General features: G+C 51.5%; 10 protein-coding genes across 20 annotated transcripts; 7 read left to right on the forward strand and 3 right to left on the reverse strand.

Moving 5' to 3' along the window:
- Nucleotides 1-5,957: 5,957 nt before the first annotated feature.
- On the reverse strand, nucleotides 5,958-73,331 carry khsrp (KH-type splicing regulatory protein). Of its 6 annotated transcripts, none has more exons than XM_085971859.1 (24): nucleotides 72,997-73,331; nucleotides 55,140-55,236; nucleotides 50,565-50,603; nucleotides 48,702-48,738; nucleotides 43,516-43,542; nucleotides 41,928-41,977; nucleotides 40,065-40,136; nucleotides 39,053-39,067; nucleotides 36,060-36,117; nucleotides 35,003-35,174; nucleotides 33,414-33,512; nucleotides 30,641-30,778; nucleotides 23,155-23,257; nucleotides 21,929-22,029; nucleotides 19,106-19,253; nucleotides 17,438-17,598; nucleotides 16,342-16,442; nucleotides 15,314-15,411; nucleotides 12,722-12,838; nucleotides 11,922-12,005; nucleotides 11,093-11,173; nucleotides 8,764-8,924; nucleotides 6,585-6,627; nucleotides 5,958-6,427 (listed from the first exon to the last, which is right to left on the reverse strand). In XM_085971859.1, the coding sequence occupies exons 1-24, from the start codon at nucleotides 73,120-73,122 to the stop codon at nucleotides 6,354-6,356; spliced, it is 2,202 nt and encodes a 733-aa protein (XP_085827985.1). In that variant the 5' UTR covers nucleotides 73,123-73,331; the 3' UTR covers nucleotides 5,958-6,353. The 6 variants fall into 6 exon arrangements, with proteins under 6 accessions (XP_085827985.1, XP_085827986.1, XP_085827990.1 ...); XM_085971860.1 differs by having other exon boundaries at nucleotides 6,553-6,627; XM_085971864.1 differs by lacking the exon at nucleotides 12,722-12,838.
- An 11,628-nt stretch (nucleotides 73,332-84,959) lies between these two features.
- On the reverse strand, nucleotides 84,960-161,294 carry LOC147097768 (mitochondrial adenyl nucleotide antiporter SLC25A23-like). Its single transcript, XM_085971865.1, has 10 exons — nucleotides 160,838-161,294; nucleotides 121,070-121,196; nucleotides 118,891-118,978; nucleotides 117,349-117,460; nucleotides 114,778-114,936; nucleotides 113,296-113,445; nucleotides 109,474-109,581; nucleotides 107,747-107,914; nucleotides 107,173-107,323; nucleotides 84,960-85,762 (listed from the first exon to the last, which is right to left on the reverse strand). Exons 1-10 carry the CDS (start codon nucleotides 161,033-161,035, stop codon nucleotides 85,578-85,580), a joined length of 1,446 nt encoding a protein of 481 aa, XP_085827991.1. The 5' UTR covers nucleotides 161,036-161,294; the 3' UTR covers nucleotides 84,960-85,577.
- Nucleotides 161,295-184,178: 22,884 nt separating this feature from the next.
- cdc37 (cell division cycle 37 homolog (S. cerevisiae)) lies at nucleotides 184,179-201,083 on the forward strand. Its single transcript, XM_085971868.1, has 8 exons — nucleotides 184,179-184,498; nucleotides 191,027-191,308; nucleotides 192,552-192,660; nucleotides 193,548-193,663; nucleotides 195,307-195,429; nucleotides 197,657-197,839; nucleotides 198,426-198,497; nucleotides 199,448-201,083. Exons 1-8 carry the CDS (start codon nucleotides 184,397-184,399, stop codon nucleotides 199,592-199,594), a joined length of 1,134 nt encoding a protein of 377 aa, XP_085827994.1. The 5' UTR covers nucleotides 184,179-184,396; the 3' UTR covers nucleotides 199,595-201,083.
- Nucleotides 201,084-205,681: 4,598 nt separating this feature from the next.
- Nucleotides 205,682-347,391, forward strand: tyk2 (tyrosine kinase 2). 2 transcript variants are annotated; one of them, XM_085971866.1, is made up of 24 exons: nucleotides 205,682-205,852; nucleotides 268,313-268,520; nucleotides 269,293-269,416; nucleotides 270,419-270,560; nucleotides 272,193-272,356; nucleotides 281,641-282,022; nucleotides 284,544-284,726; nucleotides 291,747-291,904; nucleotides 293,264-293,387; nucleotides 299,589-299,793; nucleotides 300,531-300,649; nucleotides 306,107-306,283; nucleotides 308,109-308,196; nucleotides 312,588-312,715; nucleotides 314,864-314,999; nucleotides 319,664-319,815; nucleotides 322,100-322,250; nucleotides 323,507-323,601; nucleotides 335,145-335,337; nucleotides 338,168-338,286; nucleotides 338,851-339,023; nucleotides 339,999-340,116; nucleotides 340,969-341,079; nucleotides 342,656-347,391. In XM_085971866.1, the coding sequence occupies exons 2-24, from the start codon at nucleotides 268,340-268,342 to the stop codon at nucleotides 342,791-342,793; spliced, it is 3,561 nt and encodes a 1,186-aa protein (XP_085827992.1). In that variant the 5' UTR covers nucleotides 205,682-205,852; nucleotides 268,313-268,339; the 3' UTR covers nucleotides 342,794-347,391. The 2 variants fall into 2 exon arrangements, with proteins under 2 accessions (XP_085827992.1, XP_085827993.1); XM_085971867.1 differs by lacking the exon at nucleotides 205,682-205,852 and adding an exon at nucleotides 222,977-222,996.
- Nucleotides 347,392-353,949: 6,558 nt separating this feature from the next.
- raver1 (ribonucleoprotein, PTB-binding 1) lies at nucleotides 353,950-400,534 on the forward strand. Of its 2 annotated transcripts, XM_085971869.1 has the most exons (17): nucleotides 353,950-354,317; nucleotides 368,196-368,262; nucleotides 369,568-370,037; nucleotides 372,425-372,616; nucleotides 373,077-373,206; nucleotides 374,388-374,491; nucleotides 379,256-379,342; nucleotides 381,636-381,744; nucleotides 383,369-383,634; nucleotides 385,374-385,464; nucleotides 390,148-390,341; nucleotides 391,288-391,359; nucleotides 392,128-392,208; nucleotides 392,754-392,825; nucleotides 393,510-393,632; nucleotides 395,744-395,821; nucleotides 397,304-400,534. In XM_085971869.1, exons 1-17 carry the CDS (start codon nucleotides 353,982-353,984, stop codon nucleotides 397,448-397,450), a joined length of 2,619 nt encoding a protein of 872 aa, XP_085827995.1. In that variant the 5' UTR covers nucleotides 353,950-353,981; the 3' UTR covers nucleotides 397,451-400,534. The 2 variants fall into 2 exon arrangements, with proteins under 2 accessions (XP_085827995.1, XP_085827996.1); XM_085971870.1 differs by lacking the exon at nucleotides 379,256-379,342.
- A 3,313-nt stretch (nucleotides 400,535-403,847) lies between these two features.
- Nucleotides 403,848-411,907, forward strand: fdx2 (ferredoxin 2). Its single transcript, XM_085971872.1, has 5 exons — nucleotides 403,848-404,422; nucleotides 406,685-406,736; nucleotides 407,639-407,745; nucleotides 409,261-409,348; nucleotides 410,431-411,907. Exons 1-5 carry the CDS (start codon nucleotides 404,161-404,163, stop codon nucleotides 410,585-410,587), a joined length of 666 nt encoding a protein of 221 aa, XP_085827998.1. The 5' UTR covers nucleotides 403,848-404,160; the 3' UTR covers nucleotides 410,588-411,907.
- An 8,052-nt stretch (nucleotides 411,908-419,959) lies between these two features.
- LOC147097773 (F-box/LRR-repeat protein 12) lies at nucleotides 419,960-424,784 on the forward strand. Its single transcript, XM_085971874.1, has 3 exons — nucleotides 419,960-420,169; nucleotides 422,499-422,571; nucleotides 423,230-424,784. Exons 1-3 carry the CDS (start codon nucleotides 420,063-420,065, stop codon nucleotides 424,040-424,042), a joined length of 993 nt encoding a protein of 330 aa, XP_085828000.1. The 5' UTR covers nucleotides 419,960-420,062; the 3' UTR covers nucleotides 424,043-424,784.
- A 7,587-nt stretch (nucleotides 424,785-432,371) lies between these two features.
- LOC147097774 (cysteine protease ATG4D-like) lies at nucleotides 432,372-467,022 on the forward strand. Its single transcript, XM_085971873.1, has 11 exons — nucleotides 432,372-435,113; nucleotides 447,103-447,412; nucleotides 449,187-449,270; nucleotides 449,375-449,611; nucleotides 450,618-450,984; nucleotides 452,091-452,161; nucleotides 454,210-454,355; nucleotides 454,717-454,795; nucleotides 456,610-456,686; nucleotides 457,540-457,659; nucleotides 460,387-467,022. Exons 2-11 carry the CDS (start codon nucleotides 447,196-447,198, stop codon nucleotides 460,567-460,569), a joined length of 1,581 nt encoding a protein of 526 aa, XP_085827999.1. The 5' UTR covers nucleotides 432,372-435,113; nucleotides 447,103-447,195; the 3' UTR covers nucleotides 460,570-467,022.
- A 1,621-nt stretch (nucleotides 467,023-468,643) lies between these two features.
- On the reverse strand, nucleotides 468,644-487,636 carry LOC147097775 (coiled-coil domain-containing protein 159-like). Its single transcript, XM_085971875.1, has 11 exons — nucleotides 487,550-487,636; nucleotides 484,681-484,714; nucleotides 484,437-484,555; nucleotides 480,241-480,322; nucleotides 478,309-478,510; nucleotides 477,142-477,209; nucleotides 475,847-475,923; nucleotides 474,497-474,570; nucleotides 472,698-472,783; nucleotides 471,160-471,227; nucleotides 468,644-468,785 (listed from the first exon to the last, which is right to left on the reverse strand). The coding sequence occupies exons 1-11, from the start codon at nucleotides 487,607-487,609 to the stop codon at nucleotides 468,771-468,773; spliced, it is 885 nt and encodes a 294-aa protein (XP_085828001.1). The 5' UTR covers nucleotides 487,610-487,636; the 3' UTR covers nucleotides 468,644-468,770.
- On the forward strand, nucleotides 469,346-506,809 carry LOC147097776 (transmembrane protein 205-like). Of its 4 annotated transcripts, none has more exons than XM_085971877.1 (4): nucleotides 469,346-469,425; nucleotides 502,317-502,438; nucleotides 503,817-503,980; nucleotides 506,066-506,809. In XM_085971877.1, exons 2-4 carry the CDS (start codon nucleotides 502,339-502,341, stop codon nucleotides 506,366-506,368), a joined length of 567 nt encoding a protein of 188 aa, XP_085828003.1. In that variant the 5' UTR covers nucleotides 469,346-469,425; nucleotides 502,317-502,338; the 3' UTR covers nucleotides 506,369-506,809. The 4 variants fall into 4 exon arrangements, with proteins under 4 accessions (XP_085828003.1, XP_085828002.1, XP_085828005.1 ...); XM_085971876.1 differs by lacking the exon at nucleotides 469,346-469,425 and adding an exon at nucleotides 491,208-491,315; XM_085971879.1 differs by lacking the exon at nucleotides 469,346-469,425 and adding an exon at nucleotides 492,300-492,832.
- The last annotated feature ends 69,907 nt before the right edge of the window (nucleotides 506,810-576,716 follow it).

Raw genomic sequence — 576,716 nt, forward strand, 5'->3', positions numbered from 1 at the left:
AGCCCAGTCTATATGCAGAGTTGGTCCATTGCCCTATGTGGGGAGTGTTGTTAACGAGTGGTCATATTCTGATCTCCTTTGGGAGGTGGTCTGGGTGTGATTGGAACGTGCAAGAGTCATGTGGACACATAGGTTTTACGCAACTGCCATTACTAACCTCAAGATGATGCATCGCCCTCCCCGTGGCAGACTGTAACCCGCTCTACACCAAACATCCCAGTAGAAGAGCTGTAGGCCGTGTAACAGAGCAGGTATTGTACAGATGTGGCTGAAACATGGGGAGGACCAGCATTCTGGGCCCTTCACTGACAACCCAGTTTATATTATTTGAAAATATACACTTGTTTCTAACTTGCTGGCAAATGTTTGGATTGATCAAATTGGAAGTTAACAGTGTAGGTAAAAGAACATGAACCCACTGTGCTTACTCCATCTCTGTATAGGTAGGGACATCCCAACCATATACCTCAGTCCCAACACAACATCAGACAACTCCCTGAACCACAGAGCCAATCTGCCAGAATGGTTCCGGGGATGGGGGATCTTAGCTGCAAGGACAGGTTGGAGAAGCTGGATTTGTTTTCATTAGAGCAAAGGAGGTTGAGGGGTGATTTGATAGAGGTGTACAAGATTATGACGGGTTTGGATAGGCTAGATGGGGAAAGGCTGTTCCCACTAGTTGATGGTACAAGGAACAGGGGACACAGATTTAAGGTTTTGGGCAAGAGATACGGGGGGGATGTGAGGAAAAAATGTTATGCGAGTGGTGAGGACCTGGAACTCGCTGCCGACAGAAGTGGTGGAAGCGGAGACACTCAATGTTTTCAAGGGGAGACTGGATAGGCACTGGAGGGAAATAAACTTGCAGGGCTACGGGGATAGAGCGGGGGAATGGGACTGACTGGATTGCTCTAGAGAGCTGGCACGGACTCGATGGGCCAAATGGCCGCCTCCTGCGCTGTTATGACTCAAATGCAGACCTGTGCCAAACTGCGTCTGTTTGGAGATGTGGGACTGTGCCCACTTGGAACTGGAGGAGCAGCAATTCAATCCAAGAACTCACTTCACAGCCAATACTGAGTGGGTTGGATTAGAATCCAGATCTAGAGGTGAAATGATAGCACCATAACTCACTGCACCATCCAGTCCCTTTTCTGAAATAAACCAAGATCCCGTGATGGGAGCTGAGAAAATGTATGAACAGTCTTCTCCTTCTCACCCCTTGTGCGGTGAGATCGATACTGACCTTTCATTGAGACCTGGGCCTGAATGGAGTCCACATGCATGGGATGATCGTCTCTCGCCTCTGCTCGGCTGCTGTGAGATAAGGACTCGTGATCGGTTCCGCCTGCAGACTGGCACAGAAACTCGCTGTCCCACTGCCGATGGGCGGGCTGAGGAACATTGTCGCTCCAACAGTAAACCCACTGTCCAAACTGTGCCCTGCCGCACCTGGGACTGTGCTCGGCCGTGACACGAAATGGAATTGTTCCAAAACACAAGCCTGGACAACCTCAACTCGTGCACAAAAAAAAACACAAACTCAACTCCTGGACTGCGAGTCCGGTGTCGCACCCCGTGAAGTGGCTTACGTTTGGGATCTTTCTCTCCGCCACGTTTCATTTCGACTCAGCCCAGCTGCAGAATTTAAACGTGTCACCTGAGGATTGCACTCAATTTATTGTGTGTGTGCCCGACATTTAACAACTCAGGGATAATATGAACCTTCTCAAGCCAAAATCACCCCGTTTAGTGTTAAACGGATGAGGCACTAACGAAGAGGCTTAAACTGATAAGGCACTAATTACTGTGCACATGTCATTCCACCCCTGTGCCATCAGTCACAGGCTGTGAAGTCCCTCCCAACCATCACTTGCTGTACTGACAGGACACAGGCGGCGACATTTCCTTTATTACTTTTAAAAAAAAGCCACATCAAACAGGAAAACTCTGGAAACACAGCAGGTAAATCAGCGCCGTATCCTTTTAAAATGTCGACTGACACTTGCGGTTCAAAAGTAATTAATTGGCTGTGAAGCGCCGAGAGGTTGTGAAAGGCGCTATTTAAATGCAACTTTTTTGAGCTGGAGAGAAGGTACAAGTATGTCAAGGTTAGGCAGGATCTAATTGAATAGGGAAACAGGATCACGGTGCTGTTGTGCCGGGATAATTTGGGCAAGAATGCAGTTTCCCCAGCACCGGGAGAGCTGTATTACATATTCCAAGCGATGTATTGAAAACGGGAGGACTGCCAGGGCGGATTACCCCGCCCGTGAGAGAACCCCCCCCCCTCCGATTGTCAGTCCGTTGAAATCAATGGAGAAGGGAATCGGACGGGCAACCCATTCCGCCAGATTTTTGACCCAACTGATGAAGGTGTAACTTATCCCCATCCCCCCTGCGCCCTTCAGGAACTCGGTTTTCGCAGAGGTGTAGTGTGTGTTGAGCTAGAGCCTGGTCTCCAATCCTCGTGGATCCCCTCGTCAGTGGACCAAGACCTGGCTCCCCTCGTCATTGGACCAAGACCTGGCTCCCCTCGTCATTGGACCAAGACCTGGATCCCCTCGTCATTGGACCAAGACCTTGCTCCCCTCCTCATTGGACCAAGACCTTGCTCCCCTCGTCATTGGACCAAGACCTTGCTCCCCTCGTCATTGGACCAAGACCTTGCTCCCCTCGTCATTGGACCAAGACCTTGCTCCCCTCCTCATTGGACCAAGAACTTGCTCCCCTCCTCATTGGACCAAGACCTGGATCCCCTCGTCATTGGACCAAGACCTTGCTCCCCTCCTCATTGGACCAAGACCTGGCTCCCCTCGTCAGTGGACCAAGACCTGGCTCCCCTCGTCAGTGGACCAAGACCTGGCTCCCCTCGTCAGTGGACCAAGACCTGGCTCCCCTCGTCATTGGACCAAGAGCTGGCTCCCCTCGTCAGTGGACCAAGACCTGGCTCCCCTCGTCAGTGGACCAAGACCTGGATCCCCTCGTCATTGGACCAAGACCTGGATCCCCTCGTCATTGGACCAAGACCTGGATCCCCCTCGTCATTGGACCAAGAGCTGGATCCCCTCGTCATTGGACCAAGACCTGGATCCCCTCCTCATTGGACCAAGACCTTGCTCCCCTCGTCATTGGACCAAGACCTTGCTCCCCTCGTCATTGGACCAAGACCTTGCTCCCCTCGTCATTGGACCAAGACCTGGATCCCCTCCTCATTGGACCAAGACCTGGATCCCCTCCTCATTGGACCAAGACCTTGCTCCCCTCGTCATTGGACCAAGACCTGGATCCCCTCCTCATTGGACCAAGACCTTGCTCCCCTCCTCATTGGACCAAGACCTTGCTCCCCTCCTCATTGGACCAAGACCTTGCTCCCCTCGTCATTGGACCAAGACCTTGCTCCCCTCGTCATTGGACCAAGACCTGGATCCCCTCGTCATTGGACCAAGACCTTGCTCCCCTCCTCATTGGACCAAGACCTTGCTCCCCTCCTCATTGGACCAAGACCTTGCTCCCCTCGTCATTGGACCAAGACCTTGCTCCCCTCGTCATTGGACCACGACCTTGCTCCCCTCCTCATTGGACCAAGACCTTGCTCCCCTCCTCATTGGACCAAGACCTTGCTCCCCTCCTCATTGGACCAAGACCTGGATCCCCTTGTCATTGGACCAAGACCTTGCTCCCCTCCTCATTGGACCAAGACCTTGCTCCCCTCGTCATTGGACCAAGACCATGCTCCCCTCGTCATTGGACCAAGACCATGCTCCCCTCGTCATTGGACCAAGACCCTGCTCCCCTTGTCATTGGACCAAGACCTTGCTCTGTCAAGCCCCGTGTGGTAGCTGGTGTGCAACAGCCACCCCACGTTAAAAGAATTCACGCACAGGCATCTCCCACCCTTTAAAATGAAGTTCGGGACGTGGAACGTCAGGAGCCTCATGGACAACCCCAACAGTGACAGAGACTGTAAGTCGCGCATTGGATTCATCAGTTACCTGAGAACTCATTTTTAGTGTGGAAGCAAATCATCCTCGGTTCCGAAGAAGATATTCCACAGGTCCAACTGCCCCCCCTGCTGGAACAACGCTGCACCAACGGACGTCCCCTGAAGGTTCAGTGTTGCGACACCAGTTTGACTGACCATAGATGTCACTGCCCCGCCCTCGCATCCCGAATCAATACAAGTGGGTTCAAATTGCACCCTGCAACGCCACGATAAATCGTCATCAGACACAGGACAACACAAGCAATGAGTGAAGGCAACAGCTTTGAGTCAATGGGTTACCATTTCATTCAAATTTGGGGCATATGCCCTCGACACTGAAGGAATACTCTTTCCGGCCCACTCTCACCCCTCAAGGATAAATTGGCCTCGGAGGGGACGCAGTGCAGATTCACCAGAATCATACCAAGACCAACAGGCCATAGACTCGGCTTGTATTCCCACAAGCATAGATTAAGGTGTGACATAATTAGTGTTTATGATTAAACGATTTGACAGGGTAGATGGAGAGAAACGATTTCCTCTGGTGGGGGAAGTCCAGAACAAGGGGGCTCCACCCTAAAATTAAAGCCAGGCCATTCAGGGGTGATGTCAGGAAGCACTTCTTCACACAAAGGGTGGTAGAAATCTGGAACGCTCTCCTCCCAAAAGCTGTTGAGGCTGGAGGATCACTTGAAAATGTCAAAACTGAGATCGATAGGCAAGGGTATTAAAGGTTACAGAACGTCAGGTAGATGGGGTAGAGATACAGATCAGCCATGATCTAATCAATGGGAGAATAGGCTGGAGGGGCCCAATGGCCGCTCCTGTTCCAAAATTCCTCGCTTCTGCACTCTAACCTGGCCGCAAATGAGTCAAGAACTCAGGCCCACAATGGAGACCAGACCTGGGTCTATGACTGAAGTGGGAGAAAGGTGCTGTGTTCAGGGTAAAATGGAAGCTGACTTTCCAGAGGGGGACACAGGAAAGAGACACACAGCATACATCCAGCCCAAACTGAACATCTTCCCGGTCTAGATGAAGACCATTGCAGTGGCTTTGGTGGGTAAATGTAATGCTGAGCCAGAGATCAGGGGGGTCCCCGTATCAAATCCTGCTCTGTGCCAAGTTTTTATTTAGAATCTGGCTCAACGTCCTGGATTGGGGAAAAGGATAAATAATCCAGGACATCTGTCCCGAATATTCAGCAAGTGACCCTCACTGGAAATAGCAGAGGACGTGGCCTCCAGTCAATAAATCAATGAGAGGGCAGAGAAGAAAATTTAAATATTTAAATAAATCTCAGCAAATACTTGTTACTGGGCAGTCTGAGCAATGTTGCTCCTGCCAGGGTCACTGCACAGGGCTACGAGCAGTAATCCTGCCTCGGGGCTTTTGGCATCTCACCATTCTATAGCTGCGGGTTTAGCAGGATCTCCAACAGCAAGTGAAGGTGCTGGGACAGGGGTTGGTGAAACAAGGGCAGGGCCAGGATATGAATTGATCTGCAGAAGCTCGATGTCCACAGATTCTTCTTCTTTCGCACTCCCTCCATCACTAGCAGCCAGTTCCGAATGTAAGTCCAGTCACCCACAGAATGGGGAACACACGGCCTGCTGTAGGACTCGGCCTTGTAAACACCGCGCAAGAGCAGAAATTTAAAATAATTAAAATCAACAGGCCACACAGCGCAGCTTACAGGTAACATTGCTCCGAACCCCCTTCTCTCTCTCTCACACCTTGGCTGAGGGCAGGACCAGGCTCTCGGAGATCCCGACTCCCTTCCCCTCTCCCCTGCCCGAAACAAACAGGAGAAGCAGCCACTTGTGGGAGGTGTTGGGAAGCTGCTGTTGTCTGTGGACCGTTCCCCAGGAAGAGTCAGCACCTTCAGGAGAGAATACTAATCTAAAAAAAAACCAAGCTGGAGGGCAACAAGCCGGATGCTTGAGGCTGGAACATAGTATTAAAGAGCCACTGTTTTAATATCATTTATTGTGAAGTGTAAAACGAGCGGTAAAAAGTAAAAACCAAGCTTACATTTTGTTTTTTTTTAAACCTTAAACAGACAACAAGATGCAAAAAACAGACCAGCAGCCATTTTCAGTGTAATGGATTTGATTTCAAAACAGTACATTGTCTGGAATGTTCAACTATCTTCAACTAAAAGCCGAGTGATCTATATTTAAAATAAAAACAAAGAAAGTATTACCCTGAATTATTCACTTTTTCCCCCTCCATGTATTTTTGTGTTTTTTTTTCTCCTGTAGACGGACTGGATTTGAAGATGGAGCTGAGCTTACTCTATCTCCTACACTGGCTCAATATGAACGTCTTTAAACAGTGATAGGGAACCTAAGCCTACGGATCTTCATCAGTCTGCATCATTGTTAAAAGGAATATTCTTCCCGACGATACTGCAATCGTCCCCCGTTTGCTTCACTGTGTCTGTGGGGAGAGAGAAAATATTTAATGCGGAAATTAGTGGGGTGATACAATAGGGTATCCATCCCGTCAGATGGATGCATTTCTATGGCAAATGAATTTCAATATAGAGAAGTGTGAGGTATTACATTTTGGTAGGAAGAATAAGGAGGCCACATACTGCTTGGATAATGAGTCTTCATGGGGTAGAGGAGCAGAGAGATCTGGGGGTACAGATACACAAATCACTAAAAGTAGCGATGCAGGTTAAGAAGGCCACAAAAAAAGCAAACAAAGCATTGGGGATCATTTCTAGAGGGATAGAATTGAAAAGCAGAGCAGTTATGTTAAACTTGTGTAGAACCTTAGTTAGACCACACAGTACTGTGTACAGTACTGGTCTCCGTATTATAAAAAGGATATAGAGGCAGTGGAGAAGGTGAAAAACAGATTTACAAGGAGGATACCAGAACTGAGAGGATATACTTATCAGAAAAGACTGAACAGGTCAGGGCTCTTTTCTTTGGAAGAGAAGACTGAGGGGTGACTTGATAGAGGTTTAAGAGAATGAAAGGGTTTGACAGGGTAAACGTAGAGATGATGTTTCCACTTGGAGGTGAGACCAGAGCTAAGGGGCCATAAATAGACGATAGTCACTATTAAATCCATCAGGAGAAACTTCTTTACCCAGAGAGTGGTGAGAATGTGGAACTTGCTGCCACAGGTAGTTGAGGCAAATAGTATAGATGCATTTAAGGGGAAGCGAGATAAGCACGAGGGAGAAAAGAATAGGATATGCTGATAGGGTGAGATGAAGAGGGACGGGAGGAGGCTGGTGAGGAGAACAAACACCAGCACGGCCCAGTTGGGTCGAATGGTCTATTTCTGTGCTTTAGACTCGATGTGATTCTACACACAAGCTCACTTCTCAGCATTGCTCATGGATTACAAGAGGTTGGGGTACAGTTGGAACATCTAACATTTAGGTCTAACCTAAAGTCACTGGTCTAAATGGACAAATCTCTCGCTAGTTGAAGCTAATTATAAACTGCTGAGATTAGAGGGCATTTTATCTGCTTGTAAACTTCAGGCTGCAATCAGTCATTGGCTTTCTCTTTCTAAAAAAAACGTGCGCGATATCTCGGAGACTGTTACTGCTTCAGGGAATTGGATCAATACTTGAAATGGGGAAATTTGCAGGGCTATGGGTTAAGAGCAGGGCTAACTGAATAGCTCTTTCAAAGAGCCGGCACAGGCACGATGGGCCGAAAAGCCCCCTCCTGTGCTGTAGGATTCTATGATTCAGCTTAAGATGGTATCTCCACACTTCCTGGGAAAACTAACTGTGGTTCTGAGCTCAGTGGCCCCAGATTACGAATTAATTACTTGAAATGGGGGAGGCATTTAATCTGCTAATTCCAATCCATCACAAACAGAATATGTCATTTCCACTTTGACCAGATGCCCAGAAACCGTATGACTGGGAAGATGTGAAGACAAAAGAGAGATTTGTTTCCAGAGTCACTGACGCGTTGTATCCTCCAATGCCGTTAATGAAAATCTTCAAGGGGTCTGTTTTCAGAACGAAGAAAGTACTTCATCACCCAAAGACTCATGTGACAGTCTTAAGCCTTCTGCTTCATCGAACCTTCGTGAGGAGCACGGGATAGAAAACTGCGTTCAAGAATTTACCGCAGGGTTTCAATCTTCTCCCGCGAGAGCCAGTTCACATGTCGTGTAACTTTGGTCATTATGTTAGGATCTTTGTTACCGTGCATTTCACCTGTTGCGGATACGCAGCGGTCTGGTAGCGTGTTACGTCCCAGTTCTGAGGTGGCGAAAGAGCATGGCAGGCATCCCGCGTATTCCCTTCTAAATGATTTAGCACAATTAGGCGGCAATTGTTAAAACTGGGCCCACTAGCCCATACACGGCAGGAGAGAGAGAGAGAAAAAGAGAAAGAAAAACTGGTTTCAGTTCTTGATGCTCGGCCTGCCTCTGAAAAGCCACCAGGCAGTGAGCAGGAATAAAAGCATTAGGTAAAAGTCAGACCAACAATTTACACCATTAACGCTTTCACTGGTTAATTGTAAAAGACGGAACCGTCCCACAGGTTGGCTTTATTGAATATTAAACCATTTAAGGTGTATGAGTGAGTGTGTGTTCATTGACTCAGTGCGCTGCCTGGAATGTGGAGCCGAGTTGTCGATTGAATCCCGAATTTACAGGCCAGGTTTAGTTGTTTTTAGCCGGAGCGTCGCGATTGTTGGGTGGAGGCAGAGCCGTATCCCAGCAGGCACCCCTGCCGCAAGGAGAGGGAGGAGCTAAAACCTGTAGGAAGGAGAGGGGTGCGGACGTACCGGTTGCCCTTGTTGTGCGGGTGGCTGCTGGGGGGCGGGCTGAGGTGCCCCTGGCTGCCCGTAGTAAGCTGCCTGCTGTCTGTAGTACTCGGCCCAAGCTGCACTGTAATCCGGCTGGGCTCCTGGCTGTGGTGCTGCCGCTGCCCCTTGGGCACTTTGAGCTGTGGAGCAGATAGTGGACACTCAGCATCGGTCACTACACACCCCTTCACACACAACCCACCCAGGTGAGACAGCAACTTCACTCTGGCAGCCCTTTGTACACCCACCGTCTCAATAAAGAACTACATTCCACTAAACTGCCCCACATCCGAGAGCCAAATACAGGAAACTCTATTATCCGGCACCAACGGGACCTGCGTGGTGCCGGTTTATCAAAAAGTCCGGATTACAGAGAGGTATAGTTTAAAAGGTACGAGAGCTCCGTACACAGCAACAAATTCAGGCTTCCCTGTTGCTTAGCAACAAGTGCACGAACCCCAGTTACACAGCCACAGATCCAGGAACTGCCACTAATATGAAGTAAAACTGACCTGAACCTACTCCTGAATTTTGCCGGTTAAGAGGTTTCCGGTTATTTAGGTGCCGGTTAAAACAGAGTTTCCTGTACATGGATGTGGAATAAAAACAGGAAATGCTGGAAATACTCGGCAGCAATGCTCCCTGTAAGCTGCGCTTTATCCTGCCTGGCCTGCTTCTTTCAATGCACGGTCCCTTGAAATTTCTGTGCATCCGCGGTTTCGCCCATGTAAAAGCCAGTGAGCGTTCTGCGCAGGGTCTCCAGACCGCTGCACAGCTCAACGGGAGCATTGGCACCTGCTAAATCTGTCCCATAGGGCGGCACACAATGACTCGGAGGTGTAGTGACCTGTGACACAGTAAGGGAGGGAGGAACGCCGACATCAGCAAAACCTCCTGCTGTTGTTTGAACGGTGCCGTGGGATCTTATAATACCCAAGGCGATATCCGCCGACGCATTGTCACCCGCTCACAGCTGTAGACTAAGGCCACACATTTTGTACAGAACTGCCAGTTTGAATGAGGAGCGCTGCCCACAGCCTAAACAGTGCCAGCAGAGACAAACTTTTATGTTACAAAGCAGCAAAATGGCTGCTCCTCTGAACAGTAAGAAGGAACATACAAAACTGTCTGCGGGGCTTATTTATAAAGGGATCACAGGGTGCAGTGCTCAAATGGGGATCTGAACAGTCCTGAATGTAGCAAGTTTGGGCAGATTCAGCCCAGCTTCCTGATCATGGGGCCGCAGCATTAAAAAGCGGCCAGTGGGAACAATGCATTGGGAAATCTCAGAGGTCACTGGATGGTTAGTGTGGGGCACAGAAAAATGTTAAATAATCCAGGCTGACACTCCAGTGCAGTACTGAGGGAGCGCCGCACTGTCGGAGGGGCAGTACTGAGGGAGCGCCGCACTGTCGGAGGGGCAGTACTGAGGGAGCGCCGCACTGTCGGAGGGGCAGTACTGAGGGAGCGCCGCACTGTCGGAGGGGCAGTACTGAGGGAGCGCCGCACTGTCGGAGGGGCAGTACTGAGGGAGCGCCGCACTGTCGGAGGGGCAGTACTGAGGGAGCGCCGCACTGTCGGAGGGGCAGTACTGAGGGAGCGCCGCACTGTCGGAGGGGCAGTACTGAGGGAGCGCCGCACTGTCGGAGGGGCAGTACTGAGGGAGCGCCGCACTGTCGGAGGGGCAGTACTGAGGGAGCGCCGCACTGTCGGAGGGGCAGTACTGAGGGAGCGCCGCACTGTCGGAGGGGCCGTCTTTCAGATGAGACTTTAAACCGAGGCCCCGTTTTCCCCCTCCAGTGGACGTAAAAGATCTCGTGGCACCACTGGAACAGGAGCAGGGTCATGCTCTCTGGTGTCCTGGCCAATATCTACACCTCAACCAACATCAAACAGATTATCTGATCATCACATTGATTTTTGTGGGAGCTTGCTGTGCGCAAATTGTGTCGTTTTTCCTACATTACAACAGTGACTACACTTCAAAAAGTACTTAATTGGCTATAAAGCACTTTGGGACATCCTGAGGTCATGAAAGGCGCTATAGAAATGCAAGTTCTCTCTTTTACTGGTAGAGCGGGACTCAGATACATGGTTGGGCACAGGACTGGCAGCTTCACTCTGCTGCTGGCTTGGCAGGGCTGAGTGTGGACAAGAACCGACAACCTTCACCTTCTGGAGAACAAAGCCAAGTTTATTTTTCAAGCTACAAGAGTGAAAGCTCAAGGAAGCCAGCACGATGGAAAAGGCAAGAAATGCTCTTGACGTTTTTAAACACAGTAATGAGGGCCAGAGTGCACGCGCGTACCTTGTTTCTTATAGTACTCTTCCCATGCTTTTGTATAATCCTGCTGGGGACCTGGCTGCTGGCCAGGCTGGTTCTGTTGGCCTGCGGAAGGGAAAACAAAATGGCATGAATAATTCCGTAAATCAGGAAGGATTTTTAGGCTGAGGTGTCTATACTCCGAGGGAGGGGACAACAGGAAGTGGAGGAACGTACAGCTGGTCATGGGGCAGGTGAACACATGTGGATGATCGGATTAGAAAAACACAAGGATACCACATCAGTAACAGCTGCAATACTTAGGTCAGTGTTCAAGCCACCAAGGGTATAAGATCTACATGTCTCTCACGAACACTGGAGCAGTGGGTTTAACATATGGTACAGAGTCAAGTTCAATCCTCCCTCCCCCATCCAAGTCACCGAGCGCTGGTGCAGGGGGGGGGGGGGGGAAGGAGACGAGGTGGCCAGCACTGAAGGACACGCCGGTCCAGGAAAACCAGAGGACGGAGGGGAAACACACTTATTCTACCAAGGTTTGCAAAAGGTCCAACAGCAGCGGTTTATTGAGTCGGAGAGAGGACTCGGCAGCACAGAGTGAAACCGCTAAACGGAGCAGCATCGAACTACAAGGAAAAGTGAGGAACACCTTCCCACTTCACCCCTCCCTTCAAAACCAGGAACAGCTACACTCCGGCCAGCCCATGACAAAACTACCTCAGTGATAAAGTATCAAAGCACCTGGGGCGAGCTTGGGGAGGGGTAGGCAGAGAGGAAAAGTAAAGGCAGCGATTCTTCTGCAGGCTAGTTTACAAATACAAGCCAATCTTGCACGTAATTGAAGAGATATCCGCACCTAGCTTCTTGTAGTATTCCTCCCATGCTTTAGTGTAATCAGGCTGTCCTCCTGGGCCTTGAACTGGAGGTTGCTGTGTTGGATCTGTTTAAAACACAGTTAAAATACCATTACAGCAGCTTTCCGACAGGCCCCCAATCTTATACCCTTGGCTCAGTGGGGAGCACTCTCGCCTCAGAGTCAGATGATCATGGGCTCCAGTCCCACTTGAGCACAAAATGCAGGCTGACACGGCAGTGCGGTACTGAGGGGATGCCGTCTTTCGGACGAGACGTTAAACCGAGGCCCCGTCTGCGCTCTCAGGTGGACGTAAAATATCCCAGGGCCACTATTTCAACTAAGAGCAGGGGAGTTCTCCCGAGTGTCCTCGGGCCAATGTTTATCCCCGCAACCAACATCACTAAAACAGGTTACCTGGTCATTATCACATTGCTGTTTGTGGGAGCTTGCTGTGCCCAAATTGGCTGCTGCGTTTCCTACATTACAACAGTGACTACACTTCAAAAATTACTTCATTGGCTGTAAAGCGCTTTAGGACTCCGAAGGTTGTGAAAGGCACTATATAAATGCAAGTCTTTCTTTCAAATGCTTGCAGGGGGCACCATTCACACCACCTCTTATAGTTATAGCTAGTTTATCTTAGAGCAATGAATTAATCATCCTTTTTCAGATCAATAATCTATTTAAACCGACAGACTCTTCGAAACTCAGGATGGAGATGTGTTATTGCACAGGGCTGCTATTTGTACCTTCCTTCAGAAAGTTGACAAGGAGTGGGAAACATCCACTTGCCATCTTACCTGGCCCTGGTGGAGCAGCAGCAGGCTGTTGGGGTGGCACTGGCGCAGCAGGCTGCTGGTAATACTGTTGATAATAAGCAGCCCAGGCAGCTGCATTCGGGTCTCCGGGAGCTTTACCTGCACCGCAAAAGGCAGCATTAATATTCCACAAGAGTACACGCAACACGGGCCATTAACTTTCACCCACACCCCAAGAAACCTGTCCCCCAATTAAAAAAGAGGCAGTTCAGTCAAGGATGATTGCAAGGCATGACCAGGGACAGAAGCTGGTGAGCACTTTGGAGATGTGTAAGCTAAGGAGAGCCAGCACAGTTTTATGGAAAGTACAAAGAACTCAAAAGGGTGAGACAGACAGACAGACAAGGGTCGGTCAGGTGGAACGGAGGAGGAAGTAAGGAATTTAGGGCTCCAGGTAGACTGTTGTTAAACAGGCTAACGGGTGCTGGGCTTCACTGTAAGATGGATAGGAATCGAAAAGCAAGAAAGCACTGCTGCACAGGCCAGAGCAGACGGCGAGTAATCTTGGCAACCCATCTTTTACCGTCTCTAAATTTAAGAGTTTTAAACCCATGAAGGGAATTCGCACGGTAAATAGGGAACAGCTCTTACTCTAGCAGGGGAACCTGGGCTCAAAAGATTACATTTAGAAGCAACTCGAGCAAACTCTGGAATGTGGAAGGCACTCGGCCAGACGCAGAATCACTCAATGGGGAGATCGATATTGGCCTGGAAAGCGAGGGTGCAAATGGATATGGCGCGAGGGCAGGGGACTGGGATTAAAAAGATAAAATGCCGCCTCATCCAAAACAACAGTCAGGGCAGAATGCTCGACCCGTTATGATCATATACCACTCGGTTTAAACTGTTTACAGCGAAGCAAAAAGGAACAGCTCCCACTTTCCCTCAGTCAGGGAATAGTGCACAAAGATAGGCTGGAAACTGTACAAATTTGCAACAAACTGGTCAGGCGTTTTCTTTTGTTCTTTTTAAAAACATTCAAATTCTGGAAAGTCTTAACAAGAAGATGCCTGTATGAATATTACTTTAAAATCGGGTGTTTTCCCCTGTATGGTGGCTTAAGATTTGGACTCCTCCCCCGGTGGGAGAATGCAAACAGCAAAAGATGGACCTACCCCCTACTTGCCCAAGCAGTGAGATACAACAGCCTGCTTGCTAGGTCACTTTGGGGCAAGGTAGTGCAGTGGCTACGCTACTGGATTAGTAATCTAGACCACGGAACTAATGATCCAGAGAACGCAAGTTCAAATCCTGCCACGGCAGTTTGAGAATTCACTTTACAAAATCTGGAAATAAAAAGCTGGTATAAGAGACCGTGAAACGATCGGATTGCTGTTAAAACCCATCTGGTTCACTAATGAGGGAAATCTGCCGTCCTTACCCGGTCCGGGCCTATATGTGACTCCAGACCCACAGCAACATGGTCGACTCTTAGCTGCCCCTCTGAAGTGGCCCAGCAAACCACTCTGTTGTATTAAACTGCTTGGGAAACTTGAGATGGAAAATAAATACCCATGAAAATAAATAAGTAAAAAAAAACAGGAATTTTTTTGGGAGAGGGTGCAGATGGGATTTACTAGAAAGACAGTAAATCTAGAGAAGCTGGGATTGTTCTCCTTAGTGCAGAGAAGGTTAAGAGGAAACGTAACGATTAAATGATGGTGTTTTGATAAGAGTAAATGAGAAACCGTTTCCACTGGCAGAAGGATCGACAGCCAAAGGACACAGCCTGAAGATAACTGGCAAAAGAATCAGAGGGCAGAAGAGAATTTATTTTAGTGCAGCGAGTTATGATCTGGAATGCACTGCCTGAAAGATTCAATAGGAACTTCAAGTATTTATCCAATTCCCTATTGAAAAAGGAGAAATCTGCAGAGCTATGGGGCAAGAGCCAAGGAGAGGGGGGGGGGGGGGGGGGGGGCAAGAGCCAAGGGGGGGGGGGGGGGGGGGGGGAAAGAGACCAATTGCACAGCTCTTTCCACGAGCCGACACAGGCACGATGGGCCAAATGACCTCCTCCTGTGCCGTATGATTCCATGAATTGAAGGAAAAGAAGGATCATGTTTATCAAAGGATGGACCCGAACAGAGGTCGATCTGTGGACTCGGGACAGACAAGAACAACTTGTATTTATATAGCGCCTTTAACTAGTAAAACATCCCAAGGCACGTTATCAAACAAAATTTGACACCGAGCCACAGGAGGAGATATTAGGACAGGTGACAAAGAGGTAGGTTTTAAGGAGAGTCTAAAAGGAGGAGGGGCAGAGAGGTTTAGGGAGGGAATTCCGGAGCTTAGGGCCTTGGTAGTTGAAGGCACGGCCGCCAATGGTGGCGCAATTGAAGAAGCCAGAATTGGAGGAGCGCAGAGATCTGGGAGAGTTGCAGGGCTGGAGAAGGTTACAGAGATGGGGATAATCATCATCCAAGAGCCATACAAGGGTATCCCAGGCCATGTATACCATTGAGCCAGGCGGCTAGTGGGTGTGCAACCACGTGAATCAGTGCTTACAGCTTCTCAGAAACCACAGCTCGATGGGCTCAAACGTGAATGAAGCTAGAAAATGTGAATTACTTGGGTCGTGAGGTCCGGGCGGCTGCCACTGTTGATACGTGTTGCCCCAACCTTGAGGAGGATATTGATGTGGAGGAGGCGGGCCACCAGCAGCAGGACTGTCGGGGAAGAATGGTGGTTAGACAGTGCACGTCACAGCAATTAAAGATCATGTTCCAATCACCTCTCGGCTATCCGACACCTTTTCACATCTGACTGAAGGTGCCTTCACATTGGAAAAGCCCAGACACCTGGGTCTCCTGCTCGCTCAACACCTGCAGGGTCTGTGCAGCCGCTTCTCTACTGGTTTAGTGGGGGCTTTGGTGCTGCCAGTTCCTGACTCGCTGACCAGAGGATACACTTACCAGCCTCGCTAAGGGAAGCTGCCGGGAACACCCAGTAGGAAATAAGGAGCACCCCACTAAAGCTAATGCGAAAAACGCCAGGCTGTGGAGCCAGTCACATTCGAATAGCTTCCCAATACGTAACATCAAGGTTCACACTTGCATTTAATGGCAGTAAGGTGACAACTTTGAGGGGGTAGAAGTGACAAGGAAAACATGCTGTTCCCCGACAGTGAAAATCTGATCCCAGTGAGATCTCGCAGAAAATGACACCAACCCCTGCTTCAGATTAACTGTGCACATGACCAAAAGGTGGGCAGCTTTTCTCAGCCCCATTTCCAAACTACAAGCACTGGAAACGGCACTGTGATATCGCTGTGACCCCCAGCAGAGTGAACAGGTAGCTTCCTGCTGATTAATGGCAAGAGATTCATGGACTGGCACCAGGTGGGCACGCCAGGCTGCAAAACTCACTGCCAAGGCGACTGATTTACAACTTACACAGAAGGAAGGAAGGAATCACAACATACAATACCCAACACACGAGTAAAAAAAAAAAAAAAATCCCTGGATCCCATATCACTGCAAAGCAGAGGTCCTGCTCATTGCCCACCGTTCCATTCATCTGAAGTGATCCACATTGCGACTGCTGTAAACAGCAAAGAGGTAGTGGATATGGGGGGAAAAAAGAGGCAGTTTACTTACTGGGGAGGAGGAGCTCCTGGGGGTCCTTGGCTGAAGGGTCCTGGCTGGAAAGGTCCCATAGGGCCACCAGGCATTGGGGGACCGACAGGACACAAGGGACCCTGAAAACAGAACATTTGTTGAGTATAGACCCTCGTATATGACTATCCTAACCATAAAGGGCTGGATTGAAAGGCTGGCTTAAGAGGAACATCTTGATCCTCCTCCCAGCAAACTCCGTGGCAAGGCACGAGATTTATGGCTCCCAAGTTTCCCAAACAGGAAGAGCGAAGTACACTGATGAATGCACAGGCAAACCAGCATCTCCAAACTTTAAAAGCATCTCAACACCTGAACCTTACAGTTCGACCTTATGAGCGCTTTTGACACTCCTCCTAGCTTTGAACACATGCAAAGACAGTGATGTACTGTTTAAACTAACACACTTTTGGACAACACTAATGGTCCTGATTGGAGTGTGACGATCAATGGCCATTCTGTTCTGCTCCGCTCCCGAGCTGCAGTCCCCGACAAGCAATACCCAAGGCCACCTGTGGGGCCAGAGAGACCGGCAACAGGATGAGTGCAAGCTGTGCACTCACTGTGCAGGAGACGGAAAGGTCGGGCAAACCAGACGAGCAAGGGGTGAAACGCGGCTTCACTCTATTCTCCGGTTGAGACCAGTTGCTCAGATTATTGGGCCATTCGAAGTACATCTGAAGGCCTGAATTAAAACTCCCAATTCCATTGATGCTAGCACCGGTGGATTTCTAACACTGGAGTAAGTTCCAGCTCACTGCGGGGGTACCTCCCTCTCAAGTGAAGTGCATACCAGAGTCCAGTATATTGGAGACTTCCCTTGTAAGATGGGTGCATCTCAAATCTAGGGTGAGGGGATTGTGCAATTTAGCACAGGACACCACCCCTCTTATCCAGTTGGGGAGCCTGTACAGAACCTCTGTCTGAATTCATTAACACTTGTTGTAAGCTAGCAAATGTAGGTGTTGATACAGATAGAATGCAGCACTTGCTAAAATAATTTCTGCGAATTCTGAGGGCCTGTTTACAGTTAGAGTTTTAAAAATGACGGCAGCCCTTAAGGCGGAGGTGAAGTTACCTCGATCTTTTCCTCGATGAGCTGCTTGGCGTGGTCTATCTGTTGAGGCGACCCCCGGATGGTGAAGAGTTTGAAGTTAGGATCGCCATTGGGAGGGGGCTGTCTCTGCAGCTCCACAAACGCACCCGTCTGTTGGTTTATTGCCTTCACATTCTCCCCACCTGCAAGGTTCAAGCAATTAACTTCAGTTCAGCCAGCAATTCCACAACCCGCTCATTCACAATACAAGGAGAGGGGGAAAAGGACTGTGTTTTACTAATACAGGTAGACTATCCTTTATCCGAAAACCTCGGGACCAGCCGTGTTTCGGTTTTCGGAAAATTTCGGATTTCGGAAGGTGGGTCGGCGGGGGTCGGGGGCCCGCAGTTGTGGCTTGTCCGTCGCTGCTAGCCTGGAATGCAATGAAGTTCCGCATTTCCACCAACAGGTCGTCGTGCTCGGTCGGAACAGGGGCCGGCACCGCCGCGGGCTCAGAGCTCTCGTTGCTTTCGAGCCTTTGGAAGAGAGTCAGGTGGTTCCGCGGGGGGGGGGGGGGGGTCGGCGGGGGGTCGTGCGCACGACTTACGCTGACCCTCTGCTCAGCTTAAGTTGTCGGGGGGTCGTGCGCACGGCTTACGCTGACCGAAAAAACCTTTGGTTTTTAGAGGGTTTCGGTTTTCGTAAGTTCGGATAAAGGGTAGTCTACCTGTACTGTCAATTTTAGAGTTCGTACATGAAATCTGGAAACTTGATCGCAGGGGCAGGAAGGGGGGAGGGGAAGCCGGTTGGGTTGGCGACCCACTGATGTAACAGGGCGTCAGACATGAATGCACAGTCCAGCAGAGGCCATATGCAGAACGAGAAGGGGTCACAAATTGAAGTTGTATAAGGCTAGATCGAGGTTAGGTGTCTGGAGGTGGTTCTTTTCCCAGAGAATAGTGGACTTCGGGAACAGGCTGCCGGCTTGTGCGGTAGATGCCGACTCACTGAATTTCTTCGAGCGGGAGCTGGACCGGTTTCTGGCTGTGGCGGAGATCACCTCTTACAGAAGGTGGGTACTGCGGGGAATTCAGGACCAGAGTGAGCTCCTGGACTAGTGTCGATCGCCTAGGCGGGTCGGAGAGGAATTCCCTCCCCCCCCCCCCCACAAATTGGCCTGGGATTTTTAATCTGTTTTTTTGCCTCTCCCAGGAGATCACACGGTTCGGGTGGGGTGGAGTGTGTATATTGTGTTACACAAGGTATTGTAATTGTGTAAGACAGGCTGGATGGACCAGAGGGTCTTTACCTGCCCATCATTGTTCATATGTTAGTTTGTAGGCTCAACCCCAATAATGACAAGTTGAATGAGGTCCACCAGGGAAGCTACAAACAGCCACATACCCCTGGCTTAGCGGCAGGGAGGAATGCAGTCCTCCCACTCTGATCACTATCCAATGATTCAGTCAGGTGAATGCTGGGCAAGGGCAGAATCCAGCCCAGCAAGGGTACACCAGTCGACCAGCCTCCCGACACACAGGGCACGGGAAAAAGAATGGGGTAAAATCAAACCAATAAGTGGAGTGTTCAAGCACTCCTGGGGGGGGGGGGGGGGGGGGAATAGCACAGATACACCCACAAATATAACACATCGCAAAAGTCAAAACAAATCTGTCCGACATAAAACATCACGTTGCCTCAATAACTTACCTCTGCCGATAACCAAGCCACACTTGTGGCTGGGGACCGAGAAGGCCATCTCTCCTCCAGGAGGCCCCATACCCCATGAGCCTTGTCCCCTTCCCCTTCCTCGGCCAGGACCAGGCATTCCTGGCCCTGGAGGACCAGGCGGACCAGCCTATACAAGCACACACACAGTTTACAACACAGAAAGTCAGAGAATACACGAACGTCCAGACCCACCCTTGGGAATTCAGAAGATCTCATTTTAAGATCCACTGGGAGCAGGTACTCCTTGATGACTTTGCCAGTTCAAGAGCTCTGCTGTGAAACTGAACATTAAAAGCTGTTTGCTGCACAATTCAGGCGTCATCACAAGCAGGAAACCTAAAATGGATTGAACCTGGAGGAAACTATTCCCCACCCAGAGTTACTGGTGCTTTTCACGGGCACTTTTTCAGGTGCAGAGGCCCAACAGCAGCTGGCTCTCAGATTTGTCATTGTTTCCACGTGAACAGCCTCATTCTAGGAAGAGGCAGCTGTCCATCCCCTCGGGCCTGCTCCGCCATTCAATGAGATCATGGCTGATCTCTACCCGCCCTTGATCCATACCCCTCGAAACCTTTAAACTTTAAAAAATCCATTCTCAGTCTTGAAAGGTTCAAGTGTCGCAGCATCCACAGCCTTTTGGGGGGCTGGGGGGAAAAAAGAGAATTCCAGATCTGCACTCCCCTCATCACCTTCCTCTGCGTGGTGAGGTTAGGATCTCCCCAGGCTTTCCTTCCAATAGTAAGCGGAGAGGGGGCGGGGGAAGAAGAGTGTACAACTGGTGCCAATGAACGTCCAAATGAACTTACGTCTTCCTAGCTGCCCAAAAGCTTCTGTGGTGGGGGCAGCTGGTGAATTCGCTGGACAGAATGGTACTGAACGGTACAGGGAAGTCTGTACTGATTTAGCTCAATTGTTTTATTAGGGGGGGGGGGGGGGGGGGGGGGGGCGGCGGGAAAACTACAACTGGCCCTAGTGCAGAATCAGGTCAGGCAGGGTTCCCTTTCATCCCACGAGCTCCTTTGGAAAATGCACACGAGTGCAAGATGCCAAGTTAGCAAGGGATGGCCAGCAGTGAGGGAACTGATCCAACACGAGTCAGCACCTTCATAGGAGGGGAGAACATTGGAGGGACAAAGCAAGCTGTAGGTGTGAACTCAGTGACTTTACACTAAATACACCTGACCTCTTGCATGGAAAGATACCTGGAAATAGTAATTGTGTGGCTGCACAAGTCACCCATGCTTCTATAGCCTGAAAGGGTGGTAGAGGCAGAAACCCTCATCACATTTAAAAAGTGCTTGGATATGCACTTGAAGTGCTGTAACTGACAGGGCTACGGACCGAGAGCTGGAAAGTGGGATTAGGCTGGGTAGCTCTTTGTCGGCCGGCACAGACACGACAGGCCGAATGGCCTCCTCCTGTGCTGTAAATTTCTATTATTCTATGATAAACCCATTTCTTTTTTGAGAATTGCTATAACATCCATTGTAACATCACCTTGCATGGTCAAAAAAAAGCAAAATACTACAGCTGTTAGAAATCCGAAATAGAAACCGAAAATGCTGAAAACACTCGGGTCAGTCAGCGCGTGTGGAGAGAGGAAGGTTAACGCTTCAGGGCGATGAAAGGTCGCCCGGTCTGACAAAACATCAGCGGCCTAAAACGTTAGCCCGGCCATCCTCTCCAGATACGGCCTGACCAGCTGAGTGTTTCCAACATAGGGTTTTATCACCTTACATGGTGTGGGGATGGTGAAAGATATAATGTTAATGCAACAGATTACTCAACTGCACACCTTTCAACACAAACTTATACCATCCTCAAACCAGCAAACTCAAACTGAGACAGTACCCTCCAGTCACAGCAATGCAACTTAAACCGTGCTTCATTAATCCCAAAATATTTGCTATTCATTCAGAAGTCTGCTTTTGCTCAATCGTATATGGGTTTACTTTATTTAAACAGCCAAAGATCTGTACGCTTAGTCACCATTGCAAAAGCTATTAACTAATAATCTTTAATATATATATATATATATATTTTTTTTTTTTTGGTACTCAAGAGCTGAGGGAGCCCAACCTCAAAAAACACTTCACACCAGCCAGAATTTCAAAATTGTACCCCACACAGATCCTTCTCACCAATAAGCAAAGGTTGCCAATTTTCCTCAAATTATTCCTGGACTGAAACCATCACATTCATGTCGAACACCACAGACAACTCTCACCCCATTCATCAGAGCTGGATTCAGGTCCAGATCTCAGGAGCTCGTGGGAGTGCTCCACCCATAGTACTCACCACCTCGACACCCCCCACCCCCCCGAAAAAGTCACGCAGCCCCAGTCAGTTGCCTGGTCGATCAGATTTTAAACTGCAGAATGGTGTTTTTTTGGACAGGATGTACATTTTGTCGGAACCTACGAATGTACATGCGTGAAGGATGAAACATGCACAAAGGAGCAGCTTATACAGCAGGTTTCACAGCACGGAGTTCACTGCAAATATCCTCAACGTTACATGGCAATCCCAGAAAGAGCGAGTTTCGAAAGTTGAGGACTGCAGATTGAGTTTATGGCACTCATTCCTGACCCCAGTTGCTCTGCAGCACTGTGGCTTCCAGTGCCTGCACGGATGCTGGATCGAGCAGGGGCTCTCTGCTGTGACGCCTCCCCCTCCTTTTCAAAACGGGCAAACAACTAGAGGCCACCACTATCCATGGAACACTCGCCTCCTTCAGGAGTGGAGAGTTAAGGGGATAAAAATCAGTAAGGAAGAAAGCGAGAACAAAAGTCCACTCCATACCCGCACGTTCTGCAGAAGGTCAGTAATTATTTGTGCAGCATGCTGGCATCTCTCTGGAGGGCCCATTACATGCGCTATCTTATCTGGCGTAGACCCATCATCTACGGGATGAAAAAAGGAAAAAGGACTTTATTGAAAGATGAAAGTTAGCAGTTCCAGAGCAGCCGCAGCGTGCATTACAGAAATCTAGTCCAAAGGGAAGACAGCACCTGAAACAAGGAATCCAATTTCTCAAAAAATTAAAAACAAATATTTATTTCCAGACAGCAAGGGGATGTAGAGTGCTCATGTTGTCACATTTACCCTCATTACTGGAAAGAGATTTAATTTCATCCTATGGATGCAATGTCCTTCATCATGCCACATCAAGTTCTGCGCAGTCCAGACCTGAAAACATCATGGCTGGTTTTGTTGGGTTCCATTTTTCCTCCATTAAGTCTCTCCACACATCATTCCCTGGTCGAGGGGGGCAATCTGTTCCCGGGATAGTGATTGAACTAGCCACAAGCTGCGGAAGAGCACCCGCGAACTCCAACACCCGCCCCTCTGCTCTGGTTAAGATTCGCGCCGCAGGGGAGATTGGACGGAGCCTGCGACGCGAAGGAGAAACCCACTAAACATGGCTGCTGGATTACTCTTCAACCAACAGCTTAAAAACACAGAAAGCACAGCAAAATTCTCAATAAAAATCCAGGAAGACTTCTTGAAGACATCTGCTGATAATTAATCTTCAGCTCCCAGTCATGTAGCTGGGGAAGGGAAGCAGCAAAAAAAAGTCATGCCACTAGACAGGACTATAATAGGAAGCAGTTGCACCACACGCACCGGGTGTTCTGGATCAATCCAAAGCATCTACATGGAATACGAGGGGGAAGTTGGATACACTGCTGTGGCTCCTTGTGGAACTATCTACCAGGCAGCGCTGCAGCCGGGAACTCTGCTGTGAATACAGCAGCTCCAATGGCAGTGGACCATCATTTGCTGCACCAGGGACCTTGCAGCATGCTGGACCTGCAGAAAGATTTACACTGGCTGCCAACAGGAGCGAATCATTTTGGAAAGTTTGCACGCTCCAGCCAACTACCTCGTCCAATACACATGTCCCAACTGTCGTGGACTCCAACCACACCCAGCTGTGCCTTAAAATCGGGAAAACTCCACCGTGGACTCCAGGGCCCACGCTTGGCTTCTTTGTCGGACACCCAATGCACGCAACTGAGACTGACCTGGTTTGAACTGTATTCGGACTCCTGCATCATTCTGTATTTTCTTGATCATTTCTCCACTTCGTCCAATCACAATTCCTACCGAATGCCGTGGCACTGGTATCTAGAGTTTAAAAGATTACACGTAGGTCACAACACCTGTCTCACATCTGCACGCAACGCCAGTCAACTTTTCACACGCCAAGTTCCTATGTCAATATTTTAGAATGGAAACTGGGCATCATGTTCACACCTTTCCACAGTGGAGACACTGGAGGTAGAATCATAGAATGGTTACAGCACGGAAGACAACCATTCGGCCCGTCGAGACCGTGCCAGCTCTCTGCAAGAGCACTTCAACTAGTCCCACTCCCCCGCTCTTTCCCCGTAGCCCTGCAAATTTTTTTCCTTCAGGTACTTATCATAGAAACATAGATAGAAGATAGGAGCAGGAGTAGGCCATTCGGCCCTTCGAGCCTGCTCTGCCATTCAATGCGATCATGGCTGATCATCCAATTCAGTACCCTGTCCCTGCCTTCTCCCCATATCCCTTGATCCCTTTAGCCTTAAGAAATATATCCAACTCCTTCTTGAATATATTTAATGAACTGGCCTCCACCCCCCTCTGTGGCAGAGAATGCCACAGGTTCACCACTCTCTGGGTGAAGAAATTCCTCCTCATTTCAGTCCTAAATGGCTTACCCCTTATCCTTAGACCATGACCCCTGGTTCTGGACTCCCCGGCCATCAGAAACATCCTTCCTGCATCTAGTCTGTCCAGGCCTGACAGAATTTTATAGGTTTCGATGAGATCCCCTCTCAATCTTCTAAACTCCAGCGAGTGTAAGCCCAATCGACACAATCTCTCCTCATACGTCATTCCTGCCATCCCAGGTATCAGCCTGGTGAATCTTCGCTGCACTCCCTCCATGGCAAGAACGCCCTTCCTCAGCTAAGGCGACCAAAACTGCGCACAATACTTAAGGTGCGGTCTCACCAAGGCCCTGTACAACTGCAGCAAGACATCCTTGTTCCTGTACTCGAACCCTCTTGCTACGAAGGCCAATATACCATTTGCCTTCTTAACCGCCTGCTGCACCTGCATGCTTACCTTCAGCGACTGGTGCACAAGAACACCCAGGTCTCTTTGCACTTCAACTTCTCCCAATCTATTGCCATTCAAATAATAATCTGCCTTCCTGTTTTTGCCACCAAATAGTGCATTTGCCATGTTTCTGCCCAATCACCCAACCTGTCCAAATCGTACTGGAGTTTCACGACATCCTCCTCGCAGCTTACCCTCCCACCCTGCTTTGTGTCGTCTGCAAATTTGGAGATACTACATCCAATTCCCTCGTCCAGATCATTAATATATATTGTGAACAGCTGGGGTCCTAGGGCCGATCCTTGCGGTACCCCACTAGTCACTGCCTGCCACTCGGAAAACGACCCGTTTATTCCAACTCTTTGCTTTCTGTCCGCCAACCAGTTCTCTATCCAAGTCAATACCTTGCCCCCAATCCCATGTGCCTTAATTTTGCACGCTAATCTCTTACGTGGGACCTTATCGAAAGCCTTCTGAAAGTCCAAATACACCACATCCACTGGTTCTCCCTTATCTATTTTACCATTTACAACCTCAAAAAATTCCAGTAGATTAGTCAAGCATGATTTACCTTTCGTAAATCCATGTTGACTTTGTCCGATCCTGTCACTGCTTTCCAAGTGCTCTATTACATCTTTTATAATGGACTCCAGCATTTTCCCCACTACCGATGTCAGGCTTACCGGTCTATAATTCCCCGCTTTTTCTCTGCCACCTTTTTTGAATAGTGGGGTAACATTAGCTACCCTCCAATCCATGGGTACTGTTCCAGAGTCTATCGAGTTCTGGAAGATGACCAGCAATGCATCTACTATTTCTAGGGCCACTTCCTTAAGTACCCTGGTATGTAGATTATCAGGCCCTTGGGATTTATCGGCCTTCAGTCCCATCAATTTTCCTAACACCATTTCCCTACAAATACTGATTTCTTTCAGTTCAACCCTTTCATCAGACCCTATGTTCCCCGGCATCTCTGGGAGGTTATTTGTGTCCTCCTTTGTGAAGACAGAACCAAAGTCTGTATTTAGTGGGTCTGCCATTTCTTTGTTTCCCATTATAAATTCCCCTGATTCTGACTGCAAGGGACCTACGCTTGACTTCACCAATCTTTTTCTCTTCACATATCTATAAAAGCTTTGAGTCAGTTTTTATGTTCCCTGCTAGCTTACTCTCACATTCTATTTTCCCTTTCTTAATTAATCCCTTTGTCCTCCTTTGTTGAATCCTAAACTGCTCCCAATCTTCAGGATTATTGCTTTTTCTGGCCAATTTATATGTCCTCTCCTTGGATCTTATGCTATCCCTAATTTCCCTGGTTAGCCACGGTTGAGTCACCTTTTTTGTTTTATTTTTATGCCAAACTGGGATTAACAAATTCTGTAGCTCATCCATTCGGTCTTTGAATGTTTGCCTATCCACCGTCAACCCTTTGAGAGACATTCCCCAATCAATCCTACCCAACTCGCTCCTCAGACCATCGTAGTTTCCTTTATTTAAATTGAGGACCCTAGTCTCTGAGTCAACTACTTCATTCTCCGTCTTAATGAAGAATTCCCTTTTGAAAGCCACGATTGAGTCTGCCTCCACCACCCTCTCAGGCAGTGCATTCCAGATCCTAACCACTCACTGCGTAAAAAAGTTATTCTTCGTGTCACCTTTGGTTCTTCTGCCAATCACCTTAAATCTGTGTCCTCTGGTTCTCGGCCCTTCCGCCAATGGGAACAGTTTCTCTCCATCAACTCCGTCCAGACCGCTCATGATTTTGAACACCTCCATCAAATCTCAACCTTTTCTGCTCCAAGGAGAACATCCCCAGCTTCTCCAGTCTATCCCCATAACTGAAGTCCCTCATCCCTGGAATCACCCTCGTAAATCTCCTCTGCACCCTCTCTAAGGCCTTCACATCTTTCCTAAAGTGTGGTGCCCAGAATTGGACACAATACTCCAGCTGAGGCCGAACCAGTGATTTATAAAGGTTCATCATAACTTCCTTGCTTTTGTACTCTGCCTCTATTTATATTTATGAAGCCCAGGATCCCGTATGCTTTAACTGCTTTCTCAACCTGCCCTGCCACCTTCAGCGATTTGTGCACATATACCCCCTCTCTGTTCCTGCAGCCCCTTTAGAATTGTACCCGTTAGTTTATATTGCTTCTCCTCGTTCTTCCTACCAAAATGTATCACTTCGCACTTTTCTGCATTAAATTTCATCTGCCACGTGTCCGCCCATTCCACCAGCCTGTCTATGTCTTCTTGAAGTCTAACACTATCCTCCTCATAGAAACATAGAAGATAGGAGCAGACCATTCGGGCTCTCGAGCCTGCTCCGCCATTCAACGTGATCATGGCTGATCATCCAAATTCAGTACCCGGTCCCTGCTTTCTCCCCATACTCCTTGATCCCTTTAGCCTTAAGAAATATATCCAACTCCTTCTTGAATATTTAATGAATTGGCCTCTACTGCCTTCTGTGGTAGAGAATTTCACAGGTTCACCACTCTCTGGGTGAAGAAATTCCTCCTCATCTCTGTCCTAAATGGCATACCCTTTATCCTTAGACTGTGACGCCTGGTTCTGGACTCCCCGACCATCGGGAACATCCTTGGTGCATCTAGTCTGTCCAGTCCTGTCAGAATTTTATAAGTTTCAATGAGATCCCCTCTCATTCTTCTAAACTCCAGCGAGTACAAGCCCAATCGACCCAATCTCTCCTCATACGTCATACCTGCCATCCCAGGTATCAGGCTGGTGAATCTTCGCTGAACTCCTTCCATGGCAAGAACATCCTTCCTCAGATAAGGCGACCGAAACTGCACACAATACTCAAGGTGGTCTCACCAAGGCCCTGTATACCTGCAGCAAGACATCCTTGTTCCTGTACTCAAACCCTCTCGCTACGAAGGACAACATACCATTTGCCTTCTTAACCGCCTGCTGCACCTGCATGCTTACCTTCAGCGACTGGTGCACAAGAACACCCAGGTCTCGTTGCACTTCCCCTTCGCCCAATCTATTGCCATTCAGATAATATTCTGCCTTCCTGTTTTTGCAACCAAAGTGGATAACCTCACATTTATCCACGTTATATTGCATCTGCCATGCTTCTGCCCAATCACCCAACCTGTCCAAATCATCCTGGAGTTTCTCGGCATCCTCCTCACAGCACACACGCCCACCCAGCTTTGTGTTGTCTGCAAATTTGGAGATATTGTGCACTAAACTTCCAAGTTCTGTCATTTGCCAATTCTGAAATTGTGCCCTGTGCACCCAAGTCCAAGATCATACAAGGAGCTCATTAACCTCGAACAATTGCAATCTGGAATTATATTTTGTTGATTAATGCTCCATTTAGCCTTGGGATGGGAATTGCACAATATATGATAGAAAAAAAGCAAAAAAAAATTCAAATCTAAAAAAAAGCAAATATAAAAAGGTGGCGATGAAGCTCAATTCCTGCAGAAGGTCTTACTGAAGGAGCACACACTTCCCAGGCAACACAAAAGGTCGGTTGAAATGGGGAAGAGAAAGCAGAGACATGATATGGTCTGACTCATGCTCCAAAATAGGAAGAACCAGGCTATGAGGCAAAGGAATGTCGCTGGTGAATACAAGAACATAAGAATTCGGAGCAGGAGTCGCCCATTCGGCCCCTCGAGCCCGCTCCGTCATTCAATAAGATCATGGCTGATCTTCGACCTCAACTCCACTTTCCTGCACTATCCCCATATCCATTAATATTCAAAAATCTATCAAGGCAGGACTTACACGATATATACGTTTCATCTGGTTTGCTCCATCAATACGTCAAGGTTTTAATGTGGAAACTTTCAAATGTTAGTCAGCAATTGATGCTTACTTCAGGTGCCTCAGCTGCTCTCAGCTACTGCACCACTGCAATCCAACCAAACCTGCCCTACGGGGTTTCAGATAGCAGACACTGGCAGAACAAAAACAGCATCGCCCAGCAGGCATGAGTAGTCAGATTTCAGGGGCACCAATCTCAGCTGTACTGCTGTGGGTGAAGAGGGGGGGGGGGGAAATGCACCACCTAGGAGCTGAAGGCTCAGAACACCTGGGACGGGAAGGAGGGTAACAAAAAAAGAAAAATCAAGGAATATTCCTTCCATTTACAAAAGCAATTTATGTGGAAGAAACCATCATATCGTTATAATGAAGACCGCGTGATTTGGAGCAGAAAAGGGCAGATTTAAAAGCCTAAATAGCAGTAAATGCGAGTATTGGAAAAACTTCTGTTCATTCGTATGCAACTCCCAACTGAACAAGTCCATTTGCGTGGATTAGGCCGTACAACACTGAATCACAGCTGGCTTCTGAAGCTAGATAGCCCCTGGACAATTGCATGTAGTGTCTGCAACCTCGATCAACCAGTCAGCAGAATAAACCAAGGGTACAGAAGATAAAGGTGTACTCCCGCTATGTTACATATTTATACAGTACAAGGAATATTCAGCACAGAAACGGGCCATCCGGCCCAACTGGCCTGTGCTGGTGTTTAAACTCCACACCAGTCTCCTCCGATTCCAGCCACCTCGTCTCAGCCTTTCAGCATATCTTTCCATTCCCTTTCCTCTCGTGTACTCGGCTAGTTTCCTTCTGAAAGCATCTATGCTATCTGCCTCAACCACTTCCTGTGGTCGTGAGTTCCACACACTCACCACTCTCCGAGTAAAGACATTTCTCCTGATTTCCCGATTGGAAATATTAGAAACTATGTATTTATGGCACCTAGTTTTGGACTCTCCCACAAGTGTAAACTTTCTCTCCACATCTACACTCGTGGATTTCTTGTGGCTTTGATCAATGGAGTCTCTGGTCCAGAGCACAACTGTAAAGATCAGCTGCTAACCCCTGGCCTAGGTCTTAAAGGCGACTACACTAGACAAAACCAAGTCATCGCAGCTACTGAGAAACCACAGAGGTCAATTGGGTTCAGGAAGGAGAAAATAAGCCAGTGTTTCAGCTTCCCATCACTACCCAGTGACGGTGCTCTGCAGTGTCCGTAGACAGGCTTCGGGCTCAGCTGCCGTCACCTCCATGACTGAAGCGGCTGCCAACATGCTGCCAGAACTCTCGGGGATTATTTGAACAAGGTACTGGCACCCATTAAACTGCACCCTAGCAAGAGTTAACCATCCTCAGAAGGGGGGATATTGGGAGGAGAAATGCTGAAAGAACTGGGAATCCAGCAAATGAATCCACACTCCATGGATGATTTATCCGTCACAAAATTACAGGAAAGTCGCTTTGCCGCACACCGTATCAGTGACTTCAGAAACCAACATAGAAAATAGTCAATGACACGGCCCTCGACAGTGTCCGTTCCATTTCCCGCACTTCTGCTCTCACCCCTTCCCCTCCCTCCCAGAACCACGATAGGGTCCCCCTTGTCCTCACCTTTCGCCCCACCAGCCTCCACATTCAACGGATCATCCTCCGCCATTTCCAACGTGATCCCACCACCAAACACATCTTCCCCTCACCTCCCCTTGCAGCATTCCGAAGGGACCGCTCCCTCCGCGACACCCTGGCCCACTCCTCAATCACCCCTAACAGCCCTTCTCCTTCACCCGGCACCTTCCCGTGCAAGCGCAGGAGATGCAACACATGCCCTTTTACCTCCTCCCTTCCCACTGTCCAGGGCCCCAAACACCCCTTCCAGGTGAAACAGCGATTTACTTGTACTTCTTGCAATTTAATATACTGTATTCGCTGCTCACGATGTGGTCTCCTCTACATTGGGGAGACCAAACGCAGATTGGGCGACCGCTTTGCGGAACACCTCCGTTCAGTCCGTAAGGGTGACCCTGAGCTTCCAAGTCACCTGTCACTTTAATTCTCCACTTCACTCCCACTCTAATCTCTGTCCTTGGCCTATTACATTGTTCCAATGAAGCTCAATGTAAGCTCGAGGAACAGTGCCTCATCTTTCGATTAGGCACTTTACAGCCTTCTGGACTCAACATCAAGTTCAACAATTTCAGACTATAATCCCTGCCCCCATTTTTCATGCTGTATGATTTTGCCATTCCCATTTGCAACATTTTATCTTTCCCGCCTCTTACATAAGCACAGTATGTTCTTTCAATTCCTTCCTCCCCTCCTAAACGCCCCCCCACGCCCCGTCTCTGCACCTGCTTAATATCTGTTCCATCTCCAGCTTTTTCCAGTTCTGAAGGGTCCCAGACCTGAAACGTTAACTCTGTTTCTCTCTCCACGGATGCTGCCTGGCCTGCTGAGTATTTCCAGCATTTTCTATTATAGAAAATAGTCAGCTGATCAATTGCAGCAGACCTGCTGAATTTGGTACAAATTAAATACACCGTTTTACCTCACCTCCAAAAAACTGAAGTGAACAAAGAAAAAAAATGTTTATACACTTACGTCTAAACCACCAACTCCTCCTCCTCCTCCTCCTCCTCCTCCTCCTCCACCAGCACCCCGGTTGCCAAACTCATTTCTGTCCCCAAATCCTCCCTGGTCACGATCGTGCAGGATCTCCATCACCATGTCGCGTGCTTGCTGCAATAGAGCACAGCAAAGAAGGTTAACCCAACGACGCAACGCAAGACCCTGCGATTCAAAGCAGAAGATACACAGCGCTACCGACAGGTTTAGAGCTGGACTCCAGAATTGGGCGACACAGGGAGATTACTTTTATCACTCTTTCACCTCAGATTTATTCACATTAACCCCAAGCGTCTCATCAAAAGAAAGGCTCTGATAAATATTGCAACTTCGGGCTGCGTGAAACATTCTTGTGCCCATAACCAATGTTCCCTGTAATTTTTTGGGGGGCCGCGCGGGCCCCCCTTTAATGGGCTGTGCGACTCATTCAAAAGTCCGAGCAGGCGCGGTTTTTTTCAAATGTAAAAGCCGGCTCACCAGCTGCACAGGACCCCTGGAGCGCCGCGCGGCTGTGCAGCTTAACGGAAACATTTCTCCGATCTCCCGACCATGCCTCTCGCCACGAGAACATGCAGGTCAGTGAGCTGCAACTTGAAGATTCGGCAAGCCCCAGTTTATGATTGTTGTTGAACCCTCCTGTGACCCTGAACGCTCACAAGCCAGTAGTGGTTGGACAGTCAGTAAGTCACTGGTGTCAGGCAACTACTAGGTTAAAGATTTTTTTTTTTTTTTTAAACTTGCCTTTAAAGATTGACATGAATCAGTCATTCATGAAAGAAAGAAAGACTTATGAAATAATACTGAGCGGCCTACGAGTGGCGCTGTCCAGGGAGAGTATAAATACTCGGGCACGGGCCCAACTTGCACAGGACATTCTTAACAGGAACTAGTGAAGGACACAACTAGACCTCCATGTTGAAAAACAGTTGATTAAAGCTTTGTTTAACGCTTAGACCAAGTGCCTAGTAGTTTTCTTATGCCAAAGATCACCTTCAACACAGAATAAAGCCCCCAGAGGCATGATCAGACGAAAATGGATGGCAAGCCAAAGTTTGGTCGAAGGGGAGAGTTGTAAGGAAGATCTTAAAGGAGGAAAGGGAGGCGGAGAGGCAGAGGGGCTCAGGGAGGGAATAAGAGTGATGTGTGCAGGTGGCTGATGGCACCGCCACCAATGATAGGGTCAACTGGAGAGGAGCTGCACAGTGGCGAGAGTAGGAAACCAATTACAATGCCAGCTGGCACGGGGACCAGGAAGGGTGGTTAGGTGGCCAGCAGTTCAGTGGTAATGGGGTCAAGTGAGCAGATGGTTTGTCTCAGGGTATGGCGGGGGGGGGGGGAGAACAGGAACATTGGAAGAGAAACTAGAGGGTTCAGTGCTCCAGCTGCAGGGGAGGTTTGGTTTGGTGGGCAAAAGGCAGCGGGGAAGCAGCAGAGAGACAGCTGGTCTCAATCTTTACTGACAAAAGTACACAAGCTCCTCGTGCTTGTTGGTGAGGGGTTTAAAGAGATAGCTGGTGGTGGAGAGCAGCAGCAGCCAGGGATATCTTTGCTCTCCAAGATGCTCCTGAAGTAGTGGGTGGGGTGGGCAGTGGAAAGTGGGGCCCGAGTGCTCTTCATGTGGTCCAGCCAGATCTGGTGAAGGATGGCAAAACCAGTTGCGCCTTCGATAAACTAGTGTCTGCCCTTTTTGGACTTGAGCAGATGAAGGTGGGCCAAACCACAGGGAATGGCCAGGATGGGGGAGAGCAAGGGTTTGGCAGGGGGATGACCTTAGATTCCCATAAGGAATATAAAGGTTGAGTAGATTGGGACTCTACTCATTGGAGTTCAGAAGAATGAGAGGCGATCTTATTGAAACATATAAGATTGTGAAGGGGCTTGATCGGGTGGATGCGGTGAGGATGTTCCCAATGGTCGGTGAAACTAGAACTAGGGGGCATAATCTTAAAATAAGGGGCTGCTCTTTCAAAACTGAGATGAGGAGAAACTTCTTCACTCAGAGGGTGGTAGGTTTGTGGAATTTGCTGCCCCAGAAAGCTGTGGAAGCTACATCATTAAATAAATTTAAAACAGAAATAGATAGTTTCCTAGAAGTAAAGGGAATTAAGGGTTACGGGGAGCGGGCAGGAAATTGGACATGAGTCTAGGTTCGGAATGGTCATGGCCCTGTGGGTGGTGGAGCGGGCCCAGGGGCCGTGTAGCCTGGTTCTGCTCCTACTTCTTGTGTTCTAATTCTGTGTTAGATTTCAGGAGATGGTTTTATTCCTGTTCCTGGCTGGGGTGGAGAACGCCTGTACAGAAGGTAAGTACTGTAGAAAATATAGGGACAGAGTGATCTCCTGGAAGAGTTTCGATCGCCTAGATGGGTCGGAGAGGAATTTCCCAGATTTTTTCTCCCAAATTGGCCATTGGGTTTTTTAATCTGGTTTTTCGCCTCTCCTGGGAGATCACATGGGTTCAGGTGGGATGGAGAGTGATAGAAGATTTGAGGTTAGGATCAGATCAGCCATGATCTTATTGAATGGGGGAGCAGGCACGAGGGGCCGATTGGCCTACTCCTGCTCCTATTTCTTATGTTATCAGGAATAATTAGGAGAGTTAGCTATTCTTAGTGACCAGTTAGCAGTAGAGAGGCGGCTATTAACTGTACTCCTGATTGCACTAGGCCTGCTGCAAGAGGAGGTAGAGGTGGTGACAATCTGCACATGGATGGCGCAGTTTGAATTCAGAGATACAAGCAAGCTCATACCTGTACTTTAAAAGGATCACCGATAATTCGGAGTGGTTTATCTACATTAGCATTTTGTGAACCATCTTGGATTAAAATCATCTTCACTCCAGCACGCTCCTGTTGACAAAAAAATTACAGAACCTTTAGAATGAGAGTACGAAAAGGAAGTAATACTAGTAGGGCCCCTGTCCATAAAACTTGGAACGCAAACTATCTCGTCTAAAAAACAGCGGTCTCCAAAGTTAATCACAAATTTCTCTATTTGCACGTCAATCAGCACATTATGGACTAATAAAACCCATTATACATTGACAGCACTATTTTTCTTTGGGTAATTCAGTGCCTTCCCACAATTAATAGTTAATGAAGTGCAGCACAAGCCTATGTCCTACCACGCAATGAGAGGGGATCTCATTGAAGCATACAAAATTATTACAGGGCTTGATAGGGTGGATGCTGGGAGAATGTTTCCCTTGGCTGGGGAGTCCAGAACCAGGGGCCACAGCCTCAGGATAAAGGGTAGGCCATTCAGGACTGAGATGAGAAGAAATTTCTTCACACAGAGGGTGGTGAATCTTTGGAATTCTCTACCCCAGAGGGCTGTGGAGGCTCAGTCATTGGGTATAGTCAAAACAGAAGTCAACAGATTTCTAACTAGTAAGGGCATCAAGGGATATGGCAATGAGGCCAGTGAATGGAGTTGAGGCAGAAGATCAGCCATGATCTCATTGAATGGCGGAGCAGGCTCGAAGGGCCGAATGGCCTACTCCTGTTCCTATTTCTTATGTTCTTATGCACCACACTGTCTGCAAACCAGAGAAATCATACAATTTGTTCAAAGAAATGTTTTCATAATGTGCATGTTGTTCGAAAACAGACAATTAATCTCCTAAATTTAAGATTGTATTGATGATTAGAACAAGTGGTTTGCTGCAGCACAATATAGGAATATATAGGACAGGAGACGACCAGTCCCAGAGTCGAGGAAAATCCATGCTCCCATTGCTGTTCAAACCCCTCACATTTTTCACCAGCTACTTAATCCATCTCCCTCTCTCTCTGGCTGGCTGGCCAGCCCTCACTGCCTTCCTTGGCAGCCAGTTCATACATTCACCACCCGCTGCGTAAAGTAAATAAATCTAAACTCTCTTCTCACCCTCCTTCCACATTTGGGACTGCGCTTTCTTGTAGAATCTGTGACTATGTTAAACATGCCAACCGTGTAGAATGTGGAGGACTGCTATAAGTTAAACACCCGCCACCCCCCAACAAATGTCAATAATTTGTGATTTGCTGTGTAAATATTAAGTCCATGGGGCGGCTGAGTTCCTGGTTTCTGAACAGTGACAATTCACTCAAACAAATCACTTGCCCTAGCTGAATGGAACTAGAAGCGAAAGAAGACAATCTAATTGAACAAAGTGCTCATAGCCAGGTTCCTGTTTGAACTGATGCCAACCGAACTCAGTTAGGACCCCAAACCATTCTACCTGGGAACTCAGATTTAATCGACTGACTGAAGTTACCCTTTGGACTGGCTTCAACGAAACAGATGATTTGGAATTTGATCCGTTAAGTTCCCTCAAACTTTATCCTCCCCTTTGTACCTGAAGTTGTTTGATGGTCTCTCCCCCCTTTCCGATTATTAGTCCAGCCTTCCCTGCTGGAATCACGATTTCCTGAATGGATCCATTTTGTCCGTTTGTGGTATCGTGGGGCTGACCCGGAGGCCCACCTCGACCCCTAGACACTATCTCGTCCAGCAGCATTTTTGCTGTCCTGAAAATATAATGCACACGAATGCAAATCGCATTATAACAAGCGTTTAACTGCAACTATTTTAATTTCTGGTAAACATTTCCTCACCCTATATTACAAAGGAAGCTGGGATTTAAAAGCGAACTATCATAGGATATTTAAAAGGTATTTTGCTAAATACAATATGTGGCTTGAGGCAACATTTGATTTCTGCTCCAGTCCCAACCATTGGCAGCTCTAATCAAGTTCTCTGATCTGGATGACTTTGAACCGGACTGAAACGAAGAGTGAGACAGGAGGTTTTCACTGCAACCATCCTAACAGGGCTAGGAGTCCTGGAATACAGGTTTTGCAGGAAACGTGCTGACCGTAACAAGTAGAGCCAAGCTCTTGAAGATTTCCATTCTTGTTCAATTGTGTTCCAGATGTGGAGAATGGACCAATCACCAAAATGCCTGGTGAATCCAACATGCCACAGAAGACAAGAACAATTCTAGCCAAGTCTGCTTCGAGGAGCCAGCTGTGTGGGTGCACTCCCGAGGGTGTTCTCATCTTTCGGCCTCCAGCCCTCTCCCCCTTGCTATTTTGGCCACTGTCAAATACCAAAGCATTCCGCTGAAGACCAGGAATCAAAAAGGAAAACAGCTACAGTCACCAGTTCATTGATACAACTCGATTAAGACAAGGAGCCCTCAGGATGGGAACTCAAAATTGCTCAAATGTGCCAGGGGACCCTACTGGCCAATTGTACTACTTTGAATGAATATGGTCTAAACCCAACACAAGATGCGACTCAATGCAAAGGTTGGGACATGGACAGAGGCACTGGCTCGTGACTAGACACTGGCTTACACTGCTACAGGGCAGACCAACATTGCTGACAGTAACTGGGACATTTGTACTTACTGAATTGACTCGGAATTCCCAGTCAACGTGACGCATCGTTCTGGCAAACCTCCGCTTTCTGGTAGAAAAGAATTTCTAGTTAGGTGTATTTAAAGGGCAAGTTCCCAACACAAACATGATTCATGACCTCAGGGAAGAAGAAAATGAATAGCCCCTTAAGGTGTTTTCACTAGTTTACTGGAACAAATTCTGCTAGTTTGCTGTGTGCGCAACAGGATAAAACCTCCATAACCACAAGATGATATAAAATTGTCAAGTAGAATAAGGCCTTTGCAGCCAGACAAAAGTCTCAATTCTACAAGATTAATATTTCTCCACAGCAGCAGAGATAATTTAGCTCTTCCTTTGTTAAACAGGAAGATGTTACAGTTAAAGGCCAACGAAACCACCGCTTTTCCTGAAGTACGAGAAACTTAACAGCATCAGGACTTCAGACACAGTGAAGCTCTTTTTTGGAGAGGTATGAGCTGAACTGTGTTCTGCTCGAGAAAAGATGTACCAACCGTCCCATCCATTCAACCAACAGCACTATTTTTGGGAGGTGGGGGTGGAATCGATCATAAAGGGATCCAGATGGACTTTAAAAAATGTTGCAAAGACACAAACAAAGTGTTATCTTTCTCGCTAAAATTGCCAATTCAAAATGGAATGAAGCTGGGCAGGTGGAAGGGGTATCAGTGGGAGAGCATTTTGGGGGTAGTGATCATAATTTAGTTAGATTTAGGGTAGTTATGGAAAAGGACAAAGACCAGGAATAAAAGTTCTCAATTGGGGAAAAGCCAATTTTACCAAGCTGAGATGTGATTTAGCCAAAGTGGACTGGAAGCAGCTACTTGAAGGTAAATCAGTGTCAGAGCAGTGGGAGGCATTCAAGGAGGCGATCGTGAGCGCTCAGCACAAGCATGTTCCCTTAAAGAAAACGGGTGGGGCTAACAAATCTGGAGCCCCGTGGATGGCAAGGGGCATATAGGGTAGGATAAAGAAAAAAAAGAGGCTTATGACAGTTACTGAGTGCTCAATACCATAGAAAACCTAGAGTATCGAAAGTGCAGGGGTGAAATTAAAAAGGAAATTAGGAAAGCAAAGAGAGCATGAAAAAATATTGGCAGGTAAAATCAAGGAAAACCCAAAGATGTTTTATAAATACATTAAGAGCAAGAGGATAACTTAAGAAAGAGTAGGGCCTATTAGAGACCATGAAGGTAATCGATGTGTGGGAGCAGAAGACGTGGGTATGGTCCTTAAGGAAAACTTTGCGACTGTTCACAAAAGAGAGACGATGCAGACATTGCAATCAGGGAGGAGTGTGAATTATTAGATGAAATTAACATAGTGCGAGAGGAAGTGTTAAGGGGTTTAGCATCTTTGAAAGTGGATAAATCCCCAGGCCAGGATGAAATGTATCCCAGACTGTTAAGAGAAGTAAGAGAGGAAATAGCAGAGGCTCTGACCATCATTTTCCAATCCTCTCTAGCTCCAGGTGTGGTGCCAGAGGGCTGCTAACACAGTACCGTTGTTTAAAAAGGGATAGACTGAGTAATTACAGGCCAGTCAGCCTAACCTCAGTGGTGGGGAAAATTCTGAGGGACAGAATAAATCTTCATTTAGAAAGACATGGATTAACCAATGACAGTCAACATGGATTTATTATGGGGAGGTCATGTCTGACGAACATGATTGAATTTTTTGAGGGGGTAACTAGGAGGGTCGATGAGGGTTGTGCGTTTGATGTAGTGTATATGGATTTTAGCAAGGCTTTTGATAAGGTCTCACATGGCAGACTGGTCATGAAAGTAAAAGCCCGTGGGATACAAGGCAAAGTGGCAAGTTGGATCCAAAATTGGCTCAGAAGTAGGAAGCAAAGGGTTATGGTCCATGGGTGTTATTGTGACTGGAAGGCTGTTTCCAGTGGGGTTCCGCAGGGCTCAGTACTAGGTCCCTTGCTTTTTGTGATATATATCAACGACTTAGACTTGAACGTAGGAAGTATGATTAAGAAGTTTGCAGATGATACAAAAATTGGCTATGCGGTGGATAATGAAGAAGAAAGCTGCAGACTGCAGGAAGATATCAATGGACTGGTCAGGTGGGCAGAACAGTGGCAAATGGAATTCAATCTGGACAAGTGTGAAGTAATGCATTTGGGGAGGGCTAACAAGGCAAGGGAATACACAATAAATGGTAGGACACTGAAGTGCAGAAGAACAAAGGGACCTTGGAGTGCATGTCCACAGATCCCTGAAGGTAGCAGGACAGGTAGATAAGGTGGTTAAGGCGGCATACGGGATACTTACCTTTATTAGCCCAGGCATAGAATATAAAAGCAGGGGGGTTATGCTTGAACTGTATAAAACACTAGTTAGACCACAGCTAGAGACTGCATGCAGCTCCGGTCACCACATTACAGGAAAGATGTGACTGCACTAGAGAGGGTACAGAGGAGATTTACGAGGATGTTGCCTGGGCTGGAGAATTTTAGCTACGAGAAAAGATTGCATAGGCTGGGGGTTGTTTTCTTTGGAACAGAGGAGGCTGAGGGGAGACTTAATTGAGGTGTATAAAATTACAAGGGGCCTAGATAGAGTGGATAGGAAGAACCGATTTCCCTTAGCAGAGAGGTCAATAACTAGGAGGCATAGATTTAAAGTAATTGGTCGAAGGATTAGAGGGGAGTCGAGGAGAAATGTTTTCACCCAGAGGGTGGTGGGGGTCTGGAACTCACTGCCTGAAAGGGTGGTAGAGGCAGAAACCCTCATCACAATTAAACAGTACTTGGATATGCATTTGAAGTGTCGTAACCTGCAGGGCTACGGACCAAGAGCTGGAAAGTGGGATTAGGCTGGGATAGCTCTGTCGGCCGGCACAGTCATGATGGGCCGAATGGCCTCCTTCTGTGCCGTAAATTTCTATGATCCTATAAAAAGAGAAAGCTACAGTGGAAAACCGTGCGTGTTATGCCACAGATTAAGAGTGCAAAATGCAGTTGTACTCACCATCACAATTTGGCCCTGGGGAAGGAAGAAAAAAAATCACAATTTATTTCGATTTGCAGCAACACAAGCTGTTGGGACCAGATCCTTTTTAAGGAATGTCAGCAATGGCCACAAGCACAAAACGGAAGTGTGGAGCCCGGACAAGTGGCTGCCCAGCGATTCATTTACTGAACCGTTTCAGCCCCAGCACCCTGCCACCTGAATCGGGCCCGAGTGGGATTCACGAGCTTTGCCTTTCTCCCCCGAAACAATCCTCAAAGAATGTTACTTCTGTTAAAAGGACAGGAGCTGGGGGGAGGGAGGACCATGTTTACTTCTGCAGAAGTAAAGAGCAGGGCTACAGTGGAGTCTTGGCTTCTGACATTGCTTTAATTGGCAGTTTTTGTGATCGAATTACAGCTGAAGTGTACAACTCCATTGCTCAGTTTTACTTTGAACATTTTTTTCTTTATCAGCCCTGTTTCATCGGGTACACGTCCATGGGTGCCAACAGCTTGCTGGTATCTCATCCAAGTGATCACTTTTCACAAAACAACCTAGACAGTAAGTATTGGTAGGCCAGCTGACCATCGAAGGCGCAACAACTGGGCCAAATTATGTCTGTGATGGACATCCGTTCCAAACCAAAAGGACACGGGATAGCGGTCAGGAACTGGAACCCTGGCTGACCTTTTCCCGTGCTTTAATGAAGTGCTGAGTTTGACTGGTGCACTATCTGCTGCCCAAGCTGAATGAGCTTACTCAGCAGAGCTCACAACCTGTTGCTATCTGGGGCCGAGGTGGATCCACTGAGCCATCAGGCAAACCCCAAATGAAAAGGATTGATCCAAGAAGCATGTGCTTTTTTTGTTTATATTTTTTATCAATTCAACTGGCAAAAAATGCCAAGCCCAGAAATAACTAACTTGCAACAATGCACGTGGTCGCAAAACACTTAAAATGTCATAGAAACACCGCCATGTGGAGCAAACTTGGAACTCAAGTAAAGAAACAAGATAAAAGCTTACAATACCTGGAGCAATCTGTACTTTGCAACCAGACTCCTGCTGTATTCGGTTTATCTGTTCCCCACCTCTGCCTATAACTAAAATAAACCCACATTTCACAAATCGGGCAGGATTACACATCAGCAGGTGGCGACACATCTTAGACATCCATACACGGTACACAGAGCACCTTCCAGAGCGGTCAATGGTACAGAGCAATGTATTACAGCAGCAGGTTTCAAAATCAGACCAGCTCGCTACAGTCTAAAACTACCAAATAAAATTAACTGAACATGCGTGTTACAAGTAAAACACAGTCGAACACCAATGTCTATTCTAGCTTAGCCACAGCCCCAAAGTATTCCACCCCCACCATCACACAACACAGCGGCACCTCACACACACCCATCAGAATCTCCAAGTTATCCCGTCCAATATTCTCTCCTTACCCCACATCTCCGGAAGGTAACGCATGCCCTTGTATGGTTCCAGAGATGGCGGGAGGCCTCCAGTATCTTGCCCAAGTGACCATTCTGCATCAGTGAGACTGGAAGGAGAGTGTCGAGGGATTTGTTGGGAGGGGGGTGGTGGGGGGAAGAGAGGGTTTTGCAACTACGCAGTTAGATACCATCTTCACACTCAAAGCACTTCTGGGAGAGGTTGGACAGCAATCAGAGGTAGAAACCCTGACAAATACCCACTCGGAACCTTGTGGGCATTCTGAGAGATTATTATCTCACTCTGCACAGGGTCGGGTCAACTGGGTCGCTCACTTTGGAAGAAAACGTACAAAATGGGGCTCAATACTCCAAACCAACAACACAGCCAAGTTACGGGTTTAAACAGACACCAATACTACCACCTGCTGATTCCACTAAAGATTTAAGCATGTGATTACTGGGGCTTCCATTATACTGGGAACTAGTGCTCACTCACCTACCTGTCCATAGGTTGCCCCAATGTGGCTGCATATGCAGCATTCCAATAAATAAGTCTACAGAAACACAGGGACAATATCTAACAGCTATCAAGTGCTTTCCACAGAACAGGTGGTGAAATTAGAATGCTCCAGGGAAAGGCTATTATGTGAGCCACACCATGGTACCAATGTTCCCTTTAAGTTACGCAGCCGCACAGCGCTCCAGGGGTCCCACGCAGACTTTTGAACGGGCCGCGCAGTCGGTAAAGGGGCCGTGCGGCCAAAGAAAATGGGGAACATTGCAGGGCACACATATTATATTATATATAAAACGCATACTTTAAAAGCCAAACAAGTTTAACTGTACCTCCGCCCCTTTTTAAACTTAAACCCTGGTTGCCCCACGTATCAAGGTACTGCAGTATTTCCACTACTCCCAATTTTAATATAGTAAAGCTGAAAGGTACCGCACAGTTGGCTAGAGTCCAGCATTCTCCAATCTTAACGTTCAAAAGTAAGGTGGCCCCTTCAGTGGGAAACTCTTGAGCACTATTAAAAGATGAAAATGGCCAAATTAAGAGTGCAGTGACCCCCCAACCCCACTTCCAACTACATCCTCTCAATAGCTTAATTGGTAAAGCCAGCATATAACGTGCTCGACACCACGGTCAATGCACTGAGTTGGCCGATCCCAGCTGGGATGCTGGTCAGGGTATTACAATTCACCTCTGCCCTCCCCAGCCTAGGGACGGTTGGTCCAAGTTCCCGATTCCTGATCGCTAGCCAGTGGTCCCTATTGAATTGTGCACATGTATGGGAATCGAGTCAGGACAGGAGCTGTCTGGTCTCACGTGAAGGAAGTTCACTTGGGCGAGCTACTGGAGTCGATGCCTTCAGGGGTACGGGGAGGGTTAAACCGCAAAAAGAGATTTTTAAGCTCCACTCGCACATGAACCCATTGTAAACTCACCGAGACCAACCATCCCATCTGGTACTCTGTAATCCTCGGTAAGGGTTGCCCTGGAAAAGAAGATAGATTTCAGTGCACGGAGACACGGGCCAGCGTCAATCTCACAAAAGGGGCATCCTTTATGCTCATTGCCTGTGTTTAAAAATCTTCCAGTGTAGCCGACTGCACAAGTTAATGTGCTTAGTAATTGTTTGAAGTGTACACATTACTGTTGAAGGCACAGTCATTTATACACAGCAATTAGCAAAACAGATCTGGATGGCACTGAAGGATGAAAATTATGTCACAACACTGATGCGGCAAACAATTTTAGAATTATACCCAGCTACTGAGAATTTTGAGTTAAGAATACACGCATCAACAGAACAAGGAATCAAAAGCTTAATCAAGCAGGATAAACAGGACACAATCTCTCACTGCTCTGCGTCCTGGGTCAGCTTCCACGCGCAGGCTGAGGGGTGGTCCCAAAGTTCTCATACTCTACACGCATATCATTTAATATCCCGGAGAAATGCTTCTCGAGTTAGTGTAAAGCTCATTTCCTTCCCCAAATATATCCCCTTAGGACCAGCACCAAATAAAGAACGAGCGCAGATAAATCGTTTGGTAATAAAGCAATGCTACTAAATATTTGGCTTGGACAGAAGCAGAGCCGAACTATCCTGGTATTTTCTCACTCTCCTCCTACTGCTCCCGTTCACTCAAATAGCTCTCTAGACAAGGTGGCAGTAACTACTCTGCTATGGGGGTGAGCTCAAGTGGCAAAACAACCACGCAAAGCAGTTTTACCTGTTCTGAGCACCACATGTCCATTCCACCTTCTGTAGCTTGACTGACTCTTAACTAGAGCAAAACTGGAGGTGGAAAGAGGAGTGAAGCGGCCAGAGGAGAGTGCTGACAGAAGGTTGAAAGAAACCAGGGAAAACTGTTACAACTGTATACTTCAACAGCATATATGCCACCATTAATTACGATTAAGAAGTTCAACAATATATACAAGAGCTGGTATTTTACAGCCTAATGTTGCTCCGATTGCAAAAGGCAAACGATACACATACTAATGCATACTTTAATCTGCCTGCACAGACCCAACACACGTCAAAAGGGAATCTTCAGTTTGGGACAAATGGGGTTTGGCAAGAAGTTCAAAAATGAAAACGCTGAAAAGTATCAATGTTTTATCTGCTGACTTCTGATTCTAAAGCTTCAACAAGAAGCCCGACTCCGACCCCGTGATGCACAGCAGCAGTCCGACAATAGCACATTGCTCCATTGACAACTCAGAAAACACTCGCATTTAGCCCCCCAAAAGAGTGAACAAGATTTCCGCTTACAAAAAAAGGGGAAAAAAATCAGGCCTTGCTCGATGTGGGAAAAAGTTTGGAGGGTGGGGGCTGAAATTTTGCATCCCTACATTATGAACCTGGTTTCAGATAAAATCTTTAGCAGATAAGAATGGATACTTTAATGCAAGTTTACCAAAAGACAATGCACTGAACACGTGATGGTGGGCACTTTATAAAAATCAGGAGCAACAACAATGCTGGTATTAGGAGTAACAGTTCAAGGATAATAAAATTTAGCATACATGTTAAAGGGGTGGTGGTCTTCCGGTCTGTAAAACAAAAACATAACAACAGGTCACCACCACAGAACAAATGCCCATTTGAGCAAGGCAACACTCTGAAGACGACAAACGAGAGAAATTACACAACAGCACACATCCTTCTACAACTGGATCCTGAATCCACAGCCAAAGATCACGCTGGACCCTGCCTCCTGCTATAAATGAGCTGTGAAAGGGGCACCGCGAACGAGGGGGACAGGAACAAAAGCAGCGCACTCATCTTTTTAAGGTCAGGAATCTTATTTCTTGTCGGACCTGGACAAGCAAGGCTCTACCAATGGTCCCGTGAGGAGCTGAGCCGAGCTACACAGAACCAGCAAGGGTACACTGTTTGCATAGAGTTAACTAAACTCAGCCAAGCCAAGGGTAGTAGGCAGAAGGCTGGAAACTATAGACCTGTTAGCCTAACATCTGTGGTTGGTAAAATGTTAGAGTCCATTATTAAGGAGACAGTAACGGGACATTTGGATAAACATCTTCTATATATATATATATAAAGCGGTCGATCTGTCTGTCCTTCTGTCTGTCCTCGGGTGTGCGTCTGTCCGGCTATGCGCTCGAAAGTTATACGGCGTACCTACGCGCGCGTTACCCCCAAAGAAAGCTTACACTTCCAGGACGCTGGTAAGCGTATTTACTTTTCGCTCGGACGAAAATTATTCGCGCCTTATGCAAAAAACCTTCAAAATTAAACTCATTATCTGCTACTTAGCATTGATTGACTGACGTCAAGGTTCCACCAATCCTGTGCCGTCACGATTGACCAATCCTACAGTACGGTCCCCTGATGGTTGGCCAATCAGGGGGTGTGTGCGTGGGCGGGACTAATCGTTTTCATCTCGGGGATCTGGCAGCCATTGTTTCAGTGCCATGCCTTCAGCTTCCAGCTCAAACTACTTTGGAAGTTAGTATCTCTTTTAAAAATAACAAGATTTACCAAAAACCTTGTATAAGTACTTTCACTTTCATCTTTCAAGGTATTAAGTGTGTGTGTGGGCGGGACTAATCGTTTTCATCTCAGGGATCTGCCAGCCATTGTTTCACTGCTTGCAGCTCAAACTACTCTCCTTATCCAGCTTTGAAAAAGTTAGTATCTCTTAAAAATAACAAGATTTACCAAAAACGTTTTATAAGTACTTTCACTTTCATCTTTCAAGGTATTAAAAAGGTAGAAATGTTGCCCGGCACCAGATTCACAAAGGGACACAGACAGGGCCCCAAAGCCTGGCACTCGATTTAAACCGCCCGCCCCAAAACAGCCCTGGCAAAGCCGGGCTCCCCCAGCTAGTAATTTAATAGGACAAACTCAGCATGGTTTCATGAAGGGGAAGTCATGTTTGACAAATTTGCTAGAGTTCTTTGAGGAAGTAACATACAGGGTGGATAAAGGGGAACCAGTGGACGTAGTGTATTTAGACTTCCAAAAGGCATTTGACAAGGTGCCACACAGAAGATTATTGCTTAAAATAAAAAATCACGGGATTGGGGGTAATATTCTGGCATGGATAGAGGATTGGCTATCTAACAGAAGGCAGAGAGTTGGGATAAATGGTTCGTTCTCAGATTGGCAACCAGTAACTAGTGGTGTTCCGCAGGGGTCAGTGCTGGGTCCTCAACTCTTTACAATCTATATTAACGATTTGGAGGAGGGGACCGAGTGTAACATATCAAAGTTTGCAGATGATACAAAGATGGGACGGAAAGTAGTGAGTGAGGAGGACATAAAAAACCTGCAAAGGGACATAGACAGGCTAAGTAAGTGGGCAGAGATTTGGCAGATGGAATACAATACTGGAAAGTGTGAGGTTATGCACTTTGGCAGGAAAAACCATAGAGCAAGTTATTATCTTAATGGCAAGAAACTGGAAAGTACTGTAGTACAAAGGGATCTGGGGGTCCTGGTGCACGAAACTCAAAGTTAGTATGCAGGTGCAGCAAGTGATCAAGAAGGCCAATGGAATGTTGGCTTTTATTGCTAGGGGGATGGAATATAAAAACAGGGAGGTATTGCTGCAGTTGTACAAGGTATTGGTGAGACCGCACCTGGAATACGGCACACAGTTTTGGTGTCCATACTTAAGAAAAGACATACTTGCTCTCTAGTCAGTACAAAGAAGGTTCACTCGGTTAATCCCGGGGATGAGGGGGTGGTCATATGAGGAGAGGTTGAGTAGATTGGGACTTTACTCATTGGAGTTCAGAAGAATGAGAGGCGATCTTATTGAAACATATAAGATTGTGAAGGGGCTTGATCGGGTGGATGCGGGGAGGATGTTCCCAATGATGGGTGAAACTAGAACTAGGGGGCATAATCTTAGAATAAGGGGCTGCTCTTTCAAAACTGAGATGAGGAGAAACTTCTTAGAGGGTGGTAGGTTTGTGGAATTTGCTGCCCCAGAAAGCTGTGGAATCTACATCATTAAATAAATTTAAAACAGAAATAGATAGTTTCCTAGAAGTAAAGGGAATTAAGGGTTATGGGGAGCGGGCAGGAAATTGGACATGAGTCTAGGTTCGGAATGGTCATGGCCCTGTGGGTAGTGGAGCGGGCCCAGGGGCCGTGTAGCCTGGTTCTGCTCCTACTTCTTGTGTTCTAATTCTGTGTTAGATTTCAGGAGATGGTTTTATTCCTGTTCCTGGCTGGGGTGGAGATCGCCTTTACAGAAGGTAAGTACTGTAGAAAATATAGGGACAGAGTGATCTCCTGAAAGAATTTCGATCGCCTACATGGGTCGGAGAGGAATTTCCCAGATTTTTTTCTCCCAAATTGGCCATTGGGTCTTTATCTGGTTTTTCGCCTCTCCCGGGAGATCACATGGGTTCGGGTGGATGCACAGTGATAGAAGATTTGAGGTTAGGATCAGATCAGCCATGATCTTATTGAATGGCGGAGCAGGCTCGAGGGGCCGATTGGCCTACTCCTGCTACTATTTCTTATGTTCTTATGCTCTAAGGCAGTGGTAGGGATGCTAAAATTGCCCATGTGCACAGGGATGAGGAAGGAGGAGGAACGAGAGGCCTCCTTACCCTGATCACTATCCAGCAGCTCTTACTTTTTGAAGTGCATGTTGGGACAGGACCAGGCATGGCTGCAATGTGGTTGAACAGCCTGTAGACACTCCTCAGGGTCAAGACATGAGAAGTGGCCAACTGGGTGAGGTATTAGAGCACAACTAACAGCTGGAGATTCACACCCCACGTGGAGTCTTCAGAACATTGTGGTCGAAAATTGAAACTGAGGAAATTTAAACATTTGGTACCATTTTGGTCAGTGATTTGAATCTCACTTTGTAGCTTTCCTCTGCCACTTCCTTCATAGAACTGGAAGGATCTCACTTGAGGTCAGCATTAAGCAAACATGTCTAGATCACAGTGACCATGTTATTACAGGAGGACCACAACTCCAGCTGTTTAATGCCATGATGATTAATGCAAGTAGCCTACAATAGCCACTACAGAACACCGATACAATACAAGCTGGATAATTGCAACTAGAAGCGATTAATGCTGAATGGAAATCTCTGCCAATTGTACAACATGTAAACTGCAAGCATAGCCCAAACCAGCAGAGTATTGTGGGGAGTTACGGAGCAAAATGATGATTCGGAAAGCTCTGCATTCTTACCCCTCCAGCCCACTTGCACAACTCTGGCCAACCCAAGACCTCTGCCAAAACCAACCAAATTGACAGAATGGAAGTAGGCAAGATTTAACGCAGCAAAGTGTGAAGTCATACATTTTGGTAGAACGAAGAGGCCATAAACTAATTGGTACAATCCTGAAGGGGGTGCACGAACAGAGAGACCTAGGGGTATATGTGGACAAATCGTTTACGGTGGCAGGGCAGGTTGAGAAAGCAGTTAAAAAAGCTTACGGAATCCTGAGCTTAATGAATAGAGGTATAGAGTACAAAAGTGTGGAAATTATGAACCACCTGTATAAAACACTGGTTTGACCTCAACTGGAGTCTTGTGTCCAATTCTGGGCACCGCACTTTAGGAAGGATGTCAAGGCCTTAGAGAGGGTGCAGAAAAGATTTACCAGAATGATTCCAGGGATGAGGGACTTCAGTTACGTGGATAGACTGGAGAAGCTGGGGTTGTTCTCCTTGGAGCAGAGAAGGTTCAGGGGAGATTTGATAGAGATGTTCAAAATCATGAGGGGTCTGGACAGAGTCGAGGAAAACTGTTCCCATTGATGGAAGGGTCGAGAACCAGAGGACACAGATTTAAGATGATTGGCAAAAGAACCAAAGGCGACGCAAGAAAAACTTTTTTTTTTTTTTTTTTTTAATTATAAACACAGCGAGCGGTTAAAATCTGGAATGCACTGCCCGAGAGGGTGGTGGAGGCAGATTGAATCGCGGCTTTCAAAAGTGAGTTGGATAAGTACCTGAAGGAATGAAATTTGCAGGGCTATGGGGAAAGGGCGGGGGAGTGGGACGAGTTGAAGTGCTCTTGCAGAGAGCCGGCACGGGCCGAATGGGATCACTCACCCTGATTTTCCAGTTAGAAAACAGCATGTAGGTAGTCAGATATGAACCTGCATACCTCGACTTCATGGTGCCCAAGTCTTTGAAATAATGCCTTATCGAACATGTGCTATGTATATAATTACTTGCAGTACCACGTCTGCTGACTTTTGTGATGTGGTAACCACATTACACACACCTCCACTTCTAAACTCCACTAACTGAATCAGTGTTAACAGGACACTTGTTTAAACTGTTTTTTCTCTATTTCCACCTCTCCTGAAGGGGCCGACTCTTGGAGTTCAGCTCCACGGGTGCCCGTTACCCTCGCATACCTCATTCAAGTGTCCAACTATTCACGTGTGCGCCTTGATCGAGAGCGGACAATGACATCATATTCAAGCTTCTGGTGGGGGTTACTGTATACTGATCAGGAGCAGGATTGCCCGACTAACTGTCTCCGCCCTAACCCCAAGGCTCGATAGCCAATCGTCATGCCTCACTGCTGTCCCAGCCCAGATCGGCCGACTGCACAGATTGGGAATTGAACGCTGGGTCATCCTGATCTGTATGGCTCAGGGATGGATTCCTCATCTGAGCAGTGAGGGGTTTGGGGGGGGGGGGGGGGGGGCGGGGGGAAGCTGCACATTTATCTTCAACATCAAGCTCTCCTTACCTTTGCTGATGTATTGCTGCCATCTGAGCTCCAATCGCTAGGAGAGAAAATAGGGACGAAGTTAAAGGAAAAGCACACAAGCTTCCACATGGAACTCGACATTAAATCAAATTACACACTGAAAAAGTTGTAACACACTTGTGCAAGAAATGTGTGAACAGTGTCAAATTTATTCAAGCCCCTTCAACACAAGTGCACACGATGCTCGCCAGTTCTGAAGCACTTGCTTCTCTGAAATGAATACTCTGGATCGCTTTCATTGCTAAGAACTCAAAGTTATTTCACGTCGGACGTTGTAGGTCAAGAGGATGTCCAGTAATGGGGGGAAAAAATAGTCCAGCTATTCAAACTATTTAAAAAAAAATTTTTTTAAACTAATCAGAAATATAATTACTTCAACAAACTGCACCTAAACTGCTGTAAAATTGAGCACAAGTCACAACCACAGATTTTTTTGAGATGTGAAAACCCAGGGATGTGATACATCCGTACACTCGACTGAGTGGCCAGATAGCAACTGTGAAAAGTAGCTTAGCTGCTCCGCCACCGACATTGGTTTTCTTCACCTCCGATTCTAATTTTTTTTTTTGAAGTAACTCTCTCCGGTATCTCCGAGTCAAGGGAAGGAGTTGGAGATCTGCGCCACAGCTTCCAGCAACGCAGCTCGAGAACTGGCCACTGGGAAGTGCACAAGATCAAGCCAGGGTGAATGGCTCCCTCAGATATTAAATGCTGCCATTTATTCAGCTGTCAAACTCCAGCAATTCAAGACAACCGATGCAATGGATTCAGTTGGTACTGTGAATCAAGATCTCTCGCTCTCCATCAACACACTGAAATCATGACCCAGAAATTTAACTTTTTTCTCCGCCCCATTGAGATATCCCAAGTCCAGCCTCACTCAATGGCTGGATTCAGTGCGGAGTGCAACAAGTGGGGCAGTTTAACATGAAAAATTACTTTTCGTCTGCGAGTGGCCAGTCCAGCCTCTGGTGGCTCAAGATGTCCCTCGTTGGAAAGTGGCCTTTAGGGCTCCTGAACACTAGAGATCTTTTTATTTTGGAAGCGGCATGTTACGGGACTCCTTTCTGCTCACTACGGAAACGATGATGAATCACATGGGGAACCCCAATTCCACTTGCGCTGTCTAACCTGTTGCCCAGTGAGGTTTCCCTCCACATCCAACCATGCCTTTGTTTTCTTGCAAGGAGTTACTCCACAGTATTCATTTGTTTTACCTCACTGCTTTTGGGAAAACAGTCAAGAATTAAGCCCAGAAGGCAAGGTACTAGTACATCCAAACATCTGTCAGCTTGATGCCCTGCAGCCTATTTTACTGGGTTGATTTATACAAATGCACTATCACTAAATCAGGAAAATCATATCCTCAATCTCAAGTTTCAAAACCTTATTCCACCGCAACCGCAGTCAAACACTTCAGCAAAATATTCAGTCCTTGATTATAGCGAAGAACTTGGTACAGCGCCGGTGTTGTCACTGGGTTTATCTACGACACTGATGCGATCAGCCAGTGCACTAACTAGCCCAGTACTGTTCTTGTGAGATGCTCTTTAAGTCAGCACCTCAAACTGCCCCCACTGCTGCTCACTGATCAGAAATTCGCCACAGCATTATCCAGCTGAAAATGTTCTCTGCCAACACAACCCAACTGTATTCGACCACAATTCAGACACGCCCACTGTTTTAGTTTTTTTTATTGAAATCCAAGTGTGAAACCATTGTCTGTGGTACAGCTCCCAGCAGATTCCACATGCCCATCATCTCATTTGATTGAAATCCTAGTGACAACACTGACCCAATGTTTTTTTGTAAATGTATGGAACAAGTAGACTCTGTACTTACGATCGCTTTGTGCTGCTATTTTTTTGCTATCAGGCTGATCTGTAAAACAGAAAGGAGGGATTTTTTATACACCTGCAAGGAAGAATTTAGGCTGCTGTGCACAGAATGTCAAAAGCACAAGTCACATTCTGCCCCATCATGGCAAGCGCTCTTCACACATTTCTTCACACTCCCCCATCTACCCCTCCCCTTTATTGCACAGATCAGTGCCAGGAGCAGAGATTTAATATTCCTGGAATACCACACACATTGACACACGTTCGGCTCCCTGCTGCCACCAGTGCAACATACGGCCAATATCTGGGTCCCTCGATCCCCAATTCAAATTACAAACTGCGAAATTCACCCTAGATGGACAAGACCACATTCTCAACGCGAACAGGACGATTCCCTAAATTGTACAGGCTGGTCTCCCACGGCATTGTTCGCGCTGACTTGGGATTTGCTGTTTGATGAAAATAGGTCTCTTGCTGCCATTTAGGGGAATAACTTCAGGGCCAGTAATTTAGTGAATCAGTCAAATTGCTTCATTAGATGGCATTCTGGGATTTCACTTGTGCTTTGGAGATCGAATTCCATGACTCTGCGAAAGCCATAAACGAACAGCCATTATAAATATCTCTTTACCTATGCATTTAAGATTTATCCGTTACTGGTATTAAAGCTAAAGAATGCACAGCAAGATCAGCTGGAGTTAGCTAATGACTATTCAGTAGTTCTGCATGGTGGGGGGGGAGCTGCACTGGGAGGTCTGTGGCTTTGGCAGCACTTAGGCACAGGTGCTGGAGTCTGGAAGCACTCCAGTGGGGCTGCTGGGTTTCAGCTGCGAGGGGACGAGAGTCTTTGGTCCAACATTATGCACAGACTGACTCACTGGCGGATTCCTCGTGCCTGCTGGTACGGACAAGAGTGGCACTAGCCTGACAACAACCAGATCAGAGAGGAAGAAAGACATGGCCAATATTTTTTTTTTTTTTTTTTTTTTTAAAGCATGAAGTTACTAATTTGTCTCATTAAATGTTCGCATGCTGAGACAGGGTTTTCCCATTGTGACATGTTGACATATGGGTTTTCCCATTATAAATGTGAGACCCTGGAGGTAAAGTACAGGAAATGAGCGGCGCGTTCAAGATTTCGAATGCTATTGGACTGCCCATGGTGTGACCCAGTGTGAAGGGAGTTTAAAGACATCAGAAACCTGCCCCGTGGTGCCAGCTAGTGGGCAGAGCGCACAACTACACTAAGAGGTGACAGAAAAAAGTGGACTGGGAGTGTTGGCAGAAATTCAGCAGTAAATGTTGGCAGAAAAGCACGACCGAAAATCAGGACAACCGGAAGTAAGGTTTGTGGACAGGAACGGAGTGCCCTACACAAAGTTTTTAATATACAAATAGATAGAGGTGATACATTTAAGTGGATGTTATTGTACCGGAACGCCCATTTAAATGCGCAGCCGATGTATATATATATAGCCACCTCTGGCCTTCAAATACAAGCGAGGGAAATGCGAGTGCAGCTGGAGCAGGTTTAATGCTGAAAAACATGACGGTGTTGTAATCCTAGTCTCTTCTGGCCCACTGACGCAATCGAATCCAGTTATCAAGAGAATTGGATCTGGCGAGATAGTGAAAGGGGGGGAAAAAGAGGGAGAGAACACCGTACATTTATCTTTTGCCTCATCGCATCCACAGAACATCCCAAAACACTTCACAACTGCTGAGCAACAAAGATAGTAAGGAAAGGAATAACTGTGCTCAAGGCTGCTAGATTGGCTTCAATTTGATGTCTTGATCCCAAAACTTCACAGCTCTGGCATCAGTATATGTCAATCAGAACTATGGGGAGAGTTCTTCAATGGTCACTGCAGCAGAGTAAAAATAAAACAAGGAATCGTAACTGTGAACTTTATGCAATGCAGCCAAACATTGAGGCCCACTGGATTGATCCCTGGGATGAGAGGGTTGTCCGATGAGGAGGGATTGAGTAGATTGGGCCGATACTCTCTGGTGTTTAGGAGAATGAGAGGTGATCTCATTGAAACATACAAGATTCTGAGGGGGATTGACAGGGTAGATGCTGAGAGGTTGTTTCCCCCTGGCTGGAGTGTCTAGAACTAGGGGGCACAGTCTCAGGATAAGGGGTCGGCCATTTAGGACTGAGATGAGGAGGAATTTCTTCACTCAGAGGGTGGTGAATCTTTGGAATTCTCTGTCCCAGAGAGCTGTGGAGGCTCAGTCATTGAGTATACTTAAGGCTGAGCTCGATAGATTTTTGGACTCTCGGGAAATCAAGGGATGTGGGGATCGGCCAGGAAAGTGGAGTTGAGGTCGATGATCAGCCAAGTCCGTTTCTCAAATTATAATAGATTTTAGTAATATCGTTTACATGAAGTATATATTTTCCATTTCTACTGCACTGTATTTTAAGAACATAAGAATTAGGAGCAGGAGGAGGCCATTTGGCCCCTCGAGCCTGCTCCACCATTCAATAAGATCGTGGCTGATCTTCGACCTCATCTCCACTTTCCTGCACTATCCCCATATCCCTCGATTCCCTTAATATTCAAAAATCAAATCGATCCCGGTCTTAAATATACTCGACGACTGAGCCTCCACAGCCCTCGGGGTTGGGAATTCCAAAGATTCACCACCCTCTGGGTGAAGAGATTTCTCCTCATCTCAGTCCTAAATGGCCGACCCCTTATTCTGAGACTGTGACCCCTGGTTCTAGACTCCCCAGCCAGGGGAAACATCCTCCCTGCATCTACCCTGTCAAGCCCTGTAAGAATTTTTTATGTTTCAATAAGATCACCTCTCATTCTTCTTAACTCTAGAGAGTATAGGTCTAGTCTACTCAAGATATGGAACTAATACACACTGTCCAGACCCTTACAGGGAAATGAACCACATACAAAAGGAAACAACCACACTAGTTCAGTTATAACTATTCCAAAAGGTATCCTCCTGGGCTAAAGCGTGCTGCCTGTAGGTGTCGAGCTCCAGGAGAATCAGTGCAAAAGCATTCTCCCAACCACCAAGTGTTGCGGCTCATTCCAGACCACAGTGAAATCTAACGATTTAAAACCGAAGCCAAGACTGCCAAGGGCCAAGGAGAACACCCTGGTCAGCGCAGAGCGATCCTCGCTGCTGTTAACGCAGCTCCCTGATGTCGTACGGCACAGCATCGAGCCTGTACACAAACTCTTTACTCAGACCTCACAAACACTGATTTTGGGGCAGAACCGCTGCGCAAGCAAAGAAAAATGGGTTTACGCTCACTGATCAGGCCCAGAGAAGAGCAGGCTGCATTATAAATTGGTACGAATGGCAGAGGTCAAGGGTCTCCGTTTGAGCCTTGTGCTTGCAAGACATGAAGTAAGGTAGGTGTCCAGTGCCGTTTACCTTTTACATTTAAGCAGTTCAAAAATGTATTCAACACAGAAGCAGGCTAGTGATTTCTGAAGCTGCACCCTCTCCTGCAGCACATCGTTTAAGTCAAGATTTTTTTTTTTTTTTTATAAAAACAAGACACAGGACTGCTCAGAATGGAGCATCGTATGGCAGAAAGGCTTGGGGGGCAGGGAAGAGGAGAGAGGCAGATATTCTTCCAGTGCTCGTTACCTTGTGCCACACAATGCTTAAAACATATGTAAACACACCAAGATTTGCTGAAAGCGCACCAAGTCTTCTGAGCATTTGCAATGGAGTAAGTTTGACAGGTTAAAAATTGGCCGTGAACGCAAGAATGTTCAGCAACAGGCAAAGACCGTTAGCCCAAACATGTCCCTTTTCCAACATCATCTCCACCTCACCATATCCCTCCCCTCTCTAGGTAGAACCCAATTGTATTTTGAACACATTAATACCACCAGCTTCAATGGCATTCCCTAGAGATTTATTGCACAACTCTATCGGTTGCAAAACAAATCCCTTCTTACTCTTAACTTCCTAATTTTAGCTCATGTTCTGGCCTTTGAACACTTCATTGAAGTGAATCAACTGCCTGCTTCAACTTAGTCATTCCCCCCTCATATTTAAAGCTGGGCCACTTCAAAGTCCGGGCGGGATGGATCGTTGTCTATCTTCTTAACAACCTTGGACTCGACTGGATGGTCCCCTCCAAATCCCCTTTGGGGTGATAATATTCTCCCCGTGATTCGGCGAGCAGAACTCCGAGTGAACGGCAAAGATCCAGTGAGGCTGGTTTCTTTTGGGCTCCGCTTTGTGACCTTCTCCACCTGTCACAACAGCTGCAATCCACACCACCACTCCGATATTATTTTACACCAATGCTAACCAGTGCTCCTGTGATCAACCAGCAGCGAAGTTTTCAACCAAATTATTTAATACAATATGGCATCCGGAACGACAGGCTGACTGGCCACCAGGGACAGTTTAGTACCCAGTCTTTTCAACATACCAAAAAAAAATATCTTTAGCAGCAACAAGATCCGAGGCTAGAGAATTAGAATACTGAAGGCTGGTGATGTCAGATATCAAGGCAAAGCACTTAACTGAGTATAAACTTAAGTACATCAACAATTTGAAGGAACCAGTTATCCCCCAATTGTCTTACCTCCATCTTCCAGCTGTCTCTTTTGACTGACAAATCCAAATTCTGGTGTGCTGTGGTTTACAGTTGTGGCAGTGTCCCCTCCAATTTTAGCAGCTATCTGCAGGTTCATTAAAAGTCACAGTCAGTTCCTCACATACGAGTAGCATTTACTGTAGGCTCAGTAGCCTCGCAAGTGTTGCATAGAGTTTTCTAGTCAGATGGTTGTGCCTTAAACCACATGGCCAAAACCTGTCTCCCAGAGTTATCAGTAACGTTACCTCCTTTCCCCAGTGAAACAGAGTGATCGAATCAGCAACATACCCCAGGAAACCCACAAGCCAGAAATACAGATTGGCAATATTGTGCATTGAAACAGGTTCTTAAAGCAAACATTCAAATTTAATTGAGTGCACCTCAACACCCAATTGTGCATCAAATAATTATTCCCTTCAGCATATCATTTACACAGCAGCCAGGAAAAGGTTGCGGCTCAAACAGGATCAGCCTGTACTGTATCATGGAGCAGATACTGTGCAACGCCAGGTATATTACAAGGCAACTTATTCTCACCTCCTCGATATAGTGCAAGTGATTACCCACAATTGGCCTCAAACCAAAAAGTAACTTGAAGGTTAACATCGTGCTAATCCTTCGCTACCTTTGGAAAAAAAATAGCAACATCCCAAAACATTCACTCTCACTAATTGTTAAGGGAAGGCGTAGAGCGAACCTTCCCTAATGGTTCAGTGGTAAGTGGCATGGTATGTAATAAACATAAACCAGGAAGGCACAGGCGGTATTCACTGGGGCTGGCAGTAATACAACATTAGAGGCACAGGGCTGGAAAGGCAAAAGTAATAAAGAAGGATTTGCAATCACTGTTCAAATCTGCTGCAGGCACTGGAAGGGTTCCACCTGCAACACTGCAGCCGAGCATCAGTTGCTGCCTTCACAACAGAAGCAGAGGGTTTCCAACAATCCTATATAAAAAGGAAAGATATAACATTTTGAATGTGTCAGGATCTCTTGGATAAAAATATGGCAGTCAACCAGACATTTGGGAAAAGGTACTCTGGTAATTTCAAGTGCACTGGCTCACCAAGTTTATCTAGTGGGTAACACACCAGCAAGGTCCCAGCTCAGTACAGAGTTAGATGAGAACCACAGCAGTGCCTTCGGTGCCGAGGTTAGAAAGAGGTGGTGGGAACAAAAACAAGTAGTAGAGGTTTCCCATCCCTGATCTCAACTCATACTGGAAATGCACGTAAATAAATATCTAGGTGAGAACAGGATCAGGTATATCAGGGACCAAACAGCCTGACACACTCACTCTGAAGGCTCACACATGCTTGCTTATACTGGAGGGTGGCCAGCACCTATGGTACCACACCTGACCCAAGGACCCAATCAAGGACCACACCCAGCCCAGCAACTGTGTTCCTCCATCCGAGCAACAAAATTAGGAGGATGGAAGAGGTATGTCACTGATAACCGTAAGACTGACATTCTAAATTCCCTACTTTTCCCCCAACGTAACTTAGAGATTAGAAAGATTTCAAAGTTATCATATCAGTGTTGATAGAAACTTTTAGGAAAAACAATTGATCCACACATTAATTACAAAGAAATCACGTTTCCTTTCTTTGCCCTCAATGGAAAATGATGATGAAAGGGGAAATAGAATAGCAGAGTAAACTAGCAATAGACATAAAAACAGACTGTAAAAGCTTCTATAGGTCTGCAAAAAGGAAATTAGTAAAAAAAAATAGTACTGGAGAAATTAATGGGACTGAAAGCCGATAAATCTCCTGGACCTGATGGCCTGCATCCTAGGGTTTGAAAGAGGTGGCTATTGAGATAGTGGATGCATTGTTGTCATTTTCCAAAATTCCATAGATTTTAGAACGGTTCCCGCGGCTTGGAAGGTAGCAAATGTAACCCCACCATTTAAGAAAGGAGGGAGAGAGAAAACGTGGAACTACAGACCAGTTAGCCTGACATCAGTAGTGGGGAAAATGCTAGAATCTATTATTAAGGACGTGGTAACAGGGCACTTAGAAAATAATAATAGGATTGGGCAGAGTCAACACGGATTTATGAAAGGGAAATCGTGTTTGACAAATCTGTTAGAGTTTTTCAAGGTTGTAACTAGCAGAATAGATACGGGGGAACCAGCGGATATGGTGTATTTGGATTCTCAGAAGGCATTCGATAGCTTTCAATAAGGTGCCACACAAGAAGTTATTAAACAAATTTAGGGCTCATGGGATTGGGGGCAATATACGAACATGAATTGAGGAGTGGTTAACGGACAGAAAACAGAGAGTAGGAATAAACGGGTCACTTTTAGGTTGGCAGGCTGTAACTAGTGGGGTACCGCAAGGATCAGTGCTTGGGCCTCAGCTATTCACAATCTACATCAATGATTTGGATGAGGGGACCAAATGTAATATATCCAAGTTTGCTGATGATACAAAGCTGGGTGGGAATGTAAGTTGTGAGGAGGATGCAAAGAGGCTTCAAGGGGATATAGACAGGCTAAGTGAATGGACAAGAACATAGCAAATGGAATATAATGTGGAGAAATGTGAAGTAATCCACTTTGGTAGGACAAATAGAAAAGCAGAGTATTTTTTAAATAGTGAGAGATTGAGAAATATTGGTGCTGAGGGACCTGGGTGTCCTTGTACAGGTAGACTATCCTTTATCCGCACTTCTGAAAACCGAAAACCTCTGAAAACCGAAAGTTTTTTTGTGGAGCGTAAGTCGTGCGCACGACATAACCCGAGTGGCGCCAAACATGACCCGACGCGGCCGATGCTTTTCTGACCTGATTTGCGGGCCAGCTTAGCGTAGGAGTCAGCCGATATCCGGCTTTCCCACAACTGGCGGCGGCAGTCGAACCCCAGGCCCCCGCTAAGTCAAGGAATTCAGATACAGAGCAGGGGGAGCTGTAAACAGACTGGGAGCGGCAGCACAGAGAAGCAGGAAGGGGAATGAGACACGCAACAGTCGCAAGAGGTAGCCTGAACTTTTAAAATTTATATTAAATACAAATACTAATTACCAAATTAATTTAATGTTCAGAGTTTCCCAGTCTGAAATAATACCTTCTGAAATCTGAAAATTTCCAAAAACCGAAACACAGCTGGTCCCAAGGTTTTCGGATAAGGGATAGTCAACCTGTACACGAATCACTGCAAGTTAACATGTAGGTACAGCAAGCAATTAGGAAAGCAAATGGTATGTTGGCCTTTATTACAAGAGGATTTGAGTATAAGAGTAAAGACTTCTTACTGCAATTATATGGGGCCCTGGTGAGACCACACCTAGAGTTTTGTGTACACTTTTGGTCTCCTTGCCTAAGGAAGGATATACTTGCCATAGAGGGAGTGCAACGAAGGTTCACCAGACTGGTTCCTGGGATGGGGGGATTGTCCTATGAGTAGAGATTGAGTAGACTAGGCCTATATTCTCTGGAGTTTAGAAGAATGAGAGGTGATCTCATTGAAACATACAAAATTCTTACAGGGCTTGACAGGGTAGATGCAGGGAGGATGTTTCCCCTGGCTGGGGAGTCTAGAACCAGGGGTCACAATCTCAGAATAAGGGGTCGGCCATTTAGGACTGAGATAAGGAGAAATTTCTTCACTCAGAGGGTGGTGAATCTTTGGAATTCTCGACCCCAGAGGGCTGTGGAGGCTCAGTCGTTGAGTATATTCAAGACAGAGAGCGATAGATATTTGAACATTAAGCGAATCAAGGGATATGGGGATAGTGCAGGAAAGTGGAAATGAGGTAGATCAGCCATGATCTTACTGAATGGCGAAACAGGCTCAAAAGGGACAAATGACTGACTCCTGCTCCTATTTCTTATGTTCTTATGGATCATTTTGGAGCAGACAGCTGGCCTTCGCCTGGACTTCTGCAGTTCTGTAACAGGCCCACAGAACAGAGCATGCCCAGTCTGCTTTCCCACCCACAGTTGGACAGCCAAGATCCAAAGTCGCCACATGGGGAATCGTGAGGTAACATGTTCCACTACCGTAAAATGAGTTCTCTCCATGTTGCTTTGATCGAGTCGCTCTGTTTTTCTTCTCATATCATTTCCATTCTTCGAAGAAAAAGATTCTAACCGTGACCACAAATGAACAGCATCCTAACCAAATTCAGTATCTTCCATTCAGTCTGAATCTTAGTTTACACTATGAACTTTTGAATATTTTTTGCAATCCCTCCCATCTCTGCGGCCTAACATCCCCGTCGACGCTTTGGTTCGACCATCTCTGGAGTTTCTGTGCACCCTTCCCTTTGCCCCACCACTGGAGGCAGTGCCTTCAGCCGCCTTGGTCCAAATGCTGAACTCCCTCCCTCAACCTCACCACTTTTAAAACTCTTCTCAAAACGCACCTTTTCAACCAAGCTTTCGGTCACTTCTTCTAACTCCAGCACCATGGCTCAGCGCCCACTCAAATCTAAGCATCAATGTTGCCCCCTTATTTGAAGCACCATAGGACGTTTTCTACGTTCAAGTTGCTGCAGAAATTCACGGTGTTCTGCTTCTCATTTTTGTTGCTCCAATGTATTGCAAGCGGTTTGAGAGTGGCAAACACCTCCATTGCACAGTAGTAACTTTTTAGTCTTTTCAGATGCACGATTAAAGCAACCCACCATCGATCTGCAGGTCACTGCTCTCCTGTACCTCTGGAAGCCAATCCAGGTTTAACGCAAGAAACAAGAACAGGAGTCGGCCAATCGGCCCCTCAAGCCTGCTCCGCCATTCAATAAGATCATGGCTGATCCAATCTTGGCCTCAACACCATTTTTCCACTCTCTCCCCACACCCCTCGAAGCCCTTGTAGTTCAAATATCTGAATATATTCAAGGCGGAGATTGACAATGCCTCCGCCTCCACAGCTCTCTGGGGCAGAGAATTCCAAAGATTCACGACCCTCAGAAGAAATTCCTCCTCATCTCCGTTTTAAATGGGCGACCCCTTATTCTGAAACTATGCCCCTGGTTCTAGATTCCCCCACTAGGGGAAACATCCTCTCATTCACCCTGTCAATCCCCCTCAGAATCTTATGTTTCAATAAGATCCCCTCTCACTCTTCTAAACTCCAGTGAGTTTAGGCCCAACCTGCTCAACCTTTCTTCATAAGACAACCCCTTCATCTCTGGAATCAACCGAGTGAACCTTCTCTGAACTGCCTCCATTGCAAGTATATCCTTCCTTAAATATCGAGACCAAAACTGTACGCAGTACTCCAGGTGCGGTCTCACCAGCGCCCTGTACAGTTGCATCAAAACTTCCCTACTTTTATACTCCATCCCCCTTGCAATAAAGACCAATATTCCATTAGCCTTCCTAATTACTTGCTGTACCTGCATGCTAACATTTTGTGTTTCATGTACTAGGACCCCCAGATCCCTTTGTACGACATCATTTTGTGGTCTCACTCCATTTAAATAATAATTTGCTTTATCATTCTTCCTTCCAAATTGGATAACCTCACATTTTCCCACATTATACTCCATCTGCCAAATTTTTGCCCACTCACTTAACCTATCTATATCCCTTTGCAGACTCTGTGTCCTCCTCACAACTTGCTAACCCACCTATCTTAGTATCAGCAGCAAATTTGACTACAGTACACTCGGTGCCTTCATCCAAGTCATTAATATAGATTGTAAATAGTTGAGGCCCCAGAATTGATCCCTGTGCACCCCACTAGTTACTGATTGCCAACCGGAAAATGACCCATTTATCCCGACTCTCTTTTCTGTTAGTTAGCCAATCCCCTATCCATGCTAATATATTACCCCCAACCCCATGAGATCTTATCTTGTGCAGTAACCTTTTATGTGGCACCTCATCGAATGCCTTCTGGAAATCCAAATACACAACATCTACTGGTTCCCTTTTATCCATCCTGTTTGTTACATCCTCAAATTTGTCAAACACGATTTCCCTTTCATAAAACCATGTTGACTCTGCTCGATTGTCTTCTGATTTTCTAACTGTCCTGCTATTACCTCTTCAATAATGGATTCCAGCACTTTCCCAATGACAGATGTTAGGCTAACTGGCCTATAGTTTCCTGCTTTCTGTCTCCCTCCTTTCTTGAAAGGAGGCGTTACATTTGCGGTTTTCCAATCCGCTGGGACCTCTCCAGAATCCAGGGAACTTTGGTAGATTACAACCAACGCATCCACTATCTCTGCAGCCACTTCTTTTAAGACCCTAGGATGCAGGCCATCAGGTCCAGGGGACTTGTCAGCCTTTAGCCCCATTAGTTTGCCGAGTATTTTTTCTCTAGTGATTGTTTTAAGTTCCTCCCTCCCTATAGCCCCTTGATTATCTATTACTGGGATGTTTTTAAGTGTCTTCTACCGTGAAAACCGATCCAAAATAATTGTTTAGAGTCTCTGCCATTTCTCTATTTCCCATTATTAATTCCCCAGGCTCATTCTCCAAGGGACCATTAAGCAACATTACCCTCCTCCATGAAGAGGTACCGTTTCAGGTCTCCACTCATATTTGTATTGAACATTCTCTCTCCCTACACATGCATTTTTTCCTTTAAGAATTCCTTTTTTAGATTGAAAGAGATCAAAGGGAAACCGAAGGAGTACAATACATTCTGCACCGAAAGATCAATCAATCCAACAGAAGCATATGATGGGAGACATCCATGCAGGGAACTTAAGCAGCAATGTTGCTACGCGAGTGACATGGGGGGGTTGTAGAAGTGAGGTAACACACCATTATCCTCCCCCACCTTCTGAGCTCTCATATCACATGCTCGCCAGGAGCCTGTAAAGTACCCCAGACTACCACCAGTGGCTTTTTGTTTGTTGTTGATCTTTCTGATCTTCTCCCCTCCTTTCCTGGAGATACCAAGTTCCACAGGTGCCAGCAGCCCATAGGCATCTCACCTAGGTGCCCACTGCAGCGAAGACAGCGTGTGTAAGCAAGTTATTCAAACCTGACTGAGATCAGAGACTTGAACATCCACTGGCTGATTTCCCCTTCACAAATCCACAGGCACTAACTAAGGTTGACTGCAGCACCCTCGCTGTTACTCCAGTTGAGTCACTGAGGAACCTTGAAGAGAATTTTTCAAGTGGGGGGCGTGCTGTAGTTTTCTTCCTGGGTTGGGCCGAAGGAAAATAAGAACACCCTTTTAAATTGTGAGAAAACCAGAATACTGAAGGTTTGGCTCCACTAGCTCCACCACAGAGCACAAGGCACTTCTGTGTGTTGTGCGAGTTGGAATTGCTTTCTAGTTTTACCATCTTGAATCCCAATTCAGTAACCAAGGCCGCGCCTTTTATTAATCAACGTTATGAAATACCTATTGGTGTGATGGCCTGGTGCGATGTGTTTGTGCCCATAATTCCAAACATGCTGAGTGCCAGGTGGATTCACTCCCAGTAAAGGAAGCAGACAAGTCACAGACTTTAGCTGAAGCGGCTCCATAACCAACCACCAGAACACACAAGACAAAACCCAAGTGGATGTATATAACATCCTTAACATAGGACATATCCCATCGTGGAGAGCAGGCGCCAAATGAAATGATCAGGAGTGACCAAAGGCTTGGGAAGAAGGGTCTTAATGGGGAATGTGTTATGGTTGAGGGAGTTAAGGAGGGAATTCCAGAGTATGGGACGTAGGCAACTGAAAGCACAGCCACCAACAATGTGATCGGTGGGGGGGGGGGGGGGGGGGGAAAGAGACTGATATACAACTGCTCAGCGTCAGAAAACGGATATTGGGTAACAAACACTCAATTTCCCCCCTCTGTGGGGGCAGCACTTGAGCTCTCACCACATGCAGAATTACACCCAACAAGTATTTCAGCATTCTCTGTTCCGTTTGGCAACGCTCCTGTGAAGCGCTGCGGGACGTTATACTACTTTAAACACTCTCTACAAGTTGTTGTCCTGCAGCTTGGTTAACTGTATGCAGCGAGTCAGAAAGAGCTTTCTCCTCCAGGAACTGCTCTCAAACCCAGCCCAGACTGACAGAAGGAAAGTATCTATCCGCTGGTGCCAAGGGTCCTTCAGGAAATAGATTTGGGCAGTCTCAAATGAGGGTCAAGGTCTCCCGATTTGGCACTAGTTGACAATCTCATTCTTGAAGCCAAACAGCGGGTGTGTGCAATGGAAAGGGGGGTGCTCTGTGATCTGGCAAACGCATGGTGTTGGGACAGAGAACAGGAAGCTTGGCTCAGAATGCAGCTGTGCTGCTCCTAGCCTGGGAGTGCCTGATGTTAACACCGGGCAGCTGAATGGGGAAAGTTCTATTCCCCAGCACCGCACCAACACTGAGCACAAAAGAAAGAAATTTGAAGATACGTAAATTATTCCCTCGCAATGTTGCATCACCCATTTTCTTCACCCTTGAAGCCTGATTCGGCCACAGTTCTCCATTTATATGGGGAGCGCGATAGCGAAACTGCTGGTTATTTTGCCTGCAAGATGCATCAAGCTGACCCTGAACCTCCCGAAGCCCAACGCCCACTCGAACACACTTTCCAGTCACGATCAAAAAACAAGATTCATTTACTTCTTTAACAGAGCACGGGGGCAAAGTGCGGCACCTCAACCACTCCTGTCGGGGTCCTGCCCCATCTGTACAGCTCAGCTATTCACTGGACCGCACCAGATTCAATCCCTTTCCATACGGCTGCTATTCACTGGAGGAGCACAGCTCTCAGAGGAGCCCTAAAAGGGCATAATTCTGGTGATACTTCAATGTCACAAGATCTATTCCAAGGCTGGGCTCCCCAGTGACCGCGGGTAAATCCAACATATGATACGTTATGAACCTCGCAGGAGCGCACGGAGTTAATTGATCTCAGCCTGGCAAGGGCACTATTTGTCCCAATGGGGGAACCAGTGGAAAAACAGGCACCATTCAAGCTTCTGGTCACTGACGAGTAACTCACAGCTGGAAAGAGTGCATGATGAGTTAAGTGAGGAAAGGATAATGCTCCAAAGAAGCTCAATAGCTTAACACTCACCTTTATTGTGGATTTCTACCCTACCCCAAGCAATTAAATGAATATGCATGGGAAATAATTAATTCAACGTTTTTTTTTTATATAAAAAGGTGGATGAACACATCAACTGCAATGCAGCTGAGGACTGTTCAGGAAAGTGAACATCATGTGGAAGATGCTGATTCCTGAACTGTTCGGAATACAGAAATGACAAGGATGAATGCAGAATACAAGGTTAGGTAAATATTTTGGAATGGGCATGATGGCAGTGGGAAGGAAGGAGAAATCTTGCATTGTATAAATTGAATAAGGCAGGTCGAGAAAAAAGAATGGGATTTGGGAGGTCAAATGGCTTTTTACTTGCTCCATGCTTTTATCTGGAGCGCACAAGCACTGTCCATGTTGGCATCATACTCGTGAGGCAACATCACCACAAGAGGAGCACCAAAACACATGTTTATGTTTGAAGAGCTCTGAGCTCAGAAATGGAGCCATCTGGTATATGAAGTGTATAAACTATCCACTACTTCTTGGTAATCAACAGAGTAAATGTCAGTGAATTTGCAGCAAATGGATCAAACCTTAATTCTTCAGCCTGGATACCCAACATAAGCTGGGGAAGATACGGGGCATGTGCCCACTTACAGTACTTGTAACGCTGGTAGGTGTCATTATTCTCTATTTAAATATACAATGAGGCAACTCACTCCCAGAAATGTCTTTAAGCATCAATCACATTCTCCTCCATCAGTGGCTCAATTGGTTAGGGTACATGATCAGGAAATGATCATCAGTGCTGACCTCAGCCAGGCTAGCAGCACAAATACAACAGTCATCAGCACTCACATGGGTGGTGAAACAGGAATTGTCCCTACTCTTCAATGATAACCATTGACACCTCTTGGAAGAGCTCAAAGATGGCAGGCGAGGTCAGGATCTGGCTCAGCTATGAAGGCCCTTGTGGCCACACTGCAAGCCAATGGGATCAGTCACTTGGATGAGATAAAGATTGGCCATCAGCACCTGTGCCTCAGCAAGAATTCAACAGCTTCAGAAGAGGGGAGAAAATTTTTCACAAAGAGGGGGAAAACATGCTCAGCTGCACAATCCTTTAATGATGATCATTTTTCCACAGCTCCTGAATTTATGGAAATAGGAAGAGGCCATTCAGCCCCTCAAGCCTGTTCCATCATTCAATTAAATCATGGCTGATCTATACCTCATTTCCATTTACCCATGTTTGCTCCATATCCCTCACCAACAAAAATCTATCAAGCTCAATCTTGAAATCGACCCCCAGCACCTGCAGCCTGTTTTGGGGGGGGCAGGGGGGTTCCAGTTACTGTTAACTTTTGCGGGAGGAAGTGATTCACTTAATGGCCTAGCTCTAAGATTATGCTCCCTGTTCTGGATTCCCAGAGAGTCAGTCTCGATCTAGGCCATCAAATCATCTCGAGACCTGGATGAGTGCACCTCTCAATCTTCCATCATTTTTTTTCATTCATTTATAGGATGTGGGTGTCGCCTGCAAGGCCAGCATTTATTACCCATCCCTAGATGCTCTTGAGAAGGTGGGGGGTGAGCCGCCTTCTTGAACCGCTGCAGTCCGTGTAGTGAAGGTACTCCCACAGTGCTGTTAGGGAGGGAGTTCCAGGATTTTGACCCAGCAACGATGAAGGATCGGGGATATTCTTCTGAGTCCGGATGCAGTGTGACTTGGAGCGGAACTTGGAGGTGGTGGTGGTGTTCCCATGTGTCTGCTGCCCTTCTCCTTCTAGGTGGAAGAGGTCGCGGGTTTGGAAGGTGCTGCCGAAGAAGCCTTGGCGAGTTGCTGCAGTGCAACTTGTAGATGGTACACACTGCAGCCACAGTACGCTGATGGTGGAGGGAGTGAATGTTTAGGGTGGTGAATGGGGTGCCAATCAAGGCTGCTGCTTTGTCCTGGATGGTGTCAAGCTTCTTGAGTGTTGTTGGAGCTGCACTCATCCAGCTAAGTGGAGAGCATTGCATCACACTCCTTACTTGTGCCATGTAGATGGTGGAAAGGCTTTGGGGAGTCAGGAGGTAACATAGAAGATAGGGGCAGGAGTAGGCCATTCGGCCCTTCGAGCCTGCTCCGCCATTCAATGAGATCATGGCTGATCATCCAAATTCAGTACCCTGTCCCTGCCTTCTCCCCATATCCCTTGATCCCTTTAGCCTTAAGAAATATATCCAACTCCTTCTTGAATATATTTAATGAACTGGCCTCCACCACCCTCTGTGGCAGAGAATTCCACAGGTTCACCACTCTCTGGGTGAAGAAATTCCTCCTCATTTCAGTCCTAAATGGCTTACCCCTTATCCTTAGACTGTGACCCCTGGTTCTGGACTCCCCGGCCATCAGAAACATCCTTCCTGCATCTAGTCTGTCCAGGCCTGACAGAATTTTATAGGTTTCGATGAGATCCCCTCTCAATCTTCTAAACTCCAGTGAGTATAAGCCCAATCGGCACAATCTCTCCTCATACGTCATTCCTGCCATCCCAGGTATCAGCCTGGTGAATCTTCGCTGCACTCCTTCCATGGCAAGAATGTCCTTCCTCAGATAAGGCAACCAAAACGGCACACAATACTCAAGGTGCGGTCTCACCAAGGCCCTGTACAACTGCAGCAAGACATCCTTGTTCCTGTACTCGAACCCTCTTGCTACGAAGGCCAACATACCATTTGCCTTCTTAACCGCCTGCTGCACCTGCATGCTTACCTTCAGCGACTGGTGCACAAGAACACCCAGGTCGCTTTGCACTTGCCCTTCAAAAAATAATCTGCCTTCCTGTTTTTGCCACCAAAGTGGATAACCTCACATTTATCCACATTATAGTGCATTTGCCATGTTTCTGCCCAATCACCCAACCTGTCCAAATCGTACTGGAGTTTCACGACATCCTCCTCACAGCATACCCTCCCACCCAGCTTTGTGTCGTCTGCAAATTTGGAGATATTACATCCAATTCCCTCGTCCAGATCATTAATATATATTGTGAACAGCTGGGGTCCTAGGACCGATCCTTGCGCTACCCCACTAGTCACTGCCTGCCACTCGGAAAACGACCCGTTTATTCCAACTCTTTGCTTTCTGTCCGCCAACCAGTTCTCTATCCAAGTCAATACCTTGCCCCCAATCCCACGTGCCTTAATTTTGCACGCTAATCTCTTATGCGGGACCTTATCAAAAGCCTTCTGAAAGTCCAAATACACCACATCCACTGGTTCTCCCTTATCTATTTTACCAGTTACATCCTCAAAAAATTCCAGTAGATTAGTCAAGCATGATTTACCTTTTGTAAATCCATGTTGACTTTGTCCGATCCTGTCACTGCTTTCCAAGTGCTCTGCTATTACATCTTTTATAATGGACTCCAGCATTTTCCCCACTGCCGATGTCAGGCGTTACCGGTCTATAATTTCCCGTTTTCTCTCTACCACCTTTTTTGAATAGTGGGGTAACATTAGCTACCCTCCAATCCATGGGCACTGTTCCAGAGTCGATCGAGTTCTGGAAGATGACCAGCAATGCATCTACTATTTCTCGGGCAACTTCCTTAAGTACCCTAGGATGTAGATTATCAGGCCCTGGGGATTTATCGGCCTTCAGTCCCATCAATTTTCCGAACACCATTTCCCTGCAAATACTGATTTCTTTCAGTTCCACCCTTTCACCAGACCCTATGTTCCCTGGCATCTCTGGGAAGTTATTTGTGTCCTCCTTTGTGAAGACAGAACCAAAATATGTATTTAGTTGGTCTGCCATTTCTTTGTTCCCCATTATAAATTCCCCTGATTCTGACTGCAAGGGACCTACGCTTGACTTCACCAATCTTTTTCTCTCCACATATCTATAAAAGCTTTTACAGTCAGTTTTTATGTTCCCTGCAAGCTTACTCTCAATCTATTTTCCCTTTCTTAATTAATCCCTTTGTCCTCCTTTGTTGAATCCTAAACTGCTCCCAATCCTCAGGATTATTGCTTTTTCTGGCCAATTTATATGTCCTCTCCTTGGATCTTATGCTATCCCTAATTTCCCTTGTTAGCCACGGTTGAGTCACCTTTTTTGTTTTATTTTTATGCCAAACTGGGATGAACAAATTCTGTAGTTCATCCATTCGGTCTTTGAATGTTTGCCTATCCACCGTCAACCTTTTGAGTGGCATTCCCCAATCAATCCTACCCAACTCGCTCCTCAGACCATCGTAGTGTCCTTTATTTAAATTGAGGACCCTAGTCTCGGAGTCAACTACTTCATTCTCCATCTTAATGAAGAATTCGACCATATTATGATCGCTCCGACCCAAGGGGCCTCGTACAACAAGATTGCTAATTAATCCTTTCTCGTTACATAATACCCAGTCTAAGATGGCCTGATCACTGGTTGGTTCCTCGACATATTGGTCCAGGAAACCATCCCGTATACACTCCAGGAATTCCTCCTCCACAGTATTGTTACTAATTTGGTTAGCCCAATCTATATGTAGATTAAAGTCACCCATGATGATTGCTGTGCCCTTATTGCACGCTTCTTTAATTTCCCTTTTAATGCCATCCCCAACCTCCGCCTTACTGTTTGGAGGTCTATAAACCACTCCCACTAACGTTTTCTTCCCCTTAGTATTTCTCAATTCTACCCATACAGATTCCACATCAGAGCGAATATCCTTCATTACAATTGTGTTAATCCCTTCTTCAACCAGCAATGCTACCCCACCTCCCTTTCCTTTTTGCCTATCTTTCCTGAATATTGAATACCCCTGGATGTTGAGTTCCCAGCCTTGGCCATCCTTGAGCCACGTTTCCGTCATCCCAACCAAATCATATTCGTTTACCTCTATTTGCGCAGCTAATTCATCCACCTTATTACGAATGCTACTCGCATTAAGACAAAGCCTTCAGGCTTGTTTTTTTAACGCTCTTAGGCCTATGAGACACTTGCCACAGAATACCCAGCTTCTGACCTGCTCTACTTGCTACAGTATTTATGTGGCTGATCCAATTAAGTTTCTGGTCAATGGTGACCCCCAGGATGTTGATGGTGGGAGATTCGGCGATGGTAATGCCGTTGAATGTCGAGGGGTGGTGTTTAGACTCTTGCTTGTTGGAGATGGTCATTGCCTAGCACTTCTGTGGCACGAATGTTACCTACCACTTATCAGCCCAAGCCTGAACGTTGTCCAGGTCTTGTTGCATGCAGGCATGGACTGCTTCATTATCTGAGGAGTTGTGAATGGTGCTGAACACTGTGCAGTCATCAGCGAACATCCCCATTTCTGACCTTATGTTGGAGGGAAGGTCACTGATGAAGCAGCTGAAGATGGTTGGGACTAGGACACTGCCCTGAGGAACTCCTGCAGCGATGTCCTGGGGCTGTGATGATTGACCTTCAATCACCACAACAATCTTCCTTTGTTCTAGGTATGACACCAGCCAGTGGAAAGCTTTCCCCACACCCACCCACCCCCCCCCCCCCGATTCCCATTGACTTGAGTTTTACCAGGGCTCCTTCATGCCACACTTGGTCAAATGCTGCCTTGTGTCAAAGGCAGTCACTCTCGCCTCGCCGCTGACATTCAGCTCCTTTGTCCATGTTTGGACCAAGTCTGTAATGAGGTCGGGAGCCGAGTGGTCTGGGCAGAACCCAAACTGGGAATACAAGCCATGTTTATGCAACCTGTCCTCATAATTTAACACCAAGCCCCAGTTTCATTCTGGTGAATCGGCGCTGCACCCCCTTCAAGGTCAATGTCTTTCCCGAGGTCAGAACTGAACGCGGCACTTCAGGTGGGGGGGGGGGGGGGGGGGGGGGGGAGTAATTGCACTGTCCAGTGAAGCATGAGCTGTTACAGACTAGAAGGTCCCAGGTCTTATTCTAGATTCAGCTAATGTCACCCAGAGTAGGAGCTGGGTACCACAGGATGCCTCACCAACCCCAAGATTTGAAGGGGAGGGGTGCAGGCAGCACATTTACCCAGGACTCCTGTGCCTCCACCAAATAACCCCTGCTGGAAGTGTACATGTTAATGTTGGACAGGAACAGAATGTGGCTTCAGCTATGACACCCTGCATCAACAGCCTGCAAACACTCACGTGAAAAGTGGCCACTATGGTAAAAGCAGGAAAAATACCAGCACCTGTCAAACCCTTACCTCAGCAAGTTGGCAAGTTCACATAAGACGATAGCAAAATACTGCGGATGCTGGAAATCCGAAACAACAGAAAATGCTAGAAAAACTCAACAGGCCAGGCAACATCCGTGGAGAGAAACAGAGTTAACGTTTCAGGTCGAAACCCTTCGTCAGGACTCAAGTTCATACAAGATACTGATGGGACACGACAAGGTAAATGCAGAGAGGATGTTTCCCCTCGTGGGGAAATCTAGAACGCGGGGCCACAGTTTTAGAATAAAGGGTCGCCCTTTTAGAACTGCGATGAGGAGGAATTTCTTCTCTCAGAGGGTCTGTGGAATTCTCTGCCCCAGAGAGCCGTGGAGGCTGGGTCATTAAATACATTTACGGTGGAGATAGACAAATTTTTGCAAGATAAGGGAGTGAAGGGTTATGGGGAGCGGGTGGGGAAGTGGCTTTGAGACCAAGATCAGCCATGATCTTAATGAATGGCGGAGCAGGCGCGAGGGGCCAAGTGGCCTATTCCTGCTGCTATTTCTTACGTTATGAGCGGTGATACAATGGAGTACATTCTAATTTTCAGAAGTTATTTCTTATTGGCCCCAAATCTTGACTCTCCATACGGTGCATAATTTCCAGATCTGGACTTCCAGTCAATGCCCAATTTTCTCTGGGTTAGTTCCTTCCTCTCTGTTCTCTTCCTTCCCCTCACCACATCGAAGGTAACCCACCCTGACTATTTGTTTTTCTCCCTTTCCCCATCCTCAAATGGATTGAATACAATTTACACTTCCCCCCGCTGCCCCAAACAGCACCATCATCCATCCAGAGTCACAATGCCCATTACAGATTATGTTGGTACCCATAGACTTTGGGAAATACCGCACTGCAGCCATTTCATCACAGCTAATTGCTCCCACAACTACCAGAAGCAGTGATCGCCGTCCCTTCACCCACTTCAAAATGTTCCTCCAGACACAACCCAATTTGGAAATGCAGAATCTGTAAGTTTACACTGTTCTCGGAGCATCGTGCAAAAGTTTCACTCCATCACCAATGATTTTTACTGAAAGTGTAGTGTAGTTGGAACAAGCCCCAAACATTTAGTGCACTATTATAGCGTGCAGTAGATCAGCAAAAACAGTTAGGTGTAAAATTGGAAGTTGGTTATAGTGCACACTGCTCTTGCACCTTAAACCCACTCCTGACCCATTCCTTTGTGTTCAAGGTAAAATGAGGTTGGATCATGCACTGTATAGTTCCTGGTGAGCATGAACCCACAGTACTGTCCACAACTAGACACATTTTGGAACCAAAACACTGCATTGGAATGCTCAAACGGATAGTCTGTATGGGGAAATGCAGAGAGTTACTCGAGCGTCCTCTTCCACAGTTGAGGCTTAGTGTAAATGGAGGTTTACTCGGCATCAAAGTCACGTTATACCCGACCTAGGAGTGCTCACAAAGTGAAACTGCTTCTGTACGGACATCTCACCGTAAAACACAAAATTCACTCGTAGGTAGAAAAATGCAGGAAATCTCCAAAGTCTAAATTCTATCAGCAATACAGTTCAGTACTTTTTCCATTCAGTACCTACCACAGTAGGTTTCCCACAATTTTTTAGGAAATTAGATTTCACTTATAATTTATGGGCAAGTATTTACCCCAATAAAACTTGCATAAAACCTACAATTTGTTTCACTGCAGTCTTGGGGTTAATGACCATTTATTACATACAGTGCATGATAGCATGTGAATGTTTTTTTTTTTAAAACACAAATTACACCTGCCTGTGCACAGAGAAAATGCAATGGAATCTTCAACTAACCTGGAAAGGCTGCGATCATTCCCCCGAACAATAGCTAACCCTGCCACTGGCAAAGAGAAGGAAAGGGTAAGGAGTTTCTTGGACTAGAGAGTATGGAACAGGAAACTGTCCTGGAGGTGGATATCTGAAGGGAATACCTTCTCCCATTCAATGGGAATACCTTCTCCCATTCAATGGGAATACCTTCTCCCATTCAAGGGGAATGGGGCTCCTGCACCAGTCTCACCACAACACACACCTCATTCACATTCACCCAATCTCCTCCAGAATTGCATGAAGCTTCTCAATTTCTGCAAAAAAAATTGAGGAGCCAAATTCAAGTTTCACCCAGTCAGGGGAACTGATGCAAACTGCCATGTGTCCATATATTTAAAGAAAGTACCCAGTACTATTGTAGATTGAAGTCTCAGTTGAAGACCTACCATTAAATGATTTAAGAGTTAAAATTTTCAATTATTGCACATATTTCGAGACAATTTATTTTAAAAGGAAGGTGTAATGTTAAGCTCCCTTTGTAACTGGGATGGCCTGCACTGAGGGACAGAGGATGCATGCTGTCTGGGTCCAAGCTTTCGCTTTCAGAAAACGAGCAACGTGAGAAGGCAAACGGCGCTCGCTCCCCATTGAGACAAACCGACAGCGGGGCTGCGGCCTGGCCCAGGCGCCTCGCCCTCCCGCACGGAATTAAAACCACCCACCTCCCCCGGGCCTTGCATTGAGGGAGAGCGCAGCCGGGAAAGGCCCGCCTCTCGGCGTGTGCGCGCTCCACTCAGTGCGGCCTAGTCAGGCAGGCTTCACCCGCGCCGCCCCTCACCTCACCTCATCCCCGGCCTCGATTTATTTCCTCTCCACCCCCCCTCCAACTCTCCATTGAACTGACCTGCCGGGCTCGCTGCACCGCGTCCGCGAAGGCGTCCGGCTTCTTGAAGGCCGCGCCACCCGCCCCGGGCCCAGCCGCGCCGGCACCGACTGCGTGTAGGGGCGCCGCCGTCGCGAAATCCGCCATTTAAACTCGTCTGCTGCTGGAGGGAGGGAGGGGGGGATGGCTAAAGGCCTCGGGCTCGATTTGATTTTTGTTTCGTTTCTTCTCCTCACGCTCAAACTTTAGCTGGTTTACCCGCTCGCAGGCCCGGCCGCCGGCAGTAATGGCTCCCGACGCTCCCGCCTCGACACCGCCAAGAGACGGAGGGGAGGGGCGGCCGCGCGCCTGCCCGCCGCCTGATTGACGAACCGCCGGCCAATCGCCTGCGCCGGCCTCCGAGGCACCGCCCCCATTCGTGACGTTCCGCCTGATTGACAGGCCGTCGCTCCAATGAAAAGGCCTGCTCCTTGGGACGACGAACATGATTGACGTGCCGCCGCTCCAATGGGCGGGCCGGCTCCTCGTGACGTCGCGCTTGATTGACGTGCCGGCGCTCCAATAGGAAGGCCAGCGCCTTATGACGTCACGCCGATTGACGCACCGTCGCTTGGAAGGCAGGCGGCCGAAGTTTGATTGGCAGTAGAATTAGCCAATAGACTCCCAGAAACGGCGGAAGGCGGGTGGCCGCGGATTGATTGGCAGTAGAATTAGCCAATAGACTCCCAGAAACGGCGGAAGGCGGGAGTAAAGCATGTGGAAAAATGGAGGGAAGCAGAGAGTCATGAACCCCTGGTGCAGAGTTGGCCTCCGATCAATATCCAGTGCCAGTTGTTGTGTGATATTTAGCATGAGCAACTTTAATTCCAGGGGTATTTCCTGTGAGAAGAATGACTTAATTTGAGAGAACTTCTCTAGAATTACATAGGATGCCATTGGGCCCAACTGGTCTACTCTTGAGTTTTGGACTCAATTGGACAAGCACACAGGATCCTTGGCTTCGTAAATAGAGGCATGGAGCACAAAAGCAAGGAAGCTATGCTAAACCTTTTATAAACTGGTTCGGCCTCAGCTGGAGTATTGCGGCCAATTCAGGAATATGTCAAGGCCTTGGAGAGGCTGCAGAGGAGATTTACAACAACAACAACTTGTATTTATAGAGTGCCTTTAACGTCCCAAGGCGCTTCACAGGAACGTTATAAGACAAAAAATTGACACCGAGCCACATAAGAAATTAGGGCAGATGACCAAAAGCTTGGTCAAAGAGGTAGGTTTTAAGGAGCGTCTTAAAGGAGAGAGAGGCGGAGAGGTTTAGGGAGGGAATTCCAGAGCTCAGGGTTCAGGAAGTTTAAGGCACGGCCATCAATGGTGGAGCGATTAAAATCAGGGATGCTCGAGGGCAGAATTTGAGGAGCACAGAGATCGCGGGGCGGGTGTAGGTTGTGGGGCTGAAGGAGATTACAGAGATAGGGAGGGATTTGAAAACAAGGATGTGAATTTTGAAATCGAGGCATTGCTTAACCGGGAACCAATGTAGGTCAGCGAGCGCAGGGATAAGGGGTGAACGGGTCTTGGTGCAAGTTCGTTCGAGGGATGAGGGACTTCAGTTATGCAGAGAGACTGGAAAAGCTGGGGTTGTTCTCCTTAGAGCAGGGAAGGTTAAGAGGAGATTTAATAGAGGTGTTCAGAATTATGAGGGGTTTTGATAGAGTAAATAAGGAGAAACTATTTCCAGTGGCAGGCGGATGGTAATTGGTAAAACAACCAGAGGCGAGGAGAGAACTTTTTTTGACGCAGCAATTTGTTATGATCTGGAATGCGCTGCCTGAAAGGGCGGTGGAAGCAGATTCAATAGTCACATTCAATAAGGAATTGAATAAATACATGAGAAGGTGATATTTGCAGGGCTATGGGAAAAGAGCAGGGGGGGAGTGGGACTAATTGGATAGCTCTTTCAAAGAACTCTTTCACAGGCACAATGGGCCGAATGGCCTCCTTCGCTGTATGATTCTACTATATAGCGCCTTTCACAACCTCAGGATGTCCCAAAGCACTTTATAACTAATTAAGTAGTTTTGAATTATAGTCACCTTTGTAATGTAGGAAAAGCAGCAGCCAGTTTGCGCACAGCTAGGTGATAATGACCAGCTAACAAGAACATAAGATGTAGGAGCAGGAGTCGGTCATTTGGCCTCTCGAGCCTGCTCCGCCATTCAATAAGATCATGGCTGATCTGATCTTGGCCTCAACTCCACTTCCCTGCCCGCTCCCCATAACCCTCGACTCCCTTACCTTTCAAAAACCTGTCTATCTCCACCTTAAATATATTCACTGACTCCGCCTCCACAGCTCTCTGGGGAAGAGAATTCCAAAGATTCACGACCCTCTGAGAGAAGAAATTCCTCCTCATTTCACCATCGGGTCCAGGGGACTTGTCCACCTTTAGTCCCATTAGTTTGCCGAGTACTTTCTCTCTAGTGATAGTGATTGTTTCAAGTCCCCCCCCCCCCGCCCCAATAGCCCCTTGATTATCCATTATTGGGATGCTTTTAGTGTCTTCTACCATGAAGACCGATACAAAATATTTGTGCAAAGTCTCCGCCATTTCCCTGTTTCCCATTATTAATTCCCCAGGCTCATCCTCTTGGGGACCAACGTTTACTTTAGCTACTCTCCTTTATATACCTGTAAAAGCTCTTACTGTCTGGTTTTATATTTCTTGCTAGCTTACTCTCTTACGCTGTCTTCTCTCTTCATTTTTTTAGTCGTCCTTTGCTGGTTTGAAAAAATTTCCCAATCCTCTGGCCTGCCACTATTCTTCGCAACATTGTATGCCTTTGTTTTCAATTTGATACCATCCTTTACTTCCTCAGTTAGCCACGGATGGTTCATCCTTCTCTTAGGGTCTTTCTTTCTCACTGGAATATATCTTTTCTGAGAGTTATGAAATATCTCCTTAAATGTTTGCCACTACTTTTCTACAATCTTACCCTGTAATATAGTTTCCCAGTCCACTTTAACCAAGTCTGCCTTCATACCTTTGTAATTACCTTTGTTTAAGTCCAGGACACTAGTTTGAGACCTAGCTTTCTCACCCTCAAACTGAATTTGAAATTCTACCGTGCTATGATCACTCTTCCCAAGAGGATCCTTCACTTCGAGATCATTAATTAATCCAGCCTCGTTACACATTACCAGATCTAAAATGGTCTTCTCCCTGGTTGGTTCCACAACATATTGTTCTAAGAAACCATCCCGTATACACGCTAAGAACTTTTCCTCAAGTCTACCTTTGCTAATTTGCTTTGTCCAATCAATATGAAGATTAAAATCTCCCATGATTATAGCTGTACCTTTCTTACAAGCCTCTATTATTTCTTGATTTATACTCTGTCCTACAGTGTGACTACCGTTTGGGGGCCTGTAGACCACTGCCACCAGTGACTTCTTACCCTTAATATTTCTTATCTCCACCCAAACTGATTCTACGTCTTGATCTTCCAGGTCAATATCATTTCTCATTACTGCACTGATCTCATCACTTATTAACAGAGCCACACCGCCTCCTTTTCCTTTCTGCCAATCCTTACAAAATGGCAAATACCCCTGAATATTCAGTTCCCAGCCTTGGTCACCTTGCAACCACGTCTCTGCAATGGCTATCAGATCACCGGCATTTATTTCTATTTATGCTGTCAACTCATCTATCTTGTTACGAATGCTGCATGCGTTCATGTATAGAGCTTTTAATTTTGTCTTTTTACAAATTTTCCCTACTCTGACCCCACTTTCTGATGCACTCTTATGTGTATACGCTCTGTCCCTTCCTGTCACACTCTGGCTATCATGACCCCTATCACTACCCTGCACTTTTGCCTTCTCATTTTTCTTTGACATTTTCAATTTCTGCTCAGCGAATCCCTCGCCGCCCCCCACCCACTATTTAGTTTAAAGCCCTATCTACAGCCCTAGTTATGTGATTCGCCAGGACACTGGTCCCAGCCTGGTTCAAATGAAGCCCGCCCCGACAGAGCAGCTCCCTCTATTCCCAGTACTGGTGCCAGTGCCCCAGTAATCGAAACCCATTTCTCCCACACCAATCTTTGAGTCACTCGTTCGTCTCTCTGATCTTATTTACCCTATGCCAATTTGCACGTGGCTCAGGTAGTAATCCAGAGATTATTACCTTTGTGGTTCTGCTTTTTAATTTAGCCCCTAGCTGCTCACACTCTCTCAGCAGAACCTCTTCCTTTGTCCTACCTATGTTGTTGGTACCTACATGGACCACGACAGCTGAATGTTTCTCCTCCCACTCTAAGTTCCTCTCCAGCCCAGAGGAGATGTCCTTTACTCGGGCACCAGGCAGGCAACACAGCCTTTGGGACTCACGCTCTTAGCAGTAGAGAACAGTGTCTATCCCCCTAACTATACTGTCCCCTACCACTACCACATTTCTTTTTACTCCCCCCACTTGAATGGCTCCCTGTACCACGGTGCTGTGGTCAGTTTGTTCATCCTCACTGCGGCTTCTGCTCTCGCCCACACAGAGAGTAAGAATCTCGTAATAATCTGTATTCGTGATGTAGGTTGGGAGATAAATATTGGCCAGAACACCAGGGATAACACCTTTGCTCTTTGAAATAGTGCCGTGCGATCTTTTACGTCCACCTGAGAGAGCAGATGGGGCCTCGGTTTAACATCTCATATGAAAGACGGCCCCTCCGACAGTGCAGCACTCCCTCAGTTCTGCCCCTCTGACAGAGCAGCGCTCCCTCGGTACTGCCCCTCCAATAGGGCAGCATTCCCTCAGTACTGCCCCTCCGACAGTGCGGCACTCCCTCAGTACTGCCCCTCCGACAGTGCAGCACTCCCTCAGTACTGCCCCTCTGACAGTGCGGCGCTCCCGCAGTACTGCTCCTCCGACAGTGCGGCACTCCCTCAGTACTGCCCCTCTGACAGTGCGGCGCTCCCGCAGTACTGCCCCTCCGACAGTGCGGCACTCCCTCAGTACTGCCCCTCCGACAGTGCAGCACTCCCTCAGTACTGCCCCTCCGACAGTGCGGCGCTCCCTCAGTACTGCACCTCCGACAGTGCGGCACTCCCTCATTACTGCCCCTCCGACAGTGCGGCGCTCCCGCAGTACTGCTCCTCCGACAGTGCGGCACTCCCTCAGTACTGCCCCTCCGACAGTGCGGCACTCCCTCAGTACTGCCCCTCCGACAGTGCGGCGCTCCCTCAGTATTGCCCCTCTGACAGTGCCGTGCTCCCTCAGTACTGCCCCTCCGACAGTGCGGCGCTCCCTCAGTACTGCACCTCCAACAGTGCGGCACTCCCTCAGTGCTGCCCCTCCGACAGTGCGGCACTCCCTCAGTACTGCCCCTCTGACAGTGCGGCACTCCCTCAGTACTGCCCCTCCGACAGTGCGGCACTCCCTCAGTACTGCCCCTCCGACAGTGCGGCACTCACTCAGTACTGCCCCTCCGACAGTGTGGCACTCGCTCAGTACTGCCCCTCCGACAGTGCGGCGCTCCCTCAGTACTGCCCCTCCGACAGTGAAGCACTCCCTCAGTACTGCCCCTCCGACAGTGCAGCGCTCTCTCAGTACTGCCCCTCCGACAGTGCGATGCTCCCTCAGTACTGCCCCTCCGACAGTGCGGCGCTCCCTCAGTACTGCCCCTCCGACAGTGCAGCACTCCCTCAGTTCTGCCCCTCTGACAGAGCAGCGCTCCCTCAGTACTGCCCCTCCAATAGGGCAGCATTCCCTCAGTACTGCCCCTCTGACAGTGCGGCGCTCCCTCAGTACTGCCCCTCCGACAGTGCAGCACTCCCTCAGTACTGCCCCTCTGACAGTGCCGTGCTCCCTCAGTACTGCCCCTCCGACAGTGCGGCGCTCCCTCGGTACTGCACCTCCGACAGTGCGGCACTCCCTCAGTGCTGCCCCTCCGACAGTGCGGCACTCCCTCAGTACTGCCCCTCTGACAGTGCGGCACTCCCTCAGTACTGCCCCTCCGACAGTGCAGCACTCCCTCAGTACTGCCCCTCCGACAGTGCGGCACTCACTCAGTACTGCCCCTCCGACAGTGTGGCACTCGCTCAGTACTGCCCCTCCGACAGTGCGGTGCTCCCTCAGTACTGCCCCTCCGACAGTGAAGCACTCCCTCAGTACTGCCCCTCCGACAGTGCAGCGCTCCCTCAGTACTGCCCCTCCGACAGTGCGACGCTCCCTCAGTACTGCCCTTCCGACAGTGCGGCGCTCCCTCAGTACTGCCCCTCCGACAGTGCGGCGCTCCCTCAGCACTGCCCCTCCGACAGTGCGGCACTCCCTCAGTACTGCCCCTCCGACAGTGCGACGCTCCCTCAGTACTGCCCCTCCGACAGTGCGACGCTCCCTCAGTACTGCCCTTCCGACAGTGCGGCGCTCCCTCAGTACTGCCCCTCCGACAGTGCGGCGCTCCCTCAGCACTGCCCCTCCGACAGTGCGGCACTCCCTCAGTACTGCCCCTCCGACAGTGCGACGCTCCCTCAGTACTGCCCCTCCGACAGTGCGACGCTCCCTCAGTACTGCCCCTCCGACAGTGCGGCGCTCCCTCAGTACTGCCCCTCCGACAGTGCAGCGCTCCCTCAGTACTGCCCCTCCGACAGTGCGGCGCTCCCTCAGTACTGCCCCTCCGACAGTGCAGCACTCCCTCAGTTCTGCCCCTCTGACAGAGCAGCGCTCCCTCAGTACTGCCCCTCCAATAGGGCAGCATTCCCTCAGTACTGCCGCTCTGACAGTGCGGCGCTCCCTCAGTACTGCCCCTCCGACAGTGCAGCACTCCCTCAGTACTGCCCCTCTGACAGTGCCGTGCTCCCTTAGTACTGCCCCTCCGACAGTGCGGCGCTCCCTCGGTACTGCACCTCCGACAGTGCGGCACTCCCTCAGTGCTGCCCCTCCGACAGTGCGGCACTCCCTCAGTACTGCCCCTCTGACAGTGCGGCACTCCCTCAGTACTGCCCCTCCGACAGTGCAGCACTCCCTCAGTACTGCCCCTCCGACAGTGCGGCACTCACTCAGGACTGCCCCTCCGACAGTGTGGCACTCGCTCAGTACTGCCCCTCCGACAGTGCGGTGCTCCCTCAGTACTGCCCCTCCGACAGTGAAGCACTCCCTCAGTACTGCCCCTCCGACAGTGCAGCGCTCCCTCAGTACTGCCCCTCCGACAGTGCGACGCTCCCTCAGTACTGCCCTTCCGACAGTGCGGCGCTCCCTCAGTACTGCCCCTCCGACAGTGCGGCGCTCCCTCAGTACTGCCCCTCCGACAGTGCGGCGCTCCCTCAGTACTGCCCCTCCGACAGTGCAGCGCTCCCTCAGTACTGCCCCTCCGACAGTGCGGCGCTCCCTCAGTACTGCGCTCCCTCAGTCCTGCCCCTCCGACAGTGCAGCACTCCCTCAGTACTGCCCCTCCGACAGTGCGGCGCTCCCTCAGTACTGCCCCTCCGACAGTGCGGCGCTCCCTCAGTACTGCCCCTCCGACAGTGCGGCACTCCCTCAGTACTGCCCCTCCGACAGTGCGGCGTTCCCTCAGTGCTGCCCCTCCGACAGTGCGGCACTCCCTCAGTACTGACCCTCCGACAGTGCGGCGCTCCCTCAGTACTGCCCCTCCGACAGTGCGGCTCTCCTTCAGTACCGCCCCTCCGATAGTGCTGCACTCCCTCAGTACTGCCCCTCCGACAGTGCGGCACTGGGGAGTGTCAGCCTCGTTGATGGGCTCAAGTCTCTTTTGACTCCGAGACAGCAGTGCTACGTACTGAGCCACGGCTGACACCTGTTCTATAAACAAGTGACAAAAAATTAAATTGTAAATACTGAAAATCAGAAAGTAAAACAGAAACTGCTGGGAATACACAGCAGGTCGAGAAGATAAAAGGTAGGTTAATGTTTCCAGTTCCGATAAAGTGTTTGTACACAAAACATTCACTTATTTCCCCTTCCAAATGCTGATAGACCTGCTGTGTGTTTCCAGCACTTCCAGCCTTAATTCTTTAGTGTCAAAATAAAGACACTGAGCCTGGTGTAAATGTGTCTCATTGAGTTTAGAGTATGCACGGCATCAGGATTTAATCGCTGATCCAGTCCTGGTGCGACCCCGTGTAATGTAGCAAACCGGAGCCCAGTCCAATATTTGCAGTGTTTCACAGTGCTCCTTCTTTGGGTTTCCCGTTGTGGCTCATAGACTTCATTGTCCTGCTGTTGTACGCTGTGTGCTTGTAAAAGTGGAGGCAGGGCTGCTGCTCTCTGACTGCAAAACAGCTCCCCCCTCCCCACACTGACCCCCCTACCTCTCCCCCTCCCCACCCTGACCCCCCTCCCCTCCCCCTCCCCACCCCCCTCCCCACCCTGACCCCCCTCCCCTCCCCTCCCCCCTCCCCTCCCCACCCTGACCCCCCTCCCCCCTCCCCACCCTGACCCCCCCTCCCCTCCCCCCTCCCCACCCTGACCCCCCTCCCCCCTCCCCACCCTGACCCCCCTCCCCACCCTGACCCCCCTCCCCCCTCCCCACCCTGACCCCCCTCCCCTCCCTGACCCCCCTCCCCTCCCCTCCCCCTCCCCACCCTGACCCCCACCCTGACCCCCCTCCCCTCCCCCCTCCCCACCCTGACCCCCTCCCCTCCCCTCCCCCTCCCCACCCTGACCCCCCTCCCCTCCCCCCTCCCCACCCTGACTCCCCTCCCCTCCCCTCCCCCCTCCCCTCACCCTCCCCTCCCCCTCCCCCTCCCCACACTGACCCCCCTCCCCTCCCCCTCCCCACACTGACCCCCCTCCCCTCCCCCTCCCCACACTGACCCCCCTCCCCTCCCCCCCTCTCCTCTCCCCCCTCCCCACACTGACCCCCTCCCCCTCCCCACACTGACCCCCCTCCCCTCCCCCTCCCCCCTCCCCACACTGACCCCCCTCAGCTCCCCCTCCCCACACTGACCCCCCTCCCCACACTGACCCCCCTCAGCTCCCCCTCCCCACACTGACCCCCTTCCCCCCTCCCCACACTGTCCCCCCTCCCCACACTGACCCCCCTCAGCTCCCCCTCCCCACACTGACCCCCTTCCCCCTCCCCACACTGACCCCCCTCCCCCCTCCCCACACTGACCCCCCTCAGCTCCCCCTCCCCACACTGACCCCGCTCCCCTCCCCACACTGATCCCCCTCCCCACACTGACCCCCCTCAGCTCCCCCTCCCCACACTGACCCCCCTCCCCACACTGACCCCTTCCCCCCTCCCCACACTGACCCCCTTCCCCCCTCCCCACACTGACCCCCCTCCCCTCCCCACGCTGACCCCCCCTCCCCTCCCAATTCACAATTCACAATTCAAATCGCTTTATTGGCATGATAAGTTACATCTTATGTTGCCAAAGCATCAAAATACATTTATGGTTTAGCACATAAACGCAGTTCTATTCATACAGTGTATAAACAGGTATATCCCTGAGTGTATAAATATACATTCGCATTGTTTATATATATTCTTTTCTTAGTTTACTGGTTGTCCCTCTGTTCATGGCAAGCTGTAACATAGTGTGCCGCCAGTGTTACACAGCTTCTCTCCTCTCCCAGTAGGAATGGGAGTTTTTGGTTGTCATTCAGATTTCTGAATTCAGGGCATATTTGTGAGAATTTTTGGTAGAAATTCTCCCTGATGCCCTGATATTTTCCACAGGCTGTGAGGAAGTGCATCTCTGTCTCCACTACTCCCTGACTGCAGTGAGAGCATATCCTGTCTTCTCTTGGCAGCCTGGTCTGCCTGTGTCTGCCTTTTTCGATCGCTAGGCTATGTTCGCTAAGTCTGTACCTTGTCAAGGTTCTTCTCAGTTTGTTATCCTTTACCATGGTCAGGTAATCAGCTATGTTGTATTGTCTGTTTAGGGCCAAGTAGCAATTGAGTTTGCTTTGGGTTTTTGTTGTTTCTGCCCAATATGTCAGATATTTTTCCTTTTGCTTAGCGACGATTGTGTTGGGTCGAATTCTTTGTGTTACCCTGTCACTGTCCTGGGGCTGGTTATTGTTAGTATTGTTAGTAGTTACTTCACTGAGTCCCAGGACTAGTTGACTGAGGGTATTCTTCTTTATGGTCAGCTCTTGGCATTTCAGGGCGTCGTAGTGATAGCATTGGGGGTTGCTCATTTGTAGGTGATTCCAAAATTTGGTGGCTCTTTTTTGGATAGTGATTATTAATGGATATTGGCCTAGTTCCGCCCTGCATGCATTGTTTACTGTTTTCCTTTGAGTCCGGAGGATACTTTTACAGAATTCTGCATGTAGGATCTCAATTGGGTGTTTGTCCCATTTTGCAAATTCTTGTTGAGTTAGCGGTCCCCATACCTCACTGCCATAGAGTGCAATTGGTTCAATTACTGATTTGAAAATTTTGAGCCAAATGCTAATTGGGATTTCTATTTGGATTGATTTTTTGATGGCATAGAAAGCCCTTCTTGCTTTCTCTTTCAGTTCATTCACAGCCAGTTTGAAGTTTCCCGTCTCCACACTGACCCCCCTCCCCCCTCCCCACACTGACCCCCCTCCCCCCTCCCCACACTGACCCCGCTCCCCTCCCCCTCCCCACCCTGACCCCCCTCCCCTCCCCTCCCCCTCCCCACACTGATCCCCCTCCCCTCCCCCTCCCCACACTGACCCCTCTCCCCTCCCCCTCCCCCGTCCCCACACTGACCCCCTCCCCTCCCCCTCCCCCGTCCCCACACTGACCCCCCTCCCCTCCCCCTCCCCTCCCCACACTGACCCCCCTCCCCTCCCCTCCTCCCCCCTCCCCACACTGACCCCGCTCCCCTCCCCCCACTGACCCCGCTCCCCTCCCCCTCCCCCCTCCCCCCTCCCCTCCCCCTCCCCCCTCCCCACCCTGACCCCCCTCCACTCCCCCCTCCCCACCCTGACCCCCCTCCCCTCCCCCTCCCCACACTGACCCCCCTCCCCTCCCCCGTCCCCACACTGACCCCCCTCCCCTCCCCTCCCCCGTCCCCACACTGACCCCCCTCCCCTCCCCCTCCCCCTCCCCACACTGACCCCCCTCCCCTCCCCCCTCCCCACTGACCCCGCTCCCCTCCCCCCACTGACCCCGCTCCCTCCACACCCTGACCCCGCTCCCCTCCCCTCCCCCTCGCCACCCTGACCCCGCTCCCCTCCCCTCCCTGAAACTCTTCCCCCTCCCCTCCCCACCCTGACCCCGCTCCCCTCCCCTCCCTGAAACTCTTCCCCCTACCCTCCCCCTGCTCCCCTCCCCCTACCCTCCCCCCTGCTCTTCTCCCCTCCCCCCTTCTCCCCTCCCCTCCCACTCTCTCCCCACCCTCTTCCTCCTCCCTCTCCCCTCCCATCCTCTCTCCCCTCCCCCTCCCATCCCCTCCCCTCCCCTTCTCTCCCCTCCCATCCCCTCCCCCTCCCCCTCTTCTGCCCTCCCCCTCCCCTGTCCTCCCCCTCCTCTGCCCTCCCCCTCCCCCTCCCATCCCCCTTCCCTCTCCATCCCATCCTCCCCCTCATCTCCTCTCCCCCCCTTCCCCTCCCCCTCCTCTCCCCTCCTCTCCCCTCCCCCTCCTCTCCCCTCCCCATCAGATGTGCCGGATCGTGCATCATAGAGTGACATCCCCGATTGTAATCGCTCCACCATGGGCGGCCGTGCCTTCAGCTGCCCGAGGTCCGAAGTTCTGGAATTCTCTCCCTAAACCTCTCCACTTCTCTACGTATCTCTCCTCCTTTAAGACGCTCCAAGCTTTTGGTCACCTGCCCGAATATCACCTTGTGTGTCTCAGTGTCAATTTTGGTCTAATAATTGCTCGTGCGGAGCGCCTTGGGACGTTTTACTACATTAAAAGGTGATATATAAATGCAAGTTGCTGCTGTTGTGAATCCTGGAATGTCCCGGTGGAGAGGACAGCGAGGAGGTTCGCGGTCGTGGAATTCTGCAGTTCACAGACCAGCCTCAGGAAAGGGCAGTGAGGGGTTAAGAGCAAACCAGTTTATTAAATTATTTAAACTATTATTACATACATACAGTGTTTCGACATCACGTTCAGCAGTAGATATTTCATGCATTACCAAGTTGCCCAGCTGTGTGGGCAGCATGCAGTGTGAGAAACCCTGTCTGTGCCTGATGCAGCACCAAGTTAGCCGGGCCAGTATGTTCAGCGGCCCCTGGCAGTCTGCACTGGTCCCATCCATCTCCAGTGGCCCAGTTCAGTTCCTCTTGCTGTAAAGTGTGTGTAGTTGGTGCACCTCGGGTGAAGAGGGAATCGGGAATCTGGTCCGACACCCTGCAAGAGGAGGCCAAAGACTATCTCCCCGCCCTTATCCGGGGGTGTACTCCAGAGTCAGGTGCTCCACAGCGAGACTGCTCCCCCTGGGAGAGACGCCGGTGACTGGAGAATTGTTGGGTCAAACAACAGAACTGCTACGGAAAAGGAATTAAGACTGGAGTAGACGATGGAGGATCAGGGAGAACGTTCTTCAAATTTGCTGGGATACCATATTTTTTCCTCGAGTTTTTTGATTGGAGAGGACACAGAATAAAGACAAGTACGAGGATGAGAATCGTTCAAAGGGCAGGGGTCTCCGCATCCAGTTACTTTGAGGTGACGCCCAGGAAGAATTTCATGTACTCGTACACAACGTAGCTGATGCTGACAGCGGGAACCACCTTCATGAAGTTTGGGGTGATGCCCCGGTAGAGGCCAGACCAGCCCTCCCCTCGCACGATCTTGTCAAACTGCTGAAACATGCTGAGCTGTGGTTCATCCTTGATGACAGCTGGGGAAGAGATGCAGAGGCCTGAAGGTCAGCTTTTTAAACTGTCACACCCCCGATCAAACCCACCCCCTGATCAGACTCACCCCCCCGATCAAACCCCCCCCCCGATCAAACTCACATCCCCAGATCAGACTCACACCACACCCCCCAACAAACCCACCCCCCGATCAGACTCACCCCCCCCGATCAAACTCACACCCCCCCCCGATCAAACCCACCCCCCGATCAGACCCACACCCCCAGATCAGACTCACCCCCCCCGATCAGACTCACCCCTCCCGATCAGACTCACCCCTCCCGATCAGACTCACCCCCCCGATCAGACTCACACCCCCCCCAATCAGACCCACACACCCGATCAGACCCACACCCCCAGATCAGACCCACCCCCCCGATCAAACCCACCCCCCGATCAGACTCACACCCCCCAATCAAACCCCCCCCGATCAAACCCACCCCCCCCCGATCAGACCCACACCCCCCAATCAGACCCACACCCCCAGATCAGACTCACACGCCCCCCCCGATCAGACTCACACCCCCCGATCAGACTCACACCCCCCCCCGATCAGACTCACACCCCCCGATCAGACTCACACCCCCCGATCAGACCCACACCCCCGATCAAACCCCCCCCCCAGATCAGACTCACACCACACCCCCCATCAAACCCACCCCCCGATCAGACTCACCCCCCCCGATCAAACTCACACCCCCCCCCGATCAAACCCACCCCCCGATCAGACTCACACCCCCAGATCAGACCCACCCCCCCGATCAAACCCACCCCCCGATCAGACTCACACCCCCCAATCAAACCCCCCCCGATCAAACCCACACCCCCCCGATCAGACCCACACCCCCCCATCAGACCCACACCCCCCAATCAGACTCACACCCCCAGATCAGACTCACACCCCCCCCCGATCAGACTCACACCCCCCGATCAGACTCACACCCCCAGATCAGACTCACACCCCCCGATCAGACTCACACCCCCCCGATCAGACCCACACCCCCCCCCGATCAGACTCACACCCCCCCCCGATCAGACTCACCCCCCCCGATCAGACTCACCCCCCCCCCGATCAGACTCACACCCCCCCGATCAGACCCACACCCCCCCCCGATCAGACTCACACCCCCCCCCCGATCAGACTCACACCCCCCGATCAGACTCACACCCCCCCCCGATCAGACTCACCCCCCCCGATCAGACTCACACCCCCCCCGATCAGACTCACACCCCCCGATCAGACTCACACCCCCCAATCAGACTCACACCCCCCGATCAGACTCACACCCCCCCCGATCAGACTCACACCCCCCCCGATCAGACTCACACCCCCCCCGATCAGACTCACACCCCCCCCGATCAGACTCACACCCCCCCCGATCAGACTCACACCCCCCCGATCAGACTCACACCCCCCAATCAGACTCACACCCCCCGATCAGACTCACACCCCCCCCGATCAGACTCACCCCCCCCGATCAGACTCACACCCCCCCCCGATCAGACTCACACCCCCCGATCAGACTCACACCCCCCGATCAGACTCACACCCCCCCGATCAGACTCACCCCCCCCGATCAGACTCACACCCCCCCCCCGATCAGACTCACACCCCCCCCGATCAGACTCACACCCCCCGATCAGACTCACCCCCCCCGATCAGACTCACACCCCCCCCGATCAGACTCACACCCCCCGATCAGACTCACACCCCCCGATCAGACTCACACCCACCCCGATCAGACTCACACCCCCCGATCAGACTCACACCCCCCGATCAGACTCACCCCCCCCCGATCAGACTCACACCCCCCCGATCAGACTCACACCCCCCGATCAGACTCACCCCCCCCGATCAGACTCACCCCCCCCGATCAGACTCACCCCCCCCGATCAGACTCACACCCCCCGATCAGACTCACACCCCCCCGATCAGACTCACACCCCCCGATCAGACTCACACCCCCCGATCAGACTCACACCCCCCCCCCGATCAGACTCACACCCCCCGATCAGACTCACACCCCCCCCCCGATCAGACTCACACCCCCCGATCAGACTCACACCCCCCGATCAGACTCATACCCCCCCGATCAGACTCACCCCCCCCGATCAGACTCACACCCCCCCCCCGATCAGACTCACACCCCCCGATCAGACTCACACCCCCCGATCAGACTCACACCAGACTCACACCCCCCCCCCGATCAGACTCACCCCCCCCGATCAGACTCACACCCCCCCCCGATCAGACTCACACCCCCCGATCAGACTCACACCCCCCCCCCGATCAGACTCACACCCCCCGATCAGACTCACACCCCCCCGATCAGACTCACCCCCCCCGATCAGACTCACACCCCCCGATCAGACTCACACCCCCCGATCAGACTCACACCCCCCCGATCAGACTCACCCCCCCCGATCAGATTCACCCCCCCCAGATCAGACCCACACCCCCCGATCAGACTCACACCCCCCGATCAGACTCACACCCCCCCGATCAGACTCACCCCCCCCGATCAGACTCACCCCCCCCGATCAGATTCACCCCCCCCAGATCAGACCCACACCCCCAGATCAGACCCACACCCCCCGATCAGACTCACACCCCCCGATCAGACTCACACCCCCCGATCAGACTCACACCACCCCCCCGATCAGACTCACCCCCCCCGATCAGACTCACACCCCCCCCCGATCAGACTCACACCCCCCCCCGATCAGACTCACCCCCCCCGATCAAACTCACACCACCCCCCCGATCAGACTCACCCCCCCCGATCAGACTCACACCCCCCCCCCGATCAGACCCACACCCCCCCGATCAGACTCACACCCCCCCCGATCAGACTCACCCCCCCCCGATCAGACTCACACCCCCCCCCCCGATCAGACTCACCCCCCCGATCAGACTCACCCCCCCGATCAGACTCACCCCCCCGATCAGACTCACCCCCCCGATCAGACTCACCCCCCGATCAGACTCACACCCCCCCCCCCGATCAGACTCACCCCCCCGATCAGACTCACACCCCCCCCTGATCAGACTCACACCCCCCCCGATCAGACTCACACCCCCCGATCAGACTCACACCCCCCCAATCAGACTCACACCCCCCCCGATCAGACTCACACCCCCCCCCGATCAGACTCACACCCCCCGATCAGACTCACACCCCCCGATCAGACTCACACCACCCCCCGATCAGACTCACACCCCCCGATCAGACTCACACCCCCCCATCAGACCCACACCCCCCCCGATCAGACTCACCCCCCCGATCAGACTCACCCCCCCGATCAGACTCACCCCCCCCGATCAGACCCACACCCCCCCTGATCAGACTCACCCCCCCGATCAGACTCACCCCCCCGATCAGACTCACCCCCCCGATCAGACTCACACCACCCCCGATCAGACTCACCCCCCCCGATCAGACTCACACCCCCCCCGATCAGACTCACCCCCCCCGATCAGACTCACACCCCCCCGATCAGACTCACCCCCCCGATCAGACTCACACCCCCCCCGATCAGACTCACCCCCCCGATCAGACTCACACCCCCCGATCAGACTCACCCCCCCCCGATCAGACCCACACCCCCCCCCGATCAGACTCACACCCCCCCCCGATCAGACTCACCCCCCCGATCAGACTCACACCCCCCGATCAGACTCACCCCCCCCGATCAGACCCACACCCCCCCCCGATCAGACTCACACCCCCCCCGATCAGACTCACACCCCCCCCCCCGATCAGACTCACACCCCCCGATCAGACTCACACCCCCCCCGATCAGACTCACCCCCCCCCCCCGATCAGACTCACACCCCCCGATCAGACTCACCCCCCCCCCCCGATCAGACTCACACCCCCCGATCAGACTCACACCCCCCGATCAGACTCACACCCCCCCCCGATCAGACTCACACCCCCCGATCAGACTCACACCCCCCCCGATCAGACTCACACCCCCCCATCAGACCCACACCCCCCGATCAGACTCACACCCCCCGATCAGACTCACCCCCCCCCCGATCAGACTCACACCCCCCGATCAGACTCACACCCCCAGATCAGACTCACACCCCCCGATCAGACTCACACCCCCCCCCCGATCAGACTCACACCCCCCAATCAGACCCACACCCCCCGATCAGACTCACACCCCCCCGATCAGACTCACACCCCCCCCGATCAGACTCACACCCCCCCCCGATCAGACTCACACCACCCCCGATCAGACTCACACCCCCCGATCAGACCCACACCCCCCCCGATCAGACTCACACCCCCCCCGATCAGACTCACACCCCCCGATCAGACTCACACCCCCCGATCAGACTCACACCCCCAGATCAGACTCACACCCCCCGATCAGACTCACACCCCCAGATCAGACTCACCCCCCCCGATCAGACTCACACCCCCCCCCGATCAGACTCACACCCCCCGATCAGACTCACCCCCCCCGATCAGACTCACACCCCCCGATCAGACTCACACCCCCCGATCAGACTCACACCCACCCCGATCAGACTCACACCCCCCCCGATCAGACTCACACCCCCCGATCAGACTCACACCCCACCCCGATCAGACTCACACCCCCCCCGATCAGACTCACACCCCCCCCCCCGATCAGACTCACCCCCCCGATCAGACTCACACCCCCCGATCAGACCCACACCCCCCCCGATCAGACTCACACCCCCCCCGATCAGACTCACACCCCCCCCGATCAGACTCACACCCCCAGATCAGACTCACACCCCCAGATCAGACTCACCCCCCCCCGATCAGACTCACACCCCCCCCGATCAGACTCACACCCCCCCGATCAGACTCACACCCCCCCGATCAGACTCACACCCCCCCGATCAGACTCACACCCCCAGATCAGACTCACACCCCCCGATCAGACTCACACCCCCCGATCAGACCCACACCCCCCCGATCAGACTCACCCCCCCCCCGATCAGACTCACACCCCCGATCAGACTCACACCCCCCCGATCAGACTCACCCCCCCCGATCAGACTCACACCCCCCCCGATCAGACCCACACCCCCCGATCAGACTCACACCCCCCGATCAGACTCACACCCCCCCGATCAGACCCACACCCCCCCGATCAGACCCACACCCCCCCGATCAGACTCACCCCCCCCCCGATCAGACTCACACCCCCCCGATCAGACCCACACCCCCCCGATCAGACCCACACCCCCCCGATCAGACTCACCCCCCCCCCGATCAGACCCACACCCCCCCGATCAGACCCACACCCCCCCGATCAGACCCACACCCCCCGATCAGACTCACACCCCCCCCGATCAGACCCACACCCCCCCGATCAGACCCACACCCCCCGATCAGACCCACACCCCCCGATCAGACTCACACCCCCCCCGATCAGACCCACACCCCCCGATCAGACTCACAACCCCCCCGATCAGACTCACACCCCCCCGATCAGACTCACACCCCCCCCGATCAGACCCACACCCCCCCGATCAGACTCACCCCCCCCCGATCAGACCCACACCCCCCCGATCAGACCCACACCCCCCCGATCAGACCCACACCCCCCGATCAGACTCACACCCCCCGATCAGACTCACCCCCCCCCGATCAGACTCACACCCCCCCGATCAGACTCACCCCCCCCCGATCAGACTCACACCCCCCAATCAGACTCACACCCCCCGATCAGACTCACATCCCCCCCGATCAGACTCACACCCCCCCCAGATCAGACTCACACCCCCCAATCAGACTCACACCCCCCGATCAGACTCACCCCCCCCCGATCAGACTCACACCCCCCAATCAGACTCACACCCCCCGATCAGACTCACACCCCCCCCGATCAGACTCACACCCCCCCCGATCAGACTCACCCCCCCCGATCAGACTCACACCCCCCCGATCAGACTCACACCCCCCGATCAGACTCACCCCCCCCCCCGATCAGACTCACACCCCCCAATCAGACTCACACCCCCCGATCAGACTCACACCCCCCCCGATCAGACTCACACCCCCCCCGATCAGACTCACACCCCCAGATCAGACTCACACCCCCCCCGATCAGACTCACACCCCCCCCGATCAGACTCACACCCCCCCCGATCAGACTCACACCCCCCAATCAGACTCACACCCCCCGATCAGACTCACACCCCCCCCGATCAGACTCACACCCCCCCCGATCAGACTCACCCCCCCGATCAGACTCACACCCCCCGATCAGACTCACACCCCCCCCGATCAGACTCACACCCCCAGATCAGACTCACACCCCCCCCGATCAGACTCACCCCCCCGATCAGACTCACACCCCCCGATCAGACTCACACCCCCCCGATCAGACTCACACCCCCCGATCAGACTCACACCCCCCCCCCGATCAGACTCACACCCCCCCCCGATCAGACTCACACCCCCAGATCAGACTCACACCCCCCCGATCAGACTCACCCCCCCCCGATCAGACTCACACCCCCCAATCAGACTCACACCCCCCGATCAGACTCACCCCCCCCCCGATCAGACTCACACCCCCCAATCAGACTCACACCCCCCGATCAGACTCACACCCCCCCCGATCAGACTCACCCCCCCCCCGATCAGACTCACACCCCCCGATCAGACCCACACCCCCCGATCAGACTCACACCCCCCGATCAGACTCACACCCCCAGATCAGACTCACACCCCCCCATCAGACTCACACCCCCCCCCGATCAGACTCACCCCCCCCCGATCAGACTCACACCCCCAGATCAGACTCACACCCCCCCCGATCAGACTCACCCCCCCCCGATCAGACTCACACCCCCCGATCAGACCCACACCCCCCGATCAGACTCACAATTTACAATTTACAATTTAATTTACAATTTAAATCGCTTTATTGGCATGATAAGTTACATCTTATGTTGCCAAAGCATCAAAATACATTTATGGTTCAGCACATAAACGCAGTTCTATTCATACAGTGTATAAACAGGTATATCCCTGAGTGTATAAATATACATTCGTATTGTTTATATATATTTTTTTCTTAGCTTACTGGTTGTCCCTCTGTTCATGGCAAGCTGCAACATAGTGCGCCGCCAGCGTTACACAGCTTCTCTCCTCTCCCAGTAGGAATGGGAGTTTTTGGTTGTCATTCAGATTTCTGAAATCAGGGCATATTTGTGAGAATTTTTGGTAGAAATTCTCCCTGATGCCCTGATATTTTCCACAAGCTGTGAGGAAGTGCATCTCTGTCTCCACCACTCCCTGACTGCAGTGAGAGCATATCCTGTCCTCTCTTGGCAGCCTGGTCTGCCTGTGTCTGCCTTTTTCGATCGCTAGGCTATGTTCGCTAAGTCTGTACCTTGTCAAGGTTCTTCTCAGTTTGTTATCCTTTACCATGGTCAGGTAATCAGCTATGTTGTATTGTCTGTTTAGGGCCAAGTAGCAATTGAGTTTGCTTTGGGTTTTTGTTGTTTCTGCCCAATATGTCAGATATTTTTCCTTTTGCTTAGCGACGATTGTGTTGGGTCGAATTCTTTGTGTTACCCTGTCACTGTCCTGGGGCTGGTTATTGTTAGTATTGTTAGTAGTTACTTCACTGAGTCCCAGGACTAGTTGACTGAGGGTATTCTTCTTTATGGTCAGCTCTTGGCATTTCAGGGCGTCGTAGTGATAGCATTGGGGATTGCTCATTTGTAGGTGATTCCAAAATTTGGTGGCTCTTTTTTGGATAGTGATTATTAATGGATATTGGCCTAGTTCCGCCCTGCATGCATTGTTTACTGTTTTCCTTTGAGTCCGGAGGATACTTTTACAGAATTCTGCATGTAGGATCTCAATTGGGTGTTTGTCCCATTTTGCAAATTCTTGTTGAGTTAGCGGTCCCCATACCTCACTGCCATAGAGTGCAATTGGTTCAATTACTGATTTGAAAATTTTGAGCCAAATGCTAATTGGGATTTCTATTTGGATTGATTTTTTGATGGCATAGAAAGCCCTTCTTGCTTTCTCTTTCAGTTCATTCACAGCCAGTTTGAAGTTTCCCGTAGAACTGATTTTTAAGCCCAAGTATGTGTAGTTAGTGGTTTGTTCAATTTTGGTTGTTCCTACTGTGAAATTTATTTTGGGTCCCTGATGTTTGGATCTTTGCTGGAACACAAGGACTTTGGTTTTTTGGGGATTTATTGTCAGGGCCCAAGTCTGGCAGTACGACTCCAGCAGGTCCAGGTTTTGCTGTAGCCCCTCTTTAGTAGGTGACAGCAGAACCAGGTCGTCTGCATAGAGGAGGAATTTAACCTTGGATTCATATAGGGTGAGGCCGGGTGCTGTAGATTGTTCAAGTAGTTTTGCCAATCCATTTATGTAAATATTAAAGAGTGTCGGTGAGATTGGCGAGCCCTGCGTCACCCCCCGCCCCTGTGGGAAGTATTTTGTTTGTTTGTCTCCAATTTTAACTGCACATTTGTTGTTTGTATACATTGATTTAATTACATCATATGTTTTCCCTCCTACCCCACTTTCGATAAGTTTCAGGAATAAACCGTCATGCCAGATGGAGTCGAAAGCCTTCTGGAAATCTACAAAGCATGCGTAGATTTTGCTTTTGTTATTGTGAACGTGTTTGTCAATTAGGGTCTGTAGGGTGAAGATATGATCGGATGTTCTATAGTTTGGCAGGAATCCAATTTGGCTTTTACTCAAGACATTGTGCTCCTCAAGGAAGTTTATAAGTCTTTTGTTTATGATGCTACAGAATACCTTCCCCAGGTTACTGTTTACACAGATGCCTCGATAGTTGTTTGGGTCGATTTTGTCCCCACTTTTGTATATGGGCGTTATGAGTCCTTTGTTCCAGATATCAGGGAAATAACCGACACTCAGAACCAAGTTGAAGAGTTTTAGGATAGCCAGTTTCATCACACCCCCCGATCAGACTCACACCCCCCCCCCGATCAGACTCACACCCCCAGATCAGACTCACACCCCCCGATCAGACTCACCCCCCCCCGATCAGACTCACACCCCCCCCGATCAGACCCACACCCCCCGATCAGACTCACACCCCCCCCGATCAGACTCACACCCCCCAATCAGACTCACACCCCCAGATCAGACTCACACCCCCCCCCCGATCAGACTCACACCCCCCCCGATCAGACTCACCCCCCCGATCAGACTCACACCCCCCCCGATCAGACTCACCCCCCCGATCAGACTCACCCCCCCGATCAGACTCACCCCCCCGATCAGACTCACACCCCCCGATCAGACTCACACCCCCCCCCCGATCAGACTCACACCCCCCCCGATCAGACTCACCCCCCCCCCCCGATCAGACTCACACCCCCCGATCAGACTCACACCCCCCGATCAGACTCACCCCCCCGATCAGACTCACACCCCCCCGATCAGTCTCACACCCCCGATCAGACTCACACCCCCCCCGATCAGACTCACCCCCCCGATCAGACTCACACCCCCCCGATCAGACTCACACCCCCCCCGATCAGACTCACACCCCCCCCGATCAGACTCACACCCCCCGATCAGACTCACACCCCCCCGATCAGACTCACCCCCCCGATCAGACTCACACCCCCCCCGATCAGACTCACCCCCCCGATCAGACTCACCCCCCCGATCAGACTCACACCCCCCCCGATCAGACTCACACCCCCCCCCGATCAGACTCACACCGCCCCGATCAGACTCACACCCCCCCGATCAGACTCACACCCCCCCCCCGATCAGACTCACACCCCCCGATCAGACTTACACCCCCCCCCGATCAGACTCACCCCCCCGATCAGACTCACCCCCCCCGATCAGACTCACCCCCCCCGATCAGACTCACACCCCCCCGATCAGACCCACACCCCCCGATCAGACTCACACCCCCCGATCAGACCCACACCCCCCGATCAGACTCACACCCCCCCCCGATCAGACTCACATCCCCCCCCGATCAGACTCACACCCCCCGATCAGACTTACACCCCCCCCGATCAGACTCACCCCCCCGATCAGACTCACCCCCCCCGATCAGACTCACACCCCCCCCGATCAGACCCACACCCCCCCCGATCAGACCCACACCCCCCGATCAGACCCACACCCCCCGATCAGACTCACACCCCCCGATCAGACTCACACCCCCCCGATCAGACTCACACCCCCCCGATCAGACTCACCCCCCCGATCAGACTCACACCCCCCCGATCAGACTCACACCCCCCCCGATCAGACTCACCCCCCCCGATCAGACTCACACCCCCCCCGATCAGACCCACACCCCCCCCGATCAGACCCACACCCCCCCCGATCAGACTCACACCCCCCGATCAGACTCACCCCCCCCGATCAGACTCACCCCCCCCGATCAGACTCACCCCCCCCCGATCAGACCCACACCCCCCCGATCAGACTCACACCCCCCCCGATCAGACCCACACCCCCCGATCAGACTCACACCCCCCGATCAGACTCACCCCCCCCCCGATCAGACTCACACCCCCCCCGATCAGACTCACCCCCCCCGATCAGACTCACACCCCCCCCCGATCAGACCCACACCCCCCGATCAGACTCACACCCCCCGATCAGACTCACACCCCCCGATCAGACTCACCCCCCCCCCGATCAGACTCACCCCCCCGATCAGACCCACACCCCCCGATCAGACTCACACCCCCCCGATCAGATTCACCCCCCCCCGATCAGATTCACACCCCCCCCGATCAGACTCACACCCCCCGATCAGACTCACACCCCCCCGATCAGACTCACCCCCCCCCCGATCAGACTCACACCCCCCCCGATCAGACTCCCCCCGATCTGACTCACCCCCCCCGATCAGACTCACCGCCACCCCCCCCCCCGATCTGTGAGGTGCCGGTTAGTTCCCTCAGTAACCCCTAGATGGCACCTTCACTTGTTTGTTTCCCTTTGCTAAATTGTTACTAGTTTACTTAACTGCCTTTTATCAGGTTTATCGGTTTCACCTGTTTTTGCTTTTATTTAAGTTCTGTGGTTTCTTCCCTCTGTGCTCAGTCTTGACTAGCCGTTTGCCAAGTGGTAGCTTGTCTTGAGCTCCTATGTTTGTAACTGTTTACCTGTGTGATTCCAGTAAAGTACTTTTATTTAAGACTGCATACCTGCTTCTCGCCTCATCTGTCTGCACTTGGGTCCAGAACCAGCCTCGCCCTGACAGCAAGACTGAGCCAGTATGGACCCAGCAGTGATGGTGGAACTTCGTTCTATTCTCTCCCATCAAGGTGCTTTCCTCGGCCGCCTTGAGCAACTTCTCCAAAGTATTTCGGACAAGGTAGATACGTGGACTCAGACCATTCAACACCCAGCCGCTGTGGCTTCTGCTCAGGATGTTCCTCCTCAGTCAGTTCCTTTGGGTGCTACCCCACCGGTCGCCGATCTCCAGACTCACCTAGAGCCTCGCCTACCCGCGCCAGAGTGCTATGACGGTCATCCGGGCAAGTGTCGCGGCTTCTTGACCCAGTGCTTCCTAGTTTTTGAACTCCAACCCTCCATGTTCCTATCACCCCGCTCTAAGGTAGCGTTCATCATATCACTACTCTCGGGAAAAGCTCTCGCCTGGGCTACCGCTATCTGGGAGCAGCAATCTTTCGTCTGCTCGGACATTCTCCTTTTCGTCGAAGAGTTGAGCAAAGTCTTTGACCATCCTGTGAGTGGACGGGAGGCAGCTAAGAGACTTTTGAATCTGCGCCAGGGCAACTGTAGCGTAGCCGACTTCGCCATTGAGTTCCGCACACTCGCTGCGGAGAGCCGCTGGAACACCGAGGCCCTTCTCTCCACGTTTCTTCATGGCCTCTCCGAATCTATCAAAGATGAACTGGTGTCCAGAGAGGTTCCGGAGGACCTTGACACGCTCAACTCCCTTGCCATCAGAGTGGATAACCGCCTCCGGGAGCATGGTAGAGAGAGGAGATTCACTACTTCCACAGAGGTGAGATCTTCCGGTGTTTCGAATCTGACCAAGAGTTTCCAAGTACCCCCGAGTCCACCTGTTAGCGCCGAAGAGGAACCTATGCAACTCGGCAGAACTCGGCTCTCCCAGTTTGAGAGACAGAGGAGATTGAGAGAGGGGCGTTGTCTTTACTGTGGCCTGTCTGGCCATCTCAGAGCCACATGCCCTGAGCTTCAGGAAAAAGCCAGGAGGATTGGGAAAATACGGACAGATCAAATCCCTTCTCCTACCCCTTCTGTGTTCCAAACCCTGCTTCCCGCTCGTCTCTCTTGGGAGGGACAACAGTACAACCTCCAGGCGTTTATTGACTCCGGGGCCGCTGGCTGTTTTATCGATGCCACCCTTGTGCGCAGCCTGAAAATTCCTTTCTCCCGCCTTGACAAGCCTTTACAAGTCACCGCCCTCGACGGCAGGCCCCTTGGTTCTGGGCGCATTCATCATATCACCGGAGTATTACATGTCCAAGTAGGGGAGAGACATCAAGAGTTGCTGCAGTTTCACCTTATCGATTCACCTGAGCTCCCTCTCGTTCTTGGACATCCGTGGCTCTCTCTTCACAACCCTCACATTGACTGGACTACCGGGACTGTGCTGGAGTGGGGTCCTTCATGTCTAGCCAACTGTCTTAAGGTCTTCCCTAGTCTGCCCCGTCCTTCCTCTCCCGAGCCAGCTGATCAGCTGGACCTTGCTCATGTGCCCCCTGAATATTCGGACCTCCATGCTGTGTTAGTAAGAGGCTGATGCACTATCAATTGCTACAAAAGACTGGAGATTGAGAAAGTAATAAACAGGCTTTTATTGCCAAAGAACAGAGCATGCCTCTTGTGGTTGCCTGGTATCCAAAAGGGCCGGAGGCTTCTGAGCAGCGACCTTTATACCCAGCCATGAGGGTGGAGCCAGGGGCGGAGTCAGCTGAGGCATGCACAGACAAGTACAACAATATGCAAGAGTGAACAACAGTACTAACAGTGAACAACAGTACTAACAACAGTGGTGAACAACAATACTAACAACAGTGGTTTACCACATTCACCCCTTGTTTAGAATTGAGTCCGGCGGGGTGAAGTGCACTAAAAATTCGTGTACTGAAGTCTATCAGGAGGCCTTGTAAGCCGTCCTGAGCGTCGCAGCAGCGGCGGTGATGGTGCAGCATCCAACGGTGAACCCGGTGTCTCGTTCAGAGGAGGTGTAGCAGGTGGCGGACCCTGGGGCTGCTGCATGCCGTCTACAGGGGTCAGAGCATGGGTAATGGGAGGTAGCGATGGTGGTCTCTCAGAGGCACCCGAAGGTGCGAGGTCTCGTGCGGGGACTGTGTCCTGGGGGTAGGCAGGAGTAGCGGTGGGTGGCGAAGAGGGTGTTTCAGGAGCACCTGCAGGTGCGAGGTCTCGAATGGAGACTGTGTCCTCCCGCCCGTCCGGGTACACCACGTAAGCATACTGCGGGTTGGCGTGGAGGAGGCTCACCCTCTCGACCAGGGTTCCGCCTTATGGGTCCTCACGTGCTTCCGCAGTAGGACGGGACCTGGAGAAGTCAGCCATGTTGGTAGCGAAATCCCCGACGTGGACTTCCTGGGGAAGGAGAACATTCTCTCGTGAGGAGTGGCATTGGTGGGTGTACAGAGCAGTGACCGAATGGAATGGAGCACCGCAGGGAGGACCTCCTGCCAGCGGGAGGTCGGAAGGCCCTTAGATTTTAAGTTTAAAAGGACTGCCTTCCAGACTGTTGCATTCTCCCTTTCCACCTGGCCGTTACCCCGGGGGTTGTAGCTGGTGGTCCTGCTTGTAGCAATGCCTCTCGCGAGCAGGTACTGCCGAAGTTCGTCGCTCATAAAAGATGAGCCCCTGTCGCTATGGATATAGCTAGGGGAACCGAACAAGGCGAAGAGGTCATTCAGACATTTAATGACCGTGGTACTGGTCATGTCCGAGCAAGGGATGGCAAACGGGAAACGGGAGTACTCATCAATTATATTGAGGAAGTACACATTGCGGTCAGAGGAGGGGAGGGGCCCTTTAAAATCGATGCTCAGCCGCTCGAAGGGGCGCGTGGCTTTGATCAGGCTCGCTCTGTCTGGCCTATAAAAATGCGTCTTGCACTCGGCACAGATCTGGCAGTTCCTGGTCATGGTCCTGACCTCCTCGATGGAGTAGGGCAGGTTACGGGATTTGATAAAATGGAAGAACCTGGTGACCCCCGGGTGGCAGAGGTCATCGTGGAGGGTCTGTAGTCTATCAACCTGCGCGTTGGCGCACGTACCACGTGATAGGGCATCTGGGGGCTCATTGAGTTTCCCGGGCCGGTACAAGATATCGTAATTGTAGGTGGAGAGTTCGATTCTCCACCTTAAGATCTTGTCATTCTTGATTTTGCCCCGCTGCTTATTGTGAAACATAAAAGCCACTGAACGCTGGTCAGTGAGCAGGGTAAATCGTTTTCCGGCCAGGTAATGCCGCCAATGTCGCACGGCTTCCACAATGGCCTGGGCCTCCTTTTCGACAGAGGAGTGTCGAATCTCGGGGCCCTGGAGGGTCCTTGAGAAAAAGGCCACGGGTCTCCCCGCCTGGTTAAGGGTTGCAGCTAGGGCAAAGTCGGATGCGTCGCTCTCCACTTGAAAAGGGAGGGACTCATCCACAGCGTGCATTGTGGCCTTCGCAATGTCTCCTTTTATGAGAGTGAAGGCTGCACAGGCCTCTGCTGTCAGGGGGAAGGAGGCGGACTTGATGAGGGATCGGGCTTTATCCGCATAGTTGGGCACCCACTGAGCATAGTAAGAGAAAAACCCCAGGCATCTCTTCAGTGCTTTCTGGCAGTGGGGGAGGGGGAGCTCCATAAGGGGGCGCATTCTATCGGGGTCTGGGCCGATGACTCCGTTCTCCACTACGCAGCCAAGAATAGCAAGGCGCGTAGTACGAAACATACATTTGTCTTTGTTGTATGTGAGATTCAGCCGCTGGGTCGTCTGGAGGAATTTCTCTAGATTAACGTCGTGGTCCTGCTGGTCGTGGCCGCAGATGGTGACGTTGTCTAGATATGGGAAAGTGGCCTGGAGCGCGTTCTGGTCAACCATCCGGTCCATCTCCCGTTGGAAGACAGAAACTCCGTTGGTGACGCCGAAGGGAACTCTGAGAAAGTGATAGAGCCGACCGTCAGCTTCAAAAGCTGTGTACTGGCGGTCCTCAGCCCTGATGGGGAGCTGGTGGTATGCCGACTTCAGATCAATCGTCGAGAACACCCGGTATTGTGCTATCTGATTGACCATGTCAGATATGCGGGGGAGTGGATATGCATCCAGCTGGGTGTAGCGGTTGATCGTCTGGCTGTAGTCAATAACTCGGCACTGTTTGCCGCCAGCCTTCACCACCACCACTTGTGCTCGCCATGGGCTATTGCTGCTCTCGATAATCCCTTCCTTCAGGAGTCTCGCTACCTCGGATTTAATGAAACCCCTATCCCCGGCACTGTAACGCCTACTTTTGGTAGCGATGGGCTTACAGTCGCGGGTGAGGTTAGCGAACAAGGAGGGGGGGGAGACTTTAAGGGTGGAGAGGCTGCAAATGGCGCGCGGCGGGCGATTTAAAAACTGCTGGCTGCAGACTGTGAGAGGGGGGAGGGGTCCACCATACGCTAAAGTGACACTCTTAAGGTGGCACTGAAAATCCAACCCCAGTAGGACGGCAGCGCAGAGATGGGGCAGGACCAGAAGTTTAAAATTTTTGTATTCAGTACCCCGCACTGAAAGAGTCACCATACAGTAGCCACCGACGTCCGCTGACTGGGCTTTGGAAGCCATAGAGATGCGATGACGCGTCGGCAGGACCGGGAGAGAGTAACTGCGCACCGTGTCGAGGTGTATAAAACTCTCCGTGCTCCCGCTGTCAAAAAGGCAGGTAGTGGCGCGGCCGTTTACCGTAATGTCCATCATGGACCTGGACAGTTGATGCGGGAGAGATTGATCCAGCGTCACGGAAGCCAGCGTATGTTCAAGCGTGTCGATGCGGTCGTCCGATGAGGCGGTGGTGGAGTCCGGGTCCCCCGCAACCGAAGTCGGAGGCATCCAAGATGGCGGACAAAATGGCGGCGCCCACGGTCCCGATCCCCACGCGGCTGGGGGAGCCCAAGATGGCAGACAAGATGGCTGCGCCCACGGTTCGCACGCAGCGCTGCTGGCATTAGCGGTCTTCCCTTTGCAGGCGCTAACGTAGTGACCTTTCTTCCCGCAGCCGGAGCAGGTAGCATTCTTCGCGGGGCAGCGTGCTCTAGGGTGTTTAGCTTGGCCACAAAAATAGCATTTTTGTGCCTTGGACATCGCTGCAGCAGTCGGAGGTGGCGGTCCCATGGCCCAAGATTGCGGTGTCCACGGCGCGGGGCGATGAGGGGAGAAAGCGTCCATATTTCTGTGGGCCGCGTCGAGCGAGAGCGCGAGGGACACTGCCTTTGTCAGGTCTATTTCACCCTTCTCCAGCAGCCTCTGCCGGGAGTAGTCGGACCTTAGACCCGCAACGAAAGCGTCTCGTATCAGTCTCTCCGCATGTGCCGCGGCCGATACTTCCTTGCAGTCGCAGCCGCGTCCGAGTACCCGCAGTGCCCGTAGGAAGGCTTCCACCGATTCCCCGGGCTGCTGTCTGCGAGATCTTAAAAGGTGCCTGGCATAGACCGTGTTAACCGGGCGTGCATACTGCCCTTTCAGTAGGTCGATAGCCGCCGCGTAGGTCGTCGCATCTTGGATTAAAGTATAGACTTGGTGGCTCACCTTCGAGGCCAGGATTTTCAGTTTATTTTCATCAAGAGTCACGGTTGAGGCTTCCAGGTACACCTCAAAGCAACGCAGCCATTGTGCGAATTTAGTCGACGAACCCGCTTCTTGGGGGTCTAGGTCCAGGCATGTTGGTCTGAGGGCTCGCAGCAGCGCCTGCTGCTCAGCGTTTTGCGCCATCGGTTGATCAGCATCCGCAGCCAACATTTAACTTTGGTAATAAAATTGATGCACTATCAATTGCTACAAAAGACTGGAGATTGAGAAAGTAATAAACAGGCTTTTATTACCAAAGAACAGAGCATGCCTCTTGTGGTTGCCTGGTATCCAAAAGGGCCGGAGGCTTCTGAGCAGCGACCTTTATACCCAGCCATGAGGGTGGAGCCAGGGGCGGAGTCAGCTGAGGCATGCACAGACAAGTACAACAATATGCAAGAGTGAACAACAGTACTAACAGTGAACAACAGTACTAACAACAGTGGTGAACAACAATACTAACAACAGTGGTTTACCACAGAGGCGGTCCACTACACTCCCCCCACACAGGTCGTACGACTGTGCCATTGATCTCCTGCCTGGCACTAGCCCCCCTCGGGGTCGGCTCTACTCTCTCTCTGGCCCTGAGAACGTTTCCATGGAAGAATACATCAAGGAAGCCCTCGCTACGGGTTTCATTTGCCCTTCCACCTCCCCAGCGGGTGCTGGCTTCTTTTTTGTAAAGAAGAAGGATGGTGGTCTCAGGCCTTGCATAGACTATCGGGGGCTTAACAAAATTACGATTAAGAACCATTATCCTCTCCCTTTGATGTCTTCAGCGTTTGAGCAGCTGCAGGGAGCTACCATCTTCTCCAAACTTGACCTCCGCAACGCGTACAACCTGGTCCGCATTAGGGAGGGGGATGAATGGAAGACTGCCTTTATCACCCCTAGCGGTCACTGGGAATACCTCGTCATGCCCTTTAGTCTCACTAACACTCCTGCTGTCTTCCAAGCTCTGGTCAATGACGTGCTCCGGGACCTGCTGAACCAGTTCGTGTTTGTTTATTTGGATGACATTCTCATCTTCTCAAAGTCCCCCCAGCAGCATGTCCAACACGTCAGACGGGTGCTGCAGAGGCTTTTGGAGAACCGTCTCTTTGTCAAATCCGAGAAATGTGAATTCCACGTCTCTATGTCATCTCCTGTGGAAGCGTCCAGATGGATCCTAGCAAGGTTCAAGCCGTCTTGAACTGGCCGTGTCCCACGTCGGTTAAGCAGGTTCAGCGGTTCCTGGGATTCGCCAACTTTTACAGATGCTTCATCCGCAATTTCAGCTCCATTGCCGCCTCCCTCTCCGCATTGACCAAGGGCTCGTCTTTACGGTTCAGTTGGTCTTCTGAAGCAGAACGGGCCTTCCAGGAGCTCAAACAATGTTTCACCTCTGCTCCCATCCTGGTACACCCGGACCCCACCCTGCCCTTTATCGTAGAGGTGGATGCCTCGGATATTGGAGTCGGGGCTGTCCTGTCCCAGCGCTCCCCTAAGGACCAAAAGCTACATCCCTGTGCCTTCTTTTCCCGTCGCCTGAAGCCAGCAGAGAGTAACTACGATGTCGGCAACAGGGAACTCTTGGCGGTTAAGTTGGCCTTGGAGGAGTGGAGACACTGGTTGGAGGGAGCAGAGCATCCTTTTGTCGTCTGGACCGACCATAAAAATCTGACATATATCCAGGACGCCAAGCGCCTCAACCCTCGGCAGGCCAGGTGGGCTCTCTTCTATAACCGGTTCAACTTTCTCCTGTCTTACCGCCCAGGGTCTAAGAACCTCAAACCGGATGCCCTTTCTCGCCAGTTTGACCCCTCAGAAAAGGACCGGACCCCGGAACCTATCATCCCAAGTTCCTGCATCGTTGCTCCCGTCGCATGGGAGATTGAGACTGTGGTGCGAGGGGCCCAACGTCAGGAGGCTGACCCTGGGGGAGGCCCTCCTCATAGCCTTTATGTCCCCAGTCAGGTGCGCGCCCAGGTCCTTCAATGGGGGCACTCTTCTCGATTGACTGGTCATCCTGGGATCCGTCGGACTCTCGAGTTCCTTAAGAGGAGGTTCTGGTGGCCCTCTATTGAAGCCGACACCCGGGCCTTTGTCTCCGCTTGTCCCGTCTGTGCCCAGAACAAGACATCCCAACAACCTCCACCTGGTCTCCTACATGCCTTGCCCATCCCCAGCCGTCCCTGGTCTCATATCGCCCTGGATTTCATCACCGGGCTACCTCCATCTGAGGGTTTCACTACCATCCTAGTTGTGGTCGATCGCTTTTCCAAGGCTGCTCACTTCGTCCCTCTTGTCAAGCTTCCCTCTGCCAGAGAGACTGCCCAGCTGGTTGTCCAGCATGTCTTCTGCCTCCATGGCTTGCCCCTGGATGTTGTCTCTGACCGTGGTCCCCAGTTCTCATCCAGGTTCTGGAAGGCCTTTTGTTCCCTCCTGGGCGCTTCCGTCAGTCTGTCCTCTGGGTTCCACCCACAGTCTAACGGCCAGACTGAGAGAACCAACCAAGATCTGGAGAGGGTGCTAAGAAGCTTTGTGTTCTCCAATCCTTCCACCTGGAGCAAGTATCTGGTCTGGGCGGAGTACGCGCACAATACCCTTCAGAGCTCCTCCACTGGCCTCTCACCTTTCGAATGTCAATATGGCTTCCAACCGCCACTCTTCCCTGAACAGGAGAGGGAGGTAGGAGTCCCGGCTGCCCAGGGGTTCGTCCAACGCTGCCGCCGTACCTGGAGGAGGGTCCGATCCGCTTTGCAGCTCGCTTCTTCTCGGCAGAAAGTGCAGGCTGACCGACACCGCCGCCCAGCTCCTCGGTTCCAGACCGGACAGAAGGTCTGGCTGTCTACCTGGAATCTTCCGCTCCATGTGGAGTCCCGCAAGTTGGCTCCCCGGTTCGTCGGACCTTTTAGGATTTTGGAAAAAGTATACCCTGTGGCCTACCGGCTCCTCCATCCTCGGTTAATGAAGATACATCCCACGTTCCACATCTCTCACCTCAAGCCAGTACTTACCAGTCCCTTGGTTCCTGCTTCCAGACCTCCCCCCCTGCCCCGCATGATTGACGGTCAGCAAGCCTACACTGTCCGTCGCCTCCTTGATAGTCGCCGGGTTAGGAGGAGCATTCAATACCTGGTCGACTGGGAGGGTTATGGTCCTGAAGAGCGTTCCTGGGTTCCGGCCCGGTACATTTTGAATCCTGAACTCATCAGGGATTTTCGCCGTCGCCACCCTGATCGTCCAGGAGGAACGTCAGGAGCCGTTCCTAGGGGAGGGGGTCCTGTGAGGGTGCCAGTTAGTTCCCTCAGTAACCCCGAGATGGCACCTTCACTTGTTTGTTTCCCTTTGCTAAATTGTTACTAGTTTACTTAACTGCCTTTTATCAGGTTTATTGGATTCATTTGTTTTTGCTTGTATTTAAGTTCCGTGGTTTCTTCCCTCTGTGCTCAGTCTTGACAAGCCGTTTGCCTAGTGGTAGCTTGTCTTGAGCTCCTATGTTTGTAACTGTTTACCTGTGTGATTCTAGTAAAGTACTTTTATTTAAGACTGCATACCTGCTTCTCGCCTCGTCTGTCTGCACTTGGGTCCAGAACCAGCCTCGCCCTGACACGATCAGACTCACTCCCCCGCTGATCAGACTCACACCCCCCCGATCAGACTCACACCCCCTCCCCAATCAGACTCACACCCCCCCATCAGACTCCCTCCGATCAGACTCACACCCCCCCGATCAGACTCACACCCCCCCCGATCAGACTCACCCCCCCCCGATCAGACTCACACCCCCCGATCAGACTCGCACCCCCCGATCAGATTCACACACCCCTGATCAGACTCACACCACCCCCCCCGATCAGACTCACACCACCCCCCCCGATCAGACTCACACCCCCCGATCAGATTCACACCCCCCTGATCAGACTCACACCACCCCCCCCCGATCAGACTCACACCACCCCCCCCGATCAGACTCACACCACCCCCCCCCGATCAGACTCACACCCCCCGATCAGACTCGCACCCCCCGATCAGATTAACACCCCCCTGATCAGACTCACACCACCCCCCCCGATCAGACTCACACCACCCCCCCCCGATCAGACTCACACCACCCCCCCCGATCAGACTCACACCACCCCCCCCCGATCAGACTCACACCCCCCGATCAGACTCGCACCCCCCGATCAGATTCACACCCCCCTGATCAGACTCACACCCCCCCCCTCTGCTCCCGGGGCCCGGCCCGTCTCTGCTCCCGGGGCCAGTCTCTGCTCCCGGGGCCAGTCTCTGCTCCCGGGGCCAGTCTCTGCTCCCAGGATGCTGCCACTGCAATGAGCCCCTGGGAGGTGTATGAGTGCAGCCTGGGATAACTCTCTGCCCCACTGAATTTCTTTCCTCGCTCCGCTGTCTCGTAGCTCTTGGTCACTGCCAGAAAGCTCATGTCAGCAGCGTTGCTCGGCTCAGTGTGTTGAGGGAGTTCACAAACCCAGGCCACTGTCTCCGAGTCTCCTACCTCATCCCCACCAGGCTGTGTCCGCGACGCTACAGGCGGTGCCTGGATCAAACCGAGAGAGCCCGAACTCTCACCTTGTGCTTGCATCCTGGTCCGGACCAGGGCCAGCGGATAACTTGCCAGCTGACCACACGTACTGGAGATGGTGCCACAGCCGAGAAGGACGAAGACTCCCGGGTCGGTGCTGTTCTGGCCGTATCTTTGTAAATAATAATTCTTCACAGTCTGGCATTGAATGAAAGAGAAACGCATGAGTAGGGAGTGGTGCAGGGGACTGGGAAGGGGCTGACAACGAATCTGGATTAGAGACAACCAGTGGAGCGCAGGGGCTTCCGGCCATTCAACACATGGGGCACATCCTCCCACGTGACACCGTGTAAAACCCACACTGTCAGCACTCGGATTTCAGAAAGGTGGGCGTGAGAGAGATTCATGGCAGGCCCATTGGAAACACCCAATGGCACCGTGCAGGTGTAGCCTTTCCAGAATTGGGTTGTGCATTTTGAGCTGGTGCCCAGAAGTCTGTCACGAGTAGTCGTGGAAGAGGTCACGCATCAAGTGTGTCACACAACAAATATCGGGAGAAACAGCAAAGGCAGGAAATGCTGCAGGAAATTTCATACCAGTATTTCTTTTTTTGAGACTTACTTCGTATACGGCGAGGTCGATCCCCGCGTAAGGAATGATGCCGATAACGTTCGGGACGTATCCTTTGAAAAAAGACCGTGGGCCTTCCTTCTTGAGCATATTTTGAGCGCAGTGAAAGATCCCCATGTACTGGCCGCTCTTCCCCAGGCCCATCCTGGTCTTTAGTACCTAAACGAGCAAGGATTTCTGGTAAGAACTTGTGGCTTCGCGATAACGGGGCATTCAGGGATGGAGGTAATCTTGGAAGGAATAACAGACATGAGATAAAGAAAGAAAGGCTTGCACAACCTCAGGACCTCCCAAAGCACTTCACAGCCAATGAAGTAATTTTGAAGTGTAGTCACTGTTGTAATGTAGGCAACGCAGCAGACAGTTTGTGCACAGCAAGATCCCACAAACAGCGACGTGATAATGACCAGATCATCTTTATTTTTACTGATGCTGGCTGAGGGATAAATATTCTCTGGGACACCGGGGAGAACTCCCCTGCTCTTCTTTGAAATGGTGCCATGGGATCTTTTACGTCCACCCGAGAGAGCAGACGGGTCTCGGGTTTAACACCTCGTCAGAAAGACGGCACCTCCAACAGTGCAGCACTCCCTCAGCGCTGCACTGGGAGTGTCAGCCTAACTTTTCCATTATAAATTACTATCTTCACACTTCGAATAGAGACTGGCTATATAAACATGTCACACTTTAAATTACAGCCTCCTGCCAATGGAATTATTGCAGCGCCACCACTGGCGAGGAGCTGTAACTGCAGCGTGACATGTTTACACACACAATCCCCATTATAAAGGCGGACATGGGAATTTATAATGGAAATTTAGACATAAGGACACAGTGTATGACTTTAAAATGTGGACAGAGGATTAACAGCTGCATATCCTGGTCCAGTTATCCCCAGCCCTCGAACCCCACTTCACCTGAAAACTCTCTTGGTATTAACTCCCCACATGCATTGCTGTTGGAAGATCCACCAGTAATTTTAATTTTAGGCCCATCGCTTAATCATGAATTTTTAAGCTGGCTTTAGTTTTAGTTTTCAGAAGAAATGTAGTTCTGTTTTTAATTCAGTGATTAAAAAATTCAACACTTTTAGCAAGCTGTTCATTTTAGTTGAGGTACAGCTCAGCCATGATCTGACTGAATGGCGGAACAGGCTCGTGGGGCTGAATGGCCTCCTCCTGTTCCTATGTGGTCAATAACAGGCCTGCTGGCAAGGTGCAATGTGGTGGCTCTCTGTCAGGTAATACTGCGCTGGGATCGAGTGATGGAGACACAGGAGGCTGGGGCAACTCACCAGGCAGTAATCACACATAGGAACAGGAGGAGGCCATTCAGCCCCTCGAGCCTGCTCCGCCATTCAATCCTGTCCCTAATCGATCGATCGCAGATTTAAAATTATGAATTGAGCCGGCATCTACTGCTCTTTGTGGGAGAGAGTTCCACACTTCTACCACCCTTTGTGTGAAGAAGTGTTTCCTAACGTACTCCTCAATGGCCTGGCTCTGATTTTAAGGCTATGTCACCTTGTCCTAGACACCCCCACCAGCGGAAAATGTTTCTTTCCATCTACCGTCAATTCCTTTCAAAATCCTAAAAACCTCAAATCAAATGATCTCTTAACCTTCTGTATTCCAGGGAGTGCAAGCCTCGTAATCTCGCTGGATGATTTAACCCTTGGAGCCCTGGTACCCTCTTCAGGCACTGGACGAGCTGCTTACCTCCATTGGGTAGATCAGAGTCTGACTAGTGACACCGGCCAGCGATCCTGCCACAAAGCGTTCGTGCACCTCGAGTGTGGAGTGTGTGCCCAGAAAGATCCTTTTATACTGTTCAAGAGTTTTTTTAAAAAGAAAGTCTTAGCAATAGGATATCATCACAGTGCCTTTTAATAACAAATTCAATCACTGGAAAGGAAACATTTGCAAGGCTTATGGGGAAAGAGCAGGGGGAGTGGGACTAATTGGAGAGCTCTTTCAAAGAGCCGGCACAGGCACTGACATGAATCAGTCATTCATGAAAGAAAGACTTATGAAATAATACTGAGTGGCCTACGGGTGGCGCTGTCCAGGGAGAGTACAAATACTCGGGCACGGGCCCAGCTTGCTCAGGACATTCTTAACAGGAACTAGTGAAGGACACAACTAGACCTCCATGTTGTAAAACAGTTGATTAAAGCTTTGTTTAACGTTTAGACCAAGTGTCCAGTAGTTTTCTTACGTTAGGCACAGTGGGCCGAATGGCCTCCTCCTGTGCTGTATGATTGTATCAATTAAGGATAATTTATGCAGTGCCTGAAAGGGTGGTGGAGGCAGACTCAATCATGGCTTTCAAAAGAGAGTTGGATAAGTACCTGAAGGAAAAACATTTGCAGGGTCTCGGGGAAAGGTCAGGGGAGTGGGACTAGCTGAAGTGCTCTTGCAGCAAGCCGGCACGGGCTCGACGGGCCGAATGGCCTCCTTCTGTGCTGTAACCATTCTATGATTCTAAGGGTCACTTGGGGTATTTTTCCTTTTGATTTATTGGAACGTTACTTGTTTAAACTCTCGAGTCCTGATGACGTGAGCAGCAATCTCGGGAGTAGGACTCGAACACACGACCTTCTGACCCAGCGGCGAGAGTGCCAGCCACTGAGCCACGGCTGACACTGTATCGCGAAGGGGGTTTTCATGTCACATATTAAGATGTGTTCAGCTTCCTGAAAAGGCTTTGAGCTTTAAGTAAATTGTGTAGATTTTATTTTTAACACACCTTTTTAGACAACACAGTATTTTAATTACTGTCTTTTTCTAAAATGACTGTAATCTCATGAGACAGAATGTGTACAGAATCTCCTGCAACGAGCAATTACCGCTGATACTTTGGATTACATTTATGTGACAAATAAGATCACTAAGGTTCTCCTTGAGGTGGGATTACTGAGCATGCCCACTCCCCTCCCACTCCCCCCTCCCTTCACCCCCTCCCCCTCCCTTCACCCCCTCCCTTCACCCCCTCCCTCCCCCTCCCTTCACCCCCTCCCCCTCCCTTCACCCCCTCCCCCTCTCTTCACCCCCTCCCTCCCCCTCCCTTCACCCCCTCCCCCTCCCTTCACCCCCCTCCCCCTCCCTTCACCCCTCCCCCTCCCTTCTCCCCCCTCCATTCACCCCCTCCCCCTCCTTCACCCCCCTCCCCCTCCCTTCACCCCTCCCCCTCCCTTCACCCCCCTCCCTTCACCCCCCTCCCTTCACCCCCTCCCCCCTCCCTTCACCCCTCCCCCTCCCTTCGCCCCCTCCCTTCACCCCCTCCCTCCCCCTCCCTTCTCCCCCCTCCCCCTCCCTTCACCCCCTCCCTTCATCCCCCTCCCCCTCCCTTCACCCCCTTCCATTCACCCCCCTCCCCCTCCCTTCTCCCCCCTCCCTCCCCCTCCCTTCTCCCCCCTCCCTTCACCCCCTCCCCCTCCCTTCTCCCCCCTCCATTCACCCCCTCCCCCTCCCTTCTCCCCCCTCCCCTCCCTTCACCCCCCTCCCTTCACCCCCTCCCTCCACCCCCTCCCCCCTCCCTTCACCCCCTCCCCCTCCCTTCACCCCCCTCCCCCTCTCTTCACCCCCCTCCCCCTCCCTTCTCCCCCTCCATTCACCCCCTCCCCCTCCCTTCACCCCCCTCCCCCTCCCTTCACCCCTCCCACTCCCTTCACCCCCCTCCCTTCACCCCCCTCCCTTCACCCCCTCCCCCCTCCATTCACCCCCTCCCCCTCCCTTCACCCCTCCCCCTCCCTTCTCCCCCTCCCCCTCCCTTCACCCCCCTCCCCCTCCCTTCACCCCCTCCCCCTCCTTCACCCCCTCCCTTCACCCCCCTCCCCCTCCCTTCACCCCCCTCCCCCTCCCTTCACCCCCTCCCCCTCCCTTCACCCCCTCCCCCTCCCTTCACCCCCTCCCCCTCCTTCACCCCTCCCCCTCCCTTCACCCCCTCCCCTCCCTTCTCCCCCCTCCCTCCCCCTCCCTTCACCCCCTCCCCTCCCTTCACCCCCTCCCCCTCCCTTCACCCCCTCCCTTCACCCCTCCCCCTCCCTTCACCCTTCACCCCCTCCCCCTCCCTTCACCCCCCTCCCTTCACCCCCTCCCTTCACCCCCTCCCCCCTCCATTCACCCCTCCCCTCCCTTCACCCCCTCCCCCTCCCTTCACCCCCCTCCCCCTCCCTTCACCCCCCTCCCTTCACCCCCTCCCCCTCCCTTCACCCCCTCCCCTCCCTTCACCCCCTCCCCTCCCTTCACCCCCTCCCTTCTCCCCCCCTCCCTCCCCCTCCCCCTCCCTTCACCCCTCCCCTCCCTTCACCCCCTCCCCCTCCCTTCACCCCTCCCCCTCCCTTCACCCCTCCCCCTCCCTTCACCCCTCCCCCTCCCTTCACCCCTCCCTTCTCCCCCTCCCTTCACCCCCTCCCCCTCCCTTCACCCCCCTCCCCCTCCCTTCACCCCCCTCCCCCTCCCTTCACCCCCCTCCCCCTCCTTCACCCCCTCCCTCCCTTCACCCCCTCCCTTCTCCCCCCTCCCTCCCCTCCCTTCACCCCCTCCCCTCCCTTCACCCCCTCCCCCCTCCCTTCACCCCCTCCCCCTACCTTCACCCCCTCCCCCTCCCTTCACCCTCCCCCTCCCTTCACCCCCTCCCCCTCCCTTCACCCTCTCCCCCTCCCTCCTTCTCCTCCCTCCCTTCACCCCCCTCCCCCTCCCTTCACCCCCCCTCCCCCTCCCTTCACCCCCTCCCCCTCCCTTCACCCCCCCTTCTCCTCCCTCCCTTCACCCCCTCCCCCTCCTCCCCTCCCCTTCACCCCCTCCCCCTCCCTTCACCCCCCTCCCCCTCCCTTCACACCCTCCCCCTCCCTTCACCCCCTCCCCCTCCCTTCACCCCCTCCCCTCCCTTCACCCCCTCCCTTCACCCCCTCCCCTCCCTTCACCCCCCCTTCTCCTCCCTCCCTTCACCCCCTCCCCCTCCCTTCACCCCCTCCCCCTCCCTTCACCCCTCCCCCCCTTCACCCCCTCCCCTCCCCCCCTCCCTCCCTTCACCCTCTCCCCCCCTCCCCTCCCCCCCTCCCTCCCTTCACCCTCTCCCCCCTCCCCTCCCCCTCCCTCCCTTCACCCTCTCCCCCCTCCCCTCCCCCTCCCCTCCCTTCTCCCCCCTCCCCCTCCCTTCACCCCCCTCCCCCTCCCTTCACCCCCCTCCCTTCACCCCCCTCCCCCTCCTTCACCCCCTCCCCCTCCCTTCACCCCCCTCCCTTTACCCCCTCCCCCCTCCCTCCCTTCACCCCCTCCCCCTACCCCCTCCTTCTCCCTTCACCCCCCCTTCTCCCCCTCCCCTCCCCCCTTTCTCTCCCCTCCCCCTCCCTTCACCCCCCTCCCTTCACCCCCCTCCCCCTCCCTTCACCCCCTCCCCCTCCCTTCACCCCCTCCCCCTCCCTTCACCCCCCTCCCCCTCCCTTCACCCCCCTCCCCCTCCCTTCACCCCCCTCCTCCTCCCTTCACCCCCCTCCCCCTCCCTTCACCCCCCTCCCTTCACACCCACCCACGTACCTGCTCATAAGCCATAAACTTGATGCCTGTCTCGGGAGTGATCTTCAGGACATTCACGCCATTGCCCCGCCACAGTGACATGTAGCCTCCTTCCCTCACCATCATCATCCACACACCGGCCAGGTTTAACCTCTGCTTGGCTGCAAAGACCTGGAGGGGAGAGTAATGACTAATCATCACCAAGGTGCATTTACTTTAAACATTTCCTCATTCTGTAGGCAGTGGTACTAATGTGGGTTCATGGCCAGGGTGAGCCTGACAGTGAGTTATCCATCTCTCCTGCACAGTTAAAGGGGACACCAAGTATTTCCACACAGGAGCCAGATCACACTCACCGACACCAGATCACACTCACCGACACCAGATCACACTCACCGGCTCCAGATCACCGGCTCCAGATCACACTCACCGGGCTCCAGATCACACTCACCGGCTCCAGATCACACTCACCGGCTCCAGATCACACTCACCGACACCAGATCACACTCACCGGCTCCAGATCACACTCACCGGCTCCAGATCACACTCACCGGCTCCAGATCACCGGCTCCAGATCACACTCACCGGCTCCAGATCACCGGCTCCAGATCACCAGCTCCAGGTCACCAGCTCCAGATCACACCCATCAGCTCCAGATCACACTCATCGGCTCCAGATCACACTCACCGACACCAGATCACACTCACCGGCTCCAGATCACACTCACCGGCTCCAGATCACCGGCTCCAGATCACACTCACCGGCTCCAGATCACCGGCTCCAGATCACACTCACCGGCTCCAGATCACCAGCTCCAGATCACACTCACCGGCTCCAGATCACCAGCTCCAGATCACACTCACCGGCTCCAGATCACCGGCTCCAGATCACACCCACCGGCTCCAGATCACCAGTTCTAGATCACCAGCTCCAGATCACACTCACCAGCTCCAGATCACACTCACCGACTCCAGATCACCGGCTCCAGATCACCAGCTCCAGATCACACTCACCGACTCCAGATCACCGGCTCCAGATCACCGGCTCCAGATCACACTCACCGGCTCCAGATCACCGGCTCCAGATCACCAGCTCCAGGTCACCAGCTCCAGATCACACCCACCAGCTCCAGATCACACTCATCGGCTCCAGATCACACTCACCGACACCAGATCACACTCACCGGCTCCAGATCACACTCACCGGCTCCAGATCACCGGCTCCAGATCACACTCACCGGCTCCAGATCACCAGCTCCAGATCACACCCACCGGCTCCAGATCACCAGCTCTAGATCACCAGCTCCAGATCACACTCACCAGCTCCAGATCACACTCACCGACTCCAGATCACTGGCTCCAGATCACACTCACCGGCTCCAGATCACCGGCTCCAGATCACACTCACCGACTCCAGAGTCAGGCAGCAGTGCCCTCCAGAGGTCACTGGATGAACTGCCCTTGCTCTGGTTCGCTCCACAATCAATGACCTCACTTCATTCACCTGCATGTAGATTTTGAGCCTGTCCAGGGGAGCGGTGCAGGTCCGGGACACCACCCCCGCCATCGCGCCCGCCAGCAGCTGCCTCCACCAGGTCCCGCTCAGCCTCTCCGTCTGCGAGAACTCGTCCACGATGGTCAGAGATTCTCCGATGTCCAGGAACTGCCAGCAAAGGGAAGCAGAATTTAGGGCCAGGCACCTTCTTATTTAAAAGGGGTTTGGGGCGAATTTCCCCAAAGCTGCCGGAAACATGGCAGAAACTCCCAGGTACCCCCGAGGAACGGAAGGCTGGGGGTCAATTGGAAATTTCAAAACTTGAGATTTTTTAGACTTTTGTGCAGCAAAGGTTTTAAGAGTTATGGAGCCAAGATGGAGTGAAGAGACATCAGCTACAATGATCGAATTGAATGGCCTCCTCCTGTTCTTATGACAGTGGCCGTTATTTGCGTGTGAGCCTTGCCAGTGAGTGTGAGTAGCCAGTGAGTGTGAGTAGCCAGTGAGTGTGAGCCTTGCCAGTGAGTGTGAGCCTTGCCAGTGAGTGTGAGTAGCCAGTGAGTGTGAGTAGCCAGTGAGTGTGAGTAGCCAGTGAGTGTGAGCCTTGCCAGTGAGTGAGCCTTGCCAGTGAGTGTGAGTAGCCAGTGAGTGTGAGTAGCCAGTGAGTGTGAGCCTTGCCAGTGAGTGTGAGTTGCCAGTGAGTGTGAGCCTTGCCAGTGAGTGTGAGTAGCCAGTGAGTGTGAGTAGCCCATCTGCTCAAACAGAGACAGACCCTGGCCTCACATGCACTCGTGAACTTGCAGCAAAGGGATCATTGCACAGCCAACCAGGACTGGGAATCCCGGCCAATTCCCTGGCCCAGGGTGACTGAGGCCAGTTTCAGCAGCTCGGCACTCACCGCTCGACTGAGATCGTCCGGCTACAAGAGGACCTCGGGGATTACTCGACAAACACGGACCACGGTGCATCGAGTTCACCTTCTCCCGTCTTGGTAGTTGCATGATCCAACAGATAGTGGCGTTGCTGACTAATCACAGCGATCAATCTCTATCAACGAGTCTACAACAGACCCAGACACGAGGTGAGGAAAACCTCCAGTACCCGGAGTCAATCCTTGGCTCTACCTCCCCGTTCAGACTCAGTGCTACAGCAAGGTGCGGGTACTGTACCCAGAGCCATTGCGGGGAAGGCTCCCGTTATTGTTAAAACTTGCCCAGGTGTTTACTTTTAATCATCTGTTTTCCCCACCCCCTCCCTTTTAAGTCCTCAAAACAATCAAAGACAGTCCAGGCTGAGACATCGCCCACAAGACAGTTAGCCAATAAAGGGTTTGCTTGCAATGACAGAGACACGTTGGTCAGTCTCTCCCTTCACTTTCTCCCCAGGACAAGAAATGTCAAGGTCAAAACAATCAGCGTGGGGCCAGTGTTCTCAGATCTTGACCAGTGCTAAGTCTTTCTAAAGCTCAGCTAATGTATTACAGAATCACAGAATAGTTACAGCACAGTCGGAGGCCATGCGGCCCGTCGAGCCCGTGCCGGCTCTCTGCTGGAGTACTTCAGCGACTCCCACTCCCCCGCCCTTTCCCCGGAGCCCTGCACATTTTTTTTCCTTCAGGGACTTATCCAATTGCCTTTGAAAGCCACGATTGAATCTACCTCCACCACACTTTCAGGCATTGCATTCCGGATTCTAACCACTCGCTGCCCAAATTAGTTTTTCCTTGGCTGCGGCCCGTTGGGTTGGGGCAGCAGGGTTGCCATCCCGCCAGGATTGGCCTGGAGTCTCCAGGAATCGAAGATTAATCTCCCAAGACACTGCTGCAAGCAAAAACCTGGGAGGAAAATCACCAGGGCATCAAAAAAAAATTGTTTTTTTTCATTTTCTGACCATTAGTTATAAAAGTATTGGAGATTGGGAAAAGGCTGTTTGACCAAAAGTCAAGAATCATCCAATCAGGTAACGAAGAGTGTTCGCTTTCCAACTGGCCGTGGGAAGGCGGGGCTCCCGCGATGATGGACATGTTGGGCAACCAATGGCAAGAGCGTTTGGGGGGGGGGCATTGTGATGATAGATGTGCTGACCAACCAATGGCAGGAGCGGGGGTGGGTCATGTGGTGATAGACGTGTCGACTAACCAATGGCAGGAACATGGGGGTGGGTCATGTGATGATAGACGTGTCGACCAACCAATGGCAAGAGCGTGGGGGTGGGTCATGTGATGATGGACGTGTTGGCCAACCAATGGCAGGAGCGTGGGGGTGGGTCATGTGATGATGGACGTGTTGACCAACCAATGGCTGGAGCGTGAGTGGGTCATGTGATGATGGACGCGTCGACCAACCAATGGCAGGAGCGTGGGGGTGGGTCATGTGATGATGGACGTGTTGACCAACCAATGGCTGGAGCGTGAGTGGGTCATGTGATGATGGACGCGTCGACCAACCAATGGCAGGAGCGTGGGGGTGGGGCATGTGATGATGGACATGTCGGGGCGGGTCAAGTGATGAAACCTGACTCGGCCACCCTCGTGCGCAGGCTGCGTTTTGTGACACAGGCGGTGCTGGGTGTGGGGCTCACCGTCGAGTGTTTCCAGTGTTCGACAATCTGCTCCATGTTGGTTAACGGGTTAAAGATGAAATGGTCTCGAAATTCGGTCCAGTCCACTGTGATCGTCCCATCCTTGTCCATACTGAGTGAGGAAGGGGAGAAAGCAACAACAACAACTTGCTTTTATGAAGCACCTTTAACACAGTAAAACATCCCGAGGAGTGATTATTGAACCAAAATTGACACCGAGCCACATAAGGAAAAATTAGGGCAGGTGACCAACAGCTTGGTCAAAGAGGCAGGTTTTAAGGAGCGTCTTACATGAGGAGAGAGAGAAGTGCAGAAGTTTAAGGAGGGAATTACAGAGCTTCCGGCCCTGATCAGTGTGAGAATGAGCAGCCTCACACATTGGCTGTTCACTCTCCTTCCCACCTGAACCCCCCACAGCCCCTGCCTCCAGATAGCTGCCTTTGCTGGACCTCCTCAGGACGCGAGAGTTAGACACCAGCACAGCCACACACACACCCCCCCACCCCCATAGTTTAACAGCCAACCAACACTCACAGACTTCTCGGTTCAGCTTGGATCAGTGGGCGGCACTCTCGCCTCTGAGTCAGAAGGTTGTGGGTTCAAGTCTCGCTCCAGAGACTTGAGCACAAAATCTAGGCTGACACTCCAGTGCAGTGCTGAGGGAGCGCCGCACTGTCGGAGGGACAGTACTGAGGGAGTGCAGCACTGTCGGAGGGGCAGTACTGAGGGAGTGCTGCACTGTCGGAGGGGCAGTACTGAGGGAGCGCCGCACTGTCAGAGAGGCAGTACTGAGGGAGCGCCGCACTGTCGGAGGGGCAGTACTGAGGGAGCGCCGCACTGTCGGAGGGGCAGTACTGAGGGAGCGCCGCACTGTGGGAGGGGCAGTACTGAGGGAGGCCGCACTGTCGGAGGGGCAGTACTGAGGGAGGCCGCACTGTCGGAGGGGCAGTACTGAGGGAGGCCGCACTGTCGGAGGGGCAGTACTGAGGGAGCGCCGCACTGTCGGAGGGGCAGTACTGAGGGAGCGCCGCACTGTCGGAGGGGCAGTACTGAGGGAGCGCCGCACTGTCGGAGGGGCAGTACTGAGGGAGCGCCGCACTGTCGGAGGGACAGTACTGAGGGAGCGCCGCACTGTCGGAGGGGCAGTACTGAGGGAGCGCCGCACTGTCGGAGGGGCAGTACTGAGGGAGCGCCGCACTGTCGGAGGGGCAGTACTGAGGGAGCGCCGCACTGTCGGAGGGGCAGTACTGAGGGAGCGCCGCACTGTCGGAGGGGCAGTACTGAGGGAGTGCCGCACTGTCGGAGGGGCAGTACTGAGGGAGCGCCGCACTGTCGGAGGGGCAGTACTGAGGGAGCGCCGCACTGTGGGAGGGGCAGTACTGAGGGAGCACCGCACTGTGGGAGGGGCAGTACTGACGGAGTGCTGCACTGTCGGAGGGGCAGTACTGAGGGAGCGCTGCACTGTCAGAGGTACTGTCTTTCAGATGAGACGTTAAAATGAATAAAAGTAAAATCACTGGATAAACACGCACTGTGTCTCACCTCAGCAAGATCTTCTCTGCTTGTTTCAGGGTAATGGAGATCCCGAGGCTCGACAGAGTCTGTTGAATCTCGAAGGCGTCGATCTGACCTGATCCAAGGAAGAGAAACAGCAATGGAGAGAGAGAAAAGATTAGGCCGAACAGGGGGATCCTTTCCATTCATTGCCCGAGAATTCTTTCAAATGGCAGCCGTGTCACCGTGTTGAGGATTCTGCTTTGTTCTGTCCATCACTGACCCACTTCGAGGTTGATGGTGGGATGGCAAGAAGCCGGGATAGATACAGAGTAGGGAGGCCATTCGGCCCACCTTAGCTCCCCCATCACCGCATCCAACTGGATCAAAGGTTATCTCTTCCCCTCCCCCGATTGGAAGTCTATTCCAAGTATTGATTACTCTTGGCAGGATAAGGAACGGGCCTTATCCAATGCTCGGTCAATCACCTCGATCTGCTGCCGTGGTTTATAGAAACATAGACGATAGGAGCAGGAGTAGGCCATTCGGCCCCTCGAGCCTGCTCCGCCATTCAATGCGATCATGGCTGATCATCCAAACTCAGTACCCTGTCCCTGCCTTCTCCCCATATCCCTTGATCCCTTTAGCCTTAAGAAATATATCCAACTCCTTCTTGAATATATTTAATGAATTGGCCTCTACTGCCTTCTGTGGTAGAGAATTCCACAGGTTCACCACTCTCTGGGTGAAGAAATTCCTCCTCATCTCTGTCCTAAATGGCTTACCCCTTATCCTTAGACTGTGACCCCTGGTTCTGGACTCCCCGATCATCGGGAACATCCTTCCTGCATCTAGTCTGTCCAGTCATGTCAGAATTTTATAAGTTTCAATGAGATCCCCTCTCATTCTTCTAAACTCCAGCAAGTATAAGCCCAATCGACCCAATCTCTCCTCATACGTCATTCCTGCCATCCCAGGTATCAGCCTGGTGAATCTTCGCTGCACTCCCTCCATGGCAAGAACATCCTTCCTCAGATAAGGTGACCAAAACTGCACACAATATTCAAGATGTGGTCTCACCAAGGCCCTGTACAACTGCAGCAAGACATCCTTGTTCCTGTACTCAAACCCTCTCGCTACGAAGGCCAACATACCATTTGCCTTCTTAACCGCCTGCTGCACCTGCATGCTTACCTTCAGCGACTGGTGCACAAGGACACCCAGGTCTCTCTGCACTTCCCCTTCTCCCAATCTATTGCCATTCAGATAATAATCTGCCTTCCTGTTTTTGCCACCAAAGTGGATAACCTCGCATTTATCCACGTTATATTGCATCTGCCATGCTTCTGCCCAATCACCCAACCTGTCCAAATCATCCTGGAGTTTCTTGGCATCCTCCTCACAGCACACACGCTCACCCAGCTTTGTGTCATCTGCAAACTTGGAGATATTACATCTAGTTCCCTTGTCTAGATCATTAATATATATTGTGAATAGCTGGGGTCCAAGGACCGATCCCTGTGGTACCCCACTTGTCACTGCCTGCCACTCGGAAAAAGACCCATTTATTCCAACTCTTATCTGGAAGTAGTGACTGTCCTTTCATCTCTGGGCCCCAGTCTGACCTGGTAGTGATCCGATCTAAAATTCTCATCTCACTCTGGACTCAGTTTCCACTCCCTCCACCGCCGGCGTACCGTGGCTGCAGTGTGTACCATCTACAGGATACACTGCAGCAACTCGCCAAGGCTTCTTCAGCAGCACCTCCCAAACCCGCGACCTCTTCCACCTAGAAGGACAAGGGCAGCAGGCGCATGGGAACACCACCACCTCCAAGTTCCCCTCCAAGTCACACACCATCCTGACTTGGAAATATATTGGCCGATCCTTCATCGTCGCTGGGTCAAAATCCTGGAACTCCCTCCCTCGCAGCACTGTGGGAGCACCTTCACCACACGGACTGCAGCGGTTCAAGAAGGCGGCTCACCACCACCTTCTCAAGGGCAATTAGGGATGGGCAATAAATGCTGGCCTTGCCAGCGACACCCACATCCACAGAATTAATTTTTACAAAAGGGTTTGAGAGTGGAAGCAGATTCGTTAATAACTTTCAAAAGGGAATTGGATAAATACTTGAAAAGTAAAAATTTGCAGGGCTGTGGGAGAAGTGCTGGGGGGAATTAGGATTAATTGGAGAGGTCTCAGCAGTGGCTAATGTCATAAATACCATCGTTGTTCCGGTCAAGGCTCTTGAACATCAGCTTCAATTTTTTCTCGTGTTGCCGCAGATACTCAATGAATTCCGCCAGGTCCAGCTGACCATCATGATTGGTGTCGCCCACTCGCAGGATTTCCTGAAAGACGAGGGCAGAGATCAGGAACGAAGGAAATGAAGAACGTTTCCCCGATCTCGGAGGCTGGTCCCAGAGTTTCACATCGAGCGACTTAGTTTGAGGCTCAGTGACTGTTGGTGTGTGGGCGAGCCTGGTGCTCTGGTTAGTGTAACTCACCGGCCTGATGCTCTGGTTAGTGTAACTCACCGGCCTGGTGCTCTGGTTAGTGTAATTCACCGGCCTGGTGCTCTGGTTAGTGTAACTCACCGGCCTGGTGCTCTGGTTAGTGTAACTCACCGACCTGGTGCTCTGGTTAGTGTAACTCACCGGCCTGGTGCTCTGGTTAGTGTAACTCACCGGCCTGGTGCTCTGGTTAGTGTAACTCACCGGCCTGGTGCTCTGGTTAGTGTAACTCACCGGCCTGCTGCTCTGGTTAGTGTAACTCACTGGCCTGGTGCTCTGGTTAGTGTAACTCACCGGCCTGGTGCTCTGGTTAGTGTAACTCACCGGCCTGCTGCTCTGGTTAGTGTAACTCACCGGCCTGGTGCTCTGGTTAGTGTAACTCACCGGCCTGCTGCTCTGGTTAGTGTAACTCACCGGCCTGCTGCTCTGGTTAGTGTAACTCACCGGCCTGGTGCTCTGGTTAGTGTAACTCACCGGCCTGGTGCTCTGGTTAGTGTAACTCACCGGCCTGGTGCTCTGGTTAGGGTAACTCACCGGCCTGGTGCTCTGGTTAGTGTAACTCACCGGCCTGGTGCTCTGGTTAGTGTAACTCACCGGCCTGGTGCTCTGGTTAGTGTAACTCACCGGCCTGGTGCTCTGGTTAGGGTAACTCACCGGCCTGGTGCTCTGGTTAGGGTAACTCACCGGCCTGGTGCTCTGGTTAGGGTAACTCACCGGCCTGGTGCTCTGGTTAGGGTAACTCAACGGCCTGGTGCTCTGGTTAGGGTAACTCACCGGCCTGCTGCTCTGGTTAGGGTAACTCACCGGCCTGGTGCTCTGGTTAGGGTAACTCACCGGCCTGGTGCTCTGGTTAGTGTAACTCACCGGCCTGGTGCTCTGGTTAGTGTAATTCACCGGCCTGGTGCTCTGGTTAGTGTAACTCACCGGCCTGGTGCTCTGGTTAGGGTAACTCACCGGCCTGGTGCTCTGGTTAGTGTAACTCACCGGCCTGGTGCTCTGGTTAGGGTAACTCACCGGCCTGGTGCTCTGGTTAGTGTAACTCACCGGCCTGGTGCTCTGGTTAGTGTAACTCACCGGCCTGGTGCTCTGGTTAGTGTAACTCACCGGCCTGGTGCTCTGGTTAGTGTAACTCACCGGCCTGGTGCTCTGGTTAGGGTAACTCACCGGCCTTCTGCTCTGGTTAGTGTAACTCACCGGCCTGGTGCTCTGGTTAGTGTAACTCACCGGCCTGGTGCTCTGGTTAGGGTAACTCACCGGCCTGGTGCTCTGGTTAGTGTAACTCACCGGCCTGGTGCTCTGGTTAGTGTAACTCACCGGCCTGGTGCTCTGGTTAGTGTAATTCACCGGCCTGGTGCTCTGGTTAGGGTAACTCACCGGCCTGGTGCTCTGGTTAGTGTAACTCACCGGCCTGGTGCTCTGGTTAGTGTAACTCACCGGCCTGGTGCTCTGGTTAGTGTAACTCACCGGCCTGGTGCTCTGGTTAGTGTAACTCACCGGCCTGGTGCTCTGGTTAGTGTAACTCACCGGCCTGGTGCTCTGGTTAGGGTAACTCACCGGCCTGGTGCTCTGGTTAGTGTAACTCACCGGCCTGGTGCTCTGGTTAGTGTAACTCACCGGCCTGGTGCTCTGGTTAGTGTAACTCACCGGCCTGGTGCTCTGGTTAGGGTAACTCACCGGCCTGGTGCTCTGGTTAGTGTAACTCACCGACCTGGTGCTCTGGTTAGTGTAACTCACCGGCCTGGTGCTCTGGTTAGGGTAACTCACCGGCCTGGTGCTCTGGTTAGGGTAACTCACCGGCCTGGTGCTCTGGTTAGGGTAACTCACCGACCTGGTGCTCTGGTTAGTGTAACTCACCGGCCTGGTGCTCTGGTTAGTGTAACTCACCGGCCTGGTGCTCTGGTTAGGGTAACTCACCGGCCTGGTGCTCTGGTTAGTGTAACTCACCGGCCTGGTGCTCTGGTTAGTGTAACTCACCGGCCTGGTGCTCTGGTTAGGGTAACTCACCGGCCTGGTGCTCTGGTTAGGGTAACTCACCGGCCTGGTGCTCTGGTTAGGGTAACTCACCGGCCTGGTGCTCTGGTTAGGGTAACTCACCGGCCCTATTTATTCGAAACATTCTTAGAAAGAGCAGCAGATCTCCCGTGGAGCTGGGCTGGAGTGCGGAGCACGGTTATACTGTGTCGTTGGTGCGATGGAGCTGAGTTTAAGGCCAGTGCTCAGATAACCCTGTGCTGAACTGGTCTAACTATACCCTGAGGTCTATTGGAGTCTAATTATTGTCGTTGTGGCTCAGATCGTTCTCTAGCCCGGATTCTCTCCTCTCTCAACATCTGCTGCGAATCTCCCGCTCAGAAAAACAGGCAGGAAGTAGCTTCCTTTCTCTCCCTCTTGTGATTCAGGTGATTCAGTTGCAGATTTCTGTATTTTCTATAAAGTGTGAAAGTTGAATCATAGAAATTTACGGCCCATTGTGTCTGTGCCGGCCGACAAAGAGCTCTCCAGCCTAATCCCACTTTCCAGCTCTTGGTCCGTAGCCCTGTAGGTTACGGCACTTCAAGTGCATATCCAAGTACTGTTTAAATGTGATGAGGGTTTCTGCCTCTACCACCCTTTCAGGCAGTGAGTTCCAGACCCCCACCGCCCTCTGGGTGAAAAAAGTTCTCCTCAACTCCCCTCTGATCCTTCGACCAATTACTTTAAATCTCTGCCCCCTGGTTATTGACCTCTCTGCTAAGGGAAATAGTTCCTTCCTATCCACTCTATCTAGGCCCCTCATAATTTTTCCACCTCAATTAAATCTCCCCTCAGTTCCAAAGAAAACAACCCCATCCGATCCAATCTTCCTTCATAGCTAAAACTGCCCTAAAATCTTCCATAGACTGACTATTCTCCTCTCTTGCTGGGGTTCAGTTCCCCAGATACACCGAGATCCTCACCCCAGTGGCTGTCGTTCGTTCTTCCATCAGCCCCAACCTGCCCCCTTCCCCTGCCAATTCCCCTCGGTAGTTGCAACATGTCTCGTTCCCCCCCCTTCCCTCCATTGTCCAGGGCCCCACCCATGTGGACGGCAATCTGTGACACATTCTGCAGGCTGGTGCAGTCGCTGCTCACGGTGCAGCCTCCACACGCCAGGAACGCCGGGCATAGATTGGGAGAACAATTCACCAAACATCCCCATTCTGTTTCAAGTGTGAGCCGCACTGCCCTTCCCTTTTGCACTCTGACCTTTCTGCCTTTGGCCTCTGACACCGTCCTAACCAATCTTAATGTCGATTAGATGAAGACAAATTGAATACAAAAGTAGGGAGGTTATGCTTCAGTTATACAGGGCATTGGTGAGACCACATCTGGAGCACTGTGTACAGTATTGGTCTCCTTATTTAAGGAAGGATGTAAATGTGTTGGAAGCAGTTCAGAGAAGGTTTACTCGACTAATACCTGGAATGGGCGGGTTGTCTTATGAGGGAAGGTTGGACAGGCTAGGCTTGTATCCGCTGGAGTTTAGAAGAGTAAGAGGTGACTTGATTGAAACATAGAAGATCCTGAGGGGTCTGGACAGGGTGGATGTGGAGAGGATGTTTCCTCTTGTGGGGGAATCTAGAACTAGGGGTCACTGCTTAAAAATAAGGGGTCGCCCATTTAAGACAGATGAGAATTTTTTTCTCACAGAGGGTCGTGAGTCTTCGGAACTCTCTTCCTCAGAGGGCGGTGGAAGCAGAGTCTTTGAATATTTTTGAGGCAGAGGTAGATCGATTCTTGGTAAGCAAGGGGGTGAAAGGTTATCGGGGGTCGGCGGGAATGTGGAGTCATCAGATCAGCCATGGTCTTATTGAATGGCGGAGCAGGCTCGAGGGGCCGAATGGCCGACTCCTGCTCCTAATTCGTATGTATGTTCGTATGGAAGACTATTTCACTTCTCCCCCTCCAACCACACTGCAGCCCACTGGCCTGAACCTTGACTTTAGCCACTTCAGACGGTAGCTCTCTCCACCATTAATCTGCCTGATTCTCTCATTCTCTCTATTCCTTTTCACTCTGATAGGCTTTCACTCTCTGCCCTTCTGACAGCCTGGTTGAGTTTGTACATCATCCACATTACTGTCACCACCATGCTCCGTGAGATGGAAAAAATCAGGAGCAACACCGACCTTCCCATTCACAAAGACTTGAAAAACCCACCACGAAAGCGCTTAAACATGGCACCGGCCATTCTGGGAAACAGCGGCCAATATTCGCCCAGCTGGTCTCGACCCACGATCCAGATGGAAGGAATCGTGGGGCGCACACAACATAAAGAACCAACATCTCATCACCGACCCGACAGCAGAGGTCCCTGGCTCCGACCTCCCTCGCAGACCGTGGACGGCGCTCGACCCAATCCGCGCGGGGAGCGGACGATGCGGCCCCCCCGCTCCACCAGTGGAAGAGGAGGGACGGCCCGAAGTGCGACTGTGGCCACGAGACCCAGACCATGGAACACATCACATCAACCTGCCCACTGAGATCTGTTGTGGGAGGCACCTCGTTTCTCCACTCGGCATCTCAGGAGATCATCAAATGGAGAGCCAAACTAGACATCCCATTATAAGCTTTTCACATCATACAAAACAACAACTGTCACCATAAAGGGATAAATAGCAGGTATTTTGATTTTCATTTTGATTTTCGTTGTCAGCCGTGACTCAGTGGGTGGCGCTCTCTCGCCTCTGAGTCAGAAGGTTGTGGGTTCAAGTCTCACTCCAGAGACTTGAGCACAAAAATCTAGGCTGACACTCCAGTGCAGTACTGAGGGAGTGCCACACTGTCGGAGGGGCCGTGCTGAGGGAGCGCCGCACTGTCGGAGGGGCAGTACTGAGGGAGCGCCGCACTGTCGGAGGGGCAGTGCTGAGGGAGCGCTGCACTGTCGGTGGGGCAGTACTGAGGGAGCGCAGCGCTGTCGGAGGGGCAGTACTGAGGGAGCGCCGCACTGTCGTAGGGGCAGTACTGAGGGAGCGCCGCACTGTCGGAGCGGCAGTACTGAGGGAGTGCCGCACTGTCGGAGGGGCAGTGCTGAGGGAGTGCCGCACTGTCGGAGGGGCAGTACTGAGGGAGTGCCGCACTGTCGGAGGGGCAGTGCTGAGGGAGCGCTGCACTGTCAGTGGGGCAGTACTGAGGGAGCGCCGCACTGTCGGAGGGGCAGTACTGAGGGAGTGCTGCACTGTAGGAGGGGCAGTACTGAGGGAGTGCCGCACTGTCGGAGGGGCAGTACTGAGGGAGCGCCGCACTGTCGGAGGGGCAGTACTGGGAGTGCTGCACTGTCGGAGGGGCAGTACTGAGGGAGCGCCGCACTGTCGGAGGGGCAGTACTGGGAGTGCTGCACTGTCGGAGGGGCAGTACTGAGGGAGTACTGCAGTGCTGGAAGTGCCGTCTTTCGGATGAGACGTTAAACTGAGGCCCTGTCTGCTCTCTCAGGTGGACATAAAAGATCCCGTGGCACTATTTCAAAGAGGAGCAGGGAAATTATCCCCGGTGTCCTGGGGCCAATATTTATCCCTCAACCAACATCACTAAAACATATTATCTGGTCATTATCACATTGCTGTTTGTGGGAGCTTGCTGTGCGCAAATTGGCTGCCACGTTTCCTACATTACAACAGTGACTACACTTCAAAAAGTAATTCATTGGCTGTAAAGCGCTTTGGGACGTCTGGTGGTCATGAAAGGCGCTACAGAAATGCAATTCTTTCTTTCCCAGTAGTTTGTAAAAGGTTCCAGTTCTCATCAAGTCTTTCTGCACCATTAATCCTTTCTCCTTTATGATGTTGTGGTCTTGCTGTGAATTTCCAACATAGAAACATAGAAGATAGGAGCAGGAGTCGGCCATTCGACCCCTCGAGCCTGTTCCGCCATTCAAAGCGATCATGGCTGATCATCCAAACTCAGTACCCGGTCCCTGCCTTCTCCCCATACCCCTTGATCCCTTTAGCCTTAAGAAATATATCTAACTCCTTCTTGAATATATTTAATGAACTGGCCTCAACTGCCTTCTGTGGCAGAGAATTCCACAGGTTCACCACTCTCTGGGTGAAGAAATTCCTCCTCATCTCTGTCCTAAATGGCCTACCCCTTATCCTTAGACTGTGACCCCTGGTTCTGGACTCCCCGCCATCGGGAACATCCTTCCTGCATCTAGTCTGTCTAGTCCTGTTAGAATTTTATAAGTTTCAATGAGATCCCCTCTCATTCTTCTAAACTCCAGCGAATATAAGCCCAATCGACCCAATCATTTTCTGCTTTCATTTCAGATTTACAGCATTTGCAGTTTTATTTTAATTTCATACATTGCAACAGTTGCTGCTCTTTAAAGGAAGTCATTGGCTGTGAAGCACTTCACATAAACCAGCAAGGCGCATGTATAAATGCAAATTCAGTTCCAAAGCGGACATGGCAATTACTGAAAGAGCCACCAGAGGGAGCTCCCCCCTTATTTTAATGGAGATTGTGCTGTGTGTTTGTTTTCGGAGATGAGCCCGTTTATTACAGGTTGCCCAGGAAGATCTTCCCCCTTGATAATCTGATTGATCTTTCCCAGTCTTTTTTTATTTGTTCCTGGTATGTGGGCGTTGCCGGCAAGGCCAGCATTTATTGCCCATCCCTAATTGCCCTTGAGAAGGTGGTGGTGAGCCGCCTTCTTGAACCGCTGCAGTCCGTGTGGTGAAGGTACTCCCTCAGTGCTGTGAGGGAGGGAGTTCCAGGATTTTGACCCAGCGACGATGAAGGATCAGCCGATATATTTCTAAGTCAGGATGGTGTGTGACTTGGAGGGGAACTTGGAGGTGGTGGTGTTCCCATGCGCCTGCTGCCTTTGTCCTTCTAGGTGGTAGAGGTCGTGGGTTTGGGAGGTGCTGTCGAAGAAGGGTTGTAGGGCTGTCAATGATTTGGGACAGTACCTGTACAGGTATGGGGACTGGCAGTGGAGGGAGGGGGAGAGGGACAGAACTGTGGGCAGTGAGGAGAGACCCTAGTCGTGGACTCGAGTCCCATTACCTGTTCGTACTGGATTTGCACATACAGAGTCTCAACTTCAGCCACAGCCCAGGGCCTGAGCACATAAACCAGGCTCACTCCAGTGCAGGACTGAGTGACGCACCCCATGACTAACTCTCCAGTGCAGGACTGAGTGAAGCACCCCATGACTAACTCTCCAGTGCAGGACTGAGTGAAGCACCCCATGACTAACTCTCCAGTGCAGGACTGAGTGATGCACCCCATGACTAACTCTCCAGTGCAGGACTGAGTGATGCACCCCATGACTAACTCTCCAGTGCAGGACTGAGTGATGCATCCCATGACTGACACTCCAGTGCAGGACTGAGTGATGCACCCCATGACTGACACTCCAGTGCAGGACTGAGTGATGCACCCCATGACTAACTCTCCAGTGCAGGACTGAGTGATGCACCCCATGACTAACTCTCCAGTGCAGGACTGAGTGATGCACCCCATGACAGACTCTCCAGTGCAGGACTGAGTGATGCACCCCATGACAGACTCTCCAGTGTGGGACTGAGTGATGCACCCCATGACAGACTCTCCAGTGTGAGACTGAGTGATGCACCCCATGACAGACTCTCCAGTGCAGGACTGAGTGATGCACCCCATGACTGACACTCCAGTGATACCTTGAGTTCAGCTGAGTGTGCAGGATCCCAGGCAGAATATTTTTGCTGGAGTTATTCCATTTCCCCCGGCAGTGTTGGGGGATGTATGGCGGGGTGAGGGCAGGTAAACGATGGGAAATTCTCCTCCTGTATCTCCCCCCACCCCGCCCCCCCCACCCCGCCACCACCCACCCACCCCAATCTGTGCACTGCCAGTGACCAGAGTTGCTATGGCAATGGTAATTTCCGAAAGAATAGGCTGCTTTAGCCCGTGTAATTGACCGGGTAGGCTCGGGCATGAGGGGTGAGAAAACATTTGCAGTGTTTCTTTTATCCCAATTTCAGAGCAGACTGACCCCCAAAAAGGGGGGAAGAGGGGATGGGGGAGAGCGGTGAGGGAGGGGAGAGCGTGGGGATCGTGGAGGGGGGGCGTCGAGCGGGGGGAGAGCGGTGAGGGAGGGGAGAGCGTGGGGATCGTGGAGGGGGGGCGTCGAGCGGGGGGAGGGCGGAGAACGGGGGACAGCAGGGGTGGCGGAGGGGGAGTGTGGGGGCACCCAGGAGAAGGGAGATGGGGGCACCCAGGAGAAGAGAGTGTGGGGGGACCCAGGAGAAGGGAGTGTGGGGGCACCCAGGAGAAGGGAGTGTGGGGGGACCCAGGAGAAGGGAGACGGGGGCACCCAGGAGAAGGGAGTGTGGGGGGACCCAGGAGAAGGGAGACGGGGGCACCCAGGAGAAGGGAGTGTGGGGGGACCCAGGAGAAGGGAGACGGGGGCACCCAGGAGAAGGGAGAGCGGGGGCACCCAGGAGAAGGGAGTGTGGGGGGACCCAGGAGAAGGGAGTGTGGGGGCACCCAGGAGAAGGGAGTGTGGGGGCACCCAGGAGAAGGGAGTGTGGGGGGACCCAGGAGAAGGGAGTGTGGGGGCACCCAGGAGAAGGGAGTGTGGGGGCACCCAGGAGAAGGGAGAGCGGGGGCACCCAGGAGAAGGGAGACGGGGGCACCCAGGAGAAGGGAGTGTGGGGGGACCCAGGAGAAGGGAGACGGGGGCACCCAGGAGAAGGGAGAGCGGGGGCACCCAGGAGAAGGGAGTGTGGGGGGACCCAGGAGAAGGGAGACGGGGGCACCCAGGAGAAGGGAGACGGGGGCACCCAGGAGAAGGGAGAGTGGGGGCACCCAGGAGAAGGGAGAGTGGGGGCACCCAGGAGAAGGGAGAGTGGGGGCACCCAGGAGAAGGGAGAGTGGGGGCACCCAGGAGAAGGGAGTGTGGGGGGACCCAGGAGAAGGGAGTGTGGGGGGACCCAGGAGAAGGGAGTGTGGGGGCACCCAGGAGAAGGGAGAGCGGGGGCACCCAGGAGAAGGGAGACGGGGGCACCCAGGAGAAGGGAGACGGGGGCACCCAGGAGAAGGGAGAGCGGGGGCACCCAGGAGAAGGGAGAGCGGGGGCACCCAGGAGAAGGGAGACGGGGGCACCCAGGAGAAGGGAGTGTGGGGGCACCCAGGAGAAGGGAGAGCGGGGGCACCCAGGAGAAGGGAGAGCGGGGGCACCCAGGAGAAGGGAGAGTGGGGGCACCCAGGAGAAGGGAGTGTGGGGGCACCCAGGAGAAGGGAGAGCGGGGGCACCCAGGAGAAGGGAGAGCGGGGGCACCCAGGAGAAGGGAGAGTGGGGGCACCCAGGAGAAGGGAGAGCGGGGGCACCCAGGAGAAGGGAGAGCGGGGGCACCCAGGAGAAGGGAGAGCGGGGGCACCCAGGAGAAGGGAGAGCGGGGGCACCCAGGAGAAGGGAGTGTGGGGGCACCCAGGAGAAGGGAGAGCGGGGGCACCCAGGAGAAGGGAGAGCGGGGGCACCCAGGAGAAGGGAGAGTGGGGGCACCCAGGAGAAGGGAGTGTGGGGGCACCCAGGAGAAGGGAGAGCGGGGGCACCCAGGAGAAGGGAGAGCGGGGGCACCCAGGAGAAGGGAGAGCGGGGGCACCCAGGAGAAGGGAGAGCGGGGGCACCCAGGAGAAGGGAGAGCAGGGGCACCCAGGAGAAGGGAGTGTGGGGGGACCCAGGAGAAGGGAGAGCGGTGGAGAAGAGGTCGGGGGGTGGGGGAATTCCAGCCCCAACAAGATTCCAGCACCGTGTGAAATTCCTCCCCACAAGCCATTGTTTGAGGACCGGGAATTCTCCCGGTGCCTTGGCCATCATTCTTCCCTCGACCAACACCAGCCGTGCATTGCGTTGCCATTTGTGGGATCCTGCTGTGCACAAACCGATTGCCGTGGTTGTCTGCACAACACCAGTCACTGCACTGCAAGGTAATTCGGTGTGTGGATTCGAGCTGTGGCATAGCTGCGATAAGGTGATTTGTAAACTAAGCTTCTCTCTCGGGGCTCGTAACCGCAACATGTATCGCTGACCTCTCGCTGTCGTTACTCGTAGGACCACAGTTATACCGCCCACCCAGCTGATGGGACAGCCCCTCGCACTGCATGTAGCCATGCTCCCACATTTAAAAATATCCACAACCCTTCAGCACAGGCTGCACAACACACATTGTTTGCATTCAGTCAGCGACTGGTCAGAGCTATAATAAATGTGGATGTAAAGTGATTCCGTGTCTGCCATTGTCACTCTGCCAATCTCTGGGATTACAAACAACAACTTGGATTTTCAGCTTCAGTTCGTTTCAGGGACTTACTAACCACTCCTTCGGAAACTCTGCACATCCCCCTCACTGGCTCCCACACAGATTTACTCCAGGTCCAACCAGAGCTGGATGTCAGTGCACGCCCAACTGTTCCTCGGTGGGTCGCTCTCTCGCCTCTGAGTCAGAACGTTGTGGGTTCAAGTCCCACTCCAGAGACTCGAGTACAATAATCCAGGCCGACACTCCCAGTGCAGTACTGAGGGAGAGCCACACTGTCGGAGGGGCGGTACTGAGGGAGCGGCGCACTGTCGGAGGGGCAGTACTGAGCGAGCGCCACACTGTTGGAGGGGCAGTACTGAGGGAGAGCCGCACTGTCGGAGGGGCAGTACTGAGGGAGCGCTGCACTGTCGGAGGGGCAGTAATGAGGGAGCGCTGCACTGTCGGAGGGGCAGTACTGAGGGAGCGCCGCACTGTCGGAGGGGCAGTACTGAGGGAGCGCCTCACTGTCGGAGGGGCAGTACTGAGGGAGCGCCGCACTGTCGGAGGGGCAGTACTGACGGAGGGGCAGTACTGAGGGAGCGCCTCACTGTCGGAGGGGCAGTACTGAGGGAGCGCCGCACTGTCGGAGGGGCAGTACTGAAGGAGCGCTGCACTGACGGAGGGGCAGTACTGAGGGAGTGCTGCACTATTGGAGGGGCAGTACTGAGGGAGCGCCGCATTGTTGGAGTTGACATCTTTCAGATGAGACGTCAAGGAGTTCTCTCCTGTGTCCTGGCCACAAGTGGCAAACAATTTGCACACAGCAAGCTCCCATAAACCGCAAAGTGATAATGACCAGATAATTTGTTTTAGTGAGGGATAAATATTGGCCAGGACACCGGGGATAACTCCCCTGCTCTTCTTCGAAATAGTGCCTTGGGATCTTTTATGGCTGCCTGAGAGAGCAGACAGGGCCTCGGTTTAATGTCTCATCCGAAAGACGGCCCCTCCAACAGTGCGGCGCTCCCTCAGTACTGACCCTCCGACAGTGCAGCGCTCCCTCAGTACTGCTCCTCCGACAGTGTGGCGCTCCCTCAGTACTGCCCCTCCAACAGTGCAGCGCTCCCTCAGTACTGCCCCTCCAACAGTGCAGCGTTCCCTCAGTACTGCCCCTCCAACAGTGTGGCGCTCCCTCAGTACTGCTCCTCCGACAGTGCGGCGCTCCCTCAGTACTGCCCCTCTGACAGTGCAGCGCTCCCTCAGTACTGCCCCTCTGACAGTGCGGCACTCCCTCAGTACTGCCCCTCCGACATTGCGGTGCTCCCTCAGTACTGCCCCTCCGACAGTGCAGCGCTCTCTCAGTACTGCCCCTCCGACAGTGCGGCACTCCCTCAGTACTGCCCCTCCGACAGTGCGGCACTCCCTCAGTACTGCCCCTCCGACAGTGCGGCGCTCCCTCAGTACTGCCCCTCCGACAGTGCGGCACTCCCTCAGTACTGCACTGGGAGTGTCAGCCTGGATTCTGGGCTCGTCTCTTTCGTGGCACTTGAACCCACAATCTTCTGACTCGGAGGTGAGAGTGTTAGCCACTGAGCTAGGGTGAGTTGCTGGTGAACGTGGTATTGACCCCTGTATGCCTGTAATCTCCTCTCCGGGCCTTCGGTCTTGAGCAGCCACTGCGGCGACAACCAGCCTCAGCCTCCCTCGCAGGGAGACAAGCAACACTGGCGCCAGTCCTTGACCGCCCCCCAGTGGCCCTGATTGGAAAGTGCGCGGGTGGAGCGGGCTCCTGATCTTTGGTGGGCAGTTGCGAATATTCCACGTCTCGGCTCACACTTGACGATTGGTCCACTGGGAAAATAGAGCAGGAGTCCAGGGTAAAACCAACAGCTCCAGCCAGGAAAGCAGGTTCCTTTGCCGATGGTCACACTCTGCTGGTGAGGGTGGCTGGTTTACACTTGCCAGCGTGACGGGGCGTGAGTGCAGAGATGTGACAGTTGTAACTCTCTCCACTGATGCGCCTTGACCATTGATCCCTTCCACCAGGGGCTCCCTCCTGATCTGGAGCTGACCCAGCGCTTGGAAATTAAACATCACTTTGCAGTTTTATTTTAGGCGGCGTCTCATTTTTCTGTTGACACTGCTCTCAGTGCACGAGGGCAGGGAATCCGTCCTGTGTCGAGCCAGTTAACACCCACAGTAATAATCCTCATAAAACCCGAATCCTAAACCGATTACTGCAGTCTGTTATTATCATTGTTTATCTGTTGGAAGGACACAGGGTGAGAGGTCAGATTAATAATGCTGGACATGTATGATATACACATCCCTCCGCAATATCATCCACCCAGTCCCGAGCTCAGGCGGATCACAGTGTCCAACAACAACCTGTATTTATACAGCACCTTTAACAGAGTAAAACGTCCCGAGGCGCTTCACAGGAGAGTTATCAAACAAACTTTGACACCAAGCCACATAAGTAGGTATTAGGACAGGCTTGGTCAAAGAGGGAGGTTTTAAGGAGCGTCTTAAAGGAGGAAAGAGAGGCGGAGAGGTTTAGGGAGGGAATTCCAGAGTTTGGGGCCCAGGCAGCTGAAGACACTGCCACCAATGGTGGAGCGATTATAATCAGGGATGCTCAAGAGGCCAGAATTGAAGGAGTGCAGAGATCTCGGGAGGTTGTAGGGCTGGAGGAGATTACAATGATAGGGAGGGGGTGAGGCCATGGAGGGATTTGAAAACAAGGATGAGAATTTTTCAGACAGAGGCGTTGCCGAACCGGGAGCCAATGTAGGTCAGCGAGCACAGGGGGTGATGGGTGAACGGGACTTGGTGCGAGTTAGGACACGGGGCAGTGAGCACAGGGGGTGATGGGTGAACGGGACTCGGTGTGAGTTAGGACACGGGCGGCGAGCACAGGGGGTGATGGGTGAACGGGACTTGGTGCGAGTTAGGACACGGGGCAGTGAGCACAGGGGGTGATGGGTGAACGGGACTGGGTGCGAGTTAGGACACGGGGCAGTGAGCACAGGGGGTGATGGGTGAACGGGACTGGGTGTGAGTTAGGACATGGGGCAGTGAGCACAGGGGGTGATGGGTGAACGGGACTGGGTGCGAGTTAGGACACGGGGCAGTGAGCACAGGGGGTGATGGGTGAACGGGACTGGGTGTGAGTTAGGACACGGGGGCAGTGAGCACGGGGTGATGGGTGAACGGGACTGGGTGTGAGTTAGGACACGGGGCAGTGAGCACGGGGGTGATGGGTGAACGGGACTGGGTGAGAGTTAGGACACGGGGGCAGTGAGCACAGGGGGTGATGGGTGAACGGGACTGGGTGCGAGTTGGGACACGGGGCAGTGTGCACAGGGGGTGATGGGTGAACGGGACTGGGTGTGAGTTAGGACACGGGGCAGTGAGCACAGGGGGTGATGGGTGAACGGGACTGGGTGCGAGTTAGGACACGGGGCAGTGAGCACAGGGGGTGATGGGTGAACGGGACTGGGTGTGAGTTAGGACACGGGGCAGTGAGCACAGGGGGCGATGGGTGAACGGGACTGGGTGTGAGTTAGGACACGGGGCAGTGAGCACAGGGGGTGATGGGTGAACGGGACTGGGTGTGAGTCAGGACACGGGGCAGTGAGCACAGGGGGTGATGGGTGAACGGGACTTGGTGTGAGTTAGGACACGGGGGCAGTGAGCACAGGGGGTGATGGGTGAACGGGACTGGGTGTGAGTTAGGACACGGGGGCAGTGAGCACAGGGGGTGATGGGTGAACGGGACTGGGTGTGAGTTAGGACACGGGGCAGTGAGCACGGGGGTGATGGGTGAACGGGACTGGGTGAGAGTTAGGACACGGGGGCAGTGAGCACAGGGGGTGATGGGTGAACGGGACTGGGTGTGAGTTAGGACACGGGGCAGTGAGCACAGAGGGTGATGGGTGAACGGGACTGGGTGTGAGTTAGGACACGGGGCAGTGAGCACAGGGGGCGATGGGTGAACGGGACTGGGTGTGAGTTAGGACACGGGGCAGTGAGCACAGGGGGTGATGGGTGAACGGGACTGGGTGTGAGTTAGGACACGGGGCAGTGAGCACAGGGGGTGATGGGTGAACGGGACTGGGTGTGAGTTAGGACACGGGGCAGTGAGCACAGGGGGTGATGGGTGAACGGGACTGGGTGTGAGTTAGGACACGGGGCAGTGATCACAGGGGGTGATGGGTGAACGGGACTGGGTGTGAGTTAGGACACGGGGCAGTGAGCACAGGGGGCGATGGGTGAACGGGACTTGGTGAGAGTCAGGACACGGGGCAGTGAGCACAGGGGGTGATGGGTGAACGGGACTTGGTGTGAGTCAGGACACGGGGCAGTGAGCACAGGGGGTGATGGGTGAACGGGACTTGGTGCGAGTTAGGACACGGGGCAGTGAGCACAGGGGGTGATGGGTGAACGGGACTGAGTGTGAGTTAGGACACGGGGCAGTGAGCACAGGGGGTGATGGGCGAACGGGACTCGGTGTGAGTCAGGACACGGGGCAGTGAGCACAGGGGGTGATGGATGAACGGGGCTGGGTGTGAGTTAGGACACGGGGCAGTGAGCACAGGGGGTGATGGGTGAACGGGACTGGGTGTGAGCTAGGACACGGGGCAGTGAGCACAGGGGGTGATGGGTGAACGGGACTGGGTGTGAGTTAGGACACGGGGCAGTGAGCACAGGGGGTGATGGATGAACGGGGCTGGGTGTGAGTTAGGACACGGGGCAGTGAGCACAGGGGGTGATGGGTGAACGGGACTGGGTGCGAGTTAGGACACGGGGCAGTGAGCACAGGGGGTGATGGGTGAACGGGACTGGGTGTGAGCTAGGACACGGGGCAGTGAGCACAGGGGATGATGGGTGAACGGGACTTGGTGAGAGTCAGGACACGGGGCAGTGAGCACAGGGGGTGATGGGTGAACGGGACTGGGTGTGAGTTAGGACACGGGGCAGTAAGCACAGGGGGTGATGGGTGAACGGGACTTGGTGAGAGTCAGGACACGGGGCAGTGAGCACAGGGGGTGATGGGTGAACGGGACTGGGTGTGAGTTAGGACACGGGGCAGTGAGCACAGGGGGTGATGGGTGAACGGGACTGGGTGCGAGTTAGGACACGGGGCAGTGAGCACAGGGGGTGATGGGTGAACGGGACTGGGTGCGAGTTAGGACACGGGGCAGTGAGCACAGGGGTGCTGGGTGAACAGGGCTGGGTGTGAGTTAGGACACGGGGCAGTGAGCACAGGGGGTGATGGGTGAACGGGACTGGGTGTGAGTTAGGACACGGGGCAGTGAGCACAGGGGGTGATGGGTGAACGGGACTGGGAGTGAGTTAGGACACGGGGCAGTGAGCACAGGGGGTGATGGGTGAACGGGACTGGGTGTGAGTTAGGACACGGGGCAGTGAGCACAGGGGGTGATGGGTGAACGGGACTGGGTGCAAGTTGGGACACGGGGCAGTGTGCACAGGGGGTGATGGGTGAACGGGACTCGGTGTGAGTTAGGACACGGGGCAGTGAGCACAGGGGGTGATGGGTGAACGGGACTGGGTGTGAGTTAGGACACGGGGCAGTGAGCACGGGGGTGATGGGTGAACGGGACTGGGTGTGAGTTAGGACACGGGGCAGTGAGCACAGGGGGTGATGGGTGAACGGGACTGGGTGTGAGTTAGGACATGGGGTAGTGAGCACAGGGGGTGATGGGTGAACGGGACTGGGTGCGAGTTAGGACACGGGGCAGTGAGCACAGGGGGTGATGGGTGAACGGGACTGGGTGTGAGTTAGGACACGGGGCAGTGAGCACAGGGGGTGATGGGTGAACGGTACTGGGTGCGAGTTAGGACACGGGGCAGTGAGCACAGGGGGTGATGGGTGAACGGGACTGGGTGCGAGTTAGGACACGGGGCAGTGAGCACAGGGGGTGATGGGTGAACGGGACTGGGTGTGAGTTAGGACACGGGGCAGTGAGCACAGGGGGTGATGGGTGAATGGGACTGGGTGCGAGTTAGGACACGGGGCAGTGAGCACAGGGGGTGATGGGTGAACGGGACTGGGTGCGAGTCAGGACACGGGGCAGTGAGCACAGGGGGTGATGGGTGAACGGGACTTGGTGCGAGTCAGGACACGGGGCAGTGAGCACAGGGGGTGATGGGTGAACGGGACTGGGTGCGAGTTAGGACACGGGCAGCAGAGTTTTGGATGAGCTGAAGTTTACGGAGGGTGGAATGTGGGAGGCCAGCCAGGAGTGCGTTGGAATAGTCGAGTATAGTGGTAACAAAAGCAGGGATGAGGGTTTCAGCAGCGGATGAGCTGAGGGTGGAGTCGGGAGATGTTACAGAGTTGGAAATAGGCGGCCTTATGTGGTCGGGAGCTCATCTCAGGGTCAAATATGACACCAAGGTTGCGAACAGTCTGGTTCAGCCTCAGACAGTTGCCAGGGAGAGGGATGCGGTCGGTGGCTTGGGAACGGAGCTAGTGACGGGGACCGAAGACAATGGCTTTGGTCTTCCCAATAATTGGAGGAAATTTCTGCTCATGCAGTGCTGGATGTCGGACAAGCATTCTGACAATTTAGAGACAGTGGAGGGGTCGAGAGAGTTGGTGTTGAGGTCTCAAGCTGGGTGTTCAACACAACCCGTGTCGCTTTAACAAGTTAGACCCTGACCAAAACTTTCCAAGCAGTAGTGACTCAATGATAGAAACATAGGAAGATCTATAGGATTGGCCGAGAAAATGTTACTGAGTAAAATAAAAGTCCCAGCACTGACTGTGTGTGTAACAGGACTGAGTGTCCCAGCACTGACTGTGTGTGTAACAGGACTGAGTGTCCCAGCACTGACTGTATGTGTAACAGGACTGAGTGTCCCAGCACTGCCTGTGTGTGTGTAACAGGACTGAGTGTCCCAGCACTGACTGTGTGTGTAACAGGACTGAGTGTCTCAGTCTGCAGGACGATATCGATGGGTTGGTCAGATGGGCGGAACAGTGGCAAATGAAATTTAACCCGGAAAAGTGCGAGGTGATGCACTTTGGGGGGACTAACAAGGCAAGGGAATACACAATGAATGGTAAGACCCTAGGCAAGACGGAGGGTCAGAGAGATCTGGGTGTGCAAGTACACAGATCCCTGAAGGCGGCGGAACAGGTGGATAAGGTGGTAAAAAAGGCATATGGGATACTTGCCTTCATTAGCCGAGGCATAGAATATAAGAGCAAGGAGGTTATGATGGAGCTGTATAAAACACTGGTTAGGCCACAGCTGGAATACTGTGTGCAGTTCTGGTCGCCACACTACAGGAAGGATGTGATAGCTTTGGAGAGGGTGCAGAGGAGATTCACCAGGATGCTACCAGGGCTGGAACGCTTCAGCTATGAAGAGAGACTGGGCAGATTGGGTTTGTTTTCCTTGGAGCAGAGGAGGCTGAGGGGGGACATGATTGAGGTGTACAAAATTATGAGGGGCATAGATAGGATGGATACTAAGGAGCTTTTTCCCTTAGTAGAAGGGTCAATAACTAGGGGGCATAGATTCAAGGTAAAGGGCGGGAGGTTTAGAGGGGATTTGAGAAATAACTTTTTCACCCAGAGGGTGGTTGGAGTCTGGAACTCACTGCCCGAAAGGGTTGTGGAGGCTGGAACCCTCACAACATTCAAGGAGCATTTGGATGAGCACTTGAAATGCCATAGCATACAAGGCTACGGACCAAATGCTGGAATATGGGATTAGATTAGACAGGGCGTGATGGCCGGCGCGGACACGATGGGCCGAAGGGCCTCTATCCGTGCTGTATAACTCTATGACTCTATGACACTGACTGTGTGTGTAACAGGACTGAGTGTCCCAGCACTGACTGTGTGTGTAACAAGACTGAGTATCCCAGCACTGACTGTGTGAGTAACAGGACTGAGTGTCCCAGCACTGCCTGTATGTGTGTAACAGGACTGAGTGTCCCAGCATTGACTGTGTGTATAACAGGACTGAGTGTCCCAGCACTGACACTGTGTGTGTAACAGGACTGAGTGTCCCAGCACTGCCTGCGTGTGTGTAACAGGACTGAGTGTCCCAGCACTGACTGTGTGTGTAACAGGACTGAGTGTCCCAGCATTGACTGTGTGTGGAACAGGACTGAGTGTCCCAGCACTGCCTGTGTGTGTGTAACAGGACTGAGTGTCCCAGCACTGACTGTGTGTGTAACAGGACTGAGTGTCCCAGCACTGACTGTGTGTGTAACGGGACTGAGTGTCCCAGCACTGACTGTGTGTGTAACAGGACTGAGTGTCCCAGCACTGACTGTGTGTGTAACAGGACTGAGTGTCCCAGCACTGACACTGTGTGTGTAACAGGACTGAGTGTCCCAGCACTGACTGTGTGTGTGTAACAGGACTGAGTGTCCCAGCACTGACTGTGTGTGTAACAGGACTGAGTGTCCCAGCACTGACTGTATGTGTAACAGGACTGAGTGTCCCAGCACTGCCTGTGTGTGTAACGGGACTGAGTGTCCCAGCACTGACTGTGTGTGTGTAACAGGACTGAGTGTCCCAGCACTGACTGTATGTGTAACAGGACTGAGTGTCCCAGCACTGACTGTGTGTGTGTAACAGGACTGAGTGTCCCAGCACTGACTGTGTGTGTAACAGGACTGAGTGTCCCAGCACTGACTGTATGTGTAACAGGACTGAGTGTCCCAGCACTGCCTGTGTGTGTGTAACAGGACTGAGTGTCCCAGCACTGACTGTGTGTGTAACAGGACTGAGTGTCTCAGTCTGCAGGACGATATCGATGGGTTGGTCAGATGGGCGGAACAGTGGCAAATGGAATTTAACCCGGAAAAGTGCGAGGTGGTGCACTTTGGGGGGACTAACAAGGCAAGGGAATACACAATGAATGGTAAGACCCTAGGCAAGACGGAGGGTCAGAGGGATCTGGGTGTGCAAGTACACAGATCCCTGAAGGCGGCGGAACAGGTGGATAAGGTGGTAAAAAAGGCATATGGGATACTTGCCTTCATCAGCCGAGGCATAGAATATAAGAGCAAGGAGGTTATGATGGAGCTGTATAAAACACTGGTTAGGCCACAGCTGGAATACTGTGTGCAGTTCTGGTCGCCACACTACAGGAAGGATGTGATAGCTTTGGAGAGGGTGCAGAGGAGATTCACCAGGATGCTACCAGGGCTGGAACGCTTCAGCTATGAAGAGAGACTGGGCAGATTGGGTTTGTTTTCCTTGGAGCAGAGGAGGCTGAGGGGGGACATGATTGAGGTGTACAAAATTATGAGGGGCATAGATAGGATGGATACTAAGGAGCTTTTTCCCTTAGTAGGAGGGTCAATAACTAGGGGGCATAGATTCAAGGTAAAGGGCGGGAGGTTCAGAGGGGATTTGAGAAAGAACTTTTTCACCCAGAGGGTGGTTGGAGTCTGGAACTCACTGCCCGAAAGGGTTGTGGAGGCTGGAACCCTCACAACATTCAAGAAGCATTTGGATTGATGTGCCTCAATAATCCCGAGACTCGATGTTAGCGAAACAAAACAAGGCTTTTATTAACTTAGAAGATAACACGCAGTGGAGAGTGGTATCTTCCATCTGGAGCTCTGCAGTACTGGATGTGAGGCCAGGCTGAGCTGGCTTACATAGAGGCCAGGTATGGGCGGAGCCCTACACACAACACATTCCATACATTCCAATATATAATACAATGGTGAGGAGAAACCTGAAACCAACCACAGTCACAGGCAATACAATGGTGAGGGGGAAACCTGAAACCAACCACAGTCACAGGCAGTGATGAATGGAATATTTCATCACATTCACCCCTTCTATAGATTTAGTCTGTTCGGGGGTTTGGTAGTCCTCTGCGACCGACGTGGCTGTTGTGGTGTCGGCTGGGTGTCCCCGGTGGCCTCCTGGGTCTCTGCCGGGGGTGCCGCCAGGGTTGTTGAAGGGGTAGTTGGTGGGGGTGCCGTTGGTCGATGTTCTTCCGGGGGTGATGAAAGAGTAGTGGGTGGATAAGAGTTGCTGTGGTCGTTGTTGCTGCTATTGCCGTGGTTGTTGTCGTTACCGGCTGGGGCGACGTCTTTTATTGACACGGTGTCCTCCCTTCCGTCGGCGTGCCGGACATACGCGTATTGGGGGTTGGTGTGGAGTAGGTGCACTGGCTCCACGAGAGGGTCCGTCTTATGGCCCCTCACATGCCTTCGCACGAATACCGGACCTGGGGTGGAGAGCCATGACGGCATGGATACGCCTGAGGTGGATTTCCGGGGAAAGCTAAACATTCGTTCATGAGGCGTGGCATTAGTGGCAGTACACAATAGCGACCGTATCGAATGGAGCACATCTGAGAGGACTTCCTGCCAGCGGGAGATAGGGAGGCCCTTGGTCCTTAGAGCTAGAGTGACTGCTTTCCATACTGTCCCGTTCTCTCGCTCCACTTGACCGTTACCCCGGGGGTTGTAGCTGGTGGTACGGCTCGTGGCGATACCCCTGGACAGCATGTACTGGCGTAGCTCTTCACTCATGAAGGACGCCCCCCTATCCGTGTGGATGTAGCTCGGCATACCGAACAGGCAGAACAGGCTGTTGAGGCATTTAATGACCGTGGCGCTGGTCATGTCTGGGCAGGGGAAGGCGAATGGGAACCGGGAGTATTCGTCCACAATGTTCAGGAAGTAAACATTGCGGTCGACGGACGGGAGGGGGCCCTTGAAATCTAAGCTGAGCCGCTCAAAGGGCCATGTAGCTTTGATTAAGTGGGCTCTATCAGGGTGGTAGAACCGAGGCTTGCACTCAGCGCAAGTGCGGCAGTTCCTGGTCAGAGACCGAACTTCCTCAATCGAGTAGGGTAAGTTGCGGGACTTTATGAAGTGGAACAGCCGCGTGACCCCTGGGTGGCAGAGGTCGTTGTGGAGGGTCTGTAGCCGGTCCCCGGTGGCGCTGGCACACATCCCTCGTGAGAGGGCATCTGGGGATTCGTTAAGGGCCCCTGGCCGGTAAATGATGTCATACTCGAAGGTGGAGAGCTCGATCCGCCACCTAAGAATCTTATCATTTTTGATCTGCCCCCTCTGTTTATTATTGAACATAAACGCTACCGACCGCTGGTCGGTAAGTAGGGTGAAGCGTTTGCCGGCTAGGTAGTGGCGCCAGTGGCGCACTGCCTCCACGATGGCTTGGGCCTCCTTTTCCACGGAGGAGTGTCTGGTCTCGGGCCCTTGGAGGGTCCTCGAGAAGAAAGCTGCGGGCCGCCCCGCCTGGTTGAGGGTGGCCGCCAAGGCAAAGTCAGACGCATCACTTTCCACTTGAAATGGAGTGTTCTTGTCCACTGCCTGTAGCGTGGCCCGCTCAATATCCTGCTTAATGCTTTTGAAGGCGGCGTGGGCCTCAGCAGAGAGCGGAAAAGAGGATGCTTTCAAGAGGGGGCGGGCTTTGTCGGAGTAGTTGGGGACCCATTGGGAATAATAAGAGAATAACCCCAGGCACCTTTTCAAGGCTTTGGGAGTGTTGGGCAGGGGCAGCTCCCGTAGGGGGCGCAATCGGTCGGGGTCTGGTCCGATTTCCCTATTCTCCACCACGCTGCCTAGTATGCAGAGGCGCGTGGTGTTGAAAACGCACTTGTCCTCGTTGTAGGTGAGGTTGAGTTTTTGTGCGGTTTTCAGGAACCTCTCGAGGTTCGAGTCGTGATCCTGCTGGTTGTGACCGCAGATGGTGACGTTGTCGAGGTAGGGGAAGGTTGCCTGCAAGCGGTGGTCATCGACCATGCGGTCCATCTCCCTCTGGAAGACCGAGACCCCATTCGTCACCCCAAAGGGGACTCTGAGGAATTGGTAGAGGCGTCCGTTCGCCTCGAAGGCGGTGTACGGGCGGTCCTCTGGTCTGATAGGGAGCTGGTGGTACGCTGACTTGAGGTCGATGGTGGAGAACACCCGGTATTGGGCGATTTGGTTCACCATTTCTGATATGCGGTGTAGCGGGTAGGCGTCTAGTTGGGTGTACCTGTTGATCGTTTGGCTATAGTCGATCACCATCCGTTTCTTCTCGCTACCCCTTACCACCACCACTTGGGCGCGCCACGGGCTATTGCTGCATTCAATAATGCGCTCTTTCAGGAGCCTGTCTACCTCGGTTGCGATAAACCGCCTGTCCTCCCAGCTGTACCTCCTGCTTTTGGTCGCTATTGGCCGGCAGTTAGGGGTAAGGTTCGCGAATAGCGAAGGCGGCTTTACCTTCAGGGTAGCCAGGCCGCACACTGTGAGGGGCGGCTGGGACCCACCGTACTTGAGCGTGGTGCTTTGGTGGTTGCACTGGAAATCCAGGCCCAAGATCACGCTCGCGCATAGATTCTTCATGATTAATACTTTAAAATTATCGTATACCGTCCCGTTAACGGACAATTGTACCGTGCAGTAACCCAGAATGGTCGATGTCTGGGTTTTATCAGCCATAGAGATGGTACCCCGAGTAGGGACCACCTTTAGGGAGAGTTGTTGTGCCAGTTCAGGGTGGATAAAACTCTCCGTGCTTCCACTGTCAATTAAACATTTAACCCGGCACCCGTTTACCTCGATGTCCAGCATTGATTTGGATAGCGGGTGGGGCCTGGTCTGGTCCACTGTGACCGATGCCACTGTAGGGCCCTGATCGAGACAAGATGGCGTCCACGCTGTCTGCTCACAAGACGGCGGACCCCACGAGGTCGGGCAAGATGGTGTCCAAGATGGCCGCTCCCACGGCGCACACGCGGCGGTGGCGGGTTTTGGTTTTCCGGCGGGGTTCCCTCTGCACACCTTCCCGAAGTGCCCCTTCTTACCGCACTTAAAGCAGGTGGTGCCTTTCGCCGGGCACAGGTTTCTGGTGTGCTTTGGCTGCCCGCAGAAGTAGCAGTTGGGTCCCCGACTTGTCGCGGCTGTCGTAGGGCTTCTGGGGGGAGAGCGGGGCCCCGACGGTGTCGGGCTGCCGGGTGGGGAAGATGCCTTCCAAGATGGCGGCGCCCTTGGTGCACACGTGGCGGCGTGGATGGCGCGGGCTGAAGAGTAGGCGTCCGAGTTTCTCTGGGCCACATCCAGGGATCGCGCGGTGTCCGCAGCCTGTTTCAGGTCCAATCCCGTTTTTTCCAGCAGTCTTTGCCGGATGTAAGTGGAGCTGAGGCCTGTGATAAAGACATCACGAACAAGCTCGTCGGTGTACACTGCGGCTTTTACATCTTGGCACTTGCAGTCTTTGCCAAGCATTTTCAGGGTGCCTAGGAACTCCTCCACCGATTCCCCAGGTCGCTGTGCGCGAGTGGCGAGCAGATGCCTAGCATACACCTCATTCGTAGGCTGCTGGTAATGCGCCTTTAAGATGTCGCAGGCGGCCAGGTACGTGTCGGCGTCTTGGATGAGGGGGTAAACCCGGTGGCTTACCCAATTCCGCAGAATTCCGAGTTTCATACTCGCAGCGTCCGTAGCGTCTTTGACGGCTGCGGAATTGTCCAGGAAGAATTCCATACACATAAACCAGTGTCTGAAGCGTGCTGATGCGTCCGGAGCATGCTGATGCTGATCCAAATCCAAACGTTCGGGTTTCAGGAGTTGATCCATTGTGTTGAAAAATAAGTTAATAAAATTGATGTGCCTCAATAATCCCGAGACTCGATGTTAGCGAAACAAAACAAGGCTTTTATTAACTTAGAAGATAACACGCAGTGGAGAGAGGTATCTTCCATCTGGAGCTCTGCAGTACTGGATGTGAGGCCAGGCTGAGCTGGCTTACATAGAGGCCAGGTATGGGCGGAGCCCTACACACAACACATTCCATACATTCCAATATATAATACAATGGTGAGGAGAAACCTGAAACCAACCACAGTCACAGGCAATACAATGGTGAGGGGGAAACCTGAAACCAACCACAGTCACAGGCAGTGATGAATGGAATATTTCATCACATGGATGAGCACTTGAAATGCCATAGCATACAAGGCTACGGACCAAATGCTGGAATATGGGATTAGATTAGACAGGGCGTGATGGCCGGCGCGGACACGATGGGCCGAAGGGCCTCTATCCGTGCTGTATAACTCTATGACTCTATGACACTGACTGTGTGTGTAACAGGACTGAGTGTCCCAGCACTGACTGTGTGAGTAACAGGACTGAGTGTCCCAGCACTGCCTGTATGTGTGTAACAGGACTGAGTGTCCCAGCACTGCCTGTGTGTATAACAGGACTGAGTGTCCCAGCACTGACACTGTGTGTGTCACAGGACTGAGTGTCCCAGCACTGACTGTGTGTAACAGGACTGAGTGTCCCAGCACTGACTGTGTGTAACAGAACTGAATGTCCCAGCACTGACTGTGTGTGTAACAGGACTGAGTGTCCCAGCACTGCCTGTGTGTGTGTAACAGGACTGGGTGTCCCAGCACTGACTGTGTGTGTAACAGGACTGAGTGTCCCAGCACTGACTGTGTGTGTAACAGGACTGAGTGTCCCAGCACTGACTGTGTGTGTGTGTAACAGGACTGAGTGTCCCAGCACTGACTGTGTGTGTGTGTAACAGGACTGAATGTCCCAGCATTCACTGTGTGTGTGTAACAGAACTGAGTGTCCCAGCACTGACTGTGTGAGTAACAGGACTGAGTGTCCCAGCACTGACACTGTGTGTGTAACAGGACTGAGTGTCCCAGCACTGACTGTGTGTGTGTAACAGGACTGAGTGTCCCAGCACTGACTGTGTGTGTAACAGGACTGAGTGTCCCAGCACTGACTGTGTGTGTGTGTAACAGGACTGAGTGTCCCAGCACTGCCTGTGTGTGTGTAACAGGACTGAGTGTCCCAGCACTGACTGTGTGAGTAACAGGACTGAGTGTCCCAGCATTGACTGTGTGTATAACAGGACTGAGTGTCCCAGCACTGACACTGTGTGTGTAACAGGACTGAGTGTCCCAGCACTGACTGTGTGTGTAACAGGACTGAGTGTCCCAGCACTGACTGTGTGTGTAACTGTGATGAAATATTTCCATTCATCACTGCCTGTGACTGAGATCGGTTTCAGTGTCATTTCCCTTCCCCCAGACCTCATTGTATTGTGTACTGGAATGTGCTGTGTTGTATACTGGAATGTGCTGGAATGTGCTGTGTGCAGGGCTCCGCCCATACCTGGCCCCGTTTGTAAGCTAGCTTCAGTCTAGCCCCAATCTCCAGAAGGACGACATCTCTCTCGCTTACGTGTTTCGTTCTAAGTTAATAAAAGCCTTGTTTTGTTCTGCTACCTTCGAGTCTCGGAATTATTGAGGCACATCAATTTTATTAACTTATTTTTTCAACACTATGGATCAACTCCTGAAACCCGAACGTTTGGATTTGGATCAACATGCTCCGGACGCATCAGCACGCTTCGGACAATGGTTTGAGTGTATGGAATTCTTCCTGGACAATTCCGCAGCCGTCAAAGACGCTACGGACGCTGCAAGGATGAGACTCGGAATTCTGCGGAATTGGGTAAGCCACCGGGTTTACGCCCTCATCCAAGACGCCGAGACGTACCTGGCCGCCTGCGACATCTTAAAGGCGCATTACCAGCAGCCTACGAATGAGGTGTATGCTAGGCACCTGCTCGCCACCCGCGCACAGCGACCTGGGGAATTGGTGGAGGAGTTCCTAAGCACCCTGAAAATGCTTGGCAAAGACTGCAAGTGCCGAGATGTAAAAGCCGCGGTGTACACTGACGAGCTTGTTCGCGATGCCTTCATCACAGGCCTCAGCTCCACTTACATCCGGCAAAGACTGCTGGAAAAAACGGGGTTGGACCTGAAACAGGCTGCGGACACCGCGCGATCCCTGGATGTGGCCCAGAGAAACTCGGACGCCTACTCTTCAGCCCGCGCCGTCCACGCCGCCACGTGTGCACCGAGGGCGCCGCCATCTTGGAAGGCATCTTCCCCGCCCGACAGCCCGACACCGGCTGGGCCCCACTCTCCCCCCAGAAGCCCTACGACAGCCGCGACGCGTCAGGGACCCAACTGCTACTTCTGCAGGCAGCCAAAGCACACCAGAAACCTGTGCCCGGCGAAAGGCACCACCTGCTTTAAGTGCGGTAAGAAGGGGCATTTCGGGAAGGTGTGCAGAGGGAACCCCGCCGGAAAACCTGCCACCGCCGCGTGTGCGCCGTGGGAGCGGCCATCTTGGACGCCATCTTGCCCGACCTCGTGGGGTCCGCCATCTTGTGAGCAGACAGCGTGGACGCCATCTTGTATCGATCAGGGCCCTACAGTGGCATCGGTCACAGTGGACCAGACCAGGCCGCACCCGCTATCCAGATCAATGGTGGACATCGAGGTAAACAGGTGCCGGGTTAAATGCTTAATTGACAGTGGAAGCACGGAGAGCTTTATCCACCCAGAACTGGCACAACAACTCTCCCTAAAGGTGGTCCCTACTCAGGGTACCATCTCTATGGCTGACAAAACCCAGACATCGACCATTCTGGGTTACTGCACGGTACAATTGTGCGTTAACGGAACTGTATATGATCATTTTAAAGTATTAATCATGAAGAACCTATGTGCGAGCGTGATCTTGGGCCTGGATTTCCAGTGCAACCACCAAAGCATCACGCTCAAGTACGGTGGGTCCCAGCCGCCCCTCACAGTGTGCGGTCTGGCTACCCTGAAGGTAAAGCCACCTTCGCTATTCGCGAACCTTACCCCTAACTGCCGGCCAATAGCGACCAAAAGCAGGAGGTACAGCTGGGAGGACAGGCGGTTTAGATACATAGATACATAGAGATAGGAACAGGAGTAGGCCATTCGGCCCTTCGAGCCTGCTCCGCCATTCAATGAGATCATGGCTGATCTTACCAGTTCAGTACCCCGTCCCCGCCTTTTCTCCGTAACCCTTAATCCCCTTAGCCTTCAGAAATATATCCAATTCTCTCTTGAAAATATTTATTGAATTAGCCTTCACAGCCCTCTGTGGCAGGGAATTCCACAGGCTCACCACTCTTTGAGTGAAGAAATTCTTCCTCATCTCTGTTTTAAATGATTTGCCCGCTATTTTTAGACTGTGGCCCCTGGTTCTGTGCTCCACGGCCATTGGAAACATTCTCTCTGAATTCAGCCTGTCCAGGCCTGCCATAATTTTATATGTTTCGATGAGATCCCCTCTCAATCTTCTAAACTCCAGTGAGTACAAGCCCAAACTATTTAATCTCTCTTCGTAGGTCATTCCCGCCATTCCAGGTATCAGCCTGGTGAATCGCCGTTGCACTCTTTCCATGGCAAGAACATCCTTCCGCAGATGGGGCGACCAAAACTGTACACAATACTCCAGATGCGGTCTCACCAGCACCTTGTACAGCTGTAGTAAGGTATCCCTATTCCTATACTCGAACCCCCTTGATATGAAGGCCAACATACCATTTGCCTTCTTAATCGCCTGTTGCACCTGCATGCTCTCCTTCAGTGACTGGTGCACAAGAACACCCAGGTCCCTCTGCACTTCCCCATCTCCCAATCTATTGCCATTTAGATAATAATCTACCCTCCTGTTTTTACCCCCAAAGTGGATAACCTCGCATTTATCCACATTATAGTGCATCTGCCACGTATCCGCCCATTCCCCCAACCTGTCCAAATCGCACTGTAGCCTCCTGACATCCTCATCAGAGCCCACCCCTCCTCCTAGTTTAGTGTCGTCAGCGAATTTGGAAATATTGCATCCAATTCCCTGATCCAGATCATTTATATATATTGTGAACAGCTGGGGTCCCAAGACAGATCCTTGCGGCACCCCGCTGGTCACTGCCTGCCACTCCGAAAACGAGCCGTTTATTCCGGTTTATCGCGACCGAGGTAGACAGGCTCCTGAAAGAGCGCATTATTGAACGCAGCAACAGCCCGTGGCGCGCCCAAGTGGTAGTGGTAAGGGGTAGCGAGAAGAAACGGATGGTGATCGACTATAGTCAAACGATCAACAGGTACACCCTACTAGACGCCTACCCGCTACCCCGCATATCAGAAATGGTGAACCAAATCGCCCAATACCGGGTGTTCTCCACCATCGACCTCAAGTCAGCGTACCACCAGCTCCCTATCAGACCAGAGGACCGCCCGTACACCGCCTTCGAGGCGAACGGACGCCTCTACCAATTCCTCAGAGTCCCCTTTGGGGTGACGAATGGGGTCTCGGTCTTCCAGAGGGAGATGGACCGCATGGTCGATGACCACCACTTGCAGGCAACCTTCCCCTACCTCGACAACATCACCATCTGCGGTCACAACCAGCAGGATCACGACTCGAACCTCGAGAGGTTCCTGGAAACCGCACAAAAACTCAACCTCACCTACAACGAGGACAAGTGCGTTTACAACACCACGCGCCTCTGCATACTAGGCAGCGTGGTGGAGAATAGGGAAATCGGACCAGACCCCGACCGATTGCGCCCCCTACGGGAGCTGCCCCTGCCCAACACTCCCAAAGCCCTGAAAAGGTGCCTGGGGTTATTTTCTTATTGTTCCCAATGGGTCCCCAACTACTCCGACAAAGCCCGCCCCCTCTTGAAAGCATCCTCTTTCCCGCTCTCTGCTGAGGCCCACGCCGCCTTCAAAAGCATTAAGCAGGATATTGAGCGGGCCACGCTACAGGCAGTGGACGAGAACACTCCATTTCAAGTGGAAAGTGATGCGTCTGACTTCGCCTTGGCGGCCACCCTCAACCAGGCGGGGCGGCCCGTAGCTTTCTTCTCGCGGACCCTCCAAGGGCCCGAGATCAGACACTCCTCCGTGGAAAAGGAGGCCCAAGCCATCGTGGAGGCAGTGCGCCACTGGCGCCACTACCTAGCCGGCAAATGCTTCACCCTACTTACCGACCAGCGGTTGGTAGCGTTTATGTTCAATAATAAACAGAGGGGGAAGATTAAAAATGATAAGATTCTTAGGTGGCGGATCGAGCTCTCCACCTTCGAGTACGACATCATTTACCGGCCAGGGGCCCTTAACGAATCCCCTGACGCCCTCTCACGAGGGATGTGTGCCAGCGCCACCGGGGATCGGCTACAGACCCCCCACAATGACCTCTGCCACCCAGGGGTCACGCGGCTGTTCCACTTCATAAAGTCCCGTAACTTACCCTACTCGATTGAGGAAGTTCGGTCCCTGACCAGGAACTGCCGCACTTGCGCTGAGTGCAAGCCTCGGTTCTACCGCCCAGATAGAGCCCATTTAATCAAAGCTACACGGCCCTTTGAGCGGCTCAGCTTAGATTTCAAGGGCCCCCTCCCGTCCGTCGACCGCAATGTTTACTTCCTGAACATTGTGGACGAATACTCCCGGTTCCCATTCGCCTTCCCCTGCCCAGACATGACCAGCGCCACGGTCATTAAATGCCTCAACAGCCTGTTCTGCCTGTTCGGTATGCCGAGCTACATCCATACGGATAGGGGGGCGTCCTTCATGAGTGAAGAGCTACGCCAGTACATGCTGTCCAGGGGGATCGCCACGAGCCGTACCACCAGCTACAACCCCCGGGGTAACGGCCAAGTGGAGCGGGAGAACGGGACAGTATGGAAAGCAGTCACTCTAGCTCTAAGGACCAAGGGCCTCCCTATCTCCCGCTGGCAGGAAGTCCTCTCGGATGTGCTCCATTCGATACGGTCGCTATTGTGTGCGGCCACTAATACCACGCCTCATGAACGAATGTTTGTCTTTCCCCGGAAATCCACCTCAGGCGTATCCATGCCGTCATGGCTCTCCACCCCAGGTCCGGTACTCGTGCGAAGGCATGTGAGGGGCCACAAGACGGACCCTCTCGTGGAGCCAGTACACCTACTCCACGCCAACCCCCAATACGCATATGTCCGGCACGCCGACGGAAGGGAGGACACCGTGTCCATAAAAGACGTCGCCCCAGCCGGCATCGACAACAACCACGGCAATAGCGGCAACGATGATCACAGCAACTCTTACCCACCCACTACTCTTTCATCACCCCCGGAAGAACACCGACCAACGACACCCCCACCAACTACCCCTTCAACAACCCTGGCGGCACCCCCGGCAGAGACCCAGGAGGCTACCGGGGACACCCAGCCGACACCCGCGGCACCGCAACAGCCACGTCGGTCGCAGAGGACTATCAAACCCCCGAACAGACTAAATCTATAGAAGGGGTGAATGTGATGAAATATTTCCATTCATCACTGCCTGTGACTGAGATCGGTTTCAGTGTCATTTCCCTTCCCCCAGACCTCATTGTATTGTGTACTGGAATGTGCTGTGTTGTATACTGGAATGTGCTGTGTGTAGGGCTCCGCCCATACCTGGCCCCGTTTGTAAGCTAGCTTCAGTCTAGCCCCAATCTCCAGAAGAACGACATCTCTCTCGCTTACGTGTTTCGTTCTAAGTTAATAAAAGCCTTGTTTTGTTCTGCTACCTTCGAGTCTCAGAATTATTGAGGCACATCAGTAACAGGACTGAGTGTCCCAGCACTGACTGTGTGTGTAACAGGACTGAGTATCCCAGCACTGACTGTGTGAGTAACAGGACTGAGTGTCCCAGCACTGCCTGTATGTGTGTAACAGGACTGAGTGTCCCAGCATTGACTGTGTGTATAACAGGACTGAGTGTCCCAGCACTGACACTGTGTGTGTCACAGGACTGAGTGTCCCAGCACTGACACTGTGTGTGTCACAGGACTGAGTGTCCCAGCACTGACTGTGTGTAACAGGACTGAGTGTCCCAGCACTGACTGTGTGTGTAACAGGACTGAGTGTCCCAGCACTGCCTGTGTGTGTGTAACAGGACTGAGTGTCCTAGCACTGACTGTGTGTGTAACAGGACTGAGTGTCCCAGCACTGACTGTGTGTGTAACAGGACTGAGTGTCCCAGCACTGACTGTGTGTATAACAGGACTGAGTGTCCCAGCACTGACTGTGTGTGTAACAGGACTGAGTGTCCCAGCACTGCCTGTGTGTGTGTAACAGGACTGAGTGTCCCAGCACTGACTGTGTGTGTAACAGGACTGAGTGTCCCAGCACTGACTGTGTGTGTAACAGGACTGAGTGTCCCAGCACTGACTGTGTGTGTGTGTAACAGGACTGAGTGTCCCAGTACTGACTGTGTGTGTAACAGGACTGAGTGTCCCAGCACTGACTGTGTGTGTGTAACACGACTGAGTGTCCAAGCTGTAAGGAGGGATGATATCTTAGCAGGTTCCTCTGATGAGGCCATATGGGTAGAACTTAAAAACAAAAAGGGGGAAGCACTTTGCTGGGAGTGTACTGTAGGCCTCCAAACAGTCAGGGGGAGATAGAGGAACAGATATGTAGGCAAATCTCAGAGAAGTGTAGAAATAAAAGGGTAATAATAGTAGGGGATTTCAACTTCCCCAATGTTAACTGGAATAGTCAGAGTGTGAAAGGCTTAGAGGGTGCGGAATTCTTAAAGTGCTTCCAGGAGAGCTTTTTGAACCAGCATGTAGAAAGTCCTACAAGAGAGGGGGCGGTACTGGACCTAATTCTAGGGAATGTAGCCGGGCAATTGGTAGAAGTGTCAATAGGAGAGCATTTTGGTGACAGTGACCATAATTCGGTGAGATTTAAGGTAGTCATGGAAAAGGACAAAGATGGACCGGAAATAAAGGTTCTAAATTGGGGGAAGGCTGATTTTTATATGATAAGGCAGGATCTGGCCAAAGTGGACTGGGATCAGCTACTTGTAGGAAAATTCACATCAGAGCAGTGGGAGTCTTTCAGAAAGGAAATAGAGAGAGTACAACGCCAACATGTTCCCGTAAAGGTCAAGGGTGGGACCAACAAACCCAGGGAACCCTGGATGTCAATGGATATACAAGAATGGATTAAGAAAAAAAGGGAGGCTTTTGGCGGATACAAAGGACTAAAAACAGTGGAAGCCCTAGAGGAGTATAGAAAGTGCAGGGGGGGGTACTTAAAAAAGAAATTAGGAGAGCGAAGAGGGGGCATGAAAAACACTGGCGGGAAAAATAAAGGAAAATCCCAAGGTGTTTTATAAGTATATTAAGGGCAAGAGGATAACCAGGGAAAGAGTAGGGCCCATTAGGGACCAAAGTGGCAATCTGTGTGTAGAGCCGGAAGATGTGGGTGAGGTTTTAAATGAATATTTTGCATCTGTGTTCACTATGGAGAAGGATGATGTAGGCATAGAAATCAGGCAGGGGCATTGTGATATACTTGAACAAATTAGTATTGAGAGGGAGACTAGCGGTTTTAGCAGGCTTAAAAGTGGATAAATCCCCAGGCCCTGACGAGATGTATCCCAGGCTGCTGTGTGAGGCAAGGGAGGAGATTGCAGGGGCTCTGACACAAATTTTCAAAACCTCTCTGGCCACAGGGGAGGTGCCAGAGGACTGGAGAACAACTAACGTAGTACCATAATTCAAGAAGGGTAGTAGGGATAAACCAGGGAATTACAGGCCAGTGAGCCTAACATCAGTGGTAGGGAAATTATTGGAAACAATTCTGAGGGACAGAATTAGTCTCCACTTGGTGAGGCAAGGATTAATCAAGGTAGAAGCATGGCTTTGTCAGGGGGAGATCATGTCTAACCAATTTGATTGAATTTTTTGAGGGGGTGACTAGGTGTGTGGATGAGGGTAGTGCAGTTGATGTAGTCTACATGGACTTCAGTAAGGCTTTTTACAAAGTCCCACATGGGATCCAGGGCAATTTGGCACATTGGATCCAAAATTGGCTTAGTGGCAGGAGGCAGAGGGTGATGGTCGAAGGTTGTTTTTGTGACTGGAAGCCTGTATCCAGTGGTGTACCGCAGGGATCGGTGCTGGGTCCTTTGCTGTTTGTGGTCTACATTAATGATTTAGATATGAATGTAGGAGGTATGATCAGTAAGTTCGCAGATGACATGAAAATTGGTGGAGTGGTAAATAGCGAGGAGGGAAGCCTCAGGCTACAGGACGATATAGACGGGTTGGTCAGATGGGCAGAACAGTGGCAAATGGAATTTAACCCTGTAAAGTGTGAGGTGATGCATTTTGGGAGGACTAATAAGGCAAGGGAATTCACAATGAATGGTAGGACCCTAGGAAGGACACAGGATCAGAGGGACCTTGGTGTGCATGTACATAGATCTCTGAAGGCAGCAGGACAGGTAGATAAGGTAGTTAAAAAGGCATATGGGATACTTGCCTTCATTAGCTGAAGCATAGAATATAAGAGCAGGGAGGTTATGATGGAGCTGTACAAAACGCAAGTTGGGCCACAGCTGGAATACTGCGTGCAGTTCTGGTCGCCACACTATAGGAAGGATGTGATTGCATTGGAGCGGGTGCAGAGGCGATTCACCAGGATGTTACCTGGGCTGGAGCGCTTCAGCTATGAAGAGAGACTGGACAGGCTGGGGTTGTTTTCCTTAGAACAGAGAAGGCTGAGGGAGGACCTGATTGAGGCGTACAAAATTATGAGGGGCATAGATAGGGTAGATAGAAAGGAACTTTTCCCCTTAGTAGAGGGGTCAATAACCAGGGGGCATAGTTTCAAGGTAAGGGGCAGGAGGTTTAGAGGGAATTTGAGGAAAAACTTTTTCACCCAGAGGGTGGTTGGAATCTGGAACTCACTGCCTGAAAGGGTGGTAGAGGCAGGAACCCCCACAACATTCAAGAAGCATTTAGATGAGCACTTGAAACGCCATAGCATACAAGGCTACGGACCAAGTGCTGGAAAATGGGATTAGAATAGACAGGGCTTGATGGCTGGCGCAGACACGATGGGCCAAAGGGCCTCTTTCTGTGCTGTATAACTCTATGACTATGACTCTATGACACGGACTGTGTGTGTGTAACAGGACTGAGTGTCCCAGCACTGACTGTGTGTGTAACAGGACTGAGTGTCCCAGCGCTGACTGTGTGTGTATCAGGACCGAGTGTCCCAGCGCTGACTGTGTGTGTAACAGAACTGAGTTTCCCAGCACTGACTGTGTATGTAACAGGACTGAGTGTCCCAGCACTGACTGTATGTAACAGGACTGTGTGTCCCAGCACCGACTGTGTGTGTAACAGGTCTGAGTGTCCCAGCACTGACTGTGTGTGTAACAGGACTGAGTGTCCCAGCACTGACTGTGTGTAACAGGACTGAGTGTCCCAGCACCGACTGTGTGTGTAACAGGACTGAGTGTCCCAGCACTGACTGTGTGTGTGTGTGTAACAGGACTGAGTGTCCCAGCACTGACTGTGTGTGTGTTGTGATGAAATATTCCATTCATCACTGCCTGTGACTGTGGTCGGTTTCAGTGTCATTTCCCTTCCCCCAGTCCTCATTGTATTGTTCATTGGAATGTGCTGTGTGTAGGGCTCCGCCCATACCTGGGCCCCTTTTGTAAGCTAGCTCAGTCTGGCCTCAGTCTCCAGAAGGAAGATATCTCTCTCTCTTACGTGTTACTTTCTAAGTTAATAAAAGCCTTATTTTGTTTCGCTAACATCGGGTCTCGGAATTATTGAGGCACTTCAATTTTATTAACTTATTTTTCAACACTATGGATCAACTCCTGAAACCCGAACGTTTGGATTTGGATCAACATGCTCCGGACGCATCAGCACGCTTCGGACACTGGTTTGAGTGTATGGAATTCTTCCTGGACAATTCCGCAGCCGTCAAAGACGCTACGGACGCTGCGAGGATGAGACTCGGAATTCTGCAGAATTGGGTAAGCCACCGGGTTTACCCCCTCATCCAAGACGCCGATACGTACCTGGCCGCCTGCGACATCTTAAAGGCGCATTACCAGCAGCCTACGAATGAGGTGTATGCTAGGCATCTGCTCGCTACTCGCGCACAGCGACCTGGGGAATCGGTGGAGGAGTTCCTAAGCACCCTGAAAATGCTTGGCAAAGACTGCAAGTGCCGAGATGTAAAAGCCGCAGTGTACACTGACGAGCTTGTTCGCGATGCCTTTATCACAGGCCTCAGCTCCACTTACATCCAGCAAAGACTGCTGGAAAAAACGGGGCTGGACCTGAAACAGGCTGCGGATACCGCGCGATCCCTGGATGTGGCCCAGAGAAACTCGGACGCCTACTCTTCAGCCCGCGCCGTCCACGCCGCCACGTGTGCACCGAGGGCACCGCCATCTTGGAAGGCATCTTCCCCGCCCGGCATCCCGACACCGGCGGGGCCCCGCTCTCCCCCCAGAAGCCCTACGACAGCCACGACGCGTCAGGGACCCAATTGCTACTTCTGCGGGCAGCCAAAACACACCAGAAACCTGTGCCCGGCGAAAGGCACCACCTGCTTTAAGTGCGGTAAGAAGGGGCACTTCGAGAAGGTGTGCAGAGGGAACCCTGCCGGAAAACCAACCGCCGGAAAACCCGCCACCGCCGCGTGTGCGCCGTGGGAGCGGCCATCTTGGACGCCATCGTGCCCGACCTCGTGGGGTCCGCCATCTTATGAGCAGACAGCGTGGACGCCATCTTGTATCGATCAGGGCCCTACAGTGGCATCGGTCACAGTGGACCAGACCAGGCCGCACCCGCTATCCAAATCAATGGTGGACATCAAGGTAAACGGGTGCCGGGTTAAATGTTTAATTGACAGTGGAAGCACGGAGAGTTTCATCCACCCTGATCTGGCACAACAACTCTCCCTAAAGGTGGTCCCTGCTCAGGGTACCATCTCTATGGCTGATAAAACCCAGACATCGACCATTCTGGGTTACTGCACGGTACAATTGGGCGTTAACGGAACTGTATATGATAATTTTAAAGTATTAATCATGAAGAACCTATGTGCGAGCGTGATCTTGGTCCTGGATTTCCAGTGCAACCACCAAAGCATCACGCTCAAGTACGGTGGGTCCCAGCCGCCCCTCACAGTGTGCGGTCTGGCTACCCTGAAGTTAAAGCCGCCTTCGCTATTCGCGAACCTTACCCCTAACTGCCAGCCAATAGCGACCAAAAGCAGGAGGTACAGCTGGGAGGACAGGCGGTTTATTGCGACCGAGGTAGACAGGCTCCTGAAAGAGCGCATTATTGAACGCAGCAACAGCCCGTGGCGCGCCCAAGTGGTAGTGGTAAGGGGTAGCGAGAAGAAACGGATGGTGATCGACTATAGTCAAACGATCAACAGGTACACCCAACTAGACGCCTACCCGCTACCCCGCATATCAGAAATGGTGAACCAAATCGCCCAATACCGGGTGTTCTCCACCATCGACCTCAAGTCAGCGTACCACCAGCTCCCTATCAGACCAGAGGACCGCCCGTACACCGCCTTCGAGGCGAACGGACGCCTCCACCAATTCCTCAGAGTCCCCTTTGGGGTGACGAATGGGGTCTCGGTCTTTCAGAGGGAGATGGACCGCATGGTCGATGACCACCACTTGCAGGCAACCTTCCCCTACCTCGACAACGTCACCATCTGCGGCCACAATCAGCAGGATCACGACTCGAACCTCGAGAGGTTCCTGGAAACCGCACAAAAACTCAACCTCACCTACAACGAGGACAAGTGCGTTTTGAACACCAAGCGCCTCTGCATACTAGGCAGCGTGGTGGAGAATGGGGAAATCGGACCAGACCCCGACCGATTGCGCCCCCTACGGGAGCTGCCCCTGCCCAACACTCCCAAAGCCCTGAAAAGGTGCCTGGGGTTATTTTCTTATTATTCCCAATGGGTCCCCAACTACTCCGACAAAGCCCGCCCCCTCTTGAAAGCATCCTCTTTTCCGCTCTCTGCTGAGGCCCACGCCGCCTTCAAAAGCATTAAGCAGGATATTGAGCGGGCCACGCTACAGGCAGTGGACGAGAACATTCCATTTCAAGTGGAAAGTGATGTGTCTGACTTCGCCTTGGCGGCCACCCTCAACCAGGCGGGGCGGCCCGTAGCTTTCTTCTCGAGGACCCTCCAAGGGCCCGAGATCAGACACTCCTCCGTGGAAAAGGAGGCCCAAGCCATCGTGGAGGCAGTGCGCCACTGGCGCCACTACCTAGCCGGCAAACGCTTCACCCTACTTACCGACCAGCGGTCGGTAGCGTTTATGTTCAATAATAAACAGAGGGGGAAGATTAAAAATGATAAGATTCTTAGGTGGCGGATCGAGCTCTCCACCTTCGAGTACGACATCATTTACCGGCCAGGGGCCCTTAACGAATCCCCTGACGCCCTCTCACGAGGGATGTGTGCCAGCGCCACCGGGGACCGGCTACAGACCCTCCACAACGACCTCTGCCACCCAGGGGTCACGCAGCTATTCCACTTCATAAAGTCCCGCAACTTACCCTACTCGATTGAGGAAGTTCGGTCTCTGACCAGGAACTGCCGCACTTGCGCTGAGTGCAAGCCTCGGTTCTACCGCCCAGATAGAGCCCACTTAATCAAAGCTACACGGCCCTTTGAGCGGCTCAGCTTAGATTTCAAGGGCCCCCTCCCGTCCGTCGACCGCAATGTTTACTTCCTGAACATTGTGGACGAATACTCCCGGTTCCCATTCGCCTTCCCCTGCCCAGACATGACCAGCGCCACGGTCATTAAATGCCTCAACAGCCTGTTCTGCCTGTTCGGTATGCCGAGCTACATCCATACGGATAGGGGGGCGTCCTTCATGAGTGAAGAGCTACGCCAGTACATGCTGTCCAGGGGGATCGCCATGAGCCGTACCACCAGCTACAACCCCCAGGGTAACGGCCAGGTGGAGCGAGAGAACGGGACAGTATGGAAAGCAGTCACTCTAGCTCTAAGGACCAAGGGCCTCCCTATCTCCCGCTGGCAGGAAGTCCTCTCGGATGTGCTCCATTCGATACGGTCGCTATTGTGTACGGCCACTAATGCCACGCCTCATGAACGAATGCTTGTCTTTCCCCGGAAATCCACCTCAGGCGTATCCATGCCGTCATGGCTCTCCACCCCAGGTCCGGTACTCGTGCGAAGGCATGTGAGGGGCCACAAGACGGACCCTCTCGTGGAGCCGGCACACCTACTCCACGCCAACCCCCAATACGCATATGTCCGGCACGCCGACGGAAGGGAGGACACCGTGTCCATAAAAGACGTCGCCCCAGCCGGCATCGACAACAACCACGGCAATAGCAGCAACGACGATCACAGCAACTCTTACCCACCCACTACTCTTTCATCACCCCCGGAAGAACATCGACCAACGGCACCCCCACCAACTACCCCTTCAACAACCCTGGAGGCACCCCCGGCAGAGACCCAGGAGGCTACCGGGGACACCCAGCCGACACCCGCGGCACCACAACAGCCACGTCGGTCGCAGAGGACTATCAAACCCCCGAACAGACTAAATCTATAGAAGGGGTGAATGTGATGAAATATTCCATTCATCACTGCCTGTGACTGTGGTCAGTTTCAGTGTCATTTCCCTTCCCCCAGTCCTCATTGTATTGTTCATTGGAATGTGCTGGAATGTGCTGTGTGTCGGGCTCCGCCCATACCTGGGCCCCTTTTGTAAGCTAGCTCAGTCTGGCCTCAGTCTCCAGAAGGAAGATATCTCTCTCTCTTACGTGTTACTTTCTAAGTTAATAAAAGCCTTATTTTGTTTCGCAAACATCGGGTCTCGGAATTATTGAGGCACTTCATGTGTGTCACAGGACTGAGTGTCCCAGCACTGACTGTGTGTGTGTGTCACAGGACTGAGTGTCCCAGCACTGACTGTGTGTGTGTGTCACAGGACTGAGTGTCCCAGCACTGACTGTGTGTGTGTGTGACAGGACTGAGTGTACCAGCACTGACTGTGTGTGTGTATAACAGGACTGACAGTCCCACCACTTAAAGATAGACCGAAAGAGAAACAGAGAGAGAAAAAGATGAAGTGAAACAAAGTGAGATACAGAGAGAGGAAGTTAAACAGAGACAGAGAGAGCTTGAAACTAAATGTGTTCATGTCTCCGAGAGAGCTGTTAGTTGAAAGGTTAAGTTATGTAAGTTGATGAGGGAGAACCTGTGTACCGTACCTCACGGTTCCTGATACAACCTCAGAGCTCACAGATCTACCCCCTGGTGTTTCAGTGTGTGACGGACGGGACAGGACCTCCGATGTGTGATGAGGTCCTCGCACCACCCTTACTATCATATTATTAAGTGTGTCTCTCTGTGAACAAGCCCCTGCCTCTGCTCCCAGATGGTGACAGGGAACGGTTCCCCAGGAAGCTGAAAAGGTTGGCTCGCTTATGTTGGATGGATTTGAATCCCGGGAGGAGGATGAGAACATTAAATGAAAGATACTGTGCCTGCTCTGTGTCTGCTCTTGTCAACATGCCCATCGATCTCAGGCCTTCGCCCAGCTCAGTCATGTCCACACGCCCATCCTTATTGGTATCAAATTGCTGGAAAAGCTCAGCCCATTTCTTCTCCCTCTCGGCGTCTTGTTCCTCCTCTCTGGCTCCTTTTGCCGATGTTACTCTCCACCTCCACAAAGGTTTCCCCATTTCCGCAGGCTGCGACTGACTACACACTCGCTGGCGAGACACGGCACCTAGTCTCGGCTACGAAGGAAGCTTTGAGGTTTTGCATGAAGTGTGAATCAGCGGAGAGGTGCCACAGAAGTCGCAGGTTTCCTTGACCCCGGGCAGACATTATCAGGGGCTGATGTTACTACCCTCTAATCATAGCAAACCTGTCTGACCAGCTCTCGCCCCCACCTCCCTGCAACAGTTACCAGCGGTGACTGGAGTAGGAAGCTGCTGGTGTAGAGTTAAAACACCGGGGGAGAGAGTTCAAAGCTAAATCTGCTGTTTTATGTCACCTCCTACCTCAATTCTTAGACATGACGGAACAGCCTCAGCATTCTTCAACTCAGGGGGCTTGCTGCTCGCTTTATCATGTCAGAATAAAAGCAGGAGATACATCGTGGGTCATCTGTCTGTAAAGGGAGAAGTCAGGTTATTGACAGGGCACAGAAGGAGGCCATTCAGCACAGGCACGATGGGCCGAATGGCCTGCTGTGCTATATTACTCTATGATTCTATTAACACTTTGAGCCTTCATCAGCCCCTTGAACAGGCAATGTTTGGTCAGGTTTGGGCAAAATAAAGAGGGACAGGGGGAGAAGGCGAGGGAAGGGGGGGGGGAGGGAGAGAATCAGGGCACAAACCAATCACAGAGAGGGAGTTAATGGGCAAAATGACCTGCAAACTGTTTTGTAGGAAGCTGCGATCGAGGACTATTCGGTCATGGGGAGCAACACAATGGAAGAGCCAGAGGGATCACATGAAGAAGGCCCAGCAGTGCCTATATTTCCTAAGGAGGCTGAAGGGATGTAACCTGTCACCCCTGATCCTCTCTAACTTTTACCGCTGCACTATAGAGAGCATCCTGACGAATTGTATCACAGTATGGTATGGCAGCTGTAGCTACTATGACCGGAAAGCCCTGCAGCGGGTAGTCAAAACTGCCCAACGCATTACCGGCACCCGGCTACCGACCATAGAGCACATATACCAGAAACGCTGTCTACGGAGGTCACGGTCCATCATCAAAGACCCTACCCACCCCAGCCACAGTCTGTTCACCCTCCTGCCATCTGGGAGACGCTACAGATGCATTCGCACCCGTACGACCAGATTTAGGAACAGCTTCTTTCCCAGGGCTGTCATCCTACTGAACTCCACAAATAAACTCTAAAGCCTGCACATCTGCCAATGCACTTTATTATGGTTGTGTTTATGTTAATGTATTACAAGCCAAATGTATGTTGAATGTTTAAATGTCTTAATCCAAATGTACACTCTCAGGAGCCGCAAGCCTACATTTCGTTGTACTGCACTTGTGCACTAACAATGACAATAAAAGTTGATTTGATTTTTGATTTGATTGAACTGGACGCACTCCTGAATCAGAATCACCGGATGGCCATGATGTGCCTTCAATAACTCAAAGACAAGGAATTTAAAGGATTTAACTAAGGCTTTTAATCACTAAGAACATAGCAGCATTACAGGTCTTCCCACATCGGGCGTCTGGTAAGAATGACTCATGCAGCTCCTGAGACCTTTATATGGCAAAAGACAGGGGCGTAGCCAATACACACAATAGGAACAAAAGGGGGCGGTTCACACAATACAAGCAGGTGAAACACACAGGTAAAACACATGGGCTGATGAAGGCATATATTTCATCACTGATGCGCCATCAATTACTCAAAAGACTGAGGTTGAGCGAGTAACAATCAGGCTTTTATTAACTGAAGAATGAAGGTCTTGTCTCGAGTGGTCGACCCGTCCAGAATACTAAGGGACTGGGAGGTAGTCACTTATATACCTGGAATAGTGGGAGGAGTCAGCCGAGGCATGTCCAGACCTGTACCTAGTGGAATACACATACAGACACAGACAGGTATGACAGTGGTTTACCACATTCACCCCTTGTTTAAAAATGAGTCCGGCGGGGTGAAGTGTATTTAAAAGTTCGTGTATTGGAGTCTCTCCGGAGGTCTTGTCTGCCGCTGTGATCGACGTGGCGACGACAGGGGTGGTGGAGCTTCCGGCGTCGCGTCCCGTGTAGGCTGGGGCCCTGGAGTGTAGTCCTCGTGGATGATGGTCCAAGGCGAGCCGGCTGCTGGGGTTGGATATCGGGTCGTGGGGGGGGGTGGTAATGGGTAGTGGGTTACAGCGGTCCCCGGGGGTGCGAGGTCTCGTATGGAGACTGTGTCCTCCCGCCCGTCCGGGTACGCAATGTAAGCGTACTGGGGGTTGGCGTGGAGGAGGTCGACTCTCTCGACCAGGGGGTCCGTTTTATTGGCCCTCACGTGTCTTCTCAGTAGTACCGGCCCTGGGGACGTCAGCCATGGCGGTAACGATGTCCCCGATGTGGACTTCCTTGGGAAGACAAACATTTTCTCGTGAGGGGTGGCATTGGTGGCAGTGCAGAGAAGTGACCGAATCGAGTGGAGCGCATCGGGGAGCACCTCCTGCCAGCGGGAGGTCGGAAGGCCCCTAGACTTTAAGGCTAGTAGGGCGGCCTTCCAAACAGTTGCATTCTCTCTTTCCACCTGTCCGTTCCCCCGGGGGTTGTAACTGGTGGTCCTGCTTGTGGCTATACCCCTAGCGAGCAGGTACTGGCGGAGTTCGTCGCTCATAAACGATGAGCCCCGGTCGCTATGGATATAGCTGGGGAAACCGAACAGGGTGAAGAGGCTGTTCAGAGATTTAATGACCGTGGCACTGGTCATGTCCGGGCAGGGGATAGCGAACGGGAACCGGGAGTACTCGTCAATGATGTTGAGGAAGTACACATTGCGGTCGGAGGAGGGGAGAGGCCCTTTGAAATCGACGCTCAGGCGTTCGAAAGGGCGAGTGGCTTTTATCAGGTGGACTCTGTCTGGTCTATAAAAGTGCGGTTTGCACTCAGCGCAGACTTGGCAGTTCTTGGTCATGGTCCTGACCTCCTCGATGGAGTAAGGCAGGTTGCGGGCCTTGATGAAGTGGAAGAACCTGGTGACCCCCGGGTGGCAGAGGTCATTGTGGAGGGCCCTCAGCCTATCGATCTGCGTGCTGGCGCAGGTGCCACGCGATAGGGCATCTGGGGGTTCATTGAGCTTCCCAGGCCGGTACAAGATCTCGTAATTGTAGGTGGAAAGTTCGATTCTCCACCTCAAGATCTTGTCATTTTTGATTTTGCCCCTCTGCTTGTTGTTGAACATAAAAGCAACTGAACGCTGGTCAGTGAGCAGGGTAAATCGTTTTCCGGCCAGGTAGTGCCTCCAATGACGCACAGCCTCCACGATAGCCTGGGCCTCCTTCTCGACTGCGGAGTGTCTGGTTTCCGGGCCCTGGAGGGTTCGTGAGAAGAATGCCACAGGTCTCCCCGCCTGATTAAGGGTGGTGGCCAGAGCGAAGTCGGACGCATCGCTTTCCACCTGGAAGGGGATGGATTCGTCCACTGCGTGCATGGTGGCTTTGGCAATGTCTTCCTTGATACGGTGGAAGGCTAAGCGGGCCTCTGCCGTCACGGGAAAAGAGGTGGACTTGATCAGCGGACGGGCTTTGTCTGCATAGTAGGGGACCCACTGAGCGTAGTAGGAAAAAAACCCTAGGCACCTCTTCAGAGCTTTTAGGCAGTGGGGCAGTGGGAGTTCCATAAGGGGACGCATCCGGTCCGGGTCGGGACCGATGACCCCGTGTTCTACAACACAGCCAAGGATGGCGAGGCGGTCTGTGCGGAATATGCACTTCTCCTTGTTATATGTCAGGTTCAGGAGTTGGGCGGTGCGGAGGAATTTCTCGAGGTTTGCGTCATGGTCCTGCAAGTCATGGCCGCAGATGGTCACATTATCTAGGTAAGGGAAAGTGGCCTGCAGCTCGTTTTGATCGACCATCCGGTCCATCTCCCTTTGGAAGACGGAGACCCCGTTGGTAACGCCGAAGGGAACCCTAAGGAAGTGATAGAGGCGGCCGTTTGCCTCAAAAGCAGTATACTGGCGGTCTTCAGGGCTGATGGGGAGCTGGTGGTACGCTGATTTCAGGTCAATGGTCGAAAAGACGCGGTACTGCACGATCTGGTTGACCATGTCAGCTATGCGGGGGAGTGGGTAGGCATCCAGCAGGGTGTAGCGGTTTATTGTTTGGCTGTAGTCGATGACCAGGCGTTGTTTCTCGCCGGTCTTAACGACCACAACCTGGGCTCGCCAGGGGCTGGAGCTGCCCTCAATAATCCCCTCCTTCAGGAGCCGTTCCACTTCGGTTTTGATGAAAACCCTGTCCCCGGCACTGTATCGCCTGCTCTTTGTGGCGATGGGCTTACAGTCGGGGGTGAGGTTAGCAAACAGTGGGGGGGGTGGGACTCTGAGTGTGGAGAGGTTGCATCTGGTGCGCGGCGGGCAATTTGGAGGCTGCTGGCTGCGGACTGTGAGTGGGGGGAGGGGGCCACCGTATGCCATCGTAACGCTTTTGAGGTGGCACTGGAAATCCAACCCCAGTAGAACGGCAGCGCAGAGGTCGGGCAGGACCAGGAGTTTAAAATTATTGAACACAGTCCCGTCTACTACTAGTGTCACCACGCAGTAGCCGCCAATGTCCGCTGACTGGGACTCGGAGGCCATAGAAATCCGCTGGTGCGCAGGCAGGACTGGGAGAGAGCAACGCCGCACCGTGTCGGGGTGGATGAAGCTCTCTGTGCTCCCGGAGTCAAAAAGGCAGTTTATTGCATGGCCGTTTACCTCAACGTCCATTTTGGACCGAGCTAGTTGGTGCGGTCTCGTTTGGTCCAGCGTCACAGAGGCCAGCGTAGGGGTCGGTGTGTCGCTGCGAGTATCAGATGGGGGGGGTTGGCGGTCTGCTGCGTCCCGGCTGGTGTCCAAGATGGCGGCATCCATGATTCCCATGTGGCTGGAGTCGTCCAAGATGGCTGCTGCTGCGGTGGTTCGCACATGGCTGGGGAGGCCCAAGATGGCGGCTCGCACGGCCCACACGCGGCGCTGCTGGCGTTCGGGGTGGCTTTGGCCTTGCAGACGCTGGCGTAGTGTCCCTTTTTCCCGCAACCCGAGCAGGTCGCATTCTTCGCCGGGCAGCGCGCTCTGGGGTGTTTGGCCTGGCCACAGAAGTAGCATTTCTGGCCTTGGGATACTGCTGTCTGGCTTTGGGACACTGCTGCGGTAGTTGGGCCGTTGTTGGGCTGTGGCTGGGGTGGCACGGTGCTATGGGGCTGTCCTACCGTGTCCCAGGTTGTCGTTCCCCGCGGCGTCCACGGTGCAGAGGAGTAGGCATCCATGCCCCGGAAGGCTGCGTCCAGCGTTAGTGCGATGTCGGAGGCTTTGTCGAGGGTGAGGTCACTCTGCTCCAGCAGTCGCTGTCGGGTGTAGTTGGACCTGTGGCCCGCTACGAAGGCATCCCGGATCAGTTCCTCCGTGTACTTAGTGGGCGTTACCACCTTACACCCACAGGCCCGGCCAAGCACGGACAGTGCTTGGAGGTATTCCTCAGTCGATTCCCCAGGTTGTTGCTTGCGACTCCCCAGAAGGTGCCTAGCGTATACTTCGTTCACAGGGCGCGTGTACTGGGTCTTGAGGAGCTGGAGGGTGGCTGTGTACGAGGTCGCGTCCCGGATGACTGAGTACACTCGGTGGTTCACCTTGGAGAACAGGACAGACAGTTTGTCCGCATCCGTTTCGACCGCAGTGGAGGCAGTCAGGAATGTCTCGAAGCACATGAGCCAGTGAGCAAACTTGGTGGAAGCGTCCGCTTCCCGACTGTCCAAGTCCAGGCATGCTGGTGTGAGGATCTTCTCCATTATAAAAAATGTAGTTAATAAAATTGATGCGCCATCAATTACTCAAAAGACTGAGGTTGAGCGAGTAACAATCAGGCTTTTATTAACTAAAGAATGAAGGTCTTGTCTCGAGTGGTCGACCCGTCCAGAATACTAAGGGACTGGGAGGTAGTCACTTATATACCTGGAATAGTGGGAGGAGTCAGCCGAGGCATGTCCAGACCTGTACCTAGTGGAATACACATACACATACAGACAGGTATGACAGTGGTTTACCACAATCACATTCACCCCTTCTACAGATTTAGTCTGTCCGGGGGTGTGATAGTCATTCCTGAACGTCGCAACAGTACCTCGGGTTCCGACCGGGAGTCCGTGGTGCCCTCCTGGGCATACCCATGTGCTGGGGTTGTTGCAGGTACTGCTGGGGGTGGTGAGGATACCTCTGGGGATGGTGGAGGTTCTTCTGGGGGTGGTGGTGATGGGTCGTCGTCGTCGCTTCCTGCCGAGGCGAGGTCCTTTATGGACACGGTGTCTTCACGCCCGTCGGCGTGCTTGACGTACGCGTACTGTCGGGGGTTTCTCTTGCTTGCTCTGGTCTCCTGCCAGGCTCCTTGCAATAATTACCCGTGAGTGGTTCGACCCACTCGCCCCTACGGTCCTAGACCTTGGACTTAGGTGCAGGGAGCTGTAGTGCAGAGAAACTCAATAGACCAGGTCGAATAGCACGAAATGGATGCCTTTATTGAACAGTTTGCAGCATTATAAAATACATGTCATATGCACAGATTAAAGCAACTACAAGCATGCACACATCTATAAACTTAACTCTATAGAAATGGGGAACACACGGCACATCGTAAAAGGGGTAACACATTACAATTACCCTTAACCCCCTCCCCTAGACCTAACTAAGTTTCGATTTGAGGGACTCGGGATCATGCTCACCACTTTAAGAATTGCGAAAAAGGCTTTGCAGCCTTTCGACACAGCTTTCCGTCGTCACGTGGGTTTGGAAGCTTCTGGCGCAGCTTGTTTTCCTCTTGGTTCTCCTGCGATGAGCGCTTGCCGATGTGATGTTGACGAACTGGAGTACCGGGCCCTGAGTGTCTTCTTCTCCGGCCTGGGTCGTCGATGATCTCCCGATGGTCTTCCCCGGGGCGGGATGCTGGTTCCGAAATGACTCTTTATACAGTCAGAATTGTCCTTCTGATTTCTCCAACGGTGGAGCAGAACTGGAGTACCTGGGCCCTGAGTGTCTTCTTCTCCGGCCTGGGTCGTCGATGATCTCCCGACAAAAGTACCCGGGCCTCCCTCGTCGTCTTCCCGTCGTGGCCGGGCCTTGCCTGGCCGAGCTGGCTTCCAAGCCGAACTCTTCTCGTCGTCCTCTCGTCGTGGCCGGGCCTTGCCTGGCCGAACACCGAACACGTTCCGAACCGAAGTTGTTCCGAAGGTCCTAACCAAAGTGCTTCTTAGTTCCGATGGAGTCTGTCCCGAAGCGTACCGATGGAGAACTCACTGATGGACTTTACTCAATCCACAGTTATACCTTTTGGAACATGCTTATCTTCCGCCAAATCATAGTCCTGTCTTTGTAATAATTTTGGTGGGCAGAACTCTCTGCAGGGGTGTTTTGTCTTCATAACGGGAGTCGGTGATAGCTGAACTGGCCTTCCTGTGCCGATAATGTCTTTGCTTTGTAACCGTAACTTGGTTTGTATATTGATCGGTCTGGAGATTGCCCTGGATGGCTGTTAAACGGCTTCTCTTTGTACAGTGGAATGGGTTAAAGCGTTCGTTCAATTGTCTGCCCATTCCTTGATGGGTCTCATCCTGCCACCCAAATCTGTCCTGTACTTATAATCTAATCAATATGTATGCTCAGTTCCATGAGTTTCGGCTTCCCGAAACTGGTTTTCGCGGGCTTTTAATGTCCTCAATCCACAAGCCTGTCTGGCTGGCAGTAACAGAAATTCAAATGGTCCCAGAAGCTGGTCACGAGGTCTGGCGGCCATTTTGTGTGCCCTTTTATCAAAGGTTTCTCTGTATAAGCTTCTTTTGGTCAATAAAGCTGTTTTATTAACCCTACTTTCCCACGTGATTATTTAATGAAAATTTCGTGAATCTTACAGTACTGTGGGTTTGCGTGGAGTAGGTGTACTGCCTCCACGAGGGGATCCGTTTTGTGGCCCCTCACATGTTTCCGTAACAGGACTGTCCCTGGGGCGGAGAGCCACGAGGGTAGGGACACTCCTGAGGTTGATTTGCGGGGAAAAACAAACATCTTCTCGTGAGGAGTGGCGTTAGTAGCAGTACACAGTAGCGACCTTATCGAGTGGAGTACGTCTGGGAGGACCTCCTGCCAGCGGGAGGTGGGGCGGCCTTTAGACCTTAGTGCTAAGGTGACCGCCTTACACACTGTCACGTTCTCCCTCTCCACTTGCCCATTACCCCGGGGGTTATAACTAGTGGTCCGACTCGTGGCTATCCCCTTTGACAGCAGGTATTGGCGCAGTTCATCGCTCATGAACGACGCCCCCCTGTCAGTGTGGATGTAGTTGGGCATGCCGAATGTGCAAAACAGGTTGCCGAGGCACTTGATGACCGTGACACTGGTCATATCTGGGCAGGGGTAGGCGAATGGGAAGCGGGAGTACTCGTCCACAATGTTGAGGAAGTACACATTGCGGTCGGTGGCGGGGAGTGGTCCCTTGAAATCTAAGCTCAGGCGCTCGAATGGCCGTGTAGCTTTGATCAGGTGGGCTCGGTCGGGCCTGAAAAAACGGGGCTTGCATTCCGCACAAGTGCGGCAGTCCCTGGTCATAGACCGGACCTCCTCGATGGAATAGGGCTGGTTACGGGGTTTTATAAAGTGGAATAGCCGGGTGACCCCCAGGTGGCAGAGGCCATTGTGGAGGCCCTGTAGCCTGTCCCTCTGGATGCTGGCACACATCCCTCGTGATAGGGCGTCGGGGGATTCGTTGAGGGCCCCTGGCCTATATATTATGTCGTACTCAAACGTGGAGAGTTCGATCCGCCACCTGAGAATTTTGTCGTTCTTGATCTTCCCCCTCTGTTTGTTGTTAAACATGAAGGCTACTGACTGCTGGTCGGTAAGCAGGGTGAAGTGTTTGCCGGCTAGGTAGTGCCTCCAGTGCCGCACTGCCTCCACTATGGCCTGGGCCTCCTTCTCTACCGAGGAGTGCCTGATCTCGGGCCCTTGGAGGGTTCTTGAGAAAAAGGCTACGGGCCGCCCATCCTGGTTGAGGGTGGCTGCTAAAGCGAAGTCGGACGCATCGCTTTCGACCTGGAAAGGGATGTTTTCGTCCACTGCCCGCAGCGCGGCCTTCTCAATGTCGTGTTTAATGCTGTTGAAGGCGGCGTGGGCCTCGGCCGTGAGCGGGAAGGACGTTGATTTCAGGAGGGGACGGGCCTTGTCGGAATAATTGGGGACCCATTGGGCGTAATAGGAGAAGAACCCCAGGCACCTTTTCAGGGCCTTGGGGGTGTTTGGTAGGGGTAGCTCCCGTAGGGGGCGCAATCGGTCGGGGTCCGGACCGATTTCCCCGTTTTCCACCACGCAGCCCAGGATACAGAGGCGCGTGGTGCTAAAGACACACTTATCCTCGTTGTAGGTGAGATTGAGTCTGAGGGCGGTTTTCAGAAATCTCGCGAGGTTCGAGTCGTGGTCTTGCTGGTCGTGGCCACAGATGGTGACGTTGTCTAGGTATGGGTAGGTGGCTGTTAACTGGTTCTCATCGACCATGCGGTCCATCTCCCGCTGGAAGACCGAGACCCCGTTCGTTACCCCAAAGGGGACTCTGAGGAAGTGGTAGAGATGTCCGTTCGCGTCGAAGGCGGTGTATGGACGGTCCTCCGGCCTAATGGGGAGCTGGTGGTATGCCGATTTTAGGTCAATGGTGGAAAACACCCGGTATTGCGCGATTTGGTTTACCATATCCGCTATGCGGGGCAGAGGGTAGGCGTCTAGCTGGGTGTATAGATTAACCGTCTGGCTATAATCTATCACCATCCGCTTCTTTTCACTACCCTTTACTACTACCTGGGCACACCATGGGCTGGTACTGCATTCGATGATACCCTCCCGCTTGAGTCTTTCTACTTCCGACGCAATGAACCGTCTGTCCTCCCAGCTGTACCGCCTACTCTTGGTCGCTATGGGTCGACAGTTGGGTGCGAGGTTGGCGAACAGAGAGGGCGGCTTGACCTTCAGGGTAGCCAGACCGCACACTGTGAGGGGCGGCTGGGACCCACCGTAGGTAAGCGTGATACTTTGGTGGTGGCACTGGAAGTCCAGACCCAAGATCACGCTCACACAGAGATCTGGCATTATCAATAGTTTAAAATCTCTGTAATCATTGCCTTTTACTGACAACATAACCGCGCAGAAACCTGTAATTTTTGAGGTATGAGTCTTATCGGCCATGGCGATTTTGCCCTGTGTGGGGACTATCGTTAGTGAAAGTCGTTTTACCAGGCTAGGATGAATAAAGCTTTCGGTGCTCCCGCAGTCAATCAAGCATTTGACCTTGTTCCCGTTTACCTCTATGTCCATCATCGATTGAGACAACGGATGCGGCCTGGACTGATCCACTGTGATCGAGGCCACCAGTGGGTCCTGGAGGTCCGTGTAGTCGGGGCAAGATGGTGGACTCCATGAGGGTGGACAAGATGGCTTCCAAGATGGCCGCTCCCACGGCGTGCACGCGGCGGTGGTGGAGTTGGAGGCAGGGTTCCCTCTGCAGACTTTGCTGAAATGTCCTTTCTTCCCGCATTTAAAACAGGTGGTGCCCTTCGCTGGGCACAGATGCCTGGAGTGTTTGTCCTGGCCGCAGAAGTAGCATTTCGGGCTCCGATGCATTGCGGCAGTAGTGGGGCTCCTGGGTGGAGGCTGGGGCTCCGATGGTGCTGGGCTGGCCTGAGACCTGGGAGGTGAAGATGGCTTCCAAGATGGCGGCCCCCACGGCGCGCACGAGGTGGAGTGGGCCGCGTGGCCTGGGGAACAGGATTCAGAGTTCCTCTGGGCCATATCCAGCGATCGCGCTATATCTATAGCCTGTTTTAAGTCCAGTCCCTCCTTTTCAAACAGTTTCTGCCGAATATAATTTGAACTGAGGCCCGCAATAAGGGAGTCTCGAATCAGCTCCTCCGTGTACACGATGGCAGACACGGCCTTACAGTTACAGTCTCTGCCCAGTACTTTTAGGTTTAGTATAAAGTCCTCTAGTGACTCACCATGCCGCTGCGTGCGAGTAGTCAGAAGATGCCTGGCGTACACCACGTTTATTGGCTGCGCGTAGTGGGCCTTCAGGATGGTGCAGGCCTCCTCGTAGCTGGTGGCATCTTGGATGAGGGGGGAGACCCGATGGCTCACCCAGTTTCGCAGGATTCCCAGTTTCATGTCTCCGGTAGCGGTTTCGGCTGCGGCTATGGCAGTGGATGAGTTTGCAATGAAAAATTCAAAGCATTGGAACCAGTGTCCGAACTGTGTGGCTGCGTCTGAGGCATGGGGGTCCAGATCCAAGCGCTCTGGTTTCAGGAGTCGATCCATCCTGGTGTTTTAGTGATTAAAATTGATGTGCCTTCAATAACTCAAAGACAAGGAATTTAAAGGATTCAACTAAGGCTTTTAATCACTAAGAACATAGCAGCATTACAGGTCTTCCCACATCGGGCGTCTGGTAGGAATGACTCATACAGCTCCTGAGACCTTTATATGGCAAAAGACAGGGGCGTAGCCAATACACACAATAGGAACAAAAGGGGGCGCTTCACACAATACAAGCAGGTGAAACACACAGGTAAAACACATAGGCTGATGAAGACATATATTTCATCACAGGCCACACACACGCATGCCCTTCCCAGCACGGGTCACTGGCTCGTCATCAGGAGCAGGAACGCGTGCTTGTTATTCCCCTCCCTCGCTTGGGGTTGTTGAGCTGAATAGCCCCTCTCCCCCACTGCCCCCGACGCCATTGTGAGATTACATAGAAACATAGAAGATAGGAGCAGGAGTAGGCCATTTGGCTCTTCGAGCCTGCTCCGCCATTCAATGAGATCATGGCTGATCATTCAAATTCAGTACCCTGTCCCTGCCTTCTCCCCATATCCCTTGATCCCTTTAGCCTTAAGAAATATATCCAACTCTTTCTTGAATATATTTAATGAACTGGCCTCCACCGCCCTCTGTGGCAAAGAATTCCACAGGTTCACCACTCTCTGGGTGAAGAAATTCCTCCTCATTTCAGTCCTAAATGGCTTACCCCTTATCCTTAGACGATGACCCCTGGTTCTGGACTCCCCAGCCATCAGAAACATCCTTCCTGCATCTAGTCTGTCCAGGCCTGACAGAATTTTATAGGTTTCGATGAGATCCCCTCTCAATCTTCTAAACTCCAGTGAGTATAAGCCCAATCGACACAATCTCTCCTCATACGTCATTCCTGCCATCCCAGGTATTAGCCTGGTGAATCTTCGCTGCACTCCTTCCATGGCAAGAACGTCCTTCCTCAGGTAAGGCGACCAAAACTGCACACAATATTCAAGGTGCGGTCTCACTAAGACCCTGTACAACTGTAGCAAGACATCCTTGTTCCTGTACTCGAACCCTCTCGCTACGAAGGCCTTCTTAACCGCCTGCATGCTTACCTTCAGCGACTGGTGCACAAGAACACCCAGGTCTCTTTGCACTTCCCCTTCTCCCAATCTATTGCCATTCAAATAATAATCTGCCTTCCTGTTTTTGCCACCAAAGTGGATAACCTCACATTTATCCACATTATAGTGCATTTGCCATGTTTCTGCCCAATCACCCAACCTGTCCAAATCGTACTGGAGTTTCACGACATCCTCCTCACAGCATACCCTCCCACCCAGCTTTGTGTCGTCTGCAAATTTGGAGATATTACATCCAATTCCCTCGTCCAGATCATTAATATATATTGTGAACAGCTGGGGTCCTAGGACCGATCCTTGCGCTACCCCACTAGTCACTGCCTGCCACTCGGAAAACGACCCGTTTATTCCAACTCTTTGCTTTCTGTCCGCCAACCAGTTTTCTATCCAAGTTAATACCTTGCCCCCGATCCCATGTGCCTTAATTTTGCACGCTAATCTCTTATGCGGGACCTTATCGAAAGCCTTCTGAAAGTCCAAATACACCACATCCACTGGTTCTCCCATATCTATTTTACCAGTTACATCCTCAAAAAATTCCAGTAGATTAGTCAAGCATGATTTACCTTTTGTAAATCCATGTTGACTTTGTCCGATACTGTATCTGCTTTCCAAGTGTTCTGCTATTACATCTTTTATAATGGACTCTAGCATTTTCCCCACTACCGATGTCAGGCTTACCGGTCTATAATTCCCCGCTTTTTCTCTGCCACCCTTTCTGAATAGTGGGGTAACATTAGCTACCCTCCAATCCATGGGTACTGTTCCAGAGTCTATCGAGTTCTGGAAGATGACCAGCAATGCATCTACTATTTCGAGGGCCACTTCCTTAAGTACCCTGGGATGTAGATTATCAGGCCCTGGGGATTTATCGGCCTTCAGTCCCATCAATTTTCCTAACACCATTTCCCTACAAATACTGATTTCTTTCAGTTCCTCCCTTTCATCAGACCCTATGTTCCCCGGCATCTCTGGGAGGTTATTTGTGTCCTCCTTTGTGAAGACAGAACCAAAATATGTATTTAGTTGGTCTGCCATTTCTTTGTTCCCCATTATAAATTCCCCTGATTCTGACTGCAAGGGACCTACGCTTGACTTCACCAATCTTTTTCTCTTCACATATCTATAAAAGCTTTTACAGTCAGTTTTTATGTTCCCTGCAAGCTTACTCTCATATTCTATTTTCCCTTTCTTAATTAATCCCTTTGTCCTCCTTTGTTGAATCCTAAACTGCTCCCAATCCTCAGGATTATTGCTTTTTCTGGCCAATTTATATGTCCTCTCCTTGGATCTTATGCTATCCCTAATTTCCCTTGTTAGCCACGGTTGAGTCACCTTTTTTGTTTTATTTTTATGCCAAACTGGCTGGCTCCCAACATCACCGAACAGTGTGGCTGGGTCCACTAAAACACTCTTTAGTCTTTGGTCCCAGTACTGTGGCCTGTGGCCACTCAGTACTTCACCCATTCAACAACTCCTCGACTGAGGGAGCTCCTCTCATTGAATCTCTAATGGCGCGCACTCAGGAAGCTCCTCTCCCGCTATAACACAATTTGTTTTATTTGTTCCCGGGATGTGGGCAACTCTGTATTTATTGCCCGACCCTAGTTGCCCTTGAGAAGGTGGCGGTGAGCCGCCTTCTTCAACCGCTGCAGTCCGTGTGGTGAAGGTGCTCCACAGTGCTGTTCGGGAGGGAGTTCCAGCATTGTAGCCCAGTGACGATGAAGGAATGGCAATATGTGTCCAAGTCAGGATGTGTTTAAAGAAAGACTTGCATTTCTGTAGCGCTTTTCACGACCTCAGGACATCCCAAAGTACTTTACAGCCAATGAAGTACTTTTTGAAGTGTAGTCACTGTTGTAATGTAGCAAACACGGCAGCCAATTTGTGCACAGCAAGCTCCCACAAACAGCAATGTGATAATGACCAGATAATCTCCTGCTCTTCTTCGGAATAGTGCTACGTGATCTTCTATGTCAACCTGAGAGAGCAGACGGGGCCTTGGTTTTATGTATAATTCGAAAGACGGCATCTCCGACAGTGCAGCGCTCCCTCAGTACTGCCCCTTCGACAGTGCAGCGCTCCCTCAGTACTGCCCCTCCGACAGTGCGGCACTCCCTCAGTACTGCCCCTCCGACAGTGCGGCGCTCCCTCAGTACTGCCCCTCCGACAGTGCGGCACTCCCTCAGCACTGCCCCTCCAACAGTGCAGCACTCCCTCAGTACTGCCCCTCCGACAGTGCAGCGCTCCCTCAGTACTGCCCCTCCGACAGTGCGGCGCTCCCTCAGTACTGCCCCTCCGACAGTGCGGCTCTCCCTCAGTACTGCCCCTCCGACAGAGCGGCGCTCCCTCAGTACTGCCCCTCCGACAGTGCGGCTCTCCCTCAGTACTGTCCCTCCGACAGTGCGGCGCTCCCTCAGTACTGCCCCTCCGACAGTGCGGCACTCCCTCAGTACTGCCCCTCCGACAGTGCGGCACTCCTTCAGTACTGCCCCTCCGACAGTGCGGCACTCCCTCAGTACTGCCCCTCCGACAGTGCGGCACTCCCTCAGTACTGCCCCTCCGACAGAGCGGCATTCCCTCAGTACTGCCCCTCCGACAGTGCGGCGCTCCCTCAGTACTGCCCCTCTGACAGTGCAGCACTCCCTCAGTACCGCATTGGGAGAATTGGCCTGGATTACATGCTCGAGTCTCTGGAGCGGGACTTTGAACCCACAACTTACTCACTCAGAGGCGAGAGAGCGACCCACTGAGCCATGGCTGACACATAATCCAAGTGTGTGACTTGGAGGTGATGGGGTTCCCACAACATTGCTGCTTTTGTCCTTGTCAGTGGGAGAGGTTGCAGGGCTGGATGGAATCTCCAGTTCAGTGCACTCAGGAAGCCCTTCACAGTCCAACTAAATTCCAGTGCACTTAGATGGCCCCACCTTGCACCACAATCAAATCTCCAGAGCCGTGGCTCAGTGGGCGGCACCCTCGCTCCTGCATCAGAAGGATTGTGGGTTCGAGCCCCACTCCAGAGCCTTGTGCACAAATATCCAGGCTGACGCTCCAGCGCAGTACTGAGGGAGCGCCGCACTGTCGGAGGGGCAGTGCTGAGGGAGCGCCGCACTGTCGGAGAGGCAGTACTGAGGGAGCGCCGCACTGTCGGAGGGGCAGTACTGAGGGAGCACCGCACTGTCAGAGGGGCAGTACTGAGGGAGCGCCGTGCTGTCGGGGGCAGTACTGAGGGAGCGCCGCACTGTCGGAGGGGCAGTGCTGAGGGAGTGCCGCACTGTCGGAGGGACAGTACTGAGGGAGCGCTGCACTGTCAGAGGGGCAGTACTGGGGGAGCGCCGCACTGTCGGAGGGGCAGTACTGAGGGAGCGCTGCACTGTCGGAGGGGCAGTACTGAGGGATTGCTGCACTGTTGGAGGGGCAGTACTGAGGGAGTGCTGAACTGTCGGAGGGGCAGTACTGAGGGAGCGCCGCACTGTCGGAGGGGCAGTACTGAGGGAGCGCCGCACTGTTGGAGGGGCAGTACTGAGGGACTGCTGCACTGTTGGAGGGGCAGTACTGAGGGAGTGCTGAACTGTCGGAGGGGCAGTACTGAGGGAACGCCGCACTGTCGGAAGGGGAAGTGCTGAGGGAGCGCCGCATTGTTGGAGGGGCAGTACTGAGGGAGTGCCGCACTGTCAGACGGGAAGTGCTGAGGGAGCGCCGCACTGTCGGAGGGGCAGTAATGAGGGAGTGCCGCACTGTCGGAAGGGCAGTACTGAGGGAGCGCCGCACTGTCAGAGGGGCAGTACAGAGGGAGCGCTGCACTGTCAGAGGGGCAGCACTGAGGGTGCGCGCCACTGTCGGAGGGGAAGTGCTGAGGGAGCGCTGCACTGTCGGAGGTGCAGTACTGAGGGACGCTGCACTGTTGGAGGGGCAGTACTGAGGGAGCGCTGCACTGTCGGAGCGACAGTACTGAGGGAGCGCTGCACTGTCGGAGGGGCAGTACTGAGGGAGGGGCAGTACTGAGGGAGCGCTGCACTGTCGGAGGTGCAGTACTGAGGGGGTGCTGCACTGTCGGAGGGGCAGTACTGAGGGAGCGCTGCACTGTCGGAGAGGCAGTACTGAGGGAGCGTTGCACTGTCGGAGGGGCAGCACTGAGGGAGTGCCGCACTGTCGGAGGGGCCGTCTTTTGGATGAGACCTTAAACCGAGGCCACGTCTGATTTCTCAGGAGGACGTAAAAGATCCCATGGCACTATTTCAAAGAAGAGCAGGGGAGTTCTCCCCGGTGTCCTGACCAATATTTATCCCTCAATCAACATCACTGAAAAAACAGATTATCTGGTCATTATCACATTGCTGTTTGTGGGAGCTTGCTGTGTGCAAATTGGCTGCTGTGACTGCACTCCAAAAAGTACTTAATTGGCTGTAAAGCGCTTTGGGACATCCGGTGGTCGTGTGCTATGTGCTGTACATGCTGTGTAATAAATGCAAGTCTTTCTTTCTCCAGCACAGAGCAGTCTCCAAGCTGCGCCCACACTCAAACCCGCCCATCGAGATCACGTGACACACTGAGAATGCTGGCAAAAGTCAACAAGCCACTAAAATTGTCATCATGAGGGTGCTTTTTATTAATTACGTTCATAAAAATAACTCTTGGAGATTAAACAGAAGCCTTTGTGCTAATTAACCTGATGCAGCATTGGACCGAACAGCAGAGCTTGAATATAAATCAGTATTTTGGTTCCTTTCCAGAAAGGATAAAATGAATACAATTTAAAAGATTAAACTCTGAGAAAGGAAAAAAGAACTGATTGCTCTGGTACCGAGTAGCTACCTCGCCTCCCTACCCAGTGTCTCTCTGAACGGCGGAATGTAAAACATAACATCAACCTCATGGCTTTATCTCAAAATCCCATTGGTGAAAGGATGTGAAGTGGGTGGAGTGAGGCATCCCCGATAATCCAGGCTGTGCAAAGCTGGTAAATCATTCTGTGCACATGAAGGTCCTTTTATGTTTCTCCTCGACATCTGTTAGCACTTAACATAAGTGTTTGGATTAGCAGGTGACTGTGAGGCGAGCGTGATGGAAAACAAGGTGCACCATGAGTGCTGCACGCTGGGAAACGCTCTGATCCAACCGGTACCCGTTCCTTGTGCGGCGCAGGGAATTCTTGGCCATTTTCTCCCCCGTTATTAATTTTTCTTTTATATTCCTTCTGCCCCTCTCCTTTGCTGCAAGCATGGCACGGTGGCCTAGTGGTTAGCGCTGTTGCCTCACAGCGCCAGGGACCCGCCTTCGAATCCAGCCTCGGGTGACTGTCTGTGTGGAGTTTGCACATTCTCCCCGTGTTTGCGTGGGTTTCCTCCGGGTGCTCTGGTTTCCTCCCACAGTCCAAAGATGTGCGGGTTAGGTTGATTGGCTATGATAAATTGACCCTTAGTGTTAGGGGGATTAATTACCTGACCATGGTAAAGGATAACAAACTGAGAAGAACCTTGACAAGGTACAGACTTAGCGAACATAGCCTAGCGATCGAAAAAGGCAGACACAGGCAGACCAGGCTGCCAAGAGAAGACAGGATATGCTCTCACTGCAGTCAGGGAGTAGTGGAGACAGAGATGCACTTCCTCACAGCCTGTGAAAAATATCAGGGCATCAGGGAGAATTTCTACCAAAAATTCTCACAAATATGCCCTGAATTCAGAAATCTGAATGACAACCAAAAACTCCCATACCTACTGGGAGAAGAGAGAAGCTGTGTAACACTGGCGGCACACTATGTTACAGCTTGCCATGAACAGAGGGACAACCAGTAAACTAAGAAAAGAGTATATATAAAAAATGCGAATGTATATTTATACACTCAGGGATATACCTGTTTATACACTGTATGAATAGAACTGCGTTTATGTGTTCAACCATAAATGTATTTTGATGCTTTGGCAACATAAGATGTACCTTATCATGCCAATAAAGCGATTTGAATTTGAATTTGAATTTGAAATACATGGGGTTACGGGGATCGGGTGGGATATGTGTCGGTGCAGGCTCAATGGGCCGAAATGGCCTCTATCTGCACTGTGGGGTTTCTGTGATTCTGTGATATCTTCCCAGCTCCTCAATCGCACTGCCTGGGGAGTCAATGCAAAACTCAGATCGATAGATTTTTGTTGGGCAAGCATATTAAGGGTTATGGAACCAAGGCGGGTAAATGAGGAGTTGAGATACAGATCAGCCATGATCTAATCGAATTGTGGAACAGGCTTGAGGGGCTGAATGGCCTCCTCCTGTTCCTATTGGAATCATCCTTTATTTTCTGCCTGATCTCCCTAAAGGCAGTGACTCATGCGGGGGCTACAGTTCCACAGGGGCATGTTTGAGCCTGAGCAGTGAGTGCTAGGGGCAGGGAGAGGACAGTGCGATCCTCCCATAGCTGAATAGCTGGCTGATGCTCAGTTTATGGGGCTAATACGTGAAGGACAGCTCCTCCCCTGAGTGAGGCACACGAGGGGGGCTGGCACCCGTTACACCAGACACGAACATAAATCAGCAGCTTCGGGAAAGGGTAAATAAACCAGAACAAAATCAGATTAAAAAAAAGCCCCATTGGCTGAGAGGTAAATTCTCCACCTCTTGAGCGACAGAGGTGAGGACGGTCTCAGGACAGTGCCCCATTCGGGCGGAGTGAGCTCTCTCTGCTGCTGCATTGATTGGGCCTCAGTTCCCTTGCGTTTGGGAAGGGAAACATAGTTCTGATTGGCCCCTGCTAGAGGTGGGTACCTGTCGCTTCAGGTGAGGACAGGACTGGGCTTGACTCAGAGAGGTGCGGCTCAGAGAGTCTGCCAGTTATCACTGGCACCACCCAGCACCAGCAATGGGCAATTGGCGAATGTACTGGCGGCTCACCAATGTCTGTGGGTGTCAGCTGGGGTAATCGGGAGAGATGGACAGAAGAGAGAATTCATTGTTACTCTTTCAGGGGTTATCTTAGTCAGGCAAATTCCTCTTCCGCAATCTACAACCTTCAAGCCTTTACATCAGTCACTGCCTTATCCGTCTAATCTGACTGGTGTTAACAGGTTCAATGATTACTGAGTCATACAACTCTGCTGAAAACACCAGAGATAGGTAATGAAATGACCTGTTAACCAATCCCTTTGGTTGGAGGAGCCAGTCCAAATCGACACTCGTGCTGGATAGCAAGCTGGCTACAAAACAGAAACCAGAGAATAAGGGTTGAAGGTCGTTACTCAGACTGGCAAATAGTGGGAAGTGGTGTTCCACAAGGATCGGTGCTGGGAACAATGTTGTTCACCATTCACATAAACAACTTGGACTTGGGAATCGGAAGTACAATTTCAAAATTTGTGAATGGCACCAAATTGGGGGGAATAGTTCATACTGAGGAGGGCTGTGACAAAATACAGGAAGACATTAATAAACCTGCAGAATGGGCGTGTAATCGGCAAATGAGCTTCAATATAGGCAAGTGTGAGGTGGTACATTTTGGTATGAAGAATAAGGAGGCCACATACTGCTTGCATAATAAGCGTCTAAATGTGGTAGAGGAGCAGAGGGATCTGGGGGTACAGATACACAAATCACTAAAAGTAGAGACCCAGGTTAATAAGGCCATTAAAAAAAGCAAACAAAGCACTGGGGTTTATTCCTAGAGGGATAGAATTGAAAAGTGGAGAAATTATGTTAAACTTGTATAGAACCTGGGTTAGACCACACTTGGAGCACTCTGAACAGCTCAGGTCTCCATATTATAAAAAGGAGAAGGTGCAAACAATATTTACTCGAATGTTACCAGAACTGAGAGGTAATACCTATCAGGAAAGATCGAACAGGCTGGGGCTCTTTTCTCTGGAAAGGAGAAGGCTGAGGGGTGACCTGATAGAGGTCTTTAAGATTATGAAAGGTAGATGTAGAGAGGATGTTTCCACTTGTGTGTGAGACCAGAACTAGGGGCCATACTTATAAGATAGTCACGAATAAATCCAATAGGGAATTCAGGAGAAACTTCTTTACCCAGAGAGTGGTGAGAATGTGGAACTCGCTACCACAGGGAGTGGTTAAGGCAAATAGCACAGATGCATTTAAGGCGAAGCTAGATAAGCACATGAGGGAGAAAGGAATAGAAGGATGTATTGCTGGGGTTAGATAAAGAAGGGTGGGAGGAGGTCTGTGTGGAGTGTAAACACTGGCATAGACCTGTTGGGCCAAATAGCCTGTTTCTGTGCTGTAAGTACTTTGTCATTCCATGTAATGCTGCCATTTTTACATGCTTCTCAAAGGGGCTTAGTTTGAACCAATAAAATGGTACTGGTCATAAGACAAAGCCACCAGTACAAAAATCACCACTGCAAGTGCCTTCCCCTTGATACAAATCCACGTCAATTAAATGTGAGATATTCGACCATAATCTGGATTTGATGATCAGCGATACAAAATTGTGTCCATTGGTGTTCACCGGTCGTGATTGGCTTTGAGTGAACTGGCAGGCACTGCATGATGTCATTCTCATACGTGGCCTCTGAAGATGGGCAAGCAGTTGAATCAACCCTCCCCGCTGATCCTGCGACAGTCTGGACCTGTGGATGGCGGTGTTTGCAGGTCCAGGAGCAGACGCACCAGGAGGTCCTCTCGGGTAGAGGTAGAAACAAAAGGGGGCCATTTAGCCTCACGAGCCTGTTCCGCCGTTCAGTGAGACCATGGCTGATCTGCGACCAAACTCCATCCACCTGCCTTTGGTCTATAATACCTCAATACCTTTAGTTCACAAAGTTCTATCAATATTGGATTTAAAATTAACAATTGACCTAGCATCAACTGCCATTTGCGGAAGGGTGTTCCAAACTGCTACTATCCTTTGTGTGTAGAAGTGTTTACTAATTTTAGTCCTGTAAAAGATCCCACGGCCACTATTTCGAAGAAGAGCAGGGCAGTTCTCCCCAGTGTCCTGGGCCAATATTTATCCCTCAATCAACATCACTAAAACAGATTATCTGGTCGTTATCACATTGCTGTTTGTGGGAGCTTGCTGTGCGCAAATTGGCTGCCGCGTTTCCTACATTACAACAGTGGCTACACTTCAAAAAAAAGTACTTAATTGCCTGTAAAGCGCTTTGGGATATCCTGTGAAAGGCGCTATATAAATGCAAGTCTTTCTTCTACTTTTCATTCCGGGTTTGCTGATCTCACCTGAGACGGTGCGGGAGGGGAGGGGAGGGGGTGGGTCTACAATTGGCATCAGCACCCTGGACCAGGGAAAGTAAAAAATCAGCCCTGATCACAAAGTGCTGGAGAGTGTTTGTGTGAGAACACAGCAGGGACTTTCAATGGCCAGTAGCTTGCTGCTGATGAACAACTGAAGAATAGCCAGTTGGTTGAAAAGAAAAAGACTTGCATTTCTATAGCACCATTCACGACCACCGGACATCCCAAAACGCTTTACAGCCAATGAAGTACTTTTTTTGAAGTGTAGTCACTGTTGTAATGTAGGAAACACAGCAGCCAATTTGCGCGCAGCAAGCTCCCACAAACAGCAATGTGATAATGACCTGATAATCTGTTTTAATTATATTGATTGAGGGATAAATATTGGTCAGGACACCGTGGAGAACGCCCCCTGCTCTTCTTCAATGTAGCGCCATGTGATCCACCTCAGAGAGCAGACGGGGCCTCGGTTTAACGTCTGATCTGAAAGACAGCACCTCCGACAGTGCAGCACTCCCTCAGTACTGCACTGGGAGTGTGAGCTTGGATTTTTGTGCTCGAGTCTCTGGAGTGGGACTTGAACCCACAGACCTTCTGACTCGGAGGCGGAGGTGCCACCCACTGAGCCATGGCTGGCACGTACTTTATGAGACGGCACTGCAAAAGGTACTCCGTGGGCTGTAGTAGGAGGCGGTGAGGTGGGGCACGGAGTGGTAGAAATGGCCATTCTGTGCGATTGATGATGTTGGGGCAAGAGGTTGGTGCATCTCAATGACGTCATCGATTGCCCCTCAATGATGTCATCAATCTCCCCTCAATGACATCATATATCTCCCCTCAGTGTCATCATAGATCTCCCCCTCAATGACATCATAGATCTCCCCTCAATGACATCATAGATCTCCCCTCAGTGACATCATAGATCTCCCCTCAATGACATCATAGATCTCCCCTCAGTGACATCATAGATCTCCCCTCAATGATGTCATCAATCTCCCCTCAATGACATCATATATCTCCCCTCAGTGTCATCATAGATCTCCCCCTCAATGACATCATAGATCTCCCCTCAATGACATCATAGATCTCCCCTCAGTGACATCATAGATCTCCCCTCAATGACATCATATATCTCCCCTCAGTGTCATCATAGATCTCCCCCTCAATGACATCATAGATCTCCCCTCAATGACAAAGATCTCCCCTCAATGACATCATAGATCTCCCCTCAGTGACATCATAGATCTCCCCTCAATGACATCACAGCTCTCCCCTCAATGACATCATAGATCTCCCCTCAATGACATCATAGATCTCCCCATAGTGTCATCATAGATCTCCCCCTCAATGACATCATAGAGCTCCCCTCAATGACATCATAGATCTCCCCTCAGTGACATCATAGATCTCCCCTCAATGACGCCATAGATTTCTCGCGCGGGGGGGCGCGAGGAGAGGAAAGGCGACTTCCGGCGGAAGTGATGCGCAGCGGCCCGGCGAGTTTTCTAGAAGCGGTGGAGAGAGAGAGTGTGTGTGAGAGTCGAAAGAAAGAAAGAAAGAAAGAAAGAAAGAGAGTGAGTGAGTGAGTGAGAGAGAGAGAGAGAGAGAGAGAGAGAGAGAGAGCCAGCCAGCCAGCGAGTGAGTCGAGCCGGGCCAGAGGCCCCGCTCTCGGGCTGAAGATGGTGGATTACAGCGTGTGGGACCACATCGAGGTGTCGGACGACGAGGACGAGACTCACCCCAACATCGACACGGCCAGTCTGTTCCGATGGCGGCACCAGGTGAGGGCGGGGACCCGGATCCGGACCCGGCCGCGGGATCACCGCAGGCCGCAGTGACCCAGGGAAAGCCTCGGTCCTGCCCCAATATGGAGAAACCCTCTCCACGGGGCCCAGGAATGGCGAGAGCTCCCCCTCTTCCCTGTCTTTATCTCCGACATTGAAGGTTTTGCGCATCCTTCCTCTGCCAACTTGTCCCCCTGTAAATCTGTCAGTTTTTCCAATGGCAATGTGCTATGTCAACATGTCACGGTGTAATTCCAGCCTCCCGCCAGTGGTGCGTCAGGTTTCCCTCTTTGGCCTGTGCTAGGCTGCAATCCCTGCCTATGTTACTTCTAGACTTGACTATTCCAACACACTCCTGGCCGGCCTCCCACTTTCCACCCTACGTAAACTTGAGGTCATCCAAAACTCAGCTGCCCGTGTCCTAACAGCACGGTGGCATAGTGGTTAGCACTGTTGCCTCACAGCGCCAGGGACCCGGGTTCAAATCCGCCCTCGCGTGACTGTGTGGAGTTTGCACATTCTCCCCATGTTTGCGTGGGTTTTCTCCGGGTGCTCCGGTTTCCTCCCACAGTCCAAAGATGTGCGGGTTAGGTTGATTGGCCATGATAAAAATTGACCCTTAGTGTTAGGGGGGATTAAATACGTGGGGTTACAGGGTTACGGGGATAGGGCTTGGGTGGGATGGCTGTCGGTGTAGGGACCGGGTGCTAGGGTTTGGATGATCAGCCATGATCTCGTTGAATGGCGGAGCAGGCTTGAAGGGCCGAATGGCCTACTCCTGCTCCTAGCTTCTATGTTTCTAACTCGCACCAAGCCCCGTTCGCCCATCGCCCCTGTGCTTGCTGACCAAATTGGCTCCCGGTTAAGCAACACTTCAATTTCAAAATTCTCATCCTTGTTTTCAAATCCCTCCATGGCCTCGCCCCCTCCCTATCGCTGTAATCTCCTCCAGCCCCACAATCCTTCAAGATATCTGCGCTCCTCCAATTCTGCCCTCTTGAGCATCCCTGATTATAATCGCTCAACCATTGGCGGCCGTGCCTTCTGTTGCCTGGGCCCTAAGCGCCAGAATCCCCTGTCTAAACCTCGCCACACCTCTTTCTTCCTTTAAGAAACTCCTCAAAACCTACCCATCTGACCAAGCTTTTGGTCACCTTCCCAAATTTCTCCTTATGTCGCTCAGTGTCAAATTTTGTTTTGTAATGCTCCTGTGAAGCGCTTTGGGACCTTTTGCTACATTAAAGGTGCTGTATAAATGCAAGTTGTTGTTGCAACCAGCTCCAGCTCTCTGTTTCTCACATTGCTGTAAATTTTCTATTTCACTATCTATAAAATTCAAAGAGAAGAAAATAAGGACAACATTATGACTTTTAAAATGGGGACTGAATTAAATCTGCACTTGCTAGTCCACCAGCCCTACCCTGTAAATGCATTTCACTTGGGCTTGATGCTGTATTTATCGCCATGGGCGATTGACTAGTAATTAAAAACATTGTGTGAACTCCCTGTCCAAATATGTTATGATTCCTGGTCATCAAATGTAACATTGAAACAGTATGTGTGAATACTTAGCACATGTGAATATTCAGAATGGAAATCATGCATGTAAACTCTGTCCCCGCAGGCTCTGGCCAGTAGAGTGAGATTCTGAAGTCCCTCTACCCTGTTGCCAGATTGTGTATAAAAAAAACTTACTAGTTGCTAGTTTATTGGAAAATTATAGCCAAGTTAAAATGCAGTTAGGTGAGTAAAGGAATAGCAGCAAATATACAGAAGTGTGTAAATGCTTTGAAGATCACCTTTTTTAAAAATTGATATTGGCATGTCATACAATAGTACAACACAGAAGGAGGCCATTCGGCCCATTGAGTCTGCGCCGGCTCTTTGGAAGAGCAATCCAGTTTGTCCCACTGCCCCGTTCTTTCCCCATATCCCTGCAATTTTTTCTCCTTCAAGTATTTATCCAATTCCCTATTGAATCTGCCTCCACCGCCCTATCAGGCAGCGCGTTCCAAATCCTAACCACTCGCTGCGTAAAAAGGTTTTTCCTCATGTCGCCTCTGGTTCTTTTGCCAATCACCTTAAATCTGTATCCTCTGGTTATCGACCCTTCAGCCATTGGAAACAGTATCTCTTTATTTACTCTATCTAAACCCCTCTATCAAATCTCCTCTTTGCCTTCTCTGCTCTTAAGGAGGGCTTCATTTATTGCCCATCCCTAGTTTTGAGAAAGTGTGCCTCTTTCTTGCTCTGCCACTTGAGAGGGCATTGAGCCAACCACGAAGTGTGGGACTGGCACCACGTGTAGGTCAGGATGGCAGTTTCTTTCTCTGAAGAACATTCGTGTAATGTCTGGGTTTTTCCATCAGTTGGGTAGCTTTAATTGTCATTCCTAGAATGATTGAACTTGTAATTCTGGGTTGCCAGTGCAGTACCGTAACCATTGCACTGTCATACTCTTGCAATATGTTATTTTGCATTGTGTTTTTTTCTCATTTTATTTCCATTAGTTTTTTTTCTTTCCTCAGTCAAGTGTTTGTGCAGAAATCCATCACTGTGCTTAAGGGTGTTTCCAAGTGAAGCTATAGATAAGTCCATGGATTTAGAGTGTATTTCCCTGATGTCGAGTGCACACCCTCAACAGTTGGGGAGAGATTCCTTTCATTTAAATTCAGCGAGTTTCAGCAAAGGTTGGTAGAGCTCAGGCTTCAGGGTCGTCCCAAGTGAGCTCGGAGTTTAATCAACTAAAATCGTGCAGTTTACTGTCAGGGGGCACTGGTGATCTTCCTGCTGTGTTCAACCTGAGCAGTAACAGCTCGCGTGCAGGATGACCCCTCACTGCGCTCGAGGGACCCCTCTAATCAATAGAGTGGGCAGAATCACCAGCCCCAGCGACAAGCCTGCCCCTCCAGGTCCCATAATGAGCCAGGCAGGTTCATTAAATCATCGACAGTGCCTTGAAGTATTGAAGGTTGCGGGTTTGACCCTAGTTTTAGTCTGCTGAGCTCACAGATGGCAGTTGTCAGTCCTGGGGAGGGGAGGTTGAAGAGTCGGAAATCTACCAGAGATACTGATCCCGAAAGAGAGATACACCTGCTCGAAATACTGTGGATGTTGGTTCAAAACCATATTTTGGTATGGCACTGATTTCCACCCTTGCCTCAATCGCCTGCTGACATTCACTGTTCTTCATGTCTGAACATAGACACAGACACAGAGTGCAGAGCAGTGGTTCTTATGGAATTAAGAACGTAAGGAGCAGGAGTCGGCCACACGGCCCCTCGAGCCTGCTCCACCATTCAATAAGATCATGGCTGATCTTCAACCTCAACTCCACTTTCCCGCCCGACACCCCTTGATTCCCCTGGAGTCCAAAAATCTATCGATCTCGGCCTTGAATAGACTCAACGATGTGTCCTGCCAACACCTTCGGGGGGAGGGGAGAAGATTTTCAGGACCAAGAGGATGAGAGGAGAAAGAAAACAATGTATCTTTATTGCAGTGCTGCCCAGCTGTGTGAGTCATACTATAATAATCCAGTCTGCTGCAGGGCCTTGTTTGTCTGAGAGACCGTGGGGAGAATCGAGTGAGAAATACCTGCAGTTGATAAAATCTTGACTGTTTTGAGTTGTTGATTGGAATGGTAGCTTGTTTATGGGATTGCTATCTGTAGCCTGTCAGCTTGAGTGCACCGTGGTGGGTTAACTAATGATGTCATGTTCATCAGTTCCCAAGTGTATAGGTTTGATTTGTGTCTTTCAACCACTTGTGCACGCGAAGGAGGAGGCATCTTGTGTGTATGTCTCCTCCGCGTTTCTCAGGAGACATCGGGCACAACAGTTATAAAGCAAGCAAGGCGAGTGATTTAGTGATTTTGATAATTTGGTGAGGGCGGAAACACAGCCAGTTTTGTGACTAAAAGTTTCATTATACGTGGGAGGAAGTGATACTGTTGACAGCAATGTTCTTTCATTCACTAAGTTGGAGTAGAACTGAAGCTGTCTGAGATGGTCAGTATCAGTGACTTTTTTCGGCTATTTTAGGTTTCATTTGTCCAGGCGTAGCCTCTTTGAGTGAGGAGAAGCCCCTGACATGGAGTCCAACTTGAGCCCTACGTGAGAGTGATTGTTTATGCAGTTGTTCTCCCAATGGTTTGGTGAGTCAGTGCATTGTACAGCATGGTACTAAGCCACTCAGATAAGGAAGGTTGGGTCCCATGTGGTCGCTGATCTCAGTCTGGCACAGCAGTGAAGGCATTGCAGTTAGCCTCGGCACACACTGGGCAGAGAATCTGTACGGCCCAGTACTCAACTGGATTCTACATTTATCCACGAAAGCTTCAGAGGTTGTTTTAAGAACTATAAGTTGGGTTATTCCCTAACCTTTTTAAATATAAACACAATATGTTAACTGAGATATGCAGTGAATTGGAGTAGACTAACAAGCTCTGAAGTACTGTGATTCCCTAACAGGAAATGCTCATCAGAATTACAACACGCTTCCCTCCAAACTGTCGTCTTCTGAGAGATTGGGTTGATTAGGCTTATATTCGCTGGAGTTTAGAAGAATGAGAGGGGATCTCATTGAAACTTATAAAATTCTAACAGGACGAGACAGACTAGATGCAGGAAGGATGTTCCTGATGGCCGGGGAGTCCAGAACCAGGGGTCACAGTCTAAGGATGAGGGGTAAGCCATTTAGGACTGAGATGAGGAGGAATTTCTTCACCCAGAGAGTGGTGAACCTGTGGAATTCTCTGCCACAGAAGGCAGTGGAGGCCAATTCATAAAATATATCCAACTCCTTCTTGAATATATTTATTAAGGCTAAAGGGATCAAGGGATATGCGGAGAAGGCAGGGACCGGGTACTGAATTTGGATGATCAGCCATGATCACATTGAATGGTGGAGCAGGCTCGAGGGGCCGAATGGCCTACTCCTGCTCCTATCTTCTATGTTTCTATGCCATATTTTATCCTTTTTTATTAAGGATGCTCAAGCCACAGGAGCAGATATCCTGGGTAGAATTCCCTCTTCAATGTCATGATGATGAACTGGGAGTGTGAGCCACTCGCAGTAACTATTCACACTTGGTATAATGCTGCCCATGTTGGAAATAAGCTTTGGAATGCTTTGCACATCTGTTAACATATTGTGTAAATAAGGTCAAGGAAACCTCTTGCTGATCACCTCCCGTCCCCCAGAACCGACAAATCAATACTCCTCCATGTTGAACATCATTTGCAAGAAGTTCTGTGGAAAGCAGGGGTGCAGAATGTACTCTGGGTGGGGGCCTCAGTGTCTGCCAGTAGAAGTGTCTCAGTTGGAAGTGGGGGGCCGGCTAGGGGAGCGTTAGTGAATTGAAGCCTTGAGGTGATGCAGGCATGGATTCGAATCCCGACCAGTTGCTGCAGTGCTGACTAGGATGGAAGCTGGAACACCATTCTAACTGAGAATTGTTTATTTAAATGTACCGTCTGATTTTGAGAGAGAATAGCAATTCAAATATACAGCGGATAAACCAACCATGTCGCTAGGAATTTAGTAAAGTACGTGTGGTTGAGGTGTGAACTTTTCGTAGTGTGCACTCAACCTGTGGGAAATATTTTGTACATTTTTCCCTTCCAAACTGGGGTTGTGTATGGTGAGAACATTTTGAGCTGCAGGAATATTGTACAGGAAGCATGGTTGCTTGTGTGATTCATTTAATATAGCATTTTGGGAGAAATATTGGAAAGTGTAGTTGCTGTGCAGGCAAGCATGGGAGTCATTGTGCACAGAGCAGGGTCCCACCAACAGTAAATGAAGGAATTCCTTGTTGGTCTCGTTGGTGCTGCTTGAAGGATCATTGTTGGCCTGGATACCAGGACAATGCCCTTCTCCTCTTCAAATACTGCTGTGGGAGCGTTAATATCCACCTGAACTGACAGAGGGAGCCTTGCTTTCCTACCTGATCTGATAAACACCTCCGGCAATGCAGCATTCCCTCAGTACTGCACTGGTGAGTTTAGGTCATGTACCTTATTTCTGGAGTGGAGCTTGAACCAACAGCCTTCTGACTCGGGTGAAAGTATAGTGTAGAGTTGTTCCGAGATGTGTCAGTCCTGCTTCTGGTGTCGCACGTTTAAAAGCCAGTCATTTGTGGTAGTTTCTCTTAACCTTGGTGAACTGCTGAAGACTTGCACAGTGGGAATCTACAGAGAACAATCCTCCTTCAATTGTCCCAGAATGTGTCTCAGCGCAATTAGCCTGTAATTAACCTCACGATACATCTATGTAGCAATCATATTGTGACCTTAAAGGGCTTAGCATTACACATAGCTCTAGCTTGAATCATCAGAGTGCATCACATGGTATGGTATTCCTATTCTTGTGAAACATTATATCCTCTGACATACTGTGGCAAAACTGCATAATATAGTTTGCAAATAAAATGCATTTTGTTTCTAAAATTCAGTCCGACAGTTTCATAACTGCAAGTGTTGACAGCTTAGAGAAACGGCGCTTGTTCACTTTATGCTGCAGGCTCGAGTCGAGCGGATGGAGGAGGCACAGAAAGAACGAGAGGAGTATGAGAAGACGTGTGGGGATTGTAAGCGGAAACTCAGTGAGTGTCAAAAGAAGCTGAAGAATTTGGTGCTAGTGGAAACGGACGATGCAAAGAAAGAGATTGAAAAGTTGCAGGATGAGCTGAAACAACTGAAAAAGGAGGAGAAAGAACTGGATAAGAAAGGGACGTCGCTGAAGAAGAAGGAGAAGTCCATGCCGTGGAATGTGGATACACTGAGTAAAGAGGGATTCAGTAAGGTTGGTAGTATGTTGTTAGCTCACGGACTGTTACAGCAGAGGTGGATTCCCAACTTATGTCAGTGCTAATCCTCAATTGGTCACTGGAAAAAAGAGACTTGTATTTCTATAGCGCCTTTCACAACCTCAGGACGTCCCAAGTGCTTTACAGCCAATGAAGTACTTTTTGAAGTGTAGTCACTGCTGTAATGTAGGAAACACGGCAGCCAAGTTGTGCACAGCAAGCTCCCACAAACAGCAGTGTGAGAATGACCAGGTCATCGTTTAGTGATGTTGATTGAGGGGTAAGTATTGGCCGGGACACCGGGGAGAACGAACCTGCTCTTCTTCGAAATAGTGCCGTGGGATCTTTTACGTCCACTTGAGAGAGCAGATGGGGACTTGTGGATCTTCCTTTTGCTGTGTATACCTCTGTCTGCTTCCGTTCACCCATCATATCTGTGCTCACTGATCCACATTATTACCCGGTCCAGCAAAGCTTAAATTTTTAAATTCTGATCCTTGTGTTTAAATCCTTCCATGGCCTTGTCCATCCCTAGCTCTCTAACATTCTCCAGCCCTGCAACCCTCTGAGATCTCTGCATTCCCCCAACTCTGGCCTCTTGTGCCGACCCCACTTCCTTCGCCCCACCATTGGTGGCTGTGCCTTCAGCTGTCTAGGCCCTAAGTTCTGGAATTCCCTCCCTAAACCTCTACCTCTCGCACCTCCATTTAAGACGCTCCTTAATGTACCACTTTGACCAAGCATTTGGTCACCTGTCCTGATGTCTCCTCCTTCGACTCGGTGTCGGTTTTGTGTCTGATTACGCTGCTGTGAAGCACATTTTGGATGTTTTACTACGTTAAAGACGCTATATAAATGCAAGTTGTTGTATCTGTACTCCGGTTGGTTGCTGCTTGGTGATCACCCATCTGACACGATCCATTTTCTCATTTGTGCACTTTTCACGTTATGCTATTGAAGCTCTCCTGTCTGTCGTAGCTCCGTGTCTAGATTAATGTTGAAATTATAAGTAACGCCATGACTTAATGACTACAGTAACTGGCTATCGGTGATAAAAGGGAGCTCGAGTAAAACAAAATCTGTAATAGATTTTTAATAAGTTAGATACAATTGTTTTTCTATTGTTTGAAATGTATTGTGTGTGATATTATGGGGAAGTCTTGTGATATGCTAACTGAGAGCCACAGACACAGATTGGACATTCTATGAACACTGATGTTTTCTGCTTCTGTCCTTCAGAGTTTATTTAATATAAAAACAGAATCAACCAAGGCTGAAACGGAGGAAGATAAAGAAAAGAAGCACAAGACCTTTGTGGAAAAATATGAGAAACAGACTAAGCACTTCGGTAAGTGGAAGTAACTTCTGAGTAGCCGGTCACAGTGACTTTGCTGCATTTTCCATCAGCTTTCTAAGTACCATTTCCTGTCTGGTATACAGTCTGAAAGCAGGCACTGCATGCGGTATGTGTGCTATAACAGACACCGTTCGTACCGGATAGGAATTGTGTGTGTGTGCGCATCTGAGATTCCACGTAGATCGGCTGCAGCCTGGCCTGCTGTTGGGTGTCTCTTCTATTGTGGGGACTCCATTTGCAACACGCAGTGTACAGGAGTTGATGCTGAACCTGTACAGACAAGACAGAGCCAGGAATTAGTGGATTATTCATTCTATTCTTATTGCATTACGTATCCTTGGTGCTTCCCCTTTCGTTTCCCATTTCCCCATTTTGTTTTAAATCTCACCTGTTTTTCTCATAATTTTCCTTTTGTATTTAGCTTTGGGCTTGGCACCAGTTACTGAATTCACCCAGTCAGCTACACTTCCTCTCACTATTACTGACTAATGTTATTCATCGCTGATCATCGTGCCGTAGAGCCCAAATCCATTTTGGCCTTTGTTTTCTTTGTAATGTATGTTCAGGTGCCACATGCACTTTACTGGTCAGTTTTATAATGTGTGCACGGAATCACTTGCATAGCAAGAGCATCAAGTGCCAACTAGGACTTGATGGGGATACTGAATCTGGGCATCGATGATTTTGCCTTGCGTCCTCTCCCCATCATGGGTGTGGATGTTAGGTTTGACTGTGATGCCTTTCACAAAACTCACCGTGCAGGTTCTTGTGTGAATAGTGGCAAATTGGGTCGAGGTACTGAGGCCTGTGGAACTGAAACTTGGCCAGGGTCCGAGGAGGGTGTAAAAAAAATAACTTCTTTGCAACTTTGCACACAGGCATGCTAAGCCGCTGGGATGACAGCCAGAAATACCTGTCTGATAATCCGCACCTCGTGTGTGAGGAGACGGCCAACTACCTGGTCATCTGGTGCATCGATTTAGAAGTTGAAGAGGTACAGTGAGCCACACTGCTGTTTTGACTTTATGCGTTTGCCACTTACGATGGGATATCCATTATATAATTCTACGTAATATGCCTTTTTTAACCAGTGTGTAGGTGAAGTTTGTGTATTTCCACACCGATGCACGTAGGGTGCACCCTGTATAGTGGGGAGTCTGTTCCCTACTGAGCGTTTTATCACTGCAGACAACTGGCAGAGCCCTGGAAGAAGGTTGGGGCGATATCCAAGGCATGGTTTCCTATTTAGACAGTCGAGACCACCCGGCTTCCGACCTCATTACAGCCTTGGTCCAAACATGGACAAAGGAGCTGAATTCCAGAGGTGAGGCGAGAGTGACTGCCCTTCACATCAAGGCAGCATTTGACCGAGTGTGGCATCGAGGAGCCCGAGTAAAACTGAAGTCAATGGGAATAGGGGGTAAAACGCTCCACTGGCTGGAGTCATACCTAGCACAAAGGAAGATGGCTGTGGTGGTTGAAGGTCAAACATCACAGCCCCAGGACATTGCTGCAGGAGTTCCTCAGGGCAGTGTCCGAGGCCCAACCATCTTCAGCTGCTTCATCAATGACCTTCCCTCTATCATAAGTTCAGAAATGGGGATGTTCGCCGATGACTGCACAGTGTTTAGTGCCATTCACACCTCCTCAGATAATGAAACAGTCCATGCCCGCATGCAACAAGACCTGGACGACGTTCAGGCTTGGGCTGGTAAGTGGCAGGTAACATTCACGCCACAGAAGTGCCAGGCAATGACTATCTCCAACAAGTGAGAGTCTAACCACCTCCCCTTGACATTCAGCGGCATTACCATCACCGAATCTCCCACGATCAACATCCTGGGGGTCACCATTGACCAGAAACTTAACTGGACCAGCTACACAAATACTGTGGCAACAAGAACAGGTCAGAGGCTAGGTATTCTGTGGTGAGTGTCTCGCCTCCTGACTCCCCAAAGCTTTTCCACCATCTACAAGGCACAAGTCAGGAGTGTGATGGAATACTGTCCACTTGCCTGGATGAGTGCAGCTGCAACAACACTCAAGAAGCTCGACACCATCCAGGACAAAGCAGCCCGCTTGATTGGCACCCCATCCACCACCTTAAACATTCACTCCCTCCACCATCGGCGCACCGTGGCTGCAGTGTGTACCATCTGCAAGATGCACTGCAGCAACTCGCCAAGGCTTCTTCGGCAGCACCTCCCAAACCTGCGACCTCTTCCACCTAGAAGGACAAGGGCAGCAGGCGCATGGGAACACCACCACCTCCAAGTTCCCCTCCAAGTCACACACCATCCTGACTTAAAAGTTTATCGCCGTTCCTTCATCGTCGCTGGGTCAAAATCCTGAAACTCCTTACCTAACAGCACTGTGGGAGTACCTTCACCACAAGGACTGCAGCGGTTCAAGAAGGCGGCTCACCACCACCTTCTTGAGGGCAATTAGGGATGGGCTTGCCAGTGATGCCCATAAATGAATAAAAAAGTGTTGAGAATGAAATGGGAATCCAACACGGGTGGAAACACACTTGAGGTGTCCTACAGACAGTAGGGGTACAGTCAGATAGCATCTGGAGAGAGTGATTGCCTTCAGTTTGTAATATGTTAAAACAATGTTTATGGGTTCCCCCTGCAGAAACATGCGCTGATGGAGCAGGTCGCCCACCAGACAATAGTGATGCAGTTTATCCTGGAACTTGCCAAGAGTTTGAAGGTGGACCCCAGAGCTTGTTTCCGACAGTTTTTCTCCAAAATCAAGGTACAGAAATGACTGGCAGTCAGTTTAATTTCAAGCAATTCGGAGTCTGCTGCACCTGTTATTCTAAGTTTGTCCCCCTGTGAAACATGAATTCATATTTGCTCTTGTGATCCAGCGCACTATTAACTGTGTATTGACCAGTGATAAGTTTTAACACTAGTTCAACCAATTCAGTTATTCAACTAACAACTGTGGTTAAATAACTGATTTAACCAGAAGGGTTTTTTTTCTCCTTTATTACTTACAAGTTTATTTTTTGTTAACCATTAATGTAAGCCATTGTGGTTTAATTTCCTCTCTGCCATTCTTGACACACGGGTTAATGGATTTGGTAAATTTCTGCCTGTGCAACTCTTAACACATTCATTAGCTTGTTTGAAAAAGGGTCAACACCTGTGGTTCAATTCTTCGACAGCACCTCCCAAACCCACGACCTCTACCACCTTGAAGGACAAGGGCAGCAGGCACATGGGAGCACCACCACCTCCAAGCTCCCTTCTGAGTCTCGCACCATCCTGACTTGGAAATATATTGCCGTTCCTTCATCGTCACTGGGTCAAAACAAAATCCTGGAACTCCCTCCCTAACTGCACTGTGGGGGTACCTTCACTTCACAGACTGCAGCGGTTCAAAAGGCAGCTCACCGCCACCTTCTCAATTAGGGATGGGCACTAAATGCTGGCCTTGCCCACATCCCATGAACGAAGTTTAAAAAAAAAAGTAGACAATGCAAACATGTTAATCATGCGGTGAAAATTAAACTCTGTTCACATAGTTGACCAAAGAAATGATCGCTCCCAAGGTGACTCAGTCAGGAGATGGACAGCCTAGTGTGGAACTGGGCTTGCAGCACAAGAGGGGTCTTGAGGTAATCTCCCAATCTGCTGAGTTAATGGATTTCATCTGGGGCAGCAGTGGTGTGCTCTCAGTGCCCCAGGGCTAGGTAGGGGAAAAAACAAGTCAGCAATCCTGCTAATTAGTATAGGAATAGGAGGAGGCCATTTAGCCCCTCGAGCCTGTTTCGCCTATTTAATCCGATCATGGCTGATCTGTACCTCCACTGCATTTACCTGCCGTTAATGCATATCCCATAATACCCTTAACCAACAAAAATCTGTTGACCTCAGTTTTGAAAATTTCAACTGACCCAACATCCTTTTTTGGAGAGTTTCAGCTTCCATTACCTTTAGTATGAAGAAGTGCTTTCTGATTCACTGAATGGCCAAGCTCGAATTTTAAGGTTGTATCCACTTGTTCTGCATTCCCCCACTAGCGAGAATAGTTGCTCTGTATCTACCCTGTCGAATGCTTTTGCCATTTTAAACACTGCGATTAGATCACCCTTCAACATTCTAAACCAAGGGAGTATAAGCCAAGTTTATGCAACCTACCACCTCCAAAGCTAATATATCCTTCCTGATGTGCAGTGCCCAAAGTTGAACGCAGCACTCCAGATGGGGTCTGACCAAGGCTCCGTACAACTGAAGCAAAACTTCCTCCTCTTGGTACTCCAATCCCTTTGTGGTAAAGGCCAGCATCCCATTCGCCTTTTGATGACTCTTTGTACCTGTGCACTCGTGTTTAGTGATTTGCAAACTGTTAGACAATGTGACTGTGATGAGGACAAAATTGGGCTTGGCTGTGCTGTCCATTCTCTGGCTGAATAGCCTGCTGACATTTGCTGTCTAGCTGCGAGATGAAGAAACATAGAAGATAGGAGCAGGAGTAGGCCATTCGGCCCTTCGAGCCTGCTCCGCCATTCAACGAGATCATGGCTGATCATCCAAACCCTAGCACCCGGTCCCTACACCGACAGCCATCCCACCCAAGCCCTATCCCCGTAACCCCACGTATTTAATCCCCCCTAACACTAAGGGCCAATTTTTATCATAGCCAATCAACCTAACCCGCACATCTTTGGACTGTGGGAGGAAACCGGAGCACCCGGAGGAAACCCACGCAAACACGGGGAGAATGTGCAAACTCCACACAGACAGTCACCCGAGGCCGGATTTGAACCCGGGTCCCTGGCGCTGTGAGGCAACAGTGCTAACCACTATGCCACCATGCTGCTTTGTCTGCAAAGAATGTCTGCTTTGGTGAGAGCCTGTGGAACCTGACCCAGCGTGAGTTGGTGCATTGAGGGGGGCGGCCGTGTTCTAAAATCATTGTATTGAAGCGGTGACGTTGACTTGAGCTGTTTTTTAAACTTCGTCCCGATCTACAGACAGCAGATAAACAATACATTGAGGCGTTTAATGATGAGCTTGAAGCATTTAAGGAGCGGGTGAAAGGTCGTGCTCAGGCAAGGATAGAAAAGGCAATGAAGGAATATGAAGAGGAGGAACGTCAGAAGCGGATGGGGCCTGGTGGGCTCGACCCTGTGGAGGTGTATGAAAACCTTCCAACAGTGAGTAGATTATTTTGCAATCATATTAAAAACTGCCACAAAAGGCATAATACTCCGGATGCTGGAAATCTGAAATATAATCCACAAAATGATCTCTTTGAGCTGCGCGATGGTGCAGCGCTCCAGGGATCCCATGCAGCGGTCTTGCCGGTCTTTCAATGCACAGTGTGCGCACGGTATTTGGAATGAGCCACGGTATTTTGGCGCAGTTTCAAAAAAAATGACAGGGAACGCTGCTCAGCAGATGAGGCAGCATCTGTAGAGAGAGAAACGAGTTAACGTTTCAGGTCGAATGACCTTTTTAATCAGTTCTGACACAGGGTCACAGACCTGAAACATTAACTCTGTTTCCACAGATGCTGCCTGACCTGCTGAGTATTTACAGCTTTGTGTTAATATATTTTAAAAACAGTTACTGTAAATCAGTGATGCTGATCATGAGCCTCAACTGGCAGTGATTGAATGATCCCCAAAGTTACTCTACATCCAGTAAATATTGACCGTTTACGGGAGAGTTTCCTCTTTTGTTGTGATGCTTCTAAAACTTTAGAAAGCTGCTTATCATTTTCCTAACATGTCTTTGCAGGAGATGAAAAATTGCTTTGATGCAAAAGATATTCAGTTGTTGCAGGATGTTATCAGCAAAATGGATCCAACAGTAAGTATTTCCTGCTGCTAAAGCACTCGCCCTCGCTTCCAGCTTCACCTGATGGTTAATTCTGTGCTTGGGGTGCTGGTTCACTCCCATTTCCCACGCCTCCTGATCTTGACTGTTGGAGGCTTGGTGTAATTTTGGCACCACTTTTCCAAGCCTCCCGGAAATTGGTTGTAGAATATCCAAGCATATTGAAATGGCTGGGTAACTGTGTCTGTGAGGGGCGGGGGAGAGAAATGGATTTAAGAGAAGAAAGAAAAAGAATTTGAGGTGCCAGTGCTCTGTGGAAGTTGGGTTGCAGTGCCAACCCTTGCCCTTCGCGTGCTGAGTTCCTGATTTCAGCCTGGTCCTGTTGACGGCTGTTTCAGAGCAGCACTCAGACCGAGGAACAGGTTGGTCACCTGCCGCTTTAGATGGAATGGTGTATGGCAAGGCTTCAGAAAGAGGAGAGTTAAATGAGCACGATATAGCAGTTAAAAGATGTGAAACTTTAATTTTGGATTGACGAGGGTTCTGAATTGGGACACGTAGTTTACAAGAATAACAATGCAGCACTCCCTCAACGATCGTCGGCCTAGATTATGTGCTCAAGTCCTGAAATAGGGTTTGGACCCACAGTCTTCTGACTCAAGGGGATGGTGCCACCAACTGAAGCAAGTGGTCACTTAAGATTTGGTGCTGCAAGGTCTGTGTCCCGGGCTTCTGCTCCGCATCCATTGACCCCCAGCTGAAAGCAGGGCATGTCTGGATATCGGATGAAGATCAGGCTTGCTTGTTGTGTCCTTGATGGTCATCGAGCCTAATGATACTTCAGACGCTCTTCCAAAAAACCAGGCAATTGTGTGAGATACTGGAGGGTTTCCTGAAACTCTGGAACTGTTTCTCATTGCCCTCACTGGAGGGGGAGGTTTAAATACTCGTATTAAAAGATGAATCCACTCTGCTGTTTCCAGGAAGCCAAATACCACATGCAGCGCTGCATTGACTCCGGGCTCTGGATTCCAAATGCGAAGACTGCAGAGGAGGAAGGAGAGAAGAGTACAGAGGATGAGGATCCTGTGTACGAAGAAGTTAAAAAGGAAAGCGGTGAAGAAAAATAAACCTATTTTTGTTTCTGTATCTGCTAGTTTTAAGTGCTGTGTTGAGTTACAGACAGCATCCTGTTCACTGACCCATAGGGGTTCACATATAAGTTCAATGTATCAGTCTATTGAATGAAAGCTAAAAGTCCTACACCAATCAACTGCTTTTTGTATAAAGAAAAGAAGTTCTGAGAGCATACAGGCTGCTTCACTCCTATGCAGGAACTCTCTGGATCAGCTGGCATCTGTGCAAATGAAACCATCACAATTGTCAAGAGTGAGTGACTGCTACCCCATTGCTTCATTGAGTTAATGCATGCCACTCCATGTGGTGCTGAGCCATACAGACTGGAAGGCGCCAGGTTCAGCTCCGGATCTGTGCCGAGTTATCCCATGAGACTCTGCAATGATGCCCTCCTGAGCAGCCTCCCGATGCTCGCTGTCGAGGCCTGTGCAGGAAGACCGGTCACTCGGGAGGGGTACTGCAGAGAGAGCGCTGCTGCCGCCCATGGAACCATACCCCACTCGAGTTACCATCTTGAGGGGTGGGGGGAGAGAGAGAATTTTGGTAAGAACTTAGGGCTTGTTGAAAATCCTATAAGGAAGTGGGGTGGGGGTGCCTGCCAATGTTCCCTCCATCTGCGTGGCCACGTAGCTAATAGGAAAGGTTCCCCGCAGGCTGCTCGCCGGCTTCTCCTTTGTAAATGGCGGGCATGCGCAGAAATTTAAAGGGACCCTGCACTAAAAGGAACAGGCCGCGCAGAACCAAGTGCAGCTTACAGCGAACATTGGTGCCGACAGATGTCACTAAATTCAAATCATAATATTTGGGGAGAAATCGAAGAAAACTTCTGAGCAGCATATTTATACTTGCAATTGGAACAGGAGTTGAAATGAAAAAGCCGACTGTATATTCAAAAAATAAAAAGGAGAACCCCTGACCTAAATTATTGCTGACAGAATTTAAAAACATTTCTGTTTGGCAAATGCGTCATATTTTCTAGTGTCCTTGCTGTTTGACTCCACAGCCAAATGTTTTGCTCCCTGAATCTGAACACATTTCTCTGAGGTGATGGGGCAGGATAATAAGCAGAATAACTGGCAAAATTGTGTAGATTTTAGGATTTTGAGTGCTCTGGTTTTTAGTACAAGATCCTTATTTAATCAGTTTTGAGGTTAGGTGACTGATTTACATCACATCAAACAATCTTGACAGGTGCTTTTATTTTCAGTTCTTTTGAACACTCGGTAGAAACAACCATAGTATTGTCCACCGGGTTTAACTCCTTACGTTCTGTACATATATTTTAATGAAAGCTGTGCATTGCACAGATTGTGGCTCACAATGACTGTTCTGCTGGGGCCAGTGTTGCTGATGACGCTGCTGATTACTGTGACTGGTTCAATCTGGGGCGGTTGCTGCTTACGAGCGAGGTAGTTATCGTAACTTTTTTGTTCCTTGTTCTTGGCCACCATGTATGCAAATAAAGAGATGTGATGCAGTAAATTGCTGCCTTGGTGTTGTGTGGAGAATATCGGATGGCTGTGTGCACGCTTAAACTCTCTAAAATAGAGCAGTTTCTGTCCTGGGTGTCATTCTATGCAGTGTTAATGAGGCTGCAACATTAACTTTAGTATGGGTGCAGGGTTTCATTTATTGCAGCTAAGTGTTGCTGATTTCTGTGTCCAAACCTGCCACTTATATACCTGATCTTGTCCTGTAGCATATTTCCCTGTTACTTTAGAGTTCCAGGATTAAGTCTCTACATGCCCACATTTCCAAGCTTCCAGATAAGTCTGGGTAAATCAGTTTGTGATGTGGACCCTTGGACACCTGGAATGCCCCAGGTTCGATCCATGTCCTGAGCTGAGTTAGCTGGTTTTAGGCAGTGTGGGTTCAGGCAGTTGGGCTTAGCACCCTTGAGCAAGGGAAATCCCACTTGTGATTTCCCCCCTGCTGAAAAATGCAGGTGTGTGGGCCTTTGGTGAGCACTGGATTGGGTTGGCCTTTGATTCCATCCAATGGCCAAATAGTCCAGGCTCTTAAGTGACCAATGACCACTGAGCAACGTAACAGATGGCCTGTAAAATTACCTCCAAATAAATCAGTACCTTCAAGAGTGGAAAAAAGATTTCCCAGATATTATGCTAGAGCCATTCAAGTTTACGGCAGAGAAAGAGACCATATTATTCATTGTATCTGTGCCAGGTCTTTGCTGGAACAATCCCAAACTAATCCCACTGTCCCGCTCTCTCCCCATAGCCCTGTATCAATCCCAAACTAATCCCTCTGCCCCACTCTCCCAATAGCCCTGTATCAATCCCAAACTAAACCCACTGTCCCGCTCTCTCCCCATAGCCCTGTATCAATCCCAAACTAATCCCTCTGCCCCACTCTCTCCCAATAGCCCTGTATCAATCCCAAACTAATCCCACTCTCTCCCCACAGCCCTGTATCAATCCCAAACTTAACCCACTGCCCCGCTCTCTTCCCATAGCCCTGTATCAATCCCAAACTAATCCCTCTGCCCCACTCTCTCCCAATAGCCCTGTATCAATCCCAAACTAATCCCACTGCCACGCTCTCTCCCCACAGCCCTGTATCAATCCCAAACTAATCCCACTCTCTCCCCATAGTCCTGTATCAATCTCAAACTAACCCCCTGCCCTGCATCTCCCTATGCTTCAAATATTTAGTATTTTTAAATCTTTAGTCTTTAATCCTGTTATGAACTTTTTTTTTACTGTCTTTTGAATATAATTTAATTTGCAGTAACCAGTATTGTAGTTGTATGAACATGAGCAGGAGCAGGCCATTCAGTAAGATCATAGTTGATGATCTACATCATCTCTACTTTCCTGTCCTATCCCCATATCCCTTGATTTCCTTAGTGTCTGGCTCGGCAACCACAGCCCTCTGGGGTAGAGAATTCCAAAGATTCACAACCACCTGAATGAAGAAATTCCTCCTCATCTCAGTCCTAAATGCCCGACCCCGTATCTGGAGACTGTGATTCCTGGTTCTAGACGTACCAGCTAGGGGGAAACAGCCTCTCAGCATCTACTCTGTCAAGCCCTCAAGTGGCTGGGATTCCTTTTTTGATAAACACTTAATTATCAAAAGGCCAAATGCAGCTTGAATCTTCACTTTGCTTTTTCCTCATCTTTGTTGCTGAAAATCCTTGCAATCCACATGTGCAGTGTGTTTTCTCCTTCCCTTCTGCACCAACATAAGGTGGACTTTATTGTCACTATAAGCAATATCCAGGGTTTCCGTTTTTGTATGTGGCTTTATGAACGGGCAGGATGAGGAACTCGCAGCAGTTTGATGATGACCACTGCAGCGTTGTAATGGGCCAAGGGAAGAATTAGAGAAGAGTGTATTTGGGGCCCATTCAGTAAGTGTTCCAACCACGTTGCTCTGCTGGTTTCTGAGTGGAACTCCATTGTTCCACTGCTCTCTGGGTTGAAGTCCATTGCCCAGTCATGGATTTCTTCATTTGTAAGATCTTAAGTGCAGCTTCCTCTGCTGCCTCCTCTCCCCACCTGCAACCTGTTTTCCCCTCCGCAACCTACCTCTAAATCCTTGCTCACTCAGTTTCTTTACCCCCTTCCCCCTGCCATCTCCAACCTCAACTGTTCCACAAGACCCATTTGCTGCTCACTTGACCCGACCCCCGCAATCCCCATTCAACTACTCCTTTTAGCCCCTGTGCTTGTTGTCTCAGGCAATGTACCTCTTCACTACAAAGCTGCTATCATCATCCTACTCATCAAGCCCACCCTTCACCCACACTCTCTTCAAGTATATGCTCATTTCTAATCTCTAGGTCCTCAAATGTGTCATTATCTACCACCTCTGTGGCTTCACTCTCAAAATCCCCTGTCTGAATCCATTCAGTCTGTTTGTGCCTTACCGCACTGGGATCACTTTGGCCAAAGTCACAAATTACATCCTGGGACTGTGATTTTGCTGCCTCTTCCCTCCATGCCCTTGTCTTCATGGTCAAGCTGTTATCCAGCTCCGTATGATTACCCTTGCATGGTTCCACCCCTGATGTCTGAAATGCAGGTACAGTGGGCTGCCAATCTTGCATTGCCTTTCTATAACTAGGGAGGATGAGGTAAGGTCAATGGGTGAGTATCTCTGGGGTTACTCCTGTAGATAATTACAGGGTGATATTGGCAGTAAGCTGCCTTTTTTCCTTGATAATATGGCGAAGCAACAAAGATGTACCAGAGTTACATTAAGATTTCAGCTTGCTTGCTTTGAAGTTTGCCAGTTGTCAGTTGAACCACCAGATGGAGCAGTGTGTATAGCCCAGGTTAGTCTCTCAAATCCCAATGTTTAACTTGGTACGGTAAAACGCAAGATGACTGCAGAAACACACGTCCAGTGTGTTCCTGATGGGGAGCTGCTCTTTTTGTAGAAGAGCTCCTGTCCACGTCCCTATCTGTCCTTGTGTAACCTTTGTACATTTCCAATGTTTTGGTTTGAGGTAGAATGACACGAATTGGATGCAGTACTCCAATTAGGATTCCAGCATGCGCAGGGGGAATCTTAAAAGTACTTTGGTGTTTGTCCTCGATCTCCAGATTTGGTTATAGTTATTCTTTTGGATACAATTTTCCAACAGGCCATAAATTTGGGGAAGAATAGATAACTTGGTGATCCTCACAGTTTACTCAATTGTGCTTCTCAAGTCCATCAAAATAATTATGGAACACCAATGTTACTTGGGCTTATATTTTATCTTACTATATACCGTAATCGTTTTCATGATCACAGCCTCCCATTGCAAAGACGTTTGCAGTATTTAATCAGATAGGACACTCGGGTCTTCTATTCCAGTTTCTGCAAGGTTATAGGCTTCACTATGTAATCCAATTGACTAATTTTAATGGCTTTATGCATTAACTCAAATATCAAATTCCAGTTTCCACTCATCTAAGCATTAAGTTCTGTGAATCCATTTAAATGATATCCAACCCCTCTCCATGTATTGCCTTCCCACACAATATAGTACGGTCAGCAAACTCGTATCAAGGTCACTGCTGAATATTACAACTTGCACTGGCTCGGAGACTGGTCCCAGTGGAGCTTCCCTGTTCGCTGTAGCCCAACTTGAGTAATTTCTATTTATGGCCAGACGGATTTCTATTGTGTAACCAATGCTTTCTCCAGCTAGCAGCTCTAACCTTAAATACTGCAGCCTGTCATTTTTTGCTTCACTATTGAAAGATCTTGAAAAGATGTGAAGATGACTGGTGTGAAAAACATTTAAGCCTGCGTTTCTCCATCAGCTTGTGATCCCCAATATTTTTCTGAAGTTGTTGACCTGTAGACATGAGGAAAAATGCTTTTGTGCAAAAAGTGTTTAGGATTTGGAATGCACTGCCCGATAGGGTGGTGGATACAGATTCAATAGTAGCCTTCAAAAGGTAATTGGATAAATACTTGAAGGAGAAAAAATTGCAGGGATAGGTGGAAAGAGCAGGGGAGTGGGACTAACTAGATTGCTCTGTGAAAGAGCCAGTAGAGACACAATGGGCCAAATAGCCTCCACTGTGCTGTACCCCTCACCCCTGTGCTTGCTGATCTCTTGGTTAAGCAATGCATCGATTTCAAAATACTCATCCTTGTTTACAAATCCCTCCCTGGTCTTGCCCCTCCCTATCTCTGTAACCTCCTCCAGCTTGCCAACCCTTTGAGATATCTGCGCGCTTCCAATTCTAGCCTTTTGTACATCCCCCCCTTTTAATTGCTAAATCAGTGGCAGCCGTGCCTTCAGCTCCCAAAGCTCCAAGCTCTGCAATTCTTGCTAAATCTCTTAGCCTCTCCTTTAAGATGCTCCTTAAAACCTACCTCTTTGCCCAAGCTTTTGGTCACCTGTCCCTAATTTATCTTGGAGGCTCGGTGTCAAATTTTGTTTGATAATTGCTCCCATGCAGCGCCATGGGCCGTTTTGCAATGGTAAATGAGCTATGTAAATAGAAGTTGTTGTGGGTGTTGTGTTCTGGGACAAAGACTACACCTCCCAGAAGGCCATGGGCTGCCAGAGCATCCGTGGTGATGTCAGCGTGTCGTCAGTTCCGGGGGGCGGGGGGGAGAGACGGCAGCGAGCGGCGGCCGTGTGAGGAGCGGAGAGCGGCGGCGGGCTGGGAGGCCTCGGGCGCGATAACTGGTGGCCGGTGTGACCGGGAGCCTGTGGAAGCGGAGCCGGCGCGGTTTCCCGGGGCGACGATGGGACAGCGGGAACACTGACGTCATCGAAGGTGGGTGCCAGCTTCGGGGGGCGGGGGTGGGGTCAGGGGTTACCTTGGTCTGCCTGGCCACAGGGTGAGTGGGCAAAGTGAAAGGTTCCTGACACTGGTCCCTTTGCAGTGACTGCTGTGGGCACCGATCTTGGCTAAGAGGGCAATCCAGCTCTGCTCTGACGTCACCTGAAGTCGGCTCAGCAAAGCCCTTGGATGCCACAGGCCAGTAAGGAGTCCATGCCTTTAATAATAATAAAATATATATATATAGGTGTGTGTGAGCACAGAAATAGAGAAGGATCTGTAGGGGCAGATACATAGGGATAGGGCACAGACAGATGAAGATAAGTGATGAAGACTTGTGAGTTTCGGGAGCACAGATGGATAGTGATGGGAGCCACGAATGAGGTATGGCTAGATAAAGGGATAGAGCAGTGAGTCATATTTTATTAATAGAAGATGTATGCCTACACATGCCTATAGTTAAAAGCTTAATTCAAGCCGAGAGTGTCTGCATTGGGTAGCTTATAGAAAGGAAATTTGAGATCAAAACCTTTCTCCCATGTGAAAAGGAATAATCATTTTCACCACACTTATCAGAGAGACACACACACACACACAAAGGGCAAGCGTCAGGCACAAGAGGCAAGATTAGGAACTGGACTATATGGCAGAGATAGAGTTTCACTCTTGAGAGCAAGGGGGAGAAACCTAGAGGTTGCATCCCTGCTCAGTGTGGGAGCCGAGCTATGCAATCTGACGGAGTTGTGGTCAATCTTCTAAAGTAACCACACTGAAGGTTTAATTCCAGACCCTGTGAAACAAACGAGGACAAAACTATCCTTTTTAATTGCTGCTTTATTTTGTAATTATATATTTGCAAAATTGGTTATGGTGTCACGTGTTCATTGAAAGATTCAAGATACAAAATGAACAGATGTTACTGATTAATGTTAGTTGAGTAATATCTAATGTTCTGAATTGATACCTGCCTATATACAAGATTATAATGTCAGTATATAAATTGCACAACTGAATAGAGGTATTAGCCAATTTGTTGCCAGATTATTTGCATTTCTGTTCGTTCAGTGGGAGCTTGAGAGAAACTTGGAATTTAATTTTTGTCAGGTTGGTTTGCACTAAGTTCTCCTGTAGAAACAGCTATATGATGGCACTGCATGATGTGATTTTACCACGTTACTCAGTTTTTACCTTGTAGACTTTCCCAATTAAATAAACTTTATTTTGAAATGATCATTGACACTTAATTCCTCCATTCTGGCCTCTCGCTCATCCCCTATTTTAATCGTTCAACCATTGGCGGCCGTGCCTTCAGCTGCTGAGGCCCGAAGCTCTGGAATTCCCTCCTTAAACCTTTCTGCCTCTCACTCCTTTTAAGATGCTCCTTAAAACCTACCTTTTTGGTCATCTGTCCTAATATCTGCTTGTAAGGCTCGGTGTCAAATTTTGTTTGATAATCGCGCCTGTGAAGCGCCTTGGGATGTTTTACTACGTTAAAGGCGCTATATAAATACAAGTTGTTGTTAATATCTCGGTGATAGTTTTGCACTGTGTAATCATGTGAGAAAATATAAGCAAAACCTGAGTTAAGAATCCAGCCTGAATATATGTAAGAAATCACACAACACCAGGTTATAGTCCAACAGCTTTATTTGAAATCACAAGCTTTCGGAGCGTTGCTCCTTCGTCAGGTGAAGTGGAGAAATGCATAAAAACACAGCTCATAGTCAGAGAATAATGTCAGATGTTTACAGGTAATCTTTCTAACTGCCATTTATCACACCTCGGCAGAGAGATAATCACAGCAATCAAAGGTGTGAATGGTGTCCAAACAGGTCAGTCAGGAAAACATTACATCAAAGAACAATGAGGTGGGGTCACAAGGGGTCAAATGTTGCAGATGCTGGGGTCTGTATGAAAAACAAAAAAACAGACAAAAAACATTTTTTTTGCTGGAAGTCACAGCAGGTCCGGCCGCATCTGTGTGGAGAGAACAAGCCAACGATGACTCGAGTCTGGATGACCCTGAATATAGTTTACATTTCTCCTCTTTCTCTCCCATTCCTCCTTTGGGTTTCTATAATGTTTCAATGTGTGTGTATTTTCGGGAGTAAAGTAGTTGTTCAGTTCCAGTGCTCATTGTACTGGGCATCAAACACCGAACGGTTGGGTTCGAAATCTACTCATCACCAGCAACCATGTCTTCAACCTATAAGCTTTACTTATTTTCATACTACAACTTATACAGGGCATAAAATGACTCCCAGATCATCCAGTGCTTTCAGGTTTATGTGTATAATGTCTGCTATTGCACACCTATTATAAATATGTGCATAATCCCGTACTCTCTGATAGTTAGAAAGAAAAGAAAGACTTGCATTTATATAGCAACTTTCATGACCACCGCACCTCCCAAAGCACTTTACAGCCAGTCAAGTACTTTTGAAGTGTCGCCACTATTGTGATGTAGGAAATGCAGCAGCCAATTGGAGCACAGCAAGATCCCACAAACAGCAATGTTATAATGACCAGATAATCTGTTTTAGTGATGTTGATTGAGGGATAAATATTGGCCAGGACACCTCGGGAGAACTCCCCTGCTCTTCTTCGAAATATTACACATGGGAATCTTTTATATCCACCTGAGAGAGCAGACGGGGCCTCGGTTTAACATCTCATTCGAAAGACGGCACCTCCGACAGCGCGGCGCTCCCTCGGTACCGCCCCTCCGACAGCGCGGCGCTCCCTCGGTACCGCCCCTCCGACAGCGCGGCGCTCCCTCGGTACCGCCCCTCCGACAGCGCGGCGCTCCCTCGGTACCGCCCCTCCGACAGCGCGGCGCTCCCTCGGTACCGCCCCTCCGACAGCGCGGCGCTCCCTCGGTACCGCCCCTCCGACAGCGCGGCGCTCCCTCGGTACCGCCCCTCCGACAGCGCGGCGCTCTCTCGGTCCTGCCCCTCCGACAGTGCGGCCCGGCCCCTCCGGCTGTGCGGCCCAGCCCTGGGAGTGTCGGCCTAGATTTTTGTGCTGAAGTCTCTGGAGTGGGACTTGAACCCACGACCTTCTGACTCGGCGAGAGTGCTGCCCACTGAGCCACGACTGACACAAAATAAAGGTTAATCTTTAAATCTCTTGCTGATGGTGGCACGGTGGCATAGTGCTTAGCACTGTTGCCTCACAGCACCAGGAACCCGGGTTCAAATCCGGCCTCGGGTGACTGCAAACTCCACACAGACATTCTCCCCGTGTTTGCGTGGGTTTTCTCCGGGTGCTCCGGTTTCCTCCCACAGTCCAAAGATGTGCGGGTTAGGTTGATTGGCCATGATAAAAATTGGCCCTTAGTGTTAGGGGGGATTAAATACGTGGGGTTATGGAGTTACGGGGATAGGGCTTGGGTGGGATGGCTGTCGGTGTAGGGACCGGGTGCTAGGGTTTGGATGATCAGCCATGATCTCGTTGAATGGCGGAGCAGGCTCGAAGGGCCGAATGGCCTACTCCTGCTCCTATCTTCTATGTTTCTATGATGGGAAGGAATTGCGCAGTCAAGTATACTTTTTAAAAAATTGTTAGCAATTTCTTTTTCTGTTTAAAATTTGTCAAGTTATGATAAAAATATCGATATCCTGGTCACGGATGACCCTGCAGATCTGGGGCGCTACTTACAGAACTGGTGCAAGTGATCTTTTGCTGCCTGCTGCAAAAGCTGAGCCTGTAGTTTTTCGCTTTGTGTGTTTTCTAACTTGCCTTATTAGATGCAGAGTAAAACATTCTCCACTCTGTCATCAAGTGATTCAGTTGATGCATTTTGACCACTTGAGTTTTGTTGTCATTGTTTATGACTTTTAACTGGTGAAATCTTGGCCTCCTGTACCTTTCCTCCTATTGAGCTATATATCTAGCTCCAAGTTAATCCCACCTTTGCATTCCCTATCCTTCCAACTGTACCTTAACTCCTGCGATCTCTCCAGGGACTGCAGAGTTCTCAAAACTGTTGGGTTGTGTTGATTATCCTGAATTTAGGCGGTTATCGAATTAACTGATTTAAAGGGAGTGCAGACTCTTCTGCTTCGAGCTTTGGAACTGAATCCCTGTTTTAAAGTAAGCTACGATCCCAGTAACCGGAGGCGATCCAGTCCTGTTTACTCCTGAGCCAAATCAGCTTGCTTTCAAAGCTTGCTTTTATTATTTCAAGTTGTTTTTTTCTTGATCTGGGCTGTGTTGGGCCAGTCACTCAAATAACTAGCTGGACAGCCGGTTACACTTGCGTGAAGTTTTTGGATCGAATTTTCACAGCACATCGACGAGGTGCAGACGGAGGAAGGTTTGTTGCCAAATCTTGATTTACCGAGTTATTAATGGGTGTGTTTTTGGCGTGCTGGGGAAGCCACATCGTTTATTCTTTTGGTAGTTTGTTTTTCTAGACTTGTCTTAGTGGTAGAAAGAAAGATTTGTATTTCTATAGCGCCTTTCACGACCTCCGGATGTTCCAAAGCGCTTTTACAGCCAATGAAGTACTTTTTGAAGTGTAGTCAGTGTTGTAATGTAGCACTCTCACCTCTGAGGCAGGAGGTCCTGGGTTTAAGGACCAGTCTCGGGACGGGAGCACACAATCCAGGCTGACACTCCGTGCAGTACTGTGGGAGTGCTGCACCGTTGGAGGTGCCGTTGGACACATGAGACGTTAAATCGAGGCCCCGTCTTGCTGTTCAGTTGGACGCAAAAGATCCCGTGGACACGATTCAAAGAAGAGCAAGGGAGTTCACGGAGTGTCCTACATAGAAACATAGAAGATAGGAGCAGGAGTAGGCCATTCGGCCTTACGAGCCTGCTCCGCCATTCAATGAGATCATGGCTGATCATTCAAATTCAGTATCCTGTCCCTGCCTTCTCCCCATATCCCTTGATCCCTTTAGCCTTAAGAAATATATCTAACTCCGTCTTGAATATATTTAATGAACTGGCCTCCACCGCCCTCTGTGGCAGAGAATTCCACAGGTTCACCACTCTGGGTGAAGAAATTCCTCCTCATTTCAGTCCTAAATGTCCTACCCCTTATCCTTAGACTATGACCCCTGGTTCTGGACCCCCCGACCATCGGGAACATCCTTTCAGCATCTAGTCTGTCTAGGCCTGACAGAATTTTATAGGTTTCGATGCGATCCCCTCTCAATCTTCTAAACTCCAGTGAGTATAAGCCCAATTGACACAATCTCTCCTCATATGTCATTCCTGCCATCCCAGGTATCAGCCTGGTGAATCTTCGCTGCACTCCTTCCATGGCAAGAACGTCCTTCCTCAGATAAGGCGACCAAAACTGCACACAATACTCAAGGTGCGGTCTCACCAAGGCCCTGTACAACTGTAGCAAGACATCCTTGTTCCTGTACTCGAACCCTCTTGCTATGAAGGCCAACATACATACCATTTGCCTTCTTAACCGCCTGCATGCTTACCTTCAGCGACTGGTGCACAAGAACACCCAGGTCTCTTTGCACTTCCCCTTCTCCCAATCTATTGCCATTCAAATAATAATCTGCCTTCCTGTTTTTGCCACCAAAGTGGATAACCTCACATTTATCCACATTATAGTGCATTTGCCATGTTTCTGCCCAATCACCCAACCTGTCCAAATCGTACTGGAGTTTCACGACATCCTCCTCACAGCATACCCTCCCACCCAGCTTTGTGTCGTCTGCAAATTTGGAGATATTACATCCAATTCCCTCGTCCAGATCATTAATATATATTGTGAACAGCTGGGGTCCTAGGACCGATCCTTGCGGTACCCCACTAGTCACTGCCTGCCACTCGGAAAACGACCCGTTTATTCCAACTCTTTGCTTTCTGTCCGCCAACCAGTTCTCTATCCAAGTCAATACCTTGCCCCCAATCCCATGTGCCTTAATTTTGCACGCTAATCTCTTATGCGGGACCTCATCGAAAGCCTTCTGAAAATCCAAATACACTACATCCACTGGTTCTCCCTTATCTATTTTACCAGTTACATCCTCAAAAAATTCCAGTAGATTAGTCAAGCATGATTTACCTTTTGTAAATCCATGTTGACTTTGTCCGATCCTGTCACTGCTTTCCAAGTGCTCTGCTATTACATCTTTTATAATGGACTCTAGCATTTTCCCCACTACCGATGTCAGGCTTATCGGTCTATAATTCCCCACTTTTTCTCTGCCACCTTTTTTGAATAGTGGGGTAACATTAGCTACCCTCCAATCCATGGGTACTGTTCCAGAGTCTATCGAGTTCTGGAAGATGACCAGCAATGCATCTACTATTTCTAGGGCCACTTCCTTAAGTACTCTGGGATGTAGATTATCAGGCCCTGGGGATTTATCGGCCTTCAGTCCCATCAATTTTCCGAACACCATTTCCCTACAAATACTGATTTCTTTCAGTTCCACCCTTTCATCAGACCCTATGTTCCCCGGTATTTCTGGGAGGTTATTTGTGTCCTCCTTTGTGAAGACAGAACCAAAATATGTATTTAGTTGGTCTGCCATTTCTTTGTTCCCCATTATAAATTCCCCCGATTCTGACTGCAAGGGACCTACGCTTGACTTCACCAATCTTTTTCTCTTCACATATCTATAAAAGCTTTTACAGTCAGTTTTTATGTTCCCTGCAAGCTTACTCTCATATTCTATTTTCCCTTTCTTAATTAATCCCTTTGTCCTCCTTTGTTGAATCCTGAACTGCTCCCAATCCTCAGGATTATTGCTTTTTCTGGCCAATTTGTATGTCCTCTCCTTGGATCTTATGCTATCTCTAATTTCCCTTGTTACCCACGGTTGAGTCACCTTTTTTGTTTTATTTTTATGCCAAACTGGGATGAACAACTTCTGTAGTTCATCCATTCGGTCTTTGAATGTTTGCCATTGCCCATCCACCAGCACCCCTTTGAGTGACATTCCCCAATCAATCCTACCCAGCTCGCTCCTCAGACCATCGTAGTTTCCTTTATTTAAATTGAGGACCCTTGTTTCTGAGTCAACTACTTCATTCTCCATCTTAATGAAGAATTCTATCATATTATGATCGCTCCGACCCAAGGGGCCTCTACAACAAGATTGCTAATTAATCCTTTCTCGTTACATAATACCCAGTCTAAGATGGCCCGATCTCTGGTTGGTTCCTCGACATATTGGTCCAGGAAACCATCCCGTAAACACTCCAGGAATTCCTCCTCCACAGTATTGTTACCAATTTGGTTAGCCCAATTTATATGTTGATTAAAGTCACCCATGATGACTGCTGTGCCCTTATTGCACGCTTCTTTAATTTCCCTTTTAATGCCATCCCCAACCTCCGCCTTACTGTTTGGAGGTCTATATACCACTCCCACTAACGTTTTTTCCCCCTTAGTATTTCTCAATTCTACTCATACAGATTCCACATCATCAGAGCTAATATCCTTCATTACAATTGTGTTAATCCCTTCTTTAACCAGTAATGCTTTCCCACCTCCCTTTCCTTTTTGCCTATCTTTCCTGAATATCGAATACCCCTGGATCCTGGCCAACTTTCCTCTCTCCACCAACACCACCAAAACCAGATTGATTTGTCATTGATTTTATGCGGGACCTGTACAAATCGGCTCTTGTGTCTCCCTCAAAAAAAAAACCCTGGCATGGTGGAGATTGTGAATTAAGGTTGAGTTGAGGTGTGAACCCCTGTCCAACCTGCCCATGATGCACTGAACCGCCCTGCTGCTGCATAACTGTCTTATCGCCTTCCATTGTTCCTCTGTTGTCAAGTTGGTTCTACAATGTAAGTAGAATTTGCAGCCAGTCAGAGAGAGAGATTTGGAGATGTGCCTGAAAGCTTTTTTAATTGAAGCTATTGATTTGCATAAGAGGATAGTCGGGAGTCCGCTTGGTAACTGAGTGGATGCAGCAGCTCATGACTTGCATTTAATTTCCTCCAATCCAAAAGTGCTGCGTGCTTCTCTGTTTTGATGGCCTGGATTGTTAGCTTTAGCTCTGTCTTTGAATCACCTGCCTTTGATCTCCTGTAGCTCGAGATCTCTCCCCAACCCCCCATTAAGCTTATCTGCTGTCTCTATCGCTCTTCTGACTGGAATAACTCTCTCGAAAAGTTCAGCTTCTTACAAAACAAAATCAAGTCATCAACTATGCCTCGCTCTCCACTGCAGTCGCCATTCTTGGTGTCTTCATTGCTGTCCATCAGCAATCGCTTCGCTCCTCTTCCACTAACCTGGCTCACTCCACTGTCCAGGCCTTCACTGCCCTGAATGACCTTGAGTGGCTTGTCAGTCCGCCGACTTGTATCTGATTGTCCTGGTAAATGGACTAATCTGCTGCACTTTCTCCTTACTCACGGCACCTGACCACTGTGGCCTGCCCCTTGCAGAATACCCAGTAACAGATCGCGCTTCGTGAGCCGTTTCCATTTTGTTCAGCAGTGTGAATCGCCCCCCTGGGGTGGTCCGTGAGGATCCTTCGCTGCCTTGGCCCTGGACCGCCGACTGCTCTCACTCTTGGTACCTTCTCTCCATGCTAGTGAAGTCACTGATGTTATTCTGGCTGTATGGAAATTTTCATTGGGGCGTTCAGAACGCAGCTGCGTATTTACATAGAAACATAGAAGATAGGAGGAGTACGCCATTCGGCCCCTCGAGCCTGCTCCGCCATTCAATGAGATCATGGCTGATCATCCAAATTCAGTACCCTGTCCCTGCTTTCTCCCCTTATCCCTTGATCCCTTTTGTCTTAAGAAATATATCCAACTCCTTCTTGAATATATTTAATGAATTGGCCTCTACTGCCTTCTGTGGTAGAGAATTCCACAGGTTCACCACTCTCTGGGTGAAGAAATTCCTCCTCATCTCAGTCCTAAATGGCTTACCCCTTATCCTTAGACTGTGACCCCTGGTTCTGGACTCGCCCGCCTTCGGGAACATCCTTCCTGCATCTAGTCTGTCTAGTCCTGTTAGAATTTTATAAGTTTCAATGAGATCCCCTCTCATTCTTCTAAACTCCAGCGAGTATAAGCCTAATCGACCCAATCTCTCCTCATACGTCATTCCTGCCATCCCAGGTATCAGCCTGGTGAATCTTCGCTGCACTCCCTCCATGGCAAGAACATCCTTCCTCAGATAAGGCGACCAAAACTGCACACAATACTCAAGGTGTGGTTTCACCAAGGCCTGGTACAACTGCAGCAAGACATCCTTGCTCCTGTACTCGAACCCTCTCGCTATGCTACGCTATTTGGCTGTTCGATTGTGAATATTGGGGGATGAGCTTTGGTGAGCTGGACAGCCTTCCTCATCCTGGAATCGTCTTCATGTTCTCAAAAGCTTATCATCTGATAGGCCAACCGCCTCTTCCAGCCTTCATCTCGCTCACGTCGCCACAACATTTCTTGCTTTCTTTTATTTTATCAATAGATCTCTGAACTTTCCTCACTTGTTCCTTCCAAATATGCCGTCCCACACATCCTCCCAACATTGCGATCACATCACAAGCACTCATTCGTTCCCAGAACCTCAAAACTCTGGCCTGCCTTCCCTCCCTCAATCACTCCTGCGGCCTTTAATCCCCAAGCTTGACGTTGCTTAATCACAGCTTTCCCTTTCATTCTATTGAACCCTGGCGGCGTCTGGCACCTTCGGCCTTGACCCTTTCATCGTAGCCTCTCGATTAAAAATCCCCCACATTTGTAATGGGAGTCAGGCAAACAATCAGGCTACAGCTGAGCTTTTGTTTTTCTTTTCCGCTTCCAGCAGTGACAGTGGAGGAAGTGCCCTGGCAAGGCCATCAGCGATCTCTGGAGGCCGTTGCTCCACGGCCCATGTTTGCAGTTATCAGTGTTAGTTGTGCTACAGAAGGGCCGAGGTAATAGCGGGGCAGAGCTCTGCCAGCTGAAATTTAACACGTTAAGTGCAAGATGTTACAAACTGGAAGAAAAAAATAGGAATATAGGGTACTTAATGAGTGGTGTTGAGCTGGGTGGCGAGGAAGCTGAAAGAGGTCTGGTGATAGTAGACTCGACACTTACTCTAGACTCTAGTCATTGCAGAGCAGGAATCAACAAAGCGAAGAAAATGGTAGGGTAGTGAAAGCAAAAACTCTGGACCCATTTAAGACACTGTTGTGATTGGGGGAACCATAGGTTTCAATGGCAGAGTGACCTAGATTTGCTGAATGGCTGTTTTCATCAGTACTTTTTATTTGATGGTACGGTTCTCTGGATACTTTCTCCTTATTTTGTTTTCATCATGCACTGGCGTGCTCCAGGGCCACCATTAATGCCACTGTTTGAGCAGTAGCAGGTGTGTGTGAGGGGCCTGTGTGACCCTCCTTCGGAGGAGCACGACCCCAGGTCTTGGCTCCGATCCAGACAGTAGCACCACTGACGTTGGGAACTCAACATGTGAGAGATCAGAGCTGCAAGCTCAGCTCCCTGCAGGCTATGGTGCAAGGCGGTAATGTTCCAACACACAACCTCATTGTGCCCCCCCCCCCCCCCCCCCCAGCTGTCTTACCTTTCAACACATTCCTGAGCTTGTTGCCTCTAAAGTGCACGCACATTTAAACCCAAGTGTTACTTTTTGTAAAAGGACTTTGTATTTATGTCGTGGCTTATGACATCACTTGGCAATGCTTCAAAGCATTTCGCAGACTGTGAGTGACTTTGAATTGCTGTGGCGTTCTGAAGGCAAAGGTGGAAGCTATTTTTGGCACAGCAAGATCCCACAAACAGGCAGACTTTTTTTTAGTGGTGATAGTTGAGGGAGAAATGTTGGCCCGAACATTGGAAGAGCACCCTGCTGTTGAAGCAGTGTCACGGTATCTGAACAGGTCGACGGAACCTGGGTCTAACTTCTTATCCAAAGGGCAAGGGTGATATTGCTGGAGACAAACTGGATGCATTGCCTTGGAGATCGGGTTGAAAATGGCACAACATGTGGGGGCGGTGGACATGAAATTGGAGCTTCCTTCTCCAAGTGTATCGGGAGATTCCGCACCTCTCGCCGGACGCAGACAGGTTTACGTTGGGCCCTTGGGAAACGCAGTCTTTAAATAGCTGAGGAATTTTGGGCTTCTTGCTGTGTGGAAAGATAGCTGTCTTCAGAGTGGCACAGTTCTGGTCTCCATAACACAAAAAGGATATAGAGGCACTGGAGAACGTGCAACCAAAGATTTACAAGGATGCTACCAGAACAGAGAGGTTAAAACGCAGGAAAGATTGAATAGACTGGGGCTGTTTTCTCCAAAGAGAAGGCTGAGAGGTGACCTAACAGAGAGAGAGGTCTTTAAAATTGTCCAAGTGTTTGATAGGTTAGATGTAGATAAGAGGTTTCTACTTGTGAGGGAATCCAAAACTAGGGGCCATCAATACAAGACTGTCACTAATAAATCTAGTTGTGAATTTAAGAGAAACATCTTTACCCAGAGAGTGGTGAGAATGTGCAACACGCTACCACAGGGAGTGGTTCAGAAGAAGAGATGCGTTTAAGGGGAAGCTGGATAAACACATGGGGGAGAAAGGAATAGATGGGGTGAGATGAAGTAGAGTGGGAGGAGGCTCATGTGGAGCACAAACATCAGCACGGCCCTGTTGGGCTGAAGGGCCTGTTCCTGCGCTGTGAACTATGTAAATAGCTGAGGAAAGATCTGACAGAATACTCTGGCAGCGTGGTTAGAGTTGGAAGTTGAATAATACCACAGTACCCGTGTAGCTGGAATCAAAGATTCCCACCTTCAGGTTGGGACAATTGCTTGGCCGAGGTATTAAAACATTTGAAAACAGATCTCTTGTTTTAACCAGATTTCGTGCAGCACTCGCCTGTCCCCAGTTTGGGAGGAAGGTCAGGTGAGGGGCTGCTGTTTGAGGGAGGGGCCGTAAAATCTGTTCAAGCTACTGCGTCTTGGCATAACTTTAATTGAGGCACTCGGGAGAAGGTCCAAGGCCCCATGGTGTGGGACTGTACCAAGGTTGAAACGAGGAGGAATGATGAGGACAATCAAGACATAGAGGTTAGCTGGAACAAGTTTTAAAAACCTGTAGATTGTGGTGGTAAGGTGAAGAGTTACACAATTGTGTCGGACCTGGGGAAAACATGAGTTGGAGACAGTATAATGACTTGATTTTGATGTACTTGGGCCTGTTTCACAGGCACAAAGACCATCAAGTGGATAAAAGGGCGGGAGGTTGGAGGCTGGTGGTGAGAGAACTGCCCCAATTCTTTGAAAGGGTTTGATAGGTGAGTGATTGGGAGCCTCAAACGCATGCTTCAGATTGTACTGCATGTTTCCATTCTGCACAAAATGTGCATTTGTGGCAAAACCACTAACCATGAATGAGCTCAGCTCCCCACAAAACGGATGACGTTCCTGCACAGCATTTTGGATCAGTCGCAAATAACTCGGGTAGCTGGTGGGAACAGGTGGTTCTTGGAACCAAAGGCAAGGCTTCCCCTAATGGCCTGGTGTTTCCAGGCACTATCGGTGGTAATGAAGCATTCAGACCCGAAGGAGCCACCTTTGATTCCTCCTCTGAGCTCGCTGATTCCATTCCGGGCAGCAGTTGGAGTGCTGCAACTGGCTTTATTAACCCCGGGGTAGGGAGGCGAACTGCTCCTGACTGTGACCCAGTGACCCCTGTCTTTAGATGTTGGGTGAGAGCAGTACTGAGTTCAGCTGTGATAACTTCATGGTTGAGCATCTTGTTGGCACTCACTTGGGTGAGGGTCTGAAGAGCTCTCTGCACCCGTGGACCAGTGTTCGAGGAAGAGGAAGAGTCAGCAGCTTCAAGACAGGCAGAAGGTGTGTTTTTTTTTAATAAAGACTGTTTACACTGTGAACCTAGCCCAGACTGATTGGATGACAGTCATACCTCTCGCAAGTCGTACGGTGCTTTGTGGGGCTCCTGCAATTCATTGTCTCGTGTACCCGAGTCCTCCGCACAAACTAGTGATTGTTCAGTACTAACTGGCCCTGAATTATCAGTGTCGGCTGGTCCCAGAGGTCGAAGGCCGTTGTTAAATCTACCACAACACCCACTCCCTGATCCATTTGTACGGACTGTTCACACACTTTACTCTTCTCCTGACAGGTTTTGTTATTTTTTTGGGGTTCCCACATTTAACTGGTGGGACAGTGACCTGGTTCCAGACCTCTATCAAAGACTTTCCTGGGGTCTGCGAGCTGATGCCGATTTGAGTTGACTCGACCCTTCTCTTTCCATTTGGAGAAATGGGCCATCGTAACTTCGTCTCTTCCCCCGTGTAGACTCACTGGGATCAACTCAACTCCGCATTAGTGTCACTGGGATTTCAGTGAAACACTAATGTGGATGAGTCAACTTGTGGTGGCTTTGAATATTAAACCGAACACTTAGTCTGTAGATTTCATCAGTCTGAATTTGGGTTGTGACAGCGAGTGTTTTGAGCTGAGATGGTGGTTACAGGTACTGGCATCGGAGGTGACGAACTAAGAATATCACACAAGCACATAAACCAATACACTGTCCTGTGTCTAAGGGAGGGTTATCTTTTATATTATATTGCTACCAATCTATTTGATCAATATATTAAAAATCTTGCACAGGATGTGCACTTCCTGTCCACAAACCTTACTTCCTATTGTCACAATAATTCTGTTCAGATTCTTTCAGTTTTGCTGTACCAGCTGTTGCAATGTAGCTGTAGGCTATGGCCGCTAGCTGGCTGTGTGGAGCAAGTTTCTGAAATTCTCTCAACTCCATTGTGTACATAACAAAAAACTTGCATTCATCAACTCCATGGGCCATGTACTAGGTTTACATAAACTTAGGATTTCCTGTCTCTACCACAGAAGGCAGTTGAGGCCAATTCATTAAATATATTCAAGAAGGAGTTAGATATATTTCTTAAGGCTAAAGGGATCAAGGGATCTGGGGAAAAGGCAGGGACAGGGTACTGAGTTTGGATGATCAGCCACGATCTCATTGAATGGCGGAGCAGGCTCGAGGGGTCGAATGGCCTACTCCTCCTATCTTCTATGTTTCTATGTCCTCTTCTGGCCATCTCATTGGCTTGTTCAATATCTTCTCTCTTAGGCAGTCCCTCGGAACCGAGGATGACTTGCTTCCACATTAAAAATGAGTTCGCAGGTGACTGATGAGTCCAATGCGGGACCTACAGTCTCTGTCACAGGTGGGGCAGACGGTGGTTGAAGGGGCGGGTGGGTGGGGTGCTTGGGTTGACGTGCGCTCCTTGCGCTGCCTGCGCTTGGCTTCCGCTTGCTCCCGGCGAAGAGACTCAAGGTGCTCGGCGCCTTCCTGGATGTTTCTCCTCCACTTTGTGCGGTCTTGGGCCAGGGATTCCCAGTTGTCGGTGGGGATGTTGCACTTTTTCAAGGAGGCTTTGAGGGTGCCCTTGAAGCGTTTCCTCTGTCCCCCTGGGGCTCTCCTGCCGTAGAGTGCTTGTTTTGGGAGTCGTATCGGGCATGCGGACAATGTGACCCGTCCATCGGAGCTGATCAAGCGTGGTCAAAGCTTCGATGCTGGGGATGTTGGCCTGAGCGAGAACACTGACGTTGGTGCGCCTATCCTGCCAATGGATTTGCAGGATCTTGCGGAGGCAGCGTTGGTGGTACCTCTCCAGTGCTTTGAGGTGCCTGCTGTACATGGTCCATGTCTCTGAGGCATACAGTAGGGCGGGTATCACTGCTGCCCTGTAGACCATGAGCGTAGTGCCGGGTTTGAGGTCCTGGCCTTCAAACACTCCTTCAGGCGACCGAAGGCTGCACTGGCACACTGAAGGCGGTGTTGGACTTCATCATCGACGTCTGCCTTTGATGACAGTAAGCTCCCGAGGTATGGAAAATGGTCCATGTTGTCCAAGGCCTTGTCGTGGAATCATAGAATCTTACAGCACAGGAGGAGGCCATTCGGCCCATCGTGCCTGTGCCGGCTCTTTGAAAGAGCTCTCCAATTAGTCCCACTCCCCCTGCTCTTTCCCCAGAGCCCTGCACATTTTATTTTTTAAGGAGAGCTCCAATTGTTTTTTGAAAGTTGCTATTGAATCTGGTTCCACCACCCTTTCAGGCAGTGTGTTCCAGATCATCATTCGCTGCGTAAAAATAAATTCACCTTTCTCGCTCCTGGCTTTTTTGCGAATTATTTTGTAACTGTCAGTTGCTAGCGATCTGACTGGTCCGTGAGAATCTTGCCTTGTCCAGAGATTTAACTAAAAGAATTTGTTTGGTAATATTGTCATGTTGGCAGATTGGACTGATCAGAAACCTAAACAAACGTACCACTCTAGAAGTCAAACCACTGCTTATCTAATGTTTATTTTGCAGTGCCACAGGAGGCAAGCTTATCGACACCGCCACTCTGGTGCAAACATTGCGTATCCCAGCACTCTACCACCAGAGCGCCGTTACAACAGAAAGTCTCGATCAATACCAGAATGGTTTTTGCTGAATTTGTTTGAGTTCTTTTGAGTGATGGCGGCCTGAGTATGAGCAGACAATGGGTTGGCGTTTGGTTTGTACGTGGTGTCTGAGCGAGCCTGGTCGATGGGCCGGCGACCTTCGTTAGCCCTGGGGTGAGTTTGTGGATGTACTTGCACTTTGCAGCAGCTCTCTGGTGAAGTTTTGACTTGCAAATGTGCCGTGTACCTCCACACAAAGCACGCACTGTGCAAGCAGAGTGAGAAGGGGAAATGCTGGAACTACACAGCAGATCCGCGTGCATCTAAAAAGATGGGATAACACTCTGGCTGTAGTCGGGACCCTTTGTCACAACTGAAGATTGAGAGATAAATGGATTCTTGGAAATATTCCCCTCTCATCCCTTTTCTCAAGGTGAAGAACCTGCTGTACATTCCCTGCATTTCTCTGTTTTCATTTCAAATTTCCACCTATTTTTTAACTCTAGCATGAACGTAACTGAGACTGCCAGCCGACAGTGTGATGAGATATGGAAAGGGTTTCACTGCAGAAGCTGAGTGAAAACGAATTGAAACTGTCTTGGAATAAGAACATAAGGCGTAGGAGCAGGAGTCGGCCATTCGGCCCCTCGAGCCTGCTCCGCCATTCAATAAGATCATGGCTGATCCGATCTTGGCCTCAACTCCACTTCCCTGCCCGCTCCCCATAACCCTCGACTCCCTTATCGTTCAAAAATCTGTCTCATCTCCACCTTGAATATATTCAGTGACTCCGCCTCCACAGCTCTCTGGGGAAGAGAATTCCAAAGATTCACGACCCCCTGAGAGAAGAAATTCCTCCTCATCTCCGATTTAAGAGTTTTCCCCCTTATTCTGAAATTATGCCCCCTAGTTCTAGATTCCCCCACGAGGGGAAACATCCTCCCTCCATCTACCCAGTGAAGCCCCTTCAGAATCTTACATGTTTCAATAAGATCCCCTCTCATTCTTCTAAACTCCAGTGAGTATCGGCTCAACCTCTCTTCATAAGACAACCCCTTCATCTCCCGAATCAACCTCGTGAACCTTCTCTGAACTGCCTCCAATGCAAGTATATCCCTCCTTAAATAAGGAGACCAAAACTGTACGCAGTACTCCAGGTGTGGTCTCACCAACGCCCTGTACAGTTGTAGCAAGACTTCCCTACTTTAACGCTCCATTCCCTTTGCAATAAAGGCCAGCACTTCATTTGCCTTCCTAATTACTTGCTGTACCTGCATGCTAACTTTTTGTGATTCGTGTACAAGGACCCCCAGATCCCTCTGTAACTCAGCATTTCGTAATCTTTCCCCATTTAAATAATAATTTGCTTTTTTATTTTTCCTACCAAAGTGGAATCTTCCTGAACTCGTTAGTCCAGCTCTGTCAGTTGCCTGCATTGGGTTCAGATTTCAGTCGATGCGGCAATCACTGAGGGCGGAGTTGGGAAGGTTAAAGAGAGTCTTGTTTCAGGAACGATTCTCCCAGTGTTGTAGAAACACTGACTCACTGTCTCTTTCATTGCTGAAGGAGCTGAGAAAAGGTTTGTTCGATTTCGAGCAGCAGATGGAAGATTCAGCCAGATGATGTAATAATTCTGAAACGACTCACTGAGGCTGAAAGGCTCCTCAGGATCTATCCCTTTTGTGACAACCAAGTGTACCCAAAGAGATGAAGTATTGTTCGTGTTGAGGCAAGTCAGGTAAACGTTGGTTTGTTTTGAGTAAATGGCGCTATGGGAGGGGGTGGGACGATTGGCTGGGTATCTGTCCTGTGTGTCGTACCTGGATCTGAAAGGTAGATGGAGGGGGAAATCAGGCGGGCTGTATTTACTGAAGCACATTCTTTGTTGCCGGTTTTTTGGGGGATATGGGCAAGGCTGTCCATCCCTGAGAAGGTGGTGATGGGCATTCCTGAATCACCTGACGTCCTTGTGTTGTTGGTGCTCCCATGATGGGGAATTCCAAGATTTAACCCAGTGACAATGGAGAAACAACGAGATATGTCCTGGTCAGGATGGTGTGTGACTTGGAGGTGATGGTGTTTCTGTGATATCGCTGCTCTTGTCCTTCTCAGTGGCAGAGGTCGCAGGGCTGGGAGATGCTGAGATATGTGATAGTTTAGAGTGCTTGTGTATGCCTTTGTGTAGCGAGTAGTGAAAACTGATCTGCAGCAGGGACATGCTAATGGTTTCGGATTCCATTAGGGAATGGTTTGTTTAATGGGTTGTGTGCGCATGGTGGGGAGGAGGGGTTTGCTGAGTATTTCGAGTGCTGTTGTGACTGATTGTTGTGGAGGTGTCGTGCGAAGGAGCTCTCGCCGGAGAATTCTCATGCTGGAGAATTGCTTGAGTGTGCAAGGAGCGAATCCAGTTCTGGATGAGCAAAACTTTTCTCCAATTAAGTATTGGGAAGACCGAAGCCATTGTTTTCTGTTCCCTCGCCACTGACTCCATTCCTCCCCCTAACATCTGTCTGAGCCTCAACCAGACTGTTCGCAACCATGGTGTCATATTTGACCCTGAAATGAGCTCCCGACCACATATCCACAACATAACAAAGACCGCCTACTTCCACCTCGGTAACATCGCCTGCCCCCACCCCTGCCTCAGCTCATCCGCTGCTGAAACCCTCATCCATGCCTTTGTTACCTCTAGACTTGACTATTCCAACGCACTCCTGGCCGGCCTCCCACTTTCCACCCTACGTAAACTTCATCCAAAACTCGGCTGTCCGTGTCCTAACTCGCACCAAGTCCCGTTCGCCCATCACCCCCTGTGCTCGCTGACCTACATTGGCTCCCGGCTAAGCAGCGCCTCGATTTCAAAATTCTCATCCTTGTTTTCAAATCCCTCCATGGCCTCGCCTCTCCCTATCCCTGTAATCTCCTCCAGCCCCACAACCCCCCCAAGATCTCTGCGCTCCTCTAATTCTGCCCTCTTGAGCATCCCTGATTATAATCGCTCCACCATTGGCGGCCGTGCCTTCTGTTGCCGAGGCCCTAAGCTCTGGAATTCCCTGCCTAAACCTCTCCGCCTCTCTACCTCTCTTTCCTCCTTTAAGACACTCCTTAAAACCTCCCTCTTTAACCAAGGTTTTGGTCACCCGCCCTAATTTCTCCTTATGTGGCTCGGTGTCAAATTTCTTGTCTTATGATACTCCTGTGAAGCGCCTCGGGACGTTTTACTGCATTAAAGGCGCTCTATAAATACAAGCTGTTGTTGAATAGCTGCGGAACATGGAAAATGAGAGTACCAGAGCTGGCGGGATTAGAGAAAAATGTCAGGGTTTGACCTGTGACTTCCTGTCACTGAGGGTGACAACTGAATAGTTCCTGTGTGTGAGATAGGAAGAGGTGTCTTCATTTATTCTAGCACAAATATCCCCTCTCTACATGCAAAGATTTGTGTAATTAAGTTTTGAGAGTGTAATGTGCTCTTCATAGGGTACTTTATAAAAAAAAAAGATTGCAGCCCTAACTAAATCCCAACACCTTCCACCCTCGCTGGTCCAGCAGCGAGACAGGAATGATAATAACCCTATCCTATCTGCCATTGCTCAGCGCTTTGTTGGAGAATCCACAAAGGCTGTAGGATGGCCATAACAAGCAGTTCTAGATTTCTCAGCACACCTGTATTTTTTACACGAAAGCAATCCTAACAGAACTAGACAGGTCATCCAAACCTGATGGGGCTAGACAGACTGGATGCAGGGAGAATGTTTCCCCTGGCTGGGAGGTCTAGAACAAAGGGGTCACAGTCGCCACACTATAGGAGGGATGTGATTGCATTGGAGAGGGTGCAGAGGAGATTCACCAGGATGTTAGCAAAATACTGCAGATGCTGGAAATCGAAATAACAACAGAAAATGCTGGAAAAACTCGGCAGGCCAGGCAACATCCGTGGAGAGAAATTAGAGTCAACGTTTCGGGTCGAAACCCTTTTTCAAACTGGAAAGGAAATAAAATAGATCGAAGGCAGGGCTGCAATAGAACAAAAGAAGTAACAGAGACATTAAGAGGTATTCAAAACCAGACGAGATGGTAATAGGACAGTGGACACTGTCCTTCACGCCTAATCTTGCCGTCTTTTGTCTCCACTGTCCTATTACCATCTCGTCTGGTTTTGAATACCTCTTTATGTCTCTGTTACTTCTTTTGTTCTATTGCAGCCCTGCCTTCGATCTATTTTATTTCCTTTCCAGTTTGAAAAAGGGTTTGACCCGAAACGCCACTCTAATTTCTCTCCACGGATGTTGCCTGGCCTGCTGAGTTTTTCCAGCACTTTCTGTTGTTATTTCATGAGGATGTTACCTGGGCTGGAGCGCTTCAGCTATGAAGAGAGACTGAACAGGCTGGGGTTGTTTTCCTTAGAGCAGAGAAGGCTGAGGGGGGACCTGATTGAGGTGAACAAAATTATGAGGGGCATAGATAGGGTAGATAGAAAGGAACTTTTCCCCTTAGAGGGGTCAATAACCAAGGGGCATAGTTTCAAGGTAAGGGGCAGGCGGTTTAGAGGGGATTTGAGGAAAAACTTTTTCACCCAGAGGGTAGTTGGAATCTGGAACTCACTGCCTGAAAGGGTGGTAGAGGCAGGAACCCTCATAACATTCAAGAAGCATTTAGATGAGCACTTGAAACGCCATAGAATACAAGGCTACGGACCAAGTGCTGGAAAATGGGATTAGAATAGACAGGTCTTGATGGCCGGCACGGACACGATGGGCCGAAGGGCCCCTTTCTGTGCTGTTTAGCTCTATGACTCAGGATACAGGGTAGGACATTTAGGACTGAGATGAGGAGAAATTTCTTCACTCAGAGGGTGGTGAACCTGTGGAATTCTCTACCACAGAAGGCTGCGGAGGCCAATTCACTGAATATATTGAAGGAGATCGATAGATTTCTAGACACAAAAGGCATCAAGGGGGATGGGGAGAGAGCGGGAATATGGTATTGAGATAGAGGATCAGCCATGATCATATTGAATGGCGGAGCAGGCTCGAAGGGCCGAATGGCCGACTCCTGCTCCTATTTTTCTATGTTTCTAGAACAAAAAAGAATAGCATTTACAACTTTCCCATCCTCGATGTTCCAGAATGATTCGCAGCCAATGAATTGCCTTTTGAAGTGTAGTCGCTGTTATTTTGTGGAAAAACATGGCAACCAATTTGTGCACAGCAAGGTCCTGCATATAGCATTGAGATAAATCAGCATTTCATCTGTTTCTGGAGATGTTGATTGAGGGATAAATATTGGTCGGGATACTGGAAGAACTCTCTTGCTCTTTGAATAACTACAACAACAACTTGTATTTATATAGCGGCTTTAATGTAAACTTCCCAAGGCGCTTCACAGCATTGTTATCAAACAAAATTTGACACTGAGTCACATGAGATATTAGGACAGATGACCAAAAGTTTGGTCAGAGGTAGGTTTTAAGGAGCATCTTAAAAGAGGAGAGAGAGGTAGAGAGACAGAGGTTCAGGGAGGGCATTCCAGAGCTTGGGACCCAGGCAGCTGAAGGCACGGCCACCAATGGTAAAACAATTAAAATCAGGGGTGCACAAGAGGCCAGAATTGGAGGAGCGCCGAGATCAGGGAGGGTTGTAGGTCTGGAGGAGATTACAGAGATCGGTAGAGGCGAGGGCCATGGAGGGACTTGAAAAACAAGGACGAGAATTTTAAAATCGAGGCGCTGCCGGACCAATGTAAGTCAGTGAGCACAGGACTGATGGGTGAACGGAACTTGGTGCGAGTTACGATACGGGCAGCAGAGTTTTTGGATGGGCTCAAGTTTATGTAGGGTGGAAAATGGGGCTCTTGTCAAGAGAGCTTTGGAATAGTCAAGTTTGGAGGTAGCAAAGGCATGGATAAGCGTTTCAGCGACAGGTGAGCTGAAGCAGGGGCTGCAGGGGTAATGTTATGAAGGTGGAAGTAGGCATTTTTTTTAATGTGGTCGGCAGCTCACCTCGGGGGTCAAATATGACACCAAGGTTACAAGCAGCCTGGTTCGGCCTCAGCCAGTTGCCAGGGAGAGGAATAGAGTCGGTGGAAAGACAACGGAGTTCGTGGCAGGGACCGAAGACAGTGGCTTCGGTCTTCTCAGTATTTAGTGGCATGACATCTTCTATGTCCATCAGAACAAGCAGATGGGGCCTTGGCTTTATGTCTTATCCAAAAGATGGCACCTCCGACAGTGCTGCGCTCCCTCAGTACAGCACTGAAGTGTCAGCTTGGATGATGTGGTCAAGTCCCTAGAATGAGGCTTGTATCCACAACCGCAGACCTGAGTGGGAGCAGCGGCGGCAGCATAAAGGGAGAGGCGGAGAAGGCCCAGGACAGAGCGCGGACCTGAGCGGGAGAGGCGGAGAAGGCCCAGGACAGAGCGCGGATCTGAGCGGGAGAGGCGGAGAAGGCCCAGGACAGAGCGCGGATCTGAGCGGGAGAGGCGGAGAAGGCCCAGGACAGAGCGCGGACCTGAGCGGGAGAGGCGGAGAAGGCCCAGGACAGAGCGCGGACCTGAGCGGGAGAGGCGGAGAAGGCCCAGGACAGAGCGCGGACCTGAGCGGGAGAGGCGGAGAAGGCCCAGGACAGAGCGCGGACCTGAGCAGGAGAGGCGGAGAAGGCCCAGGACAGAGCGCGGACCTGAGCGGGAGAGGCGGAGAAGGCCCAGGACAGAGCGCGGACCTGAGCGGGAGAGGCGGAGAAGGCCCAGGACAGAGCGCGGACCTGAGCGGGAGAGGCGGAGAAGGCCCAGGACAGAGCGCGGACCTGAGCGGGAGAGGCGGAGAAGGCCCAGGACAGAGCGCGGACCTGAGCGGGAGAGGCGGAGAAGGCCCAGGACAGAGCGCGGACCTGAGCGGGAGAGGCGGAGAAGGCCCAGGACAGAGCGCGGATCTGAGCGGGAGAGGCGGAGAAGGCCCAGGACAGAGCGCGGATCTGAGCGGGAGAGGCGGAGAAGGCCCAGGACAGAGCGCGGATCTGAGCGGGAGAGGCGGAGAAGGCCCAGGACAGAGCGCGGATCTGAGCGGGAGAGGCAGAGAAGGCCCAGGACAGAGCGCGGACCTGAGCGGCAGCGGCGGCAGCATAAAGGGAGATGAGCAGTGATTCAAAAAAACCACAAGGAATGAGGTCACAGGACAGCTGGTAACTGGTTGGTAAAGGTCACATTGGTTTTTTTTCTCCAAGTTAGGGGCCAGGGTTATATAGCTGGTTCGGGATAAAGCAGAAGCTTGGAGATTAGTAACTGTTATTACTATATTAAATTAATAACTTGAATTAGATACATCTTAGTCTTAAGTTTCTGTAAAGTTAGTTAATAGTCCAATAAATAAAGGCGTGGCAGGGCAGCTCAGTCCCGCGGAATGCACATCCTGTGCCATGTGGGAATTCCAGGATGCTTCCTGTGTCCTGGACAACCACGTGTGCAGGAAGTGTCGTCAGCTGGAGGAGCTCGAGCTTCGGGTTTCGGACCTTCAGCAGCAGCTGGCGTCACTGCGGTGCATCCGCGAGGCTGAGAGCTTCGTGGATAGCACGATTCAGGAGGTGGTCACCCCACAGCTAAGGTGTGTGCAGGCAGAGAAGGAATGAGTGACCGCCAGACAGAAGAGGAGGACCAGGCAGGTAGTGCAGGATTCCCCTGAATGCATCGCGCTCTCCAACCAGTATTCTGTTCTGAGTACTGGTGAGGGCGATGGTTCCTCTGGGGAGTGCAGCCAGAGACAAGTCCACGGCACCACGGGTGACTCAGCTGTACTGGTGGGGGGAGGAGGAAGATCGGGAAAGCAGTAGTGGTAGGGGATGCGATAGTTAGGGGAGCAGACAGGCGTTTCTGCGGCCGTAGATGTGACTCCAGGATGGTATGTTGCCTCCCTGGTACCAGGGTTAAGGATGTCACTGAGCGGCTGCAGAACATTCTGAGATGGGGAGGGTGAACAGCCAGAGGTCGTGGTCTATATCGCTACTAACGACATAGGTAGATCTGCAAGCAGATTTTAGGGAGCTAGGAAAGAGAATAAAAAGCAGGTCCTCAAAGGTAGTGAACGCACGAAGCATAGTAAACAAGGTTGGTGAGCTGCAGTTGCAAATAGCCACATGGGAATATGATGTCGTGGCAATAACGGAGACCTGGCTCAAAAAAGGGCTGGATTGGGTTTTAAATATTCTTGTATATAGGGTGTTCAGGACAGATAGGGAGGAAAGATGGGAGGTGGTGTCGCAATATTGGCTAAGGAGAATGTTATAGTGTTGGAGAGAGAGGATGTCCTGGAGGGGTCAAGGACAGCATCGATATGGCTAGAGTTAAGAAATAATAGAGGTGCCATTACACTACTCGGTGTATTCTATAGGCCACCAACTAGTGGGAAAATATGGAGGAGCAAATTTGCCGAGAAATTACAGAGAGATGCAAGAACTATAGAGTAGTGATAATGGGCGACTTCAACTATCCTAATATAGACTGGGACAGTAACAGTGTAAAGGGCAGAGAGGGGGAAGAATTTCTGAAGTGTGTTCAGGAGAACTTTCTTGATCAATCTGTTTCTGGCCCAACGAGGAAGAAGGCATTGCTAGATCTGGTTCTGGGGAATGAGGTGGAGCAAGTGTCAGCAGGGGAACATTTAGGGAATAGTGATCATAGAATCATAAAGTTTAAATTAGCTATGGAAAAGGACCGGGAGCAATCCAGAGTAAAAATACTTAACTGGAGGAAGGCCAATTTCAGTGGGATGAGAACGGATCTGGCCCGGGTAAACTGGAATCAAAGATTGGCAGGCAAAACTGTAATGGAACAATGGGCTGCCTTTAAAGAGGAAATAGAGTTAGTGATTCCAATCTAAGACCTCCACCACCTTCAGACCAGTGGTTCTCAGACCCCCTCTAAATATTCTCACCTACAGGGGACCCCCTCCCCATACTTCCAAAAGACAGTACCAGTCACCCAGAGGAATCCAGTGCTGTCGTTGTAGGAAATGGTTCGCGTTGGTATAGAGCAATGCAAGTTAATGAGCTGGTGTGTCAACAGATAGAGAGAGAATATCGACTCTGCTCATGGCGTGCAGCATGGACAGGGGTCCGATCAGCTGGGGACCTCAGTTTGAGCAACCGGGCTTTAATCCTCAAACAAATATCAAAATTACTTTTTAAAACCTCCCAAGCAATGATTTCAGAAAGTCCTTTCAGGTGAAGTTGCACAAGGGTGTATACATGCGCGCATTTTCTGAGCAATTACTTGTATGTATATTTCGGCTTAAGATGGAGGAACTGAGCTCGTTTTTCACACTGGTCGTTACTTGCTGCAGGTTCAACTCCGCTGTCTGCTGAGTCTGAGCCATTGGCTATTCTTTGAATTTTCAGTTTAGAAAATGAAAGCTTTCGGCGAGTTTGAATCCAGTGAGTTAAAATTCTGTGTGGGCATTCTGCCAGATCATGGTGCTGATTCAGTCCTGATTTGATTTGCCACCGGAGTAATCCTTAATCATTCCCCCTCCCCTGCTATGTGCACCGAAAGAAGAAGTGAGCTTGGTTTTCCCCTACAATTTTCTGAGGAAGTGCACGTCCTCGTTAGCTGCGTCACATGGTAGCAAGTTATGTGAATTTATTTTCAGGTGGTGAGATGGAGGGAGGCAATAGACGCAATCCTTCAGTGTTCTACTATTCTGTGAAAGGTTTTGAAAGGTTGGTGAATCAGTAACAACAACTTGCATTTATACAGCGCCTTTAATGTAGGGCGTGGCCAGCAATGGTGGGGCGAAGGAAGTGAGGCATGGGCAAGAGGCCAGTACTGATCTCTCAGGGTAGTAGGGCTGGAGGAGGTTACCAAGATAGGATGGGGGGGCCCGAGGTGAGGCCATGGAGGGACAATGTGGCATAGACCCAGGACTATCTCCAGGAGAGGGGAGTTGGACCTGTTTTCACACCGTGCAGAGAAGGCTTTGCCACAAGTGACTGTTGAGACAGAGACGATAACATTATCTAAAAAGATCAGAGGAACTGAGCTTGGAATAGACAGTGCCAATCAAAGAGCTAGCATTGGCACAGCTGTAATGGGCTGAATGTCACTTCCTGTTCCAGAAAGAAGATTTGCATTTATAAAGTGTCTTTCACGGCTTCAGGACATCCCAAAGCCAACAAATTGTTATTTAGAGGCAGCCATGGCAGCCAATTTGTGCAGGGCAAGATGCTAGAAAAAGCAATGAGATAAATCAGTTCATTTATTTTGGTACTGTTGGTTGAGGGAGGGAGGTCTGTTGGCCAGGACTCTGGGAGAACTCCCCTGCTCTTCTTTGAATCATGCACCCACCTGAGCGTCTCATCTGAAAGACCAACCTCTAATGGTGCAGCGCTTCCTCAGTACTGCACTGAAGTGTCCGCCTAGATTGCATGAACCCATAACCTCTGACTCAAAGGGGACAGTGTGCTACCACTGAGGCGGAAAGCTGTCACTTTCTGCCGTTTCTTGATTCTGTTGCTCTTTCCTGGCTCCGTATCTCATCACCTATTCGTAAAGTTCTGATGTTTTTCTTTCTGGCCACGCAACTGATCTGAAGACAGGTGAGCAGTCGGCTGACCTGCTCTCTTGTTTGGGATCCAGCCATGAGGAGGTACAGGGTAAGACTTCCCATCTCTAGTCATTTCTCCCCTTCCTTATCAGTGGCGATGTGTCTGGCTTTTGCTGGCTGCCGTCTTACACCGTGCCCGAGATTGGGAAGTTGGTTGAGTCGGGGAGAAGTATCCAGAGTCCCACCGGACAATGTCACAGTGTGTTGCTGCTCCTGTGCACTGTGCCACCGAGCTTCATTCCTATTTGCTTCCTTATAACCAGTGTTTTCTGCAAGCTGCGCTTTGTTTCTGCACGGCCTGTTTCTTTTAATCCGCGGTCCCTTTAAATTTCTGCGCTTGTGCGGTGTTTGCAATGTAAAAGCCGGTGAGCAGCCCGCGCGGGACGTTTCCCATTACTGGCTGGCTGTACAGCTTAGAAGGAACATTGCTTGTAACCAACTCCTACCCTCCACCAACTTCCCCATGTCTGACCAAGGGAGTGGCAAGCAACCCATTATCAAGCCTTTGCAGGACCAGAGCAAACCTCCTTAAACTGCTGTGCGAACTCTCTCCCAACTGATGCTTGGAGCCTTCCTCTAATGGCCTGGCTGAGAATGTCCCAGATCCCAGTGGTACAACTCATTGTTACATGAACAAGCTGTACCATTGTGTGACAGTCAACCGTGCTGATAATGTCAGTATTCTGCCGATTCAAGTCAGTGTTGCAGTTTTAAAAAAAAAGGTTGTTGAGGTTATACAACAGGAAGAGCTTGGTCACTTGACCTTTTAATGGTTTCCATCGAGTTTTGTGACCGTACGACAGATTTTTATTTGTTTTCTGAAGCAGTTTAAGCCGGTAGCTTCACAGTAAATTGGAGAGAGGGCCTGGGTAGCATTGTCAGGGAGAATGCGGCCCTGTGTTGGCTGGGAGCAGATTGGGTCAATACCTCACAGTTGAGTCGTCTGCCAACACTCATGGCCACTTGAGCAAGATCCCAGAAGGCAATCAGTGCTGTAGAGCTGAGCCCAAGCAAGTAGTAAACTCCCTTGGGAGAGACGGAAAGTTGATGGACAAAAATTGGCAAGGAAGCAAAAGAGAACACAGTGCTTTTACATTCGTGGCCGGGGTTTGAATTGTGAGAGAATTGAATGTCCCTCCTTGACTTGCAACCTGCTCCTCCCAGTTCAACACAAAGCAGCTCTCCAGATCCACCCAGAGTCTGCAAGGTGGTAAATTGCGCCATTTATTCAAATGCATGACTGACTTTCCAGTTAAACCTTTGTAGAAGGGACCAATGGTTGCCTGTTTGTTGAAGTAATGATTGTGATCGAACTGTTTTAGCTCTCCTCCTCTGAAGGCACGGACTCTACCTGGGGCATGATTGCACGGGCACTTTCAGCCCATCACTGCCATCTCTGAGGCTAAATAATGAATCGGCAGGCTGTTCACCTATGGAGGCATCACAGCCTTGCCTGATCCTGTTCAAAACGTACATCTCCAACACTTGAACTTTTCAGCAGGAGTAATTAGCTAGTAATGGGGTGGTCGGAGTCTCGGCTGATTTCCTTTCTCCTCCGCCTCTCCCATGCCGAGCTCAGGGACAGAGTGCCTCACTGTGACTTGGCTCAGATCAGCCAATGTGAGCACAGACCAGTAATTGGAGCCTGAGATCTTCCTGGCCTGCGTGGCTTAGTGCCATTTGGCCACAGACCCGTTGGGAAGGACTTGAGAGAAAAAGAAAAGAAAGACTTGCGTTTATATAGCGCCTTTCACAACCACCGGACGTCTCGTTTCAAAGCGCGATATAAGAAGAGGTGTTTCAAAAAGTTTGCAGTCCAGTGTCAGAGTGACACCAGTGCACTGCATTAATCTGCATCTGGGATGTTCCAATCGCATCATTGTCACTGCTGTGGTGCTGTGTGTTACAGCCAATTATTGGCTGACTGTAAACACATACTTCATCCCCGTCAAAGATATCTTCATGGTACGTATAGTTAAATAATACAACATAAAGTGCTTCTTGCAACAAACCATAAGAACTGGTTGAGGAGCCAAACGCTTCAGTTGGTCATAAAATGAGAGGTAGTGTTCAATCACGCATCGACCTCCCCGCTCCCCCCCCCCCTCGTCCATAATCTGTGGTGGAGATGTTATTGTGTTGCTGATGTGACTTCCATAATACTGTAGCCTGTAAAAGCGCAATGTGTGGTTGCAAGTTATGCAATGGTTATGTCATGTTGTTTATTTGCAAGTCGCCTCCTTGGCTCTGCAGGAAAAAGACAAACCCAGAGAGTTATCGAACCTGTTGCAATAGGATCCCTGCGGCAAACAAAATGGAAAATGGTTCTCTTTATATTGTGGCCACCGAACTGAGCAATTAAGATGTTTGACTTGTCGAGGACTTAATTGTCTGCTGCCTCAGGACACTTAAACTCACCTGTCATTGCTCCCAGTTACAACTCACCTGTCCTTTACAAGACACTTAAACCTCTCAGTTACAACTCACATAATCCTGAGCAGTGGCACCTTGCCTTTGACAGGGCAAAGTTGCTGTGATACGTCTTTGCCTCATTGTCTGACGAGGCATTTGCCGGTGGTTGTAACATCGTTTGCAGATGTCTATTGCCCCAACTATGCCAACTAGAGAGGAAGAGGTGTTAATTGAATTTTAAGCGTTTATCCAGCCTCAGCTAGTAAATTCAACCAATTTGTATCGAGTACAAATTATTTTGAGTCATCCAACATAGCTGTGAATTGGATTGCCAGTGTGCTACGTCACAGAAAGGGGAGTTGGGCTTATAGTTCCCCATTGCTAAGTTTCCAATTCCAGTTGTGATATCGCAGTGCGTCGAAGTCAGGGAGAAAGTTTGAGGGAAAGCTGCTCATGCACATCTCCCAGCGGTAGGTCGCAGAGCAGCACTGACGGCCCTGGGAGCAGTAGGTCCACTGAAGGAAACCATTAGAAAAGGGAAGCTGAAGACATTGTCACATGCAGTGGATTCGGCACCACTGTCTCACGCCGAGAACATGGTTTCAAACCTACGCCAGACTGTTGTGATGGAAGGCTTTCCCGTCCTCTGGTCAGACGTGTCCCGTGTGAAATGAGTTCTGGATCGTCCCGATCACATTCTCAGTGGGCACAGACCCGGAGTGCAGAACTGCTCCAAATCAGCGCTGTTCAGAGGTCATCGGATGGTGGTTGTGGGAAATGGAAAAATGTCATCCTGGGATGTTGGGAATGAGGAATATCGATGGGGCAAAGTGAAGGGAGCTTCATTCTGGATTTACCATGTCACACCTGACCTGGGTGGGCTAAATGGTGTTCCAAAATGGCAAGTGTTCCGTTGTTCAACACCAACAGCCCTCAGCCCAATGATCGGATACAACAACTCGGCGTATTGTAAGCCAATGGGGGGTTGTGAGCCCAGGCAGTGGGGGAGGTGTCGAGGTGCCTGTGGTTTGCAGCGTCACGGGGAGCAGCCACTTAAGGTCTTGAGAGGATGTTTGTGGTTTCAGCGTTAGAAGTGCTCAAAGGTGGGGGAGGAATCCGCAGGCTATGAAAAGAACAATTTATATCTTTCAATTTCCTCTTTGAGGTTCATTAAATATTTCTCAAATACAAATGTTTCCCCTTAATGGCCCCAATAAAAATGTTAACCAGATTACTCCTGTTTCTTAATTTGTGATTAAATGTTTTGTGCACTTTTTCCCATTCTTTTCAGCGGGGGGGGTGGGGGTGTTGGAACGTCAGTGAGTCGCTTGCTGAGTGTTTGGCCTCTGGCGCTGGGCCGACTTGAACACAACCCGCCTGTGCTCATGTAGAGATTCCGTGGCCCTCCTTTGCCTTGTGGATTGTGCACCCAGCGGCTGAAAAGCTGTGCCCGATAGTTCCAGAATAGTGTGATGTAGGAAATGCAGCAGCCAATTTACGCAAAGCAAAATCCCACAAACAGCAGTGAGAGAATTACCAGATAATCTGTTTCAGTGTTGTTGGTGTCATAAATACTGACCAGATCCCTGCTCTTCTTCGAAATAGTGCCATGGGATCTTTCAGGTCCACCTGAGAGAGCAGACGGGGCCTCAGTTTAACGTCCCATTTGAAAGATGGCCCCTCCGACAGACAGTGCGGCACTCCCTCAGTACTGCCCCTCCGACGGTGCGGCGCTCCCTCAGCACTGCCCTTCCGACGGTGCGGCGCTCCCTCAGCACTGCCACTCCGACAGTGCGACGCTCCCTCAGTACTGCCCCTCCGACAGTGCGACGCTCCCTCAGTACTGCCCCTCCGACAGTGCGGCGCTCCCTCAGTACTGCCCCTCCGACACTGCGGCGCTCCCCCAGTACTGCCCTTCCGACAGTGCGACGCTCCCTCAATACTGCCCCTCCGACAGTGCGGTGCTCCCTCAGCCTAGATTTTGTGCTCGAGTCTCTGGAGTGGGACTTGAATCCACAACTTTCTGACTCAGAGGCGAGAGTGCGACCCACTGAGCCACACATGCCAGGAAGCTCCCAGGTTTGAACTTGGTTTACTGGTCTCGGCCAGGGCGCGACTGTTGGCCTGAGTGTCCCCGAGTTAAAGAGGAAATTGTCCAGGGCTGCTCCTCTTGATTCCTGATGGAAAATATCTATGCCTGAAATTTGCAAGGAAGATGGGACGTTGCTGTAATATCGCCCACTGTTGATAAATCTGCCAAAATTCACTGTCTAGGAGGAATGGGAACTTGGGAAAGGTACCAGAGAGTGTTTCGTGCCAATGGAACTGAATCCCAACAAGAAATCAGGTCCACTGCATTGTTGGGAAAAGAGCAGGGAGTTCTCCTGATGTCTTGGCCAACATTTATGCCTCAACCGACACCAGCAAAACAGATTAACTGGTTATTCAACTCATTGTTGCCTGAAGGAGCTTGTTGTTTGCAAATTGTCTGCTGCGTTGGTCTGTAAAGCAACGGTGACGACATTTCAAAAGTACTTAATTGGCTGTGAAGCACTCTGGGGCATCCTAAGCTCGAGAAAGGTGCTATAGAAATACAAATTAGCAGCAAAAAAGGAAGGGGAAATGTGAAGACTGTGAGAAAGGGACGTTTCACTGTGTTGGTAGATAAATCATGGCGAGACCTGAGTGGGAAAGCGTGACGTAAGAAAACTACCAGGCACTTGGTCTAAGCGTTAAACTAAGCTTTAATCAATTGTTTTACAACATGGAGGTCTAGTTGTGTCCTTCACTAGTTCCTGTTAAGAATGTCCTGCACAAGCTGGGCCCGTGCCCGAGTATTTATACTCTCCCTGGACAGCGCCACCCGCAGGCCGCTCAGTTGATTCATGTTAAAGCGGTCCGGGCTGTTTCACACAGGCCCTCCGCCTCCGGCAATTTTATACGCAGGGCTATTAAATTAATTAGTGCAATTGAATTTTACATTAGTGGATGAGCAGGAAGTGCTGTTTGAAAATGTTCCTGCTTTTCAGATGCTTTTAGCTGTAACACAGCAGCCAATTTAGATTGGAACTAGTTAAATCTTTGCCTGTATCAGAGTTTGAGGTATTCAGTGCTTTAAACAATGCCCAGATGGGCTACAGTCTCCCCATAATCCACGGGTTTTCTATATTCTGTGGAAGAAATGGGACAGAATCATGGAATGACTCATCAGTTGAGAACAAACCTGGGATCCCATGAAATTCGAGCTATAGTGACACTCCAGTGCAGTATTGAGGGAGTGCTGCACTGTCGTGGGTGCCGTCTTTCGGATGGGACGTAAAAGATCCCACGGCACTATTTTGAAGAAGAGCTGGGGATTCTCCCCGGTGTCCTGGCCAATATTTATCCCTCAGTCAACATCACTAAAACAGATTATCTGGTCATTATCACATTGCTGTTTGTGGGAGCTTGCTGTGCGCAAATTGGCTGCTGCGTTTCCTACATTACAACAGTGACCACACTTCAAAAAAAGTACTTAATTGGCTGTAAAGCGCTTTGGGACGTCTGGTGGTCGTGAAAAGCGCTCGAGAAATGCAAGCCTTTTTTTTTTCTTTAGTTATTGTGAACCGGTGGCCCTTGCTCTTACTCCGATAGTTAAGATTTCCTGTCCTCACACAGCACAGAATGATACGGAGCAACGGGTTTAAAGTAAGACAGAGTCTGGATTCAAAGCTTGTGATCCGCTAACATTGTGACCCTGTTGAGGTCACAGTGCTCTGCGTGGCAGGGTGTCTTTCCTCCCCCCGCCCTGTACAAGACCATCAAAAGAGCGCTCTGCACTAATGGTTCGTGGTTTTGCTGGGTTTTTCGCTGAGTGGGTTGTGTCATGCAAAAGCGAGCGTGATGTTACTCGACTGCCTGTGCAAGCACTTGATTGGGTGCATAAAGTGAGGTGAGCAGTTGCAGATCATCAGATGGGGTGTGCGTCTCCCTGGATGGCTGTGGGTAGATTCACTCCCAGTGTAATTCAAAGACAGTTGCGGGTTTAATCAACTCCATATTGGGCGGTGCACATACCAACTGAGTCACGGGGAGATGCAAAATAACAACAGAAAACGCTGGAAAAACTCAGCAGGCCAGGCAGCATCCGTGGAGAGAGAAACAGAGTTAACGTCTCGGGTCGAAGACCCTTCGTCAGGACTGGGAAAAAAGCAGGAAATGAAACAGATTAAAAAGCAAGTTTTGGGGCTGGGAAATGGGGGAGGGGATGAAAGAACAAAAGGGAAGGTCTGTGGGGGGTGAAGAGACATGAAGAGATATTCAAGGCGAGACGAGATGGTAATAGGACCGGTAAAGAAACAAACAGGGAAACAACACTGGGAGATGCACATGCCTTTGTGCATCTGAAATTGACATTTTGTTCAGGTGGTACAAGGATGCACCGTATGCGCAGAGAGAGACATCTGGAATCCGAAGGTTGCGCGTTGCCTGCAGAGACTGGAGCAGTCAGTCATTTGACCTTGTTGGTGTCTGTGAGGGAACTCTCGGGGACAGGATTTGCGATGCCGCCGCCTTCCGCCTCTGACCTTTCTTCCCCATGTGATTCGCCAGTAGGATGATGTCCTTCAGCTCCACCAGCTGTGTGCTTTACTCCATTCCACTGTCCATAACAACTGACGCCCGCCCTTGGAGATGAGGGAAGATGGCAAGACTTCCTCAAAGCAATACCAGCAAAGCCTCATCTGATAAACCAAGCTCTCTATCCTCGATATATAAAACGTTTTGAGAGCGTCTGTCAGAGTGTCAAAAGAATATTATTTTATCTTAAAGAGAAGGCCTGACCTGGTGGGTGTTCTGACCTGGAGCTGGGAATTTCTGAGCACTGGCCAAACTGTAAAACTTCCCTCATCAGCAGCGATTAACCTCGTATTGACCTGGGGATGTTGACATTAATGAGACATTGTGACTTTAAAGGAACAGGCAACATTCAGCACAACTCCACCTGAACAGAATAATGTACAGGGTGGAATGGTGCAGTTTTATGAAACGTTGCACCATCTGATTTACTCTGCGTGATCTGCTTGTGTATAAAACTGTCTTGCAGCTTGCACACACCTCAAGGTGTCACCCATGAAAGTGTACATCGCATTTGTACCTGGGGCTCAAAACAAGTTCAGTCAACAAAGTCCAACTAAATGATGAAAGTTTACTAAATTGGAAGTAGTTTTTTTTTTAGAAGAGAGAGAAAGAAAGCTATTTGTTTCCTGCTAGTTTCTTCTGACCTGGAGCTGGGAATTTACTAGGAGCCGCCAATCTACAAACTTTCCTCCGGATGCAGCTATTTGTCGCAGGCGGGATTGAACAAAGCGGCACAGCAGCAGACTCGTACATTGTGCGTGATATATCACTCCCACCCTTCGAAACAGTGCATTATCTGACATCACCGTGAGCAAGGTCACAGATCCGCTCGTGTGACAGTAAGATCTTTGGGATCATTCTTTTCAGGACAGAAAGGAGAGCAATATAACCTGGCATATGGCAGTTCCATCAGTTTAGGTGGATGGTACAAAGCCAGTAAAGCAGAGAAGTGGCATTTTCCCTCATGCCCGGGACAGCATTCTTCACTCAATCAACATCACCAAAATCAGATTAACTGGTCGTTCATTGCGCTGGTATTAATGGGACTCGGTTATTCGGGAAAGTGTCATTCATTCCACGTGAAGTTGTTTGGGACAACTGATGAGCTATATAAGTGCAAATTCTGTTTTAAATATATTTGACCCAGCTTGGTTTATCTTTCTTGCAATTTTTCACTAAATCTGTATTGCACACCAGATCTCGGGGTTCAGTTGTTGCCAACCACAGGAACGTGGATTTGGATTTTACGCTTTGCCACCCAAACTTTTATTCCATGTCTGCAACAAAAACATAAGCCTCGAGCCCTCCAGATTCGACTCATTACACTTGCGCTATTTAAAAATACATGATGCAATCCCTGAGCGGGTACTCGTGCCTCAAGCTGTAGAGCACAGACACACACACGCTCGCTCGCTCACTCTCCCTCTCACTCGCTCGCTGCTGGTCATTCACTTTCCTCCATTCCCAGCTATTCACAATATATATTAATGATCTAGACGAGGGAACTAAATGTAATATCTCCAAGTTTGCAGACGACACAAAGCTGGGTGGGCGTGTGTGCTGTGAGGAGGATGCAGAGAAACTCCAGTATGATCTGGACCGGTTGGGTGATTGGGCAAATGCATAGCAGATGCAGTATAATGTGGATAAATGCGAGGTTATCCACTTTGGTGGCAAAAACAGGAAGACAGATTATTATCTGAACGGCAATAGATTGGGAAAAGGGGAAGTGCAACGAGACCTGGGTGTCCTTGTGCACCAGTTGCTGAAGGTAAGCATGCAGGTGTCGCAGGCGGTTAAGAAGGCAAATGGTATGTTGGCCTTCATAGCGAGAGGATTCAAGTACAGGAGCAAGGATGTTTTGCTGCAGTTGTACAGGGCCTTGGTGAAACCACACCTTGAGTATTGTGTGCAGTTTTGGTCGCCTTATCTGAGGAAGGATGTTCTTGCCATGGAGAGAGTGCAGCAAAGATTCACCAGGCTGATACCTGGGATGGCAGGAATGACGTATGAAGAGTGATTGTGTCGATTTGGCTTATATTCATAAGAACATAAGAAATAGGAGCAGGAGTAGGCCAATTGGCCCCTCGAGCCTGCTCCGCCATTCAATAAGATCATGGCTGATCTGATCCTAACCGCCAATCCACTATCACAGAACCATCTCCTGAATCTAACAGAATTAGACACACGAAATAGGAGCAGGATCAGGCTACACGGCCCCTGGGCCCGCTCCGCTACCCACAGGGCCATGTCCGATCCGAACCTAGACTCATGTCCAAATTCCTGCCCGCTCCCCGTAACCCTTAATTCCCTTTACTTCTAGGAAACTGTCTATTTCTGTTTTAAATTTATGTAATGATGTAGCTTCTACAGCTTTTTGGGGCAGCATATTCCATGGACCTACCACCCTCTGAGTGAAGTAGTTCCTCCTCATCTCAGTTTTGAAAGAGCAGCCCCTTATTCTAAGACTATGCCCCCTAGTTCTAGTTTCACCCATCATCGGGAACATCTTCCCCGCATCCACCCGATCCAACCCCTTCACAATCTTATATGTTTCAATAAGATCGCCTCTCATTCTTCTGAACTCCAATGAGTAGAGTCCCAATCTACTCAACCTCTCCTCATATGTCCATCCCCTCATCCCCGGGATTAACCGAGTGAACCTTTTTGTACTGACTCGAGAGCAAGTATGTCCTTTCTTAAGTATGGACACCAAAACTGTACGCAGTATTCCAGGTGCGGTCTCACCAATACCTTGTACAGCTGAAGCAATACCTCCCTATTTTTATATTCTATCCCCCTAGCAATGAAAGCCAACATTCCATTGGCCTTCTTAATCACTTGCTGCACCTGCATACTAACCTTTTGAGTTTCGTGCACCAGGACCCCCAGATCCCTTTGTACTTCAGTACTTTCCAGTTTCTTGCCATTAAGATAATAACTTGCTCTACGATTTTTCCTGCCAAAGTGCATAACCTCACACTTTCCAGTATTGTATTCCATCTGCCAAATCTCTGCCCACTTACTTAGCCTGTCGATGTCCCCTTGCAGGTGTTTTATGTCCTCCTCACTCACTACTTTCCCTCCCATCTTAGTATCATCTGCAAACTTTGATATGTTACACTCGGTCCCCTCCTCCAAATCATTAATATAGATTGTAAAGAGTTGGGGACCCAGCACTGACCCCTGCGGAACACCACTAGTTACTGATTGCCAGTCTGAGAATGAACCATTTATCCCAACTCTCTGCCTTCTGTTAGATAGCCAATCCTCTATCCATGCCAGAATATTACCCCCAATCCCGTGATTTTTTATCTTCAGCAATAATCTTTTGTGTGGCACCTTGTCAAATGCCTTTTGGAAGTCTAAATACACTACGTCCACTGGTTCCCCTTTATCCACCCTATACGTTACTTCCTCAAAGAACTCCAGCAAATTTGTCAAACATGACTTCCCCTTCATAAAACCATGCTGACTTTGTCCTATTAAATTATGATTAGCGAAATGTCCTGTTACTGTCTCCTTAATAATGGACTCCAAAATTTTACCTACCACAGATGTTAGGCTAACCGGTCTATAGTTTCCAGCCTTCTGTCTACTGCCCTTTTTAAATAAGGGTGTTACATTAGCAGTTTTCCAGTCTGCCGGGACCTTTGCTGAGTCCAGGGAGTTTTGGAAAATTATTACCAATGCATCCACAATCCCTACCGCCACTTCCCTCAAGACCCTAGGATGTAAGCCATCAGGTCCAGGTGATTTATCCGCCTTGAGTCCCATTATTTTACCGAGTACCACTTCCTTAGTGATTTTGACCGTGTTTAGCTCCTCCCCCCCTTTAGCCCCCTGTTTGTCCAGTGTTGGGATATTCTTAGTGTCTTCTACTGTAAAGACTGATGTAAAATATTCAGTGTTTTTGCCATCTCCATATTTCCCACCATTAATTTCCCGGTCTCATCCTCTAAGGGACCAACATTTACTTTAGCCACCCTTTTTCTTTTTATATAACTATAAAAACTCTTACTATCTGTTTTTATATTTTTTGCTAATTTACTTTCATAATCTATCTTCCCTTTCTTAATCAATCTTTTTGTTATTTTTTGCTGTCTTTTAAAGTTTTCCCAATCCTCTATCCTCCCACTAGATTTGGCTACCTTTATATGCCCTTGTTTTTAGTCGAATACTATCCTTAATTTCTTTACTTAGCCATGGATGGCTGTCTTTTCTTTTACACCCTTTTCTTCTCAGTGGAATATATTTTTTTTGGAAGCTGTAAAATAACTCCTTAAATGTACACCACTGATCATGTATCGTCTTACCCTTTAATCTATTTTCCCAATTCATTCTACTCAATTCCGCTCTCATACCTTCATAGTCTCCTTTATTCAAGCTTAGCACGCTTGTTTGAGATCCAACCTTCTCACCCTCTAATTGAATATGGAATTCAACCATGTTATGGTCACTCATTCCAAGGGGATCCTTTACTAGGACATTTTTAATTAATCCCGTCTCGTTACACAGGACCAGATCTAAGGTTGCTTGCCCCCTGGTCGGTTCAGTTACATACTGCTCAAGAAACCCATCCCTAATACACTCAATGAACTCATCCTCAAGGCTGCCCTGCCCAATTTGATTTGTCCAATTAATATGATAGTTAAAATCCCCCATAATTATAGATGTTCCCTTATTACAAGCCTCAACTATTTCCTGATTGATACTCCGTCCAACAGAGTTGCCACTGTTCGGAGGCCTATAGACTATGCCCACTAGTGTTTTTTTCCCCTTATTATTCCTTTCCTCCACCCAAACTGTTTCATTATCCTGATCTTTTGACCCAATATCATTTCTCTGTATTACAGTGATTCCTTCCTTTATTAACATAGCCACCCCACCTCCCCTTCCTTCCTGCCTGTCCTTCCTGATCGTTAAATAACCTGGTATGTTTAATTCCCAGGCATTGTCACCCTGCAGCCATGTTTCTGTAATGGCCACAAGATCATACCCATATGTAGTTATTTGTGCCATTAACTCGTCTATTTTGTTACGAATGCTACGTGCATTCAGATAGAGAACTTTCAAAGATGTTTTGTGACACTTAGTTCCTGCTTTTGCCCTTTTTATTACTTTACCTTTTACTCCATACCTTCTGCCCCTTCCTGACACGCTCTGGTTTTTAATTTCCCCACTGCTACCTAAGTCTATGACCTTCTCTGTTGTCATTTTTATTATTTGCTCTCTAGGAACCTCCCCCCCCACTAGTTAGTTTAAAGCCCTCTCTACAGCCCTAGTTATATGATCCACCAGGACTCTAGTCCCAGCACTGGCCAAGTGAAGCCCGTTCCAACGGAACAGCTCCCTCCTGCCCCAGTACTGGTGCCAGTGTCCCAGGAAGCAAAACCCATTTCTCCCACACCAGTCTTTGAGCCACGCATTTAACTCTCTAATTTTATTTGTCCTAGCCAAATTTGCTCGTGGCTCAGGTAATAATCCAGAGATTATTACACTTGTGGTTCTGCTTTTTAATTTGGCCCCTAGCAGCTCAAACTCCCTCAGCAGAACCTCCTTCCTTGTCCTATCTATGTCGTTGGTACCAACATGGACCACGACAACTGGATCCTCCCCCTCCCACTCCAAGTTTCTCTCCAGTCCAGAGGAGATGTCCTTAACCCTGGCACCGGGCAGGCAACACAGCCTTCGGGACTCTCGCTCTCGGCTGCAAAGAACTCTATCTATCCCCCTAACGATATTATCCCCTACCACTACAACATTTCTTTTAACTCCCCCCACTTGAATGGCCCCCTGCTCCACGGTGCTGTGGCCAGGTTGCTCATCCTCCCTGCAGTCCCTGCTCCTGTCCCCACAGGGAGTAAGAACCTCGAACCTGTTGGACAAGTGCAAGGGCTGCGGCTCCTCCAACACTACCTCCTGGATCCCCGTACCTGCCTCACTTCTAGTCACACCATCCTGACCCTGGCCACGGACTACATCTGAATTAATTAATCTAATTGGTGTGACTACCTCGTGATACACAGAGTCCAAGTAACTCTCCCCCTCCCTGATGTGTCTCAGTGTTTGAAGCTCGGACTCCAGCTCTTCAACACGGAGCCGGAGTTCCTCGAGCAGCCAACACTTACTGCAAATGTGATCACCGTGAGCATCAATGGTGTTCACCAGCTCCCACATATTGCAGCAGCAACACATCACCTGATCTCCCATTCTATGTAATTAATTAAATTTATTAATATTATTCTTAAATATCGCTAGAGTTTAGAAGAATGAGAGGGGATCTCATTGAAACTTATAAAATTCTAACAGGACTGGACAGACTAGATGCAGGAAGGATGTTCCCGATGGCCAGGGAGTCCAGAACCAGGGGTCACAGTCTAAGGATAAGGGGTAAGCCATTTAGGACTGAGATGAGGAGGAATTTCTTCACCCTTCACCCAGAGAGTGGTGAACCTGTGGAATTCTCTACCACAGAAGGCAATTGAGGCCAACTTATTAAATATATTCAAGAAGGAGTTAGATATATTTCTTAAGGCTAAAGGGATCAAGGGATATGGGGGGAAGGCAGGGGCAGGGTACTGAATTTGGATGATCAGCCATGATCTCATTGAATGGCGGAGCAGGCTCGAGGGGCTGAATGGCCTACTCCTGCTCCTATCTTCTATGTTTCTATTCCTTCCCTTCTATTTTACTTCTGTGTGCGTTTGTGTCAAGATTTGTGCGTATTCGATTCTGTTCTCTCTCTGGTGCCAAGTCTTCAGTTAGAGGAAATTGCTGAAATCCAGCTTTGCATTTTTCCTCCTCCCACTCAAAGCTTGCTTCCTGCCACCATTTCCTGCTTCTCTTGCCTTTGAAACATGCTCCTAGACAGCGTCACTGTCTGTATTCCTGTGACAACTTGTTCTCTCCTTCAATAGTGATGTTAAATATTGCCCGCTAACCTCTGGTTATTGGAGCATGGAAGGGATCGGAGTGTGTTCCTTCACACCACCCTCCCCTTCCACAGTACAGATACTGTGAACCCCAGTAACCAAGACAATTCTCTGTTGTGGGTAGTGGCCTCTGACGGTTCCTTGGATACAGGGGGAAAAAAATAGCCTTGACAGCAGTAACAAGTCTGGATCCCATCCTGTGTCTGTCAGCAGCCTTGAGGCAGGAGCTGTGGTGTGGAGAGACTATCAGTGGGAGAGAACTTTATTTTACTTCATACCCTGAACAAAACAGCCTTTAGGTCAAATACTTGAAGATTCACTGAATCCCTTTCAAACGGAATTGCAAATCCATGAAGTGCAACTTTTTAAAAGTGGCATTGTTTTAAATGACTAGTAAATTGTCTGTTGTGTTGCCCTCTCGGTTGATGAGTCAGAAAGTTGTGGGTTCAAGTCACACTACAGAGACTTGAGCGCAAAAATTGAGGCTGACACTCCAGTGCAGGGCTGAGGGAGCGCCGCACTGTCGGAGGGGCCGTACTGAGGGAGTGCTGAGGGAGCGCCGCACTGTTGGAGCTGCCGTCTTTCAGATGAGACGTTAAACCGAAGCCTCGTCTGCCCTCTCAGGTGGACGTAAAAGATCCCACGGCACTATTCTGAAGAAGAGCAGGGTGTCCTGGCCAATATTTATCCCACAATCAACATCACTAAAAAAAAGCAGATTATCGGGTCATTAACACATTGCTGTGTGTGGGAGCTTGCTGTGCGCAAATTGGCTGCCGCGTTTCCTACATTACAACAGTGACTACTCTTCAAAAAAGACTTCATTGGCTGTAAAGCGCTTTGAGGTGTCCGGTGGTCGTGAAAGTCGCTATATTCTTCTATTGTTTTTTCAGGGTTTGCTGATCTCAGCTGAGACGGTGCGGGAGGGGAGGGAGCAGGGTTCTACGATTGGTACCGTCAGCACGCTGGATCAGGGAAAGTTAAAATATTAGCCTTGATCACCATCTGCTGCAAAGTGTGCATGTATTGACACGGCAGGGTCCTTGAATGGCCCAGTAGCCTGCTGCTTGCTAGCAACCGAAGAATGGCCACTTGGATGAGGTTTTTTAAAATTTGTTTATGGGATGTGGGCGTCGCTGGCAAGGCCAGCATTTATTGCCCATCCCTAATTGCCCTCGAGAAGGTGGTGGTGAGCCGCCTTCTTGAACCGCTGCAGTCCGTGTGGTGAAGGTACTCCCACAGTGCTGTTAGGGAGGGAGTTCCAGGATTTTGACCCAGCGACGATGAAGGATCGGCCGATATATTTCCAAGTCAGGATGGTGTGTGACTTGGAGGGGGACTTGGAGGTGGTGGTGTTCCCATGCGCCTGCTGCCCTTGTCCTTCTAGGTGGTAGAGGTCGCGGGTTTGGGAGGTGCTACCGAAGAAGCCTTGGCGAGTTGCTGCAGTGCATCTTGTAGATGGTACACACTGCAGCCACGGTGCGCCGGCGGTGGAGGGAGTGAATGTTTAAGGTGGTGGACGGGGTGCCAATCAAGCAGGCTGCTTTGTCCTGGATGGTGTCGAGCTTCTTGAGTGTTGTTGGAGCTGCACTCATCCAGGCAAGTGGAGAGTATTCCATCACACGCCTTACTTGTGCCTTGTAAATGGTAGAAAGGCTTTGGGTAGTCAGGAGGTGAGACACTCGCCGCAGAATTCCTAGCCTCTGACCTGCTTTTGTTACCACAGTATTTATGTGGCTGGTCCAGTTAAGTTTCTGGTCAGTGGTGACCCCCTGGATGTTGATGGTGGGGGATTCGTAATGCCGTTGAATGTCATGGGGCGGTGGTTAGACTCTCGCTTGTTGGAGATAGTCATTGCCTGGCACTTGTGTGGCGCGAATGTTACCTGCCACTTATCAGCCCAAGCCTGAACATCGCCCAGGTCTTGTTGCATGTGGGCATGGACTGCTTCATTATGTAAGGAATTGTGAATGGCGCTGAACACTGTGCAGTCATCGGCGAACATCCCCATTTCTGACCTTATGTTGGAGGGAAGGTCATTGATGAAGCAGCTGAAGATGGTTGGGCCTAGGATACTGCAAGACAACTGGCAACTGCCCCCCCCAGCAAAAGTCACCGTCATCAGGACGGGAGAATGTTTTGAGGAAATTGAAAAGCCCGAGGTTACTGATTCGTGGCTCATACAGTATGATTTTTGAATATTTTCAAAGCCAATAAAATCTGTTGAAAGACTAACTGATTTTGCATGAACACGACCGTGCCACAAATGTATTTTTTAAGGTTCTGCTATATTGCAGCCCACCTGATTGGCATTTGCAGCATTACACAGACTTCCACGCTCACTGTGGTTTGTTCAGAGGTCAGATGCGTGCAGTAAACTTTAGAGAGCAGGACCAGAAAAGGCGACATTCGTCACATTTAATTGTTCACCCACGGAGATTGCCTACGAACTGCCCTTATCTTCACTGACTGCTCTGTACACACCCATGACGTTGCTGATCTTTCCATCTCAAAGGTGCTGTGTGCTTCCCCACCGCTTCTCCATTTTGACTTTTGATGTTTTCACAATAAACAAACGCCTTTTTTAGCAGCAGAATAGGCGGGTAATGTAGAGAGTGCAGCCAAAAAGGAGAGAGGCAGCTGGAGTAGACAACTTGAGCCAGGAAAGTGCCGGGCATTGTCCCCACAGATGTTGTTCGGAGGGGAAAGGGGGCACGGAGTGACCAGTTTTGAAGGCTCGGTTGGCAAGTCCAATCCACACAATTGCTGCACTTTGTAGTGAAGGGAAGAGTTCCTCAGGAAGCTTCTGCAGGTATTTGTGATTTTTCTTCTTAAAGGGCTGGGGTATAGTTAAGGGGAGTGTACCTACCGAATAGTCACAGGTAACTACTGGATTGCAGAAATTTCCAGAAAACAACAACTTGCATTTATGTAGCATCTGTAATTGTGGGTTCAAGTTCCACTCCAGAGACTTGAGCAAAAAAATCCAGGTCGACACTCCAGTGCAGTACTGAGGGAGTGCCGCACTGTCGGAGGGGCAGTACTGAGGGAGTGCCGCACTGTCGGAGGGGCAGTACTGAGGGAACGCCGCACTGTCGGAGGGGCAGTACTGAGGGAGTGCCGCACTGTCGGAGGGGCAGTACTGAGGGAACGCCGCACTGTCGGAGGGGCAGTACTGAGGGAACGCTGCACTGTCGGAGGGGCAGTACTGAGGGAGTGCTGCACTGTCGGAGGGGCAGTACTGAGGGAGCGCTGCACTGTCGGAGGGGCAGGACTGAGGGAGCGCCGCACTGTCGGAGGGGCAGTACTGAGGGAGTGTTGCACTGTCAGAGGTGCCATCTTTCAGATCAGACGTTAAACCGACGCCCCGTCCGCCCTCTCAAGTGTACGTAAAAGATCCTTTGGCACTATTTCGAAGAGTCCTGGGGCCAATATTTGTCCTTCAGTCAGCATCACTAAAACAGATGATCTGGTCATTATCTCATTGCCGTTTGTGGGAGCTTGCTGTGCACAAATTGGCTGCCGCGTTTCCCACATTACAACAGTGACTACACTTCAAAAGTACTTCATTGGCTGTGAAGCGCGTTGGACGTTGAATGGTCTTGAAAAGCGCGATAGAAATGCAAGTCTTTTTTCTTTTTATGTCGGTATCTGAAGGAGATATTAGAATGGGTTACCAAAAGCTTGGTTTTAAGGAGGGCCTTACAGAAAGCAGGGAGGTGCGGCGAGGTTTAGGGAGAGAATCTTTCGAGAGTGGGGCGTGGGTGACTTAAGGCACGGCCACCAGTGGTGGGATGATGGGAGGGGGATTCACAAGCAGCCAGAGACAGGAACCGAGCATTTGGAGGAAAGTCGTCGGGCTGGAGGAGGTTACAGAGATAGGGAGGGGTGAAGCCATCTAAGAATTTAAAGACAAGGATAAGAATTTTAAATTTGCGGCATTGAGGAACCAGGAGCCAGTGGAGGTCGGTGAGGACAGGGTAAGTAGTGAGCAGAACCTTGTACAAGCTAGTATACGGGCAGCAAAGTTTATGACGGGTGGAGCATAGGGAGGTCGGCAGGGAGAACACTAGAATAATCAAGCCAGTCGCAAGAAAGGCACGTCTGAGGATATTAGAGGTGGATGAGCAGAGGCAGACCGTGTTACAGAGATGAAAGCAGTCTTTGTAATGATTGCAAACAACTTGATTCAGCCTGAGAGGGTGAGCGGGGAGAGGAATGGAGTTGGTGGTGAGGAAGTTTGTGGCGGCATCTGAAGACGATGGCTTGGGTCTACCCAATGCTTAGCTGGAGCAAATTAAGAATCATCCAAGACTGGTTGTTGGACGAGCAGTTTGGCAGCACAGAGGCAGTGGTGGGATCAAGAGAAGTGATGGACAGGTGAAGCTGGGTGTCAGTGACACAGATGTGGAAGCTGTGGTGGTATAGGAAGGGAACCTATTCGTAGAGATGCTGTGGCTACGATCGGATAGGTAAGAGTGGAACCAAGCAAGGCAGACCCACCTTGCTGGACAATGGAGCAGAGGCATTAGGAGGAGATGGTGTCCAAGGCTGCAGGGGGTCATAGAGGGAGAATGCAGCATAGTCACAATCCCAGAAACAAGAAGACAGTCATTCATATCATTTGCTGTCTTTCTGAGGTTAGCTGATCTCAGTTGGAGCATTTGGCGCCTTACAATTGGATAAGGGGTGAACAGAAACCAGTGACGGTTCCTGCTCCTGACAACGATCCAGTGATTCCTGCTGAAGAATGTGAGGACATGAATAACCTATCACCACTCGCTGTCTTGGGGCTCGCACTTGGGGGTGGTAATGGAGGACAGCCAATGCCCTCAAGCTGTACTCCATGAAGAGTCGATGCCTTCAGGAAAGGAGCGGGAGAAAGGCACTGAGTATACGAGTGGATTCATTCATAAGTGGTGCAGTTCGGTATTAGTGCCGTGACTATGTTCTTGAGGGTTAATCCCTTCCTGCTGAAAATTTATCCAAAGTAGCTGAACGAGCATCCAACCAACAAATCAATCAGATTGTAATCGATACCATGGATCTCGAAGACCTTGTAATTGTACTTCCTGACTGAATCGTGTAAATATTGTTTTGCAGTGATGGCTTCACAACTGCAGCATCAAACAGTCTTTCCCGGGTCAGGTGTAGCCTGGGTAACATAGAGTCATACTCCCTCTGCAGTGCTCTAACAACACCCCTCAGCCCCAGTCATTGAAGAACTGCATTAAACACACCCGTAACTTGCTTTTTGTCAAAAGCGGAAGCCACGACCAATGGGGCAGTGCAGGCCAGCTGAGCAACTAACCGAGAGAGGAAGTAAGGGAACTGTAAAAGGAGCAGGTCAGTCGTGGGTCCGCAAGCACAACCACCCCAGTTTCAGTGGCTTGCTGATCTCAGTGATGAGAGCAAATATCTCTTAGCTGGCATTCAAGTGGTTGAAAGATTGGAAGCAAGTCAGTCTGCTAAATGGATTAGCTACCTGCCTGGCTTCCTGCAGAGATTTTTAAAAACCCTGTTTGCAATGAAGTAGCCAAGACAGGCAGGTAAAGTTATCTTTGGCTTTGGATTGGCTCAGCTCTCCTCACTCCTGTCAGCAGTTTCTCCTTTTCTCTTTTGCAAACCTTTTTGCGTCTGTTCGATTTTATAAATGCTCCTGTGGTCTTTTGTTCCTCTAAACTGTCCTCGCTTGCTTCTTCTAAGCCACCTCCAGGCTCTCACTCAGTGTTGAAATCTAGACGAACCAGTCTTTCCCAGGACTGTACAGCAGTGGCTCTTCTTATCTCCTTCAATCTTCCCTTCCACCCTCAACCTTTCGTCTTTTGAAACTCTAGCTTTTACACCGGATTACACAGGATATACGGCACAGAAACAGGCCATTCGGCCCAACCAGTCCATGCCGGCGTTTATGCTCCACACTCGATCAGCATAACCCTCTATTCCCTTCTCCCTCAGATGCTTGTCTAGCCTCCCTTTAAATGTATCTAGACTATTCGCTTCAACCACTCCCTGTGGTAGCGAGTTCCACATTCTCACCACTCTCTGGGTAAAGAAGTTTCTTCTGAATTCCCTATTGGATTTCTTGGTGACTATCTTATATTGATGGCCTCTAGTTATGGTCTTCCCCACAAGTGGAAACATTCTCTCTGTATCCACTCTATCAACATTTTGCATAATTTTAAAGACCTCGATTAGGTCACCCCTCAGCCTTATTTCAAGAGAAAAGAGACCCAGCCTGTTCATCCTTTCCTGATCTGTATACCCTCGCATTTCTGGTATCATCCTTGTAAATCTTCTCTGCACCCTCTCCAGTGCCTCTATATCCTTTTTATAATATGGTGACCAGAACTGTACGCAGTGCTCTAAGTGTGGTCTAACCAAGGTTCGATACAGGTTTAGCATAACTTCCCTACTTTTCAATTCTATCCCTCTAGAAATAAACCCTAGTGCTTGGTTTGCTTTTTTTTATGGCCTTTTTTATGGCCTGTGTCGCAACTTTTAGTGATTTGTGTATTTGTACTCCGAGATCCCTTTGTTCATCTACCCCACCTAGACTCGCACCCTCCAAGTGATAAGTAACCTCTCTATTCTTCCTACCAAAATGTAATATCTCACATTTATCTGTGATGAACTTCATTTGCCAATTATATGCCCATTCTGCAAGTTTATTAATGTCCTCCTGTATGTGTTGCAGTCCTCCTCAGTATTGACTATCCTCCCCAATTTGGTGTCCTCCGCGAATTTAGAAATTGTGTTTTTGATTCCAAAGTCTAAATCGTTAATGTAAATTGTGAACAACAGTGGTCCCAGCACTGATCCTTGTGGAACACCACTACCCACCTTCTGCCACTGTGAATAGCTACCCTTTACTCCCACACTCTGCTTTCTGTCCTGAAGCCAGCTAGCTTGTTGTCCCCTGACTCCGCATTCTCTGACCATGTTCATCAGTCTATTAAGGGGTACCTTATCGAAGGCCTTTTGAAAATCCAGATAAATTACATCTACTTCATTACCATTGTCTACTCTCTCTGTTACCTCTTCAAAAAATTCAATAAGGTTGGTCAAGCAAGACTTTCCCTTTTGAAATCCATGTTGACTATTCATTATTATATTTTTGGTTTCTAGATGTTCTTCTATGTTCTTCTTTAGTCGGGATTCCATTATTTTTCCTACCACCAATGTTAAGCTGACTGGTCTATAATTCCCTGGACATGTTCTATTCCTCTTAAATATCAGTATTACGTTAGCTATCCGCCAGTCCTCTGGCACTATACCTTTTTCTAACAAATTATTAAATATGCGTAGTAATGCCTCTGCTATCTGTTCCCTAGATTCTTTTAAAATGCGTGGATGCAATCCATCTGGACCAGGGGGTTTATCCTCTGAGTTTGATTAATTTATTTAATATATCCCCTTTTTAAAAATTTTAAATGCTCTTATCTCGTTACTAATCTCATCATCCAATGTCATGTCCACCTGTTCTATCTCCCTGGTAAATACCGAAGCAAAATAATTATTTAATATTTCTGCCATCTCTCTATCGTTAGCTGTGGTATTATCTTGACTATCCCTTAATGGCCCTATTCCTATCGCAACCTTTTTTTTATGGCTGTGCCTATAAAATATTTTACTATTTTTTAATGTTCCTTGATAATTTAATTTCATAGTTCCTTTTTGCCTCCCTAATTGTTTTTTTGACTTATCCCTTAATCTTTTCGTATTCTCTGTTATCATGCACTCCCCTGCTGTCTATGTACTTAATGTAGGCCTCTTTCCTTACCCTCAATTGTTCCCTTATGTCTTTATTCATCCATGGAGTCTCATTAGTGTTTAGTTCTTTTCTTTTGGTGAAATATATTTTTCCTGCACTCTGTTGAACACCGTTTTAAATGTTTCCTGTTGTCGTTCTACATCGTTGTTTGCCGATATTGTTGCCCATTTTATCTTCCCAAGTTCTATTCTCAGCCCCTTAAAATCAGCTTTTCTCCAATCTATTAACCTGGTTTTCGTCATACTTAAGTCCTTCTCAGTTATCATCTTAAAGCGTTTTATATTATGGTCACTATTGCCTATATGTTCCCCTACCTTTACTTCTCTTATCTGCTCTGGTTCATTCCCCATAACTAGATCCAATATCGAATCCTCCCTTGTAGGGCTTTTTACACACAGGAAACTCTTTTTTTATCCGGGACCGGCGTGGTGCCGGTTGATCAAAAAGTCCGGATTACAGAGAGGTATATTTACTAAGGTACGAGAGCCCTGCACACGGCCACAGATCCAGGCGTCCCTGTTGCATGGCAACAGGTGCAGGAACCCTGGTTACATGGCCACAGATCCAGGAACCCCGGTTACACAGCCACTAATATGAAGTAAAACTTACCTGAACCTACTCCTGAATTTTGCCGGTTAACAGAGATTTCTGGTTATTTAGGTGCTGGTAAATCGAGAGCTTCCTGTATTGGGTTCGAAAGGAGTCCTGTACATATTGTAGGAACTCCATTCCCTTATTCCCTTTACTTACCTGTTCTGTCCAATTAACATTGGGGTAGTTGAAATCCCCCATGATGATTATTCCATTTTTTTTTTTACGAATTTGCCTATTTCTTCCTCCACCTCCCTTCCACTATTAGGTGGTCTGTGGACAACACCTATTCGTGTGATTGGCCCTTTATTATCTTTTATCTCTGTCCATATGGATTCTATTTTTGTCACCAAATCACTTACTGCCTAAAAATATAGGAAAGGTTTCAGATCCACGTACATTGATTAGAGTGAGACCAGAACTGAGAAGTATAATTATGAAGAAAGAGTCGAAAAATTGGAGATTTATTCACTGGAACAGAGAAGGTTAAGGGGGAGTTCAACAAAGATTTTGAAAATTGTGAAAGGTTTTAAGAGAGTAAATAGTGAAAGATTGTTTCTACTGATTGGTGAGTTGGTACCAAGGGGACACAGAATGTGAATTATCATTGGAAGAACGGAGGGGGGATATCAGAAGAGGTTTATGACAACATGGAATGCTTCGTGCAGATGGCAATAGAACCAGAGACCATGAAATCATTTAAAAGGGAATCGGATAGGTATTTGGGAAGGAAAATATGAAAGACTATTGAGAAAGGGTAGCATAGAAACATAGAAGATAGGAGCAGGAGTAGGCCATTCGGCCCTTCGAGCCTGCCCCGCCATTCAATGAGATCATGGCTGATCATCCAAATTCAGTACCCTGTCCCTGCTTTCTCCCCATATCCCTTGATCCCTTTAGCCTCAAGAAATATATCCAACTCTTTCTTGAATATATTTAATGAACTGGCCTCCACCGCCCTCTGTGGCAGAGAATTCCACAGGTTCACCACTCTCTGCATGAAGAAATTCCTCCTCATTTCAGTCCTAAATGGCTTACCCCTTATCCTTAGACTATGACCCCTGGTTCTGGACTCCCCGGCCATCAGAAACATCCTTTCTGCATCTAGTCTGTCCAGACCTGACAGAATTTTATAGGTTTCGATGAGATCCCCCCTCAATCTTCTAAACTCCAGTGAGTATAAGCCCAATTGACACAATCTCTCCTCGTACGTCATTCCTGCCATCCCAGGTATCAGCCTGGTGAATCTTCACTGCACTCCCTCCATGGCAAGAACGTCCTTCCTCAGGTAAGGTGACCAAAACTGCACACAATACTCAAGGTGCGGTCTCACCACGGCCCTGTACAACTGCAGCAAGACATCCTTGTTCTTGTACTCGAACCCTCTTGTTGCGAAGGCCAACATACCATTTGCCTTCTTAACCGCCTGCTGCACCTGCATGCTTACCTTCAGTGACTGGTGCACAAGAACACCCAGGTCTCTTTGCACTGCTCCTTCTCCCAACTTATTGCCATTCAAATAATAATCTGCCTTCCTGTTTTTGCCACCAAAGTGGATAACCTCACATTTATCCACATTATAGTGCATTTGCCATGTTTTTGCCCAATCACCCAACCTGTCCAAATCGTACTGGAGTTTCACGACATCCTCCTCACAGCATACCCTCCCACCCAGCTTTGTGTCGTCTACAAATTTGGAGATATTACATCCAATTCCCTCGTCCAGATCATTAATATATATTGTGAACAGCTGGGGTCCTAGGACCAATCCTTGCGGTACCCCACTAGTCACTGCCTGCCACTCGGAAAACGACCCGTTTATTCCAACTCTTTGCTTTCTGTCCGCCAACCAGTTCTCTATCCAAGTCAATACCTTGCCCCCAATCCCATGTGCATTAATTTTGCATGCTAACCTCTTATGCAGGACCTTATCGAAAACCTTCTGAAAGTCCAAATACACCACATCCACTGGTTCTCCCTTATCTATTTTACCAGTGACATCCTCAAAAAATTCCAGTAGATTAGTCAAGCATGATTTACCTTTTGTAAATCCATGTTGACTTTGTCCGATCTTGTCACTGCTTTCCAAGTGCTCTGCTATTACATCTTTTATAATGGACTCGAGCATTTTCCCCACTACCGATGTCAGGCTTACCGGTCTATAATTCCCCACTTTTTCACTGCCACCTTTTTTGAATAGTGGGGTAACATTAGCTACCCTCCAATCCATGGGTACTGTTCCAGAGTCTATTGAGTTCTGGAAGATGACTAGCAATGCATCTACTATTTCTAGGGCCACTTCCTTAAGTACCCTGGGATGTAGATTATCAGGCCCTGGGGATTTATCGGCCTTCAGTCCCATCAATTTTCCGAACACCATTTCCCTACAAACACTGATTTCTTTCAGTTCCACCCTTTCATCAGACCCTATGTTCCGCGGTATTTCTGGGAGGTTATTTGTGTCCTCCTTTGTGAAGACAGAACCAAAATATGTATTTAGTTGGTCTGCCATTCCTTTGCTCCCCATTATAAATTCCCCCGATTCTGACTGCAAGGGACCTACGCTTGACTTCACCAATCTTTTTCTCTTTACATATCTATAAAAGCTTTTACAGTCAGTTTTTATTTTCCATGAAAGCTTACTCTCCTATTCTATTTTCCCTTTCTTAATTAATCCCTTTGTCCTCCTTTGTTGAATCCTGAACTGCTCCCAATCCTCAGGATTATTGCTTTTTCTGGCCAATTTGTATGTCCTCTCCTTGGATCTTATGCTATCCCTAATTTCCCTTGTTAGCCACGGTTGAGTCACCTTTTTGTTTTATTTTTATGCCAAACTGGGATGAACAACTTCTGTAGTTCATCCATTCGGTCTTTGAATGTTTGCCATTGCCTATCCACCGTCAACCCTTTGAGTGCCATTCCCCAATCAATCCTACCCAACTCGCTCCTCAGACCATCGTAGTTTCCTTTATTTAAATTGAGGATCCTAGTTTCTGAGTCAACTACTTCATTCTCCATCTTAATGAAGAATTCGATCATATTATGATCGCGCCGACCCAAGGGGCCTCATACAACAAGATTGCTAATTAATCCTTTCTCGTTACATAATACCCAGTCTAAGATGGCCTGATCTCTGGTTGGTTCCTCGACATATTGGCCCAGGAAACCATCCCGTAAGCACTCCAGGAATTCCTCCTCCACAGTATTGTTACTAATTTGGTTAGCCCAATCTATATGTAGATTAAAGTCACCCATGATGACTGCTGTGCCCTTATTGCACGCTTCTTTAATTTCCCTTTTAATGCCATCCCCAACCTCCGCCTTACTGTTTGGAGGTCTATATACCACTCCCACTCAGGTTTTTTTCCCCTTAGTATTTCTCAATTCTACCCATACAGATTCCACATCATCAGAGCTAATATCCTTCATTACAATTGTGTTAATCCCTTCTTTAACCAGTAATGCTACCCCTCCTCCCTTTCCTTTTTGCCTATCTTTCCTGAATATCAAATACCCCTGGATGTTGAGTTCCCAGTCTTGGCCATCCTTGAGCCATGTTTCCGTAATCCCAACCAAATCATATTCGTTTACCTCCATTTGCGCAGCCAATTCATCCACCTTATTACAAATGCTCCTCGCATTAAGACACACAGCCTTCAGGCTTGTTTTTTTAACGCTCTTAGACCTATTAGAATTATTATTTACTGTTGCCACGTTTGATTTAAACCGTTGATTTCTCTGACTGCCACTTTTGTTTTTCTCCTTCCTATCTTTTGCTTTTATCCTTGGTTCCCTTTCCTCGGTCTCCCTGCTCAGGTTCCCAACCCCCTTCCATTTTAGTTTAAACCCTCCCCCAGAGCACTAGCAAACACTCCCCCTAGGACATCGGTTCCAGCCCTGCCCAGGTGCAGACCGTCCGGTTTGAACTGGTCCCACCTACCCCAGAACCAGTTCCAATGTCCCAGGAACTTGAATCCCTCCCCCTGGCACCATTCCTCTAGCCACGTATTCATCTGAAGTATCCTTCTATTTCTACTCTGACTAGCACGTGGCACTGGTAGCAATCCTGAGATGACTACCTTCGAGGTCCTGTTTTTTAATTTACCTCCTAACTCCCTATATTCCACTTTTAGGACCTCATCCCGCTTTTTACCTATATCGTTGGTGCCTATATGCGCCACGACAACTGGCTGTTCACCCTCCCCTCCCCTTCCAAGATGTTCTGCAGCCGCTCAGAGACATCCTTGACCCTTGCACCAGGGAGGCAACACACCATCCTGGAGTCTCGTTTGCGGCCAGAGAAACGCCTATCTATTCCCCTTACAATTGAATCCCCTGTTACTATAGCTCTACCACTCTTTTTCCTCCCATTCTGTGCAGCAGAGCCACCCCTGGTGCCAGGAAGTTGGCTGCTGCTGCCTTCCTCTGATAAGCCATCCCCCCCAACAGCACTCAAAGTGGTATATCTGTTGGAGAGGGGGATGGCCACAGGGGACCCCTGCACTACCTGCCTGCGCCTAGTACTCTGCCTGTTGGTCACCCGTTCCCTTTCTTCCTGTCCAACCTCTACCTGTGGTGTGTCCAACTCCCTAAACGTGCTATTCATGATGTCCCGAGCATCGTGAACGCTCCAGTATGCATCCAATCGCAGCTCCAGTGCCGCAATGTAGTCTGCCAGTAGCTGCAGCTGGGTGCACTTCCTGCACACGTAGTTGTCAGGGACACAGGAAGTGTCCCTGAGTTCCCACATTTCGCAGGAGGAGCAGATCACAGGGCCAGGCTGTCCTGCCATGACTTACCCTTTAATTAATTGAGTTTAAATTAAATCAATCAATCCCACTAATTACACTACAGTTAAATGGTTTACCAACAGTCCCCGCTACACCAGAGAGACCTTAGAAACTATAAAACAGAGTTAAAGTTTAAAAAAGAGAGAAATATTCACCAACCAGAGAGAGTGCTCAGCAGCACTAATGCAGTGAGCTGAGTTGCGGCCCTCTGTGCTGTAATTTCTGTGATTCTATTTTGCTCTTTTTAACCTGGGTGGTGTCTTGAAGTATGGGCCTTAACTGGATTTCTCAATTAAACAAACAAATTAGGATAGACGGGCGTGCATGACAGTGGGGTTGGACCTTCACCCAGCAGGACATAGACTGCAGCACTGTGTAATACACCTTGAACAAAAAGGTGAGTGGGATAGAGAATAGGCCGGTCAGGTCCCCAGCACTTTCGTTTTAGCTGTTCATGAATATTATGAAATGGTACATCGGGTCTTTATTCCCTGACCCATCACGCTGAACCTTGTGTAGAAGCAAACAAAGGACCTCGCCAAGCTCAAAATATCAAAGCCAGAGCAACTGAACGCTCCTAATCTCCATCTGTATGAAGCTGCCCCCACAAACAGCAGTGAGACAATGACCAGATAATGGAGCAGTAATTCCTCCCCAAACGCGTGAGTACAAAAGGGGTACTCACGCGTCTGGCCGGAGGAAATGCCGGTTTTCAGCATGCACAGCGCATGCGCTGAAAACCGGCATTTCCTCTCCTCTAACCCAAGAGGTGAAGAGGCTAGCGCGTGCGCTGTAGGGGGCAGCGCGTGCGTCTTGGATTTCCTCTGTTTTGGGGGATTTGCGCATGTGTAAAGGCCTCCGGTCTTTACGCTTGTAAAAAGCACACGTAAGTATTTATTTTTACAGGTAAGTGGTGTTTAAGTGCAATTTAGAATTTTTTTTTTCACAGATTTATTATTTTAAAGAATCTACAATAAGGTAAGTTTGGTTTTAGACCCTTTTTATTAAAAATTTATTTTTTTCAAACAAAAAAATTATTGTTTAAATTATTTTTTAAAACTTATTTATACTTAATTTAATGATTGGGATGTTTTTTAAAATTTTATTTAAAGTTTAAGTAGTGTTTTGGGGTGCAGTACTTCTCATGAGTTTGACAGTTCTTACTCTCAAACTTATGAATGAAGTTTCCTCTCCCCTGATTGGCTGAACAGTGCTCACCTGATCCCAGCCGGCACATCGCACTAACTGCGCCGCTGGGTCAGGTTAGCACAGCGCGCCGACAGCTGAACCTGGCCACTGAAAGGAAATCCACTGCGGGCCAGGTTTCAGATGTCGGCACGCAGGGTGAGTGCACATTGGGGGCTTGCACGCGCAGCAAGCCCCCGACACCAAGTTCTGGGCCAATCTGTTTTAGTGACGTTGGTTGAAGAATACATGTTAGCCCCAGGACACCTGCTCTTCTTCAAAATAATGTCATGGGCACTATGTTGTACACCTGGGAGGGCAGATGGGACCTTAGTTTAACATCACATTTGAAAGACGGCACCTCCAACTGTGCGGCGCTCCCTCAGTACTGCCCCTCCGACAGTGTGGCGCTCCCTCAGTACTGCCCCTCCAACTGTGCAGCCCTCCCTCAGCACTGCCCCTCCGACAGTGCGGCGCTCCCTCAGTATTGCCCTTCCGACAGTCAGCGTTCCCTCAGTACTGTCCCTCCGACAGTGCGGCGCTCCCTCGGTACTGCCCCTCCGACAATGCAGCGCTCCCTCAGTACTGCCCCTCCGACAGTGCAGCACTCCCGCAGTACTGTCCCTCCGACAGTGCAGCACTCCCGCAGTACTGCCCCTCCGACAGTGCGGTGTTCCCTCAGTACTGCCCCTCCGACAGTGCGGTGTTCCCTCAGTACTGCCCCTCCGACAGTGCGGTGCTCCCTCAGTACTGCCCCTCCGACAGTGCGGTGTTCCCTCAGTACTGCCCCTCCGACAGTGCGGTGTTCCCTCAGTACTGCCCCTCCGACAGTGCGGTGCTCCCTCAGTACTGCCCCTCTGACAGTGCGGTGCTCCCTCAGTACTGCCCCTCCGACAGTGCGGCGCTCCCCTCCCTCAATACGACACTGGAGTGACAGCCTCGGTTATGTGTTCAAACCTTTGGAGTGGGATTTGGACCCATAACCATTGACTCATTCGTTCCTCGCTGGAGAATGGCACCATCTTGATAAACAGAATACCAGACTCTGCTGAACATCTTTGCTTAGGGAAGCAAGTTGTGTGTCATTCTGAGCACGTGACCTACTGGTGCAATGCATATTGGCGCAACTGATGCCATTTTGGTGTTTGGAAAACAAATATTTCACAAAGCCGATGTCCCTTTAACATTGAAGCTAGCTCTAGATTAAAAAAGAAAAATAAGGGTGCACTAAACAGATAATATTGATGTATAAATCGCGTAACTGCCATTTGTCACACAACAAATAGGGATCCATTTTGGCGTAAAATTTTCCAGCTTACTTGCTCCAACCAGGGCAGCGGTAACCAGTCTGTTGGCCATTTAATAGAAGCAGCACTTGCTCATCCAGTTACTGCCACACAACATGATCAAACTCGGATGGTGGCACTCACTTTGGTTTATACACTGCAAATCTGGCAGATTGAGGATTTAAAAAGAGAAAATTCCTCCTGTGGGATACGAAACATTGGTTTGCAACTCAAATGCCGACACTCAAAGTCCACCTTTGGCTTCACAATCCACACTTGTGGTTTGAAAAAGGATCATGGGAAGTAGCTTTTTAAATGCAAGCTCGGATATAATGGAGATCATGAGCTTTGCAGAAGTTTTACATGATTCTTCAAGCAATTAACGGTGAAGTCAAAGTCAGGTTGTCCCAACAGCTGTAGCATATTTTAATACAGATCAGAGAAATAGGGACAAAGATGATAAATGGTTAAAGCATGCGGATTGGAAATATTAAATTGGCTTGGGAACCTCCTGAAAGAACTGTGGCAAGAGTCCGCACAGTGATCACACTTTTTAGATTCAACGTATTCCCAAGTAGTGATGACTTGAAAGGTTACACCCAGAGCAAACTGGAGACTCAAATTGTGGAAAAATCCAGGACTAAATGACAGCTATATTGAATTTTTAAAGCTAATTGTTATAAAAGCACATGTGTCTACACTTTACATGTAATGTTTCTGACCTTATTAACCAAGGTTCTGCCTGACTTACTGCGAGCCGTGTACACAGGAGATTTTCTACTAACGTTATTAAAAACTGCTCCTCTAAGGCAGATAAACTGTCCCGCACACTTCAAGTATCGTACTCAAATTTCTGCATTATGCTTGGGCGGGTGGGAATAAAACATATCCATTTGATACAGGAACCAGCAAATCTGTAATCTCTGAGTGAATCGCACTTCAAAAAAAGCAGCTATCTGTCGCACTTGTTTTTAAAAGGCAGAAATACAAGGTTGTGATCTGAACAACAATGCTACCTTGCTTTTATACAGCACCTTTAATGGAGACAAACTCCCCAAATCGCTTCAGTATTCAGACAAATATGGACACTGAGCCAAAGAAAGAGACATTAGGAGGGGTGGCTAAAAGCTTTGTTAAAGAGGTGGGTTTTAAGAAAGGAGGCGGAGAGGTTTATGGAGGGAATTTCAGAGCGTAGGGCCCAGACGGCTGAAGGCACGGCTGCCACTCGGGGGGGGGGGGGGGGGCAAAAGGAGTGGGGGATGGACACAAGGCCAGAGGAGGAGGAACGCGACGTTCTCGGAGGAGTACGTAGAACGACATTGAATTTACAGCACAGAAACAGGACATTCGGCCCAACTGGTCCGTGCCGGCGTTTATGCTTCACACCAGCCCCCTCCCACCCCTCTTCATCTCACCCCATCAGCATAACCTTTTATTCCTTTGATCCTCATGCACTTATCTAGCTTCCCGTTAAATGCATCTGTGCTATTCGCGAGTTCCGTAAGTATTGGTGTGCGTGAATTGTCCGACCTCGACCTGGGCATCATGCCTCTTCACTCTCGGTGTACACTGTCCACACTACAAGATCCAAGTGTAGCTGTGTGATGGCACTGGGGGGTGATGCGTGAGCGGGACTTGGTGTGGGATAGGATGCAGGCAGCAGAGTTTAAAGTCTCGAGAGCACTTCAACTCTGACCTCACTCAGTGTTTACTGATGGTAATTCGACCGTGCGAACTCAGAGTCACAACTTCAGGTCAGTAGTGGATGAAGTGGCACCACCTGGTCCGTACTAATCAGCTCATCACCCTACTGACCTTGAGCAATTCCACAGGAGCTTTGCTGAAAAAATACAAGGGCCTAGAAACGGGGCGCCAGCCTCACCAGGGCACTAACAGTAGTGCCCCGGAAGTAGTCGCGGCCGCCCGCCGGAAATTGACTTTGCGCGCCCCAGAGGGAAGCGCGCGCTACTGGAGGCGCCCCGCATCCCTCTTGGGGCGCTGCAACTCAATATCGCTGCGCAACGTGCCGCAGCGATGCGGTACTGCAGGCCTTCCTCCCCTTCAGCACAGCCGGCACTCCACGGTGGGGGCGGTCAGGAGGTCGGGGACGGCGGCGCGGAGTGGCACTGGCAGGCAGCCAGCAAAAAAAATGGCTGCTCAGCGCCTCTACCACCGCCGGTAGGCCCCCCTGAACCGGTCGCAAATAGCGACCGGCGTTAAAGCAGGGGGCACAACTAAATTTCGCGATCGGGGCGCTGTGCGCATCGATGACGTCATTGGTAGCGGCGCAGCGCTAACGGCTAGCGCCGCCATTAGCGTACCGTTAAATTTAGCGGGAGGCGTGGCCAGTGGCGTCCAACCCACTTAGTGCCCTCTTAAGGCGCTAACGGGTGGCGCAGCCCACTGAATTTCTAGGCCAAGGTCGTTCAGTGGTTACATTTCAGAGTATCAAAAGTATACATAGAAAAAAAAAGCCAGTTATTCCTAGCTGGCTTTTTTCTGGCCTCTTCCCAAGGGCAGGAGCTGGGGATTTACAAGCAGCTGCCAATCTACGGAAATGTCCCTCAACACTTCGCCTCTGATAGACCTCAGCGTGTGCTACATAGAAACATAGAAGATAGGAGCAGGAGTAGGCCATTCGGCCCCTTGAATCTGCTCTGCCATTCAATGCGATCATGGCTGATTATCCAAATTCAGTACCCGGTCCCTGCTTTCTCCCCATATCCCGTGATCCCTTTAGCCTTAAGAAATATATCCAACTCCTTCTTGAATATATTTAATGAATTGACCTCTACTGCCTTCTGTGGTAGAGAATTCCACAGGTTCACCACTCTCTGGGTGAAGAAATTCCTCCTCGTCTCTGTCCTAAATGGCTTACCCCTTATCCTTAGACTGTGACCCCTGGTTCTGGACTCCCTGACCATCGGGAACATCCTTCCTGCATCTAGTCTGTCCAATCCTGTCAGAATTTTATAAGTTTCAATGAGATAATTTAGATTTAGACAATCTTCCTTCAGGGAGTATATGAAACACTGATGTTAAGAGGGCCAGGTTCAGCTGGCAGCTAAACATTGCAAACCTCTCCCCAGAACCCAGACGACCTGTGAGCTGATTAACGCCCCCAAGGATTAGCTGGCAGAATGTAAAAAGCACCTTGTGTGTAATTCTGACGATTGAAGTTGCTGAGTCATGGTTGTGTGCTCTGCCCCAAGAACCGGCAGCCCTCCAGCACATTGCCGAAGTGCCATTCTTCTTGTGTTTAGCCTGACCAGCGAGTGTTGGCAGATGTTTGAAGCGATGGTGGGCAGTGGTGTGTAACAGCCATACCCCGTGAGGTAACCACACACGTGCACTGACCATGCGAGTGCTCTGACAGTGAGGGTGTTCCTGTTTTGGTTTTACAGTTCGAGAAACAGCAGAGTCTTTTTGAGGCAGTACGCGAGTTGGTTAGCTCTCTGCAGCCACTACTGGTAACGTGACCTTTCCCCCAACAAACAGGAAGCATGCTGTGGTATTCCAGGGTTGTAAGAACCTTTTCAAACATGAACTTCATTGTCAACATCTTATTTCTAACTGACAAATGAGTCCCTGTGTGTCTTGATATTCCTTCAGTGTGTTGGATTGAATTGTAAGATATGTTTGCATTTTTCCGATATAAAAATGATAGTTTTTCCTCAAAGGTTTCCCCAGTGAGTGAACAAACGTATGGTTGAAACTGAGCCAAGCATACGAGGGCATTCCCAGGGTCAGTGCGTGGTCTTTGCTGAGCTAGCTGATGGGAGTCAGGGCAGCAGCGGAAGTGCTGCAACGGACCTCCGTATCCCGGCCAGGGATTAGCATAAAATATCAACCAGAGTTCCTGCTATTCCTTTTGGTTATGTGTGTTTGTGTGGGATGTGCAGCCAGGACAGGATTGGGGTCAGGGGTGATGCCTACCAGGATCAAATAGCTTTGCTGTCCAGGCTCATGCGAAGTTGTGACTTGTGTGAGGGACTGAAGGGCTGTCGGCTCCTTTGCAAACATAGCGCCTTTGGAAGAGGGGGACTGGGAGAAAGAAGGAAAGGTTGGGGCGGGGGTGGTGTGGGGGGAAGTATTCTCATCGGCTGAATCAGCTGGGGGAGGTTACTGAAATGGAGCTTGTGAAGGAGCAGCATTGCTTCTGAAGGAGCAGAATTGCTGAGTGCGCAATTAAAACTGAAGTGCTCTGGGTTAATGACCGTCCCTTTCACTCTTTTCCAAACGGAGAGTTCCTGCTCCATGTTCACCGGTCACCTTGATATCAGCGCACCCGATAGTTGGATCTAAGCGCTGTGTCCATATTCTTTGACACAAGACAGTCGACCACTAATGTTTTAAAATTCTCATCCTTGTGTTTAAATCTCTCCGTAGCCTCGCCCCCACTCCCTATCTCTGTAACCTCCTCCAGCCCTACAACCCACTGAGATCTCTGCACGCCTCTAATTCTGACCTCAATTCAATTTCAATTTCAATTTCAATTTCAATTTTTGTTGTTGTCACATAACTAAATACAACAAGTGAAATCCAGTCAGTGAAATGCTTTTTTCTTAATGAGCCGAGCGCACCAAGCAGCAAAGGACACTTAGCTGCCTGGTACGCACGGAGCCCGCAAGGACGGCAGCCATCTTCATCGGCGCCATCACAATAGGGTCTGCTCTCGCCTCACTCCGCCTTTCCCGCAATCCTGCCCGACAATCTTCAGCCACCGTGGTACCGACGTCCCGGGGCCTGCTTCTCCCTGGCTCTCCTTCCACCCGGTCTGACCTCCGAGCCTCCCGCGGTGTCCGACTTTTTCACATTCGCTTCCCCGTTTGGGATCCTCCGCAGCTTTTTCTTCTTGAGGATATTCACGGCCCTCCTGCAGACCCCTTGAGCATCCCCGATTTTAATCACTTCACCATTGGTGGCCGTGCCTTCAGCTGCCAAAGCCCTACGCTCTGGAATTCCCTCCCTAAACCTCTCTACCTCTCTCGCCTTAAAACCTACCTCTTTGACCAAGCTTTGGTCACCTGTCCTAATTATGTGGCTCGGTGTCAGATTTTGTTTGATAAAGCCCCTGTGAAGCCCCTTGGGATGTTTTACTACATTAAAGGCGCTATATAAATGCAAGTTGTTGTACCACTGTGCTGCTCAAGACTTGAGGTATATTGTAACAAGTAACAGTGCGGTGCAATGAAGAAAAATCCGTTTGCTTGTGTGTTGTGCAAGCCTATAAGAGCCCCTCCATACCGCACATGGAATGAAGGGTGCCGACAAGGCTCCATTCACTTTCCATGAAATTTGAGTGTTTGGGATCTGTAAACGGTGTGTCATTTATAAACTAACCAAATGTTTTGCCAATCAGCATTTAAAACATGAAATTCTGTTTGTGTCAAGTACAAAGCTTTGGATTGTTACTGCCTTAATCATTGGGTCTTTGTTCTACTTTTAGACTCCTGTTTATGTACAAGTCTTGCCTCTCGCATGCACCCTTCACACTTCAAAGTACCCTCAATGTCTTGCTCTCAAAGCCACTAATTACTCATATTATTTCTATGTAATAATTAGCTTTAATTCCAGTTATAGTTGTCATTTCATTTCCAGTCAGTTCCACTTCTAAATACTGTTGTTTTGTTTCTGATTCTGACTGACTCTTGGTTGCATAAATAATATTTTAAATCAGATTTTATTACAGTTGAGAAAGCAAACTATTCTGAGCATACAGAAGTAATGTGATCCCTTTCCAATCCCGCCCCCACTCCCACTCGCACTGGTGTCGGCACAGTGGATTCTCAGAAGTGCATAATTTGGAGACTGGTTGTGTGTGAGCAGGATTTATAGAAGGTTGCAGAGAGTGACGGCACGACCCAGCCAGAATGGAGCAGATTAGTTCATTCCCTCGGCACTCAGGCCTGCACATCATTTGTATTCTGTAGCTATCCTCCACTCACTGCATTCTGCTGGAGAAATAATCCTGCCTCCATCAGGAGACTTTTGGTCATGAGACCGGTTTGCTGTAGTTCATGGAGACTCTGTTTAAATAGACTCTGTTTACTGTAAACCCTGCTCCGCCCCCCAACCCATTGGCTGACACAGTGGTGTCGATGGATAGTGTTTCTATCGCACCTTTCACGACCTCGGCACGTCCCGAAGCGCTTTACAGCCAATGAAATCATTTTGAAGTGTAGTCACTGTTGTAATGTAGGAAACATGGCATCCAATTTGCACACAGCAAGATCCCACAAAACAGCAATGTGTTAATATCCAGATAATCTGTTTCAGTGATGTTGGTTCTGGAATAAATATTGGGCCAGGACACCAGGGAGAACGCCCCTGCTCTTCTTCGATATAGTGCCAGGGGATGTTTAGCATCCACCGGAGAGGGCAGACGGGGCCTCGGTTTAACGTCTCATCCAAAAAACAGCAACTCTGACAGTGCATTGCTCCCTCAGTACTGCCCCTCCGACAGTGCGACTCTCCCTCAGTACTGCCCCTCCGACAGTGCAGCGCTCCCTCAGTACTACCCCTCCGACAGTGCGGCGCTCCCTCAGTACTCCCTTAATACTGCCCCTCCGACAGTGCAGCGCTCCCTCAGTACTGCCCCTCCGACAGTGCAGCGCTCCCTCAGTACTACCCCTCCGACAGTGCAGCGCTCCCTCAGTACTACCCCTCCGACAGTGCAGCGCTCCCTCAGGACTGCCCCTCCGAAACGTCAGTCTGGATTATGTACTCGAGTTCTCGGGTGGGACTTGAACCTCTGACCTCTTACGTAGAGGTGACGGTGCTACCCACTGAGCTGACACTTTGTAACTATGATAAAATCTGTCCTTGTTCTTTCCTTTTCTAAATCTGATGTGTGATTCTCTCTATCGCAGACTGGATGTTGATGGTGAGTGGAGGACATGGCGCTGTGCCCCTGCACCGTAACGCACGCTGACTCCGAGCTGGATGGATGCCACTCCTCGGCAGAGCCAGGTCTTAGGGTGCACCTGTACTGGTCGAATGAAGGCACGCAGGACCTTGTTTTCACTGAGGGGGAGATGGTTGCAGAGGACGTCTGCATTGTAGCAGCACAGAAATCATGTAAGGGAGCCTTCAATTCTCTCATCAATGTTACTGGCATGCCTGTAGTCTTTTCTTTTGTAATCTCTATCAAGTTGAGTAGGACCTGTCCCAATGCCGTGGCAATAAATGCACCCCCAGAGTGCTACTGAGGCATACAGAACAGCAAGGCCTCAGTTTGAACGGCGGTCCTGTGCTGGCATATTTCAGCTGGGGCAGGAGTCGGGGTGCTACCTCCTGGTGAGGGATGGCCAAGTGTGTGTGGGGAGGGTACTGCCTGATTTTTAATCAGCTGAAACCTCCCCGCGTTCCTGCATGGAGCTCTGGTCAGCTCCTTGCTGCTTGTCCAGTTGGGATCACCCTACTCCCTGGGGCGCCGTCTTGCAGGCTTACCTGGGGCGGGATAGGAGGCATCCCAGCCCGCAGTGCAATGTTTTTTTTGGGTGCATGGGCCATTCAAACTATGGTGCGTGCGCGGTTTTTTTTCTTCTAAAAAGCAGGCGAGGGGCCTGCCCTACGTGGGACCTCCAGATCACTGCACGGCCGTGCGTCTGGGCAGCTTAACGGGATCTTTGCTGCAGTGACCGCTCGACCCTCCCAGTTCCATTTGGGAGCTGGTCACTGATCAGCAGTGTCCTGGAGTTCTCCAGACCGAGGCTGCCACACACTGTGTGCCAAACATCCATTGCCAGGTGCATTACCTGGGAGCCACTTCACCCCCAAAAGACACTGCTTACCTCGAGAACGAATTGAAAGCGTGACCTAATCTTATTTCTGTGTGGTTTTTTTTAAGCAATTTCCCCGCTGTGCCACAACTTGTATGCACTTTGTGACCTAAAAGAGAATCTTTGGTTTCCTCCAAATCACATCTTCAAGATCGACAAGGACCTGCATCTGACTCTGCACTATCGCATGAGGTACGTACACTGCACTCCGATAACTCACTCTGCTCACCTTCCCGGTGTCTGTACACTTGATTCCTACCAAACAGGACAACCTGGTAGACTTAGAATGAGGGCTTCCTGAGAGTTTGGCACCTCATTCAGAACACCACCGCTGACTCCCAGAAGTCTGGGTGTCTACACGGTGAGTGCCAGATTGGGCTCGGCTGTGATGCTCTAGCCAGCCAACACCTGATATCTTGGCTCATCCGTACAGAGCGGAGCTGTGGGTGAGGTAACCGAGGGCCACTGGTGCCTGTGGAATTGTACCAAAGTACGAGGCACAGATTTCGTGAGGAAGGCGAGAACTTTGGGATGGTGGGAGGAAGGAAGCAAACCTTCATGAGCGAGAGATTAAATAGAATAACCAGGAATGCAGGAAATGAGCAGCAAATAGGTCAGCACTTCGGCTTGGGACACTTGACCAGAACCCCAAAATATCCTGTCTTTTTCTGACTGATCTCCTGAGCATTTCCAACATTTTCTCTTTCAATTCTCGACGAGCCACCATCCTGTTAATTGCTCCTTGTTCGTCCCTGGAGTCCAGAACCAGGGGTCACTGTCTAAAGATAAGGGGTAAGCCATTTAGGACAGAGATGAGGAGGAATTTCTTCACCCAGAGAGTGGTGAACCTGTGGAATTCTCTACCACAGAAGGCAGTTGAGGCCAATTCATTAAATATATTCAAGAAGGAGTTAGATATATTTCTTAAGGCTAAAGGGATCAAGGGGTATGGGGAGAAAGCAGGGACAGGGTACTGAATTTGGATGATCAGCCATGATCTCATTAAATGGCGGAGCAGGCTCGAGGGGCCGAATGGCCTACTCCTGCTCCTATCTTATATGTTTCTCCCCACCATTAAACCCAATCGCAGGGAGCTGGAGCAATCGGGTCAGCAGTCAGACTCCGTGTATGAAGGCACTGGGCTGGCATCAGCAAGTCGTGTGTTTGCTTAATCACTGTGCCTTCTGTCTGCAGGTTTTATTTCAAGAATTGGCATGGCATGACTGAAAAGGAGCCTCGGGTTTACAGATGGACCCCGAAAAAGAACGACCACGAGAAACTTGACCAAGGCAGCCCTCTGTTTGACCATATGTCACTCAATTACATCTTTGCACAGGTGGACAGAGGACTTGTAACGCTTTCTATTCACTTCTACTTTCTGCAGTGCGGGGTGGGCGGAGGAGAAACCCTGATAAAATTCCCTGTGCTTCCAGCTTGCTCTGTGCCTGGTATTGTCACTGGCAGTTGCCAGTGGCGCTCATGGTAACTCCTCGCCTGCATGCTTCCTCCTTCATGCCCTTACCCGCTGTTGTGTGTGTGTCACACAATGGCTGGAGGCTTGCGTTCCGAGACCGATCTCATTCTGCCGGTTTTTCCTGACTCTCTTGTGTTTTTAGGCTTTTATGATCCTGAACCAAACTTGCGATTAAGACTTGTCAAAACAGCCCAGCCCCGAACGTCACTGAAGCTTAGCCAAAACTAATCCTTTGTGTGACAGAGAGCGGCGGTGCATTCGTGAGCAAGATGCTACCTGTGAGCTTGCAGAGCAAACTGAATCACAGATTTGCTGCCATGGCAACTTTAAAAGTTGGCTGTTTTATTTGTAGCAGATGCTTGTGTATATTTTCCCCTTATTTTCAGAAGGGCACTGACTCTTGCTGGGCATATGGTTCCACTGGCAGCCCTTCAGCACCTTCCCCAAGTGGTCACCACAAGTACAAGAGCAGCCTGTTTCACCCACTGACACTGCTCTGCCTATTTTAGTCATGGAAGCTCTTCGTCTATTTAATCCCAATTCTTTGCCCTTTTCCCACATCATTTGAAACCCTTACTTTCCAATTCGGTATTTATCTCACTTTTTTAAACTCCTCAATTGTTTCTCCATCTGTAGCCTTCTGGGGTGTTGCACATTCACGCAACACTTTATGTGAGGGCATTATGTACAGTCGAACCGTCAGCAGACACATTTTCCAGGGGTGACCCTCGACAGTGAGTGTCCTCAGACTATTTGACTGTGGGAGCCCTCACAGCCAAACCTGCTCCTGTTCTCACACATGGTCCTTTCCAGCGGGGTGGGTCATTGAAAAACAGTCAGGCTGAGCAACCCTGGTTGTTTTTTTTTGTTTGTTTTCCCCATCCCTAGAGTGGTATAAAGTCTGAGAAACAGATAATTCTGTGTTTGACATTCCTCCTCTCTTGCCCGTTCACAGCTCTCCAGCTGCTGTAGGTTATCCATGCATGCTGCTTTTGTATTTTTTTGTAAAGTATGCTTTTGTTGGATTGAAAAAAAAATCCTTTGCCTTTGGCTCAGGCAGTTCCTTTGAGTATACAATCCATGCAGACCCTCCAGCGCTGTGGTGAGGGAGAGCTGTATTGCCAAATGTGCCATCTTTCGATTGAGACACTAAACCGAGGCCCCCGTCTGTCTGTTGCTGTGGTTCAGCACTGTTTGAAGAGAAGTTCTGCTGGATTTTTGACCAAAATTAACCCCTCAACGAAACATCAAAATAGATTAACTGGTCATTCATCCAATTGCTGTTTGTGGGATCTTGTTGTGCGCAAACTGGCTACTGTCTACAACACAACAGTCACTGCGCTTCAAAGTAACTCCTCACACACGAAGCGCTTTGGTCGTTTCTGAGTGTTGCGATTAAGGTGCTTTTTTTAAATCATTGGCGGCCCCTCTTTGAAACCTTTCTGCCTGTATTCGCTGCGGTGTCTGACCGGTGATGTTTCTGCGTGCTTTCAGGGTAAACACGATTTCATTAACGGCGTCGCTTCGCTCCGAGAGCCGCAGAACGAGCAGGATGTACACGTCTTCCAAAACGAGAGCCTGGGAATGGCTGTCCTGCACCTTTCGTACATCGCAGTCCAGAGTGGACGCTCACTGGGCGATGTGGCCAAGGAAGTAAGGTGCGTGAACAGGCCTGTCTGACTGTATGAACTATTTGACTGTAGTGGGTGACATGAATCAGTCATTCATGAAAGAAAGACTTATGAAATAATACTGAGCGGCCCGCGGGTGGCGCTGTCCAGGGAGAGTACAAATGCACGGGCACGGGCCCAGCTTGCGCAGGACATTCTTAACAGGAACTAGTGAAGGACACAACTAGACCGCTGTTGTAAAACAGTTGATTAAAGCTCTGTTTAACGCTTAGACCAAGTGCCTAGTAGATTCCTTACGTCAGTGGGCATCACAGCCATGACAAAATGCTTTTGCATAAAGGGTTGTGTGCATGTGCAACACCCCAGAAGAATCAATTGAGGTGTTTAAAACTGAGATAGATACTGACTTGGGAAGTAAGGGTTTTAAGTGAAGTAATTTTGAGTTTCCCAGTTTTAGGGAGGTGTAGTGTATGTACCTTTAAGAGCCCCTGTGTACAGTAATACCGGTAGTGACCACTCGGGTATATAAGCCTGTATAGCGTCTTGTATCTTTTAGTTCACCTCCAGACTTTGTTCAGTAAACACCTGTTAAACCAACTCCTGCATTCCGTGTCTCCATTAATACACGGATACAACAGTGGCGATGAATTGGAAACGGACTTACCTGCAATTCGGCAGCACCTCAAGGAGATCGATTCCTCAGACGAAAGTCGAAGAAGAAAAAACAAAAAACTGTGGTTTCACCAGCTAGCCGGGCTGGTGGCAGGTACTGCACTAATCCTTCTTGGGTGGCGGGCTGGGGCTCGATCGGGTGGCTCTGCAGCGGGGCCGAGCAGCGAGTCGGAAGGCGGAGGCAAACAGAGACGGAGGGTGGAGCACTCGGGAGACGGCCGGCGCTGCAAAGCAGGTCGGCGTTCGGACCAAGCAGAGGGAGGGAAAAATCCCAGAGAGTCCGGCGGGAACGAGTCTCCAACTATTAAAAATACCTGTGTAAATAAAAACCGTGGAGAACAGCGTTCTCAGCAGCGGCAGCGCGCGGGAGGCGCCATTTTTTCTTGGCAGGGAAGAAAGGAAAGCGCGGGAGGCGCCATTTTTGATTTTCAGGATGCCTAAGACTGGCAATATTACTGCTTTCGATAGTAATATAGAGGATTGGACCACATATGTGGAAAGAGTGGAGGTATATTGCACAGCGAATGAAGTAGAGGATGATAAAAAGGCATCGGTACTTCTAAATCTGATGGGCGCAAGGACATACGGGCTGTTACGAAACTTAATCACTCCAGCCAAACCGATGGACAAGAATTTTAAGGAGACTGTTGATACCCTACAGGAGCACTTAAACCCAACACCACTGCTGATAGCGGAACGATTCAAATTCTTCAGGAGGAATCAGCACAAGAATGAAAGTAACGCTGATTACCTCACCGAATTAAGAAAGCTGTCAAAGCACTGCCAATTCGGGGCAGGACTGGCAGATTCTCTACGAGACACATTCGTCTGCGGTCTCCTAAGTGAAGGAACACAGAAAAGGCTACTTTCTGAGAAAGATTTGACACTGGACAAGGCTTTCAGTATGGCTGTATCATACGAAGCAGCAGCAAGAGGAGCTGCAGAGATACAGCAAAAGCCACAGGACTTCGACACCCGTGAAATGACATGGGGTTTCGAGAGATGTTATCGCTGCGGCAGATCCACCCATGACCAGAGGGACTGCTGGTTCAAGGACAAAGCATGCAGGCAATGCGGAAAGATGGGACACATTGCACGTGTATGCCGATCTGGAAACAAAAAATCCACTGACAGAAAAAAAATCAATAAGGAAAAGTACAGAAAGGTACAAATGATGACGGACAGTAGCTCCGAAGACCAGAAGAGCGATAGCGACTCCGGAAACAAGAGACTAAGCTGTCTCAAATTACATAATGTAATTGCCAAAGAAGATTACCAGACCATTTGGGTTACCCTCACGATAGCAGGGTCCCCAGTTAAAATGGAGCTAGATACAGGATCAGCTCTGACCGTCATAAGTCGACGGGATTATGAGTGGCTATTTCCGCATATACCTTTGAAAGACACATCCATTATCTTGAAGACATATACGGGGCAGAAAGTATACCCCAGAGGGAAAATAAGGGTGCCTGTTGTATACAACGGCAAGGAAATACAGAAGTTGTATTTATACGTTCTGCAAGATGGTGGTCCACCGCTGTTGGGACGTGAATGGATCAGGAAGATACGTTTAGACTGGCACTCCATTCAGGCACTGACGGTGACCAGTAAGGAAAAAAATGATGATGACGTCATACCTGAACGATTAAAAGACATCTTGGCCAACGCCAAAGAAGTGTTTCAACAGGAACTAGGAACCTTGAAAGGCGTCACCGCCTCAATAAAAGTGGAAGATGCGGCAATTCCCAAGTTTTTTAAGGCAAGGCCGGTGCCATACGCAATTCGTCCAGCAGTCGAGGCAGAGCTGGAGAATTTGGAAAAGGCAGGCGTGTTATCCAAGGTAGATTGGAGTGAGTGGGCAACACCCATCGTCCTGGTCATGAAGAAAACGTTGAATAATGATAAATCTGAAGAACAGAGAAAAATTCGCATCTGTGGGGACTTCAAGGTGACTGTAAACCCGGTCCTTCACACGGTACAGTATCCTCTTCCGAGGATAGAGGATATTTTCGCCTCACTATCCGGAGGGAAACGTTTCACCAAAATTGACTTGGCACAGGCATATCTACAGATGAAGGTTGAGGAGGCCTCTAAAAAGTATCTCACAATAAACACACAGGCCTGTACCAGTACAATCGACTGGTTTTCGGAGTAGCATCAGCTCCAGCTATCTGGCAAAGAGCTATGGAGCAAGTCCTCCAAGGGATTCCGGGGACTCAATGCTACCTAGACGACACCCTTGTAACAGGAGAAAACGACAACGAGCACCTTGCCAATTTGGAGCAGGTGCTCACTAGACTGAGAGAACGGGGCCAACGAGCAAATCGCCCCAAGTGTGAATTTTTCCAGAAACAAATATCATATTGTGGTCATATAATTAACGAAGAAGGGTTGCATAAGTCACCTGAAAAAATTGAAGCGGTCATAAAAGCCCCAGCACCTGAAAATGTCTCACAATTAAGGTCATTCCTGGGATATCATAAATTTTTACCGAACTTGTCAACTGTTCTGCACCCTCTTAACGCACTGATACAAACGGGAGTAATTTGGAAATGGAGCGAAGACTGTAAACGTGCCTTCCATAAATGCAAAGGCTTGATCATGTCCAAGGAAGTGTTGGCTCATTACAACCCATCACTGTCAATCAGACTGGCGTGCGATGCATCCCCTTACGGCGTAGGAGCGGTATTATCGCATAGATTCCCTGATGGCTCGGAGCGGCCGATAGCTTTTACGTCACGCTCATTGAACTCAGCTGAGCGTAACTACGCCCAGATCGACAGGGAAGCACTCAGTCTGGTGTGGGGAGTGAAGAAATTCAACCATTACCTACACGGACAAAAATTTACCTTGTTGACTGACCATCAACCCCTCGTCTCCATATTCAACCCTCTGTAAGAGTACAGAGAACAGGATAGTTAGGCTAAATACGTGGCTTGAGCAGTGGTGTAAGAGGGAGGGTTTTAAATTTTTGAGGCATTGGAACCAGTTTTGTGGTAGGTGTGACCTATACAAAAGGGACGGTCTACACCTGTGCAGAGATGGAACTGATGTTCTCGGGGTAATTTTTGATAAAGCAGTTCGGGAGCATTTAAACTAGTATGGCAGGGGGCTAGAAACCTATGTAGTGAAATAGAGGAAAGTGAAAGGCAGACAGAAATAAATGGTAAAAGGGTGAGGAACAAAAAACGAAGGGCCAAACTAATTCATAAAAATTGTGAGCATAAAAAAAGCCTGAGGGTTTTATACCTTAATGCGAGAAGCATCAGGAACAAGGTAGATGAATTAGCTGTGGAAATAGAGGTTAATAATTATGATCTAATTGGGATTACGGAAACATGGTTGCAGGGTGAGCAGGGCTGGGAGCTTAACATACAGGGGTATTCAGTATTTAGGAAGGATCGACAAAAAAGAAAGGGAGGAGGGGTAGCATTGCTAGTAAAAGAGGGGATAAATGCAATTGAAAGGAAGGATATTAACTCAGTTAATACAGAATCTATATGGGTGGAGCTAAGAAATAGCGAGGGGCGAAAAACATTAATAGGAGTGGTATATAGGCCTCCAAATAGTAAAATAGAGGTTAGGGAGGGCATCACGAGGGAAATTAGAGAAGCGTGCAATAAGAGCACAGCTGTCATCATAGGTGACTTTAACTTACATATAGATTGGACTAGCCTAATCAGTAAAAATAATGAGGAGGAGGAATTCCTTGAGTGTTTGAGGGATGGTTATCTGGATCAATATGTCGAGGAACCAACTCGGGAACAGGCTATATTGGACTGGGTACTGTGCAATGAGAAGGGACTAATCAGTAATCTTGTTGTACGGGGACCCTTGGGTCAGAGCGATCATAACATGATCGATTTCTCACTCGAAATGGAGAGCGAAGAAATTGACTCCGAGACTAAGGTCCTGAATTTAAACAAGGGGAATTATGATGCCATGAGACGGGAACTGAGTAGGTCTGATTGGACAACGTTCCTGGGAGGACTGGAGGTAGATAAACAATGGCAAACATTTAAAGATAGAATGACAAAATTGCAAAAATTGTTTATACCAATCTGGCATAAAAGGAAATCTAAAAAGGTGACTCAACCGTGGATAACAGGGGAAATTAGAGACAGCATAAAATCCAAAGATAGGGCGTATAAAATAGCCAAAAAAAGCGCCAGAGCGGAAGATTGGGAACAGTTTAAGATAGAGCAAAGGAGGGCAAAGGGCATAATCAAGAGGGGCAAAATAGCTTACGAAAACAAGCTGGCGGAAAATATAAAAACTAACTCCAAAAGCTTTTATAAGTATATCAAAAGGAAAAGACTGGTGAAAACCAAAGTTGGTCCATTGCAGTCAGATACGGGGGAATATATAATGGGAAATAAGGAAATGGCAGATCAACTAAATGCATACTTTGGGTCAGTCTTTACGAAGGAAGACACAAAAAACCTCCCTGGGATATCGGGAAAAATAGGGACATTGGCAAAGGAGGAACTGACGCAAATCAATATCTCTAAGGATATGGTGTTAAGGAAGCTAAAGGGATTGAAGGTGGACAAATCCCCAGGGCCTGATAACATGCATCCTAGGGTACTGAAGGAGGTGGCCCTAGAGATAGCGGATGCACTAAGGATGATTTTTCAGAATTCATTAGACTCGGGAACAGTGCCGATGGATTGGAGGGTAGCTAACGTTACCCCACTATTCAAAAAGGGGGGTAGGGAAAAAGCAGGTAATTACAGACCTGTAAGCCTTACATCAGTTGTGGGCAAAATGCTGGAGTCCATCATTAAGGATGAAATAGCGGAGCACTTAGCAAATGGGGACAGGATAGGACAGAGTCAACATGGATTTACAAAGGGTAAATCGTGCTTGACTAATCTATTGGAATTTTTTGAGGGAGTAACTGGTAGAATAGATGGGGGAGAGCCAGTAGATGTGGTGTACCTGGACTTCCAAAAGGCCTTCGATAAGGTCCCACATAAAAGATTAGCATGGAAAATTGAGGCTCATGGGATAAAGGGGAAAGTTTTGGCGTGGATAGGGAACTGGCTGTCAGATAGAAAACAGAGAGTTGGAATAAACGGCTCATTTTCTGAATGGCAGGCAGTAACAAGTGGGGTACCACAGGGATCTGTCCTGGGCCCCCAGCTGTTCACAATTTACATTAATGACCTGGATCAGGGAGTCGGATGCAGCATTTCCAAATTTGCAGACGACACTAAACTAGGAGGGGGGGTGGGCTCAGAGGAAGAGACCAGGAAGCTCCAGAGCGATTTGGACAGACTGGGCGATTGGGCGGATAAATGGCAGATGCACTATAATGTGGACAAGTGCGAAGTTATCCACCTTGGGTGCAGGAACGGGAGGGCAAATTATTATTTAAATGGCAATAGATTGGGAGAGGGGGAAGTACAGAGAGACCTGGGTGTTCTTGTACACCAGTCACTGAAGGCGAGCATGCAGGTGCAACAGGCGGTCAAGAAGGCAAACGGTATGCTGGCCTTCATAGCAAAAGGGTTAGAATACAGGAACAGGGATACCTTGCTGCAGCTGTACAGGGCACTGGTGAGACCACACCTCGAGTACTGTGTACAGTTTTGGTCGCCTCATCTGAGGAAGGATGTTCTTGCCATGGAGGGGGTGCAGCGGCGATTCACCAGGCTGATACCAGGAATGGCGGGAATGACCTATGAGGAGAGACTATGTAGTTTAGGGATGTACACACTGGAGTTTAGAAGATTGAGAGGGGACCTCATAGAAGTGTATAAAATTCTGACAGGTCTAGACAGACTGGATGCAGAAGGAATGTTTCCCTTGGCGGGTGAGAACAGAACTAGAGGACATAATTTAAGGATAAGGGCTAAACCATTTAGGACAGAGATGAGGGGGAATTTCTTCACTCAGAGAGTGGTGAACCTGTGGAACTCATTGCCACAGAGGGCAGTGTATGCCAGCTCATTAAATATATTTAAGAGGGAATTAGATATATTTCTACGGGCAAAAGGGGTTAAGGGTTACGGAGAGAAGGCGGGGACGGGATACTGAATTAAAGGATCAGCCATGATCTCATTAAATGGCGGAGCAGGCACGAAGGGCCGAATGGCCTACTCCTGCTCCTATCTTCTATGTATCTATGTAAAAAGGGCGTTCCCATTATGACAGCGCAAAGGCTGCAGAGGTGGTCCCTTTTCCTAGGGGCACACCAATATGACATAGAATACAAAGGATCAAAACAGCATGGGAATGCTGACGGTTTATCGCGCCTACCGTTGCCAGCGGTAGAAGAGGCGCCTACAGTGGACCCAGTGGAGATGTTCCACTCAACCATAGTGGAATGTCTACCAGTAACAAATTCTACCATTGAAAAGGAAATGAGAAATGACCCGACTCTCTCACGAGTCTACGATTTAATGGTGAAGGGATGGCCAGCACATGGCGAACCACTGTTGCCAGCATTCTCGCAAAGAAAACAGCTGTCAGTGTGCCGAGGAACCTTGATGTGTGGATCCAGAGTGGTGATTCCACCCAAACTCCAGGATAAAGTGCTAAAGGAACTTCACGAGGGGCATCTGGGTGGAGTGAAAATGAAGAACCTAGCCAGAGCGTTTGTGTGGTGGCCAGGTATCGATGGAGACATCGAAGAAATGACCAAGAGCTGTCTAGGATGCCAGAAGGCCCAAAACGCCCCACCACAAGCCCCTCTACATCCATGGGAGTGGCCCTCACCTCCATGGCAAAGGGTACATATCGACTTTGCTGGTCCATTTATGGACTCAATGTTCTTAATCGCGGTTGATGCACACTCCAAGTGGCCGGAGGTAACAAAGATGTCCTCCACCACCACGGAAAAAACCATCACAGTATTAAGGACCATATTTGCCAGGAATGGGCTGCCTGAACAGATCTGTTCTGATAATGGACCGCAATTTGTGTCAGAAGAATTCAGGAAGTTCTTAAAAAACAATGGGGTTAAGCACTACACGTCCGCCCCATACCATCCCGCCACCAATGGATTAGCTGAAGGGTTCGTCCAGACCTTCAAGAAGGCCATAAAGGCCATGGGTAATGAAGACATAAATCTACAACATAAGGTAGATAACTTCTTGTTTGCGTACAGGAATGCAACACGTGGTTACAAACCAAACTCCTGCCATGATGTTTTTCAATAGAAGACTAAGATGCCGGCTGGATTTGATCAAGCCAAACATCAGAAGGGACGTAGAGAACCGGCAATTTCAAGGCATGAATGAAAGGCCAACTAGAACCTTCCAGATAGGTCAACAAGTTTTGGCCCGGGACCACCGTACCGAGAAATGGCAGCTTGGAACTATTTGCACACGACTAGGACCGCTGATGTATACCGTGGACATTGGAGAAAGCATAATAAGGCGCCATGCTGACCAGATCATAGAGTCATCCGAAAAGCACAACCTACACCACAACTCTATACGCCTAATGATGAAGCAGAGATACCCATAGTATCTACCTCCGATCCGGCGATACTGAAACCAGATGAACCCGACACTGGCATTCAAGCCGAATCGACCTTGCCAAAAGAACCTACTACACCACCGAAAACTACGACACCACCGAGGCGTTATCCGGACCGAGTCAGGAAGCCTCCAGAGAGACTGACTTATAATTGATTAACTGCAGCAATTGTGTAGATTATTGTTCTTGTAAACATGTTAATTAATGATTACTTAAAATGTTATGTACTAATTATCTAAAAGGGGAGGAATTGTAGTGTATGTACCTTTTAGAGCCCCTGTGTACTGTAATACCGGTAGTGACCACTCGGGTATATAAGCCTGTATAGTGTCTTGTATCTTTTAGTTCACCTCCAGACTTTGTTCAGTAAACACCTGTTAAACCAACTCCTGCATTCCGTGTCTCCATTAATACACGGATACAACAGGAGGTTCTACTGTGGGTGGGGGAGGAAGAGGGAGGGGAGCAACATCAGGAGGTTTTCTCAGTCGAGAATTCCAGGTGAGCAGTAAAAGCTCATCATGCAGGACACTAGCAGCATAGGAAGCAGTAGGAGGGAAGATGAGGCAGATCAGGAAGTAAAATTTGAATCAAACATTTGTGTGTTATGTGCAGGGGGAATAAATAGCTCACCATGTTCTTGCACGTGACTATCCCCTTTTTTCAATATTCTTTTTGCTTACTTTCTCCCTCATTCTGTTTCCGCTCCCTGCCTGGGCAGAGGGGGTAGAAGTGGGCAGAGAGAGGCAAGGTGGCAAGAGAGGGACATGGCGTATGGAGAGGGGCAAGGTGGCAAGAGAGGGACATGGCGGATGGAGAGGGGCAAGGTGGCAAGAGGGATGAGGCGGGCGGAGAGGGGCAAGGCCGGCGGGAGGGGCAATGTGGCAAGAGGGACGAGGCGGGCGAGAAGGGCAAGGTGGCAAGAGGGACGAGGCGGGCGGAGAGGGGAAATAAAAACTGAAAATTCCGAAATGCACGGCAGGTCCGACAGCATCTGAAAGACAGATTAAGGGCGGAGTTCCTTCATTGGCACTGGTGGAATTGGTGGAAACTGAAAGACAAGCCACCAGGGAGCTTGCTGTCTGTCATTGCTTTAAAGTATTTGTGAGATGTCAAGACTAATCCGCTTCCTTTCTCTGCTCTGCTATCAGCTTTAAGGGTTGCATCCCAAAGTCATTCCGTGCAAAAATAGACAGGTGCAACACCCTGACCAAGATCCGCCTAAAACGCGGCTTTCGAAAGTTCGTGAGGAGCTTCCAGTTGCCTGTGGTTGGCTCTGGGAAGGTGATCCAGCACGACATCATCTTCAAATACCTGTCCACCTTGGAGAACCTTTGCACCAACTTCGGAGGCGAGATTTTCCAGGCTCCGTATCTGGAGGTGCTACCGGAGAGCAGCAGGACCCCTTACATAAACAATCGGCATTACATGAAGACCACGGAGGACCTCCTCTCTCCCACACAGCTTACCCAAGAATACCAAGTGCTGGTGACCGGGACGGAGGGCATTCAGTGGAGAATAACAAAGAAGGAGGTGAGCCCCCAGCTTTAGGCAGGTGCAGGGCTAGGGATCAGGGCACACAATATAGAGCAGAGTCGGACATCAGTAAAGAATTGCTCCTAACCTACAGTGGGATCCAGGGTATGGGGAGAAAGCAGGGACCGGGTACTGAAATTGGATGATCAGCCATGATCGCATTGAATGGTGGAGCAGGCTCGAAGGGCCGAATGGCCTACTCCTGCTCCTATCTTCTATGTTTCTATGTAATTCCAAGAGCAAAACTCAGCCTTTATGTCTGCTCTTTCAACTAAGTTTCCTTTTGTCCTTTTTTCATTTTCTCTCTGCGGAGGGCATCATAAGCGATTTTGATCCTGGTCGTCTCCATGTGACACACTTTGCAACAAGGGTCACTGGCTTTGGGTTAAATGTGGCCAATCTGGCTGATGTTCTTTTTACTTCCCCCTCTTTCACAATGAGCCTGTGGTTTTCAAATCTTGGTTTCTATGGGGCTGCTGAAAATAATGATGCTCGTCTAGGGATCCCCTGCAAATAATGACATTCTCCCTGGGGATCCCTTGAAAATATTGACACTGGAATTGTGCTGTTTTTTTCCCCCCACTGTTTATACCCCACCCCCTGGGATGCTGAGACCAGTTGCAGTGCTGCCCAGATCAGTTAATTCAGCACAGATTTGAGAATGAACCTGGGACCTGCCTGATCCCTATAGCTCGGTGCCTTATGGGTGATGCACTTGATAAAAAGGGAAAAAATAGAATAGGAGAGAAAACCAGCAAGAAATATAAAAGCAGATTGTAAGAGCTTCTACAAGTATGTAAAAAAGGAAGAGAGTAGCAAAAGTAAACGTTGGTCCCTTAAAGGCTGAGACAGGAGAAATTATTATTGAGAATAAGGAAATGGCAGAAACGTTAAACAAATATTTTGTATCTGTCTTCACATTAGAAGACACAAAGAGCAGACCAAAAATGGTGGGGAACCAAGTGTCTAATGAGGGTGAGGAACTTAACGTAATTAATATAATTAGAGAAAAAGTACTTGAGAAACTAATGGGACTAAAAGCTGACAAATCCCCTGGACCTGACGGCCTGCATCCGAGGGTTCTAATAGAGGTGGCTGAGGAGATAGTGGATGCATTGGTTTTGATCTTCCAAAATTCCCTAGATTCTAGAACGGTGGGACAGTAAGCTGTGAGGAAAACACAGAGTCTGCAAAGGGCTATAAATAGACTAAGTGAGTGGGCAGTAAGGTGGCAGATGGAGTATAATGTGGGGAAATGTGAGGTTATTCACTTTGGTAGGAAGAATAGAAAAACAGAATATTTTTAAATGGTGAGAAACTTTCAAATGTTGGTGTTCGGAGAGATTTGGGTGTCTTAGTGCAAGAAACACAGAAAGCTAGCATGCGGGTACAGCAAGCAATAAGGAAGGCAAATGGCATGTTGGCCTTTTTGGAAGGGGGTTGGAGTATAAGAGTAAGGAAGTCTTGCTATAATTGTACAGGGCCTTGGTGAGACTACAACTGGAGTCCTGGGCACAGTTTTGGTCTCCTTATCTAAGGAAGGATATACTTGCCTTGGAGGCGGTGCAACGAAGGTTCACTAGATTGATTCCTGGGATGAGAGGGCTGTCCTATGAGGAGAGATTGAGTAGATTGGTCCGATACTCTCTGGAGTTCAGAAGAATGAGAGGTGATCTCATTGAAACATACAAGATTCTGAAGGGAATTGACAGGGTAGATGCTGAGAGGTTGTTTCCCCTGGCTGGAGAGTCTAGAACTAGGGGGCATAGTCTCAGGATGAGGGGTCGGCCATTTAAGGAGGAGGAATTTCTTCACTCAGAGGGTTGTGAATTTTTAGAATTCTCTGCCCCAAAGGGCTGTGAATGCTGAGTCTTTGAGTATATTCAAGGCTGAGATCGATAGATTTTTGGACTCTCGGGGAATCAAGGGATATGGAGATCGGGCGGGAAAGTGGAGTTGAGGTCGAAGATCAGCCATGATCTTCTTGAATGGCAGAGCAGGCTCGAGGGGCCGAATGGCCGACTCCTGCTCCCAATTCTTATGTGCACTTATTCAATAAGCCTTCCAGGGAGCCACCTGGGCATTTTGTTAATGTCTCTGAAATGTACAACTTGAACACAGGCTGTTTGTGAATAGTTTTCAGGCTGGTGTTCCGATGCCACGTACTGTTACATACGAAAGTTACAAGTAATGGCTCTTCAACTAATACCAGCGGATCACTGTGTTGTCTCCCATTAGTAGCCTGGGGTCTAACGCGTTAATTGCTAACCTGGGCTGTCCCAAGCATTACCTGTGGGGAAAGTGGTCCAAACCGGTGGGACCAGATGATTGTAACTGCTTGTAAGTTTCAGGCTTCGGCTCAGTGACTCTTTTTGAAGGACTATTTTTCCATTTGTGACAAAATGTGGCAGATGCATCGTAAATGTAAAACCTATTTATCGATGTTAGCCCAGCTCAGACAGAACTTGTACAATGCAAGTGTTGTGCATTGAATAGATGTATCTTTTTTTTAAAATAGCCTACACCCATCAAAAAGACCGGGTGGAAGGAAAAATCAGGAGACACTGGCAATAATAAACCGAACGAAGCAGTGGAGTTCACTGAGAAACCATGGATGTATTTCTGTGATTTCAAGGAGATTACACACATCGTCATCTCTGACTGCAGGGTCAGTGTCCATCGGCAGGATAACAAATGTCTGGTGAGTAACCTGTTCATCTTGCCAATTTTCTCCTCTCCCCATCCCTCCTCTTACTAGTGTATGTTCTCATGGGTGCTGCTCGCCCTCCGATTCCTCGTCCAAGTGGCGCTGACCATGTGTGAAAGTTGATGCGCTGTGCGATCCCCGGTCCCGCCCTTGCATCTCTCGCACACTGGCAGGCATCGCTGGATTGCAATCAGGTTTGGGAACCCTGGCCATTTTTTTGCCTTCCCTATCCTTGGACGTCTTCCAGTGACTTTGCCAACAGCTGGGGTTAGCTCGTACAGCGTGGACCTAGAATCAAACCTGGAACCTCGTTGCTGTGCCTGGCTCACCAGTTAAACCTCCTGAGCCATCGGGGGAGCTGAGTGAGTCACATTTATTTCTGTCACTTATTCTTGGTGTCCAGGGCCTGTGGGATCCGTGGGATTCCTCGAATTCTTGTGCGGGTCCTAACTTTTTAAAAGGGAAATTCACGCTGATTGGATTCTATTTAAAAACAATCATTATTAGAACTATTTATAATTTGCACCTGTTCTGTACGGATTTGTTTCTCTCAGAGTGGTTTTGACTGAAGTGCTGATCGCTCTGGGAGACTGGCCGTGTTGTGAGCGAGCTGACTTACCGTCAGTAGGGAAACGCTCATTGATTCCACAGGGAATTGGTAATCCTGCCCCTTGGGTGACTCCATTTACCTCCCTCACACTGTCAGAAATACAGAGAGCGCAATAAAAGAGAAATCGTAGAATCATAGAATGGTTACAGCACAGAAGGAGGCCATTCGGCCCGTCGAGCCCGTGCCGGCTCTCTGCAAGAGCACTTCAGCCAATCCCACTCCCCTGCCCTTTCCCCGTAGCCCTGCAAATTTTTTTCCTTCATGTACTTATCCAACTCACTTTTGAAAGCCACGATTTGAATCTGCCTCCACCACCCTTTCAGGTCCTCTGGTGCTCGACCAGTCTGTCAGTGGGAACAGTTTCTCTCTATCTACTCTGTCCAGACCCCTCATGATTTTGAACACCTCTATCAAATCTCCTCTCAAGCTTCTTTGCTCGAAGGAGAACAACCCCAGCTTCTCCAGCCTATCCATGTAGCTGAAGTCCCTCATCCCTGGAACCATTCTTGTAAATCTTTTCTGCGCCGTCTATAAGGCCTTCACATCCTTCCGAAAGTGCGATGCCCAGAATTGGACACAGTACAAAGTTGATGCCGAACCAGTGTTTTATACAGGCTCATCATTATTTCCACGCTTTTGTACTCTATACCTCTATTCATGAAACCCAGAATCCCGTAAGCTTTTTTAACTGCTTTCTCAACCTGCCCTGCCACCTTCAAGGATTTGTGCACATATACCCCCAGGTCTCTCTGTTCGTGCACCCACTTTAGGATTGTACCCTTTAGTTTATATTTCCTCTCCTCATTCTTTCGACCAAAATGTACCACTTTGCGCTTTTCTGCATTAAATTTCATCTGCCATGTGTCCGCCCATTCCACAAGTCTGTCTATGTCCTCTTGAAGTCTATCACTATTCTTCTCACTGTTCACTATACTTCCAAGTTTTGTGTCATCTGCAGATTTTGAAATTGTGCCCTGTACACCCACATCCAAGTCATTAATATACATCAAGAAAAGCAGTGGTCCTAGAACCGACTCCTGGGGAACACCACTGTATACCTTCCTCCAGTCCGAAAAACAACCGTTCACCACTACTCTCTGTTTCCTGTCACTTGGCCAATTCCATATCCATGCTGCCACTGTCCCTTTTATTCCATGGACTTCAACTTTGCTGGCAAGCCTATTATGTGGCACTTTGTCAAACACCTTTTGGAAATCCATGTACACTACATCAACCGCATTGCCCTCATCAACCCTCTCTGTTACCTTATCAAAAAACTCAATCAGGTTGGTTAAGCACGATTTGCCTTTAACAAATCCGTGCTGGCTTTTCTTAATTATTCTACATTTGTCCAAGTGACTGTTAATTTTCTCCCTGGTTATTGTTTCTAAAAGCTTCCCCACTACTGAGGTTAAACTGACTGGCCTGTAGTTGCTGGGTTTATCTTTACACCCTTTTTTGAACAAGGGTGTAACATTTGCAATTGTCCAGTCCTCTGGCACCACCCCCTTTTCTAAGGACAATTGGAAGATTACGGCCAGTACCTCCGCGATTTCTTCCTTCACTTCCCTCAGCGTCCTAGGATACATCCCATCTGGTCCTGGTGACTTATCTACTTTAAGTACAGCCAGTCTTTCTAGTACCTCCTCTTTATCAATTTTTATCCCATCTAGTATCTCCTCTACCTCCTTCACTATGTCTGTGGCAGCATCTTCTTCCTTGGTGAAGGCAGATGCAAAGTACTCATTTAGCACCTCAGCCATACCCTCTGCCTCCATGTGTAGGTCTCCTTTTTGGTCCCTAATTGGCCCCAGCCCGCCTCTTACTACCCGTTTATTATTTGTTTACCTATAGAAGACTTTTGGATGACCTTTTATGTTAGCTGCCATTCTATTCTCATGCCCTCTCTTTTGCCTCTCTTTTCTTTTTCACTTCTCCCCTGAACTTTCTATATATAGCCTGATTCTCAGATGTATTCTCGATCTGACATCTGTCATACGCGCTCTTTTTCTGCTTCATCTTACTCTCTATCTCTTTTGTCATCCAGGGAGCTCTGACTTTAGTTGTCCTACCTTTCCCTCTCGTGGGAATGTCCCTCGACTGTACCCGAGCTATTTCCTCTTTAAAGACAGCCCATTGTTCCACTGCAGTTTTGCCTACCAATCTTTGATTCCAATTTACCCGGGCCAGATCCGTTCTCATCCCACTGAAATTGGCCTTCCTCCAGTTAAGTATTTTTACTCTAGATTGCTCCCTGTCCTTTTCCAGAACGAATCTAAATCTTATACTATGATCACTGTTCTCTAAATGTTCCCCAACTGACACTTGCTCCACTTGACCCACCTCATTCCCCGCAACCAGATCCAGCAACGCCCCCTCTCTCGTCAGGCCGGCAACATACTGATCAAGAAAGTTCTCCTGAACACACTTCAGAAATTCTTCCCCCTCCCTGTCCTTTACACTATTACTATCCCAGTCTATATTAGGATAGTTGAAGTCCCCCCCATTATCACTACTCTATAGTTCTTGCATCTCTCTCTAATTTCTCTGCAGATTTTCTCCTCCATATTTCCCCACTAGTTGCTGGCATCTTGAATACACCGAGTAGTGTAATGGCACCTCTATTGTTTCTTAACTCTAGCCATATAGATGCTGTCCTTGACCCCTCCAGGACATCCTCTCTCTCCAGCACTGTAACATTCTCCTTAACCAATACTGCCACACCACCTCCTATCTTTCCTGCACACCCTATATCCAGGAATATTTAATACCCAATCCAGCCCTTTTTTGAGCCAGGTCTCCGTCATTGCCACGACATCATATTCCCATGTGGCTATTTGCGCCTGCAGCTCACCAACCTTGTTTACTTTACTTCGTGCGTTCACATACATACATTAAAAACCTATCTTGGACCATCCTGTGTTCTCTCTTAGTCTGACCCCACCTAATACCTTACTATTTCTTACTTTAATGCTATCCATCTCTCCCAATCCTTTGTGCCCATTGTTTCTCTTTTCTAATGCTACATCCTGGTGCCCATCCCCCTGCCAACTTAGTTTAAACCCTCTCCAACAGCACGAGCAAACCTCCCCGCGAGGATATTGGTTCCGGCTCTGTTGAGGTGCAACCCGTCCGGCCTGTACTGGTCCCACCTCCCCCAGAACCGGTCCCAATGCCCCAGGAATCTGAAGCCCTCCCTCCTGCACCATCTCTCCAGCCACGCATTCATCTGCTCTATCCTCCTATTTCTATACTCGCTCGTTCGTTGTGTTGTTTTCAATTAAAGGACATAAGTGAAGAGCCGAGGCCTGTGCTGAAAGTCACCCACCCAAGATTGAAGTGTAAGCGAGGCAGTGAGGCAAATATAGTCGTCGTTCAATGTTGCCTAATTTGATGCTAGTTTTGAGATCCTGGGAAAGACTGAGTTAGAGAAGGATATACTGTGATGAGTCTCGATTTAAACCCAGTGCGGACACAGGGAGGGGGGAAAGGGTGCAGGGCATTCTGTCTCAAGCACAGGATGCACAAGGCAGAAATTACAGAGGGGGATGACTAAATTAGTAACAACACTGCAAGAGAAAGGCAGGAAAGGTTGTGACAGAGGTGGTTGGCTAAACCTTTACAATTAGAATCCAACTGTACCCTAAACGTGAGCTATACCCAGGCAGCGTTCTTTAACCACGCCTTCTGAGTAATGAGGCACTCGCTGTGGAATAATAGGACGCTGGTCATAGCCTGCGCTTTCCCAATTCTCAGTCTCCGTCGCACCACCAGGGAGAGTTCAGACGCTTCCCCGATTGGGGTGGGCGGGGGGGCTGTGAGGGAGGGAACTCACCTGGGGAGCGCGCCGAGACTAGCTGGAGAGAACCGTGGGCGGAACGTGTGGAGTGAGGTCCCCTGCCCTTGTGGTTTGAGAGCTCGGGTAAAGAGAATTTTTTTTTTAAAGGATTTATTTTTTTCTCTTTGTTTGAAAGACTTCAGTTTATTCTGGTGTGAATGCTGCTGTTACTGAAATCGTCTCCAGTGATCCGCTTTCTCCCTAATGTCATTCCGGAGCTCTGGCTCCACGTTCAGTACATTTTCAAGCAGAGATTCAGCTGCGGAGCTAAGCCCTGCAGTTTGTTTAAAACCGTCCCTTCTGTTGTTTTACGAGCTGGAGCAGTTGTCGCTGTAATTGGATATGCTGCAGGCGAGTACTTGCCGAGCCTGACTGCAGGGTGATGCGAGTTCCATTTCAGTAAGTCACACGAGGAATGTGGGTGGGAGAGGCCAAGCAGCTTGCTGTATTTCTCATGGCTGAATTTTAATCCTTCTCAGGACTGTAGTTCCAAGTCACTGTGCTCACACAACAGAGTTTGTGACTTTGAGACGTCCTCTCGCCGTTTCTTGCCTACTTTCCTTGTCTCACTTCCGTTGAAAAGGCCCTTCAGCCCACTTGATCTCAACCTTCCACAATATTAAGCCTGCAGTCTTCCCCTTACAGCATCAAGCTGTTTCTTAAATGAGTCCAAGAAATAGGGAGAAAATTAAAACTGCGTGCAGCAAATAAAGATTGAGATCTGAAGGTTGGAGGTTCAATCCAATACTGTCCTCAAGTTAGTCAACTGCAACTTGGAGGGGGTGGGAGTGTGGAGGGGGTGGGAGTGTGGAGGGGGTGGGAGTGTGGAGGGGGTGGGAGTGTGGAGGGGGGGTGGATGTGGGGGGGGCCTGGCGGGGGGGGGGGCGGGGTGGGTGGGGATTGGGGGGGTGGGTGGAGATTGGGGGGGTGGGGGGCTTGGCGGGAGTGGGGGGTGTGGTGGGGGTAGGGGGGAGGGTGGTAAAGGCGCTGTAATTAACCTGAGGGGAATAATTAGCCCTTCTCCCTGCTCCTGATAACATGCCATTTACAGCATGGAAACAGTTTGGCCCAACTGGTCCGTGCCGGTGTTTGTGCTCCACACGAGCCTCCTCCGCCTCTCTTCTCACCCTGTCAACATAACCTTCTATTTCTTTCTCCCTCATGTGTCTGTCTAGCTTCCCCTGAAATGCATCTGTGCTATTCCCTTCAGCCACTCCATGTGGTACGAGTTCCACATTCCAACCAGAAGTTTCTCGTGAATGCCTTATTGGATTTATTAGTGACTGTCTTCTATTTCTGACTCCTAGTTTTAGATTCCCCCACAAGTGCAGACATCTCTATGTCTACCCTGTCAAGCCCTCTGTTAGGTCACCCCTCAACGTTCACTTTTCTAGAGAAAAGATACCCAGCCTGTACATAGCAACCCTGAGATAATCTCCAGTTAGCCTGAGTTCTTTGGCGCTCTCTCTTATTGTTGGGCGCTAGTGACTCTTGGTGGGAAGTGCACCTGGAAACCAAGCTGAGAACAGCATGAGGCAGGACTGCTCCTCCAGGCAAGAAGAGCAGCTGGTGCCCAGAAGGTCCGAGCCCAGTCGGAGTCAGTGCTGTAAAGGGTGGGGTGAGAGGAAAAAAGTCAAAAGAAGATCAGGTTTGGTGATTGAGCTCCGCCAATTCTGGCCTCTTCCATCGCTCCACCATTGGCGGCCGTGCCTTCAGCTGCCGAGGCCCTAAACTCTGGAATTCCCTCCCTAAACCTCTCCGCCTCTCTCTCCTCCTTTAAGTCGCTCCTTAAAACTGACCTCTTTGACCAAGCTTTTGGTCACTTGCCCTAATGTCTCCTTATGTGACTTGGTGTCAGATTTTGTTTGCTAACGCTCCTGTGAAGCGCCTTGGGGAGTTGCACTACGGTGAAGGCGCTCGATAAATCCAAGTTGATGATGTAGTGTGGCTGTCCTACCACTAGATATCACTGGCGCACTTGGTAAAGTTCACACTCACTAGGGACATCTAGGGCCAAATTCCATGACTGCACCAACCATTTCTCCACTTTGTCCTTTGAGAATTAGATACATGAGTCTGAATGGATTGTTATTTTCAAAATCCGAATTTGGACAATTTGAATATATGTTAATGAGTCAACAGCAGTCGTTTTCAAGCTTAACTGTATGGGAGACCTGTTATCAACAGTGACACGTTCCCAAGGACCCGCTGCTAATACTGATATGGTCCTGGGACCCCCTTGCAAATATTGGCACAGTTCTGGGGATCCTCGGTCCCAACTTCCAATAGCCAGTGTTAGCACTGTTTACCTTTGTGTAGCTATCATTGCAGAAAGTATTTTGTATTAAACTGAATTAACTAGCTACTAAGTCAACAAAAACAGAAAAAAAGACATGAAATACCGAATGCCAGAGGTGCTATGCCCATAGGCTGACCTCCGAAGGACAGAAGTTTGATGTCCTCACAGGTCACAGTTTGAAAACCTGCATTGACGCAGTCCACCCGCTCTCCAGTCTTCAGGCACAGTGTTCGCCAAAACTAATCCCCTTCCTCTTGGTATCTGCAGGACCTGATACTGCCCTCTCACAAAGGAGCACTGTCCTTCGCGTCTCTGATCGATGGCTACTCTCGTCTGACGACTGACTCGCACCACTACCTGTGTCACGAGGTGGCTTCTCCACGGGTCGTGCTGAGCATCACCAGCGGCATCCATGGGCCAATGCAGTAAGTGTCGGTGTGGCTGTTGGTCCCCATTGGGTGTTTTATGTTTTTCTGTGTTCATCAAGGTGAGGGATGTTCATGCTGGGAAATAAAACTATTCCCATTTCAGGCACCCAGTGTCAACGTTCCTCTACTCTGTCCCATCAAACACTCCCAGGGCAGGTACAGCACGGGGTTAGATACAGAGTAAAGCTCCCTCTACACTCTCCCATCAAACCCATCCAGGGCATATACAGCACGGCTTAGATACAGAGTAAAGCTCCCTCTACACTGTCCCATCAAACACTCCCAGGGCAGGTACAGCACGGGTTAGATACAGAGTAAAGCTCCCTCTACACTGTCCCATCAAACACTCCCAGGGCAGGTACAGCACGGGTTAGATACAGAGTAAAGCTCCCTCTACACTGTCCCATCAAACACTCCCAGGGCAGGTACAGCGCGGGTTAGATACAGAGTAAAGCTCCCTCTACACTGTCCCATCAAACACTCCCGGGGCAGGTACAGCGCGGGTTAGATACAGAGTAAAGCACCCCCTACACTGTCCCGTCAAACACTCCCAGGGCAGATACGGTGCGGAATGGTATGGCAAGGTACGATTGCAAGGTGTTGATTGGCCTGAGCAAGTAGCGGCTCTTCACGTGTGAGCCAAGTGAGTCAGCAGGCTTTTCGACTATGGAGAGCATCACACTGATCTTCTCTCAACTTTGACAGGCAGGCACTTCCCATCAGGGGTCACTGGGTATCCAACCTCAATCGATTTCCGCCTCACCCTCAGCCAGTTGTAGTGACTTGTAACTCAGCGCACATCAGGATTTGTGTGTGGCTCAGTAACAAACACCAGGAGGTCCATTTATCCACTGAGTGGGAACTCCGTTTTAGCGCTCCTGGAAGTTGACAGCTTTATTCCTTGTAGTACCCGAAGTGTTGAGGATTAACAGTAGGGAAAGATATTTTTAAAAATTCATTCATGAGATGTCGGCGTCGCTGGCAAGACCAGCATTTATTGCCCATCCCTAATTGCCCTTGAGAAGGTGGTGGTGAGCCGCCTTCTTGAACCGCTGCAGTCCGTGTGGTGAAGGTGCTCCCACAGTGCTGTTAGGGAGGGAGTTCCAGGATTTTGACCCAGCGACGATGAAGAAACGGCTGATATATTTCCAGGTCAGGATGGTGTGTGACTTGGAGGGGAACTTGGAGGTGATGATGTTCCCATGCGCCTGCTGCCCTTGTCCTTCTAGGTGGTAGAGGTCGCGGGTTTGGGAGGTGCTGCCGAAGAAGCCTTGCCAAGTTGCTGCAGTGCATCTTGTAGATGGTTCACACTGCAGCCACGGTGGACTTTCAACCTTTTCCTTCCTGTTCCCACAGACCACACTACGTCACCAATAAGCTCCGGCGAGAGGAGAACAAGGAGGGGCTGTACGTGCTGCGATGGAGTGCTTTGGACTTCAATAAGATTATCATGACTGTTGTGAGTAAGGAAAAGCCTGAGGTACGTGTGCTGCTGGTACAGTTTACTCGTCGATCAGAACGTAACGTACTACTGAAGGGAGTGTGTGGGTGTGACAATGTGTGGTGCTGTGGACTGTGAAGGTTTACGGTGCTTTCTCCCCACACTCTGTCCCAGGTGTACTTGCACTGTACATTGTGTCTGACTGGATTGGGGCGAGGGGCAGTGAGGCTGGGGGGGTTTTCTTCCCACTTCTCACCCCTGCTGGGGAAGTACTCGGCATCTTCGCACAGCGGCAGGCCAGAGAGAGAGAGCCAGAACTTGGTGTAAGGAGGACGGGAAGCACCGACTGCTCCCTGCGGCAGCACGGTGGGACCCTGAGACCAGGCACAGCGCCAAGTTGGCACACACAGCTGAGCTGACACCTATCGCGGGTGAACACTGAAATAATTACTGCCCTCACTGTCATCAGTTCAGGTCCATCTCACTCTTCCCAGCTCGCTTTACTCAGCAATAATGGTAGGGAAGGTGATTTGTTACCACTTGGACCCGCTCAGCAACTCATGTTTAAGGACAGTGGCGGGTCTCGGGCAGAGAATCACGTTACTGACGCGTGTAGAAGTTCACGGGATTCGACACACGATGTGGCCTCACCTCAGTCACTTGTCCTAATCACCAGCGTTCATTGCTTTAACTGTAAACCATTACAAGCACAGGTTAAAAAATTCAAATCCATTTCATCTCAATACTTTTGAAAACGGACTCTCTCTTTAAGAAGGAAATGTCCACTTAATGGTTTTCTTGTCTGATAATGTAGCAGCACTGGGCTGAAGTCAGCAGGGCTGAGGAGTGCTTGCTCATCAGTAATACTAGAAGACTGGAGCAGGGCCAAGTATCACTAATGGATTTGCTTTTAAACTTTAATGTCGAATGGGGCCTGTTCCAAATGGTTACACGAAGTGCTTGTTGCTTTTCTTTTTTTTAAAAATCACAGTATTAATGGAGACAAGGGATTGGAAGATGGGCTCTAAAAAGCCCAAAGCTTTCCCTCAGTCACATTAAGATCACTGATGAGTGTCACAAGAGGAAAGAATTGTTTTTCTGCCGCCCTCATTAACGTTTTGTAGTGGGGCCCCCGAGGGTTCTGGTAGAACCTTTAACCATTGTTTTTGGTCATAATTTGCTTTGTTTCGAAGTGCCTCGCTTTGGGGAAAAATAAAAAGCCCGAGCCCTGCTGCTCGCTTTCTCGTCTCGCACACAAGGACTGGCGCTTGAAGGAGTGGCCATACCTCCGCCGGAGTGTTTAATGGGCGCGATGTCAATACTTCATCGCTACATCCTGTTTCTTATTACAGCTCTTGTACTTGTCTTTGTTTGCGTGCCGAGGGTATTGTTGTGTGTTCCAACAAATGGGAATCTCGTTGCATTATACACGGGGGGAGAGAGTCCTGTCCATTATAGATCACAGAGAATTGCAAATTTCTATATCACACTTTAAAAAAAAAGAGAAAGATAATCAGTTGGAATGTACAGAGTAACTTCCCACCAATAAAAAGTCCTTTCTTCATAACTTTAGAAGTCACTATATTAAAAAAAACCACTGTGATTCCTAGTTGGATCCGCCTAAGAATGATTTGTCTCTACCTGACCCCGTTAAACCTTGTGGCCCTTTTAAGGGATGGGCTAAGTTACACACAGCTGCCCTGCAGCAGCGGAATAGTACACTGTGTGCTGCATGGTGTAACTTACCGTGAGCAGCTTCACAGGAGCTTAGTTCTGTAAACTTTCATATTAAAATGTACTTTAGCAGTAGGGAACCAGTCACATTAGCAAGTGAACAGGAAGAGTTAACCGGTATTGTGTTCAGCACAGATAGTAGAGGACTGACAGAGACCCTCCGTAAGCCAGTCATTTCAGTTAAATTGATACAATATCTTGTGCGTGTTATAATGAAATGACGGAGAGGAGCCCATTACACAGGGAACAAAGACTTTACTGTTAACGAGCTGTGGGTTATTTTTCAATCCGATTAATGATGAAGATAAGGACATGACAGAATCAGGCAGCTCAATGATAGCCATTGTCAGCACAATAAATACTGCTTTCCCACCACGCCTCGGGCTCGATAAAAACAGAACGCTGCGAACAGCGGCTCATGTGCGTGAGAGAGGCCAAGTTCAGAAGGGTCCAACGTGAAGCATAAACCTCTGAACTAATCCAAAAAAATGTTGCTGCTTTTTGAGCTGAGGGAAGCGTCTCCGAGTGTTTCAGGCAATGAATTACCGCTGAAGTGCGGTGACTGCCGAAATGTCGGAAACACACCAACCAGGCAGCTTCCCCGAACAGCGATGTGGTGAATAACTGGTCACTTTGCTTTTTGGTGGCGTTGGTTGGAGGACCATTGAGCGGAAGAACTGCCTGTTCTTTCATCGGTGTCGCTGGATCTTTAATGTCCAGCTGTGCAGATAGACACCACCTCAGTGTAACATTCCACCGAAGGCCCCCCAACATCGCAGCGCGCCCTCGGAGTTGCAGCGTCTGCTACCATTATACTCAAACCCTGTTGCTGGGCTTGAGGTTCCAGACTTCTGACCCAGACCCAGAGGAGTCTGGCACTCATGCTGTTTCTCGCTTTCAAACGCATGACTGCACCCGCTGGGTACTTTCAGCATTTTCTGCGTTTATTTCAGGACTTATGTCAATTTATCCCACTATTATCCACTAGTTCTGTAAAATTTCATGTTTAAAATTTCATTTACCAGTAAGGAACCAGTCATGTTAACAAGTGAGTTAGTAGTTATTCTGTTAGCACAGATAGCAAAGGACTGGCAGAAACCATTAGTAAGCCAGTAATTTGTGTGCTACTCCCTCGCACACTCTCAGGAAAAAATGTGTACAGCATAAAGCATAAGAACGTAAGAATTAGGAGCAGGAGTCGGCCATACGGCCCCTCGAGCCTGCTCCACCATTCAATTAGATCATGGCTGATCTTCGACCTCAACCTGTTCCCCATATCCCTTGATTCCCCTAGAGTCCAAAAATCTGTATCACAGCCTTGAAAATATTGGATATCTGAGTGTAATTTTGAAGGCTGCCCAAACTTCGGCAGTTTGTCTGCCTCTGCCCCTGAGCCCCAGGAGCCTGACCGCCCAGCCCCAAGAGCTTGACCTCCCATCCCCGGCCCTCGGCTCGGCCCGCCCAGCACCAGCCCCAGCCCTCGGCCCACCCAGCCCCAGGAGCCTGACCTCCCAGCCCCAGGAGCCTGACCTCCCGGCCCTCGGCCCGCCCAGCCCCGGCCCTTGGCCCACCCAGCCCCAGGAGCCTGACCCCCCGGCCCTCGGCCCGCCCAGCCCCGGCCCTCGGCCCGCCCATCCCCAAGAGCCTGACCTCCGAGCCTCGGCCCGCCCAGCCCCGGCCCTCGGCCCGCCCAGCCCCAAGAGCCTGACCTCCAAGCCCCAGCCCTCGGCCCGCCCAGCCCGGCCCTCGGCCCGCCCAGCCCTAGCCCTCGGCCCGCCCAGCCCCAAGAGCCTGAGCTCCGAGCCCCAGCCCACGGCCCCATGTCCGCCCACCCTCGGCCCTCGGTCCCCCCAGCCCCAGCCCCAGCCCTCGGCCTGCCCAGCCCCAAGAGCCTGACCTCCGAGCCCCAGCCCTCGGCCCGCCCAGCCCCGGCCCTCGGCCCTCGGTCCCCCCAGCCCCAAGAGCCTGAGCTCCGAGCCCCAGCCCACGGCCCCATGTCCGCCCACCCTCGGCCCTCGGTCCCCCCAGCCCCAGCCCTCGGTCCCCCCAGCCCCAAGAGCCTGACCTCCGAGCCCCAGCCCTCGGCCCGCCCAGCCCAGTCCCGGCCCTCGGCCCGCCCAGCCCTAGCCCTCGGCCCGCCCAGCCCCAAGAGCCTGAGCTCCGAGCCCCAGCCCACGGCCCCATGTCCGCCCACCCTCGGCCCTCGGTCCCCCCAGCCCCAGCCCTCGGCCCGCCCAGCCCTAGCCCTCGGCCCGCCCAGCCCCAAGAGCCTGAGCTCCGAGCCCCAGCCCACGGCCCCATGTCCGCCCGCCCTCGGTCCCCCCAGCCCCAGCCCTCGGCCCGCCCAGCCCCAAGAGCCTGACCTCCCAGCCCTCGGCCCGCCCAGCCCCGGCCCTCGGCCCTCGGTCCCCCCAGCCCCAAGAGCCTGAGCTCCGAGCCCCAACCCACGGCCCCATGTCCGCCCACCCTCGGCCCTCGGTCCCCCCAGCCCCAGCCCTCGGTCCCCCCAGCCCCAAGAGCCTGACCTCCGAGCCCCAGCCCTTGGCCCCTGGTCCGCCCACCCTCGGCCCTCGGTCCCCCCAGCCCCAGCCCTCGGCCCGCCCAGCCCCAAGAGCCTAACCTCCGAGCCCCAGCCCTCGGCCCGCCCAGCCCCGGCCCTCGGCCCTCGGTCCCCCCAGCCCCAAGAGCCTGAGCTCCGAGCCCCAGCCCACGGCCCCATGTCCGCCCACCCTCGGCCCTCGGTCCCCCCAGCCCCAGCCCTCGGTCCCCCCAGCCCCAAGAGCCTGACCTCCGAGCCCCAGCCCTCGGCCCGCCCAGCCCAGTCCCGGCCCTCGGCCCGCCCAGCCCTAGCCCTCGGCCCGCCCAGCCCCAAGAGCCTGAGCTCCGAGCCCCAGCCCACGGCCCCATGTCCGCCCACCCTCGGCCCTCGGTCCCCCCAGCCCCAGCCCTCGGCCCGCCCAGCCCTAGCCCTCGGCCCGCCCAGCCCCAAGAGCCTGAGCTCCGAGCCCCAGCCCACGGCCCCATGTCCGCCCGCCCTCGGTCCCCCCAGCCCCAGCCCTCGGCCCGCCCAGCCCCAAGAGCCTGACCTCCCAGCCCTCGGCCCGCCCAGCCCCGGCCCTCGGCCCTCGGTCCCCCCAGCCCCAAGAGCCTGAGCTCCGAGCCCCAGCCCACGGCCCCATGTCCGCCCACCCTCGGCCCTCGGTCCCCCCAGCCCCAGCCCTCGGTCCCCCCAGCCCCAAGAGCCTGACCTCCGAGCCCCAGCCCTTGGCCCCTGGTCCGCCCACCCTCGGCCCTCGGTCCCCCCAGCCCCAGCCCTCGGCCCGCCCAGCCCCAAGAGCCTAACCTCCGAGCCCCAGCCCTCGGCCCGCCCAGCCCCGGCCCTCGGCCCTCGGTCCCCCCAGCCCCAAGAGCCTGAGCTCCGAGCCCCAGCCCACGGCCCCATGTCCGCCCACCCTCGGCCCTCGGTCCCCCCAGCCCCAGCCCTCGGTCCCCCCAGCCCCAAGAGCCTGACCTCCGAGCCCCAGCCCTCGGCCCGCCCAGCCCAGTCCCGGCCCTCGGCCCGCCCAGCCCTAGCCCTCGGCCCGCCCAGCCCCAAGAGCCTGAGCTCCGAGCCCCAGCCCACGGCCCCATGTCCGCCCACCCTCGGCCCTCGGTCCCCCCAGCCCTCGGTCCCCCCAGCCCCAAGAGCCTGACCTCCGAGCCCCAGCCCTCGGCCCGCCCAGCCCAGTCCCGGCCCTCGGCCCGCCCAGCCCTAGCCCTCGGCCCGCCCAGCCCCAAGAGCCTGAGCTCCGAGCCCCAGCCCACGGCCCCATGTCCGCCCACCCTCGGCCCTCGGTCCCCCCAGCCCCAGCCCTCGGCCCGCCCAGCCCTAGCCCTCGGCCCGCCCAGCCCCAAGAGCCTGAGCTCCGAGCCCCAGCCCACGGCCCCATGTCCGCCCACCCTCGGCCCTCGGTCCCCCCAGCCCCAGCCCTCGGCCCGCCCAGCCCCAAGAGCCTGACCTCCGAGCCCCAGCCCTCGGCCCGCCCAGCCCCGGCCCTCGGCCCTTGGTCCCCCCAGCCCCAAGAGCCTGAGCTCCGAGCCCCAGCCCACGGCCCCATGTCCGCCCACCCTCGGTCCCCCCAGCCCCAGCCCTCGGTCCCCCCAGCTCCAAGAGCCTGACCTCCAAGCCCCAGCCCTTGGCCCCTGGTCCGCCCACCCTCGGCCCTGGGTCCCCCGAGCCCTCGGCCCTCGGTCCCCCCAGCCCCAAGAGCCTGACCTCCGAGCCCTCGGCCCCGGTCCGCCCAGCCCCGGCCCTCGGCCCCCGGTCCGCCCAGCCCCAGCCCCAACCCCAGCCCCAACCCCAGCCCCAGCCCTCGGCCCTCCGAGCCCCATCACAGAATGGTTCGCATGACAATCGCGCCTCAGAGGAGGGGAATGCCGGTTTCCTTTTTAAAAGGGGAAGGACAGTTTTCTAGTCTGTATATTTTCTGTTCCGGCACTGACTGTGTTTCTCTGTTTCTCTTTCAGTTTGAATTATTGAAAGGTTCTGGGGGGTTTCAGGACATCAAGCAGTTTCAGATTGAGAGGAAGGCCTCGGATGCTTACGTACTGCAGGGCTGGGAGCGATCATTCCCCAGTGTGAAGGAGCTGCTCGAGAGCCTGAAGGGCTGCTTGCTGAAATCGGGCAACGAGAGCTACATGGTGAAGAAGTGTTGCCCGCCTCTTCCACATGGTAAAGAGCATCGTCAGGCTTGGCGAGACTCTTTGGAAATGTCTTGTTTTATTTATATTTTTTCGCCTTGTGCCCTTTCTACGGAATCAGTGTGCCATGCACCAAACCCGCGAGGGCAAAAAGAAAGAAAAACTTGCATTTTGTAGCACCTTTCATGGCCACCGCATGTCACAAAACACTTTACAGCCAATGAAGTACTTTTTGAAGTGCAGTCACTGTTGTAATGTAGGAAACGCAGCAGCCAATTGTGCGCACAGCAAGCTCCCACAAACAGCAATGTGATAATGACCCAAATAATTTTTTTTTAGTGATGTTGGTTGAGGGATAAATATTAACGAGGACACTGGGGAGAACTTCCCTGTTCTTCTTCGAAATAGTGCCGCGGGATCTTTTACATCCACCTGAGAGAGCAGATGGGGCCTCGGTTTAACGTCTCACCCGAAAGACGGCACCTCCGACAGTGCGGCGCTCCCTCAGTACTGCCCCTCCGACTGTGCGGCACTCCCTCAGTACTGTCGCTCCGACAGTGTGGCGCTCCCTCCGTCCCGCCCCTCCGACAGTGCGGCGCTCCCTCGGTCCCGCCCCTCCGACAGTGCGGCGCTCCCTCGGTCCCGCCCCTCCGACAGTGCGGCGCTCCCTCGGTACTGCACTGGAGTGTCAGCCTAGATTTTTGTGGGAGGAGGAAAAATTTGCTTATTAAAATAAAAATAAAAAACACTTGCGGTTTTGGCTTTCAGAATTCTCCAATTTACTGGTAACGAGGAACATCAAAGACAGCGACATTCGGCCACTCACAGCTCAGCTAAACCTGAGCCAGCTGAGCTTCCACCAGATACGGAAGGAGGAGATCGTTCAGGTGAGTTTGTGCCACACCCCAGCAAAGCGGTTTGTTATCGTGCATTAGGCTGTTGACAAGATCGCTGTCTAGCCCCCCTTCCTTCCTCCTCCAGGTCTGCTCTGTGAGGGCCAGAGCTGCTGGATATCTGAAGTTGCCTCCGGCTTCACTCTTGCTGTGCCTCCCAGTCATTCCTAAAGAAAATATCTATCTTCAGCCCCCAGCGGTACCTCGAGGTCCAGAGGCCGGTCGAGCAGCAGGTCTGTCAATGGAACATACCATTGATTCAAAAAAAAACCCCCCCCACAAGATAACTATGGATGAGGAAGGCCATTCAACCCATCTTATTTTATCCAACCACAATGACCCTGCGCTGCCCCACTGCAACATCCAATTCTTTGCTGAAGTTTTTTGCCTATCTGGCACTCCGTTCCAAGTGTTGTTCACTCTTTCTGCAAACCTTAATTTCCTGATATCAGCCCTGTCCCACTCCCACAATTGAATTCAAGATAATATTGCAGGTTAACTTCGACCCTGCCCTGAACGAAGGTGCCTCTCTCCAAGTTCTCCTCTCGGATGCCTCCTGAAAAGCCTGTCTCTCCAGTCTTTCCTCAGCACTCTCTAAAACTAATAATAGTATGGAACTCTCTTTCTCGAAATCAATTTTTTTTTTAAAGCCCTGGGGGGGACATTCCTGTATAAATGGTTCCTCGTGTTTGTGTGACATTTATTTGGGTGTTTCAGTGAAATAGCGGTGAGGCGATTGAGGCCAGCGTGCTGAGAGATTGTACGCTGGTTTCCCCACAGCCTAATGCCAGGGCCAGAATGTTGTTTACGAGGTGGTGTCGTGTTTGTGGTTCGACTCCGCTGGTTTAGCGTGTTCAGTAACAAAGGCTGATCTACGCACGCAATCTATGGCAGAAAGTGTTTTTGTGGCCAAAGGTATTTGCCCTTGGAATTTCAAACAAGAAACAACAGAGCAATGGTTTGTGTTTTGCGCTTGTGTTCACTGTAAACTCAATGCTGAATCTCCTAAATGTGTTTTATTTTCCTTTTACTACCGCTCCAGTTTTCTCCTCTCTTCCCCCACCGGAGCCGTCGAGCCCTTGCTGGGGTACAGCTCCACCGAAGCCAGTCAGCCTCTAATAACCCTTCCCAAGTGCCCATTATTCATGTGCAGGTCAGCAGGCTGTTTGACTGCCAGTGGCATCACAACTGAACCCAACCCTGTTCTCACCTGACATGCATGCGTACTGCACTTCCCGCAGGGGTTGATGGGGAGCGTGTGCCTGGTGTGTTTCCCCTCTCTAATCTGCCAGAGCTCAGGCCCATGATAACTCTCCTCCTACCACCACAGCTAGAATACTGCGTGCTGTTCTGGTCACCACATTACAGGAAGGATGTGATTGCACTGGAGAGGGTGCAGAGGAGATTTACGAGGATGTTGCCAGCACTGGAGAATTTTAGCTATGAGGAAAGATTGGATAGGCTGGAGTTGTTTTCTTTGGCACAGCGGAGATTTAATTGAGCTGTATAAAATTATGAGGTGCTGAGATAGAGTGGATAGGAAGGACCTATTTCCCCTAGCTGAGAGGTCAATAACCAGGGGAACTATATCTGAAGTAATTGGTCGAAGGATTAGAGGGGAGTTGAGGAGAACTTTTTTCACCCAGAGGGTGCTGGGGGTCTGGAACTCACTGCCTGAAAGGGGGGTAGAGGCAGAAACCCTCATCGCGGTTAAAAAGTACTTGGATATGTGCTTGAAGTGCCGTAACCTGCAGGGCTACGGACCAAGAGCTGGAAAGTGGGATTAGGCTGGAGAGCTCTTTGTCGGGCAGCACAGACACGATGGGCCAAATTGCCTCCTCCTGTGCTGTAAACTTCTGTGATTCTATGAGATGAGCATAGACCGAGGATTGAGCTGGGGCTATTCCTGGTCTTTATGGCCTTCCATTAATTTTTATTACTCTGAATGTCACCAGGCGAGAGGGTGAGCAGCTGAGCTGCCCCCAGACGACCTCTCCTTGCCACTGTAGAACTGGGCACAGTGGTTGGTGCAAATACATTTCAAAATATAGAATTACGTAGAATATTCAGCACAGAAGCAGACCATTCGGCCCAACCGGCCTGTGCTGGTGTTTATACCCAACACCAGTCTCCTCCCATTCCAGCCACCTCATCTCAGCCTTTCAACATATCTTTCTATTCCCATTCCTCTCGTGCACCCGTCTAGTTTCCTTTTGAAAGTCTCTATGCTATTTGCCTCGACCGCTTCCTGTGGTAGCGATTTCCACATTCTAACCACTCTGGATAAAAACATTTTTCCTTATTTCCCTATTGGATTTATTAGCAGCTAACAACATAAAGGGGAACCCAAAAGTTTTTTATAAACAAATAAAGAGTAAAAGGATATTCCAAGGAAGGATGGGGCCGATTCGGGACCAAGAAGGAGAGCTTCCTGTGGAGGCAGCGGGCTGAGGCGCTAAATGAGTACTTTGGCCGCACCCTCTTTAGTGAAGACAGATGCAATGAGGCAGGAGCGATATTGGATCGGATAAAAATAGATGAAGAGGATGTACTTAAAAGGTTGGCAGTCCTCAAAGTAGAAAAGTCACCTGGTCCAGATGGGATGCGTCGGAGGTTACTGAGGGAAGTAAGGGTGGAAATTGCAGCGGCTCTGACCTTGGCCAGAGGGCTGGAGGATTGCAAATGTCACACCCCTGTTTAAAAAAGGGAATGGTGATAAACCCGGCAACTCCAGGCCAGTCCTCCCAACGTTGGTGGTGAGGAAACTTTGAGACAAAATTAATTGACATTTGGAAAGGTATGTGCGAATAAATGAATGTCGGCACGGATTTGTTCAAGGCAAAGCTTGTTTGACTGACTTGATCAAGTCCTTTGATGAAGCAGCGGAGAGGGTTAATGAGGGCAGTGCGGTTGATGTGTCTATGGACTTTCAAAAAGCGTTTGACAAAGTACCACATAATAGACTTGTTAGTAAAACTAAAGCCCATGGGATTGAAGGGACAGTGGCAGCACGGATATAAAATTGGCAGAGGGACAGGAATCAGTTTTGATGCTCGGGTAATATTAGAATCAGAAATGATGCAATGAGTCTTAATTTCAGCACCGTGGTGGTGTGGACTGGAGGGTGAGCATGTTTGAAAGAAAGAAAAGAACTTGTATTCATGCTGCACCTTTCACGACCACCGGATGTCCCAAAGCGTTTCAGATCAGATTCAGTTTCAGATTAGATTTATTTGCCATATGTAACAAGTACAATGGAATGCTTGTTCCCCGTAGGGACGCGTCAGCTATGCATACAGCGCCGCGTTCAGAGTCAATACAATGGCTTCCCGTGGCAGTGGGAGCACGATGTCCCTCAGCCGCTCCGTCCTCCTCTTCACCGCGGCCTCCTCCTCACTGTTGCCGGCTCCACGTGTGGTGGCCTGCTTCTCCCGCTCTGGCCACCATGCCCGGCTCCCCTCCTCCCAGCCGGACTGCGAGTTACCCGAAATGGAGCTGCCGGCCGACGTGCTGCAGCGTGTCGTCGAGTCTGCTGCTGCTGCTCGTTGCGCTGCGCTCCTCTGCCCGACTCGCTGAACACATCGTCGGGATGTGAATGCTCCATCGCCGGCTCCACGGCCCGGGGCCTACTTCTCTCTCTTCACGGGTCGGCCTCTGGCCGCCATGCTCGGCTCCCCTCCTAGTCGGAATTCCTTCCCGCCGAGGAGCTGCCGGCCAATGTGCTCCAGCGGGTCAGCTTGGCTGCTGCTGCTGCTCACCGCGCTGCGCTGCCTCTGCCCGACTCGCCGATTAAGTATTTTTTGAAGTGTAGTCACCGTTGTAATGCAGGAAATGTGGCAGTCGATTTGCTCACAGCAAGATCCCACAACAGCAATGTGATAATGTCCAGATAATCTGTTTGTGATGTTGATTGAGGGATAAATATTGGCCCCAGGACACCGGGGAGAACTCCCCAGCTCTTCTTCGAAATAGTGCCATGGGATCTTATACATCCACCTGCGAGAGCAGACGGGACCTTCAGTTCAATGTCTCACCTTGAAAAAAGAAGGCTGAGGGGTGACCTAATAGAGGTCTTTAAAATTATGAAAAATGTTGATAGAGTGGGTACAGAGTGTTTCCACTTGTGGGGAAGAGCAAAACTAGAGGCCGTCAATATAAGATAGTCACCAAGAAATCCAATAGGGAATTCAGAAGAAACTTCTTTACCCAGAGAGTGGTGAGAATGTGGAACTCGCTACCACAGGGAGTGGTTGAGATGCATTTAAGGGGAGGCTGGACAAGCATCTGAGGGAGAAGGGAATCGAGGGTTATGCTGATAGAGTTAGATGAGGAAAGACGGGAGGAGGCTCGAGTGGAGCATAAACGCCGGCATGGACTAATTGGGCCGAATGGCCTGTTTCGGCGCCGTATATCCTGTGTAATCCTGTGTAATGTAATCGTAAACACACCCTCAGTACTGCACTGGAGTCTCAGCCGTGCTGATGTGCTTAAGAACTCACAACCTTCTGACTCGAGGTGAGAGTGCGACCGCTGAGCCGCGGAACTTAGAAGGAGCATGAGAGGAACTTTCAGAGGGAGCAACGACCATAGTTTTATCGATGAATATGACACAGAGAGGTTAGAAAGGACAATGGGAGTTGGACACCAAAATTGAGAGAATTGCCGATTAGGTGAAAGCTGCTGCTTGTCCACAGAGTGTGAAACTGGTTTTCGTCCTGCAGTTGGGGGCAACAGCAATGGAAGCAGGGGATTCCCTACCAGAGGAAGGGGGAGGACCAGAGCACCGAGGCCTCATAGCAAAAGCCATTGAAATATGCGCGCACCTTGGGCAGACGTATCAGTCGGGTGTTCCGGTGTTATATGTGGTTTCTTTATTAGTTATCGAGCCACGTATCCTATTTGAGCTGGCTTTCCAGCAGACTGTTTTAATGAGTGGTGTGGGGCCGGGGTGGGGGGCACGTTTGCCCCATGTTTTAGGTTATTTTCTTTCCTCTTTGGGCCCCGTCACAACACGTGCCATTTCCCAACCTGTAAGGTGAGCGTGCGAGTAAACTCTGAATCTCACTCCATGTGGCCCTCGAGTTGGGCACGCTCAGATTTGTGCCCAGAGCATAATTCTCAGTTGTCCCGTTTTTTTAAGCAGGGCATCCCGACAACGGTGATCCAGGTTTCCAAGCTGGTTGCATCAGCTGATTGGCCAGAAGGATCATGTAATCCATCCGGCCTCAGGACAGAAATCCGCTGACCCTGTGGGAATCCCTCATGAATCTCCTGGAGTCTGGAGACCCAAATTTAAAACCCTATTGCGCAGAGTGATCCAGCGCCATGGCGAGTTAATACACCAACGCACCATGCCATAATATCATGAGAGCAAATGGCCGTTGGTGAGTATTGAGTATTTCGTACGGGCACCGACACTTTCAAATAATTATGTTTAATTTCTGTTTGCAGGAGCACCATCTGGGACGTGGAACTAGGATGAATATCTATGCCGGTAGATTTTGCATCCGAGGTGAAATGGAGGAGGAGGAGGAGATGGACTCTTCCAGTGGACCGAGCCTCAGTGAAGCAAGGGATATCCGTGTGGTGTTGAAAGTGCTTGACCCCAGTCACAGGGACATTGCATTGGTGAGAAAAACAGAAGGGAATCTGTGAAAGTCACAACTGCATCAGTAATCTCAATCACACTACCGGGGCCTGCGAACGATTGAAAGACAGAAGTGCTTGCATTTCCACAGCGCCTTTCACAACCTCAGGACGTCCCAAAGTGCTTTACAGCCAGTGAAGTATTTTTGAAGTGTAGTCACTGTTGGAATGTAGGAAATGCGGCAGCCAATTTGCGCACAGCAAGCTCCCACAAACAGCAATGTGGTAATGAATTCCCCATCTCTCCTTTGAAATAGTGCCAATGGGATCTTTTACACCTACCTGAGGGAGCAGATGGGGCCTCGGTTTAACGTCTCATCCGAAAGACAGCACTACCGATGGTGCGGCGCTCCCTCAGTACTGCCCCTCAGACAGTGCAGCGCTCCCTCAGTACTGCCCCTCGGACAGTGCGGCGCTCCCTCAGTACTGCCCCTCGGACAGTGCGGCGCTCCCTCAGTACTGCCCCTCGGACAGTGCGGCTCTCCCTCAGTACTGCCCCTCGGACAGTGCGGCGCTCCCTCAGTACTGCCCCTCGGACAGTGCGGCGCTCCCTCAGTACTGCCCCTCCGACAGTGCGGCACTCCCTCAGTACTGCCCCTCCGACAGTGCGGCACTCCCTCAGTACTGCCCCTCCGACAGTGCGGCGCTCCCTCAGTACTGCCCCTCGGACAGTGCGGCGCTCCCTCAGTACTGCCCCTTCGACAGTGCGGCGCTCCCTCAGTACTGCCCCTCCGACAGTGCGGCGCTCCCTCAGTACTGCCCCTCGGACAGTGCGGCGCTCCCTCAGTACTGCCCCTCCGACAGTGCGGCGCTCCCTCAGTACTGCCCCTCCGACAGTGCGGCTCTCCCTCATCACTGCACTGGAGTGTCACTGGAGTGGGACCTGAACCCATGACCTGCTGCCTCAGAGGCGAGAGTGCCGCCCACTGAGCTCTGTGTTGTGGCCACCCAACGAGAGGCAACATTGAAGATGTCACTTCAGGAGGAAGGAGAGTTATGAAGATGGGGTTGACAGCAAAAGACTGATGGGGAAGTTGGTGTGTTCTTGAGGACAGCGGTTCAGGGCTGTGGAGAGTATTGAGCAGTTAGAATGTTGCATGGACAGTAACTCAGTCGAGGAGTTTAAATACATGCAAAAACTGTAAGATTAAAACGATGAGCCCCTAGCCTTGTGATGATGAGGAGCAGCCATCACCGCAGGTTATTTACGCCAGTTTACCGTTCACAGCCCCGAATGGTACAGAAGGTAAATAAATTGGGACCATCGTATCAGCAGATTTAAATGAGTAAAAATGTAGGAATATAGAAACCTGGAAAGGACTACTGCAGTCTTAGAGTATCGGCGTCTAGGAAATATCATCTCCCAAATGTTAATTCAAAGAGCCACAAAGATTTGGAATAACTTGCTGGGTGGGGTGGAAGAGGAAAAAAGATTCATGTTCAACATGCTGCTGGAGGTTGGAGTGGGAGAGTTTGGGTCCCAGAGGGCTAAGCTTTGACCTGCTGAATGGCCATGTCTTATATTTGTACATTTTCTTTCGTGATTATGTGTTTGTTATGTGATCCTACTTGTTTTAGAATTGGGGTTTTGATAATCCAGCGTGCAGGTATGTGTGTGTTTAATACCTGGCAGAAACTGTGCTTTACTCTTGATCAGAAAGGATCAGGTTCTTGTGTGTATTCCACGCTGGGACTGCAGCTCGGGTCCACTGTATCGGTTTACTTTCCAGCGGCTTCAATCATTTTCAGACCCAATTGTTTGGCTCGTGTTGATTGACCTGGTTTAACTTTTGTTTTTCCTTTGCAGGCTTTCTTCGAGCTGGCCAGTCTGATGAGTCAGATATCTCACGCTCACCTAGCCTTTGTTCACGGAGTCTGTGTGCGAGGCTCAGAAAGTAATTTACATTTTTTTTATCCTTTATATTTCAGTGTTTAGTTTTATATTTGTTTGTGAGGTGGAGCTGAAACCCTTCAATAGCTTTTCAGTGACTGTTATTCTTTAGAAATAGGAGTGAGGGAGGGGAGAGGAGTGAGAGAGGAAGGGGAGAGGAGTGAGGGAGTGAGAGAGGAAGGGGAGAGGAGAGGGGGAGAGGAGTGAGGGAGGGGGAGAGGAGTGAGGGAGGGGGAGAGGGGTGAGTGAGGGAGGGGGAGAGGGGTGAGGGAGGGAGGGGAGAGGAGTGAGGGAGGGAGGGGAGAGGAGTGAGGGAGGGAGGGGGAGAGGGGTGTGGGAGGGGAGAGGGGTGTGGGAGGGGAGAGGGGTGTGGGAGGGAGGGGGAGAGGAGTGGGAGGGGAGAGGGGTGTGGGAGGGAGGGGGAGAGGAGGGGGAGGGGAGAGGAGTGAGGGAGGGAGGGGGAGAGGGGTGTGGGAGGGGGAGAGGGGTGTGGGAGGGAGGGGGAGAGGAGTGAGAGAGGAAGGGGAGAGGAGTGAGGGAGGGAGGGGAGAGGAGGGAGGGAGGAGGGGGAGAGGAGTGAGGAGGAGGGGAGAGGAGTGAGGGAGGGAGGGGGAGAGGAGGGAGGGAGGGGAGAGGAGTGAGGGAGGGTGGGGAGAGGAGTGAGGGAGGGAGGGGGAGAGGAGTGAGGAAGGGAGGGGGTGAGGAGTGTGGGAGGGAGGGGGAGAGGAGTGAGGGAGGGAGGGGGAGAGGAGTGAGGGAGGGAGGGGGAGAGGAGTGAGGGTGGGTGGGGAGAGGAGTGAGGAGGGGGGGGGAGAGGAGTGTGGGAGGAGGGGGAGAGGAGTGTGGGAGGGAGGGGAGAGGAGTGTGGGAGGGAGGGGGAGGGGTGAGGGAGGGGGCGAGGGTGAGGGAGGGGAGAGTGAGGGAGGGGGAGAGGAGTGTGGGAGGGAGGAGGAGAGCAGTGAGGGAGGAGTGAGGGAGGGAGGGGAGAGGAGTGAGGGAGGGGAGAGGAGTGAGGGAGGGAGGGGGAGAGGAGTGAGGGAGGGGGAGAGGAGTGTGGGAGGGAGGGGGAGAGGAGTGAGGGAGGGGGAGAGGAGTGTGGGAGGGAGGGGAGAGGAGTGTGGGAGGGAGGGGGAGAGGAGTGTGGGAGGGAGGGGGAGAGAGGAGTGAGGGAGGGGGAGAGGAGTGAGGGAGGGAGGGGGAGAGGAGTGTGGGAGGGAGGAGGGGGGAGAGGAGGGAGGGAGGGGGAGAGGAGGGAGGGGGAGGGGAGGGGGAGAGGGTGTGGGAGGGGGAGAGGGGTGTGGGAGGGAGGGGGAGAGGAGTGAGGGAGGGAGGGGGAGAGGAGTGAGGGAGGGAGGGGGAGAGGAGTGAGGGAGGGAGGGGGAGAGGAGTGAGGGAGGGAGGGGGAGCGGAGTGAGGGAGGGAGGGAGGGGGAGAGGAGGGAGGGGGAGGGAGGGGGAGAGGAGGGAGGGGGAGAGGAGTGAGGGAGGGAGGGGGAGAGGAGTGAGGGAGGGGGAGAGGAGTGAGGGAGGGAGGGGGAGAGGAGTGAGGGAGGGAGGGGGAGAGGAGTGAGGGAGGGAGGGGGAGAGGAGTGAGGGAGGGAGGGGGAGAGGAGTGAGGGAGGGAGGGGGAGAGGAGTGAGGGAGGGAGGGGGAGAGGAGTGAGGGAGGGAGGGGGAGAGGAGTGAGGGAGGGAGGGGGAGAGGAGTGAGGGAGGGAGGGGAGAGAGGAGTGAGGGAGGGAGGGGGAGAGGAGTGAGGGAGGGAGGGGGAGAGGAGTGAGGGAGGGAGGGGGAGGAGGAGGGAGGGAGGGGGAGAGGAGTGAGGGAGGGAGGGGGAGAGGAGTGAGGGAGGGAGGGGGAGAGGAGTGAGGGAGGGAGGGGGAGAGGAGTGAGGGAGGGAGGAGGAGAGGAGTGAGGGAGGGAGGGGGAGAGGAGTGAGGGAGGGAGGGGAGAGGGAGGAGGGGGAGAGGAGGGAGGGAGGGGGAGAGGAGGGAGGGAGGGGGAGAGGAGGGAGGGAGGGGGAGAGGAGGGAGGTGGGGGAGAGGAGTGGGAGGGAGGGGAGAGGAGGGAGGGAGGGGGAGGGAGGGAGGGGTGGGGAGAGGAGGGAGGGGTAGAGGAGGGAGGGAGGGGGAGAGGAGTGAGGGAGGGGAGAGGAGTGAGGAGGGAGGGGGAGAGGAGGGAGGGGGAGAGGAGGGAGGGGGAGAGGAGGGAGGGGGAGAGGAGTGAGGGAGGGAGGGAGGAGGGAGGGGAGAGGATGGAGGGAGGAGGAGGGAGGGAGGGGAGAGGAGTGAGGGAGGGGGGGGGAGAGGATGGAGGGATGGAGGGGAGAGAGGAGGGAGGGAGGGGAGAGGAGTGAGGGAGGGAGGGAGGAGGGGAGAGGAGTGAGGGAGGGAGGGGAGAGGATGGAGGGAGGGGAGGGAGGGAGGGGGAGAGGATGGAGGGAGGGGGAGAGGAGGGAGGGGAGAGGAGTGAGGGAGGGAGGGGGAGAGGAGTGAGGGAGGGAGGGGGAGAGGAGTGAGGGAGGCAGGGGGAGAGGATGGAGGGAGGGGGAGAGGAGTGAGGGAGGGAGGGGGAGAGGAGTGGGGGAGAGGAGTGAGGGAGGGAGGGGGAGAGGATGGAGAGAGGGGAGAGGAGTGGGATAAGGTGCAAAGGCAAGTAAGTGAGGTTAATGTATAAAAATAAATGGGGATGTTGGGTGTAATTGGCATTTCCTGTCCTCAGTGATCTTTCAGGCATGTGCTACACCTAGAAATAAAGTCCGAGCCGGTCGACACAGCTTTTAAACTTTGCTCGCCCTCCTGGCCTGTGGGTCAGTGCTCACTGTGAGGATGCTGCAAAGCACATTCTCTTCCGAGACTGTCACGTTACAGGTGCAGTCGGCATTGCTGTGTCTTGCTGGGTTTTTTTTGGACACCGTTCACAGACTTTCTCTGACTGGTCAGTGGGCACATCACATGTCTGCTGCTTGGCTGAATGTTCATGTCCATCAAAACAGTTCTTTCCACCTCCACCTTTCGTTGTATAAAATCTTGCCTTTAGTGCATTCTGTCACACCTCAAAATGTCACATTTTGCGATGGGTTCAACCCATTTTTTTTTTTTTAAAAGAGAAATATAAGCCAGTCATTTAATTCTGGATTCTTCTGATGCAGAGCCAGAAGTTTGCAAGCAGCTGCAGTGACCCAGATTTGCATATTTAGATCACTTTCCCACAGGGAATACTTGAGCTGTTCCTTTACTGGGACAGGGCAGGTTAAACACAGCTCCATCACAGCAGCCAGTCTGGGGAGGACTACCTGTGAGCAACGCCATCAGAGATCTGCTCGTGCACATATACAAGCCAGGAGATGGGAGTGACTAAATGCTTTAATCTTATCTCAAAAAGTAATCAGAAAGGCTAATAGAATGTTGTCCTTTATCTCAAGTGGCTGGATCACAAAGGGGGAGGAAGTGATGCTCCAGCTGTCTGGGCCAGACCCCATCCGAAATACTTCGATTCAAATCATGTGCAACAAATTGCGCACTTGATTCCTAAATAGTGCCAGCTTCCCTCAGTTGGGAGCTCATTTTCCTCTGGCTCAAACGCCTGTTTGTTTAAGCCCTGCGCTGCATTAACTAGGCCGCCGCCCCACTGTTAGAGGCACCGTGCTCTGAATGAGACATTGAACAGGGGCCGTGTCTGTTTGTTCAGGTGGAGATTAAAGATCCTGTGACACTATCCTAGAGCATGGCGTCCTCCCAAACTTCTGCCACACTCTCCTCCCTCATTGAATACCAGTGGCAGCCTTGGTCAGCACTGATGTAACAGCCTATTTGTTGTTGAGGGCTATAATTAGAATACATGTGTGTGCCTGCATTATATCATTATATATATTTCTAAAGCTGTATATTCTGCTTGCTATTCCTGCAGTGCCGATGTACAGTGGTGTTGCCTTCTGTGTGAACATCACCGTGCAGCAAGGATGTGGAGTCACCAGAACTGCTGATACAGGGCTGGAACCAGAACTGAGTTTAGAAAAGAAACCATTGCAAATTGGGTTAATCTTTCTAAAATATATCCATAACACTCTGAGCAGTGCATTGTGTGAAGTGCTTTGAGATGTTTCAGAGACCCAGCAAACATATTAATGAAGATACATCAAATACACAAAGAATTGCAGAATCCCAAACCGATCGTGTTCTAATTAAACCTTGTTGCCGAAGATGCAATGTTAGGAATTTAGGGCAGATTTTAATCACAAAACTATGGGCATGTTGACAATGTTTACATTGTGTGGCCTGTTTCTTCTCTCTCTCGCGCTCTCTTTCCCTTTCTCTCTCTCTCTTTTTCTCTTTATTTCTCTCTCTCTCTCTCTCTCTCTGTCGTTACAGGAAGATAATCACTGTCCTCATATTGCAGATATAATTGTGGAAGAATATGTGGAATTCGGACCGCTGGATGTCTTGCTGCGAAAGGAGAAAGGAAAGCTGAGCCCAGAGTGGAGTCTGACTGTCATTCAGCAACTTGCTAGTGCTCTGAGCTATCTGGTATGCATCTAAACAGCTTAGCCCATTTCCTAGTGAAGATCTAAACATAGATTAGAACACATATCTGCTTTTATCTATCTATTTATACACATATATATATAAAATACACACATATATATTATACCTCAACACAATTTAAAGAAAGTAAATGCTGGAAGTTTGAATTTTTTAAATATTTGTTTGCGTGATGTGCCGAATTAGTGCCCATCTCTGGTCACCCTGAGAAAGTGTTGGTGCGCCGTCTCCTCCGCAGGCCTTGTAATGATGGTGTTCCCATGGTGGTGTTAGATTGGAAATTGCAGGATTTTTACCCAGTAACGATGAAGGAACGGTGAAATATGTCCAATTAAAAACACCAAACACTGGAAACACGCAGCGGGTTCCATTGCATGTTTGTCTACATAACTATAATTGCTGCTCCTCGGTGTAATTCCTGACATGCTGAAGCTTTCAGATGGCGAGGCGAGAGCGGACCCTATTGTGACAGCGCCGATGAAGATGGCTGCCGTCCTTACGGGCTCCGTGCGAACCAGGCAGCTAGGTGTCCTTTGCTGCTTGGTGCGCTCGGCTCGTTAAGAAAAAGTATTTCACTGACTGGATTTCACTTCTTGTATTTGGTTATGTGACAAATAAAATTGAAATTGGAAATTGGAGATGTGCCTGGGCGGTAGGGTCAGTTGCTATGTAAATGCATGCTGTAAATGTCTCCGCTGCTCCCCCCGGTGTCTCTGTATGGAAGTGCACCAGCTGATGCTGACCATAAGGACCTGCAATGCCCCGGGTGCAAACCTCGGTCTGTGCTGAGTTGGTACGTTTCTGTTGGGGGTGTTACAATTGGTCTCCGTACCCCAAGCTCGGGAGGGATTGTATAAAAAAAAAAACCATCCCAGGTTCCTGCCCCTGGTGGGAAGGGCAGTTGTGTGGATGGCGGCTGAGGGCAAGTTTGGGATCGGCCCTGGCTTTGATGCCCTCAGTAGTCGAATAGCCCGTCAGTACTCACTTTCTGGGTTCATGCATGAAGAATAAGCGAAAGGGCGAGGTAAAAAAAGGTACTGTGCTGAGTGCAAAATTGTAGAGAGATATGAATAGATTAAGTGAATGGGCAGAATTGTGGCAAATAGATTTCAATATAGGTAAGTGTGAGGTCATCCACTTGGATCTAAAAAGGATGGATCAGAGTACTTTCTAAATGGTGAAAAGCTAGAAGCAGTGGAGGTACAAAGAGACTTCGGGGGTCCATGTACAGTACATAGATCATTAAAATGTCATGAACCGGTGCAGAAAATAATCAAAATGGCTAATGGAATGCTGGCCTTTATATCTAGAGGACTTGAATACAAGGGGGTAGAAGTTATGCTGCAGCTGTACAAAACCCTGGTTAGACCACACCTGGAGCACTGGGAGCAGTTCTGGGCACCACACCTTAGGAAGGATATATTGACCTTGGAGGGAGTGTAGCGTAGGTTTACCAGAATGATACCCGGACTTCAAGGGTTAAGTTACGAGGAGAGATTACACAAACTAGGGTTGTATTCCCTGGAATTTGGAAGGTTAAGGGGTGATCTGATTGAAGTATTCAGGATATTAAGGGGAACAGATAGGGTAGATAGAGAGAAACTATTTCTGCTGTTTGGGGAGTCTAGGACTGGGGGGCATAACGTAAAAATTAGAGCCAGACCTTTCAGGAGTGAAATTAGGAAACACTTCAACACACAAAGGGTGGTAGAAGTTTGGAACTCTACCGCAAACGGCAATTGATGCAAGGTCAATGTTAATTTTAAATCTGAGATTGACAGATTTCTGTTAATGAAAGGCGTTAAGGGATACGAGCAAAGGCGGATATACGGAGTTAGGTCACAGATCAGCCATGATCTCATTGAATGGTGGAACAGGCTCGAAGGGCTAAATGGCCTCCTCCTGTTCCTATGTACTGGCATTGTTGCAACTGTACCCAACCGGAGTCGGTGCCTTCAGGATGGGGATGGGAGGAAAATATATATTTTTTTAATACATTGGGTGATGCATCAAAAAGCTCCAATATTGAATCAGTCAGTGGCCCTGAAGCAGGAGTCAGTGCGGTCTAGAGCCTGGCCAGTGTTGTTTCTCACAGTTTAACTGGTACGTACATTTTTCAAATGTTTTTCTCAGGAGGACAAAAACATGGTGCACGGGAACATTTGCTGCAAGAACGTCCTTGTAGCAAGGAAAGGGCTGGAGGAGGGCAGCACCCCCTTCATCAAGGTCAGCGACCCCGGCATCAGCTTCACCGTGCTCACTCGAGAAGGTTAGTCTGTGCTTTTGGGCTGTTTTGGGGTGGGTGGGGGACATGGGAATTCAAGTTTCAGTAACTTTGCTGAGTAACAGTGCTCGATGTTGAAAGCCAAGCCTCCAGCTACGTGCAGGTGAAGCTCTGTTGACACACAGGTTGGATAACCACTCCTTTCTTACCGTACTCCGAGATCCCCCCCAGTTCATGGAACGTCTGCCGTGAGCTCAATGCCTCTGGTGGCGAGTTCCTGATCTCTACTGACACATTCTCCGTGCCACGGGGAAGGGGAGTTTGGTGCATCCAGGTGGAACTGAGTAAGGTAAAATTCAGCAGGAGAATACCTTCTATCGCAAAATAAAGATGTTCTGGCTGCTTGAGCTATGTTATAAATCCCTATGTCCATATTTATATGTAAATATGTCACGCTGTAATTACACCCGACCACCAGTGGTGGCGCTGTAGTGCCGCTCGGCTACTTGGCCTGTACTGTAAGCAGCTACTTGGCTGGAGCCAACTTGAGTTCTCTGCTTCTCAAATTGCTGTGTTTTTCTATTTAACTATAAGCAATAATATAAATGAAATTGTTATATAAAAATAAGGAGCGATTGAATGAATTTGAAATGGGAACTGAATTAAATCTGCACGCTGTGGTCGAATTGTACCCTGGCCTCTTAACTTTGCTTCACCTTGTCTTCACTCCCTCTCTGCAATGCCAATGGGAGATTGGCGAGCAAAATAAATCATTACCTGTTGGGTTTGGGACTTTAGCAATTTGAGGATGGGCTGTGGGTAGAGGTGCCGTGGATATAATGGGAAGCCACATACATAAATAACAGCTGTCCGGCTGTGGGCCAGATGGTTCCAGCAGTGAGTAGCTGACCCGAGCAGCACAGGAAGGGCCACAGTTAGATCCCCAGTCTGCGCTGAGTTAACTGGTCTCGGCCTGGCCTCATCACCCATGGTGCAGAGAGGGGGAAATCAGCCCAGATTCCTGCTCCTGATCATGACCCAGTGGCCTCTGCTGGAAAGAATGTTTTTTTTTCATTCTAGCGATGTGGGCGTCGCTGGCAAGGCCAGCATTTATTGCCCATCCCTAATTGCCCTTGAGAAGGTGGTGGTGAGCCGCCTTCTTGAACCGCTGCAGTCCGTGTGGTGAAGGTGCTCCCACAGTGCTGTTCGGGAGGGAGTTCCAGGATTTTGACCCAGCGACGATGTGTGTGTAATTGTGAGGGTGGGATCACTCTCAACTGTGACCCCACCCACCCCACCACAGTAAAATAGATTCAGATCAGATTCAGATTCAGATTAGATTTATTTGCCATATGTAACAAGTACAATGGAATGCTTGTTCCCCGTGGGGACGCGTCAGCTATACATACAGCGCCGCGTTCAGAGTCAATACAATGGCTTCCCGTGGCAGTGGGAGCACGATGTCCCTCAGCCGCTCCGTCCTCCTCTTCACCGCGGCCTCCGCCTCACTGTTGCCGGCTCCACGTGTGGTGGCCTGCTTCTCCCGCTCTGGCCACCATGCCCGGCTCCCCTCCTCCCATCCGGACTGCGAGTTACCCGAAATGGAGCTGCCGGCCGACGTGCTGCAGCGTGTCGTTGAGTCTGCTGCTGCTGCTCGTTGCGCTGCGCTCCTCCGCCCGACTCGCCGAACACATCGTCGGGATGTGAATGCTCCAATGCGGCCTCCTCTTCACCGTGTAAGATTACAAAGCCAATGGAACCGAGCTCCGGGAAGGAGATGGGTGGGATGGAACATGGGCAGGAAGAGGTCGCACCGTGTGACTTTCGGAGCCCAGGAGTAGGTGACGAGCGAACGGCATTTGTTTTTTCCAGACTGAATTGTTCTAAAGTTTACTGTCTCTCCAAATGTCCATCGATTCAGAAGAGCTGATTTAAACTGGTTCAGTGTCTTTTTCCCCCCCCCCCGCTAACCCACCAGCTGCACCTGTTCTGTGATTTTCATCCTCTTTTACTCAGCAGACAGTTCCGGCTTTTCATTTTATCACAATTGTCGGAGAGGAGTTTGCAGCCTATGCCCCCCCTCCTTCATCCCCAGTTGTCTTCCTCTCCTTGTCACCTGAATTCATACTGGGGTCTGGTTCCACAGACACAGCCCTCCAGTACCTCGCCAAAGTGCCCTTCCTCCAAGCGAGCCTGCACATGCAACTGTTGGTAGGCTATTCAACTGGGTGGGGCAGCATCACAGCCTGCTAACTTGCTCCACTAATTACACTTGTCAGTGAAAACTTCCACCAGGCTCCTGACTTGCTATTTTTCACCCCCATACGTCGATGTTTGGACTACAGTGAGCAGTTTGCCCACTTTCGCTTTGTGAACTAAAAAATCTCCTCCTTCACTGAAAACAAGCCCAACCTCCTTAACCTATCCTCACCATTTAAATTGCTGATACCTAGAATGATCCTCATTGCTCACCTCTGCCGCTCTCCAGGGCAGTGATATCCCTCCGATTATTACGTGACCAAAGCTCTACAGCAGTGACTACACTTCAAAAAGTGCTTCATTGGCCATAAAACGCTTTGGGATGTCCGGTGGTCGTGAAAGGCGCTATATAAATGCAAGTCTTTCTTTCTTCACAGTGGGGTCAGGCAGGAGCAGTGCAGTCGCTTTTTGATTTGTGCTCTCTCCCTCTGCTAATGAAACCCAGTGCCTTACTTGCCAATTATTCCTGCAGCTAAGCACTGCACTGGCAGTTTGATGCCTGCAACCAGTGGGAGCTCCTGATGGCGAAATTCTTCCCACCTCTTCACAGGAGCTCCTGGTGGTGAGAGAGACCCTCTCAGAGACAGCAGTTCTTTATGCAAGATTTCCTATTTTAAAGGGGAGGTGCCAAGATTCCACCATAATGTGCTCGCTGTTCCCGCTCCAGCGCTAGCTAGTCCTGTCCAACAGCAAGTCCGAAGCAGCAGAAATAAAAACAAAACTGCAGAGAGCAGTGTGGCATTGTGCCTGGAAATGTAAACCCATCCTCCCTCGAGGCAGATGCTGCTGATATCATGAAGAAGTCTCGAGTGTTGCCAGCTGCCCAGATTCACTGAAATGTATGCGGAAGAACGGGTTGCAGAGTATTTGCATGCGAGACTGTTTGTTCTGGCACTGTACCACCTGGCGAGAGTTACAGGCAGCAATGGGAGAAGCAGATGCAATACTCTCAACAGCTTTCTTGCTTATCCTTTTCCCCTTCCTTCATCCAGCTTGTCAAACTGATACTTTCCTCCAGTCTTCAGGCTCCACTCACTGAGAGTGTGGCGGGACTGACCCATCACCGGGACACTGCCCGTCACGCTCTATAACCAGCCAGTTAGAGGTGTGCGTGAGCAGCATCAAGGTGATTCCCCCGTGAAGTTTGTTTTTTTATTCTATTCTCCACCCCCGCCAATCACCGTAACCCTACCCAGTGTTGCGTCTCTGCATCCCATCCACTTTTGGATCGGCTGTTTAAAATGCAGCTGGGCTACGATGCCCCTCCCGACCTGCCCCCACTCACCGTCTTGTCCTACGCACGAAGTGTGGTAACTCTGCCAAAGTACCATAGAAACATAGAAGATAGGAGCAGGAGTCAGCCATTCGGCCCCTCGAGCCTGCTCCGCCATTTAATGAGATCATGGCTGATCATCCAAATTCAGTACCCTGTCCCTGCCTTCTCCCCATATCCCTTGATCCCTTTAGCCTTAAGAAATATATCTAACTCCTTCTTGAATATATTTAATGAATTGGCCTCAACTGCCTTCTGTGGTAGAGAATTCCACAGGTTCACCACTCTCTGGGTGAAGAAATTCCTTCTCATCTCAGTCCTAAATGGCTTACCCCTTATCCTTAGACTGTGACCCCTGGTTCTGGACTCCCCCGCCATCGGGAACATCCTTCCTGCATCTAGTCTGTCTAGTCCTGTTAGAATTTTATAAGTTTCAATTCGATCCCCTCTCATTCTTCTAAACTCCAGCGAATATAAGCCCAATCGACCCAATCTCTCCTCATACGTCATTCCTGCCGTCCCAGGTATCAGTCTGGTACCATAAGGTGATCTGCACAATCTCCCGGTCTGGCAACGCCTCCATTTTTAAAATTCTCATCCTTGGGTTCACATCCCTCCATGGCCCTCGCCCCTCCCTGTCTCTGTAATCTCCTCCAGCCCTACACCCCTCCGAGATCTCTGCACACCTCTAATTCTGGCCTCTTGCACATCCCCGATTTTAATCACTCCACCATTGGCGGCCGTGCCTTCGGCTGCCTGGGCCCCAAGCTCTGGAATTCCCTCCCTAAACCTCTCTGCCTCTCTATCCTCCTTTAAGATGCTCCTTAAAACCTCCCTCTTTTCTGCCCTAATATCTCCTTATGTGGCTCGGTGTCAGATTTTGTTTGATAATCGCTCCTGTGAAGCGCCTTGGGACGTTTTACTACGTTAAAGGCGCTATATAAATACAATCTGTTGTTGTGGACACCAGGGTAGCGGGAGAACATGGAACTGACAGGAAAACGGGAAACTCAGTTGTTAACATAAAATACAGTAACTGAGAGACTCCAGTAATTGCACCACTGTCTCTTTATAATGTTTAGAATTAAACAGCTGTCTTGGCTAAGGTTTGAAGATAAAGTTGTTGTCCAGACAGTTTGATTAAAACCCTGATCTTTGAATCTCCGTGCCGCCCCAGAGCGTGTGGAGCGGATTCCCTGGATCGCCCCGGAGTGTGTCCAGAACGTTAACAAGTTAAGCCTGGGCGCCGACAAGTGGAGCTTCGGGACGACGGTGCTGGAAATCTGTTGCAATGGAGACGTCCCACTGAAGGAACGAATGCTGTCGGAGGTAAATCGCAGGCTGAGCTGGGCTGGGGGAGCGGTGGATCACTTGTAGAAAGCATGGGGTGAGTACAGCAGTGCACTGGGACACAGTGGCAGGAGGAGCCAGGTTTAAACCTGCCGCCCCCCTACACTGTGAGCCGCTGCTCATAGCTGGGTTCTCTATGGCGGGCATGGCAAGAGGTTCTGCAGGGACAGAGAGGTGGGTGTTTCCTTTGAGCGAGAATAAGGATCCATCCCGTTACTCGGCTCCTAGCTGGGTGGTCAGGTTGCTGTGCGGCAGAACCTGAGTTCTCCCAGTAGCCCGGGTGGAGAAGGTGGGATCGAGCTGAACTCCCACAGAGTCGGCTTATTTTATCCGGGACGGCATTGGGCTGCGCTCCTGGGCAAGGGAGGGGGGTGGAGAGGGAGAATCGGCCCAGATTCCCACATCTGATGGCTTTCCCGTGACCCTTGCCGGAAAGTGTGCATGAGGGACATCAGACAGGGCCAGGACTGGGTCTGGCTGTGGTGTGACCGCCCGTCCTGCGGCTGGTCCGCTCGCCAACATCTGAAGAAATGCCCAGTCACCTGACCCTGCCACCGTGGAATTTCACCTCGCTGGAAGAGGGACTTCAGTTCTGTGACGAGATTGGAGAAGCTGGGATTGTTCTCCTCCCAGCAGAGACGGTTAAGGGGAGACCTAATAGAGGTAGTAGGGAGAAACTGTTACCTCTGGCAAGTGGGTCAGTAACCAGAGGTCATAGATTTAAAATAACTGGCAAAAGAACGAGAGAAAATGGGGAGATATTTTATCACATTTTTGTTGAGATCTGGAACACACTACCTGAAAGGAAGCAGATTCCATGGGAACTTTCAAAAGACAATTGGACATGTATTTGAAGAGGACTAATTTGCAGGGTTCTGGGGAAAAGGATGGGGTGTGGGACTAAATTGGACAGCTCTCTCAAAGAGCCGGCACAGGCATGATGGGCCGAATGGCCCCCTTCTGTGCTGCAAGGTTCTATAATTCTATGAAAGTCACCACCTTCAGGTCAGGCAGAGGGAGGGGTGAAACGGGGAAATAATTGGCAAACAATAACCTCGGGAAATGTTAAGGCACCACCAAGATTGGAAAGAGTGGGAGAAAGAACAACATACGTCGAGAGACAACACCAGCTTGGGTTTTGGAAGGCCTGTAGATTGTAGGAGCAAGGGGAGACCCAGTGAGCTCGGGCCTTCCATGGTATGGTCCTATTTACAAAGATTAGTTGTATAAAAGCCTGCCAATGGCCATAGGAGCAGGAGGAGGCCATTCAGCCCCTTGAGCCTGTTGCACCATTCAATCAGACCATGGCTATTCTGTACCTCAACTCCATTCCACCCGCCGCGGTTCCGTAACCCTTAACCTTGCCTAACAAAAATCGATCAATCTCAGTTTTGAAATTTTCATTTGGCCCCCAGCCTCCACAGCTTTTTGGGGGAGAGAGTTCCAGATTAAAGTACTTCCCCAAAACTGGAGTGCTTGACTCCGCCATCAGCTCTGTGTGTTAGTAGAAGCAGATTCTGATTAGTTCCTGCTTTCAAACCTTCCAAGAAATCAGCCCGTCTGCTGGGCTGCTGCCAACGGCAAGTTATTAAACACCCAGCTTGTGGTGGACGTGTGTCAATGTCCAGAGCATTTTAGTTCCTTCCGTATTTCTTTCGTTTCTTTCTGAGTTCATCTTGGGTTTGCCACACACCACTGTCTGGCTCAGAGGGCAGGCTGGCAACCTCTCCCTCGGCCTCTGAGTGTGGCACTCGCAGCCCAGATGTTGGGAGGTGTGGGGGAAGAGAGGGAGTCTGCACTGATATCCTTATCTGGGGGGGCGGGCAGACAGAGAGAGAGAGACACAGAGAGAGAGACAGAGAGAGAGAGAGACGGAGAGAGAGAGAGAGACGGAGAGAGAGAGAGAGAGACAGAGAGAGAGAGAGACAGAGAGAGAGACACACACAGAGAGGAAGGGAGAGAGAGAGAGAGAGACAGAGAGAGAGAGAGACACAGAGAGACAGAGAGAGAGAGAGAGAGACAGAGAGAGAGAGACATGGGGGGGCGGGGAGACAGAGAGAGACAGAGACAGAGACAGAGAGAGAGAGAGCGAGAGACAGAGCGAGAGACAGAGCGAGAGAGAGAGACACAGAGAGCCTAATCCAACGGTCCAGCTGAGATTGGAGCTTGTCACATGAGAAACTGTTCACCTGGTATATCTGTGATCGCCTGAGACGACCTGCGAACATTATAATATCTTTTTCCACTTCTATTTTTTTTACAGAAAGAGAGGTTTTACGAGATGAAGGGGAAGCTTCCGGAACCTTCCTGTAAGGAACTCGCTGACCTGAACAGCCAGTGCCACAGCTACGAAGCAAACCAGCGGCCATCTTTCCGGACAATTCTGAGGGAACTCACGATGCTCCAGCAGCAAAGTAAGGCACCCGGCCCCGCTACTGCTCCCCTGACCGGGCGGGGCCAGCTTCACCTTGGGACAGTGCGCCCCTGTGGGTGGGTGTGCCCCTGTGGGTGGGCGCGTCCCTGTCGGAGCGTGCGCCCCTGTGGGTGGGCGCGTCCCTGTCGGAGCGTGCGCCCCTGTGGGTGGGTGCGTCCCTGTCGGAGCGTGCGCCCCTGTGGGTGGGCGCGTCCCTGTCAGAGCGTGCGCCCTTGTGGGTGGGCGCGTCCCTATCGGAGCGTGCGCCCCTGTGGGTGGGCGCGTCCCTGTCTGAGCGTGTGCCCCTGTGGGTGGGCGCGTCCCTGTCGGAGCGTGTGCCCCTGTGGGTGGGCGCGTCCCTGTGGGCATGTCCCTGTGGGTGGGCGCGTCCCTGTGGGTGTGTCCCTGTGGGTGGATGTGTGTCCCTGTGGGCGGGTGTCCCTGTGGGTGGGCGCGTCCCTGTGGGTGTGTCCCTGTGAGTGGGCGTGTCCCTGTGGGTGTATGTATGGGATGTTGGGTGGGGTGAGCGCTGACCTGCTGGGTGTTTCCAGTATTTTCTGCTTTTGTTTATGAGAGGGCGCAGGTTTAATTCCTCCAAATCTGCCCAATTCCTGCTTTGAGTTGAGCCCAACCAGACGCAGGAAAATTTAAGGCTGGTTTCAGGAAGTTCTTTTTCACATAAGTAATGATCAACACTCGGAGTGGAGTTCCAGATACAACAGTGGAGGTGGGAAGTCTGTTGAAGAAACAATGCGATGCTGCGTGAGGCTGATGTAGTTTTTCTGGTTGGATAAATGAATGAACTAAAATGGGTTTGAAAATCTGAAAAATGAAAGAGCATTGTGCATATTAATGACTCGTGTGTCGATTGCACATTTTAACGGCAAAATATCTGCTTGGTTTGGGGTTGTGACTGATGTCGAGCAGCCTTTCTGTGGGTCAGCACGGTACTCTGTGCACTGTGACCAGGGTTTGTGTATAAGCAAGAGTTATCAGAGTGAGAATGGATTGGAAGGGATTTTGTCCAGAATGAGAGAGATTACATGCAAATCTGCGCACACTAGACTTGGCTTTGAATCCTGACGCTTCTGTACATTGAGGGGGCCGTACAAAAAACTGTGAATGTATATACTCTAAATGTTATGGTGTGTTTTATTTATGGTACGTGTGTTCAGCGCTGGTCAGTGCAACCTGCCACGCTGCTCAGTGCCGATCCAGTTTCCCAGTTCTGATGTTTGATGGTCTGTTGCATCCTAGATCCAGACATTTCGTGTGAAAATTCAGTGCCAACCATCTCCGACCCCACCGTCTTCCAGAAACGCTACTTGAAGAAGGTCCGAGATCTCGGAGAGGTGAGATCCTTTGCACTTGGCATCCTCCTTAGTGTTGGTAAAAATGGTGTGTTGTGCTGGATAACTGGTGTGAGTGGACCCTGGCCCCGGTGGTACATCTTAATAGAGCATTCTGTCTGTATACGCTGGCTGCGATAACCTGCACTGGATTGGGACTAAGGAGGGGTGTTGGCTCGCTGAGTGTTGAATGCATTCAGCACCTGGTGCAGTTACAGAGCAGAGTGAGTCTGAGATCAGGCCCTCCATGTTTCAGTACAACCTGCGACCCTGGCTACAACAGAAAAAGGCACAAAAAACAAACTCTCGCGGTCTTTGATTTTGTGTCTGTGAATTTTGTCCTTATCGAAATGCAGGATGTTAATGCGGGGAAATGGCTCGCTCTCCATTTCAGGTACCCAGCGTCCGCATCAAGCACTCTGAGGTCAGTTAGAGTGAATTTAGACACGGGGTGAATTCTTCCCACAACAATGTGCCTCGGCCTTAACCCCAGCCTGAGCAGCGCTCCCCCTACCAAACCATTTTACATTTCTCCCATTTCCCACACCAACCATCCTGTGGCCAGTCTGAGTGACATGACCAATCTCCAGCTCTATTCGGGACAGTTGTGTTCAGTGGGGCCTGTATATACTGCGATCTGGATTGAAACAGCAGGGCTGATACTAACCCAGAGGTGAACGGCTAGTGTCTGATTGTTCAAAAACTGTGTGAAGGAATGTTAATGTATCAGAGCACTGGGCTGAATAGTATGATGCGTTTGCCATGTTTATGTTTCTGGACAGGCCGCATGGACCAGAGGGTCTTTTCCTGTCTGTCGTTGTGTTTCTGGCCAGTCAGTGGGTCAGCTCGCTTTTAAACAAGAAAAATAATACCCAACGCCACCTAATGGTCCTCCCCACATGAAGTGTTTCTGCTCTTCGATCAGTGAATCCCTGTAACAGGGCCTTGTGATTTGTGGCTCTCTCACTGGCGTGTTTCTGAGTGGTCGGCCTTGGCAGGGAGGGTCTGATTCTGAGAGACCGTCACTCGCGAGCCAGCCTGTCGCAGCCCACACACGTGGACATCCAACAGGACTCGCTGGGGAGCAGCGGCCAGCAGCAGCAGAGACTATTGTGATCGTGCAGGGGTGAGGCTGCCCGGGGGAGCAGCCATGAGTCAGCCAGCGATGCTGCTCTCCTCCCTCCCTCCCTCCGAGCTTTGAGCCATGGGCGAATACTGGGAGCTGGTTACTGCCCACTGTCTCAGTCGAAGGAACGTGGTGCTGAGCCTTATTGAAATGGCTTACCTCATCGTGGCAGCTTTGAGGACCTGCCATTGGTCTCAGAGCCTCTGGGCTAGAGCAGGAACATCTTTCCATTCCTAGTCACTGTCCAGCGAGACCTGCTGCATGATGCGCTATCAATTACTCATAAAAGGCTGAGAGTTAAGAGAGTAACTAAAGGCTTTTATTAACAAAAGAATGAAGGTCTGCCTCGAGTGGTCGACCGGTCCAGAATACAAAGGGGGCTGGGGAGCAGTCACCTTTATACTAGGACTTGTGGGAGGAGTCAGCCGAGGCATGTCCAGGCATGTACACAGTGGAATACAAACAGTGGTTTACCACATTCACCCCTTGTTTAAAATTGAGTCCGGCGGGGTGAAGTGTATTAAAAGTTAGTGTATTGGAGTCTCTCCGGAGGTCTTGTCTGCCGCTGTGATCGGCGTGGCGACGGCAGGGGTAGTGGAGCTTCCGGCGTCGAGTCCCGCGTAGGCTGTGGCACAGGCGTGTCGTCCTCGTAGGTGTCGAGCGGGTCGCTGGGCCCAGGCCTGCCGTCTGCTGGGGCTGGATATCGGATCGTGGGGGGGGGTGGTAGTGAGTAGTGGGTTGCTGCGGCCCCCGAGGGTGCAAGGTCTCTTATGGAGACTGTGTCCTCCCGCCCGCCCGGGTATGCAATGTAAGCATACTGGGGGTTGGCGTGGAGGAGGTCGACCCTCTCGACCAGGGGGTCCGTTTTATGGGTCCTCACGTGTCTTCTCAGTAGGACCGGCCCTGGGGACGTCAGCCATGGCGGTAGCGATGTCCCCGATGTGGACTTCCTTGGGAAGACAAACATTTTCTCATGAGGGGTGGCATTAGTGGCAGTGCAGAGCAGTGACCGAATAGAGTGGAGCGCTTCGGGGAGCACATCCTGCCAGCGGGAGGTTGGAAGGCCCCTAGACTTTAAGGCTAGCAGGGCGGCCTTCCAAACTGTCGCATTTTCTCTTTCCACCTGTCCGTTCCCCCGGGGGTTGTAACTGGTGGTCCTGCTTGTGGCAATACCCCTAGTTAGCAGGTACTGACTGAGTTCGTCGCTCATAAACGATGAGCCCGGGTCGCTATGGATATAGCTGGGGAAACCGAACAGGGTGAAGAGGTCGTTCAGACATTTAATGACCGTGGCACTGGTCATGTCTGGGCAGGGGATGGCGAACGGGAAACGGGAGTACTCATCAATAATATTGAGGAAGTACACATTGCGGTCGGAGGAGGGGAGAGGCCCTTTAAAATCAACGCTCAGGCGCTCGAAGGGGCGAGTGGCTTTTATCAGGTGGGCCCTGTCTGGTCTATAAAAGTGCGGTTTGCACTCAGCGCAGACTTGGCAGTTCCTGGTCATGGTCCTGACCTCCTCAATAGAGTAAGGCAGGTTGCGGGCCTTGATGAAGTGGAAGAACCTGGTGACCCCCGGGTGGCAGAGGTCATTGTGGAGGGCCCGCAGTCTATCGATCTGCGCGCTGGCGCAGGTGCCACGCGATAGCGCATCCGGGGGTTCATTGAGCTTCCCGGGCCGGTACAAGATCTCGTAATTGTAGGTGGAAAGTTCGATTCTCCACCTCAAGATCTTGTCATTTTTGATTTTGCCCCTCTGCTTGTTGTTAAACATGAAAGCAACTGAACGTTGGTCAGTGAGCAGGGTAAATTGTTTTCCGGCCAGGTAGTGCCTCCAATGACGCACAGCCTCCACAATCGCCTGGGCCTCCTTCTCAACAGCGGAGTGTCTGGTCTCCGGGCCTTGGAGGGTTCGTGAAAAGAAGGCCACGGGTCTCCCCGCCTGATTGAGGGTAGCGGCCAGGGCAAAGTCGGACGCGTCGCTTTCCACCTGGAAGGGGATGGATTCGTCCACTGCGTGCATGGTGGCTTTGGCAATGTCTTCCTTGATACGGTGGAAGGCTAAGCGGGCCTCTGCCGTCAAGGGAAAAGAGGTGGACTTGATCAGCGGATGGGCCTTGTCCGCATAGTAGGGGACCCACTGGGCATAATAGGAGAAAAACCCTAGGCACCTCTTCAGGGCCTTGAGGCAGTGGGGCAGTGGGAGTTCCATAAGGGGACGCATCCGGTCGGGGTCGGGGCCGATGACTCCGTGTTCCACAACACAGCCAAGGATGGCGAGGCGGTTTGTGCGGAATATGCACTTCTCCTTGTTATATGTCAGGTTCAGGAGTTGGGCGGTGCGGAGGAATTTTTCGAGGTTTGCGTCATGGTCCTGCAAGTCACGGCTGCAGATGGTCACATTGTCCAGATATGGGAAAGTGGCCTGCAACGCATTTTGATCTACCATCCGGTCCATCTCCCTTTGGAAGACGGAGACCCCGTTGGTGACGCCAAAGGGAACCCTAAGGAAGTGGTAGAGGCGGCCGTTTGCCTCAAAGGCAGTATACTGGCGGTCCTCAGGGTGGATAGGGAGCTGGTGGTACGCTGATTTCAGGTCAATGGTCGAGAAGACGCGGTACTGCGCGATCTGGTTGACCATATCAGCTATGCGGGGGAGTGGGTAGGCGTCCAGCAGGGTGTAGCGATTTATTGTCTGGCTGTAGTCGATGACCAGGCGCTGCTTCTCGCCGGTCTTAACGACCACAACCTGGGCTCGCTAGGGGCTGGTGCTGCCCTCAATAATCCCTTCCTTCAGGAGCCGCTCCACTTCGGTTTTAATGAAAACCCTGTCCCCGGCACTGTATCGCCTGCTCTTTGTGGCGATGGGCTTACAGTCGGGGGTGAGGTTAGCAAACAGTGTGGGGGGGGTGACTCTGAGTGTGGAGAGGTTGCACCTGGTGCGCGGCGGGCAATTTGGGAGCTGCTGGCTGCGGACTGTGAGTGGGGGTAGGGGTCCACCGTACGCCATCGTAACACTTTTAAGGTGGCACTGAAAATCTAACCCCAGCAAGACGGCAGCGCAGAGGTCGGGCAGGACCAGAAGTTTAAAATGATCGTACACGGTCCCGTCTACTACGAGTGTCACTACGCAGTAGCCGCCGATGTCCGCCGACTGGGACTCGGAGGCCATAGAAATCCGCTGGTGCGCAGGCAGGACTGGGAGAGAGCAACGCCGCACCGTGTCGGGGTGGATGAAGCTCTCCGTGCTCCCAGAGTCAAAAAGGCAGATTGTATCGTGGCCATTTACCTTAATGTCCATTGTGGAGCTGGCCAGCTGGTGCGGTCTTGCTTGGTCCAGTGTAACGGATGCCAGCGTAGGGGTCGGTGTGTCGCTGTGGGTATCAGATGAGGCGGTGTTGGGGGCCTGCTGCGTTCCGGCTGTCGTCCAAGATGGCGGCGTCCATGATCCCCATGTGGCTGGAGGCGTCCAAAATGGCTGCTGTACCGGTGGTTCGCACATGGCCGGGGAGGCCCAAGATGGCGGCCCGCATGGCCCACATGCGGCGCTGCTGGGGTTCAGGGTGGCTTTGGCCCTGCAGCCGTTAGCGTAGTGTCCCTTCTTCCCGCAGCCCGAGCAGATCGCGTTTTTCGCCGGGCAGCGCGCTCTGGGGTGTTTTGCCTGGCCACAGAAGTAGCATTTCTGGCCTTGGGGCACTGCTGTCTGGCCTTGGGACACTGCTGCGGTAGTTGGGCCGTTGCTGGGGTGTGGCTGGGGTGGCACGGCGCTATGAGGCGGTCCTACCGTGTCCCAGGCTGTCATTCCCCGCGGCGTCCACGGTGCAGAGGAGTAGGCATCCATGCCCCGGTAGGCTGCATCCAATGATAGTGCGAGTTCAGAGGCCTTGTTGAGGTCGAGGTCACTCTGCTCCAACAGTCGCTGTCGGGTGTAATTGGATCTGTGGCCCGCTACAAAAGCGTCCCGGATAAGTTCCTCTGTGTACACGGCGGCCTTTACATCCTTACAACCACAGGCCCGGCCAAGCACAGACAGTGCCTGAAGGTATTCCACGGTCGATTCTTTAGGTTGTTGTTTACGACTCCCCAGAAGGTGCCTGGCGTACACTTCGTTCACTGGGCGCGTGTACTGGTCCTTGAGGAGCTTGATAGCGTCCGCGTACGAGGTCGCGTCTTGGATGACCGAGTACACTCGGTGGTTCACTTTGGAGGTCAGGGCATCCAGTTTGTCCTCGTCCGATTTGATTGCTGCGGAGGCGGTCAGGAATTTTTCGAAACACTTAAGCCAGTGAGTAAACTTGGTGGATGAGTCCGCCTCCCGATGATCTAAGTCCAGGCATGCTGGTGTGAGGATCTTCTCCATTATAAAAATTTGTTAATAAAATTGATGCGCTATCAATTACTCATAAAAGGCTGAGAGTTAAGAGAGTAACTAAAGGCTTTTATTAACAAAAGAATGAAGGTCTGCCTCGAGTGGTCGACCGGTCCAGAATACAAAGGGCTGGGGAGCAGTCACCTTTATACTAGGACTTGTGGGAGGAGTCAGCCGAGGCATATCCAGGCATGTACACAGTGGAATACAAACAGTGGTTTACCACACTGCAATGGGTGGGTCTGTGTCTGTGTGGGTGGGTCTGTGTCTGTGTTGTAAGATTAGGATCACAGGCTCACACACAGATTACCCAACAGGGCTTTAGAAGTTGTAAGGCTTTTATTAAAGAGCTACAGTTTTAAAGCATAATCAGATATTACATATGGTTTAAACTGAGTATAATAGACATACAACCTGTGACAGTAGAGAGCGATCTACGACTCCCGAATCGGAATGCCACGACCGGATGGACGGGGAAGGCAGTACGGTGGTCTCGGATTGGGTGGATTCCTGCAGTCTGCTGCAGCGGTCACTTCCGTTGGGTCGTCCCTTGAGCTGTTGGCGGTGTTGGGCCGTCAGCCACCTCAGAGGCTAAACTTGACCAAGGTGTTGGGCCGTAGCCACCTCGGGGAAGCCTTTGCCCCTGACTGCCTGATTCCCTCTCTCGGTCGTCTATATTTATAGTTATTTCGGTGGGCTGGTAATCACCTGGTGTCAATCGTTTGATCCCCCATCCTATTGTCCAATTGTGAAGCGGGAAGGCAACCCTCGCCGTCCCTTTCTGCATGACTGACGAGGCCTCCCTCGTATCTTTCTGAGGAATGTTTTATGTTTCTTTAAGGACATTTTATGGCTTTGTGGCTCCTTATTATCTAGCAGGTGCTATCCTCCCTGTTTCCTTGCATTTTACGACTCCCTTATCACTTCTATTTGTTAATTGGCCTTGCTGGCATTTCTGCTATCTGTTCCCAGCTGCATGTTGTCAGTCTCTGTTCTGAGAATTAAAACCCATCTTTGAATCCAACAGCTATTTCTTACTGTGTGGGGGGGTCTGTGTCTGTGAGGGGGGGTCTGTGTCTGTGTGAGGGGGGGGGTCTGTGTCTGTGTGAGGGGGGTTCTGTGTCTGTGTGAGGGGGGTCTGTGTCTGTGTGGGGGGGGTCTGTGTCTGTGTGGGGGGGGACTGTGTGTGTGTGTGGGGGGGGTCTGTGTCTGTGTGGGGGGGGTCTGTGTCTGTGTGGGGGGGGTCTGTGTCTGTGTGGGGGGGTCTGTGTCTGTGGGGGGGGTCTGTGTCTGTGGGGGGGGTCTGTGTCTGTGGGGGGGGTCTGTGTCTGTGTGTGTGGGGGTCTGTGTCTGTGGGGGGTCTGTGTGTGGGGGGGTCTGTGTCTGTGTGTGGGGTCTGTGTCTGTGTGGGGGGGGTCTGTGTCTGTGTGTGGGGGTCTGTGTCTGTGTGGGGGGGTCTGTGTCTGTGGGGGGGTCTGTGTCTGTGTGGGGGGGGTCTGTGTCTGTGGGGGGGGTCTGTGTCTGTGGGGGGTCTGTGTCTGTGTGGGGGGGTCTGTGTCTGTGTGGGGGGGTCTGTCTGTGTGGGGGGGGTCTGTGTCTGTGGGGGGGTCTGTGTCTGGGGGGGGGGTCTGTGTCTCTGTGTGTGGGTCTGTCTGTGGGGATGTGTTGGTCTGTCTGTGGGGATGTGTGGGAGTGTCTGTGGGGATGTGTGGGTCTGTCTGTGGGGTTGTGTGGGTCTATCTGGGGATGTGTTGGTCTGTCTGTGGGGATGTGTGGGTCTGTCTGTGGGGATGTGTGGGTCTGTCTGTGGGGTTGTGTGGGTCTGTCTGTGGGGATGTGTGGGTGTGTCTGTGTGGTTTTGTGTGGGTCTGTCTGGGGATGTGTGGGTGTGTCTGTGTGGTTTTGTGTGGGTGTGTCTGTGGGGATGTGTGGGAGTGTCTGTGGGGATATGTGGGTCTGTCTGTGGGGTTGTGTGGGTCTGTCTGTGGGGATGTGTGGGTGTGTCTGTGTGGTTTTGTGTGGGTCTGTCTGGGGATGTGTGGGTGTGTCTGTGTGGTTTTGTGTGGGTGTGTCTGTGGGGATGTGTGGGTCTGTCTGTGGTTTTGTGTGGGTCTGTCTGTGGGGATGTGTGGGGATGTGTGGGTCTGTGGGGATGTGTGGGTGTGTCTGTGGGGATGTGTGGGTGTGTCTGTGGGGATGTGTGGGTGTGTCTGTGGGGATGTGTGGGTGTGTCTGTGGGGATGTGTGGGTGTGTCTGTGGGGATGTGTCTGTGGGGATGTGTGGGTGTGTCTGTATGGGGATGTGTGGGTGTGTCTGGGGATGTGTGGGTGTGTCTGTGGGGATGTGTGGGTCTGTGTGTGGTTTGGAGTGGGTCTGTCTGTGGGGATGTGTGGGTGTGTCTGGGGATGTGTGGGTCTGTCTGTGGGGATGTGTGGGTCTGTGGGGATGTGTGGGTGTGTCTGTATGGGGATGTGTGGGTGTGTCTGTGGGGATGTGTGGGTGTGTCTGGGGATGTGTGGGTCTGTCTGTATGGGGATGTGTGGGTCTGTCTGTGGGGATGTGTGGGTGTGTCTGTGGGGATGTGTGGGTCTGTCTGTGGGGATGTGTGGGTGTGTGGGGATGTGTGGGTCTGTCTGTGGGGATGTGTGTGTGTGTCTGTGGGGATGTGTGGGTGTGTCTGTGTGGGTGTGTCTGTGTGGGTGTGTCTGTGGGGATGTGTGGGTGTGTCTGTGGGGATGTGTGGGTCTGTCTGTGGGGATGTGTGGGTCTGTCTGTGGGGATGTGTGGGTGTGTCTGTGGGGATGTGTGGGTCTGTCTGTGGGGATGTGTGGGTGTGTCTGTATGGGGATGTGTGGGTGTGTCTGTGGGGATGTGTGGGTGTGTCTGTATGGAGATGTGTGGGTCTGTCTGTGTGGGGATGTGTGGGTGTGTCTGTGGGGATGTGTGGGTGTGTCTGTGGGGATGTGTGGGTCTGTCTGTGGGGATGTGTGGGTGTGTGTGGGGATGTGTGGGTGTGTGTGGGGATGTGTGGGTCTGTCTGTGGGGATGTGTGGGTCTGTCTGTGGGGATGTGTGGGTGTGTCTGTGGGGATGTGTGGGTGTGTCTGTGGGGATGTGTGGGTGTGTCTGTGTGGTTTTGTGGGTCTGTCTGTGGGGATGTGTGGGTGTGTCTGTGGGGATGTGTGGGTGTGTCTGTGGGGATGTGTGGGTCTGTCTGTGGGGATGTGTGGGTGTGTCTGTGGTTTTGTGTGGGTGTGTCTGTGGTTTTGTGTGGGTGTGTCTGTGGGGATGTGTGGGTCTGTCTGTGGGGATGTGTGGGTGTGTCTGTGGGGATGTGTGGGTCTGTCTGTGTGGTTTTGTGTGGGTCTGTCTGTGGGGATGTGTGGGTGTGTCTGGGGATGTGTGGGTCTGCCTGTATGGGGATGTGTGGGTCTGTCTGTGGGGATGTGTGGGTCTGTCTGTGGGGATGTGTGGGTCTGTCTGTGGGGATGTGTGGGTCTGTCTGTGGGGATGTGTGGGTCTGTCTGTGGGGATGTGTGGGTCTGTCTGTGGGGATGTGTGGGTCTGTCTGTGGGGATGTGTGGGTGTGTCTGTGGGGATGTGTGGGTGTGTCTGTGGGGATGTGTGGGTCTGCCTGTATGGGGATGTGTGGGTGTGTCTGTGGGGATGTGTGGGTCTGTCTGTGGGGATGTGTGGGTGTGTCTGTGGGGATGTGTGGGTGTGTCTGTGGGGATGTGTGGGTGTGTCTGTGGGGATGTGTGGGTGTGTCTGTGGGGATGTGTGGGTGTGTCTGTGGGGATGTGTGGGTGTGTCTGTGGGGATGTGTGGGTGTGTCTGTGGGGATGTGTGGGTCTGCCTGTATGGGGATGTGTGGGTGTGTCTGTGGGGATGTGTGGGTCTGTCTGTGGGGATGTGTGGGTGTGCCTGTGGGGATGTGTGGGTCTGTCTGTGGGGATGTGTGGGTGTGTCTGTGGGGATGTGTGGGTGTGTCTGTGGGGATGTGTGGGTGTGTCTGTGGGGATGTGTTGGTCTGTCTGTGGGGATGTGTGGGTCTGTCTGTGGGGATGTGTGGGTGTGTGTGGGGATGTGTGGGTGTGTCTGTGGGGATGTGTGGGTGTGTCTGTGGGGATGTGTGGGTCTGTCTGTGGGGATGTGTGGGTCTGTCTGTGGGGATGTGTGGGTCTGTCTGTGGGGATGTGTGGGTCTGTCTGTGGGGATGTGTGGGTCTGTCTGTGGGGATGTGTGGGTCTGTCTGTGGGGATGTGTGGGTCTGTCTGTGGGGATGTGTGGGTCTGTCTGTGGGGATGTGTGGGTGTGTCTGTGGGGATGTGTGGGTCTGTCTGTGGGGATGTGTGGGTCTGTCTGTGGGGATGTGTGGGTGTGTCTGTGGGGATGTGTTGGTCTGTCTGTGGGGATGTGTTGGTCTGTCTGTGGGGATGTGTTGGTCTGTCTGTGGGGATGTGTGGGTGTGTCTGTGGGGATGTGTGGGTGTCTGTGGGGATGTGTGGGTGTGTCTGTGGGGGTGTGTCTGTGGGGATGTGTGGGTCTGTCTGTGGGGATGTGTGGGTCTGTCTGTGGGGATGTGTGGGTCTGTCTGAGGATGTGTGGGTCTGTCTGTGGGGATGTGTGGGTGTGTCTGTGGGGATGTGTGGGTGTGTCTGTGGGGATGTGTGGGTGTGTCTGTGGGGATGTGTGGGTGTGTCTGTGGGGATGTGTGGGTGTGTCTGTGGGGATGTGCAGGTGTGTCTGGGGATGTGCAGGTGTGTCTGTGGGGATGTGTGGGTGTGTCTGGGGATGTGTGGGTGTGTCTGGGGATGTGTGGGTGTGTCTGTGGGGATGTGTGGGTGTGTCTGGGGATGTGTGGGTGTGTCTGTGGGGATGTGTGGGTGTGTCTGTGGGGATGTGTGGGTGTGTCTGGGGATGTGTGGGTGTGTCTGGGGATGTGTGGGTGTGTGTGGGGATGTGTGGGTGTGTCTGTGGGGATGTGTGGGTGTGTCTGTGGGGATGTGTGGGTGTGTCTGGGGATGTGTGGGTGTGTCTGTGGGGATGTGTGGGTCTGTCTGTGGGGATGTGTGGGTGTGTCTGTGGGGATGTGTGGGTGTGTCTGTGGGGATGTGTGGGTGTGTCTGTGGGGATGTGTGGGTCTGTCTCTGGGGATGTGTGGGTGTGTCTGTGGGGATGTGTGGGTGTGTCTGTGGGGATGTGTGGGTGTGTCTGTGGGGATGTGTGGGTGTGTCTGTGGGGATGTGTGGGTGTGTCTGTGGGGATGTGTGGGGATGTGTGGGTGTGTCTGTGGGGATGTGTGGGTGTGTCTGGGGATGTGTGGGTCTGTCTGTGGGGATGTGTGGGTGTGTCTGGGGATTTGTGGGTCTGTCTGTGGGGATGTGTGGGTCTGTCTGTGGGGATGTGTGGGTCTGTCTGTGGGGATGTGTGGGTCTGTCTGTGGGGATGTGTGGGTCTGTCGATGTGTGGGTGTGTCTGTGGGGATGTGTGGGTGTGTGTGGGGATGTGTGGGTGTGTCTGTGGGGATGTGTGGGTCCGTCTGTGGGGATGTGTGGGTGTGTCTGTGGGGATGTGTGGGTCTGTCTGTGGGGATGTGTGGGTCTGTCTGTGGGGATGTGTGGGTCTGTCTGTGGGGATGTGTGGGTCTGTCTGTGGGGATGTGTGGGTCTGTCTGTGTGGGCATGCGGCCAGGATTGAATATTGTTGTGACCAATGTTCCCTGTAAATTTGTTTTGGTGTGCGGGCCGTTTAACTGGCTGCGTAAACCATTCAGATTTTCGTGCATGCGCAGTTATTCCCATTGAAAAACCGGTGAGCGGCCTGCACGGGATCTCCGGACTGCCGTGCGGCCACGCAGCTTAACGGGAACGTTGATTGTGACCCCCCCACCATGGGCGAATACCTTGCCAGCACTCAGTGTCTCGGCTGACATACGAAGAACGGACAGTTGAGAAGGTTCCAGGTGGCAGGTTCCTGGGGAACGATAGGAAGAGGAGAGCGGACAGAGAAAGCAATAACTTCAAATAAAATAACTTGCTTTATTTTTAGGGCCATTTTGGCAAGGTGGGTCTGTACATTTATGACCCGAATAACGACGGCACGGGGGAAGTGGTGGCGGTGAAATCGCTGAAGTCGGAGTGCAGCGAGGAGCTCCACACCAGCTGGACACGGGAGATCGAGATTCTGAAAACACTGTATCACGACAACATCGTCAAGTATAAGGGCAGCAGCAGTGAGCAAGGTAACCACAGGAGCCGGGAGTGCCGGCCGGTATTCACACGCGGTATTAAACTCCCCACCAGCTGTCGGCGAGTGGTCTTACTGCCCACGGTGCAGGGAGGAACTTACAGGGCGGGAAAGGCCTGCGTCCTCCTGCTATAACCAACCTGGGTGGGAACCCCGAATAGTAACTGGATGTGCCCCTCTGTAGCAAGAACAAACTTGCATAGATCGCATCTTCCACGTGCTCCGGACGGCCAAAGTGCCTCACAGTCAATTCATTACTTTTAAATTATAGACACTTGTTATGTTGGGAAATGCAGCTAATTTGCGCACAGCAAGATCCCACACACACAGCGAATGAGATAAATGCCCAGTTGATCCTTTCTTTCGGTGATGTTGAGTGAAGGAGGAATGTTGTCCAGGTCCCGGGGAGAAGGGAGTGGAAGAATTAAAAGGGGAAGACGAGGCGGAGATAAATTTAAATAGGGAAGCGGCAGAGTAAACGGGAACTGAAAGGAACAGCAGAGTGAAAGCAGTTGAAAAACACCCCCGAGAAATAAAACTAATCGGGGAGCATCAGTGGACGGCCGTATCTGAGAGACGTCTCATCGGATGGAGGTGTGTTGGCTGTGGGATATTTACATACCAGTAAGCTGGGTATGACAGAAGGATAAACAGCAACAACTGGTCTTTATATAGCACCTTTAACCTAGTAAAATGTCCCAAGGCGCTTCACAGGAGTATTTTAAGACAAAAAAATTTGACACCGATCCACATAAGGATAAATTAGGGCGGGTGACCAAAAGCTTGGTCAAAGAGGTCGGTTTTAAGGAGCATCTTAAAGGAGGAAAGAGAGGTAGCGAGGCCGAGAGGTTTAGGGAGGGAATTCCAGAGCTTAGGGCCCGGGCAACAGAAGGCACGGCCGCCAATGGTGGAGCAATTATAATCAGGGATGCTCAAGAGGGCAAAATTAGAGGAGCGCAGATATCTCAGGGGGGGTTTGTGGGGCTGAAGGAGATTACAGAGATAGGGAGGGGCGAGGCCATGGAGGGATTTGAAAACAAGGCTGAGAATTTTGAAATCGAGGCACTGCTTAACCGGGAGCCTGTAGGTCAGCGAGCACAGGGGTGATGGGCGAACGGGACTGGGTGTGAGTTAGGACATGGGGCAGTGAGCACAGGGGGTGATGGGCGAACGGGACTTGGTGTGAGTTAGGACACGGGGCAGTGAGCACAGGGGGTGATGGGCGAACGGGACTTGGTGTGAGTTAGGACACGGGGCAGTGAGCACAGGGGGTGATGGGCGAACGGGACTTGGTGCGAGTTAGGACACGGGGCAGTGAGCACGGGGGTGATGGGTGAACGGGACTTGGTGTGAGTTAGGACACGGGGCAGTGAGCACAGGGGGTGATGGGCGAACGGGACTTGGTGTGAGTAAGGACACGGGGCAGTGAGCACAGGGGTGATGGGCGAACGGGACTCGGTGTGAGTTAGGACACGGGGTAGTGAGCACAGGGGGTGATGGGTGAACGGGACTTGGTGCGAGTTAGGACACGGGGCAGTGAGCACAGGGGGTGATGGGTGAACGGGACTTGGTGCGAGTTAGGACACGGGGCAGTGAGCACAGGGGGTGATGGGTGAATGGGACTTGGTGCGAGTTAGGACACGGGGCAGTGAGCACAGGGGGTGATGGGTGAACGGGACTTGGTGCGAGTTAGGACACGGGGCAGTGAGCACAGGGGGTGATGGGTGAACGGGACTTGGTGCGAGTTAGGACACGGGGCAGTGAGCACAGGGGGTGATGGGTGAATGGGACTTGGTGCGAGTTAGGACACGGGCAGCCGAGTTTTGGATCACCTCAAGTTTACATAGGGTGGAATGTGGGAGGCCAGCCAAGAGTGCGTTGGAATAGTCAAGTCTGGAGGTAACAAAGGCATGGATGGGGATTTCAGCAGCTTGTAACAACAACAACTTGTATTTATATAGCGCCTTTGACGTAGTAAAACGTCCCAAGGCGCTGCACAGGAGCGATTATCAAACAAAATCTGACACCGAGCCACGTGAGATCTTGGGACAGATGATCAAAAGCTTGGTCAAAGAGGGAGGTTTTAAGGAGCGTCTTGAAGGAGGAGAGAGAGGCGGAGAGATTTAAGGAGGAAATTCCTGAGCTTAGGGCCTCGGCAGCTGAAGGCATGGCCGCCAATGGTGGACAGATGGGGATGTGCCAGATGCAAAAACATGTCTGTTGACTAAAACGCTTCAGGAAAGGGTTATGGCTTTCGAGGGAAAGGTACAGGAACTGAAAAGACAGAGCAAAGTGAGGCCAGGAGGTGCTCTGCCTCTCCTGGCCTCCCCGATGCACAAGGTCATGAAGCGCTGGGATGAATCCAGGTTTTTGCAGACACGTGTTGAAAGGGCAGATGGGGGGCAGGAACTCAACAGCAGACAGTCAAGAGACAAGGTGAAGAGCAGAGGAGATGCAAGTGGGCCTGAAACAGAGGACGAGCACACACAACACCTCCTCCACGTAGTCCCAACGGAAGGCACAAGCTAGGTCCCCTTCCTGAGCAGAGTGCAGTGCCAGCCAGGTGCTGCCATCTGCACCGCATCAGAAATCTCGACCTGGGCCCGTGAGCAAATGCTATTCCCCCCACACCAACCTCTACCGACCAGGCCTTTGGTCACCTCGGTCTCCATTGACCTGACCCTTTTGTGAAGTGCCTTGTGACGCTTTTCTCCCTCGAAGCCCCCCGCGCCGATGCAAGTGGTTGTTACTAAGTGATTCCGAAACGAGCATCCACTAACCTTTAACGTCAATGAGTTGTTTCTCTTTGCTCGGTGTGTTCACAGGAGGCCAGATCGTGCAGCTGATCATGGAGTACCTGCCCCTGGGCAGCCTGCGGGATTACCTCCCCAAACACGCCGTGGGACTCGGGCAGCTTCTGTTATTTGCGCAGCAGATTTGTCAGGTGAGAACGTGCGCTTCAATTATTTTCCTTTTGGAGCGTGTTAATGAAATGTCCGAAATCTCCCTGTACCTCGTGCTGTCTCGGTGCTCGCTCGGCACATTGTGTTGATGTACGACCCTGTAAACCCATCGATGGTTGAGGTGACGGACGTAAACCACTCAGACTTCACTCTTGCAGTGAGAACGTCTCGACGAGGTTGTTGCTTTGTCATCGTTTCCTGAACATGAGAAGGTGAGAAACCACTGAAGGTGTGTGATGCTCCATGATGGATATAGATTTCTGGGGATAGTTTCGGAGAATGTCTTCCCAGTCCCAGAGATGATTTAGCAAAAACTCCGCAATATTTAACTAAAACCTACATCTCCAGTGTTCAACCCTGGAACGTTACTCCCAGCAGATGAGATTGCTATGGCCCCAGCAGCACAGCAGCCAGAAGCAGACTGCGATACTAAGTGTGTCGGAACAGAGGTCCCTCGAGCAGCATCGCGACATGAAGCATAGTCTGTGAGAGTGTGACATAAGTCGCTGGGTCCCTGACCGTTGCTCTTTGTGTCTTGAATTCAGGGCATGTCCTACTTACAGTCCCAGCGCTACGTGCACCGTGACCTGGCTGCCAGAAATGTTCTGGTGGAAAATGAGAATGTGGTGAAGATCGGAGACTTCGGGCTGGCCAAGGCAATCCCGGAACACCAGGACTATTACCGCGTAAAGGACGACGGAGACAGCCCCGTGTTCTGGTGAGTTCCTGCACAGCAGCGGGTGGCTGTTACTGGTGAGAATGTGGAACTCGCTACTGACATGAATCAGTCATTCATGAAAGAAAGACTTATGAAATAATACTGAGCGGCCTGCGGGTGGCGCTGTCCAGGGAGAGTATAAATACTCGGGCACGGGCCCAGCTTGCGCAGGACATTCTTAACAGGAACTAGTGAAGGACACAACTAGACCTCCATGTTGTAAAACAGTTGATTAAAGCTTTGTTTAACGCTTAGACCAAGTGCCTAGTAGTTTTCTTACGTCCGCTACCACATGGGGGCAAATAGCATAGATTAATTTACAGGGAAGCGAGATAAGTACATGGAAATGATTCGAAGGATACGCTGAAAGGGTGAGATGAAATAGGGTGGGAGGAGGCTCGTGTGGAGCATCAACACCAACATCGACCAGTTGGGCCGAATGTGCGGTAAATTCTATTTAATTCTCAACACAATTCGCCAACGATCCTAGCTCCTGTTCTGAAGGCGCGGCCTCGCGTCGGGCCACAGACTCATGACCAATAACAGCCCTCTGCTGGAAATGGTCATTCTGCACGTGTAACCGCAACATTGAATGTTGCCAGGCTATTTGACTACGGAAGCCATCGCAGCCAGCCGCTGTCCTGTCCCCGCGTATTTCCACACGTGCGCATTGCCGCCGGTTGTCAGTGGGATAATTAATCACGGTGGTTCCCCCTTCCTTAGCCAAGGGATGCTGAGGCACCACCTCCCTAGCTGAGAGCAGCCAACTCCGAACAGTATTGCCCCTGGTACCTTCCTGGTGTGTCTGTGTCTAGGCGCCACACCAGGTGGGACGCGAGCCAGTGTGAGGGAGTAAAGGGAGGTGCGTGTCTTTCATCTCCGCCTACTTCCATGACATACGTTAATGTTTGAGTGTAGCTGTGGGTGTTGGGTGTTACTCCGGGTGCCTATTTATGCTCTTGTGTCTTGCTCCAGGTACGCCGTTGACTGTCTCAAGGAAGGAAAATTCAATTTTGCTTCTGATGTTTGGTCATTTGGAGTCACGTTATACGAGCTTCTGACATTCTGCGAGACCCGCCAGAGCCCACCAGCGGTGAGTCTCTCCCAACACACTTACACATTATCTTTGTTTTGAGAAAACCCATCTGAGCTTTTTTCCCCCTCTCTCCGTCCCTTGCCTGTCCCCTGCACGTGTGACCTGGGTTTTGAGATTAGTTGTTGTTTTGTGCTGTGGGATTGGGGCTGTCCGACTGCATGTACAACACAGGAGATTTTCATCCCATCAATCTGGGCTGGATTGGGACTCAGCTCCTAGTGGGGGAGAAGGCCAGTGTCGAACCTAACGTAAGAAAACTACCAGGCACTTTGTCTGAGTATTAAACACGGCTTTAATCAACTGTTTTACAACATGGAGATCTAGTTGTGTCCTTCACTAGTTCCTGTTAAAGAATGTCCTGAGCAAGCTGGGCCCGTGCCCGAGTATTTATACTCTCCCTGGACAGCGCCACCAGCAGGTCGCCCAGTATTATTTCATAAGTCATTTCCACATGAATGACAAGATTCATGTCAGAACCCACTGCACTGCTAACTAGCCTGTGCCCATGGTAACTGTGGAGGGTCCAGGACCAGCCAGAACCATTCTCTGCAGCGAGGTCTCTGACCCCCCCACTCGCCCTTTCCCCACAGCGACTGTGGCAGAGATCGGCATCAAGACGGGAGGCGGACTCCAGGTACCAACGTGCATCGCACGACCTGCCGTCGCTCCTCCGACCCCCCTGCGCACTCTGCCACACCGTCTCCCATCAGCGTGGCCTGGGAGCGTGCCTGGCGCGTTTGCTGAGGCTGTTTCCTGTTCAGGTTTGAGTTTCAAAGGGCTCGTGTAATGTCGTGAGTGTATGAAGTGATGACTGGGACTTATTCAGATATTTTTAAACATTCCTCTCAGAAATTTATTGAGATGATTGGAGTGACGCACGGACAGATGACAGTGGTGCGACTGATTGATCTGCTGGAAAGGGGGCAGCGCTTGCCTTGCCCAAAGTCCTGTCCCTTGGAGGTAAGAACAGAAATTGCGGGCTGGGGTGGGGGGGGTGCGGTGGAATGTGTCAATGTAACAATCGCTTTTAAAATGAATCACCGCTATCAGCACAGTGTTTCCTCGCCTGACAAGTAGGCTCTCCCCATGGCTCAGGAAGGTAAATGACCAGGGCCTCTCAGCTTCCGGATTTATTTTCTTCCTGAATTTGGATCCAAAAGGCTCAGGGGGAGCCAGTGATGAGCTTGATGTGCAGTTTCTCTGGTTACAGGCAGTTTAGTGCTTCAGGTGCTGGACTGGAACCTGCCACCCCGACCCAGTCTGGCCAACACGTGGCTCCTCTCCACTCCGCAGTTGACTCTTAATGTCCTCTGAAGTGTCCGAGCAAGCCACTCCGTTTTACAGATTGAAGAAGGCAGCAGTTGACCACATCACTTTCTCGGGGCAACATCGGGATGGGCGATAAATATGGCCTTGCCAACATCACCCATACACCCTGTGAATAAATGTATATAAAACCAAATGAATGGGGAGAGTATTCCCCTGGTCACAGTGCCAGTGGAACTCGCGGTTGTTCATACTTTAGCTGGAACGAGCCAGCGCAGGAAGTTTGATGATGTCACTGACAAATGGTGAGCAGAGGAAATCCCCCTTCAGTGTTTATAATGTGAAATCTACGGGTTTAACAAGCAAACTACTTTTCAAAGGAACAGTTAAAATACTTGTAAGTGAATAAACTCTTATAACCAGCTTCACAAAGCAGCTGGCAATATGAACTAAATGGTACAGTTTTCAAGGGCATGTTGGAACAGAGAGACCTGGGGGTGTAGGTACACAAATCTCTGAAGGTGACAGGACAAGTTGAGAAGGCTGTTTTTTAAAAAAAATAATGAAATCCTGGGCTTTATAAATAGAGGCACAGAGTACAAAAGCCAGGAAGTTATGCTGAACCTTTGATAAACCACTGGTGAGGCCCCAGCTGGAACATTGTGTCCAATTCTGGGCACCGCACTTCAGGAAGGATGTCAAGGCCTTGGAGAGGGTGCGGAGGAGATTGACCAGAGTGGTCCCAGGGACGAGAGACTGCAGTTATGTGGCGATACTCGAGAAACTGGGGTTGTTCTCCTTAGAGCAGAGATGGTTAATGGGAGATTTGATGGAGGTGTTCAAAATCATGAAGGGTTTTGACAGAGTAAATAAGGAGAAGCTGTTTCCAGTGGCAGGAGGGTCGGTGACCAGAGGACATCAGATTTAAGATAATTGGCAAAAGAATCAGAGCTGAGATGAGGAGAAATGTTCTTAGTCAGCGAGTTGTTGTGATCTGGAACGCGCTGCCTGAAAGGGCGGTGGAAGCAGATTCAATAGTAACCTTCAAAAGGGAATTGGATAAATACTTGAAGGGAAAAATTTGCAGGGCTGTGGGGAAAGAGCAGGGGGGAGTGGACTAATTGGAGAGCTCTTTCACAGAAGCAGTACAGGTACAATGGGCCGAATGGCCGCCTGTGCTGCACCATTCGAAGTTGACGAGCATCACGAGCTGAAACCTCAGCACCTCCTCCTCCTGGCTGTTTAATGACTCTCCTCGCTCTCTCCCCAGATTTACCAGCTGATGAACAAGTGTTGGGATCCTGACCCGGCTCGGAGGCCCACCTTTCAGGAGTTGGTTCCATTCTTTCAGAAGCTTTATGAAAGATACAAAAAGATCGGAACTTCGAGCATTCTGCAGAATTTATAAACACCCAACGGCCCCCAACCAACCTCAGTCTTTCTTCATATTTTCTTTTCGGTGACTCTGTAGAAATGCTGCAGAATTAATCGGCAGCAACTGAATGATTTACACTTTTCGATTTGGCAGTCTCTCTGCACTCTCTCTCTCTCTCTGTTTCTTTGTGTGTGTGTCTCTTCCCCTTCTCACTTATTAACTCAGTAGAGCAAAGAAAGAAATATTCAGTGCATTTCACCACCTCGGGACGTCACAAAGCCCTTCGCAGCCAATGAAGTGCTTCTGAAAGAGTCGTCACTGTTGTAAGGTCGACAAAGGCAGCAGTCATTTTGTGCACGGCAAGCTCCCACAAACACCAGTGAGATATACGAGCCGATATTCTGTTTTTCTTGGTGTTGGATAAGAGGTGAATGTTGGCCAGGAGACTGGCAGAGCGACTCTTCACAGTGCCTAAACAGGCAGGCCAAGGCCTTGGTTTAATGTCTCATCTGTAACTCTGGTATCTCGTCTGGATCATTGATGTCCAGTCAAGAGTTTGATGAATGGAAGCCTAAAGATCTGACTGAGAAAAAGACATTCGGTCAAGGTCCATGTTTCTGACTCCTTCCAAATGTATAGGTTGGGAGTTTGAATTTGTTCTGCAGTAGAGATAATCAAATATAAATAGACAGTCATCCGACGCTTTGTATTTAAACTCTGCCATAATATACTCCGTGCAGAAGTTGGCAATGGCTGCTTCAGTTGGTTAGGTGGGAATAAAATTCAACTCTTTCCCTGTGGAGGATGCCGCCTGGCACCTGTGAGATTCTCACCTCTCGATGGTGCTTAATCAAATATAAATTTATTCTCTGGTATTTTGCTTTGCTACATGATGGGACTGATCACATCAACCTGTTATTGGCCTCCTCACACTGAGGTCCCAGCGATGTCCCTGCCCAGTAACAGTCTGACTGTTACTGTTACATCATTTTAGCATTACAAATATTTGGGTCTTGTTATAAAGTGCCAACAGACCTGTGTGTTTTGTATATTTTTTGATTTATTAAATAGTTAGAAGCAAAAATGCAAAACAAAACAAAGCTTCCTCACCAGGAATCAGCAACAGGGTTTGTCGTGTTGGGAAATCACAACCATCAGTGCCCAGCACGGCATTCCTTGCACCGCCTTCCTCTGTAATCTGGCCCTCACTTATTGCTGTTACATGCCCGAGAATGAGTTTCCGAACGGGGCCTTCACTGCCAAATATCCTCATGCAGCAACATGTTGGGTTTCTGTGCAGGTTCCCCTGCACCAGTTACTGCATGTCCCTTCCTTTTATAACTGTGCAGCCGACTGCAGCGGCACTTCTCACTGTGGTAGGACACTCGGAGCTGCCTACATGAGCCAGGGAGTTAGACGATGTTCTCCCTGAACTGGCAGCAGGCAAGGGAAACCTTGTTACAGTGTCAGACCACAGCTGCCAGTATAATTGGGCACTGTACCATCATACAAACGTACGATATCCTCTGTGTCTGACACAGGGGGCAGGGGCGAAATTGCTGGACTCGAGCACTCAGCCTGGCGGGTGTGAGCAGGCGGTGATGGGCCAGCCCCTTTCTGAGCTTCTGATTTCCTTTTGCACTTTTTATAGCGGTGTACGCACACACTGTCCCCCGTCTCCCATTCTGTTGGTATTCGGTCACTTTACAAATTGTGAGGCAGTGAAATTGGAGGATGAGGCTGACTGTCTTCACAGAATGTTTTCGGTGCTAGTACCAAAGTGATAGTTACACAGAATTGTGGAGTTGACATGATGCAGCTAATGCTTAAGGACCCACTCATTAGGGAAACTGGTTGGAAGGAGTTACTGCGCTCAGTCATGGCAGTGATGTAGAGGGAGTCCCCCCCCCCCCCCCCCCGGGTGCCCAGTGAGCACAAGCACTGCTAGATGTGGTATTGAGAAGGTGCCACGTTTGATCTGCAGTCTGTGCTGAGGTAGCTGCTCTCGGCACTTGGCCCATGGGATCACATGGAATGTGGCTGAGGAACTGCAACACCTTCCTAAGAGATGAGATGAGATTTTGGGTGGAAGATGGGTGCAGAAGTATCTCTGCTGATCTTCCAATGCCATCGCTCTGTCAGACTCATTAATTCTTAAAGGGCAGTCTCCCCGTTGAGGTCCGAATGGTTTTCAATAGTTTTTTTTTTTAACTGGCTCCTGATGATGAGAATCCGTTTGATTCTCAGCTGCTCTCGTTGTTGGTACTGGCAGAACGTTTCAGGCTTTGGATGTGATTTCGGGTCTTTGAACTGTGCCCGAGTTTAATGAACTTATCACGGTGACTGACTCAGGAGGAAGTTGGTCACTTTCCAGCTCCCTGAGCCACAAGGAATGTGATGACACGAACCCAGCTGCTTCCCTGGACACTGTCTTAATCAGGCTGCTTCTGGTTGCATGCTGTGCTGTGGGGAAAGCCAAATGGCACTCACTCCACCACCGGCGCACCGTGGCTGCAGTGTGTACCATCTACAAGATGCTCTGCCGCAACTCGCCAAGGCCTTTTTGACAGCACCTCCCAAACCCAGGACCTCCACCTCCAAGGGCAGCAGGCGTATGGGAACACCACCACCTCCAAGTTCTCCTCCAGGTCACTGACTTGGAAATATATCGTCGTTCCTTCATCGCCGCTGGGTCAAAATCCTGGAACTCCCTCCCTCCCTAACAGCACTGTGGGAGTATCTTCACGACACGGACTGCAGCTGTTTAAGAAGGCGGCTCACCACCACCTTATCAAGGGCAATTAGGGATGGACGATAAATATTGGCGTTGCCAGAGACACCCACATCCTGTGAGCAAAGAAAATGAGGAGAGAGTGCAAGTAACATGGATGAAGCGCTGCCCTCACAGATGATCATTTGACAATGTGCAGTAATTGCACACCAGGCCAGCTCCAGACCCTGAGTGCTGATCCAATTACTGACGTTTACCTGTTTTGTCTTGTCCAGATGTGTCTTCTGGGGTGAGATGCAAAAAGCAAATGCACTTTGGATTGGAATGAAGAGGGGACACTTTGTGTTGATGGTCTACCTGTTGTGGAGGAGGAGCAGAGGGTGGGCGAGTTCCCAACACTCGCCAACCAGCCGTGAGCTTGCTTTGTTCCTGCTGAGACGAGTGGAGTGTCTGTGGGAACGAGAAACCCTGACCTTTTTCTGACCTGTCCAAGCAAACAACAGACTTGGGACTCCAGGAAACTGCTTCACCACATCGCTGAACGGGAACTAGATTCAGGCAGAAGACCTGGGCTGAAGCAGACGGGGATGTAAATAGATTGTTTGAACTGGACTGAATCACAAAAGATTTATGGGACTTTTAAAAATTATTTTCACGGTTATACTTACTGATTGTGATTGTCAATGAGGGGGATAATGTATATCATGTTAAATAGTTTGCACAAGTTAAAAATACATAGCCAATATACGATTGAAACCGAGTGTCATTTTTATCCTAAGTTCACAGTGGTGGGCGCAGCTTGCCTTGTTTTGGAATAGTGTATGTGCATCTCTCGTATATATACACGCACACACATATTTGCACTTTGTAGACAGGACCAGGCCAGATTGGACCCAGTTTCTGTCCTACTTCTCTGTCTCTGGAGAAAGCACTTCTCTTAAGGCTCCCAAAAATGACTTCATTATCCCGGGAATGTGATTGGAAATATCATTATTTGTGTGTTTATGCTATTCAGCATGTTCGATGGTGTTTAAAGTCTTCCCTTAACCTCACCCTTTTATCTTTTTCACTCTCATCAAATTGCATCCCCATTTCCCCACACCATTTATTTATGAATTGCATTGAAATTCATTTAATTTGATGGATTGCATTAAAGGGAGCAGTGCTTTTTTACGCTTTTGAATGAGAATGTACGTATCTTAATAAAAAAAAACTTGCTTTTTTAAGTCCCGATTGTAAACCCGCCAGCCCATACACTGGCTGGGCAGGAATCTGCAGCTGTGGTCTTGTGTGATGTGGGGAGCCAAACCCAGGTCAGACTTTGAGATCCTGGGTTTGCCCTTCCCCGTGTGTCCATCGACATTGTGCTTGTGTCCGCTTCACTCCTGCACCGTGAGTTAGAAGACCCAACGCTGGGTGACGTGCGCATGTCCTCTCCACACTGTTACCCTCCCTTCCCCCTAAAGTGTAAAACTAATATCGGCCCCTCACATCTGTCCACTACACCCTGTGCTTTTGGAAAGCGACCCTGTGTGTTTCATCCGTTTTTAAAATTTAAAAACTATCTTTAGTTGCACAAGTAGGAGGGAGGTCCCACACATCTCGCCAAACATCTAATGATTTGATGAGTGGCAGCGATAGAGACGGATTGTACAGTGGGTTTCCTTTACTGCAGAGAATGACACACATGTTATAGGTTCAATGATGTTGCCAATGATTAAGGGAAAATGGGACTTGAAATTAAAAGTCCATTTTATTTGGACTATATGTAAATATTTATTTTACTCTTTTGAACTGAGCATAAATGCAAATTCACTTTGTTTTTCCTGCAATGTTTATTCTGATATTTTTAGAATATGTAATGTCTGTGATTTTTAAAGTAATAAACTTTTAAGTTCCATTGTCTGGTTTTCTTTGTTATTGTCTCCTGACCTGAGCGCAATGGAGGACGGTGAAGAGGTGTTTCCCCCCATGGCTCAATTAGTGAATGTGGAACTGAGTCCTACAGACCAGAAATTGTCCCAAGTTTGATCTCCAGTCTGCATGAGGTTAGCTAATCTCCGCCAGGATGGCAGCGCGGGCAGTACAATTGGCATCGGTGCCCATCGACTAAGGAGGTTATTCAGATAATGCAGGAAATACTCAGCAGGTCAGGCAGCATCTGTGGAGAGAGAAACAGTTAATGTTTCAGGTCAGTGACCTTTCATCAGAACTGAAACGTTAACTCTGCTCCTCTCTCCACAGATGCTGCCAAACCTGCTGAGTATTTCCAGCACTTTGTTTTTATCTCAGATTTCCAGCATCCACGGTATTTTCCTTTTTGTAAGGAGGTAAATCAATCGGCGCTCTATCTCGAGCCGGCGAATGACCCCTGTTGAAAAATGCATTTAAAAAAAAAACATTCTCGGGATGTGGGCGTCGCTGGCAAGGCCGGCATTTATTGCCCATCCCTAGTTGCCCTTGAGAAAGTGGTGGTGGGCCGCCTTGAACCCTTGCAGCCCTTGTGGTGATGGTGCTCCTTGATGATGCTCACGATCCAGACTGGAGGGCTGCCACCGCCCTTGACCATCTATCCCAGAGGCTTCGCTAAACAGGGAAGAAAAGCTGGGTGGGAGGGTATGCTGTGAGGAGGATGTCGTGAAACTCCAGTACGATTTGGACAGGTTGGGTGATTGGGCAGAAACATGGCAAATGCACTATAATGTGGATAAATGTGAGGTTATCCACTTTGGTGGCAAAAACAGGAAGGCAGATTATTATTTGAATGGCAATAGATTGGGAGAAGGGGAAGTGCAAAGAGACCTGGGTGTTCTTGTGCACCAGTCGCTGAAGGTAAGCATGCAGGTGCAGCAGGCGGTTAAGAAGGCAAATGGTATGTTGGCCTTCGTAGCAAGAGGGTTCAAGTACAAGAACAAGGATGTCTTGCTGCAGTTGTACAGGGCCTTGGTGAGACCGCACCTTGAGTATTGTGTGCAGTTTTGGTCGCCTTACCTGAGGAAGGATGTTCTTGCCATGGAAGGAGTGCAGCGAAGATTCACCAGGCTGATACCTGGGATGGCAGGAATGACGTATGAGGAGAGATTGTGTCGATTGGGCTTATACTCACTGGAGTTTAGAAGATTGAGAGGGGATCTCATCGAAACCTATAAAATTCTGTCAGGCCTGGACAGACTAGATGCAGGAAGGATGTTTCTGATGGTCGGGGAGTCCAGAACCAGGGGTCATAGTCTAAGGATAAGGGGTAAGCCATTTAGGACTGAAATGAGGGAATTTCTTCACCCAGAGAGTGGTGAACCTGTGGAATTCTCTGCCACAGAGGGCGGTGGAGGCCAGTTCATAAAGTATATTCAAGAAAGAGTTGGATATATTTCTTAAGGCTAAAGGGATCAAGGGATATGGGGAGAAGGCAGGGACAGGGTACTGAATTTGGACGATCAACCATGATCTCATTGAATGGTGGAGCAGGCTTGAAGGGCCGAATGGCCTACTCCTGCTCCTATCTTCTATGTTTCTATGTAAAATGTGCAGAAGTGGGAAATAAGGTTACATTTTCACATAATTTTACGGTTTTTAAAACTTGTCGCCTGTATTGAGCTAATAAATATATGCAGTGTGACATGAATCAGTCATTCATGAAAGAAAGATTTATGAAATAATATTGAGCGGCCTGCGGGTGGCGCTGTCCAGGGAGAGTATAAATACTCGGGCACGGGCCCAACCTGCGCAGGACATTCTTAACAGGAACTAGTGAAGGACACAACTAGACCTCCATGTTGTAAAACAGTTGATTAAAGCTTTGTTTAACGCTTAGACCAAGTGCCTGGTAGTTTTCTTACGTCACAATGGTTTTAGGAAATTAAGGTGTATAAAGTTCACAAAGTTGACATAATTCTAACCCTTTATGTACGGCCCGATAACCACGCCAAGCACAAACCATATAGTGCATGGAGTATGCTCACCATCTGTTGCCAGAACTGAAGATAGAAAGACAAAGCTTAGAAACATAGAAGATAGGAGCAGGAGTAGGCCACTCGGCCCTTCGAGCCTGCTCTGCCATTCAACGAGATCATGGCTGATCATCCAAACCCTAGCACCCACTCCCTACACCAACAGCCATCCCACCCAAGCCCTATCCCCGTAACCCCACGTATTTAATCCCCCCTAACACTAAGGACCAATTTTTATCATGGCCAATCAACCTAACCCGCACATCTTTGGACTGTGGGAGGAAACCGGAGCACCCGGAGGAAACCCACGCAAACACGGGGGGAATGTACAAACTCCACACAGACAGTCACCCGAGGCTGGATTTGAACCCGGGTCCCTGGCGCTGTGCGGCAACAGTGCTAACCACGATGCCACCGTGCTTGTATTTTATAGCAGCTTTCATGTCTTTAGGTTGTCCCAAAGCACTTCACATTCTTTTGCACTTGTTGCAGTCACTATTATTATGTCGGCAAGCATGACAGCCAATTTGTGCACAACAATGTCCCACACAGCAAATTAATGAATGACCAGATAATCTTTTGTTGGTTCTGGTCATTGGTTACATGTTGGCTGCACAAGTGTCAGCCTAGATTTTGTGCACAAGTCTCTGGCGTGGGACATGAACCCATGAGCTTAGGAACATAGGAACAGGAGGAGGCCATTCAGCCCCTCGAGCCAGCTCCGCCATTCAATGAGATCATGGCTGATCTGTGGCCTAACTCCATATACCCGCCTTTGCCCCGTATCCCTTAATACCTTTGGTTAACAAAAATCTATCAATCTCCGATTTAAAATTAACAATTGATCTAGCATCAACTGCCATTTGGGGAAGAGAGTTCCAAACTTCTACCACCCTTTGTGTGTAGAAGTGTTTCCTAATTTCACTCCTGAAAGGCCTGGCTTTAATTTTTGGACGATGTCCCCTAGTCCTAGAATCCCCAACCAGCGGAAATAGTTTCTCTCTATCTACCCTATCTGTTCCCCTTAATATCCTGAAAACTTCGATCAGATCACCCCTTAACCTTCTAAATTCTAGGGAATACAACCCTAGTTTGTGTAATCTCTCCTCGTAACCCAGCCCTTGAAGTCCGGGACCTTCTGACTCTTAGGGAAGAGTGCCACTCACTGAGCATCACCCTGCTCTCTTTATCCCTCTCTGGCATTAATCATCCTAATGTGACCTTGGATGTGCACCTGTCGTGGCTGGCAAGGCCACTTCACGGGGCATTAAGAATCAAATACAGTAAACTCTTGTTTAAACGGCACTTAATCATACGGAATACTTTAATAACCGGCAAAATAGATAACCGGTAATCTTGGCGAATCCATCCAGCACTCGTTTTGCCGAGTCCGAGTTTCCTGCGGTGGCTGAGTTAGTGGTTTTTATTTTTGTTTGTGTTAAAACTTGCCTTGGTAGGTGTACCTCTCTGTTATCCAGAATTTTTCATCAGCCGGCACCATCCTGGTCCCGTGGGTGCTGGCTAAGAAAAGAGTTGCTGTACATACATATGTCGGCCAGATCAGCTCGAGGTGACAGGTTCCCCTCTGCGAAGGACAACAATGCACCGGTTGTGTTTTTACAAGAATCTGGCCCATTTTGTCAGCCATTGTTCCTGATGCCAGCTGACAAATGATCAGACTTTATTGAATTCAATTTCACAACTTGCCATCATGGGATCTGAACTTGGAGTCGCTCGTCCAGTACCGTAACCACTACACTGCTGGGTATTGAGAGGCATTCATTCTGGGACTGGGAGATGGACTGCAGAGTCTTTACAGGCCCTGTATTTTGCTATGTTCCTAAATGCAAAATAGATTGGGAGTTGAACGTGGTGTTTACTCATGACTCGAAAGCAGTTTGATCACGTGGGGCGAACTCCCCAGGTGTAATACACAATCTGGCACATTGCCCCATAAGATTGGACACCTCTGCCTGGGGTTGGCAACTCTGGTTGGATGTATTCCTGGAGGTATCACCACATGACCCTCTGACCTCCAACTACAACGTCCCCACACTCCCGCCATTGGTCGCCCAACACAACCAACCTCACGCTGCCCCGCCTTCCCACACCAATTGGAAACTGAACAGGCTCTTGGTTAGCCGATTGGACGATTCTTCACTGTCAGTCAAACCACCCTTTTTCGCCCCTCTCCAATATTTCAATAACGAATAAATAAAAGTGTTCTCAGAAAATGAAAAAAAGACATTGTTTTTAATGCCCCTATGATTTCTCTCTAGGGTTGCTGGAAGCAGTGTCCAGGAGATTAATCTTTAATTCCTGGAGACTCTGGGACAATCCTGGAGTGTTGGCCTGGGATCATACATTGGGAATGGTCACTTGGCTGAGGTTCAGAACACAAAAGATCACTGGGAATGGTGCCTCCACATGCACGCTCGTGTTCAGAGCTTTGCTATGCATGCAGGTGGTGGTTGAATACGAGCACGTGGCTTCCATCGGTTTGCTCAAAGCCTATCAGGACCATTGGGCACTGAAAAGATTTGGTGCATTGTAAATCCGACCTGGTAAATAAGGGGAAAAACTCAGAAATGGTTTCAGTGTAGGTGGGTCAATTGTACTTTATTATGGCGACCCTCGCAAAAGGATAGCATTCAAAGATTAATTGATGGCATTTGGTGTAAACTACAGCCCACTCCACTGGACCGTCTGAAACAGCAACTTGAGCAAGAAGCAGCAGATGTCAACAGAAGACAAAAGGGGTAGATGATTCAAGGAGTGTCTTTCATGATCTCTGAGGGACTTGCATTGAATTATACTGCACAGAAACAGGCCATTCTGGCTGGCTGTCAGCCGTGACTCAGTGGGTGGCACCCTCACCTCTGAGTTACAAGGTTGTGGGTTCAAGTCCCACTCCAGAGACTCGAGTACAAAATCTAGGCTGACGCTCCAGTGCAGTACTGAGGGAGCGCTGCACTGTCAGAGGGTCAGTATTGAGGGAGAGCCGCACTGTCGGAGGGGCAGTACTGAGGGAGCGCCGCACTGTCGGAGGGGCAGTACTGAGGGAGCGCCGCACTGTCGGAGGGGCAGTACTGAGGGAGCGCCGCACTGTCGGAGGGGCAGTACTGAGGGAGCGCCGCACTGTCGGAGGGGCAGTACTGAGGGAGCGCCGCACTGTCGGAGGGGCAGTACTGAGGGAGCGCCGCACTGTCGGAGGGGCAGTACTGAGGGAGCGCCGCACTGTCGGAGGGGCAGTACTGAGGGAGAGCTGCACTGTCGGAGGGGCGGTACTGAGGGAGCGCCGCACTGTCGGAGACGCAGTGCTGAGGGAGCGCCGCACTGTCGGAGGGGCAATACTGAGGGAGCGCCACACTGTTGGAGGTGCCATCTTCTGGATGAGACGTTAAACTGAGGCCCCGTCTGCTGTCTCAGGTGGACGTAAAAGATCCCGTGGCACTATTGGAAGAAGAGCAGGGGGGTGTTTCCCGGTGTCGTAGGCCAATATTTATCCCTCAATCATAGATCACAGATTATCTGATCCTTATCGCATTGCTATTTGTGGGAGCTTGCTGTGTGCAAATTGGCTGCCACGTTTCATAATTACACCGGTGACTATCAGTCCCGTGCAATAAAGTTATAAGTAGGTTCACAGACTCCCAGGCCGCCTGCCTTTTCTGCGGCCTGGAGGAGTCCGTGTTCCATGTTTATACGGAGTGTGAGAGGTTGCAGCCCCTCTTCCATTATTTGAAGGGGCTGCTCCTCGATTTTTGGCTGCACTTCAGTCCCACACTCCTGATCTTTGATCATCCGGTGTGGGGAGGGGGGAGCAGGCAGATCGGGGGACCTCCTTGTGGGACTGCTCCTGGGCCTGGCCAAAGTGGCCATCAACTGGTGTGGGCGGTGGTTCGGCCCGACTGCCTACCTCTCTTCCGCGGCCACGTTCGCGCCCGGGTGGCCCTGGAGATGGAGCACGCGGTGTCTGCCAGCACGCTCGAGGCCTACCGTGATCGGTGGGTACTGCAGGGACTGGAGTGCATCATGCCGGCCAACCAAATTTTAATTTAAGTTGTTAAGATTCATTTATTTTTAAGTTACAGTTTATTTGTTTATGGGTTGCTCAAAAGAGTACACTTCAAAAAGTTCTTCATTGGGTCTGAAGTGCTTTGGGATGTCCTGAGGTGGTGAAAGGAGCTATAGGAATGCAATTCTTTCATTAATTGGTGTGTAGACTCCACAGTGAGACCCTGGCCTCCTATCCCTCCATTCCTTTCTTCCTCAATTGTGCATCAAGCTTTCCCTGAAGTGCACCAATGTTATGTGCTTCAGTGTCTGGGAGGGAATTCCTCTCAAATTCTCCATGTGCTTCAGCCTCCTCCCCCCCCCCCCCCAGCAGATCTCGCGAGACTTGACAACAGCGGAAGGAGTTGTTTTGCAGGATCAGCCAATCAGAGTCCGCGTTACTCCGCGGTGCAGGGGCCGCGCCTGATCACGTGCTGATTTAATCCGTCGGGCCAATGAGAGGCAGCGATCCTGTTGCTAAATCAAGATGGCCGCGACCGTGTCCGTTCGTTCGCCGGCGAGCGAGTTCAGGGAAAACGGCGAAAATGAGAGAAGAAGGTGGGAGGAGGGAGCGCGGTTCCCGGGCGGCGAGCGGTGGCTGGAGAGCAGCGGCCAACGAGATGGAGGGGAAGCCGGCGGCTTCGAGTGCGACGACGACGACGAGGAGGAGGAGGCCGCGGCGTCGCACCGGCGGACGCCCGAGGAGACGTTGGCCGAGCTGGGGGAGGCGGAGAAGGAGCAGCGGCTGGAGCGGAGCCGCCGCGAGTTCCGCAACCGGCGCAAGATCATCATCCGGAACCTGCCGTCGGACATCATCACTCAGGTGAGGGGCGGCCCCGGGTCCCCAGGCGGGGAGGTGAGGTGAGGGGAGGCCGGGGCCTGAGGCCTGTCGGGCCGCGCCGCGCCGCCGGGTCCCGGATGGAGCCCGCCTGTCAATCAAACCCCGCCCAGCGCGCGCTGCGTCACCGCAGGCTGCAGATCCCCAGGCCGGCTCTTTGTCTCGGTCTCTGCAGGGGTCTCAGCCAGTGACTTTCAAACTGAAGCATTTAGTGGAATCTGCACCGTAACATTGCCAATTGGGGGATGGGGTGCTGAACTCGTGACTTATTTAAAATTACAAATTGGGGAATGCTGAACTCGCGACTTTCAAACTAAATGATTTGAAATCTGCATCTTTTTTACCTTTTTTTTGCATTTTAGAAAGAGGATAGGAGCAAGAGTAGGCCATTCGGCCCCTCGAGCCTGCTCCGCCATTCAATGTGATCATGGCTGATCATCCAAGTTCAGTACCCGGTCCCTGCTTTCTCCCCATACCCCTTGATCCCTTTAGCCTTAAGAAATATATCCAACTCCTTGTTGAATATATTTAATGAATTGGCCTCTGCTGCCTTCTGTGGTAGAGAATTCCACAGGTTCACCACTCTCTGGGTGAAGAAATTCCTCCTCATTTCTGTCCTAAAAGGCCTACCCCTTATCCTTAGACTGTGACCCCTGGTTCTGGACTCCCTGACCATCGGGAACATCCTCCCTGCATCTAGTCTGTCCAGTCCTGCCAGAATTTTATAAGTTTCAATGAGATCCCCCCTCATTCTTCTAAACTCCAGCGACTACAAGCCCAATCGACCCAATCTCGCCTCATACGTCATTCCTGCCATCCCAGGTATCAGCCTGGTGAATCTTCACTGAACTCCTTCCATGGCAAGAATATCCTTCCTCAGATAAGGCGACCAAAACTGCACACAATACTCGAGATGTGGTCTCACCAAGGCCCTGTACAACTGCAGCAAGACATCCTTGCTCCTGTACTCGAATCCTCTCGCTATGAAGGCCAACATACCATTTGCCGCCTTAACTGCCTGCTGCACCTGCATGCTTACCTTCAGCGACTGGTGCACAAGGACACCCAGTTCTCGTTGCACTTCCCCTTCTCCCAATCTATTGCCATTCAAATAATAATCTGCCTTCCTGTTTTTGCCACCAAAGTGGATAACCTCACATTTATCCACGTTATATTGCATCTGCCATGCTTCTGCCCAATCACCCAACCTGTCCAAATCATCCTGTAGTTTCTCGGCATCCTCCTCACAGCACACACGCCCACCCAGCTTTGTGTTGTCTGCACATTTGGAGATATTACATCTAGTTCCCTTGTCTAGACCATTAAAATATATATTGTGAATAGCTGGGGTCCAAAGACCGATCCCTGCGGTACCCCACGAGTCACTGCCTGCCACTCGGAAAAAGACCCGTTTATTGCAACTCTTTGCTTTCTATCTGCCAACCAGTTCTCTATCCAAGTCAATACCTTGCCCCCAATCCCATGTGCCTTAGCTTTACACGCTAATCTCTTATGTGGGACCTTATTGAAAGCCTTCTGAAAGTCCAAATACATCACATCCACTGGTTCTCCCTTATCTATTTTACTAGTTACATCCTCAAAAAATTCCAGTAGATTAATCAAGCACGATTTACCTTTTGTAAATCCATGTTGACTTTGTCCGATCCTGTCACTGTTTTCCAAGTGCTCTGCTATTACATCTTTTATAATGGACTCTAGCATTTTCCCCACTACCAATGTCAGGCTTACCGGTCTGTAATTCCCCGTTTTTTCTCTCCCACCTTTTTTGAATAGTGGGGTAACATTAGCTACCCTCCAATCCATGGGTACTGTTCCAGATTCCATCGAATGTTGGAAGATGATCAGCAATGCATCTACTATTTCTAGGGCCACTTCCTTGAGTACCCTAGGATGCAGATTATCAGGCCCTGGGGATTTATCGGCCTTTATTCCCATCAATTTCGCTAACACCATTTCCCTACAAATACTGATTTTCTTTCACTTCCTCCCTTTCATCAGACCCTATGTTCCCTGACATTTCTGGGAGGTTATTTGTGTCCTCCTTTGTGAAGACAGAACCAAAATATGTATTTAATTAGTCTGCCATTTCTTTGTTCCCCATTATCAATTCCCCTGATTCTGACTGCAAGGGACCTACGCTTGACTTCACCAATCTTTTTCTCTTCACATACCTATAAAAGCTTTTACAGTCAGTTTTTATGTTCCCTGCAAGCTTACACTCATATTCTATTTTCCCTTTCTTAATTAATCCCTTTGTCCATTTTGTTGAATCCTAAACTGCTCCCAATCCTCTGGATTACTGTTTTTTTTGGCCAATTTATATGTCCTCTCCTTCGATCTTATGCTATCCCTAATTTCCCTTGTTAGCCACGGTTGAGTCACCTTTTTTGTTTCATTTTTATGCCAAACTGGGATGAACAAACTAGCTTTAATTTCTTTTGTTAGCCGTGGTTGGATCACTTTTCCTTTTGGGTTTTTATGCCCTATGTTTGTTGCAAATTATGCATTATTTCTTTGAATGTTAGCCATTGTATGTCCACCTTCATACCTTTTAGTGTAGTCTCCCAATCTACAGTACCATGGCCAACTTGTCCCTCATACCCTTGTAGTTTCCTCTGTGTAAATTGAAGATGTTAGTTTCAGATTAGACTGCATCACTCAAACTTAATGTAAAATTCAATTATATTATGGTCACTTGTCCCTAAAGGCCCCTTTACCACAAGATTATTGATTAGCCCTTTCTCATTACACAGTACTAGATCCAGAACAGCCTGTTCCCTGGTTGGTTCCTCCACATACTGATCCAGGAAACCATCTCGCATGCATTCCAAGAATTTGTCCGCCACACTATTAGTGGGAATTTGATTTGCCCAGTCAATATGTAGATTAAAGTCCCCCATGATTACCATATTGCCCTGTTACATGCACTTCTAATCTCTTGATGTGCCCTACATTACCATTACTGTTTGGTGGCCTATACACAACTCCCACCAATGTTTTCCACCCTTTGCTGTTTCTTAGCTCCACCCAAACTGACTCCAGTTCTACATCACGATCTGCTGAGCCAAGGTCTTTTATCTCTACCGTACCGATCTCATCCCTTATTAACAGCGCTACGCCACCTCCTTTTCCTTTTTGTCTGTCCTTCCTAAATGTTGAGTACCCGAGAACATTCAATTCCCAGCTTTAGTTACCCTGCAACCATGTCTCTGTAATGGCAATTACATCATACCCATTTACTTCTATTAGTGCCATTAATTCATCCACCTTGTTGCGAATGCTACGTGCATTTAGATAAAGTGCCTTCAACTTTGCCTGTTTAATATTTTTCTGCACTTTGACCCTCTTTACTGTTGGCCTTTGTTTCTGCTCCCGACTAGTTTTGCTGACTCTTTTTCTAACTTGCACTTCCCCCTTTGTTTCTCTCTGTTCTGGGCACACACTTCAGTTCCCAGCCCCCTGACAAACTAGTTTAAATCCTTCCAAACAGCACTAGCAAACACCCCTGCGAGGATGTTGGTCCTGTTTCTGCCGAGGTGTAACCTGTCCAGCTTGTACAAGTCCCACCTTCCCCAGAATCGGTCCCAATGCCTGAGGAAATTAAATCCCTCCCTCTTAGACCATCTCTCCAGCCATGCATTCATCTGGTCTATTCTCCTATTTCTGCTCTCGCTAGCACGTGGCGCTGGGACTAATCCTGAGATCCTGCTTTTTAATTTATTTCCAAGCTCCCTATATTCTGCTTGCAGGACCTCGTCCCTCATTCTACCTATGTCGTTGGTACCAATATGGGCCACGACCTCTGGCTCTTGACCCTCCCCCTTCAGGATGTCCTGCAGCCGCTCAGTGACATCCTTGACCCTGGCACCAGGGAGGCAACATACCATCCTGGAGTCACATCTGCAGCCACAGAAACGTCTTATCTGTTCCCTTTACGATAGAATCCCCTGTCTTTATTGCTCTCCCGCTCTCTCTCCTCCCCTCCTGTGCAGCTGAGCCACTCGTAGTGCCACGGACTTGGCTCTTGCTGCATTCCCCTGAGAAACCATCTCCCCCAGCAGTATCCAAAACGGAAAATCTGTTGGGAGAGGGAGATGGACCCAGGGGACTCCTGCACTACCTTCCTAGTTCTTTTACTCTGTCTGGCTGTCACCCATTCCCTGTCTGCCTGTGCACTCTTTACCTGCGGTGTGACCACCTCGTTAAACGTGCTATCCATGAAGATCTCAGCTTCGCGGATGCTCCACAGTAACTCCAGCCGCAGCTCCAGCTCCGAAACGTGGATTTCGAGTAGCTGCAGCTAGGAGACACTTCCTGCAGACGTGTTCGCCCTGGACACCGAAAGTGTCCCTGACTTCCCACATAGCACAGGAGGAGCACTGCACGCTGCCGAGCTGCCCTGCCATGTCCTACCCTTAATTTAAAGGAAGTAAAAGGAGTAAATTAAAGAATATTAAATGCACTAGGGACCTTACTTCACTTTAACGACTGGATTGTAGAAATACTCACCGGGTCCTACTTGCCAATCAGCTCCTTCCCTTGTGCCGAAGTCATTTTTAATCTCTGACGTCACTTTCGAATGTTGCCTGTTGAAGTTCGCTCTCGCTGCTGCTCCCAATAGCTCGGTCTGGGCCTCGAGCCTCTGGCTTTATTTCCTCGCTCCTCCTTCGCCTGTTCCCTCACAGGTCGGTCCGCTCTCGCTGCTGCTCCCAATTGGGCCGATACACACGGGTTTAGAAGAATGATCTTGTTGAAACATATAAGATTCTGAGGGGGATTGACCGGGTGGGTAGATGCTGGCTGGAGGGTCTAGATCTAGGGGCCATAATCACAGGATAAGGGGTCGGCCATTTAAGACTGAGATGAGGAATTTCTTCACTCAGAGGGTTGCGAATCTTTGGAATTTTATGCCCCAGAGGGCTGTGGATGCTGAGTCTTTGAGTATATTCAAGGCTGAGATGGATAGATTTTTGGACTCGACCGGAATCGAGGGATATGGGGATCAGCCGGGAAAGTGGAGTTGAGGTCGATGATCAGCCATGATTTTATGGAATGGTGGAGCAGGCTCGAGGGGCCGTATCAAGCATGGCCAGGTAAAAGTAAATTTACTTTAGTTCAACCAGGTATCTTAATTGCAAACACAATAGTCTCCACTGTGTGTGCTCCCCCCCCCCCCTGCCAATACACATGAACACACGTGACTCTACTCTCAGCCACTAGAAATCCTTGCTGCCTCTGAGTGAGACAGACTGTGTAGAATTACTGACCGTATTGTTCTGTACACCTGGGCTCAAATGACTTTCCCTTTGGAACTATTCATGGGGTTGGTGCCAACAGATCAGAGTGGATTTGAACCTCGGTCCCAGAAAGGTAAAAGCAGCATCATGCGGGCTGACCTCGCCAGCCAGTCCTCGTATTCTTACAAAATCAACTGTTTTTGGTAATGAAATAATCCAATTTTGCAAACTTGTAATCCAGTGAACTCTGGTGCTATTCTGTCACATTCATTGTCAGGCCATCTGCAAACATCCGGATGTAACTGAGCAGGCAAGGCCAGCTAGGGGAACACGGTAACTGCAGGGCTCGGTGAACTGGACAAGTTCGAAGGTTGGAAAATGGAATGTATTCTGCATGGGAGCAGATTCATAAAAGCAAAATTATAATTTGATAGCAATCCAGTGAGCATTTATGGAAAAGCACAATATTGCAGGTGGTAGAAAACTGAATTAAAAACAAAATGCTGGAAATATTCAGCAGGTCAGGCAGCATCTGTGGAGAGAGAAACAGTTTACGTTTCGTGTTGATGACCTTTCATCAGAACTGGCAAATGTTAAAGATAACAGGTTTTAAGCCGGTAGGGAGGGGAGGAAAGACAAAAGGGAAGGTCTGTGGAAGGCGGGAGAGATTAAATGACAAGGGATGATTGTATACAAGCAAAAGGAGATGGTAATGGGACAAGTGAAGAAACACAAGATGGGTCGAGAAGAGGTGTAAATGGGAATAGCAGAATCATCAACAGCTGCCATTTGAAAGAGTGGGGGCAGAGGTTATGGTCTGAAATTGTTTAACTCGATGTTAGAGAAACATAGAAGATAGGAGCAGGAGTAGGCCATTCGGCCCTTCGCGCCTGCTCCGCCATTCAACGAGATCATAGCCGATCATCCAAACACGAGCGGCCGATCATCCAAACCCTACACCGACAGCCATCCCACCCAAGCCCTATCCCTGTAACCCCACGTATTTAATCCCCCCCTAACACTAAGGGCCAATTTTTATCATGGCCAATCAACCTAACCCGCACATCTTTGGACTGGGAGGAAACCGGAGCACCCGGAGAAAACCCACGCAAACACGGAGAATGTGCAAACTCCACACAGTCACCCGAGGCCGGATTTGAACCCGGGTCCCTGGCGCTGTGAGGCAACAGTGCTAACCACTATGCCACCGTGCTGCCATAATGTTGAGTCCAGAAGGCTGAGAAGTGCCTAATTGAAAGATGAGTTGCTGTTCCTCGAGCTAAAGTTGGGCTTCGTTGGAACAGTGTAGGAGACAGGTCCGAGTGGGAGTGGAGCAGAGAATTAGTGACTGGCGACCAGAAGCATTTCTGGAGTATGGCAGAGACTGCATGCACATTAGTATGTCCCTGGTAGAGAAATGTGCATTTCACTGAGCTCTCGGGAGCTAAAAGCGTGAGTATTTTCTAATTAACTAAATTAATTGTTGAATCAAAGTTGCTTTATATGAACAGCACTTTTATAAATTCTTACTGCAGCAGAATCGGTTTCCTCTTCTGAACTCATTTTGCTCAAAATCCTGTATTCTAGACTCTGATTTTGTTACCCATTCCTCCATGTTGTGATGGATGATGTGATTATATAAAGTGCTTGGCTTAGACTCGACCATTGACATCAGAGAGAAGTATTCTGTCATAAATTTGACGGTTCTGTTGGGATTTTAGATAACTTGATGTTTTCTTTAATTTACAGCCCATACCTCTTTTTTTAATTTAAAGGAATATGTGCTTTTTAAAAAGTCGTGGGCCAAGTTGAAATGAAGGTGTTAATTGTCCCTCGGCACTCTGTCGGAGCAGAGTCCAGCAGCAGCTTATTGAGGCACTGCTGCACAGATTATACGCGGATGGCCCGGCTGTTTGGCGACCTGATTCCAAAGTGCGACACGGTATCATCATTTGTACCAAGCTGTAAACGTGAAAGCAGGCAATGTCCAAATATCAAGAGATAAGAATTCTAAACCGCCCCCATTGTTGAATTTTGTTTCTCCAAAATGGTGAACCTGGCCATATTCAGGACAGTCCAGGCCAATAAAACTGGATTTTGTTAATTTTTTTAAAGGCAAAGGTTCTGTCAGAAATACTGGAAGTTTTACTGTCTCTTTGTGACATGAGTTGACGTGTGTGATCTTGCCTGTTCACCCTTTCTCCTCCTGGTTATCTCTCTCTTGTGGAGGTTTCCAGTTTCCAGCACTCTGGATTTCCAGAACTCGAGTCTACACTCAGCAGCTTAGCCCATCTTCTGTTCTTGCCATAATGATGGGCCTGCAGTCTGTTTCCAGCATTTTCTGTGTTTTGATCAATTTTGAGGTTTTTGTCGAACGTGGCTTACTTTACACAGCAAGCTCCCACACACAGCCGTGCGATTAAATCATCAGATAATCTATTTGAGATGTTGGTTGAGGGATAAATATTGAACAGGACAGCGGGGGGTAACTCCCCAGCTCCTCTTCGAAATAGTGCTATGGGATCCTTTACGCCCATCTGAGAGAGCAGACGGTGCCTTGGTTTAACATTTAATCGAAAGACAGCACCTCCGACACTGCAGTGCTCCTTCGCTTATGTCAGCCTAGATGATGTCCTTTTCAACCCTGAGCTGAGCTTCAAATGCTACATCTGGTCTATTGCCAGGACTTGTGCCCATCTCCATGCCATTGCTCAGTCTCTTGTCCATGATTTTGTCACCTCCAAGTGGATTTTTCTCTAATCTCTGCTCCACCAGGGAGAACCAGTGGATGTGGTGTATTTGGACTATCAGAAGGCTTTCGATAAGGTCCTGCATAAGAGATTAGCGTGCAAAATTAAAGCACATGGGATTGGGGGTAAGGTACTGACTTGGACAGAGAACTGGTTGGCAGATAGGAAGCAGAGTTGGAATAAACGGCTCTTTTTCCGAGTGGCAGGCAGTGACTAGTGGGGTACCGCAGGGATCGGTGCTAGGACCCCAGTTATTCACAATATAGATTCATGATCTAGACGAGGGAACTAGATGTAATATCTCCAAGTTTGCAGACGACACAAAGCTGGGTGGGCGTGTGTGCTGTGAGGAGGATGCAGAGAAACTCCAGTATGATTTGGACAAGTTGGGTGATTGGGCAGATGCAGTATAATGTGGATAAATGCGAGGTTATCCACTTTGGTGTCAAAAACAGGAAGGCAGATTATTATCTGAACGGCAATAGATTGGGGAAAGGGGAAGTGCAAAGAGACCTGGGTGTCCTTGTGCACCAGTCGCTGAAGGTAAGCATGCAGGTGCAGCAGGTGGTTAAAAAGGCAAATGGTATGTTGGCCTTCATAGCGAGAGGGTTTGAGTACAGGAGCAAAGATGTCTTGCTGCAGTTGTACACGGCCTTCTTGAAACCACACCTTGAGTATTGTGTGCAGTTTTGGTCGCCTTATCTGAGGAAGGATGCTCTTGCCATGGAGAGAGTGCAGCGAAGATTCACCAGACTGATACCTGGGATGGCAGGAATGACGTATGAGGAGAGATTGGGTCGATTAGGATTATATTCGCTAGAGTTTAGAAGAATGAGAGGGGATCTCATTGAAACTTACAAAATTCTAACAGGACTGGACAGACTAGATGCAGGAAGGATGATCCCGATGGTCGGGGAGTCCAGAACCAGGGGTCACAGTCTAAGGATAAGGGGGAGGCCATTTAGGACAGAAATGAGGAGGAATTTCTTCACCCAGAGAGTGGTGAACCTGTGGAATTCTCTACCACAGAAGGCAGTTGAGGCCAATTCATTAAATATATTCAAGAAGGAGTTAGATATATTTTTTAAGGCTAATGGGATCAAGGGATATGGGGAGAAAGCAGGGACAGGGTACTGAATTTGGATGATCAGCCATGATCTCATTAAATGGCCGACTCCTCCTATCTTCTATGTTTCTATGTGCCCTGCATTATGGAAATGTTTTTCTGAACCTCTTTGCCTCACTACACCTGCCTTCACCTTCAAAAATCACAACTTTGCTTTTTTGAACTGCGCCTTCAGTCACCGCTCCAAATTTCCCTTCGAAATCCTCCTCGTTGTCTGCCTCCTCCCCTTTAATGTGCCTTGCCATATTTCACTGTGATACACAATATAAAGTAAGTTGTATTTGACTTGTTGAACGGTATCAATCTGCTTGGGTAAACATATTTTTCCGGCTAAACTTTATAGCAAATATGTATCTTTTTTCATAGTCTTTAGTTGATAAACAGGACAATCAATGTGAACTTCCTTTCTCTTGCCCCCCTCGCTCCTTAAAGAGCTGAGGGAGGTGGACAGGAAAGAAAGACTTGCATTTCTACAGCGCCTTTCATGACCATCGGACATCTGAAAGTGCTTTACAGCCAATGAAGTACTTTTTGAAGTGTAGTCACTGTTGTAATGTAGGAAACGCGACAGCCAATTTGCGCACAGCAAGTTCCCACAAACAGCAATGTGATAATGACCAGATAATCTGTTTGTGATGTTTGTGGGATAAATATTGGCCCCAAGACCAGGGAGAACTCCCCTGCTCTTCTACGAAATAGTGTCCTGGGATCTTTTACATCCACCTGAGAGCAGACGGGGCCTCGGCTTAACGTCTCATCCAATCGACGGCCCCTCCGACAGTGCGGCGCTCCCTCGGTACTGCCCCTCCGACGGTGCGGCGCTCCCTCGGTACTGCCCCTCCGACGGTGCGGCGCTCCCTCGGTACTGCCCCTCCGACGGTGCGGCGCTCCCTCGGTACTGCCCCTCCGACGGTGCGGCGCTCCCTCGGTACTGCCCCTCCGACGGTGCGGCGCTCCCTCGGTACTGCCCCTCCGACGGTGCGGCGCTCCCTCGGTACTGCCCCTCCGACGGTGCGGCGCTCCCTCGGTACTGCCCCTCCGACGGTGCGGCGCTCCCTCGGTACTGCCCCTCCGACGGTGCGGCGCTCCCTCGGTACTGCCCCTCCGACGGTGCGGCGCTCCCTCGGTACTGCCCCTCCGACGGTGCGGCGCTCCCTCGGTACTGCCCCTCCGACGGTGCGGCGCTCCCTCGGTACTGCCCCTCCGACGGTGCGGCGCTCCCTCGGTACTGCCCCTCCGACGGTGCGGCGCTCCCTCGGTACTGCCCCTCCGACGGTGCGGCGCTCCCTCGGTACTGCCCCTCCGACGGTGCGGCGCTCCCTCGGTACTGCCCCTCCGACGGTGCGGCGCTCCCTCGGTACTGCCCCTCCGACGGTGCGGCGCTCCCTCGGTACTGCCCCTCCGACGGTGCGGCGCTCCCTCGGTACTGCCCCTCCGACGGTGCGGCGCTCCCTCGGTACTGCCCCTCCGACGGTGCGGCGCTCCCTCGGTACTGCCCCTCCGACGGTGCGGCGCTCCCTCGGTACTGCCCCTCCGACGGTGCGGCGCTCCCTCGGTACTGCCCCTCCGACGGTGCGGCGCTCCCTCGGTACTGCCCCTCCGACGGTGCGGCGCTCCCTCGGTACTGCCCCTCCGACGGTGCGGCGCTCCCTCGGTACTGCCCCTCCGACGGTGCGGCGCTCCCTCGGTACTGCCCCTCCGACGGTGCGGCGCTCCCTCGGTACTGCCGCGGCCTGGATTTATTGTGCTCGAGTCTCTGGAGTGGAACCCACAACCTTCTGACTGAGTCGAGAGAGCGACCCACTGAGCCAGGGTTAACACGCGAGGCACTGTCAGGGCTGCTGTGGCATCAGAGATGCAGAGACTCTCATTCTTTTCCCTTTTTGATCATCAAAAAAGCCTTGGATAGTGTTGTATGACCTCCCAAAGCTATGTAGTTTCCTTTCATATTACACCTTCTGTGCTGCACTCCCTCAGTACTGCACTGGAGTGTCAGACTGGATTTATGTGCTCCAGTCCGTGGAGTGGGATTTGAACCCACAACCTTCTGACTCAAAGGCGAGAGCGCTACCCACTGAGCCACAGCTGAGGAGGATGAATGAACTGTCCTGTGTAGTCCTGAGTTGCGCACCGTGAGGAGGGTCCCAAGATCAGTGTGAGCTGGGTTAATGATCAGAGACGGCAGTGAATGAGCACAGCAGTTTAGCACAGTGGCTCTGAGCGAGGGAGGGATAAGATCAGCCAAAGTGTTCCTGACCACTGTCCACAGCCTGCTCCTGGGAAATGTACTCGTGGAAGTTGGCTAGAGGCAAGATTAGGTTTGGCTGTGATATTCCCCCCACGCCCAGCCACAGACATGCTGTTGTTTAGGCTGCTGCAACTCTCTCTGTGCCCGTGTGAAGAATGAGGTCTCGGGCCATGCCTCAGAGCAGCGACTGCTCGTGGGCCTGTATCCTAGTATGAGTCAGCACCAGGAGAAGGGAGCAAATTGAAGGGGACGGGAATGTGGGCCAAGTGTGTGGTTGCCAGTGACTGAAAGCATTTTGGCCTGCTGGGCCCCAATCTTGACATTGCATGTCATTTTACTGGAATGCATTTTCCTCAGACAGACTGAAGAAACTCGCTTTTTAGGTTAATCTAGATTTGTTGTCTTCAGTCATTCTTGAAAGGTAATGTTTTTCAATTCTGTGGCATTATGTGAATTTTTTAAAAATCCCCAGATTTGTCCCCGACTGACCGTATCCAAAAAAATCAGTGGAGCATGCAGAAAGCATTTTGGATTGATCAGGTGAAGGGCTTGTAAGGAACTCTGGGCAGGCTTCCTTCCTTCCTTTTGAAATGAACCAGAGCAACATGCATTTAAGAGATTCGGTGATCGATCTGCCCTTCTTACTCGGTGTCCCGGTGAGAGATGCCTTTGCTCTTTGTTATTGATGGAACAGCTGTGTAACATAGTTCCCCGGTGTGCTTCCTGAGTAGTTGAGTCGAGGCCAGGCACACCACCCCACCCACAATGAGGAAAGTCTGAGGGAATGTCAGGATTAGTCTAGTTCACACCTATCTAATTTGATTTTCAAACTTAGGAATTTTTTTTTGTCAGTTTGCCTCTTGCCTCCAATTGACTTCAGATTGGCACACAGTTCCGTGGGCACGGGGTGCCCTCCAGGACCTCCTCTAGCTAGCCATTCTTTGTGCGTGTGTTGATTGGCTATTTGACTGCAGGGGTGTCACAAACTAACCTGATTCTGTCCTGCTGCAGCATCCACGCGCACAAAAGCGGGTGTTCCAGAAAATTGCATGTAGATGTCGCAGGAGCGCACTCAGGCAAGCTATGACCTGCCTACCAATATTGTAGCTGAAACTGTCTCGCTCACCGCAGAACCATGACCGGAGGACCTTCTTGCTCTGTACGGCTCACCAACTCACTGGCTGAATTCACTGAACTATTGAGGTGCAGATGCATAGATTTTTCAAGAAGGAAGGGCAGGTAGAAAACGTCCGAGGCAAAGGGGACTCTTTTTAATGGGTGCATCGAATACAAAAGCGAATAAGAGCTGTTGAATTTATCAAAGAAATTGGCTGTGCCACACTTGTAAGTGTTTGCAGTTCTAGATGCATCATTTTAGGAAGGATATTGGACTGATGGGAAAACTACAGCAAAGTTTCACTCATGTTGCAGGAATCACTTCCAATTATGAAGGGTGTGGAGATGCCGGTGTTGGACTGGGGTGGACAAATGTAAGAAATCACAAAACCAGGTTATAGTCCAACAGCTTTATTTGAAATTAGAAGCTTTCGGAGTGCTGCTCCTTCGTCGGGTGAAGTGGAGAGATGCATAAAAACACAGCTTCTATAGTCAAAGAATGTCAGATGTTTACAGGTAACCTTTCTAACTGCCATTTATCACACCTCGGCAGAGAGATAATCACAGCAATCAAAGGTGTAAATGCTTGGACACTATTTGCACCTTTGATTGCTGTGATTATCTCTCTGCTGAGGTGTGATAAATGGCAGTTAGAAAGATTACCTGTAAACATCTGACAATATGAGCTGTGTTTTTATGCATCTCTCCACTTCACCTGACGAAGGAGCAGCGCTCCGAAAGCTTGTGATTTCAAATAAAGCTGTTGGACTATAACCTGGTGTTGTGTGATTTCTTACAATTATGAAGGGGTTTAAGAATTGGAGATTTTATCACTTGAACAGTGCAGGTTCCGAGTAAGGTTTTCAAATTCTGAAGTTGAGGGTGAACAGTGGAAGATTGTTTTCCACTGGTTGGTGAATCACGAATGGGGACTTTGACTCTGATCGCTAAATGAGCAAAGGGGGACGGAAGTTCAAATAAATCTCTTCACACGGTTATTTGACCATGAAATGCCTTGTAATAGCCTTGGCATCAATAGCCACTTATTGCATCATTTTAATAGGGAATTCAATTAAGAATGTTAATGTGTATATGGGAAAGGGCAGCTCCAGTTGAAGAGCTAGCACAGGGCCAATGGGCCAAATGGCTGCCGACTGTGTTGTAATTTCTATAGTCAAAGGGAGCCCTCATTTTTTAAGTGAATTGACATGAATCAGTTTTATCCAGAATTTGCTACTTTTTGGCCTAAGGAGCAGAATGAATTATCATTAAATCTCCACGGGTCATATACCAGGAATCATTCAACCTAGAAAGTGCAATCTTAACTTTTCAATCTCACCCAAATCAATATGTTTTGTGTTACAGGAAGTCTATGAGCTGCTGAGCGAGTATGATCTAAAATACTGTTTCGTGGACAAATACAAAGGAACAGGTGAGTGTCCTTTCTTCTCCGCCATAAGGAATAGGAGCAGGAGTCAGCCATTTGGCCCTTCGAGCCTACTCTGCTGTTATGCCTCCAGGTACCTGGATTTCAGAAGTCTGAAGAGCTAAAGCTGCTTAACTTGTGTACAGGAAACTTTGTGCTATCCGGCACCGACGGGACCGAGCTGTCGCCGTCCCATCAAAACTGTCGGACAAACCAGCGCTAATGTTGAAACATACGGAGATTTTGAGCTCCGTATCTGGCAACAAACTCTGTTACTTAGCAACAGCTTCGAAACAGTTGGCCGTACCTTGCAAGCGTCTCTGTAGCTTAACAACAGCTTCAGCAAGACCTTGCAGAGCCTGACTGGTGGGGGGGGAAAAAAGCAACGAAAAGAAAACAACTTAACGAAACGGCTCCTGGTTTTTGCCGGTGGCTTGAGCATTCCGGACAGTTAACCTCCGGATAAACCAAAGTTTCCTGCATAATGAATAAATACACGCCGTGGCCCCCAACATTGTGCCGTGGAGTGACGAGGCGCCGTTCCCAACGAGAAAAATCCCTGATCTTGATTATTCCAGGAGGTTGTGGGAAGGAAGAAAGGGCCGGGATGGGAGAAGGCCATTCTGAACATGAAAGCTTCTCTCTCTCTGGTGCATTAACTCTCCAGTCATACCCCCCATTGTCATTTACATCACGCCAGGTTTTTTGTTGCCTCTAATTTTCTTGGCAGATTATTCTGTACATTTATCTTTCTTGGTGTAAAGAAGCTTTTCCTGGTATTTCTTTTGAATTTTCTTTTCCACTTTTCTGGTTCTATTTTCTTTGTGTACTTTGAAGTAATAATCCTTGTTAATATTTTAGCTATTTCAATGAGATTTTACATAAACTGCCATTGTCACAGACAGTAGAGATGAAGCTTCTGTGATTTTTTTTTCCCCCACCCCCTGCAGTTCATCCCCCTTTGCACTCTGAGCAGTCCTGTTGCCACTTGCACCCTTGCCAAGCTGCTTACTAGGCGATGGCTGTGCACTTCCCCTTGGGTTGAGTGGAGGTTTGCTTAGCCTGTGCACATCTCCTGTCCCGTGACCCCAGCCCCGCTGGGAAGTGCGGACAGGCGTGGGTTTGGCTGTCATCGTCTGCAGATTCTCACTGTCCACTCATTTCCCCCAACCCCCACAGTGGCTCTCACTGTTGGGCAATGCAGCAAGGCCTGCCGACGGCCACAGAACTGTACTGTAGCACTGATGAGGGCTGAGGAAAGTCAGAAGTCAGTTGCATTAACTTTTTTTTTTTCTATTTGTTTATTTCTAGCTTTTGTTACTTTATTGAACGGGGATCAAGCAAACTCTGCCATTGAGAAATTCCACCAGTCAACGCTGCGGGACCGAGAGATATCAGTCCAGCTGCAGCCCACTGACGCTCTGCTCTGCATTGCAAACCTGCCTCTCTCCTTCACTCAGCAGCAGTTTGAAGAGCTGGTGCGGCCTTTTGGGAACCTGGAACGATGTTTCCTTGTGTACAGTGTTTTCTCAGGACACTCGAAAGGGTATGGTTTTGTGGAATACATGAAAAAGGACTCTGCTGCCCGTGCTAAATCGGAACTCCTGGGAAAACAGCTGGGTACACGCAGCCTGTATGTTCACTGGACAGATGTGAATCAGCTGACTCTCGACCTCATTCATTCCAAGTGCCTGTGCGTGGACAAGCTCCCACATGATTATAAAGATCTGCAGGCACTCAGTCAGGCCTTCAGCTGTCTCTATCAACCAACCTATTGTCAGGTATGAGTAATGGTCATGGGAAGCAGGCAATGTTAAAAGCAAGAATGGTCAAGAGCAATGTTCCCACTAAGGTGCGCAGTAATCTCAAAGGTCCCATGTAGCCTGCTCCCCGGCTTTTACATTGTAAATACCGCACGTGCAGAAATTTCAAGGGACCGCACATTAAAAGAGACAGAACAAAGTGCAGCTTACAGCGAACATTGGTCGAGAGGCTTTTTTAAACCTATGAGCTGCAGTCGCTGCACATTGTGATCTATTCAGCGTTCAGATTATTGCAGCAGTTTATGCTTGGCTTTTCTTCCTTCCCCTTGCATTGTTAGAGATTGGGCCTACCTGGGGATGGGACCTGAGTAATTGCTGGGGAAAACGCTGCTGCTTGACCTGTGGCTGGAAAGTTAACGCAATGCATATCTTTAGTTCCCTTCTTTCCTTCCTCCTTCCCTCTCTCGAAAGCCCCCACCCCCATCCACTTTAGGCTGCACTGATGTTGCTCATCACCTGGTCTGATAATTGGTGCGCGTGCCAGTTGTGGACTGGAATATACAGCCAGTGTTGTGAATGCAGCATCTGAACTGCTGTGTGTGTCGCAGTGATGGGTTTACAAATGAGTTTTACTCCTGTAAAAGTCTGTGTATCCTGTCTTCCCAGTGTAGCCCTGTCCTCTCCAGCTGCCTGTGTATTGCCTGCACCAGTGTACATTTATACTGACCCATCCCTCTTTCTCCCCCACTACACCCGACATAATGTCTGAATCATTGTGCTGGTGGTTTGTACCTGGGTTTCTGCTCTTCTGGAATTCCCTTTTAATCCTTCTTTAATAATAATGGCAAGTAGCCTCTTCAGTATGCTTGTAGTTTACTTTGCCTATTGTGCTGCTATTTATCTGCACATTTCAACCTTTTTAATCATGTATAGGAAGATACGCAGATGTGGCTTTTAGATTCTCTAGTGACTGATGTTTCTATTCCGGTGCTGTTCTAATACTCTAATTTCGAACATAAAACACAGTCTATGGAAATTGTGTCTCTGGGTGGAAGGTCCTGGTGTGTGGGAGCTGACCCCACATTAAGCCAGGAATTGTGAAGATTTATTGTATCTGTCGGAGGGGACAGTAGAGCTGGCTCTGCCATCGTTCTGCTGATGCAATAAAGAAAATAAGACAAATAATAGTGAACAACTGGAACCTCTGGCCAGAAACTAAAAGCCTGTTCAACTTGGATAAGGACCACTGACTCCACCAATAGATCAGTTGGTGCATGTCTGTGCAGTCCAGACACTTGCAGGGAGTTTGTGCAGGCTTCTGATAAACTGCTTCCAGCAAGTGGGTGTTCATCAAATGCTAGTTAATGTTTGCTGGTGGAGCAGTACCTTGTTTTTTCTCTTTACTGTAGAACTGTGACTTGTCAGCTGATGGTTCTGCAGCACTTATTTCAAGCCCTGATTCTTGTGAAATGGTTTAGGTTGCTCGACAGCCAGATGTTACTTTAATACTGGTTTACTATTATTCTGTGTCATGGGGCAGGTTGAAGAACTCATTTCTGCTGAATGGCCAGATATCACTAAATGCCCTCAAGAAACTTACAGTTGATTGTAGTTGCATGTTGGTGATTTTTATTCTCTATTAGATAGAGAACACCTGGGAGCAAGTACTTCAGGAGGTTTTATAAAAATGGAGAGGTTTAAGGTGGGAGTTCCAGCAAGTTGGATCTCTCTGCACAATGTCTGTTCTCAGGCTTGCCTCTAATAGTAGATTTACAGCACGGGTACACAGTGAAAAAGGTCTTGCTGATAAGAATAGGTGCTGCAACTCCTTTTTTTATAGTATTTGGGATTAAGTGGCAATTTGTCATCTTCCTGTCCTGGGTCATAGGTTGATCGTTATGTACCACTTGGCAGCAGGACCTTTGTTTCAACCTGTCCAAGAATTGCATTCATCCCTGCGAGCATTGCAGTTTACAAACTTAGCAACTTGGTATGCCCCCTTCCTCTTGGTGACAGCATCAGGCTTGCTGTGATGCTCTGCACAGTCCAATAGTCACCGGCAGCACCTGTGAAACTGAAGCCCAGCAAGACTCCATGCTGTCAGGGAGGGTGAACTTTTCACAACCACAAGCAAATTGTAAATGGTTCTGCACTTCACCTGGTGGAATGAACTACTTTTATTCATTGTCCTGCTGACCAATATTGCATCATTTCTCCTAGTAATTTCAGCGCAGCAAACCACCATCACTGAAGGTTATTATCTTGATCGTCTATTTACATTTGTTTGCTTTTGTTTTTTCCCTCTTCTCCTTTCTTCCCCCCCCCCCCCCCCCCCCACCCCCCCTTACCCTGCACGCTGCTCATCGATCACCAATGTTCTGTGGCCCCCCCCCCCCCCCGCGCAGCTGGCTCAGGGACCTGATGGGCAATTTCGAGGCTTTGCTGTCGTGGAATATGAAACTGCAGATGAAGCGGAGGAAGTGCAGCAAGAGATGGACGGGCTGTGGGTCGGCGGGAACCACATTCGGGTCTCATTCTGTGCACCCGGACCCCCGGGGCGGAGCATGCTTCCTGCCCTGATAGCAGCTCAAGCTATGGTGAGTCCTTAATCAAATTCGCACTCGTGTACAGATCTCAAGCACCAGATAACCACGACCTCTGTTTGAGCTGTAGACCATGAAGGGCTTGCAAAAATCTTAACTGGCTTTAAGCGATGGCAGATTGGAGTACAAAGTATAATACTACAGAGCAGGGGGACATTACTTGACCACAGTGCTCTTGTGATTAAAAAGCCTGTTGAAACACTGTCTGCACTCACAGGGCCATTTCGATGAGGTACCAGAGGGCAGCCAGTGCCTGTGGAATCTGACTTCCTTATATTTGCATCTCATATTTTGTAGGGGTGGGGAAAGAGAAATCCTGCCAGTTACTCGAAGACTTCAGTACAATATTGATGAATGTTGCATGGAGTATTCCTTTAAGTGCAAAGCTCTCTGCTTAATAACTGTTGCACTCGTCATTCAATCTTGTCTTCATTTGTTTTCATTCTTGCCCTAGGCAATGAACCGTGGAAAGGGTCTTCTCCCAGAACCGAATCCCGTGCAGATTCTGAACAGCCTCAGTAATCCAGCCACGCTGCAGCTTCTCCTAAACCCATTAATTCACGGAGGCACAGGCGCACAGCAGGGTGAGGAGCAGGGCACCCGAGCCACCGCCATGGACATTCCCAACCAGTGTATCTCCCTTGGGGTTACTCGCAGTGTGTCGGGATACAGTGGTACAAGTTAGTGGAGCTACCAAGTGGCCACAGTCTGCAACTACACTGTCACCAGAGCCTGGTTACAAAGAGAATTTCTACTATAACTGATCACTTGGGCACTTTCAATGTTAAAGCCTAGGATATGTGTTTAAACAAGGATATGTATATAAGCAAGGTTTTTAATGTATGTTATCAGATTTATATTTTCAATAAAGTGCAATCTTTCCCCTTGCTGTCCCATGGGAACTCCAGATCGAGAGCAGGCCATTTGGCCCATCGAGCTTACTTCACCTTTTTTGACATGGCAGTTCTACAATTTCAATCCCAATTCCTTGCCTTTCTCTATTTTCAAGCTTTCCAAGTTATTGGATGTGCAGTGCTGCAGTTGATCTTTAATCAGTCAGTAGATCTCCCATGGTGTTGCTGACGGCCGATTTGGCGCACAGTTATGATGTTTAGCTGCTAACCTTGCCTTTCCCCTTTAAGCCCACTGCTCAAGTCAGATACTTGCTGTTGGCAGGTGGTTTAATTGGGGCTCGAGATCAAATTTAAAAAAAAAAAAATATATATATATATATATATATATATATATATTCTTGAAGTAGGGATGGGCGTTGCTGCCCTTGAGAAGGTGGTCGTGGGTCTCCTTGAATCGCTGCAGTCCGTGTGGTGATCAGGTGCTCCCACAGTGCTGTTGGGGAGGGAGTTCCTGGATTTTGACACCGTGACTATGAAGGAACGGCCGATATATGTCCAAGTCAGGATAGTGAGAGACTTGGAGAGGAATGTGGAGTTGGTGGTGGTCTTGTGTGACAGCTGCCCTTGTCCTTGTAGGTGGTAGAGTTTAATTTCTGTTTGATGGGGAAAGTTTGCCAATGCCAAGTGCTCCAGGTCAGAAAAGCAAGCCTTTCAAACTTTTGACGCTTGGGGTGCATCTTGTGCGCTCAAAACCCTTCTTCATAAATTAGCATAGAATAGGTTTCAATAATTTCTGATGCAATCATCTAATTTCCGAATATAGGAATGGGTTTTCATCCGTGAGTAAGTGTTCACTTCAGCTGCGGAAAATCTGAACAACGATGCTAACCATGAGGCTTTGTTTTCTTTAGGAATTCTCGGAGCTGCCCCTTCAATGCCTCTGCTGGGGAATCCGGGATTAAGTGCAGCCCTCTTGCAGTTGGTCTTGCAGAGCCAAAACCCAGCCCAAGCCCAGGTAAATCTCCACTTACACGTGCACCGAATGGAAAACAAGCTCCAGGGGGGTTGAGTCTTTGCTTTGGGGCTTCAGTACAAGCTATTCAGTGACAATGAAGGAATTATGTTCATCTTTGAAGGCTTAGTGTTTTCTGTGATACCATTGCACTCTTTTTTTTTTTCCCCCCCCCCCTCCTCTTCCCTTCGTGCCCTCTCCCAGAAGAGCGAACCTGCGCTATTCTCCTGCAGGAATGCTGCAACTTAAATGCCAGTGCTGGCAGAGATCAGTGTTACGGGAACTCACTGAACTTAAGCGCACCAACTTCACCCACAGTTTAATCAGATTTCTCCTGTAGGCCGAACTGCCCTGAAGAGACCTTTGTCCAGTTGCTGGTGCTGCCTTGTGCTTCATCATAGTGTAAAAGTGATGCTCACGGTGAAATCAATGGAAATGTGCAATTCTGCACCACAGATTTCATTTAACTTGGTTTCACATTTTAAAAAACCCTACCAAGTCCAATCGCCTCCCCTTAATTTTTGCGTTGCTCTGCTGTGCTTGAAATGGCTGCTTAGTGATTTACAGGACAAGTGCAAAATGGTGGTTTGGACCAATGCAATGACCAGAGCTGCATGTCCATCAGGGTGGGGGTGGGGGAAGTTACACTCAAGTTAGCTAGTTGCTGCATGGTGGAAAGGATATGTATAAACTGGATAGTTAGGCAGATGTAAAGCTTTTCTGGTAATATATTTAGCTGTAGGAAGATTGTCCTGTAGATTTCTGTGCCGTCTGTTTGTAAAGCCCCTTTATAATGTGGTACAAATGGGGCATGTTGCCCAATGCCTCTACAGTGCTGTGTTTGGCATCTTGTTTGCCATGTGCATAAAATAAGAATGAATACTGGAAATCTGGCAGTAGATGCCTAGCAGACCGATCAGTATCTGAATGAGAAAGATGGGTTAAACGTTTCAGGTGTGACGCTTCAGCAGAATACACATACTCCATCATGACGTGTTCCTTCAGGAAACAGTCTGAAATGTGAAACCTACTTTTTTCAGAGGTTGAACGATCTGGGCATCTCAGTGTTTGCTGTTCCCCCTCCAAAGGTGGACTGGGGAGATGAAGCAACTGTTTCTTTGATCTTTAGGGTGTGCCGATGGGATGTACTTGCCTCCCCTCCATCAATACAGATCCAGTGATATTAATGTTCACCCTCTGGGAACTGTTCCTCCTGGAATAAGATTTCAGTGCAGCAGGGTAAAAGCGGTCGGCCATGCTACGTGTGGTCATTGGGAGGTTTAAAATGTTTTATGCCGTGCAGCATATTTTATGGATTGTCAGATCAGGTGTACAAGCTCATCTAATGTTGGTAATCCTGTAAATTCCTGCACATAAGCATTGTGCAGAAATTAGCGCAACAAAACTAGCAACGCTTGCCTAGCATGTGTTGGGATATACTGTGCCAAAATGGACACATTTTCCATTCCGTTACTTGCTTTTGCTCCTCCATCCTCGCACGCTTACATTTTTGCAGATTTAAAAAAAAAAAAATCTGTTTTTAACATTAATTTTTTTTTAGTTCTTTTAACGGAGTGGAAAATCTCTTGAACACATGGAGATTGACTCATTCTGAGACTGGTTAAATGCTGTAACATCTGTAATATATCAGTCTCCAAAGGTTGTCCCTTCCCCCAACTTTCTCCTGTTTGTGGCAGTCCTGCTAGTCCTGCTAAGACAGGGGTTCTCGAGGCACCGGCCGGTCTGCAGGGATGAGCCGAGACGGTGAGTGTTGGCAGAGCATTTGACTGTGGAGAGTATCACCGCTGAGCCCAGTCCTGGACTGGCTGGACGTGCACTTTCCAGCATGGTCACTGGATAGTGACTGGGCCCGGCAGCCCTGGATTGTCCTCGGTCACTCCTCCCTAGTGGTGGGAGCAGGGGGCCGAGACCCTGGCTCCGATCAGCTCACTCACACAGACTGACGATGGCAGCTGCGACATTCTGGCCTGCGTGTACGTATCTACCAAATCAGTGAGGGAGAGCTCTCTTCCAAGGATAATGGCAGAAATATCCTCCTGTTGTTTCAGTAGGTGTGTCACTTGCACTGTAGTCTCCGCTATCGCATGGATAGTATTTGTGTGAAACTAAGATTTGGGTCTAATAATGAATTTGAAGGTTTGAATGAATGAATGCGTGTTTCAGAGCTCATCTTGCGCTGGTGTCAAAACCATCACTATTGAAGCACAACATCAGTCGCCATCTGTTCTCTCGTTATTGCCTCTAATTATATTGAGCATGTACTGGTGGGTGTTGGAGTCTGTAGAATGATGGGTTGTATATGTTTGTATAGAACTTTCAAACCCTGATTTTTGATTTTCTTTATGAATTAGGTATGACTATAACCCTAGTGCACTGTACATACTTTGGGTATCTACAATGTCGCTTCTATAGGAAAATGTTATTACTTCGGGTGATGCAAGTATTTGATCATTCACCAATTAAATTAACCAAGACTGTAACTTGATAAGGCAGCAAGCTGGCGCGTTCATGGTTTTATTCCTCCTCTCACTAACCCCCCCCCCCCCCAACTGCCAAACTCGTGCACCATGAGGGTGGGAGGGGCGATTAGAAATCTTTTTCTCCCTCCTTGGCATCCAATGATTAGAATCAGATTTCCAGGTCAAATGCTAGTGCGTTGACCTCAAAGCAGCTTATCCAAGTCTATGCGACTCTTCCGCTGGCTTGCTATCTGCCTTTTTTATGATGAATTTAATGAGATTGCACAACCTCTTCCACAAAGTGAAGTCCGGGCCACCTTGCGATCTTGCGCAAAGGCTTTCCCATGTGTCAAAAGTGTTTACAAGGTCTTTCCAAGTGATGCGAGATGGATTGCATAAAAACACAATCCGCCGCCTTTTGTCATTTCGCTGATCGCTGAAGTCAAGCCGGCCTGAAGTCACTGTGCTGTGAAATGCCCAATAAATTTATAGTTGAAACTTATTCTCATTTCTGCACGTCTCTGAAGGCACTAGTCTTATAAATGCTGTCGTTCAGTAAACCAGTGGAGTGAGCGCAGATGTCAGTTACAATTGCAGAATTATTGGATGAATTGTGATACAGTAACTGCTACCAAAGCGCTTCACAGGAGTGTTGCAAGACCAAAAATTTGACACAGAGCCACATAAGGAGAAATTGGGACAGGTGACCAAGAGCTTGGTCAAAGAGGTCGGTTTTAAGGAGCGTCTTCAAGGAGGAGAGAGAGGTGGAGAGGCTAAAGGAGGGATTTCCAGAGCTTGGAGCCTTGGCAGCTGAAGGCACCACCACCAATGGTTGAGCGATTAAAATCAAGGAAGCTCAAGAGGCCAGAATTGGAGGAGCGCAGAGATCTGGGTGGGGGGGAGGGGACTGGCGTGGTGGTTTGTGGGGCTGGAGAAGGTTAGATAGGGAGGGGCGAGGCCATGGATGGATTTGAAAACAAGGATGAGAATTTTAAAACGAACTCAATTCACTCACAACCTTTTTAACAGTTGTCAGCGGAATGTTTCCACCTCCCCTGGTATGTAGCCACTGCTGCCCAGGAACCAGAACCCCGAAACCCTGATGAACTGTCAGCACCCACTGTGCTGAGAACAATCTGTGGAAGAAGGCTACAGAGGTGACAAATATTCCAGGGGACTGCTGTGTGTTCTGAAATTTGGCCCCAGTCACTCCTAGAAGTTCTTTTTATAGTAAACACCATACCCTGTGTTTCTGAATTCCTGCATTAAATGTCACGTCATTGCAGAAAACGGTCAGAAGTTCCTTTCACCTGACTCTCTTTTGGCACCGAGTTGCTCATTGTGTATTGTCAGTTGTTATTGAAACCAGCAGTGCTGTCATTCAGTGTTTATATCCCATAATATAATTGGCCTTTCAACTTTTTCATGTTGAGCTGACCTTTATGAAAATGCATGAAAATCTATTGGACAGTTTTTTAATTTGTCTTTTCTCTTCTCCCTTTCCCCCACCCCTCCCAGTTTTCCTTTCCTCTCTCTCCTGAAGTTAGTAACTCTCACTGGGGTGTAGTTCCACTGGCAGCTACCCAAGTGGCTGTTCATTATGTGTTGCCTAGACAATGCATGTTACCAGGTTACTTAACAACAGGGGCATCACAGCGGCACTTAATCCTGTATATGTGTAATACAAAATGTAGCATTTCTATTGCTACTTCTGCACAGATGAGGGGTGGAACCTGGATTTTCATGACATTCTTGCTCAGTGCCACATCTGGCATTGCTTAGACCACCAAGTCATTGGGAAGTCCAGGAATGGCGTGATGGACTGTGTTTTATACAGTGCAGCACTGAAAATGACAGCTAGCAGCTGACCAGCTCACATGTGCATCAGTTGAATGAATGACTGCCTTGAGGGCCACCGTGGCAGGAGGACTCCAGCCAAGAGCTGGAATGGAGAGCAAGTACTAACCTCTTCTGTTAGCACACCTAGATAATTTCAGGTGGGGGTTTATGGTCGGAAGTCCGACTCATCCTCTTCAAACTCGATCGTTAAGTTGGTGAATGGATGTGAATGCTAACCTCTCTAGCTCTGTCTCTTGCTTTCAGGGTTCATAGGATGTTGACTAGTTCATTGGGACCTATTCAATAAGGTGGCTTTTTTCCCTCTCCCAATGGAGTTTGATAGCTTTTACTATTTTTCTTGCACTTTTCTGTTTATATGTTCATGTAATGACTGACCTTTCATTCTCTGCCGCTCCCCCTTTTCTCCCCTACACCTGTTGTGTCCTAGAATGCTTTGCTTGGGAACCCAGTTTTTCTGCAGAACCTGGTTCGGACCCAGCTGATGCAAAATAAGGAAAACCAGGCATTTCTCAATGTAAGTCCATCACAAATAGATTGTTGTGCTCGGGTTTGCCTTTATCGCATTTACCGTGCATACTGATCACATGAATTTTAGCCTTGCTCTACTGCCTTGGCTGTAAAGTTTTATTTGGATAAAATGGCAGCTGATAGTTTAGCTTACTTGTAAAAAAAACTGTGGGGGGGGTTTCTAGATTCCAAGTATCAATATTGCTCTGACTGAGAAAGGGTTCATTGAGGCTGTTGGCCTGTAATGGTGATCATCACTGTACTCCCTTGTGCGGTTGAAAATATATTCAGTATTTTGTTTAACAGAAAAATGAACATCAAATCATTCTGACCGTGAGTCAGGGAATTTGTATAGTTCACACATTGTCATTCATACAAGAAAGAAAAGGCGCACACAATTGTTGCCATGACTTTCGCAGTGTTGTGTGGGATTCCACTGACATATAATCGGCTGCCAGCATGTGAAATAATTTGCTTTGATGTTTCCCCCCCCCCCCCCCCCCCTGCCCCCGTTTTTAACCTTGCTCTGCCTCTTATCTGTTTCTCTCTCTACTTGTACAGATTGAGATTCCATTTCACATTGAAGGTGCCATTTACTGGTACTCAACAAAAATGTCAAAGACTGTAACCTAATTCTAAATAGGTTTCACCCGTGCAGTCTCGGTGAGCTCTGCCTTCATTCCTGTGAAACTGACTTGTGGAAAACCTCCTAGCAGGAGAGAGACAGATAGTGGCACAGTGCCCACTACTGACGGATACCAGGCCATGATTTATGTTGACAGCAGTCAGGGCCTCTACTGCTCCATAATTCCGTGTCTCTGGAATTTTGTCCCACTTTCTCTCTCCCTATCTTTTTCTCTCCCTCCCTCCTCCCACACCGCCCCCCCCCCCCCCCCCACCCCAAAACCGCTCTTGTTTGCCATCACCAAATAGTTTTCCCCATTGTAACTATTGGAACCAATGCCAGGTGTTCAGAGTCAGAGTAGCGTCATTTCACACCACTCTTCTAATCCCTGTCGATTTGCACTTTGCTTATCCATGCATTTCATACCTTGCACCCTTTGCCTTCACTGACCCCCAATGACCTTTGCTCCATGATCAGCTGACTTTGCAGAAGCTGAGTCCAGTTTAGAAAGTGAAGTGTGCAAGATGAAAAATGCATGAGGGCTTAATGATCTGCAAGTCAGTAACTGCTTATATATTGGTGCTGTTTTAATTCAGATTCCATCAGCTGGCTCAATATTTACAGCACTGAGCCCTGCTCCCAGAGAGAGAGAAACTGGTGCCAGATTTAGCAGTGTAAACACGGTGAGCTCACGGACATCAGTCTCCTGGAATTCAAATTAAAAGGGCAGACAATATAAAAGCAGCTTACGGATTAAATCGCTGTCGTCCAGATTATCGTTGACTTCTTGCTGGGCTGCCGTTTCATGAGCGATGATCCCTTTTGAAACCTCATAGGAACTGTGATGCTGAATATTGATTGGCTATTCAGCTATGGAGGGCACCATAGCTTGGCCCAAAGTACGTCTGCACTTTAAGCAGGGGTTGCTAGATGATTAGGAGCTCTGACTGATTTCCTGTCTCCAATTGGAAAAGGCCAGTTGTAGTTTTGGAATTTTAATCTTTAATTAGTGTTATCAATCAATTCTCTTCCCCCCCCCCCCCCCCCCCCCCAAAGCTCTTAGCATTCTGTGGTGCTGTCACTGTGAATCATGTTTTTAAATTGAATACAAGACCAGGGTGTTGATCCAGGCTCATGGTGCTGCATACAAACAAGGTTGAAAAAGGTGGGGGATAAGGAATGATGAATTAAATCAGGAGCTAATGACTGGGTGATCCAAGCTTGGCTATTACAAGACTGAAGAATGTTGGATGAATAGAAAGACTGGGGACGGGGGAAGGTAACAGTTCCCACAGTTACGATCTGCTAAAAAGATTGCGTTGAGCAGGAGGCTCTGCAATTAATTTTAATTTCAACGTGTAGAGAGGAGAAACAAATATTTGGTGCTAAAGTAAATGAGAATAGTGGTGTCAAAAGACATGTTTTTTGCTGGGGAGAGAGAGTAGAGGCTACAACTAAGAGGGATGGTGTGTCTGATAAATGAGATGGGAAGTTGTTGGGAATTTCCCTTGATTTAGGTTACACTTTCCACTGTGATTCGGTAATTGACACTTCCCTACATTGGGATCAGACTGAAGGGAATCCTTCTGCATTCATTATCCTGGTAACTGATTAAACTGAGCAATTCCTGTCCCGGTAAAAGAATGGCATTGTCTGTATGTGTGTGTTTTTTCAGAAACCTGGGATTCTGGGTGAGTCTCCTCTTGCAGCTTTGCAGCAAAACCCCATCGGACTCGGAGCCCCTCCGCAACCAGGAAAGGGACTTCTTGGGGAATCGCCCACAGGTATGTAGAATTCTGTAACAAGGCTCTGCTCACTGATTCCTGAACCTATTCTCACTTTGCACTTGCATTCCCAATACATCCCCTTGTGTTCTGGAGGAATGCTACAGCTGATGTTTAAATAGAGCAGTGTTGCTCACTATTCTTCGTTGGGTATCATCATCAAACCAATTCCATCCATACTGATGAGATGCCGATCTGAAGCTGAGATCCACATTCAGTGGGTGCCAAGTGGAAGCCAGGAACCACCCCAGAGTACAATCCAGGGGAAATCTGTAGGACCAATAGTTCTATTAAATGGGTATGTTTTAATGGGGCTCTCTTTCTTGCTGTGTGGTTACTGCTTCGCAGCACATTCCCTTGTCACCTCCTGGAGAGCGGGGAAGGGGAGAGATCAGTGCTGCAGCCCAGCTAGTCCGCATCCTGTAGCTGGGCAGCTGTGAATGGAGGACCTAAGGCCCGTGGAGGAGGAGCGCTCCCAATGCCACAGGGATAGGGGAGGTGTGCTGCTCAGGCCATGTCACATCACAAAGATACAATATATGGATGGCTTTTTAATCTGCTGAGGGTTTCAGATGGCATTAACGTTGAGTAAAGCTGACAACTGATAATTGGACCCAAAGATTGGATTGCTACTGTTGTAATAACTAGTAATGAGGGAATGTTTTTAAAATCTTTTTATTTTTCTCTCCTTACCAAACACCACTTACAGCCATGAATTAGTTTGGAACCATAATAACTGTCCTCTGCCTGTCTTCAGTATTGAGGTCTACAAGAGCAGACCCAAGATTTTCTGTCTTTACCCCCTCTTCAGCTTCTCTTTGGCTTGGGGACACTTTCCAGCAACGTTGATGGACTGGAGAAGCTGGGGTTGTTCTCCTTGGAGCAGAGAATGTCGAGAGGAGATTTGATAGAGGTGTTCAAAATCATGAGGGATCTGGACAGAGTAGATAGAAACTGTTCCCATTGGTGGAAGGGTCAGGAACCAGACACAGATTTAAGGTGATTGGCAAAAGAGCCAAAGACATGAGAGAGAACTTTTTTAGACAGCGAGTGGAATGCACTGCCTGAAAGGGTGGTGGAGGCAGATTGAATCACTGCTTTGAAAAGGGAGTTGGATAGGTATCTGAAGGTAAAAAATTTGCAGGGCTATTGGGAAAGGGCGGGGGAGTGGGACTAGCTGAAGTGCTCTTGCAGAGAGCCAGCACGGGCTCGATGGGCTGAATGGTTACAGCCCGGAAGGAGGCCATTCTATGATTCTAACTACAGGCTGCGATCAGGGGGATGCATCACTCTATGACATCCCACCTGTCAGTTAGAGAATTTTTGTGTTGTACTGTTAAAGCCCAGAGCACTTTGCCTCTTGTAGGTGGGGGTTGCTGCAGTTTACTGTCGGACAGGGTTTTAAACAGCACTGGGCTGAATTCCAGAAGTAGAATGTCCACTATTATTACACTCGCGTCTACCTTCCCCTGTTGCATTCTGGATTGAATGACATTGCGGAGGTCGTGGCTTGGTGGAGGGTGGTTTGATTCAACAGTTAACTTTGTTTTAATAGGAGGTTTCCTTCATAAACTAGTTTTTAATTAAAATATCTTCTGACTGTCGGCATTTGTGCCCCTTGCAGGACTGAATTCTGAAATGGCACAGATGAAGCCGCCTATGATGCCAATGGGAACGATGCCATCCCAGCAGTATCTTGGACAAATGTCAGCCGACATGCAGGGAATGATGGAGAATCCGTCGCGTTCTCGGCAAGTTAGTCCTCCTCCAGTTACTCCGGCTCCTCTGCAAGGAATCCCCACTTCCATCCTGGGCTCGGTGCTCAGTGATTTGCAGAAACAGAGGAATCAAAACATGTCTCAAGTGGAGACCGGCTCGGCCACATCCGGGGTGAGAGGTCGCACTTTAATAGTTTGAGGGGTCACACTGGGCTTTCTGGAGTATCGGGACTCATCAGTTCCTTGCAGCTAATTGTTTAGTCAGATTGTGTGTTTCTTTTTAACACGTACAAAATTATGATTGGGATTGAGTAAAGTGGGAGTTTGGATTGCAAATATCAACTGAGCCCAAGAGTAATTTAAACATGCACTCTTGCTCCTATCTAAGGATTTTTTGTTGCTGATCTGTACCATAGTTGACTAAAATGAAGTTATGCTTGAGTTTTTCCATGCACTGTTCAAGCACAGTATTCCAAAAATGTAGTTTTATCGTGGTCACCACCAGAAAGATGATCTTTCATTCGAAACGGTACAGAGATAGAAAAGGAACCGGTGGCAAAGTTAGTGTCTGCGCTTCTTGGGCGTGGCGAGGCTCGCTTTGCAACTTTCCCACTTGCTTTATTAAATTTAAAAAAATAATTGCTTCACTCTGAAATGTTGTGAAAGAATTTGTAGAAAGAGGATAAATCCGCTTGGACTAGCAAGCTTATCCCTTTCTGAATGGAATCATTGCTCCAATCGAATAACTGAGCTTCAATGCTGCACACCCCAGCCTCTACTACAGTGCTTCACTTTGCGTCTGGCCAGAATTGTTTGCCTCAGTTCCAAATCTCTCTGCAGTGAGCTAGACTGAGGCTCCCTCGGTTCATGTACAGAAGGCCCTGGTTATGAAGCATTCAGCCTGAGATCAGTAACTCCCCATTGTCTTTAGTATATTGGGGTCGAGCTCCTTGAGACAAATGTATAATGTTCTGAAACTTGTCACCCTCCCCCTGGGGTATAATGTTCTGAAACTTGTCACCCTCCCCCTGGGGTATAATGTTCTGAAACTTGTCACCCTCCCCCCTGGGGTATAATGTTCTGAAACTTGCCACCCTCCCCCTGGGGTATAATGTTCTGAAACTTGTCACCTTCCCCCCTGGGGTATAATGTTCTGAAACTTGTCACCTTCCCCCCTGGGGTATAATGTTCTGAAACTTGTCACCCTCCCCCTGGGGTATAATGTTCTGAAACTTGCCACCCTCCCCCTGGGGTAGCAACAACTGGTACAAAATCCAAGGCCTCAGACTATTGAGTCTCGCTGTGAATTGTGCAATTTCCGTTTGTGGCCCCTTGGTTTGTTGCCAGGCTACAAACTCTGCTTCACGGAGGGTCCAGGGTCAAGCCGGGTCTTTGTATTCTGGTGGTGTTGTAGGAGCATTGAGTGACTCTGAGCAGTTCGCTTGCTGATGTGGTGGACAGTCAACCAGACTGCGCTACCTTAAGATCTCTAATGAATCTAAAATGGGACTATGCTGAGCAGCTTATTTAATGGCAACTAGAGAATGCATCGCATTTTGGGGACAGCTAAAATAAATAGTATCACCCATAGGACATCACCTGACCTCTTGTATTGAATATTTATTCTGTTTTAGGACAGCTCAGTGCAGTGGAGTTCCAGCACCGTGCTGGAGGGTGAGTTTGCATGTGCTGCCCCCCCCCACCCCCCCCCCCCCAAAACATCAGTTCATTGATTGGGGTCCAAAAAGAGGGAGGAAGAAATCATTTGTTTCAGGCAGTGAGGTTGGAAGCAGCTCAGGAGTGTGGCACCGACCCACCCTTTTAGCTGGAATAGTGCAGAGAGTTTGTGGTGAGAACAATGAGGGGGAAACTCTGCACTACAAATAATCTGCTCCCGCATTTGTGTTGCAGCCATCTCTATTGGGAGAACCCCCAAAAGACTTTCGGATGCCTCAGAATCCATATCTCAATCTGCGAAGTGTGTTTCCTGTTAACCTGCCTGGTAAGGAGCAGTCTGCTGGCTTCATTTTACTTGTGTTTGTAGGGTTCAGCGATGGGGCAATGTTGCATTTTCCCCCTCTCAATAGTTGGCAATGAATGTGAAACTGAAGGATTGAAATCTTCTTGGCTTAAACTGCAGCCTACTGAACCCCCATTCAGAGGGTGAGTTCTCACACCAGCTTTGACAGAAATCCATCGACATAAATGATGCACCGTGAAATGGGAAGATGTGGATTAGTGCTTTGATTTCCCTGTTGGTCCTGACCTGACCTGTGCCTTCGTAAGAGGAATGAGGGGAAATTGCTGGTTAGTGCTGGGACTAGAGTCCTGGCAGATCATATAACTAGGGCTGTAGAGAGGGCTTTAAACTAACTAGTCGGGGGGAGGTTCCGAGAGAGCAAATAATAAAAATGACAGCAGAGAAGGTCATAGACTTAGGTAGCAGTGGGGAAATTAAAAACCAGAGCGTGTCAGGAAGGGGCAGAAGGTATGGAGTAAAAGGTAAAGTAATAAAAAGGGCAAAAGCAGGAACGAAGTGTCACAAAACATATTTGAAAGTTCTCTATCCGAATGCACGTAGCATTCGTAACAAAATAGACGAGTTAATGGCACAAATAACTACATATGGGTATGATCTTGTGGCCATTACAGAAACATGGCTGCAGGGTGACTGCCTGGGAATTAAACATACCAGGTTATTTAACGATCAGGAAGGGCAGGAAGGAAGGGGAGGTGGGGTGGCTGTGTTAATAAAGGAAGGAATCACTCATAGAGAAATGATATTGGGTCAAAAATCAGGATAATAAAACAGTTCGGGTGGAGGTCAGGAATAATAAGGGGAAAAAAACGCTAGTGGGCATAGTCTATAGGCCTCTGAACAGTTGCAACTCTGTTGGACGGAGTATCAATCAGGAAATAGTTGAGGCTTGTAATAAGGGAGCATCTTTAATTATGGGGGATTTTAACTATCATATTAATTGGACAAATCAAATTGGGCAGGGCAGCCTTGAGGATGAGTTCATTGAGTGTATTAGGGATGGGTTTCTTGAGCAGTATGTAACTGAACCGACCAGGGGGCAAGCAACCTTAGATCTGGTCCTGTGTAACGAGACGGGATTAATTAAAAATGTCCTAGTAAAGGATCCCCTTGGAATGAGTGACCATAACATGGTTGAATTCCATATTCAATTAGAGGGTGAGAAGGTTGGATCTCAAACAAGCGTGCTAAGCTTGAATAAAGGAGACTATGAAGGTATGAGAGCGGAATTGAGTAGAGTGGATTGGGAAAATAGATTAAAGGGTAAGACGATACATGATCAGTGGTGTACATTTAAGGAGTTATTTTACAACTTCCCAAAAATATATATTCCACCGAGAAGAAAAGGGTGTAAAAGAAAAGACAGCCATCCGTGGCTAAGTAAAGAAATTAAGGATAGTATTCGACGAAAAACAAGGGCATATAAGGTAGCCAAATCTAGTGGGAGGATAGAGGATTGGGAAAACTTTAGAAGACAGCAAAAAATAACAAAAAGATTGATTAAGAAAGGGAAGATAGATTATGAAAGTAAATTAGCAAAAAATATAAAAACAGATAGTGAGAGTTTTTATAGTTATATAAAAAGAAAAAGGGTGGCTAAAGTAAATGTTGGTCCCTTAGAGGATGAGACCGGGAAATTAATGGTGGGAAATATGGAGATGGCAAAAACACAATGAATATTTTACATCAGTCTTTACAGTAGAAGACACTAAGAATATCCCAACACTGGACAAACGGGGGGAGGAGCTAAACACGATCAAAATCACTAAGGAAGTGGTACTTGGTAAAATAATGGGACTCAAAGCGGATAAATCGCCTGGACCTGATGGCTTACATCCTAGGGTCTTGAGGGAAGTGGCGGTCGGGATTGTGGATGCGTTGGTAATTTTCCAAAACTCCCTGGACTCAGCAAAGGTCCCGGCAGACTGGAAAACTGCTAATGTAACGCCCTTATTTAAAAAGGGCAGAAGGCTGGAAACTATAGACTGGTTAGCCTAACATCTGTGGTAGGTAAAATTTTGGAGTCCATTATTAAGGAGACAGTAACAGGACATTTGGATAATCATAATTTAATAGGACAAAGTCAGCATGGTTTTATGAAGGGGAAGTCATGTTTGACAAATTTGCTGGAGTTCTTTGAGGAAGTAACGTATAGGGTGGATAAAGGGGAACCAGTGGACGTAGTGTATTTAGACTTCCAAAAGGCATTTGACAAGGTGCCACACAAGATTATTGCTTAAGATAAAAAATCACGGGATTGGGGGTAATATTCTGGCATGGATAGAGGATTGGCTATCTAACAGAAGGCAGAGAGTTGGGATAAATGGTTCATTCTCAGACTGGCAATCAGTAACTAGTGGTGTTCCGCAGGGGTCAGTGCTGGGTCCCCAACTCTTTACAATCTATATTAACGATTTGGAGGAGGGGACCGAGTGTAACATATCAAAGTTTGCAGATGATACTAAGATGGGAGGGAAAGTAGTGAGTGAGGCGGACATAAAAAACCTGCAAGGGGACATCGACAGGCTAAGTAAGTGGGCAGAGATTTGGTAGATGGAATATAATACTGGAAAGTGTGAGGTTATGCACTTTGGCAGGAAAAACCATAGAGCAAGTTATTACCTTAATGGCAAGAAACTGTAAAGTACTGAAGTACAAAGGGATCTGGGGGTCCTGGTGCACGAAACTCAAAAGGTTAGTATGCAGGTACAGCAAGTGATTAAGAAGGCCAATGGAATGTTGGCTTTCATTGCTAGGGGGATAGAATATAAAAATAGGGAGGTATTGCTTCAGTTGTACAAGGTATTGGTGAGACCGCACCTGGAATACTGCGTACAGTTTTGGTGTCCATACTTAAGAAAGGACATACTTGCTCTCGAGTCAGTACAAAAAGGTTCACTCGGTTAATCCCGGGGATGAGGGGATGGACATATGAGGAGAGGTTGAGTAGATTGGGACTCTACTCATTGGAGTTCAGAAGAATGAGAGGCGATCTTATTGAAACATAAGATTGTGAAGGGGTTGGATCGGGTGGATGCGGGGAAGATGTTCCCGATGATGGGTGAAACTAGAACTAGGGGGCATAGTCTTAGAATAAGGGGCTGCTCTTTCAAAACTGAGATGAGGAGGAACTACTTCACTCAGAGGGTGGTAGGTCCATGGAATATGCTGCCCCAAAAAGCTGTAGAAGCTACATCATTACATAAATTTAAAACAGAAATAGACAGTTTCCTAGAAGTAAAGGGAATTAAGGGTTACGGGGAGCGGGCAGGAATTTGGACATGAGTCTAGGTTCGGATCGGTCATGGCCCTGTGGGTAGCGGAGCGGGCCCAGGGGCCGTGTAGCCTGATCCTGCTCCTATTTCGTGTGTCTAATTCTGTTAGATTCAGGAGATGGTTCTGTGATAGTAGATTGGCGGTTAGGATCAGATCAGCCATGATCTTATTGAATGGCGGAGCAGGCTCGAGTGGCCGATTGGCCTACTTCTGCTCCTATTTCTTATGTTATAGGCAGGTGCAGTGCGGTCCAGCCAGTGCTTGCACAGTACCAAGCTCTCCCACACTCCCCAAGCCCTTTCCCTGACCAGTATCTATTCTGTTCTTTGCCAGCCATCTGCCTCCACTCTTTTCCCCCCCGCCCCCCGGGTCATGTGTTCCATATATTCGCACTGTGTAAATTGGTCGCCTTGCCCTGCTAAGCTTCACTTGTCCTTGCAGCACTTGAGCAGCTCCTGGGTGATGGTAATGGAGTTGCCTATCATGGGGGATTGTGGCTGGTATGGAGAGATTTCAATCCAAAAAAAACTACAATCCAGCCTCAACTTGACGTTCAAAGTCTACGTTCTCTCATTGGATAATGTTACTGGTTCTTAAACACTGCAGTAAGTGATGGTGTCATGTCTCTGGGGAACTGGACCACTGGTCAGCATTTGTAAACTGCATGTGGGGAAGTTGGGTGTGAGCGTCGGTCCTGCTTTGTGGTGCAGTGTGTTGCCACATCAAAGAGCTGTGCCACCTGGCTACCCACAAGTTGCCTGTCGTAACTGTTAGAAGTCAAGAGTTCCTATTCTGCTTTTGCTGCTTTAATAGCAAATAATATGAAGTGTGTGGTGTGATTTACTGATAGAGGCATGATTTTGTTCCAGGCTGCTGAGGCACGCCGTGTTAGAAATGAATTGGTGAGTGTGTAGAGAACCAACAGACGCAGCCATATTCATGGAGTCTGCAGAACTAGAGTCTGAGCAGGAGGACAGCATGGTGACTGCTGGAGGGCAGCGAGCTGTGTAAGGGTGCGAGACACAGCAACTGCCTCGCTCGCGCTTGGGTTTTTTTTTGCCATGACACATCTCTTGCTTCACCCGTTCACGTTGTGTGTCTGGTGGAATGTGATTCGGGTTAAATGTACATTTGGTAAGGTTTTTCTTTGTCGATTTTAACCTGCAGTGTTTCATTTCCTTATTTAGGAGATTAAATAAGTTAAGGTGAATCAGATTGTAAATTTACCTTGAGACATGGCGAGCCATCACTTTCCTTGTTAAACGTGGCGCCTTAAATATCCGTATCCATGCTCACAACACCGCTACATTGCACAATGTTATGGTGCTGTATATTGCCTTTAGCCCTGAAAATGTTGTTTTTCTCTGACAGCCAATGCCAGCAACTCCATGTCCTACGGCCCTAATACTGGTCTTCTGGGAAACTACCCCAGCTCCAGCCCCAGCCCCAGAGTTCAGCAGGGATCCGGCATGAGTGACTATCCAGAGTCTGGAAGCAGCCAGTCGGGTTATGGCAATTTTGAAAACTACGACAATTACAATCACTCTTACAGGGACTATGGACAGGTACGATCGGAATGCATGTTCTGTTACCAGTTTGTAACAGTGTGATCGGGTTTTAATGCAATTGGGCTTGTGCCTTATCCAGAATAATCTGCTGCAGGCATCTGTCATTCTGAATCCCTTTTACAGCAAAGCTGGAAATTGCAGGCGGTATTGGTGGACAACACTCCTTTCTAGCCTTGATCATCTCCTGCAAGTTTAGGGAATTGGTTCACTGGATAATAGATTTGTTTACAGCAAATACTGAAACGAGAAATTACTTTGAATACTGAGTTGAAATATCACTTTAGGCTACAAGGTACTGGGAATATTGAGACTGTGGGAGGCTGGTCACTTCCAATTTTATAATACTGTACTGAGGAAAAGTACTTGTTTTTGTAGAATTTGGGAATATATTGTCAAAATATATGTTCTGTGACCTTTACAATGCACTGGGGTACTTTGCTGTAGTACTGAAGGAGCGCTGCACAGTTGGAGGTGCCGCCTTTCAGATGTAACGTTAAACCAATGTCTTGTCTGCCCTTTCAGGTGGACGTAAAAGATCCCATGGCACTATTTGAATTAAAGCACGGTGGTTCTCCTGGTGTCCTGTCCAATATTTACCCCTCGACCAACGGCACTAAACCGCTCATTTGTCTCTTTCCTGTTAGTGGGATCGTGCTGTGCTTTGTTGTATGGTGCAGGAGCATCTCTCTGGTTTGATCCTCGCTCTGGGCTTTTTCCTGATTACTATCCGTTGGTCACTGCTGGGAAATGCCTGTGCAGGTTTTGGTTGAGGGTGAGGTTGGGTTTAGCTGTACTGCCCATCCATGTTCAGTAGCGTGCCAGCCTTTACTGTTGAGACTCGCATAGAAGCGTGACTAACAGCACCCCAGCAAAAGTTCAACCTCTGACGGGATAGGAGAGAACTGGCACTATATTTGAACACTCTCTAATTTTATTTTAACAGGGAAGAGAGATGGAGCGTTACTCACTATCACGTGACCCTGGGCTGAGAGGGTACAGTCGTGACAGAAACGAGGTAAATCTTATAAAGGAAATGGAGGATTCGACATCTGGTGGAGGCAGCTGGATGCTTGGGGGACTAGGTTATTGGGATAGGTGAGCTAGGCTGGGCCGAATGGCGATATTGATCTTGCAGTATGGTGGAGTGCAGTCCGAACTCTCCTGATACGCAGTGTGCTGTAGAGCTGAGTAATACAGGCCAGAGGTCCTTGGATTCTCTCGACTACTGGGTTAACTCTCCTCTGCCAGGGCAGTAGTCAGGAAAACAAAGTACTGAGGTTGCTGGAAATCTGAAATAAAAACAGAAAATGCTGGAAACACTCAGCAGGTCAGGCAGTATTTGTGGAGAGAGAAACAGAGTTAACGTTTCAGGTTGATGGTATTTCATTCGGAATCTGCTGTCTATTGGTGCTCTGGGCTAGGGAGGGACAATATCAGCCGGGGTCCTGCTGTGCTCTGCACGGGGAGGGATTGGGCCTGGCTTAGACACTGAAGGTTGAATAGCTGTACCCTGCCTTGTTGAGATTGACTTGTATACATGAATGAGGTGACAGTGGTTAACTGGGGGGGTGGGAGGAGAGGAGTGCCAGTGGGGGATGGGGTTTGAGGGAGTGCCAGTGGGGGGCGCAAAGTGTCACTGGGAGGGGGGGGGGTGCTGGCCGGTGACTGTGGGAAGGAGTGCTGGCGGTAACTGTGGGGAAATAACACTGGCGAAGGACCTTGACCAGAGAAATGTTTTTTGCGGTGCAATGAGCGGCCTGACCTGAAGTTTCTTTCTGACTAGGAGAGGGAGCTGGAGAGATACTCAATGCCCCGTGACCCTGGCTTAGGAGGACTTGGGGGGTACGGACGTGATCGAAACGAGGTACGTTTTACAAAAGGAAACACACATTAGAATAAAGCATTCGAGGTAGCATACCAACTGATCAGTATCTTGCTCTTTACCAGGGACTGTTCCTTACTGGATTCAGCCGCGAGTCATTACAGCTCCTTTCACTAAAATTCTAAGCAGAGTGCATTGGAATGGTACAGTTCAGGCCCCAGCCAGCAGTGTCACTGCGGCCACGCAGACTCGAACGTTCCCGGTTCAGTCGCCAGCCTGTGCTTAGTTTGCTGATCTGTCAGGCAGGGTTGGGCAACTACTGTCTGAGTCAGGAGGGGTTAAAAGTCATGCAGGGGATCCCATCCAATGACAGCTGCTGGAAAGTGACTGGCGACGGTGGAATCGGGCTTTGACGCACTGCGTAGTTGAATAGCAATTCTGCACTTGCTGTCGAAAATGGCCAGTTGGACAAGTTATGGTGTGCCTGCGGAATCTGTCGTGTGGTGCCCCAGCAAGGAGTTGATGCACTTAGAAGGGAAAGTATTGTCGGGGATACCTAAGCTAACCAAGGCGTTTTGTTGTGTTAGGAAAGGGAGCTGGAGCGATACCAACTACCGCGTGACCCTGGACTTGGAGGGTACGGATCCGACCGAAATGAGGTAAAGATTAGAATCAAGACCCTTTCCGGTTAATAGACTAAGATTGTTATCTGAATTCTGAGTGGGGACCATTCATTTGCGGCTCATAGCCATGTCTGGAGTGGTCAGGATTGTTAATTAAGAAAATAAAATAAAATTTCAAGCTTCTCGTTTTGCACAAGAGATTAGAGTGGTCCAGTGTAGTAACAGTTAGAGATCAGATGAGCAAATGTCGAGTCATACAGACCTGTTGCTGGTCGATCCTTGGTCTCTGGTGAGTTAGCTCAGCGGGGCCAGCGTGTGGGATCCTCCATATGGTATTTGCCCTCCAGCTAGGGATGGAATTGTGGGGGGAAATCAAACTGGTTGTCCTCACGATCCAGTGCCTGTGTCTGGTGAATGAGACCATGTTTGGCTGCTGTGCTGTCCTTGGTCAAATAGCCTGCCAGCACTAACTGGATTTATCTATGAATGGCCACTTGGGTGAGGCATCTAAGGGTGGCCAGGGCTGGTCGTGTTCACCCTGGCATGCAGCTTGAGAGAGCTGGAGGAGTATAAAGTGAAGTTAAACCAGCCAAGTTTTCTGGCTCTTTATCCTGGGCTGTTCTTGAGTTCGGTACAAATTTCAGTCCATTAGGTGGAAATTGTTGTTTAAAGTTTGTTTAAAGTGTAGGATTGCTAATGCTCTCGCTCTCTCTCTTTAAGCGACCAACTGCATCTGGCTACACCGATTTGGAACCTGCTGCACCTCCACTGTACTCCAGCTCTCCCACATCCTATTTCTCTAGTGGCTTAAGAGCAGGACTCCGACAGGGCTACTCCAGCAAGGTAGAGCACCAATAACAGCCGAGTGCATCATGACGCACATTCATTAACTGATCACCCTGGGCTGCACGCCGCTCCCTAACCGTGCGGGGAGCACGTCTTGGCTCAGAATGCCCCGATCTCATCATTTTAATATTCCATCTTCCAGGTTTGATTGTTCTCCGCCCCCTCCCCCCTCCGGGTGGTGCTACATTAGCTGACCTTTGCCTCTCGCTACAATTGGGCTAAAGGGGAAATCATCCAGGGTTCTCGCTCCTGATTGTCCAGTGACTGCTGCTGGACAGGGTGTGTGCTGACAGAAGATAGATTCCGGCTCGACTGATGCCCTCCACAGTCAGATTGACCATCAGTGTCTCGGCTAGTGTGACGAATGGCCCCTTTGGTCTACCTCAGCGAGGGGAGGGAGAGTACGCCACCTGGCCCTGCGGGGAAGCACGTTATGTTCACCTGGCCAAGTGTGGATAATTGCTGATGCAATCCTCTCCCTTGTCCTGCTAGCACCACATGCTGGTACTAAAATAAATTGCATCTCCAGACCAACCAGGATGTGCATTTCTGTGGTGCTGTAACAGTCCTCCAACCCCTCTGAGCTTCACGTACAATTAATTACTTTGTAGAGAGTAATGACTCTGAGGTGAATGTGGCCAGCAGGTTTGTGCGATGCAAAATCCCACTAGCAGTGCGATGGATGACCAGTTCATCTGTGTCTGATGGTGTTGGTTGAGGGAGGAATGTTTGTCAGGACACCACAAAATCCTGTTCCTCCAACTCGTGATCGTCCAAATCTGAACCGGTGCATGGGGCCTTTGTTTAACTTCTCCAAAGGACAGTGTAGCACTCCCTCGGTACTGCACTGGAGTCGGGCTTGAAGACACAAATCTCCGACTCGGGAGAGTGCTAACAAAACTGCGTACAGTTTTGGTCTCATTTAAGGAAGGATATACTTGCATTGGAGGCAGTTGAGAGAAGGTTCACGAGGTTGATTCTAGAGATGAAGGGGTTGTCTTATGAAGGAAGGTTGGGCCTATATTCATTGGCGTTTAGAAGAATGAAAGGGGATCTTATTGAAACATAGAAGACTCTGAAGGGGCTTGACAAGGTAGATGCAGAGAGGATGTTTTCCCCTTGTGGGGGAATCTAGAACTGGGGCATAGGTTCAGAATAAGGGGAAAAACCTTTTTAAATTGGAAATGAGGAAGAATTTCTTCTGAGGGTTGTGAATCTTGGAATTCTCTTCCCCAGAGAGCTGTGGAGGCTGGGTCATTGAGTATATTTAAGGTGGAGATACAGACTTTTGAATAAGGGAGTCGAGGGTTATGGGGAGCGGGCAGGGAAGTGGAGTTGAGGCCAAGATCAGATAAGCCGTGATCTTATTGAATGGCGGAGCAGGCTCGAGGGGCCGAATGACTGACTCCTGCTCCTACGTCTTATGTTCTTGTAACTGGACAGACTCTCTCCGTTTAACAATGGAAATTACACTTTTTTTAAAAATGTTATTTTAATTTACTCTTCTCATCTAGACCTCTGCTGATGTATAACCAGCAGCTTAGTAGTGGATTTTAAGTTAAGTTCAGTTCACCATTTGCTGCCGCATGTGTTGAGCTGGAACTAGTCTGACTTGCCAGTTGATGCCGCAGTGGTTTTTCTGGGTTCTGTCAGTATGCTAAGCAGCCTCTAGAAACGGAGGGCTCACGAGTTTAGGACTAAGATTAGTGCACAGGTCTTTATCTGTGCAGTGTTGTCATACACCAATAGATGTCTGAGTGGTGGAGGGGGTGGTGTGAGCCCTGCAGAGATTTATCTGGGCACAGTCGTGTATCATGGCTGACCTGTGATTTTTCTCCCCTTTTATACACTAATCAATCCATTTCCGTTCCGTCTGCAGGAATCTGTCTGTTTCTTTGCGTTTGTCTTCTGATAGTTGGCTGCCAATTCGGTGAGGGTCTGTGGGCAGCCAGTGTGGGGTTGGGGAAGAGGGGTTTTGATGAAGGAAAGTGGCCGATGATGCCTTGTTTAGAACCCTGTGTCAATTACTGAATAATTGTTGTCACGATATGAAGTGAATTGTGATGCTGAGTGAGCTGGAGATGTGACTGTCATCTGGTCTGTTGCAGTTAAATCCACCGCTGAACTCCGGGGCAGGGCTCCTGGGTGCTCGGCCCTCCAACTCCTCACCAGGCTGCATGCTGAAGGTAACTGAAAGCTCTTTGACTCTCTCTTTCTGTGTATGTTATGTTTGCGTTGTGCCTGTACCCACAATGACTGCTCCCCTGGTGATGTGGGTTAGTGGAGCATTGTCTGGTGTAGGATTGTGCACTAACCAGTGATTTCAGTTTCTCTGCACCCTGAATGAACGGGTAGAAACCACTTTACATTAATTCAAGCATTAGACTTGCAACCGAGATCATGGTTTCCTTGGAACCCAGGTACATTGACGTAGGATTTAAACTTAACCACTCAATCGGTATTGGGAAGAGTCCTCCACAGATTGCAGCCATGTCCTCGAGGGATGGTATTGCGTGGAACCCAGCCAGTTTCCATAGGTGGGGAAGTCACCAGGGCTACGCTCTGCACCTGGGGTGACTGCATCAGGGGTATCTTATACAGGAGCTTACCCATCCTCGATTTGGCCACGAGTGTCATAAATTTCATGAAGCAGAAAAATAACTTTCCTTTTTCGAAAGGGAAAGGGTTGAAAGAAAGACTTGCATTTCTATCGCGCCTTTCACACCTCCGGACGTCCCAAAGCTCTTCACAGCCAATGAAGTACTTTTGAAGTGTAGTTGCTGCTGTAATGTAGGAAAACGTGGCACCAGTTCACGTTATGTTGATTGTGGGATAAATATTGGTCTGGATACCTGAGGGCAGGCGAGGCCTCGTTTAATGTCTCATCCGAAAGACTGCCCCTCCGACAGTGCAGCACTCCCTCAGTACTGCCCCTCCGACAGTGTAGTGTTCTCTCAGTACTGCCCCTCCGGCTGTGCGGCGCAGCGCGGCCCCTCCGGATGTGCGGCCCAGCCCCGGGAGTGTTTGCCTAGATTTTTGTGCTGAAGTCCCTGGAGTGGGACTTGAACCCACAACCTTCTGACTCGGAGGTGAGAGTGCAGCCCACTGAGCCACTGCTAACTTGATTCTCAGTGGTAAATATGCCACTTAATGTCTGTCAGACAGACCAGGTTAGTCTGTGCTCAGTTAGCTGGTCTCGGCTGCGGTGAAAATCCAGGAAGATCACGAGAGCTTGTTGATTAACCAGGTAGCTCGTCGAGTTGAAGGTTTTCTGGGTTCACTGCAAATTACCAAGATATTGGGCAGGATTGTCGTCAACACGGGCTTGCCCACTGACCGTGCTGAACCCAAGGGGAAAGTCTTGAGTAAAACCCAAAAGACTGAAAGCATTTATCAGGTCTGTCAGGGACCAATGTGTTTCTAGAACATGCTAGAAAACCCCACGCAGTAGATCATTACTACACCCGTGTGTTATATTTGTAATTTTGATTCCTTGGATCCAATATTGTCTCTTGCAAACTTGAGACCCCCAATGGAGCTCCAAGTCATTAAGGTGCCCCTTCCTTTAATGCTGTTCTGTCAGTGGAGGTTGAAAGTTTGGGTGAGGGGGTGCGGGGAGGGTTGGATGAACATTGGACTCCAGGTGACCTTCATTCTCTCTGTTCCAGACTCCACTCATTGGTCACAAGCGGGGCGCTTCTCACCTGATCCCGTCACCCGAGCCCAGCCCAGAAGGAGGCTACATCGGCCAGCACTCGCAAGGCCTGGGCGGTCACTACGCTGACTCTTACCTGAAGAGGAAGAGGATATTTTAGCTGGGGACCTGGTGTTGCCCATCTGGAACGATGTGGTTATTTTCTCGCTTAAGGGTGTAAATCTTGTACAGATGTTTTTAATCTCTGTCAAAAAATCTTCAGTTTTTTAAAAAATGTTTTGGGGGAGGGGGAAACTTGTATCTGTGAATTGGGGGTATGCATAAGGCTGGAAGTTGTCGAACTGACTGAAACCTGACCCTGTGGCACCCGTGAATGTCAATACATAATGGCCAAATGTAGACAAACTCCTGTTGTTGGGGGAGGGAGTGAACGGCGAGGTCAACGTCGCCACATCTGCCTTCTCTCGCCCACCTCCTTGCTGTTGGCAGAGAGCTCTGGGACCAGCTAACCCGACCCAGCGGATGATGCGGGCAAGTGTTCAGTCTCCATCTACACTTGCCCGCACAAGTGCGGTATTCATTGCACTCTTTCTCCATTGCAAGTTTAAAAATGCGTGAAATTGTCTGCAAAAATTGCCGCTCCGTTAACAAACCAGTCTCATTGGCCCTTTGTCTGAAGCAGACAGAAAATGGCCCCTTCGTGTGTGGTGCTGCGGCAAAATACGCATTTTAGGCAAGTATTTTACTTCAAAGCCCGGTACTGAAGGCGTCATTTTCTCGCTGGCGACTTACTCTGCTTCTGTGCAATTTCCTCCCAAACATTTCCCAGGGGGGTGGAAATAAATTGAATGAGTTATTTCCCTTTTTAATTGGACTGCACCATGTCCTTGGCTTTTAAGGTTCATCATGACTCCGGGTGGTTTGATTTTTTCAGTCCTTGTGCATACCCCTAACATCTGTAGCTTTATTTTAGTGTTTTTCCTTAAGTTTTCATTTCATTCTGTGAATCTACTTTTGCCTTTAATTTAGAAATGCCCTCTTTTTTTCAAATCCGTAATCTTTCGGGAAGTATTTGCAGGCAAGGCATTACATGCTAGTCCCTTTTTTTGTAATTCAGTGTAGTTGGGGTAACTAATTTTGTCCTTCCTGTTTCATTTGGCGTGTATGTGTACACATCAGTGTGTGTTTCTACTTATCACAACTTTGTTCTGCAAAAACTTTAGATGTTGAATTCCTGATGTCAGTTAACCTGTGGTCCTTTTTATGCCTGGCAACTTTCCACTGGTCTTGGCAGAGACCCTTAAACCGGCAAGTGTGGGACTTGTTTAAAAAAACACAACCCAAATGTAATGAGCGGTTGCAGTTATTGCGGACACTGGCCCCGTTACGATGCTGGGTGCAGGTTAAAGCTGCAGGAAGCAGCGAGTCTCTTCCAGTTGCCTTGCAGTGCATTAACCGCCTGCGCTGTGTGTGTTGTCTGGTAAACCTGTTTGTTTTGCCTCAATGCTTCAAGTTGGCAGTGGAATTTCACTTCATTTTTACCACACCTCCAGTCTTTGAAATTCCTGGATGTGAGACCCGAGTTGAAGGAGAATAAGTTTCACCGAGCATTTGTCCAATTTACATTTTGTTGGGGTTTCAAAGCAAACCACCTTTAAATGCCCGCTGCTTTCCTGCTCTCACTTAAGATTGATGGGGAACAGGACTGGGAGAAACTGCAGGAAATATATGTTCATGACATCCCTGGGAACCTTTCTTGACTCTCTTTCCCCAGCCACCTAAAAGCAGGTAAATGTTGGTCAAGGCCCAGCGGCGAGAGTTTGTCTTGCTGGGCTGGGTTGTATGGGATTGGGAGGAGGGAGAGGTGCAAAAATGTAATGCAAAGCAAAGAGACTGATTAAAAATTCTGATACATTGTGCAAAAACAAACTGCTTCTGAGAAAACCAAGCACCCAGCATGAGGGAAATAAAGGTCCTACTCACCGATACAGTCTGGCTTTGTGTAGTGCCCAGCCATTTAATACATCGTGCTTTCGCGTTTGATCATGTTACAGGCAGAAATCTGGGCAAGTATGACTGGCAAGAGGTTGAGAGTCTGGCTAACTGGACAGCAACCAAAATACAGGCTCCATTCTAACTCCTCTCTCCTCCCAATGGGAGTTGAATCCTTGCCAGCGTGTGATTTCAAAGGCATCAGTGGCCCTGCCGCAATTGCTAAAGTGACTGAGGGGGCATGGATAGTGAGTGTTGATGGGCTACTTGGCGAAGACCCCAGCTGGAGCTGGACCTTGCCCTCATCTCTTGCTTACTTTCCAGGATGATTAACTGGATAGTAATAAGAACACCAGCCCTAACTTCTCCCCCTCAGCTATGGCCAATTGTAGCAGCCCAGCTAACTCGAGACTGGGGAGCGAACCTCCGACCTTCAGTCTGTGTGGTTGGCCTGCTCCGTGTCTCTAATGATTGAAGTGGGGGGTGTGAACTTTGAGCCATGATTAACATGGTGGTTTAGTAGGTTGGCCTCAAACTAGGAAGTGAATGGGGAGGGTACGTTGGCAAAGATTCCTGCTTCTAATTGCTATTCAGTGACCCCTGCGGGAATGTGTGTAAGGATGGGGCTCAGCTGCAATGCTCCATTTATACTAGAACACTCTGCTGACACTCGATGTCCAGACTTGCTTGTAATGAATGATCACGAGGCACCTGGGTGAGAAGGGATAAACCTGGAGAGGTTTCTGCAATTAAAATATTACATTTAACAGTCTCCTGCTGCTGATTTACAAGCTGGAATAATACAGAATGAGCAGCTTGTGTCTGAAATAGATGTGACCAACTGGCCACATTCCTGTGACATCTCCTGCAACGAGTCCCTGACTTTGGCTGCACCATCATAGGAACAGGCGTAGACTATTTGGCCCCTCAGCAATGTGCAGGTGGAGGAGAGGCCTGATGTTTCCCTGCTACCCCTGCCACAACAGCAAAACTCCTCTACATGCTCCAGAGGGAGGAGGGCAGCAGGTGATGGGCCAGTCCCCAGCAGCTGGCTTGCTTTCTAGCTGGTTCAAGTGCACCAGAGACCTTCTGTCAGTGTGGGATGTGAAAGGTGGCATAGAGGACCCGAAAGGTTGGGAGTGTCTTAATCTTTGGACATAAGTTCAGCTGCGTAATTGAGTAGGAACCTAATGCAATTGTATGTTTGGAGAGTACAGTCTACATCTCTAATAAAGTTAGAAATTGCTCTTAATGTTGTTGCTTGTTTTCTTTAAACTTTGTTGGCCTCATTGCCGATATCCTTTTTATATAGGTTTTCATTATTGGGGTGTATAGATTTCAAAGCGCATAAGCGATAATGCACTCATTTTTAATCTGATGCATCTATTCCTAGCTTTGCATCGAAGCAAAGTGCAGTTCAGACCGGCTCTGACCCCTGATAGCTCAGTTGGTAAGCGTTCTTCCAAGTGTGGAACTGCGCCGTACAGACTATCCCTGGTCCGAGCCCTACTTTGCGCTGTTAGCTGATCTCACTTGGAGCATCACATTCACATTGGGGCTGGAGTTGGGGGCAATTGCCATGGGTTCTGCTCTTGATGGCTATCCAGCCACTTGTGCTGCTGACTGCACGAATGTGAAGCAAGTGACGCTGTGCAGTCGGGTCGTCTGCTAAAATTGTGGTTCTCGAACTTTTCAGTAAACTTGTGAAACATTGTGTTCACTACCCAAATGAAAACTGATATTGCAGGAACACATTCACACACAACAGAAATAGCATCAGCCTAAGTCAATAAATACAGAAATCTTCCTACCTGGGTGACATCCTGAGATTCCTGGACAGACTGATACTGCAGGCTTGTGGAGTTGTAACCTAGCAGGAGTCTGAGCCTTCAGGCCGGAGAGAAAATTGAATTGATGCAATACTGCCTAAAGAACTCTTTCTTGAGCAGTTTACTCCCCACGAGGCTACTCCCACATGGGACTTGGAAGGGTAAATGTTTAAGATCTTGCCTAGGCTTTCTGTTTCTTGTGCACAAGTTTTTTTTCCCCTCTGTTCATGCATTTCTTACAACTTTTCCCCTTTTATATTGCTCTCAACTTTTCCCCATTCAATTTTCCTATGTCAACAATCTCAATGCAGTGGCAGGTTCTGGCCACTAGGTGGCTCTGGAGTGAATTGCTTCAGTTGCTCCCAGTTCTGTCTCCACCTTGTGTATAATGTAAAAGAAACACAACTGTTAGTCAACTGCCCATGGGCAATGCCAACCTTTAAGCTGGTGAAGTTGTATTGAGCTCTGCTGACCTCTCCCTGGGGGTTAATAGCTTGCCCAACGCTTACTCCAGATCTTTGTGAATAATGGCCAATTGTGTGACATACTGGAGGGTGACATCCAGAGAACTTAACCTCAGGTGACGGTGTGAGCACCTGCTGTCTGGGCTTGCGTGTGAATGGGTCACCAGACAACATACTGCAGGGCTGTACTCCACAAACATGCTATTGGGTTCTTGGTTTGACTCTGGTAAAAACCCAATTTGCCTGGTTTCAGTGCAGCCTACGTGAATAGAATGTTTTACAATACAAGGGTGCCAGAGTGTTGTGATATTTTGGTGCAGGCAGATAGCACTATCCTGGGGTAAAGCACTGGTTCACATCCAGGAACTCCTGCCCAGTGAGGTACACAAATAATGGGGAGGGGACAGGCTCTTGCACCTCCCAGCAAATAGAAACATTTCTCCATTTGGTGCCCTCGCTCTACCTGGTCCCACTCCCCATGGGGCTGATTCTCCCATTTACTGGATTGAAGGCCTGTGGCAATTCAGAAACCCACACTTCCATGGGTCTTCAATGCCTTTGGGTGCCTGAATATCCAACTGTTTCCGGCGAGCACAGTCAATTGAGAGAGGCCCATGTTTCTATGATCAAGCTCATTCCTGTTGTGTATAAGGGCCTTCAGCCTGTCGGCGAGGGGCCTGGGAACAGTTTCGGGCTGGTGCCCATGGACAGGGAAGGTGAGTGCTGCAGGAAGACAGCGAGAATCCACGAGGGAACATTCCAAAAATATAAATACAGGAATCCTGCCCCAACCCCGGTTTTGCCATACGTGGATTTCAAGTATACACGGTTTCCTCTCTGCGACAACTTTTGCCAACCGCGGCAGTGAATTTTGCGTATGTGGTTTTTAATTTAGGATTAAAGTAGATAACATGATTTTATTGCTTTTATATTTTTTGTTATTTGAACATTTATACTGTATTTGCGAACTGTGGTTTTACTAACGGGGGGTTGCAGGGACGTATCCCCCGCGGTTGGGGAGGGATTACTGTATACACAACTCAAATGTGTGCAGTTTTGGCAATCTCAATCAATAGGCTACAGTGCTTTTCAAACTTTTCTGTGGAAGGTCCCTGTCCAAATATTAACACACTCCCAAGGATCCTGTGCAAATATTCTCTCGCTCCAATGGGGCGCACAACACGATGATCAGTTCATCTGTTTTGGGAGATGAGGGGTTAATTTTTCATCAACAATTTCTTTAAACTGCTTCTTGTGATCTGAATAATCATCATGAGTCTGCATTTTATTTGTTTCCTTTCTAAAGTCTGTCGCTGGACGGAATAGCCATAAATGGACTTGGTTTTTTCCCCTCTCAACCGCCTACAAGTTTTGAATAAGAGTTGCCCTCGAAAACGAGCCAGCAGTTTGCAACAAAAATTTTCTCACTCGCTGCAACTTCAAGATCCAGCATGCTCTCTGACTTCGGTCAATTTTCCATAGTCCATTGCTCCTTGGGGTTTCGATGCAATGGAGTTGTTCCTCAGTTGGTCATTATTCCCAAATTAGTCTACCTGTAATTTTGTCTCGATTGTGTTGACTGCATGAGTTATCCTCCATTTACTGTTTCGTCCATCATGCTCTTTTACCAAGTATTCACCCTGCTAATCCGGGGGTTCAAGTCCGTTCCTTTATCTGCCTCGTGGTTCCTGGGCAAGCATTGTCCTGACATTTCCTGCTCCCATTGGCTTGACTTAGCCCTTCTTAAAAGAGCAGGCATCGACAAGTCCAAGTGGGGCCAGAGTGGCTGAAGGTGTGGCCACCAATGGTGGGATGAAAGGAGAAGTGATGTTTAACATCTGTTGCTTATGAGGTTGAGAAGGGAAGTATGAGTGTATAGAATTACATAGAATCTGGAGGCTGTGGATGATGAGGGACAATTGGAGCTTTCAAAACTGGGATCGATAGATTTGTGTTAGGTAAGGGATCAAAAGCGAGAGCGGGACCTGTTTCTGGTTGGGACGGAGATCACATCTTTGAGAAGGGTAGGTACTGCAGGGAATTCAGGGCCAGGCTGACCCGGACTACTTTTGATCACCTAGATGGGTTGGAGAGGAATTTCCCAGATTTTTTCCCACAGATTAGCCTGGGTTTTTAATCTTTTCTTGCCTCTCCCAGGCGATCACATGGTTTTGGGTGGGGTGGGGTGGGGAGTGTATATTGTGATACACAAGGTATTGTAATTGTGTGGGATGGACTCGAGGGTTTTCACCTGTCCGTCATTGTTCGTATTTTCGTGGGTGGGAAAGTGGAGTTGGGGTGCAGACGAGCTATGATCTAATTGAATGGCGGAGCAGGCTCGAGGGGCCAAATGGCCTCCTGTTCTGCTGTGAATGCGAGATTACTGCGGCAACCAACAATCGAGAAGGTGACAGCCAAAAAATCAGATAGAGCGAGTTATGGATTTTCCTGGACAAGGTCATTTCCTGAGCTAGACTTTAACATTTCATTCTCACTCTCCATTTGATGCCAGAAGTTGGGAATGCCAAAAAAAAAGTTTGTAAAAGATTTCAACATTTGGGAATTTGCAGAATGGCGCAACTTTTATGGCTTTGATGTTGGAAAGTTTTAAAAAAAAATCTCAGCCCAGAGTGTCCTTCCCCTTTAATGGAAATTTGCCAACTTCCCCTTTAAGAAGCCGGCGCCGACGTCACTGGGGGGCGGGTCAGCTGACCGGGACTGTCATGGCGGCCGCCTGGCGCTGCTTCCGCTTTGCTCTGAGGGCCGCCCGGCCTGGCCCGGCCATAGGGGGAGAGGTGCAGGAAAGGCCGGCCCGGCCGGCGGGGCTCGCCTTCCACACCCGCCTGGGTGAGTGAGGGACGCCGGGGGGACAGGGGCCTGGGGAGAGGGACGCCGGGGGGACAGGGGCCTGGGGAGAGGGACGCCGGGGGGACAGGGGCCGGGGGAGAGGGACGCCGGGGGGGACAGGGGCCGGGTGAGAGGGACCCCGGGGGGATAGGGGCCGGGTGAGAGGGACCCCGGGGGGATGGGGCCGGGGGAGAGAGGGGCCGGGGGAGAGGAACCCCGGGGGGATAGGGGTCTGGGGAGAGGGACCTGGGGGGGGGAGAGGGGCCTGGGGAGAGGGACCTGGGGGGGGGGACAGGGGCCTGGGGAGAGGGACGCCGGGGGGGACAGGGGCCGGGTGAGAGGAACCCCGGGGGGACAGGGGTCTGGGGAGAGGGACCCCGGGGGGACAGGGGTCTGGGGAGAGGGACCCCGGGGGGACAGGGGCCGGGGGAGAGGGACCCCGGGGGGACAGGGGCCGGGGGAGAGGGACCCCGGGGGGACAGGGGCCTGGGGAGAGGGACCCCGGGGGGACAGGGGCCGGGGAGAGGAACCACGGGGGGACCCCGGGGGGGACAGGGGCCTGGGGAGAGGGACCCCGGGGGGGACAGGGGCCTGGGGAGAGGGACCCCGGCGGGGAGACGGGGGACAGGGACCTCCTCACCACTGAGCCGCTGTCTGACACTGAGCTTGCCTCAAGCACTGAAAGGCCGCTGCAGCCACGGTTATGCTCCATTCAAGCCTCTTCCTGTCTTTCCTCATCTAACTCTATCAGCATAACCCTCGATTCTCTTCTCCCTCATATGCTTGTGTTAGTGGAGGTGGTGTTCCCATGCGCCTGCCGCCCTTGTCCTTCTAGGTGGAAGAGGTCGCGGGTTTGGGAGGCGCTGCCGAAGAAGCCTTGGCAAGTTGCTGCAGTGCATCTTGTAGATGGTACACACTGCAGCCACGGTATGCCGGTGGTGGAGGGAGTGAATGTTTAAGGCGGTGGACGGGGTGCCGCTCAAGCGGGCTGCTTTGTCCTGGGTGGTGTCGAGTTTCTTGAGTGTTTGTTGGAGCTGCACTCATCCAGGCAAGTGGAGAGGCTTTGGGGAGTCAGGAGGTGAGACACTTGCCACAGAATACCCAGCCTCTGACCTGCTCTTGCTGCCACAGTATTTATGTGGCTGGTCCAGTTAAGTTTCTGGTCAATGGTGACCCCCCCAGGATGTTGATGGACCCTTATTGGATTTCTTGGTGACTATCGTATATTGATGGCCTCTAGTTATGCTCTTTCCCACAAGTGGAGTATTGTAGACAGTTTTGGTCTCCTTACCTAAGGAAGGATATACTTGCCATAGAGGGAGTGCAACGAAGGTTCACCAGACTGGTTCCTGGGATGGGGGAATTGTCCTATGAGGACAGATTGAGTAGACTGGGCCTATATTCTCTAGAGTTTAGAAGAATGAAAGGTGACCTCATTGAAACATACAAAATTCTTACAGGGCTTGACAGGGTAGATGCAGGGAGGATGTTTCCCCTGGCTGGGGAGTCTAGAACCAGGGGTCACAGTCTCAGAATAAGGGGTCGGCCATTTAGGACTGAGATGAGAAATGTCTTCAGAGGGTGGTGACTCTTTGGAATTGTCTACCCCATAAGGCTGTGGAGGCTCAGTGGTTGAGTATATTCAAGATAGAGATCGATAGAGTTTTGAATATTAAGGGAATCAAGGGATATGGGGATAGTGCAGGAAAGTGGAGATGAGATAGATCATCAGCCATGATCTTATTGAATGGCGGAGCAGGCTCAAGGGGCTGAATGGCCGACTCCTGCTCCTATTTCTTATGTTCTTATGTTAAGTGGAAAAATTCTCTCTCTATCCAATCTATCAAAAATTTTCATAATTTTTAACGACCTCTATTAGGTCACCCCCTCAGCCTTCTTTTTTCAAGAGACCCAGCCTGTTCATCCTTTCAAGGCAGCACCCAGTGTACCCCGAGCTGCTCTGTCCCCGCTCTCTGTCTGTGCCCGTCTCTGACCCTTGCCTCTGGTCTCGCGCGGCTCCACATGTAATCTAGCGAAGCGACAACTTGAGATTTTTCCCTGTTTGCAGTAGTTAGAACTTACACACCAGCAACAAGATCAGGCAAGAGTTTAATCCACTTGTTAACTTCACCGAGGTCAATGTTCAGTTTGCTCCTTCACTTGATACACGAGGAGTCACTTGTGGACTGAAAGACGGGTAGCTTTGATGTGACGTCGTGCAGTCCTTGGTTCAAAGTGGTGACCACTTTTGTCTGTTTCCAGATGTCCGTCAGTGTGAGGACACAAGCCAGAAACCCAAGAGTTTGACGGATGTGTAAGTACAAAAATCTGAGCTTGCAGGGTTGTGGATTGATTGACGGATAGATAGACTGGGGAGTCTAGAACTAGGAGGGCACAGTATCAGAATAAGAGATCGGCCATTTGGGACTGATGAGAAATTTCTTCACTCAAAAAGTTGTAAATCTTGGAATTCTCTACCCCAGAGGGCTGTGGATGCTGAATTGTTGAGTAATATTCGAGGTTGAGATCGATAGATTTTTAGATATTAAGGGGATCAAGGGATATGGGGATCGGGCGGGAAGTGGAGTTGAGGTCGATGATCAGCCATGATCTTATTAAATGGCGGAGCAGGCTCGAGAGGCTGAATGGCCGACTCCTGCTCCTAATTCTTGGATTCTTTTTATCTCTCATTCAGTCAGTTCAGTTCCTTGTCCCTCCCCTAATTTTTTCTCCTCCTCTTCTGAGCGTGCTGACTCATGCTGGGATACTTGCTTCCCCCTCCCCTCCCACTCACTCACTCCCTTTGGCCTGTCGGTGTTGTATTGACTGTTGGTGGAGACGCCTGGAGAGCAGTGCAGCTTCCACCCGGGGCACGATATCCCAGATTACTTTGTATATAAGTGAGTTCACGCCGTGGGGGGCTTGCCTATCCAAGTGACTTTTGAGATAAAGCATCTGAAGCGAGCTCACATCATACCAGCAAATGCTCCCATCAGGCATGCTGCATGAATCATAGGTTCTTGGCTAAGGTACCCAGAGGGCGATCAGAACCGTTCCCCAGTTCAGAAATTAACACCTTTTAAGAGTAAACTGATGAGAAATAAATTGTGAATTTTTACAGGCAACTTTCGATAAACGCAAAAAATCTCTGTTGATTTACAACTTTAATCGTCAATAAATAATTGTGTTTATGATCAATGTTTTTCCTTGTTTTAGAGTAAATGTAACCTTCATCGACCGATCAGGGCGCAAGATTCCTGTGAAGGGGAAGGTGGGAGACAATGTATTGTACTTGGCTCATGAAAACGGGATTGATCTGGAGGGTGAGTACTGATGGAGTGAAATCTTTAAATTCTTCACCTGTGCACCTTCTTAAAGAAAGAGAACGGATTGACTTGGTGATGTTGGTTGAGGGATAAATATTGGCCAGGACACTAGGGAGAATTCCCCTGCTCTTCTTTGAATAGTACCGTGGGATCTTATCTGAGAGAGCAGACGGGGCCTCGGTTTAACGTCTCGCCTGAAAGACGGCACCTCCGACAGTGCGGCGCTCCCTCAGTACTGCCCCTCCGACAGTGCGGCGCTCCCTCAGTACTGCCCCTCCGACAGTGCGGCGCTCCCTCAGTACTGCCCCTCCGACAGTGCGGCGCTCCCTCAGTACTGCACTGGGAGTGTCTCTGGAGTGGGACTTGAACCCGTGATCTTCTGATTCCAGTGAGCGTGCTCCCCACTGAGTTGCAATTTATAGTCTGGGAAAAGCAAATGTTGATGTTTAAGACTTTTACTTCACCCAATACTTTTTTTTAAAGTATGCACTGATAAAATGCCTAATCATTTCTCTCAAAAGTCTGAAAGCATTTCTCATGCATCAGATTACTTTTTGAAGGATAGTCATTGTTGTTATGTCGATAAATGTGCCAGACAATTTATGCAAAGCAAGATTCCACAAACATTGTTGTTTGAGGGCGGAATGTTGGCTGGGGCACGTCTAACTTCCCTTCCCTTCCCTCATATATCCCGAAGTCCTGGTGTGAGTGTTGTTGCTTCACACTGCACTTTCTGCAGGGCAGGGATGTCCTTCTGATCAGACGTGGCCTGTAACACACGAGGATGTGAAACTAATCAGCTCCCCTTCTCCAGGCCAATAATAAACCTTTGTCTCTCCTATTGAATTAGTAGTGCCACTGGTTTAGGGGGGGCTCTGAATAAGTCAAATTCTGTGTTACAGGATTTTCCAGGATATTTATCGGTGTTTAGAGAATCATATTCCACGATTGTATGAAAACTGCACATCAGTGCCTTTGCCAGTCAGCTGTGTGTTGCTGAATCTTTTGTGTGTGTCGATATTGCAGACATCCCTTGTAGGCAGTGTAAGGTCACTGTATGACCTGGTACCTCGCGTGGTAAATACACTGCCTGGTGTGGTGCTGTTCCACACGCCGCAGAAAGACCCCAGGTTTCATCCTTGCCCTTTGCTCCATTAGCCAACCATACCTGGGTGGCAATAGCTGGACTGAGGAGCACTGACAAAGGATACAGTTCCTGCTTCTAATCACTCTCCAGTAACCCCTGCTGGAATTCCTGTGTGTGTGTAGATTTTGGAAGAGGGCAGGGTCAGGGTCAGGATGAGGTTTGGCTGTGACTTCACCCATGGTTGATTGCAACAACTCTGGGCTCACGTGTAAAGAAAGGAGACTTGAGCACGGCACCAGAGAGCTGCTCCTCCACTGGTGCACTTATGTCCCAGCAAGAGATGGTGTCTTCAAGAGAGATGGAGAGAAAATGAGAAAGAAGCTGTGGCCAGTGTGTGTAAATAACCATTTCCTTTCCCTGTGAAGGTGCGTGTGAAGCTTCGTTGGCCTGCTCGACCTGCCATGTGTATGTGAATGAAGAGCATTTCGATAAACTACCTGAAGCGGTTGAAAGGTAGGGAATGTGTTGCTGTATCCGATATCTGCACCTGCATCGTACAGTACAAGGATTACAATTCGGGCCCCCTCCCAACTTTCTAATTCATATTATGCCAGATTATAGTTTCCAGATGCTAACCTGTGTTCTATGATCGAAAATTTGCAGTGTAAGCGTGTGACGGATGAGAATACTATGCCCAGGAGCTAACAATATACCCTTTTACCACTGGGTTTAGCACTGGAAGATGTAAGGCATCCCAATTGTATAATCCTAATCGTTTCCGTAGATGAAACATTACCATACTGTCCAGGCAATATAGTTCAGGTTACACTGCAAATCAGGATTTATTACAAAAAATAAATTTACATTGAGTATAGCAGCAGGTAAACAGTAATGTAGTGCTTACGCCAATATTTTAAACCTGCTTCTGAAACAAAAATTAACAAAACTGTTCAAATGACTCGTGCATTGAACGCTCCTGTCTGTGTGGAGTTCGAGCAATGGAGCGTTAATGGTTTAACTGAGCGATTTGGGCAACTGAGCACTGCTGCCCAGATCTACCTCACACTTTCCCTTTGAAGTAGACGCAAGTTGTTGTTGGTGGACCAGCAGCCCCTCGCAGTCTGGAACAACCTTTACTGGGAAATCCCCGCGTGAAGCCCGACCCAAGAGTGGTCTTCAGGTGAAGTGTGGTCATTGACCTGGGCGCGCGGATGTTATTCCGTCCCTGTTTTAATGCCATGTGTTCTGTCCTTATTTTTACATAATATGTTGATATTTAGTTAAATAGCAAAACTTCAAGCAAGTTGGGAAACGAAGTGGGAGTTGGTCAGAAGTTTATCAGCTGGGAGACAATAACCTGAGGCACTGAAGCGCCACCACTGGTGGCAGGGTGTAATTACAATGTGACCTGTTTACATAAGAAATTTGCATCTAAACTGTGGACATAGGAATCCATAATGGAAAAAAGTTGACCCAAATATGTGGCAACAGGTTGTGTGTGCAAGAAGTAACATTTTTAATACTTTATTGATAGATATATGTGCCAGAGTTTGCAAAGTTGAGTGCCAAATGCAATTAAAGATGTGTTTTTCCAGGGAGGAAGACATGTTGGACATGGCACCCGTCCTGCAGCTCAACTCCCGGCTGGGCTGTCAGATCATCCTCACCAAAGAATTAGACGGCATGGAGCTTACGCTGCCTAAAATCACCAGGAACTTCTATGTGGATGGGCATGTGCCGAAACCCCACTGATGGGCATTGGCCGGTGTACCTGTGGCAGACAGGGAGGCTCGCGTCATTCCAGTAATGCTTCGAACGCACAACTCGCTCGATGATTGGCCAGTGCCAAGCGGACAGGCACCACCACCTCTGGACAGGAGCGGAAAGGAACATCCGAAGCAATTCGGCGGTTTGGAGTGGGAGAGAAGACGGGGACAAAAAATTTGGGGGAAAGATCGCGCTCATTACTCTTTCTCCACACACACACACACACACACTGAGATTTAGAATCAGTAGATATCTGTGGTGAATTTTGTTGTCTGTCTGTCTGTCTCTGTCTCTCTGTCTTTGTTTCTGTCTCTGTGTCTCTCTCTCGTTAACCTGGCTCCTTCATCCTCACACCAGAATCACAGCATTCCGTCGGCATAAAGCAACCAATTTTAGCAGTGTAATTATTGGGAGTCGGTGCACGAATGAGAACTGATAGAAATGCCTTACCTCTGCTCGTGGAACCATAGCAGTGAGAATTGTGCGTCTTTCGATGGGGTGAAACACAGCGAGTGAGAACCATCAACGTACAGCGATGTCCCGTTAAACACCTCAATTAAGTACAGCAACTGCTGGTTTGTTCCTGGAACTCCACTCCCTCCCCCTTCTGATCACCGCCATTAAGGTGCTCTCCGTCAGACGGGACTAACCTGTTGTGATTTGGGACCGTGCGGTGAGCATTTCAATCCTTGCCATTTGTAAAACCACAGTGCTCAGTGATTCTGTGAGTTGCCTCCTTTATAACGAAGCGGACAATGGTTTCTGGGCATAAATATAAAAATACTAACTGATAACAAGGAGGTTCAGTGGCTGCAGTTGCCCCTCAAGAGGCAGCAATGTCACAGCAGAAGAGTTTTAAAGTCAGGAATTTCAGAAAAATAAGGAGCAAGTTGTGCTGTGAGAGAGTGCAGATTGCTGGTGTTCAGAAAATGAAATGTGCTAATGACGTGTGTGTGTGTGATTTATTGATCCGCAGTGTAGCAGATTCCTGGGAACGTTCTCTGGGATTCGAGCACTGGACAATGCGAGGCTGAGGCCCCAAGTAATTCATCAAAACCGCAAAGTGAGATCCCTCCTCCCCCACAGACCTGTGCACCCAGGGTACGGGCCACCCCTGGCTCAGGGTTCGGCCTGTCCCGGGGTTCGGCCTGTCCCGGGGTTCGGCCTGTCCCTGGCCCGGGGTTCGGCCTGTCCCTGGCCCGGGGTTCGGCCTGTCCCTGGCCCGGGGTTCGGCCTGTCCCTGTCCCTGGCCCGGGGTGCGGCCTGTCCCTGTCCCTGGCCCGGGGTGCGGCCTGTCCCTGTCCCTGGCCCGGGGTGCGGCCTGTCCCTGTCCCTGGCCCGGGGTGCGGCCTGTCCCTGTCCCTGGCCCGGGGTGCGGCCTGTCCCTGTCCCTGGCCCGGGGTGCGGCCTGTCCCTGTCCCTGGCCCGGGGTGCGGCCTGTCCCTGTCCCTGGCCCGGGGTGCGGCCTGTCCCTGGCCCTGGCCCGGGGTGCGGCCTGTCCCTGTCCCTGGCCCGGGGTGCGGCCTGTCCCTGTCCCTGTCCCGGGGTGCGGCCTGTCCCTGTCCCTGTCCCGGGGTGCGGCCTGTCCCTGTCCCTGGCCCGGGGTGCGGCCTGTCCCTGTCCCTGGCCCGGGGTGCGGCCTGTCCCTGTCCCTGGCCCGGGGTGCGGCCTGTCCCTGTCCCTGGCCCGGGGTGCGGCCTGTCCCTGTCCCTGGCCCGGGGTGCGGCCTGTCCCTGTCCCTGGCCCGGGGTGCGGCCTGTCCCTGGCCCGGGGTGCGGCCTGTCCCTGGCCCGGGGTGCGGCCTGTCCCTGGCCCGGGGTGCGGCCTGTCCCTGTCCCTGGCCCGGGGTGCGGCCTGTCCCTGTCCCTGGCCCGGGGTGCGGCCTGTCCCTGTCCCTGGCCCGGGGTGCGGCCTGTCCCTGTCCCTGGCCCGGGGTGCGGCCTGTCCCTGTCCCTGGCCCGGGGTGCGGCCTGTCCCTGTCCCTGGCCCGGGGTGCGGCCTGTCCCTGTCCCTGGCCCGGGGTGCGGCCTGTCCCTGTCCCTGGCCCGGGGTGCGGCCTGTCCCTGTCCCTGGCCCGGGGTGCGGCCTGTCCCTGTCCCTGGCCCGGGTTGCGGCCTGTCCCTGTCCCTGGCCCGGGTTGCGGCCTGGCCCGGGGTGCGGCCTGTCCCTGTCCCTGGCCCGGGGTGCGGCCTGTCCCTGGCCCGGGGTGCGGCCTGTCCCTGTCCCTGGCCCGGGGTGCGGCCTGTCCCTGGCCCGGGGTTCGGCCTGTCCCTGTCCCTGGCCCGGGGTTCGGCCTGTCCCTGTCCCTGTCCCGGGGTGCGGCCTGTCCCTGGCCCGAGGTTCGGCCTGTCCCTGTCCCTGTCCCGGGGTTCGGCCTGTCCCTGGCCCGGGGTTCGGCCTGTCCCTGGCCCGGGGTTCGGCCTGTCCCTGGCCCGGGGTTCGGCCTGTCCCTGGCCCGGGGTGCGGCCTGTCCCTGTCCCGGGGTGCGGCCTGTCCCTGTCCCTGGCCCGGGGTGCGGCCTGTCCCTGGCCCTCTCCCTGACCCCGGGGTGCGGGCTGTCCCTGACCCCGGGGTGCGGGCTGTCCCTGACCCCGGGGTGCGGGCTGTCCCTGACCCCGGGGTGCGGGCTGTCCCTGGCCCAGGTGGCGATTCAGATTCTGAGCCAATCATCGATAGGCTGCTCCTCCATGGGGCGGGTGGGTATCACAGCTGGACATACAATTCAGGATAGCGATCAGGAGTGAGACTCTGGTTGTTTATTCCCCAGCCCACTAGCCTGGGGCACTGACTCCAAGGACAGAGCCAAGCTGATGGGGCGGGGAGTAGTGGGGGTGGGTGGGTGCGGGGGAGTGGTGGTAGGTGGGTGGGTGGGTGCGGGGGAGTGGTGGTGGGTGGGTGCGGGGAGTAGTGGCGGGTGGGTGGGTGGGTGCGGGGAGTGGTGGCGGGTGGGTGCGGGGAGTGGTGGCGGGTGGGTGGGTGGGTGCGGGGAGTGGTGGCGGGTGGGTGCGGGGAGTGGTGGCGGGTGGGTGGGTGCGGGGAGTGGTGGCGGGTGGGTGGGTGGGTGCAGGGAGTGGTGGCGGGTGGGTGCGGGGAGTGGTGGCGGGTGGGTGGGTGGGTGCGGGGAGTGGTGGCGGGTGGGTGCGGGGAGTGGTGGCGGGTGGGTGGGTGGTGGCGGGTGGGGGAGTGGTGGCGGGTGGGTGGGTGGGTGCGGGGAGTGGGGGTGGGTGGGTGCGGGGAGTGGTGGCGGGTGGGTGGGTGCGGGGAGTGGTGGCGGGTGGGGGAGTGGTGGCGGGTGGGTGCGGGGAGTGGTGGCGGGGTGGGTGGGTGGGTGCGGGGAGTGGTGGCGGGTGGGTGGGTGGAGTGGGGGCGGGGGGAGTGGCGGGTGGGTGCGGGGGAGTGGTGGCGGGTGGGTGCGGGGAGTGGTGGCGGGTGGGTGGGTGGGTGCGGGGAGTGGTGGCGGGTGGGCGGGTGGGTGCGGGGAGTGGTGGCGGGTGGGTGGGTGGTGGCGGGTGGGGGAGTGGTGGCGGGTGGGTGGGTGGGTGCGGGGAGTGGGGGTGGGTGGGTGGGTGCGGGGAGTGGTGGCGGGTGGGGGGAGTGGTGGCGGGTGGGGGAGTGGTGGCGGGTGGGTGCGGGGAGTGGTGGCGGGTGGGTGCGGGGAGTGGTGGCGGGTGGGTGGGTGGAGTGGTGGCGGGTGGGTGCGGGGGGAGTGGTGGCGGGTGGGTGCGGGGGGAGTGGTGGCGGGCGGGTGGGTGCGGGGAGTGGTGGTGGCGGGCGGGTGGGTGCGGGGAGTGGGTGGTGGCGGGCGGGTGGGTGCGGGGAGTGGTGGTGGCGGGCGGGTGGGTGCGGGGAGTGGTGGTGGCGGGCGGGTGGGTGCGGGGAGTGGTGGTGGCGGGCGGGTGGGTGCGGGGAGTGGTGGTGGCGGGCGGGTGGGTGCGGGGAGTGGTGGTGGCGGGCGGGTGGGTGCGGGGAGTGGTGGTGGCGGGCGGGTGGGTGCGGGGAGTGGTGGTGGCGGGTGGGTGCGGAGAGTGGTGGTGGCGGGTGGGTGGGTGCGGAGAGTGGTGGTGGCGGGTGGGTGGGTGCGGAGAGTGGTGGTGGCCGGTGGGTGGGTGGGTGCGGAGAGTGGTGGTGGCCGGTGGGTGGGTGCGGGGAGGGGTGGTGGGTGCGGGGGGTGGTAGTGGGGAGTGGTGGCGGGTGGGTGGGTGCGGAGAGTGGTGGTGGTGGGTGGGTGGGTGCGGAGAGTGGTGGTGGCCGGTGGGTGGGTGGGTGCGGGGGGGGGTGGTAGTGGGTGGGTGCGGGGAGTGGTGGCGGGTGCGGGGGGTGGTAGTGGGGAGTGGTGGCGGGTGGGTGGGTGCGGAGAGTGGTGGTGGCCGGTGGGTGGGTGGGTGCGGGGGAGTGGTGGCGGGTGCGGGGGGTGGTAGTGGGGAGTGGTGGCGGGTGGGTGGGTGCGGAGAGTGGTGGTGGCGGGTGGGTGGTTGCGGAGAGTGGTGGTGGCGGGTGGGTGGGTGCGGAGAGTGGTGGTGGCGGGTGGGTGGGTGCGGAGAGTGGTGGTGGCCGGTGGGTGGATGCGGAGAGTGGTGGTGGCCGGTGGGTGGGTGGGTGCGGGGGGGGGGGTGGTCGTGGGTGGGTGCGGGGAGTGGTGGCGGGTGCGGGGGGTGGTAGTGGGGAGTGGTGGCGGGTGGGTGGGTGCGGAGAGGTGGGGGTGGGTGCGGAGAGTGGTGGTGGCCGGTGGGTGGGTGCGGGGAGGGGTGGCGGGTGCGGAGAGTGGTGGGTGGGTGGGTGGGTGCGGAGAGTGGTGATTGGGTTGTTACACAACAGGAAATGATCTGCGGTATCCTCTGCTGCTTGTGACGAGTTACTCGGTGATTATTCGAGGCAGGAACCCGGTTTGATACTGTTTCCTCTCTCTGGTCTGGGACGCTGGAACAAATTACAACCCCCTTTCCAATCAATTTCTGTAATGTGAGATGGTTAACTCGGCTCAGCCTGGAGCAGGGCTGGAATCTGGGTCTGGGTACTGACCGAGCCATTGGAGTGGTGTGACACTTTATTCAGCTCTGTTGTGTTGCGTCCAGTATAAACCCCTTGAGAAGATTGCAAGATCCTGCTCTCTTAATCCTACCAACAGGACCAGCATTATAAGCTCCAACTGTGTATTAAAAATATCACTGGTTCAGATGCATTTTAAGAACGGACAAGTCCCGTGTTTGAGGACACGGAGTAAACACTTGCAGCTTTGCCTGTGATCGACAGCTGCCTTGTGATTCACCAAAGCCTCTGTATCCTCCTCCTTGTATCGATCGCTCTGTGGCTCTGTATCGATTACCTGTCGCTCAGCCTCTCAAACAGCAGAATCCTGACAACACGCTGTCACTTCACAAACTGCTGTAATCCAGATTAAACACAAGTGTGTGCTTCGACTTTAAATATATGTTCCAGTATCTCACTGCAATGCTGCAATTCTGTTCCTGTTATTTGGGGTGTGCCAGGCAAGATTGTATGTTTTTTTTTAATGTTACAGTTTGTAAATGTTGCTGGATTTTAAACATTTGGAATGTATTTAAACTTGGTTACGTGAAGTGTTGATGCATATACTCTACATTAAAACTAGAGATGTATTTTCTCACCACTGTCTGTGATGTCTCTCAGCAGCTGAAATCAGTATCCCCCTTCAGCACGTACCAAGGCCACTGTAGAGCTGCCTGGAACAAACTTTTCTGCGTTACGTGTCTGAAAGGTTACCTTCTCTCTCTTCAGGTGTTGCCTGTTATAATTGGAACGGTGGAGGTTCCTTGGGGGAGCTCGGTTAACGGGCAGAAATCAGTATTGAGTTTAGAAAATTGAGGGGGTGATCTGACCGAGGTGTTTCCACTGCTGGGGGAACCCTGAACAAGGGAAGCACAATCTTACACCAAGAGCCAGGCCGTTCAGTGACTGAGGAATCGATTTTTCACACGAAGGGTAGTGGAAATCTGGAATTCTCTGGACAACAACTTGCATGTACAGGAGCGTTATCAAACAAAATCCCTTCCTCCAAAAGGCTGTGCATGCTGAGTCAAGATTGAGATTGATAGTTTTATTAGGTAAAAGGAAGATCTTGCATTTCTATAGCGCCATCCACGACCTCATGAAGTCCCAAAGTGATTTACAGCCAATGAAGTACTTTTGAAACGTAGTCACTGTTGTAATGTGGATGTGGATTAAAGACCAAAGTAGAGTTGAGGTACAGATCAGCCATGATCTAACTGTATTGCAGAGCATAGAATCACAGAATGGTTACAGCACAGAAGGAGGCCATTCGGCCCGTCGAGCCCGTGCCGGCTCTCTGCAAGAGCGCTTCAGCGAGCCCCACTCTTTCCCCGTAGCCCTGCAAATTTTTTCCTTCAGGTGCTTATCCAATTCCCTTTTGAAAGCCACGATTGAGTCTGCCTCCACCACCCTATCAGGCAGGGCATTCCAGATCCTAACCATTCGCTGAGTAAAAACGTTTTCCTCATGTCGCCTTTAGTTCTTCTGCCAATCACCTTAAATCTGTGTCCTCTGGTTAACGATCCTTCCGCCAATGGGAACAGTTTCTCTCTGTCTCGACCCCTCATGATTTTGAACACCTCTATCAAATCTCCTCGACCTTCTTTGCTCTAAGGAGAACAACCTCAGCTTCTCCAGTCTATCCCAGTAACTAAAGTCCCTCATCCCTAGAATCATTCTCGTAAATCTTTTCTGCACCCTCTCTGAGGCCTTCACATCCTTCCTAAAGTGTGGTGCCCAGAGCTGGACACAATACTCTAGTTGAGGCCGAACCAGTGTTTTGGATGAGATGAGGAGGAATTTCTTCACCCAGAGAGTGGTGAACCTGTGGAATTCTCTACCACAGAAGGCAGTTGAGGCCAATTCATTAAATATATTCAAGAAGGAGTTAGATATATTTCTTAAGGCTAAAGGGATCAAGGGATATGGGGAGAAGGCAGGGACAGGGTACTGAGTTTGGATGATCAGCCATGATCTCATTGAATGGCAGAGCAGGCTTGAGGGGCCGAATGGCCTACTCCTGCTCCTATCTTCTATGTTTATAAAGGTGGTTCATAACTTCCTTGCTTTTGTACTCGATGCCTCTATTTATGAAGCCCAGGATCCCATATGCTTTTTTAACTGCTTACTCAACACGATTTGTGCATATATACCCCCAGATCTCTCTTTCATGCACCCCCTTTAGAATTGTACCCTTTAGTTTATATTGCCTCTCCTTGTTCTTCCTACCACTTCGCACATTTCTGCGTTAAATTTCATCTGCCACGTGTCCGCCCATTTCATCAGCCTGTCTATGTCTGCCTGAAGTCTATCACTATCCTCCTCACTTCACTACACTTCCAAGTTTTGTGTCATCTGCAAACTTTGAAATTGTGCCCTGTACATCCACATCCAAGTCATTAATATATATCAAGAAAAGCAGTGGTCCTAGAACCGACCCCTGGGGAACACCACTGTATACATTCCTCCAGTCTGAAAAACAATTGTTCACCACTACTCTCTGTTTCCTGTCACCTAGCCAATTTCGTGTCCATGCTGCCACTGTCCCTTTTATTTCATGGGCTTCAACTTTGCTGGCAAGCCTTTTATCTGGCACTTTATGAAATGCCTTTTGGAAATCCATGTGGCAAATTGGATCCAAAATTGGCTCAGTGGCAGAAAGCAAAGGGTAACGGTTGAGGGGAGTTTTTGCGACTGGAAAGCTGTTTCCAGTGGGGTTCCACAGAGCTGAGTACTCGGTCCCTTACTTTTTGTAGTATATATTAGTGATTTAGACTTAAATGTAGGGGGCATGATAAAGACGATATAAAATTATACAAAAATTGGCCGTGTGGTTGACAGTGAGGAGGAAAGCTTTAGACTGCAGGAAGATATCAATGGACTGGTCAGTTGGGCAGAAAAGTGGCAAATAGAATTCAATCTGGAAAAGTGTGAGGGAATGCATTTGGGAAGGGGCAACAAGGAAGGGAATACACAATTAATGGGAGGATACTGAGAGCTGTGGAGGTATGTCCACAGATCCTTAAAGGTAGCAGGACAGGTTGATAAAGTAGTTAAAAAGGCATACGGAATAACCGAGGCATAGAATATAAGAGCAGGGAAGTTATGCTAGAACTGTATACAACACTGGTTAGGTCACAGCTTGAGTACTTCATGCAGTTCTGGTCACCACATTACAGGAAGGATGTGATTGCACTGGAGAGGGTGCAGAGGAGATTTATGAGGATGTTGCCAGGACTGGAAAACTTTATCTATGAGGAAAGATTGGATCGGCTGGGGTTGTTTTCTTTGGAACAGAGGAGGCTGAGGGGAGACTTAATTAAGATATATAAAATTATGAGGGGCCTAGACAGAGTGGATAGGAAGGACCTATTTCCCTTAGCAGAGGGGTCAAGAACCGGGGGCACAGATTTAAAGTAGTTGGTCGAAGGATTAGAGGGGAGATGAGGAAAAAATTTCACCCAGAGGGTGGTGGGGGTCTGGAACTCACTGCCTGAAAGGGTGGTAGAGGCAGAGACCCTCATCGCATTTAAACAGTACTTAGAGATGCATTTGAAGAGCCGTAACCTACAAGGACACGGACCTAGTGCTGGAAGGTGGGATTACGCTGGGTCGCTCTTTTCCGATCAGCGCGGACACGATGGGCTGAATGGCCTCCTGTGTCGTAATTTCTCTGATTGCCCTTATCAACCGTATTGCCCTTATCAATACTCTCTGTGGGGGCGCTGTGACTCCGGGCCGGGAGGTGCTGTGACTCCGGGCCGGCGGGGGCGCTGTGACTCCGGGCCGGGAGGTGCTGTGACTCCGGGCCGGCGGGGGCGCTGTGACTCCGGGCCGGGAGGTGCTGTGACTCCGGGCCGGCGGGGGCGCTGTGCCGGGAGGCCGGGCCGGGAGGTGCTGCGACTCTGGGCCGGCGGGGGCGCTGTGCCGGGAGGCCGGGCCGGGCCGGGCGGGCTGTGACTCCGGGCCGGCGGGGGCGCTGTAATGGGAGGCCGGGCCGGGAGGGCTGTGACTCCAGGCCGGCGGGGGCGCTCTACTGGGAGGCCGGGCCGGGAGGGCTGTGACTCCGGGCCGGCGGGGGCGCTGTGCTGGGAGGCCAGTGACTCCAGGCCGGCGGGGGCGCTGTGCCGGGAGGCCGGGCCGGGAGGGCTGTGACTCCGGGCCGGCGGGGGCGCTGTGCCGGGAGGCCGGGCCGGGAGGGCTGTGACTCCGGGCCGGCGGGGGCGCTGTGCTGGGAGGCCAGTGACTCCAGGCCGGCGGGGGCGCTGTGCCGGGAGGCCGGGCCGGGAGGGCTGTGACTCCGGGCCGGCGGGGGCGCTGTGCCGGGAGGCCGGGCCGGGAGGGCTGTGACTCCGGGCCGGCGGGGGCGCTGTGCCGGGAGGCCGAGCTGTCCGCGGCCGCTCCTGTCGCGGGGGGCTGTCACTCTGGTGCTGAAATGGCGGCGGTGCTGGGGGAGAAGGCGATGCTGAATTCGCTGCCGGAGAATGTGCTGGTGGAGATCCTGTCCTACCTCTCCACCCGGGACCTGCTCCGCCTCAGCAGGTACCAGCCCGGTGGGGGAGACAGGCCGGGGCCGGGGCCGGAGCCGGAGCCGGGGGCTGGGGCTGAGCTGTCGGCCGGGCCTCTGCCCCGGGCCTGGCTTCAGTCGGTTCCTGTCAGGCCGGGGCTGGGCCAGGGGCTGGTGGTGGGACAGGCCCGGGGGGTGATGAGGCCTGGCCGGCGGTGTCTGTGTCCGAGGCTCCGGCCGCCTTTCCCACTCCCGACATCTGTTGACAGAAGCTGGACATCCCGGGAGAGTCCGAGCAAAGAAAGCCTCGGAACTACAGTGTCAGCCAGTGGGCGGCACCCTCGCCTCTGAGTCAGTGGGTTCAAGTCCCACTCCAGAGATTTGAGCACAAAAAATCTAGGCCGACACTCCAGTGCAGTACTGAGGGAGCGCCGCACTGTCGGAGGGGCAGTACTGAGGGAGCGCCGCAGTGTCGGAGGGGCAGTGCTGAGGGAGAGCCGCACTGTCGGAGGGGCAGTGCTGAGGGAGCGCCGCACTGTCAGAGGGGCAGTACTGAGGGAGCGCCGCACTGTCGGAGGGGCAGTACTGAGGGAGTGCCGCACTGTCGGAGGGGCAGTACTGAGGGAGCGCTACACTGTCAGAGGGGCAGTACTGAGGGAGCGCTGCACTGTCAGAGATGCCGTCTTTCAGTTGAGACGTTAAACCGAGGCCACATCTGCGCTCTCAGGTGGACGTAAAAGATCCCATTCGAAGAAGAACAGGGGAGTTCTCCCCGGTGTCCTGGCCAATATTTATCCCTCAACCAACATCACTAAAACAGATTATCTGGCCATTATCACATCGCCGTTGGTGGGATCTTGCTGTGTGTAAATTGGCTGCTGTATTTTCTACATTACAACAGTGACTACCCTTCAAAAAAGTACTTCATTGGCTGTAAAGCGTTTTGGTTGTGAAAGGGGCTATATAAATGCAAGTCTTTTCTTTCTTTCACAATCACCAGATGTCCCAAAGTGCTCTCCAAGTCTCTGGCGTGTGATTTGAACCCACAACCTTCTGACTCCGAGGCGAGAGTGCTACCTACTGTACCCCGGCTGACACAGAGTCAGTTACTTCAGGAAAGGAAGGGAACTGTACCCCAGGGAGTATCAGCAGTGAGAGGAGGTTATAACTCGCTGCTGAGTCATTTTGAAATCTCGCCTCTCTGCATTTTGGGAGCTAATTGCTCGCCGAGGAATCTCTGGAAATGGTAGACGTAATAATTTGCACAGTACCTGGTAGTTTGTGCCTGGGGAGGAGAGGAGGGGGGAGCGAGGGCCAGGATCCCAGCTTCTTCCCCAATTTTCCTCCCCTCCCAGCTATAAGAAAAATCAAATGATACTTGCTTTCATTTTTAGAACATTGTTCACATCAAAACGTCTCAAAATACTTCACAGTTAATTACTTTGCGAAGGTCAGTGACTGTTGCGTGGGTAAATGCAGCAACCCTTTCCACTAGCTGTGACATGAACTACCAGCTGTTTCTGGGTGGTGATAGTTGGGAATGTTGCACAGGATTCCAGGAGAATCCTCTGCTCTTCACATATCACATGGAGCTCTGTGCAACGCATCCTCGACAATGCAGCACTCCCTCAGTACTGCACTGGGGGCTGGAGTACAAAGGAGGAGGTGATGCTGCAGTTGTACAGATCCTTGGTCAGACCCCATCTAGAGCACTGCGTTCAGTCCTGGGCCCCGCACCTCAGGAAGAATATGTTGGCCTCGGAAGGGGTGCAACACAGATTCACCAGAATGATACCGGCACTTAAATTATGAGGACAGGTTGCATAGAATAGGCTTGTACTCCCTTAAGTAAAGAAGGTTGAGGAGTGATCTGATCGGGGTATTTAAAATGTTAAAAGTAGATAGAGAGAAGCTATTTCCTCTAGTGGGGGAATCGAGGATGAGGGGACAGAATCTTAAAATTCGAGCCAGGCCAATTAGGAGGGAAATCGGGAAGCATTTTCTCTCACAAATTTGGAATTGTCTTCCCCCCCCCCCCCCAAAAAAAAAAACTGTTGAGGCTGGGAGTCAATTGTAAATTTCAAAACTGAGATTGATCGATTTTTGTTGGGTTAGGGTATTGAGGGAAATGGAGCTGAGGTACAGATCAGCCATGTTCTAACTGAATGGTGGAGCAGGCCTCCTCCTGTTCTTATGGAGTGCCAGCTCTGGAGGAGGGTGGCTCCTGCACGCTACATTCTGAGACCCCGAGGCAAGGGTCTCACCAGCCGAGCCAAGCTGACCTTTTAGTTGCTGGATGCAACGGCCAGGACGTGATTGCGACGGGTTGTTAAGCTGAAACATTCATATTTTGTGTTTCCCCAGAGTTTGCAAAAGATGGAGACGATTAGCTTACGACAAAGGACTCTGGAAAGATGTTAACTTAACCCCGTACAAGGTAAGGGAACAGTCGCATTACAAGTCAGTGTTTCTGACTGTCTCCTAGTTTTGCCCAAGGGGACCTCACCGTGAGAGAAACAATTTGATAGTTTTATCTCATGGTTCAGTCGTTAAAGGGACCTTGGGTGCAGTGTGAAGCCATGCACTTCGAAAGATTCCAATGCAAACTTCAAAATTAAAGAGACTGCTTTACGTATGTTGAATGTTTAATGTCTTAATCTAAATGTACACTCTCGGGAGCCGCAAGCCTACATTTCGTTGTACTGCACTTGTGCACTAACAATGACAATGTTGATTATGATTATGATTATTACGTGCAAACATAATCAATAATTAAAAGAAAATGCTTTAGCAGAGTTCCAGATTTCCACCACCCTTTGTGTGAAGAAGTGCTTCCTGACATCACCCCTGACCGGACTAGCTCTAATTTTTAAGGTGACGCCTTGCCCCACCAGAGCAAATAGTTTTTCTCTCTCTCTACCCTCTCACAAGGCAGCCCTTGGAATTCCCAATAGTGACACTGCATGCAAACATTGGGAATATGTTGTGTTTCCCTGCTCGGAATTCTCACTCCGAACCTTTCTCCCAAAACAAGTCAATGCCTTCTCGGACTGTCTCTTCAGTGAATCACTAATGGTTTGATGCTGCCGTTTCAGGTAAACTCACGGATACTCTGGCACCTGGTCAGGCATTACCTGGGTGGTACTCTGAGGACCCTGAGGGTCAAAGGTGTCCTTCATTCCGTCAAGAAGCACGAGTCCCTGACCGAAGCCTTGCTGTTGGAGATCGGGAAGCGCTGCCCGAACCTGAGTGAGCTGCGGCTGATTGAGATGAGCCTGCGGGGCATCAGTTACGAGTGTCTGCCACCGTCGTTGCTCAGCCTGGAGCTGACCCACTGCGAGATCCCGATGCATTGGTTCAGAGCAGCGGCGACTCCCAACGGGACCCGCATCCCGCCTCGCATCAAGAACCTGGAGGTGGACAATGTGCCAAACTTCTCGGACCAACACCTCCAGAACCTGGCGTCCCGCACCACCCTGAAGGTGCTGATCCTCTCCGGCACGTACCGAGTGACCGACTCCGGGATCGAGAAGTCGGCCGAGAGTCTCTCGGAGGTGGTCCACCTCAAGCTGCACGGCTGCAACATCTCCGACGACTCGCTGCGCCATATCGCCCGGCACCTGACGCAGCTCCGCACGTTGGACCTCACGAACTTCTGCTCCATGAGCGAAGTGGGTCTGGCCTGCCTCGGGGGCCTGCGCTCCCTCCAGTCGCTCTGCTTTGAGTACTGCAACCAGATTACCGTCGAGAAGCTCTTGGCTGTCTGCACCGGCCTTCCATCGCTGACCAAACTCAACCTGAATGGGAACCCATACTCGGAGGGGGACCTGCAGAAAATCCGCCAGAGTTTACCCAACTGCACCGTCACCAACGATTTCCCCGACATGGATTCTATGCCTAAATTTTAACAGCGGATTGTTGACACCTCTTATCGCGGCACTGGTTTGGTTTGTGGCCGGGGGGGCGGGTTGGGGTTTGCCAGCTGTACCACATAAGTAGGGCTGTTCTTTTTCCCCCTTGGCTTGCATGGATTCCGTGTGTTAGTCAGGCCTGAGAACATCGTGTTTTAATTAATGGAAACTCGCCGCTGAAACCCCCCCCCCTTCCAGTAAATGCGCCCTGGAATCGATGCCGGCGCTGTGCGCACCCCGACACCTTGGGAAGGGGGTGGGGGGGGGGGGCGTGTGTACAAAGTTGCCGCTATGGACTAATATTGGGGTTGAGTTTGGAGTGTATTCAGACAGGGCACTCACACAGACTGCTGAGCAGAGGCGAAATAGGAAGTGGTTTGTTTTGGTTCCCTGACGTCAGACAGATTGGATGGCGAGTTTGTTGGTGCTCTGTATCTTTGGATGGCCATTTCTAATTTGGAAGAATGTGGTAGGTGGGACTGCAGCAATCTGTACAGAGGTGAGGGAATCCAAGGAGGAAAAGCATTAAGAAATGTTTCCGATTGCAGCACATCGCAGGACTGGTAGACAGCTTGACGCACAGACCCCAGCGCTGGGCACAGGAGTGGGGCTAACTAAAGGCTTTACTAGATCCTGACAGCCTGCAAACAATATTTAAACTGTTCAGTAATCGTTATACCGTCAAGCTAGGTAATTTTGTTTTGTTGCTATTGAAAATAAAGTTTATCGTTTGTAATAATTCACATCTCTATTTCTATATATAATGCAAAGAAATTGATGTTCCACCAAACTCAGTGGCCAATTGTGATCGTGATGCTTTGAGTCAATCTCATTGGCCAATAGTAATCACGTGACCATTCCGTTGCACCTATCCCAGAGCACAACCCCATCTTCACGAACCACTGTCCCTTGAGTTTGGCCTTTGCCCATGTCACAGTACTGATCCCATTCCTATCCACCCAGTCGTAGCCAGAGAATCACCTGCAATGGCTTCTCGTCCCGCTCCCGCACCGTTACCTCTGGTGTCCCCCAAGGATCTATCCTTGCCCGCTCCCGCACCGTTACCTCTGGTGTCCCCCAAGGATCTATCCTTGCCCGCTCCCGCTCCCGCACCGTTACCTCTGGTGTCCCCCAAGGATCTATCCTTGCCCGCCCCCGCTCCCGCACCGTTACCTCTGGTGTCCCCCAAGGATCTATCCTTGCCCGCTCCCGCTCCCGCACCGTTACCTCTGGTGTCCCCCAAGGATCTATCCTTGCCCGCTCCCGCTCCCGCACCGTTACCTCTGGTGTCCCCCAAGGATCTATCCTTGCCCGCCCCCGCTCCCGCACCGTTACCTCTGGTGTCCCCCAAGGATCTATCCTTGCCCGCCCCCGCTCCCGCACCGTTACCTCTGGTGTCCCCCAAGGATCTATCCTTGCCCGCCCCCGCTCCCGCACCGTTACCTCTGGTGTCCCCCAAGGATCTATCCTTGCCCGCCCCCGCTCCCGCACCGTTACCTCTGGTGTCCCCCAAGGATCTATCCTTGCCCGCTCCCGCTCCCGCACCGTTACCTCTGGTGTCCCCCAAGGATCTATCCTTGCCCGCCCCCGCTCCCGCACCGTTACCTCTGGTGTCCCCCAAGGATCTATCCTTGCCCGCCCCCGCACCGTTACCTCTGGTGTCCCCCAAGGATCTATCCTTGCCCGCCCCCGCTCCGTTACCTCTGGTGTCCCCCAAGGATCTATCCTTGCCTGCCCCCGCTCCCGCACCGTTACCTCTGGTGTCCCCCAAGGATCTATCCTTGCCCGCCCCCGCTCCCGCACCGTTACCTCTGGTGTCCCCCAAGGATCTATCCTTGCCCGCCCCCGCTCCGTTACCTCTGGTGTCCCCCAAGGATCTATCCTTGCCCGCTCCCGCACCGTTACCTCTGGTGTCCCCCAAGGATCTATCCTTGCCCGCCCCCGCTCCCGCACCGTTACCTCTGGTGTCCCCCAAGGATCTATCCTTGCCCGCCCCCGCTCCGTTACCTCTGGTGTCCCCCAAGGATCTATCCTTGCCCGCTCCCGCACCGTTACCTCTGGTGTCCCCCAAGGATCTATCCTTGCCCGCCCCCGCTCCCGCACCGTTACCTCTGGTGTCCCCCAAGGATCTATCCTTGCCCGCTCCCGCTCCCGCACCGTTACCTCTGGTGTCCCCCAAGGATCTATCCTTGCCTGCCCCCGCTCCCGCACCGTTACCTCTGGTGTCCCCCAAGGATCTATCCTTGCCCGCTCCCGCTCCCGCACCGTTACCTCTGGTGTCCCCCAAGGATCTATCCTTGCCCGCTCCCGCTCCGTTACCTCTGGTGTCCCCCAAGGATCTATCCTTGCCCGCCCCCGCTCCCGCACCGTTACCTCTGGTGTCCCCCAAGGATCTATCCTTGCCCGCCCCCGCACCGTTACCTCTGGTGTCCCCCAAGGATCTATCCTTGCCCGCTCCCGCACCGTTACCTCTGGTGTCCCCCAAGGATCTATCCTTGCCCGCTCCCGCACCGTTACCTCTGGTGTCCCCCAAGGATCTATCCTTGCCCGCCCCCGCCCCCGCACCGTTACCTCTGGTGTCCCCCAAGGATCTATCCTTGCCCGCCCCCGCACCGTTACCTCTGGTGTCCCCCAAGGATCTATCCTTGCCCGCTCCCGCTCCCGCACCGTTACCTCTGGTGTCCCCCAAGGGTCTATCCTTGCCCGCCCCCGCTCCCGCACCGTTACCTCTGGTGTCCCCCAAGGATCTATCCTTGCCCGCTCCCGCACCGTTACCTCTGGTGTCCCCCAAGGATCTATCCTTGCCTGCCCCCGCTCCCGCACCGTTACCTCTGGTGTCCCCCAAGGATCTATCCTTGCCTGCCCCCGCTCCCGCACCGTTACCTCTGGTGTCCCCCAAGGATCTATCCTTGCCCGCTCCCGCTCCCGCTCCCGCACCGTTACCTCTGGTGTCCCCCAAGGATCTATCCTTGCCCGCTCCCGCTCCCGCACCGTTACCTCTGGTGTCCCCCAAGGGTCTATCCTTGCCCGCTCCCGCTCCCGCACCGTTACCTCTGGTGTCCCCCAAGGATCTATCCTTGCCCGCCCCCGCACCGTTACCTCTGGTGTCCCCCAAGGATCTATCCTTGCCCGCCCCCGCACCGTTACCTCTGGTGTCCCCCAAGGATCTATCCTTGCCCGCTCCCGCTCCCGCACCGTTACCTCTGGTGTCCCCCAAGGATCTATCCTTGCCCGCCCCCGCTCCCGCACCGTTACCTCTGGTGTCCCCCAAGGATCTATCCTTGCCCGCCCCCGCACCGTTACCTCTGGTGTCCCCCAAGGATCTATCCTTGCCCGCCCCCGCACCGTTACCTCTGGTGTCCCCCAAGGATCTATCCTTGCCCGCCCCCGCTCCCGCACCGTTACCTCTGGTGTCCCCCAAGGATCTATCCTTGCCCGCTCCCGCTCCCGCACCGTTACCTCTGGTGTCCCCCAAGGATCTATCCTTGCCCGCTCCCGCTCCCGCACCGTTACCTCTGGTGTCCCCCAAGGATCTATCCTTGCCCGCTCCCGCTCCCGCACCGTTACCTCTGGTGTCCCCCAAGGATCTATCCTTGCCCGCTCCCGCTCCCGCACCGTTACCTCTGGTGTCCCCCAAGGATCTATCCTTGCCCGCCCCCCCATTTCTCATCTATATGCTGCCATCATCCGAAAACACATCAGTTTCCACATGTACACTGACGACACCCAGCTCTACCTCGCCACCACCTCTCTCGACCCCGCCACTGTCTCTGCTTGTCCAACATCCAGTACTGGATGAGCAGAAACTTCCAACAGTTAAATATTGGGAAGACAGAAGCCATTGTCTTTGGTCCCTGGTGCAAATTCCCTTCCCTAGCCACTGACTCCATCGCTGTCCCTGGCCACTGTCTGAGGCTAAACCAGACCTTTGACCCCACAATGAGCTTCTGACCCCTTTTCACCTCCGTAACATCACCTGTCTCCGCCCCACCTCAGCTCACCTGCTCCTGAAAACCTCATCCATGCCTTTGCTACCTCCAAACTCCACTATTCCAATGCACTCCTGGCGTACAGGAACAAGGATGTCTTGCTGCAGTTGTACAGGGCCTTGGTGAGACCACACCTTGAGTATTGTGTGCAGTTTTGGTTGCCTTACCTGAGGAAGGATGTTCTTGCCATGGAGGGAGTGCAGCGAAGATTCACCAGACTGATACCTGGGATGGCAGGAATGACGTATGAGGAGAGATTGGGTCGATTGGGCTTATATTCACTAGAGTTTAGAAGAATGAGAGAGGATCTCATTGAAACTTATAAAATTCTAAGGACTGGACAGACTAGATGCAGGAAGGATGTTCCCGATGGCGGGGGAGTCCAGAACCAGGGGTCACAGTCTAAGGATAAGGGGTAAGCCATTTAGGACAGAGATGAGGAGGAATTTCTTCACCCAGAGAGTGGTGAACCTGTGGAATTCTCTACCACAGAAGGCAGTAGAGGCCAAATCATTAAATATATTCAAGAAGGAGTTGGATATATTTCTTAAGGCTAAAGGGATCAAGGAATATGGGGAGAAAGTAGGGACAGGGTACTGAGTTTGGATGATCAGCCATGATCCTATTGAATGGCGGAGCAGGCTCGAGGGGCCGAATGGCCTACTCCTGCTCCTATCTTCTATGTTTCTATGTTAATTGTGGCTTCTTGTGTATCGCTGGTTTTAATCGCTTCACCATTGGTGGCCGTGCCTTCTGTTTCCTGGGCCCTAAGCTCTGGAATTCCCTCCCTAAACCTCTTCGCCTCTCTACCTCTCTCTCCTCCTTTAAGACGCTCCTTAAAACCTGCCTCTGAGCAAGCTTTTGGTCACCTGTTGTATCTCCCAATGTGGCTCGGTGTCAAATTTTGTTTGATAATCGCTCCTGTGAAGCACCTTGGGATGTTTTACTACGTTAAAGGCACGATATAAATGCAAACTGTTGTTGAGACTGCCCTGGTCTAAGTGACGAACAGCATCCTCTGTCACATTGGCCACGCTGCATTTTCCCTCTCGATCTGCTTCGATCTTTCCACCGTGTTCGATGTGGTTGATCACTCTGTCATGGGACTGTCTTTGCTCGGTTCCACTCCTTGGTCAGACACATCTCCTGCGGTGTCTCTTGCCCCACATCGTCACCTCCAATGTGCCCCCACGGATCTCTATCCACTGGAGCAGAGAAGGCTCAGAGGAGATTTAATGGAGGTTTTAAAATGATGAAGTGAGTAGGGAAAGACTGGTTGAGGGGTCATCAGTTCAGAATGGTCACTGTGAGTGAGAAGAGAGCTAAGGAGAAGTTTCTGTAGACTGAGTGTGGAATGCTTTGTTACAGGGAGTGGTTGAGGCAGAGACCATTGTGTCTTTTAAGGGAAAATTGGATATTTAAAGCAGAGGGCAATGGGGAGAGAGCAGGGCAGAGGGATTAGTTTTGAATTGCTTTAGCAAAGGTCTGACACAGATATGGTGGGCCGAATGGCCTCCTGCTAAAACCTATGGCTCTTCAATACACCCCTCTTTCTCATGTATGTGCTGCCTCAATGGGTTATCCACAGACATGGGGTGAGCTTCCATATTCAAGGTAAAGATACCCAACTCTCCCTCCCTGCCCCTGCTGTCTGCCTGTTTGAGTCCTGCATGAGGCTCAAGTTTGTTCAACTGAACATTGAGAAGACCGAAGCCGCAGTTTGTGGGGCTCACCACAAGCTCTGCTCCTTCGACACTGGTTCCACCCCCCCTCCCTGGCCCCTCAATCAGACCGTGCGCAATCTTGGTCCGTACCCGGTCCTGAACTGTGCTTCAAACCCACGTTCTTCCCATCACCGGGATCGCTTCCACCACTGCCACAGTGCTCGCCTCCGCCCCTCTCTCAGCATCTCCCGCTGAAACCTTATCCTTTCTTTTGTCACCTCCAGACTCGATTATTCCAGCGCTCCACTTGCTCGCCTCCCTTCGTTTTCACTCCATAAATTGATGCTTGCCCAAAAAAAAGGAGGAAAAGAACCCGAAATAAACCCAATTAGCAAAAGGGTGAATAAAACCCGGAATGAATCCGAGAGAGAGAGACAAAAGCTTAAGAGGGGAATCAAAAGAAAAAAATACAAGGAAGAATCAAAAAAGTTAAAAATTTATTGCGGGTAATCTCAGAATCCGAAGTTTTCTATCCAGGAGCATTGTCTTCTCATTTCTATTAATTTATTTTAACTGATATTTCGATTTACAAACTCCAAGCTCACAGTATTGGGAAGGTTTTAGTTTCAAAGAGTTTCTAATATCTCCAAACTGTTCAGTGACGTTGCCTTCTGGCGCAGTTGAATCTTGCGACTTTAGTTTGGTTTGTGCAGTGCTTTCCAGTAATCTAGTCCCTGTAGTTATTAGTTAGTTTGCAATCTGTCCTGATCAAAGCAGCAGAGGAGAAATAAAAACATTTCAATACTAACCCTTGTCCAGCTTCCATTTATTCTGCTTTAGTTTGGTAATTTTGAGTATAATCCATACCCCAGGGACACACACTTGCCAAATCAAATTCATTATTATACGGGATTTAGGAATTGCATTCTGAGATTCCGCCCATTTACAGTTAGGGCCACCAAGTCTAACTTCCTTTTTATTATATGGGTTTCCAGGAGTTTTTTCCCATTGTTTTGGGATCAGATTTCACGATTCCTTTTTTTTTCCCTCAAAAGTCATAAACCCAGTGGCCTTGCTCATTCTCAGAGAATACGATGTTCCGCTAAAATGTCCCATGCGGTTAAAAAGAACAGCCTTACAGTGGTACAAATCGCACTTAAGCCAGTACATTTGTCTGATGTGCTTCTTGTACTTTATCCTTCAAATTGTTGTTGCTGCTGCTGCCGCCACCGTCAGTGCCAGTCCCGTACCCACACCCCAGTCTTATAAAAGCTCACCGTGCTCTCTCCAGACACCGCTTCCTGACTTCGGGAAGAGAGAGAGAACCTGCATTCATGTTGCATCTTTCACAACCTCGCAAAGTCCCATAGCTCTTTAGAGCAATTCATTACTTTTTAAAGTGTTGTTTTCTAGGGAAAAACGGCATCCAATTTGTGCACAGACAGATCCCATGAGCAGCAATGGGATAATGACTGTAATCTGATTTTTATGCACTTGTTTATGGACTCTGGGAGAATTCCTCTGCTCCTCTTCGAAATAGTGCCATGGGATCTTTCACATTCATCCAAGAGGGCAGGCGGGTTTAACCTCTCATCCGAAAGACGGCACCTCCGACTGCAGCACTCCTTCACTGGAGTGTCAGCCTAGATTTTGTGCTCGAGTCTCTGGAGTGGGGCTTGAGCCCACGACCCTCTGACTCAGAGGTGAGAGAGCAACCCACTGAGCCACAGCTGACACTGAAAACTCTAAATACTGGGGTGTTAAAACACCTCCTGATGAAAGTTTCACATGCACACCATCGTGCTGTCGTGACCATCCTAGTGACGGCAGCGATTCCTGTGTGAGCAGCAGCTGTGTGCCAGTCAGGCTGTCGTGCTTGTGGCGGTTTCTGCCTGTTCTGCTGTGGCTTTGTTCATTTTTTTTCCCCCCACGGGGTTGCCTTGCATACCAAATTTTCTAACGTTTTCTTTTGAAACCTGCCTGTAAGCTTGGTGTGCTCGCTGTTGGGAGCTGAGCTGTCCCTCCATCGGTGATCTGCAGGGCAGCTTCGAGAGATCAGGCCTGGGAGCTGCCGTCTCTTCTCGTGTCCATTGTGCTCTGATTTCACTCCTACCTTGTAGAGCAGCACTTCGTGGCACTCAGCACCTTCCCCCGGGTGGTACGGCCAAGGCTGGGATACCATTGCGTTACACATGCTCCAAAGTACGAGCTAGAGCTGCAGCCACATCATCTTGTGCTCTGCAGGCAGTCCTGTGGAGCAAACACTTACTTTGCTGGTGAAAGATTGCATTTGGTGTTGCTTTAAATGAAATGCAGTGTCAGCCAGTGGCTCGGTGGGTAGCACCCTCCGCCTCTGAGTCAGAAGGTTGTGGGTTCAAGTCCCACTCCAGAGACTCGAGCACAAAAATCCAGGCTGACACTCCCAGTGCAGTGCTGGATGAGTGAGGTTAGCATTGGGCTGTAATGCTGTCTATGGCAGCGGACCCTGCCTGAATAATGTGGAAGTTCCAGCTCAGTGTCAATTTTATTTATCTGATTACGCTAACGTGAAGCCCCTTGAGACGTTTTATTACTTTAAAGGCGCTATAGAAATGCAAGTTGTTGCTGTAGTGGAAAGAGCTCTGTGCCTGTGGATTGGGGGCGGAGTGGGAGTGGGGGGGGAACTGTGGATTGGGGGCGGAGTGGGAGTGGGGGGGGAACTCTATCTACTTGTATCGATGAGTCAGTCAGCTGTTGTAACAAAAGATACTGAAAACTACAGAGAGGCAGAAAGATTTTTTGTGAAAACACAGCTGTGTGACGAGGACTTGGAAATTCCGACCCTGCTTGCTTCTTCAACTAAGGCTTGTGAGAATACAGTGAAACCGCACTTGGCAAAACTCATCTATATGTACCTCTATATGGAAATTGCACATTTCCCTCACAGTATTATATAATGCATCAGTTCAACAGGCTGGTCTGGTTATAAAACCCTTTTTTGTGTGCGTGTGTTGGGTCTGAACCTTTCCATCGATCGGAGCTCTGCTTGTTTGAGCTTTGCACTACAAACATTAAAAAATATCTTGAGGATAAGTACGTGTGCACGTGTTCTTTTAAAGGGCCTGCGAAATACAAACCTGTCCACTGTAACTTCTTACCAACCCATATGACCGCCTCAACCACAGACTATTGGGGGCTTGATTTAGCATCTCATCTGAAAAACAGCACTCCTTGAGTGCTGCACTGGTGTCAGAGCCTAGATTACGTGCTCCACTCCTGGAGTGGGTCCTCTTGTGTCCACAGCCTTCAGAATCAAGAGGCGAGAGTGTTAGCAACTGAGCCAAACTCACACTTTTACAGAAGTAGAAAATATTGGAGGGGACGGACACATAACAAAACACAGAATTTGAACTATTTGAGCAGTGTTTCATTGCAGCCCAGATGCAGAGGATAGTGACATTTCCTGTGATGATCTAACTTGAGATCCAGTCTCAATCCAGTACCTGGGGATATGAGTCTACAATATTAATTTGACCCTGTTTGGGAGAACTTGTTCAAGCTGTGAAGCGGATGTGTTTGGAACGGGACCGTTGGGCTGCTTCAGTTGTTGGTGTTATTCTTCTCAATGGGAGCTAATGGTCAGGGGGATCCCCTTGTTCAGTGGAACTGGTTTCTCTCTCTTTTGTCTCTTTTACTGGCTACCCGGCCACAGAGGGGGCTGCACCTTGTCACTGGTAGTGAGAGCTGTGCTAATCTGCTCATTGTGGTAGGATTCACTCTTTGTGGGCAGGTCCTGCCCGCACTGAGCTGGGTTCTTCTGGGATTGGGAGATCAGGCATAATCTGTGTGGTCTCCCAGATTGGAATTCAGAATGGCTGAATGTTGGGGGAGGGCAGGGATGTGACCAGAATGCCCTTCAGCCATAACACCTCCAGCAGTCGTCTGGCAGTGGGGGACAAAATGTTACATCTGCATGCACTTCCTGTCTACATGTATATTTCCAGTTGTCACATTTTTGTGTCAGCTTTTTCCATTACACATTATATCCACATTTGTAATGGAAATTGTCTATGTAAACTTGTCGTGTTGTAATTGCATTCTCCCACCAGTGGTGTCGCTGTAGTGCCACAGTTTTGCATCTTCCAGATCCTCGGCCTGTACGGCAGAGAAACTCCTGTGCTCCAACTAACACTTGTTCTCTGATTCTCAAATTGCTGTAAGTTTTGCTTTATAAATACTAATAATAGAAACTCATAGTATATAATAGGGACAGAATGTATGACTTCAAAATGGGGATTGAATAATACCTGCATGCTTTCTCCGATATCCCCTAACCCTGCTTCACCTGAAGACTACATCTGGTCTTGACTTCCAGTGTGCAAAGGTCGAGGAGATGGACTAATTTCACAGCATTCTTTCCACTCCTCCACGCAGTAAACAGGTGGCAGTCCAGTAGCAGCCGCTCACCCTACAACTTTACAGCCTTGTGGACTCAACATCGAGTTCAACAAATTCAGACCATAACCTCGGCCCCTATTTTTTTTTCACATGACAGCTGTCGATCATTCTGCCATCGCCATTTACACTTCATCCAGACTCATCTTTTGTTTCTTAGCTTGTCCCATTACCACCCCCTTTTTGCCTCACACCATCATCCCTTTTGTCATTTAATCTCTCCTGCCTTCCACCCTATCACAGACCTTCCCTTTTGTTCTTTCCTCTCCTTCCCCCCTCCACTTGCTTAAAAACCTGTTACATCTCCAACTTTTTCCAGTTCTGACGAAGGGTCATCGACCTGAAACGTTAACTCTGTTTTTCTCTCCACAGATGCTGCCTGACCTGCTGAGTATTTCCAGCATTTTCTGTTTTTATTTCAGATTTCCAGCATCCGCGGTATTTATCACTTTACAACTCCTCCCGGGCGGCAGGTGGCGCTGCAGGTGAGGGTCCGGCAGCAGCTGCTCAGTCTACAGCTCCTCCCGGGCGGCAGGTGGCGCTCTAGCAGTAGCTGCTCAGTCTACAGCTCCTCCCGGGCGGCAAGCGGCGCTGCAGGCGAGGGTCCGGCAGCAGCTGCTCGGTCTACAGATCCTCCCGGGGGCGGCAGGTGGCGCTCCAGCAGCAGCCGCTCAGTTTACAGCTCCTCCCGGGCGACAGGTGGCGCTCCAGCAGCAGCCGCTCAGTCTAGAGCTCCTCCCGGGCGACAGGTGGCGCTGCAGGTGGCGCCGGGCTGCAGTTTGTGGGCGGGCGCCGCTCGCTGGCTGCAGTGGCGACAATGGTTGTCAGGGGCCGGCTGTCCGCTCCGTTAATCTGACGCCTGACAGGAAAGCGAATAAACGATGGGCTAAAAGGACAGTTTAACCTCCAATCGACCGAAACGAAGCTGTGAGAAACTTTTTTTTTTTAAAAAAGGAAGACACCTGGGAGAAATGGGTTAAGGTGAGCGCTTTAAATAAAATGTCAATATTAAAGCCGCGGCCTGACCGTCGCCTCAACCCAACCCGCGGAGGGGGCGGGGCTAGCCTCATACCCAGTGCCGATTGGCTACTCGGCTGCCGTTCACGCCTTGTCCGCTCTGTGATTGGTCCGTATGGGTGCCAATCAAACCTTTAAAGCCAAAGTATTGGCAAGTTTGGTTGGGGCCACAGTATTGACTTTAATTATGTTTTAAACAGATACTGGGACGCCCATATTTTAATAGGCCGTCAGATTGCACTTATTTGAAGTGAAGTTCAAGGTGGTTCAAAATTTTTAACCAAGTTATCACAACTCTCCATGTTCTGAGCACAGTTAGGAACATAAGAACAGGAGGAGGCCATTCAGCCCTTCGAGCCTGTTGCGCCATTCAGTGAGATCATGGCTGATCTGCGACCTAACTCCATATACCCGCCCGATCCCCATATGGGGCAAGCGCAGGCAGCCAAGGAGCGCACGTCACCCCACCCACCCGCCCCTTCAACCACCGTCTGCCCCACCTGTGACAGAGACTGTAGGTCCCGCATTGGACTCATCAGTCACCTGCGAGCTCATTTTTAATGTGGAAGCAAGTCATCCTCGGTTCCGAGGGACTGCCTAAGAAGGAGAAGAAGAGAAGAATCCAGAGATCAATGAGTTCAAATTCCACCACGGCAACTGGGAAATTTAAATTCAGTTAATTAAATAAACCTGGGATTAAAAACAGTAATGGTGGCTGTGAAACTGCTGGATTATCGTGAAAACCCATCTGGTTCACTAGGATGTCTTTAGGAAATCTGCTGTCCTTACCTATATGTGACTCCAGAACCACAACAATGTGGTTGAGTCTTAACTGCCCTCTGAAATGGCGGCTCACCACCACCTTCTCGAGGCCAATTACGGATGGGCAATAAATGTTGGCCTTACCAGTGACGCCCACATCCAATTAATTAAAAAAAATCCTTTGATTCCTCTAGCCTTGAATTTACTCAATGACTCAGCATCCACAGATTCACAACCCTCTGAGTGAAGAAATTCCTCCTTATCTCGGTCTTAAATGGCCGACCCCTTATCCTGAGACTATACCCTCCAGATCTAGACTCTCCAGCCAGGGGAAACAATCTCTCAGCATCTACCCTGTCAATCTCCCCCAGCATCTTGTATGTTTCAATGAGATCACACCTCATTCTTCTAAACTCCAGAGAGTATCGGCCCAATCTACTCAATCTCTCCTCATAGGACAACCCTCTCATCCCAGGAATCAATCTAGTGAACCTTTGCACCACCTCTAGGGCAGTACATCCTTTCTTAGGTAAGGAGACCAAAACTGTGCACAGTACTCCAGGTGTGAATGTTTAGGTGGGTTTGCAACCTGTTTCACTCCTAACATTTACCCCATGCTGACATCCCAAACCATGATTTACAGCTGTCAACATGGAATCTGCCATGAGATCTTTTTTCTTCTTGTCGCTTTGGAATCACTTCCACACATCAATCATTTAATTTTAATTTTTGCTGGTGTATTTTTTCTGACCTTTGCAGTTTGCAACATGTGATGATGTGAACACTGCCGGTTCAGTGATTGTGAAGCAATTGCTGCAAGCTTAGTGAGTGATCTATTACCAGGAAATAAGTCCGTATATATTTGTTCATTTGGGAACTATATTTAGTTAGGAGAGATTTTGATTCTGAAGGTAGCAGTTGCTTTTTTTGTTTTAAAAATGAATCTAAATGAAAGGGCAATAGCTAAGAGTGAAGTGTGGGAGAGAAGACAAGGCAATTCAGGAGTGGTTAGGTGATGGCACATCATTGGCTGTAAAGCGCTCTGGGACGTCCAGTGGTCATGAAAGGCGCTGTAGAAATGCAAGTCTTTCTTTCTTGGTGAATGCGGGTTTTAAAAGCCTGTTGATTGTAGGAGGAAGGAATTGTGAGGAAAACGAGGTGTCCCACAAATTGAAGGTTTTGGGATAAAAATCAGAATAGGCGATGGTGCAACGAATCCTGATTTCCGCACAGTGAGGATTTCGGAAGGAGGAGAGGTGTGTAAGAGAGAACAGCTCCGAGGAGCAAGATCTATCGTGTCGATACAGTCGTGTTGGAGAGGTGGAATTGCTCTTCTGTAAATAATTAAAGTTGGACAGGGAGGAGTTAATGCCTTCAGAGTTATTAGACCAGACTAATTACTGTTCTAATATTTGATTGATTTGTCTGGAATTCATAGAGGAAAATATTAGTAAGAATCTTTAGTATTTTTTGCTGGTATTCTGTCGCGGTTGGGAAATGAGGTGGAACAGCTGTATCTCGTGGTGTGATGTTCCAATGACACGATATTTTTGTGATGTTGTGACGTGTTTCATTGTGGAACTGCGCTCTGTATTTGGCAAGCTTATTGTTTGACATTTTTTTTGAGGAACATATGCTTCTTTAAATATAATGGAATAGTTTCTGAGGTGTGGATGGTTTCATATGCTTCACTGCATTCCACTTGCTGTAACTCTGTAAATCGCTGAACACAGTCAGCTCTGTAACCACGTGATTTGCTTGTAAAGCCGATAAATGTATTTACAAAAGCAAAATACTGCGGCTGCTGGAAATCTGAAATAAAAAGTATTTACAAGTTCTTGTGCCTTTTTACTCTGGTTAATAGGAATGCAAACTGCAGGTGAAAATAAAAAGTTGCTTCGTATTGTCCATTTCTGTTCTTGCATTAGGGAACCTGACTGTATTGCAGATGCTGTTAAAGTAGTAACATTGCTATCTTGGGTTATTAAGGAGTTGTCATTAACTTTAACTATCATTTGTCACTGTTTGCAATCTAACTTCTCACCCACACTGTGTAAATATCACCAACAAAAACAATTTGCATTTATATAGCACTTTTAATGTAGTGAAACGTCCCATGGCGCGCGTTTCACTGGAGCGTTAGCAAACAAAATTTGACACCGAGCCCCACACGATATTAGGACAGGTGGTCAAAAGTTTGGTCAGAGAGGTAGGTTTTAATGACGTCTTAAAGGAGGAGAGAGAGGTTTAGGGAGGGATTTCCAGAGCTTAGGGCCCAGGCAGCTGAAAGCACGGCCACCAATGGTCGAGTGATTAAAATCGGGATTGCGCAAGAGGCCAGAACTGGAGGAGCGCAGAGATTTCGGAGGGTTGTGGGGCTGGAGGAGGTTGCTGAGATAGGGAGGGGCGAGGCCATGGAGGGATTTGAAAACAAGGATGAGAATTTTGAAACGCAGGCGTTGCCGGACCGGGAGCCAGTGTAGGTCAGCGAACACAGACTCATCGTACTGTCTCCTACACTCATTCATTTTTTTAACCTGGACCTCAAATCTGTGAAACTCCTCAGCCTTTCCTTCCACAATCTACTGGCTTTTAAAGTCCAAGTTTAGCCTCACAAGTCACTGACCTGATTCTTTTGCCTTTTTCCAACCCTTTTCAGTCTTGGTGCTGCCCTGCACACTCAACCTTTGCCCTTCAAACAGTTTTCAAAACCAAAGTGTGGAGAAGTCGCCAAGCATAGCAGAGCAAAGAGTCTGAATTCAAGGGGATTATCTCTCCGTTTTCTTTCCAAATTCTATGTTGTTGAGGATCGGTTTGTGGTTGAGCTTAGTGCCTTGTTATTGCCCCCAGATATGTTGCCCACTTTTGTACACTCCTCTCAGTCAAATGGCAACTATATTATTCTGCACTGATTACATCATAAAAACCTGCATGGAGATTAAGAGTATTATGTATAATCTTATAATAGGAAAAATAACCTAGACCATGTTAGCAGACTATTCGTCTGTGGAGGGCATCTGATATCCACGCGTGTTCTCTCCAGCAGGTGTTATCAGTTCTATTTGGCAAAAGGGTCTCTTGCACCTGGTGGTTTAGAAGCTGTGGGGAGGGGAGGCGGCTCTGCTGTTGCTGTGGCATTTTGAATGGATTGAAATTGGAGATTTGATGCCGTGATGTCGCACACCTGAGGTTCTCTACTGCAAAAGTTGAGGCCATTATTGGGACCCGCTTCAAACCTGGACTGGGAGTGCTGAAATCACGGCGTTACTCAAGTGTTAAAGGTTATTTATGTGAAGACTTACTCACCCAGCACAGGCTGTCCTGGCACTGACTGTGTAATAAATGGACTGACTATGTAGACTATATATTAATCGGTTACTTCACCCGAGAGTCAGTTTACTGCTTGTACGTGTTCGCCTTCCCTTATTTATTTGAAAGTGACTGTATTGTGGTTTATGATTGAGCTGTTTTTTAACCTGACGTGTACCTCGAGGTGGTTTCATGCTGTGTAACTTGGCATTTACAAAACAGAAAAAGCTGGAAATGCACAATAGATCCTTCAGCTTCTGAAAAGCTAGTTTACCATTATGGGAGGTGTCCCTTGATCAGAACAGCCAGTTCTGATGAAAGGTCATTGAGCGGGTGGGGAAGTGGCTTTGAGCCCAAGATCAGCCATGATCTTATTGAATGGCGGAGCAGGCTCGAGGGGCCAAGTGGCCTAATCCTGCTCCTATTTCCTATGTTCTTAACTGTTTCTCGCTCCACAGATGCTGCCTGACCTGCTGGGTATTTCTGGCATTTCTGTTTTTATTTCAGATTTCCAGCATATTTTGCTTTTGACCCAGCTTTATTGGCTGCTAATAACGTTTTCTTGTACTGTTTAAAGTTTGCTGCACAGCACTGTGTTACTCTGCTTAAAAACAAATGTTGTAAGTGTACTGTCCAATTTCAAAGCTTTAGATTGTATTAGCAATGGCAAAGATAATTCCTGGTGAATACATGCGGGATTAGTCCCAAACCCCCCTCTTGTGGAATTCTTTTTGCGAGCACTGGGGCTAAAAGCCACGTTTTGTTGGCTTGGTGGTGGCTGGCTGCCTCCTTGAACCGCTGCAGTCCTTGTGGTGAAGGTGATCCCACAATGGGTTTAGGTAGGAAATCCAGGATGTTGGCCCAGCAACGATGAAGGGCGGTAACTGTCCAAGTCAGGATTACATACATAGGATTACACCGGATATACGGCACAGAAACAGGCCATTCGGCCCAACCAGTCCATGCCGGCGTTTATGCTCCACTCGAGCCTCCTCCCGTCTTTCCTCGTCTAAATCTATCCGCATAACCCTCGATTCCCTTCTCCCTCAGATGCTTGTTGATGCACTATCAATTGCTACAAAAGACTGGAGATTGAGAAAGTAATAAACAGGCTTTTATTACCAAAGAACAGAGCATGCCTCTTGTGGTTGCCTGGTATCCAAAAGGGCCGGAGGCTGCCGAGCAGCGACCTTTATACCCAGCCATGAGGGTGGAGCCAGGGGCGGAGTCAGCTGAGGCATGCACAGACAAGTACAACAATATGCAAGAGTGAACAACAGTACTAACAGTGAACAACAGTACTAACAACAGTGGTGAACAACAATACTAACAACAGTGGTTTACCACACTTGTCCAGCCTCCCCTTAAATGCATCGATACTATTCGCTTCAACCACTCCCTGTGGTAGCGCGTTCCACATCCTCACCACTCTAGGTTAAGGATGGTGTGTGATGTGCCTCAATAATTCCGAGACTCGAAGTTAGCAGAACAAAAACAAGGCTTTTATTAACTTAGAAAGTAACACGTAAGAGAGAGAGATGTCTTCCTTCTGGAGACTGAGGCCAGACTGAAGCTAGCTTACAAACGGGGCCAGGTATGGGCGGAGCCCTACACACAGCACATTCCAGCACATTCCAGTATACAATACAGCACATTCCAGTACACAATACAATGAGGTCTGGGGGAAGGGAAATGACACTGAAACCGATCTCAGTCACAGGCAGTGGTGAATGGAATATTTCATCACAGTGTGTGACTTGGTGGTAATGGTGGTCCCGTGATGCTGCTGCTCTTGTCCTTCTCAGTAGGACTGTTTCACTAGAGGTGTTTAAAATTATGAAGGGATGGGACAGAGTAGCTAGAAACAGACTGCTTCCAGTGATTGAGGGGTCTGGAGCAAGGGGACACAGATGGAAGATTAAATGTAGGAGATTTAGGAGAGAGAGCTGGAGAAACGTTTTATACACGGGTTTGAGGCTATTGAATGTACTGCAAGTGTTGGTGATTGAAACAGAGCCCAGGTCAACATTTCAGTATAGGTTAGCAAGGTGGTTGAAGGAAAGGAGAACATGAGATTAAGACTACTGCTAATGTGGAGGATGAAGAGTAAACACGGACTGTTTCCGTGTTGCACATTCTCTGTAATTCTGTGTAAGATGTTAACAGGGGAGGTGCTGTCGGAGTAAACTTGGTGAGGTGCTGCTGTGCACCCGGTCGATAGCACGGATTGCAGCGTAGTACTTTGGAGGTGGAGGCGGGTATTGAGGCCAGGACAGGACTTGACTTGTCGTCAGTCAGATGGGACAGTACTAACAGATTTATTTATGGACATACCGTCACTGTTTAAAATAGAACAGTCCAGGAGTAGGAATGGGAAAGAGGGAAGAATAGGGAAAGAGAGCGAAAGAACTTGTGAAGTAAAATACTTATCCATTATACCTCGTCCACGCTTGTCATTATACATGGAGAATTCTAGTTAATTAGATTTTGTTAATTGGTAAAGTTGCGCAGTATGTTTGAGCAACAGGCACAAGGTGGTGAAACGCAAGTTTGTGTGGTAGATGTCGAGCTAGGGTAGACGTAGAGAAGATGTTTCCACTTGTGGGGGAGTCCAAAATTAACCCGCCATAAATATAAAAAAGTCACAAATTAACCCAACAAGGAATTTAGGAGAAATGTCTTTACCCAGAGAGTGGTGAGAATGTGGAACTCGCTACCACAGGGAGTGGTTGAGGTGAATAGCACAGATGCATTTAAGGGGAAGCTCGATAAACACGAGGGAGAAAGGAATAGAAGGATACTGGCTAGGGCAGGAGGAGGCGCCTGTGGAGTATAAACGACGGCACAGGCCAGTTGAGCCAGATGGCCTATTTCGGTTTGATGTAATTCCCACCCCTTGCCCCCACACCCCCTGCACTTTACTCCGTGTTCCTGATCACAGCTGTGTCGCTATGGGGGTGCAGCGAGCAAAGGGTAGGCACTAGGCAAACAGCGCGAGTCATGTGTGCTGCATTAGCAGAGTTTGGAGAGCAGGTCACTTGACTGATTCTTCCTGTCTGTTTTTCCTCCTCCCTCTCCCCTTTGTTCTGATTATATATAAAACCGTTGTTAATTTTCCATGTTTCAGTTCGGAATCGGGGCAGAATCCGAACTTTATCCTGTCTGTTCTTTGCACACATGCTGACTGACCTGTTGTGTCTTTCCAGCATTTTCTGTTTTTGTTTGTGACACTTGCCCTCTTAGCTACAGATGACGAGTTGAGAAAAAAATAGTAAATGTAAAAAAAAATTCTCATTAGTGGGAAGGTGATCCTCGTGGGGGTGAATGTCCCTATGGATGTTGTACGTCTGTAAACACGGTACTTTGAAACCTTCCTGGTAATAGGAAGCTGTTCTCTTGGAAATGGTAGTGGATAAGCTTTGCTGTTCAGCTGCGAAGGCAGGAAAAGTCAGCTGGAATGGTGAAGAGCAGCAGTTTCTGGCGGTTTATTACTGGTGTTTGTGGGGATTTGAAGTGGTTTATGGCTTTTGTGTTATAGCGTTGTAAATAACAAGTTCATCAATAAGATGGGGGGAGGGATCTACAAGAAACGTAACCAGCCTAAATATAAACAAAACAAAAAAAGAGAGCACAGGAGAGAATAAAGTAAGGGAGGACATTGACGGCAAGGGAATAAATAAAGTTACAGAACAGGAGTCTAAAAAGATGGTTAAACATAAAGTGAGAGGAAATCCTATTAAAAATGAGTTAAACTGTCTGTACAGCAATGCACACAGTGTCCGTAATAAAACAAGCGAGCTGGAGGCAGTCATGTATTGCGAGGAATCAGACATAGTAGAGATTACTGAGACATTGCTACAGAAAAATCAGGACTGGGAATTAAACATTGCAGGGTATAACATATTTAGAAAAGATAGAGGGGGAAAAAGGGGAGGTGGAGTAGCTGTACTTATTAGGGATAACATAATGGCAGCAGAAAAAAGTGACGCAGATATCGGCAAGACAAAAATAGAATCCATATGGACAGAGATAAAAGATAATAAAGGATCAATCACACTAATAGGCATAGTCTACAGACCACCTAATAGTGGAAGGGAGGTGGAGGAAGAAATATGCAGACAAATTAGGGAAATTAGCAAAAAACATAGAATAATAATCATGGGGGATTTCAACTCCCCCGATATTAATTGGACAGAAGAGGTAGGTAAATTATAAAATTCTGACAGGACTGGACAGACTAGATGCAGGAAGGATGTTCCCGATGGTCGGGGAGTCCAGAACCAGGGGTCACAGTCTAAGGATAAGGGGTAAGCCACTTAGGACAGAAATGAGGAGGAATTTCTTCACCCAGAGAGTGGTGAACCTGTGGAATTCTCTACCACAGAAGGCAGTAGAGGCCAATTCATTAAATATATTCAAGAAGGAGTTGGATATATTTCTTAAGGCTAAAGGGATCAAGGGGTATGGGGAGAGGGCAGGGACAGGGTACTGAATTTGGATGATCAGCCATGATCACATTGAATGGCCTACTCCTGCTCCTATCTTCTATGTTTCTATGGAATAAGGGAATGGAGTTCCTACAATATGTACAGGACTTCTTTCTAACCCAATATGTAAAAAAGCTCAACAAGGGAGGATTCACTATTTGATTTAATGGGGAATGAGCCAGAGCAGATAAGAGAAGTAAAAGTAGGGGAACATATAGGCAATAGTGACCATAATATAAAACACTTTAAGATGATAATTGAGAAGGACATAAGTATGACGAAAACCAGGTTAATAGATTGGAGAAAAGCTGATTTTGAGGGGCTGAGAATAGAACTTGGGATGATAAAATGGGCAACAATATTGGCAAACAACGATGTAGAACGACAATAGGAAACGTTTAAAACGGTGTTCAACAGAGTGCAGGAAAAATATATTCCGCTAAAAGGAAAGAACAAACTAAACACTAATGAGACTCCACGGATGAATAAAGTCATAAGGGAACAATTGAGGGTAAGGAAAGAGGCCTACATTAAGTACATAGACAGCAGGGGAGTGCATGATAAGAGAGAATACGAAGGGATTAGGAGAGAAGTCAGAAAAACAATTAGGAAGACAAAGAGGAACTATGAAACTAAATTATCAAGGAACATAAAACAAAATGGTAAAATATTTTATAGGCACATCAATAAAAAAAAAGGAAGGTTGGGATGGGAATAGGGCCATTAAGGGATAGTCAGGATAATACCACAGGTAATGATAGAGAGATGGCAGAAATAATACATAATGATTTTGCTTCAGTATTTACCAGAGAGATAGAACAGGTGGACATGACATTGGATGATGAGATTAGTGCATTTAAAATAAAAAGGGGATATATTAAATAAACTAATCAAACCCAAAGAGGATAAAAACCCCTGGATTGCATCCACACATTTTAAAAGAATCTAGGGAAGAGATAGCAGAGGCATTACTACACATATTTAATAATTCATTAGAAAAAAGTGTAATACCGATATTTAAGAAGGGGAATAGAACACGTCCAGGGAATTATGGACTAGTCAGCTTAACATTGGTGGTAGGAAAAATAATGGAATCCCGACTAAAGGAGAAAATCTAGATGTAATTTATCTGGATTTTCAAAAAGCCTTCGATAAGGTACCCCATAATAGACTGATGAACAAGGTCAGAGAATGGATTGCTGGCTGGCTTCAGGACAGAAAGCAGAGAGTAGGAGTAACGGGTAGCTATTCACAGTGGCAGAAGGTGGGTAGTGGTGTTCCACAAGGATCAGTGCTGGGACCACTGTTGTTCACAATTTACATTAACGATTTAGCCTTTGGAATCAGAAACACAATTTCTAAATTTGCGGATGACGCCATATTCAGAGGGGGGATAGTCAATACCGAGGAGGAGGACTGCAACAAGTTACAGGAGGACATTAATAAACTGGCAGAATGGGCATATAATTGGCAAATTAAATTCAACACAGATAAATGTTCTTTCCTCCCCTCCCCCTCTCCCTGCCCCACACTTGCTTAAAAACCTGTTACATCTCCAACTTTTTCCAGTTCTGACGAAGGGTCATCGAGCTGAAACGTTAACTCTGTTTCTCTCTCTACAGATGCTGACTGACCTGCTGAGTATTTCCAGCATTTTCTGTTTTTAGTTCAGATTTGCAGCATCCGCAGTATTTTGCTTTTGTATAAATGTGAGATATTACATTTTGGTAGGAAGAATAGAGAGGTCACTTATCACTTGGAGGGTGCGAGTCTAGGTGGGGTAGATGAACAAAGGGATCTCGGAGTACAAATACACAAATCACTAAAAGTTGGAACACAGGTTAGCAAGGCCATAAAAGCAAACCAAGCACTAGGGTTTATTTCTAGAGGGATAGAATTGAAAAGTAGGGGAGTTATGCTAAAGCTGTATCGAACCTTGGTTGGACCACACTTGGAGTACTGCGTACAGTTCTGGTCACCATATTATAAAAAGGATATAGAGGCACTGGAGAGGGTGCAGAGAAGATTTGCAAGGATGTACCAGAAATGCGAGGGTATACATATCAGGAAAGGATGAACAGGCTGGGTCTCTTTTCTCTTGAAAAAAGAAGGCTGAGGGGTGACCTAATAGAAGTCTTTAAAATTATGAAAGGTTTTGATAGGGTGGATACAGAGAGAATGTTTCCACTTGTGGGGAAGAACAAAACTAGAGGCCATCAATATAAGATAGTCACCAAGAAATCCAATAGGGAATTCAGAAGAAACTTCTTTACCCAGAGAGTGGTGAGAATGTGGAACTCGCTACCACAGGGAGTGGTTGAAGCGAATAGTCTAGATACATTTAAAGGGAGGCTAGACAAGCATCTGAGGGAGAAGGGAATAGAGGGTTATGCTGAGAGAGTTAGAGGAGGAAAGACGGGAGGAGGCTCGAGTGGAGCGTAAACGCCGGTATGGACTGGTTGGGCCGAATGGCCTGTTTCTGTGCCGTATATCCTGTGTAATCAGCAACTGGAAAGCGAAACGTTGCATAAGGGTTTGGTTGGATCTTTGTCCGGATTGGAAAAGGGAAGGTAGGAGCTGCTCTGTCATAGGCCTGACCAAAGCAGGGAGGAGCGAACAACCGATGAACACGAAGAGTACAGAATGGTAACCACTGTTAGAGAGGCACTCCTGAACAGGCTGAGCTGTACTGGGGGACGGTTCCACAGTCTACGGCTGCCCTCCAGCACCTTGCTCAAATGCCTGTTCCTCATGGTGTTCACAGGCTGTGTTTGACCATGGAGGGCACCACTGCCAATCCGTTCCCATCCTCCTCTGACAACCCATATTTGCATCTGTAATGGTAACCCTGACTTTTTAAAAAAAGCATGCTGAGGCCAGTTGTAGCTAGCTAAGCAGAGATGTGGATTGGACCTGGGAGTTTATAAAGATTTTTATTCACCGGTGTATACTTGGTCCTTTCTCCTCCACCTTTCCACGGTGGTAGAATCTGCAGGGCAACAGCCCATCGTGTTTGATACTTAACGCAAAGCAAGTGTTTCTTTCCTCCATCTTGTGTGTCCTCCTCGCCGTATCACAGTGCCCCCTGCCCTCTTGCACCATCCCTGGCTTTTGTAATTCACAACATATCATTAGACCTTCCAACTTGCCCTCATTTTGGAACTATCGCCAGCATTAACTCATTAGTTTACAGATACATTTTGTATCAAGCAGAATAAATGAGCCCTAAAGAACACCTGAATCTCTGACAAATTTGCCTTCTGTACTTAGCCGTGTCTTCAGCCTCCTATACATGTTTCCTCGGGTTGTAGATCTGTGTGCTTGTGAATTTTATGACTGCCATGCTTAGCTGGTTTTTAACTTCTTTCTTTGTGTGTGTTCTCTCTCTTTTCCAGGATTTTCTTGCTGTAACTTAGATGGCCAAGAGGCAAAGGAATGAACGCACTGCCCATCAATGCTGTGTCTTCTGACAGTTAACTACGTGACCAATGAATTCCGTCTCGCCCTCCTCCGTTCAGTACATCCAAAGCCAGGAAGACTTGCGCCCCTCGGACTCTAAGAGGCGATTGCTCCCAGGAGCCAGCGAGCATGAGCACAGCTGGAACGGCCATTATAATTCAGCAGAGACGCCACAACAGAACGAACCAGATGAGGTGGACAAGATTAAAGCTAAGCTGATGACCGCGTGGAATAATGTGAAATATGGTGAGGGCTTTTTGCAGAGATGGCAATGTTTCCAGAGCTCCAGGACATTGTTTCTTGTCTCTTCATTTCCCGTCTTGTCCTGAAGGTGCTGTCTCATGTTGGGTCAGTCCCACATCTGTCCTTCCTCCGGTACCTTGTCGAAATGGCTGTTGAGAGGCATCGTGCCCTCGCCTGACTTTCTCGTGCGCTACCTAGCGGCAGTATCTGAAGCTAGGAGCACGCAGACTCAATTGATCGCTGCTGCTCTGATCAGCTAACACTGCATAGACTGGGGATTAAACCCTGATCTGTGTAGCTCAGCAATATCCCAGGAGGTACCCTTACCCAAAGAAAGAAAGACTTGCATTTCTGTTGCGTCTTTCGCGACCACCGGACGTCTCAAAGCGTTTTACTGCCAATGAAGTAGTTTTTAAAGTGTAGTCGCTGTTGTTATGTAGGAAACATGGCAACCAATTTGCGCACAGCAAGCTCCCACAAACAGCAATGTGATTATGACCAGATAATCTGTTTTTTTAGTGATGTTGGCTGAGAGAGAAATATTGGCCCCAGGACACCGGGGATAACTCCTCTGCTCTTCTTTGAAATAGTGTCATGGGATCTTTTACGCCCACCTGAGAGAGCAGATGGGGCCTCGGTTTAACATCTCCTCTGAAAGACGCATCTCCGACAGTGCGGCACTCCCTCAGTACTGCCCCTCCGACAGTGCAGCACTCCCTCAGTACTGCCCCTCCGACAGTACAGCACTCCCTCAGTACTGCCCCTCCGACAGTGCAGCGCTCCCTCAGTACTGCCCCTCCGACAGTGCAGCGCTCCCTCAGTACTGCCCCTCCGACAGTGCAGCGCTCCCTCAGTACTGCCCCTCCGAAAGTACATCGCGCCCTCAGTACTGCCCCTCCGACAGTGCGGCACTCCCAGAACTGCCCCTCCGACAGTGCAGCGCTCCCTCAGTACTGCCCCTCCGACAGTGCGGCGCTCCCTCAGTACTGCCCCTCCGACAGTGCGGCGCTCCCTCAGTACTGCCCCTCCGACAGTGCGGCGCTCCCTCAGTACGCCCCTCCGACAGTGCGGCGCTCCCTCAGTACTGCCCCTCCGACAGTGCGGCGCTCCCTCAGTACTGCCCCTCCGACAGTGCGGCGCTCCCTCAGTACTGCCCCTCCAACAGTGCGGCGTTCCCTCAGTACTGCCCCTCCGACAGTGCGGCGCTCCCTCAGTACTGCCCCTCCGACAGTGCGGCGCTCCCTCAGTACTGCTCCTCCGACAGTGCGGCGCTCCCTCAGCAATGCCCCTCTGACAGTGCAACTCTCCCTCAGTACTGCACCTCCGACAGTGCGGCGCTCCCTGAGTACTGCACTGGAGTGTCAGCCTAGATTTTTTGTGCTCGAGTCTCTGGAGTGGGACTTGAACCCACAATCTTCTGACTCGGAGGCGAGAATGCTACCAACTAAGCAACTGCTGACACAGACCTGTCTCATGTACTTTGATTTTAATTTTAATATTTATAGTTGGAACAGACACACTTTTTGGTTTTTTTAAATGAGTGCTGGCGATTATGATCAGGGAACTGGCTTGGACACATTGCTAAATCTGACTATGAGAGAGCTGAAAACGATGAGGCTTAATACGTGTGTCTCCACTGATAATCAAGTTGCCTCACACTGTTGGCTTTAATATATTCCCCTCCCCCTCTGCCAGTGGTGTTGTCAGCACGTGTTATGGGGAGGATTATCTTCAGTAACCCGCTGTGCTAACCGATTTCTTTTCTGCGTCTCTGTAGGTTGGGTGGTGAAAGGAAGAACAAATTTCAGCAAAACTTCCCCCATTTTTCTGCTGGGACGGGGCTACTGCTTTGAGTCAGAAGGTATTGCGTTCATATCTGGGACCGGGACACACTGTTTGTGACTCTGTCTGCCACTAAGTGCCAGAACTGCTAATACCACCACCATCTGCTTCCCTTCCCCGCAGCTGATTCACCGTCCAACCCAGACACTGGTTACCAGACAGGAGACAACCAGAATGGCCCTCCGACCTCGGTGGAATTGTTCCGGAGGGACTTTGCCTCGCGGATCTGGTTGACATACAGGCGTGAATTTCCTCCGCTGGAGGGTTCTGTCTTGACCACAGACTGTGGCTGGGGTTGCATGCTACGCAGTGGACAGATGCTGCTGGCTCAAGGATTTCTTGTCCATCTTCTATCTCGAAGTAAGTCTTGCACCCTTTGTTTTAGCCTTTTCTCTCTCCTCTCCTGAATGCACTGACTGTTGCCGAGGTGCAATCCACAGGTGTGAGCAAGTGGCCATTTTTATAGCCGGGAAGCCTGGGGAATGGGTGCCAGGCTATTTACCCAAGGGAGAGGCGTCACAGCTGAACACTATCCTGCCTTTATCTGTCGCTTACGCACTTCCCCGCAGGCATCAATGAGTAGCAATCTGCAGTCAGTAATCTTGCCTGGTACTCTCCCCTCTCTTTCCCCTGCCCAACAAACTCTAGCCTGAATTGCTGCCCAGTTGAGATCACCTACCTCAGTACAGACCAGGGATCAGACTTGGCCTACAAGGCAAAGAAATGCACTGGGCAATTCATTTACCCACTGAGATGAAAGCTTATGTAGCATTATAATGAATATGTTGTCAGCGTATTGCAATACATAGAAAAGGAATAGTGTGCACCTTAGAGTCACTCCAAGGCTGGAATCTAGTGAAGGATTTGAACACACGAACTGCAAGTGTGATGAGCTGGTGTGTAATAAACCTCGCTAAACTCCAACTTTACTTCCTACATGTAAAGTGTGTTTTAAAATTGATTCTTTGTTTCCCTAATGCACTGAGAGCTCAGCCATACAGAGCAGAAGGTCTCGGGCAATCTCTGGGCAATGTTGAGATTAGCCGCAGAAGTCCTCCAATTGACTTTACTGTCCTTAAGCTAAGGAGGAAAAATTCAGCTCAGGTTCCTGCTCCTGATCGCTATCCAACCACTGCTGGTGAAAGGTTTGCATATGTTGGGTGAGAACAGGGTCAGTCTTGGATGCGATACATCCCTGCCACTCTTGAATAGCCTTTACCCGCCATCTAAGCCTTGTTAGTGAAAAATGACTACTTGGGTGGGGTACTGGAGGGCAGCCTGGTACCAGGAGAATCTTGCTAGCTTGAATGGATTTAATTTCTGTGGTATTGGCAGTCTTGGTTTGTAATGACCCTTTTTCTTTCAGACTGGACCTGGCCTGACGCATTGCTCTCTGTTGAATCAGAAGCTGAGCCCAGATCACCATCCAGATTGAACACTGCAAACTGGCCAATCTTCTCTGAGGTCCTTGGCTCGCAACTGGACAGAAGTAGAAGCCTCGGGGCTACCCAGAGAGCCACCGTGACACAAACACGTGCACGGACGTGGAGACGGGACAACTTTGCCCAGTACAATAGGGACAAAGAGGAGATGGAGCACCGGAAAATCATCTCCTGGTTTGGAGATCACCCCAAGGCTCCGTTTGGAGTACATCAGCTGGTGGAATACGGGAAGAGCTCCGGGAAGAAGGCTGGGGACTGGTATGGCCCATCCATTGTCGCGCACATAATCAAGTGAGTAAAGCTTATCTGCAACAGAGGCAAAGAAAGAACTTGCATTTATATAGCACCTTTCAAATCTTCAGGCCATCCAGAAGTAATTCAGTAGTTGTGAAATGCTTTGGCAGTGCAGACACCATTATGTAGGCAAATGTAGCAGCCAATTTGTGAATGGTAAGATCCCACAAACAGCAAATGAGATCAATAACCTGTTGATCTGTTTTGATGGTGTTGGTTGAGGGGTGAATGTTGGACAGAACGTCAAGAGAACTCCCTGCCCTCCTTCGAGTAGCGCCATGGAACCTTTTACATTCATCTGAGCAGATGGACAGGGCCTCGGTTCCATGCCTCACCCGACGGACGGCACCACCGATAACGTGGCACTCCCTCAGTACGGCACTGGGGTATCAACTTGGATTGTCTGCTCAGGTCCCGGAAAGGGGCTTGAACCCCAAAATCTCCTGACTCAGACAAGAGTGCAACCACTGATCCAAGCTGACACTTGGCTGACTAGCTCGAGATGCGAAGGGTTGATGATAAGCTCCAACACTTGATGTCAAAAATTAAAAATAAGTTTTTGACGCAAGATCGCTGGGAACTGAGTCATCGGTGCCAAATTATACCGCCCGTTTACTCATTTCCTGCCATGTGATTGGCTCCTCTGATCGTTTGTGGGTAAGTGCAATACCCAACAGTATAAACTGGGAAAGTCCTCATTCAGTTGTTAATCTGGGCTGAGTTTGCTGATTTTAGCAGGTGGCTGCTATTATTGGCCTTCGAGCCCCCGGGCTAAGTCGAATAAATTAGCCAGGGCTCCTTCCCTTGGTCGCTGTGCAGTGACCACTGTGAGAAATTGTCTCTGTGCGGGCACTGGAAGAGGACAGAATCAGGCTGGGGCTGCAGCAGCTCCCACTGTGGAATAAATAGCTGACACAATGCCTCGGCGCACACGTGAAGGAACATCACTTGGCCGAGGTGCTGAAAGGCTGTCGGCGCCCGTACAATTGCACCCCAGGATGGGTCTGAAGAAATACTGGCGAGCTGAATTGGTTTGCAGTTATATTTTTATCACGGTAGTTGGTTTGTTGGCCCTCATAATCCTGCTTCTCCATTTCTTGCAGGAGAGCAGTGGAAAAAACTGAAGACACTGAATCTCAGAACTTTACTGTCTATGTAGCTCAGGACTGCACAGGTGAGTGTGCACTGTGGTTCATTACAGGGGTACACTTTCAGCACTACACTGCTTATTACCTCGTGAGGGTAAGATCCCCTTTCTTGAATACTTTTTTCATAGAGGTTACTGTTGGTGGAGGTATGTTCCTCTGTTGTTTTATTTATATTAGATGGGAGATTTGATCAAAATTATGAAGGGTTTTGGTAGAGTAAATAAGGAGAAACTGTTTCCAGTGACGGGAGGGCCGGTCACCAGAGGACACAGATTTAAGGTAATTGGCAAAAGAACCAGAGGCGACTTGAGGAAAAAAAAAAATTTACGCAGTGAGTTGTTGTGATCTGGAACGCGCTGCCTGAAAGGGCGGTGGAAGCAGATTCAATAGTAACTTTCAAAAGGGAATTGGAGAAATACTTGGAAGTCAGGAAAAAAATTCAGGGCTATGGGGAAAGATCAGGGGTGTGGGACTAATTGGATAGCACTTTGAAAGGCACGATGGGCCGAATGGCCTCCTCCTGTGCTGTGCCATTCTATGATTCTATCAGTCCTTCATCTGCCTGGCCAGTTGCATGGCAGCCGACAGCATAGAATAATCACCCTGTTCCCAAGCCACTACCTCCTGAATTTTCCATTTAGCTGCTCAAAGACTTTAGTCTAAATATTCAAACTCAGAGGAGCCCAACCCCTCTTCATAGAACTATGCATTAAGGGTTTGTGCTGGAGTTCAGTCCCTTTCTGTACAGGTGTATTTACACTGTAAACAGCAAACTCTGAGCGAAACACACTCGAGTTTGTTGTGGGTATGGACACTCTTTAATGCTGCTGCGGGAGCTTTGCCAGCACTTGTCTCGACAGCAGTGGGAGAAGGTGGCGTGTGAGAGTGGCCCAAGGTGAGCTCCTCCTTCAGTTTTTCCTTCTGTTGCAGTGATGACGAGCTACGTTTTTTGGGAGGGGCGAGGAGGGAGTTTAAAAACTAGGCAAAAGTATCTGCTGTCACATTCCAGCCTGAAAAGGCTCTAATTGGATTGACTTGCTGGACAACCAGCCATCCATTGTTTGTCCATATCTTGTCCCAGCTTTCAATTGCTCATGCTTCAGAAGAACTTCTCTGAAGTAACATCCTATACCCATTAATTGGAATAATTCGCTGCCTTCCAATGATTTATTGGTACTATTCTTACCATTAAAGGGTAGGTGGAAATGCACTGATTCTGTTGATCGGAAAACCCCTTCTCTAAGAAGAAAGAAACAACTGCATTTATATAGCACCTTTCGTAACCCCGGAATGTCCCAAAGTGCCTCTAAGCCACTGAGGTGCTTTTGAAGTGTAGTCACTGTTGTAATATAGGGAAATGCGGCAGCCAATTTTCACCCAGCAAGCTCCCATGAACAGCAATGAGATAAATGACCAGATAATCTGTATTAGTAATGTTGTTATGAAGGATAAATATTGGCCAGGCACCAGGATAACACCCCTGCTCTTGTTACAATCGTGCCATGGGCTCTTTTACATTCACCTGAGAGGGCAGACAGGGCTTCGGTTTGGCGCATCAAAAGACGGTACCGCCGACAGTGCAGCGCTCCCTCCTTACTGCTCTGAAGTGTCAGTCTAGATTATATGCTCAAGTCCTGGAGTGAGAATTGAACCCACAACCTCCTGACTCAAGAGGCGAGAGTGCTACCCATTGAGTCATGGCTGAGACCTACACCTGACCCCTCAACTGGAGGCCGACTGCCAGTGGAACAGAGTGGGCAGAACAACTTTCTCAAATGGGTAAATAGCCTCTTGGTCCTTGATGTTATCATTCTCCGACATAATGAAGGGAAATTGGCTGATAATCGATGGGTCTCAAATCTTCAATAGGTGATTAAGATTTTTTCATTAAGTGTTGGAAGCTTCAAATCTGAATCCTGCAAAACTTCTGCCAGATAATGGTGTTGAGATATTGGGGTGGTGGATAATCAAGGTCCCGCTGTATATGTATGGAAGTTTTATGTGACTCTAAGCAGAATGCTTCTTGTTGTGGCCTCTTGGAAGTTGGCAACTATTTCTTTTCCTTCTGGGACAGTGTACAAAGGAGACGTGTTGAATCTCTGTGAGATCAGATTAAAGGGTGGCACAGTCCCTAATTTGGATTGGAAGTCTGTCATTATCCTGGTGCCTGTTCGACTTGGAGGAGAAAATCTCAACCCTGTGTACATACAGTGTGTGAAGGTAGGCGATACAGCTGTAATATTTGGGTTAGAAGTTTTTCAGTTTGCACTGTGCTTGCATCTCTCTCTCACTGGGAGTGACAATCACTTATTTTGCTTTTAAAATGCAGTGTATTTTGATGTGTATCTTAAACACAGCTCCATATATTTAACTGAGTTTGCATTGACGCCACGCTTCACAATCAGTAATGAGAGTTCCTAACATTTTCCCTGCTCAGCAGGCACACTGCCTTTCTGCTGTGAGTGCTTACTGCTTCCCTTCTGGTGTGCTCAGGTGTGCCTCCCTGTCTCATCCATCTTGTGGCCTTGCTAAACAAACGACCTGGCAATGTAGCAGGAGTCTAATTCTTGTTTGTTTGTAGGAGATTCTGAAGCTTGAATGCTGTATTGGAATCATCGGTGGGAAACCCAAGCACTCGCTTTACTTCATTGGATTTCAAGGTAGGTGTTGGAGTAGAGTCGATCGTTCTTTGTTCTCCATCTGACTGGAAGGGCACAGTGGTCTGAGCTGAGCTGGGCTGTGGACTGAGCAAAGTGATCAGGAAAGCGAGCTGGGAGTCGTAGCTGAATCTGCATCTTTAATAAGCAATGGGTGTGAGGCAGCTATTGGGAAAATAAATATGGTTGTCTCACACCATTGAGTACAAAATGAAAAGCACTAGGGAAATAGAAGGCTGTGGTTCATTGGGAGCATTAAGCTCCTTGTTGGTACTTGCACATGGTGAAGGATCTGGAGTCTCTGAAGAGGGGACAGAGGTGAGTGACTGGGAGGATATCAATCTTTACGTTTTTAGTTCTGAGGCTTTAGGATTTTTTTTTTACTTTTGAGAAGCGCTGGCCCAGAGGGAATATGATTGAATTTTTTTTTTAATGAAGGGACTGGATGCAGCGCAGTTAATAGGTTATTTGAATTTGATCAGGCTGGTTGGACCAGAGGTCGTGCCATTTAAATGTGAAGGCAAACAGTTATTTTAGATGCCAGGAAGTATTTCTTTACAGAGAGAGTCGTCATTGTATGGAAGAAATTTCTGTGACGTGGTGTGTATGGCATTGCTACCGTCCCTTTGAAAAGGAACATGACCAGTTCCTGGGGGAAGAGAACATTGCCAGTTATAGGGTTAGTTAGTTTGGATTGTGCTGTATCAGAGGAATTTCCCTGCAGTGGCCACAGGATTTTCTGTCTTTTATTGCTTCTCCCAGGAGTCAGCACAAAGAGGGGATGGTGTGGGAGCAGGTGGACTGGATTGGGGTGAGCTTGTTGGGCCTGATGGATTTTTCTTGCAGTATTTGTATGTTTGTATCTGAGTCATCGAGATAAGGAAGGTCCCAGGTTGGAACCCTGGTCCATGTGTTTTGTTTATTCACTTGTGGGATATGGGTGTCGCTGGCAAGGCCAGCATTTATTGCCCATCCCTAGTTACCCTTGGGAAGGTGGTGGTGAGCCACCTTCTTGAACTGCTGCAGTCCGTGTGGTGAAGGTGCTCCCACAGTGCTGTTAGGTAAGGAGTTCCAGGATTTTGACCCAGCGACAATGAAGGATTGGCCGATATATTTCCAAGTCAGGGTGGTGTGTGACTTGGGGGGGAACTTGGAGGTGGTGGTGTTCCCATGCGCCTGCTGCCCTTGTCCTTCTAGGTGGAAGAGGTCGCGGGTTTGGGAGGTGCTGCTGAAGAAGCCTTGGCGAGTTGCTGCGGTGCATCTTGGAGATGGTACACACTGCAGCCACGGTGCGCCGGTGGTGGAGGGAGTGAATGTTTAAGGTGGTGGTTGGGATGCCAATCCAATGGGCTGCTTGCTCCTTAATGGCCTCGGTGCCTGTGTTAACGAGGCGAAACAACAGCCGGGGCTTCCGATCCAGTGACCCCTGGAGCGTGAGCAGGCCTCATTGGCTGTGATGCACCTTACTGCCAAATATCCTACCAATACTCAGTATCTGGGCTCATACATGAAGAATGATCAATTGGGTGAGGTCAGGAGAAAGTTGGGCACCACAGCGAGGGACAGACAGACAAAGTTAAACAAGAAAGAAATGATTCAGCAACAGGGCCAATCCTGTACTGAATGTCCAGACACATGTACAGCAGGAGGCACTGGATAGTCAGCAGGAAGTGTCGTTAATTTTTAACACCCTTCCTCCAGGCCGAGGAACACTGACCTCTTGCATTGCCCCTAAAGCTATGCCAGCTGAGATTTCAGTGCAAGTCTTGAGTTGTAATGAAGCAGAATATGAAGTAATTGGTGCCATCACTTTGCAGATGATTTCCTGCTGTATTTGGACCCTCACTACTGCCAGCCTGTTGTGGATGTAACTAAACGCGACTTCCTGTTGGAGGTAAGCAGCGCTACGGTGTTGCTATGGGATGGGTCTGTGTCTGCAGCTGGCCTGGCCTCAGAGCGCCTAGCAGTTGCTGTTGTTTTTGTAGAGACACACAGAGACATATATTTTGAGAGCTACAGAGATTAAATTGAGTCCACAGCCTAGAGCTGTCTAGTTTGGCATCAGAAGGATTAATTTCCTCTGATTTTGGCACACTGGTGAAATCGTTTGTGTTACATTCGTGTCTCTGATATTTTAAAACAGCTGTCACCCTATTTATTTCAAATAAGATAACTGCATCATAACACAAAGAGGAACATGTATTAACCAGTGCACTAAAATAACACACCGAGGAAATGAAAACCATGTTAACAGTCTTTCTTGTAGAGGTCACAGGGATGCTTGCTGTGGGAAATTGCAGTGTCATCTTAGTGTAGTGTAGTCTGATGTTTGGGTTCAGGCAGGTTGTTAAGAGTAGAATAGAGAGAGCTTTGCACTGTGGGTGCCCTCTAGTACCTAACCAAAGTATCCATCATTCATGTGAGCTAATGCCAACAGGCCATTCAACTATATGGGGCATCAGAGCTGAGCTGATCTTGTTCACACTGCAGAACGATCAGGAGCGGGAATCTGGGCTTATTTATTTATTTATATTCTCTCCTCTTTCTCACCACCCCCCACCCTCCACTCAAGGTAGGGGGCAATCGGTGGAAGATTGAACTGATCTTGCGAACCTCCTATCAGCCAGGCGTAGATTAACAGAGGCTTGGGATGGTGTTTGGGGACCGTGGGGGTTAGGGGGAGGGTGAAGTATTTCACTTAAAAAGGGAGCTCTTCATTAATGGCTGGCTGTTTGTTTATTCCACAGTCATTTCATTGCATCTCTCCAAGAAAACTGTCCTTCAGTAAGATGGATCCCAGCTGTACCATAGGGTTTTATGCAAAGACTAAGGAGGATTTTGAAAACTTGTGTAAAAATGTCACGATGGTGAGTGTCCATTCATTCTGAGCAGTTCTCAGTTCCATTTTCTTTGAAGTTGTGTGAGAGGAAATGAAACCTGCCAAATGCTGCGACAGTAACTAAATAACATAAACATATAAGAACTTCAAAATAAACTTCAGCCATGTTTGTTTCTGTGTTGCCGGAGATGTCTCCTGGTGTTCGAACCCATAGAAACATAGAAGATAGGAGCAGGAGTAGGCCATTCGGCCCCTCGAGCCTGCTCCGCCATTCAATGAGATCATGGCTGATCATCCAAGTTCAGTACTCTGTCCCTGCCTTCTCCCCATATCCCTTGATCCCTTTAGCCTTAAGAAATATATCTAACTCCTTCTTGACTATATTTAATGAATTGGCCTCCACTGCCTTCTGTGGTAGAGAATTCCACAGGTTCACCACTCTCTGGGTGAAGAAATTCCTCCTCATCTCAGTCCTAAATGGCTTACCCCTTATCCGTAGACTGTGACCCCTGGTTCTGGACTCCCCCACCATCGGGAACATCCTTCCTGCATCTAGTCTGTCTAGTCCTGTTAGAATTTTATAAGTTTCAATGAGATCCCCTTTCATTCTTCTAAAATCCAGCGAGTATAAGCCCAATCGACCCAATCTCTCCTCATACGTCATTCCTGCCATCCCAGGTATCAGTCTGGTGAATCTTCGCTGCACTCCCTCCATGGCAAGAACATCCTTCCTCAGATAAGGCGACCAAAACTGCACACAATACTCAAGGTGTGGTCTCACCAAGGCCCGGTACAACTGCAGCAAGACATCCTTGCTCCTGTACGCGAACCCTCTCGCTACGAAGGCCAACATACCCGTGTTGTTCCAGTCCATTACTGCACTAGATCAGTCTGGCACACAGGATAAAGACCAATTTTACAAATAATACTGCACTCCTGGTGTTACTGGAGAGAGTGGTGGGCATGTGGCATTTGAGAACGTTCCACACAAAAGGCTACTAGTGAAGTTCAAAGCTGTGGGGAGTCGGGGCAAAGCTTGAGGAATTGGCTATAGAGTAGAAAACAAGGGGTATTGTTAGAGGATTTATGTTGAACTGGGGTGGAGCGGAGTACTCAGTAGAGAGCCTCGGCTCGGTGTTGGAACCACGACTGGTTCATCAATGACATGGATTCAGAAACTCGACGCAAATTTATAGACAATACCAAACTTGAAAGGTGGCAGCCCAAAAATTACTGAATGCGTTAAACAAAATATGTAAGTGTACAGAAGGCAGATCAAATTTAACACAGTGTGAAGTGCTGTACGTTGGAATGGTAAATGAGCAACACACATGCCCCATGAATGGGGTTGAAATAGTAAAGGATGACATCGAAAGAGACCGATGAGCCTCAGTAGATGCAACACTTAACATGTCCAACCAATACAGAACAGCAATGAACAAAGCCAATAGGAGGTTGAGCTACACAGCCAAAACAGTACAGCACATGTCAGAGAAGGTGGTCATCAAACTGTACAGGGCTCCGGTCAGACCGCACTGTGAGCACTGTCTTCACTTCTGGCCACTGAGAAACGAGAGACATTCAAATTCTGGAGGCAGTGCAGAGAAGAGCCATAGGGCTGGTCCTAGTGCCAGGGATCTAATATATGAGGTAGGACCGGAGAAACTTGAGATCTTCAGCCTGGAAAGGAGGTGTCTGCGAGATCTTATAGAGGGATAGTAGATAATAGCTAGTATGGAAAAGGTTAATCTAAAATACTACAAATTAAACTGCAATTTGGACAGGGACACAGGTTCAAACGCGTAAAATGTAACTTTAGGTCTAAAGTCAAGAGCTGGTTCTTCACGCAGCGAGTGATCAACATGTGGAGTGGACTCTGGGCAGAGTGCTGGAGGTGAAAACCCAGGAGGTGTTTACAAGGCAACTAGATGCAGCAACTGCAGGGTCTTTCTGAACAGCTAAATTAAGATGGCCGAATGGGCTTCCTCATCTGTAAATGCAGAGTGCTGCATTGTCGGAGGTGCCGTCTTTTGGATGAGACTTTAAACCGAGGCCCCGTTTGCGCTCTCAGGTGGACGTAAAAGATCCCACGGCACTATTTCGAAGAAGAGCAGGGGAGTTCTCCCCGGTGTCCTGGCCAATATTTCTCCCTCAACCAACATAACAAAAACAGATTATCTGGTCATTATCACGTTGTTTGTGGGAGCTTGCTGTGCGTAAATTGGCTGCCGCGTTTCCCATATTACAACAGTGACTGCACTTCAAAAGTACTTCATTGGCTGTAAAGCGTTTTGAGATGTCCGGTGGTCGTGAAAGGCGCTATATAAATCCAAGTCTTCCTTCCTTCTTAAATATCTTGTAAATCCCCAATCGCATTGATCCGCTGTATGGGAATTCTCCTCCGCCTGTTGATCCGTCCAGAGTTAGTGCATGACGTTATGGATGTTATCCCATCACCTGCTGGTCCCCTACTTTAATGAACCGTCAGTTCCTCCCTGTACACCCCTCTCAAAAAAAATCAACAGCCTTGTTAATACCTCTCTGACCTTTAAGTCATCCTCGGTTCCGAGGGACTGCCTAAGAAGAAGAACCCTTAAATCTGCTCCTCAACAACTGTCGATCCAGCTCCTTTTAAATGAGTCAGTTGACCCTGAATCTATTACTTTCTCCGTGATTTTGTTTCACGTTATGGGGCGGGGGGCGCGAGAAGGGGAATAAAGTTTGTGATCTGATGTATTTTAAATTTTTCTTTTAGGTATTGGGTTCCTCATCTTTGAAAGAGAAGTACCCTATTTTCACCTTTGCAGAGGGCTGTGCTCAGGATTATGGTCTGGATGACCTCTGCACTCGCAAACCCGATAAAACTGTGCTAATCTCCAAGTCTGGAAGACCAGGGAAGTCAAAACAGAACAGCACTGACGAGTTTGTCTTTCTGTGATGAGCAAATGGACTCGCAATTAGAAATCTGTGCCTGCTATATTTCAGCAGGGAATAAACTGGGAGCCTCTCTGAGTGTTCCTATATTTATATTATGTTGTCTTTCCATGAAGGGGTGGTGTCATGATGATTACAACCTCCTCTCTTGGTGGCTTTTATTCTGACACTGGTGTTAACTCTTTTCTTGCCTGACAAAGGATGGTCTGGTAGGATTTTCTTCCCCTTGTAGTAGTGCTGGTGTTGTATGTGTCTATTGTAGGTCTGTTTGGCGCAGATTTTTCGGAGGTTTGACAATTGCAAGCTGACTGACACTGGTTTGAATTAAAATAAGTTATAGGTAACCCATAGGCCCAGGTGTTGCTGGGGCGCGTCGAATGAGGTTGCGCTTTACACTGGGGTAGGAGTCCACGGGTGACAGCGGCCCCTCCTGAACTCGTCCAATCCTTAATGTGTGAGCCTGAACAGTGAGTGGCAGGGAGTTAGTTTCTTAGGCGGGATGGGGGGGGTGGCGAATTGGAGCGGAGTCTGATGCTGCCCTCGGCTGATGTTCATGCATAATTTCAGCAGAACAGATTGCAGCCAAGGCTGGGAATCCTGACTCGCTTTCCCACCCCTTTCCCCAGGCCCAGGGTCACTGAGGCTAATTGTCTGGTCCCACTGCTCCCTGAGACGATTGGCAAATTCAGCACAGAATCAAGGAAGTTCACCTTTTAATTTGCATGTTTCTTTTTCCACCATTTTACCCCTGGGAGGTGCAGCAAGGGCAAGGATGATTCCCGTTTGATTTTTCTCCCTCTCTACACTCGGTTCGACCCCACAGTAACTCGATTCAGTCACTTGCTCTGTGAGTGTAAACACGCACCCTGCCACTCCACAGCGCAGAATGTTGGACCTGCAGCACTCCTTTGGAATTTCCCATTCTGTGAGCTGACTGTTAGTGCCTGTGAAACTGCAGCTTCAGGTGGGCAAAAAGAGGAGCAAAAAGTTTAGTTCTAAAAGATTGGGATTAACATAGATTCTTCTGAATTGTCCACTTCTGGATTATTTCTAAATTCAAACATGAAGCAGTGGTGAGATCAGAAGTGCTGCCTTGAACAAGAGAGACTATCAGTAGAAACGCTGTCACTGAAAAGTGGTGTTAGCTCAGTGCCGAATGCAAACCGCTCTCTTGCACTGTGACTTTTTTAAGTCGGAGCTTCTGATGCCATCTCCATTCCCTTTTTTGACCCCGTTTTTTACGGTGGTGGGAGCCTTGGGTGGTGCAGTGGGTGAGACACCTTTCACCTCTGGGACCAGGGTTCCAATTTATCTCAAAATGATGGGACGGAAGTGGCTGCTGTCTGTAAACATCCTACAGGAAAGGAGCTTGGGCAGTTTCAAACCAGGCGCTAGCGAACAGCACAGAATTGCCCCCAATTCAACACTTAATTGGCACTAAAATCTCACTCGGGCCAGAGGATGTTGTTGTGGGAAATGGAAAAGACCAGTGTCGGAGGGGGGGCGATCTTCTGAGGTTCGTGTTCAGGTACATCATTGGGATAGAGCAGCAGGAGCTTTACTCTGCACATACCCATGCTATACCTGCCGACCTACAGCCTGTGAACATCAGATCACCTTGACTCCAAGGGATGGTCTGATCCCTGTGTGACCTGTGACTGCAGCACTGCTACATGACCCATACCTGCAAACGCTGCTAATGCCAGCCAATCAGTGCTGGCCGCAGAAGCTTGAAGGGTGACTACTAATCCTAATGACCCCTCAAAGTGTCGTCTTTCTTAACTAATTGATCAAAGCTGGCTGAGTGCATCATTATTTAGGTTGTGTTATTTATTTTATACGTTCCAACTCCTGTATTTGGAGACGCGACTGTCTGTGTTTCCAGAATAAGCTGTCGATCCCAGCCCCCAGGAGGGGATCTGTTGCACGGCAGTGTGGCACTCTCAATTTATGCACTAGTAACTGCCAGGATGCTGGTGGGACGTCCTGCACCAGTGTAGTTTTAAGGGAAGGTAACTGGTCTGGGATCACTGGACGCTGATAGGTTCCCCTCAGGTCATTAAGAAGTGTGAAAAGTACCCCAGAATTAAACCAGGTAATTTATTTTTCTTTTTTCTTCTTTTCTTTTTTGACAGGGAATCTGAATGCAGCAATTTTAGGTTTGAAGATTGTTGAAACTCACTTGTTGCTCTAGCTGTTAGTTTTGCATGCTGCCTGCTATATCCTTGCAACCAGTCGCTGATGTGACTGGTGATACAGAACTTCGCTGCAAATGTTAGAACGATGTTGGCAACTTGTGAACATTGCCAGACATATTGCTAAATCACCTCTATTTATCCTCCTGGCAGTTAATGTCACACATGTCATGTGTGACTAGCAACTTTCAAATGTGTTTTGTGTGTATGACAGATTGTGTCAAGTTCCTGTGCTCTATACCTGGTGATGGTTGAATCTCAATCCCATGGTCCAATCTGGCTAGTGTAGATTTTGGGTGCGAGATCTGACAGCTTTGCCATTATTGAACTGTTGCTGTTCTCGTGTAAATTATATTATAAATGATGCTTTTACTCAGAAGTGTCTGTGATACACCGTAGTGCCTAATACCTAGTGAGAAACCTATGGAAGCCAGATATTGCCTTTAGAGAGATTGCCCGGCTTAAATAAGCGAGGTCCTTGGAGTCAGGAGCCAGAGTAGCACGTTCAGAGGCAACTTGCAAGGACTGAGGGGATGGGGTGGTGGGGCGCGATGTTGATGAGAGCAGCGAAAGCTCAGACTGGTGATCCGTACAGTGGAGGTGTTCAAGTTTCAGAACGCCCCAGTGAATGCTGGTTTGTGATGGGTGCAGTATACTCTCGCCGTCACCTCTGAGGATGGATGCTCTCCCCTTCCCCCAGCCACCTGCTGCATAGTCTTTAGCGTGGCTGTTTAAGAGCCTTTATATTAATGTTGATATTTATCTGGGTTCATAAAACCTATTAATTGCTGCATTGCAGTCTCCCACTGAAAAACACTGGACAAACCAGCATTGAAACATGGTGGGCCAGGCCGATCTTTGTGTAATGTCAACATATATTCTCAAATCATTTCTTTTGGAGGGAGAGAAGGTTACTAACGGTTTGCACAATAATTTAAACATGTACTTTTAGAGAATCCATTTTATATTGCATCTCTATTAATTTTTTTAAAAATTTGGACAGTAACAGAAAGATAAAAAAAACCTATTTATGTTTCCACGGTCCATGTTTCTGTGATTCTGTCGTGCACCTTTACTTTAGCTGGGAGGTGTGGAATACATTGTAAATTCAGATATAGATTGCAGAACTGGTGGGAAGGGTTGGGAGTGCCCAGTCAGTGCATTATAAAACTGGCCACTTCTGATCTTCCTCAACAAACTCAAGTGTAGTCATTGACTGTTTTGCTAATGACTGCAACTGTGTTATTAATTTTATGATTGTGCTTTTCTGATTACCTCGCAACCATTTCCTTGGCCACATCCAGTCATGGGATTTTTATGTTTTCATCAGAAGCGCTGAGTTAGCTGGTCAGAAGACGCGCAAACACTCCACACTTACTGAAGCCGTGCTGTCTGAATACACAGGGATGGCAGGCTGCCTCGGGTCACCCCTGGGAGTATGCTCTGCCCTCCTGTCACCAATTCACTGCCCTAATGTGGAATATTTCTACTCTTGGATCTCAATCCCCCCAAAGTAGATGTAAAATGGGATTGCTTCTTCTGTCTTGATCAGGCTGTTTACATCTGAGAAATGTTTTTTGTTTTATTCTCCGTTTTGTCTGCCAGTCATCGTCCCTTTAATTGTCTTCCCCCCACCCCACCCCAAATCCACTCTCGTGACCTCCTGTCCTTGTGGTTTAGGTGGATGTTAAAGATCCCAGGGTACTATTCGAAGAAGAGCAAGGGAGTTCTCCCGGTGTCCTGGCCAACATTTATCCCTCAACCAACACCACTGAAACAGATTGAACATCTCATTGCTGTTTGTGGGACCTTGTATGCAAAATGCTGCCATGGTTACCCACATAACAACAGTGTAATTCATTGCACGAGAAGCACTTTTGAGATGTGATGAGCTGCTATACAAATGCAAGTTCTTTTTCCTCGATACACTAGTTGAATCACTTCTTTCGAAGTTCCCACAGCAGGGCCGCACTCCCAGAGTCCTTGTTTCTCCACCACTATCTGAATTGCTCCATCAATAAGCACATCTATGGTGCGTGGGGGCATGTTCCAGCCTGTCTGTGTTGTGCTGGAGCCAATTCCACTGAGGCCAGCCTGACTCAGGCACATCACTCTTAACTTGCATCTGCCTGTACCACTTCTGGCTTCGATCGATGACAGAACTGGTTCAGCCTCCGGACACCTGGGGGAAATTCTGGGATGGTTAGGGCTGCCACCATGGGCTGGGAGGCTTGGCTGTCTTCACGACTTCTGCGTAAGTGCCTCTGCTTACACTTGGGTGACAAGCGTTGGCTGCAAGGTGACATTCTCTGTCGAATTTTGTTTCCTTGGTCCCACCTACTGGTGTGATGGAAATCCCCACCCCACCACTCCTCATTTTTGTTTGCTTTTGTGGTTTTTGCTCCCCTTTCCCCCTGGCCACCCCCCCCTCCCCCCCAAACATTGACTCCTTGCTGGGGTATGGTCCCTTGCACCCCTTCCCTGCACTACCTCAATCAAACGTGTGAATCATTGGTGAGTGCTGGCAGACTATATAGCTGTGGAGAACTTTGCAGCCTGATCCTGCCCTTGCACTTCCAGCAATGGGGATCAGGAACCATTGCCGATTCCTCCCCCTCCCCTGATCTCTCCCCTACTGTTGCCCTAAGGCGGGGCAGACCAGCCCAGGTATTGAAACGACGACCTTGCTGGCTTAGCCAGTGTCTTTACCTCTAAGCCTTTGGGGGAGTGTTCCCCCTTGGAGCAAACTCCTTGCATGACTCTGAGTGACAGAGTCGTGAAGTGAAAATTAGATCCGTACCACCCCATGGCTGGCTGATCGCAGTGCTGTGTCTCACCCTCGTTACAGACTTTCAAATTATATGTAAATCAAATGCTGCAAGATTTTGAGAAAATCATGTGCATAATTTCTCCTCGGAGGTTTTGCTGTATTTGTGTACATTTTAATTCCAATGTCGAACTTTGAAATGAAATTGTATTAACTTGGGATGGGTGGAAATTGAGATCCATCTCCTTATACCAGCGCAATGGTAATTGCATTGTCTGAGATAATATTGATTTTATTACTGTTGGTGTTTAAATGGTGTTTGTATTCTCACTGTGTCATTGCTGTCTGTTCATTGTTGATGCTGTTGTGCATGTACTACTGAAAGGAGCTGATCCTGTTGTGCTCTCTGTTTTAGTAAGGTCCGTGTGTCCAAATAACTTTATAGCTCCCTTAAAGGCACAGTGCCGAACTGTGCTCATCTCAGCTGGCTACAGGTGGCTTCGGTGCCTCTGGGTTCGAGGGGAGGGGAAAAGGCAGCCAGGGTTTCTGTTCCTGATTGCTACCCAGTAACCCCTGCTGGAACATGCATGTAAACATCAGGTGAGGCCCAGCATCTATTGATCACACACTAAGCATGACTGGCACCAGAACCATACCCCAGTGTGGGTCAGCACCTTCGGAAGAGGAAAGGGTAAAACTCGCTCCGAATTAACCCTCCTGCTGGCTCTGGTGGTGTCGGGTCAGACAGCCGTGCTCCCCTTCAGGCTGACTGTCCGGGTTCTGCCCGCCTTGATGCAGAAGCTTTGTGTGGACAATCCATCTTTTCACTAACACAGGCCTTCCTAAAACAGACGCTTACACCATGCAACTAATCGCAGTACTGGTAAACCAAACTGTTTCACTGTGCGATATGAGGGGTGTCCCAGGTAACACTGGCAGCTTTTAACCCTTTGAGGATCTATTTTTTGGGTTGGGGAGGGAAGGGGAGAGGAGAGGAGAGAAGTGGGTTCCTCCCTCCCTCTCACAGTGTCCTTGCACATCTTGCAGTTGAGCGGGAGGGTGGAGCAGGCAATTAGAAGGTGCACTTAAAAAACCCCAGCTCACTGACTACTCTGCAAGAGCCCTCCCCATTAAGGGGAGAGGTGGGCAGTCCTCCTGGTGCCTCCTCACCCCACATGTGGCATTAAAGGGGTGGGCAGGTTATTTTAAAAAGGCTGAGAAATAAAACTCACCATAAGTGTTTTTCTTTCTCTAAATTTGCATGCTGCTGGAATAGAACATTAAGTGGAACATGAGGCGACTTGTGCAAGACAGTGAAAACGTCTGAGACCTCCGTATTTTCAGACCTGATGCGCAAAGTGTTAACTGCACTCCTCAAAGGGTTAAAGCGTCAGCTTCTTTCTAATTTATTTTTGTTCAGAAATAAACTCTGTGGACCTAAGGCTGCTTGGCAGTTTTAAATAAATGGAATTATCCACAATTGACAATCCCTGTACTCTAGCTTTTAGTGTTTTATTTCACAGGACTTGATATCTAAAAGGATCTGACCCAGCCGTCCAGACACAAAATGTACCACGGTAAGGAATCTGAGGGGAACTTGGAGGTACAGAAGGTACTTAACGGGTTAGAGAGAGTAAACCTGAAATAATATCAGATACACAGGGCAGCAGGACAAGGAGCACGTGTTCAAGGTTATTAAAGGTAAATTTAGAGCTAATGACAGAGTATTTCTTTACATGGAGTGATTCAAGGCAAGAGCTGGTTACCAGGAAGGGTGGTCGAGGCCAGGAAGGGTGGTCGAGGCCAGGACCCTGGGGTCATTGAACAAGCAGCTGGATGTTCTAGAGGGGAGAGAGTTCCGAGGCGATCAGCTGAGATGACACTCCACCTTCATCCAATCCCATCCTGTGATAGTCGTGCGATGTTTCATTAAATTTCCAAGCATTGGAAAATTTATTTTCAAGCCATTTTTTTTTCTTTATCCTGACAATTGATGGACGGCGTTGGAGGGAATCACAGCCTGGCCCGATCGTTTCCCCACCTAACACTTTCCAGCAGCAGCCACTGGAAAGGGAGCAGAGCAAGAACCCCGACTGATCTCTTTTTTTCCCCATTTGCCCCTTTGCTGATTGGGCATTGGCTGGGAGGGGGACTGTCTGCTCTGAGTAATTTACAGCTTATTTCCTGCAGTACTCCAGTGACTACACTCCAAAAGCACCTCATTGGCTGTAAAGGGCTTTGGGACGTTCTGAGTTTGTGAAAGGCGCTATAGAAATGCAAGTCTTTCTTTCTTAGTAGCACTTAGCACCACACCAGCTATCGGCGCACTCAATATCTTTTGCTTTTACAAGGCAACAGTGGTAGGGGCCTAGATGACATTGGTTCAGTGCACTCTTCATTTTTGGTATCTGGCTTTGACTGCTTCCTTGACTTGTGTGTCTGAGTCAGTTAGAATTACAACTTATAATAGAAATATGGCAGCTAAATGGACATGCGATTCTAATTTGCTTCTGCAAATGTTGCAAGTATGATCCAATCTTACCCCCACCATTTCTTTGCATCACCCAATGAGCATTTTGACTCTGGTTCAGCTGCCATTGTAAATGGCGGCGCTAAAACTGAAGTCATTGCCGACCAAAACCAAAATAGTAACTGCAGCCTTGGCTTGGTGGGGGTAAATGCATTGCCTGCTGAGTCACACGGCTCCATTCCTGGCCTCCCCCCGGAGCTAGCTGGTGCAGCAGAAGGAGCAATTGGTCTCGCTGCTGATTGTACTGGAGGAAGTGAGGAAGTAAAGCGGGGTTACTGCTCTCTACTGCTATCTCGTGTCTCCTGCTGGCAGGTATGCAAGTTTGAACTTTGGCGTGATGCCCTCCATGGTTCAGGAGCTACCAATACTTGCTAAACTCACTCGGGCAAGATGCCTGGTATGTGAAGCCCTACCTCATGGGATGGGTTCCAGTGAGAGAAAATTTGGCTTCAAAGCTTCCCTCTCTCCCTTCGTCCTCCAAAACGAACCTTTTGATACAGTCAAACAACAAGGGGGTACCCCTGCCTTCCTGAGAAGCTAGAAACCTTCAGCATCTCGGTAAATAAGAAACCGCTCTAGGGTTTGTGTAACTCATTTATTAAGCTTGTGGCTGCTGGCCTCTTGCACCTGTCTGCGATGCTGTTCTGGCAGCTGGGTCACAGATGATGGTATTCAGGGCAGTAGCCGTCAAAAGCTCTCACTTATAGACTGGTTTACCAAGTGTCGGTCTAAAGGGAAAGGAAAGGGAGGCAGTCAGGAGTAGGATCAGAGTTTTCCAGGGCGAGAGAGAAGGAGGCTATGTTTTCCCCAGTTATCTCTTCCTAGATTGGTGTGAGCCTGTGAATGGGATAGGGATGGTGCAGTACGGTGTAGAAACAACCGTAAACACGTTTTCACCATACATGCCTGATCTTGGCTATGCCAGGGTGGGGGTATTTAAGGAGAGACTAAGCGTTTCGCTCTCCTTTCCTCTTTCACCCTGGGCCGCTCAAACATCAGCTTCATTCCAAAATGAACCAGGTTGCCTTGTGTGTCCCTTTTTTTGGTTTGGGGCTGGGGGTGGGGGTGCAAGGGAGGGAGTGTTGGAGAGGGGAATGTGACCATAAGCACTATTCCAATTACTGCTTTCTGTATGACTTAAGACCTCTCCTGGTTGCGATTATCCAGCTGGATCTGAGGCATGCTTTTCTAGCCTAAACTGCCGCTTTTATATTGCAGTGCTTGTTATAGGAGAGTGGCATTAGGCCAGCCCACTGGTGCCGTGCTTACCTGTTTGCTTTTCGCCCAGTTGCTGTTGCCCTTTAGGCACCCGTAAATCCAGCTGTTAAACTGCAGGAGACGGTGGATCTGCGCTGCTGCAGGGACCAGGTAAGACGGGCACTTTATATTTCTAACAAGGAGCCGTCTGTCGGCATTTGCTGTTGTCAAACACCAAATGGCTGTAAAGCACTTTGGGACATCCTGAGGTCGTGAAAGGCGCTATATAAATGCAAGTCTTTCTATCACAGATTTCTGTAGCTCAGTGATACCATCTCCGCCTCTGAGTCAGAATGTGGCGGGTTCGAACCCCACTCCAGACAGTCCCGGCGAGTGGAGGCTGGAGCTCCGGCTCTGAACTCTGGATTGATATCCAGCGGGATACTCGGGTCTGGTGGGTGTGGGTGGCCCCCATCATTGTATGGGTTGTGGGAGCCCGTAAAACCCTCCCACCGTTTTGGACTAACCCCCACTATCATCAACTGGTATGGCCATGGAAGGAGCACCCACGTGGGGGCCTGTCAGACTGTTAATCAGCCCGCAAATCTTTCCACTACTTCATACTAAGGGTAGAGTGTGAAGATAACAATAACACAAAGTGCTTAAAGATTAGAGAGATTGATAGGGCAGGGATCAGGACCAAGATTTAAACTCTGCCACAGCATACTGGAGAATGGAGACTCTGATTTTGGTGTTGGTATCTAACCTGGGTTGGATATAACAGTGCAGCATAAATTCCCCCAATTACACTGGCCCAGTTAGCTACATCACGCTTCAGACGCTCCCTCTTTTCTGTTCAATCAACACGCACAGCCCAACCCCGACCCCCACCCCCGCCTGACCCCAAACTCAGAAAAGTAGAGGAGGGGGAAAATGATTTAAACCACTGGATCCTAAAGGGCAGATTTCCTGTTTCTGTGCCCCTGGTCCACACTGGAATTGGATATCAGGAAACTGGCCAACCTTAGTCTGATGTGCTGTTAAAATACGAGGGACAGAATTTACAGAGCTGTTGGCTCTCAATGTGGCCAGCTATGACGGTTTAGAATATTGACTATAAGCCACTAACCTGCCGGGAAATGTTTGGGACAAAAGGATCTTCAGTTAAAGGCCTGAATTCGGGTTATTTTCCCTATGGTTTAGTGGTGAATGCACAGGCTGGGGTCTCACAGCCCGAGAAGAACCCAGGTTCCATCCCTGGATTGTGCGGAGTAAGCTGGGTGCTAGAACTAGCCTCAGCGTCTTGGGTTACTGGGGTTGTGGGGGGGGGAGGGAATCAGTGAGGGTTCCCACTCCTGATTGCTTTGCAGCAGGGAACAGTAGATAACAAGCAGGTCGGGTGAGGACATGAGAGGGAGCAACCATGAGGCCCCCTCTCCTGACGCATGTTCTCTCGGTTTACAGCTGAACATCAGCTACTTGCGGGGAGGCTGTCAGCACCCATGGACCACATTGCGAGTCTACACTTTTAGGATGGGGAGACAGTGGGGGGAGAGGGGGGGTGAATCCACCCTGATGAAGGTTGTGGGTTCAAGTCTCACTCCAGGGACTTGAGCACAAAAATCTAGGCTGACACTCCAGTGCAGTACTGAGGGAGTGCTGCACTGTCAGAGGTGCCGTCTTTCAGAAGTTCTCCCCAGTGTCCTGGGGCCAATATATATCCCTCGATCAATATCACTAAAACAGATTATCTGGTCATTATCACATTGCTGTTAGTGGGAGCTTGCTGTGCGCAAATTGGCTGCCGCGTTTCCTACATTACAGTACTTCATTGGCTGTAAAACGCTTTGGGACGTCCTGAGGTCGTGAAAGGCGCCATAGAAATGCAAGTCTTCTTTAACTCACATCAGAATCTGAGGCATTGGACATTTGTTTCAGCATCAGCTCTTTCCTTGCGCACTCAATACTTCTACCTGTCAAAGAGAAGGCACGGTTCCATTAGTAATGGCCCTGATGGACTCATTACGTTGCTTACATGCTCAGGAAGGGGGCAGATGGCTAATTGACTCGAGTTACTGCTGATTGTCATTAAGCACCATTAACATCACAAGAGTTCCATGGTGCAACATGTCCATGTGCCTGCATCCCACACAACTCTCATTATTTGACGGGAAGGTTATTTCACTGAATTTCCACATGCATCTAAATGTTAGGCTCCCCTGATGGCTCAGTTGAGATCAGTTAGGGTCAGCGCACCACACCAGTGCTGGAGCCTTGGACCATCCTGGTCCATATGGTTTGGTGCCACCGCATCGGGCAGTGCCCTTACCCACTGAACCAGCAGAGGGAATCTGTCAATCAACTGGAATGTAAGGGAGGCAATGACACAAGAGGTTGTAGCTCCCACTGGGTGTCGAGCGAGAGGGCAGGATAGTGACTTGCTGCTCTCACTGATGGCCAACAACAGGTTACAACAACAACTTGTGTTTATATAGCGCCTTTAATGTAGCGAAACTCCCCAAGGCTCTTCACAGGAGTATTATAAGACAAAAGATTTGACACCGAGCCACAGAAGGAGAACTTAGGGCAGGTGACCAAAAGCTTGGTCAAAGAGGTAGGTTTTAAGGAGTGTCTTAAAGGAGGAAAGAGAGGTAGAAAGGTGGAGAGGTTTAGGGAGGGAATTCCAGAGCTTAGGACCTGGGGTTGAGCGATTATAATCAGGGACGCTCAAGAGGCCATAATTAGAGGAGTGCAGATATCTCGGGGGGGGGGGCGGTGGTTGTGGGGCTGGAGGAGATTACAGAGATAGGGAGGGGCGAGGCCATGGAGAGATTTGAAAACAAGGATGAGAATTTTGAAATTGAGGCGCTACTTAACCGGGAGCCAATGATGGTCAGCGAGCACAGGGGTGATGGGCGAACGGGACTTGGTGCGAGTTAGGACATGGGCAGCCGAGTTTTGAGTTTACGTAGGGTAGAATGTGGGAGGAGTGCGTTGGACCAGTATTCTGGCCATGAGCAGAGCCGTGATCAAAGACAGTCCAAGGTGTCATGAGACACCAGTTACTAATCATGTCAACACTGGGAATATGTCTATTGCTGGTTTGGAGCGAGCCTTAATCCTATCACCCAACTGGAAAAAGAATATGAATCAAACATTGGGCCCACAGAGAGTATAAATGGTGGTTACACCTCTTGGGAGCAGCTTTCAGAACAGCATTGGAGCATTGGCCAGTGATAGTGATCGACGGGGGGGAGATCCAAGAATGGGGATTAGAGTAAGGATTAGGGAACTAGACAACTTAAAAATTAATTGACTTGGAAAATAAATACATCGTGGATGTGTTTGGATTTTGTGTTAGCTTCTGTCTCCCCTTCTAACGAGATAAATCTCGTTGGATGTTATTAAAAACAAGCCATAGAATCTGTGGTGTTCAGACTGACCTCTCTTAATCTTGGCAACGGTATTCTTTTGTTTGCTGGAATAACAAAGGTTCTGAATCTGCCCCTGCATATCAACCATTGCTAACCTGCGAGGAAACACACATGGGAACAGAAACAGTTACAGACCTGATTGTGGTCACACTCACTCTCTCTCCATCCCTCGCGTTCACTCTCTCTCCATCCCTCGCGTTCACTCTCACTCCATCCCTCGTGTTCACTCTCACTCCATCCCTCACGTTCACTCTCTCTCCATCCCTCGCGTTCACTCTCTCTCCATCCCTCGCATTCACTCTCTCCATCCCTCGCGTTCACTCTCGCCATCCCTCGCGTTCACTCTCTCTCCATCCCTCGCGTTCACACTCTCTCCATCCCTCGCGTTCACTCTCACTCCATCCCTCGCGTTCACTCTCACTCCATCCCTCGCGTTCACTCTCTCTCCATCCCTCGCGTTCACTCTCTCTCCATCCCTCGCGTTTACTCTCTCTCCATCCCTCGCGTTCACTCTCTCTCCATCCCCCGCGTTCACACTCTCTCCATCCCTCGCGTTCACTCTCACTCCATCCCTCGCGTTCACTCTCACTCCATCCCTCGCGTTCACTCTCTCTCCATCCCTCGCGTTCACTCTCACTCCATCCCTCGCGTTCACACTCTCTCCATCCCTCGCGTTCACTCTCTCTCCATCCCTCGCGTTCACTCTCTCTCCATCCCTCGCGTTCACTCTCTCTCCATCCCTCGCGTTCACTCTCTCTCCATCCCTCGCGTTCACTCTCTCTCCATCCCTCGCTTTCACTCTCACTCCATCCCTCGCGTTCACTCACTCCATCCCTCGCGTTCACTCACTCCGTCCCTCGCGTTCACTCTCTCTCCATCCCTCGCGTTCACTCTCTCTCCGTCCCTCGCGTTCACTCTCTCCGTCCCTCGCGTTCACTCTCTCTCCATCCCCCGCGTTCACTCTCTCTCCATCCCCCGCGTTCACTCTCTCTCCATCCCCCGCGTTCACGCTCACTCCGTCCCTCGCGTTCACTCTCTCTCCGTCCCTCGCGTTCACTCTCTCTCCGTCCCTCGCGTTCACTCTCTCTCCGTCCCTCGCGTTCACTCTCTCTCCGTCCCTCGCGTTCACTCTCTCTCCGTCCCTCGCGTTCACTCTCTCTCCGTCCCTTGCGTTCACTCTCTCTCCATCCCTCGCGTTCACTCTCACTCCACCCCTCGCGTTCACTCTCTCTCCATCCCTCGCGTTCACTCTCTCTCCATCCCTCGCGTTCACTCTCTCTCCATCCCTCACGTTCACTCTCTCTCCATCCCTCGCGTTCACTCTCACTCCACCCCTCGCGTTCACTCTCTCTCCACCCCTCGCGTTCACTCTCACTCCATCCCATACCATTTATTTTCTTGTTTGTTTGTTCCAGTTTGCCCCCCCCCCCGCCCCCCCCCCCCCAAGGGTGCCGACTCTCGCTGGTTCCTCGCCAGGAGGCCGTTCTCAGTGTGTGACCCTGGACAGTGAGTGTCATCAGAATATTTATCCTTGGGATAACATCACATCCAAGCCCAATCCTCTCCTCACATTCCAGCAAAGGTCACTGGATAGCAATCATGAGCAGGAATCCTGGCTGATTCCTAGGGACGCTGCGGCCAATTACAGCACTCCGACTGTCTGAGATCCTGGCTGGGCCCTTGCAGCTCTGTAGGGATCAGTATCACCCCAGGCAGTGCATTTACCATCGGCCAGTCCATTCTCACATCACTGTGTCCACCCTGACTCTCTCATTTGTTGCCTTACAGCCTGTTTCTCTGCCACGTACTTAATGTCTTTCAGCTCCTGTTCAGGATCCAGTGACTGCACTTGTCTGCATCTTTGTATTAGTCTCTCGAGAATCTGGGTAGGGGCAAAGAACACAAGAAGTTACTTTGACAGTCTTATGCCAGCCATGAGACCAACAGCATAAGCTGTCACCCATGTGCACGGCTCTCAAACAGTCCATTCCACCCGTTCTGTGCTGAGTTAGCTGGTAACAGTGTGGGCGCGCTACAGTCGGTTTGTGTCCTTGACCTAGGGACAGAGAGGGAAAACAAGCATCAGCCAGTGTTCACACTCCTGATCACTGTTCCATGACCCCTGTGCAGACATTAGGCATGAGGATAGAATAAGGGCAGTAATGGAAGTTCTACTGGTGCTTGTGAAACTACAACCTGAGGTGAGGAGGAAAAAGCGGAGAATATTTTAGTCTGTTCTTTCTAAGTATTATTTCTATTCTGCCTCACTGAAAGGAATGTTGAGATTATTTGAGTGTATGCCTGGCACGTTGAACAATGAGTGTCATTAGCAGCATCTGCAGGAATGTCCTATTCTACAAACGGAGAAACACTGCAGACATGCAAAGGTCTAAATACCCTTCAGGGACACTGGTGCCTCAGGGAGGAGAGTGCTGCACTCCCATTCAGAGGTCCCAGTATCTCGAGGAGAAGTGTCCTAGACTTCTCTTCAGAGAGATTGGCTGCTCAGCTGGACAGTGTTCGATTCCCGTGAGTTAAGCCCCATGGTTTAAATCCTTGCCTGATTGGACACCAAACTCAATTGGCCCCTGTTCACTGGAACTTCTTGACATCAACAGTCCCGTGTCTGTGGGAGCTGCAATACTAATGGGATACTCACATTGCACAGAAGCACATGGGGAGCTTTCCTGCAACAGCATTCTCAGTGTTAATAGAGAGTTTTTGGATGGGACACGGTCTAATTGAGATGGAAAGCACAGAGATTTACTGTAGCGGGATTGGCTGCGATGGTTTAATTCATTCTAGCAAGTAATGGTCGGGCTGGGATTCAGACCTACAGTTCTGCATAAGGCAAGCTCCCGTGAAGCTCAGTGTGTGAGTCATCTGCACCTCCTAGGATATGGGTAGAGTGCAGTATTGGTGCTTGACCAGGGAAGGGTCAGTCGTGCAGAAGGACCTGGAGAAATGGCAATGTTAAAATCAGCGAGAAGGCAAAAGGAAATATCTCCTACTGCAGTAAGCAGACGTGAGTGGCAAGTACTTGGATTCCAGTCAGTCAGGAAGCGAGTGCAGTAATTGCTCGGCAACCAGGGTGCATACAACTTTATTTAAAAACAACAGAATGAAGAGCAAAGTGAGTAATTGTCTTGCTGCTTTACCTGATTATATTTCTTTTGGTTCTGTCTGAGTATCTTGCAATCTGTCAAGCTACTTAACAGATCATCCTCTTGAATAGCTGCAGTCAAAAAGGCGACAAATGTTTAATTTATTTTCATTTTATTCCCAGTCTCTCTGTCTCTGTTTACGTGGGTCACCCACAATTCTCCCAAATGAATGGCCACCTGGGCAGGTGGGAGCGGTCTGAGGAGATTTGCTCTTTTTTTCTGGCCTTTGCTTGGTGCCTCTCTCCCTGACAGGATACCGCGAGTTGCCACAGAATGTGCAGAGACTAGCAATCATAAGACTGCTCCAACCTCATTTCATGTGGGTCAACAGATAGAGGAGACGTCATCCAACCACTTGGGGCTGGATTCGAACTCAGGCCTTGAGGTGAAGGGACACGCTCTGTGTCCTTTTTATATACTTCCCCCTAACCCCTCTGTTCCTCTCTTAAATGCGCTGATTAATGGGATCTGGTTCCTGGAGAACAGCTGCCTGATTAAGCATGATATTTGACCTTGGGGAGCATCACAGCCGAAGCCAATTCTGTCCGCGCCCAATATCCACATGTACTGTCTGATTTGGGGGGACAGGAGTCAGTGGATGGGAGCGGAATTTGTGGCCCCTTTTTTCCCTCTCTAGCCCAGGGATGATGCGACCAACAGAAATGTTCCGCCTTCGCCCTGGCCAAGAGCAGATCAGCCTGGGACCCTCCTTGTCCGAGGGACTTGGTTCCACACTGGCCACGTCCACTCAGCAGGACTTCGAGGGAGCTGTATTCCTATTTTTCAGCTGAAGATGGGGGGTGTCTCTTAATCAGACAAAACTCCTCAGCCTCTCCTGCCCCTTTAAGTTGATATAATGACGCAATCTAACACATTAATGGGGTGAAATTGGTCGGGCAGTAGTGTAAAGCAGACGATAGCGAATCGCTCAATTTGCACTGAAGCCCAAGATCAATTTCACCCCATAGACCTTTTTCAAATGAAGTTGACACACTGCTTCAGTCTTGAGGCTTATTTCAGTCCTGCAATGTGTAAGGTGCTGCAGCCTGGCATTACGCAGTTGGTACCCCAATGCTTTTTAATTTAAAGCGAAATGGCAGAACTAGACGACATTAAATTGAGGATGTCTTCAAGATTAGTTGTTCTCTAAAATGTTTGTTAATCTGAATGATTACAGCATTAACATTATCCCGAACCTTTCCAACTGTAGATACCAAGCCCCAACCTGGCATTTGTCGAGTTTATCAGCCCAATGCCCATCCCAACAGATGCAGGTAAAGGATACTGACTTAGCTTTCGATTAATTTGCTCTACTTCTTTCCGCAATGATTCACATTCCTCCCATAGAAACTTTTTGCTGCAAGAGACAGAAAGAACTCGGTTAATCCCCTGATTCTGACAACTCCAGGCAGCATTTCATTCCATCTACAGCACGTGGCGGGGAAGCTCTCCCCGTGTGGCACTGCTCTCTGACGATTTTACTCCAATTCCGACTGATCCATATTTAATTGTTGTAATTTTCCCCAACCTTTCTCTGAATCTGCTCTATCTATCAGCAGGATTTGAGGCTCCTGTCTGGCACATCTCCACAGCTGAGCTGACCATCTCCCTCTTTTCCCTCAGTTGGGCTGGACAAGCTTTTAAGAACATACAATCCAGAGCAAGAAAAGGCCATTCGGCCCATCATGCTCACCATGACAGCCGTGGCTCAGTGGTGGCACTCTCGCCTCTGAGTCAGAAGGTTGTGGGTTCAAGTCCCACTCCAGCGACTCGAGCACAAAAATCCAGGCTGGCACTCCAGGATGAGACGTTAAACTGCAGCCCCGTCTGCCCTCTCAGGTGGATGTAAAAGATCCCATGGCACTATTGGAAGAAGAGCAGGGGAGTTCTCCCCAGTGTCCTGGCCAATGTTTATCCCTCAAGCAACATGACTCAAACAAATGATCTGGTCATTTATTTCATTGATGTTTGTGGGATCTTGCTGTGCTCAAATTGGCTGCCGCGTTTCCTGCAGTACTCCTAGGTGGGAGTCCAACATTTCAATGTTGTGGCTACCAAGTCACCACTAAGCTATGTGTTTAGAATATCAAACTTGGGAGTTATTAAGCTGTGTATTGGCCTTTGACTCCAACCAGAGAATTCTGCTGGAGTCGATGGCCATCGAGTTGTTGACTCGTGCTGGGATGTGACTCCACAGGTTATGTGACGGCCGTTCACTATGTGTGAACCTAGACAGAGAGTGGCAGTAGGTTGCTTGACTGTGGGGGGCCATCGATAGACAAACTGAATCCCACCTTCACCCAGTGTCCATAAGTGGTCACTGGACATGGATAAAGAACGGAACTCTTGGCTGATGGTCCTTCCTCCACTAATCTCTGGTCGCCTGTGTCCTGATGGCGATTGGCTCATTGAGCTCTGTTAAGTTCTAAATATATTTTTTGTATTAGAAATCTTACCTCTCGTGTATTTCTGCGGCAAGTTCTTCTGCCTGGCTGCTGGTCTCTGTTATCTGCACCTGGTTTTCCACTTGCTGGGACGGCACTTGTGTTTTGGTCAGGTTTGAGGACAGCTTCCTCCAGTCTTCAATCTTTCTGTCTATCATCAAATTAATCCTGGCCTCTTCAATATTACTGCTCATGCTCAGTCTCCTCACTTCCGCTGTGTAAGGCACAAAGAGTTTACGGATGAGATGAAATGTCTATACAGTCCGTCAGCTGCGAGAGAGATGGGTTTCAGGTGGGTGGGGTGGGGGCGAGGCGCCATCTCAGGTGGGTGGCACAGTGGGTCAGTGTGCAACTTGGGCTGCATCATGCCAATGGGTTCAATCACCCCCTGCGCTGAGTTCCTAATCTCAGCCACGGGGAGGCGTTGAGAGCAGACCAGGGGCAGAGAATCAGAAGGAGGTGTTTCTCTGGGTCGGTTGGATGACTTTGAGTGACTGTCACTGTATTGGGTCTGGGAGGTGGGAGCAGGTCAGTGGGCTGGAAATCAAGGATTTAGACCAGAAAAAAATTAATTATCCAATTGTAGAAGGTCCCATGCTCGTTCTGGACTGATCTCAGCCAACCTGAGTTGGACACAATTGGAAAGTATACATGTTGTGAACACGAGGTGAGAAGAGGACTGCGCTCAGCTGTGATTCCTCTTATAATTGAATATTCTGCCAATGGTCACTATCTGGGCACATACATGGTGAATGGCCCCTTGGTTGAAGTGCTGGAGGATGGTGGCCACCCCAGCAAGAGTTAACACCTTTTGGGAGGTGGGGGGATTAGCAAAATAAAATTAATAGAGACCAGTGCAGTACTGAGGGAGTGCTACACTGTCGGAGGGGCAGTGCTGAGGGAGCGCCGCACTGTCGGAGGGGCAGTACTGAGGGAGCGCCGCACTGTCGGAGGGGCAGTACTGAGGGAGCGCCGCACTGTCGGAGGGGCAGTACTGAGGGAGCGCCGCACTGTCGGAGGGGCAGTACTGAGGGAGCGCCGCACTGTCGGAGGGGCAGTACTGAGGGAGTGCTGCACTGTCGGAGAGGCAGTACTGAGGGAGCGCCGCACTGTCGGAGGGTCAGTACTGAGGGAGCGCTGCACTGTCGGAGGTGCCGTCGTTTCAGATGAGACATTAAACCAAGGCCCTGTCTGCCTCCTCGAGTGGACATAAAAGATCCCATGGCAGTATTCGAAGAAGAGCAGGGGAGTTCTCGCTGGTGTCCTTGCCAATATTTATCCCTCACCCAACATCACTAAAATAAATTATCCGGTCATTTATTTCATTGATGTTTATGGGATCTTGCTGTGCTCAAATTGCTGCCATGTTTCCTACGGTACTTCAGAAGTACTTTGTTGGCTGTAAAGTGCTTTAATGATGTGAGAGGAGCTGTTTATAAATGCAAGTCCTGTCTTTAATCTTTGCATCTCCACTGCTGCTGGGGTAGCATTTCCCCACTCCCCACACCCAAGTGGCCTTTCATGAACCTTGAGCTGAAACCGGGAGTTTGGACGGACTATTGACGGTGGACCTGAACTTGTTCTTCCAGATTTCTGTAAATATATATTTCCAGCAGGGAGCAGGAACCCTGGCTGATTTGCCAGCTTGTTAGACCAGAAGTATCGAGGAACATGTAGGCCCCTAATGATCCTGGTCCATATGGCTCAGTACCACACCCAGCGGGGCGCCTGAGCCACTGGGACCTCATTTAACAGATGTTTCAAAGCCTTTGGGCAGTGCTCGAGTTGGCCCAGGGATTACTGGGCCACGTACCCAACAAGGTGCTACCTTCTTAGCCCTTTCCTCAACCCAGCCCCACTCCAGTCACTCCATGCCCAACTCCCGTCCTCACTGTTCCACCTGCCTGGGCCACATACATTTCAGCGATTCCCTCCCCCACGTACCCTCCAGTAGTCGGATCTGCTGCTGATGGTGGCTTCGCTCCGTTGCCAGGAGGCTCACTGTTTGATTCAGGGACTCAATGGTCTAGGAATAAAATAAACCATGAGAACAAGAGCACCAAGTACCATTTAAACCACACCACAATTTCTGTTACTATTACATGGGGCACATGGACATGATTAACTAGGAACACGTTACAGAGTGTGCTACATGGAGAATAGCAGCTGTGGGGAGCACATTACACGAGGCAACAGATCGTGTGGGTGAGGGCTGTGAGGACAGGAGAACAGATCGTGCGGGGGAGGGCTGTGAAGACAGGAGAACAGATCGTGTGGGGGAGGGCTGTGAGGACAGGAGAACAGACCGTGCGGGGGAGGGCTGTGAAGACAGAACAGATTGTGTGGGGGAGGGCTGTGAAGACAGGAGAACAGATTGTGTGGGTGAGGGCTGTGAAGACAGGAGAACAGATCGTGTGGGTGATGAAGAATAACAGTGTTGCACGGCAGATGATGGATTGCAGCAAGTGTAGTCTTTTCCTTTCTTTGCTGTGACTCAGTGGGCAGCACTCTCGCCTCCGAGTGAGAAGGTTGTGGGTTCACGTCCCACTCCAGAGACTTGAGCATCAAAATCTAGGCTGACACTCCAGTGCAGTACTGAGGGAGCGCCGCACTGTCGGAGGGGCAGTACTGAGGGAGCGCCGCACTGTCGGAGGGGCAGTACTGAGGGAGCGCTGCACTGTCGGAGGGGCAGTACTGAGGGAGTGCCGCACTGTCGGAGGGGCAGTACTGGGGGAGCGCCGCACTGTCGGAGGGGCAGTACTGAGGGAGTGCTGCACTGTCGGAGGGGCGGTACTGAGGGAGTGCTGCACTGTTGGAGGGGCGGTACTGAGTGAGCGTTGCACTGTCGGAGGGGCAGTACTGAGGGAGCGCCGCAATGTCGGAGGGGCGGTACTGAGGGAGCGCCGCAATGTCGGAGGGGCGGTACTGAGGGAGCGCCGCACTGTCGGAGGGGCAGTACTGAGGGAGTGCCGCACTGTTGGAGGAGCAGTACTGAGGGGGCGCCGCACTGTCGGAGGGGCAGTACTGAGGGAGTGCTGCACTGTCGGAGGGGCGGTACTGAGTGAGCATTGCACTGTCGGAGGGGCAGTACTGAGGGAGTGCTGCACTGTCGGAGGGGCGGTACTGAGTGAGCGTTGCACTGTCGGAGGGGCAGTACTGAGGGAGTGTCGAAGGGGCGGTACTGAGTGAGCGTTGCACTGTCGGAGGGGCAGTACTGAGTGAGCGTTGCACTGTCGGAGGGGCAGTACTGAGGGAGTGCTGCACTGTCAGAGGGGCAGTACTGAGGGAGCGCCGCACTGTCGGAGGGGCAGTACTGAGGGAGCGCCGCACTGTCGCAGGGGCAGTACTGAGGGAGTGCCGCACTGTCAGAGGGGCAGTACTGAGGGAGCGCCGCACTGTCGGAGGGGCAGTACTGAGGGAGCGCCGCACTGTCGGAGGGGCAGTACTGAGGGAGCGCCGCACTGTCAGGGGGGCAGTACTGAGAGAACGCCGCACTGTCGGAGGGGCAGTACTGAGGGAGCGCCGCACTGTCGGAGGGACAGTACTGAGGGAGTGCCGCACTGTCGGAGGGACAGTACTGAGAGAGCGCCGCACTGTCAGAGGGGCAGTACTGAGAGAACGCCGCACTGTCGGAGGGGCAGTACTGAGGGAGCGCCGCACTGTCGGAGAGGCAGTACTGAGGGAGCACCGCACTGTCGGAGGGGGCAGTACTGAGGGAGCGCCGCACTGTCGGAGGGGCGGTACTGAGGGAGCACTGCGCTGTCGGAGGGGGCAGTACTGAGGGAGCGCCGCACTGTCGGAGGGGCCGTAAAAGATCCCACAGCACTATTTCGAAGAGCAGGGGAGTTATCCTGATGTCCTGGGGCATATTTATCCCTCATGCAACATCACTAAAACAGATTATCTGGTCATGATCACACTGCTGTTTGTGGGAGCTTGCTGTGCGCAAATTGGCTGCCGCGTTTCCTACATTACAACAGTGACTACACTTCAAAAGTACCTCATTGGCTGTAAAGCGCTTTGGGACGTCAGGTGGTCGTGAAAGGTGCTGTAGAAATGCAAGTCTTTCTTTTTATCAACACGCAAGGCAAACCATTTCTGCCACTGCTGTTTACCTCCAGCAGATTGTGCTCTGGCTTGTTTCTGTAACAAAATCCCATTTTTTTGCACAGACGTGTGGTTAGCCTGAGTCACAATCCCTACCAGCCAGATGCCATGGGGGAGAGGGTCACTCCACTTCAATTCAATTCAAATCGCTTTATTGGCATGACAAGTTACATCTTATGTTGCCAAAGCATTGGAAAACATTCATGTTTGTTCACAAAAATACAGATCTATCCATACAGTGTATAAACAGATATATCCCTGAGTGTATAAATATACTTTCATATAATTTATATATACTCTTATCTTATCTTTAGTGGTTGTCCCTCTGTTTATGGCAAGCTGTAACATAGTGTGCCGCCAGTGTTATGCAACTTCTCTCTTCCCCTAGTAGGTATGGGAGTTTTTGGTCGTCATTCAATTTTCTGAATTCCGGGCATATTTTTGTAAATTTTGGGTAGAAATTCTCCCTTATGCCCTGATATTTTCTACAAGCTGTGAGGAAGTGCATCTCTGTCTCCACCATTCCCTGACTGCAGTGAGAGCATATCCTGTCCTCCCTTGGTAGCCGGGTCTGTCTGTGTCTACCTTTTTCGATCGCCAGGCTATGTTCACTAAGTCTGTACGTTGTCAGGATTTTTCTCAGTTTGCTGTCCTTTACCATGGTCAGGTAATCAGCTATGTTGTATTGTCTGTTTAGGGCCAAGTAGCAATTGAGTTTGCTTTGGGTTTTTGTTGTTTCTGCCCAGTATGTCAGATATTTTTCCTTTTGCTTAGCGACGATTGTGTTGGGTCGAATTCTTTGTGTTACGCTGTCACTGTCCTGTGGCTGGTTATTGTTAGTAGTGTTAGTAGTTACTTCACTGAGTCCCAGGACTAGTTGACTGAGGGTATTCTTCTTTATGGTCAGCTCTTGGCATTTCAGGGCGTCGTAGTGATAGCATTGGGGGTTGCTCATTTGTAGGTGATTCCAAAATTTGGTGGCTCTTTTTTGGATAGTGATTATTAATGGATATTGGCCTAGTTCCGCCCTGCATGCATTGTTTACTGTTTTCCTTTGAGTCCGGAGGATACTTTTACAGAATTCTGCATGTAGGATCTCAATTGGGTGTTCCCATTTTGCAAATTCTTGTTGTGTTAGCGGTCCCCATACCTCACTGCCTTAGAGTGCAATTGGTTCAATTACTGATTTGAAAATTTTTAGCCAAATGCTAATTGGGATTTCTATTTGGATTGATTTTTTTATGGCATAGAAAGCCCTTCTTGCTTTCTCTTTCAGTTCATTCACAGCCAGTTTGAAGTTTCCCGTAGAACTGATTTTTAAGCCCAAGTATGTGTAGTTAGTGGTTTGTTCAATTTTGGTTGTTCCTATTGTGAAATTTATTTTGGATCCCTGAGGTCTGGATCTTTGCTGGAACACAACGACTTTGGTTTTTTTGGGATTTATTGTCAGGGCCCAAGTCTGGCAGTACGACTCCAGCAGATCCAGGTTCTGCTGTAGACCCTCCTTAGTTGGTGACTTCACTGAATGCGATGGTTGTTAACCCAGTATTCAGAGGCCAGAGGTCAGGTCTGCCGCTCGCTACTCAGGGGATGTCGCTGCACTCCCATCGGTTGTGAGTACCCTGCCGGATGTCAAAGCATTATTCAGGGACTGAACACTCTCATTTCAACTTCCCAGAACTGTCTGGAGTGGGACTCGAACCTATAACCTTCCGACTCAGAGGCTGGAATGCTACCACTGAGCCTGGGCTCACTCCTAGTAACATATACAGGATAATAGATGGTAGTGAGCGTGTTACACAGAAGATAGGATACACGGGAGTGTGTTATAGAGAGGATAACTGATAGCTGGAAGGTGCTCTGTGGAAAGTGATGGATCGTGAGCAGCACGTCAGGCAGAAGATACCAGATAATTGAGAGCATGTAACATGGAGGGTAACGGGGCTCGGGGGTATTACACAGAGGTTAACAGTTCAGGAGAAGGGAATAACTTGAGAAGTCACAAAAAAACAGCTTTTCTGCCTGAGCCATACTCTGGTTTGGACTTCGATGTGGAACTTGATGACCTCGAGCTCATCCGTCAGGTGCTTGCTGTCTGGTGGTAATCCCGCATGAGTGTCACTGAAACTCCGCACCTTATTAAATGTGGTGTCTGAAACGCAAGAAAGATCCATCAGACCCGCTGATCCAATGGCGTCTCTTTTTATCAAAACAAGCACTAGTGCTGATGGACTGCGGGTTTGACTTGAAATATCAACACATATCATCTGTCCCCACCTTTCTGGTGACAGCCGCCAAACTTCAACGTCTGCTGCAATGGAAGAAAATAATATCAGTGACTCAAAACCAACTTCCAGGAGAGTTTGAGACTGGCTCCAACTTTACTCATTCTGTACACTTCACAGGAACAAGCCATTTGCCCCAAACCGCCTGCTACACCACTTTGTTAACAGTGTTCCCAAGTAACTTAGCCTGTTTAAACGTCGCGATGGATTTGGTTCAGATTTTGTTACTTTTTTTCCGAATTCTCTCGCCTCCTCTCAGTGTTGGACTGCCCCAGACAGACCAGGAGGTTCCCCAGGGTACATTCCTGTTCTGAGTTAGTCGAAATCAGCACACGCGGCAGCAGAGTTGTGCTGCAGCTGACTCCAGCACCCCGGGGTAACGGAGAGGGGGAGAAACAGCCAGAGTTCCTGCTCTCGATCACTATCCAGTGGCCTGTGCTGGTCAGTAAGTGTGTGTGCGGACACTGGGTGAGGACTAGGAGAGGTTTGGCTGTGATGACCCTCCAACTCTTCCACCGCTGAATGCCCTCACCTTCCCTGGTATTTGAAACCTTTGCTTTAGTGAACACTTTGCCTGGATCTGTTTTGTGAATTCCCCTCAAATAATTTTGAAATTTCAAATAGATCGTGTTGAAGTCTTATTTCCAAAGGAAACAAATCCAACCTTCTGATTCCTGGAATCACCTTCATTTCCCCCCCACCCCTCTCCCCACTCTGTAACTTCTCAGTTAGAAATGATAATTTTACAGTGTTGGCATTAACATAAGAATTCGGAGCAGGAGTCGGCCACACGGCCCCTCGAGCCTGCTCCGCCATTCAATAAGATCATGGCTGATCTTCAACCTCAACTCCACACTTTTCCGCCCGACCCCCATATCCCTTGATTCCCCTAGAGTCCAAAAATCTATCGATCACAGCCTTGAATATACTCAACAAATATACAATGCATGCGGTATGGTGTTCCCACAGAGTTGGTGGGAGCAAGCTAGACCTTGCAGCTTACAGAAACCCAGGAGCTGGTATTGGTGAGTGATCCTGGGATTCACTGGTGTGGCTGCCTGTTGCAGTGATCTCCACTCCATATCCCCCTTGCTGTGCAATGCTTGGATTATACGGCTGTTGCCGTTGATGTGCCAGCCCTGTGTCTGCACAAATGGCAATCAGAACTATGCACATTTCCCCTGGCCCAGCCTCAGTGAGCACACCTTTTTTTACCGGGCTTGCTATGTTCCACACCACTTGACCCACACTGACCGAGTGTGGGCTGATCTGTTGAGCTCCTGTTAGGAGTCAGCCCGTGTCTGGGTCCAGGAGCCCAATATGAGAAGACTCAGAAGGCTGTGAGCTGGGCCAGGCTCAACAACAACAACTCGCTTTTATATAGCGTCTTTAACGTAGTGAAAAGGTGCTTTGCAGGAGTGTAATCGGACAACATTTGACATCGAGCCACATTGGGAGATATTAGGACAGGCTTGGTCAAAATGGTAGATTTTAAGGAGCGTATTTGAGGAGAGAGAGATAGCGAGGTGGAGAGGTTTAGGGAGGGAATTCCAGAGCTTAGGGCCCAGGCAGCTAAAGGCACGGCCGCCAATGGTGGAGTGAAGGAAATCGGGGATGCGCAAGAGGCCAGAATGGGAGGAACGCAGAGATCCCGGAGGGTTGTAGTGCTGGAGGAGGTTACAGCTCAATTAGTTCTGATGAAAAGTCATCGACCTGAAACGTTAACTCTGTTTCTCTCCCCACAGATGCTGCCTGACCTACTGAGTGTCTCCAGCATTTTCTGTTTTTATTTCAGATTTCCAGCATCTGCAGTATTTTCTTTTTGTACAGCTCAATTATGTTGTTGGAGAAATTTGGATACCACACAGCACTTTTTACAAAAGGCCTGGATTTTTGGGCACAAACAGAGAATCTGAGAGTTCGTCCCCTCCCCACCACAGCCTTTCCGACATTCCATCAAGGCTCTGGGGTTCCATTAGTGCAGGCAGGAGGGGATGTGCTATATCCGAACATTGATCTTAACTTGCCCTTTTAATTGGCTGCTGGTGGAAGCTCCATGTAATGGCTCACAACTCAATTCCCATTCATTGTTGGATAGGACCCAACTGGGATCACTTGGCAGGCTATCTGTGTGTCTTTTTATCGTCTGGGTATGTGTGGGTGGCTGGTGACTCGGACCTCGTTGACCAGGCAGGAAGTGCCTTGTTTGGAGGTAGCAGAAGAGGTTCTGGCAGATGTGACATTAAGGGATGCAATCGCTCTGTTTTTTGTGAGCTGTCGGGTGCTTGCTGTGCCAGAAATTGGGGATCTTGCCCTGGTGGGGATCTCAAGGGTGTGTGATTATAGCCGTAAGCCGCCTGGGGCCTAGCCTACCTTGCATCATATTCACAATGCGGTCTGTTAAAGGGTGTGGTTGAAAGGGATAGGGAGAGCTTTGGAGTGGCACCACAGGAATTCTCAGTTCAACACTACCCAAATTGTTCTGGTGGGGCACTGATGCAGGTATTACTATTGGACTCTGGGACACTCAGTAATAAGAATTGCTTGATGTGTTCTCTCTCTGCTGAAGTGACCCAGTATTTATGTGCCTTTTTTTTACTGCAGTTGGATAGACTGATCCCACTGTTCCATTTAACACACACTACAGCCTCTAGATCCCCATAGCCCAGGAATAATAAGAAAGAGGAAAATAAGAGAGAGAAGAGGGGAGTGAGGAGGATGAATGAATGTCATGCTCAGCTGTCCCAGGCAGCCCTTGTGAGGATCGCAGCGTGCCACTTTTAACCTTGCACGTTGTTGCCCCAAGGCCAGGTGAGGCACGTGGAGCTCGGACTTGTCTAATGTGAGCAGCGCTGACTTACCATAGTATCCCCATCGCTGTCTGTGACTATCCGAGACATGAGAGAAATATCAGTATTCATCTCTCAAATTTATCAAACTGCAAAAGCAAAGCACAAAGATTCATCACAGCATTTCATATAGTTTTTCACTACAAATTGCTTTACCACTGACTGATGCTTTTCTAGCAATCTCGTTGGCTTCATAAAAAATTCGTTCTCAGTGCAAGGCCGGCATTTATTGCCCATCCCTAGTTGCCCTTGAGAAGGTGGTGGTGAGCAGCCTTCTTGAACCGCTGCAGTCCGTGTGGTGAAGATGCTCCCACAGTGCTGTTAGGGAGGGAGTTCCAAGATTTTGACCCTGTGACGATGAAGGCTAGTAAGGGTCACGTGACCTCTCAAAGCTTAGTAACTCCTTTAAGCAAACTCATTGGCCAATGGTGATTATGGGACCATTCTCTATTTGTGTTACTTTCCAGCAATCTTATTGACTACCGCTAATAGTGACTTATCTGATTGTTCCTTGTAATATATAATATATTGAGGAAGATACATGATATAGTATGGAAAACCTAAAACAAGAGTTCAGTGCTCTCTGGTATGTTATCAAACATTGTAAAATGCTGAGTTTTTTTATTGAATAATAAATTCAGCAGCCAGAGAATTGTTCCTTTAGTGTTGTAAAGCTGTCTCTGACCCATGCTCCCATCGTGTCTGACTCCCCATTGGGTGCACTGAAATTTATGTTATGATGGCGTGATTACAGGTTACAAGTAGCAAAATTAAGGGGGAGAAATTGAGTTGTGTCCCCAAAATATTAGCGCCACCGCAGCTGAAATTGAGTGGTAGCGCCCCAAGAGGGAAGCAGGGCGCTACTGGAAGCACCCCGCCTCCCTCTTGGGGTGCTGCGAGGGAATATAGCGGCGCTACGTGCCGCGGTATTGCAGGCCTTCCTACCCTTCTTAAAGGGGAGGGGCCTAGTGCAGCGTGACCCGGGGCCCAGCTGGGCCACCGGGGATCGGAGTGCCGGCAAAAGAGCCCGGCACTCAAGAGAAGTGCTGGGCTCACGGAGCGCAGCCGGCACTCCGCGGGGCGGGGTGCTCAGGAGGCCAGGGACAGCAGCGGAAGCAGGTGCTGGCAGGTGGCCAGCAACAAAAATGGCCGCCCGGCACCTCACCTTTAAATTGTGCCACCCCGGCCGCAGGTAGGCCCCCCCTGACCCTGTCGGACATAGCATCCGGCAGTAAGTCAGGGGGCGCTACAGAGGGGCGCTGCGCACGGCGATGATGTCAGTGCCGCAGGGTGCTAACGGTTACCGCTGCTGCTAACCTGCTGAATTTCACGGGAGGCATTGGCAGCGCCGCGCCCAGGCACGAGTTGCTTTGCGCCCCATTAGCGCCCGCTTAGGGCACAAACGGGAGGTGCAAAGCAACCGAATATCTTACAAAATTGACCTGCTGGTTGTTGGGAGACTTGAGAATTTGTACTGGTGCTGTAACATCGAATTCCTGTTATATAAGACTTTGCAGCCACAGCATTCAATCTCCCCAGCAGTCCAGAGAGCTGATCCTTCATGTGTTGTAGATTGAAAACATGACTTTCAAGAAGGTCCAGAGGGTAGATGCTGCACATGGTTTGGCAATGGTCCACACAGACCATGAAATTCCCATCTTCGATCCTTGATCTGGGCCGTTACTGGTCTTATGTCATGGCAGTGGTGGGGGCACTACAATTATTCTCAATGTTCCCAATCTGGGGTTCCCACTCCTGATTGATAATGACCCCCCAAAAAGATCACAAGACAAATACAGGAGAGGAAGGCCATTCATCCCATCTTAGGCAATCTAGAAAGACCCTACAATACCCGCCCCATTCAATTGTTTCTTCATTCATTCCAGGATTTTCACCTCCACTGTTCTATCTGGTAGTTTCTCTCTCTGTGTGAAGATGAACTTCCTAAGTTTGCTTTTTGCTAGTTTGAACCTGTGCCCTCTTGTCCTGCTCTCACAATTGAGTTAAGTAATTTTCCAGATCTCTCTTTTCCATTTCATTTACCTACTTCAAAAAGAGCATCACTCCGTCTCCTTCATTCAAGGCTTCTGCAGTCTGTCCTCGTACCACTGACTTCTCTAAACCTCCTCCAATGCTTCAATGCCTTCCTTGTCTCTCAGTGAACAGAACTGGGTACACTGCTCAAGATAGGTCTGATTAGAACACTGTACAATTTGAGCAGGCTTTACTTTTTAGTTCACTATCTTATTTGCATTGGTCAGACATGTCTAGCATTGAATCTAGTAGACTCACAGGTCTCTTTCAATACTCATCCTTAACTATTTCAATACCATTCATGGAGTACGTATGTTGGCTAGTTTTTTCTTTCTGTGTAATACTTTACGTTTGTCTCCATTAAGTATTATCTGATATGGCTCTGCCTACTTACATATTTTGTTCAACTGAGCTGTCTCCTCACAATTAACTGCCGTTCCTAGTTTTGTTATAATCTGCAAACTTGACCAATTTGCAATAAGTTTCTGAATCCAAAGCATTCGTGTAAAGTGGAAACAACAGTGCTTCCAATCCCAGTCTCTAGGGCCCCCTACTCAGCATGTCTCCTCTCATCCAGCTTGACATAACTCCTCTAACAAGCACCTGCGCTTCACTACCCTTTAGCTAATATCTTATCGAATTTCCAACTCGTGTTCTGGATTCCCACAGCTTTGCGTTCAACAAGTAGTCTTCCATTAGGGACTTTGTCAAATGCTTTTCGGAAGCTTAGGAACATCAGATTGTGGGGCTTTCCACTGTTCACTGGGATGTCAAGGAGGTTGGTCACACAGGATATATCCCTTATGCATCCATGTTGACTGCTGTTTATTAGGTTACTATTTTGCAGATGATCCTGAAGTTTACCCCATTATATTACACCGTATTAAAGACTAATTGGTCAGTGGTTGTTTGGGTCTGAGTGTCACCTTCTTTGAAAATGGGCGCCTCATTAGCCTATTTGCAAACTATTGCCCCGTGACTTTAGAAAAAAAATTGTTCTTGGGATGTGGGTGACACTGGCACGGTCTCGTTTATTGCCCATCCCTTGTTGCCCTGAGAAGGTGGTGAGCCTTCTCCTTGAACTGCTGCAGTCCGTGCGGTGAAGGTGTTCCCACAATGGTGTGAGATAGGGAATTCCGGGATTGTAACCCAGCAGCAATGAAGAAGCAGTGAAGTATGTCCAAGTTGGGATGGAGTGGTACGTGGAGGTGTTTGCATGCCCTCATAATGACCATCAATTCCTCACAAATCAACTCCCTTGTCAAGAAGTGGTGCAAAAATCTAATCAATGTCACATTAAAAAGTGTTAATTCACATTTAGTAAATGCTGTATGAATATAATCAAATATAATGAATATTTATAGTGTATATTTTCAAGTGTTTTAGGTTCTAAATCAATTTTAAGTAAAATGATCTCTTTTTAAACTTAAATCGTGTCATTTTTGTTTAATGTTATGTCTCACTTACCTGTACTAGCTTTGCACGGCCACCAGACTTCAAACCGTTTAATTAAACACAAGCGCGTTACGTCCCCGATGACTGGTTTGTTACACATGAGCTTCCGTAACTGAGGTAGGGGTGGGGCGGGATCTGTCAGTCATCCAACGTCGCCCCGCCTACACGGCTGTGATTGGCCCGGCTGCGGGAGAAGTGCACGTCAATCACACGGATGCCATGTGTTGATTGGGCGCCGGGGATGTCAATCAGGGGCGGCGGGTCAGGGAGCGGCTGAGGCGCGCAGCGGGTGAGTGAGTGAGAGGCGAGGGAGAGGCAGGTCCGGGCACCGGGGGAGAGAGAGGCAGGTCCGGGCACCGGGGGAGAGAGGGAGGCCCGGGCACCGGGCGGGCCTGTGGGTAACCTGGGCACCGCGGTTTTATTCCAATCGCCCCGTTTCCCGGTGGCCGTCGACGGTTGGTCGCCTCGGCAGAGCGAGACCGCGTCACGTGATATACCCCGGCAAAGGGAGCTGACCCCTGACCTTGATGCCGCCCCCCCAACACTGACACCCAGACATTGACCACTGACCCCCAGACACTGTCTCCTGACTCCCCAGACACTGTCTCCTGACTCCCCAGACACTGTCTCCTGACTCCCCAGACTGACCCGACCCCCAGACACTGACCCCCAAACACAGACCCCTGGACACTGAGCCCTGACCCCTGAGGACACTGACCCCTGACCTGCCGAGACAGACACTGAGCCCTGACCCCCCCACAGACACTGACCCCGTCCCCCAGACACTGACCCCGTCCCCCAGACACTGACCCTGTACCCCAGACAATGACCCGTCCCCCAGACACTAACCCCTCCCCTCAGACGCTGACCCCTGAGACTGACTCCTGACCCCCCAGACACTGACACTGAGCCCTGACCCCCCCCCACAGACACTGACCCCGTTCCCCAGACACTGACCCCGCAGAGGCTGATTACTCCCCCCCCCCCCCAGACGCTGACTTCCCCCAGACTCTGACCCCTCCAACTCTAAACGCCTAGCCCCAGACGCCGACCTCCAGACACTGACCCCCTCCCCCAAAAAAATACCTAAACACTAACCCCTGACACTAATCCTTAAACCGAGGCCCCGTCTGCTCTCAGGTGGACGTAAAAGATCCCACGAGCGCTATTTCAAAGAAGAAGTGTAGGGGAGTTCTCTCCGGTGTCCTGACCAATATTTATCCTTCAATCAACATCACTAAAAACAGATTATCTGGTCATTATCACATTGCTGTTTGTGGGAGCTTGCTGTGCGCAAATTGGCTGCCGCGTTTCCCACATTACAACAGTGACTACACTTCAAAAAAAGTACTTCATTGGCTGTAAAATACTTTGAAAGGTCCAGTGGTCGTGAAAGGTGTTATATAAATGCAAGCCTTTCTTTCTTAATCACACCCCCTGACACTAACCCTTATCCCGGAGAGAGCTAGGACAGTCTTAGTGGTCAAGCTGCAGTGTGAGCACCGTGTACGGTCCTGGTCACCGAGACACTAGGAGGCAGTGCAGAGGGAGAGGGGCTGTCACTAGTCCGCGTTGTCAATAGCAGAATCCGATAACCCTAATCCTAACCCCTGTCCTTAAATCGTGCGGGGTCAGTAGCGCGGTGCAGGGTCAGCTGCGGTGTCAATAATTGTGACGACATCGATGGTGCAGTGTGGCCATGTTCTCAGTAGCCACTCCGATTGTTCAGCATCACAGCCAGGATATTTGGGGACGGGGAGGCCACGTGATGAGTTAGTGCCTCCAGAAGAAATACAACAACAACTGGTATTTGTATAGTGCCTTTAACGTGGTAAAACGTCCCAAGGCGCTACACAGGAGTATTTTAAGATAACAAATTTGACACCGATCCAGATAAGGATAAATTAGGGCAGGTGACCAAAAGCTTGGTCAAAGAGGTAGGTTTTAAGGAGCGTCTTAAAGGAGGAGAGAGAGGCGACGAGGTTTAGGCAGGGAATTCCAGAGCTTAGGGTCTGGACAACAGAAGGCACGGCCACCAATGGTTGAGCGATTATAATCAGGGATGCTCAAGAGGGCAGAATTAGAGGAGCGCAGATATCTCGGGGTGGGGGGGGCTGCGGTGGGTGGGGGTGGTTTGTGGGGCTGGAGGAGATTACAGAGATCGGGAGGGGCGAGGTCATGGAGGGATTTGAAAACAAGGATGAGAATTTTGAAATCGAGGCGCTGCTTAACCGGGAGCCAATGTGTTGTATCCGTGTGTTAATGGAGACACGGAATGCAGGAGTTGGTTTAACAGGTGTTTACTGAACAAAGTCTGGAGGTGAACTAAAAGATACAAGACACGATACAGGCTTATATAGCCCGAGTGGCCACTACCGGCATTACAGTACACAGGGGCTCTTAAAGGCACATACACCACAATTCCTCCCCTTCTAGACAACCAGTACATAACATTTTTAAGCAATCATTAATTACCATGTTTACAAGAACAATAATCTACACATTTGCTGCAGTTAATCAATTATAAGTTAGTCTCTCTGGAGGCTTCCTGACTCGGTCCGGATAACGCCTCGGTGGTGTAGTAGTTTTCGGTGGTGTAGTAGGTTCTTTTGGCAAGGTCGATTCGGCTTGAATGCCAGTGTCGGGTTCATCTGGTTCCAGTATCACCGGATCGGAGGTAGATACTATGGGTATTTCTGCTTCATCATTAGGTGTATAGAGTTGTGGTGTAGGTTGTCCCTTTTCGGATGACTCTATGATCTGGTCAGCATGGCGCCTTATGCTTTCTCCAATGTCCACGGTATACATCAGCGGTCCTAGTCATGTGCAAATAATTCCAGGCTGCCATTTCTCGGTACGGTAGTCCCGGGCCAAAACTTGTTGACCTATCTGGAAGGTTCTAGTTGGCCTTTCATTCATGCCTTGAAATTGCCGGTTCTCTACGTCCCTTCTGATGTTTGGCTTGATCAAATCCAGCCGGCATCTTAGTCTTCTATTGAAAAACATCATGGCGGAAGTTTGGTTTGTAACCATTGTGTTGCATTCCTGTATGCAAACAAGAAGTTATCTACCTTATGTTGTAGATTTATGTCTTCATCACCCATGGCCTTTATGGCCTTCTTGAAGGTCTGGACAAACCTTTCAGCCAATCCATTGGTGGCGGGATGGTATGGGGCGGACGTGTAGTGCTTAACCCCATTGTTTTTTAAGAACTTCCTGAATTCTTCGGACACAAATTGCGGTCCATTATCAGAACAGATCTGTTCAGGCAGCCCATTCCTGGCAAATATGGTCCTTAATACTGTGATGGTTTTTTCCGTGGTGGTGGAGGACATCTTTATTACCTCCGGCCACTTGGAGTGTGCATCAACCGCGATTAAGAACATTGAGTCCATAAATGGACCAGCAAAGTCGATGTGTACCCTTTGCCATGGAGATGAGGGCCACTCCCATGGATGTAGAGGGGCTTGTGGTGGGGCGTTTTGAACCTTCTGGCATCCTAGACAGCCCTTGGTCATTTCTTCGACGTCTCCATCGATACCTGGCCACCACACAAACGCTCTGCCTAGGTTCTTCATTTTCACTCCATCCAGATGCCCCTCGTGAAGCCCCTTTAGCACTTTATCCTGGAGTTTGGGTGGAATCACCACTCTGGATCCACACATCAAGGTTCCTCAGCACACTGACAGCTGTTCTCTTCTTTGCGAGAATGCTGGCAACAGTGGTTTGCCATGTGCTGGCCATCCCTTCACCGTTAAATCGTAGACTCGTGAGAGAGTCGGGTAATTTCTCGTTTTCTTTTCAATGGTAGAATTTGTTACTGGTAGACATTCCACTATGGTTGAGTGGAACATCTCCACTGGGTCCACTGTAGGTGCCTCTTCTACCGTTGGCAACGGTAGACGCGATAAACCGTCAGCATTTCCATGCTGTTTTGATCCTTTGTATTCTATGTCATATTGGTGTGCCCCTAGGAAAAGGGACCACCTCTGTAGCCTTTGCGCTGTCATAATGGGAACGCCCTTTTTAGGGTTGAATATGGAGACGAGGGGTTGATGGTCAGTCAACAAGGTAAATTTTTGCCCGTGTAGGTAATGGTTGAATTTCTTCACTCCCCATATCAGGCTGAGTGCTTCCCTGTCGACCTGGGCATAGTTACGCTCAGCTGAGTTCAATGAGCGTGACGCAAAAGCTATCGGCCGCTCCGAGCCATCAGGGAATCTATGCGATAATACCGCTCCTACGCCGTAAGGGGATGCATCGCACGCCAGTCTGATTGGCAGTGATGGGTTGTAATGAACCAAAACTTCCTTGGACGTGATCAAGCCTTTGCATTTATGGAAGGCACGTTTACAGTCTTCGCTCCATTTCCAAATTACTCCCGTTTGTAGCAGTTCATTAAGAAGGTGCAGAACAGTTGACAAGTTCGGTAAAAATTTATGATAGTAATTTATCAATCCCAGGAATGACCTTAATTGTGAGACATTTTCAGGTGCTGGGGCTTTTATGACCGCTTCAATTTTTTCAGGTGACTTATGCAACCCTTCTTCGTTAATTATGTGGCCACAATATGATATGTGTTTCTGGAAAAATTCGCACTTGGGGCGATTTGCTCGTAGGCCCCGTTCTCTCAGCCTAGTGAGCACCTGCTCCAAATTGGCAAGGTGCTCGTTGTCGTTTTCTCCTGTTACAAGGATGTCGTCTAGGTAGCATTGAGTCCCCGGAATCCCTTGCAGGACATGCTCCACAGCTCTTTGCCAGATAGCTGGAGCTGATGCTACTCCGAAAACCAGTCGATTGTACTGGTACAGGCCTTTGTGTGTGTTTATCGTGAGATACTTTTTAGAGGCCTCCTCAACCTCCATCTGTAGATATGCCTGTGCCAAGTCAATTTTGGTAAAACGTTTCCCTCCGGATAGTGAGGCGAAAATATCTTCTATCCTCGGAAGAGGATACTGTACCGTGTGAAGGACCGGGTTTACAGTCACCTTGAAGTCCCCACAGATGCGAATTTTTCTCTGTTCTTCAGATTTATCATTATTCAACGTTTTCTTCATGAGCGGGACGATGGGTGTTGCCCACTCGCTCCAATCTATCTTGGATAACACGCCTGCCTTTTCCAAATTCTCCAGCTCTGCCTCGACTGCTGGACGAATTGCGTATGGCACCGGCCTTGCCTTAAAAAACTTGGGAATTGCCGCATCTTCCACTTTTATTGAGGCGGTGACGCCTTTCAAGGTTCCTAGTTCCTGTTGAAACACTTCTTTGGCGTTGGCCAAGATGTCTTTTAATCGTTCAGGTATGACGTCATCATCATTTTTTTTCTTACTGGTCACCGTCAGTGCCTGAATGGAGTGCCAGTCTAAACGTATCTTCCTGATCCATTCACGTCCCAACAGCGGTGGACCACCATCTTGCAGAACGTATAAATACAACTTCTGTATTTCCTTGCCGTTGTATACAACAGGCACCCTTTTTTTCCCTCTGGGGTATACTTTCTGCCCCGTATATGTTTTCAAGATAATGGATGTGTCTTTCAAAGGTATATGCGGAAATAGCCGCTCGTAATCCCGTCGACTTATGACGGTCAGAGCTGATCCTGTATCTAGCTCCATTTTAACTGGGGACCCCGCTATCGTGAGGGTAACCCAAATGGTCTGGTAATCTTCTTTGGCAATTACATTATGTAATTTGAGACAGCTTAGTCTCTTGTTTCCGGAGTCGCTATCGCTCTTCTGGTCTTCGGAGCTACTGTCCGTCATCATTTGTACCTTTCTGTACTTTTCCTTATTGATTTTTTTTCTGTCAGTGGATTTTTTGTTTCCAGATCGGCATACACGTGCAATGTGTCCCATCTTTCCGCATTGCCTGCATGCTTTGTCCTTGAACCAGCAGTCCCTCTGGTCATGGGTGGATCTGCCGCAGCGATAACATCTCTCGAAACCCTGTGTCATTTCATGGGTGCCGAAGTCCTGTGGCTTTTGCTGTATCTCTGCAGCTCCTCTTGCTGCTGCTTCGTATGATACAGCTACACTGAAAGCCTTGTCCAGTGTTAAATCTTTCTCAGAAAGTAGCCATTTCTGTGTTCCTTCACTTAGGAGACCGCAGACGAATTTGTCTCGAAGAGAATCTGCCAGTCCTGCCCCGAATTGGCAGTGCTTTGACAGCTTCCTTAATTCGGTGAGGTAATCAGCGTTACTTTCATTCTTATGCTGATTCCTCCTGAAGAATTTGAATCGTTCCGCTATCAGCAGCGGTGTTGGGTTTAAGTGCTCCTGTAGGGTATCAACAATCTCATTAAAATTCTTGTCCATCGGTTTGGCTGGAGTGATTAAGTTTCGTAACAGCCCGTATGCCCTTGCGCCCATTAGATTTAGAAGTACCGATGCCTTTTTATCATCCTCTATTTCATTCGCTGTGCAATATACCTCCACTCTTTCCACATATGTGGTCCAATCCTCCACATCACTATCGAAAGCAGTAATATTGCCAGTCTTAGGCATCCTGAAAAAAAAATGGCGCCTCCCGCGCTTTCCTTTCTTCCCTGCCGAGAAAAAATGGCGCCTCCCGCGCTTTCCCACCGCTGCCGCTGCTGACAACGCTGTTCTCCGCGGTTTTTATTTATACAGATATTTTTAATAGTTGGAGACTCGTTCCCGTCGGACTCTCTGGGACTTTTCCCTCCCTCTGCTTGGTCCGAACGCCGACCTGCTTTGCAGCGCTGGCCGTCTCCCGAGTGCTCCACCCTCCGTCTCTGTTTGCCTCCGCCTTCGCTGCTCGGCCCCGCTGCAGAGCCAACCGATCGAGCCCCAGCCCGCCGCCCAGGAAGGATTATTGCAGTACCTGCCACCAGCCCGGCTAGCTGGTGAAACCACAGTTTTTTTTTCCTCTTTTTTTTTCTTCTTCGACTTTCGTCTGAGGAATCGATCTCCTTGAGGTGCTGCCGAATTGCAGGTAAGTCCGTTTCCAATTCGTCGCCACTGTTGTATCCGTGTGTTAATGGAGACACGGAATGCAGGAGTTGGTTTAACAGGTGTTTACTGAACAAAGTCTGGAGGTGAACTAAAAGATACAAGACACTATACAGGCTTATATAGCCCGAGTGGCCACTACCAGCATTACAGTACACAGGGGCTCTTAAAGGCACATACACCACACAATGTAGGTCAGCGAGCACAGCGGGTGATGGGCGAACGGGACTTGGTGCGAGTTAGGACACGGGCAGCCGAGTTTTGGATGACCTCAAGTTTACGTAGGGTGGAATGTGAGAGGCCGGCCAGGAGTGTGTTGGAATAGTCAAGTCTAGAGGTAACAAAGGCATGGATGAGGGTTTCAGCAGAGGATGAGCTGAGGCAAGGGGAGATATTCAGTATTGCCTAATGCCTCTCAACAGTTGTTATCTGTGCTTCCCACTCATGTTTGCTGGGCGGACCGAGCATTTATTTGTATAACGATTTTGAATGTTATCAGCTGAAACACGCAATGCGCTGTGTAACTGTGACACAAGTAGGGAAAAATACACAGTGCAGTTGAGAGAGGCATTCGTAGAGTGTGGACGAGCACGCTCTTCATAAGGTAAATGCATAGCACCTCAGATAAAAGCTGGAAGAGGACAGCAGGTCAGAAAGAAATTAGATAATGTTTCCCCTGGCTGGAGAGTCGAGAACCAGGGGTCACAGTCTCAGGATAAGGGGTCGGCCATTTAAGTCTGAGATGAGGAGACATTTCTTCACTCAGAGGGTTGTGAATCTTTGGAATTCTCTACCACAAAGGGCTGTGGATGCTGAATCGTTGAGTATATTCAAGGCTGAGATCGATACATTTTTGGAGTCTAGGGGAACCAAGGGATATGGGGATCGGGCGTGAAAGTGGAGTTGAATCAGCCATGATCTTATTGAATGGTGGAGCAGGCTCGAGGGGCCATATGGCCAACTCCTGCTCCTAATTCTTATGTTCTTATATGTTTCATGTGTTGATGCCCAAGCCACATTATCTGAGTGATGGTGTCCGTTTTAGAGAAAATTGCAGGGAAAAGTATGGGGAGCAATCTGACCAACACAGGGCTGACACCTTCAAATCTGTAGTTTCACCAGGTTTTTCCCATCCTCCCCGAAGCTACTGACTGTGTGATAGTTCTACAAGTGCCTGCAACACTTGTGACAAACGGCCACAGTGAGATACACGTGTCAGTGTCGTCACTGAATATCAGCAGATGATTTGATTTTGGGGGGGACGTGGTATTAGACTGTGAGGATTCAGGGAGGGAGGAGCATGTAGCATGGCCTAGGTGGAGCTTGACCATAGTCATTTTGATATAATAGAGACCAAAAAGTCTTGCTATCTTTCTTGTCAGGCCATGCCTGGAGCGGATGTTCCTATTCTGTTGTGCCTCGAACATGAAGACTGTTCACCTTTAACACCAGCTGTGTCTCGAAAAGCAGGTTGCTGCTTAACATTCCAGTCACTTGCAACAATTTCCCAACAAACCTTGGCATTGTACTGCATCAGTGCAGAGGCTCCGAGAGCGAGAAAACTACTACTTATCAAAATACCAAACAATATTATCATCTAAACAGTATTGCTCTCAGATAGGTGGTGTGACGACACTACTGAACAGGGGAAGAAATGTTTGATTTTCACAGATGCAAAGAGCTAATTGCTGAAAGTGTGAATTCTCTGCACCTCGCTCAATCGCCTGCCTGGTGTGAGACAGGCCGGCAGGGTCACAGGCCAGTGCTGAGTTAGCTGATTCAGTCTGGGCAGTAGGGGTGTTACAGTTGATTTCAGCGGCCTTGGGCTAAGAAGGGGGTAAATCTGCATGGGATGCCACTCTACCCGCTATCCAGTGACCCTGGCGGAGAGTGTGGGTGTGTGAATGTTGGTGAGCACAGGATCGGATTCGGCTGTGTAGCTTCACACGGTCAAATACCCTGTCAACACTCACTGTACTCGGACAGAAAGGAAGAACCTGCATTTCTATTACACATTTCTCGACCTCAGGATTCCTAAAAATCCTTTAATCACAGGCATGAAGTACTTTTAACTTGTAATTACTGTAATGTTGGGAAATGTGGCAGCCAATTTGCACACAGCAAGGCCCCACAGAGAGCTAATGATAAATAATCAGCCCATCTGTTTTAGTGATGCTGGCTGAGGAATAAATGTTCACCTGGACAACCTCCTGGGATGGGATCTTTTACATCCACCTGAGAGGGTAGACGGGGCCTCAGTTTAAAGTCATGTCCAAAGACGGCACTTCCAGGCAGTGCAGCACTCCCTCAGTAATGCCTCTCCAACAGTGCAACGGAGTGCTCCCTCAGTACTGCCCCTCCGACTGTGCAGCGCTCCCTCAGTACTGCCCCTCTGACAGTGCGGCGTTCCTCAGTACTGCCCCTCCAACTGTGCAGCGCTCCCTCAGTACTGCCCCTCAGACTGTGCAGCGCTCCCTCAGTACTGCCCCTCCGACAGTGCGGCACTCCCTCAGTACTGCCCCTCCGACAGTGCAGCGCTCCCTCAGTACTGCCCCTCCGACAGTGCAGCACTCCCTCAGTACTGACCCTCCGATAGTGCGGCGCTCCCTCAGTACTGACCCTCCAATAGTGCGGCGCTCCCTCAGTACTGACCCTCCAATAGTGCAGCGCTCCCTCAGTACTGACACTCCGATAGTGCGGCGCTCCCTCAGTACTGACCCCCCGATAGTGCGGCGCTCCCTCAGTACTGACTCTCCGATAGTGCGGCGCTCCCTCAGTACTGACTCTCCGATAGTGCGGCGCTCCCTCAGTACTGCCCCTCCGACAGTGCAGCGCTCCCTCAGTACTGCCCCTCTGATAGTGCGGCGCTCCCTCAGTACTGCCCCTTCGACAGTGCGGCACTCCCTCAGTACTGCCTCTCTGATAGTGCGGCGCTCCCTCAGTACTGCCCCTCTGATAGTGCAGCGCTCTCTCAGTACTGCCTCTCTGATAGTGCGGCGCTCCCTCAGTACTGCCCCTCCGATAGTGCGGCGCTCCCTCAGTACTGACCCTCCGATAGTGCAGCGCTCCCTCAGTACTGACCCTCCGATAGTGCGGCGCTCCCTCATTACTGACCCTCCGACAGTGCGGCCCCCCTCAGTACTGCCCCTCCGACAGTGCAGCGCTCCCTCAGTACTGGCCCTCCGACAGTGCAGCGCTCCCTCAGTATTGCCCCCCTGATAGTGCAGCGCTCCCTCAGTACTGCCCCTTCGCCAGTGCAGCGCTCCCTCAGTACTGCCTCTCTGATAGTGCAGTGCTCCCTCAGTACTGCCCCTCCGACAGTGCAGCACTCCCTCAGTACTGCCCCTCCGACAGTGCAGTGCTCCCTCAGTACTGCCCCTCCGACAGTGCAGTGCTCCCTTAGTACTGACCCTCCGATAGTGCGGCGCTCACTCAGTACTGACCCTCCGACAGTGTAGCGCTCCTGCAGTACTGACCCTCCGATAGTGCGGCGCTCCCTCAGTACTGACCCTCTGATAGTGCGGCGCCCCCTCAGTACTGACTCTCCGATAGTGCAGCACTCGCTCAGTACTGCCCTCCGACAGTGCGGCACTCCCTCAGTACTGGCACTCCGACAGTGCAGCGCTCCCTCAGTACTGCCCCTCCGACAGTGCGGCACTCCCTCAATACTGCCCCTCCGACAGTGTGGCACTCGCTCAGTACTGCCCCTCTGACAGTGCAGCGCTCCCTCAGTACTGCCCCTCCGACAGTGCGGCACTCCCTCAGTACTGCCCCTCCGACAGTGCGGCACTCGCTCAGTACTGCCCCTCCGACAGTGCAGCGCTCCCTCAGTACTGCCCCTCCAACAGTGCGGCACTCCCTCAGTACTGCCCCTCCGACAGTGCAGCGCTCCCTCAGTACTGCCCCTCCGACAGTGCAGCGCTCCCTCAGTACTGCCCCTCCGACAGTGCGGCACTCCCTCAGTACTGCCCCTCTGACAGTGCGGCGCTCCCTCAGTACTGCACTGGGAGTGTCGGCCTGGATTATGTGCTCAAGTCTCTGGAGTGGGACTTGAGCCCATGACCTTCTGACTCAGGCGAGAATGTCACCACTGAACCAAAATTGACAAATGTAAGATGCCACTCAGATGTTGAGAGAGATGAGAAGGCACTATAAAAACAGAAGCCTTTTTTTCTAAAGTTCTTCACTTAGCCGCAGTACCGGAGGGGTGTCAGGTCCAGGAACCGTGCCTCGGCAAGATTCTTTGCCTTAGGAGGGAAGAAAGCTGGGGTCAGGAAAACACATCGTGTTGAATTAATTTTTCTTTTTCCTTGCAATAGAACAGTCTGACGAGACGACAGAATGCCAACAGAAGGAGACCCTACTACCCTGGTCAAAACAGCCCATCTGATCATACTGTCCACCTCCTGGGGCATGCAGATATGGGTCTCGTTCGTATCCGGTAAGATTCGGGAGAGAGCCAACTTTATGGAGTTAATCGGATCACAATTTTCAAAGACTGTGTTCTGAGCCTTGCCATGAACAATTTATGTCTTTCGTTCACAGATTAAAGCCTGAATGTGTTTCACACAAATTGCCAGTATTTTCATTTATAAATTATTTTTAATGCAAATTTTGTTTACGCTCATTCTTTGACAGAGAATAAAAAGGCATAACTTTTAATAATTATGGAACTGATGCCCAGTTCCGTTCCCTCCTCGGAGCCCTTGAATCGTCTGTGAGTGGTACACATGACACTGAGCACAATAGTTAGCGACTCACTCGCAGCCCGGTGAACAGGAGCATCCGTAGGTGGGTGAATGTCCAAATCCGAATCCTCGGAGCTGGGAAAGCTTCGTTTTTAATCATGTACTACATGGGTAGTTGCTAAATATCAGGTTTTATTTTATACAAGATGACAGATTTTAGAGAAAGACTTTAGAAACTTGAAGCACAGAGTCTCCTAGTGACCAGAACCTGCAACAACATTGTTACAAGCAACTGTTTACATACAAGATTTCTGACGTAAGAAAACTCACTGAGCACTTGGTGTGAGTATAAAACAAGAGTTCTAGTTACATCACTAGTTCCTGGTTACAGAAACGTCCTGAGCAAGCTGGGCCCACGCCCGAGTATTTATACTTTCCTTGGACGGCGCCACCAGCTGGCCGCCCAGTGTTATCTCATGAGTCTTTTCTACATGAATGGTAAGATTCATGACAAGTTCCATTCGAAATGTTTGCACACACAGGTTCAATATTGAATGTTGACATAAAAGCACCACCAGGACGTTTGCAAGAATTTTAATGATCTACAGATTGTTGTTTGCGGGTTGCTGATGGCTTTCCCAGATTCCAGTGCCAGATAAGCTACCTGCAGCTCCTTTAGTCTGTTCTTTTTAGTGTCATTTATTCTGAAAATGGCATTGGCCGGCGGTGGATTAGAGTGGATCGTGTCTGTGAGTCCTCAACGCCCCAGAGTTCCTGATCTCAGCTGTGTTGGTGTGAGCAGGTGGAGACCAATCGTTTCCTAACAGGGCAGGAAGGGGAATCAGAGGGAGGTTCATGAGGAGATTACGGATGAGCAAGGCCATTCGGCCCATCTTAATTCATCCATCCAGCAAGATCCTCCCCCCCCCCCGCCATTGCAGCATCCAATCGTTACTAAAATGATTCTGAATTTTCACCTCTACCACTCTAAGTGTGTTCCAAGTACTGTATTGATCGCTCTGTGTGAAGAAGAATTCTCAGTTGACCGTTTACGAGTTTGAACCTGTGTACCTTTGTCCATGAGGTAAGATCAGAATTTAACAGTTTTTTAAAACTGTTCTTTCTCCTCAGGTTTTGTTCTGATTAACAACATTAGCAGGCATATGTTCGGCTTAGTTCAAAGCAGCCTGTTTCCTTACTATCTCTACTCTGTCCTGGGAGCCTCATTCATCAATCTGGCTCTTTATGCCATGTATCACCCACATGACTTACTCAACAATGATGAAGCCATACAGGTAACTCAGAGACAACATACCGATAATATAGAGATAACATACGGATAACGTACAGGTAACTTAGAGATAACGTACGGTAAGTTAGATTCAGTAAATTTAGACAATATACAATAACTTGGAGATAACATACAGTAACTTATAAAAGACAACTACAGGAACCTTTGTGTTATCCGGAGGCAAACCGTCCGGCAAGCTCAAGCCACCGGCAAAAATCAGGAGCCGTTTTTTATTCTTTTCGTTTCTTTTCTTTGCTTTTTTTGAAGTCAAGCTCTGCAACGTCTGTAGCTAAGCAACAGCTTCAGCTAGAGATGCTACAGAGACGCTTGCCGACTGTTTAGAGGCTGTTGCTAAGCAACAGGGTTTGTTGATTCATACGGAGATGAAAATCTCCGTATGTTTCAACATTAGCTCTGGAGTGTACGGCAGTTTTGAGTCCACATCACGGAAGACCTCTCCTGGTCACTCAATACCTCTTCTCTGGTGAAGAAGGCCCAGCAGCGCCTATATTTCCTAAGGAGGCTGAAGGGATGTAACCTGTCACCCCTGATCCTCTCTAACATTTACTGCTGCACAATAGAGAGCATCCTGACGAACTGTATCACAGTATGGTATGGCAGCTGTAGCTACTATGACCGGAAAGCCCTGCAGCGGGTAGTCAAAACTGCCCAACGCATTACCGGCACCCGGCTACCGACCATAGAGCACATATACCAGAAACGCTGTTTACGGAGTTCACGGACCATCATCAAAGACCCTACCCACCCCAGCCACAGTCTGTTCGCCCCCCTGCCATCTGGGAGACGCTACAGATGCATTCGCACCCGAATGACCAGATTTAGGAACGGCTTCTTTCCCAGGGCTGTCATCCTACTGAACTCCACAAATAAACTCTAAAGCCTGCACATCTGTCAATGCACTTTATTATGTTTATGTTAATGTATTACAAGCCAAATGAATGTTGAATGTTTAAATGTCTTAATCTAAATGTACACTCTCGGGAGCCGCAAGCCTACATTTCGTTGTACTGCACTTGTGCACTAACAATGACAATAAAGTTGATTATGATTATGATTATGAGCTCGGTCCCGTCGGTGCCGGATAGCACAAAGTTTCCTGTACTTTTGTTTCTCCAATTGTCTCTCCTGCTCTCCTGAAGACTCTGAGTGTTGGTGCCGTGAGATTCCACGGGCACCCACCTGACCTTTCCTCGGACGGACGGTGATTGCTCGGGGGGTTATGCACCATAACTGACACGCCCCTCCTTTATTGTCCTTGCTCACTTTCCAGCCGGGATCACTGGATAGCGAACAGGAGTGGGATTCCCAGATGATGCCCCCCCCCTGTAGCCCAGAATACTGAGGTCGGTTGTAGACTCCTCACCCAGCACCCCAGCTGACATCCGCTAACTCAGCACGGAGGAGGAGGGGAGGGTACATTTTCTGCAGTTCGCCAACTTTACTGATAAAGTGAACACAAGTACAAAGTGGATTTCCTGACAACACTTGAACGAAGGTGGATAAAGAAGGCTGTGGGAAAGAGGTGGTGAGTTGGAACTCCAGTCCAAGATGCCTCCTAGCGGTGGCAGGTGGTTCAGTCTCCTTACACTGCAGAGTTCCCAATCTCGGCGGGATGCTCTCGAGAGATGTCCCACTTGTGCTTTGCACCTCCCATGGTACGGCAGTAACGTTGGAGGTAGAAGCAGCTATCATTGGCCCCTCGTGGCTGCTGAAAAGCAGCACAGGTAGTGACATGATTCAGTCATTCATGAAAGAAAGACTTATGAAATAATACTGAGCGGCCTGCGGGTGGCGCTGTCCAGGGAGAGTATAAATACTCGGGCACGGGCCCAGCTTGCGCAGGACATTCTTAACAGGAACTAGTGAAGGACACAACTAGACCTCCATGTTGTAAAACAGTTGATTAAAGCTTTGTTTAACGCTTAGACAAGTGCCTAGTAGTTTTCTGGGGCAGGAGTCCATGCGCTCCTCTGCAGGAGATGAGTGGGCCCAGGGAGACTGATAGGTGGGGGGGAATTCCAGAGCAATTGAATTAATCTTGCTCCCACCTGTGCTTGTTTTCTCACAGATCGCATCATTCTTTGTCTGTGTGATTTTCTCCGGGCTCAACGCCCAGTGGTTTGGTCAGAGCACGACAGAGATTATGTTCAAGATGCAAAAGATCGAGAAGGAGCACCACTTGGGCCAGGAGGTGGGGTTCAGCATCAACCGAGAGGCTTACCAGAAGCTGAACAAGAAGGACCCCAGATACCAGAAGCTGAGCCAGCGCTTTGCGAAGTACCATGCCCTAACCATGGTGTGTAACCTGATCTGTGTTATCTGTAACGGGCTGAATCTGTTCTACACCGCAACCAATCTGAAGACTTTTTAGAAAATCTCTGTTGTCTTCCTCTGCATCTGCAGAAATATTTCTTTGGGGATCCTGCGATTCTCTGGTAATCGTAACCTCTGCACATTATCTCCATTTTGATCATCGTGTTCTAAAACTTGCCAATCACCATCCAACAGGAAGCACCCCAATTTCTGAGAGCTTCGTACTGTGTGGAGCACTGGGTTAGCACACCGTCCTGACAGCCCTGGGGCCCAGGCCAAACCAAAGGGGTGCAAGTCTATGCCTCTGTTGTAGGGGTGCTGTGTGAGATGAGTCTGGGACACTCCAGCTCCTTGTGAGTGCGAGTCCACAGCACAAAACCCTGCTTGATAATTGTATTAAATTATCGATCCCACTCAAGCTACTTTTGTTTTATGAAATGGTAATGTATGCCTCTCGCACTGAAGCCCGCTCTTGGGAACATTTAACTGTATCTTGTTATGGAGTTTCCAGTTTTCTTGTTGTGTGAAGTGTGGCTGGATTCAGCGTGGGGTGGCAGTATAAACAGGCTGGCATCGCGCCACTGTCCTGAAAGCAGCCCTGGGATCTAGAAGCGCCTCCAGAAAGTGTACAAGGGTGTTCGGTGCAGGAAATGGAAAGCTCACACTGGGGCGCACTTCGATGAAGTTGCTGTTAATGCACATTGTTGCAGCAAAGTACAGGGAGCTGTACTCCGACTCTGACTCGGACTGTACCGTCCCCGGGGCTGCTTGATGCCGATACAGCGTCGCAAAAGCTAAACAGATTTCTATTCACAGGCACTGACGGTCCTCACTTCAGTAGCCCAGAACAGAAATTAGTTTGCAACCACGTGATGTTGGGTTGGATAAAGCATGGTGTAACTTTCCATAGATTCTTTTCTGAAAAAGTTCTGCAACAGATAATATTCCAGGTGAGTGTGCCTATTTTGATTAGACCAAGGATGACACTGGGTTACCCCAGTATCACTAACCAGAGAAACATGCTGTAGCAGTGTTCCCTCACGTGAGGAGGCACCACTAAAATAATTATCTGAGCATGAGATCTACTCAAACTAAGAGAAGCTGAATCATATTTTTATCCATGTTAATTAGACAGTGTGTCCCCTGCGGTGCCCTGGAGAGTAGCGCTGGGCACCGCCTGCTCCCTCTCCAGGGCCACTGGGGCACGGACAGGCAGGCAGCCAGAGTCACCCCTGTACCCCCACCCCACGGGTCCCACTCATCCTGGGCCTGTGAATCCCATCTGAGTAAACATGTCTGGTCTGTGACTTTCTGTTGTCTCCAGCTGGAACCAGTTGCAAACCTGTGCCCAGGGTACTCGTGGTACGGCCCGGCGAAATCATCGTACAGCCCGGCGAAATCATCGTACGGCCCGGGGTAATCATCGTACGGACGGGGTAATCATCGTACGGCCCGGAGTAATCATCGTACCGCCCGGGGTAATCATCGTACCGCCCGGGGTAATCATCGTACGGCCAGCCCGGGGTAATCATCGTACGGCCCGGTGTAATCGTCGTACGGCCCGGGATAATCGTCGTACGGCCCGGGGTAATCATCGTACGGCCCGGGGTAATCATCGTACGGCCCGGGGTAATCATCGTACGGCCTGGAGTAATCATCGTACTGCCCGGGGTAATCATCGTACGGCCCGGGGTAATCGTCGTACGGCCCGGGGTAATCACCGTACGGCCCGGGGTAATCACCGTACGGCCCGGGGTAATCATCGTACTGCCCGGGGTAATCATCGTACGGCCCGGGGTAATCGTCGTACGGCCTGAGGTAATCGTCGTACGGCCCGGGTAATCACCGTACGGCCCGGGGTAATCGTCGTACGGCCCGAGGTAATCCTCGTACGGCCCGGGGTAATCATCGTACGGCCCGGGGTAATCACCGTACGGCCCGGGGTAATCACCGTACGGCCCGGGGTAATCATCGTACCGCCCGGGGTATTCATCGTACCGCCCGGGGTAATCATCGTACGGCCCGGGGTAATCATCGTACGGCCAGCCCGGGGTAATCATCGTACGGCCAGCCCGGGGTAATCATCGTACGGCCAGCCCGGGGTAATCATCGTACGGCCCGGGGTAATCGTCGTACGGCCCGGGGTAATCGTCGTACGGCCCGGGGTAATCGCCGTACGGCCCGGGGTAATCGCCGTACGGCCCGGGGTAATCGCCGTACGGCCCGGGGTAATCGTCGTACGGCCCGGGGTAATCGTCGTACGGCCCGGGGTAATCGTCGTACGGCCAGCCTGGGGTAATAGTCGTACGACCCGGGGTAATCGTCGTACGGCCCGGGGTAATCATCGTACGGCCCGGGGTAATCATCGTACGGCCCGGGGTAATCATCGTACGGCCAGCCTGGGGTAATCACCGTACGGCCCGGGGTAATCATCGTACGGCCCGGGGTAATCATCGTACCGCCCGGGGTAATCATCGTACGGCCCGGGGTAATCATCGTACGGCCCGGGGTAATCATCGTACGGCCAGCCTGGGGTAATAATCGTACGGCCCGGGGTAATCATCGTACCGCCTGGGGTAATCATCGTACCGCCCGGGGTAATCATCGTACCGCCCGGGGTAATCATCGTACGGCCAGCCCGGGGTAATCATCGTACGGCCCGGTGTAATCGTCGTACGGCCCGGGATAATCGTCGTACGGCCCGGGGTAATCATCGTACGGCCCGGGGTAATCATCGTACGGCCCGGGGTAATCATCGTACTGCCCGGGGTAATCATCGTACGGCCCGGGGTAATCACCGTACGGCCCGGGGTAATCACCGTACGGCCCGGGGTAATCATCGTACTGCCCGGGGTAATCATCGTACGGCCCGGGGTAATCGTCGTACGGCCTGAGGTAATCGTCGTACGGCCCGGGTAATCACCGTACGGCCCGGGATAATCGTCGTACGGCCCGAGGTAATCCTCGTACGGCCCGGGGTAATCATCGTACGGCCCGGGGTAATCATCGTACGGCCCGGGGTAATCACCGTACGGCCCGGGGTAATCACCGTACGGCCCGGGGTAATCATCGTACCGCCCGGGGTATTCATCGTACCGCCCGGGGTAATCATCGTACGGCCCGGGGTAATCATCGTACGGCCAGCCCGGGGTAATCATCGTACGGCCAGCCCGGGGTAATCATCGTATGGCCCGGGTAATCACCGTACGGCCCGGGGTAATCTTCGTACGGCCCGAGGTAATCCTCGTACGGCCCGGGGTAATCATCGTACGGCCCGGGGTGATCATCGTACGGCCCGGGGTAATCATCGTACGGACCGGGGTAATCACCGTACGGCCCGGGGTAATCATCGTACGGCCACCCTGGGGTAATAATCGTACGGCCCGGGGTAATCATCGTACTGCCCGGGGTAATCATCGTACGGCCCGGGGTAATCATCGTACGGCCCGGGGTAATCACCGTACCGCCCGGGGTAATCACCGTACCGCCCGGGGTAATCACCGTACGGCCCGGGGTAATCACCGTACGGCCCGGGGTAATCGCCGTACGGCCCGGGGTAATCATCGTACGGACCGGGGTAATCATCGTACGGCCCGGGGTAATCATCGTACGGCCAGCCCGGGGTAATCATCGTACGGCCCGGGGAAATCATCGTACCGCCCGGGGTAATCATCGTACCGCCCGGGGTAATCATCGTACGGACCGGGGTAATCATCGTACGGCCCGGGGTAATCATCGTACGGCCAGCCCGGGGTAATCATCGTACGGCCCGGGGTAATCATCGTACCGCCCGGGGTAATCATTGTACGGCCCGGGGTAATCATCGTACGGCCCGGGGTAATCATCGTACGGCCCGGGGTAATCATCGTACCGCCCGAGGTAATCATCGTACGGCCCGGGGTAATCATCGTACGGCCCGGGGTAATCATCGTACCGCCCGGGGTATTCATCGTACCGCCCGGGGTAATCATCGTACGGCCCGGGGTAATCATCGTACGGCCAGCCCGGGGTAATCATCGTACGGCCAGCCCGGGGTAATCATCGTACGGCCAGCCCGGGGTAATCGTCGTACGGCCCGGGGTAATCGCCGTACGGCCCGGGGTAATCGCCGTACGGCCCGGGGTAATCGCCGTACGGCCCGGGGTAATCGTCGTACGGCCCGGGGTAATCGTCGTACGGCCCGGGGTAATCGTCGTACGGCCAGCCTGGGGTAATAGTCGTACGACCCGGGGTAATCGTCGTACGGCCCGGGGTAATCATCGTACGGCCCGGGGTAATCATCGTACGGCCCGGGGTAATCATCGTACGGCCAGCCTGGGGTAATCACCGTACGGCCCGGGGTAATCATCGTACGGCCCGGGGTAATCATCGTACCGCCCGGGGTAATCATCGTACGGCCCGGGGTAATCATCGTACGGCCCGGGGTAATCATCGTACGGCCAGCCTGGGGTAATAATCGTACGGCCCGGGGTAATCATCGTACCGCCTGGGGTAATCATCGTACCGCCCGGGGTAATCATCGTACCGCCCGGGGTAATCATCGTACGGCCAGCCCGGGGTAATCATCGTACGGCCCGGTGTAATCGTCGTACGGCCCGGGATAATCGTCGTACGGCCCGGGGTAATCATCGTACGGCCCGGGGTAATCATCGTACGGCCCGGGGTAATCATCGTACTGCCCGGGGTAATCATCGTACGGCCCGGGGTAATCACCGTACGGCCCGGGGTAATCACCGTACGGCCCGGGGTAATCATCGTACTGCCCGGGGTAATCATCGTACGGCCCGGGGTAATCGTCGTACGGCCTGAGGTAATCGTCGTACGGCCCGGGTAATCACCGTACGGCCCGGGATAATCGTCGTACGGCCCGAGGTAATCCTCGTACGGCCCGGGGTAATCATCGTACGGCCCGGGGTAATCATCGTACGGCCCGGGGTAATCACCGTACGGCCCGGGGTAATCACCGTACGGCCCGGGGTAATCATCGTACCGCCCGGGGTATTCATCGTACCGCCCGGGGTAATCATCGTACGGCCCGGGGTAATCATCGTACGGCCAGCCCGGGGTAATCATCGTACGGCCAGCCCGGGGTAATCATCGTATGGCCCGGGTAATCACCGTACGGCCCGGGGTAATCTTCGTACGGCCCGAGGTAATCCTCGTACGGCCCGGGGTAATCATCGTACGGCCCGGGGTGATCATCGTACGGCCCGGGGTAATCATCGTACGGACCGGGGTAATCACCGTACGGCCCGGGGTAATCATCGTACGGCCACCCTGGGGTAATAATCGTACGGCCCGGGGTAATCATCGTACTGCCCGGGGTAATCATCGTACGGCCCGGGGTAATCATCGTACGGCCCGGGGTAATCACCGTACCGCCCGGGGTAATCACCGTACCGCCCGGGGTAATCACCGTACGGCCCGGGGTAATCACCGTACGGCCCGGGGTAATCGCCGTACGGCCCGGGGTAATCATCGTACGGACCGGGGTAATCATCGTACGGCCCGGGGTAATCATCGTACGGCCAGCCCGGGGTAATCATCGTACGGCCCGGGGAAATCATCGTACCGCCCGGGGTAATCATCGTACCGCCCGGGGTAATCATCGTACGGACCGGGGTAATCATCGTACGGCCCGGGGTAATCATCGTACGGCCAGCCCGGGGTAATCATCGTACGGCCCGGGGTAATCATCGTACCGCCCGGGGTAATCATTGTACGGCCCGGGGTAATCATCGTACGGCCCGGGGTAATCATCGTACGGCCCGGGGTAATCATCGTACCGCCCGAGGTAATCATCGTACGGCCCGGGGTAATCATCGTACGGCCCGGGGTAATCATCGTACCGCCCGGGGTATTCATCGTACCGCCCGGGGTAATCATCGTACGGCCCGGGGTAATCATCGTACGGCCAGCCCGGGGTAATCATCGTACGGCCAGCCCGGGGTAATCATCGTACGGCCAGCCCGGGGTAATCATCGTACGGCCCGGGGTAATCGTCGTACGGCCCGGGGTAATCGTCGTACGGCCCGGGGTAATCGCCGTACGGCCCGGGGTAATCGCCGTACGGCCCGGGGTAATCGCCGTACGGCCCGGGGTAATCGTCGTACGGCCCGGGGTAATCGTCGTACGGCCCGGGGTAATCGTCGTACGGCCAGCCTGGGGTAATAGTCGTACGACCCGGGGTAATCGTCGTACGGCCCGGGGTAATCATCGTACGGCCCGGGGTAATCATCGTACGGCCCGGGGTAATCATCGTACGGCCAGCCTGGGGTAATCACCGTACGGCCCGGGGTAATCATCGTACGGCCCGGGGTAATCATCGTACCGCCCGGGGTAATCATCGTACGGCCCGGGGTAATCATCGTACGGCCCGGGGTAATCATCGTACGGCCAGCCTGGGGTAATAATCGTACGGCCCGGGGTAATCATCGTACCGCCTGGGGTAATCATCGTACCGCCCGGGGTAATCATCGTACCGCCCGGGGTAATCATCGTACGGCCAGCCCGGGGTAATCATCGTACGGCCCGGTGTAATCTTCGTACGGCCCGGGATAATCGTCGTACGGCCCGGGGTAATCATCGTACGGCCCGGGGTAATCATCGTACTGCCCGGGGTAATCATCGTACGGCCCGGGGTAATCGTCGTACGGCCCGGGGTAATCACCGTACGGCCCGGGGTAATCACCGTACGGCCCGGGGTAATCATCGTACTGCCCGGGGTAATCATCGTACGGCCCGGGGTAATCGTCGTACGGCCTGAGGTAATCGTCGTACGGCCCGGGTAATCACCGTACGGCCCGGGGTAATCGTCGTACGGCCCGAGGTAATCCTCGTACGGCCCGGGGTAATCATCGTACGGCCCGGGGTAATCATCGTATGGCCCGGGGTAATCACCGTACGGCCCGGGGTAATCACCGTACGGCCCGGGGTAATCATCGTACCGCCCGGGGTATTCATCGTACCGCCCGGGGTAATCATCGTACGGCCCGGGGTAATCATCGTACGGCCAGCCCGGGGTAATCATCGTACGGCCAGCCCGGGGTAATCATCGTACGGCCCGGGTAATCACCGTACGGCCCGGGGTAATCTTCGTACGGCCCGAGGTAATCCTCGTACGGCCCGGGGTAATCATCGTACGGCCCGGGGTGATCATCGTACGGCCCGGGGTAATCATCGTACGGACCGGGGTAATCACCGTACGGCCCGGGGTAATCATCGTACGGCCCGGGGTAATCATCGTACGGCCCGGGGTAATCATCGTACGGCCCGGGGTAATCACCGTACCGCCCGGGGTAATCACCGTACCGCCCGGGGTAATCACCGTACGGCCCGGGGTAATCATCGTACGGCCCGGGGTAATCAACGTACGGCCCGGGGTAATCGCCGTACGGCCCGGGGTAATCATCGTACGGACCGGGGTAATCATCGTACGGCCCGGGGTAATCATCGTACGGCCAGCCCGGGGTAATCATCGTACGGCCCGGGGAAATCATCGTACCGCCCGGGGTAATCATCGTACCGCCCGGGGTAATCATCGTACGGACCGGGGTAATCATCGTACGGCCCGGGGTAATCATCGTACGGCCAGCCCGGGGTAATCATCGTACGGCCCGGGGTAATCATCGTACCGCCCGGGGTAATCATTGTACGGCCCGGGGTAATCATCGTACGGCCCGCGGTAATCATCGTACGGCCCGGGGTAATCATCGTACCGCCCGAGGTAATCATCGTACGGCCCGGGGTAATCATCGTACGGCCCGGGGTAATCATCGTACCGCCCGGGGTATTCATCGTACCGCCCGGGGTAATCATCGTACGGCCCGGGGTAATCATCGTACGGCCAGCCCGGGGTAATCATCGTACGGCCAGCCCGGGGTAATCATCGTACGGCCAGCCCGGGGTAATCATCGTACGGCCCGGGGTAATCGTCGTACGGCCCGGGGTAATCGTCGTACGGCCCGGGGTAATCGCCGTACGGCCCGGGGTAATCGCCGTACGGCCCGGGGTAATCGCCGTACGGCCCGGGGTAATCGTCGTACGGCCCGGGGTAATCGTCGTACGGCCCGGGGTAATCGTCGTACGGCCAGCCTGGGGTAATAGTCGTACGACCCGGGGTAATCGTCGTACGGCCCGGGGTAATCATCGTACGGCCCGGGGTAATCATCGTACGGCCCGGGGTAATCATCGTACGGCCAGCCTGGGGTAATCACCGTACGGCCCGGGGTAATCATCGTACGGCCCGGGGTAATCATCGTACCGCCCGGGGTAATCATCGTACGGCCCGGGGTAATCATCGTACGGCCCGGGGTAATCATCGTACGGCCAGCCTGGGGTAATAATCGTACGGCCCGGGGTAATCATCGTACCGCCTGGGGTAATCATCGTACCGCCCGGGGTAATCATCGTACCGCCCGGGGTAATCATCGTACGGCCAGCCCGGGGTAATCATCGTACGGCCCGGTGTAATCTTCGTACGGCCCGGGATAATCGTCGTACGGCCCGGGGTAATCATCGTACGGCCCGGGGTAATCATCGTACTGCCCGGGGTAATCATCGTACGGCCCGGGGTAATCGTCGTACGGCCCGGGGTAATCACCGTACGGCCCGGGGTAATCACCGTACGGCCCGGGGTAATCATCGTACTGCCCGGGGTAATCATCGTACGGCCCGGGGTAATCGTCGTACGGCCTGAGGTAATCGTCGTACGGCCCGGGTAATCACCGTACGGCCCGGGGTAATCGTCGTACGGCCCGAGGTAATCCTCGTACGGCCCGGGGTAATCATCGTACCGCCCGGGGTAATCATCGTATGGCCCGGGGTAATCACCGTACGGCCCGGGGTAATCACCGTACGGCCCGGGGTAATCATCGTACCGCCCGGGGTATTCATCGTACCGCCCGGGGTAATCATCGTACGGCCCGGGGTAATCATCGTACGGCCAGCCCGGGGTAATCATCGTACGGCCAGCCCGGGGTAATCATCGTACGGCCCGGGTAATCACCGTACGGCCCGGGGTAATCTTCGTACGGCCCGAGGTAATCCTCGTACGGCCCGGGGTAATCATCGTACGGCCCGGGGTGATCATCGTACGGCCCGGGGTAATCATCGTACGGACCGGGGTAATCACCGTACGGCCCGGGGTAATCATCGTACGGCCACCCTGGGGTAATAATCGTACGGCCCGGGGTAATCATCGTACCGCCCGGGGTAATCATCGTACGGCCCGGGGTAATCATCGTACGGCCCGGGGTAATCACCGTACCGCCCGGGGTAATCACCGTACCGCCCGGGGTAATCATCGTACGGCCCGGGGTAATCAACGTACGGCCCGGGGTAATCGCTGTACGGCCCGGGGTAATCATCGTACGGACCGGGGTAATCATCGTACGGCCCGGGGTAATCATCGTACGGCCAGCCCGGGGTAATCATCGTACGGCCCGGGGAAATCATCGTACCGCCCGGGGTAATCATCGTACGGCCCGGGGTAATCATCGTACGGACCGGGGTAATCATCGTACGGCCCGGGGTAATCATCGTACGGCCAGCCCGGGGTAATCATCGTACGGCCCGGGGTAATCATCGTACCGCCCGGGGTAATCATTGTACGGCCCGGGGTAATCATCGTACGGCCCGGGGTAATCATCGTACGGCCCGGGGTAATCATCGTACCGCCCGAGGTAATCATCGTACGGCCCGGGGTAATCATCGTACGGCCCGGGGTAATCATCGTACGGCCAGCCTGGGGTAATCACCGTACGGCCCGGGGTAATCATCGTACGGCCCGGGGTAATCATCGTACCGCCCGGGGTAATCATCGTACGGCCCGGGGTAATCATCGTACGGCCCGGGGTAATCATCGTACGGCCAGCCTGGGGTAATAATCGTACGGCCCGGGGTAATCATCGTACCGCCTGGGGTAATCATCGTACGGCCCGGGGTAATCATCGTACGGCCCGGAGGAATCATCGTACAGCCCGGGGTAATCATCGTACGGCCAGCCTGGGGTAATCACCGTACGGCCCGGGGTAATCATCGTACGGCCCGCCCGGGGTAATCATCGTACGGCCCGGGGTAATCATCGTACGGCCCGGGGTAATCACCGTACGGCCTGGGGTAATCATCGTACGGCCCGGGGTGATCATCGTACGGCCAGCTCGGGGCAATCATCGTACAGCCCGGGGTAATCATCGTACGGCCAGCCTGGGGTTATAATCGTACGGCCCGGGGTAATCATCGTACCGCCTGGGGTAATCATCGTACGGCCCGGGGTAATCATCGTACGGCCCGGAGTAATCATCGTACAGCCCGCGGTAATCATCGTACGGCCAGCCTGGGGCAATCACCGTACGGCCCGGGGTAATCATCGTACGGCCCGCACGGGGTAATCATCGTACGGCCCGGGGTAATCATCGTACGGCCCGGGGTAATCAACGTACGGCCCGGGGTAATCACCGTACGGCCCGGGGTAATCATCGTACGGACCGGGGTAATCATCGTACGGCCTGGGGTAATCATCGTACGGCCAGCCCGGGGTAATCATCGTACGGCCCGGGGTAATCATCGTACGGCCAGCCTGGGGTAATAATCGTACGGCCCGGGGTAATCATCGTACCGCCCGGGGTAATCATCGTACGGCCCGGGGTAATCATCGTACGGCCCGGGGTAATCAACGTACGCCCCGGGGTAATCGCCGTACGGCCCGGGGTAATCATCGTACGGACCGGGGTAATCATCGTACGGCCCGGGGTAATCATCGTACGGCCAGCCCGGGGTAATCATCGTACGGCCCGGGGTAATCATCGTACGGCCAGCCCGGGGTAATCATCGTACGGCCCGAGGTAATCCTCGTACGGCCCGGGGTAATCATCGTACGGCCCGGGGTAATCATCGTACGGCCCGGGGTAATCATCGTACGGCCCGGGGTAATCACCGTACCGCCCGGGGTAATCACCGTACCGCCCGGGGTAATCACCGTACGGCCCGGGGTAATCATCGTACGGCCCGGGGTAATCAACGTACGGCCCGGGGTAATCATCGTACGGACCGGGGTAATCATCGTACGACCAGCCTGGGGTAATCACCGTACGGCCCGGGGTAATCATCGTACGGCCCGGGGTAATCATCGTACCGCCCGGGGTAATCATCGTACGGCCCGGGGTAATCATCGTACGGCCAGCCTGGGGTAATAATCGTACGGCCCGGGGTAATCATCGTACCGCCTGGGGTAATCATCGTACGGCCCGGGGTAATCATCGTACGGCCCGGAGGAATCATCGTACAGCCCGGGGTAATCATCGTACGGCCAGCCTGGGGTAATCACCGTACGGCCCGGGGTAATCATCGTACGGCCCGCCCGGGGTAATCATCGTACGGCCCGGGGTAATCATCGTACGGCCCGGGGTAATCACCGTACGGCCTGGGGTAATCATCGTACGGCCCGGGGTGATCATCGTACGGCCAGCCCGGGGCAATCATCGTACAGCCCGGGGTAAACATCGTACCGCCCGGGGTAATCATCGTACGGCCAGCCTGGGGTAATAATCGTACGGCCCGGGGTAATCATCGTACCGCCCGGGGTAATCATTGTACGGCCCGGGGTAATCATCGTACGGCCCGGGGTAATCGTCGTACGGCCCGGGGTAATCGTCGTACGGCCCGGGGTAATCGTCGTACGGCCCGAGGTAATCTTCGTACGGCCTGCGGTAATCACCGTACAGCCCGGGGTAATCACCGTACCGCCCGGGGTAATCACCGTACCGCCCGGGGTAATCACCGTACGGCCCGGGGTAATCATCATACGGCCCGGGGTAATCAACGTACGGCCCGGGGTAATCGTCGTACGGCCCGAGGTAATCTTCGTACGGCCCGGGCAATCATCGTACAGCCCGGGGTAAACATCGTACCGCCCGGGGTAATCATCGTACGGCCAGCCTGGGGTAATAATCGTACGGCCCGGGGTAATCATCGTACCGCCCGGGGTAATCATTGTACGGCCCGGGGTAATCATCGTACGGCCCGGGGTAATCGTCGTACGGCCCGGGGTAATCATCGTACGGCCCGGGGTAATCATCGTACGGCCCGGGGTAATCACCGTACGGCCTGGGGTAATCATCGTACGGCCCGGGGTGATCATCGTACGGCCAGCCCGGGGCAATCATCGTACAGCCCGGGGTAAACATCGTACCCCCCGGGGTAATCATCGTACGGCCAGCCTGGGGTAATAATCGTACGGCCCGGGGTAATCATCGTACCGCCCGGGGTAATCATTGTACGGCCCGGGGTAATCATCGTACGGCCCGGGGTAATCGTCGTACGGCCCGGGGTAATCGTCGTACGGCCCGGGGTAATCGTCGTACGGCCCGGGGTAATTGTCGTACGGCCCGAGGTAATCTTCGTACGGCCTGGGGTAATCACCGTACGGCCCGGGGTAATCACCGTACCGCCCGGGGAAATCACCGTACCGCCCGGGGTAATAATCACCGTACGGCCCGGGGTAATCATCGTACGGCCCGGGGTAATCAACGTACGGCCCGGGGTAATCGCCGTACGGCCCGGGGTAATCATCGTACGGACCGGGGTAATCATCGTACGGCCTGGGGTAATCATCGTACGGCCAGCCCGGGGTAATCATCGTACGGCACGGGGTAATCATCGTACCGCCTGGGGTAATCATCGTACGGCCCGGGGTAATCATCGTACGGCCCGGAGTAATCATCGTACAGCCCGGGGTAATCATCGTACGGCCAGCCTGGGGTAATCACCGTACGGCCCGGGGTAATCATCGTACGGCCCGCCCGGGGTAATCATCGTACGGCCCGGGGTAATCACCGTACGGCCTGGGGTAATCATCGTACGGCCCGGGGTGATCATCGTACGGCCGGGGTAATCATCGTACGGCCTGGGGTAATCATCGTACCGCCCGGGGTAATCATCGTACGGCCCGGGGTAATCATCGTACGGCCAGCCTGGGGTAATAATCGTACGGCCCGGGGTAATCATCGTACCGCCCGGGGTAATCATTGTACGGCCCGGGGTAATCATCGTACGGCCCGGGGTAATCGTCGTACGGCCCGGGGTAATCACCGTACGGCCCGGGGTAATCACCGTACCGCCCGGGGTAATCACCGTACCGCCCGGGGTAATCACCGTACCGCCCGGGGTAATCACCGTACCGCCCGGGGTAATCACCGTACGGCCCGGGGTAATCATCGTACGGCCCGGGCTAATCAACGTACGGCCCGGGGTAATCGTCGTACGGCCCGGGGTAATCATCGTACGGCCCGGGGTAATCATCGTACGGCCAGCCTGGGGTAATAATCGTACGGCCCGGGGTAATCATCGTACCGCCTGGGGTAATCATCGTACGGCCCGGGGTAATCATCGTACGGCCCGGAGGAATCATCGTACAGCCCGGGGTAATCATTGTACGGCCAGCCTGGGGTAATCACCGTACGGCCCGGGGTAATCATCGTACGGCCCGCCCGGGGTAATCATCGTACGGCCCGGGGTAATCATCGTACGGCCCGGGGTAATCACCGTACGGCCTGGGGTAATCATCGTACGGCCCGGGGTGATCATCGTACGGCCAGCCCGGGGCAATCATCGTACAGCCCGGGGTAATCATCGTACGGCCAGCCTGGGGTAATAATCGTACGGCCCGGGGTAATCATCGTACCGCCTGGGGTAATCATCGTACGGCCCGGGGTAATCATCGTACGGCCCAGAGTAATCATCGTACAGCCCGCGGTAATCATCGTACGGCCAGCCTGGGGTAATCACCGTATGGCCCGGGGTAATCATCGTACGGCCCGCACAGGGTAATCATCGTACGGCCCGGGGTAATCATCGTACGGCCCGGGGTAATCAACGTACGGCCCGGGGTAATCACCGTACGGCCCGGGGTAATCATCGTACGGACCGGGGTAATCATCGTACGGCCTGGGGTAATCATCGTACGGCCAGCCCGGGGTAATCATCGTACGGCCCGGGGTAATCATCGTACGGCCAGCCTGGGGTAATAATCGTACGGCCCGGGGTAATCATCGTACCGCCCGGGGTAATCATCGTACGGCCCGGGGTAATCATCGTACGGCCCGGGGTAATCAACGTACGGCCCGGGGTAATCGCCGTACGGCCCGGGGTAATCATCGTACGGACCGGGGTAATCATCGTACGGCCCGGGGTAATCATCGTACGGCCAGCCCGGGGTAATCATCGTACGGCCCGGGGTAATCATCGTACGGCCAGCCCGGGGTAATCATCGTACGGCCCGAGGTAATCCTCGTACGGCCCGGGGTAATCATCGTACGGCCCGGGGTAATCATCGTACGGCCCGGGGTAATCACCGTACGGCCCGGGGTAATCACCGTACCGCCCGGGGTAATCACCGTACCGCCCGGGGTAATCATCGTACGGCCCGGGGTAATCGCCGTACGGCCCGGGGTAATCATCGTACGGACCGGGGTAATCATCGTACGGCCAGCCTGGGGTAATCACCGTACGGCCCGGGGTAATCATCGTACGGCCCGGGGTAATCATCGTACCGCCCGGGGTAATCATCGTACGGCCCGGGGTAATCATCGTACGGCCCGGGGTAATCATCGTACGGCCAGCCTGGGGTAATAATCGTACGGCCCGGGGTAATCATCGTTCCACCTGGGGTAATCATCGTACGGCCCGGGGTAATCATCGTACGGCCCGGAGTAATCATCGTACGGCCCGGGGTAATCATCGTATGGCCCGGGGTAATCATCGTACGGCCAGCCTGGGGTAATCACCGTACGGCCCGGGGTAATCATCGTACGGCCCGCCCGGGGTAATCATCGTACGGCCCGGGGTAATCATCGTACGGCCCGGGGTAATCACCGTACAGCCTGGGGTAATCATCGTACGGCCCGGGGTGATCATCGTACGGCCAGCCCGGGGCAATCATCGTACAGCCCGGGGTAAACATCGTACCGCCCGGGGTAATCATCGTACGGCCAGCCTGGGGTAATAATCGTACGGCCCGGGGTAATCATCGTACCGCCCGGGGTAATCATTGTACGGCCCGGGGTAATCATCGTACGGCCCGGGGTAATCGTCGTACGGCCCGGGGTAATCGTCGTACGGCCTGGGGTAATCGTCGTACGGCCCGGGGTAATCTTCGTACGGCCTGGGGTAATCACCGTACGGCCCGGGGTAATCACCGTACCGCCCGGGGTAATCACCGTACCGCCCGGGGTAATCACCGTACGGCCCGGGGTAATCATCGTACGGCCTGGGGTAATCAACGTACGGCCCGGGGTAATCGTCGTACGGCCCGAGGTAATCTTCGTACGGCCCGGGCAATCATCGTACAGCCCGGGGTAAACATCGTACCGCCCGGGGTAATCATCGTACGGCCAGCCTGGGGTAATAATCGTACGGCCCGGGGTAATCATCGTACCGCCCGGGGTAATCATTGTACGGCCCGGGGTAATCATCGTACGGCCCGGGGTAATCGTCGTACGGCCCGGGGTAATCATCGTACGGCCCGGGGTAATCATCGTACGGCCCGGGGTAATCACCGTACGGACTGGGGTAATCATCGTACGGCCCGGGGTGATCATCGTACGGCCAGCCCGGGGCAATCTTCGTACAGCCCGGGGTAAACATCGTACCGCCCGGGGTAATCATCGTACGGCCAGCCTGGGGTAATAATCGTACGGCCCGGGGTAATCATCGTACCGCCCGGGGTAATCATTGTACGGCCCGGGGTAATCATCGTACGGCCCGGGGTAATCGTCGTACGGCCCGGGGTAATCGTCGTACGGCCCGGGGTAATCGTCGTACGGCCCGGGGTAATTGTCGTACGGCCCGAGGTAATCTTCGTACGGCCTGGGGTAATCACCGTACGGCCCGGGGTAATCACCGTACCGCCCGGGGTAATCACCGTACCGCCCGGGGTAATCACCGTACCGCCCGGGGTAATCACCGTACGGCCCGGGGTAATCATCGTACGGCCCGGGGTAATCAACGTACGGCCCGGGGTAATCGCCGTACGGCCCGGGGTAATCATCGTACGGACCGGGGTAATCATCGTACGGCCTGGGGTAATCATCGTACGGCCAGCCCGGGATAATCATCGTACGGCACGGGGTAATCATCGTACCGCCTGGGGTAATCATCGTACGGCCCGGGGTAATCATCGTACGGCCCGGAGTAATCATCGTACAGCCCGGGGTAATCATCGTACGGCCAGCCTGGGGTAATCACCGTACGGCCCGGGGTAATCATCGTACGGCCCGCCCGGGGTAATCATCGTACGGCCCGGGGTAATCATCGTACGGCCCGGGGTAATCACCGTACGGCCTGGGGTAATCATCGTACGGCCCGGGGTGATCATCGTACGGCCGGGGTAATCATCGTACGGCCCGGGGTAATCATCGTACCGCCCGGGGTAATCATCGTACGGCCCGGGGTAATCATCGTACGGCCAGCCTGGGGTAATAATCGTACGGCCCGGGGTAATCATCGTACCGCCCGGGGTAATCATTGTACGGCCCGGGGTAATCATCGTACGGCCCGGGGTAATCGTCGTACGGCCCGGGGTAATCACCGTACGGCCCGGGGTAATCACCGTACCGCCCGGGGTAATCACCGTACCGCCCGGGGTAATCACCGTACCGCCCGGGGTAATCACCGTACGGCCCGGGGTAATCATCGTACGGCCCGGGCTAATCAACGTACGGCCCGGGGTAATCGCCGTACGGCCCGGGGTAATCATCGTACGGACCGGGGTAATCATCGTACGGCCTGGGGTAATCACCGTACCGCCCGGGGTAATCACCGTACGGCCCGGGGTAATCATCGTACGGCCCGGGGTAATCAACGTACGGCCCGGGGTAATCGCCGTACGGCCCGGGGTAATCATCGTACGGACCGGGGTAATCATCGTACGGCCTGGGGTAATCATCGTACGGCCAGCCCGGGGTAATCATCGTACGGCCCGGGGTAATCATCGTACCGCCTGGGGTAATCATCGTACGGCCCGGGGTAATCATCGTACAGCCCGGAGTAATCATCGTACAGCCCGGGGTAATCATCGTACGGCCAGCCTGGGGTAATCACCGTACGGCCCGGGGTAATCATCGTACAGCCCGCCCGGGGTAATCATCGTACGGCCCGCCCGGGGTAATCATCGTACGGCCCGGGGTAATCATCGTACGGCCCGGGGTAATCACCGTACGGCCTGGGGTAATCATCGTACGGCCCGGGGTGATCATTGTACGGCCGGGGTAATCATCATACGGCCCGGGGTAATCATCGTATCGCCCGGGGTAATCATCGTACGGCCCGGGGTAATCATCGTACGGCCAGCCTGGGGTAATAATCGTACGGCCCGGGGTAATCATCGTACCGCCCGGGGTAATCATCGTACGGCCCGGGGTAATCATCGTACGGCCCGGGGTAATCATCGTACGGCCCGGGGTAATCAACGTACGGCCCGGGGTAATCGCCGTACGGCCCGGGGTAATCATCGTACGGCCCGGGGTAATCATCGTACCGCCCGAGGTAATCATCGTACGGCCCGGGGTAATCATCGTACGGCCCGGGGTAATCATCGTACGGCCAGCCCGGGGTAATCATCGTACGGCCCAGGGTAATCATCGTACGGCCAGCCTGGGGTAATCACCGTACGGCCCGGGGTAATCATCGTACGGCCCGGGGTAATCATCGTACCGCCCGGGGTAATCATCGTACGGACCGGGGTAATCATCGTACAGCCCGGGGTAATCATCGTACGGCCAGCCTGGGGTAATCACCGTACGGCCCGGGGTAATCATCGTACGGCCCGCCCGGGGTAATCATCGTACGGCCCGGGGTAATCATCGTACGGCCCGGGGTAATCACCGTACGGCCTGGGGTAATCATCGTACGGCCCGGGGTAATCATCGTACCGCCCGGGGTAATCATCGTACGGCCCGGGGTAATCATCGTACGGCCAGCCTGGGGTAATAATCGTACGGCCCGGGGTAATCATCGTACCGCCCGGGGTAATCATCGTACGGCCCGGGGTAATCATCGTACGGCCCGGGGTAATCATCGTACGGCACGGGGTAATCGTCGTACGGCCCGAGGTAATCTTCGTACGGCCCGGGGTAATCGTCGTACGGCCAGAGGTAATCCTCGTACGGCCCGGGGTAATCATCGTACGGCCCGGGGTAATCATCGTACGGCCCGGGGTAATCATCGTACGGCCCGGGGTAATCACCGTACGGCCCGGGGTAATCACCGTACCGCCCGGGGTAATCACCGTACCGCCCGGGGTAATCACCGTACCGCCCGGGGTAATCACCGTACGGCCCGGGGTAATCATCGTACGGCCCGGGGTAATCATCGTACCGCCCAGGGTAATCATCGTACGGCCCGGGGTAATCATCGTACGGCCCGGGGTAATCATCGTACCGCCCGAGGTAATCATCGTACGGCCCGGGATAATCATCGTACGGCCCGGGGTAATCATCGTACCGCCCGAGGTAATCATCGTACGGCCCGGGGTAACCATCGTACGGCCCGGGGTAATCATCGTACCGCCCGGGGTAATCATCGTACGGCCCGGGGTAATCATCGTACGGCCCTGGGTAATCATCGTACCGCCCGAGGTAATCATCGTACGGCCCGGGGTAATCATCGTACGGCCCGGGGTAATCAACGTACGGCCCGGGGTAATCGCCGTACGGCCCGGGGTAATCATCGTACGGACCGGGGTAATCATCGTACGGCCCGGGGTAATCATCGTACCGCCCGGGGTAATCATCGTACGGCCAGCCCGGGGTAATCATCGTACTGCCCGGGGTAATCACCGTACGGCCCGGGGTAATCACCGTACCGCCCGAGGTAATCATCGTACGGCCCGGGATAATCATCGTACGGCCCGGGGTAATCATCGTACCGCCCGAGGTAATCATCGTACGGCCCTTGGTAATTATCCTACGGCCCGGGGTAGTCATCGTACGGCCCGGGGTAATCATCGTACTGCCCGGGGTAATCATCGTGCGGCCCGGGGTAATCACCGTACAGCCCGGGGTAATCACCGTACCGCCCGGGGTAATCATCGTACGGCCCGGGGTGATGATCGTACCGCCCGGGGTAATCACCGTACCGCCCGGGGTAATCACCGTACGGCCCGGGGTAATCATCGTACGGCCCGGGGTAATCATCGTACCGCCCGGGGTAATCATCGTACGGCCAGCCCGGGGTAATCATCGTACTGCCCGGGGTAATCACCGTACGGCCCGGGGTAATCACCGTACCGCCCGGGGTAATCACCGTACTGCCCGGGGTAATCACCGTACGGCCCGGGGTAATCACCGTACGGCCAGGGGTAATCATCGTACGGCCCGAGGTAATCCTCGTACGGCCCGGGGTAATCATCGTACGGCCCGGGGTGATCATCGTACGGCCCGGGGTAATCATCGTACGGACCGGGGTAATCACCGTACGGCCCGGGGTAATCATCGTACGGCCACCCTGGGGTAATAATCGTACGGCCCGGGGTAATCATCGTACCGCCCGGGGTAATCATCGTACGGCCCGGGGTAATCATCGTACGGCCCGGGGTAATCACCGTACCGCCCGGGGTAATCACCGTACCGCCCGGGGTAATCACCGTACGGCCCGGGGTAATCATCGTACGGCCCGGGGTAATCAACGTACGGCCCGGGGTAATCGCCGTACGGCCCGGGGTAATCATCGTACGGACCGGGGTAATCATCGTACGGCCCGGGGTAATCATCGTACGGCCAGCCCGGGGTAATCATCGTACGGCCCGGGGAAATCATCGTACCGCCCGGGGTAATCATCGTACGGCCCGGGGTAATCATCGTACGGACCGGGGTAATCATCGTACGGCCCGGGGTAATCATCGTACGGCCAGCCCGGGGTAATCATCGTACGGCCCGGGGTAATCATCGTACGGCCCGGGGTAATCATCGTACGGCCCGGGGTAATCATCGTACCGCCCGAGGTAATCATCGTACGGCCCGGGGTAATCATCGTACGGCCCGGGGTAATCATCGTACCGCCCGAGGTAATCATCGTACGGCCCGGGGTAATCATCGTACGGCCCGGGGTAATCATCGTACCGCCCGGGGTATTCATCGTACCGCCCGGGGTAATCATCGTACGGCCCGGGGTAATCATCGTACGGCCAGCCCGGGGTAATCATCGTACGGCCAGCCCGGGGTAATCATCGTACGGCCAGCCCGGGGTAATCATCGTACGGCCCGGGGTAATCGTCGTACCGCCCGGGGTAATCATCGTACGGCCCGGGGTAATCATCGTACGGCCAGCCCGGGGTAATCATCGTACGGCCAGCCCGGGGTAATCATCGTACGGCCAGCCCGGGGTAATCGCCGTACGGCCTGGGGTAATCGCCGTACGGCCCGGGGTAATCGTCGTACGGCCCGGGGTAATCGTCGTACGGCCCGGGGTAATCGTCGTACGGCCAGCCTGGGGTAATAGTCGTACGACCCGGGGTAATCGTCGTACGGCCCGGGGTAATCATCGTACGGCCCGGGGTAATCATCGTACGGCCAGCCTGGGGTAATCACCGTACGGCCCGGGGTAATCATCGTACGGCCCGGGGTAATCATCGTACCGCCCGGGGTAATCATCGTACGGCCCGGGGTAATCATCGTACGGCCCGGGGTAATCATCGTACGGCCAGCCTGGGGTAATAATCGTACGGCCCGGGGTAATCATCGTACCGCCTGGGGTAATCATCGTACCGCCCGGGGTAATCATCGTACCACCCGGGGTAATCATCGTACGGCCAGCCCGGGGTAATCATCGTACGGCCCGGTGTAATCGTCGTACGGCCCGGGATAATCGTCGTACGGCCCGGGGTAATCATCGTACGGCCCGGGGTAATCATCGTACGGCCCGGGGTAATCATCGTACTGCCCGGGGTAATCATCGTACGGCCCGGGGTAATCGTCGTACGGCCCGGGGTAATCACCGTACGGCCCGGGGTAATCACCGTACGGCCCGGGGTAATCATCGTACTGCCCGGGGTAATCATCGTACGGCCCGGGGTAATCGTCGTACGGCCTGAGGTAATCGTCGTACGGCCCGGGTAATCACCGTACGGCCCGGGGTAATCGTCGTACGGCCCGAGGTAATCCTCGTACGGCCCGGGGTAATCATCGTACGGCCCGGGGTAATCATCGTACGGCCCGGGGTAATCACCGTACGGCCCGGGGTAATCACCGTACGGCCCGGGGTAATCATCGTACCGCCCGGGGTATTCATCGTACCGCCCGGGGTAATCATCGTACGGCCCGGGGTAATCATCGTACGGCCAGCCCGGGGTAATCATCGTACGGCCAGCCCGGGGTAATCACCGTACGGCCCGGGTAATCACCGTACGGCCCGGGGTAATCTTCGTACGGCCCGAGGTAATCCTCGTACGGCCCGGGGTAATCATCGTACGGCCCGGGGTGATCATCGTACGGCCCGGGGTAATCATCGTACGGACCGGGGTAATCACCGTACGGCCCGGGGTAATCATCGTACGGCCACCCTGGGGTAATAATCGTACGGCCCGGGGTAATCATCGTACCGCCCGGGGTAATCATCGTACGGCCCGGGGTAATCATCGTACGGCCCGGGGTAATCACCGTACCGCCCGGGGTAATCACCGTACCGCCCGGGGTAATCACCGTACGGCCCGGGGTAATCATCGTACGGCCCGGGGTAATCAACGTACGGCCCGGGGTAATCGCCGTACGGCCCGGGGTAATCATCGTACGGACCGGGGTAATCATCGTACGGCCCGGGGTAATCATCGTACGGCCAGCCCGGGGTAATCATCGTACGGCCCGGGGAAATCATCGTACCGCCCGGGGTAATCATCGTACGGCCCGGGGTAATCATCGTACGGACCGGGGTAATCATCGTACGGCCCGGGGTAATCATCGTACGGCCAGCCCGGGGTAATCATCGTACGGCCCGGGGTAATCATCGTACCGCCCGGGGTAATCATTGTACGGCCCGGGGTAATCATCGTACGGCCCGGGGTAATCATCGTACGGCCCGGGGTAATCATCGTACGGCCAGCCTGGGGTAATCACCGTACGGCCCGGGGTAATCATCGTACGGCCCGGGGTAATCATCGTACCGCCCGGGGTAATCATCGTACGGCCCGGGGTAATCATCGTACGGCCCGGGGTAATCATCGTACGGCCAGCCTGGGGTAATAATCGTACGGCCCGGGGTAATCATCGTACCGCCTGGGGTAATCATCGTACGGCCCGGGGTAATCATCGTACGGCCCGGAGGAATCATCGTACAGCCCGGGGTAATCATCGTACGGCCAGCCTGGGGTAATCACCGTACGGCCCGGGGTAATCATCGTACGGCCCGCCCGGGGTAATCATCGTACGGCCCGGGGTAATCATCGTACGGCCCGGGGTAATCACCGTACGGCCTGGGGTAATCATCGTACGGCCCGGGGTGATCATCGTACGGCCAGCTCGGGGCAATCATCGTACAGCCCGGGGTAATCATCGTACGGCCAGCCTGGGGTAATAATCGTACGGCCCGGGGTAATCATCGTACCGCCTGGGGTAATCACCGTACGGCCCGGGGTAATCATCGTACGGCCCGGAGTAATCATCGTACAGCCCGCGGTAATCATCGTACGGCCAGCCTGGGGTAATCACCGTACGGCCCGGGGTAATCATCGTACGGCCCGCACGGGGTAATCATCGTACGGCCCGGGGTAATCATCGTACGGCCCGGGGTAATCATCGTACGGCCCGGGGTAATCATCGTACGGCCCTGGGTAATCATCGTACCGCCCGAGGTAATCATCGTACGGCCCGGGGTAATCATCGTACGGCCCGGGGTAATCAACGTACGGCCCGGGGTAATCGCCGTACGGCCCGGGGTAATCATCGTACGGACCGGGGTAATCATCGTACGGCCCGGGGTAATCATCGTACCGCCCGGGGTAATCATCGTACGGCCAGCCCGGGGTAATCATCGTACTGCCCGGGGTAATCACCGTACGGCCCGGGGTAATCACCGTACCGCCCGAGGTAATCATCGTACGGCCCGGGATAATCATCGTACGGCCCGGGGTAATCATCGTACCGCCCGAGGTAATCATCGTACGGCCCTTGGTAATTATCCTACGGCCCGGGGTAGTCATCGTACGGCCCGGGGTAATCATCGTACTGCCCGGGGTAATCATCGTGCGGCCCGGGGTAATCACCGTACAGCCCGGGGTAATCACCGTACCGCCCGGGGTAATCATCGTACGGCCCGGGGTGATGATCGTACCGCCCGGGGTAATCACCGTACCGCCCGGGGTAATCACCGTACGGCCCGGGGTAATCATCGTACGGCCCGGGGTAATCATCGTACCGCCCGGGGTAATCATCGTACGGCCAGCCCGGGGTAATCATCGTACTGCCCGGGGTAATCACCGTACGGCCCGGGGTAATCACCGTACCGCCCGGGGTAATCACCGTACTGCCCGGGGTAATCACCGTACGGCCCGGGGTAATCACCGTACGGCCAGGGGTAATCATCGTACGGCCCGAGGTAATCCTCGTACGGCCCGGGGTAATCATCGTACGGCCCGGGGTGATCATCGTACGGCCCGGGGTAATCATCGTACGGACCGGGGTAATCACCGTACGGCCCGGGGTAATCATCGTACGGCCACCCTGGGGTAATAATCGTACGGCCCGGGGTAATCATCGTACCGCCCGGGGTAATCATCGTACGGCCCGGGGTAATCATCGTACGGCCCGGGGTAATCACCGTACCGCCCGGGGTAATCACCGTACCGCCCGGGGTAATCACCGTACGGCCCGGGGTAATCATCGTACGGCCCGGGGTAATCAACGTACGGCCCGGGGTAATCGCCGTACGGCCCGGGGTAATCATCGTACGGACCGGGGTAATCATCGTACGGCCCGGGGTAATCATCGTACGGCCAGCCCGGGGTAATCATCGTACGGCCCGGGGAAATCATCGTACCGCCCGGGGTAATCATCGTACGGCCCGGGGTAATCATCGTACGGACCGGGGTAATCATCGTACGGCCCGGGGTAATCATCGTACGGCCAGCCCGGGGTAATCATCGTACGGCCCGGGGTAATCATCGTACGGCCCGGGGTAATCATCGTACGGCCCGGGGTAATCATCGTACCGCCCGAGGTAATCATCGTACGGCCCGGGGTAATCATCGTACGGCCCGGGGTAATCATCGTACCGCCCGAGGTAATCATCGTACGGCCCGGGGTAATCATCGTACGGCCCGGGGTAATCATCGTACCGCCCGGGGTATTCATCGTACCGCCCGGGGTAATCATCGTACGGCCCGGGGTAATCATCGTACGGCCAGCCCGGGGTAATCATCGTACGGCCAGCCCGGGGTAATCATCGTACGGCCAGCCCGGGGTAATCATCGTACGGCCCGGGGTAATCGTCGTACCGCCCGGGGTAATCATCGTACGGCCCGGGGTAATCATCGTACGGCCAGCCCGGGGTAATCATCGTACGGCCAGCCCGGGGTAATCATCGTACGGCCAGCCCGGGGTAATCGCCGTACGGCCTGGGGTAATCGCCGTACGGCCCGGGGTAATCGTCGTACGGCCCGGGGTAATCGTCGTACGGCCCGGGGTAATCGTCGTACGGCCAGCCTGGGGTAATAGTCGTACGACCCGGGGTAATCGTCGTACGGCCCGGGGTAATCATCGTACGGCCCGGGGTAATCATCGTACGGCCAGCCTGGGGTAATCACCGTACGGCCCGGGGTAATCATCGTACGGCCCGGGGTAATCATCGTACCGCCCGGGGTAATCATCGTACGGCCCGGGGTAATCATCGTACGGCCCGGGGTAATCATCGTACGGCCAGCCTGGGGTAATAATCGTACGGCCCGGGGTAATCATCGTACCGCCTGGGGTAATCATCGTACCGCCCGGGGTAATCATCGTACCACCCGGGGTAATCATCGTACGGCCAGCCCGGGGTAATCATCGTACGGCCCGGTGTAATCGTCGTACGGCCCGGGATAATCGTCGTACGGCCCGGGGTAATCATCGTACGGCCCGGGGTAATCATCGTACGGCCCGGGGTAATCATCGTACTGCCCGGGGTAATCATCGTACGGCCCGGGGTAATCGTCGTACGGCCCGGGGTAATCACCGTACGGCCCGGGGTAATCACCGTACGGCCCGGGGTAATCATCGTACTGCCCGGGGTAATCATCGTACGGCCCGGGGTAATCGTCGTACGGCCTGAGGTAATCGTCGTACGGCCCGGGTAATCACCGTACGGCCCGGGGTAATCGTCGTACGGCCCGAGGTAATCCTCGTACGGCCCGGGGTAATCATCGTACGGCCCGGGGTAATCATCGTACGGCCCGGGGTAATCACCGTACGGCCCGGGGTAATCACCGTACGGCCCGGGGTAATCATCGTACCGCCCGGGGTATTCATCGTACCGCCCGGGGTAATCATCGTACGGCCCGGGGTAATCATCGTACGGCCAGCCCGGGGTAATCATCGTACGGCCAGCCCGGGGTAATCACCGTACGGCCCGGGTAATCACCGTACGGCCCGGGGTAATCTTCGTACGGCCCGAGGTAATCCTCGTACGGCCCGGGGTAATCATCGTACGGCCCGGGGTGATCATCGTACGGCCCGGGGTAATCATCGTACGGACCGGGGTAATCACCGTACGGCCCGGGGTAATCATCGTACGGCCACCCTGGGGTAATAATCGTACGGCCCGGGGTAATCATCGTACCGCCCGGGGTAATCATCGTACGGCCCGGGGTAATCATCGTACGGCCCGGGGTAATCACCGTACCGCCCGGGGTAATCACCGTACCGCCCGGGGTAATCACCGTACGGCCCGGGGTAATCATCGTACGGCCCGGGGTAATCAACGTACGGCCCGGGGTAATCGCCGTACGGCCCGGGGTAATCATCGTACGGACCGGGGTAATCATCGTACGGCCCGGGGTAATCATCGTACGGCCAGCCCGGGGTAATCATCGTACGGCCCGGGGAAATCATCGTACCGCCCGGGGTAATCATCGTACGGCCCGGGGTAATCATCGTACGGACCGGGGTAATCATCGTACGGCCCGGGGTAATCATCGTACGGCCAGCCCGGGGTAATCATCGTACGGCCCGGGGTAATCATCGTACCGCCCGGGGTAATCATTGTACGGCCCGGGGTAATCATCGTACGGCCCGGGGTAATCATCGTACGGCCCGGGGTAATCATCGTACGGCCAGCCTGGGGTAATCACCGTACGGCCCGGGGTAATCATCGTACGGCCCGGGGTAATCATCGTACCGCCCGGGGTAATCATCGTACGGCCCGGGGTAATCATCGTACGGCCCGGGGTAATCATCGTACGGCCAGCCTGGGGTAATAATCGTACGGCCCGGGGTAATCATCGTACCGCCTGGGGTAATCATCGTACGGCCCGGGGTAATCATCGTACGGCCCGGAGGAATCATCGTACAGCCCGGGGTAATCATCGTACGGCCAGCCTGGGGTAATCACCGTACGGCCCGGGGTAATCATCGTACGGCCCGCCCGGGGTAATCATCGTACGGCCCGGGGTAATCATCGTACGGCCCGGGGTAATCACCGTACGGCCTGGGGTAATCATCGTACGGCCCGGGGTGATCATCGTACGGCCAGCTCGGGGCAATCATCGTACAGCCCGGGGTAATCATCGTACGGCCAGCCTGGGGTAATAATCGTACGGCCCGGGGTAATCATCGTACCGCCTGGGGTAATCACCGTACGGCCCGGGGTAATCATCGTACGGCCCGGAGTAATCATCGTACAGCCCGCGGTAATCATCGTACGGCCAGCCTGGGGTAATCACCGTACGGCCCGGGGTAATCATCGTACGGCCCGCACGGGGTAATCATCGTACGGCCCGGGGTAATCATCGTACGGCCCGGGGTAATCATCGTACGGACCGGGGTAATCATCGTACGGCCTGGGGTAATCATCGTACGGCCAGCCCGGGGTAATCATCGTACGGCCCGGGGTAATCATCGTACGGCCAGCCTGGGGTAATAATCGTACGGCCCGGGGTAATCATCGTACGGCCCGGGGTAATCACCGTACCGCCCGGGGTAATCACCGTACCGCCCGGGGTAATCATCGTACGGCCCGGGGTAATCAACGTACGGCCCGGGGTAATCGCCGTACGGCCCGGGGTAATCATCGTACGGACCGGGGTAATCATCGTACGGCCCGGGGTAATCATCGTACGGCCAGCCCGGGGTAATCATCGTACGGCCCGGGGAAATCATCGTACCGCCCGGGGTAATCATCGTACGGCCCGGGGTAATCATCGTACGGACCGGGGTAATCATCGTACGGCCCGGGGTAATCATCGTACGGCCAGCCCGGGGTAATCATCGTACGGCCCGGGGTAATCATCGTACCGCCCGGGGTAATCATTGTACGGCCCGGGGTAATCATCGTACGGCCCGGGGTAATCATCGTACGGCCCGGGGTAATCATCGTACCGCCCGAGGTAATCATCGTACGGCCCGGGGTAATCATCGTACGGCCCGGGGTAATCATCGTACGGCCAGCCTGGGGTAATCACCGTACGGCCCGGGGTAATCATCGTACGGCCCGGGGTAATCATCGTACCGCCCGGGGTAATCATCGTACGGCCCGGGGTAATCATCGTACGGCCCGGGGTAATCATCGTACGGCCAGCCTGGGGTAATAATCGTACGGCCCGGGGTAATCATCGTACCGCCTGGGGTAATCATCGTACGGCCCGGGGTAATCATCGTACGGCCCGGAGGAATCATCGTACAGCCCGGGGTAATCATCGTACGGCCAGCCTGGGGTAATCACCGTACGGCCCGGGGTAATCATCGTACGGCCCGCCCGGGGTAATCATCGTACGGCCCGGGGTAATCATCGTACGGCCCGGGGTAATCACCGTACGGCCTGGGGTAATCATCGTACGGCCCGGGGTGATCATCGTACGGCCAGCTCGGGGCAATCATCGTACAGCCCGGGGTAATCATCGTACGGCCAGCCTGGGGTTATAATCGTACGGCCCGGGGTAATCATCGTACCGCCTGGGGTAATCATCGTACGGCCCGGGGTAATCATCGTACGGCCCGGAGTAATCATCGTACAGCCCGCGGTAATCATCGTACGGCCAGCCTGGGGCAATCACCGTACGGCCCGGGGTAATCATCGTACGGCCCGCACGGGGTAATCATCGTACGGCCCGGGGTAATCATCGTACGGCCCGGGGTAATCAACGTACGGCCCGGGGTAATCACCGTACGGCCCGGGGTAATCATCGTACGGACCGGGGTAATCATCGTACGGCCTGGGGTAATCATCGTACGGCCAGCCCGGGGTAATCATCGTACGGCCCGGGGTAATCATCGTACGGCCAGCCTGGGGTAATAATCGTACGGCCCGGGGTAATCATCGTACCGCCCGGGGTAATCATCGTACGGCCCGGGGTAATCATCGTACGGCCCGGGGTAATCAACGTACGCCCCGGGGTAATCGCCGTACGGCCCGGGGTAATCATCGTACGGACCGGGGTAATCATCGTACGGCCCGGGGTAATCATCGTACGGCCAGCCCGGGGTAATCATCGTACGGCCCGGGGTAATCATCGTACGGCCAGCCCGGGGTAATCATCGTACGGCCCGAGGTAATCCTCGTACGGCCCGGGGTAATCATCGTACGGCCCGGGGTAATCATCGTACGGCCCGGGGTAATCATCGTACGGCCCGGGGTAATCACCGTACCGCCCGGGGTAATCACCGTACCGCCCGGGGTAATCACCGTACGGCCCGGGGTAATCATCGTACGGCCCGGGGTAATCAACGTACGGCCCGGGGTAATCATCGTACGGACCGGGGTAATCATCGTACGACCAGCCTGGGGTAATCACCGTACGGCCCGGGGTAATCATCGTACGGCCCGGGGTAATCATCGTACCGCCCGGGGTAATCATCGTACGGCCCGGGGTAATCATCGTACGGCCAGCCTGGGGTAATAATCGTACGGCCCGGGGTAATCATCGTACCGCCTGGGGTAATCATCGTACGGCCCGGGGTAATCATCGTACGGCCCGGAGGAATCATCGTACAGCCCGGGGTAATCATCGTACGGCCAGCCTGGGGTAATCACCGTACGGCCCGGGGTAATCATCGTACGGCCCGCCCGGGGTAATCATCGTACGGCCCGGGGTAATCATCGTACGGCCCGGGGTAATCACCGTACGGCCTGGGGTAATCATCGTACGGCCCGGGGTGATCATCGTACGGCCAGCCCGGGGCAATCATCGTACAGCCCGGGGTAAACATCGTACCGCCCGGGGTAATCATCGTACGGCCAGCCTGGGGTAATAATCGTACGGCCCGGGGTAATCATCGTACCGCCCGGGGTAATCATTGTACGGCCCGGGGTAATCATCGTACGGCCCGGGGTAATCGTCGTACGGCCCGGGGTAATCGTCGTACGGCCCGGGGTAATCGTCGTACGGCCCGAGGTAATCTTCGTACGGCCTGCGGTAATCACCGTACAGCCCGGGGTAATCACCGTACCGCCCGGGGTAATCACCGTACCGCCCGGGGTAATCACCGTACGGCCCGGGGTAATCATCATACGGCCCGGGGTAATCAACGTACGGCCCGGGGTAATCGTCGTACGGCCCGAGGTAATCTTCGTACGGCCCGGGCAATCATCGTACAGCCCGGGGTAAACATCGTACCGCCCGGGGTAATCATCGTACGGCCAGCCTGGGGTAATAATCGTACGGCCCGGGGTAATCATCGTACCGCCCGGGGTAATCATTGTACGGCCCGGGGTAATCATCGTACGGCCCGGGGTAATCGTCGTACGGCCCGGGGTAATCATCGTACGGCCCGGGGTAATCATCGTACGGCCCGGGGTAATCACCGTACGGCCTGGGGTAATCATCGTACGGCCCGGGGTGATCATCGTACGGCCAGCCCGGGGCAATCATCGTACAGCCCGGGGTAAACATCGTACCCCCCGGGGTAATCATCGTACGGCCAGCCTGGGGTAATAATCGTACGGCCCGGGGTAATCATCGTACCGCCCGGGGTAATCATTGTACGGCCCGGGGTAATCATCGTACGGCCCGGGGTAATCGTCGTACGGCCCGGGGTAATCGTCGTACGGCCCGGGGTAATCGTCGTACGGCCCGGGGTAATTGTCGTACGGCCCGAGGTAATCTTCGTACGGCCTGGGGTAATCACCGTACGGCCCGGGGTAATCACCGTACCGCCCGGGGAAATCACCGTACCGCCCGGGGTAATAATCACCGTACGGCCCGGGGTAATCATCGTACGGCCCGGGGTAATCAACGTACGGCCCGGGGTAATCGCCGTACGGCCCGGGGTAATCATCGTACGGACCGGGGTAATCATCGTACGGCCTGGGGTAATCATCGTACGGCCAGCCCGGGGTAATCATCGTACGGCACGGGGTAATCATCGTACCGCCTGGGGTAATCATCGTACGGCCCGGGGTAATCATCGTACGGCCCGGAGTAATCATCGTACAGCCCGGGGTAATCATCGTACGGCCAGCCTGGGGTAATCACCGTACGGCCCGGGGTAATCATCGTACGGCCCGCCCGGGGTAATCATCGTACGGCCCGGGGTAATCACCGTACGGCCTGGGGTAATCATCGTACGGCCCGGGGTGATCATCGTACGGCCGGGGTAATCATCGTACGGCCTGGGGTAATCATCGTACCGCCCGGGGTAATCATCGTACGGCCCGGGGTAATCATCGTACGGCCAGCCTGGGGTAATAATCGTACGGCCCGGGGTAATCATCGTACCGCCCGGGGTAATCATTGTACGGCCCGGGGTAATCATCGTACGGCCCGGGGTAATCGTCGTACGGCCCGGGGTAATCACCGTACGGCCCGGGGTAATCACCGTACCGCCCGGGGTAATCACCGTACCGCCCGGGGTAATCACCGTACCGCCCGGGGTAATCACCGTACGGCCCGGGGTAATCATCGTACGGCCCGGGCTAATCAACGTACGGCCCGGGGTAATCGTCGTACGGCCCGGGGTAATCATCGTACGGCCCGGGGTAATCATCGTACGGCCAGCCTGGGGTAATAATCGTACGGCCCGGGGTAATCATCGTACCGCCTGGGGTAATCATCGTACGGCCCGGGGTAATCATCGTACGGCCCGGAGGAATCATCGTACAGCCCGGGGTAATCATTGTACGGCCAGCCTGGGGTAATCACCGTACGGCCCGGGGTAATCATCGTACGGCCCGCCCGGGGTAATCATCGTACGGCCCGGGGTAATCATCGTACGGCCCGGGGTAATCACCGTACGGCCTGGGGTAATCATCGTACGGCCCGGGGTGATCATCGTACGGCCAGCCCGGGGCAATCATCGTACAGCCCGGGGTAATCATCGTACGGCCAGCCTGGGGTAATAATCGTACGGCCCGGGGTAATCATCGTACCGCCTGGGGTAATCATCGTACGGCCCGGGGTAATCATCGTACGGCCCAGAGTAATCATCGTACAGCCCGCGGTAATCATCGTACGGCCAGCCTGGGGTAATCACCGTATGGCCCGGGGTAATCATCGTACGGCCCGCACAGGGTAATCATCGTACGGCCCGGGGTAATCATCGTACGGCCCGGGGTAATCAACGTACGGCCCGGGGTAATCACCGTACGGCCCGGGGTAATCATCGTACGGACCGGGGTAATCATCGTACGGCCTGGGGTAATCATCGTACGGCCAGCCCGGGGTAATCATCGTACGGCCCGGGGTAATCATCGTACGGCCAGCCTGGGGTAATAATCGTACGGCCCGGGGTAATCATCGTACCGCCCGGGGTAATCATCGTACGGCCCGGGGTAATCATCGTACGGCCCGGGGTAATCAACGTACGGCCCGGGGTAATCGCCGTACGGCCCGGGGTAATCATCGTACGGACCGGGGTAATCATCGTATGGCCCGGGGTAATCATCGTACGGCCAGCCCGGGGTAATCATCGTACGGCCCGGGGTAATCATCGTACGGCCAGCCCGGGGTAATCATCGTACGGCCCGAGGTAATCCTCGTACGGCCCGGGGTAATCATCGTACGGCCCGGGGTAATCATCGTACGGCCCGGGGTAATCACCGTACGGCCCGGGGTAATCACCGTACCGCCCGGGGTAATCACCGTACCGCCCGGGGTAATCATCGTACGGCCCGGGGTAATCGCCGTACGGCCCGGGGTAATCATCGTACGGACCGGGGTAATCATCGTACGGCCAGCCTGGGGTAATCACCGTACGGCCCGGGGTAATCATCGTACGGCCCGGGGTAATCATCGTACCGCCCGGGGTAATCATCGTACGGCCCGGGGTAATCATCGTACGGCCCGGGGTAATCATCGTACGGCCAGCCTGGGGTAATAATCGTACGGCCCGGGGTAATCATCGTTCCACCTGGGGTAATCATCGTACGGCCCGGGGTAATCATCGTACGGCCCGGAGTAATCATCGTACGGCCCGGGGTAATCATCGTATGGCCCGGGGTAATCATCGTACGGCCAGCCTGGGGTAATCACCGTACGGCCCGGGGTAATCATCGTACGGCCCGCCCGGGGTAATCATCGTACGGCCCGGGGTAATCATCGTACGGCCCGGGGTAATCACCGTACAGCCTGGGGTAATCATCGTACGGCCCGGGGTGATCATCGTACGGCCAGCCCGGGGCAATCATCGTACAGCCCGGGGTAAACATCGTACCGCCCGGGGTAATCATCGTACGGCCAGCCTGGGGTAATAATCGTACGGCCCGGGGTAATCATCGTACGGCCCGGGGTAATCATCGTACGGCCCGGGGTAATCGTCGTACGGCCCGGGGTAATCGTCGTACGGCCTGGGGTAATCGTCGTACGGCCCGGGGTAATCTTCGTACGGCCTGGGGTAATCACCGTACGGCCCGGGGTAATCACCGTACCGCCCGGGGTAATCACCGTACCGCCCGGGGTAATCACCGTACGGCCCGGGGTAATCATCGTACGGCCTGGGGTAATCAACGTACGGCCCGGGGTAATCGTCGTACGGCCCGAGGTAATCTTCGTACGGCCCGGGCAATCATCGTACAGCCCGGGGTAAACATCGTACCGCCCGGGGTAATCATCGTACGGCCAGCCTGGGGTAATAATCGTACGGCCCGGGGTAATCATCGTACCGCCCGGGGTAATCATTGTACGGCCCGGGGTAATCATCGTACGGCCCGGGGTAATCGTCGTACGGCCCGGGGTAATCATCGTACGGCCCGGGGTAATCATCGTACGGCCCGGGGTAATCACCGTACGGACTGGGGTAATCATCGTACGGCCCGGGGTGATCATCGTACGGCCAGCCCGGGGCAATCTTCGTACAGCCCGGGGTAAACATCGTACCGCCCGGGGTAATCATCGTACGGCCAGCCTGGGGTAATAATCGTACGGCCCGGGGTAATCATCGTACCGCCCGGGGTAATCATTGTACGGCCCGGGGTAATCATCGTACGGCCCGGGGTAATCGTCGTACGGCCCGGGGTAATCGTCGTACGGCCCGGGGTAATCGTCGTACGGCCCGGGGTAATTGTCGTACGGCCCGAGGTAATCTTCGTACGGCCTGGGGTAATCACCGTACGGCCCGGGGTAATCACCGTACCGCCCGGGGTAATCACCGTACCGCCCGGGGTAATCACCGTACCGCCCGGGGTAATCACCGTACGGCCCGGGGTAATCATCGTACGGCCCGGGGTAATCAACGTACGGCCCGGGGTAATCGCCGTACGGCCCGGGGTAATCATCGTACGGACCGGGGTAATCATCGTACGGCCTGGGGTAATCATCGTACGGCCAGCCCGGGATAATCATCGTACGGCACGGGGTAATCATCGTACCGCCTGGGGTAATCATCGTACGGCCCGGGGTAATCATCGTACGGCCCGGAGTAATCATCGTACAGCCCGGGGTAATCATCGTACGGCCAGCCTGGGGTAATCACCGTACGGCCCGGGGTAATCATCGTACGGCCCGCCCGGGGTAATCATCGTACGGCCCGGGGTAATCATCGTACGGCCCGGGGTAATCACCGTACGGCCTGGGGTAATCATCGTACGGCCCGGGGTGATCATCGTACGGCCGGGGTAATCATCGTACGGCCCGGGGTAATCATCGTACCGCCCGGGGTAATCATCGTACGGCCCGGGGTAATCATCGTACGGCCAGCCTGGGGTAATAATCGTACGGCCCGGGGTAATCATCGTACCGCCCGGGGTAATCATTGTACGGCCCGGGGTAATCATCGTACGGCCCGGGGTAATCGTCGTACGGCCCGGGGTAATCACCGTACGGCCCGGGGTAATCACCGTACCGCCCGGGGTAATCACCGTACCGCCCGGGGTAATCACCGTACCGCCCGGGGTAATCACCGTACGGCCCGGGGTAATCATCGTACGGCCCGGGCAAATCAACGTACGGCCCGGGGTAATCGCCGTACGGCCCGGGGTAATCATCGTACGGACCGGGGTAATCATCGTACGGCCTGGGGTAATCACCGTACCGCCCGGGGTAATCACCGTACGGCCCGGGGTAATCATCGTACGGCCCGGGGTAATCAACGTACGGCCCGGGGTAATCGCCGTACGGCCCGGGGTAATCATCGTACGGACCGGGGTAATCATCGTACGGCCTGGGGTAATCATCGTACGGCCAGCCCGGGGTAATCATCGTACGGCCCGGGGTAATCATCGTACCGCCTGGGGTAATCATCGTACGGCCCGGGGTAATCATCGTACAGCCCGGAGTAATCATCGTACAGCCCGGGGTAATCATCGTACGGCCAGCCTGGGGTAATCACCGTACGGCCCGGGGTAATCATCGTACAGCCCGCCCGGGGTAATCATCGTACGGCCCGCCCGGGGTAATCATCGTACGGCCCGGGGTAATCATCGTACGGCCCGGGGTAATCACCGTACGGCCTGGGGTAATCATCGTACGGCCCGGGGTGATCATTGTACGGCCGGGGTAATCATCATACGGCCCGGGGTAATCATCGTATCGCCCGGGGTAATCATCGTACGGCCCGGGGTAATCATCGTACGGCCAGCCTGGGGTAATAATCGTACGGCCCGGGGTAATCATCGTACCGCCCGGGGTAATCATCGTACGGCCCGGGGTAATCATCGTACGGCCCGGGGTAATCATCGTACGGCCCGGGGTAATCAACGTACGGCCCGGGGTAATCGCCGTACGGCCCGGGGTAATCATCGTACGGCCCGGGGTAATCATCGTACCGCCCGAGGTAATCATCGTACGGCCCGGGGTAATCATCGTACGGCCCGGGGTAATCATCGTACGGCCAGCCCGGGGTAATCATCGTACGGCCCAGGGTAATCATCGTACGGCCAGCCTGGGGTAATCACCGTACGGCCCGGGGTAATCATCGTACGGCCCGGGGTAATCATCGTACCGCCCGGGGTAATCATCGTACGGACCGGGGTAATCATCGTACAGCCCGGGGTAATCATCGTACGGCCAGCCTGGGGTAATCACCGTACGGCCCGGGGTAATCATCGTACGGCCCGCCCGGGGTAATCATCGTACGGCCCGGGGTAATCATCGTACGGCCCGGGGTAATCACCGTACGGCCTGGGGTAATCATCGTACGGCCCGGGGTAATCATCGTACCGCCCGGGGTAATCATCGTACGGCCCGGGGTAATCATCGTACGGCCAGCCTGGGGTAATAATCGTACGGCCCGGGGTAATCATCGTACCGCCCGGGGTAATCATCGTACGGCCCGGGGTAATCATCGTACGGCCCGGGGTAATCATCGTACGGCACGGGGTAATCGTCGTACGGCCCGAGGTAATCTTCGTACGGCCCGGGGTAATCGTCGTACGGCCAGAGGTAATCCTCGTACGGCCCGGGGTAATCATCGTACGGCCCGGGGTAATCATCGTACGGCCCGGGGTAATCATCGTACGGCCCGGGGTAATCACCGTACGGCCCGGGGTAATCACCGTACCGCCCGGGGTAATCACCGTACCGCCCGGGGTAATCACCGTACCGCCCGGGGTAATCACCGTACGGCCCGGGGTAATCATCGTACGGCCCGGGGTAATCATCGTACCGCCCAGGGTAATCATCGTACGGCCCGGGGTAATCATCGTACGGCCCGGGGTAATCATCGTACCGCCCGAGGTAATCATCGTACGGCCCGGGATAATCATCGTACGGCCCGGGGTAATCATCGTACCGCCCGAGGTAATCATCGTACGGCCCGGGGTAACCATCGTACGGCCCGGGGTAATCATCGTACCGCCCGGGGTAATCATCGTACGGCCCGGGGTAATCATCGTACGGCCCTGGGTAATCATCGTACCGCCCGAGGTAATCATCGTACGGCCCGGGGTAATCATCGTACGGCCCGGGGTAATCAACGTACGGCCCGGGGTAATCGCCGTACGGCCCGGGGTAATCATCGTACGGACCGGGGTAATCATCGTACGGCCCGGGGTAATCATCGTACCGCCCGGGGTAATCATCGTACGGCCAGCCCGGGGTAATCATCGTACTGCCCGGGGTAATCACCGTACGGCCCGGGGTAATCACCGTACCGCCCGAGGTAATCATCGTACGGCCCGGGATAATCATCGTACGGCCCGGGGTAATCATCGTACCGCCCGAGGTAATCATCGTACGGCCCTTGGTAATTATCCTACGGCCCGGGGTAGTCATCGTACGGCCCGGGGTAATCATCGTACTGCCCGGGGTAATCATCGTGCGGCCCGGGGTAATCACCGTACAGCCCGGGGTAATCACCGTACCGCCCGGGGTAATCATCGTACGGCCCGGGGTGATGATCGTACCGCCCGGGGTAATCACCGTACCGCCCGGGGTAATCACCGTACGGCCCGGGGTAATCATCGTACGGCCCGGGGTAATCATCGTACCGCCCGGGGTAATCATCGTACGGCCAGCCCGGGGTAATCATCGTACTGCCCGGGGTAATCACCGTACGGCCCGGGGTAATCACCGTACCGCCCGGGGTAATCACCGTACTGCCCGGGGTAATCACCGTACGGCCCGGGGTAATCACCGTACGGCCAGGGGTAATCATCGTACGGCCCGAGGTAATCCTCGTACGGCCCGGGGTAATCATCGTACGGCCCGGGGTGATCATCGTACGGCCCGGGGTAATCATCGTACGGACCGGGGTAATCACCGTACGGCCCGGGGTAATCATCGTACGGCCACCCTGGGGTAATAATCGTACGGCCCGGGGTAATCATCGTACCGCCCGGGGTAATCATCGTACGGCCCGGGGTAATCATCGTACGGCCCGGGGTAATCACCGTACCGCCCGGGGTAATCACCGTACCGCCCGGGGTAATCACCGTACGGCCCGGGGTAATCATCGTACGGCCCGGGGTAATCAACGTACGGCCCGGGGTAATCGCCGTACGGCCCGGGGTAATCATCGTACGGACCGGGGTAATCATCGTACGGCCCGGGGTAATCATCGTACGGCCAGCCCGGGGTAATCATCGTACGGCCCGGGGAAATCATCGTACCGCCCGGGGTAATCATCGTACGGCCCGGGGTAATCATCGTACGGACCGGGGTAATCATCGTACGGCCCGGGGTAATCATCGTACGGCCAGCCCGGGGTAATCATCGTACGGCCCGGGGTAATCATCGTACGGCCCGGGGTAATCATCGTACGGCCCGGGGTAATCATCGTACCGCCCGAGGTAATCATCGTACGGCCCGGGGTAATCATCGTACGGCCCGGGGTAATCATCGTACCGCCCGAGGTAATCATCGTACGGCCCGGGGTAATCATCGTACGGCCCGGGGTAATCATCGTACCGCCCGGGGTATTCATCGTACCGCCCGGGGTAATCATCGTACGGCCCGGGGTAATCATCGTACGGCCAGCCCGGGGTAATCATCGTACGGCCAGCCCGGGGTAATCATCGTACGGCCAGCCCGGGGTAATCATCGTACGGCCCGGGGTAATCGTCGTACCGCCCGGGGTAATCATCGTACGGCCCGGGGTAATCATCGTACGGCCAGCCCGGGGTAATCATCGTACGGCCAGCCCGGGGTAATCATCGTACGGCCAGCCCGGGGTAATCGCCGTACGGCCTGGGGTAATCGCCGTACGGCCCGGGGTAATCGTCGTACGGCCCGGGGTAATCGTCGTACGGCCCGGGGTAATCGTCGTACGGCCAGCCTGGGGTAATAGTCGTACGACCCGGGGTAATCGTCGTACGGCCCGGGGTAATCATCGTACGGCCCGGGGTAATCATCGTACGGCCAGCCTGGGGTAATCACCGTACGGCCCGGGGTAATCATCGTACGGCCCGGGGTAATCATCGTACCGCCCGGGGTAATCATCGTACGGCCCGGGGTAATCATCGTACGGCCCGGGGTAATCATCGTACGGCCAGCCTGGGGTAATAATCGTACGGCCCGGGGTAATCATCGTACCGCCTGGGGTAATCATCGTACCGCCCGGGGTAATCATCGTACCACCCGGGGTAATCATCGTACGGCCAGCCCGGGGTAATCATCGTACGGCCCGGTGTAATCGTCGTACGGCCCGGGATAATCGTCGTACGGCCCGGGGTAATCATCGTACGGCCCGGGGTAATCATCGTACGGCCCGGGGTAATCATCGTACTGCCCGGGGTAATCATCGTACGGCCCGGGGTAATCGTCGTACGGCCCGGGGTAATCACCGTACGGCCCGGGGTAATCACCGTACGGCCCGGGGTAATCATCGTACTGCCCGGGGTAATCATCGTACGGCCCGGGGTAATCGTCGTACGGCCTGAGGTAATCGTCGTACGGCCCGGGTAATCACCGTACGGCCCGGGGTAATCGTCGTACGGCCCGAGGTAATCCTCGTACGGCCCGGGGTAATCATCGTACGGCCCGGGGTAATCATCGTACGGCCCGGGGTAATCACCGTACGGCCCGGGGTAATCACCGTACGGCCCGGGGTAATCATCGTACCGCCCGGGGTATTCATCGTACCGCCCGGGGTAATCATCGTACGGCCCGGGGTAATCATCGTACGGCCAGCCCGGGGTAATCATCGTACGGCCAGCCCGGGGTAATCACCGTACGGCCCGGGTAATCACCGTACGGCCCGGGGTAATCTTCGTACGGCCCGAGGTAATCCTCGTACGGCCCGGGGTAATCATCGTACGGCCCGGGGTGATCATCGTACGGCCCGGGGTAATCATCGTACGGACCGGGGTAATCACCGTACGGCCCGGGGTAATCATCGTACGGCCACCCTGGGGTAATAATCGTACGGCCCGGGGTAATCATCGTACCGCCCGGGGTAATCATCGTACGGCCCGGGGTAATCATCGTACGGCCCGGGGTAATCACCGTACCGCCCGGGGTAATCACCGTACCGCCCGGGGTAATCACCGTACGGCCCGGGGTAATCATCGTACGGCCCGGGGTAATCAACGTACGGCCCGGGGTAATCGCCGTACGGCCCGGGGTAATCATCGTACGGACCGGGGTAATCATCGTACGGCCCGGGGTAATCATCGTACGGCCAGCCCGGGGTAATCATCGTACGGCCCGGGGAAATCATCGTACCGCCCGGGGTAATCATCGTACGGCCCGGGGTAATCATCGTACGGACCGGGGTAATCATCGTACGGCCCGGGGTAATCATCGTACGGCCAGCCCGGGGTAATCATCGTACGGCCCGGGGTAATCATCGTACCGCCCGGGGTAATCATTGTACGGCCCGGGGTAATCATCGTACGGCCCGGGGTAATCATCGTACGGCCCGGGGTAATCATCGTACGGCCAGCCTGGGGTAATCACCGTACGGCCCGGGGTAATCATCGTACGGCCCGGGGTAATCATCGTACCGCCCGGGGTAATCATCGTACGGCCCGGGGTAATCATCGTACGGCCCGGGGTAATCATCGTACGGCCAGCCTGGGGTAATAATCGTACGGCCCGGGGTAATCATCGTACCGCCTGGGGTAATCATCGTACGGCCCGGGGTAATCATCGTACGGCCCGGAGGAATCATCGTACAGCCCGGGGTAATCATCGTACGGCCAGCCTGGGGTAATCACCGTACGGCCCGGGGTAATCATCGTACGGCCCGCCCGGGGTAATCATCGTACGGCCCGGGGTAATCATCGTACGGCCCGGGGTAATCACCGTACGGCCTGGGGTAATCATCGTACGGCCCGGGGTGATCATCGTACGGCCAGCTCGGGGCAATCATCGTACAGCCCGGGGTAATCATCGTACGGCCAGCCTGGGGTAATAATCGTACGGCCCGGGGTAATCATCGTACCGCCTGGGGTAATCATCGTACGGCCCGGGGTAATCATCGTACGGCCCGGAGTAATCATCGTACAGCCCGCGGTAATCATCGTACGGCCAGCCTGGGGTAATCACCGTACGGCCCGGGGTAATCATCGTACGGCCCGCACGGGGTAATCATCGTACGGCCCGGGGTAATCATCGTACGGCCCGGGGTAATCATCGTACGGACCGGGGTAATCATCGTACGGCCTGGGGTAATCATCGTACGGCCAGCCCGGGGTAATCATCGTACGGCCCGGGGTAATCATCGTACGGCCAGCCTGGGGTAATAATCGTACGGCCCGGGGTAATCATCGTACGGCCCGGGGTAATCAACGTACGGCCCGGGGTAATCACCGTACGGCCCGGGGTAATCATCGTACGGACCGGGGTAATCATCGTACGGCCTGGGGTAATCATCGTACGGCCAGCCCGGGGTAATCATCGTACGGCCCGGGGTAATCATCGTACGGCCAGCCTGGGGTAATAATCGTACGGCCCGGGGTAATCATCGTACCGCCCGGGGTAATCATCGTACGGCCCGGGGTAATCATCGTACGGCCCGGGGTAATCAACGTACGGCCCGGGGTAATCGCCGTACGGCCCGGGGTAATCATCGTACGGACCGGGGTAATCATCGTACGGCCCGGGGTAATCATCGTACGGCCAGCCCGGGGTAATCATCGTACGGCCCGGGGTAATCATCGTACGGCCAGCCCGGGGTAATCATCGTACGGCCCGAGGTAATCCTCGTACGGCCCGGGGTAATCATCGTACGGCCCGGGGTAATCATCGTACGGCCCGGGGTAATCACCGTACGGCCCGGGGTAATCACCGTACCGCCCGGGGTAATCACCGTACCGCCCGGGGTAATCACCGTACGGCCCGGGGTAATCATCGTACGGCCCGGGGTAATCAACGTACGGCCCGGGGTAATCGCCGTACGGCCCGGGGTAATCATCGTACGGACCGGGGTAATCATCGTACGGCCAGCCTGGGGTAATCACCGTACGGCCCGGGGTAATCATCGTACGGCCCGGGGTAATCATCGTACCGCCCGGGGTAATCATCGTACGGCCCGGGGTAATCATCGTACGGCCCGGGGTAATCATCGTACGGCCAGCCTGGGGTAATAATCGTACGGCCCAGGGTAATCATCGTTCCACCTGGGGTAATCATCGTACGGCCCGGGGTAATCATCGTACGGCCCGGAGGAATCATCGTACAGCCCGGGGTAATCATCGTACGGCCAGCCTGGGGTAATCACCGTACGGCCCGGGGTAATCATCGTACGGCCCGCCCGGGGTAATCATCGTACGGCCCGGGGTAATCATCGTACGGCCCGGGGTAATCACCGTACGGCCTGGGGTAATCATCGTACGGCCCGGGGTGATCATCGTACGGCCAGCCCGGGGCAATCATCGTACAGCCCGGGGTAAACATCGTACCGCCCGGGGTAATCATCGTACGGCCAGCCTGGGGTAATAATCGTACGGCCCGGGGTAATCATCGTACCGCCCGGGGTAATCATTGTACGGCCCGTGGTAATCATCGTACGGCCCGGGGTAATCGTCGTACGGCCCGGGGTAATCGTCGTACGGCCCGGGGTAATCGTCGTACGGCCCGGGGTAATCGTCGTACGGCCCGAGGTAATCTTCGTACGGCCTGCGGTAATCACCGTACAGCCCGGGGTAATCACCGTACCGCCCGGGGTAATCACCGTACCGCCCGGGGTAATCACCGTACGGCCCGGGGTAATCATCGTACGGCCCGGGGTAATCAACGTACGGCCCGGGGTAATCGTCGTACGGCCCGAGGTAATCTTCGTACGGCCCGGGCAATCATCGTACAGCCCAGGGTAAACATCGTACCGCCCGGGGTAATCATCGTACGGCCAGCCTGGGGTAATAATCGTACGGCCCGGGGTAATCATCGTACCGCCCGGGGTAATCATTGTACGGCCCGGGGTAATCATCGTACGGCCCGGGGTAATCGTCGTACGGCCCGGGGTAATCATCGTACGGCCCGGGGTAATCATCGTACGGCCCGGGGTAATCACCGTACGGCCTGGGGTAATCATCGTACGGCCCGGGGTGATCATCGTACGGCCAGCCCGGGGCAATCATCGTACAGCCCGGGGTAAACATCGTACGGCCCGGGGTAATCACCGTACGGCCTGGGGTAATCATCATACGGCCCGGGGTGATCATCGTACGGCCGGGGTAATCATCGTACGGCCCGGGGTAATCATCGTACCGCCCGGGGTAATCATCGTACGGCCCGGGGTAATCATCGTACGGCCAGCCTGGGGTAATAATCGTACGGCCCGGGGTAATCATCGTACCGCCCGGGGTAATCATTGTACGGCCCAGGGTAATCATCGTACGGCCCGGGGTAATCGTCGTACGGCCCGGGGTAATCGTCGTATGGCCCAGGGTAATCGTCGTACTGCCCGGGGTAATCGTCGTACGGCCCGAGGTAATCTTCGTACGGCCTGGGGTAATCATCGTACCGCCCGAGGTAATCATCGTACGGCCCGGGGTAATCATCGTACGGCCCGGGGTAATCATCGTACGGCCCGGGGAAATCATCGTACGGCCAGCCTGGGGTAATCACCGTACGGCCCGGGGTAATCATCGTACGGCCCGGGGTAATCATCGTACCGCCCGGGGTAATCATCGTACGGCCCGGGGTAATCATTGTACGGCCCGGGGTAATCATCGTACGGCCAGCCTGGGGTAATAATCGTACGGCCCGGGGTAATCATCGTACCGCCTGGGGTAATCATCGTACGGCCCGGGGTAATCATCGTACGGCCCGGAGTAATCATCGTACAGCCTGGGGTAATCATCGTACGGCCAGCCTGGGGTAATCACCGTCCGGCCCGGGGTAATCATCGTACGGCCCGCCCGGGGTAATCATCGTACGGCCTGGGGTAATCATCGTACGGCCCGGGGTAATCATCGTACCGCCCGGGGTAATCATCGTACGGCCCGGGGTAATCATCGTACGGCCAGCCTGGGGTAATAATCGTACGGCCCGGGGTAATCATCGTACCGCCCGGGGTAATCATCGTACGGCCCGGGGTAATCATCGTACGGCCCGGGGTAATCATCGTACGGCCCGGGGTAATCGTCGTACGGCCCGGGGTAATCGTCGTACGGCCCGAGGTAATCTTCGTACGGCCCGGGGTAATCGTCGTACGGCCCGAGGTAATCCTCGTACGGCCCGGGGTAATCATCGTACGGCCCGGGGTAATCATCGTACGGCCCGGGGTAATCATCGTACGGCCCGGGGTAATCACCGTACGGCCCGGGGTAATCACCGTACGGCCCGGGGTAATCACCGTACCGCCCGGGGTAATCACCGTACCGCCCGGGGTAATCACCGTACCGCCCGGGGTAATCACCGTACGGCCCGGGGTAATCAACGTACGGCCCGGGGTAATCGCCGTACGGCCCGGGGTAATCGTCGTACGGACCGGGGTAATCATCGTACGGCCCGGGGTAATCAACGTACGGCCCGGGGTAATCGCCGTACGGCCCGGGGTAATCATCGTACGGACCGGGGTAATCATCGTACGGCCTGGGGTAATCATCGTACGGCCAGCCCGGGGTAATCATCGTACGGCCCGGGGTAATCATCGTACCGCCCGGGGTAATCATCGTACGGCCCGGGGTAATCATCGTACGGCCCGGGGTAATCATCGTACCGCCCGAGGTAATCATCGTACGGCCAGCCCGGGGCAATGATCGTACAGCCCGGGGTAATCATCGTACGGCCCGGGGTGATCATCGTACGGCCCGGGGTAATCATCGTACGGACCGGGGTAATCACCGTACGGCCCGGGGTAATCACCGTACGGCCCGGGGTAATCACCGTACGGCCCGGGGTAATCATCGTACGGACCGGGGTAATCATCGTACGGCCCGCGGTAATCATCGTACGGCCAGCCTGGGGTAATAATCGTACGGCCCGGGGTAATCATCGTACCGCTCGGGGTATTCATCGTACGGCCCGGGGTAATCATCGTACGGCCCGGGGTAATCATCGTACGACCCGGGGTAATCATCGTACGGCCCGGGGTAATCATCGTACGGCACAGGGTAATCATCGTACGGCCAGCCCGGGGTAATCATCGTACGGCCAGCCCGGGGTAATCATCGTACGGCCCAGGGTAATCATCGTATGGCCCGGGGTAATCATCGTACGGCCCGGGGTAATCATCGTACCGCCTGGGGTAATCATCGTACAGCCCGGGGTAATCATCGTACGGCCCGGAGTAATCATCGTACAGCCCGGGGTAATCATCGTACGGCCAGCCTGGGGTAATCACCGTACGGCCCGGGGTAATCATCGTACGGCCCGCCCGGGGTAATCATCGTACGGCCCGGGGTAATCATCGTACGGCCCGGGGTAATCACCGTACGGCCTGGGGTAATCATCGTACGGCCCGGGGTGATCATCGTACGGCCGGGGTAATCATCGTACGGCCCGGGGTAATCATCGTACCGCCCGGGGTAATCATCGTACGGCCCGGGGTAATCATCGTAAGGCCAGCCTGGGGTAATAATCGTACGGCCCGGGGTAATCATCGTACCGCCCGGGGTAATCATTGTACGGCCCGGGGTAATCATCGTACGGCCCGGGGTAATCGTCGTACGGCCCGGGGTAATCGTCGTATGGCCCGGGGTAATCGTCGTACTGCCCGGGGTAATCGTCGTACGGCCCGAGGTAATCTTCGTACGGCCTGGGGTAATCGTCGTACGGCCCGAGGTAATCCTCGTACGGCCCGGGGTAATCATCGTACGGCCCGGGGTAATCATCGTACGGCCCGGGGTAATCATCGTACGGCCCGGGGTAATCACCGTACGGCCCGGGGTAATCACCGTACCGCCCGGGGTAATCACCGTACCGCCCGGGGTAATCACCGTACGGCCCGGGTTAATCATCGTACGGCCCGGGGTAATCAACGTACGGCCCGGGGTAATCGCCGTACGGCCCGGGGTAATCATCGTACGGACCGGGGTAATCATCGTACGGCCTGGGGTAATCATCGTATGGCCAGCCCGGGGTAATCATCGTACGGCCCGGGGTAATCATCGTACCGCCTGGGGTAATCATCGTACGGCCCGGGGTAATCATCGTACAGCCCGGAGTAATCATCGTACAGCCCGGGGTAATCATCGTACGGCCAGCCTGGGGTAATCACCGTACGGCCCGGGGTAATCATCGTACGGCCCGCCCGGGGTAATCATCGTACGGCCCGGGGTAATCATCGTACGGCCCGGGGTAATCACCGTACGGCCTGGGGTAATCATCGTACGGCCCGGGGTGATCATTGTACGGCCGGGGTAATCATCGTACGGCCCGGGGTAATCATCGTACCGCCCGGGGCAATCATCGTACGGCCCGGGGTAATCATCGTACGGCCAGCCTGGGGTAATAATCGTACGGCCCGGGGTAATCATCGTACGGCCCGGGGTAAGCACCGTATGGCCCGGGGTAATCACCGTACCGCCCGGGGTAATCACCGTACCGCCCGGGGTAATCACCGTACGGCCCGGGGTAATCATCGTACGGCCCGGGGTAATCAACGTACGGCCCGGGGTAATCGCCGTACGGCCCGGGGTAATCATCGTACGGACCGGGGTAATCATCGTACGGCCCGGGGTAATCATCGTACGGCCAGCCCGGGGTAATCATCGTACGGCCCGGGGTAATCATCGTACCGCCCGGGGTAATCATCGTACGGCCCGGGGTAATCATCGTACGGCCCGGGGTAAGCACCGTATGGCCCGGGGTAATCACCGTACCGCCCGGGGTAATCACCGTACCGCCCGGGGTAATCACCGTACGGCCCGGGGTAATCATCGTACGGCCCGGGGTAATCAACGTACGGCCCGGGGTAATCGCCGTACGGCCCGGGGTAATCATCGTACGGACCGGGGTAATCATCGTACGGCCCGGGGTAATCATCGTACGGCCAGCCCGGGGTAATCATCGTACGGCCCGGGGTAATCATCGTACCGCCCGGGGTAATCATCGTACGGCCCGGGGTAATCATCGTACGGCCCGGGGTAATCATCGTACGGCCCGGGGTAATCATCGTACCGCCCGAGGTAATCATCGTACGGCCCGGGGTAATCATCGTACGGCCCGGGGTAATCATCGTACGGCCCGGGGTAATCATCGTACGGCCAGCCCGGGGTAATCATCGTACGGCCCAGGGTAATCATCGTACGGCCAGCCTGGGGTAATCACCGTACGGCCCGGGGTAATCATCGTACGGCCCGGGGTAATCATCGTACCGCCCGGGGTAATCATCGTACGGCCCGGGGTAATCACCGTACGGCCTGGGGTAATCATCGTACGGCCCGGGGTAATCATCGTACCGCCCGGGGTAATCATCGTACGGCCCGGGGTAATCATCGTACGGCCAGCCTGGGGTAATAATCGTACGGCCCGGGATAATCATCATACCGCCCGGGGTAATCATCGTACGGCCCGGGGTAATCATCGTACGGCCCGGGGTAATCATCGTACGGCCCGGGGTAATCGTCGTACGGCCCGGGGTAATCGTCGTACGGCCCGAGGTAATCTTCGTACGGCCCGGGGTAATCGTCGTACGGCCCGAGTTAATCATCGTACGGCCCGGGGTAATCATCGTACGGCCCGGGGTAATCACCGTTCGGCCCGGGGTAATCACCGTACCGCCCGGGGTAATCACCGTACCGCCCGGGGTAATCACCGTACCGCCCGGGGTAATCACCGTACGGCCCGGGGTAATCATCGTACGGCCCGGGGTAATCAACGTACGGCCCGGGGTAATCGCCGTACGGCCCGGGGTAATCATCGTACGGACCGGGGTAATCATCGTACGGCCCGGGGTAATCAACGTACGGCCCGGGGTAATCGCCGTACGGCCCGGGGTAATCATCGTACGGACCGGGGTAATCATCGTACGGCCTGGGGTAATCATCGTACGGCCAGCCCGGGGTAATCATCGTACGGCCCGGGGTAATCATCGTACGGCCCGGGGTAATCATCGTACCGCCCGAGGTAATCATCGTACGGCCAGCCCGGGGCAATGATCGTACAGCCCGGGGTAATCATCGTACGGCCCGGGGTGATCATCGTACGGCCCGGGGTAATCATCGTACGGACCGGGGTAATCACCGTACGGCCCGGGGTAATCACCGTACGGCCCGGGGTAATCACCGTACGGCCCGGGGTAATCACCGTACGGCCCGGGGTAATCATCGTACGGACCGGGGTAATCATCGTACGGCCCGGGGTAATCATCGTACGGCCAGCCTGGGGTAATAATCGTACGGCCCGGGGTAATCATCGTACCGCCCGGGGTATTCATCGTACGGCCCGGGGTAATCATCGTACGGCCCGGGGTAATCATCGTACGGCCCGGGGTAATCATCGTACCGCCCGAGGTAATCATCGTACGGCCAGCCCGGGGCAATCATCGTACGGCCCGGGGTAATCACCGTACGGCCCGGGGTAATCACCGTACGGCCCGGGGTAATCGTCGTACGGTCCGGGGTAATCGTCGTACGGCCCGAGGTAATCGTCGTACGGCCCGGGGTGATCATCGTACGGCCCGGTGTGATCATCGTACCGCCCGGGGTGATCATCGTACGGCCCGGGGTGATCATCGTACGGCCCGGGGTGATCATCGTACGGCCCGGGCTAATCATCGTACGGCCAGCCCGGGGTAATCATCGTACGGCCCGGGGTAATCATCGTACGGCCCGGGGTAATCATCGTACGGCCCAGGTTAATCATCGTACGGCCCGGGGTAATCATCGTACGGCCCGGGGTAATCATCGTACGGCCAGCCCGGGGTAATCACCGTACGGCCCGGGGTAATCATCGTACGGCCCGGGGTAATCGTACAGCCCGGGGTAATCATCGTACGGCCCGGGGTAATCATCGTACGGCCCGGGGTAATCATCGTACCGCCCGAGGTAATCATCGTACGGCCCGGGGTAATCATCGTACGGCCCGGGGTAATCATCGTACGGCCCGGGGTAATCATCGTACGGCCAGCCCGGGGTAATCATCGTACGGCCCAGGGTAATCATCGTACGGCCAGCCTGGGGTAATCACCGTACGGCCCGGGGTAATCATCGTACGGCCCGGGGTAATCATCGTACCGCCCGGGGTAATCATCGTACGGCCCGGGGTAATCATCGTACGGCCCGGGGTAATCATCGTACGGCCAGCCTGGGGTAATAATCGTACGGCCCGGGGTAATCATCGTACCGCCTGGGGTAATCATCGTACGGCCCGGGGTAATCATCGTACGGCCCGGAGTAATCATCGTACAGCCCGGGGTAATCATCGTACGGCCAGCCTGGGGTAATCACCGTACGGCCCGGGGTAATCATCGTACGGCCCGCCCGGGGTAATCATCGTACGGCCCGGGGTAATCATCGTACGGCCCGGGGTAATCACCGTACGGCCTGGGGTAATCATCGTACGGCCCGGGGTAATCATCGTACGGCCCGGGGTAATCATCGTACGGCCCGGGGTAATCATCGTACGGCCCGGGGTAATCATCGTACGGCCCGGGGTAATCACCGTACGGCCTGGGGTAATCATCGTACGGCCCGGGGTAATCATCGTGCGGCCCGGGGTAATCACCGTACGGCCCGGGGTAATCATCGTACGGCCCGGGGTAATCACCGTACGGCCCGGGGTAATCATCGTACGGCCCGGGGTGATGATCGTACCGCCCGGGGTTATCACCGTACCGCCCGGGGTAATCACCGAACGGCCCGGGGTAATCATCGTACGGCCCGGGGTAATCATCGTACCGCCCGGGGTAATCATCGTACGGCCAGCCCGGGGTAATCATCGTAATGCCCGGGGTAATCACCGTACGGCCCGGGGTAATCACCGTGCCGCCCGGGGTAATCACCGTACCGCCCGGGGTAATCACCGTACGGCCCGGGGTAATCATCGTACGGCCCGGGGTAATCATCGTACCGCCCGGGGGTAATCGTCGTACGGCCAGCCCGGGGTAATCATCGTACGGCCCGGGGTAATCATCGTACGGCCCGGGGTAATCATCGTACCGCCCGGGGTAATCATCGTACGGCCAGCCCGGGGTAATCATCGTACGGCCCGGGGTAATCATCGTACGGCCCGGGGTAATCATCGTACGGCCCGGGGTAATCATCGTAAGGCCCGGGGTAATCATCGTACGGCCCGGGGTAATCATCGTACGGCCCGGGGTAATCATCGTACGGCCCGGGGTAATCACCGTACGGCCCGGGGTAATCATCGTACGGCCCGGGGTAATCATCGTACGGCCCGGGGTAATCAACGTACGGCCCAGGGTAATCGCCGTACGGCCCGGGGTAATCATCGTACGGACCGGGGTAATCATCGTACGGACCGGGGTAATCATCGTACGGCCCGGGGTAATCATCGTACGGCCAGCCCGGGGTAATCATCGTACGGCCCGGGGTAATCATCGTACCGCCCGGGGTAATCATCGTACGGCCCGGGGTAATTATCGTACGGCCCGGGGTAATCATCGTACGGCCCGGGGTAATCATCGTACGGCCAGCCTGGGGTAATAATCGTACAGCCCGGGGTAATCATCGTACCGCCTGGGGTAATCATCGTACGGCCCGGGGTAATCATCGTACGGCCCGGAGTAATCATCGTACAGCCCGGGGTAATCATCGTACGGCCAGCCTGGGGTAATCACCGTATGGCCCGGGGTAATCATCGTACGGCCCGCCCGGGGTAATCATCGTACGGCCCGGGGTAATCATCGTACGGCCCGCCCGGGGTAATCATCGTACGGCCCGGGGTAATCATCGTACGGCCCGGGGTAATCACCGTACGGCCTGGGGTAATCATCGTACGGCCCGGGGTAATCATCGTACCGCCCGGGGTAATCATCGTACGGCCCGGGGTAATCATCGTACGGCCAGCCTGGGGTAATAATCGTACGGCCCGGGGTAATCATCGTACGGCCTGGGGTAATCATCGTACGGCCAGCCCGGGGTAATCATCGTACGGCCCGGGGTAATCATCGTACCGCCTGGGGTAATCACCGTACGGCCTGGGGTAATCATCGTACGGCCCGGGGTAATCATCGTACCGCCCGGGGTAATCATCGTACGGCCCGGGGTAATCATCGTACGGCCCGGGGTAATCATCGTACCGCCCGAGGTAATCATCGTACGGCCAGCCCGGGGCAATCATCGTACAGCCCGGGGTAATCATCGTACGGCCCGGGGTGATCATCGTACGGCCCGGGGTAATCACCGTACGGACCGGGGTAATCACCGTACGGCCCGGGGTAATCACCGTACGGCCCGGGGTAATCACCGTACGGCCCGGGGTAATCACCGTACGGCCCGGGGTAATCATCGTACGGACCGGGGTAATCATCGTACGGCCCGGGGTAATCATCGTACGGCCCGGGGTAATCAACGTACGGCCCGGGGTAATGGCCTTACGGCCCGGGGTAATCTTCGTACGGACCGGGGTAATCATCATACGGCCCGGGGTAATCATCGTACGGCCAGCCCGGGGTAATCATCGTACGGCCCGGGGTAATCATCGTACCGCCCGGGGTAATCATCGTACGGCCCGGGGTAATCATCGTACGGCCCGGGGTAATCATCGTACGGCCCGGGGTAATCATCGTACGGCCAGCCTGGGGTAATAATCGTACGGCCCGGGGTAATCATCGTACCGCCTGGGGTAATCATCGTACGGCCCGGGGTAATCATCGTACGGCCCGGAGTAATCATCGTACAGCCCGGGGTAATCATCGTACGGCCAGCCTGGGGTAATCACCGTACGGCCCGGGGTAATCATCGTACGGCCCGCCCGGGGTAATCATCGTACGGCCCGGGGTAATCACCGTACGGCCTGGGGTAATCATCGTACGGCCTGGGGTAATCATCGTACGGCCCGGGGTAATCATCGTACCGCCCGGGGTAATCATCGTACGGCCCGGGGTAATCATCGTACGGCCCGGGGTAATCACCGTACGGCCTGGGGTAATCATCGTACGGCCCGGGGTAATCATCGTACCGCCCGGGGTAATCATCGTACGGCCCGGGGTAATCATCGTACGGCCAGCCTGGGGTAATAATCGTACGGCCCGGGATAATCATCATACCGCCCGGGGTAATCATCGTACGGCCCGGGGTAATCATCGTACGGCCCGGGGTAATCATCGTACGGCCCGGGGTAATCGTCGTACGGCCCGGGGTAATCGTCGTACGGCCCGAGGTAATCTTCGTACGGCCCGGGGTAATCGTCGTACGGCCCGAGTTAATCCTCGTACGGCCCGGGGTAATCATCGTACGGCCCGGGGTAATCATCGTACGGCCCGGGGTAATCATCGTACGGCCCGGGGTAATCACCGTTCGGCCCGGGGTAATCACCGTACCGCCCGGGGTAATCACCGTACCGCCCGGGGTAATCACCGTACCGCCCGGGGTAATCACCGTACGGCCCGGGGTAATCATCGTACGGCCCGGGGTAATCAACGTACGGCCCGGGGTAATCGCCGTACGGCCCGGGGTAATCATCGTACGGACCGGGGTAATCATCGTACGGCCCGGGGTAATCAACGTACGGCCCGGGGTAATCGCCGTACGGCCCGGGGTAATCATCGTACGGACCGGGGTAATCATCGTACGGCCTGGGGTAATCATCGTACGGCCAGCCCGGGGTAATCATCGTACGGCCCGGGGTAATCATCGTACGGCCCGGGGTAATCATCGTACCGCCCGAGGTAATCATCGTACGGCCAGCCCGGGGCAATGATCGTACAGCCCGGGGTAATCATCGTACGGCCCGGGGTGATCATCGTACGGCCCGGGGTAATCATCGTACGGACCGGGGTAATCACCGTACGGCCCGGGGTAATCACCGTACGGCCCGGGGTAATCACCGTACGGCCCGGGGTAATCACCGTACGGCCCGGGGTAATCATCGTACGGACCGGGGTAATCATCGTACGGCCCGGGGTAATCATCGTACGGCCAGCCTGGGGTAATAATCGTACGGCCCGGGGTAATCATCGTACCGCCCGGGGTATTCATCGTACGGCCCGGGGTAATCATCGTACGGCCCGGGGTAATCATCGTACGGCCCGGGGTAATCATCGTACCGCCCGAGGTAATCATCGTACGGCCAGCCCGGGGCAATCATCGTACGGCCCGGGGTAATCACCGTACGGCCCGGGGTAATCACCGTACGGCCCGGGGTAATCGTCGTACGGTCCGGGGTAATCGTCGTACGGCCCGAGGTAATCGTCGTACGGCCCGGGGTGATCATCGTACGGCCCGGTGTGATCATCGTACCGCCCGGGGTGATCATCGTACGGCCCGGGGTGATCATCGTACGGCCCGGGGTGATCATCGTACGGCCCGGGCTAATCATCGTACGGCCAGCCCGGGGTAATCATCGTACGGCCCGGGGTAATCATCGTACGGCCCGGGGTAATCATCGTACGGCCCAGGGTAATCATCGTACGGCCCGGGGTAATCATCGTACGGCCCGGGGTAATCATCGTACGGCCAGCCCGGGGTAATCACCGTACGGCCCGGGGTAATCATCGTACGGCCCGGGGTAATCGTACAGCCCGGGGTAATCATCGTACGGCCCGGGGTAATCATCGTACGGCCCGGGGTAATCATCGTACCGCCCGAGGTAATCATCGTACGGCCCGGGGTAATCATCGTACGGCCCGGGGTAATCATCGTACGGCCCGGGGTAATCATCGTACGGCCAGCCCGGGGTAATCATCGTACGGCCCAGGGTAATCATCGTACGGCCAGCCTGGGGTAATCACCGTACGGCCCGGGGTAATCATCGTACGGCCCGGGGTAATCATCGTACCGCCAGGGGTAATCATCGTACGGCCCGGGGTAATCATCGTACGGCCCGGGGTAATCATCGTACGGCCAGCCTGGGGTAATAATCGTACGGCCCGGGGTAATCATCGTACCGCCTGGGGTAATCATCGTACGGCCCGGGGTAATCATCGTACGGCCCGGAGTAATCATCGTACAGCCCGGGGTAATCATCGTACGGCCAGCCTGGGGTAATCACCGTACGGCCCGGGGTAATCATCGTACGGCCCGCCCGGGGTAATCATCGTACGGCCCGGGGTAATCATCGTACGGCCCGGGGTAATCACCGTACGGCCTGGGGTAATCATCGTACGGCCCGGGGTAATCATCGTACGGCCCGGGGTAATCATCGTACGGCCCGGGGTAATCATCGTACGGCCCGGGGTAATCACCGTACGGCCTGGGGTAATCATCGTACGGCCCGGGGTAATCATCGTGCGGCCCGGGGTAATCACCGTACGGCCCGGGGTAATCATCGTACGGCCCGGGGTAATCACCGTACGGCCCGGGGTAATCATCGTACGGCCCGGGGTGATGATCGTACCGCCCGGGGTTATCACCGTACCGCCCGGGGTAATCACCGAACGGCCCGGGGTAATCATCGTACGGCCCGGGGTAATCATCGTACCGCCCGGGGTAATCATCGTACGGCCAGCCCGGGGTAATCATCGTAATGCCCGGGGTAATCACCGTACGGCCCGGGGTAATCACCGTGCCGCCCGGGGTAATCACCGTACCGCCCGGGGTAATCACCGTACGGCCCGGGGTAATCATCGTACGGCCCGGGGTAATCATCGTACCGCCCGGGGTAATCGTCGTACGGCCAGCCCGGGGTAATCATCGTACGGCCCGGGGTAATCATCGTACGGCCCGGGGTAATCATCGTACCGCCCGGGGTAATCATCGTACGGCCAGCCCGGGGTAATCATCGTACGGCCCGGGGTAATCATCGTACGGCCCGGGGTAATCATCGTACGGCCCGGGGTAATCATCGTAAGGCCCGGGGTAATCATCGTACGGCCCGGGGTAATCATCGTACGGCCCGGGGTAATCATCGTACGGCCCGGGGTAATCATCGTACGGCCCGGGGTAATCACCGTACGGCCCGGGGTAATCATCGTACGGCCCGGGGTAATCATCGTACGGCCCGGGGTAATCAACGTACGGCCCAGGGTAATCGCCGTACGGCCCGGGGTAATCATCGTACGGACCGGGGTAATCATCGTACGGACCGGGGTAATCATCGTACGGCCCGGGGTAATCATCGTACGGCCAGCCCGGGGTAATCATCGTACGGCCCGGGGTAATCATCGTACCGCCCGGGGTAATCATCGTACGGCCCGGGGTAATTATCGTACGGCCCGGGGTAATCATCGTACGGCCCGGGGTAATCATCGTACGGCCAGCCTGGGGTAATAATCGTACAGCCCGGGGTAATCATCGTACCGCCTGGGGTAATCATCGTACGGCCCGGGGTAATCATCGTACGGCCCGGAGTAATCATCGTACAGCCCGGGGTAATCATCGTACAGCCAGCCTGGGGTAATCACCGTATGGCCCGGGGTAATCATCGTACGGCCCGCCCGGGGTAATCATCGTACGGCCCGGGGTAATCATCGTACGGCCAGCCTGGGGTAATAATCGTACGGCCCGGGGTAATCATCGTACCGCCCGGGGTAATCATTGTACGGCCCGGGGTAATCAACGTACGGCCCAGGGTAATCGGCGTACGGCCCGGGGTAATCATCGTACGGACCGGGGTAATCATCGTACGGACCGGGGTAATCATCGTACGGCCCGGGGTAATCATCGTACGGCCAGCCCGGGGTAATCATCGTACGGCCCGGGGTAATCATCGTACCGCCCGGGGTAATCATCGTACGGCCTGGGGTAATCATCGTACGGCCAGCCCGGGGTAATCATCGTACGGCCCGGGGTAATCATCGTACCGCCTGGGGTAATCACCGTACGGCCTGGGGTAATCATCGTACGGCCCGGGGTAATCATCGTACCGCCCGAGGTAATCATCGTACGGCCAGCCCGGGGCAATCATCGTACAGCCCGGGGTAATCATCGTACGGCCCGGGGTGATCATCGTACGGCCCGGGGTAATCACCGTACGGACCGGGGTAATCACCGTACGGCCCGGGGTAATCACCGTACGGCCCGGGGTAATCACCGTACGGCCCGGGGTAATCACCGTACGGCCCGGGGTAATCATCGTACGGACCGGGGTAATCATCGTACGGCCCGGGGTAATCATCGTACCGCCAGCCTGGGGTAATAATCGTACGGCCCGGGGTAATCATCGTACCGCCCGGGGTAATCGTCGTACGGCCAGCCCGGGGTAATCATCGTACGGCCCGGGGTAATCATCGTACGGCCCGGGGTAATCATCGTACCGCCCGGGGTAATCATCGTACTGCCCGGGGTAATCATCGTGCGGCCCGGGGTAATCACCGTACCGCCCGGGGTAATCACCGTACCGCCCGGGGTAATCACCGTACGGCCCGGGGTAATCATCGTACGGCCCGGGGTGATGATCGTACCGCCCGGGGTTATCACCGTACCGCCCGGGGTAATCACCGAACGGCCCGGGGTAATCATCGTACGGCCCGGGGTAATCATCGTACCGCCCGGGGTAATCATCGTACGGCCAGCCCGGGGTAATCATCGTAATGCCCGGGGTAATCACCGTACGGCCCGGGGTAATCACCGTGCCGCCCGGGGTAATCACCGTACCGCCCGGGGTAATCACCGTACGGCCCGGGGTAATCATCGTACGGCCCGGGGTAATCATCGTACCGCCCGGGGTAATCGTCGTACGGCCAGCCCGGGGTAATCATCGTACGGCCCGGGGTAATCATCGTACGGCCCGGGGTAATCATCGTACCGCCCGGGGTAATCATCGTACGGCCAGCCCGGGGTAATCATCGTACGGCACGGGGTAATCATCGTACGGCCAGCCCGGGGTAATCATCGTACGGCCAGCCCGGGGTAATCATCGTACGGCCCAGGGTAATCATCGTACGGCCCGGGGTAATCATCGTACGGCCCGGGGTAATCATCGTACGGCCCGGGGTAATCATCGTACGGCCCGGGGTAATCATCGTAAGGCCCGGGGTAATCATCGTACGGCCCGGGGTAATCATCGTACGGCCCGGGGTAATCATCGTACGGCCCGGGGTAATCATCGTACGGCCCGGGGTAATCACCGTACGGCCCGGGGTAATCAACGTACGGCCCGGGGCAATCATCGTACGGCCCGGGGTAATCAACGTACGGCCCAGGGTAATCGCCGTACGGCCCGGGGTAATCATCGTACGGACCGGGGTAATCATCGTACGGACCGGGGTAATCATCGTACGGCCCGGGGTAATCATCGTACGGCCAGCCCGGGGTAATCATCGTACGGCCCGGGTTAATCATCGTACCGCCCGGGGTAATCATCGTACGGCCCGGGGTAATTATCGTACGGCCCGGGGTAATCATCGTACGGCCCGGGGTAATCATCGTACGGCCAGCCTGGGGTAATAATCGTACGGCCCGGGGTAATCATCGTACCGCCTGGGGTAATCATCGTACGGCCCGGGGTAATCATCGTACGGCCCGGAGTAATCATCGTACAGCCCGGGGTAATCATCGTACGGCCAGCCTGGGGTAATCACCGTATGGCCCGGGGTAATCATCGTACGGCCCGCCCGGGGTAATCATCGTACGGCCCGGGGTAATCATCGTACGGCCAGCCTGGGGTAATAATCGTACGGCCCGGTGTAATCATCGTACCGCCCGGGGTAATCATTGTACGGCCCGGGGTAATCATCGTACGGCCCGGGGTGATCATCGTACGGCCCGGGGTGATCATCGTACGGCCCGGGGTGATCATCGTACGGCCCGGGGTGATCATCGTACCGCCCGGGGTAATCATCGTACGGCCCGGGGTAATTATCGTACGGCCCGGGGTAGTCATCGTACGGCCCGGGGTAATCATCGTACTGCCCGGGGTAATCATCGTGCGGCCCGGGGTAATCACCGTACCGCCCGGGGTAATCACCGTACCGCCCGGGGTAATCACCGTACGGCCCGGGGTAATCATCGTACGGCCCGGGGTGATGATCGTACCGCCCGGGGTAATCACCGTACCACCCGGGGTAATCACCGTACGGCCCGGGGTAATCATCGTACGGCCCGGGGTAATCATCGTACCGCCCGGGGTAATCATCGTACGGCCAGCCCGGGGTAATCATCGTACTGCCCGGGGTAATCACCGTACGGCCCGGGGTAATCACCGTACCGCCCGGGGTAATCACCGTACCGCCCGGGGTAATCACCGTACGGCCCGGGGTAATCATCGTCCGGCCCGGGTTAATCATCGTACCACCCGGGGTAATCGTCGTACGGCCAGCCCGGGGTAATCATCGTACGGCCCGGGGTAATCATCGTACGGCCCGGGGTAATCATCGTACGGCCCGGGGTAATCATCGTACGGCCCGGGGTAATCATCGTACCGCCCGAGGTAATCATCGTACGGCCCGGGGTAATCATCGTACGGCCCGGGGTAATCATCGTACGGCCCGGGGTAATCATCGTACGGCCCGGGGTGATGATCGTACCGCCCGGGGTAATCACCGTACCGCCCGGGGTAATCACCGTACGGCCCGGGGTAATCATCGTACGGCCCGGGGTAATCATCGTACCGCCCGGGGTAATCATCGTACGGCCAGCCCGGGGTAATCATCGTACTGCCCGGGGTAATCACCGTACGGCCCGGGGTAATCACCGTACCGCCCGGGGTAATCACCGTACCGCCCGGGGTAATCACCGTACGGCCCGGGGTCATCATCGTACGGCCCGGGGTAATCATCGTACCGCCCGGGGTAATCGTCGTACGGCCAGCCCGGGGTAATCATCGTACGGCCCGGGGTAATCATCGTACGGCCCGGGGTAATCATCGTACCGCCCGGGGTAATCATCGTACGGCCAGCCCGGGGTAATCATCGTACGGCCCGGGGTAATCATCGTACGGCCCGGGGTAATCATCGTACGGCACGGGGTAATCATCGTACGGCCAGCCCGGGGTAATCATCGTACGGCCAGCCCGGGGTAATCATCGTACGGCCAGCCCGGGGTAATCATCGTACGGCCCAGGGTAATCATCGTACGGCCCGGGGTAATCATCGTACGGCCCGGGGTAATCATCGTACGGCCCGGGGTAATCATCGTACGGTCCGGGGTAATCATCGTAAGGCCCGGGGTAATCATCGTACGGCCCGGGGTAATCATCGTACGGCCCGGGGTAATCATCGTACGGCCCGGGGTAATCACCGTACGGCCCGGGGTAATCATCGTACGGCCCGGGGTAATCAACGTACGGCCCGGGGTAATGGCCGTACGGCCCGGGGTAATCTTCGTACGGACCGGGGTAATCATCATACGGCCCGGGGTAATCATCGTACGGCCAGCCCGGGGTAATCATCGTACGGCCCGGGGTAATCATCGTACCGCCCGGGGTAATCATCGTACGGCCCGGGGTAATCATCGTACGGCCCGGTGTAATCATCGTACGGCCCGGGGTAATCATCGTACGGCCAGCCTGGGGTAATAATCGTACGGCCCAGGGTAATCATCGTACCGCCTGGGGTAATCATCGTACGGCCCGGGGTAATCATCGTACGGCCCGGAGTAATCATCGTACAGCCCGGGGTAATCATCGTACGGCCAGCCTGGGGTAATCACCGTACGGCCCGGGGTAATCATCGTACGGCCCGCCCGGGGTAATCATCGTACGGCCCGGGGTAATCATCGTACGGCCCGGGGTAATCACCGTACGGCCTGGGGTAATCATCGTACGGCCCGGGGTAATCATCGTACCGCCCGGGGTAATCATCGTACGGCCCGGGGTAATCATCGTACGGCCAGCCTGGGGTAATAATCGTACGGCCCGGGATAATCATCATACCGCCCGGGGTAATCATCGTACGGCCCGGGGTAATCATCGTACGGCCCGGGGTAATCATCGTACGGCCCGGGGTAATCGTCGTACGGCCCGGGGTAATCGTCGTACGGCCCGAGGTAATCTTCGTACGGCCCGGGGTAATCGTCGTACGGCCCGAGTTAATCCTCGTACGGCCCGGGGTAATCATCGTACGGCCCGGGGTAATCATCGTACGGCCCGGGGTAATCATCGTACGGCCCGGGGTAATCACCGTTCGGCCCGGGGTAATCACCGTACCGCCCGGGGTAATCACCGTACCGCCCGGGGTAATCACCGTACCGCCCGGGGTAATCACCGTACGGCCCGGGGTAATCATCGTACGGCCCGGGGTAATCAACGTACGGCCCGGGGTAATCGCCGTACGGCCCGGGGTAATCATCGTACGGACCGGGGTAATCATCGTACGGCCCGGGGTAATCAACGTACGGCCCGGGGTAATCGCCGTACGGCCCGGGGTAATCATCGTACGGACCGGGGTAATCATCGTACGGCCTGGGGTAATCATCGTACGGCCAGCCCGGGGTAATCATCGTACGGCCCGGGGTAATCATCGTACGGCCCGGGGTAATCATCGTACCGCCCGAGGTAATCATCGTACGGCCAGCCCGGGGCAATGATCGTACAGCCCGGGGTAATCATCGTACGGCCCGGGGTGATCATCGTACGGCCCGGGGTAATCATCGTACGGACCGGGGTAATCACCGTACGGCCCGGGGTAATCACCGTACGGCCCGGGGTAATCACCGTACGGCCCGGGGTAATCACCGTACGGCCCGGGGTAATCATCGTACGGACCGGGGTAATCATCGTACGGCCCGGGGTAATCATCGTACGGCCAGCCTGGGGTAATAATCGTACGGCCCGGGGTAATCATCGTACCGCCCGGGGTATTCATCGTACGGCCCGGGGTAATCATCGTACGGCCCGGGGTAATCATCGTACGGCCCGGGGTAATCATCGTACCGCCCGAGGTAATCATCGTACGGCCAGCCCGGGGCAATCATCGTACGGCCCGGGGTAATCACCGTACGGCCCGGGGTAATCACCGTACGGCCCGGGGTAATCGTCGTACGGTCCGGGGTAATCGTCGTACGGCCCGAGGTAATCGTCGTACGGCCCGGGGTGATCATCGTACGGCCCGGTGTGATCATCGTACCGCCCGGGGTGATCATCGTACGGCCCGGGGTGATCATCGTACGGCCCGGGGTGATCATCGTACGGCCCGGGCTAATCATCGTACGGCCAGCCCGGGGTAATCATCGTACGGCCCGGGGTAATCATCGTACGGCCCGGGGTAATCATCGTACGGCCCAGGGTAATCATCGTACGGCCCGGGGTAATCATCGTACGGCCCGGGGTAATCATCGTACGGCCAGCCCGGGGTAATCACCGTACGGCCCGGGGTAATCATCGTACGGCCCGGGGTAATCGTACAGCCCGGGGTAATCATCGTACGGCCCGGGGTAATCATCGTACGGCCCGGGGTAATCATCGTACCGCCCGAGGTAATCATCGTACGGCCCGGGGTAATCATCGTACGGCCCGGGGTAATCATCGTACGGCCCGGGGTAATCATCGTACGGCCAGCCCGGGGTAATCATCGTACGGCCCAGGGTAATCATCGTACGGCCAGCCTGGGGTAATCACCGTACGGCCCGGGGTAATCATCGTACGGCCCGGGGTAATCATCGTACCGCCAGGGGTAATCATCGTACGGCCCGGGGTAATCATCGTACGGCCCGGGGTAATCATCGTACGGCCAGCCTGGGGTAATAATCGTACGGCCCGGGGTAATCATCGTACCGCCTGGGGTAATCATCGTACGGCCCGGGGTAATCATCGTACGGCCCGGAGTAATCATCGTACAGCCCGGGGTAATCATCGTACGGCCAGCCTGGGGTAATCACCGTACGGCCCGGGGTAATCATCGTACGGCCCGCCCGGGGTAATCATCGTACGGCCCGGGGTAATCACCGTACGGCCTGGGGTAATCATCGTACGGCCCGGGGTAATCGGGGTAATCATCGTACGGCCCGGGGTAATCATCGTACGGCCCGGGGTAATCACCGTACGGCCTGGGGTAATCATCGTACGGCCCGGGGTAATCATCGTGCGGCCCGGGGTAATCACCGTACGGCCCGGGGTAATCATCGTACGGCCCGGGGTAATCACCGTACGGCCCGGGGTAATCATCGTACGGCCCAGGGTGATGATCGTACCGCCCGGGGTTATCACCGTACCGCCCGGGGTAATCACCGAACGGCCCGGGGTAATCATCGTACGGCCCGGGGTAATCATCGTACCGCCCGGGGTAATCATCGTACGGCCAGCCCGGGGTAATCATCGTAATGCCCGGGGTAATCACCGTACGGCCCGGGGTAATCACCGTGCCGCCCGGGGTAATCACCGTACCGCCCGGGGTAATCACCGTACGGCCCGGGGTAATCATCGTACGGCCCGGGGTAATCATCGTACCGCCCGGGGTAATCGTCGTACGGCCAGCCCGGGGTAATCATCGTACGGCCCGGGGTAATCATCGTACGGCCCGGGGTAATCATCGTACCGCCCGGGGTAATCATCGTACGGCCAGCCCGGGGTAATCATCGTACGGCCCGGGGTAATCATCGTACGGCCCGGGGTAATCATCGTACGGCCCGGGGTAATCATCGTAAGGCCCGGGGTAATCATCGTACGGCCCGGGGTAATCATCGTACGGCCCGGGGTAATCATCGTACGGCCCGGGGTAATCATCGTACGGCCCGGGGTAATCACCGTACGGCCCGGGGTAATCATCGTACGGCCCGGGGTAATCATCGTACGGCCCGGGGTAATCAACGTACGGCCCAGGGTAATCGCCGTACGGCCCGGGGTAATCATCGTACGGACCGGGGTAATCATCGTACGGACCGGGGTAATCATCGTACGGCCCGGGGTAATCATCGTACGGCCAGCCCGGGGTAATCATCGTACGGCCCGGGGTAATCATCGTACCGCCCGGGGTAATCATCGTACGGCCCGGGGTAATTATCGTACGGCCCGGGGTAATCATCGTACGGCCCGGGGTAATCATCGTACGGCCAGCCTGGGGTAATAATCGTACAGCCCGGGGTAATCATCGTACCGCCTGGGGTAATCATCGTACGGCCCGGGGTAATCATCGTACGGCCCGGAGTAATCATCGTACAGCCCGGGGTAATCATCGTACGGCCAGCCTGGGGTAATCACCGTATGGCCCGGGGTAATCATCGTACGGCCCGCCCGGGGTAATCATCGTACGGCCCGGGGTAATCATCGTACGGCCAGCCTGGGGTAATAATCGTACGGCCCGGGGTAATCATCGTACCGCCCGGGGTAATCATTGTACGGCCCGGGGTAATCAACGTACGGCCCAGGGTAATCGGCGTACGGCCCGGGGTAATCATCGTACGGACCGGGGTAATCATCGTACGGACCGGGGTAATCATCGTACGGCCCGGGGTAATCATCGTACGGCCAGCCCGGGGTAATCATCGTACGGCCCGGGGTAATCATCGTACCGCCCGGGGTAATCATCGTACGGCCTGGGGTAATCATCGTACGGCCAGCCCGGGGTAATCATCGTACGGCCCGGGGTAATCATCGTACCGCCTGGGGTAATCACCGTACGGCCTGGGGTAATCATCGTACGGCCCGGGGTAATCATCGTACCGCCCGAGGTAATCATCGTACGGCCAGCCCGGGGCAATCATCGTACAGCCCGGGGTAATCATCGTACGGCCCGGGGTGATCATCGTACGGCCCGGGGTAATCACCGTACGGACCGGGGTAATCACCGTACGGCCCGGGGTAATCACCGTACGGCCCGGGGTAATCACCGTACGGCCCGGGGTAATCACCGTACGGCCCGGGGTAATCATCGTACGGACCGGGGTAATCATCGTACGGCCCGGGGTAATCATCGTACCGCCAGCCTGGGGTAATAATCGTACGGCCCGGGGTAATCATCGTACCGCCCGGGGTAATCGTCGTACGGCCAGCCCGGGGTAATCATCGTACGGCCCGGGGTAATCATCGTACGGCCCGGGGTAATCATCGTACCGCCCGGGGTAATCATCGTACTGCCCGGGGTAATCATCGTGCGGCCCGGGGTAATCACCGTACCGCCCGGGGTAATCACCGTACCGCCCGGGGTAATCACCGTACGGCCCGGGGTAATCATCGTACGGCCCGGGGTGATGATCGTACCGCCCGGGGTTATCACCGTACCGCCCGGGGTAATCACCGAACGGCCCGGGGTAATCATCGTACGGCCCGGGGTAATCATCGTACCGCCCGGGGTAATCATCGTACGGCCAGCCCGGGGTAATCATCGTAATGCCCGGGGTAATCACCGTACGGCCCGGGGTAATCACCGTGCCGCCCGGGGTAATCACCGTACCGCCCGGGGTAATCACCGTACGGCCCGGGGTAATCATCGTACGGCCCGGGGTAATCATCGTACCGCCCGGGGTAATCGTCGTACGGCCAGCCCGGGGTAATCATCGTACGGCCCGGGGTAATCATCGTACGGCCCGGGGTAATCATCGTACCGCCCGGGGTAATCATCGTACGGCCAGCCCGGGGTAATCATCGTACGGCACGGGGTAATCATCGTACGGCCAGCCCGGGGTAATCATCGTACGGCCAGCCCGGGGTAATCATCGTACGGCCCAGGGTAATCATCGTACGGCCCGGGGTAATCATCGTACGGCCCGGGGTAATCATCGTACGGCCCGGGGTAATCATCGTACGGCCCGGGGTAATCATCGTAAGGCCCGGGGTAATCATCGTACGGCCCGGGGTAATCATCGTACGGCCCGGGGTAATCATCGTACGGCCCGGGGTAATCATCGTACGGCCCGGGGTAATCACCGTACGGCCCGGGGTAATCAACGTACGGCCCGGGGCAATCATCGTACGGCCCGGGGTAATCAACGTACGGCCCAGGGTAATCGCCGTACGGCCCGGGGTAATCATCGTACGGACCGGGGTAATCATCGTACGGACCGGGGTAATCATCGTACGGCCCGGGGTAATCATCGTACGGCCAGCCCGGGGTAATCATCGTACGGCCCGGGTTAATCATCGTACCGCCCGGGGTAATCATCGTACGGCCCGGGGTAATTATCGTACGGCCCGGGGTAATCATCGTACGGCCCGGGGTAATCATCGTACGGCCAGCCTGGGGTAATAATCGTACGGCCCGGGGTAATCATCGTACCGCCTGGGGTAATCATCGTACGGCCCGGGGTAATCATCGTACGGCCCGGAGTAATCATCGTACAGCCCGGGGTAATCATCGTACGGCCAGCCTGGGGTAATCACCGTATGGCCCGGGGTAATCATCGTACGGCCCGCCCGGGGTAATCATCGTACGGCCCGGGGTAATCATCGTACGGCCAGCCTGGGGTAATAATCGTACGGCCCGGTGTAATCATCGTACCGCCCGGGGTAATCATTGTACGGCCCGGGGTAATCATCGTACGGCCCGGGGTGATCATCGTACGGCCCGGGGTGATCATCGTACGGCCCGGGGTGATCATCGTACGGCCCGGGGTGATCATCGTACCGCCCGGGGTAATCATCGTACGGCCCGGGGTAATTATCGTACGGCCCGGGGTAGTCATCGTACGGCCCGGGGTAATCATCGTACTGCCCGGGGTAATCATCGTGCGGCCCGGGGTAATCACCGTACCGCCCGGGGTAATCACCGTACCGCCCGGGGTAATCACCGTACGGCCCGGGGTAATCATCGTACGGCCCGGGGTGATGATCGTACCGCCCGGGGTAATCACCGTACCACCCGGGGTAATCACCGTACGGCCCGGGGTAATCATCGTACGGCCCGGGGTAATCATCGTACCGCCCGGGGTAATCATCGTACGGCCAGCCCGGGGTAATCATCGTACTGCCCGGGGTAATCACCGTACGGCCCGGGGTAATCACCGTACCGCCCGGGGTAATCACCGTACCGCCCGGGGTAATCACCGTACGGCCCGGGGTAATCATCGTCCGGCCCGGGTTAATCATCGTACCACCCGGGGTAATCGTCGTACGGCCAGCCCGGGGTAATCATCGTACGGCCCGGGGTAATCATCGTACGGCCCGGGGTAATCATCGTACGGCCCGGGGTAATCATCGTACGGCCCGGGGTAATCATCGTACCGCCCGAGGTAATCATCGTACGGCCCGGGGTAATCATCGTACGGCCCGGGGTAATCATCGTACGGCCCGGGGTAATCATCGTACGGCCCGGGGTGATGATCGTACCGCCCGGGGTAATCACCGTACCGCCCGGGGTAATCACCGTACGGCCCGGGGTAATCATCGTACGGCCCGGGGTAATCATCGTACCGCCCGGGGTAATCATCGTACGGCCAGCCCGGGGTAATCATCGTACTGCCCGGGGTAATCACCGTACGGCCCGGGGTAATCACCGTACCGCCCGGGGTAATCACCGTACCGCCCGGGGTAATCACCGTACGGCCCGGGGTCATCATCGTACGGCCCGGGGTAATCATCGTACCGCCCGGGGTAATCGTCGTACGGCCAGCCCGGGGTAATCATCGTACGGCCCGGGGTAATCATCGTACGGCCCGGGGTAATCATCGTACCGCCCGGGGTAATCATCGTACGGCCAGCCCGGGGTAATCATCGTACGGCCCGGGGTAATCATCGTACGGCCCGGGGTAATCATCGTACGGCACGGGGTAATCATCGTACGGCCAGCCCGGGGTAATCATCGTACGGCCAGCCCGGGGTAATCATCGTACGGCCAGCCCGGGGTAATCATCGTACGGCCCAGGGTAATCATCGTACGGCCCGGGGTAATCATCGTACGGCCCGGGGTAATCATCGTACGGCCCGGGGTAATCATCGTACGGTCCGGGGTAATCATCGTAAGGCCCGGGGTAATCATCGTACGGCCCGGGGTAATCATCGTACGGCCCGGGGTAATCATCGTACGGCCCGGGGTAATCACCGTACGGCCCGGGGTAATCATCGTACGGCCCGGGGTAATCAACGTACGGCCCGGGGTAATGGCCGTACGGCCCGGGGTAATCTTCGTACGGACCGGGGTAATCATCATACGGCCCGGGGTAATCATCGTACGGCCAGCCCGGGGTAATCATCGTACGGCCCGGGGTAATCATCGTACCGCCCGGGGTAATCATCGTACGGCCCGGGGTAATCATCGTACGGCCCGGTGTAATCATCGTACGGCCCGGGGTAATCATCGTACGGCCAGCCTGGGGTAATAATCGTACGGCCCAGGGTAATCATCGTACCGCCTGGGGTAATCACCGTACGGCCCGGGGTAATCATCGTACGGCCCGGAGTAATCATCGTACAGCCCGGGGTAATCATCGTACGGCCAGCCTGGGGTAATCACCGTACGGCCCGGGGTAATCATCGTACGGCCCGCCCGGGGTAATCATCGTACGGCCCGGGGTAATCATCGTACGGCCCGGGGTAATCACCGTACGGCCTGGGGTAATCATCGTACGGCCCGGGGTAATCATCGTACCGCCCGGGGTAATCATCGTACGGCCCGGGGTAATCATCGTACGGCCAGCCTGGGGTAATAATCGTACGGCCCGGGGTAATCATCATACCGCCCGGGGTAATCATCGTACGGCCCGGGGTAATCATCGTACGGCCCGGGGTAATCATCGTACGGCCCGGGGTAATCGTCGTACGGCCCGGGGTAATCGTCGTACGGCCCGAGGTAATCTTCGTACGGCCCGGGGTAATCGTCGTACGGCCCGAGTTAATCCTCGTACGGCCCGGGGTAATCATCGTACGGCCCGGGGTAATCATCGTACGGCCCGGGGTAATCATCGTACGGCCCGGGGTAATCACCGTTCGGCCCGGGGTAATCACCGTACCGCCCGGGGTAATCACCGTACCGCCCGGGGTAATCACCGTACCGCCCGGGGTAATCACCGTACGGCCCGGGGTAATCATCGTACGGCCCGGGGTAATCAACGTACGGCCCGGGGTAATCGCCGTACGGCCCGGGGTAATCATCGTACGGACCGGGGTAATCATCGTACGGCCCGGGGTAATCAACGTACGGCCCGGGGTAATCGCCGTACGGCCCGGGGTAATCATCGTACGGACCGGGGTAATCATCGTACGGCCTGGGGTAATCATCGTACGGCCAGCCCGGGGTAATCATCGTACGGCCCGGGGTAATCATCGTACGGCCCGGGGTAATCATCGTACCGCCCGAGGTAATCATCGTACGGCCAGCCCGGGGCAATGATCGTACAGCCCGGGGTAATCATCGTACGGCCCGGGGTGATCATCGTACCGCCCGGGGTAATCATCGTACGGACCGGGGTAATCACCGTACGGCCCGGGGTAATCACCGTACGGCCCGGGGTAATCACCGTACGGCCCGGGGTAATCACCGTACGGCCCGGGGTAATCATCGTACGGACCGGGGTAATCATCGTACGGCCCGGGGTAATCATCGTATGGCCAGCCTGGGGTAATAATCGTACGGCCCGGGGTAATCATCGTACCGCCCGGGGTATTCATCGTACGGCCCGGGGTAATCATCGTACGGCCCGGGGTAATCATCGTACGGCCCGGGGTAATCATCGTACCGCCCGAGGTAATCATCGTACGGCCAGCCCGGGGCAATCATCGTACGGCCCGGGGTAATCATCGTCCGGCCCGGGGTAATCACCGTACGGACCGGGGTAATCACCGTACGGCCCGGGGTAATCACCGTACGGCCCGGGGTAATCACCGTACGGCCCGGGGTAATCACCGTACGGCCCGGGGTAATCGTCGTACGGTCCGGGGTAATCGTCGTACGGCCCGAGGTAATCGTCGTACGGCCCGGGGTGATCATCGTACGGCCCGGTGTGATCATCGTACCGCCCGGGGTGATCATCGTACGGCCCGGGGTGATCATCGTACGGCCCGGGGTGATCATCGTACGGCCCGGGCTAATCATCGTACGGCCAGCCCGGGGTAATCATCGTACGGCCCGGGGTAATCATCGTACGGCCCGGGGTAATCATCGTACGGCCCAGGGTAATCATCGTACGGCCCGGGGTAATCATCGTACGGCCCGGGGTAATCATCGTACGGCCAGCCCGGGGTAATCACCGTACGGCCCGGGGTAATCATCGTACGGCCCGGGGTAATCGTACAGCCCGGGGTAATCATCGTACGGCCCGGGGTAATCATCGTACGGCCCGGGGTAATCAACGTACGGCCCGGGGTAATCGCCGTACGGCCCGGGGTAATCATCGTACGGACCGGGGTAATCATCGTACGGCCCGGGGTAATCAACGTACGGCCCGGGGTAATCGCCGTACGGCCCGGGGTAATCATCGTACGGACCGGGGTAATCATCGTACGGCCTGGGGTAATCATCGTACGGCCAGCCCGGGGTAATCATCGTACGGCCCGGGGTAATCATCGTACGGCCCGGGGTAATCATCGTACCGCCCGAGGTAATCATCGTACGGCCAGCCCGGGGCAATGATCGTACAGCCCGGGGTAATCATCGTACGGCCCGGGGTGATCATCGTACCGCCCGGGGTAATCATCGTACGGACCGGGGTAATCACCGTACGGCCCGGGGTAATCACCGTACGGCCCGGGGTAATCACCGTACGGCCCGGGGTAATCACCGTACGGCCCGGGGTAATCATTGTACGGACCGGGGTAATCATCGTACGGCCCGGGGTAATCATCGTACGGCCAGCCTGGGGTAATAATCGTACGGCCCGGGGTAATCATCGTACCGCCCGGGGTATTCATCGTACGGCCCGGGGTAATCATCGTACGGCCCGGGGTAATCATCGTACGGCCCGGGGTAATCATCGTACCGCCCGAGGTAATCATCGTACGGCCAGCCCGGGGCAATCATCGTACGGCCCGGGGTAATCATCGTCCGGCCCGGGGTAATCACCGTACGGACCGGGGTAATCACCGTACGGCCCGGGGTAATCACCGTACGGCCCGGGGTAATCACCGTACGGCCCGGGGTAATCACCGTACGGCCCGGGGTAATCGTCGTACGGTCCGGGGTAATCGTCGTACGGCCCGAGGTAATCGTCGTACGGCCCGGGGTGATCATCGTACGGCCCGGTGTGATCATCGTACCGCCCGGGGTGATCATCGTACGGCCCGGGGTGATCATCGTACGGCCCGGGGTGATCATCGTACGGCCCGGGCTAATCATCGTACGGCCAGCCCGGGGTAATCATCGTACGGCCCGGGGTAATCATCGTACGGCCCGGGGTAATCATCGTACGGCCCAGGGTAATCATCGTACGGCCCGGGGTAATCATCGTACGGCCCGGGGTAATCATCGTACGGCCAGCCCGGGGTAATCACCGTACGGCCCAGGGTAATCATCGTACGGCCCGGGGTAATCGTACAGCCCGGGGTAATCATCGTACGGCCCGGGGTAATCATCGTACGGCCCGGGGTAATCAACGTACGGCCCGGGGTAATCGCCGTACGGCCCGGGGTAATCATCGTACGGACCGGGGTAATCATCGTACGGCCCGGGGTAATCAACGTACGGCCCGGGGTAATCGCCGTACGGCCCGGGGTAATCATCGTACGGACCGGGGTAATCATCGTACGGCCTGGGGTAATCATCGTACGGCCAGCCCGGGGTAATCATCGTACGGCCCGGGGTAATCGTACAGCCCGGGGTAATCATCGTACGGCCCGAGGTAATCCTCGTACGGCCCGGGGTAATCATCGTACGGCCCGTTGTAATCACCGTACGGCCCGGGGTAATCACCGTACGGCCCGGGGTAATCACCGTACGGCGGGGGTAATCACCGTACCGCCCGGGGTAATCACCGTACCGCCCGGGGTAATCACCGTACGGCCCGGGGTAATCATCGTACGGCCCGGGGTAATCAACTTACGGCCCGGGGTAATCGCCGTACGGCCCGGGGTAATCATCGTACGGACCGGGGTAATCATCGTACGGCCCGGGGTAATCATCGTACGGCCAGCCCGGTGTAATCATCGTACGGCCCGGGGTAATCATCGTACC

The sequence above is a fragment of the Somniosus microcephalus genome, chromosome 31, assembly GCF_052327205.1.
Source record: "Somniosus microcephalus isolate GS21.2 chromosome 31, FLI_Smic_1.0, whole genome shotgun sequence".
NCBI classification, from domain to species: domain Eukaryota; kingdom Metazoa; phylum Chordata; class Chondrichthyes; order Squaliformes; family Somniosidae; genus Somniosus; species Somniosus microcephalus.

Coding starts and splice junctions, on each gene's coding strand:
- cdc37 (XM_085971868.1), top strand. CDS start 184,397: ATGGTGGATTACAGCGTGTGGGACCACATCGAGGTGTCGGACGACGAG. Junction 193,664..195,306: donor TCGATTTAGAAGTTGAAGAG/GTACAGTGAGCC, acceptor TTCCCCCTGCAG/AAACATGCGCTGATGGAGCA. Junction 195,430..197,656: donor AGTTTTTCTCCAAAATCAAG/GTACAGAAATGA, acceptor CCCGATCTACAG/ACAGCAGATAAACAATACAT.
- fdx2 (XM_085971872.1), top strand. CDS start 404,161: ATGGCTTTGATGTTGGAAAGTTTTAAAAAAAAATCTCAGCCCAGAGTG. Junction 404,423..406,684: donor CGCCTTCCACACCCGCCTGG/GTGAGTGAGGGA, acceptor GTCTGTTTCCAG/ATGTCCGTCAGTGTGAGGAC. Junction 409,349..410,430: donor CTACCTGAAGCGGTTGAAAG/GTAGGGAATGTG, acceptor GTGTTTTTCCAG/GGAGGAAGACATGTTGGACA.
- LOC147097768 (XM_085971865.1), bottom strand. CDS start 161,035: ATGGGGAAACCTTTGTGGAGGTGGAGAGTAACATCGGCAAAAGGAGCC. Junction 114,937..117,348: donor AACACTGGAAACACTCGACG/GTGAGCCCCACA, acceptor CTTTGCTGGCAG/TTCCTGGACATCGGAGAATC. Junction 109,582..113,295: donor AGTTTATGGCTTATGAGCAG/GTACGTGGGTGG, acceptor ACTCTTGAACAG/TATAAAAGGATCTTTCTGGG.
- tyk2 (XM_085971866.1), top strand. CDS start 268,340: ATGGCGCTGTGCCCCTGCACCGTAACGCACGCTGACTCCGAGCTGGAT. Junction 315,000..319,663: donor CACCGTGCTCACTCGAGAAG/GTTAGTCTGTGC, acceptor GTGCCGCCCCAG/AGCGTGTGGAGCGGATTCCC. Junction 338,287..338,850: donor TTGCGCAGCAGATTTGTCAG/GTGAGAACGTGC, acceptor TCTTGAATTCAG/GGCATGTCCTACTTACAGTC.
- raver1 (XM_085971869.1), top strand. CDS start 353,982: ATGGCCGCGACCGTGTCCGTTCGTTCGCCGGCGAGCGAGTTCAGGGAA. Junction 354,318..368,195: donor CGTCGGACATCATCACTCAG/GTGAGGGGCGGC, acceptor TTTGTGTTACAG/GAAGTCTATGAGCTGCTGAG. Junction 391,360..392,127: donor ACAGTCGTGACAGAAACGAG/GTAAATCTTATA, acceptor CTTTCTGACTAG/GAGAGGGAGCTGGAGAGATA.
- LOC147097773 (XM_085971874.1), top strand. CDS start 420,063: ATGGCGGCGGTGCTGGGGGAGAAGGCGATGCTGAATTCGCTGCCGGAG. Junction 420,170..422,498: donor GACCTGCTCCGCCTCAGCAG/GTACCAGCCCGG, acceptor GTGTTTCCCCAG/AGTTTGCAAAAGATGGAGAC. Junction 422,572..423,229: donor TTAACTTAACCCCGTACAAG/GTAAGGGAACAG, acceptor CTGCCGTTTCAG/GTAAACTCACGGATACTCTG.
- khsrp (XM_085971859.1), bottom strand. CDS start 73,122: ATGGCGGATTTCGCGACGGCGGCGCCCCTACACGCAGTCGGTGCCGGC. Junction 30,779..33,413: donor GTGATCCTTTTAAAGTACAG/GTATGAGCTTGC, acceptor GCTCTATTGCAG/CAAGCACGCGACATGGTGAT. Junction 11,174..11,921: donor GGAATACTACAAGAAGCTAG/GTGCGGATATCT, acceptor TCCCTTCCGCAG/GCCAACAGAACCAGCCTGGC.
- LOC147097776 (XM_085971877.1), top strand. CDS start 502,339: ATGCCAACAGAAGGAGACCCTACTACCCTGGTCAAAACAGCCCATCTG. Junction 502,439..503,816: donor ATGGGTCTCGTTCGTATCCG/GTAAGATTCGGG, acceptor CTTTCTCCTCAG/GTTTTGTTCTGATTAACAAC. Junction 503,981..506,065: donor ACAATGATGAAGCCATACAG/GTAACTCAGAGA, acceptor GTTTTCTCACAG/ATCGCATCATTCTTTGTCTG.
- LOC147097774 (XM_085971873.1), top strand. CDS start 447,196: ATGAATTCCGTCTCGCCCTCCTCCGTTCAGTACATCCAAAGCCAGGAA. Junction 449,271..449,374: donor CTACTGCTTTGAGTCAGAAG/GTATTGCGTTCA, acceptor CCTTCCCCGCAG/CTGATTCACCGTCCAACCCA. Junction 454,796..456,609: donor TTACTTCATTGGATTTCAAG/GTAGGTGTTGGA, acceptor ATCACTTTGCAG/ATGATTTCCTGCTGTATTTG.
- LOC147097775 (XM_085971875.1), bottom strand. CDS start 487,609: ATGAATACTGATATTTCTCTCATGTCTCGGATAGTCACAGACAGCGAT. Junction 484,715..487,549: donor ACAGCGATGGGGATACTATG/GTAAGTCAGCGC, acceptor CTTCCATTGCAG/CAGACGTTGAAGTTTGGCGG. Junction 475,924..477,141: donor GCAAATTAATCGAAAGCTAA/GTCAGTATCCTT, acceptor TTTTGACTGCAG/CTATTCAAGAGGATGATCTG.